At 48.0% G+C, this 473633-nt stretch overlaps 20 protein-coding genes across 32 annotated transcripts; 10 read left to right on the top strand and 10 right to left on the bottom strand.

Moving 5' to 3' along the window:
* Positions 1–1759: 1759 nt before the first annotated feature.
* VPS37D (VPS37D subunit of ESCRT-I) lies at positions 1760–4221 on the bottom strand. Of its 2 annotated transcripts, XM_054166677.1 has the most exons (5): positions 4006–4214; positions 2963–3134; positions 2558–2640; positions 2247–2381; positions 1760–2096 (listed from the first exon to the last, which is right to left on the bottom strand). In XM_054166677.1, the coding sequence occupies exons 1-5, from the start codon at positions 4132–4134 to the stop codon at positions 1893–1895; spliced, it is 723 nt and encodes a 240-aa protein (XP_054022652.1). In that variant the 5' UTR covers positions 4135–4214; the 3' UTR covers positions 1760–1892. The 2 variants fall into 2 exon arrangements, with proteins under 2 accessions (XP_054022652.1, XP_054022653.1); XM_054166678.1 differs by having other exon boundaries at positions 1760–2381; positions 4006–4221.
* A 924-nt stretch (positions 4222–5145) lies between these two features.
* On the bottom strand, positions 5146–9874 carry LOC104302874 (VPS37D subunit of ESCRT-I). The gene is made up of 4 exons (XM_054166995.1): positions 9769–9874; positions 7140–7283; positions 6962–7024; positions 5146–5780 (listed from the first exon to the last, which is right to left on the bottom strand). Exons 1-4 carry the CDS (start codon positions 9872–9874, stop codon positions 5146–5148), a joined length of 948 nt encoding a protein of 315 aa, XP_054022970.1.
* Positions 9875–11342: 1468 nt separating this feature from the next.
* Positions 11343–13944, top strand: LOC104302873 (fibrinogen-like protein 1-like protein). Its single transcript, XM_054166996.1, has 3 exons — positions 11343–11346; positions 12182–12301; positions 13304–13944. The coding sequence occupies exons 1-3, from the start codon at positions 11343–11345 to the stop codon at positions 13942–13944; spliced, it is 765 nt and encodes a 254-aa protein (XP_054022971.1).
* A 1571-nt stretch (positions 13945–15515) lies between these two features.
* On the bottom strand, positions 15516–18293 carry LOC104302872 (fibrinogen-like protein 1-like protein). The gene is made up of 3 exons (XM_009903422.2): positions 17768–18293; positions 17114–17245; positions 15516–16320 (listed from the first exon to the last, which is right to left on the bottom strand). Exons 1-3 carry the CDS (start codon positions 17769–17771, stop codon positions 15692–15694), a joined length of 765 nt encoding a protein of 254 aa, XP_009901724.2. The 5' UTR covers positions 17772–18293; the 3' UTR covers positions 15516–15691.
* Positions 18294–20549: 2256 nt separating this feature from the next.
* Positions 20550–24227, bottom strand: SPACA6 (sperm acrosome associated 6). Its single transcript, XM_054166554.1, has 6 exons — positions 24038–24227; positions 23871–23948; positions 23534–23637; positions 21994–22147; positions 21599–21755; positions 20550–21106 (listed from the first exon to the last, which is right to left on the bottom strand). Exons 1-6 carry the CDS (start codon positions 24108–24110, stop codon positions 21004–21006), a joined length of 669 nt encoding a protein of 222 aa, XP_054022529.1. The 5' UTR covers positions 24111–24227; the 3' UTR covers positions 20550–21003.
* A 6854-nt stretch (positions 24228–31081) lies between these two features.
* BHLHA9 (basic helix-loop-helix family member a9) lies at positions 31082–32321 on the top strand. Its single transcript, XM_054166639.1, has one exon. The coding sequence runs from the start codon at positions 31561–31563 to the stop codon at positions 32293–32295; it is 735 nt and encodes a 244-aa protein (XP_054022614.1). The 5' UTR covers positions 31082–31560; the 3' UTR covers positions 32296–32321.
* A 2854-nt stretch (positions 32322–35175) lies between these two features.
* Positions 35176–44019, top strand: TRARG1 (trafficking regulator of GLUT4 (SLC2A4) 1). Of its 2 annotated transcripts, none has more exons than XM_054166666.1 (3): positions 35176–35745; positions 42805–42937; positions 43615–44019. In XM_054166666.1, the coding sequence occupies exons 1-3, from the start codon at positions 35350–35352 to the stop codon at positions 43641–43643; spliced, it is 558 nt and encodes a 185-aa protein (XP_054022641.1). In that variant the 5' UTR covers positions 35176–35349; the 3' UTR covers positions 43644–44019. The 2 variants fall into 2 exon arrangements, with proteins under 2 accessions (XP_054022641.1, XP_054022642.1); XM_054166667.1 differs by having other exon boundaries at positions 35181–35745; positions 43536–44019.
* A 16381-nt stretch (positions 44020–60400) lies between these two features.
* On the bottom strand, positions 60401–100964 carry GOSR1 (golgi SNAP receptor complex member 1). Of its 2 annotated transcripts, none has more exons than XM_054166516.1 (9): positions 100881–100964; positions 100303–100411; positions 98948–99035; positions 98627–98734; positions 98080–98171; positions 97176–97250; positions 76265–76294; positions 64781–64863; positions 60401–63360 (listed from the first exon to the last, which is right to left on the bottom strand). In XM_054166516.1, the coding sequence occupies exons 1-9, from the start codon at positions 100909–100911 to the stop codon at positions 63236–63238; spliced, it is 741 nt and encodes a 246-aa protein (XP_054022491.1). In that variant the 5' UTR covers positions 100912–100964; the 3' UTR covers positions 60401–63235. The 2 variants fall into 2 exon arrangements, with proteins under 2 accessions (XP_054022491.1, XP_054022490.1); XM_054166515.1 differs by having other exon boundaries at positions 100297–100411.
* A 223-nt stretch (positions 100965–101187) lies between these two features.
* Positions 101188–128974, bottom strand: CPD (carboxypeptidase D). The gene is made up of 21 exons (XM_054166189.1): positions 128269–128974; positions 125556–125803; positions 117590–117732; positions 116420–116589; positions 115476–115843; positions 114878–115069; positions 113831–113998; positions 112593–112702; positions 112033–112135; positions 111382–111524; positions 110174–110343; positions 109309–109620; positions 107897–108092; positions 107510–107645; positions 106625–106774; positions 106123–106218; positions 105964–106028; positions 105671–105802; positions 105158–105343; positions 104755–104854; positions 101188–104157 (listed from the first exon to the last, which is right to left on the bottom strand). The coding sequence occupies exons 1-21, from the start codon at positions 128922–128924 to the stop codon at positions 103931–103933; spliced, it is 4071 nt and encodes a 1356-aa protein (XP_054022164.1). The 5' UTR covers positions 128925–128974; the 3' UTR covers positions 101188–103930.
* A 7342-nt stretch (positions 128975–136316) lies between these two features.
* On the top strand, positions 136317–139670 carry TMIGD1 (transmembrane and immunoglobulin domain containing 1). The gene is made up of 5 exons (XM_009903332.2): positions 136317–136404; positions 137408–137686; positions 138151–138429; positions 139270–139373; positions 139638–139670. The coding sequence occupies exons 1-5, from the start codon at positions 136326–136328 to the stop codon at positions 139668–139670; spliced, it is 774 nt and encodes a 257-aa protein (XP_009901634.1). The 5' UTR covers positions 136317–136325.
* A 2312-nt stretch (positions 139671–141982) lies between these two features.
* On the top strand, positions 141983–159434 carry BLMH (bleomycin hydrolase). Its single transcript, XM_054166764.1, has 12 exons — positions 141983–142110; positions 142341–142538; positions 142995–143104; positions 143765–143906; positions 145097–145185; positions 146739–146831; positions 149916–150071; positions 150507–150665; positions 150763–150830; positions 151319–151436; positions 153328–153397; positions 158819–159434. The coding sequence occupies exons 1-12, from the start codon at positions 142077–142079 to the stop codon at positions 158968–158970; spliced, it is 1389 nt and encodes a 462-aa protein (XP_054022739.1). The 5' UTR covers positions 141983–142076; the 3' UTR covers positions 158971–159434.
* A 5673-nt stretch (positions 159435–165107) lies between these two features.
* Positions 165108–189602, top strand: SLC6A4 (solute carrier family 6 member 4). Its single transcript, XM_009903331.2, has 14 exons — positions 165108–165262; positions 173824–174441; positions 175604–175738; positions 176559–176778; positions 177579–177717; positions 178067–178201; positions 180035–180138; positions 181388–181515; positions 181872–181984; positions 182768–182899; positions 184368–184467; positions 185141–185241; positions 187559–187726; positions 188768–189602. Exons 2-14 carry the CDS (start codon positions 173982–173984, stop codon positions 188840–188842), a joined length of 2010 nt encoding a protein of 669 aa, XP_009901633.1. The 5' UTR covers positions 165108–165262; positions 173824–173981; the 3' UTR covers positions 188843–189602.
* Positions 189603–192502: 2900 nt separating this feature from the next.
* NSRP1 (nuclear speckle splicing regulatory protein 1) lies at positions 192503–208270 on the bottom strand. The gene is made up of 7 exons (XM_054166906.1): positions 208230–208270; positions 206447–206534; positions 197881–197937; positions 197172–197303; positions 196059–196266; positions 195381–195489; positions 192503–194137 (listed from the first exon to the last, which is right to left on the bottom strand). Exons 1-7 carry the CDS (start codon positions 208247–208249, stop codon positions 193105–193107), a joined length of 1647 nt encoding a protein of 548 aa, XP_054022881.1. The 5' UTR covers positions 208250–208270; the 3' UTR covers positions 192503–193104.
* A 41-nt stretch (positions 208271–208311) lies between these two features.
* EFCAB5 (EF-hand calcium binding domain 5) lies at positions 208312–243625 on the bottom strand. Its single transcript, XM_054166997.1, has 19 exons — positions 243334–243625; positions 239946–240521; positions 235599–235755; positions 234851–234914; positions 232824–232894; positions 229042–229197; positions 224241–224340; positions 222636–223517; positions 221569–221783; positions 219492–219648; positions 217114–217403; positions 216082–216254; positions 215134–215362; positions 214295–214447; positions 213051–213154; positions 212008–212261; positions 211199–211428; positions 210852–211002; positions 208312–208604 (listed from the first exon to the last, which is right to left on the bottom strand). The coding sequence occupies exons 2-19, from the start codon at positions 240509–240511 to the stop codon at positions 208312–208314; spliced, it is 4245 nt and encodes a 1414-aa protein (XP_054022972.1). The 5' UTR covers positions 240512–240521; positions 243334–243625.
* A 4169-nt stretch (positions 243626–247794) lies between these two features.
* Positions 247795–345021, top strand: SSH2 (slingshot protein phosphatase 2). The gene is made up of 15 exons (XM_054166517.1): positions 247795–247985; positions 282437–282480; positions 312979–313082; positions 316917–316981; positions 321439–321560; positions 323956–324024; positions 324797–324862; positions 326294–326488; positions 328314–328407; positions 328528–328656; positions 331496–331542; positions 332946–333092; positions 335361–335561; positions 339809–340649; positions 342880–345021. The coding sequence occupies exons 1-15, from the start codon at positions 247923–247925 to the stop codon at positions 344800–344802; spliced, it is 4110 nt and encodes a 1369-aa protein (XP_054022492.1). The 5' UTR covers positions 247795–247922; the 3' UTR covers positions 344803–345021.
* A 5945-nt stretch (positions 345022–350966) lies between these two features.
* Positions 350967–356998, top strand: CORO6 (coronin 6). Of its 4 annotated transcripts, XM_054167108.1 has the most exons (12): positions 350967–351166; positions 353119–353318; positions 353916–354038; positions 354483–354612; positions 354694–354875; positions 355006–355125; positions 355359–355478; positions 355903–356007; positions 356083–356228; positions 356310–356367; positions 356457–356684; positions 356798–356998. In XM_054167108.1, the coding sequence occupies exons 2-12, from the start codon at positions 353121–353123 to the stop codon at positions 356918–356920; spliced, it is 1533 nt and encodes a 510-aa protein (XP_054023083.1). In that variant the 5' UTR covers positions 350967–351166; positions 353119–353120; the 3' UTR covers positions 356921–356998. The 4 variants fall into 4 exon arrangements, with proteins under 4 accessions (XP_054023083.1, XP_054023081.1, XP_054023080.1 ...); XM_054167106.1 differs by lacking the exon at positions 355359–355478 and having other exon boundaries at positions 350969–351166; XM_054167105.1 differs by lacking the exon at positions 355006–355125 and having other exon boundaries at positions 350973–351166.
* Positions 356999–357098: 100 nt separating this feature from the next.
* On the bottom strand, positions 357099–365425 carry ANKRD13B (ankyrin repeat domain 13B). Of its 3 annotated transcripts, none has more exons than XM_054167103.1 (15): positions 365255–365425; positions 361705–361840; positions 361334–361458; positions 361205–361250; positions 360850–360993; positions 360513–360702; positions 360326–360392; positions 360148–360229; positions 360007–360071; positions 359801–359931; positions 359522–359679; positions 359275–359427; positions 359017–359177; positions 358727–358803; positions 357099–358633 (listed from the first exon to the last, which is right to left on the bottom strand). In XM_054167103.1, the coding sequence occupies exons 1-15, from the start codon at positions 365363–365365 to the stop codon at positions 358420–358422; spliced, it is 1860 nt and encodes a 619-aa protein (XP_054023078.1). In that variant the 5' UTR covers positions 365366–365425; the 3' UTR covers positions 357099–358419. The 3 variants fall into 3 exon arrangements, with proteins under 3 accessions (XP_054023078.1, XP_054023077.1, XP_054023076.1); XM_054167102.1 differs by having other exon boundaries at positions 358723–358803; XM_054167101.1 differs by having other exon boundaries at positions 357099–358803.
* Positions 365426–367225: 1800 nt separating this feature from the next.
* GIT1 (GIT ArfGAP 1) lies at positions 367226–376047 on the top strand. Of its 4 annotated transcripts, XM_054166691.1 has the most exons (22): positions 367226–367400; positions 370447–370580; positions 370663–370775; positions 370863–370968; positions 371056–371142; positions 371268–371398; positions 371481–371575; positions 371656–371698; positions 371900–371926; positions 372222–372270; positions 372356–372428; positions 373078–373175; positions 373260–373371; positions 373451–373578; positions 373655–373807; positions 373884–374111; positions 374221–374274; positions 374555–374641; positions 374746–374819; positions 374897–375079; positions 375198–375261; positions 375342–376047. In XM_054166691.1, exons 1-22 carry the CDS (start codon positions 367349–367351, stop codon positions 375552–375554), a joined length of 2304 nt encoding a protein of 767 aa, XP_054022666.1. In that variant the 5' UTR covers positions 367226–367348; the 3' UTR covers positions 375555–376047. The 4 variants fall into 4 exon arrangements, with proteins under 4 accessions (XP_054022666.1, XP_054022668.1, XP_054022667.1 ...); XM_054166693.1 differs by lacking the exon at positions 374221–374274; XM_054166692.1 differs by lacking the exon at positions 371900–371926.
* An 86-nt stretch (positions 376048–376133) lies between these two features.
* Positions 376134–378650, top strand: ABHD15 (abhydrolase domain containing 15). Its single transcript, XM_054166812.1, has 2 exons — positions 376134–377141; positions 378173–378650. Exons 1-2 carry the CDS (start codon positions 376174–376176, stop codon positions 378648–378650), a joined length of 1446 nt encoding a protein of 481 aa, XP_054022787.1. The 5' UTR covers positions 376134–376173.
* Positions 378651–387446: 8796 nt separating this feature from the next.
* Positions 387447–454121, bottom strand: TAOK1 (TAO kinase 1). 2 transcript variants are annotated; one of them, XM_054167077.1, is made up of 20 exons: positions 453644–454121; positions 421448–421674; positions 417275–417346; positions 414255–414356; positions 412886–412931; positions 411897–411993; positions 411144–411257; positions 410285–410376; positions 407532–407625; positions 406050–406131; positions 403898–404065; positions 402738–402941; positions 401368–401502; positions 400536–400772; positions 399684–399812; positions 397886–398089; positions 397146–397385; positions 393164–393376; positions 391909–392091; positions 387447–388146 (listed from the first exon to the last, which is right to left on the bottom strand). In XM_054167077.1, exons 2-20 carry the CDS (start codon positions 421577–421579, stop codon positions 387685–387687), a joined length of 3006 nt encoding a protein of 1001 aa, XP_054023052.1. In that variant the 5' UTR covers positions 421580–421674; positions 453644–454121; the 3' UTR covers positions 387447–387684. The 2 variants fall into 2 exon arrangements, with proteins under 2 accessions (XP_054023052.1, XP_054023053.1); XM_054167078.1 differs by lacking the exon at positions 393164–393376.
* Between the last annotated feature and the right edge of the window lie 19512 nt (positions 454122–473633).

Genomic DNA, 473633 nt, shown 5'->3' on the forward strand with positions numbered 1-473633 from the left:
GTGGGGAATGGGTAGCACAGCCTCCCTGGGCCACCCTGGACCTCACTGCTGCCTTCTGGAGACCCTTTCAGTGCTGCCTGTGACAAGGGGGTTGCTGTGCTCTCTGCTCACATGCTGCAGGCAGCGTCGTTGTGCTGACTTTGCACAGAGGAGGGGAAGAAGCATGGCATGCAGAGGATGGAGGGATGCTTTGGGGCATGCAGTCTGCCACTTCTGGGGTGGCACAATGTATTTTTTTCCCCAGTGCCACCTTTGCCCTGGTCAGGCCTGAATGCCCCTCTGCTCCAGGAAGGACTTGAGGAGCGTGGGCACAGAGTGGCTGGAGCTTGTCCAAATGCACAGATGCACTGCCAGCTCCCAGCACACCAGGTTCTGTCCCTTTGTCTTGTGGCAATACTGCCATCACATTCTTGTCTTTCCCTAGTTGTTTCCCTGATGGAGAACTGCCAAGAGCAACTGGAATTCTTGTGGCTTCCCTTTAACCAAGTGAGTGCAGCCCTTGTAAGGTGCCTGTGGCACTACTGCACTTGGGACAGCCTCAACCCTCTCCTGACCTGGGGTCTGTGGGAAGAAATCTGCACTCCAGTCCTGCTGCTGCTGGGCCCTCAGTAGCCCTACCCACACACCCCCCCTCACAGCAGAGTTACATGGTTGGCAGCACCTGTGGAGGTGGAAGCAGCTCCCCCTCCCTTCACCAACATCCCCTCCAGCGACTCCTCTGTTAATTGAGTTAATTGTTAATATGGGTTTCCTCTAACAGCCCTGCTGCCTGCACAGTGCCTGTCACACAGTGGGGCCCAGCTGGGGCACCCTAGCACCACCCTGGCTCCAGCTCTGGGTTTTGGCTCAAAAGGTCTCCTGGAAGCTGCCTGTGCTGGGGACACACCTTCCCTCCCTGGGTCCTTTAGGGCTGGGGGCTGCTGCTTACCCAGGTTGGCTTCCAAAAAGCCAGGTCTGGATGGAACAGGGAGGCCATGAGCTGTCAGGGCCAGCTCCTTGCCTGGCCTTCTTGGAGTGTAAGTGCAGGAACCAGGTTCTTCACCCCCAGCCTTGTCTCACCATCCACTGCCTGGAATTAGGGAAAGCAGCAGAGCAGTCTGGGATAAACACCCAGGGTGAGCTCAGGCCTCCTGCTGCCTTTTCCAGTGGTAGCTCAAGTCAGTGCAAGAGGGTGAATGGGGAATGGTTACCAAATCCACTGCAGGGCTTCACACAGGCCAAGGAGACTAGCTGTTGGGGTGGCTGTGGGGTATAACCCTTCATGGAGGGGTGAAGATTTGGCTCTGGCACGAGGTATCTCTTCTTACCAGAAGTCTTCACCGTGTACAGGGCCAAACTGCTGGGAGATAATCTCTAGGGGTAAATGCACACTCACTGGGCTGAACCAAGTGCAGGAGCCAACAGACAGAAGGACCCTCCTTGACTGCCAGCCATCTCCAAGCCTGGCAGCTGTCCCCCACAACCACTTCCTTGCCTATCCCATCCCTGTGTTCACAACCAGAGCCAAGGGGTAACACCAAGCATGTAAGAGCCTTTATTTAGAAAGCACATGGCACTCAGTGCTCCTGGGCTTTCCCCTGCTATCTCCCACCCAACTGAGCCCACTGACAGCCCTACAAACCACCCCCCTGCCCCTCCTGTCACTATTCCTCCTGGTGTGGATGCAGAGACCTCCCCCCAGCAGCTTCCCAAGTGCAGGAGACCCTATCCCCCCCCCCCCCCCCAACTACACACCTCCACCCCCCTGTAAGCACCCACCCCTGTGCCTGCCCCACAGACACCACAGCCCCTTGGAGCTGCGCCTTCACCACACACCCAGCCCACATGCTCCCTATACAGGGGGTTCCTGCACAGCCTCAGGGAGCAGAGGGGAGATGCCCATCCCTGCCCTGCTACCGGTGTGGAGCCTCTTGCTTCTGGTGCTGCGGCCGCTGCTGCCTGCGGACGAGCTGGGGGCTGAGGGGGGTGGCATGGCCGGCGTGGCGCAGGGGTGAGCCTGGGCTGGGGATCTCAGAGCTGGGAGATGCTGGCTGCTGTTCCAGGGCTGGGAGATGGTGTTTGGGAGGCGCAGCTGGCACGGCAAAGGGCACAACGGCCTCCGAAGGGATAAGAAAGGCAGGCACAAAGCCGTAGGAGAGATCAAAGGCTTTGGGGGCTACTGCGCTCCGCAGCGGGGCGAGACGGGCTGGTGCTGGGCTAGCCTGGGCACCTGGGTGCCCCGAGGGGCCCACAGAGTCCCTGCCCACCTGGTCCTTCTGCAGCAGCTCCTGCAGTTTCTCCAGCTGTGTCCGGCAGATGTGGGAGCGTGTGCGGCTCTGGCAGAAGGACTCCAGAAAGGAATCGAGGGGCAGGTCCTGGGCCAGGAACTGAGTTATCTGTGCCTGTGGGGTGGGCAGTGGGACAGCATCAAGCCAAGAGAGACATGGGACCACAGCAGCCCAGATGTCTGAGGATCCCCTGGACTCTTCTCCAGAGCCTGGCACACAGGAAGGCATGAAGAGAAGTCCAGGACCCAGGCAAGAAGGGGGCAGCAGCACAGGGGTCTGGCCTGACTCACCTCTGACTCCGCCTCAGAAGCATCGAGCTTGGCTTGGATCTGGTCCAGGGCACTCTGTGGGCTCCACTTCTCCAGATGTGTCTCTGTTGGGAGAGGATGTGGTTGCCAACAAACCTGCTGGGGCTGCCATCTTACCTACCCCGAAGCATCAGCTTCCAGCCTCCTCAAGCTGAAACACATCCCTAGAGCCACCTGCACACCACGGCCTGCATCCCACCATAGCATTAATGCCAGCTGAGGGCTGGCTGTGTTGCAGTCCATCACCTCCGACTGCTCCTGATCAAGACTGGGACCTTTCCCTGGGGCAGGTTCAAGAATGCTGAGCTCACTCAGGCCCTCACATTAACATGAAGTATTCTGGCCACACTGGGCTCTGCCTTGTCCCTTCGGCTGCATCCCACTCACCCAGGCGCTGCTGCTTGTCCCAACAGGCCTCTCGTATCTCCCGCAGCTCCTGGTACTTGATGGCTAGGGAAGCCTTCCCGTCCTCCAGCCGTGGGCGCAGGGACAGGTTCACCCTGGCCAGGGTGCAGTTTGAAGCCAAACACATCTCCCGCTCCAGCTGCAGACTCTGAAACTGGGAGGATGGGAATAGGGGTGGGATGTGTCAGCACTGGGAGGAGTGGGCAGAACCAGTCACAGCTGGCAGCTTGCTGGGAGAGGGTCCATCTCCATCCAGGGCCAAACCTCTCCATCCCTCTGCTCTGCCTCCAAAGGGAGTGTTTCCTGGAGGACGGGGTGCAATGGCTGTGCCCACAGCACAGGGCACCTTACCCTGAAAGGGGCAAACCTCACGGCTGCCCTTTTAGCCCCCTTTGCAGAGAAGAGGCCTCCTTAGCTCACCAGGATGTCAGAGAGAGACCTGCACCTCTTCTCCCTGCACAGGCATGTGCACCCTGGCAGAGGAGAGCCTGGTGCCGGGCTGTGCTTGGCGAGCCCCAGGGGAAGATGCTTGAATCGGGCTGAGAACGACTGAAACAACCTGACCTCGTTCCTGCAGCTACGGGGAACCAAGCCAGGTGGGGAGAGCACAGAGCCGGGCCGGAGCCTCTCAGTCTCTCCTAGTTTCGGGCCAGCTGTAGCCCTGCTCTGGGTTTTGGTGGCCCGGGGCTGCCAGGAAGGGGATGGCCGCCCAAAGCCCGAGGAGCCCCGGGGCAGCCGCCAGCCAGGACGCCCTAAGCTGACGCTTCCCCGCGGCCGCTTCACCCCACCCGGTGGGTTCTGCTTCACCTCCAGACGCCCCCCGGGCTCGGCGGGCGGGATTGCAGGTACCGAGGCGAGACCGACGCGCAGGGACCGGCGGCTGAAGCCCATCCTCGCTGCGGGCGGCTCCATCCTGCCCAGCAGGAAAGGACGAGCGCTGCAGGGCTTGGCTCGGTTTTGTCGGCTGCGGGACACGGACCCTCAGCACCACACCATCCCCCCGTTCACCCCCGCCCCGGCCGTACCTTCCTGGTGAGGCGGGCAGCGCGCTGCAGCCGGGACTCGTCCTGCAGCAGGGTGCGGAGCTGCGCGGTGCTGAGCGCCCCGAAGCGCCGCGGGGAACCGGGCGGCGGCGGCGGCGGGGGCCGGGACATGGGCTGGGGCACGGGCGGGGATGGGGTCGAGACCCCTCCCGCGCCGCCGCCGCCGCCGACCGGGAGCGGCGCGCGCCCCGTGCCCGCCCCTGCCGCGCGCCCGCCGCCGCCGCCGGTCTTAAAGGAGCCACAGCTGAAAGCAAGGCGCTGCGGGTCTGCACCGCACGGCCCCGGCTGCGGAGCGGGGGGAAAGCGGCACTGACCCTCAGGCCGTGCCGCTTTCCCCGTGTACAGCCTGCGCCGCACCCGCTCTGTGCTTCCTGCTCCCCGCGGCGTGTGCAGCCTGAATGCGCCTCACTGGCTGCGCCCTGCTCCCGCTCTGTGCATCCTGCATCCCACCGCGGGTCTGCATCATCCGCTGCGCCCCGCTGGGTGTATCCTCCTCCCGGCTCTCTTCATCCCGCACCGATCCTCGCTGCACCTACCCTGTGCCCCACTCTGTACCTCCTGCAATGCATCTCACTAAGCGCAATTTGTGTTGCAGCCCACAGTGTGCATCCAGCACTGCATCTTGCTTTCTGCTGTGTGCCTCACCTGCTCTGCATGCTGCTGTGTGCATCCTGCATTGCACCCCACTCTGTACACCCTGCACCCTGCTGTGTGCATCCTTCCTTGCGCCCTGCTCTGTGCATCCTGCACCTCCCTGCACCTGTCCTGTGCTATGCCACCGCTGCTGCTTTGCTTGCTGTGAGTTCTGGAGGCCCCTGAGGACAGCTGATGAAATGTCCCTCCAGGGCTGAGTGTGGCCCTCTCCCAGGGAAGGTACACGTGGAATCCACGAATTTCACAAGTGATTGTTTTATTCTTGATTATGAACATAACAACAAGGAATCATTGGCAAGCACAGGGGAAAAGAGGGGGAGCCTGCACTCAGAGAGGGACTGGAAAGTGGCATTTCACTAAAACCCTACTGCCCTTGGGCTCTTCTCTCTGCTCCAGAAAGGCTCAAGCTCTTTGGCCACGCAGAGCCTTTGCAGAGTGTCCAGTGTGGACAGGAGGGGAGAAGAAGCACTAACAATAAGAAGCTGGTTTGATGAGGATAAGGGAGGATTTGCAGTTGCCTTTGCAGAGGTTGCCCCATGTCATGCCACCCTTGAAATTCAGCCTCACAGCGTAACATGAGGAGTACCACCACCCACCCTCGTAGCTGTAGGCACAGTTCTTACTGTAATTGTCCTGATCCCGATCCTTTGTGGAGAATTTCATGTTGTCATGCATGGTGTTGGGATTGTCTGAGGTCATGGCGTCCCCCGCCGTCCCTGAGTAGGAGCCCAGCCTCAGCCGGTAGCCGTGGTTCTCATCCTCCACGCTGAACAGGTTGTAGTCTGCGAAATTGATGTTGTCTGTGGAGTCCTGGATGACAAACCTGACCTGGTAGACCTTCTGCTTGGCAATCTGATGGATGTACTCAGTGCCCAGCCAGTACTCGCTGCGCACGCTCCCAAAGCCGAATTTGTAGGTGCTCCAGGACTCAGCCCAGGTGACTGGTGTGTCCTTCTGGTTCCTCTGGATGACTGTCCAGCCCCCACTGGTCACATTCATTTCACAGTAGACCACGAGGTGGTGGAGCCCTTTTGGCTGGATGATGTAGACACCGCTGCGGCTGCCGGCAGGCATCTCGCTGCAGTCCTTGGGCCAGCCTGGGGCTGGAAACAGAGATGGTTATTAAATCCCACACAAAATGACACTGGAAGCACATGGTCTTTCTTTTGTGCCTATGTCCTTTTGCACATTCCTCCTTGGGCTGTATTCCCACCATGTGTTCACAGGAGTAAATCAAGATGTTGAAATGATCAGTGTAAGAGTTGGGCTTCATATCTTCCCAAGACAAGATTCAGACTGACAGGGACACACTGCCAAAATGTCTTGGCCTGGTGAGACCAAGCCACACATTGCCTTCACCCAGTACCCAATGCACCCAGGCTAGGTTTGGGATTGCAGTGCTGTGGGGATTTGCCTGTAGCACGCAGGTGATGTGTCACCACACAGACAAATGCAAATCTGGGTCATTAAAGCTATTTGCTTACAGCATGGAGGCTTTAGAGCTTTGTGAGGCTTTGCAGCTTTGTAAGTAATCTCAGAACCCCTGGAGACAGCATGATCAAGACATCCACATTGCTAATAATTAAATCAGCCCTTGAGATCTCAATGGGGAAAATCCATTGCTTTTCTCTGGGCTTACCAAAGTAGCTCTTCAGAGACTTCCTGACTTGTTTGATTTAATTATGGCCTTCATGTGCTCCAGAGTGTCAGCACCTGATACAACAAACAGCTGAATGCACCTACACACTTCTGGGAAGGGACTTACTCCTCTTCTAGTACCTCTGCTACTAGTTATTCCTACCCAGACAGGACCTATCTTGTGGTCCTATGGGCTAATGTTGACTCAGTCCATTCAGTAGCACAGTCAGTCCCTGCCTTACCCATTCTTCTCATCAACTATTCCGTGAAAATAGGAAAACAACCAATCACTACTTCCCAAAGGCCATCAATGAATCACCACTTTCCACTCTGGATCTTTAGCTGGAAAGTTCTCCATGCTAAAGATCCTCAGCCACTGTGTCCAGAATCACCACTTTCCAGTTTGGATCTTTAGGTGGAAAGTTCTCCATGCTAAAGATCCTCAGCTACTGAGTCCAGGCCATGGCTGGTAACAGAGTCCCCTCGAGATTATGAGCTGTGGCACCTCTACTAGAAAAATCAACATTTTTGTCTTGGGAGGAACCAGTGCACACGTAGTATGTGGCCAAAGGTGGCTGAGAGCTCTTCCTGAGCCCAGCAGTGGTGAAACTTTACAAGCAGGTGTAGTCCTTGAGAAGAGACTTACCATGGGCTGCTGGGCGGCGTGGGGCAACATCTCTGGCCCGTCGAACGTGTTCGTCGCCATCATCTGAATGAACAAGGACAGAGGAGAGGGGAGTGAGTGTTGAGAGTGCACATGGCAAACGCCTGCTGGGAGAACATGATCTTCTCCAGGTGATATTCCTGTTTGTAGGCAAACTTACCAGGCTGGGTGGTCTCTGGGGGAGCATTCATAATTTCATCCATGGTGCCATTGAGGAGGTGCAAGTTTCTGATGTAAATGTCAGGAAAAGATGCTGCCAGGGTCAGCAGGCAGGTAAAAAGCAGGAGACAAAGGCGCTGAGCAGCTGAAATTGGAAGAGATTGGATAAAGAAAAGGAGATGCAGCTCTTTAGTTAGAGAGCCATGAATCTCATTTGACTCCTTTACTCACAGAGTTAAAGAGGGAAATGAAATTATTTATGTGCAGAGCTCCCTCTTGGAGCCATAAGCCTCTTTAGCTGCCTGTGATATACTCATTTGCAGCTGTCATCAGTGGTGGCACCTGCTAATAGTGGGTTTTGAGACAGAAAATGTGTGAAAACCTTCTCCAAACCCAAGTGACTGTCATCAGAAACCTCTGCAGAAAACAAGCCTCTGGGCTGGAGATAACAAGCAGGGTGAGCACAGGGTGAGGAAACCCCTTTCCTCCCAGCTCCCATCACTCTCCCGTGGCACACTGACATAAGCTCAGACCACACCTTCCTCCAGTTCAGGTTTGTGGGTACTAAGAACCCAGAAGTCTGCCTGGCAACAAGCTCCAGGCAGGGCTGTGTGTGTTTCTCTGCTCTGCATGAAAGCAGCATGAAAGCAGCACACTTTTCTCAGTATTAAAGCTAAATAAGAGCAGAAAGTTAATCATGGTTCCTAAAAAGGGAGGCATTGTGGAGACACCCGTGGGGAAATCTGCTCTTGATACAATACATGTAGCTCACCCTGGCTCTATCAGTGTGGTCCTTCCACTGCTGAAAAGGGGCAGAGCCAAACCTTTTCCCCTGCCCTGGGATACCTGGGTTTGACATCATTCCTTGTGATGGAAAATGATCAATAATGCCAGCCTGGAACCACTGTGAGCTATTGCAGCCACCCTGGAGACAAGCAACCCTTTCTGGGAGCTCTTGGAGCTGCCCCAGTCATCTGTGCTGGTTAAAGTTTGACAACAAAGGTCTTTTAGCCACACTTCAGTCCAACTAAACAGCTTCTCAATTCCTGTGTAACATTTGCTGTCTTCATATACTGTTATTTAGAGACAGGTTTAAAGGCAACTCTTCTTCAAAGCCACCAGAGAAGCAACACTCCCTCTACTGCTGGCTCATTCCCCCAGGAGTGGTCATGAAAGGTCTGAGGAGGAAGGAGATGCAGAGAAGAGGATCAGCCTCTCCTGGGCATTCTGGGGGCAGCAGTGTGCTTTCAAGCATCAAACCTCCAGATACCTGTTCAATGTCACTCCTTACACAAGACCATCTGAAAAAAACCATTCTCTGTTCTAGGGTATTTTATACCTTCCTTGGACAGCTGAAAACCCTACAGAAAAGATGAGGTCTGTAAGATGGGCTGTCTGGCACCCCAGGCCTACCCTGACACAGCCTGGGAAGAGCAGAACACAGAGACTCCTGCTCCAGTTCCTAGCACAGTCCATGATGTGACGGACTTTGTGCTGGGATGGCTGGGCTGTGGGGAGAAGGCAGCCCTGCAGAAGATGAAGTGCTGGGATGCCCACTGAGCACAAACCATGGTGCTGTCCCCTCCCATCCCATCCCACACTCACCCATGTCTTCTCTGCAGGGACCCTGCGGAGCGGGAGGCTGAGCAGTTTTGACCTGGCTAGAGGAGTGTCCAGGCTGACAGTTATAGGGGCTCACAGGAGAGGGGGTGGAGGCACGAGACCCAAACCACCACACTTGTCCACCAGTTGGCACCAGGACTGGTGGTTTGCGGTGTGTTTGCTCTTCACCATCAAGTGACGTGTCCTGGGACAATGGGGGCTGTGTCTCACAGGGCTGAAGAGCTTTCTTCAGAGGCAAAGCAAATAATTTGGGGCCATTAAGCCAATGCTTTAAAACAACCACCTGCGCTGCCCCCCTGCCCTGGCAGGGCTTCCCCAGGGACTGGCATCCTCTGGGCACCTCTGTACATTTCAGCTCCCACGTAAATATCCAGGTGACATTTCCCCTCCTGGATGGAAATCAAACATCAGGCACAAATCTCTCTTCCCAGAGCAGTCATCAAGCCCAAGAGCCACTGGGGACCCCATTAGACCCTTCAGGGAAGAGGTACTCCAGTGTTCCTGGCAAATTGGGCGCTGAGCTTCAAAAAGTGCCACTCCAGCTGCCTCCTGACGTGCCACCACCATGGTGCTCTTGCACAACGTGCACTGCGGTCTCCCCTGGCGCCGTGGTCCTTGGAGCGGTCACAAGGGAGTTTGGGGAACCATGACGTGACTCTGATGTAAAATGGTCTCACTTCAAGCCCCTCTCTGCTACCAGGAGTGTTTGTACTGTGGATTTCTTACAGAAAATGCCAAGGGATTAGTATCTGCAGCATTCTGAGTACAAAGGACTCCTGCGCTCCAACATCTGCCTTGTGGTGGCCAGCAGGCATGCTTTTGTCACAGGCTGTTGACTTGCACGGTGGCTGCCTGGTCTGGTCATGGAGGCTCCTGTGTACAGCCAGCCAGCTCCATGTGGTTTGTTCTTTCAGGATTAACTGCTACTGTCATGGTCCTGAGAGCACCAGTAGGTGACCAGTCCCATGAGCCCTGTTTCAGCTCAGCCCTGGGCCTTCAGTCCTCACCTGCATGTGTAGTGGTCTCCAGCTCCCTCTCTGGCTTTGTTTTCTGGATGGACTTTAGACCTACACTGTAGATAACTTCTTTCTTGGATGCACTGCTCACATCCATGTTGTAGCTTATCTCCAGCCCTGCACCATGTCCTTTTGTGCAGGATCTTAGAATCAGAAAATCATTTAGGTTGGAAGAGACCTTTAAGACCATTGAGTCCAACCATTAGCCCAGCACTGCCACATCCACCACTAAACCACATCTATGTGTCTTTTAAACACCTCCAGGGGTGGTAGCTCAACCATCTTCCTGGGCAGCCTGTCCATGGACCAACCAGTCCATCTGACCCAGCTGACTTCTTGCCTTGCCTGGAGTGGTTGCCAACACTCAGCTTTGCCAGTGCTCAGACCCAGCAGCATGAAGCCCACCAAGAAGGTCATTTCTCCTTGGGTACATCCTTGCCCAGGGTGAACAGCCAGCCTTTGTTGCTCCCAGAGACCTTGGTCATGCCTTTCTTCTTTTCCCTTGAGTCTTGCATGGTGCTCTCTGCTTTGCCTGTCTGGAGTGCAACCACTGGTTGTCATCTTTAACTTTGCTTCCAACCTGTACAAGCTCAGAAGTCCTCTCCAGCTGTCTTCTTAAAGGAGGTCTCATATCAGTGTGATTCAGGAAACCTTTGTTTGATAACTTTGAAGACAGCATCCACTGGAACATTTGAGATAGTCAGTAGGCTACTGAAACCATTTCAGGAGAAGAAAGTAGAATGACCATAACTTTGTGCTATTTAAACTGGCTGGACAAAGTGGTGGAGCTGTCTGCACCTTCTGACACTCCCAAACAGTGTGTCCTGAGAGAGTTTTGCTGCTGCAAAAGGGAGCAAGCCCTGACTGACATTTCTGAGGCTGTCTGGGGGATCTAGAGGGTCTCATCAGAACAGAAGGAGAGTGAAAAAGGGACCCACAGTCACCTATTTGTTACCTGGAGCCCTTGCCCTATACTGAGAGCATGCAGATTGGGGTGCCAGGGGACACTGCATGCAGTGACTTCTTGCTGCTAGACCCTGGCTTCAGCTCAGTGACTGAACTCATTGATCCTGAGACCTGCCAGTGGAGAGTTAGCAAGTGGGCATGTCTCTTGAGGACCTGTCCCCATCTTTCTAGGGTCAACTTTGGAACTGGGCACATGGGAAGTCTAATCTCTCCTCCTTTGCTAGTTTCTGTGTGTATATCCTTAAAAAGCTCTCCCCACTTCAGTTTGATCTCAGCTTTCCACGGGGCAATTCACTGTAGTGTTTGTGTAGCTGGGAGAGTCAATAATTGAAATCCCTCATCATGGAGGGGATTATTTTGTACTTCTCTGGGAGGGCAGCCCTCTCTCCCTCCCTCCCCCACCTCAGGGGCTTTAGTTGTGCTGTCATGGGATCCAAAATCTGCTTGAGTCACAATCTGCAAGTGCCTCCTTCTGCCTCAACAAACAACAAGTGTGAACACAAGTGGGTGTGTGCAGTGCCTATAAAGTCACCATGGAAAGCTCAGCATGGGAGGGTACACTACTGGGTTCCTGCTCTCCGCTCAGCCGTGCTGCTGTGATGGGTGAGTGATCTTCCCAGCAGCACACTTCATTCATGTGTGGTGCTGGGCTCAAACAAGACCTGACTGGGGTGAGTACACAAAGGCAGGAGATGATGGTCAGGACAGCAGCCCTCATCTTACCTGGATGATGCACACTGCCAGGCACCCTGCTAGCAGAAGGGATGCAAGACCAAAGCACCAAACAACACACATGCTTGGTGCCAGCCTACGCTTTCCCCAGGCTACCTATGCCCTATCAAGGGAGGTTAAGGTGGAGACCCTAATTTCGAGGTCTTCCTGACCAATGCATGTGGCATCTGCTTGCACAGGGGCTCTTCCCCAGGCAGGATGGCATCTCCTCCAGTCACTGAGCTAGTGCAGGGTGTAGGGGTGTGCTGGTGACCAGCACAGAGAGCTTGTGCCACTGTGTGGGCTCAGGAGACTTCCTCCTGTCTGCTTGGGAGCTGGTATCTGTGCTATAGGACCTATTCTTTGGGTCTAGTTTCCCACTAGCTGTCATTGGGCTGGAGTAGCTTATGTGTGGTTACTCCAAAAACAGCTGTTTCTTGTGAACTCTCCTCCCTGGCAAACTACTCCTCCCAGATCTAGCCATGTTATTGTCCTCTCTTAGCTACTCTTGAGTTGTAAATTCTGAGAACAGATCTGCAGGTTTCTGTCTGGTGCAGGGAAAGAGGTGACCAGGAAGGTGACAAAGCCATTTCTCACCTTACTTCACCCCTACATGGGCAGAGCCTACCCCAAAGCTGCAGCTCCTGCCTGCAGTCCATGGCTCTGGCTTCCCTAGTCCAGGGGTCTGCCCAGGGATTCTGATGGTGATGGACCCTTTCCTCCCCAGGGCTCCAGGCTGGAACGAGTTTTCTTCGTGGGGACCTTGTTCTCCTATCCACAGTGGTGGCAACGCTTCTCCTCTGCGCAAGCGCTGGCCCGGCACCACCCACTGCCAGCCCTCGGAGTGGTGAGTATGGGATGGGTGGGCACCAAGGGCACCAAGATGCAGAGCAGGGAAGTGTCTCCCTAGCTCAGACTCTCAGGTCTGCTAAGTGCTAGGAAGGCCAGCATCCACCCGGGCTGACACACAACACAAGAACTCCTCACACCCACAACCCCCTGGGCCGTGGCTCGTGGGGTCACCTGTCAAGTTGTCCTCACCCCCTTGGTGGCTCTGTGCTGAAACCAAGGAGTTTCTCCCGAAACACTGCAACTTGTCAGGATTGCTCTGCAGGGCTTGTGTCTTTTCAGACTTCAGTTCTGGGAGATATCCCTCCCCACCATCATTTTTTTTCTTTATCTCTTTTTGGATTAGGAGAGTTACAAGCAGGGTTGCAAGAGGGAGTTGCACTCCCTGCAAGACCTGGGTGCCAGTGAAAAAATGGCATTTCCTGGGCTGAATTGGAATTAGCCACAGCAAAACTTCCCTCATCAGGCACAAAGGCAAATTAAACAACAAATTAGTTTAAGGCACATCAGATCATGCTGAGATCCCTATGAGAACAAGGTAGACCTTACCTTCCTTTGCAATACCATGACCCCCAGGGAAAACAAACATTTTCATTCCTATTCTGATCCAGTGGGGCACTGGACACTTCTGATCCTTGAGACAGCTGCAGCTGAGTGTATCAAGGCCCTTGTCTGAAGGCTAGATGGACTTGGAGAATATCACTGTCATCTGGAAGAACTTTGTCCCATCTTTTCTTCGAGGGGAAGGCATTAGAAGGCTCTAAATTAAACAGCAAGTTGTGAGAAATAGATCTAGGGCTTTTACCAGGGCCTCTGTCTTAAAGCCTTGGGGTTGCCCTGTGGATAAGCCAGAGCACGATCCACTCTCCATTGTGGAGTAGACCACAGATAAGCCCAGCCCTTTTTGTCCTGAGCCCTCAGCTCTCCTGGGGTAGTTGCCCTGACAGTCTGACACAATCTTTCTCTCTCCCACCTCAACCTGTGTTTGCCACTGCTGCAGCCTCAGGGTTCCCCGCAGACTGCAGTCGTCTCCGCAAGAACAGCCCCAGCGGGGTCTACGTCATCCAGCCGGCAGGATCCCCTCCGCGCGTGGTCTGGTGCGACATGGACACCGAAGGCAAGGGCTGGACCGTTGTCCAGAGAAACTCTTATGACACTGAGCTCAACTGGAAGCAGTCCTGGAGCACCTACAAGTACGGCTTTGGGAACGTGCAGGGCGATCACTGGCTGGGCACCGAGTACCTGCACCTGCTGACCCAGCAGGGCACCTACAAGGCTCGCTTCGTGGTGCGCAACAAAGCCAACGTCACTCACTCCGCCGAGTACGACATCTTCAGGGTGGAGAGCGAGGCCAGCGGGTACCCGCTGAGGCTGGGCCGCTTTTCTGGGGACGGGGACGACTATCTGACCGGCTACCACCCCAAGAAGGGAGGCATACACGACAACATGAAGTTCAGCACCACCGACAAGGACCAGGACCAGTACAGTGGGAACTGCGCCAACTACTACGGGGGCTGGTGGTACGACAAGTGCCAGAACGTCCTGCTCAATGCCAAGAACCACATCCTGTGGCCAGGCTTCTGCGACAACGGCGACTGCTCCTCCTCCCTCATCCTGGTCAAACCCACCGACGTGTGCTGACCGTGCCGCAGCGCCCAGCCCCCCGGGAGCTTGTGGGAGCGCCGCCGCCCCCAGCTCAGTGCCCCGTTCCTGTGCCTGCCGACGGCCCTGTGCCAGCCCCGCCGCACCTCCCGTGCCACCCTCAGCTCCTGCACTGTCACCAGCTCTGGGGCTCAGAGCCCTGGGCACGTGGAGCAGCTTTGCCCAGTGCCGCAGTGCCGGCTGGCATGGGACGCAGGCGCTGGCTCGGGGTGGGTGCACCTACTCCTGTGCTGGGGAGGGGGAGGCAGTGCAAGTTCCCCTCCCTGTGCCATCCGTGCGTCCCTGCTTTGCCCAGGCCCTGCTGCCTCCCCGGGCCCCGCACACCCCACAGCTCTGCTACCCACGGTGGGAGAAATCAGCTGCAATAAACCCTGGAGCCAGACTTTGCTGCCTTGTGTCTGCCTGCCACAGCCACACTGCACACAGGGGGTGGGCATCACGCTGGGGGTGGTGAACCTGGGGCAAAAGAGGTGGATTATGCAGGTCCTTTCCTGAGCAAGGAGACATACCTGCCTAAGGGATGCTGGACCCACCAGGCACTTGCAGAGCTTACCTCCCTTAGGGCTGGTGTGGTTGTGTGAAGCACTGGTGGATGCGCCCCATCCTTGGAAGTGTTGCTGGTTAGGTTGGATCCCAGAGGAAATGGCCTCAAGTTGCACCAGGGGAGGTTCAGGATGGATATTAGAAGAAACTTCTTCACCAAAAGGGTTCTCAAACACTGGAACAGGCTCCCCAGGGAGGTGGTTGAATCCCCACCCTGGAGGTGTTTAGAAGAGGCAGAGATGCAGTGCTGAGGGACATGGTTCAGCACCAGCCTGGGTAGAGTTAGGGAGCGGTTGTACTCCGTGATCTTATAGCTCTGTTCCAACAGAAACAATTCCATGATTCCATGCCAGGCTGCCTCAGCTCTTGCACCTGCCCCAGACATCCCCACCCTGCAGTGCTGGTGTCCCTGATTTCCTTGTCCACTCTTCCAGTTACCTCTCAAGGCCTGGACCAGCATTCCCACACTTAACATGGCAGGATGGTGCTGGCCTGTCCAGCTGCCTCTGGTTAGCTCCATCCAGAGCTGATGCTTCCCTTCTACCCACAGTGCTTGCTCTTGGTCATGAGGTACTCTGTTCCCTTTTTGAAAGATCCCTACCTTGGCACCCAACTTTCCTCTTTAAGTGTAAATTCCTCTTACATTTTTTTCCCTCTGAAAGTCTTTCCTTCTTGCATCAGCAGCTCAATTTCTTGCCTCAACCTGACAAGAAACTGGCAGCAGCTCCCAAACAAATGAAGGACATTTGCACATCTCTGCAGGTTCTGAAAGCAATTTTATTCTGCAGGATGACCCCAGGCTGCGGCAAGGACTTGGTGTGTACATGGTTAGGTTGTGCTCAAGGCAGCTTAGCTTAGCTTAGGTTAGACCAATATTTTAGTTCTGAGGTCATCTGTACCCGCAAAGCAAAAGGAGAACAAGACCTTGCTGGATCAGGAGGGGGTTAGCTTTCTGAGCACAGTTATTTCCCCAGAAAGAACATGCTTGCAATCTGCAGTATTAATAACTTTGCACAACAATGGTCCCTAAAAACCCACCACAGGTGAAAGGCCAGAGTCAAAGCAGGGAGCTTTGCTGCTTCTCAAGAGAGGAGGAAAAGAAAAGAGCTGCAGGAACCAGCTTGTTCACCTCCAACCAGCAAAGTGGGCTCCAGCAGGGCACTGGTCTGGGCAGGAAAGAGCACTAATGATATGAAGCTGGTTTGATGAGGATGGCAGAAGCTTTGCAGTTCCCTTTGCAGAGGCTGCCCCACGTTAGGCCTCCCTTGACATTCAGCAGCGCAGAGTAACAGGCGGAGTACCACCACCCACCCCTGTGGCGGGAGGCACAGTTCCCTCGGTAGGTGTCCTGATCCCGATCCTTTGTGGAGAACTTCATGCTGTTGTGCACTTTCCTGGGATTGTCTGAGTCCATGGCATCCCCTGCCGTGCCCGAGTATGCTCCCAGCCTCAGCCGGTAGCCCTGGGACTCATCATCCAAGCTGAAGAGGTTGTAGTCAGCGAAACTGATACTGTTTGTGGCATCCCAGATAACAAACCTGACCTGGTAAACCTTCTGCTTGGAGATCTGATGGATGTACTCAGTGCCCAGCCAGTACTCGGTGTGCAGGTTCCCAAAGCCGTGCTTGTAGGTGCTCCAGGACTCGGCCCAGGTGATCTCTGTGCTCTGATGGTTCCTCTGGATGACTGTCCAGCCCCCCCCTGCCATACTCATGTCACAGTACACCATGATGGGGTGGAATTCCGTGGGCTGGATCACGTAGACACCACTGGGGCTGCCAGAGGGGACCTCACTGCAGTCCTTGGGCCAACCTGGGGCAGGAGAGAGGGTGATTTAAACAAGACCCTGTGCAAAGGGCAAGACCACATTTCACCCGGTGGCAGGAGAGGGGGACATCTGGCCAGAGTACCTGGGGAAGGGGTTGGCTTCAGCCCTCATTCCTCTTCTACATGGGACATCTGACAGGAGGCAGCCCCAGTGAAAGGCCACAGACCCTCTGGGCTATGGTGGTATGAGACAGGAGACAGTCATGGACACTAGTGGGCTCCTACAGGTCTCCTGAAAAAGGAGCTGTGCCACTAAAACAGGGTCAGACTGGGGAGGAAGGTGAAGAGCACGTGTGGCTGAGGGAACAGGAGGAAAATGCCCCCTTCAAGCACACCCTTGCCAGTCTGCACAGTGCACACACACACACCCCCCTGCAAGGGTACATCTGCTCACACCCACCATCCTTCGTGTTGGAGCAGGGCCCTTCCCCACCCAGAGCTGCCTGTACATGAGCACCCAACAGCAGATCCCCCCTGTGCTGGCAGGTGTGGTCTCCCCATGCCTTCAGCTTGCTTGCTGCAGGAAATGCCACTGCAGGTAAGGTTTTGCTGCCACGTGGGCACCCAGCTGAGCAAAGGTCTCCCCAACCAACCCGCCTGAATACGTCCTGGAGGTTGTTTTGGGTCTGAGGCATCACAACTCACCCTCTCCCAAGAATCATTTTTACCAAGGCTCCGCTGGCCCAGGGCTGGGACTGTTCAGAGCCAGGGCTGACCCAGACCAAGCAAGTGAAAGGGGCTGGGGAGAGCACTGGGGTGCCCACGGGATGCTACCTACTGGTTTTCTGCAGAGCGCTCGCCGAGGCATTGGAGGGAGATTTCTTGAAGAGGTTTAGGGTTTGTACATGCATGGAGTGGCCTGAGGCAGCCAAGAACTGCACACCAGCAAGGAGTAGAAGGTGCTGGGCTGCTGGAAAGGAGAGGGGGAATAGAGAAAAGATGAAACATGAGCTTCCCTCCAGAGAAAGGTGGGGAACCCCCTGGCTCCAGCGTTGCACAGCATAACACAACCATGGGAGATGGAGTGCACCAAGCATGCTGGGCAGCATCAGACTGGCCCATGCAAGCTGGAAAGCTTGCCAAAAGGTCTCAAACTCTTTTGCCCAAGAGGTAGACAGCCTTGCATTGTGCCCTTGACCAGCTCCAGAAAACTCATGCATGAGATGCTGGAGCAAAGCACTCAACAATCTACTGAGCCAGGTTGTGTTCCTGGCCCAAGAAGCAGGGCACTGCCTGGGGTGAGCCAGAATGCAACACACAAGCTGCTGCTGTTCACAGGGGTGAGGGTGAGCATAGCCTCAGAGGGCATCAATGCCACTGTCCCCTCCCCCCATGGGTGAACGAGGACCAGTGCACAGAGACCTACTCCCTCTTGCTGGGCTGCCCCACCTGTGCCAGCAAGGAGCACCCCACTTCCCAGCCCTGTACTCACCCATGATGTCCACGTCCTCTGGAACACAGAGCTGTGGAGCAGCAGGTCCTGCAGAGGCATTTGTAGTGCCCTCTGCAGTGGGCGGGCTGAGTGGATCCCACTCCCACTCCCAGCTTCCCTTTTACTGGAGGAGGAAATCAGGTTGGCTTTCCTTTGTGCCCTCAGAAAACTCAAGCAGACAAGAAGGTGCCTGTGGCTTTAGGTGCACAGCTTCCTGAGCTACAAAGAGCCAGCAAGAGTCCTTGGAATGGTCTCCTGCGAGTGCTTAGCTCCCTGGGTGGAATTTCCCCTGGCAACAGCATATTTGGGAGCTCTGGAGAGTGCAGCTCAGTAAATAAACACTTGAATGCCAGTCACCAATGAGTGTGAGAGCAAACACTGGGCATGTCCCCACCTCCCACCAGGTGAGCCTGGAGCTGGGTGATGCCAGGTCAATTGGTTCTTGTTTTGTGTGCTGTTGACAGGCCCAGCCCAGCCCTTGGTGGGGAAGTCTGAGCAGCACTGAGACTTCCAGAGAGACTGACTGTTGTGGAGCAGCTGGTGTTTGCTGGACTGCATGGCATCAGCCAGAGGGGTGTGGTGGAGGTGATCTCCATCAGGAGAGGTCTGTATTCCCTGTGAGCCACAGTCTGGATCTGCAAGGATGCTGCTGAATGGAACTGCTGAAAGGCACTGGCTAAAGGGTTTCTGTTGGCCAGCTGTGGTCTCTGGGGCACTGGCTTTGGGAGGCTGGTCATGCAGGCTGGGTGGTGACAGAGGAAAGCAAGTGTCTGTCCAGGAAGGGAGCAGAACTGGGTGGATGGAGGGCAGGAACAGGGATCTGAACACTTTCAAACAGGGAATGGAGGACTCACAGTGCACTGAGGGGGAAATGAAGGAGAATGGAGAGAACACAGAGGAACTGAAAGGGATCGGGTGGTGGAACCCACAGGGAGAGACAGGTGGGATCTCAGTGGTGTTGTGGTAGAAAAGAAGGGTGTGAGTATGCACCAAGGGCAGGAGTCAGCACTAAGCATACACTGAAAGGAACAGATGAGATCTGAGTGTTTGAGCACAGGAACAGAGAAGAACTTGTGCTCAGCAGCTGGTGGCTTCTGTGCTAGAGCTCCAGCAAGGCTGTCTGAGATGCTGCTGTACACCCAAAACAATTCTGTGGTTCTGTGTTGTGCTGAGTTCCTCCAGCACCCACAACGGCCTGGGGCAGAGGCACGAGAAAAGAGCTTGAGAGGTGTGAGAGGAAGGGAGAACCCATGGCCAGGAGCTGCATCTTCCTGCCACCCTTCCTTGCCACTTGCTTACACTCCTGTCACCAGCATGGGAAGAGCTTCACCCCCTTCCCTTTGCTTCACAAGCCATGCACCCGAGGGGAAACCTGTGAGTGAAAGGAGAGTGATTTCCATCCCAAAGCTCTCTTGTGAGCAGCAGGAGAAACAAGCAGGGATCACAAACATGCGGTAATAAGTGCTGCTGCTCGGGAGAGTGAGCTGCAGCCTTCGGAATGAGCACACGGTGGCTCTGCTGAGGTACCAGAGAAGGTGCTTGGCATCGGGATGAGCACACAGTGGCTCTGCTGAGGTACCAGAGAAGGTGCATCGGGATGAGCACACGGTGGCTCTGCTGAGGTACCAGAGAAGGTGCTTGGCATCGGGATGAGCACACGGTGGCTCTGCTGAGGTACCAGAGAAGGTGCTTGGCATCGGGATGAGCAGTGGCTCTGCTGAGGTACCAGAGAAGGTGCTTGGCATCGGGATGAGCAGTGGCTCTGCTGAGGTACCAGAGAAGGTGCTTGGCATCGGGATGAGCACACGGTGGCTCTGCTGAGGTACCAGAGAAGGTGCTTGGCATCGGGATGAGCACACAGTGGCTCTGCTGAGGTACCAGAGAAGGTGCTTGGCATCGGGATGAGCAGTGGCTCTGCTGAGGTACCAGAGAAGGTGCTTGGCATCGGGATGAGCAGTGGCTCTGCTGAGGTACCAGAGAAGGTGCTTGGCATCGGGATGAGCACATGGTGGCTCTGCTGAGGTACCAGAGAAGGTGCTTGGCATCGGGATGAGCACACGGTGGCTCTGCTGAGGTACCAGAGAAGGTGCTTGGCATCGGGATGAGCACACAGTGGCTCTGCTGAGGTACCAGAGAAGGTGCTTGGCATCGGGATGAGCACACAGTGGCTCTGCTGAGGTACCAGAGAAGGTGCTTGGCATCGGGATGAGCACACAGTGGCTCTGCTGAGGTACTAGACAAGGTGCTTGGCATCGGGATGAGCAGTGGCTCTGCTGAGGTACCAGAGAAGGTGCTTGGCATCGGGATGAGCACATGGTGGCTCTGCTGAGGTACCAGAGAAGGTGCTTGGCATCGGGATGAGCACACGGTGGCTCTGCTGAGGTACCAGAGAAGGTGCTTGGCATCGGGATGAGCACACAGTGGCTCTGCTGAGGTACCAGAGAAGGTGCATCGGGATGAGCACACGGTGGCTCTGCTGAGGTACCAGAGAAGGTGCTTGGCATCGGGATGAGCACACGGTGGCTCTGCTGAGGTACCAGAGAAGGTGCTTGGCATCGGGATGAGCACACGGTGGCTCTGCTGAGGTACCAGAGAAGGTGCTTGGCATCGGGATGAGCACACGGTGGCTCTGCTGAGGTACCAGAGAAGGAGCTTGGCATCGGGATGAGCACACAGTGGCTCTGCTGAGGTACCAGAGAAGGTGCTTGGCATCGGGATGAGCACACGGTGGCTCTGCTTGGCATCAGGCTCGGCCTCGGTGGGCTGGTGCAGCACAGACTTCAGCCCAGACATTGCAGCTGATACCAAGTGGTGTAAAAGTAAGTAAGTGATGAAATGCTTTTAGGAGAACAATCAGAGCAGACAGCAGCTTGGTGTTGGTAGTGGCCATGCCGTGCAAAGGTGGCTTTGCTACAACAGTTACCAAGAGAAAGCTTTCCTACAGCGATCAGTCTGACCTCCCCTTGGTGCCAGCTGTTGAAATGCAGGGTCAGGCATCTCAGAAATATATTTTGGACTGTTGATGCTCTGCCCAGTGCTCAGTTTGCTCTGAGCAAGCCCCCACTGATTTCTGTTTGCAAGCCCAAGCTCCCCCTGCTCTCTATCTCCAGCACAACCCAGCTGCTCAGAGCTCTGTGCCTCCATCTTCAGACTGCTTCCCACTTGCATGTGCCAATGGAAGAAAAGCAATTGCAGAAGTGTTGGTCCTCAGGGATGGGTCCACACATCAAGCTCCTCTAGGGTGAATCCAGGCATTTGGAACACTCTGAAGGATCATGGTGTCTGGAGGATGTCTGGGTGTTAAGGCGACCTCGGAGCCTCCAGCATTGCCAGATGGCCCTGGGAGGCAGAAGGACAAATGAAGGAAGATGGGGAGGGGGGAGGACACCCTGCATCCTCACCTGGGGTGGGGATCATGGGGCATCTGCGGGGTCCAAGGGGCAACCTGGGAGTCCTGGGAACAACTCTTGGGTCTCAGTGGCCTGAAGGGTGACTGGGGGCAAATAGGGCAATTGACTATGGCCCCCAAAGGGACAGAGGAGGTTCTGGAGAAAGTGGGGAAATATGGCAGGGTCACAGGGAATCTAGGGAAAGCAAGGCAAACTCGAGTGGTCCTGGCTGCAAGAGAGGGGGTCAAGAATGGGTCAGAGGACAATGGGAGTTCCAGCAGGCTATGCCCCACCTTGTACACAACCAGGTTCCCTCACATTTGTAGGAAATCCCGAGGGACTGAGGGTCTGGGGGTGGGTTGGGAAGCCCATACTGGTCTGCAGGGAGCCCCAGAAGCATGAAGACTTTGAGGGGAAGGTTTGTCAGGTCAAGAGTACTCACACCACCACCAGCAGCATCAGCAGCACGATGGAGCCAAATGCCAGCCCCAGCCTCAGCAGTGCCATGTGGTGCACAGCGGCCTCATGGTGGGACCAGTGCAGCACAGATCTGAACCGAGCCTGGAGCAACTTCTCTTCCTCTACACCTCTCTCTGACACTGTGGGCACACAGTCACCTGGGGTCATCCGGGCCTCTGTGGTCCCTGCTTCATCCCACATGCCCCCCTGCCTCCAAAGGAACCAGGTATCAGGGAACATCTGCCCCACCCTACCTGTCCACCACAGACCCAGGTATCCTGGCATCCCCCTTCATCCTCCCTCTTATGGACCCCAGTGTCTGGTCCCTTCCCACCCTCCACTGCCCTGTCCCCAGGGCCCCCAGGTGTCAGTGCTCACCGTTGATGTAGAAGTACTTGCGGACCAAGGGCTGAGAGATGGGCCCCAGGCAGCAGGCAACGGTTCCTGGAACAGGCTCCTGAATGGTCAGGCTGAAAGGTCCTGACACACTGCCCTGCAGCTCCTCAAAGTGTGCCAGGTCCTGTGTGCGCAGCTGGGGCAGGGGAGAACACAGCAGCAGCAGGACCCTGACACAGTGTACGTGTGCTGCAGGGCTGCCCACGCCCTGCCCGCTCTCACCACCTCCCCTCCCTGCTTCTTGTGCCCCTTGCCTGTGCATGTGCACACACCTCACGCCCAGGGCTGCTCCTGGGGCACACACAGAGGGAGGCACCAGCAGAGCACACACAAAAGTCACTTCAGAGAATCACAGAGTGGTCTGGGTTGGAAGCACCTTTAAATGTCATCCAGTCCAAGCCCCCTGCAGCCAGCAGAGATATCTGCAACTAGGGCAGGTTGCTCAGACCCTCATGCAGCATGACCTGGGGCAACTACCACCTCTCTGGCCAACCTGGGCCAGTGTCTCATTGCCCTCACAGTGAAGATTTTCTTCCTTCTCTCCATTCTAAATCTCCCTCTTTTAGTTTCAAACCATGACCCCTCACCCTGCCACAGCAGGCCCTGATGAAGTCTATCTCCATCTTTATGGGTCCCCTTCACACACAGAGAGGTGCATGAGACTGCACACCAGTGCTCTGCCTCCAGAAACCAGAGCAGGGTGGATTTAGACTGGACATGAGCAAGAAGTTCTTTGCTGTGAGGGTGGCAAGACACTGGAACAGCCTGTCCAGAGAAGTTGTGGTTGGAAGGGTCCTCAAGCATCACTGAGTTCCAACCCCCCTGCCACAGGCAGGGACACCTCACACTACAGCAGGTTGCTCACAGCCACATCCAGCCTGGCCTTCAAAACCTTCAGGGATGAGGCTTCCATCACCTCCCTGGGCAACCTGTGCCAGTGTCTCACCACCCTCATGGGGAAGAACTTCTTCCTAACATCCAATCTGAATCTACCCATTTACAGTTTTGCTCCATTCCTCCCAGTCCTGTCATTTCCTGGCACCCTAAAAAGTCCCTCCCCAGCTTTCTTGTAGCCCCCTTCAGATCCTGGAAGACTACAATTAGGTCTCCTGGGAGCCTTCTCTTCTCCAGACTGAACAGCCCCAGCTCCCTCAGTCTGTCCTCGCAGGAGAGGTGCTCCAGCCCTCTGCTCATCCTCGTGGCCCTTCTCTGGAGCACCAGGCTGGCTGAAGCTTTGAGCAGCCCGGTCTGGTGGGAGGTGTCCCTGCCATGTGGGTTGGAACTGGATGATCTTTAAGGTGCCCTTCCAGCTCAAGCCACTCCGCGACTCCTGCTTCCCGCGGGCCAGCACCGGCCCCGTGCTTGCACACAGCGCCGCTCACAGCACACAGAGCCACTGCCTACGCAGCACCTGCGAGTCCTCACAGCCAGCACACCGCCCCGTGCCCGCAGGCCTGGCTGCCCATGCCCACACCTCCCGGCAGTGCCAAGGCACAGCCCTGCCCGTGCCTTCGCAACTCACGTCCTTGGCAAACATCCACGTGACGGCCGAGCCCGCGGGGGTGGCGAAGGGCACGCTGCAGAGCAGTGTGATGGCTTCATCCTCCTGGACCCACTTGTCCTGCACTGGGAGCGTGGACAGGCCTGTGAGTTGCCCCTGCACCTACAGAAGTCATCCTGCTCCTGTGCGACCACACCTGCTCGCGTGCCCGCCGTGGGCACGAGCCTCCTGCCCCTTGGCACGGCCTCGTGCCCTCACGCTGGGCCCAGCACACAGGTCCACGTGAGGGTTGTCCCCAGAGCCCCGGAGGGTGGAGCTTTGCCCAGCCTGGATGCTTGGGTCTTCCACAGCCCCATACCTGGGCAGTCCAGGGGAAATGGGCAGTGCTCGAAGCGGCAGGTAGCGCACTTGAAGATGCTGGCAGCCGGTTGGTACCCTGGGAAGGAGAGACTTGGTGGTCCCAGGGGCATGGGAGAAGCAGCAATAAGGGACCTGGGGTGGCAAGACACGGGGATGGGCACTCACCGCAGGGTGGGATGCAGGCTGGAGCTGGTGGGGAGGAAGCAGCATTAGACTGGGGGTCATCTGGGACCCACATGTCTGTGATGAGCTGTCAAGGCTTAGCCTTTGTCCAGCCCTTCAAATGGGGCCCCTGGGGGTTTCACCAGGATGGGGATGCCAAGGGTGGGGGACTCAAGGAGGAGTGGGGGTCCCAGGGATTTCCCAGGGAGGGACTCTTGGGTGGGTCCAACTGGCCACATACCTTCTGTCATCTCACTCACCACCCTCCTGGTGTATCTGTCCACTTCCCACAGGGTCGTTTTAAGGGCCTCTGCGTTGTCCCAGATGTCCAGGTGAGATAATGTGCCCTCCCCTCAATCCCCACAAACCCTCCCCACACCCCCTGTACAACTCACTTAGGCCCCAAATATCCATCCTGCAGTCTCAATACGTCCCCAAACACTCCCTCAACACCCCCAGAAGCTGAAAACCTTGAAGAAGCCCCCAGACATAGCCTGTATTTCACCACCCCCCCAGCTCAAGGTCCCATTCCCCCATGCCCTGGCCCTGCCCCCTCACATCCCATGTCCCCTGCTCACCCACATCCTCTGCATACTCCATATATAGCCGGGAAAGTTCCATGGCCCTCTCAAGAGTCTTGTGATGCTCTGAGCCTGAGACCAGCACAGGGACAAAGAGAGCAGTAAAACCTTGGGGTGGGAGGGTCTGGTAAGGGCTGGGGGCTTCCAGGAGTTTGGAGATACTGGTAAAGATCAAGTGATCCTGGGAATTCCTGACACTCTAGGTAGGACCAGGGAGTTTCCAGTGTCCCTGTTGGTGACCCTTGGTGATTCTCAGCGTCTCAGGCAAGGTTGGAGTTCTCAGAGGACCTTGGCAAGGATGGGAGTGCCTTGGGTGCTGATCTGGGATGGGTGCCTGAGGTTCCTGTTTAGGAAAGGGGTCCCCAACTTCCCAGGATCCTGGGCAGTATCAGTAGGAGGACCTTGGTTGAAGTGAGGAAGCCCAGAGGGCTCCGAGATGCTGTTCAGGCTGGGGATCCCCACTGGGAGGAGGTCTCCGGTGAGACAGAAGTCCCGGCCAGGAGCCGGGGCCGGGTCCCTGTTCCGGGCCGGCTGTCCCTGCTGCCCTGTGACTCACCCACAGTGATGGAGGCGAGGGGCAGAGCAGCACGGGTGATGGTCTCCAGGCATTCCTGGTGCTGGGGGTGGTTGGCAGGAGCCCCGGTGATGTTACGGCAGAGGTTTGTCCAGTGAAGGGGTGAGCTGAAGCACAACAGGCAGGGCTGCCCCCCAGGCAGCCAGGGTGCCAGGGCCACCCACTGCCACAAGCCAGGGGGCCCTGCCTGCATGCCTGGGCTGCCAGGTAGCCAGGGGGACACGGCCAGCATCAGAGACAACCACAACCACCCCATGGCCCCAGAGCACAGCACCCAGCTGCCTGGGTACCCAGGCAACAGCAGGGTTGCTAGGCAGAGCCTGGGCACCTGGTTCCCCAGGGGACAGTGGGGTTCCTAGGCAGGTCCCAGATGCTTGGGTTTCCAGGGGAGTTCCTAGGCAGGTCCAAAACACCTGGGTCTCCTCTTGAAAGGAGTGGGAATATCCAGGCACACAGCTGCCCCTGGGTTGGGTGGGCTGCAGAAGGGCTTCCCAGTCCCTCATGTTGGTCTACTCAAATCCTCTGCAGTCCATGCCAGTCACATTACTTGGTGTCCCCCAAATGCCCTCTATTCAGATGTCTAATTCCTCACTTTCACCCCTTAGGAGAGTGTCCTTCTGCCTCAGCTGGCCAAGGGGATGCTGCAGTCCAATGCAGCCATCAGGCAGGTCCTGCCTGGGCATTGCTCCTCTTAGCAGCTGGCACCAACAGCTCAGACACCTCTTGGCCTTTGTCTCTAGCCAAGAGTTTCATTGATTTCACACATTTGCCCCTCCTGATTCTCCCCACATCCTGCTGCAGGAGAGCAAGTGGCTTGGGGGTTCTCAGCTGGTGGCTGGGGTCCAGCATCCAGGGCCTGGGGTGGATTTGGGCAGGGCTAGGGCTCAGCATTGAGAGCCTCCCCTTTAATTTCAAGAGCTCTGAGTGGTGCTGCTGTTGCTTGGAGGGCTGGATGCAACGATCCTTCTTCCTCCCCTTCCCCTTCCCCTCCATCTCCCTCCCCTCTGAAGCACCTCCAGGGTTTCCTATCATGCATGAGCTGCCACCCCTGTTTTCCAGGGGGACATCCCAGCCCCTCCTGAGCCTCACACATCAGCTGAGGAAGCGTGTGGGTAGAAGTCAGATGTCACAAAGGGATGTTCTGTGCCCCATGGGAACAGGCAGTGGGTGGTGAGCCCTGCAGTTTGGTGGTGTCTTAGTAGAGTTGGGGACCCAGGAGGTGCTGGGACATCCTAGGAGGCATCAAGGCCCTCATCTCATCCCACTTATTGGGCAACAAGGGAGGTAAATGTTTGCAATCCCCTGAAAGGGGCAACTCCTGCCACAGTGGTAAGAGACAGTGACTCTGAGGAACAACACAAACCAGGGCACTGGGGGATTCTGACAGCTACCATCAAGAGCTGCAGAGAAGGGATCAGGACACTTTGGCACAGGCCTTCTTCCCTTAGCAACTACCTTAGAGCAGGAAAGAAAAAGAAATTAACAGAAGTAAATGAAGAGAAAAGAGAGGGGGGGAGAGAGAGAGAAAGCAGAGAGCTCTCACCAGCCGTGGCTCCAGCATTGGTGTCTTGCTTGCTCCATAAGTGGGGAGTCAACAAGGGTAGAGCCCTGTGCTCAGCCTTATATAGCCTTGGTTGGGCTGGAACTGCCTTTGGGGTGGCAGCTGTCTCACATCTGCATGATTGAGTGCCCTAGAGAGTTTGGGAGGCACATTAGCTGGGAATGGAAAGCAGGTGCTGTGTGGCAGGTGAGAAAGTCTGAGAGGGCAACAGTGGACTGAAGTCTGACCTCTCAGCTCCAGATGAGGTTTTCCAGCCATGTGCACTCTGCAGGGCTTGCTCCTAATTCCCCTCTTACAACTGTTCCAGCTCAGGTTGTTGGAGACAAGACAGGCCAAGTTCCCTGCTGGTCTTAAACAGCCCTACAAGGACTTGGTGCCATGGATCACCCCAGCGTCACCCTGGGGCAGCTGATCCTGCTTCCCATGCACGCTCTGCGTCTCAGCCTGGCCTCTGCCCTGCTGCAGGCCAAGCAGCACTGGGTATGTGACCACTGCACTGAGCTGCAGGGTGGCATGGAGTGAGGGTGGCATGGGGTGGGGTGGCACGGGGTGGGGTGGCATGTGAGGGGGCAAGGTGTGAGGAGCTGTGGGCTCCCATCTCACTCAGCTGCTGGGGTTCCTGCAGGCAGAGTGGAAGAAGCAGCACTGGAGGAACAGAGTGAGAGCCCATCCAGAGGAGCAGAGAAGTGAGTGGCCCTGATGCTGAGTGCCCTGCAAAGGGCTGACACCCCTTGGCAGCCCTATCTGGGGCTGTGCTGGGGACCCACCTGCTCACTCCTTCTCCTTCCTCAGCAGCTTCTGCCCAGGCAGATGAAAGAGCAAAGCCCACACTGGCCTTGGAGATGTGAGTGGTGGGGGAGACCCTCGGACCATCCCCTGCCCACCCTGGGCCATGCCCTGCCTGCCAGCCCAGGACAGGGTGTTGCCCATGGGTGCCTGGAGTGCAGCAAGGGCTCTTCCCTCTCCTCTTCTGCAGGGCAAGTGTGGAGGTATCAAGCAAGGAGTGCCCATCCCCACGGGCCCCACTAGATTCCATGGATTCACTGGGCTTGCTGGTCTCTTCCCACTCAAGGAGAAGCTCTGTTTCCATGGACTTGCTGTACTCCTTCCCAGAGCCCTGGCCTGCTGCTATGGTGGAGGTGGCAGCACACACCTGCTCAGAAGCCCCTTGGTCCTCCAAGGCTGTCAAGGGGGCAGTGAAGGACCCCAGGTCACTCCATGGTCAGGACCTCCCACTGGAGCTGCCACCAGGCTCCAGGCAGGAGCAGGTCTCCAGGAAGAGCAGGGACAGGGCAAAGAGCCTGATGGACATGGAGTCACCTGCCAGCAGCTCTCTAGCCACAGCCACAACCATAAGGGAGCTTGTCCTGGAGCTTGACTGCTCCCTCCAGGCCACCCAGGCAGTGACTGAGCAGCTCTATGAGCTGCTGCAGATGCCATTGGCCCAGAGACAAGAGACAGTGGAGGGTGGCAGGGAGCCCTGCAGTGGGACCTCCCACGGGGGTACCCTGCCTTCCTCCCTACCAGGATGAAGGTGCAGGTCCAGCCAGGGCTGCTGGGGGCCAGAGTGTGGCCCCAGTCCCTCAGAGGAGAGCTGCCATGGTGGGGATGCCTGAGGCTGGAAGCCCCCTGGGACAACCTTTCACCTGAAATGTTCAAAAGGGAAATATCTTTTCTCTCTCTCTCTGGTGCCATGGCTCATCCATCTGTCCTGCAGGTGGGGGTGTGACCTCCCCACTGCCCAACCCCACTGGGCACTGCTGGCAGCCACAGAACCGGAGGGTAGGGGTGGCAGATGCCCCAGTGGGTGCGCTGGTGTCTGGGGATCTGGTGGCCTGAAGAAATGAGCTAACAGGAGCCCCATGAAGTTCAACAAGTGCAGAGTCCTACCCCTGGGGAGACAACAAGCCCAGGCACCAGCACAGGCTGGAAAGCAGCTCTGGCAGAGAAGGTCCTGGTGAGCACCAAGCTGGCCACAAGCAAAGGTAGACAAAGGTGTCTTGGATTGCAGATTGAGAGAGCTGATCCTCAACTGAGAGGCTGAGGATTAAGAGAAGAGCTGCAGCAGTCAAAGGGACCAAAGAGGCTTGGCCAGGGGTACCTCAGGAGAGGACATGCTCCCATGGGACAGTGGCTGCCAGAAGCTGGGCTGAATGAGCCCTGGGGAACCCTGGGACAAATCTACCCTCCTGTGGGGAGCCCCCTGAGTTTATCATGGAAGACACTGAGGGCCAGATCCCTCCATCCCTCCCAGGTGCCATCCTCCCCCCAAGCCAGTCCCCAGAGGGGACAGAGTGGTGCCACTAGGTGCTGGAGCATCATCTCAGGGGGCTGCTGTGGCCCAGGTCTCTGCTGGGCAGGGTGGCAGCGTTAGGGGTGAAGACAACCCCAGAACGCACCCTGGGGCTGTGGGACCTTGGGCAGTTGTGACAATGCTGCCAAGGACTGCTGCAGATGCCCAGTGCTCAGCAGTGCCCCAGCTCAGTGTGACACGTGTTGGAGAGGAGGGGTGTCCCTGAGGGTCAGACCCCTTTGTGGGGGCCGGGCAGTGGGGGTTGTGCTGGGAGTGGCCTGATTTATGCGTGGCGACAGATAATTGCAGCTCCCTCCTCAGCTGTCAGGCAGCCGGCAGAGCCCTGCAACACTTCTCTGGCTCCAGGTCTCAGCCCATAAATCTCCCCAGTGAGTGGTGATAAATCAGTGGGGCCGAGGGAGCAGGGCCTGGGCGGGGGCGTTCCTCCTGGCCTCCCACCCTGTAATGGGCACCTAGGTAGGAAGTGTCCAGGACAAGGTGGAGAAGGGCTGGCAGGATGCACTAATTACAGGCAGCAGGTGGCATCTGATGCCTCTTGATTTACAGCCTGACCTTGCCTGCTTCCCAGAGCTGGGGCTGCATCCCTGTCCAGAGCTGATGTGCTGGGAACCCCAGCAGTGCTCCCAGACAGCTCCCCAAGGTCATTGTGTGCAGGATAGGGAAGCCTTGGGGCTGCTGCCTGCCCTCTGCCCCATCTCTGACCAGCACCTCCCCAGCCAGGACGGGCTATGTGTCTATTTCAGCCAGCTCTGTACCACACCTCCTCACCTCCCACATCAGCAAAAACATCCCTGTAGCAGGCATCTGTCCTGCTTAGCTGGGTTTTGGGCAGGCATGTCTCTCAGAGGGCCCAGCATGCACATCCTGCACCTCTCAAGCCCCTTGAAAAGCCTCTTGCTCCTGGAGCTGAGCTCACTGGGGCAGTGGTCAGAGGGAGCATCTGCTCCTGGGCAGAGCAAGACTGGGCAGCAAGAAGGCTGCTGGGGAGAACAAGAGAGGCCATAGTGAGCACAGGTGAGTGCTCAAAAAATATTTGTGAGCTTCACCTCCCTTTGAAGTCCTGCTGCCTGGTCCTCCCCCCATCCCTGAGGCCCCAGCTCCTGATTTATTGGGTTCCTGGAGCAGAGGCACCTAAATTAGCTCTGACTTCAAAGAGCCAAGAGAGGAGAAGGGCAATAGACAAATACCCCCCTGCTAATTGTGCCTATTGATTGAACATGAGCTGGGATGATCAGATAGGAAGGGCTGGATCAAGGTGGGGGCAGGTTCTCCTGGGGCTCAGCTTTTGCACCAGTCACCCCAACAATTTGTCAGACCCACTCCCGAGCCATTTTTCAAGACATTGCTGCTCACACAGGAAGGCATTTAGCAACTGCTCACTAATGAGCTGATGGCCAAACACAGGTGGTGGTCCTGCTCTGCTCAGAGCACAGCAACTCGCTCCCCCCCAGGGCCTCTGGACCTGCCACACCTGGCAAGTCCCTTGGTCCCACTGGCTTGAGGATGCAAGGAACAAGGAGCTGCTTTCAGCATCTTCCCCAGAGTAAGTGCTGGGCAGGCCCAGCAGCACCAGCCCAGACAGCTCTGCCCTCGGGGCTCCCCTCTGCTGGGAAGGGACAGGAAGGCTCTGCAGGCAGGTAGCACTTTAGCTCTTTTATCACCTGCCCCAATCCCCCCTGCCGCATTCCTGCTTCCTGCTCCGCAGGGCAGAGGCGTGCCAAGCCCCACACATTCCTCTGCTGTCTCCTGGGGCTGCTCCTGCCCAGGCACCCACCTTAGCTCCATGCCCATGGATGCTCCCAGCTCTCTGGGATGCAGCTGCGTGGAGCAGCCCTAAGATACTGTCTGGAAGGCAGCTCAGTGCTCCAGGCCCGGTCCTGGATTCAGTTTGTCCTCCTCTGCACCCAGGCAGAAGGCTCATTGCTCTCCTCAGCAACCTCCCCACTCTTTGCCTCAGCTTCCTCTAGCTGGGAAATGACAGAAATGCTGCAGCACCAGTGAGCAAGGGGGAGCAGAGCCCAGCTCTCTGTGCCAGAGTGGTGATGCCCCATGGCACCACAGAAACCCCAGGGAGGACCTGGCCCAGGCTGAGCCACCAGCCTGCCCAGCAGAAGAGAGGGCAGAGCAGCATGGGGAACTCCTGCAGCGACTAAACTCTCGGCAGAGTCTGAAGTAACCACTGCAACAGGTACCTGGCAGAGGGGCTTCCCCACTGAGGGCTGTGAGCATCCCACCACAAGCACCATGGGCACCCCAGCACCCCATGTTGCAGCCCAGCACCATGCTCAGTAGGGACAGAGGCCAGGCTGGACTCACCTGGTGCCTCTCCACAAGGCAATACACCTGCAGGCAGGTGAGGAGAGTGGGGAGGGAGCCACGTGACGAGCCCAAGGTGGGTTTTTATGGGCAGCTGCGTGTCCCTGGAGGAGTGTCTCCCACACCTTACAGGAGGCAGGACCACAGCAGCACCTCTCCTGCTCCCCCTCGCCCACAGCCATGGGAAAAGGCACCACACCAGAGCCCAACAGTTCAGAAGAGGAGCTGGAAGCAGGGCTTGCACCCCAGCTGTGCTATGGGCAGGGGCTGTGGGTCCCCCAGGGCAGGGAAGCAGTCAGCTGCCTGGGGGATCCAGAAGGGATGAAGGTGAGGAAGAGGAGCAGGCCGGTGCGCTCCAAGGCCAGGAGGATGGCAGCCAACGTCAGAGAGCGCAAGAGGATCCTGGACTACAACCAAGCATTCAACGCCCTGCGCCTGGCCCTCAAACACGACCTCGGTGGCAAAAGGCTTTCTAAAATCGCTACCCTGCGGCGAGCCATCAACAGGATCTCGGCTCTGTCCCTGTCCCTGCACCGCTGCTGGCCCTGTGCCCACTCCGAGTGCCGCGGCCGGGCCGGGGTCCATGCGCAGGAGCTGGGAGGGAAGGCCAACCACCCCCAGCTGCCCTGGGAGCCTGGTCCTGCAGGCGCTGCCAGCTTGCAGCGCTGCTCCCCGTCCCCTCTCCACGCCGGGTTTGCTCCCGAGAGGCAGCTCCATCGTTACGGCAGCCCGAAGGAGGATGGCTCCGTGCCCAGCCCCGTCTATTGCTCCGGCGGAACCCAGCACCCCGGGCTCCGAGGCGCCTGCCAGCAGAGATACACGGGCAGCCTGCAAGACCCCCTGGCTGACGCGGTCCCCTGGCAGCTGGGCTATTGCCAGGGCTGGGGACAGCAGCAGTGCCTCCCCATCCACTGAGCTGCGGGGCTGGGATGGCCGCACGGTGCCGGGAAGGTAACGCGTCCGTGGGACAAACGGTGGGAGCGGGAAGGGACCTTGGTGTGAGAGAAGTGCTGCGGGGCGCCGAGCTCAGCTGCAGCGCTGGCAGGAGCCAGGAGCCCCCATCCTGCCAAACGGGACCCCCGTGCTGCCTGGCCGCCGGTTTCCATCTCTGCAGGAAAGCTGGGGGAGGATGGGAAGCCCCCCGGAATCCTGTGGCAGCTCTGTGTGTCTTGTTGCGAGGTCTCGCTGCCGCCGGCCGCCACTGTTATTTATTCTCTCTCGCTTGCTCTGTGAGAAAACACGAGTTAAAAACCCTGCCACCAGGGCACTGGCTGTTAATATGCGTGGGGTGGACAGATGGGCCGTGGGGATCATGCTAAAGCTCCTGGCTGGCTGGTCACTCCGGCTCCTGCCGGTGCAGGAGGGGAGCAGAAGCAGGGCAAGGTTGGTGCCCTGGGACTGTGGGCACTAAGCTCATTGGTGTGGACCTTCGTGCCCGGCAGATGGGCGAGGCCGGGCTGGGAGGGCAGACCGACGTCAGCTCTTGCAAAACCCACCCGTTCCTTTGTGGGTTCCCCCTGATGGCAACAAAGTGGCTCTGGTGGGACAGGCTGACAGCGTGCTCCTGGCTGGTCCCAGCTGCAGGGAGGAAGTGAGGGAATTTCATTAAAGGCTCCTTTGGCCCCAGTTCCTGATGGCTTAGAGAGCTCAGGCCAGCTGGGAGTGTTCCCCGGGCTCAGCAAACTGGAACTGCTACAGGAATTAGGGGTTTACAGCCACACATGCCACAGGCAGCAGATTTTGGGACAGGGTAAATCACACTGTGACTCCCACAGTGCCGAGCTGCTGCAGAGCTCCTCCAGTCCTTCAAGAAATCAAGCCACTCAGGAACATCAAAACAACCAGCAGGTGGACTGGAGTAAGGCTAAAGTGACTCAAGTAGACCTGGATTGGTAGCATAAGGATGAATCATTTTTAGCTTGGTGGACTCATGCTGGAAGAGGGTAGATTTAAACTGTCTATTAGGAGGAAATTCTTTACAGTGAGGGTGGTGAGGCACTGGAACAGGTTGCCCAGGGAAGTTGTGTGGATTCCCCCTCCTTGTAAGTGGACAAGGCCTTGAGCAACTGGGTCTGGTGGAAGGTGTCCCTGCTCACAGCAGTGAGGCTCGAACTAGATGATCTTTAAGGTCCCTTTCAGCCTAAACTGGTCGAAGATTCTATGATTCTAACTTCCACCCCAGTGCCCCCAGCTGAGCCCCAGCACTGGCTGGCAGCACACCATAGGCAGGCTCTTTCTCTGTTGGCAGGGAACATGATGCAACAACCACTGAAGCCTTCTGCTCTAGTGTGCCAGACCCTCACCAGGCTCTCTTCTTCCTGACTTAGCTCCCTTTTCCCACTCGGGGTTTGAGCAAGGAGCAGAGGAAACCCGTCAGCAGCCAGGAGAGAGAGCTCTTTGCTCAGCAAAGGAGTCTCTTTGAAGTGCTGATGGTGTGAGGCATCTTGGCTTTAATCTCCAGCAGATGTTCCCCATGCCAGGAGAAGGCCTGCAGCAATGCCTGCTGAAGGAATTCTGCTTCTCCCCACAGCACCCCTGCTCTAAGTGGCTTTCCCTGCTCTGGCTCTCCCTGAAGCAGCATGTGCCCCTGTTCTATCCCATCAACACCCATCCCAAGGGGAAAGCCCAGCAAGACCAGCATTCAAAGAAGGCTTAAGTGAAGCCCAGCCCTAACCCAGACACAAACCACCCAAATTTACATCTCTAGGTTTTACCCTCAGCTGTGGTGGTCAGTCAGAGCAAGACAGATGGAAGCAGATGGCCAGAGAAGCAGGAGTAAGGGGTGATGCATAATCCACTGAGACCCTCCATAGTAGGGTCATCCCACTGCTCACAGGTCCCAATTCTGTCTGGGTGCTGCAGCAGTGAAGCAGTTTGGCAGGGGGGTGAGGGAGCAGCCTGGCAGGCTCTGGAGAGGGCTGGGAAGCAGGTCCCAGCTGGCAGCAGGCTCTCTGGGCACTTCTCAGAGAGGCAGAAGGAGCTGGGTGTGCCCCATAGATGGCACTCACTGCCAGGGAAATCCCTGACAAATTTAGAACTGAAGCATAATAGAGAATGGGTGGGAAACATCCATCTTTGCCAAGCACACAGGATCTGCGTATTTTTTGTACCTTCTCTCCTGCCCCTTACAGTACCCTCTGCTCCCAAAGATGCTGCTCCTTGGTTTATAGGACATAACCCTCCCCTGCGCCACCCACCCTTTCTCCTTTGCAGGTCACTGACCTGGTATCCCTGTTCCCAGCTGCTGTGTCTCCAGGTTCACCCACGCACATCTTGGCACAGTGTGTCCAGGGCCTCCTCCCACCCTGTGCCCACGGAGGATGCTGTCACAGAGCGTCTGAAGCCAGCACTGAACCGGGCAACCCCACATTGCCGACACCATCACCCCCCCCCCGCGCAGCTCCAGTCTCTCTCCGCAGTGATGAGGGGATTTGTGGGGCTGGCCCGTGTCACAGATCTCCCCACCCGTCTGGGGACAGGCTTGTACGAGGAGGGACGGAGAGACGGCAGGGCTGTGTGTGCCAGCACCGAGCTGCCCGCGGTACGTCCCCGCAGCTCTGGAGCTGGGGTTAGCAGCCGCGCCCCGCTGACACCGGCTGAGCCCGTTCGAGGCTGGGCTCTCACGTACCGCTGCAGCGGAGCGGAGCCCGTGGGAGTCCCCGGGAAGAGCGAGGGGGCCGGTGGGGCGGGGCCAGGCTGCAGGCGACAAGGGACATCCCGGCTTTCCCGACGTTCCACCCTCCCGCATCCCCGGGGGGCACCGGGTCGGGCGGAGACTGAGCGCAGCCCGGGAGAAGGGGGTGGACCACGTGGGGACGGGGACATCCCGGGGGCGGATCCGCGGCCCCGATCCTGCCCCGGGGGCCGAACCGGGCTGGCCCCTCCTCCGGCACGGCCTCCCGCGGGGCGGCGGGCCCCGAGCGCAGAGCGGCGGCGGCGGGGCCAGCTCGGTGCCCGCTCCGCCGGGCCATGGCCAGCAGCGGCTCCACGCCCGGGGGCCCGGGCCCGGGCCCGGGCTCGGGCACGGCGTTACCCACACGTTTGCAGGAGACCGAGAAGCTACTGTCGGCGACCGACGGTCGGGAGGAGAAGGGCCTCCGCGGTTCCAAATCCTTCACGGCGGCTTTGCCCGGCGAGACGGAGCGCAACGGGCACGGGCTCGCCTACAAGTCGGTGTCGGTCGGGCACCTGGAAGTGGCCCCGCTCTCGCCATCCCGCCTCAGCCTGGGCAGAGCCTCCTCCACGGCCACCAGCACGGTGGCACCGGACCAGGGCCGCCCCCGGGACTACCTGGTGCTCGCCATCTTCTCCTGCTTCTGCCCCGTCTGGCCCATCAACATCGTGGCCCTTGTCTTCTCCATCATGGTGAGTGCGGGACCCGCCCGCTTCATTGCCACCGCCCTCGACGGCCGCCGCGGAGCTGTCCGCGGTGCTGCACCGGCGGGGACCGAAGGCGGTGGCGGGGACCGGGGACCGGGACGGGAGGAGCCCGCCCAGCTCAGCCGGCAGCTCGGGGACCTCAGCCGGCTGTGCCGCTGCTCGTTTCCCGCAGGAAGCTTCAGCTGGGGTCCGGGAAAGGGAAGAGGGTGGCAGGGAGCAGGGACCGGCGCTGGGGCCAGGAACAACTGACAGGGGTTGTTGGGATGGAGATGGGCGAGCCAGGATTTGGGGATGGGATCGGCGCGCACCCAGGGCAGGGCTCCGGGAAGCCCGATGGCTCCGGGAATCCCAGTCCCTGCCGACGGTCGGGAGCCAGTCTGGGTTTCCCCGGGAAGGAGCTGCGAGGCGAGGCAAAGACAAGGGCTCTTTCTTCTTCGGCCCCTCCCAGCAGCCCTGCAGCACTGGGGAGACCCTGGCTGCAGCCTGATTCCCGCCCTCGGCTGCTTCAAAGGGAGCCTGCAAACCGAGCACCTACAGCTCGGTTACCCTGGAGAAGCAATTTTCTCCATGAAGCATTCCCCTTGCTCAGAAACACCCCAACATCAGCCAGCAGCCTCCCACCCAGCTCAGGTACAGGTGGCTGGAGCAGCACAGCCTGGCAAGCATGGCCATCCCTTTATCCATCAGGACACTCCACTGCTGTACAGCCCCTGGGGCATCTTTTCTTCCCTGGATTTGCAACACATCTTTTCTTTTAAAACCATCCCAGTTACCAGGTTACCACACAGAAATACACCAAGGGACACCAGTAGCCAGCACCTCCCCCAAAACCACTGACAACTTGAAGGCAGATGCTGGCAGTTGCCACAAAAAGCCCTCTGGAGAGACCAATTTCCATTTTGAGGAGGAATCATCATTTCTGGCGGTGCCAGCTGTCATCTGCGTAGTACAGTGGTGTGGCAGAGCCTGTTTAGGCAGCATCCAGGGAAGCCAGCCAGCCTTGTTTGGCTTTGCACTGCACCGGGAGGGAAAGCAGCTGGGTATTGCATATCCATGGTAATAAACAAGGGCTCTCACGGGGATTTTCCAGCCACATTAGCCTTCATGCAAAATAGATTCTCACACTCTCCCTTGCAGGCTTTAGAGCCTCCAGCGCGGTGGGGATGCGCCTTGGGCCACATAAACCCCACGGAGCAGAAGAGTAAACAGTGACAACAGAGCAGGAGCCACCTAATGCTGCTAGGCAGCGAGGTACCAGGGTGTATCTGCTGAGTTAAACCCAAAGGCAGGCAGGACCAGCAAGGCAGGAAGACTGGATGGCTGCTCTCTGCTTCCAAGGCCCTTGACAGCACTGAACAGAGCCTCAGAGCTGGGGAAGAGGATGCCCAGCCCCAGGCTTCTGAGGCCACCAAGGCAGAAGACACACTGGGATGAGCTGGTTCTCCAGGACCAGGTTTCTAGCACACACAGCACATTAGCAGCCCCCTTCACAGTCATCTTTGCGCTCTCTTGTCCCACGGGACACTTGATTTATTACTGCCCTTTCTAGTCATGGCCATGCCTGTCTCATCACCACCCTCCCACCACCACCTGCCAGCCAGAGTCCCCCACACAGCACCACAAGAGCAGGACAAGGAGTGATCCTTGTTCCATGCTGATGTTGAGGAGCAATACAACATCTGGCTGTGTCCTTTTGTCAGCAGAAACAGCTCTTGGGGCATCAGCTGATGTTTCACCTGCTTATACCAAGGAGGAACTTAGTTCCCAGTGGCCCCCAAGGCTCCCACAGGCTTAGGTCTCCCCACAGAGTAAGACCCAGGAGTGCCTGATCATGCACAAATCTGAGCAAGAATCAGGCTGTCATGATTCCTGGTGTCAGGGGATGGGGGGGTGGGGCAGGGAGAGGGCCTTTCCACAATGTGCTGACATTCCTTTAGCTCTGCAATTTCATTTTTCTTCCCTAACTCAATGCATTTTGCACATGAAAGCTTTTTTTTTTCCTGGGTAATAAGCAGCAGCCAGAGAGGAAAGCAAATGAGTGTGTTTGGGTTTAGTGTATCATAAATCATTTTTCAAAGGCTGTTCCCAGATCCCAGCAGGGCCTATGGCTAGAAATAGAGAGAAAAAAAAACCCCTGCTCTAGCCCCCAGCCTGCTCCTGATAATGCTGGTCTCATGGAAATGAGTTACCTGGAGGCTCCTCCACTGCCTCTTGCATAGATTTTCTTTACCAAGTGAGGACCTGGCTGTGCTGAAAGGTTCAGGTCTCTCCCTGAGCTGGAGAGTGATGGACACAAGGGCAGCACAGCCCTGTAGAAGCCATTTCAGAGGAGTGCAGGGCAGAGCCAGGTACCACACACACTGTATTGCTGTTACCAAATCCCTTCCTAGCAAAGTGCAGTCACATCAGGGGAAGAAGCAGAGGCATCACTCACCAGCACACAAAACTCCAAACAAACGAAATGAAGTGAAAAAGAAAGGTAAATCCAGCCAGAACCAACACATAGCAATGCCAGGGGCAATTCTGCACAGCACTCAGTGTCCAAAACAAGTACTGTCATTCCCAAAAGGTGTAGGAGAAGTCAGACTCTCCTTCCTCATTTCACATGGCACAGTCACCTGTCTAAGCCTGATGCTGAGTTATCCCTCTCTCAGAATTCTTCAACCAAACCCAAGTGTGGAGGATTAGTGCTTGATTCTGAGTAGCTGGTGGAAGGCAGCAGAGTGCATCCAAAGGCAGTTCATAAACTGAGAAAGATTGTGAGGAAGAGGAGGGGACAATTCATCTTCTCCAGCCCTAGGTCTAGCACAGGAATGCAATTGCCTTCCTTTGCAGCGGGACAACTTTGGGGTAAAAAAGCCTGAAGAGATAACAGGAACAGATAACAGTTTGAAAGAGGCAAGAACTCTTTTGACTCACCTGGCCCCCTGGGTGCTGTGGCAGCTCCCACCCTTCCAGCCCCACTTCTAGGGTCTTCCTGATTTGCTGTCCCACGGAGGCCCTTGGCACAGTGACAGTGACTCCCTCCCCCCGGTAAGCCCTCGAGCCTTTCGGAGACGTTCTGCCTCGGCGAGCCTCGATTAATAAACAAGATGTTAATGTTTCTATGTGGAAAGCCAAACACAGGATTAGTGATACTAGAGAGCTGCAATCAAACTGTTCCACACCAATGAATAATATATGCACAGTAACAAATGCTTGCTAAACACCCCCTGCCAGGGCTGATGTATTTGCCATAATTGTTTGGGAGAAAGGAGCAATAAACACTTCCAGAAGCTCTACTGATAAATGCATCAGCTTTGTTAGCCTATATATTTGTCTCTAGAAGACAGCTCAAGCTGCATGCTTCACCCACACCCCACCCAAATATATATATATATATATATAAAATAAATTTACACTTGGCACAAAAATTGGAGCCTGAGATAAAAACCTCAAATGGTGGCAGGGGGCAGTGAGCAGGGCAGACCTCTGGGCTGCTGCCTCCTCCCCATCGCCTGCCACCAGCCCATCAGGCTTCATCTTGTCACCTCCTGCTCTGTAATGAAAATAGGCTCTTGGCTGCATCCCATTGCTCTTAGGTATGGTCTGTCAGGCTCGCTGTGGAGCCCAGAAGGAACAAGGTCTTGAGCCCTCTTGGTGTCAGCGGTGGTGGGAATGTTCTACGGGGTGGCATGCAAGCAGAGCAGGATGTTTGCAGAGATGTGGTGGAAGCAGCCGTCTGGTTGAGGCTCTGCTGTGTTATTTATGACTCTATTCTATGATCTACGTGGTGACACAAGCCAGAACGAGTCCATGGAAACCTTCAAAGCTGCATTTTACCTCCCTGAGCACTATGGAGCAGCTGGCAGTGCACAGCCCGGGCTGGGGACATCTTGGTTAGGATGCTGCCGTGGTATTAAAGCAGGATGGATGGCAAATGGGGCAGGAACGTCAAGTTTGTTCATTTGAGTTCTCAGTGGTGGTTCAGGGTTGGTGCTGGAGCTGTGTGAGGCCTCCTGACTCTTCAGTTTCTATTTTCTTTCTCTCAAACACTTAGCAGAGGACCCTTCACAGTGCAGTTGTTATTTCTGAGACATCTTTTCAAAGGAAGGAGGGGCTGCTTTCATACACTTCCACCTTTACCTCTTTGTAACTGCCATATCTGTGGTTTTAACTCAGGGTGTCCCCAGGTTCAGAAGCCACCCTCCAAAGGGAGGAGCCTGCACATGGGACGGGGCTGGGGGGAGGTGCTGGTCCCACAGCCTGTCCCACATCTCCCTCTGAGACCTGGCTCGGCTGAGGCAGCATCCAGGAGATGGATGGGGCAGGGCAAGGAGCCTTTAACCCACATAAAAGTGTTACATTCTTAAAAGCATCTCTAAGGAAAGAGTGACTGCTTCAAAGTGACAGGGCAAGAGGAAATGGACTCAGGCTGTGCAAAAGCAGGTTTAGGTTGGACATTAGGAACAGTTCCTTCCCCCAAAGGGTTGTCAAGCCTTGGAACAGGCAACCCAGGGCAATGGCAGAGTCTCCATCCCTGGGGTTTTTTAAAAGCCATGTACACATGGTTCTGAGGAACATAGTTCAGTGGTGACTTGGCAGTGCTGGTTTGATGCTTGGGCTTGATGATCTTAAAGGTCTTTTCCAACCCAAATGATTCTATGATTCTAAGGCAGTTAATCTACAAAACCCTGTCTCCACTGAGGTCAAGGGGAATTTTGCCCAACTCCTCCACTGGACCAAGGCATCAGACCCACGTGCCAGCCTGCTCCTTCCCTCAGCCTGCCCTGCTTCCCTTTCCCCTTACCCCAAGCGTTCCCAACCAGGCGAAAATGTTACCAGCGGACCTTAAAACGCCTCAGCCAATTTCCTTCCCTCCAAACTCCTTCCTGATGGGTTTCATGGGAGACAGAAGGGCACTGCATGAATCCAGGAAGGCTTTTTGGTCCCGAGAGCCATGCTGGTCACAGACTGCCTGCCTCTTCCCGAGCAGGGAGCTCCTGTTTTGCTGATGGAGGGGCTGCAGGCAGCGAGTGCTGACGCACCGTGAGTAATTTCACCATAATAACCTCACCGGGGTACTGCAGCCGCCCTTCTGCTAAGTGCTAGGTCCTCCCTCAGCCAAGTGCAGGAAGCCCAGCACGCTGGCTCCAGCAGGCTGAGGAGCACTTTGGGCTCTACTCTCCACAGTAATGCTTCTCCCTCCCCAGGAATTCTTACTTTCAGCATTTTTCACTTGGGAACCAAGTGATTGCCAATTACAAGAGCGAGAAACAAGATCGTTCCTTATTCAATCACTTAGTCTGAAAGTTTATGATGCAGCATCTGTCTCTTACACTTCTGCTGAGAAGCTGTGCTTGGTCTTCAGGTTGCTGTGTGGGGTTGGCATAGGTGGAGGCTTCATCTGCCCAGCAAGTCAGCTGCACCACTGAGCACAGGGCAGTAAGACAGCTGGCTCTGAAGCTCAGAGGAGTCAGGCACCAGGCAAGGTCCTGGTCAGCCCATGCTCATCCAAACTTATGTCTTTCCCCTTTGAGTGTGAGCTCAAATCCTGCTCCAACCATCCAGCCACTTGCTGCTGTGGCCCCAGCAGCACTGGTGGGTATACCCTGGGGAAGAGCCAGGGAAGGTTTAGGTTGGACATGAGGAAGAATTTCTTCCCCAAAAGGAAGCCCTGGAACAGGCTGCCCAGGAAAGTGGTAGAGCCACCATCCCTGGAGGGCTTGAAAAACCATGCAGATATGGTGCTGAGGGACATGGTTTAACCTAGCAGTTAAAGAGCTTAAAGGTCTCTTCCAACCAAAACAGTTCTGTGATTCTATCATTCTGCTAAGTTTAACTAACCCCACTGGAGATTCCCCCAGGGTCTGGATCCCTGCCAAGCCCATGGGTGGCCAGCCCTGACCAAGCAGTGAAAAGCAAAGCTTCAGAGGGAACCTCCAATTTGTGCTCTCCATCCACCCTGGGTTGCCACTTGTTCCCAAAGACAAGGACTGCTGCAGTCTGTCCCACCAAGAGCCTCATGTTCAGACACCAGTGCCCACCAACATCTGCACCAGGCGAGTCCTGTTCTAGCTCCAGCTCTTGGAGCTCTCTCTTCATTCCTTAATGAGAGCACACACAATAATTTCCAGGCACCTACTTGTGCTTTCCCCCATCCTGTTCCTCAGCCCTGCCACAGCCAGGAGCTCTTTCTTTTGCTTACAGAGCAGGGGAAAGCTCTCACTGAGCTGCCTGAAGCAATCAATAGAGCAGCAGGGGAAATTAGAATGAAACTCAAAGCAGAAGAGAGAAGCTTTATGGACTAGCCCTCCTCTGCCTACAGCACACACAAGAGCAGGAATTCACTGTAGGAGGACTGCATTTTAAAACAGAGATGGTGAACACAACCCATCTATGCTGATGCAGAAAGCCAGGGTAATGCAGAGGCACCAAAGCACATCCCATCACCAGCTGAAAGCCAGCAGCTATTGCCTGCTTTGCCAAAGCCTGTTCTGCTCACACACACATCCCACAGCCAGCAAAGAGGCCACATGGTGCTCTGGAAATATCCTTGTCTGAGGTTTTGTTTTGCTTTCAGTTGGTCAACAATAGTTTAATCACCACATACATCACTTCTCCATACAGCATGGAGGTAGGACCCTTTTCCTGTCCTCAGGCTGCAGAAGGCCAGTGGTACTCTGGAAGATGTAGTCCCCCAGAACAGACCCCATGGAACTGAGCTGCTCTGGGGAATGAAGTCTAGAATTTCAGCAGCTTCCATACAGAAATCCAAGAGGATTTCTGCTGCTGGCTGAGGCTATTTCTTATTTACTCCAACAAAAGACGCTTGAGCCAGTCCAGCTCCTAGCCAGGGCAAGGAGAGCAGCAGTCCAGGTGGGCTGCTCTGGGCACATCGGTTTAGCGGGACCACACAGCCGTGGGCTCACGGAGGGGATGCGTGTGCCACTCTGAGACACCCCAGGCTGGCAGATCCAGCAGCTCACATTTTGGGGACTACAGCCAGAGAGTCATCCCCAAGCCATGGCTGTTCTCAAGAGCCTCTTTCTGTGTTTCCCCCAGTCCAGGAACAGCGGGCAGCAAGGAGACGTAGACGGAGCCCGGCGACTCGGCCGCATGGCCAGGCTGCTCAGCATCGTCTCCATTGTCTTGGGGACCATCATCATCGTGCTCTACATCTCACTCAGCCTGAGAGGTAACACCTCTTTCTCTTTTCTCCAGACCAGCTAGGGCAGGAACCTCATGTAGCTCTTGTCTCCAGCCCAGTTTATAGGATACACCTGCCCACCATCTACCACTGCCATCCTTGGGCAAGTGGTACTCCAATTTCCACCCCCAACCTCAGTGGTAGGGCACTAAGTACTTCTGCAGTCCAGGCTGGTTTGATCATCACTTGCAGCACACATGAATGCAAAACACCTTGAAGAACAGGCCCCTTGCAGCAGCAACACTCCTTAATCAAATGACCAGAATGGAAAGTCCTCCTTTGTGAGAACTGGTGACCACACAAGGTCCTCCTGGTGAGAGGTATTGCCCTGACAAAGGCTGTGGTGGGTTTAGAAAGCAGGGGGGGGGGGAAGGAGAGTATTGGGGTGGTGCTGTTAAAAACCAAAAGGGTTTCAGGATGTAACTCAACCAAGCCAGAAATGCAATCCCAAATGTTTGGGGAACCTCCCATACACAAACCCATCTGCCAAACCCAGCAGGAACAAGCAGAGCGCAGCCCCAGAGCGCAAGGGAAAACAACCTGCGCCCACCGGCAGCTGCCCTCAGACTCTCTCTCTTTGTCACAGGGTCCTAGAAGCCGTTCTAGCATGCGAATACCTCGAAGAGGAGGAAGACAACTTTCCTTTTGGGGGTTTTTACTTTCAGCCTTGCAACAAAAAGTCGTCACAGCGTAGGTGGGCAGCCCTAGACAGCCTGCTCTGGAGCCACCGTCGGGAGGAACCGCATGCTTCTACTTCACCGCCTCTTGGAAACGAGCTTGTGCCAGTGATGGGATAAGGGGAAACAAAACACCAACATCACCAGAAGGAATGGGAATGGGGATGAGCGTCGGACGCCCAGCGGAGAGGAGAAGGGGGAAATCCACTACCTCATTCCCCTCCAGCAAAACTCACGGAGTGGGGAGACAACTAAAGTACAAGAGGAGAGAGTTTCAAGAAGGAAGCGTATTTTCAAAGGAAAATTAATTAATTCGTTAATTAAGGCGAGAATGAGACATTCTGAGGAGTCCTCCTAAGAATCGTGGCACGAGTCACTGAATATCTTTTTTTTCTGGGGGGGGGGGGAGAGGTTGTTGGTCTTTAAATCGTCGGATTCTCTGTCTCTACTGCTACGACAACAACGACCACAACAACCACCCCCCAAAGCAACCGCAAACAGCGGCAACAACAACAAAGCTCAAACTGCCATCAGGAGCTGAAAGCTGTTCCGTGGTGGAGGAGGAGGAGGAGGAGGAGGGGAGAGAGAGAGGGAGAGCAGAGCTGCAGCGGGACCCCGGCTCTGCCCCGAGCGCAAGGCAGCTGCAGAAGCTGGAGGATGTGGTGGGTGCTTTTGTATTTTTGATGAAAAAAAAAAAAGATAAAAGAAAAAGCTAAAAAAAAAAAAAGCTAAAAAAAAAGGAAAAAAAAAAAAAAAAGCAAGAGACAATGACCATTTGCATGCCTTCGGGAATGTTCTCCATGTCTGTTCCTACGAGCTCTTTTATCACTTAGGGCAGATCTCAGAGCTGGCAGAGCAGGATGTTGCTGCATGAGAACGCCAGGCTCCTCCTCACCCCGACCCCACAGTGGGGTTTTTAATGGAAGGCAAAGAAATGCTTTCTCTGTGCACCCACACACACATCTCTCTCTCTCTCTCTGTGCACCCAAGGTGAGGTTAATACTTGTGGAGCTGAGAAAAGAGCCTGGCTGACCTGTAGCAGCAGTACCAAGGCGTGGAGAGCCTGTTCTGCTCACACCTTTATGTCACATCACGTCCATCACACAAAAGCTTTGGTGTGATCCAGTCCCCATCGCTGTCGCTGCTCATCTTTCCCCAACCCTTTTGGGCTTCAGCTTAGGGCTTTCCAGGAGATTTTCAGAGGCATGGAGGAGTTTCAGATCCCTGCTCCTGTCCCTGCACCCCTCTCATGCTCTTCTGGGAATCTCCAGGAACCTCTGAGCTGGCTGGGGTCAGTTCCACAGGCAGTATTATTTTTTAATGGTTTATATTTAACATAAGAAGAAAACAGACTTTGCTCCTCCTGATCTGCCTGTCGTACCCTGCTACGTCTTCCACACCGCGCGGCTCCTCGGCCATTTCCCATGGGATCTGACCCTTCCTCCAGCCTCCATCTAGCCCCGGCCCCTCCTCTTCCCCCTCCCTCCGTCCTTGCCGCGGGTTGTTACTGGGGTTGGTCCTCTGCCTGGCTCCCCCAGACTATGCAAAGCTCCATTGCCTGTTGTTTTATTCAGGCTTTGTAGATGGCCGCTGGCCATATCCACTGGCTCTGTGTGAGCTGAGCCTCTCTCTTTTAGTAAAACTTTGTGGGCAGCAGTACATGGCCAAGAGCTGCACTCCCCAGCCCTTCTGTGGTCTCCAGCTGCCAGCCTGGGACCTGGAAATAAGGACTGCACTGAGCAGTGAGGGGTATCAGGGCACTTCTGCTCCCTACCACCAATCTCCTGGACAAAAAAACAACCCCAAAACCAACCCAAATTTTAGACCAACCTTAACACTTCTGAGGACTTGTCTACATGGAGAGTCTACTGCACCCCACGAGGCACTCGACACAGTAGCTGCTTGGCACTGACTTCTCTGGAGTATCTGTGTGGGCACTGCTGGGAAGATCCTCTTGTTGCCTGTTGATTGCTCCTCTTTGGAGTCTTTTCCTTTGCTAGACATTGTTTGAATGCAAGGGGTAAGAAAGCCACGTTCCCCAGGCACACCGTTAACATTTTCCTCTATGTTAAAAGGGATTCCAGGGACTCAGAGCAATAGCACATCACTACAGCACTTTCTTGGGCTCCATTCCCATCCTCCCCTTTGCCAGCTCTTCATTACTAACTGTTGGCTTCCAAAATGGGACCAAATTGGTGACCTTTCTTTTACAATTCGTTTGTTGGGAGCTTCAGCAAAGAGAGGCCACTGAGCACTGCCGGGTGCGAGCTCCCACCTGCAGCCATGGCACCAGATCTCTTCTTCCTGAGCTCCTCAGAAACCTACCTTTGGAGGCTTCCTTGAATCTCCCTTGGAGATTCAAACTCTGAATCTTATGGCTGATGAAATCCCATCAAATCCCCAAAGCTTTTCCTTCTTTAACACTTGAATGCAAAAGCTGCTTGCTGGGAAACATGCATGGTATTTTCTGGGCTACATAAGGGCAGTGCTGCCTGTCCGAGCACCTTCTGCCCTTTGAGCTCTTGGAGCTGCTGAAATTCAGCTTATGGTAAGAGCTGTGCAAGCTCCTCCTTGGGCAGGAAGAGCTGACATTCAGGGAACAGTGCTGCAGGGAGTTCTAGCACTCGAGAGTGCCAAGTATTTATTAAGTAAGAATTTAAATGCTCCTTTTATGGTTCTGTGAAGCCTTGCATCCAGAGCGCTGCACCACACTTAAAGGATTGAATCTCACTGCCCCTCACGAGGTGGCTCAGTGCTGTGCTGCTCTGGTTGCATGGATGGCAAAGCTGCTCAGCCACACTCATTCTGCAGCTCCAAAGCCAAACCCATGGCCCTTAACAGAACCATCTATGGACACAGATTTCCTTTGAACCTGATTTTTCCCAAGGGATCTCAGTAAACACACTTCAACATGGGCTGGGATGCCTGCAGGCACAGGGTCCTTTGTGAAGCAGCTGCAGTGGTCCTCACCAGCAGAAGTCCCAAGCTGGTGAAGCACAGAGGAGCAAAGGAACCAGAATTCCTCTGCATGCAGGAGAAGGCAGAAGCTTTCCCCCAAGCCCCCACAATGATGATTTGTGCATGCACCCAAATGTGAATTGTGCCTCCTGTCTTAGCCTGTATGAGGCTGCTGAGGCAACTGCTTCTGATCTTGCTGTTAAGTATAGTAAAGAAGAAAAACTAAGACACTTCAATTCATTTAATTTTTAACCTGATTGTACCTGATTAGGTACAACTGCACTGCTCTGCACTCTGGCTGAAGCTTTTTGGTCCTTAGCCTGCATTTAAATCCAGGGGAAAGCCTCTGCAGTTACTCCTGACAAAACTGCTTCTCTCCTTTTAACTTGGCTCTTCTGTGCTAGAGAGAGAACTTTCCCAGGGTTACCTGGAATGTCTTTTCCCCCCAACCTCTCCATCATCTTGCAGCCTGATGTTTTGCAAAGGTTTTGCCACTAGATCCCATGTCACAGGCTTCTATCCCAGCTCAGCTGCCTATGAGGCTCTTCCAGGTGCATTAATTTGTGTTCATTCAGGAAGGAGGAAGTTGCTGAGATCTTAACCCTTGACACACAGCTCACATGTAGCTGTGTTATAAGGAGGTGAATCATAGCAAAACTTCATTCTGAGGCCACCAGCAGGCACAGTTCCTTCTTTGGTCTACATCTTTGGTCATCATCCTTGCTGATTCTTTGATGAGTTAGTGGTCACCTAAGCTCAAGCATCTTCCCCCATCCAGGCACAACTTGCTCCTCTTCACAGCTTTGTTTTTAGCACACAGGAGAGAGATCCCAACAACTATGTCATGAAAAGATTTTCTCTCTCCATCCCCACAAACAAGCCCTAGCACTCATTTCACAGCTCTTTGCCACCTGCTTGCACCCTCCTCTAAACACACATCAGAGTCCTGTTCTCTGTGCTTGTAAGAGTCACCAAGCCCTCAGGATCTGGCCAACTTCTGCCCCTTAGTGAAGCAGGGAACAGGGGAGAGGTGAGAGACCCAAGGCATTCCAGCCTTACCTGACAGCACAGTTGAGCTGGTAGGAGGAGAGCTTGCTGAAGAGATGGAGAAGGTGGGAAACGTCGCTAAATGTAAGGCGAAGTAGGAGTCACGCTCGACAAGTGTGAGGTCCTGGTGGGATATAAATACTTGGTTTGCACTGCTGGGGGAGAGCCTCTGAGCAGAACGTGTGGCTGATGGTACCTCTCTGGCACTGGTGTCCCTGTGCTCCTCTCCACAGGGTTTGGGGGAGAGCTGGGCTCTGAGGAGTGGCACAGAAGAGCCCTTGCTGGGTCCAGCAGTGCTAGTTTGAAGGCTTGAGCCGAACAAGATCTTTGCTGCTGCTGAGGGGATGAGCAAGCCTGGGGTAGGCTGTACCAGGCAATGATCAGAGGAGGGCTAGCACAGGTCACTTGATCACAGCAACACGCTGGCTGTGCCTGCAAAGGAGACCAAAGGGATCTGAGCACAAAGAAAGGGACAAAAGGGTCAGTTCCCAAGCTTGTGTTAACCTGGGGTTTGCTTATTTCTGGTGGGTATTTCACTCCGTTCTAGCTTACCCCTTTCGCTCCATCTTTGCCTGGTTAATGTGCTTCCCCCTCACATTTCTCCCCCTAGAGCAACGCAGGAGGTCTCACAGGCTCCTCCATCCCATCCTCTGTGCTTCCTTTAGTTCCTTTGTCTTGTTGGCAATGAGATGTCACGGCTGGGCTTTGCTGAAAGGGGTTATTGAGGGCTAGGGAATTTGCTCCTCCAAGGGTCTGACCCCGGCTGGCTGCAGACTCCAGCATGTCCCACGGCAGTAGCTGACCTTCCAAACAGAGACTTCTCCATGTAGACAAGGGGAGCAGATCCTGCCTTTTCTGTGAAAACAGAACCCCATTTCCAGTTGGTCTGAGTCCAGGGAGAGGCTGCAGAAATGCACCCACTGGGCAGGTCCCATGACTGATTTCTTTCTTTTTTCTCTCCCTGACACCCCCAACCTTGTCCTGTCGCTTCGTTACTCGTCACAGAACCACAGCCAAGGCTGCACTGTCAAGCTGAAAGAATTTCAGATTTAAGGTCGAATTCCTTTCAATGTACATCCTTTAATTTTGGCAAAGACAGTCAGGTTTGGACTGAAAAACTCCCCTGCTTGGGCACAAGCCAGAGGGGTGGTGGGGGAGAGCAGTGGGAATATTTGTAAAGCATTTGCTGACACCAGTAGGTAGCAAAATTCAAACCTATAAATACCCATCCAGGATAAGAAACATCAGAAAGGGAACGAGTGCAGGATTTACCAAGGCAACCCTGACACCAGTTTGGAGCAGGTGTCCTTGTCAGATGGTGCCCAGGACGTGATCCCTTGCGTGGAAGTGCAGGGTCTGCCCCCCACTGCCGCAGCCACCGGCCACGCACCGGCTCCTCCTGCTTCGAAGCCCAGCTGGAGGAGCTCTGTTTCACACACACAGCATGAGCACACCAGGAACTGCAGCTGGGAGCTTCCCTTTGCTGATCAGTGTTTCTTTTTCTGCAGGATGATATGGTATAACTTATATACTTTCTTTGTATTTCTTGGCATGAGAAAAAAAAAAGAAAAGAAATTAAACTGTAACATGCATGGTCAAAGCTGAACTTGTTTGTTCTGTTTAAGTGAGGGGGAAAAAAAACCCACCCAAGCTACTCCTTTAGCTATTGCTTCACACCCCAAGAGCAACTAGATCAGTATTCTGGGTGCAGTGGGTGGCAACTCAATCATTTCGGTTGGAAAAGACCTTTTAAGATCATCAGGTCCAACCATCCACCTACCACCACCACGGCCATGAAGCCACCTCCCAGAGTGCCATGTCTGTGTGCTTCCTGAACACCTCCAGGGATGGTGACTCCACCACCTCCCTGGGCAGCTTCTTCCAATGCCTGACCACTCCTTCAGTAAGGAAGTTTTTCCTAATAGCCAGCCTGGACCTCCCCTGGTGCAACCTGAAGCCATTTCCTCTCATTCTATTACTTGTTACCTGAAGAGAAGAGACCAACACCCACCTGGCTCCAACCTCCTTTCAGGGTGTTGTAGAGAGTGAGATCTCCCCTCAGCTTCATTTTCTCTGAGTAAACAACCCCAGTTCCCTCAGCTGCTCCTACTAGGACTTCTTCTCCAGACCCCTCACCATCTTTGCTGCCCTTTCTCTGGGTGTGCTCCAGCGACTCAATGCCCTTCTTGTAGTGGGGGGCCCCAAAAGTGGACAGTCAATCCACATGAGCAAAAGCCAGAGGAAAACACCACGAGTCAGAGCAGAGAAAGACCCAGAGAGATCAGCCTGGTGCTGCAGAGACAAGTGGCACCGAGCTCCTCAGAAAGCACAGCTCCTATGGGAGGTCTCCAGCCAGCCTGGCCAGGGAAGGAGGAGGAATTCTCTTTGCTTGCACAATGGATGGGAAGCAGCCACTGGGAAGTGCTGCTGCAGCTCGGTATTATGATGCACAACCAAGTACAAGAGAACAGATTTCAGATCTACTCATGAAGCAGAATTATTGATCCAAACCACAGATTTCATGAGTGAATAGCAATACTTGGTCTCCGCTCAAAAAGCCCTTACAGGCTGCTCCCAGCTAACAAGTCCTTCTTAAGGTTTCTTTAGCCATGGCTTGAAAGCTCAGCCCTTAGCAGGAACATGGGCTCAGTCCTTTCCCAGGAGGAGTTTTTCCATCCAGTCACACTAGAAGGCTGTTGGCTGTGTGCAAGCTGTGCCTCGGGTCACAGCCAGAGCTCGTTTCTGTGCGAGGGCACAGCAGTCACCTCAGGCTACTGGTCTGTGTTGAAGATTAGTTCCACAACAACTTCATTCAGCTGAATCCTAATGCCCTCCTCTGACTGCATGTCTCTGGCATCCTCTGGGAATGAACAGCAACACAGCCTCCAACCCAGCTCAGCCAGGAGAGGAGATCTGCCAAGTCTGAGATGGATTAGTTGTCTTACACAGCTCCCTGTAGCCACACACTCAGGCTGCCCAGACTTCAGTTCAGGGTAGGACTTACTGGAAGTAACCCAGTCCCACAGCTTCCTGAGGATGACTTCTTCTCTCTCCCACCAGGGATCAAAAATGAGGCTTGATGGCCTCAGAGCTGGGATCAGACACAGCAATTCCACTTTTGTCCATGGCTATGATGGAGAAAGGTAGATGCAAATTCTCTGCAATGCTGGCAGCCCGCAGCATGATTCAGCAACAAATGGACTTAATGGCCCTGCCCAGAGCATGTCCTGCTGAAGAGCTTCCCTCCAAGGCAGAGGCAGGCTGCTCCCCACCAGAATGGCCAGAGACACTAAGGAGCACCAACCACAGCAGCTGGGAGGTCCAGAGCTCTGCTCCCCCAACAGAGCCCACAGGATGGCAGCTCAGCAGCAGTGAAACTTGCTTTGCCGGTTGCCTTGCTGTGGTCATGGTTAGGGAATGGTTCTCCCTGTGCTGGTGAGGCAGGAAGGTGAACAAACCGTTCCAGACCAGCTCTGCAGTCCAGCCCCAAACCCCTCAGCCACTGATGGGATGCAGCAGAGCTCTGCTCTGCCTGTGGTTTTCACAGACACTCTCATGGCACATAGCTCTCTTCCTGTCTTAGAGATGCAAGCTGTAAGAAATTTGTTGGGTTTTTTGGGGGGGAGGGAAAATAATAAAGCAGAAACCTCCCCCCCCCAGGTACCCTGAGGCAGAGAAGGATGAAGATTAAATGTTTGTGAGCTCATGAAAAACCCATCTGTTATCCTCAGAAAACGACCAAAGGAAGGGTAATTAATTAGTTCTCCTAGATCAGCTGCTGCCCACAGCACAAAGCCCAGCCCCTGCAAGCCAGAGCTTCTCTCAGCATTGGCTCTGGCCCCGAGGTTTCCTGTGGCTCAGGTTCACCACTGCCCAAACAGCTGCCAGAGAGACTGAGCTGCTCTGCAGCCTCCAGCACGCAGCAGCGAGCTCAGCCCTCCACTATCCCACAGCTTGTTCTCCCCCAGCCCCTGGCTGGCCCTGCAGCTCACCAGGGTGTTGTTAACACAGGAGGCACGTTTCTTTGGCCTCTCCATTCCCCACTGCTTTGAAATCTGCAAGTCTCACCAGACCTGCTGGTTCCAGCTCCTGAACAGCCCCCTCCTGTCACACGACTGCAGTCAGTGCTGCTAACGTTCACTGTCACATGCTAGGGTGAGCACACTCAGACCTCTGTCTCCAAGAGCCACCAGCCATGATCCCTCGCTCACAGCTGTGCAGGGCCAAGCTCACACTGCCCTGCAGCGGCTCCCAGGTCACTTTAAGGCTTTCCAGCAAGTCCCTGCCAACCAGCAGCAGCAGCAGCCCCTTGCTTGCCCAACATTGCTGCCTGCACAATGGCTCTCAGCAACATGTGTGAAGGTCCAAAGAGCCACCTGGGTTTGTCCTGGTGGAGAACCAAAATGCAGATGTTGGGAAAATTCAGTGTAACTTACTTCTCACTTTGCAAGTGATGGGAAGGAACTTGTGGGTGTGGTTGGTGGTACCCCTGCATGACAAAAGACCAGGCCAGACTGGTCCTGGTGGTGAGAGCTCTCGAGGAACAGATGCAGTCTGCATCTCAGCACGTGCTGTCTGAGGTTGCTTTAAGCCACCTTTGGCCTGCTTTGTTCATTCCTTATGAAATTCAGCAGGCAACAAGGCTGAAAGAGGAAAGAGCAAACAGGTTTGTCCTGGAGGAGGAGAATTTTACTCACCTCAAAACCCCTGCACCATGGAGACATCTCCCTTCAGTGGTGAGATTCCCCTTGGAGCATCTTGACCGTGTCACCGAGGTGGCTGGGCAGAAGCAAGCTGCAGACTTCAAAGGCTGAGGCTGCCAGGCTCTCCTCTGATGTCTTGCTAAAGAGATGGGAGTGCCAAGTGCTTTAGCCTCTTGTTTTATTAATACACTGCTCTGATGGGCTCATCCATAATAGATTGGCCAAGGAACAGCAAGAGATTTACATCCCATTTCCATGTTGCCTATGTTTTCTCCCAAAGACCATGGGCTCTCCACTCACTTCTTAATGTTTGTCTTCACTAATGAATTTGCATCAGCTTTGGGGTTCAAGCAAAGGACAGAAAGTTGGTCCCCAGTTCTTCAACTGGTTTCCATGACTTTGCTCCAGGCCTCAGCTACGCAGCAAAAGCACAGGGAAAATGTCTCCATTTTCTCTCTCATCCCTACCTCTGGCTGCTGTTGAATAAAGAAGAGTGCAGCCAGGGGTGTTCTTGGGCACCCCCTAAGCCAGGCACAGCCTCCTGGGGAGTCATCTGTGAGGGAATAGAGCAGGAGCCTTGGGCTGCTGCAGCCACCACAGGCACACAGGCAGCAGCATCACACAACTGCACCAGGAGAGCTGAGGGCTGCAGAGCTGCAGCAGTGAGACCTTGTGCTGAGCAGCACACAAACACACCTGGCTCTGGCACAGCTCATTCTTGTCTGCAGAGCTGAAAGGAGCTGCTAGCTCAACGCTGTCCAGATAAGAATAGATTGCACTCCAAAGTCCTCTCTGCTCACAGGACAAGTTCTTAGCTGTAAGATTAGAAAGAAGGATAAATTCAGGGAGTGTGGTGGATGTCTGCTTGGAAACCTGAAATTCACCTGACACAGTCCTTGTAGGCTCCCATTAAAATGAAGAGAAAAACTGAATTTGACTTTGTGGAGGTGACAGAAGTCTCCCTCTCCCTTTTTGCCTACCCAGAGCCAGCCTTCCCTTTACTGATGAAGACTTTCTCACAGCACAGCTCTGCACCTTGCCTCCAGTGCACAGCTGGCACCGCTCCCCTGCAAACAGTCAGAGCAGTGAAGCCACAGATCCCACATCCACTCAGCCAGCCAGTTAATCAGGAGTCCAGCTCATCCTCCATGGCACAAGGCAGATCTTTCTATCACATCTCAAACTGTTTTGTTTAGTTTTTACCAGACAAGAATTTTTTTACATCAGAAGGACCAGTGGTTAGGATTTCTACAGTTGAAAAGAGGAGAGTCTGGCAAGAGTGAACTGCACCAGCTGGTCAGGGCACTGCTCTCAGTGAATGCCTTTCCTTATGGTGGTTACTGCTGGATCCTTTAGAAGGTCACAGAATTGTCTCATTTGGAAAAGACCTTTAAGGTTGAGCCCAACTGTCAAGCCACCACCAGCATGCCTGCTAAACCATGTCCCAGAGTGCCATGTCTGCACGTTTTTCAAACACCTCCAGGGATGGTGACTCCACCACAGTACAGTCACCACAGTGACTGCCACAGTACAACTTGAGGCCATTTCCTCTCTTTCCATCACTTGTTACAAGGGACAAGAGACACCCACCTCCCTACAACCTTCTTTCAGAGCACTGTAAGAGAGCAATAAGGTCTCCCCTCAGCCTTCTCTTCTCCTGACTAAATCAAAGATTCATAGAATGGTTTAGGTTAGAAGGGACCTTCAAGATCATCCAGTTCCAACCCCACTGCTGTAGGCAGGGACACCTTCCACCAAACCAGGTCACTCAAGGCCTCATCCAACCTGGCTTTCAACACCCCCAGGGAGGGGGCATCCATGACCACCCTGGCCAACCTGTTCCAGTGTCTCACCATTCCCTCACAAGACCTGATCTTGAGGAAACTCCCACCCTGCAATCTCTAAAACACTTGAGAGCACCGGGGATTTCTCCCTGAGCTAAGCTACCTAGTTTGTGGGCTAAGACAAAAAACCAAAGAGGACTGATGGCCCACATTGTTTTCCCCTTAGCTGTAAGGTTGGCTGCTGTCCCCTCTCAAGAGCTGCCAATGCTTCCACAGCTTCCAAAGTTGTTTGCTTTAATAGCACACACAGCAGGAAACAAAGCAAAGACTTCGGGAAGTCTTCCCAGTGAAATGTCTCCTTCTGCTGAGCTCGCTGCCTCTCGCTGCCTCTTGGAAATGTTTAATTATAGGCTGCAGATTCTAGAGCATTTGCTTCCACAGATTCTAAAGCCTTTGCTTCCAATTCTCAGGTCTCAGGTCCAATTCCATAAACCCTGTATTTTCTACTCCTTTCCAACGAGGATCGATGCAAATAGATCCCTTCATCAATTCCACTTGGGCAGACAAACAGCCCAGCACCTCACCCACTGCTCTGTAATTCATTACTGGTTTAAAAGAGCTGGCCCAGGTGCACAGCAACCCATAATCATATTAAAGGGATGCTGACAAGACCTGGGATCTTTCAAGCTCTAAAGTGATGCTCAGTTTTTGCTCTGAGAGCATACAGCAGGTAGAAGCCCCCAGAATGAGTTAACAGCTGTGGGCGGAACAGGCTTTTCCCTCCCTGCCCAGGCAATGCCTTGGCTCAGCCTCTCCTGAGAAAAGCTCCCAGCCCATGGCCAGGCCAAGCACAACTCCTCCAAAGGGCATTAGCCTGCAGAAGGGACTCAGCTGCTGAGGAAAGCAGCATCTCCTCTTCAGGAATCACAGGAGAAGTTCATTCCCCTGGGATGTAGCTGTGTCTGTGGTCAAGCCTGGGGAGGCTGGTGGTGGTGCAGGACAGCCAGCGTCTGCCTGTCTGACACAGCAAAGCTCTGCTAGCAAAGGCTCAGCTGCCTCCAAAAGCCTTGGATTTTCAAAAGCCAGAGATGCACATACCTGAGCAAAGAGAGTCCTGAATCCCCAAACCCCCACACAGCAGCATCCCTCCCATCTCTCCTTTCCCTTCCCAGGGGCACCATGGCACAACTCAAGCTGAAGCAGCCCTGGAGTGTTACAGGAACAGATGAACTTATTCATCCCCCAAATGTTGGTTGTGGTTTTGTTTAAACCCCACTTCACCTACAGCCAGAGTGTAGGCTTGAGAATTCATTTTATTTCCTTCACTGCTTGGAAACACAGGCAGAGCTGGCCTGCACAGCCCTCTGGCCTGCTGTAAGCTACCCAACATGGAGGTGTGGCTGCTCCCTGAATACAAAGCCCTATTTATTTCCAGAGGGCACATCCACCAGGAATGGGCTCTCTGCAGGCTGAGCCCTCCTGCCTCTTTCTAAGCTCTATTTCTTTACATAAGCAGTGCATGCTTTTATAGACCTGACTCACAAACCTCCCCACCTCAGTAATATTTTAGAGCAAATTTAGCACTGGTGATACATGCCTGACCTAGAGGGAACTCCATTTATAGCACAGCAGGGAAGTATCCACGTATAGCCCCTTCTGCACTTGGCCTCTTGAGTGTTTCTCTCGCATCAAAAGGAGACTGAAGACGTCCAAGTAGGGATTCAGCCTCCTTCCTGTGCTGGAAGGTGAAGGACACTCCTGGGATCTCCCAGGCCTTCAGCACCACGATACAGGTACTCACCAGTCTCCAGTGGTGACAAGGTCCTTGCATGGTCCAGTTCTTTTGTAATGTAAGGAGTGGTTGTTACTGTGTTGATGGCCAGACCGCCCAGGGAGACCTGATCAGCACTTTCACAGCTACTCCCCGTTTCTTTTTACACCTGCAACATTCTTCAGCATCCCGCAGAGCCTTAAGAAAAGGTTCCTTTAAAAATCTGGCGTTTCAGCAGCATTTCACCCTGAAAGCAGCCAGCTCAGCACAGGTCTGAAGACAGAGGGATCTGTAGCAGATGACATATCCAGGCACAAGTACCAGTAAACATCTGAAGAAAAGTTTCCACTACCAAGCTGGCAGCTGAAGGGGAGCAGCAAGCAATGCAGCCTGCGGTGAGGAGCTTCTAATTCTTTTCAGCACACCTTTAGAAAGGCAAATGACGAAGAATATTGTCTCCACTTCCAAGAACCTTGCAACAGACCAATAGGTGTGGGCATGGGAGATAAGGAAAGAAAGGAAACAACGTCTGAAGGGGCTGAAGCCAACCCGTTTGCAGCATTTGTGGAAGAGCACACTGCGCTCCCGCTCCAGAGTGGTTATCAGTCAAATTTCAGCTCTAGGTATGGCTTTGATCGATCAGCTTCAAGAAGCTTCAAGTCACCCTGGGACAGCCTTTCTGGGCTTCAAAGTATGGATAGGTATTTTTGAAAGGAATGAAAATGATGAGACCAAAAATAAACCCCTGTGTTTGAAATGCCTCATTGAAGCCAGGAAGGCAAGGAGGAGAATGTGACTGGCAGGAAGGTAAAGCCACACAAGATGCAAGACCTAAACGGACACAATTGAAGCAGACCTCTCAAGATGACACTGCTGACCAACAAAGGGTTCACAGGGCATCAAAAGCAAGGCAGTCAGAAGATAATCCACAATGAGAACACTGCAAATGCTGTCTCAAAGGCAGAGGGACTTTGATTACAGCCAGGCTTCTCCTGCTTTACTAGCAGTGCCATCGAAACTGGGTTAGCAAAGCCTCAGGGTCCCATTAAGAACAAAGAGCAAGGAGGGCTGCAGAGAGAGGGAAAAATGAAGTGAGGGCTGAGCAGCAGAGGAACACACGCCAGCCATGGGCTCAAACAGCTTGCGAAGAAGGGGGAAGATGAAGGGAACAGCAGGCTGCGAGCCTTTAATGAGCACAGCCCAGACGCTGGGGCTCAGGCAGCAGCAGCACAGCTTGTGTACCTGAAGCCCCCCGGTTTGGGTGAAGGAGCAGGTAAACACCTCCAGCACAGCCCCAGTTTGGGTGAAGGAGCAGGTAAACACCTCCAGCACAGCCCCAGTTTGGGTGAAGGAGCAGGTAAACACCTCCAGCACAGCCCCAGTTTGGGTGAAGGAGCTGGTAAACACCTACAGCACAGCCCCAGTTGGGATGAAGGAGCTGGTAAATACCTCCAGCACAGCCCCAGTTGGGATGAAGGAGCAGGTAAATACCTCCAGCACAGCCCCAGTTGGGATGAAGGAGCAGGTAAATACCTACAGCACAGCCCCAGTTGGGATGAAGGAGCTGGTAAATACCTCCAGCACAGCCCCAGTTGGGATGAAGGAGCAGGTAAACACCTACAGCACACCCCCAGATCTGCTATTAAAACATGGCAGGAGATCAAGTCCACAGAGCGGCACATCCCCCACGCTCAGCGAAGGGCAGAAAACAAAGGCATTCCTGCCTCTGTATGAATTTCTAATGGGGCACTGAGCTCCCTTTCAACGGGAGATCCGCTCACGGAATTGCACCAGGACTGGAGGAGCAGAGCAGGGCTCATCCATAATGCAGGAGCACCCCCAGCGCCCGCCGGGAAGGGCAGCACTCCGCCGTAGAGCAGCAGCACTCCGGGAGGGGGATGGTTAGAAATATATATCCGAGGCTTGTGCCACTATGAATTATTGACTGCACACGGAGTTGGGAAAAAAAAGGATTCAGCTCCGTTAATAATTTATTTTCTAATCCAAATGAAGATGGAATTTTATGCACCACTTATTACCAGTGCTGCACACTGGAAGAACTAACTGCACTTCCCACTGGCTGCGGCCGGAATTGCCTCTCCATTTCCCCAACGGGGCTTGAAGTTCCTTCTGTAACTCGAAGCACACAGTCGGTGCTTTCCCCTGAGAAAGCATATGGTCATTCCTGAATATTTAGCAGGCACATTAAGGATACAGAAATCCATCTCTGCCTCCAAGCAGCATTACAGGCACAGCAGGACAGCTCTGGAAGGAGCAGAGCCATCCCCCTTCACCCTGGGCCCTGTGCAAACCGGCAGGTACCACAGTGCCAGCCACATTTTCTTGTTTCAGACAATAAAGCTGAGGGGCCTTGAAAGATTCAGCACTGACTGCAAAACCACCAGGCACAGGTGGGTCCTGCAGGGGTGATGCTGCCTGAACACCTGAGGATGGAGGTGGCTTAGGATTTGACAGAGCTTCAGAGATTCTCAACAATTGCTGTTACCATGTTCAAAGTATCAGCTTATTTTTGGTGCTCACAGCATCACAGGATGTTAGGGTTGGAAGGGACCCAAAGACATCATGGAGACCAACCCCCCTGCCAGTGCAGGACCATAGCTCAGGTCACAGAGGAATGCACCCAGACAGGCCTTGAAAGTCTCCAGAGAAGGAGACTCCACAAGCCCTCTGGAGGGCCTGTCCCAGTGGTCTGTGACCCTTGCAGTAAAGAAGTTCCCCCTTGTGTTGAGGTGGAACCTCCTGTGCTGCATCTTATGCCCATTGCTCCTTGTCTATCACAGGGAGCAAGTGGGAAGAGCCTGTCCCCTCCCTCCTGACACCAGGTGCTTGTCTTGGGACTGTAGGAAGGAAGGGGTAAAAAATGCTACCAAACTACTGAGAAGTGTAGTGAAAAAGGGGGGAGGCACCTCGTGCTGAGAAGACTCTTCAAATCAACATCCATTTTAGGGTGCACTGGGGAATTACATGTTATGGATACACAGAAAACATTTAAAGCTTACCTCTAAAGAAAACCATCCTTGTTCCATCTGTCCAAGAACAGAGCAAGAAAAAAGGAGCTTGACTTCTATTCAGACCCTTCCAGGGCAGGCGCTTGAAACAGAAGGGCAGACAGGGAGTCCAGGTCAGCAAATGCAGGCAGGAGGAGCACCTCTCACCCAACAGAGCATTTTGGGTCAGGAGATGCTCCAGCATGTCTGATACTGGGGACAAAACTGGAGAACACACTCATTTGTATGTGCAGCGACAACTCCAAACTGGAGAGATCAATCTGCCCTGCACCTTCCCTGAATTTTCAGCAGGCAGAGAGTGTCATGGGGAAAGAACCAAGCACCTTGCTTAGAATTCTAATTTATTATTAAATTACATATCAAAGCTTTTCTTCTTTTAATACATACAGAGAATGCACAATAGGTGAGAACAAAAAATAATTACAGTACAATAAGTTTCCAGAAGCTGTATGAAAAGTGAAAAGAAAAGAAATCAGAAAGTGCAATCAGAAACTCATGGCCAAGGGTCTGGAGTGGAATAATTTGTGAGAAAGGGGAGGGTGGATTCTTGTCTTGAGGGTTTATTTGAACTGCTTCCCTCACTCAGTAGTAGACAGACCAAGAGCAGCTCACACATTCAGGACCCAAAGCCTCACCACTGGTTTCAAATACTGAGTTGACAGGAGGGATACAGGGCACTAAGAGGACTTGCAGATGTCACCTAGAACATGGCTCAGTTTTGTCTCACTGTAGTCTCCTGGGCTGCACCTTGCCCAACAGGACCACTGATTGCTCTGAAGGATTTCCTAAGCTGATGCTGATCTAAGGAGTTTAGGAATTCCTTTCTCCTTCAGGAGGGACACAGCTGTTACCTCTCCTTCCTGTTTCAATTTAAAGTTTTGGGGGAAAAAAAATAAATTAGGAAAAGGTTGAGTGGTCTTGGGGAGCAAGCTGCTACTTGTAGAGAGTTAAAATAGTCCTGGCTAAATGAGTCAGACAACCAGAAGTGGTGGCCGAGACTCTGCTCCCTGTGCAGCTGTTTCGGGGGAGCTGCAGCAGCACAGCTTCTCAGAGGATGCAGCCCTGTAGGACAAGCTATCAACACCACAAGATCCAGTTTTGCCCTCTCTGTTTTCAACACCCAGTGAGGAACTGACTCTTTCTTCTCACAGCAATCTTAAGGTTATTCAGAGACAGGACTTCTACAACTACATGTGAAAAGCTCAGTGTAACCAATCCAGCAGGAATTTATACCACACAGCTCCTGAAATCAATATGGGTTTGGAAAAACTGTTCTGCCTTGCCAGGGAGGGGAAACTCTCAGGACTACCTGAAGCACCTTGCTGCTTGGTCCCAGAGCCCCAGGGAATGGCAAAGCCCTGCCTCCACCCTGGCTCAGTCTGCTCCTGTAAAAGGCTGGGGATGGGTCAGGGCTGTGGTCTGGGCGATGGCCACAGAAATGACACACAGGGTGCTGCCCAAATGCCATTCCTCTGCTCCAGCACTTGAAGATCTGACAAAGAGGTCAAAAAATAGTCTAAAGAGCAAGGGTAAAAATATTGCAGCTGTGTGAAGCATGGCATCCAAAGTTATCAGCGGGCTCCCTGATGCTCTAGTGCCTGCTGAAGGGGCTGCTGTGTCCAGCACAAAGTGCCTGTGTTGGGGGTGTGTGTGTGTGAATGTGCTGTAGCAATAGTATGGATTTTCCCCTTTCATGTCAATGGCTTAGCAATCATTTTCCTAGCACCATTCTATTTGGTTGAGTTACAAAACTGCAGCTTTGCCAGGAATTGCAGGCATGAGAACTCTTTAACCATGTTCTTTTTTTCCCCCCTTGGAGCAAGAGAAACCACATCAAATCCAAAATGTGGAGAGCACATTTAGCAACAGGAGACATACAAACCCAGCTTTGGGGATTTGAGACTGAACACTACAGAGACCAGGGCTTACATTTTACAGCCCATTGCTCCAGCTACAGGTCCATGTCATTAGAAATCTTCAGGAGGATTAGCAAGGCTTTCCTCAGCTCCACACAAGCGCAGCACTTCAGAGAGCAACACAGAGCCTGCTCACGCTGCCAGAGGATGACGAGATGATGAAGGGAAGGCTACAAGGTTAATTAAATGCATTTTACAACACCAAATTCTGTCTCTAAACCAAGACAATGACAAACTGTGGAGGGGTTGCCAGCATTGAAACCATTTCCAGTAAAGCTTTGTCAGAGATAATTCAGGGGATTTCTGTTATTTTTATACTAAAATAGATCAGTTCCCTGGAACGTTTTCATAACATGAAAAAAAAAATCAGTTATGTTTACATATTTATTATAATCTACATCCATAGCAGCTTTTCCACACAGTAAGATTAAATGTATGCACCAAATAATCAATTAAGTCCAGTAAAAAGACTGTTTGTGAGATTAAAGAAGTGTATTTATGGTACTGCAGATCTCATATTGCTGACTATATAGCAACCAAACCCTACAAATCCTAAACAGAAGCACAACTGCTGAGCAAGGTCCCTTGGGGTGGTGAATGGAAGCAAAGGAAAAACATTGAGGAGAAGAGGTCTGATCTCCCAACACACAGATTCATTAATAAACTTCCTTTATCCATCGAGGTTTTCCATAAATCCTTTTAATGAACTCTTCATTTCAAACCAGGAACATTCCCAAATCAATCCAAGAATCACCTTTTATTCAAAGCACAAGCCCCCAGTTTTACAGGTATTAATCCCCACCACTTTCTAACCCCAGCGAGGAGATGACTGATTAGAAGCCTTCGATGACCCTTTAGCACAAAGTTATTAGTCTGCAGATAAGCCTTCAAAATCCATACACAGAGTTTAGGTGTGACAGTGTGGGTTTGCACACTACACAGGCACAAGTCTCTACTCCCTCTGACAGCTACTTCACAGACACTATAAAAAGCGGTGAACAAAAAAACTGCATCCACCCTACTAGATTCTGCTCCAGAGGAGAACCTGGAGACCATGTGGCATTTGTGGGTGATGGCATACAGGAAATCTGTTAGGGGCACTGTAAATTGATTGTGGAAAAAGAGTTGATCAAGTTCTCAAAAGATACTTCAGTGCCTCAGCTGGAACCGATGGGGTTATGATAGGACAGAAGGAAAACTGTCTGAAGAGGAGAACAATCTGCAAACCAAAGCCATTCCTGACCTCTGCTCTGTTTAGACACAAACACAGCCAAATTCATCTTGCACATCTGGACAAAACTTCTTTCCTGCCTTGCCCCCCCTCCCCAGATCATGGCAAATAACCCTTGTTGCACTACTCCTACATTCACCCCTTTGCCATGAGCAGTTATGTCCACGCAGATACGTTTGCCTCAGGTATAACCGTCACAGTTCTCACGTCCAATCCACAAGCTTAGATTATCTCCTACTTACAGTGTAAAAAATATTAATGCTATTAGAATAACTTTATCTAAATTACAATATAGACTTTTCAAACTGCTTAGCATGTCTTCATAACGACCTTTGTGATGCCAGCCAGAATCAGAAGTATTTACACCCAAAAGACCACTTTCAGGTGAGCTCGTGTTTGGTCACTTTTCAGATGCCTGAATGCTATCGTAAACAGCTGCTAGGACACTGTGCTCCCTTTTGACCAAGAGGGACTTCTGAGTCCCTTTAAAGCCACAAGAAACCTTACAGATCTTCCTCAGAGGGTAGTTTATTCATACTCTGTGCAAACAGTGAACTGAACAATGCTGTTTTCACCTTGAGGAGTTGGTGTGAAGCACGGCTTTCACAGCACAAATGATGCGGAAATAACTAATACCTCAACCAGGAGTTCAAAAGAATTGCAGAACATATATTGAAGAAGTAAAGCAACCTGATGATTTAAAGCTGCAATATTCTTCTCACAGGGCAGAAGTGTTCAGCACTGTGCTTGGCCTACAGGGGAAACTGGCTTCCTGCAGAGTTTCCACCCAAGGCAAGCAGAACAATCTTTTCCCCACTTACCAGCCCAAAACAGATCTCCCCAGCACCGCTGAGCACAGAAAACCGTGCTCCTGGTTCTGCTAAATGTCCCAATGTTTACTTACCTTGCAGTGAGAAAGGGATTCAAAACAAACAAATCCTGCAAGAAGTTAACCAAAGGAAGATGTATGGCAGGGAAGGAGAAACACTGCAGCTTCACCCCAAACCCAGCGTCGCAGGCTACCATCGTAAGCTCTAGACATCATGCTGATGCCCCCGGCCATGAGGAGCAGGCTGCCTGAAGTCTCTTGCTTCCCCCACCCACTTTTCCTTGGCTGGGGAGGGAGGGATGGTGGTGATGAGTTTAGCAGAGTCCATGGGGGAACATCCATCAATGAAAAGCATATAGCAGCAGTAAGATGGTACAGATGCCAATAACAGCACCCAGGATGAGGGAATCTCGTCGTTTCCGTAGGTTGATCCTTTGAATCAGGCTGTTCACCGCTGGAAACCGATCTTGAAGGAGTCTGAGTCAAGGCCATATCAGCAAAAAACAAAGTTCCTTAACAAGCCCCAAAGTCTGTATGTGGAAATCCCAATACTGCAAGAAGTGCAGAACTGCTCCCAAGCTGGAGAAAGCAGATGCAGTAAGGCGGCCTGCTGGCTAGTTAGCAGGATTACAGCTGCACTCCACTAATGACAGCCAGGGAAAAGAGAGAACAGAACAGCTCAGAGTTCACAGCCACAGAGAATTCCCCACCTGATCACCTCATTTACCAGCCTTTGATGTAGTTTTAATCTCCAGGACGTGAGGCTTAGTTACTTTAAATAATTGTGTTTAAATGAGAATGAAAATCACAAATGGGGCAGTTATATAAAGCATCCGTGGGATTTACTGCATGGAATCTCTGCTCCTGGTGAAGGGAACAACCAAAAGCACTGGCCTGGGAAAATCATGCATGGCAATGCACTGTGCAGGGAGAGCACATAAGGAAGAGCTCCTTTGTGATTGCTCACAAAGACACAAATCTATCTTCAAATCTACCTTTGAATGGACAAAACACAATTGCCAACAAGAGAACAAGTCCCAGGGCTTCATGTCTTTGGAACCAAGACTCTTTTAAGGTTAAAGCTTATTGAATATTGTTTTGTTGTTCTTGCCAGTTGCTAAGAACTGTAATGACATTCTTTTATTTAAGGTACATCTCTTCAGGATGTCATCTGTCTCATCAAATGATGTTGATGTTGTTCTCTGGACCCTCGTGGCAGAAAGGAAGGAGAAAGAGGGGAAACTGCAAACATGCATGACTTGGCAGCCTGGCACTTGCTTTAGCCACGAGTACAAGAGGGGACTGGACGTGGCACTTGGTGCCATGGTCTAGTAGGCATGAGGTCTTGGGTGACAGGTTGGACTTGATGACCTTGGAGGTCTTTTCCAACCTTGTTGATTCCATGGTTCAGGGTATGAAGAGAAACCAACCACCCAAAATCTTCACATCTGCAAGGCTGTGATGGACATGAGGACACTCGGGTCATCAATACTCTTAACTACAAACCATAGCAAGCAGCAATGGATGCCAAGCTTCAGCTCTGGGTACTCTTGAAAGCAAACAGCAAGGAGTAAAATGAAATTATACTTAACAACAAAAAAACCTGGCATGTCATTGCAGATCTCTACCTGAAAATCAAGCTACAATGACTGATAGGCAGTATTCAAATTGGAGTAAAACTTACTCACCACACTCATCACTGAGCTGCTTCAGTCAGACTATCAAGTGAGGCTGGGTAAAAACGGTCTGTTTGCCACTACTGGCAGTAGCGTAGAGGTTAGAGAGTATTGACAGCAGAAAGTGTTTTGATCCCCAGATGACAGAGTGAAAAATTGCACTATACCTCCTCTTCTGCACTGGCAGCACAAATTTTTAGGAAAGGATACTAGCCAAGGTATTCATCTTGCTTTGTATTGACTTCAACATCCCTCTCTGGGAAGTCATATTTTCTTTAGTTGCCATGGCAATGCTGGAGCAAGAGAAAAAGAGATCAAGTTGTTGGTGCTAAGAATAACCTGCAGCTAAAACAAGAGGGAAGCAAGCAGGGAACACTGTTTTAGAGAACAATGAATGAGGTGAAGCAATATGAATGAAACCACTTTTTTCCCCATTAATCTTTAGCCTTTACACTTAAATGGTTCCTCTTTTGTTGCAAGCCATCAGCAATGGAAAACACCGCTTGAAAGAGGCAGGGTTTAGGCACTGCCTAACCCCAGCCCCAACAAAAAGTGGTTCTTGCATTACAGGCAAACCTAAAGGTACTCCTCTGGTTTGAGTTCATTCAATCACAGAAGCCCCATGCTCTCACTCTAGAGAGCATATGAAATTTCTTGTCTGTCATCAGGTATGATGAGGTATTAAGCAAATAAGAGCTGACTCACTATTAAAAGATCAATTTGCAAAGTGAATGTGCTGGTTGAGAAGAGGCAAATGCACTTTGAGAGCAAACACGGCTCACAGAGCTTCACACAGGTTTCTGGACAACCAGGCTGGGACATACAGTCACCAAGTCTTTCAACACAATTAAAACAATGAAGTGTTGGGATCTACTTGCTTTGGCTCAGGATTAATACTGTCCCCTGACTCCATCAGATGCAGTCTCCTCTGCATTAATGTCTCTTCCCAGCAAGCCCAACCTGACTGTCTTCATAAGCTGGAGTTGAGGGAGCTGGTCTCTAATGGATCAAATGATGCTTCTATCACAGCACAGATAAAATACATTTGTGAGCCTTGGTCCTAATTAAGAATATCCTCCATGAGCATCTAAGTCCTCATACTCTGTCTTTACCAACACAGGGTCCAGCTGTATGTACCATATCCAAATACAACAACTCACTCCAGGTCAGCATGAACCAGAATTCCCCATCTAATCCATTCTGGAAGCTGGAAAAAGCAATGGTGCTGTTAAAAAGAAGACATTAAAATGAAGGCTTTCAAGAACTACTTAGCTGACAAAAACGTGTCTCTACCTTAAGTTTCTCTTCAGCTCATAAACCAAGGAGTTACAGGATGGAAAATGAAAGGGTAGGTTATTACTTGCAGCCCCAGATAGTATTTCATGTAGCTGCTTCAAATGCAGTAACTTTGTCAAGACAAACTGCACAGACCCATTTACATCCAGACAAAGAGAACATTAAAGTTTAGGCTCTGGAGATATGGTGCTTAAGGAGGAACAGAATGACAAATGCTGCTTCTGCTGGGCTGGCATGCATTTAAAAATAAACAGAGACAGCCAGGAATACAACACAGAGACAGCCAGAAATACACCACAGCTGGATGATAACTCAGAAATTGTCACCTGTATTGCTGTTGACTGTATCTACATGAATAACAATGATGAAAGTAAGTTCTTGGACAAGTTTGTGAGGGAAAACATTCTGGAAGGATAAAAGTTAAGTGGAACACCACAATACAGTATCACAGTATCACTAAAGTTGGAAGAGACCTCGAGGATCATCGAGTCCAACCTGTCACCACAGACCTCATGACTAGACCATGGCACCAAGTGCCACGTCCAATCCCCTCTTGAACACCTCCAGGGACGGTGACTCCACCACCTCCCTGGGCAGCACATTCCAATGACGAACGACTCGCTCAGTGAAGAACTTTCTCCTCACCTCGAGCCTAAACCTCCCCTGGCACAGCTTGAGACTGTGTCCTCTTGTTCTGGTGCTGGTTGCCTGGGAGAAGAGACCAACCCCTTCCTGGCTACAACCACCTTTCAGGTAGTTGTAGCGGGCAATAAGGTCTCCCCTGAGCCTCCTCTTCTCCAGGCTAAACAACCCCAGCTCCCTCAGCCTCTCCTCATAGGGCTGTGCTCAAGGCCTCTCCCCAGCCTTGTTGCCCTTCTCTGGACACGTTCAAGTGTCTCGATGTCCTTCTTAAACTGAGGGGCCCAGAAATGGACACAGTACTCAGGCTGTGGCCTAACCAATGCAGGCCAGTATGCCATTGGCCCTCTTGGCCACCTGGGCACACTGCTAGCTCATGTTTAGGAGGCTGTCAATCAGCACCCCCAGGTCCCTCTCCATTTGGCAGCTCTCAGCCACTCTGACCCCAGCCTGTAGCTCTGCATGGGGTTGCCATGGCCAAAGTGCAGCCCCTGGCACTTGGACTTGTTGAATGCCATCCCATTGGACTCTGCCCATCTGTCCAGTCGGTCGAGGTCCCTCTGCAGAGCCCATCTGCCCTCTAACTGACCAACATCTGCTCCTAACTTGGTGTCATCTGCAAATTTGCTGATGACTGACTCAACCCCCTCATCCAGATCATCAATACCACAGATAGAGAGATGAGATCAAGGGATCTAAAGCTGTGACTTCAGAGGAGAACACACAGGGAAATGCAAAATGCTTCTTTTGCCTGACAGAGAGATTTGAATTTCCCAAAGCATGTTCTGCTTGCTCACACTCAGTGTCTGTACACAGAGCTCCCAGCTAATGTGAGCATGACTTCTAAGGGAGGTAGATAGGGACCACCAGAACACACAGTGCAAGCCCAACGTTGTTCTCAAGTTGTGCAATATAAACTGGATACTGCACTTTACATAAAGCCTTAAAGGCTAAAATTAGAAGAAATGAAGGTGAAAATGAGATTGGAGGAGGAATGGGGAATCAAATCATTGCCTAGCCAACAATGCATGAGTACAGAAAGAAAAGCAGCTTACAGAAGGCGTTAACAGAAACACTGAAGTGAGGATAAGCAGCTATCCATACAGACAAAGCAGTTAACCATCCCAGGCTGAGAAAGGGGCTGCAAAATGGTAACAAGAAGTACCTCAAATTGTCTCACACATGAGAAGACAGAGGATTTAACAGGTGACATTCAGCACACAGGTATGTGAATTTCTGAAGCAAAAGCACCCAGTTCACAATAACTAATATTGCATTTGCTGCTGAGAGGAGCACTCAGGAAAGCTGAATTAGCAAGCTGGAGAAAAAAGGAGAAGCTTTCCCAGCTGTAGAGAGGAAAGCTTGCTCAGTAACCTACAGCTTCTTACCTGACACCCCCACACTGACTTGATGCTTCTCCAGATAAGTTTTAATACAGCATTTCTCAAAGCACTCCTGAATTAAGCCACATGTTTTCTTAAGATGCAACCGATGACTCATTAAGGCATCCATTAATTTACACAAGTGAAAATACAAGCTGAGTGCCAGGGTATAAAGTGCTCCTGAGACACCTCCAAAATGCCTTTGGAAATAATTATTACAGATTATCATGGAACATAAGGTTCCTGCTTTAACATCTGAGGACTGAAACTGCCCATTTCATATAAAAAGGCAGGATGGAGCTGTTTAAGTTTAGATATTACAAGATTGGAACCTTCTGCTCCATCAACCAGGTTTGAGTGAAGAGCTCTGAAGAGTACAATAAATGGAGTGATGACCACAGAAAATAGGACATGGTCCAGTAATAAAATGTAATTGTAATATCCAGGAACAAGAGCTTAAGTGGATTGCAGCTACCATCCCTGGGGAGGGACTTTTTAGGGTGTCAGGTAGTGACAGGACTAGAAGGAATGGAGCAAAACTAGAAATGGGTAGGTTCAGATTGGATGCTAGGAAAAAGTTCTTCACCATGAGGGTGGTGAGACACTGGCACAGGTTGCCCAGGGAGGTGGTGAAAGCCTCATCCCTGGAGGTTTTTAAGGCCAGGCTGGATGTGGCTGTGAGCAACCTGCTGTAGTGTGAGGAGTCCCTGCCCATGGCAGGGGGGTTGGAACTGGACGATCCTTGAGGTCCCTTCCAACCTGACAATTCTATGATTCTAGCATTAACAAGTCAAAATTGAAGTGAAAAGCACTGCTCTTTGTCATTTGATTCCTCAAAACACAAACTGGTTTACCTAAGCCTTGGTATCTCTGAATGAGACTTAAATTTAAGCACCACCAGAAAACACACAGCTCCTGGGGACTGGTCCACTGCTTGGTCTTGTACAGTCTTAAGCGCTGCAGCTTCCTCATATCCTGCATTAGACAGTTTTGGTTTCATTCCCATCCCTAACATATGCTCATTGACTTACTGTTGCCATTTCTCCACTGGCAAAGGCATTTCATCAAAAATAATCATGTTCTATTGGCCCTGCTTAGTTACTCCATAACACCACCTCTCCAGATCAGCAATACCTTTTTCTTCATGTTTTGAAACCTCAAGACAACATTTACAATAAAAGATTGACTGCCTCTTCCTGGCATCAAGCTGACCTTGATTTCTTGTTTCATTTGGAACCTAGCATGGACTATTCTCAGTGCAGCACTGGCTTGAACTACCAGTTGGGTGTGAACCAAGTTTCTGAAACCAGATGGTATTCTGCTCTCTGTATTTAACAGGAGAGCACTGCTGAACTACAAAGTTAAAGACTGCTGCAGGGCTGGACAAATCTCATCTAGGTGAGCTCAAAGGCTCAGCCACAAAGAGATTCACAGAACAGTTTGGGTGGGACGGGACCTTAAAGGTCATCTAGTTCCAACCCTCCTGCCATGGGCAGGGACACCTCCCACTAGACCAACTTGCTCATCTAACCTGGCCTTGAACACCTCCAGGGAGGGGGCATCCACAACCTCCCTGGGCAACCAGTTCCAGTGGCTCACCAGCCTCACTGTAAAGAATTTCTTCCTAATCTTCAGTGTAAATCTCCCCTCTTTCAGCTCAAAGCCATTGCCCCCCATCCTGTCACTACATGCCCTTGTAAAAAGTCCCTCCCCAGCTCTCCTGTACCCCCCTTCAGGTGCTGGAAGGCTGCCATAAGGTCTCCCCACAGGCTTCTCTCCAGACTGAGCAACCCCATCAGTGAGGAGGGGTTAAGCACCCTCCCTTGGGCAGTGGCAAGACCTTGAGCTAAGTGGGTTTCCCAGAAAACCACTTTAAGCCAGTCTAGCCCAGTGCTGTCACAAAGTCTGCCCTTCTGCAGCTCCCACCTCTCCCTCCTCCTCAGCCCCAACCCCAGCCAGGCCATGGGCAAAAGCAGCCCAAACTCATCTGCTTTTAAACCAGGGGCAGGGCAAACATCGGCCAGAAGCAGAGCAAAAGGTCCTGCTCCCAGCACCACAAACACAAAATAAGTCATGTCAAGTTGTTTACTAAACCCCAGCACATAAACCCAAGGCACAGAGCCACCTGGAGCCAAGGACTCAAGGATGACCTCCCTGAGCAGAGTCAGCAGCAAGCAGAGCGCTATCCCTGCTAAGCCAGGGGCTGAGGGACACAGCCCACACCGGAGATGCCAGCGAGGCGACACGCACCGAGCAGCCCATCCATCCCTTCCACAAACCAGCAGCAGCTCAAATTCCTGCTCTTGCAGCCATACTTCCTCAAAATTCCACTTACACTTCAAGCTTGTGCTTGAATGTTCAGTAGTGCTGTGGGGGTGCAAGCACCTCACTTTCTCTTCCAAAGCAAACCCACTGATACTTGCACACAGTCTGGAGCTTTCATGGGCATGGAAAAGTACAGAGTAAAAAAACCACTCCCAGCCATTACCAGTCAAACCAGGTCTAAGCTGCAGGGATACACTTCCTAATGCTGCTTGACCTGGGGACAAAGTGTTTTTACCTGAAGCTGTGGGGTGCTTTCACCCCACACAGCAGCCAAACAGACACAGAGGATTAGCAGCTGAATCATACCAAAAAGCCAACTCCTTGCTTCATCCACTGAGACAGCTCAGCCAAACCACTGATGGAGAACTAAACCAAAGCTCTAAAGGAACAAGCCATGTTTATAAAAATCAAATAATTAATGTATGCCTGGAACTCCTGCTTCATTTTGTACTCCATGAATCATACTTGCTCATTGGAATTCATGGCAACACCTATGATTAAGGGAATGGACTCTGTGGCTCTGCATAGAAATGCAAGCTCTGGGTTTCAACTGGCCAAAATTCTGCCTGCATCATTTATTCCCTGTGTTAACACACACACACACACATACATATTCACATCTATAAATATACACCTGAGTCTATATATATATGCATACACAACCAATCTTTCAAGTTACTTTAGCCTACTGTTTCTTTTAATGAAGCCTAAAATGAGAACAAAAGGAGCATTTCCTCAGAAATGATTTTGCCTAGGCTGGATGGGGTGCTTGGTGCCATGGTTTAGTTGATTAGATGGTGCTGGGTGATAGGTTGGACTTGATGATCTCATAGGTCTTTCCCAACCTGGTTAATTCTATTCAATTCAATTCTATGCTATCCTACCCTATATAATCCTATGCTGTGCTATCCTATCACAGTATCACCAAGGTTGGAAGAGACCTCAAAGATCAAGTCCAACCTGTCACCAGGGACCTCCTATCCTATGCTGTCCTATCCTGTCCTATGCTGTGCTGCCCTATGCTATGCTGTGCTGTGCTGCCCTATGCTATGCTGTGCTGCCCTGTGCTGTGCTGTGCTGCGCTGCCCTATGCTGCGCTGCCCTATGCTGCGCTGCACTGCCCTATGCTGTGCTGCGCTGTGCGCTGCACTGCCCTATGCTGCGCTGCGCTGCCCTATGCTGCGCTGCCCTATGCTGCGCTGCGCTGCCCTATGCTGCCCTATGCTGTGCTGTGCTCTGCTGCCCTGTGCTGTGCTGTCCTATGCTATGCTATCCCAGCAAGGCTCTTCTGAAAACAGCTAAGACTCAAAATCTAACTCATTTCTTTCCATTCTGCCAAGTCAAGAGGCAATGCATGTGAGCTTCCCCCTTTCATTAAATCCTAATTACCTACAGAAATACCTCAAATACATGAGCAGATGATTTTTTTTGGGGGGGGGGGGAAACTAAACCTATGGTTTTGGCCTGGCTTCAGTGGAGCAGTCTATCTGCTAATACACAATCAGCCTGAACCAGGCCCCAGGAGCACCATTACAACAAAATCCTAAGAACTTCTCCCACTGTACAAGCACAACCATAAAGAAGAAAATAATTCCAACTGAGCCAAGCTAAAAGTCTAAGTTGTTGGAAAACAAGGAATAAATGGTTTGCTATTTTGGAGAAGTGATAACGTTTGGAAACGAAAACCCAAGAACAGCAAACATATTAAACAACAACAACAAAAAAACCTCTCTGCTTATGTTTAAATCTGGCCAAGAGGAGCCAACACTCTTCCAAAAGAACTGCAGTACAAAGTAGCACATCCCACTCGTTTCTGCAAAGAAATCTGCTGCAGTAAGAACCCAAGTCACGTCGCTCCGTCGCAGAAGCGATCGCGAGTTCAGTACCAACCACACACCTGGAAGGAGAGCCCCCACGCAGCGCTTCAGCTAGGGCAGCCCTACAGCTTAGGGGCCCCAGGTACCCTCCCTCACCTTCCTCCTCTGGAAGGTAGCAGTTTGGGCTGGGTACCCTCTGCTGTGTTCATATGACGGGTACTTCCTGTGTCCAAAAGTCCAGCCCAGTGGGTGGACACAGGAAACCACAGTAGTATCATAGTATCAGGTATTTCCTAGTACCAGGTATTTCCTACCCTAATTCCCCGTGCCACTATAAGATCCAGCACGGGGTCTGGCACTTACTCTTTCTTTCCCTCACCACCACCTGGTAACCTGGGGGGAGGTTTCTCCCAGCCCAGGGGGATGAGCAGTCTCAGACCTGGCCAGCTGAGACTAGCCTAGCAGTGGAGAGGAGGGGGGGAAGAAGGAGCCCTGGGGGTCTTGGGTGTACCCTCAGGTGGGGATGGGATGTTTCTGGGCCTGCTTTGGGGTTTCTTTGGTCACTGTGCTTCTGGCTCTCTGTAAACATGCACTGCTTTCCATTTACACTTTCCATCACTTGTGCAATCCCTTTGTCTGAGTCGTTACTTCTGCCCGTGGTGGGGAGAGGGGCTGCCTCAACCCAGCACAAGGAACCTCAGGCAGCATGAGCTGAGGCTCTGCACTTCTTGAGCGCTCTGCAGAGGCAGAGCGAAGGTTTCACAGTCATAGGTTTATAGATGCATAGAATGGCTTGGGTTGGAGAGGACCTTAAAGATCATCTAGTTCCAAACCCCCACCATGGGCAGGGACACCTCTCACTAGCCCAGGTTGCTCAAGGCCTCATCCAACCTGGCTTTAAAGACCTCCAGGAAGGGGGCATCCATGACCCCCCTGGGACAACCTCTTCCAGTGTCTCACCACCTTCACTGTATAAAGCTTCTTCCTAATATCCAGTCCAAACCATGCTTCAATCCATTCCCTCTCATCCCATCCCTACCAGCCCTTGTAAAAAGTCCCTTCCCAGCTTTCTTGCAGGCCCTTTTCAGCTCCTGGAATGCTGCTCCAAGGTCTCTCCAGGGCCTCTTTTCCCCAGGCTGAACAGCCCCAACTCTCACCCTGCCCCATAGGGAAGCTGCTCCAGCCCTCTGATCATCTTTCTGGCCTCCCCTGCACCCACTCCAGCAGTCTGATGTCTTTATGGTGGGGGCACTAGAACTGAAGGCAGTGCTCCTGCGGAGACCCTGGCACTGGGGTCACCAAAAACCTCTACATACACAAAAAAATGCTTTCCAGAGTTCAGAATCCATAACCACCACCACCACCCCAAAAAAAAAAAGTGATTTCTTGGCTTCCTGAATTACACCCAAATAATGAGTAATGAACTACAGCAGATGTAAACTTTGAAGCCAGAGCAGTATCAGTAGCCAGAATAAGCTAATTACATCTCCCTTCACTCAAGGAATCTGCATTCAAGCAGCTCCCCCTGCACAATTTCCCCTTTCACTTGGTTTACAACAGAGAAAGCAATTTATAATCAGAAGCTGGGTAAGTTTCCATCTGGTAAAATCACTTAATATGCAGCAGGGCTTACCACCAATTAATATCAACCCTGAATGCTTGCAATTACTGGGGATGTCAAGAAAGAGAGTCAACAAAAGATTCACCCTGATTTTAACAGAGCTGGAATTGAATTAAGATGACACAAATGAAATTACATTTCCTGCTCAATGCAGTTACTAAACAGGCTCTTTTACTACAAAAAGAGATTTAGAGCACTTTTGGCAACAACTTCAGTAAAAAAAAAAGTTCATTTACTACAAATAATAAATGGTGCAATGTGGAGAGCTGAAATCCAGCCTCTCAAAGTCCATTCTTCAACAGCAAACGGCACCAAGGAGCTCTGACCCAAGCCATGCAGCAGGGATTATGTGTGAGAAGCAGCCACTTCACAGACTCACAGAACTGTGGGGGTTGGAAGGGACCTCTGAAGACCATGTGAGTCCAACCCATCTGGTAGAGTGGGATCAACTAGAGTAAATCACACAGCAACATGTCAAGGTGGGGGTTGAATGCCTCCAGAGGAGGTAGCTTCACAGCAGCTGGTTTGAGTGCTCTTCCACCCTCAATGTGAAGGTTTTTTCCCCCCTTATGTTTACATGGAACCTTCTGTGTTCCAGTTTGTGTCCACTGTCCCTTATCCTGTCACTGGACACCACTGAGGAGAACCTAGCTCCATCCTCCTGACACTCACCCTTTATTTATAAGCACTCATGAGATCTCCTCTTCAGAGACAACTGATTTGTAGTCAAGCATGGGACTGCCATGGGACTCATAGCAGTTTTAAACCAGCCATGGACACCTACTGATGACACCACAGAGCTCCTGAACAGGCTCAAAACTGATGGAGGAACCTAGGTGAATATTCAGGCAGCTGCCCTGTCCTGCCACAGCTACATTCCCCTGCACAGGTGAAATCAACAGAGAGATTCACTTTTCTCTCTCACACACACACACTCTCAGCTTCTCGGATGTCACACAGCCAAGAGGCTCAGGAGAGCACAAATGATGCAACAGGAGTAGTTTCCCAGGATATTAAAGTTAATAAATCACCATATGCTGTTTAATGCTCTGGTTAGTAGAGTGGCAGCAAGTAAGAGACACAACAAATGTTCAGAGGTTTTATGAGATGGAAAAACAGTGCTGCAAGCGTGGCAGTAAAGGAGAGGATTATTAATCAGGGAAGGACTAGAACTCCAAATAAAACAAAGGCTCACAGGAGCTGTGCTAAGTTGGGCAAATGCCTCTTATGAGGCTGTGGTGAGAATGAGATCCACATTTTCAGATTATTCTTATGACCACTTCTGCTTCCACACTGCACATTGATGTGGTTTAACACATTCTTCCACCATGTTAATTAGACTGAGCCCACTGTGTGTACTTAAGCTAGCCGGCCCTTAATGGACACAGAGTCTTGCTGCACCCTTAATTACTCTTCTTGGTCACTTATGCCAGTACATGCATTATCTGAAAGCATATCTTGCTTGCTTTCTTCCTTATTTTGGTTTGTTTTTAAAGCAATAATCTCAAATTTAAACCCATTAAGCTGGGTACTCTGAATTATTTGTTTGCAAAACCCCAGAGTTCAGCAGCACATTGGGAAGGGCAACTGGGTAAAAGGTAATTTATGATGCTGTAGTTCTAAAATTTCCAGAACAGTTACAGAAGGTATCACTCAAGTATTCAAACTAAGTAAAAACCCCCAAAAAACCACAGAATCAGAGGATCTTAGGGGTTGGAAGGGACCTCTAGAGGTCATCTGGTCCAACCACTGTGCCAAAGCAGGGGCACCTAAGGCAGGTCACAGAGGAACTCATCTAAGCAGGCTTTGAAAGACTCCAGAGAAGGAGACTCCACAACCTCTCTGGGCAGCCTGCTCCATGGGTCCAGCAGCCTCAAAGGAAGGAAATTTCTCCTCATGTTGAGGTGGAACCTTCTGTGTTCCAGCTTGTACCCATTGTTCCTTGCCCTATTATAGGGCACCACTGAAAAGAGTCTGGCACCTTCCTCTTGACACCCACCCCTCAGATATTTATAGACATTAGTAAGATCCACCCTCAGCCTTCTCTTCTCCAGACTAAGCAGCCCAAATTCCCTCAGTCTCTCTTCATAGAAGAGATCTTCAGGTCCCTTCACCACCCTTGCAGCTCTCTGTTGGATTCTCTCCAGTAGATCCCTGATAAATAACTACATAACAGCAACAGTCTCTTGAGGCCTTGTGGTAAAAGCTCTCACCTCTATCAGCTGCACACCAGGGTGCTGAATACAGGCATTACAGAAAATCATGCTGTAGAAGAGTGTCACTGTGAGAAGAAACAGCTTGACTACCGGAATAGCCCTCAACAGCTCAACCTGAGATTCACTCTGCCCTACCATTCCCTTTTGTTTTTGTAAGGGCTATTCACCTTCAAATAGAAACACACATTTTCTAGACTAGGATGACTAAAATATTTAAGCAACACCATTGTGTTAACATTGAATAGAAAAACCCCAGACCCACCACCACACTTCATTGTGCTGCTGCATGGGGAACAATACCTGCTCTTGTGCAAGTAAAATGCCTGCTATTTTCAGACATAATTAATGTAAATGCTGATTGTACAGAAAATAATGAACACTAGTAAGTTCATCCCTACCTTATTGTTTCTTCTATCAGTCGATCTGAGCTGAAAAACAGAAGAAAATGAAGTTTAAAATAAGTAACAAGCACCAAACATGGTTTTAGATTACTGCATCAATGATTGCCTTAATACAAACCTTCACAAATTTGCCCTCAGGATGGCTTACCTCAGGATGCTGGCACTTCTTGCTGCCACACAGATCTGGTATCTACAGTGGGTCATGGGGAAGGTGCACAGTGTGCTCTGGAGCAGCATTTCCTAACTATGCAAGAGCAGATGCTCAGGAGATCACACAAAGCCCTGAGATAAAGGGGAATGGGCTCTGCGGTTCATGGCTAACCACTGTCAACTGAGCCTGACGTGGACCAAGTGCTCAGGACAGTGTGGAAAGGAGCACTAGGGAAGGAAGCACCTAATTTTATTGCCTTTTAATCCTGGCCATTCCTGCCCAGCTCTTCACAAAATGTAATTAACAACAAAAGGTGAGACTTGGTTCCAAGTAATAACATCTCAAAACACTTCTTTGGAGCTCATTTATGGTGGCTAAGGAAGCAAATTCTTTCTGTAGTAATACCAGTCAGAGAAGAAGATGTTGAGAAGAGATGCTGATGGGAAAGAGAAAAGACACCATCTGTAAGAGAAAGGCCTTGATGACACCTGCCCCTTCCTCTCGCTGTCACACATTAATCAAGTTCCTGTGCAGCATCACTGGGCAACAGCCAGCCTCAAACACAGCACCAGAGAGAACAGCTCTGACACAAATGTGTGAGAATAAGATGACAAGAACCTCAGAAGACTGCAGCCATTTCCTTCTCTGCACTCCATGTCTTATAGACAGCTTCAATCACTGGTTTACAGCCACTGAGGAAGTTCTATCATAATATCAGTCAGGGTTGGAAGGGACCACAAGGATCATCTAGTTCTAAGCCCCCTGCCATGGGCAGGGACACCCCACACTAGATCAGGCTGGCCAGAGCCTCGTCCAGCCTGGTCTTAAACACCTCCAGGGATGGTGCCCCAACCACCTCCCTGGACAACCCATTCCAGGGCTTCACCACTCTCATGGGGAAGTTCTACAAAGAAGTACCTCGCTACAACAGTTCCCCTCTGCTCTGCTCTCATGAGACCCCACCTAGAGCACTATGTCCAGCTCTGGTGCCAACAGCACAAGGATGTGAAATTGCTGGAGCAAGTTCAGAGGAGGCCAGAAAGATGGCCGGAGAGCTGGAGCACCTCCCCTGAGTCTGAGGGAGCTGGGATTGTTCAGCCTGGAGAAAAGAAGGATGCAGGGAAACCTTATAACAGCCTTGTAGTATTTGAAAGGGGCTACAGGAGAGCTGGCAAGGGACTTTTTACCAGGGCCTGTAGTGATAGGATGAGAGGAAACGGATTGAAGCATGAGGAAAGCAGATTTAGACTGGAGATCAGAAAGAAATCCTTTGGAGTGAGGGTGCTGAGACACTGCAACAGGTTACCAAGGGAGATGGTAGAAGCCACATCCCTGGAGGTTTTTAAGGCCAGGCTGGATGTGGCTATGAGTAACCTGATCTAATGTGAGGTCTCCTTGCCCATGGCAGTGGGGTTGGAACTAGATGATCCTCGAGGTCCCTTCCAACCCAAACCATTTGAGGACTCTACGAACATCTCAAACAGTGACGTAGAAGAGGCAACCACAGCCATAATTCCCACAGTGCAGGAACAATGATGGATCCCTACAGCTGCTCTGTTTACCCTGCAGACTTACACAATCTCTTGCAAAATAGCTGAAGACAAGGTGAGTTAGCAGTTTAAGATGGAAATCAATCTGATAGAAAGAACTTTCACCTTGTACCGGACGTCGCTTCCGGGATTAAAGCAGAATTCATTGCCGCCAAACTAGAAGGATGAAAAGGCACTGAAAGGGCACGGCCATCTTCACCTGCCATCCTCCTCATGCCAAGTGTTTTGCTGCCTCAGGAAGGGAAGGCATCAACAGCCTCTGGCACAGCACAGTTCTGCCTCCAACTCAGCCAGTGCTGCCCGATTTGGAGCTTTTCTTCTACCCACAGAAATTCTGGAGATCCCCCCACACCTCCAGCTGGAGGCACGGCCAAGGAGCACGCTGTGCAGCCTGCCTGTGTAAGATGCTAACAGAACATCCTTATTTGTCTGTGAAGAGGAGTGGTAACATGAAGGCTGCTATTTCAGTCTAGTTCATGGCTTGAAATATGGAGCCAGCACACAGGGCACTAAAAATATTTTGCCCAGTTTCAAGTTGAGAGGGACTCAACTGGGGCAGCAAACGCCGAACGCACTGGAACTGCAACACTTCTTTTTGCTCCCAAAACAAAGCCAGACTCCCAAAATTCCCATCAGTTGAATCAAATAAGCCCATTTTCATTCACTGGGTGGCATTTATTACCACTGGCACAGAGAAGCAAACCACCACAGTTATTTACAGCAAATGATGTAAGCAGCCTCAAGTTTGCTGTGATGGCCGATTCAGAAGGATGCAAAACTCAGCTGAGACTGTGCCTTTCACACAGACAAGTCTCTACCAGCCACGTGTGCTGCAATCCATGACAACAATCAACTGCAAAACCACCAGAAAGCAGCCTGAAAGGCAGGCACAGAGTGCAGGAATGCACCATTTGGGAAAAGGGCTGATTTTGTTTTATAACTTATGGTGAGTCTAATTGGAAATAGGTTACACTTCCAAAAACTTCCACGGAACAAAAGGTTGCTAGAACAGCCCTGTGAAAATCAACACCACCCTACCCTGGAAAACCCAGCCCCAGCATGAGAATCACAGAGTAGAATCACAGAATCAGTCAGGGTTGGAAGGGACCACAAGGATCATCTAATTCCAACCCCCCTGCCATGGGCAGGGACACCTCACACTAGATCAGGCTGGCCAGAGCCTCATCCAGCCTGGCCTTAAACACCTCCAGGGATGAGGCTTTTACCACCTCCCTGGACAACCCATTCCAGGAACATAAGGAAAAACATTATCACTGTGAGGGTGACAGAACCCTGGAACAGGCTGCCCAGAGAGGTTGTGGAGTCTCCTTCACTGGAGACACTCAAAATCTGCCTGGAGGAGTTCCTGTGTTACCCTGCTCCAGCAGCAGCGTTGGACTGAATGATCTGTCAAGCTCCCTTTGTGATTCTGTGGCCACAGGAAGCTTTTACAACTAAAGACAGCATTTTATGCTCTTTGGTTTTTTTCCTTCTCTCTATGCCAGCAGTTAAAATTCAGTAATAGAGATGGCTGCTGAGGTGAGGGCTGGGCTTCTCCCACAGCCACAGAGCCTCATCCAGCCTGGCCTTAAACACCTCCAGGGATGAGGCTACTACCACCTCCCTGGACAACCCATTCCAGGGCTTCACCACTCTCATGGTGAAGAACTTCCTCTTCACATCCAGCCTGATTCTCCCCACCTCCAGCTTCATTCCATTCCCTCTAGTCCTATCATTACCTGATAGCCTGAGAAGTCCCTCCCCAGCCTTCTTGTAGCCCCCTTCAGATACTGGAAGGCCACAATAAGATCACCTTGGAGCCTTCTCTATTCCAGACTGAACAGCCCCAACTCTTTCAGTCTGTCCTCATAGCAGAGCAGCTCCAGCCCTCTGATCATCCTTGTGGCCCTTCTCTGGACATATTCCAGCACCTCCATATCCCTCTTGTAATAGGGGCTCCAGAACTGGAGGCAGTACTCCAGGTGAGGTCTCCCCAGAGCTGAGTAGAGGGGGAGAATCACCTCCCTTGAGCTGCTGGCCACACTTCTCTTGCTGCAGCCCAGGATCTGATTGGCCTTCTGGGCTGTAAGCGCACACTGAGAGCTCCTGTTGAGCTTCTCCTCCACCAGCACCCCCAAGTCTCTCTCCTCAGGGCTGCTTTCCAGCCAGTCCCTGCCCAGCCTGGATTTGTGCCTGGGGTTGCCTCGACCCAGATGCAGGACCCTGCCCTTAGTCTTGTTGAACCTCATGAACCTCATTACCATTTCTTTGTCCACTGAAGTGATTAAATTACAGTATTTTCACACTGATGAACTGAAGGTGACAGGGAAGTTGAACACATTCAGAGACCTCAACTGAACTAGGATTCCTCCAAGATTTTCAGAGCACAAACAAAACTGAGGCTTGCCAGCCTGAAGCAGAGACACTAACTGCTTTGTTTTAATGCTAGGGAAAGCTGTACTTAAGCAGTTTTATTACCTACACAGAGCCATAACCACAGAAAATGTTTAAAAGCTTCAGATTCAATTAGAATGCTTTCTCTTTTTTTATGTATGTATGCACATATAAAAATAATGTGGCTACACTGGCTATAAAACTACCTGGAAACAGAGCTCCTGGTAAAAAGAGGACAGGCAGAAGTTCATTTAAAACAAGTCATAAACAGTTGCCAGTCCCCCCAAACACAGTCATTGCATGTAAATGCCAGCAGAAGGCATTTAACAAGCATCTGAAGTGGTAAGATCAATGTTGCTCCACTGATGTGGAGGTCACCCCAACGACTTAAAAGGATGAGATGTACATGAATTTTCTTCAGAATGACTGATGTACAGATAGGGGCAGACTGAACTAACTCTTACAGTCTTAAACAAACAGCTGGCAAGCATATTGATTTGTTAAAGACAACTTCCAGCATGTTCTTCTCACCCCAAGAAGCATCCTTTTTGATGGCTCAGAGCAATAGGTGTTCAAGAGGCGATTGGACGTGGCACTTGGTGCCGTGGTTTAGTCATGAGGTCTGTGGTGACAGGTTGGACTTGATGATCTTTGAGGTCTCTTCCAACCTTGGTGATTCTGTGAATTCCAAATGCCTCTACTTGGAAGCCTCCAGCAGGTGAACAAACTCCAGCAGAAAATGGAAATGGCATGCAGTGAGTTTGGTAAAGGCAGGGTGAGCAGGAATATTTTATGGTACCAATCTGCACATCAGAATCCCTCAAGAGTTCTTTTTAGTGCTGCCTGTGAAAGTTGAGTTTAAGCAGAAGCTTTTCTAAAGGCAGCAGCATGCACTCATCCAGCATCTCTCAGAGTCTTTCCAAGTTCTTGGCAAACACAGGGTGCAACATTCCCTTTGAATTGTTTCCCACAGAAAATAACAGTCAGATTTCAGGAAGATCAGGAACACGAAGTACAACAGGGCCCAGAGACCCAAAGGAAGTCTGCAGATTTCTGGCTATTAATCACCCAGTTGACACAAATAGAAGCTGCTCTCATCATTATGAGTAATGCTCATTGCAACTGTTTGATAAAGTATAGAATCACAGAATGGCTTGAGTTGGAAGGGACCTTAAAGATCATCTAGTGCCAACCCCCTGCCATGGCCAGGGAGACTTCCTACAAGACCAGGCTGTTCAAAGCCTCAGCCAGCCAGGTCTTAAACACTTCCAGGGATGATGCATCTGCAGCTTCTCTGGGCATCCTGTTCCAATGCCTCACCACCCTCAGAGTAAAGAGTTCTTGCTCATGTCCAATCTGAATCTACCCTGCTCTAGTTTAAAACCATTGCCCTTTGTCCTGTCACCCCAAGCCCTTATAAATAGTCTCTCCCTAGCTCTCATGTCGCCTCCTGCAGGTACTGGAAGGCTGCTGTAAGGTCTCCCCAGAGCTTTCTCCAGGCTGCGCAACACTCACTCTCTCAGGAACACCAAAAGAGGTAGTTTTGCTTAACTCCACATTCAAACAGTACAAAAAGAGGCTCTTTAAAAAGAAAATCCAAACCAAGATTAAAAATGTCCTGACTTTGTTCTTCTGCTTTCCAAACAAAGACAAGGAACCCAGTGGGCATTACCTCATGAACACCCAAAGCAAGCAAGCGATGCTGCTGGGCAGTGTTAATCTGATCTGCCATCTGTTTCAGTAGCTGTGTGTTTTCACCTGTCAAGACAGATGGCACTTTGACAAAGCTACTTAAAAATACTATACTAAAGAAACACAGAAAGATGCTGAGGCAATCAGCTACTGTAATAAATGGCACAAATCCAGCAGCAGCAGTCATGCATATGAACTCATCAGGCCTCTGCTCAGCAACTGCTCTCTTCAGAAAAGATTGTGCAGTTTGTCATTTAAGTATGCAGACAGGTAAACTAATCCAAAGTGGGGGGGGGGGGGGGGGGGCCAAAAAAGTGAAATATGCCTCTAGGATAGCAAAGAATCCTGCCCATTATTTCCTGGGGTGTGGTTAAGTAGGTTGAGACAGGTTCCTCTCTCCCCCTGCTATGCCCTGGTGAGGCTGCATCTGGGATATTGTGTCCAGTTCTGGGCCCCTCAATTCAAGAAGGACCTCAGAGAACTGCTTGAAAGAGTCCAGTGCAGAGCCACAAAAATGATTAAGGGAGTGGAACATTTCCCTTATGAGGAAAGGCTGAAGGAGCTGGGGCTCTTTAGCTTGGAGACTGAGAGGTGACCACTTTCAGGTCTATAAAGATGTGAAGAGCAGTGTCAGGACCACAGAGTCAGGCCCTGCTCAGTGATGTCCAACAATAGGACAAGGGGCAATGGGTGCAAGCTGGAGCAGAGCAGGTGCCACAGGAACATAAGGAAAAACATTATCACTGTGAGGGTGACAGAACCCTGGAACAGGCTGCCCAGACAGGTTGTGGAGTCTCCTTCACTGGAGACACTCAAAATCTGCCTGGAGGAGTTCCTGTGTTACCCTGCTCCAGCAGCAGGGTTGGACTGAATGATCTGTCAAGGTCCCTTTGTGATTCTGTGGCCACATGAAGCTTTTACAACTAAAGACAGCATTTTATGCTCTTTGGTTTTTTTCCTTCTCTCTATGCCAGCAGTTAAAATTCAGTAATAGAGATGGCTGCTGAGGTGAGGGCTGGGCTTCTCCCACAGCCACAGATTTTGCTGCTGTCTTACCAGCTCAATACCCAATGCAAGCACTTGTCAGAGAAACAAGATACAGCAGGAAGACTCATTGCAAACAACTCATTTCACCTGAAACCCTTCAGATGAAATTAAGGGCAATATAGCACAGAGAATAATTTCAGAGGATTAGGGGAAATCCTGTAGACTAAACTAAGCTAGCACTTGATAACTAGTTTCTTCCTTTCATAAAGGATAACTACAGAAATAATACTTTTCATTGTCTTCTTTTTCTCAGTGCAATTTCAATCACTAATCTCAGCTCTTTCCAACTGCCTGCAAAGATCTTTTAGATTTTCACAGCCCTGGGTCACCAGGCAACCTGCAGCTTCCAGGGACACAAATAATGCAAGCCATACTTGGTACTCTAACACAGACTCTGATGAAGCAAATCAGATTTCTGTGAGTCAGTGATTTCCATAATAATCGTTTCCTAAGAGAAAGAAAAACTGAACACACACACACACACACACACACACACACACAAACCCCAGCTCCAACTAATTTTTTTCTGCTTGTCACCGCTGTACTACTTCATCTAAAGATCTGGGACCATTAAGCTCTTGAAAAACTTAAGCAGAAGAATGTAAAGGACAACACACAGTGGTAACAAACAAGATAGTCCAGATTTTGTAAGACTTTGTCTCAAACTTGATTCAATGTGGTGTCACAGAAAGAGTGAATTCCACTGGAGCTGCTTAGCTACTCTGGACAGCCTCCTACAGCTGCTAATGAAGACAACAATTGGTGTAGAAGCCTACTCATTGACTGAGACCCAACACAAGGGCCTGCCAAGACAAACATACCCAGGGTATAAGACACTTAAAGAGAGGAAATTTATAACACAGGGCACTAGAAAACCTGCTCCTGTGTTTTTGATCAAAAAGCAGAAGCAGCACCTGCTCTGAATGCACAGGGAGGAAAAGGAACCTATTTGTCTACAAAGCAGACATCTTACATTTCACAGAATCACCAAGGTTGGAAGAGACCTCCAAGATCATCAAGTCCAACCTGTCACCACAGACCTCATGACTGAACCATGGCACCAAGTGCCACGTCCAATCCCCTCTGGAACACCTCCAGCATGAGAAGAGCTGGCTGGCCAAACCCAGAGATGTAAGGTGAAATGCACACTTGAGGGATGAAGAGTTTTCCCACAGAACCCATTCTGCAAGCAGAGAAAGGTCCAACAACACCAACTGCTGTCTTCTGTGGGTTCCCCTCCCATGTTAATTAAACCATCAATCTGGCTGCTAAGGAGATGAAATGTTTTCACACTTCTGCTGCAAGAAAAAACCCCACCACAATCAAACAGCACAAACAGGAGCATCAAGTCAATGTATAGATTTGCTCCAAGGGAACATTCTGTTATTAACAACATCACACCTACAAACTCTAAACTGGTAAGTAAGCTTATTTCTGCAGCTAATTGCAGTGAGGAGTCTGACACTCAGTAATCATTTCCAGTAAGAATGAGGACAAGGTGCAAAACTGGGAAAGAAAAAGAAAGGCAGAGCAGCACAACATCACCTGGCTTTTAATCAATGCAAGCAGTTTGTTAAATCTAGACTGAAAGGCCCTGGAACATAAACCATTGCTTTAGGCAGGAGTTAACCAACAGTATTTAGTGCTGAATTTCTTTCCAGATGGTTGACAAGTACCTTGTGTATGAGAAAAGGAAAAGGGAAAAAAGCCATGCTAAAGGCAGGCTTCTTGCTGCAGGGAGGAATCTGCCAAAGGCTTTCCAGGAAAATAAACTGGTGAAATCTGCTCCCTCCAGCCTGCAATGCAGTGACACAAATTCACTGAAAAGTAGACTCCCAGCTACATCACTGAGCTTTGTAAATGACTAAAGCTAAGCAGATCCTTTGACAGCTTCTCAAGTCCAGCTATTGGGTTTTAAGATAAACATAATTCCTTTCTTTGCAGCTGCCTAGCATCTGTAAACACGTCCACATGTGCACCACAACCACTGAAAAGATTAGTTGCTCTAACTCAATTGAAAGAACAATTTCATGCAAGCAAGTACCAAGGGATGCTCTCCCTTTGTGGGGAGATCCCTGAACACAGGGATCCACCTGCAGAGGTTTGAGAACACCAACAGGTTGTTTCTCCTGGACTTCCAAATTTACAGTCTGCACCTCCACTGAACTCCAGGGACTTGTCAGAGAATGGTCAACAGAGTGAAAGAAATGTTTCTACAAAAAGAGGAGTTAGCCAAGAAAGCTCTTTGGCACACAGAAAGACTACTGGGGAGAGTGCCTGATGTTTGAGAGTCCCAAGAGGGGGAGCAACAGCACTGCTCCTTCCTTTAAAGCAAATCTGTAAGGAAATAAGAGCCTTCTCAGTAACCTGCAGTATGGAGTTTACCCAAAGAATGCAGTCAAAAACTGAAAATGAAAACAGCTCCTGCCTCCTAAATGAAGTGCAGCAGCTGGTTGCCTATTAGTAAGCACAAACTCGGTGCCAGGATGGCACCACCACCCATAAAGAGGATTCTAGATGCTCTCTATTCATGGTGGGGAAAGTTCCTGGATAGATTGACCCTCCCATATAATTGCTCCATATTACCCATAGGAACAAAGTTAAATGAACTAAGGGCAGGCCTTACTGTAAGTCATTATCAGTAACCACAACTGTCAGAACGATTCCAGTAACCTCCTAATGGACTGTATCGGCATCTCCTCAGGTTTGACATGCTGCATGCACAACTGGCATTCAGTGGCACTGCTGGCTTTGCTGTTTCCTCTGGGTTAAAACATACAGTTTGGATTATACCTTCCACCAAAGGGAAAACCCTTCAAAAACTCAAGCCAGGCAGCCTCTGATGTCCCACACCGGTCTGATGACAAATGAGCTCTCCCCAAGACAACCTGCCATTACCGATCTGTTGGGCACCCAGACGAGGCAGAGGCACAGCTCACAAGAAACACAAAGTGCCTGGAATCTGTAACAAAAGACTGTGCCACTTCTCTGGCTTGGTGGGGTTTGACTGCAGCTAGACAGAGCTAAAAAAAGAAATTGTTCTACTTCTCATGCAATCCCAAGTAACCAAGGAAAGAGAAGCCAAGGGGGAAATGTCTTGCAGGAGAGCCTCCTCATATCAACAACTGTAATTAATATTTGTTTTAATTTCCAGTGATGCTGACACAGAAATGAAGTGAGAGTTATCCCTCAGATGACAAGCCAATTTTAATTTAGTATGAAACTCTTCAGATCCACATCAATAGAAATTCATTCTGCTTCCTAACAGCATCTTCACCTGCTGTGGTTTTGAGGGTTGGGTTGGTAGATGTAGAAAGCTATATGGCTTCCAGCCAGGACTTGGCTGAAGTACCTCAGGTCACAACTATCTACCTGCCTGTTTATTAAGGTTCAGAAAATGACTGTTACAACTGCACAGTTAACTGCACAACACAAGGATCAGCTGTGGTTCAAAATTTGAAGTGCACACTACCTTTAAACCACCTACAATCCAAATTCAGGATGCAATTCATTAACAGGGGAAGATCTCAACATTTTCCTTCTGACCCAATTTCACTGTCTGCTTAGGCTTCCTCTTTTTAATCTGAGACAGAACAAGACTCATTCCCTCCAGAAGTGAGACTATACTCAATATAAACGAGTCTCTCAAGAGAGAGGAAAGCACTCTGCATCCTTCACTTGACAACGAAACTACAATCCCTGAAAGGTTCCAAGCAAAATGGCCTGCTTTAGTGAAAATCTGGGTCTAGTTCTGCTTCCCATCATGGGTTTGCCAGGAAGCATGTACCTCAGCAGATGGGAGGTGATGCTTTTCATCAAACCCACAGAGCCACAGAATATCCCTGGAGGTGTTCAAGAGGGGATTGGATGTGGCACTTGGTGCCGTGGTTTAGTCATGAGGTCTGTGGTGACAGGTTGGACTTGATGATCTTTGAGGTCTCTTCCAACCTTGGTGATTCTGTGTGAATATCTCTGCTTGGAAGACATAGAATACATAGAATACATAGAATACATAGAATAAACCAGGTTGGAAGAGACCTTCAAGATCATCGCGTCCAAGCCATCAACCAATCCAACACCGCCCAAGCAACTAACCCACAGCACCAAGCACCCTGTCAAGTCTTCTCCTAAAAACCTCCAGTGATGGTGACTCCACCACCTCCCCAGGCAGCCCATTCCAATGTGCAATCACTCTTTCTGTATAGAACTTTTTTCTAACATCCAGCCTGAATCTCCCCTGGCGCAGCCTGAGACTGTGTCCTCTTGTTCTGGTACTGGCTGCCTGGGAGAAGAGACCAACATCCGTCTGTCTACAACCTCCCTTCAGGTAGTTGTAGAGAATAATAAGGTCACCCCTGAGTCTCCTCTTCTCCAGGCTAAGCAACCCCAGCTCCCTCAGCCTCTCCTCGTAGGGCTTATGTTCCAAACCCCTCACCAACTTAGTTGCTCTTCTCTGGACTCGTTCCAGCAAGTCAACCTCCTTCCTAAACTGAGGGGCCCAGAACTGGACACAGTACTCGAGGTGCGGCCTAACCAGTGCATCTTCAACATCATCCAGTCCAACCTTCAACCCAGCACTGCAAAGTCACCACTAAACCACATCCCCAGGTACCACACACTTTAAACACCTCCAAGGATGGTGAGTCCACCACCGCACTGGGAAGCCCACTCCAATGCTTGGTAACTCTTTGAAGCCTAAACCTGCCCTGATGCAGCTTGCATTCATTTCCTCTAGCCTGCTTGCTTGCCACAAAGGAGAAGAGGTTGCCCCCTTCTCACTCCAACCTCCTTTCAGGTAGTTGTAAAGAGTAGTAAGGGCTCCCCTCAGCCTCCCATGCTCCAGACTGAAAACCCTTGGTAAAGCAGCACACTGAGGTATCTGTGCGACCATTCAGCAGCCAAGAATGAGGAAAACCTCATTCTGATGCATTAGTGCAGAGCTTTCCATTAAATAAGCTCCAGAATGGCATTTATTCAGTAATGTGAGAACTTTCCAGAGGTACACTCTGTATTGGAGAAAACCAGAGATAATCACTATCCAGCAAATGAAATTCAACAGCTTGTTTCTGCTGGAGGTTCGAATAGCAAATAACAAGCAAGCACTTAAAGAATAATGAAATACACAGCCACAGTGACAGGAAAAAAATGACATGCCACACTGGAATATTAAATGATTCTCAGATTCCACAAAAGAAGTTCTGTAAAACTCCCCAACTGTTGATTCTACTCAAAAGCAGCAGCTACTTTTCAGAACCAGCCCATGAAAGGAGGATTTCAGCACTTGTCAAAGTCCTAATTTCAATACAGACCTCGGAAGGGGTGAGGGGAAGCTGCCCTAGTTAAGAAACAGTGTTGAAAGCTAAAAACAAATAAAACATGCATCACTGACTTGTTTATTTCTGAAATGAGCAAGAAACTTCAGAAGCAGACAGAGCTCTGAAATCTGAAGTGTGGTTTTGTGTCTCTTCCTCTCCCCAGATCAAGGGCACAGTGCTGTTTTTAAGGTAAAGCCCCCCCGGACCCTTTGTCCATGACATATCAGCTAATCTTTCACACAGTGTTGTGAGGATTTGTTCTTTAGCTTCTGCAGACACTGATAGAGACCTCAGATAGCTTCTGTAGCCTCCTTCTCACGAGTCCAGGGAAGTTCATGCACAAACCTTTCCATTTTATACCTACAAGCAGCAAACAGTGAGTTTGAGGTTCTTAATGCCAATGCCTGTATGGCTGCAGCCTCTGTCACCTGGATAATTCAATTTTACACTGGAAGGTACAAATTAAGTCCCCAGACTGCATTTTGTGCATGTGCTGGGTGGGTTTGTTGGCTTTTTGATTTGGTGTGTCCCTCCTTGCCCCATCTTTCTTTCAACATCATTCACTTCAGAGATAGTGAGGTACAAAAATACCACAGCAGTCATCAGTGCCAGGGAAATCATTGACTACAATACTTTTTAAAGCAATCCAACTGAAAGGAAATCATGCAAATAAACCTTGTGAGATGAACATTATCTTTGGTTTAGTGTTTTGGAGTAGGGTTGGGGTTTCAAGCCCTAAATACAGCCCAGGAAGATGAAAAGCAATAGTTGACTTTATTCTAATGAAGCTGAAGCTATTTTCAGAGGGAAAACCTCTTTTAAATCCTGAAGTGCTGGGCTGATTTTTTGCATTCTTGTGTTAAGTTATTTGTATATCATAACAATACCCAGGAGAGGATCCTCCCTCATTGCCTGCAAGCTTTGAACCTCCCCAAAAATCTCATTAATCCACTTCCATAACTGGCTCAGCCAGTCCTACAATTACAGTCACAAAATAAGAAGTGAAGTTTCTTATATTCCACAGGACATGAACTGTCTCCTTCACTGAGCAGTATTTACTATGAAAACAAGAAAAGCAGTAAGCTGTGCTCAGTCTGGTGTTGCAGTTAAGTATATTATATTCCCAAGTCTCAGAGTCAGTCTGGGACTGTTAGAGGGAAGTCGATCCAGCTACTTATGAAGTGACCCTTGTGTCATTCTGCCACCAATCTTCCAGAGACAGAGGTTCTGCCAAGCAGGCTTGGAGATAAAACCCATTCAATCCCATGCAGAGATAAGGCTAAAAGGAGGAATCACTAATGTATAACTGTGATCAAGTAAGCTCTGCAGCAATAGGAGACAGAACAGAAAGAGAAAATAGGATCCTATTTTGAAACAGGATTACAGTACAAGCTGTTGTGCAGCTTTAAGTAAGCTTTTGCAATAACAAAAATCCTTCTTTGTCCAAATCCCTTGCTTGAAAACTATTTTGTTTGTGCTGCTGCTCAGAGCATGCAGGCCTGCCCAAAATGTCCATGTCATGGATATTCAATGGCAAGTCAGTCAGAAAGGCAGTTACCACAGACAACCTAGGATAGGCACTTGTAAATGCAAGAGCTTCTCAAACTTCCTGACTCCAGAAATGAAGAAAACAAGTCAAAAGTATTTGGGAGAGCAATGTCACACCACTGCTGGAGCTCCTGCAATTCATGGCCAGCAAAGAAACACCTTTACCCAGATTCCTCAGCTTCTCCTTGCACTGTATCTTCCAGTTCAACACAGCAGGTCTGCAGGCCAAGTGCCACCACATCTTGGCAAACAGTCCAACCCAAAGCCATGGACAGCACATCTTGGCCTTTCATAGCTCATCTGGTTTGGGTTTTCCCAACTGCTATAAAGCAAATGATTCACTACCAAGTGCTGCTTCAGTTAAAACGTGTATTACAACTGAGAACGGAACAAGAACTCCACCTTCTGTTTTGACATGGGGGGGTGGGAAGAGTTTAATTTAGAAGCAAGTTGTGCAATTAAAAACAAAAATAAATACAAAATAAATAAGCAAAGCAACCCTTATTGGACTTGACTAAAGCAGAGCTCAGCAGTTCCGAGGCTGCAAAGCACACAGCCAGCAGGCACCCAGGGAAGAGGCTCATCACACTCCTCCCTCCCTGCTGCTTCCCCAACCACCTTGGGAAGAAAAAAGAAACTGGTGAATTAGCTGTTTTTAACTGTCTGGGGTTTTTTTTCTACAGTCTCCTCCTTTCCAAGAGAAGATGAAGAAGATGTGCTGAACCATGTGTCAGCCACAGCAGTTACTGCCCAGGCATCTCTGCGGCCTCCTCCTCCTGCAATTGGAGGGGAGGGGAGGGGTTGGGTTGAAGGTGAGACTACAGCAGTTTTCTGGGTTTAATGCAGCCCTGAAGGTCCACTGCAATCCCCAGGAACCTGAGCAGCACCAATACAGTGGGTGGAAATCAGGGTGTGCAGACAGAGAGTAGGGATAACCAAAGGAATGGAACGCAAACTGCAGTGGAAAGCTGGCAGTTTTTCCCCAACAGATCAACACACCTGTGACCAAACCCCCTGCAAGGTGCCTCTGCACCTCATGAAGCTGACTACTCTGTGCAAATCGGTACTGAAAGGGAAATTTGCAAGCAGTATCAATACTGGGAGGAAAAACAACAGCCCAAGAGTCACTCCCTCTGTTAAGATGTGAGCTGTATTAGGAACAAAGTTTGAAAGCAATTTCCTGGTGATTATTCTCTACTGAGTGTGGCCATTTCTGCCCAAATGACAAGAGGCAATTTGAAATAGTTCTGTTGAATAATGAAATGCAATAATAATAGTAATAAAAATATTTAGTGCTCCAGAGCACTTCACATATGTGAAGCACTGTATGAGGATTACTTTATCCTAATCATCTCCCCAGCCCAGGTATGTATTATTAATGGCACCATTACACAACTGCTGCAGATTCCAGTTATTTCTTTTGCTCACTTCCCTTTTTCCTCTTTTCCACAAGCAGAACACATCCCTCTGATGTGTTTCCTCTCTCCTTTTCTCCTTCAAAGTTTTTCACCCACCTGCTCTGGCAGCCCTGCCCTCTCTGTTCCAGGTGCTAAACATTTTCAAACACACTGGGGTGCTCTGTATCCTTAGCTAGTCTGAACACTGAGCAGGCTCATGTCCCTCTGCATCACTTACAACTGATAGTCCATCTAAACTCAACGTTTTTCTGCTGGGTAGACTCACAGCCTGCAGAGCAACACTTACCAGCACATGCAGTCACTATAGAAACACAGAATGGGTTGGGTTGGAAGGGACCTTAAAGATCATCTAGTTCCAACAGCCCTGCCATGGACACAGACACCTTTCATTAGACCAGGCTGATCAAGGCTTTGAACACTTCCATGGCTGTAGCCTTCACTTCTCTGGGACAACCTACTCCAGAGCCTCACCACCCTCAGGATGAAGAACTTCTTCCTAATGTCTAATCTAAAATCAAGCTTCTTCCAGTTTGAAGCTATTACCCCTTGTTCTAGCACACAAACCTGGGTAAAAATCCCTCTCCAGCTCCCCTGGAGCCCCCTTCAAGTACTGAAAGGCTGCTAGCAGTCAGTTGAAAACAATTAAAAGCACAGCTAAAGGCACAGGCACCTGCTTCACCACCAGCCACTTCTTTTGGGAAAGAAGAAATGCCTGATTGCTGAGCACTGGAGCTGAGTAACAGTCATACAGCAGCCTCAGAGTGACAGAACAAAGGCCCCACAGCACATGCTGGTGATCACCAAGCGATCTCCTTTTCATCCAGTTTTACAAGGAATTAATCATGGGTAATAAAATCTGCAATTTCTATCCAATCCTTGGAAGCCTCCATCAATTTTTACACAATCCATCAGTATCCCCTGATATCTCAGTCACATACAGGGACAGAAGGGACAATAGCCACTCTCACACAGACGCTACTGCGAACTGAATCAAACACATAAGTCCTTCCTCTGCCAACTTAGACTAAAACTCATCAATAACTGCAGGGCTTCCCAGCTGACAGGACTCTTTCCTCTGAGGCAGCACTTTTAAAGCAGATTTGAAAATGCTAAGCTAGATCTATTCATCACAATTGTTCCCTTTAGATGGAAAGCAGGATTAGACAAAAAGGATGACTTGTTTACTTCCCTGAGCAAACAGCAATGCTGCAACATCTCCAGTGGATGGCATGGACCAGAGAAAACAAGTGGGCAAATACCAACATGGCCTCTCTGGGTTTGCTATTTCCTTAAGCATCTCCCCTGCAAAAGAGCTGAGGTAGGAGGCAAAAACACTAACGAGGCATCACTATTTGACAAGCCATCATCCAGCCCCAGTTTAATTAACAGGTGTTAAATTTTTGATTAAAACCAAAAACTAGCCATTTTTGGTTCTCTCTCTCCAGTGGTTAAGCAAAACTATCCTGAAATTGCCTCCCACCTCCAGTCAATACCATTTCTAGGTAAACCTCCCTTCCCACCAAATCTCAAACCAGCTAATTGATAAATCAGTTGATCCAGCAGCAAAATTTTCAGTTGAAGAGAGAATCACAGATTCACAAAACACACCAGGTTGGAAATGAGCCTCAAAGGTCATCTTTTCCACCACCCCCCTGCAGTCAGCAGGGAGACCTCCAACTAGACCAGGGCCACAGCAAGTCCAGCCTTGAATGCCTCCAGGAATGAGGACTCAACCACATCCCTGGGCAATCTGTTCCAGTATTTTACCACCCTCATACTCAAGAACTTCCCCCTAATATCTAACCTAAATCGACCCTGCTCCAGTTTCAAACCATTGCTCCTCATCCTATGGCTACAAGCCCTCCTAAACAGTCCCTTCCCAGCCTTCCTATAGGTCATCTTCAGATACTGAAATACAGCACACAATTAGCCTTCCCTAACCCCCCTACAGCAGAACACAGCAGCACAAAGGCCTGCAGTCTCCCAGCTCAAGGTCTGTCCCAGAAGCACCATAATCTCAGGGTGGAAGTGCACAAGATCCTTGTGCCAGCAGCACTGACACAGCAGCCAGCCCCACCCAGGGAAAGCAAAGCCAAATGGGTGCATGATCCCCACAGCTTCATGGACAGGAGTGTACTGCAAAGGCTTGCACAGTGCTTCAGCTGCAGGGATTCCCTTGCTACTTCATAGATGTTAGATCCTTTCATTCATCAAAATCTTGTACTCACAGAGTTTTTTATTGCCCCTCCTGTTTCATGATTACCTACACATGCAAACTTTAGACAAACTGATTCCCCTTCCTTCTTCCTCCAGAAGAGATGATGTTCAAAATGTGACAGAAAAATAAGGCTTATTTTGGAGAGAAGCTGAACCTCTCTGCTTTTTGCCCAAGTCCCTCTTGGAGAAAAGCTTTCTGGCTCTCTTCCTCTTCCTCCCAAGTGAGATCCTACCACAAACAATACTGCCTCAGGCTGCCAGCACACTTTTAAAGAGCAGTCAGGGAAAAGGCTGCCAAGAGTAAACTCAAGTTTCTGCTCATCCTGCCTCACATGGCAGTGCATAAAGACAACAGCTCACAGGCAAGTCTGGTACTTTGCAGTGGGGAAGAGCTCACACCCCCTCCATTAGCAGATGATGGAATAAATATGTAATAGGTTAAAGGACTTCATATCATGAATTAAGCAGGGTCAAGACCATGTGAACCCTCCACTATTTGATCCAAACACACTGCTCCTGTGGCATCACCTGATACTTTGCAGCATCCAGTAACACACTTGCAAAGTTTAGGTTCCCCATCTCCATTTTTCAAGCTCCTCTCATAGGATTCACAGCTCCATTCCAAATGAATTTTTACTGTTGTGGGTTTGGGACAATGCATCAATCAGCCCTATCAATCAGCCTAGCACCACCATTTCCTGCACTGCAAATACCCAGCATCAAGACTCAGCTAAGGCTTGATACCTTCTCCTAGGAGCATGTGTGGTGTTAACCTGCCAGCTCCTGGAGATTTCTTGGGATTTTTTTTGGGTGAGCTTTTTACAGCCTTTTTTTGGCATGAATGGTTCATTAACTGCTTTCTCTGTTGAAACTCTTTAATCATTTCCCCTGCCAGTATCTATTTCTGAGCTCACTGCTACTCAATTGAAAAGTTTGAACATCTTGCAGGCTCTGATTCCTCGCCAAGGTTGTCTTCTGCTTCTATGCCAGGTTTCTTCATACACCTTACAGTTATCTCCACCTTGCAGTGGCATTCCATGATTAGTTTTGGCCCTGCTTCCTGAAGATCCCCAAGTCACACTTATTTCTGGCTGCCTTGTCCTCATTGTTGTGGGTTTTTTTCCCCTCCCTTGTTTTAGTTTGTGGGGGTGTGGTTTTATTTTAAGTCTTGACACTTCCAAATAACCACCCAGAAGATGGTTTAACTCTTTCTGAAGGTACCTTAATTAATTCCATTTTTCATGTGTTTTGATCCTAAAAGCACACTGGAGAGTTTAGTAGGTTTAACACTAAACAGATCATAGAATGGCTTAGGTTGGAAGGGACCTTAGAGATCATCTACTCTAACCAGCCTAAACCTACTGCTTTTCAGTCTAAACCTCAGCTCTCCATGGGGGCTTCAGCTTATAGAACCCTCCAGGGGGACCTTACAGCTCCCTTCCAGTATCATAGTATCAGTCAGGGTTGGAAGGGACCACAAGGATCATCTAGTTCCAACCCCCCTGCCATAGGCAGGGACACCTCACACTAGATCAGGCTGGCCAGAGCCTCATCCAGCCTGGGCTTAAACACCTCCAGGGACGGTGCCCCAACCACCTCCCTGGACAACCCATTCCAGAGCTTCACCACTCTCATGGTGAAGAACTTCCTCCTCACATCCAGTACCTGAAGAGATCCTACAGGAAGGCTGGAGAGGGACTTTTTATAAGGGTGTCTAGCAACAGGACAAAAGGAAATGGTTTGAAGTTGAGGGAGAGTAGGGTTAGACTGGATCTTAGGAAGAAGTTCTTCAGTCCAAGGGTGGAGAGACACTGGAACAGGCTGCCCAGAGAGGCTGTGGCTGCCTCCTCCCTAGGGGTGTTCAAGACCAGGTTGGATGAGGCCTTGAGCAGCCAAGTCTAGATGAGAGGTGTCCCTGCCCATGGTGGGGAGGCTAAGGTCCCTTCCAAACTGAGCCATTCTATGATGTCCCAGTGAATGCTAAGCTCAAATTCTGCAGGCACCTGACAGATCACTTTCCCCAAACGTTTTAAGCTTTCCTCTCTTCACTGTTTCAATCTTTCCACAACAAAGCACTGGGAGGAATGTCAGTTTCTCAGAAACAGATTTTACAACCCCAGCAGTATTTTATTGGCAGCTTTAACACAATGCCAAATGCCAGTTAAGTATTTACTGTGAGTGTTAAGCTCTCCAATAAACCAAAAAATGAATAAAGCAAACCAAAAAAACTGCAACCCCAACATCTTGAACAATCAGGTTTGCTCAGATTAGCTGACAGTGATTCTTCAAAGGACAATCTCTCAGGTAATATCCACCTCCAAAATATTAAGATTCAAGCTGTTTATTTCCTCAGCATACACATTTGACACAATCAACCTGACAACAGTCTCATTTAAGCTTTAAATCAGCTCATTTCTAATTCTAAAGGTATTAAAGAAAATTGAGGATGAAGTGGTGGTGAGCCACAATGAAAAAAACATTGAGTTGAATTCTCTGTAAAAAGCTTTTTTGTGCAGTTCTGGCCAGAAGCTGAAGTTCTCTTTAAGACAGCACATTTGAGTAAGCCACAGGTAATTGTTTACTTATTAATTTCTTTTCAGTGAAAGCCTGCCCTCTGGTGCAAGAGAGGCACTTAGCATGACTACAGCCTGGCAGAGCACTGATACCTCCTGGCTACCTAGAAACCATGAACCTTCCAGCCTCTTCCTCCAGAGTGTGCTGCTCTCTCTCAACGGGAACACACAACCCATAACCTAACATCCTCCCAGCAACAAGAATCAAAAGGAAGTGCTTCCCATTTCCTTCCTTCTATGAACAAACTCTTCCCCATGAGGGTGGTGAGGCACTGGAACAGGTTGCCCAGAGAAGCTGTGGAGGCTCCAACCCTCCAAATGTTCAAAGCCAGACTGGATGGGGCCTTGAACAACCTGGTCCAGTATAAAGCATCCCTACCCATGAATTGGAATTGGGTTGGAATTAGAGGATCTTTATGGTCCCTTCCAACCCCAGTAATTCTGTGAGACTATGATTTTGTTGGTTCTCTAGGCTAAAAAACTACTTGCCCATCAGCTGCAAAGTCCACAGGGAATTCTGAAATTAGCCTCTTCCATCTCCTTTTGTACACATTCAGTAGAGACAAAAGGACAAACAGGTTGCTCTCAGCCTAACCAATTAAAAGTAAAAACAGCTGAATCACTGAGACTTTGTTGCATTTCCTAAGCCTCATTCCAGTTAGTATCCCACAAAGCCTCCACTTTCTTCAGATGAGAGGACAACATGCATGAACTCTGAGTCACAAGGGACTTGCGAAACCTCAGTGAGGACAACGCACAAACGTCACTTAGTGCTGGCAGGATCCTGAAGTGAGAATCACTGAAACCTGCCATGACCACTGCACAGTCAGCATGAGCCAGAAATGTTCACAGAGTCACAGAAGCAGCAGCACTGTCAGAGGACACACAGTGCGAGGCATCCAGCGTGGGCACAAAGCTCTGACCCATGCTTGAAAGGAAGCAAGGTTTGTCCCCCAGCGCAGTCAGACAGCTCCAAGAGCAGCAAGAAACAAGAGAGACCTACTTCCGAAGGTGTTCGTGCTCCTTCAGGAAAAGTTCTGTTCTTCTGTTGTTCACTCCAGACCCACTTTTATATGATCTGAAATGTACAAAAAAAATAAAGAGTTGAAAAATACTTTTCCAGAAGGTTTTCATGAGATGCTATGAACTGATTCAGATAGTTATCGGGCTTTGGTACTCTGAAGTACCAAACTACTTGCTTAGCCTGGAGAAGAGGAGGCTCAGGGCAGACCTTCTTGCTGTCTACAACTACCTGAGGGGAGGATGTAGCCAGGTGGGGGTTGGTCTCTTCTCCCAGGCAACCAGCACCAGAACAAGAGGACACAGTCTCAAGCTGTGCCAAGGGAGGTTTAGGCTGGATGTTAGGAAGAAGTTCTTCACAGAAAGAGTGATTGCCCATTGGAATGTGCTGCCCAGGGAGGTGGTGAAGTCACCATCACTGGAGGTGTTTAGGAAGAGCCTGGATGGGGTGCTTGGTGCCATGGTTTAGTTGATTAGATGGTGTTGGAGGATAGGTTGGACATGGTGATCTCAAAGGTCTCTTCCAACCTGGCTAATTCTATTCCATTCTAAGTGACCAAACACAAAAATTCCAGACATTCTTAATGTGACTTGGCACAGCCTCAAAGTGCCACTTTCAAACCATGAATTCCTTCTCAGTTGAAAAATACCAAACCAAACCAGAATCTTATCATGCCTTTAATAAAGCCATCCTTTAGCTGAATGACTTTTCAGCTAAACAACCCAACCCAAATCTTCTCATCACTTTTATCAAAGCCACCAACTAACTTTTTTTGCTCTGTTCACAGCCCAGAGGAATAAGCAGTGCCAAGGATTCTGCTACAGGAGGGCTGCCTTCTCCTCCCTCTAAGGACAGTGCCATTGCTGTCACACACACCAGCACTTACTCGATGTCTTTCCGTACGGATCCCAACAGGTTCTCCCTTTCTCGTATTGCCAAGAAGTTGGCTTTGGTTTTGTGGAATTCATGTGTATAATCCTGCAATGGAACAACCACCCCAAAATGAGGAACAGGAGACCAGTTTAACAAACAGTATGCTCAAGTTAGAGACCTAACCATCTCTCAAAATGTTGGAGTGAGGTGGGGGTTGGTCTCTTCTCCCTAGTATCAGGGAGGGAATGGCCTGAAATTGTGCCAGGGGAGGTTTAGACTGGATAGCAGAAAAACCTTCTCTCCTGAAAGAGTGGTCAGGCATTGGAAGAGGGTACCCAGGGAGGTGGTGGAGTCACTGTCCCTGGAGGTGTTCAAAAAACAAGTAGACATGGGGACACAGTTTTATGGCCATAGAGGTCTTAGTTTGATGGTTGGACTTGATGATTTTGGAACTGTTTGGATTGGAAAAGATCCCTATGACTGTGGTGAGACAGGCATGCTGTGGTATCAGTCCTACCAGTTATTATTCCAAACAAGTAAGGAGGAGGGATGCTTGTTACCTGCAGTATGTCTCTGTGGCGCTGTAACGTGTGCATCAGAGCAGCGTTCAGGGAGGGGACTCCTGCGCTGTTTGTGTACTCTGCCATTTTGTCATTTATTCCTGTAAGCTACAGAAAGAAAGCAAACAAACCACCCAAACCCAGGGAATGGTTCAGTCTTGTGAGAAAGTTGCAGGGCAGGAGTTGTAGAAGGTAGCTCTAACAACAGACACATGCCTTCTGAAACGCTTCTCTAACACCCACACCCTGCCACCCATCACAGAAACCAGCACTGCAGTGATTCCCCAGGGGCTGAAGGGAGACCACAGTAACTTCAGTTACCTTTCCCAGGAGCTGCTCAATCTCCACAGCCATGGTCTCAAACATTCTGTCCTGACTTGATCCATTTAAGAGAGGAGTTGTGTCAGAGCTAAGGAAAAAGAGGAGGAGGAGTTACTGAGAAGTCCCTCAGCTTTTCATGAAGCCAAGAAATAAGGAAACACTACTATCAAGTGCTGGCAAGTTCCACTACCCAGGTTTCCCAGAGACGTGAATTAAGCTCAGAAAAATTACCATTTTCTTATCACAACTTGAACTCTTACCTAAACTTAACAAGTATCACCTGGGGAAAATGCATCCCCTTGGAAGAAATGCCTGACACCACACAGCAGCCTGCTAGCAGCTCAGCTCTGAAGCCTGGGCCATTCTCCCCCTAGCTTTGAGCTCAGTTTATTTATTTACTGCACTGTTAGCATGTTACACCAGCTACACAATTACACCTTAACAGCACAGTGCTAAGACAACCCACTAATCTAGTAAGCAAACAGTGTTCTGAAATACAAGCCACACAACTTCAGAGTTTCACACCATCCACATTCCCTGCACTCCTTAAGATAAACTAAAGCTATCAACACATGCAGCAGTCGCACTCAAGTGATACACAGTGTTGGACTCAATGAGCATAGAATGGCAGTTTTTAAAGGTGGTGCACAGGGACAGAGAAGTTTGCTAATCAGTGCTATGGAACTGCAGGGAACACCTCAACTCAGGCCCACAAGCTAGAAAGGTTTTATCCTATTAATTCTTCAGTCAAACATGAATTTGCCTAAAGCAAGCAGAGATAATTTATGGGTATCGATTCACATGTACATTTTAAATCTTGTTCATAGGAACATACACACAGCTCTCTCTCTGCTCCTATTATTTCTCATCTTAGGAGAAAGCCAGAAAGAAAGAGCTGCTCCCCTACACAACCTTGAACCAGTCATGGCTGCTCAGTGCTCCAGTTCCTTTATCAATTAAACAGGGATCATGAACACTGCACCAGCCCACCTGGGAGGTGCAAGGCTGAACTCCCCTTATAATGAACTGCCTGGAAGCTACTGCTAGTTTAATACAAGAAAACGCTGGGAAATAAGCCAATGTGGTGAGCAGTCAAAAGCTCTGTCACTAGTTCACAGGCTAACCGTACAGCTCCAAACTGAAGCCTGACCTAGGCTCTCACGATGCAGCGCTGCAGCCCACACACCTTCCTGACTCACTTGTCAATATCATTTAATCTTGCATCAAGACCAACACCAGCTCACAGTGCCACAAACTGTTGAAACGAGCTTCTTTAGAAGCTAAATATAGAAGCCACAGGTGGGACCAAGCATTCAGCAAATCGTAAAGGTAAAGAAACGGTCTAGTACCTATACCTGTCGCGCCTTCCGTCTCGGGTGCCGCTGTAGCTGGTGCAGAGTTTGCTGAAGGAGACCAGCTTCAGGTCCAGCTCGTTCTCCAGCTGCCGCGCCTGCTTCCTGAGATCTGCACAGGGCGGCCCAGGGCGGGAGGGAAGTCACAAAGCCGCAGGGAGACCCCAGGCCTTTAGGGGCTGCATTTTCACTACCCCTCGGAGCTTCAGAGAAGGGAAGCCCACAGAGAAGGGGCGACCGACAGCGGGGGCCCTCGCAGAAGGGGAAGCACCCCATACTGAAAGCAGGGAGCACGGCTGAACTCCCGCAGGCCCTATCTCACACGACCGGGAGGGTCGGGCGCGGGGTGCCGCCCCTCTCACCGCGGGCCCCGGAGCCTCCCCGCCGCAGGGCTCCGTTGGGCACCGACGCCTCATGGCTGAGGGTCTATGGCAGCCTTCCGGGCGCGGGCGGTGCCGGCCTCCCAGAAGCGGACACAGGAGACCTGGCGGCGGTTCCGCCCTGCCCGGACCGGGCTGTACCCCCGGAGCTCCCCGAAGCGCGCAGCCGCCCCGTCCCCGCCGCCCTCAGGCCCCACTTGCCTTCCCAGTAGTTGCTGCTCCCCGCCGCCATCTTTGTTGTCCAACGTCAGCCGCGGCCCGGCGAGACCGCGCCGCCGAGCAGCGCAGGCCAGAGCGCCGTCCTGGAGGCGCGGCGCCCGATGGGACGGCCGGAACTTCCCCACAGCGCCACCCAGCGACGGGGAGGCGCCTGGCCCCCGCTGCCCCTCTGCGCCGCGCTCGCACGCAGCCGGGTGCCGCTTGCCCCCGGCCGCCCCGCATCCCCCTCCCAGCCCGGAGCTCCCCCCCCGGCCGCTGGAGGAAGAATGACACAACGCATGTGGACATCAAAATAGTTTTATACATATTATTTGATCTCGGTATACAGATAAAAAAAACCCTGGGGGCTCGGCTGAGGGCAGAGCCAGACCTCACCTCACGCCACCCCACTTCCAGGAAAAGGCGATTCAAGTCCCTTTTAAAAATGTACATTTGAAGGCACAGTGCACGGACCGACAGACGCCAGGGACGAGTGGCCGCGGGGACCGGCTCCCTGTCCCGCGATTGGACGGACAGACAGGGTGAGGCTCCTGCCTCGTCCACGCTGGCAACAAACAGCCCCAGCGCTGACGGGCAGGGGCTGAGCAAGAGCCAGACACCACACCTGGTCCTGGAGTGCAGAAAAGTCTCACACGTTTGCAAAATGTCTCGCTCCACTCACCTTAAAAACATGCACCTGCTCCAGGCTAACTGCAAAATGCACTCTCAGAGGGAACGGCCAACTCCTAACACAGCTTATTGCTAGTAGGACAACGCAAGGCCAGCTCAGTCTGTTACTTGCTTCCACAGCAAACAAAGCCCAAACAGAGTCCATTTGCAAACTCCACTTCAATATAAAACCCCAGCTGTGTCTCATTAAAGCTCTCAGAAGCAGGAAAAGCTGGGAGATGAGGCAGAATTAATGCTACTGCATGTTGTGTTCTGCAGCCTACTGCACATGGAAAACCAAACCCCATTTCCTGCTAAGCTGGAGGAGCTGGGAGCAGGCACAGAGATGGTCGTGGCTCCTGCACAACAGAGGAAACAAAAGCAGCTCTTCCACACCGCAGCGATGCAGGACAGGAGCATGGGGAATGCTCAGCCTTATCTCCCTGTTCCCAGCACACCTCCCCAGCAAGATCTGATAACATTTCTTGCACTAGAAGTCCCTGGGGAACAGCAAGAAGGTGTCTAAAGGTTAGCTTTGTCTCTAGAAATAGCTGCACAAAATCAGCTGAGATGAGGAGCACAGCAACACAGCCAGAGCATGTGGTTCTGGAAGGGCATCTACCACACAGAGAGGCCCAGGTCACCTCCTTCCCTTGCTGACATGGCACAAAGTCTTCAACAGGAAACCCACGGTGCTGCTTCCTCAAAGCAGACCAGGTCAGAGCCCTGCAGAACAGACCCCATCATACATTTGGGTGCAAATATCCTCCCCCCAGACACCACATGCAGGTTTCACTAGTGGACCTCTCCAGGCTGCTGGAGAACAGATCAGCTCAGAGCAAACTAGATGCCTAAGACATTGCTGCAACAAGCTCCTGCACCCCAGAGCTCAGGTCAGTGGTGAAAGAATTAGAAAATAAAATGAGCAGCAAGAAAGTAAGTGCCTATTCTAACCCAAATCTTCCACCCAGAAACATCAGAGGTGCATAAAGGCTTTGTAAATCAACACTTCAGCCATTCTTCCCTTCTATTGCCCCAAAATCCCTTATGTCTAGGGGATGCACATTGTGGTTCCCCTTTCCAACTTCCTGCCAAGTGCTACAAACCAGAATTCGACTGTTTTTCCCTTCCCCTTCAGCCCTCCCTCATGCTCCACAGCAGCACACAGCTGCAGACACAAGAAGGTGGAGCTCTTGCTACGTACTTCAGGGATGCTGTAGTAAACAGAGCCAAACCAGCAAGCCAGTTTCATGCCTGCACCCACCAGAGCTTGATGTGAAGTTGTTTCCAAAGTGCTCTGATCTCTAAATGGTATTATGTGGACAATGGCAAATGGTGCCAAGAGGTAAGTTGGGCCATAGGTTCTCCCATGGCCTCTCCCTGCTGCTCCAATAATGCTCAAATACAAAGCAGATTTCACTGTTTCCTCCTGAGTAGTGGAGGACTTGAGCAAAACTGGTCAGGGGGAGTCTGTAACCAACTGCTCTTCTACAGTACCCATCACAATCAGTCTGTCCATTTGCTCAGAACAACCTTCAGTTGCTCTTACAGACACTGTGTTGCTGTAACACTAACGTGAGACCCCCAAGGCCAAGTCTGCTACACAAATGAAAAGCAACCAGGTGTGATGGGGATAAAGGTTCTTTCTTCCCCAGAAGTGAGAAACAGCAGTACTGCAGAGCTGGCAAGCAGCTGAACTTTGTCAGAGTTCACTAAAGCCCCAACATTGGCTCTTTTCTCCAGCCCACGTCAAGAACGGACGTCATCTGCCCCAGCTTTCAGGATGCCAAGTCACTGCCCAGAACTAGCAACACAGAGGTGCTCCACAACCACAGCAGATCGTAGCAGGCCACAGCACCTCAGAGTGGGGAGAAGCTCCAAGGAAGCAGCTGAGAACCAAGGACTTTGTTTTTCTTTTTGGCCTTTTTCCAAGGGCTGCTCTGCAGAACATGGAGTCAAGTGAAGGATCTGGCTTCTCCCAAGTAAGGAGTGGGAAACATGAAATCAAAACAGGTAGAGAAACTGCTTTGGAGTGTTGCATCGACAACTCCACACCGGTCTTAGGGCACTTCCCCACCATCTGTCCACTGGTGTTGAGATGCTGGGGAAGTGCAATGCGGCCACCCTGTTAAGTTGCCTTTCCAACAGTGTCACGTGAACCTCCAGATCATGACTCAAAAATGTAACAATCACAACCTTAGCCTCCAACCCCCACTGATTTTCAGGTCCATAGGAACACAGCAAATAGAGGGAAGCTGGGAGCTGCCACCCACGCCTCTGGAGGACACATCCTGCAAGCTAACGTTTCAGAACTGAACCACAGGGATCGCCCTCCCCACCCAGTCTAGTCCATGGGAACCTCCTCTCCTGCCCAGGGGGGGTTGTCAGTGTTTGCTGGAGTACAGTGTTTCTTCTTCAGTGTCTGTTTCATCCTGGAATTCATGGCTTAGAAGGGACTTTTTGGAGCCAGTGGCCATCATGCGGATTTCATCCTCGTAATCGTCGTGGTGCTGCCGGAGGCGGTGGAAGCCATCCTTGTGTCTGTTGGACTTAATTGAGCAGACACACCAGATGATACAGGCTGTGAGGACCAGAGCAGACATACTTGCACCTGCCAGAGAGAAGACATTTAAGTCAATGCCCCATTCACCCCAGAGGTTCATAGTCTTGCCACCATCTGTCTTCCCTTCTACAGTCGCAACCACTTTCCTCACTGCACTGTGACCCTGCTCCTTCCTCCTAGGCCACACAAAACAGAGCATGCAAGAAAGCTGCTCCCAGAGCAGGACTGCTCTGTGCTCACCATCAGGGATCACATCACTGAGCATCTCTGCAGACCACTGGCTTTAAACTATATAAACAACAACAACCCAACCCAAAATAACAAACTTACAGCACTCAGAAACTGTGGGGAAGAGAGGATCTCCTAGCTTACAGCTCTACACACAAACAGGCTCTCCCCTTTCCAGGCATCTCAAAATCCATTTTGGATACTTCAGACCCCTGCAAGACTCTGTGCTTCCTCCCTCCCATCCACCAGCCCAGAACTACCAGATCCAAGGGTTTTTAGACCAGTTTGCAAGGGCAAATTGTTCAGAAGGGAAAGGAGGAGATGGCTTTTCCAGTTCAGTGAGGAAGAGGGTCATTGGCAGCATGAACTGGGCACAGAAAGCAAAGATCAGAGCTTTGATCAAAAGCATCACTTTACCTGCAACAGTTACAACCAGCTCCCTTGGCAGACCAAAGATCCTGTTTTCTGTGTCAAACACAATGAGCACGGAGCTGGGAGCATCAGGACGAACCAAGACCTGCAGAAAGACCCAAGAGCTCAGACCATCTCAGAGCTTTCATCTCTGTTGGCTGACCAGACAAAGGAGATACTTGCTGACCAGGGCAGGATTGGGCAGATGCCAAAGCCAAGTGCAATGGAAAGCAAAGCTACTGCTCAAGACAACGCAGCTGTGCTGGGAAAAGCTTCCCCATCCATTGAATCAAGGCAGAAAAGAGCTACCTTGGGCACATATGCAGGGCCTAAAGACAGCTGATTAACAGACCCCAAACAGAGATGCCTTTATATGACTGGGAGTGGAGGGAACACCTCCAATGTATACCTTGACATGTTTTGTCTGGTGCCCATTGGCCTTCACATCGATGTTATGCAGACCTGGAGCCAGGAGCACGTGGAAATAGCCACCTTCTTTAGTACAGAGCTTCAAGCCTTCATTAACAACAATGACAGCTTTAGAAATTGGCTTGCCACTCTTGTCTTGGACAAATCCATGGACTCCCTTATGAACCTGAAATAAAGCATTTCAAACACTTGGTGTTCAGATCCAAGCATACATCACATTTACAACTAAAAAAAAGATCTAATCTTCCTCTCAAAATAGAGCCCATTCTCCATCCCTGACCCCCATAATCAAACTCTTGTGTCAACACATTTCCTGGTCACTTGCTGCCTGTCAAATCTGCTCCTCACACAGTTTAAATTATGTCTGCCTGCAATTACACAGCACCAACCAAACCACAAAGCCTCTCCGTGCTGTTCTCCGCCTCTCCCCCTCCCCACCCTGCCTGCTACCTTCACTGTTTGCCAGAACATCCTCCCACAGGCTGTGGCTCACCTCCACGAGCATGCTGAGGAGAGATTTCCTGTGGTCTGCCCACAGGCTGGGCAGCTGTCCTGCACTGGGGAAGTAACAGCAGCCGGTGTAAACGGTGATCTCGGGACAATGGCCAAAGGTAACGCTGAAATCCTGCAAAACCCAAACCCACAGTTACAAGAGAAGAGGTGGTGTTGAAAAGCTTTCCAAGGTGTAGCCGGAGGTGGGGGAAGTTTTGCCCAGACCACCAGAACAAATATGCTTTTAAATGCTTGTTTAGCAGAGATGGAAAGGTTTGTGCTGTGGTGAAGTACCTTCATACTCCCCAAGTGACTGTGCCATTCGGAGCCACGGATCACACCACCAGGAATATTCTCATCTGTGAAAGCAAGAACACAGCTGTCAGGCAGGTCTGCTCCTAGCAGAGTCTAGCATCAGTTGACAGCAGGGCTAAAGGATTTAACCAAACTTACCTGACTTATTTGGACAGCCTGGCTGGCCCAAGTGCATCAGCGGGTGGTTGTTTGCATACAGAGATGCCAAATGCTTCAATGTTTCTTTGTTCTCCACTACAAAGAGGAAAGTGAGACTTAGAGTACAAATCCTGTTCACTGGAGAGGCAGATTCCCATTTGAACCCCTTGATCCTGTATGAAACAGTGACACACACTGCTAGATGAGCATTCCACATTTCCTCCAGCACTAAGGGGTGAGAGCAAAAGCAGACTTTAGCTTGCCTCTGGCAGAGGAAATGCTGGAATACTGTTGTAGGAAAAGTAAGTGTTCTGATGCCTAGCTGAATCCTGTTAGGCTTTTCTAAACAGTCTGTAAACTCCATGTAAAAAAGGGCTGAACACAAAAGGAGGCTGCAGAACACCACCAGCACAAAAAGCTCTTACAGGACATGGTCACATGAACTTCTGCAGGAACAGCCCAAGGCTAGCAGCATGTGAGGCCCTGGAGGAGGCAGTCATACCTGTCTGCTCTGGCTTATCATATGGGTAAGTGACAAGCAGAGATCCTCCATCCAGTGCAACTGAGAGGCTGAAATCGTGCTTCAGTATCAAGTTGTCCACGATGGCTTTGGTCTCAGGCTCTCGTGTCCCTGAGTACCTGGAGAAGTTGCCTGTAAATCAGAAGAACAAACAGAAAAGGGAACTGAGAAGAGTTTCCTCTGCTGTTTGAGCAGCCAGCAGAAATCCCTCTTTGTTTATGTCTGAAACTGTCTGCTGCATCTGCCAGATCTCAGCAGCTGCACCTGACAGATTAAGTTAAGCACCTAGTCCACACTACCCATGGGAGGAATTCCTGTGCAAAGCTCGACAAATATGACCTCACTATTTCCTCAAGCTATTTGCTCCTGTGATGCAGGGGGCATTGCCTGGGTGCTTGCTCTCCCCAGTGCCACAGAATTAACGTTTTCTTAAGAAAGCATTTGGGATGATCTCAGCCAAACCTGGCCACTGTCCCCAGGAAGGGTGGGCATGCACTGACACAGTGCTATGGATACAGCAAGCAGTTACATGGAAACCAGAAAAGCATGATAAAAAAGGAGATTTGTGTCTGGGGAGCCTGACCAGAGGGCATGTTTCAGAAGTGGGGGTTGAAAGACATTAATTAACAGGAAAAATACAGCAGGTATTGTCTGACCTCATTGCAAATAAGACTATAAATTACCAGCTATAAGAGGGACCCAGCTTTGGAAGCTTCCCAGCAGCTGTGCTGCCCAAGCTCTCTGGACAGGCAGACCCCTGTGACCTAAACAACTACATCCAGCCCTAGAGCAGCCAGCAGGAGACTTCTGCAGCAGCCTACATTGTTACATGGACACTACACACTGCTTTGCTCTGGGTTGCTTTACTTGTGAAGTCTGTGTCCAGGTCCTTGCCATGAGCATTGTTCTGGCCTATCTTCGAGGTGCAGCCTCGCTCCTGGGCGATCTCCCGTCCGTCTGGGTTCAGGGAAGGCACAATCACAATCCGCGTTCGGTCAATCAGCTGAGCGAGAGGAGCAGAAACAGTACATGAAGTGCAACTGCTGGGCTTCATTCTCCACACATCTCTTTTGCCTGCATCTCATCCTAGTAACTGCACTGAGAGATTCCCACCTGCCTCATGGATCTCATAACGTCTCCCTGTTACGCACAGGGTCGCGGCAAGCCGCAAGCTTGTGTTAAGGAAAGTCTCTCCCAGCGAGCACTGCCGACTCAGGATGCAGCTGGAGGGCTGCCTTGCACTGGGCTCCTCACCTTTGTAATAGCAGCATTCTTCTTGTAGTTCATGCAGAGAAATTCTGCGAGTGCCAGGAGCAGCTCTGTGCCAACAGGAGCGTTTCCATGAATACCAGCAACGAAGCGAATCTTGGGCTCCTCGGGCTCCGACTGGTTGGGTTTGTTGGAGATTTCCAGGGACCAGATCTGGCGGAACTCAACGCTCTGACCCAAACTGCCAAGGAACGAGAAGCCAGCACGTCAGGTCAGGAGCACAGCCCTACCCCCAGCCTATGGGGAAAGCCCAGTGTGGAGAAGAACTGCTGCCAACCCCCACGAGGAGGCTGCAGAGACCAGCAACACGCAAAACACAACCACGTGGGAAAAGGTTTGCAGAATTCGCTATCAGCATCAAGTCTGAGCACAAGCATCTGTGAAAGGATGTATCCAGGCCCAGACACACAGAACACCCAGTGCTCTATGTATCTCCATATAGCCCATGACATCAGGACAAATGTGCAACTGCTACATGCCTCTGTGTTTCCAGTGGTGTTTGCTGTGGGTTTGTTTCATTGCCTTCAGAGCAGGATACATCTGGACATCAAACCAATTTATAAAGCACCTGAAGCAGAGGACAAAAATCTCTGCTTCAGATTGTTCCCACTAATGCAGAAGCTGTTGCTACAAACATGACATTAAGCTAGCAAACCCAATGTAAGCAAAGCAGGGAACACAATTGGGGCTGAAGCAACTGGAAGGACAATAGAGGCTACAGATCAGAAAAGCTGCTTTGGCACCAGTGGGGACAGCACATGAGCATGTTGTGCCTGGTGACAACAAGCAAACGAGGTCCTGGGACAAAGAGATTTCTGCTTTCTGAAGCTGACAGAAGAGAAGGGCTACAGGTCACAAAAACAAGCAGAGGACTGCAACAGCTGGTCTCCTGCAGGAAGGCAGAGGCGGTGGCTCAGGGCAGGCTAAGTCAAACAGGGCACACTACTGGATTAAACTCTGAAGGCAGACAATAAAAAGGCCATCTGAGATCTGCAAGTCAAATTTCATCCGGGACTTTTTAGTAGAATGGGTGTCAGAAAGGATTTGGAAAAGGAAGGAAACAGAGAGCATGGGGGAGAGGTATCTGCAGAAACTCAGGAATTTGGCCAGTCCCATGCACCCCTGGGGAACTGACAGCACCATGGATTTAAAGTCAGTAAAATGATGTCTCAGAAAAAAGCTCATAGATGCATCTGTGAGTGCCTGCAGCCAGTGCTCTGCCACCACACCCTTCCGTGTAGAGCTCCCCCAAAACTCAGGCATCACAGGGAAGAGGAGGGACAAGGGCACAGGAGGGACAAACTGCCCTCCTCTGCACTGCATTCCCGGTTTGTCATTTCACTATGTCCCTACCACAGCTCAGGGAGGAGCTGAGCACTGCTGCTTTGATTTTTCACCTGGTGAGGTTTGTGATGTGTGGGTAGTTCAGGTAGAGGCCTCGGAGGAACTCGGAGAGGTCCTTGTATGGGCGGTACCGATAGGGAGAGACGTTCCCCGAGGAGGCCAGCAGGAGGCGCTCCAGGCCATTCTCAGCAGAGAGATCTTTGATCAGGGTCTCAAACTCCTTCTCGTTGGGGTCGCTGGTGTCTGGAGTGTTCACGACTGGCACCTTCCCCTCCTCCACTTTGATGTCTGTCCGCTTAAGAGTGAAGTTCACCTGCACCCCACCTTTGCTGCCAACTTCAACCATCTTAGTGACTGGATCATACCTATACAGGGGACAAAAAGGCACAAGGAAACATCAGGGGTTCAAGATCTCACCACAAGCCATTCTCTTTTCTGACTAGACACTCACACAGGACTGCTACTGCTTCCCAGCCAAATGTCAGAAGCATAGAAATGAAGAGTAAGAACATTTCAAAGGGACAAGGGAATGGTAAGAGGACAGGGAGCAGCTTAGGGCTCAACAAGTCACTGAGCTGCTTTTTGCTGAGATGTTTTCAGGGTTGTGAGACAGACTGGCAGGACAAGTCAGGCTGCTGTAACACAGATGTTTGGGCAGCAGCTGAAGTGAAGTCATTTCTGTGGGTAGCTGCCTGCAAGAGAATTTCCCTTAGAGACACTCAGTTATCAACTCCATCCTCACACCACCTCCAGACTAAGGCAAGATTTGGACTGCATACCAAGTGAGCAGGTACATGAAGGTAGCATTACACTGCTAATTCTGCACAGGCCAGCAGGCAAAAGAAACACTCTGGGCCTACTTCTGTCTGGGGAGTCACTCATGCAGCTGTTTGCTCCCTGTGCCATGGCTTCGCTCACCCTCGGGCAGATGCTGTGATTTTGTAGGTCCCTGGGACCAAGAGGCGCCAGTAGTCTCCGTCCTTGGAGGTGGTCACTGGGTGGTCGATGTCAGCAACGCTGATGGTGGTGTTGAGAATGCCTCTCTTGTCTGTAGCATCCAGCACAAACCCCCAGACACCACGGTGAACCTGCACACAGACCCACAGCCCTGCTGAGTGCCAGCCCTCACTCGGCTCCCACCCCACCCCAAAGCCCACCAGCCCCCAGCCCAAGAGGTTCAGCAGTCCCAGAGGAGCAACATGTTCCAAAAAAGGTTCAGGTTAGACACAGTATCTGGCATGAAGAAAGATCACCTGATGAGTACAATGAGCAATTGTTTGGCTCAGGGTGCCACTATGGCACACTCTGCTCCACACCTTTGTTTGCATGCCCCAGGTGCACAACACCGCCACCAGCCATGGACTCAGGTGGGAACAGCACATAAAGGCCACTCCAGCCTAGGGACAACCAAGGTATGGTAAATAACAAGCCTACACCTGGCTGCTGTTTCCATACAGATCTCTGGTATGCTGAGAAGGGGAGAGGAGTTGAGACCTGTTGGGCCCCTGTTTAGAAAAGATGTTGAGTTGCTGGAACGTGTCCAGGGAAGGGCAACAAAGCTGGTGAGGGGCTTGGAGCACAGCCCTGTGAGGAGAGGCTGAGGGAGCTGGGGTTGCTTAGCCTGGAGAAGAGGAAGCTCAGGGCAGACCTTATTGATATCTACAACTACCTGAAGGGAGGTTGTAGCCAGGTGGGGGTTGGTCTCTTCTCCCAGGCAACCAGCACCAGAACAAGAGGACACAGTCTCAGGCTGTGCCAGGGGAGGTTTAGGCTGGATGTTAGGAAGAAGTTCTTCACAGCAAGATTGGCCATTGGAATGGGCAGCCCAGGGAGGTGGTAGAGTCACCATCACTGGAGGTGTTTAGGAAGAGACTGGATGAGGCACTTGGTGCCATGGTTTAGTTGATTAGATGGTCTTGGCTGATAGGTTGGACTTGATCTTGAAGGTCTTTTCCAACCTGGTTAATTCTATGCTGTTTGGATGGGGATGATTTCCATGGAGCAGGTACCCAAGTCTAGTCAGGAAGCAGTGCCTGCTTCAGCCCACAATTAGCCTGCTCATTCTGGCACCTCTAGTGCAAACCTCAGAGGCAGCTCATGCAATTGCTTGGCTCCAAGAGTCTCACCTGCTTCATGAACTGGAGGAGGGAGCGGCGGTTCTGCTCCCAGTACTTTGGCAGCTCCTCAGCTTTTGGATATTTCACACAGCCCAGCTCAATGGTCACCTCAAAGCAGTTTGTATTTAAGTAATTCCAGTCTTGCATCCCACCTACAATAGGAATGAAAAAAGTTGTGATAAGGTCTCCTGAAGGTAGCTGTACCACAGCTCAGAGTAAACACCCCACCCTCCCCAAAACCAAACCCTATCAGATGGTGGAATGCAGTCCAGCTCAAACCAGGACAGGGAGAAAGCTGAAGGACAAACCACAGCACACATTTTATAGCCAAAGCTTTTACACAGGGCAAGATTCAAGCTTCAAAGGGGTGACAAAATAGCAGACCAATAGTCACCCTTCTTGTAAATGCCTTTCACACTCATCTAGTGCTGTAAAATGTTATGAAACCATTTTGCTAATAGCCAGAAAAATGACACTGTAAATTCCTTCCCCCTGGAATAACTTTATCTGGGTACATTATTGAAGAGTCATAAAAGACACCCAAGGCCCAGTCTGGGCTTGACCAATGCAGAGTGTGTGACTGATCAGACTAAATTCTTGAAGGTGCTCTCACACTAACTTGAAGTTAAAGAGTGTAAAAAGCCTTAGGGCCTACCTTACCTGGCACATTGTACCACTGAGCACCATTAGTGATGCCATGTGGGAAGTACTCAGTGGGGTACATATCCTTACAAGGGCTTCCTTGGTACATCTTGGTGTTCTCCTAAAAACAGGATGCAACATGTGAAACTGAGCTTGCACTTGACAGCCACTGGCACTTTTCTCCTAACGTGAGTCACACACTTGGGGTAACCAGCCACAAGGGTGCATGTGGACACGTGTTTGTATGGCTGCAGCACAAACAGACTGCACCCACACCCAACCCACACACATCCCTGCCCTCCTCCCAGCCTGGCTACAGCAGTTCCTACCACCCCACAGAGCACTGGCCCCCATGCCCACCCAGAGCACTCCTCCTGCAGTGCCTGCACACAAAACATGCTGGACATCCACCCATGGAACAAGAGCCTCCCACAGCACCCTTCTAATGTGCCTGCAACACCAGGCACCCACACCCACAGTACCTGTGCCCTCCCCTACCAGCTGCTCAGGAGGTTCCTGGCAGCATCAAGAGTGAATCCAGCAGGATGTGCCTGCTTTCCTGTTAGAGTAACAGTTACCTTGGAATAGGAAAGTGCCAGCTGCTGAAACACAGCATCATCTGGGGATTTACTGTATATGGCTATTCCTTGTTCATCATCATCAAAGGGGTAATTAACCACCAGAGAGCCTGCAGGGGAAACAAGCTTTGACTTGCACAGTTCCCAAGCGAGCCCTCAGCCTAACAGAGGAAGTTTTGCTTTTCCTCCAGGGTGCCAAGTCTCCTGTTTCTCCAGACTGGCATTACACAAATGGCTAGAAGAGCCAACACAAGGCACAGGAAGAGCTAAGACCACACCCATCTGGGAAGGTGAACCCAAGCCAGCACACATCGAAGGTTTGGCTCCTCCCCACAGGAGGGATGAGCACAACCTCATAATAATCACTTTCACAGAAGAGAGAAAGCAAGGGAAGGAATTTCCTAGCACATGCCCCAACTGTTGTGATTTTCCAGCCTTCTGGAATTTACTGCAAGCACTGCCTGTAACATCTTTGGCTGACTGAAGCTTTCCCTAAGCAAGTTGTACTAATAGCACCGTGGAACCCCAGACACCACTGCTGCTGGCGAGCTGCCAGCCCCCTCATACCCACACACACGCTGCTTCTGCACTACAAAACGAAGCAAGCTCCCACCTGCAAGTTACCACAGCTACCAGCCAGCAGACAAACTGTCTGGGGAATAAGCTGTAATGCAGAGACTTAATTGAGATCACTCCAAGCAGATAATTAAATTACAGCAAATTTCACAGCTCCGCCATGCAGCGCAGGGCAGGGAACCCTCAGGATCAGACCTGGCTCCCTTCGTTTTATAAATGCTACAAAGCCTGCACCAGCCACAGCACTCTGTCACCTTCCCAGCAGCTGAGCAGCAGCCCATCCCCATCTCCCAGCAGGCAATGAGCTCACTACTCCACATCCTCCCTTCAGAGAAGTGGTTGGGATCCTCCCCACAGCCCCTTCAACTCCCTACAAATGTGCTTGGGAACGTGGCTCTCCCCCTTTGTTTCTAGCCTCTGATCCACCTTCCAGCAGCACAAACAAAAGGTTTGGTTTACTCCTTTTTCTGTGTAGGCTCTTTGGAAATGGCCTCATCCCTGATGCAGGAATCTGTCTGCCTTCTCTCCTGCCATGCTCAGGGCAGAGAGCTCTTTGAGAGAGCTCCTCAGGTCATTCTCAGAACACCACAGAAATATCCCTCTGCAAACTCTCACCCCTTGACTCTCAGTGCCAAGGAAGGAGCTCTGTTTGGCTGCCATACCTCCATGCAGGTTTGCTGAGAGCACAAATGGGTAAGTCTTCAACCAGGTCATGACAGCCAGAGTTTCTGGCTGTGGAGGGTCTGCCACTTGGAAGAACTGATCTGGGAAGTTCCGGTTCAGGTCGTAGTTGTTGCTGTTGTTCCTGCCCACAGTGCCTCCTCTGTCTCCTGAAAGTCAAACACATGCTCCAGCTTGCCACCTATGCAAGCTCCCATTGCCAGGCAGAGGCTTCATCCTCTTACTACAGAGCTAACAGCTATCAACTGAAGAAAAACAGCAGAGAGCACAACAGAATTGGCTTCCTGCACCCCAGAGTGGTGGGATCCCCATGCTCTCCCTCAGGACGGGCCTGCTGGGGGCACAGAGGTGTCCCAAGGGCCCTTTCCAGTGGGTGTTTGCAGGGGCAGGCCACAGCCAGCAGAAAGGCAGCAAACCACCAACAATCCCAGCAGCTGGATGCCAAAACCACAGAAACCTCAGAGCTCACCTTCTCAAACCAGCTGGGCAAGTTCTTTGATAAACCCAAGCAGAGCTCTGCTTCCAGATAAATCATTCTGGACAGACTCTGCTCTGCCAATCTGCAAGAGCCACGCAGATTTAAGGACTTCCCTGAAGGATGCTTCTGCCAATTTCAACATCATGACAGAAAGTCTGTATTATGCTTGGACAAGGGCTCTGCAGACAGCCTGGCTCTCCCATCACATGTGACTAAGCATGGAGTGAAGCACAGCAAGCATGAGCTGTGTCAAAGGAATGTCTTGGTTTAAAATAAGCCTTAGGATAGCCACCAACCATAAGGGGACCCAAAGAGGGGCAGCATATAGCCCTGCTGAAGCATACAGCTATCTCCAACAGCTTCAAGCATCAGTCAACCACCCACATCCTGCTATGCATGGTCCATCTGCTCAGTCCCTTCCCAACTTCCCTGTGCAGAAAGCACTTCTGCTCCAAGAAGGCTTCCAGATCTCTCAGGGAGGTACCTTGAACCTAGAAGTTTTTTCTCAGAGCTAGAAACCCCACAGATATTTCAGCACAGACAGCAATACCTTCCAGGGACTTCTCATAGCCATCAGGGTTCATAGAAGGCATGATGTGGATCCGTGTGTTCTGAACCAGGTCAGTGACCTCAGGGTCTGTGCCAAAGTTCTTGCAGAGGTACTCGATGAGGTTCAGGAGAAGTTCTCGACCCACAACTTCATTCCCATGCATGTTACCAATGTACTTGAACTCTGGCTCACCTGCAGGCACATGGCCAAGGAGAACTGTAACTACCACTAAAGCTTAGAGGCATGTCACCACCCCGAGCATGGCTCTCTCAGGTCCTTCTGCTAGCTGTAGGGCATTCACATCTAAAACTGACCCTACTGCTCCCATGACACTCAGGAAGAACAAACACTGTTTCAGGGAAGTCCCTTAAGTCCTTCTGTCCCCAGAGCTCCAAAACCAGTGCAGATGCCCCCAGCAACACTTTAACTCACAGCAGTGCCACCCACTGCACCGTGTCTTTTTAGCATGGACACCGCAAGGTGCAGTTTGGCCTCTCTTCAGACAGGTGCCAGCTCTAAACTTTTTTCCTGCGCCCACCATCTCCCAGAGCAAATGGCCTGTCACCAGTGTCTTGCTACAGAGGACTGCCCAGGTTACCTGCTTCATGGACACCAGGATTGTCCGAGATCTCCATCACGTAGAGCTCCCGCAGCTCCACCGACTTGCCCACGGAGTAGAGGCGGGTGATGTTGGGGTACTCGTTGGCGTAGCGCCGCAGGAAGATCTCCATGTCTGAGAAATGGTGGTGGCGGAAGTCCACAGGCTGGATGGGCTGATGGAGAGGGGTTGGGCTGGGCACCTCTTCCTGCACAGGGCTGGAGGTGATGGTAGAGGCAGGAGCCGGCGGTGCTGTGACCTGCGTGACGTTACGAGCCGGCGGCTTTACTGTTGGCTGCAAGGAGAAATTCACTTCTGTTGCTTCTCCCTCCTTCACCTCAATGTTCTCTTTGGTCACTGGTGCATAACTGTAAAATAAGTAAGCACACCTGGCTTCAGCAAGGAGACTGCAGAACACAGGCCAAAGCCACCTGCAGCCTGCCCACCACTCCAGCCTCCTGCTCCCAACCCAAACACACTGGGATGCTAACAACCACCTGAAAGATTCACCAGGGAAGCAGCTGACAGGACTTGTCCCACTGCCACTGGACCCAACCACACTACTGCCCTTGCTGTGTCACAGAGGCATGAGTTCCTGCTCACAGACTGGCTGGGGAAGAAGCCTCAGGCATCTCCTAGGGCTATCTCAGGGGCTGTTCACACCTAGACTTGAGGCAACACAAACTCTTAACTGAAGCAACCCCTCTGCCCAAGAAGCAAGATGCACATTCATCCAAGCAGAGGTGACAGAAATGCCATGCAGCCAGCACTGGAGTGGGGCACAGGGTGAACAAACACAGCTGCAGCTCTATGCTGGAGCGATTTACTGCTGCAGCTTCCAGCCAGACCCCTTACATACACAACAAGCTGCTTTGGGGGAAGAAATCAAGTGAAGGAACACAAGAAGCTGGCAGTGTGGACACAGGCTGCCACAGAGCCCTTACCCTGTCACAAGTGCAGTCACATTGTAGGTCCCAGGCACGAGCAGCCGGTGGTAATCGCCGAACTTTCCCGCGGTGACATTGTGAGCGATCCCAGCAACAACAATGGTGGCGTTCTCCAGGCCAGCCTCACTGACTGCATCCCTCACAAAGCCTTTCACACCCATGTGGACCTGAGGAGAACAATGCAAGAGCCTGACTGAAGACAGGCAACGTCAGGGGAGCTGTGTCCTCAGCCAGCAATACCTCTCTGCCGGTCCTCCAATGAAGCAGAGCAGGGCAGCTGCCAGGCGGTGAGAAAGCTACAACTCCCCAAAAGGAGGCTGCAGTGAGCTGGGGGTTGGTCTCTCCTCTCTAGTATCAGGTGACAGAATGAGAGGTAATGGACTGAAATTGTGCCAGGGGAGGTTTAGGTTGGGTATTAGGAAAAAATTCCTTTCTGAAAGAGTGGTCAGGCATTGGAACAGGCTGCCCGGGGAGGCTGAGAGTTACCCCCCAAGGAGATGCTCAAGAAACATGTGGACATGGCACTGTGAGCCATGGTTTGCCAGCCACGCTGCTCTTGGGTCCAAGGCTGGACTAGATAACCTTAAAGGTCTCTTCCAACCAAAACATTTCTATGATTCTCTGACAGGAATTCCAGCATGCCCTGGGAAGGCAGCAAGACCTCAGAATTGATCCTCTCCAACAAATCCTCCATTTCATCAACATGGGCACAGGATATGAACATGGCAGGGACATGGGTCATCCTGAGGGGCAAAACGCAGCTGCTTCCTTTCCCAGTGTAAACTGTGCCCTGCTCAACTCACACATGAGCATCTGGAGACAGCCTGCCAGAGGATTCTCAGCAGTGTTGGTGCTTTTCAGCATCACTGGAGATTCATGGCACCAAGGCCATGCTCTGCAGTACTCGGATCTGGTCCCCTCTACTTCACAACAAACCCCACGAGGCCCCTCTGAGCAGAGCTCTGCTATCGTGGAGGATGTGGGAACTGTGGTAGAACCACAGGTCAGCTTTGTAGCCACAGACCTCTGCACAGCAACTGCAGCTGTTGTGTCACCACATGCAGCAAACAAAGCCACAAGAACAGCTGAAGCTGGAGCTCTCAGCCCACCACAGACACGGAGGTTTCACAGCTGCCGCCCCCACGTCCCGTCCCAGCCCCACGCTACCTTCTCAATGAAAGCAAGGAGAGAGTCCCTGTTGTTCTCCCACTCCTGCTGAAGCTCAGAGGTCGGAGGGTATTTGCAGCAGGACAGCTCCAACGTGATCTCAAAGCAGTTGGCCCACACATAGTTGTAATCCTGCATCCCACCTGAGAGAATGAAGCAGACATGTCCTTAGAGCAACATACAGACATCTCTCCACAGGACACAGCTCTCCCTGGTTTTCAGCTCCCCACACCACCTCACCACCTCGCTCTGGAGTGAATAATTTAGGAGAAAAATAAAGTCAGATCAGATCTTTGCCAGAGTCTGTGCTGGGAAGTTCTGTTTCTCCCAGTAACCAGCACACTGTGCCATTAAAACCAGCCACAGACACCTCAAAGGTGACAGCCCCTTGGTCCTGCTGCTCTGTCAGCTGAAGCCAGCAGCACAATGCACACCGGTTCGTTTTACTGTGAAGACATCTTCCAGACACTACAAATCCAGTGTGCCAGGGCAGGCACAACAGAGCTTGAACATCTCTGCAGTTGAGTCCTTCACCACCTGCTCCAAGTCACCTTTGGAGGTCTCCCTGAAGAGAAGTTACTCCACTCAGAGTGAGCTTCAGGTCTGATCCAGCAGAACACACTGGACTGGGAGGTGGCAGCCCAAATCTGCATGGTGGAATCAGTTTCAAAGATCACACTGCTGCTCTTTCAAAAAGATCTACACAAACTCTGAATGACATAGCAGCAATTCTTCCCCTTTTCTACTTCCTCAGCTGCTCTTTTCCTCCAACTCCTTATCTGAAGGTCTCCATTACTTGACTTCAGCCAGAGCAGAAAGTCTGCCAAGGTCTGATATGGTGACAGCATGCAATGAACTGCAGCAAGTCACATGCAGGAAACTCTCCTCTTGATCTGGGAAGGCAGTGATGCCTCCCTCTCTGCTGAGGACTCCTGTGACCCTGCAGCAACCAGGTCCTGCAAGAGGAGAACTGAACACAGGCTTGGCCACCTGAGGAACTCCCAACTGGGAAACCTGTACTCTTCCCTGAGCCCTGCAGCCAAGCACCAGCCTCCTCCCACATTTCCTCTTTAAGGCTGCAGTCTCAATTTAAGGATGTTGCAGTACCCAGGGACAGCTTGCCAGCTTAGTGTTAAACCAGCCAAACCTCTGTGAGCACCAGAAAACAGGATTGCAGAGAGCTGTTTTCTCAGCATTAAGCTCATCCTGCTATTCTTACCTTTCAGAGAAACTACAGCCAGTTACAAATCAGAAAGGTCACCTTGCTCCAGCAAGTGTCCTGACCCCATTTGCTGAAGTTTACCTTCAACCCTCAGCAAGCAAACCCATTTCTCAAACAAGAATGAATCAGGTACCAGCAGGTACCTCAGGTATCAACACTCACAATCTGGAGCTCAGACTTCAGCATGCTGCTGAGGACTGCAAATATTCAGCCCTCTAAACATTCACAGCAATCTTCAATAGCAAAAAAAGAGCATTCCAAGACCACCACAAGCCTGTGAAACAGATTTCCAAGTCCCACCACATGACTGTAGCCAGATGTCATGGCCACATGAAAGGATCATTCCCACCACCAGAACAGGCAGTTGTGTCAGTAAGGAAAACACACCACAGTAAGTTTTGTGCACCCTGATGGTATCTTCTGGGTTACACAACCTTCTTCAGTTACAATCCAGACAGACTGGTGTGCCCTGGCCTTGTGCCAGGGCCTTGCCATCACTTCCTAGATGGCTCCATCCCAACCTCCACAGCAGCACCTGTGACCACTTAATCTAAAGCCCTCCATACACCAATTGAATGACACCATCAGTGTCAGCTGGACACAGGGGCCCAGGAAATGGGTGTCTTCTGGACGAGCAGAGGAGTCCAAGTGGCTCTCAGAAGCCCATCTGTCATGGCACAGCTCTGTATCTGGCTTGCAGGAGGCAGATGCAGACTTCAGGAGGATGCCATAGGGTGACAAGAGCACTGGACCAGGCTGCCCAGAGAGGCTATGCAGCCTGCTTCTCTGGAGAGATGTGAAACCTGCCTGGACATGATCCTGGACAATCTGCTCTGGGTGACCCTGCTTTAGCAGGGGACTTGGACTGGATGATCTCCAAAGATCACTTCCAACCCCAAACATTCTGTGAAAGCATAAGACAGCTTGTGCCACATCATGGCACCAGCCTGCAGCACCCCAGCACACAAACCTGTCAGATATGCAGACTTCATACTCCCATCCCTTGCTCTGCCCACCCAAGTGCCATGTCAGTGCTGTGCTAGTAGACCTCACCTGCTTTGAGCAGTTTCCTCATCACTCACAAAAGGAGCACCCTCCAGGGTGCTGCCAATTGACCACCAGAACAGATCAATACCACGATGCAAATGCACTACCTGGCATTTGCAGAGGCTTTGTCAACACACAGCCAGGAAGAGCTACCAGCAGCACTTCACCAAGCAGAGGAGGCCCAGAATAAACAGGGTGGGTGTAAGCACACATGGTCCCCCAAAGCCAAGGAGCACTGCTTTCAATTTAACAGCCCCACTCTGCACTTGGGAGAAGCAGAGATGGACTGGCAGCAGAGAGTAGGATTTAGAACTGAACCCTGGGAAGATGTGGGCTGGTACCACATCAAAGACATCCCAGTTCCTCTCAGCTCCTCTGGGGGCCTGCTAAGGGCACACGAAGCTCTTCTTTTTGTAACAAAGCAAGTGTCTCTTGCTGCCAGAAAAAGCATTGCAGCTTGTGCATGGGCTGAGATCAAAACAGGAAAGAGACTTTTCTGGCCAGCACAAGGGGCCAAAAAGCGTCTGAGGACTTCAAAACTCTCAGACTCCACTCTGGAGGTTAGAGGAACGAGGCCTGTGAATGTGACACATGCTCAGTTTTATGCAGCTCCTGTTACCAGGCTCAGAAAAGTAACCCACAGCAGGCTGCTCTTGCCAGGAAAGGCCACGCAGACTGAACCACTTTGCCAGCCTATAGCCATCTGTTAGAGCAGGGCACTAATGCATTTGAAAACATCCATACTAAACCAGAGCCATTAGGGAGCATATTTAGTGCTTCATCTGCCACTCAAAAGAAATTTAGGACAGATGCTCACCCATAATAGAGCAGCAACAGACTAAACTGGAGCTTGCTGCATCAATTTTTGTTAAAACTCCCTGAGAAAATAGTTTGTTGCATGCTTGGGAAGTTGGATTGTATCTGCTGCACATATTTGGCCTTCACACAGCCCTGCAAAGCAGGAGAGTTATTTTTATAGCATATGGAATCATGTATTTTTGCCACACACCCTCTGCACAGCCTTTCCTGGCTATGCAGAAGATCTGGAGATGTAGAGAGAGGCCTGTACACAGCACTACATTCAAGGAGCAGAGGAGAAAAAGCACACCCAAGGCTGCCAGAGTACACTGCCTCTACTCCACCTATCTGTTTGGGTAGGAGCTGGGATAACTCGCTGGATTTACTCCAGCATTTTTTAATCCCATGTGTCTGTCAGCCCACACTGCCCAAAGTTCCAACCTCCCAGTGAAGTTCCAGATCTACTTTACCAGTGATCAAAGCACAGCAGAAGTGAGCAGCCTACAATCACAACAAGTCAGCCCCTGGCTGGCAGAAGGTCACAAAACCACTCAGAACAAACCCATCTCCTGCTCGGTCTCACTCCTTGAGCATCAGCACCACACTTCAGGCAAGGACCCCCAACCTCTCAACACCACAAGTGCTGCAAAGTCCACACATCTCTGCTCCCTGCCAAGCCCAAACCAGGCAGGCAACAGGAGAATGCAGTTCCCCAGAGTCAAGCCCGGGGATTCAGATACCATGAACACACCATGTGCCAGGAAAAGCCTTCCAGGCCAACCAGGAAGGACTCTACTTCCAAACTGCACTATGCAGAGACCTCTCCAATCCCAGCTTTCATTGGAGCAGACACTGGGAGATAAGAGACCTGCAGCTAAGTTAAAGCAGGAAAATGGTAGTGTCTGCCCTGCAGAGAGCAGATGGCACAAAGCAAGCTAGAGACATGATTAAATCTGTGGCACAAGTTGCTTACTCTGGGGACAGACCTGATTGTCTCCCAGCATGAGAGCGGGTGAGCACCAGCAGCAGCACCAAAGAGGGGGAGGCGTGTTTGGATCCATTCATCTGCAATCATTAAACCCAGCGTGGGTTGAAGTTTGAGTCCAGGGCTGCACAGCCCTGCTGGAGCCCTCTCAAACAGGAGGGCAGAGTCCTCCCAAGAGCTGCACTACCACAGAGCCACCCAGCAGTTCATGGTAGATGCGAAAAGAGCTTGTCAGACCTTCAAACCACCAAGGCAATGCTTTCCTCGAGATTCAAGAGAGCACTGGAACAGAATTTTATGGAAACTCTTAAGCACCCAAGGGCAGCTAATTGTGCACATGCCAGAAAGACAGGGCTGAAAGCTTCCCCCAGAGCTCACACTGTGCCTTCTGCCATGCCCAGGAAACTGAGGCCACCACAGCAATGTCACGAGCACCCACTGTTATCAGCACTCATTTTAACTGCTCTGGGTTTGATGCCACTAAAGGCTGTTTGGAAGCTCAGTGCAGCTCATAGGCACAGTCAAAACAACCTAGTAAAGCTCACACATAGCCTCAAGCCACTTCCAACCTGAGAAGTGCCTTCTGGCAGACACCAGAAACACCTCAAACACTTCAGTATCAGAGTCAAACTAGCAAGGAAAATCACTTTAGGAAGAGACTGCTAATAATGAGACCTTCCAAGGCTGCCCACACAATACCCTTCTGAATGTTACACCAAATTTGGTTTCTGAACTGAGCTAAGGGCAAGCATTTCCTTCCCACAGATAAGACTTAAGCAGTTTCTTAACCACTTTCCAAGCAACTCCTGGACCATAGACCAGCTCAGACTTGCATGTATTTTCATCATCTGAACCAGCCACTCAGTAGTTAAAACCCTCAGATATTAAAAAGGAAGGAAGAGTAGGAGCATGTACCACAGAGAGAGCCTCCAAAAGGCATCCCAGTCACAATCCTGCTTATCTATAGCAGCTGGAATGCAGAAGGCCAATTCGGCTGTCTGGCAGAGAGCCATCTTCCTCTGCACACTTGACCTTAACAATTACTCCAATGGTTTGCAGTTGCCACCTTGGTTGGACAAACATAAGAGACTGTTTGCAAATGCAAATGAAAGTTAATGGGGTCTGGCACCAGCCTAAACCAGCTAACTGTGGGACAATGAAACCTGTAGCAGTTGGTTTTCCAGCATGTTGATTTCACACGATAAAATGTGGCAGGAAAATTTCCACCTGTTGAGACATTATGTTCTCATTTCTTTGTTTTCTCTGGCTTTAGCTCACCCGGAGCCCACAGCCTCTGCTGGCACAACCTGATCTGCAGGCCACAGGAGCATACCTTGCAGGGTTCACAGAACCACATGCTCTGGTTATCTCTAGAGCTCAGCCCTAGGAGCTCCCACAGCGTACTGGGATTTCCCCAGCCCCATTTTACCACACATTTAAACTCTGCAATCACTGGGAATGCCCTTCTGGTCCCAGTATGAGCCTCAGCAGCCTTTGGCACAGAGCTGAATGAGTCAGGTGACTCAATGCAGCCACCATGGTTTTGGTGCTTCCGTCACACATGGTGTACAACTGACCCCCCTTTGCCTGCTCTTCATCCACTACCAAAAATAAATGTTAACACCCAAGGCCCTGAAGGGACACAGTCACTTCACACACCACCAAAACACACGTGCACTGGCCTCTGTGGTATCTGTTAGTTCACCTGTGTGCTTCCCTGGATCTCAGCTCCTGTGGGTTACACTTTATGTGAACTCCTCAGGCTGCATACTGCTCCCAGGCTGCCTTTGCCCTCCACCTGTGCACCTTTAATAATAGTAAAATGGAAATTACCACTCTGGGGAGAAACCACAGAGTTCTGCCAGTCTCAGCAGTGCTCCATCCTGAGAGCCACTGTCACTCTCTGTAATCTCTGCCCCTGAATCGCCTGCAGCGCTGAGCCCCAGATTGTGGCTTGTCACAGCAGAAGGGTTTATTTCCCCTGGGGCTGGAAGCTGGAGGCCATTGGCCAGAATATAACCCACAGCAATAGCAGCACAGAGCAAACAGTTCACACCATGCCATTTCTTGTGAAAAGAAAGTAGTGTGTGGCAGAGGTGAAACCTCTGGTCTGCAAGCAAAGGCTGGGGCACCGGTGCCACAGCCACTACCCACGTGCATCAGCTCCTGGCAGAAGGATGAAAAAGTTAATGCTGCAGCCAAAAATGCTGCTTACTGGGAGCAAGGGCACACAGACCCAAAGCTCTGAAGCCCCCTCCCTTCAGAGCACACCCATCCCACTTCATTACAAGGGCAGAAAACCTTAGAGCTGAAGCTAACAAACCACCCAACCGAGATGTTTGTGATTACAACTGCCACCAGAACAAGGCAGCACAGATCATCCAGGATATCCTGTTCCCTCATACACAAATTCACCAGATTACATAAACCTTCCTCCTCCTGGACTTTCCACAGCAGCACAGTGAACCTTGAGCCAGCAAACACCAGGGCTGGTGTGCTCAATAGGGTGTGGGGGGGGAAGGAGACAGCCACTCAAGAAAAGATAAAACTGCATGTTATTTGAACACAACAACATCTTATTTGATCAGTGAAATCCTGGGGAGTGATTCAGACACCACTGAAATCAAAACTTCCTCTTCCACTACACAGGTGATATGTTCAGACTCAGTTACAAATCCTCCTCTCCCCTTGCCAGGCAAGGTAGGTACGGGGTTAACACAGGACTCGGTTCCAAAGCCCATGCTCTGGAAAGATGCTGTCTTATTGGGATTTGTTAAGCTGTGAGCTCTGAAGGAAAATCACCTGCTTGCTCAGCACTCCTGCCATCATCTCTCAGCCCTACCATCAGGGAAAGCAGGGCAAGCTGGGCACAGAACACCAACACAACTTCTTCAGATCTCTCATGGAAGGTTCTCAGTGTGCCCTCGCCAGAGAAGTTTCTGCGCTGTCTGCCGAGGCCATGGCAGCACAACATCACTGATGAGGCAACGGAGCAACTCCTCATCACATGGCCAAGATTTCTCTTTCCACCAGCCCACAGAGCCTTGCCACAAGAGTGTCTGATTACAAGCTGCTGTTTAAATCCCATTTTCATCAAACCCAACACACAGAGCAGCCCAGTGCCTGGCTGAGCCAGGCCAGCCACCTTTACAAGGGCAGTGTGGAGACTCCAGGAGGTAAGTTGCTTATATTCAGATCATCCCCAATGCCCAATGGAGGAATCGGGAGCTTTCCTAGAGGCCCCAGCAGACTGAACTTCAGGTCCTTTCTAGATCCTGCCATACTGGTGGATGAGAACAAGCTGTACTGGTTGCCACAATCTGCACAGCTCTAGCAGCAGAGCAGTTCCTAGAAAAATTGCCTGCTCCACTTCCAGCAAGAGCAGTCACGTTAGCTCAGACCACACATCCACCCTTTGCAGTCTCACAGCAGGCTGTGCTGGAATCATTTACAAAATTACCAGTTTAGAGGTTATAAAAACCTCTCTGAATACTGGCACTGGTTTAATTCCTTAAACAATAGTTCCCCCTTTCCTGTATTAAAATGTAGTAACCAACCAGAGACCTAATGAGAGTTCATTGGGCAAACAAAGCCTCCCACATGCAGGATAACTCTCCAGCATCTAAGAAGATCAGGAAAAATTCTCCAGTTTCTGTGATCTGTTCCCTGTGAACATCTCCCAAGCTGTGACTCATCAAGCACTCACTGGTGTGCCCACGATGCCACCTCCCTTCATTTCAAGCTGCTAGAACACATTCAAAGCTAAAAATACAGCTTCACCACCGTCCTTCCCTCTGTGATAATCACCACTGCCAGTGGTATCAGTTCTCAGTGGGAGCAAGAAACTATTTCTGTAAGACACTGTTAGGTGAACCAGCACAGCTCGAGAGATTCACCAACTCTGCATCTCTTACCTTCTACATCATACCAGTGGGCACCATTTGTGATACCATCTTGGAAGGTCTCTCCCTCCTCACCAGGGCAATTGGGTTTGCCAGTTCTCATTATGGGGTGATTGGAGGCATAAGCTTTGGCCAAGTATTTGAACACTTCATCGTCAGCAGATTTGCTGTAGATTCCTGAGAGCTTATGCGTGGGAGAGTCATCATAGGGGTAGCTTGCAACCACTGAACCACCATGAAGATTGCCAGAGAGCAGAAACCTGGGGTTGGGAAGGAAAAAGAAAGAGAAAAGTCAGAGTGGAACAATTTCAACAGGAAGCTGGCTACAGCCACCCAACCAGTTATTCTGCTGCCTTGCCACCCAAACCGTGTTCTCGGGAGCCTCTGCCTGGGAGCAGTGAGGCAAAACGTGCTCACTGGACAAGCTGCCCAGCAGTAAGGACACTCTGGAAAAGGAAGGGATCAGACCATGCCCACCAGCCTTGTGCAGGGAGAACATCTATGGAGCTGCAGCTGCACCAAGGCTACTTTAACAGACATACCTCTGCCCACCACCAAGTCAGCTACTCTTAGCCAAAAAGAGACACTGTCCCCTCACGTTAACAGCAGCCTCCAACACAGCAAACGGGACTGTCAGAAGGTCAAGTGGGAGCATGCTGAAGAAGTCAGCAGATACTTGTAATAAACCAACTCTCAGGACTGGTTTACTCAGTTCCTAAACAGGTATCTGGCATTACTGGAGATGAAACAAGTTTCCTGCTGCCTTCCCGAGGCAGCCTAAGGCCGAGCTTTCAAATCCTGTGACAGACAAGCAGTGCCCTGCTCATAAAGCAGGGCTCTTTGTCAAGCCCTGAGCAATGCCTGGTATGAACAACAGATCTGACCTGCATAAATCAAACCTGGATGTGTGACAGAGCTGTTAATATCCCAAATCAGAAGATAGAGTGTGACAGGCCCTGTATCCCACTTTAACTTCTTCACAGGCAGCATAACCACTTTGATGAATCCTAAAGGTAATTGCCTCTGCCCTTCCTCTTCCCACCAAGCACAGCACTGAGGGGAAGAACACTCCTCTTCTTTCAGTCAAATGGGATTCAGTTTCTGAGCAGAGGTAACGTGACCAACGCCTGTGCCTTGCTTAATAAACAGCACACAGGAATTGCATTACAGCCTCTATCTCTTGGTTTTTAATCAGGTAGCTCTGTTTGCCCATTCATTTCTCTATCAGTGGTTACCTTAGACTAACAATTGCACCAGCATTAGCTGGCGGGCGCTGCCAGGCAGGGGGATGCACAAAGCACCACGTCCTTCCCCTTTCACCCTTGGCTTCCATGCAAATCCCTCCTCAAACGCTGGAGAAACAACCAACAAAAAGCCCAAGGTATTTTCAAAGCGACATTAAGGAACATGCATGAGCTCCTCAGAAACCAATTTGGAATCGCAGCAAGCCTGCAGGGATTTGAGTGCAAACAGCTGCACCAGAACCGTCCTGAAAGGATCCTCAGGACAAGCTATTAGTGGTGCAGTTCCTCCGGAGCAGTAGTGCCCAAGGGCACCACACCATCCACCAAGTTTTAACAGTTTGTCCAAGCAAACGGTGCTGCCTTGACCTGAGCAAACATACAATGCTGAACGTTGTGTTGGCTGGATTCAACCAACAGCTCCAGTGTCTGTCAGCCATCCCTTCTGTGTCTCACACCCTGTCCCCGTTTTGGGAAGTGGGCCACAGCTTTTTTCACAGCATTGCTCGAAGGGGATCAGACTTTGCTTTCTGGCTCCTCCTACACAACTTCCAACAGCTGGTCATGCTGACCTTCGTGGTTTGGACCTTCCATAGCTCTCTGAAGAACATGAAGCAAGTGAAGAGACAGTGCCCCCAGCCTGGCCACTGTATTTTCGAGGGCAGCCCCAGGCCCCAAACCAGAGCTGCGTTTCAGAGGTGCCATCTTCCCCTCCTGAGCTGCCCCACTCTGGGCACAGAAGCTTCCCACCATTCACTTCCTTCTCACCACCTCAGCATGAGTCCTTAGGGCTGGGTCCCACATGCTTCAACAGGAGGACAGAGGGGAAGAGCTCACAGGAGCAGAGCCTGTATTTGGAAACGTTGCTGCACAGAGTGCTATTGCTAAATCCAGGGAATTGTCCACAAAGACAGGGAGCAGCCCTGTTCAGCACAGCTATCCATTAACGTGTTTGTACACTGACCAGCCATACACTTGACCCCAAATATCTGAAACATCCCACAGCTCATGGTGAAAGCATTATTGACCCCAAGAGCCCAGACAAGCTCAAGACAACGTGGATGAGGAGTTTCCAGCTGTGGGCTCCTGTTGAAAAAAGGCACAGAGGTGACCACGGAGGTCAAGGCATAGGCTGTGCCCAGCAGAACTAGCAGAGCTCCTTGGCAGGTGCACAGCAAACTGTGGCCATCAAACTGCTCTGGCACACGAGGGTTACACCAGTTGCTAGGTGCAGGATTGCTCCCATCTGCGGTAAAAGGCCAACCCGGGACAAGAGGCAGGCTGAGGAGAAATTGGTTGGCAATAGCCTTCCTCCCTCCCACAAGCCCTTCCAAGGAACAACGGCAAAGGCTGAAATTTGGCTCAGCTCCGCAGGGAGCAGAGCCGAGGGTCTCCCTTTGCGCGGAGCTGGGTGCTAAGAGCACAAGGTGCCAGTGCAGAGGCGAACAGGGCGGGATGGTCGGGCCCGGCCGGGCCGCACTCACCTGTTGCGGCGCATCCAGGTGATGAGGGCCTGCACCTCGGGCACAGGCTCCAGGTTGGGCTCGGCGACCCCGAACTGGTCGGGGAAGCTGCGGTTCAGGTCGCGACCACGGCTGTTCTCCCTGCCGCCCTCCGCACCGCCGCCGCAGTCGCCTTCGCGGGCGCGCTCGAAGCCGTCAGGGTTGAGGCTGGGCAGCAGGTAGATGTCGGTGGTGTTGAGCAGGTGGCCGATGCGCTCCTCACCGTTCGCCCATCCCCGCACCAGCTCCTGGGCCAGGCGAAGCAGCAGCGGCCGCGCCAGAGGCTCGTCCCCGTGCATGTTCCCCACCAGCTTCACCTGCGGCCGGCCGGGCAGCGGCGAGCCGCCGGGCTCCTCGTCGGCGCGCTCCGGCCCCAGCCCCGCCGTCAGACGCAGCACCCACAGCGGCCGCCCCTCCACCGAATTGCCGATGCTGAAGAGCCGCGCCAGGCCCGCGGGGGCCGCGTCCGCCAGCGTCTGCAGCGCCTGGCCCAGCTCGGCCGAGTGCAGGTACCGCAGCGTCTCGCCGGGCGCCGCCGCCTCCGCCTTCTTGATGTGGACGCTGCGGGCCGGGCCCAGCAATAGCGTGCAAAAGAGGAGCAACAGCCCCCGGCCAAGCCCCCGCTCCACGCTCGCCATAGCCCCACCGGACACCCAACCCCACCACTCCGCCGGGCAGCGGGACCAGGAGGCGGTGGCACCGCTTGCCCCGCCCACAGGCATGCACTCTTACAGCCGCCGCCAATGAGCGGCGGCCTGGGGGGAGGAGCCGCTAGAGAGAGGCGGTGAGGGACCAATGAGGGACGGCGGGGAGAGCTGCGTCACGACGAGGTAGGGTGCCGGGGAGTACTGTGGCGCCCCCTGCAGGACGCGCCGCCACCGTGGGCCGCGCTACCTCGGCCCGGACTGCGGTCCGTGTCCCTGTCGCCGTCCTGGTTCCCGCGGCCTCAGTGGCGCGGGGAAGGCTAAGCAGAGGGCGTGAGGAGGCGGCAATTCCCGCCTGGTGATACCCGAAGAGGTGATTTTCTTTCTCCCCCGGGAGAAAGCGGCCTTCGTCTTTCTGTGCTCAGTGTATCGCGAAAGCCCCCGCAGGAGCCGGGCAAGGGACCATCCTGACCACAGTTCTCACTGGGCCAGCGGCTCTGGAGAATGACCCTAAATCGAGTTATTGTGTACAGAAGGATAAATAACAGCACATGGCAATGCTCCCTGTACCTCACAGGGGGGTCACGACAGGCTTTTGTGGCACCCCTGAGCTACGGGGACTATCAGCATCCTCTCCACAAAACACAACCTTGGCTGAGGGTGGAAGGAGCCGGGTGGCCTCTTCCCCTGGCACATGGTCAAATTGCATTTCACCGGGAGCAAAGTGCTGCTCCTGCTGCCTGGCTTCCTGGAGGAAGTGCATGTGGCCTGCCCTGGCTGTGCTACCACTTTGGACCAAACCCCGAGGTATTAAAGACATTTAAGACACCTTGGTGTTCCATGCTGCATGTTGCTGGATGGCAAGCTAGTGCAGAACTAATGAGAAGATACATCAATAGCACCTGGAGGTTTCCTCTTTCAGATCTTTGCTAATTCCTTTCTGGAGGCAGGCAAGGTGACAAGGAATAACAAGCAGAAGAGCTTACTCTGCAAAAAGTGTTTTGCAGTCCATAAAACACTGGAAGTGGCCATCTCCGACAGCAGGTCCTGTCGATTCCTGTTTAACTTCTCAGGAGTCCACATCTGCTTCCCAGCTCTGGCATTTCCTGTTGGAGACGTGAGATCCATGTTTACCACATAAAAGTGATTTTCAGGGGAACCCTCAGTGGTATAACTCTTTCATCTCACTGCATTCTGGGATCCTCTGTGTAAGAGATCAGATGATGCAAACTTTGTGTAAGCTGAGTGTGGTATGGCATGAAAAGGGCCCTGAGGAAAAGGAGAGTAAATTGGCTTCTTCCTCGGGGCTCATCTGTGCCATGCAGTCATTAGGAGAGGGACAAACAGGGAACAGGGATTATCCATCAAAAAGATGCCTCAGATCTAATTAAACTGGAAAAGCTGAAAGACCTTGGTCGTCAAAATGTTCATACAGCAAAAGTGAAAAGAAATGTCAAGAGGGAATCTGGCTGTCTCAGAAGTGATCACCCTTACATAGCTTTAAGTCCTCAGTCTACAAATAAATTGCTCTGGATTTACACAGAGTAATTGAGCTCATTTCCCTTTTTAGCTGATAAAAGCCCAGTTGTCTGGAATCTCAACAAACCAATTGTAAAAGCAGCATGAGGCAGAAGACTGATGAGTCATCCACTCATTTGCTCAGCAGCCAGTAACAACAAAGCCTTCTCATTTCCTTGGACCAACCTAAAGGAGCTTTGCCTTCCAGATCCCTAGGTGAGCAAGACTGTACATTAGGGATCAACCTACAAGAAGTCTCCTCCTCCTCAGCTCTGCCTGGCACTTGTGCTTGCTGACAGCTGCAGCCCTGGCACTTGTCTTACAAAACTCTCTGCAGTGGTTTCTAGCCACAGAGGAGTGAAGCTTCCTCCTGAAGACTGGCAGCAAACAGTTCCCCATGAACTGGAACGACAGAGCAGCTCAGTCCTTGCAGATTCCTCACAGAAGGAAAGAGGGATCACACCACAGCAGGGAAGTTAAAACTGCTAATATTGTTTGGCAGCACTTCACAAGATCAAATCAGCACTTGACTTTCCAGCAGAGCACTTCCAAGAAATCCCACTGGTGATGAAAGTTCCTAGGTAGACAAAAATATCTGAGATGCAGGCTGCAGAGCAGCCACAGCAGAACACAGTCTTGAAAGAGGAGATCTGGGAATGCTGCTAGGGAATGTCCTGTTCTGGCCATCAAGGGAGCACCTAAATCAGGCAAGAAACAGGCACCCAGCTTAGTGTGTTCCTCAGTAATTTTTTTTTCCAGAGGCAACAAACTCCCTTGAAGTCCAGCCCACCAGTGGCAGGGAGGTGTTTTCTGTCCAGACAAAAAAATAACAAGTGATGGGAACCTGGCAGATATCTCTGCTATGATACACTCTTACCCTGTGGCTGAGGCAGGAAACAGCCTTGCAAACTCGTTTGAGCATGTAGTAAATGGAGTTTCCTGAGTGACTTGTGCAAAGCAAAGCCTAATGGCATTAACTTCCCTCAGCACTGCTAGGTGTGGAGGCTGAAAGCTACTAACCAGGGCTCCCGAGATGGAAAACAACAAGAGCCAACATTTTAGTGGAACTTAATACAGATCAGTCACTTTTATCTCCTGCAGGGGGCCTGTATTGCTAATTTGATGCCAGGTTCCTCTCCCAATTCCTGTTATTTGGGACCATATTTCTCAGAGCAGGGTAAGAACAGCCACACCAGGGTACCATCTTTAGTCTTTTAAAGTGATGATTGCTGACCAGTGCTGAATGTAACCCAGAGTGGCTAGAAAAGAGGAGGGGGCAGTGCTGGCTGCTGGTAACAGCTGTGCCCACTGCAGCAGTTTGGTGAAGCTTTCGTACACAGTCCTGGGAGTCTCTGGAGTACCTGGTTGCTTTCTTCACAGCCCAGGAAACCTTGGCAAATGTCTCAATGATCTTGATGAAAGGTTAGATTTACCCTCCTGGAACATGGCTCTGTTTCTTGCACTTGCTTGAAAAAGGGATCGTTTAAAAGATCCAGGAGCAATTGTCTGAGGTGAAAACTGAGGTTCCCTAAGCCTCATTTACCCACACTTCATAAAGAGAAATAAGAGTGCATCAGGATTAGGTAGCCCAGGATATGGTTCTCATTGCATCCCTTGGAGCACAGGGGACTCCCTGCAGCACAGATGAACAACGTGAGGGAAATTACCCGCTGCAAAATGCATCCTCCTTCTCCTCTGAGCCCAAAGGTTTCAGCAGACCTGTCTGCTGATTTAGCCTTCTGCAGGGTTTACTTCCTCTGAGCTTCTGCAGTGGTGATTATCCTGCTTGCAGGGCTTCCAGGAGGTGACTTGGCTGCTAGCTGCCGGGTGGGTATCCAGTAGATGGCATCCGTGTCCAACACTTGTGCTGGAGCTTCACCATCCTGAGGGCTTCTCTTTTGCTTTATTCATCTCAGGATCTGTTCCTTCATCAATTCCTCCTTTTAATTTGAATGTTTAATGTCCTCTGAGCAATTGATTTTAAAATTGCAAGGTATTCACTGATTTAGTGTTCTTTTCACTATTCTTACTCCTCCCCAAGAATCAAGATCTCTTATCATCCATTCAGTGGCCTAGTGGGGGACTGTTTATAGAAGGATCATCAGCAAATAGAATCAGTAACAAAATTATGAAAGAAATCCTTGAGATCTGTCCATCTCAGCAGTGGAAAATATGTGGGCTATAGGCTGGGAGTCTGAGAAATCAGGGCACACCACATCTCCATAATCTTTCTCCTTGGGAAAAACAGGTTTTGTGGGAGGGAACAGGAGTGCTGAGTAAGTTCAGGCAGTATTCCATGACAGCCTGGCTTTCCAGCCCAGATATCTGGCAAGCAGAGGCAGTGGGTTTGGGTGTTACAATCATTCCCCAACAATGGAAGTGTTGCAAAATACGTAACAGTGCATATTAAAAAGGGATTAGGAGTGGGGGGAACCACAATGAGTGGGAAGAGAGGATCAGCCTTTGAGCAGAGCCTCAGGCACTGTTGCAGAAAGGTGTTTTCTGGAGCAGGGTTACAGCCATGATACAGGCATTGTTTGCCTGACAAACCTACCCACAGATACACTCCCCAGCTTCCACACAGCTGTGCAGATTCTGCCCTCCCATAAGCAGCCTTCAACCCTCACAACTGTGCTAAACATAAACTGAGTTGTCCCCTGCCAGTGGAAATGCAGGGGATGATAAGTTGTGCCCCCTAACCCTGCTGGCACTGAGGACAACCAAGTGGAACCCAAACAGCTGTGAAGTTTGGAGTCAGAGGTTAAGAGACCCAATGGAAAAGGAACTTCTGCTCAATCTCTATCATGTTCTACATCTGCTCTTCTCAGGTTTCTAAGGCTTGGATTACACCCTGGAATAGACTGGTGTTTATTAATTAATTCCCTTTGGGGCTGTTCAGAGCCATATTTAACAACAGTCTCATCCTGGGTTTGAGGGTCCAGTGTCACCATACAGATGCCAGGCTGGAAGCAACGTGGAGGATTCTCTGGCTCTATCCCATGGTCTGTCCAATCCAGCCTTGACAGTGCCTGATCCAAACACCTCACACCAGAAACCAGAGGGCTGGATTCTTTGCCATAGAGAGTTATGGAGCATTTGCCTCATGGAAGAGATTCATCCTAGTCTGAGTCACGAGTGGCTGCTTTACATTCTGGAACGTGAGGTTTACGTCCCTCCCAAACGTAATGGAAAGGCAGATAACACAACCCACAGAACTCTAGACCTCAGTAATTAGACACCCACAAGATAATTACAGGCTGTATTAAAAGAAAAGTGTAAAAAGCCACTGTGAAAGTAATTCTTACTGGTTTGAAAATGCCACCTTCCAGTGCCTCTGGCCAAGCAGCACCTTGCTTTTCTAGTCTCTCTTCCCTCAGCAGGTCTCAAAGCCCATTGCAAAACAGGACACTGCCCTTGCCCTCATTTAAAACACATCCAACTGATGAACCTTAGCTCACCTTGCTGCCCAGACCTGCCACAAACCTGGGACAGAATCTTTCCCAGGTCCCACTTGATGCTGTCCCACTTGATCAGGACAAGCTCACCACAGAGCACCTGTGGTATCACAGTATCACCAAGGTTGGAAGAGACCTTAAAGATCATCAAGTCCACCCTGTCACCACAGACCTCATGACTAAACCATGGCACCAAGTGCCATATCCAGTCCCCTCTTGAACACCTCCAGGGATGGTGACTCCACCACCTCCCTGGGCAGCACATTCCAATGGCTAACGACTCTCTCAGTGAAAAACTTTCTCCTCACCTCGAGTCTAAACTTCCCCTGGCACAGCTGGAGACTGTGTCCCCTTGTTCTGGTGCTGGTTGCTTGAGAGAAGAGACCAACCCCCTCCTGGCTACAACCACCCTTCGGTTAGTTGTAGACAGCAAGAAGGTCTCCCCTGAGCCTCCTCTTCTCCAGGCTAAGCAACCCCAGCTCCCTCAGCCTCTCCTCACAGGGCTGTGCTCAAGGCCTCTCCCCAGCCTCATTGCCCTTCTCTGGACACCTTCAAGTGTCTCGATGTCCTTCTTAAACTGAGGGGCCCAGAACTTGTCTAACAGTCTCTTCCCTTACTCTCATTTCTACCCTAGATGTCTGCCCCTAAACTCCATACTTTCATTCTTCACATCCTCATTTATTCTAAATACCTCTTTCTCCTCCTTGACTATCATTGCAACACAGTGACCAGAGGGAGCACAGACCTCTCCACACTCCCCTGCCTTTAGCTCACACCTTGGCATGAGCTCACAAGCCTTTTCCAAGCCCATTCCTTTGCCTCTGTCTCTGTTTCAACTCAGCTTAACACCAAACCACAAAGATCACTTCACTCTTAAGAAGAGCATTATGACTGAAGTTTGTACTGGACCAGTTTGTGCTGGATCATAAGCCAACACTTAGTCAAATGCTACAAGGACAGGACACAGAACTTCCAAAAAATGGTGGAAGAAGCTAAATTTGTTTCTTAAATTGAGTGTGAAGGTAAAAAGTGAGTTGAAAACTGGGCACTGATTTCTAGCCCAGATATTTTCCAGAAGACAGACTGAGCACTGTCTCTTCAAGGGACTTTTGTACACTGCTGGTTTTTCAGGGGAAATGACTCCCTGTTATTTTAAGGGTAAAGCAATGAACACTTTCTGTGTTCATGTTCATGTCGTACTAAGAAACACTCAGAGGTGATCCACATTTGCATCAGCCCTACAAATAAACAGTGCTGCAGCTCGTGTGGTCTCTGCATACAGCCAGCCCTCCCTGCCCACCTCTGCACTGCTGAGCTGGGCCACTGCTGTCTACAGGCAGAGAAAACACCGAGGACATGTCCCAGGCTCCTCCTGCTCATTAAATGCACTTTATGGCTCTGCTGAGCCAGTTCCTGATGAGTGGCATGTCCTGTGCCTGCAGGGACACTGACAGCAGTGAGAGCACAGCCTGGAGACTGCCAGCAGCCCATCATTTGAACCATGTTCACCATCATCCTGCTGAAGTATAAAGAGGCAAATCCAGCTGTGCCCCCTGCAGACACACAGCCCATGCCCTCAGCTGGCCCACTCCCTCTGCCTCATGGGGTGCCCAGGGCTGAGCTAAGCATAGGAGCACCCTGGGGGTACACACCAGTGAGCAGGACAGTTCCTGCTCTCTCTAGTGCCAACAAGAAGTTCAAAGTCTGAATCAGAGCAGTTTCTCATTTTCTAGTCAAAGGACAACACGGTGAAGAAACTTGGGCAGGAAGGGACAAACTGGAGTCTACTCCTGCTCTGGGACAATCTAGGATAAACTTCCTACAGCTTGAGACAGTATCATGAACACCCTGAAAGCTGAGAGGGAAAAGTACTCTTTTTGGCTGCAGGTCTTGATAGCTGATGCAGGAACTCTCATTAGTTACTCATTGCCTCAGCAAGTCTCATAAAAGAGGCAGCAGAGCCCAGCAAATACTTTTCTTCAGTGTTCTGGGAGCTCAGAAATACAGGAATTGAACGAGGCCTTGAACCTGTTTTATGGACTCACTTCTTACTAAGCTACCATAAAATACTAAAATTCAGACCTTATAAATAAAGAAGGCAAAGAGCTGTGCATTTCTTAGCAGAAGCAGCCTCTCCAGAGACTCTTCCCAAGGTAAGTCCTGTGCTACACGACCCAGAGACAGGTTCCCCTGACAGACAGGTGACTGGGGACAAAGAACTCATGCAGCAGAGATTAGAGATGTAAAATCCCCTCGGTTCTGCTCTGAACTGGAAAAGTCCCTGCAACAAATCACCACAGTTTATTCCCTGGTGACCTTGGCCCTGTCTGCCAGGGCAAACAATTAACCCCCTGCAAGCCCCAAGCAGAGGCAACGACACTGTGACCCTCTTTCCAACAGACACCAGCTGGTCTCCTCCGAGATGGTGCAGAGAAGCAGCCTTGCAGTCCCCTACCAAGTGCCTGTCCTTGCTGTTTGCTTTTTGGCAGGCATAGCCACAGGTAAGCAATGGGAAAAGATCCATCATGGCTTTGTCCAAGCCCCATCCTGCTGATGTGAAACTGGCCAGGGTTGGGCAGTGCCTGGAGTGATTGTGCCACACCAGCATCCCAGTTCTCTGGGATGTTCTGGAGGTCATCCCCAGAGGATTGTCTGAAGACTGGTTTCTGAGTTTAAGAGGGGAATGGCAAAGCTTCAGCATTTTCCAGCAGCAGCTGCACAGGGATGAGAAGGTCACCATTTTCAAACCTGCTCTAAGCAGTGAAATGTATGATAGCTTTGGCCACCTGGGAACAGCAGGGAAGAGACAGGGAGCTTTGGATTTGTTTACATTCACAGGACTTCAGTGCCTTTATATTCTGAGCTGTACTTCTAGTTCATGAATCTATGACACAGGCCACAGGAGTGAGAGCTTCAGCCCATTACAAAAGTTCATTTCTCATACTGGTTGGTTACTTTGACCTGAGGTTTGTATGTTACACAATGTGCAACTCTTCAGCAGCCAGACTCAGACTGGCCAGGATACTGCTGTGGAGCTGATTAACTAATTGATATTCTCAAGCACATTCAGTTCCAGCCAAAACCAGGCTATCAAACAGTGGGCACAAAACCAGAGGGCACAGGTATGCTGCAGTGGTGACTTGCAGCAAGAGGGTGAGCAAGACTGGCAGGATGAGGATGATCTTTTGCTAGGATGAGGATTATCTTTTGCTCTGTGTGTTGTTACATGGTCACTGTTGGGTTTCAGACCTTTTCCTTGGGCAAGCTTTGCCATTCTTGCAGTCTGTTGCAAGCCTGACTTTTAACAACTGAAGGAAGCGTTGTGATGGAGACAACCTTTTGTCTCAAAAACTAAAGTCCCACCTGAAAATAACTGTCACACTGGAGCCTGAAACTCTTCAGTCCATCCTCCAAGGCTGAGGACCTTGAGAAGCTATCAGGGAAGCTTTTGTGGGAAGGCTACAGCTTGGGATGCTTAGTGCCTTTGTTCTCCTTCTTTTGCAGGTTTGGAACTGTCTGTAAATAACCACGCTGCTGACTTTGCCCTCTCTACAGTTCCTGCCCCTGCTGTCTCCCTCTCCTGCCTAGTGCAGAACAGCAGCCAGGCTGAGGAGCTGCTCTGGTACCGAGGAGATGGGCAGGTGGATCTGAGAGATGGGAATAAAGTGAACATCAGCAACATCTGCATAGCCCCAGTCACCGAGTCCGACAACGGAGTCACCTTCTCGTGCAGGCTGGCGCGGGACAAGTCTGTTCAGGTGTCAGTGGTCCTGGATGTCCTCTGTGAGTTGCAGTGGTGGATATCAGTGCAGAGTGGCTGGGGTGGGAGGAAATTGTGGGCTGAGCACTTCAGTGTCTGGGCACTAGCTGAAGGCAGGGTGTTTTGCACCCTTTTCCACTGTCTTCAGCAGGAAAAAATGCGTTTAGGAGGAGACAGCTCACGTGGTAAGACACTCCCGGTGCAGTGGTGCTTATGGCCTCATCTGAGGCCTCTTTTATAGGAGTGGGTGGGCCCTTAATAAGAAGATGTTGTGGATATGTCCCTGCCTCCACCTAGATTCTGTGCCAAGGATACAAGTCAGGGCAGAGGAGTTATGGGAGTGACTGCCACTGATTGCCCTGCTAATTCCTGGGGATCAGGAAGGGCTGCACAACTGGGATGTGTTACACCACGGAGCCAGGGGTGAGTTGTGTTAAAGAGCGAGCAGCATTATTAATGACCTATTGAACCTCATTGCTGTGAACAGTTCCTCCCCACCTGAGTGGAGAAGAGTCCTTCCACATCGAAGAAGAGAAAGATGTTACTATGAGCTGCAATGCCAAAGCCAACCCTCAAGCCCAAGCAGCTTGGTACAAGAACAACACCATCCTGAGCCTGCAGCAGAACCGGTACCAGCTGTACCAGACCAGTGAGGTGGCTGAGCTCACTATCCAGAAAGTACAGAAGTCTGACAATGGGACCTACACCTGCATGGTGAAATCTTCTCTGGGAGAAGGGAGAAAGGATTTCCACCTGATAGTGGAAGGTAACAAAGCTGCTGCCAAACAATAAGCTTTACAAACAGCTCTCCATTCTCTCTTACAATGACAGCAATCCATTTGTATTAGGAAGTGGAGTGTGGTATGTTCCCCACCTTAACTTCTGAGGGCACAGTAACAGGACAGAGCTCTCCTTGCACCTCTGCCTGGGACCACAGCACCAGGAAGAGCCTTTCCTGCTCGACCTGTTATTCACATGCATTCGGCAAACCTGGCCTCACTCATCCCACTGTCTCACCTCCCACACTGGCAGGGCACATTCAAGTGTGGTTTAAAGCACCTTAGGTCTCACTTGAAGCCTCTTACTCCAACTATAGTACTCTGTCATGCCAAAAGAGCTGCTTAAGGCAGGAGAAGTTGTCCTCCAGAAGAGACTAGAGCCCTGTGCACAACAGGGAGGTAGAAGCCTTACTGGGGTTGGACACTCAGGTATCAGACAGGTGATGCTGTACCCACTGGGCATCCATTTGCCACCCACTGCCCAGATCCCTCTCATTTCTGCACTCTTAGAACAGGGAGAAAAGCAATGTTACCTGTGTCAGTGGTGCTCCCAGACACCCTTATTTCCATGCATAAGTTGCCTTGGGGATCTTCTTCAGGGACCAACATTTCAATTCTTCCTTCAGTTCACTAAAATACAGGCTTGGATCCCTTCTCTCCAGGGGACTAACACACAGAGGCAGCCTGCAGACAGCAGAGAGAGCACAATTAAATCAGCAGTGACAGTCAGGGGGGAAAGAAAGATCTCCCTCCACAGCCCTGTGAAACATCCTCTTTCATATGACTGTACTCATCTCTCACACCCTCAATCTCCTCTCTCTGAACAGACAAAAAGCCTGTGTTTCCCACAGAGGCTGTTATTGCTGCTGCTGTGGTGGTGACACTCACAATACTTTTTGGAGTCATAGCTCGAAGAGATAAAGTTTTTAAGGTATGGAAAGCTTTAGCTTCTTAAGAAACTGGTATTGTTCTGCTGCTGTGCTCTGGGTTATCTTCACCTTTTGCACCTACTTTGTGATGTTGCTTGCCCCCATTACAGAACTTCTACACACTGCCTCTTGTTTTAGAACGCCACTAAATACATCAAATAGTAGATATTCTAAGGTGAAGATATTGCAAGATATTAAAGCAAAAAATACCCCTATGGCTAGGAAATACCAAAGATCATAAGATTCCTTTTTTCCTTCCTTTTCAGTGCTTCAAAAGGTCAAGTGAAACAGCTCTGTAAGTATTTGCTTATTCATGCAGCTTCCAAACTTACCTCTTTCTTTAAGCCTTGGCAGAAATGGGAAACAAAACAGCACTTGGCGTGCCCAACCTCACCAGGCTGAGTTACCAAGCTCTGGTTCTGGCTGCCATGAGCCTGCACCTTGGTCCCACCATGGAGAGGTGCCCATGGGAGTAGCGCTTGACCCTGCCCTGGCCCTGGCCATCCCGGGGTCCTGGCCATGCCTGCATGCAGGCAGTGGGGAAGAAACCAAGAGTGTATCCCCAGCCTGCTGAAAGCTTTCTGGGGCTAAAGGCAGCCCAGGTGAATTCAAAGCACATGTTTGTGTTTTTTCTCTACTAGGTGATTTTTTCATTGCTTCTCATTTTGCTGCAGGTAAAGACCACAAGGTTCCTGTGCACATCCAGAAAACCTTGTTTCTAATGGTGAGATGCTGAGATAAAGCACTCAAACAAGATATTTTTGGGGTGAAGTTAATGCAGTCTTTTCAAAATACAAATGGTTCTTTGTTTCTGTTCAGTCTGACTTACTGCTTAGAGCACTGCTGGAGGGGTGGGGGGGCTGCCTGGGCTGTTGCCAGATCTCACCCTCCACACTTGTGCCTACAAGGTATGCACGTGCAGTCAGACATGTGGGCACTGGACTGATCCACAGAGGAATCCATACTGGGTTGCCACAGATTGTAATGCTGATGCCTACAAATTAAGTGTGGTGTGCAGCTGGCAGCTGCTTTCTTGGCCTTGCTCTACAGTTCCTTTCCACAGGGTGTTAGAGGTGGTGGCTGCCCAACTTGCTGACCCTTCCTGGTAATCCTGTAGACTGCTCAGCTTCTGCTGGCCAGAGATAAAGCTGCCTGGCACTTTGCACTACCACTGCACCTCCCATCTCCCTTAGCTAAGAACAGACCTCAGGGCAACATGAATGCTCTAGCACCATGATGGCAGGAAGACCTCTCTCCATCCCTCCTCCCAACAAATATGCCACTCAAGCATTTTTCTCAAGGTCCTGGCAAACTTTTAAAGGCCTCATCATGTTTTAGAATGGTATGTTACTAATACCATCAATAAACAGAGTGTGCTGTAAACCAATTTGAGTCTGTGATGCACAAATACTCTTCTTGGAGGAGCAGGGCTGTTGCTCAACAGGAAGCCTCTGCAACACAACTCACAGTGTGTCCTTGACCAGCGTTTGCCAGTGCTCAGAAGAGCCATCACCATTCAATGCCACTGCCAGCTCATGTCCCTAGGCACCCAGCCTTGACACTGCCTGTTGCTGAGGCCCAATTCAACCCCTCCTGTTAGGTGTAGAGAGGCTGACACTGCAGGTATAGAGCCTGAAGGCAGTGGGATGGGGAGTCTCCAGTGGAGCCTCCTTTGGTCAGAGCTGGGGCAGCTCTGAGGGAACATGAATCATGGCGTCAGACTGGTTTGGGTGGGAAGTGACCTTCAACAGCCACATAGTCCAACCCCCTGCAGTCAGCAGGGCCATCTTCTACTAAAGCAGGCTGCTAAGAGCCCCAGACAACCTGGCCTGGATTGTTTCGAGGGACGGGGCATCTACTATCTCTCAGGGCGACTTGGGCCAGTGTTTCATCACTCTCAGCATAAAAAATGTCTCCCTGATATCGAGTCTGAATTTCCTCTCCAAACTAAATTGGAGACCATCACCCCTTGTCCTGTCACAACAGGCCCTGCTAAAAGTCTTTCTCCATCTTTCTTACCAGCCCCTCTAAGTACTGAAAGACCACACAAGATCTCTTTGGAGCCTTCTCTTCTCCAAGCTGAACAACCCCAACTCTTTCAGCCTGTCCTCACAGCAGAGGGGTTCCAGCCCTCACATCAATGTCGTGGCCTCCTCTGGCCCCACTCCAGCAGGTCCAGCACTGCAGGTGGAGTCCCAGCAGGGCAGAGCAGAGGGGCAGAATCTCCTCTCTCCAGGAGGGGATCTGCTGGGGATCAGCCCAGGACACGGTTGGGTCTCTGTGAGCACACGGTGCTGGCTCATCCCCAGCTTTCGTCCCCAAGTCTTTCTCCCCCGGGCTGCCCAGAGCCGCAGAACCGGACCTGAGGCACAGGCAGCCGCCAGCACCGCAGCATCTCGGAGCCGCCGGGAGCCACCACACGCTGCCTCAGGCGCCGCCGAACGTTCTGGAACCGGCCGTATGAGGGGTCGGAACCCCCGCGCAGCACAGCAACCGCCGCAAGCTTGTCCCTCGCGGGGCGCCGTCCACCTCCCGCCCCCGCGCCGTGCTCTCCCCCCCTCCCGCCCCCGGACCGGTACGCGCGGCCCCGCTTCCTGCTTCCGGTGCCGGGGCTATAAGAGCCGCTTCCGCCCGGGCGCGCGACCTGCGGGGGGCCAGGCCGTCGAGCGGCGGTTTCCGTGCCGGGAGCTCGCACAGCCGCTGCCATGAATGCCCACGGTGAAGGGCAGGCCCTAGCCGGTACTGGGGGGGGCTGTCCGTGAAGTGTGTCTGTGGGGGGCGATAACCGCAATAATGAGCTGGGGGGCTACGGGATTGCCAGAGGGCAGGGGGCAGACGTACCGCTACCTGCGCAATGGGCCGAGGATGGGGCGGGGGGTGGCGGTTATCGCGGTGCCGGGTGCTGAGGGAGCGGCTTACCGGAGGGGGGTGCTGCAGGGCCGGTGGTGACGGTGCCCGTTGTCCCCTAGGGCTGAGCATGGAGAAGGCCGTCGCCTTCACCCGGCGGCTGCGGGCCGAGCCGCAGTTCCTGCTGGCCCAGAACGTGGCGACGTGCAACGACCCGCTGGAGGTGTGCCTGCAGCGGCAGGTGGTGCAGGACACGGTGCAGGTCTTCCAGCACGCCGTGCCCGCCGAGGGCAAGCCCGTCACCAACCAGAAGAACTCCGGTAAGGGACTATTTGGCTGCCTGCCAGCGGTGCGGGTCGGTATGGAGGGCTGCGCTCCCTCGGTGGTTCTGGCATTTGGGGAGGGCATGATGTAATGCTGCCTGCGCTCCTGCGAGTCAGGACTGCCTCTGAAGTCCTTCTGTCGGGCTGTGCGCGAAATTGAATGCCTGCAGCATCCTTTTGACTCAATAACAAGCCTGTGGACTTGCAGCTCTTGCCTGCTCTCCCTCCTGTGCACTCTGAGATAAAATCTGTTGAGACACCTGCATTTGCAGTAAAAGATTTCTAAACTCCTTAGCAGCTTTTTGGTGCTTTACAATCCCAGCCAGCACAGCGGGCCAAAGGCTTGAGGCAGAACTGTGTCATCAGTCTTGTGTTTAAGTAGAAAAAGCTGAATGTTACACAGCTCTTGAGTACAGACATTCCAGTTTAATTCTTGGCCCTTTGATCGCTCAGGGAGATGTTGGATCTTCTCCTGTCTCAATGCAATGCGTCTTCCTTTCATGAAGAAATACAACATTGAAGAGTTTGAATTCAGCCAGTCCTATCTCTTCTTCTGGGATAAGGTACAGTGGTACAGGTTGTTCTGGGACAGTTTATGCAATCAGTTATTAGTATTGGGACAGAATTTCTTTTAGGCAGGATCATCTTAACAAGCCAGGTGGAAAACATCCATGAGAAGAAACTTAAAGCTCTTTAAATGCATGTTTTAAATAAGAGTCAGAAAAAAAGTGGAACTTTGAGGTAGTAAAGGTGTTGAAGATGCATGTCTTGGAGTAGTAAAAGCCTTCTTTCAGGTGTTGTGCATACCTCAAACATCCCTCCCTGGGCAGGAGGCCCAGAGGAACATGACTGTCAGTTTCTCTTGAGCTTTCAGTCCTGCTTGTGACTGATCAGTGAGCTTCTGCCTGTTGTTTTTCACTAAGGGAAATACAGCAAATCTAGTGCTAGCTTGGGCCAGGGTTCATTGCTTAACTTCTGTTGTACATTTCCTGTTCCCCTACCCTTAAGCACTGTGTTAACTCACTCCTAAATATTTGGTCCGTGACAAAAACATGTTTATAGGATAAGTCCTGGAATGCTAGAGGGGAAATGAGGACTTCAGTGGATGAGCAGAAGGCCTCTTCATCCAGTTAGAACTTCTGAAGAACTGAACCCTCAGGAATGAATGACTGACTGCACAATGTCCCTACTTAACATCTCTGTTTCCTGCCTGTCTGTTCTAGGTTGAACGTTGTTACTACTTCTTAAATGCCTTTGTGGAAACGGCTCAGAAAAAGGAGCCTGTGGAAGGAAGGCTGGTCCAGTTCCTGCTCTCCAACCCCACCAACGATGGTGGCCAGTGGGATATGTTGGTTAACATTATTGGTAAGAGAATTGCTTGCTAGGAGCCTCCCAGAATTGCCTGCTGGGTTAAGAGATGAGAAATGGAAACAAAAGAAGAAACTGCATTTGAGACCTGGGAGCTTGCTAAGGGGAATGCCCTCAGCCACTACCTTTTGCTTTAATCAAAGACCTTTTTCATGCCAATTTATAAATACTGGCTTAAATCTTGTCTGGGATCTACACACTTGCATATTGCTGCTGCTGCTAGCTCAGAAGATCAACAGAAGCAATTAGAGATCCCATTTAGTATGAAGGTTTACCTCAGTCAACAGCTTCACACAGTTTATTTATATCCCTGTACACATTTTTAGGGCACATGGCAAGGAAGCAAGTATAGCTAGACCCAGGGTGTGTCTGCAAGGCAGAAGCAGAACTACTTAAGAGTTGCAGCCTGAAGAAAGTGCAGTGAGAGGGAAATGATGTGGAATGTGGCAATGCTGGTCCTGCAAACATCCAGCTTCAGTAGGATCTTCCTTCCTCTGATTAAGGATGAGCTCCTCCACATCTTGAATTGCAGTGGAATTTGCTTCTGTTTGTATTGTGAAACAATGTGACACCTTTGTGAATCAACAAGCCAGTCAGAGAAGTTTAGAATCACAAAAGGGATTTGTTTCTGTGAAGCCTGGAGGTTAGGGTTTTTTTTTACCCCATCTAATTGTTATAAATATTTAATCAGGGCAGAGATGACTTTGGATGGTGCTGTTACATCCAGGGCCTTGCAGGGTGTGATCTTTGGTGCTGTAATGTAGGGAGCAATTGAGCTGCTGCTGGTGTTTATAAGTGTTGAGGAGGAAAGGAAACTGGGAAGTTATTCAGAAGAGTCCTACTTTAAAAGGTATTGCAGGAGCTAAATTTGCAAGTATTTTTTTTGTAAGGGGGGGAAAGGACTTCATAAGAAGCACTAATTGGTGTAGAACTTTTTTTTTATGTGGTGAATTAAAAGATTCTGAACAGTTCAGGGATTCCACTCGTTGGGAGTGCCTGTGGGATGCAGATCAGAGGTCAGGATTCAGTCACAAGTTAAAATGTAGGCTTTGAACACCTGCAAGTCTTAAATAAAAGACTTTGCCTTGCAGTCTCTGCACAAACCACAGCTATATTTTGCTTTTAGGCAGAAGTTTCTGCTGTGTGGAAAAGACAATTATTAACCCAGAGTTTTACTGCTCTTCCAGAGAAGTACGGTGTTGTCCCCAAGAAATACTTCCCAGAGTCTCATACCACAGAGGCTACCAGAAGGATGAATGAGATCTTGAATCATAAGGTAAAATTGATTGAGATGGTGTAATTAAGGGGAGAGGATGGAAATGAACCTGCTCCAAGTGTTCCTAGCCACCTTAATCTCTTTAGTGACTAAAGTATCAAGTGCATCTCAGCAACTTCTATTCAAAAAGCAGCCTAAAGCCTCAGCCAAGCCTGATGTTAATCTTGAGGCATGGACCAGGAAGGTGTTAATGGAAGATGGCCATTGGCAGGCTTCAGTAGCTTGATAGTACCCTAGATGCTTCCAGTAGCAGTTGTTCCTAAGCCTCAGATTTCAAAAGAGTGAATTCTTGATGTGTGGCTGATGAAGTGCTTCTGCAAAACAGGCACTTGGCATCTAGCTGGCTATCATCTAGATGTTGTGCTGCCATTTCATCTACCACTGTGCCAAGGTTTCCAGAGATGACTGCCAGATTTGATGGAAAAGATGAAAGAAACCAAACACTTTCAAACCACTGAGTCTGAAAAATCAGCTTTCAGTACAGAATTGTGCAGCTTTGAAGGAAGGTGTAAGCTTGCTCCCCGAGTTACAGCAATGAATTGATCTGGGGAGATGCTGCTGTAGGTAGCTAAATAGAAAGGCAATTAAAGCATTTTTTTTTTTTCAGTGGGCTTTGATTATGTTTTTTTCCCACTTCATGTGCTACATATTCAGGGAAAATTGCCTGCTGAAATCCACATAAAAAATGCAAAATAGGAGCTGAAATGAGCTTAGGCATAACAAATGGTGCTAATGTTATTCTAGTCTTGAACACTGCAAACCAGCTGGTCTTGAGGGAGCCCCACTCACTGCTCCAGGCCTTATGGATGGTGACAGTAATGGGAAGCACGTGCTGCTCTTACTGCAGTTCTGCATGCAGTGGGGAAATGCTCCAGTCTTTTTATCAACCAGCAGATCAATTATGCATTAGAATTGCAAAATAAATGTTACAGGATGAAGACAGGCTGTTCTGAGTCACAGGGGTGGTGGTGATGTGTGTGGATGTTGCAGCATCAGTTAGGGAAACCAGGAGACATTAAGCCCCCCAACAAAGCTGATGGCTGCAAGCTTCAGATCAATGGTTGGAAAACAGTAATTGAGTTGCAACTGCTAGTGAATTTCTGGGGTTTGGGGCATATTTTTTACTTATAACTCATTCCATTCTCTTGATGATTATTTTTAACAAGAGAATCACACAGAAACATTCAGGTTGGAAAAGAGCCTCAGGATCACCAAGTCCAACTGATAACCCTACCTCTACGAGGTTCGCCCTTCAACCATATATGTCCCCAAGCATCACATCCAAATGACTTTTAAGCACATCCAGGGTTGGTGACTCAACCACCTCCCTGGGCAGCACATTCCAATGCCTGACCACTCTAGCTGGGAAAAACTTTTTCCTTCTGTCCAGTCTAAGCATTAAGAACAAAGCCTTCTGGAAGGGCTTTTCTTTTAGTTTCGAAAGCACGTAATGAAGGGGGAAATAGATGCTTGAAACAACCAGATAGGGAATCCTGGAACCTTTCACACCCTTGCAATAAAACCTCTACTGAACCTGCTTTCTCTTGAAACAGATGAGAGAATACTGCTTGCGGCTAAGAAACATGGTGGAAAGTGGAACAATGAAAGGAGAAATCTGTGCTGCAATGGACACCATGATAGAAGAGGTAAATGTTCTTGTGTGCCATCAGTCTTCTGGGAGGCTGGAATAGATAAGGTTTCTTGCTACTCTTTTTCTATGGATCAGCCAAACCAAGTGCCTGCTTGCCTGATTAGGGATGTTTTGTGCTTGGAGACATTCAAGGGAATTTTTTGAAGTGGGGCCTGATGGTTATGTCCTCCTGAGTTGTTCTAATACCTACAGACATGCAGCTTGGATGGATGGGTTCTAGAGCTATTACTTCTACAGACATCTGCCCCTTTCTGTAGGAGAGCAGCTTTTTGTGTCTTGAGAGATCAAAGTCGTGGTCTGCCAGCCTTTGCCACATGGTAGATGAGAAGCAGGTTAAAAATTGCTTTCCTGATCGCTTTGAGTGTTGAAACCTTGCAGCACAAAGTGTTGTTGCAGGAGTTGCCCACCAGAGGGCAGGAAAGAACAGCGAAAGGGAGCTCCGCATGGCGAACACCCTGCGGGCTGAACCCATCTTTCTCATGCAGTGGTCCTCATACTTGATTCTGAAGTAGCCAAAAGGACCTTTTAAAGTTCAGGCTGTTTTAATTTAAATGCACGGATTAAAAAGGAAAAACAGTAGATAAGTTTATGTAGCTGTGGTTCTGAGGGGCATGGTTTAGTGGTGTCCTCAGGGCTGGATTAATGCTTGGTCTTGATCTTAAAAGTCTTTTCCAACCTAAATGATTCATTTGTTTCTCCAACATACAAAGCAAAGTAACCCAATGGTTTTGGTGGCTGTCACTAGATGGCTCCAGAAGCCAAAAGGTTTTGTTTGTGAGTTAGTTTCTCTGCAGTCCAATAAAGATCAGTATTGGGCAGAACCTCCCTTGGGGAATTCCTGTAAAGCTTCAGGCAGTTGCACTGGCATGCAGGTTATTGGTGCATGTGTTGGCTTGGTTATTGGAAATTCATCTTTGAGCTTCATGTTTAAAACCTGTAGCTTCTCTTTGTCTAATTTTAAGGTTAAAGAAGAAAATGGGTTGTGTTGCTTGGGTTATGTTACTGAAACAAAAACGCTTAGTGTTTGCTTTAAGATCAGCAGTAATTCTATGCTCTGAGCCTACCCCAGTATGTTGCTAATCAGCACTTAGTTCAAAAGTTAATTAATGCAATTTACATCCAGTGTGTGTCCAAAAGTCCTTGGAGGCATCAAAAGCCTCCAGCAGACATCAAAAGCTTCTCAGAGATGGTTGTTTGCAGGGCAATGACATACAGTTCACTGCAAAATCTCTCCATTTGTTCAGAGCCTCTTGCCCTCTGATAAAAGATCCTGGGACCAACATTAAAGCTCATTAAGTGATTACAGTTTGTTCAGTAAAAGGGTTGTGCTTAGCTCCCTGAAGTTAAGTGTTTCCTCTTGCAGTGGTAATGATGGTTTGCAACTGAAGTGGATTTCCTTTCAATAAACACTATTGTTGCACCTGTCCTGTGTGCACTAAACCCACCAGCTTTAAAGGCTTGAGACCACTCATTCCAGGTGGTTGTGTGCAGCTTTGCCTCTCTGTACATGGCAAAGCAGAATTTGGTTTTGTCCTGTGCAGTTTGGCTTGCTTAACAAATCTTGGTTCTGCCATGCTGGGAGGCAGTGCTTTAGCCAAAATGGGGCAGTTGTACTGCAACACAAGATTAAACATTCACTCCAGAACTGTATAAACATTCTTCTTATCACAGCAGTGCACAGCAGGTCAGAAGTTGGAATCAGTGCAGTGCATGTGATTGAATTTTTCTGCCTCTACTGTACTCCTTTGTAGACTCTTCCTTATCAGCAACGCCTTTCTTTTCCCCCTCCTCGTTCCATTTGGGTTTTAGCACCAGCCACTATTTCTTTGCCTTATCTTGGTTCTAGTTGTTGTTGCTGTGTAAGTCACCTTTTAGATTCAGTATGTCTGCTTATTTATTGATAGAGGAAGCTTGTGAGATACTAAGAGATGGCCTGTGATGGGTGTGGTGGCAAAACAATTAAGGGAGGCCATTCCCAAGGTCCACTGCCTCTGTTAACTTGAGACTTCTGTCTCCATGCTCTTTCCTCTGGCTGGAGCCTCCTTGCTCGTTGCCCTCCTTTTAGGCTTTTTTTTCTTTGCTTATTTCATTTTCATGGCCTCATCTCTCAGCACTTGGGGATATCTGAGGTAATGTGGGTGTATCCACAGCAAATGTTACCTTTGGTGCAGTTTGTGCAAAATTAAATATTTATAGTAGCTTAGGGATTTATCTTTGCTCTGTAACATATTTACTGAGGAATAAATGTATGAGCTCCTCCAGTAAGAGCTCCAGCCCACACCCTTCAGCTCCATAATTAATCTCTTCACTTGTTTTCTGAAATTGCTTGGAGCAAGAACACCTTTATTTGTGCGTTGAGCACAGTTGGATGGTGTTGCTGCGCGTGAATGTTGCACTGCTTTTACCATCAGGACAGACTGAGTTCTCACCGAGCCTCAGGATCCATACAAATCAGCTCAGCTGGTGCCAGGAGGAGTAAGTCAGCTTTTGGAAAGGTATTCTGTCTCTCTTCTGTGAAAAGCCAGTGAGAGGAGTGTGAAGACTGAGAGCTGAGAATAGCTGGCACAAACCATAGGCGTTCAAGTCCCCCAGTCATCCTCGTAGCTCTCTGTTGAACTCCTTCCAGCAGATCTCTTGGCTCTCTTGAACTGGGGAGCCCAAAATTGGACACAGTATCCCAGGTGTGGTCTCACCAGGGCAGTATAGAGGGGGGGGAGAAGAACCTCCCTAGACCTGGTGAACACTTTTCTTGATTCCTGGAATAACCTGGAATTTATCTGTTCAATGTAAGCTTCTGTTTTGAGACTGTAGAGTGTGAGAATGGGGAGAGAGATTCTGTTGATCTTCCTTTGGCCTTTCAGATCAGCTTTGAACTGTTGAAACACCTAGCTTTCCAGAGCTGAATGCAAATAATTCCTGTGTGTGCTTTTATTGATGTTCTCCAAGGATGACCTTTAAGATTCCCATCTCACCAGTTGGTTCTCATGTGGAGAAATCCATTCATCAGTGGCATTGCTGAAACATGCAGACCTGCCTCTCCTACCACTGCAAGTTCACTGCTGTTTGCTTCTTGGGGCAGGTATTCAGAGTAGTGAGTACTTGCCTGGGCAACCCTCCAGAGACCTTCTGCTGGGAGTTCCGGGACAAGGAGAAGAACTACCACAAGTATGGCCCCATGACACCAGTCCAGTTCTACAATGAGCATGTGAAGCCTTACTTCAACATGGAGGACAAGGTGAGGTGCTGAAAGACAGCTGCTTCCTAAGACTTTTTTGCTGCCAAGTCACTGTTGCAAGGGCAGCTGCACTGTGTGGGATGGGTACTGCCTCCATGAGTCACAGGTAGCCCTGTGTTTGTTCTCCCCACTTTCTGTCTGTGTTCTCCCCTTCAGTTGCTGTGCTCTCATACTGCAGTTCCATGAAGATTCTGCAGTGTTAAAATGTGTAATGATCCAATCAGGCATAAAATGCCCTAAGAGAGCCATCAGAGAGCAGGAATAATGTCCAGAGCTGCTGTGGGGTGAACTTTATAAACCAAAACCCAAGCAAAACCTTAAGCCTGGTATTTCAGCCAAGTGACTTGTTTGGGACAGACAGCTGGGACAAAAGCAGCTCTCTGAAAGCCATCTAGGAGTTGCACCTTGCTTTATGACATCCTGCTTTTCTGTCAGATCTGTCTAGTGAATGATCCTCGACCTCAGAACCCCTACAACAGGCTGTACACAGTGGAGTACCTGGGCAACTTGGCAGGAGGCAGGAAAACACTCTACAACAACCAGCCTGTGGATGTCTTGAAGAGATTAGCTGCAGCATCTATTAAGGACGGCGAGGTTGGTTGGTTTGCCTTCATGGATGGTGTGGTGCAGCTCTTCTAATAGGAAACTCTCTGGGATGTGGCCTAGACATGACTCTGCCTTCTGTTTGCAGGCTGTGTGGTTTGGCTGTGATGTTGCAAAGCACTTCTATGGCAAGCTGGGAATCAATGACCTGAATATGTAAGTAGAAAATGAAAACAGAAAACCATGTGGGATGCTTGGCTAGGACAGAAACAGGGCCTTTAGCTGTGTAAGAAACTAATTTGTACATACTTTGGATTGCAAAGCCCAAAAGTAATTCAAACAGCAACAGAAATTTGCTTCTGCTTATTAGCTAAAATCTGAATCCTTTAAAGATGCACTTCAAGTGGTGGTTAAATGCTGTTACTCATTAGAATTGCCTAGCATCTGCTGAGAGCAACTCCTAAAGGGATTATTTTTTTATCATGGAATGAATCATAGAACAGTTTGGGTTGGAAGGACCTCCAAAGGTCATCTCCAAAGGTCCAACCATGTGCTCCCATTTCTGCACTTTTTTGGACACTAAAAATAGTTGAACTTGTCTGCCTGGGCAGTGGCTCCTGGGGCAGTGCAGTCTGCCCCCCCCTTGATGTACTCTAAGAATTCTCCATCCCTCATTTTTAATGTTGCTGCTGTGTCTTTAATAGATTTAATCATGAGCTGGTGTTTGGTGTCTCTGTCAAGAACATGAACAAAGCAGAGCGACTGATCTTCGGAGACTCGCTGATGACCCATGCCATGGTCCTGACAGCTGTCACTGAGAAGGTAGAGTCTCTCCTCACGTTCTGATGCTTGCACAGATGTGTTTGGACATTCTGGCAGCTTTTGTGTGTTCTGGGCTCATGCACAGTGTGTAAGCTGCTCTGGTAGAGCTCAGCATGTGGCACAACACCCTGGCACGTGAAGCTGTGTGGTGTAGGTTCTGTCCTCCCTCTGTGTGAGAGTCTTCAGAACTATAAATATTTAACAAGGAAGGAAGAATTTTAAACTAGGCAAGGACTTCTTTCCTTCTGCCCACAAACCCTTATTGGAGAAAGGGACAAGGAAGGGAGCTTCTGCTTTTAAGATACCAGAAAACCTACACTCGTGTTTAAATGCAGTTTCTGAAGTATCTTGCTGAGCAAGGAAACTTTTGTCAGTGTTTCCTATCCTGCCAGTTCCCTGGGTTAGTCCACTCTGGTTTACAGCATAAAGCTCTTTCTGTTAAAATGCCAATAGGAGGCACTTTGCAACAGCCTTAACCTCCTGCAACTCACTGGCATGTGACCTATCTGACCTGCTCATAATTAGGGAAGGGAAGTGGTGTCCAAATTAGCTCTGTGGCAGACAGTAGGCCGAGGTGGATTCACAACTGAATCTGCTCCTGGCAGTATAACAAAACACATCTGAAGTTAAAAAGAACCATGTGAAAATTTACAGCTCTGGGTTATCTGCAATGTTGATGTTTTCAATTTATTTCCAGGAGGAGTCATTATTAAAGTCTCTTTGAAGTGATCTCTTCCTGTCCAACGTGACCTTTGCTTGCAAAATAACAGCTTGCACATAAGTTTGAGGTCTGGAGGTTGAGGACTTGAGCTGGGACTGCTTAGTCATAAGAAAGTTTTGGACTTGCTTGTTTGCAGCTCAACAGAATCTTCCCTATTGTGTTCTGCATGCTGAGCTCTCTTTTGTGTATCAGGCTGCATGAACACATCCCTGAAAGGCATTATCCTACAACAAGTTCAGCATTTAGAGGCTTTTCTACATTCCAAATGGACTAAGATGTTTCTCCTTTGTTGGGACAGGTTGTCTTACATGAAACCTTAACTTGATCTAAAGGAGCTTTGATAAACTGAGTTGTAAGATGCAATACATTGGCTTTACCTCCTTTGTAAAAAGGCTTTGCTTGAAAATCCTGTTACAACTTTACAGCCTAAAAACAAGATGCACATGAAATGGCAACTTCTGATTTCAAACTTAATGTATACAAATGTACTTATCCCAGGTGCTGACAGCCTCAAGAGTTGACTTCTTAGTCACAGTGTAGGGACTGGCCCATTTTTAAGGCAGAACAGGAGCAATGCAGCAATATTCCACTGGATTTTAAAATAGGATCTGTGGGGTGTTTCCCAGTTCGTGGGTTAGGCTTTGGTTTGGGTTTTGTATTAAGAAAACACATAATTTTAGTAGTTCAAGAATAACTCTGGTTCCTCAAGGGACCTGCTGGTTCCCCATGAGAGGCTGTTTGAAGGAATCAGCAGTTCCTTTTGTGGCACAGCCTCTGAAGCTGTTTTCAGTGCTCTTATGTACTTGGTAGACTTAAGCAGACTTCAGACAAAGTGCAGGCCACTGCTTCCTTCTGAGCATGAAGTCACTGATAGGTGACAGGGAAGGCTGTTTGAATTCTGCCAGTCAGTTAAGTCCAAGCTCAGATTTAGTTTTATTTTCACCAGAAAATGTGAATTTATATTGAAAGCTCTCTTCTTGACCACATTGCCTCATATTTTAGAGAGGTATTTGAGGACATTTCATTTCTGCAGCCATTAGTAAGAAACCAGTGCCTGTAGGCTTTTGGGAGCGGAGCTCTGTGCTTTGCTGGTGCAGGATTCAGGGTTGAGTGCTATGAACTGGGATGGTCCTTCACTTAGTGAATAACCAGCAACTTGTTTTGTCACAGGATGGGCAAGAAGATGCATTTGAAAAATGGAGAGTGGAAAACTCCTGGGGTGAAGACCGTGGCAATAAAGGTAAAGTGATTTATAGTCGTGGGAACACAGCTGGGGCTAGTGTAAGGAGGTGGAAGGGGATGTGCTGTGTCCTTTACCAGGGCATGCATGGAACTAGGCTGCAAACAGCATGTGGGTTCACTGAGTTATGGCACTGTGTTCCTGGAAGGCAAACATTCTTCACAGCAATGTGATTTACATCCAAGTAAACTGAATGTAAGCATTGAGTGGAGGAGCAGGAAATGCCACTGGATAAACTGGATGTAGTGGTCCCAAGTTCAACTGTAGAGGCAAAACTCTGAAATACCTGGCAGTATTGGTCTGGAAATATGGCAGCACTCCTGAGATGCCAAGAATTCCAGTGGGCATGTAAACTGATCTTTTAATAAAGGGAGAATAGATAAGGAATGCTTCAGTGTCAAGTAAGGTAAGATCAATTGCAAGAGCTGTGCTGGACAGCAATGTTTTCTCCTAGTGTGAAAGGAGAAATAGACTTCACTGCAGAAGCTTTAAAATGTGCTGAAGTTCTTTGGCACCAGAGCTAAGTGTGACTCTGTACACTAGAGCTGCCTCATCTTTGGGGCCTCTGGCTGATACTACTTCCCAAGCCATGTGTGAAACCTAGGTGGTTTCTTTTCCTTTAAAGCACTGCTTGTCAACCACTGCAAGCATTTGCTCACTGGTTTTGTAATAAGATGAGGATATGGCTGGTTCCAGCTGTGAACAGCTGCATGTAAACTATTGCAGCTCCAGCACCTGTCTCTATAAATTAAAAAATAGAAGAAATAATTCTGGTTGTCTTTGAAGCCATGCTGAAAACTTGACCTGTGACACCCTTGCAGTATTCCTCTCTGGCTTGAGAAGCAACAACAAAACCCACAGCTAATGTGCCAGGCTCTCTGCATGAACTTGCTTTCCTGTTGAGGACTCTCAGCCTGCACTATTTATTGTTCCTTTCACAAGGATTGTGAGCACTGCAGGGCTGTAGCAGGGTGGCACATGGGCAGGCAGTGTGGGCAGAGGGTGTCACAGCTGAGCTGTGCTCTAGGAAATTTGCTTCTAGTTGCTTCCCTGCCTGGGCTGTGGGGGGCAGCTCTGCTTCCACTGGCCCTGGCTGAATGGGGCTGATGGTGTGAGACTGTTTTCACTTTGCTCTGCCAAGGCCTGCAACCAGTCAGCTTTTCCTAAGGGGAGTGGAGGGAAACTCCATGATTTTTGTCATCTGAGCCAGGCCGGATGTGGGCTCAGCTGTGGCAGGAGCTTGCTCACAAGCATGCCAAGCCAGGCTGCAGCATGTCCTAGGGCACAACCCAGTAGTCCACTGCTGACCACGTTCTTCTGCTGCACATTAATCCCAAATGTGTTCATGACAGGAACTTCCCAGGATGGCTGGGTTGTTCTTTGGGAACAGACTATTTCTGGAACTAGTTTTAGAATGTGGTCTTACTCATAAGCTTCTGGTATCTCATACATGAGCAGCTAACCAAACCATGGAATAGCCTTGGAGCAGTGTCTCAGTTTATGCTCTGGCCCCTTGGTCTCCCACTTGTCTGTTCTGAGTTAGCTGCATACACTTACAGCAAAGTATTCCAATAAAAATCTTTAGTCTGTACAGAACAATGAAGCTGTTGATGATCAGCCTTCAAGGCTCATAAATGGGACAGTAGTAAAATGTGCTTTGGAATGTTGGATCAAGTCAGGAAGCCAAGTCAGTACTAAAAAGTAACATCAAAACTTGTCTCCCAATACAAACTAATTATTTGAAGAGCCCTTATGAATAATAGAGACTATAAAATATAAAAATGCCTGGCTGGCTGTGCCTTTGTTGTCAGAACACTTTGTTTTGAGACACTCCAGATACTTGGTTTCTGATGTTGTATGCTACTAGAGCTGGAGGAATGCTTCCAGGAAGGAAGTGCCTTACTCTGCTTGCTTTGCAACACTCAGCTTGGACTTTGGTTACTACTCCAAGCATTCTGAAGCTAATAGGTGTCTTGTCAGCAGCTTTGACTGTCCCAGCCATACATGCTCCTTGGCCAGGGCTCAGCTGTTGTTTAATAGAACTGGAGAAAGGCTGAGGATGGCTGTCACTCCCAGAGCATGGTGCAGTGCGCTGAAAGCTGACGCTGCTTGTAGCAGCTGTACCTGCTGAACTGTGACTGAACAGTTGGAGTTCTCTGCTGGTGTTACTAGGCTTGGAGCATCAGTGAATGCTCTGACAGAGCTGCAGGGACTGTGATTGATGTGTGGAGAGCTGAGCAGCAACTAGAAATGAAATGTGTGGTGCCTCAAGCTTTAGGGTAGAAATGACACCAGATTAACTCAGGTTTGTAAGTCTAACTTCCTGCTTGGTTTGCAGCTTATTCTCTTTAGACATCATCTCTCTTCCAACTATGGATTCACTTTTCACTAGTGAGTTCTAGAGCTATTGCAGGAGAGCTGGTGGTGGTTCTTCGAGTAGGACCCCAGAGGGACTTGAGTAAGCCCTGCCCACACCTTGTAGGCATGTGCTGTATGCATGCCATCCATGTGAACTTTTGTGGGTGAGTCAGTCATTTATCTGATTTGCAGTGGTGGAGACCAGGGTCTCTGGAAAGTTTTGTTCACTATGTTTTGGTTAGGGAGTTGCCTGGAAAAGTCTTGGCAGAAAATCCCATCAGAAGGAAGCTTGACTCTATTCTCAGGCCTCAGGGAGGTGAATCCCTGAATGACTTTCATAGCTATGACCAAGCCACCCACTGAGCTGAAGGCAGTGGAACAGAAGAGGCAATGACAGGGTTTCATCCCCTTCCTCCTGCCCTGCCTTTTTGCTTTTCAGTGTCCCATACTAGCTGGTGTAGGAGGGTGAGGATTTGCAGTCTCTTAGCTCTCTTGCTGGCAGTCATCATCTTTATCTTATCTGCCTTGTTAAGGAATGGGGAAGCTGTGCTTGGGTAAGTCCAGTGCAGAGGACCAGAATCCACATCGGTCAAGAGGTAGCCAAGAGTGATGTTAAACTTGGCACATCCCAGTTGAGGCCCAGTTGGGTGTGGGGGATGCAAGTAAGCTCCAACTCCATTATTTCTTGGACAGGATGGTGAAGGGTACAGCCTGCAACAGAACACAGAGACTACCCTTGAGCCATTAAAAAAACCCCAACAAACCAAACAAATAGCTTGGTGGTGGGAAGTAGAAGTGGGTTTTGACATGGGGTCTCTCCTGCTTGCCAGACAACTGTTTCCCCTGACATGCTTGGTGCAGGGCTGGAAAGACTGACTCCTGGTTTGGATGTGATGGGATGAAGTCAGTTACTCACACCCTGTGGAGTGGGCAGGACTGAATTCTTGTGGCAGCACTTGTCCCAGGAAAGCCCAGGGAAGAGCCTAGCCTTGCCTCTCCTGAAGATTTAGTAGCTTCATATCTGTTCTAAAAGGGTTTCTTGGAATCCCATCTGGTTTTCCTCAGCTGCTGACAAACATTGCTTGTTTTTTGAGGTAAAAAAAGTCACTTCCAAGTCAAATATTTCCTTTCTGTGTTTTGCTGGCACTTTGTCAGCTGCAGAGGCAAGTTCACTTGCTCTGCTTCCTCCTTTGTTCTGCAGACACAGTTTGTTGTTACCTGACTCTGAACCCAGCATATCCTTAGAGGGGAACACTAAATCACATTATCACATCCATCTGAGGGGTCCATCTGCTTCTTTTGGCATGAAAATAACTTTCTTGAGATACATCTCCAGCTGAAAGTCCTCTTCCTCTTGACTTCTAATCTCTTCCTCTGGCTGTCACATACAAGCTTTTGTGCATGAAAGCATTTTAAGGCTTTAACTGTGGACATTCAGAGTCTGCTGTGTATAAATCATCCCATAAATACACTGTGGCAGAAAGGCTCTGTTAATTTATCCTCCCTGTGGAGGAGTTACAGCATGAGTGCAGTGTGGCTTGTACAAGACCCTTTGGGCTTTATTTTCAGGTGCCCAAATCCTAAGTTACACAATAATCCTCCATTGACCTCTCTGGCCAGCAGCTTGTCAGCTCTGAAGTGCTGCATGTTGAGATTTTCCTTTGGGTAGGTTACAGAAATGTGGGCCAGCCTCATCTGTACACCTTCAGGTGCTGTGTTCTCTTACAAGATGATGCTGTTCTAGGTTGTTTTCCATCTTCTGGCCTTAGCACACAAATGGTTTGAGGTAAAACCCTGCTCAGGAAACCCATCAAGTTTTGTTTCTTTTCCATTTCTGCCTTTTAACCTGGATGCAATGCAGAGCTCAGGGTTGCTTCAGGCAAGCTCTTAGCTGTTACATATTGCTGAGTATAAAGTATGTCTCCTTTTAATGAAGGAGTTGATAATGGCTTTCATTGTGACACCAAGCAGAGGCCTTCTCAAAGAGCCACCTTGCTTATTTGCATGTCCTGAAGTTCTGCTTGACGTTTCCTCCTTGTTCAGACACTGTGATCCTAATCAGCACTGTCAAGCTTTGAGATATACAGGATGTCAGAAGCAGAGTTCATTATCCTCTCAGGGTGCAATTACTTGTTGGCTCTTGGGAGTGAGAGGTTTTTGTGTGTCCCAAGAACTCATATCCTGAAGAGAGAATAATCAAGGCAGCTCCCTCTGGCAATGTTTCCAAAATGGTTTCTAGCTGGGATTACAATTGATAGGGGTTTTAATTTATGGGAATTATCTGATCTCTTGCTTTAGAAACAAGATGGTGTAGATAGATGCATTTATTGTCCATATTCTTTGGCCATTTTCTTGTTTCATTTGATTGTGCTGTGATACTGTATAAGGACACGAGGAACTTTATTGCACAAAGCCTTCTCATCTGTCTTCTAAATGCTTGCTTTCTCCCAGGCACTCTCGCTGTCACTTCACCTTGAATAGCTTGTTCCCATTGGGAGCTCTCTGCTGAAATCTGTGACACTGTCAATGTGACTTCCCCCACCCCTCTTCCCCAGTTCAAAGGCTGTTCACTGACATTCTCAAGGAGGAATATTATGGTTTAGTTGAGCCAAAGTGTGATTTAGATGGTTTTATATTTGGCCTCCTTACTGCAACAACCAGAATAGCAAAGTTTTCTCAAGCCAGTGATGGTTTGGATATTCACTTGGAGAATGTTCTGTTTCTTAACAGAATCCTGAGAACTTCTAAAGCCAGAGACTTGGAATTTTACCTTCTGCCTTAAATGCCTTTTTTTACAAGACACATTAATTCACTTGAGTACTCTCAATGCTTATTTTAACAGAGGAGCTATAAATAGTATTTTGGGTCTTGTTTTTGCTAGAGGCTTCTCTTTTAGTCTTTCAGTGCCTGTGAAAGACACTCAGCCTAAAAGTTAATTTCTTGGTGATTTTTCTTTCAGATATGTGAAGTATAGCTGTGATGCCTCATTCATAGGTGAAACTTGTGACTGCTTCACTGTGGTCGTAATGGTTCTGTGTTGTAACCAACTGTTTCCCTCTGCAGGTTACCTGATCATGACTGATGACTGGTTTTCTGAGTACGTGTACGAAGTGGTGGTGGACAAGAAGCATGTACCAGATGACATCTTGGCAGTGATGCAGCAGGAGCCAATTGTTTTGCCAGCTTGGGACCCCATGGGGGCTTTAGCCAAGTGAACTCCAGAGTTTTTTGCCTCATAACGGTCAATCAGAAGTAGATGCAATAGAGAATTCCAGTGGTTGGAAGCCATAGCCAAATGATAATGTGACCAAGCACTCAGCATGGTCCAAATTCTTGACATGTAAGCTAAGGATCTTTGGGAAATAGCGCTGCACTGGCCTGGCTGAACAAATCTGGCTCTGCAAAACTAAAAAGGGAAGGGGGGGAAGGGGAAAACCTGGTCATGAAAGAGTCTTGCAAGTGCTATCCATGGCAGTTTGGTTTTACCTTCCATTTTTAATGAAAATCAGCTTAGTAACTGAGTTGGAATTCTTTTGACCTCGGGTTTTCCCTAGAAAAAGATGGCCATGAAAGGTCCTTTAGCATTAACAGCTAAGTGATTGTTTAGAACAAAGACATGAAGGTGCATAGAATCCAAGCATCCCTTGGTCTGGATTGTACCCTAAAAGAACCCCCTCAAGTATCTGAAGTAGGGAAGATAAGGATTGAAACTGCTCAAAATTGACCTTTTAGACAAATTTTCTCTTCCAGCAGAACTGCAGGGAGAAAGAAAACAAAACCTTTCCCAAACCATCTCCCTGAGGCTTTCCAGTTTGACTTGGGTTTGTTCTTCCGTTTAAGCTGGGACTGGAGAAGCCATTTCTCAGCCCAGTGCTGTGTCTGTCTGCACAGGAGCGCTATTTTCCAGTTTCATTAGCAAGAACAACCATAAATACCCTCACAGGTGGAGTCAGTGTCATGTTCAGAGAAAAAAAGAAATCCCAACATTTTAATTGCTGCATTTTATTTGAGTGGTGTTTTAAAACAAAAACCAACAAGATGGTGCTATGAAGCTTTTGAATAAACACTTTCTAAAGTGACTGGTACAGAGCTGGTTTTTGGGGGTGGGATGTTTGGGGGTTTTATTGGGTTTGGGGGTTTTTAGTTTTGGGGTTTTTTTTGGTTTAAATGAGCCTCCTGTAACTAAAGAAATGGGAAGATCATTTGGGACCTGCAAACTGAAGTGAGGCAGAATGTGAGCGTAGCAGGAAAAGACGTGGCTTGATGTTCTCAGCAGTCAAAGATGCTCCTCTCTCTGAGCAAAGATCATAGTATAGCTTGGTTGGGAAGGGGAGGCTTCACTTTCTTTTAACTCATAAGTGGGTATTTTAAGGAAGGGAATTTTGTTCCCACTGCTCACAGTAAATTGACAAGTCCTGGTCTCCACCTGCAGCAAGATGTAGTGAGATCAGAAGCAGCTTTCTGGTGAAGAACCAAAATAGATTGCCTGAGGATGTGCAGCACCTTCATTGTTGGAGGTGTTCAAGAAGAGCTTACAGAGAGGAGGTCAGAAATAGCACTGTTAGAGCTGATCCTTCCTTTTGACAAAGGGATGGCCCAGGTGATCTTTTGAGGTCCCTTTTGACTTTGTGTGTCTATCATGCACTGTGCCTACCTCAAGCTGTTACTTCCATCAAGGCAAGTAAACAGTCTTGTGCTTGGTGCTGAACCCTGGTGGCTCTGAAACGAAGCCAAACCTCATGGGAAGCTCTCTTCTGCACAATATTTGGATTATGACTAATGTGTTGTTTTGGGGGGCTTTTTTTTTTCCTTCCCAAAGGTCAGTAATTTTAGCCTTTAAAAACCTTTCTGCTTATGACATTACAGCAGCTCTTCTATTTCCTCCCTGCTATCTATGAGATGGGAATAGCAGCCAGAGAGTGAACTTTTTCTCTAGAGTTTAACTAACATTTCTGTTGCCCATGGCAGCACTGATGAGGATTGGGTTTGACAAACTAAACCTGGTTTCCCAGCCAGTTTTTGTTAATTTGAGCATTTAAAGTATTGTCCAGCATGAGCTTATCTCTGCAGCTCTTGCCCAGATATTTCCCTGTACAGCTTATACAATAGTATGGGTGGTGTGGGTTTTTTTTCCCCTTTCCTTCAAAGCACAGAAAATTCACATGGCTAAAACAGGTTATAGGGAATTAAGCCAATCTGACAAACAGTTTTGTATGTTATACCCAGCAGTTTCACAAAGCTCTTTGTAAGAAAGAATAGGGAAGAAGTGTATATGTCCAAGTGAGAGTTGTCCTGCTGCTGCTTTGAGGGCTCTAAGGGCAGTTAAAAGTGTTCTAAGGTTCATGCTAATGAAACTCTGTAATTCAAGGCTGGCTGTGGTATCAGGTAGGGTATTCTCTGTGCTGTGCCCTTGGTAAGGATCAACAGCTTGGTGCTCTTGCCAAGCAGCCATCCTTGTTACTCATAAACCAGTCTGTCATCCAGGCAGGTGGACTTGGTTTGAAACAGCAGCTTGAAATGTGAACAAACCAGGACACACAGTGATTTCCCATTAAGGGCTCTTGTCCCATTGCTGCAGTGTTCACTGGGTCACTCTGCCCTGTTGTCCTGAAGGAAAAAATCAGTGATGTGATCAGCAGCCCTCAGCTGGGGGCTTAGGAACTGAGGCCCTTGAGGGGATGACTAGAAGGCCATATGCTCCCTATGGTGACTGAGGAAGTTCTCTGTGTCCTGAGCAGCGTGAGGCATGGCTGGATCCAGAAGAATCTGTCTCCTCTTGGGTGCATGGCAGGGTACAGCCTGAAGATGACAGAATGGATCAGCAGGCTTGGCCCAGCAGCTTTCTGGCAGGGCAGTGCAGGAGCATGTAAATGAAGAATGAGCTACTGAACTCCTGTTAGTTTGCAGGAAATGGTTCAGGAATGCTCTTTCCAACTGACAAAATAGTAACGTGGGAATGAGCCCAGCTTGCCACAGGTCTAACCTCTCAGCAAAGAAAGCTTTGTCCCTTGTGAACTGTAAAGCCAGGTGACAAAATTAACATCCAACTGCTAACAAAGATGCTGAGGCTAGAATAAAAAACCAAACCCAATTCACATCTGCTTGTGCTGCTGCTTCCTTTAGTGTGAGCCTTTGTAAATCCTTATGAAGACCTTTGGATCACTGAGGAACCAGCCAAGCAACAAATAGTTTCCTTTCCCTGTCTGCCAACAAAACCACATCGTTTTCATATGGTAATTCAAGGGTAGTTCCTCTGAGAGGTGGAAAGTATTGACAGGTAATGTTACAAAAGGCAACTATCCCTGATTCAATCAGGAGTCAGAACCTGCTGCTAAGGAAGAGATGGAAGAGGCAGGAGGTTTTGTGCAGTGGTGGTTTGGAGCTGTTCAGAATTAGAATTTTTTCCATCCAAATGCTCCAAACAGTTGTAGTGGAAAGAGCAAAACCTCTCCAAAGCACATCTAATCCCAGATGTGCATATCCCAGCACAGTCAACACAGAAAATAGCAGGGGAGGACAATCAGAATTTCTTTTATTCCAAAGCCAATCTTAATAGCTTCTAAATGCAGTTTGGTTCCTAACCAAGCAAAAGCTGGGAACAAATAAATATTTTAGGATTTGTTTGGTTTGTGCTGTTTGGAAGATTGTTCCTCTCCTCTTCCTGGCAGTGAATCAGAGATGTGCTTGCAGAATGATTATTAATCTCTTCTTAGCAGAGCTGGTACTACTGTCACCAGGTGATTGGATTGATGCTTCCCATTCTTGTGCTGGTGTTGGTAACTGGAAGCTGCAGCTGCTTTCTCTCTCCAGAGCTGTGGCACTGTTACTTATGATGTTTACACAGGTTACATAGATTCATGGAATGGGTTGGAAGGGACCTTGAAGATCATCTACTTCTGACTCTCCTGCCAGGGGTAGGGACACCTTCCACTAGACCAGGGAGCTCAAAGCTTCATCCAACCTGGCCTTGAACACTTCCAGCGAGGGGGCATCCACAACCTCCCTGGGCAACCTGTTCCAATGTTTTGTCACCCTCCCTGTCAAGATTTCTTCCTAATCTTCAGTCTAAATCTGCCCTCCTCAAGATTCAATCCATTCCCTCTCATCCTATCACTACAATGCCTTGTGAAAAGTCCCTTCTGGGCTTTCTTGTAGCCCCCTTCAGGCACTGGAAGAATGCTCTAAGCTCTCTCCAGAGCTGCCTTCTCTCCAGGTTGAACAGCCCCAGCTCTCTCAACCTGTCTCCATAGGAGAGGTGCTCCAGCTTTCTAATCATCTTCATGGCCCTCCTCTGGACCTGCTCCAGCAGTTTGTTGTTATCTTATACTGGAGGCACCAGAACTGGATGCAGGGCTCCAGCAGAGCAGAGGGGCAGAATCGCCTCACTCATCCTGGTGCTCTCACAGCTTTGGGTGCAGTCCAGCACACAGCTGCCTTCTGGGCTGCAAGCAACCATTGCCAACTCCTGTTGATTTTTTCAACAACTGACATGCCCCAGATCCTTCTCCTTGAGTCCATTTTCTTAATTTCATTTTTTCATCCCTTCTCTGAACCATCAGCATTTTGTCCAACAATGCACAGGTTTCATCAAACTCTGGAACTGACTCAGTACAGGACCTGAAAGGTTTTCACATCTGGGGTAAATAAGTGTGACAAAGTTGAGAGGTCTGCTTGAAATCTCAAGTCTGTTATTTATATCATGCCCTGAAGGCTCCAGACTGTTTGGCAAGAAACAAGGGGTGGGGGGAAGAGCTCAATGCTTCTGCAGAAGATATTAATAAAAAATAAATAATAAAATCTACTGGGTCCAGGCAATCCCAGGCACAAATCCAGGCTGGGCAGGGACTGGCTGGAAAGCAGCCCTGAGGAGAGAGACTTGGGGGTGCTGGTGGACAAGAAGCTCAACAGGAGCTCTCAGTGTGCACTTGCAGCCCGGAAAGCCAATCAGATCCTGGGCTGCATCAAGAGAAGTGTGGCCAGCAGCTCAAGGGAGGTGATTCTCCCCCTCTACTCAGCTCTGGTGAGACCCCACCTGGAGTGCTGCCTCCAGTTCTGGAGCCCCTATTACAAGAGGGATCTGGAGGGGCTGGAAGGTGTCCAGAGAAGGGCCATGAGGATGAGCAGAGGGCTGGAGCACCTCTCCTGTGAGGACAGACTGAAGAAGTTGGGGTTGTTCAGTGTGGAGAAGCCTCCTCTTTTTCAAACTAAGCAGCCCCTGCTCCTTCAGTCACTCTTCCTAAGATTTATTCTCCACGGCAGAGAGAGGCTGAGTTAGCTGTTGGTATGTTCACTAAAAGAGCACTGAAGCTCCAACACAACCGAAGGCAACAGGCTCAGTGTGAGAAAGGATTTTTACTGTGTTGCCCACAAGAATTGATGGGAAAGCAAAAAAACGTCTTCGTTGCAATTGCAATACCTGAGCCACCCTTGAGATGGTGCAAACAGCACGCTGCTGGCTGACTGCTGCCGGCCCGACGGGACCAGGAGACAAAAAAAGGAAAGCGCTAATTATGTCTCTGTGGTTCTGAGTCTACAGACTTTGTTTTCTTTTCAATTGTTTGGAGCGAGTCTCTGAAAGCTGGCAACCACCTACAGCAAACCTGCTGCTGCTTTAACAATTACCTATTCAGGTTTGTCCCCACTTTGGCTTTCCACTTCTATCCCAAACTATGGCACTGTTTTGGTGACCTGTGATTTATGACTTTTTATAAATAAAGTGGTAAGGTCTGGGAATGAAGAAATTCTGGATGAAAAAAAAAAAAAAAAGCTGAAGAAAAAAACCCAACACAAACATGTCAGAGGTTGAGTGAGAGAGATTTTGAGCAGTAGTAAGAAGAGTTTAATTGTTCAGCTTACTGAAGCAGCAAAATGCTTAAGGAATCTCTGCTTAACACTTCAACACCAAATGAAACTTTGCTTCCTTCCATTAAAAATAATGGAAACTAAGCTACAGAAATGATTCTTTCCAAGCCCTTTTACCATGCCAGTATCCCAGTCCTTCCTTTCTGTAATCTCCAGATCCCCCTGCAAACTTGTAATTTACTGACTCCCTCATAACTTCTGTCCCATCTGTTGTCTCCATCATCATCATTATCATCATCATCACCACCACCATCCTGTTATTTATAGCTCTAATAATGGCCAGCAAAACTGCCCCTGAGTAGAAAGCCTCCCTCCTTCTCACTCTGCCTTCATTGGATCCTGCGCTTTTCAACTGCTCAGAACAGACAAATGTAGCCACCCACCTCTAGGAGGAAAACTGAGCTGCAGCCCTGGTGAAACATAAAGTTTATTTGACTAAAGTGACGCAAAAAATTCTTAAAGAGCTCTTTGGCAGCAGATTATCTGGAAATCAGACCATGTGAGGGGGACTGGTGTACAAAAACCTCACCAAGATGCTGAGTTGCCCACAGGCTGAGTTCCCGAGACTCTGAAGTAAATGTGGGTGAAGGTTTCTCCAGCTTGGATAACTCCAAGGAAAGCTCTTCAAAGCCACCCGAAGGACAGGTACTTTATAATCTTGTTTTTAACAGGCTGCTGTCTGAAGTCCTTTGTGAAATCCAGGCAGGCTCCTAGGCAGCTGCCTGCAGAGCCTACCTGCTGAAGCCAGCAGCCGCCCGGAGCTTTCTTAGCTTTCACTCTTTGTTGCCTCCTTCAACTTGAGTTGTAAAATCTGAACCAATAATGCCAGCCTAGAGTATCTAGAATATGTTTTGTTGCATTTTAAGTTAACTTTGAAGCTCTTGCAGTAATTTCTAAAACACTGGGGGGAATGGACAGCTACCAGAGCTTTGGGGGTGGGGGGAGGAAAAAGATGTATTGATTTTTGCTGAAAGTTTGCTTTGATTTTGTAAACTTTTAATGTTTGGGGTTTTTTTCCCCTTTGCTTTTCTGATGTTACACACTCTCCTCTGACTTGTTCAGGCACTTGTCCAGCAATTACAACTGTTGGGAGTCAAATGCCTGTAGCAGAACATGTTGTGACAATCTGAAATTAGGCTTTTGGCAGTCCACATAATTGCATTATGAGTTACAATTTATTGGAAGTTCACAACAACAACAACAAGAAGAAAGGATTAAACAATAGGGAAAAGCAAAGGCAAGAAGGCAGAATCTGAAGGGAACACAAATGAAAAGCAGTGTGAACTAGTAGTTATTTTAAGAGGGTAAAGTCAGCTTTATTAACCATATTAAGTTGTGTTTTAAGAGGTGAACTGTTCCAGCACAGTAAATTATCAATGGGTCAGATTTATGGTAGGTAATAAGTCTGCAGAGTATGTTATATATTACAGCTAAAGGCAATCATGTTTAAAGCTGAAAGCAGCTGGCTTGCTGGGTTAGTTTGCTGAGTACTGTGGAAGTTTAAGTGAGGAATGAGGGCAAGCCACTGAATACAAAATGCCATGGAAAACATGTTTTGGCGTGTTAAGAAAGCCTGGGGAGAAGAGGATCCTGCACCAAATGGATTTGGGTTCTTGGAAATGTTGTGGAATTTGTTAAGTGTGGTTGTTAGCTGCCAGGGAAGGTCTCCTATGCTTAGCCTTCATCTTCTTGTGCTTTTGAGGAGCGTATTGTCCATAATTTTCTTGGAGAGTGCTTTGTAACCTTGGCATTTTGAAAGAGACTGCTGTGGGGCCATCTTCCTACTGGAGAGCGTGGTGAATTTCAAATGGTTAACCAGGTTAAGAAAAACTGCCCCCAAAGCAGAATTTAATAACCCCCCCTAAATTATTCCCACACATGGGAATGGGCAGTGCATTTAAGCTCTTTCCTCCACAGAAATATAAACCACTGGGTTTTGATTAAGAACAGTGTAAAGAGCCTAAAGAAATGTTCCTTCTGCATCCTGCTCTTTTCTGACACTGATGGCTTAATCCTCTTCCAAAACTGTATGCTGGCAGCTCTGGTGATCTGGCCATCTGTACCTTAGAGAACTTACACAACCTAATGAAGTCCATCTATGGGATAAGTGTTTCATAAAGAACTTAAGTAGAACTTGGAGCCTGCATAAAGAGGCTGCAGTTTGGAGACAGGTATTAAGTCTCCTTCAAAGCAACATCATCTGCAAATGATGTTGACCATTTCTTTGCTTTCTTTAGGTAAAAACACGACAGACACAAGTCTGTGCACGCTGGCACAGATGGGGAGCTAGGCTTTGGCTTGGGTCTGCAAACAGGTCTTTTCACTCCAAACCCCATTCCTGCCTCCCATTTGCCTGTGCAGAGTCACCCTAAGGAACAGAGCTCTGTTAATTTGGTGTTTGCTGTGTAATGACTCTTCCTTCAAGTTTATATAAAGAATTTGAGGAAGACTACAAAAGGAGTATCACTCCCTCTAACCTTATCTGTTTCCTTGCACTACTTAGGAATACTCTGGAGACATAAAATGCATTTCCTTTCCCCCCTCCCTGTTCTTTAAATGACTGTCATGGGTTTGGCAGCATTCCTACTACAACTCAGTGTTTGTCTTCTCAACCGCTTTTTAAGGGTAAAATCTCTCTTGCCTGCTGACTTTTTCATTTCAGACTGAAACATGGACAAGATTATGATGTAAACCTCACAGAACAGGTTTATATTTGCCCCCTATTGCTTTCAGTAGCACTGTTGTCACATCTTACCTGTACTGAGCTTTATCTGGGAATACAGGAGTTAACTGGAGGGAGCTCAATTAAGCCATTCTCTCTTTATTAAGTAGCCTTTTATTCTCCCAGAAGGGCCATTGTCTCAGTGGGACTACTTGTTGAGTACAGTTCTACTTTGTTTTAGTAAGAATGCCCGGGAGCCCTTGGGAAAATGCAAATATTCCTCTACAGGATCCACTTCTTTTCATTTTCATACTGCAAATTTCTTACTGAACACTCACACATATGACAGCAATGTGCAGAAGCACCCAGCCCAGTTGCATTCAAAACTGGGATCAGACCTGCTGTGCATGGAAATAATTCACTGGACCTATTCCTTTCAGGAGGTTTTGATCACTCCTTATCAAAAGTCAATTTTAATTCTCTTAAATTAGACTAGAGAAGCTCAGCTAAACAAAAAATATAACTAAAAAATAATAGAATCATAGAATTGTCAGGGTTGGAAGGATCATGCAGTTCCAAGCCCTCTGCCATGGGTAGGGACACCTCACACTAGATCAGGCTGCTCACAGCCACATCCAGACTAGCCCTAAAAACCTCCAGGGATGAGGCTTCCACCACCTCCCTGGGCAACTTGTGCCAGTGTCTCACCACCCTCACAGTGAAGAACTTCTTCCTAACATCCAATCTGAATCTACCTATTCTAGTTTTGCTCCATTCCCCCCCAGTCTTATCACTACCTGACACCCTAAAAAGTCCCTTCCCAGCTTTCTTGTAAGCCCCCTTCAGACACTGCAAGGCCACAATAAGGTCTCATCTGAGCCTTCTCCTCTCCAGACTGAATAGACCCAGCTCTCTCAGCCTGTCTCCATAGGTGGGGTGCTCCAGCTAATAGAAGAGGATATTCTAGGTACTCATTTTTCATTATATTCACTCTATATGAGCACAGGCAAAAGCAAAAGGCATGGATTTCTTTACTTGTGTATGACATACAGCAGGTACAACCCCTCACAATCTTGTGCAGTCACAGAATCATAGAATCAACAAGGTTGGAAGAGACCTCAAAGATCAAGTCCAACCTGTCACCCAAGACCTCATGACTACTAAACCATGGCACCAAGTGCTACTTGCAATTGTCTGGAAGTTTTATTTTCTAGGAGCTCCTCACAGGATGGCAGCATCTGAGCTGCCCCTTAAGAACTTTGATTAAAGGGTCACTTCTGGCCTGTGCAAAGTCAGAGGCAAAAATCAGAGAGCTCTGTATTCCTTCACCCCACACATACAGCAATCCAGAAATGTAATAGCCCAGGGACTGTCCTTCTGGCAAAATCCAGCTCATGTTGTTCTGGGCTTATGTCAAAAGGGTTTCTGTCATCTCCACACCTATGAGGGTACAGGAGCAAAGGGCTGCTGCTCCCAGATTGCCTTTTCTAGTAGCAGTGGTTATGAGCAATAACAGAATCATAGAATCATAGAACGCTAGGGGTTGGAAGGAACCTCTGGAGATCATTGAGTCCAAGTCCCCTGCAAAGGACCACTTAGGGCAAGTCACACAGGAATGTGCCCAGGTGGGGTTTGAAGATACCTAGACAAGAAGGCTCCACAGCCTAATCTTCGTGAGGTTCTTGCTGTCATCCAGGTCACATACCTCCCCTCCTGTGCAAAAAGACAGACTAGGACTGGGTGAGGAGTTAGGAGTGAAGAGCAGAAATGTTTTCTGCTATATTTGTCAGTCCAGTACCTGGGAACACCCAGGTATGTGTCTGTCAGAGGGTCATGGTTGATGTTGTGACTCAGAGGCAAGAACAGACAACACCACAGCCTTTTCTGTGTGGGATCCCTGATTTCTGTCTAGTCACACAAACTTCTTGCTTGATTCTCTAGACAGAAGTGATTCCCTTGGCCTCTTGCCATTTGCATGCAACTGCCAGGGTGAGCTGCATCCTCACTGCAAGGTGCAACACACAGGGAAGCAGCTGCATAACTTGAACAGGCTTCAACCCTTCATGATAAAAGTGAGATTTAGGTCAAGTTAACAGAACCATCTTCATGTTTGGTTCTGTTTGCCAACACTGTAAACTAACCTTTTGGCTTAGAGTTCAAGATTTCCTTGCAAGTGCTGGCATGTAAAAGGACAGGAGTAAGGCAGCTGGAGGAGCAGTGTGACAGTGGGAATGTGAGTTTTGCTCATGGGGTGCAGCTGTAACCCAGTGAGTGGCTGTCATCCAGCAAGCACTGGGTTATGAAATTAGCACAAGAAAAAAGCACACCATCCTAATTTGTATGAAGTGAAATACATGCAAAAGAGGCACTTTCTGCAACTGTGCAAGTTCAAATGTGTTTGATCACTTGGAGATGAGTAATGACTTCTGTAGTGCACAGTGAGGCTGAAGGAGCCTTGTGCTGAGGAATTCAGGACGTCAGTGCTGCCCCACCCCAGGTAAAGTCTTCTCCAGGTGACTCCAGGCACTAAGATTTGCTTCCCTTGAAGCATCTGGGATTTGCTGCACCTCAACCAAACTGCTTTAATCTCCTACATACATTAAAAATCCATTTTCTCCTTTAAAATAATACAGAGATCAGGAAAATTAATTTGTTTCAAAGTGCTGGAAAGATTTGCTTTGCTCCATGGCAGAGGAAAGGGATTCCCACAGTGCCAGGAGAGGCCACTGCGTGCCTCAAGAAATAAACAAGGGAGAAAGAATCAGACCCCAGGAGAGGGATGTTCCTTGAGGGCTGTGATAGAGACAAAGGGTTTGCTTTTGTGCAGCAAGGGACACAAAGGGCTTTTACCTCTACAGTGCTGGTTCAGGTTTAGCCCTGTGTGGGAGTAACCGAAAAATGACAATGTAATTAGTATTTGGCTGATGTGAACTGCGTTGGAGGCTTCAGCCAAGCTTGTGGAAACACATGCCTTCAATTATCCATCCTGGTGCTTTCTGCAAACAAGCAAAGCAGGGAGCAGCTGTGGAGGACACGCTGCTGTTACAGGGCACTTCTCTGGAACAGAGCTGGGGCTCACTCCTCTTTTGCCACTCTTTGCCTAAGGAGGAGTGCCATTTACAGGGCTGGCAGCATGGCACCTTTCACATGCTCCTGGACAGCACAAGAACTACCAGGATGAAAACTGCCCTTTAGGATAATCTCTGTTCACATCTATACCAGGAGAGGAAAGGCATTTTAAACTCCTTTTGTGGGTAGCTGAAAACTCCCTGCTTTGTGTGCTTGGCATCTTTTTCCCCTGCATATAATAATTTTTACTTTAATAAAAGTATTTCTTTAACTTCTGAAGTATTGCCATGCAATTTCCACAGCTGAGCTGAAAGACCAGCACAGGGATGAGGCCTTGACCAACCTGGTCGAGTGGAGGGTGTCCCTGCCCATGGCAGGGAGGTTGGAATTAGATGCTCTTTAAGATCCCTTCCTACCCAAACCATTCTGTGAATCTATGAATAAGGCACAGATGCTTACAGCCTCTCAAGGAGCTAAGTCACACCTCTAAGGCACAGATCAAAACTGAATGAAAGCAGCTCTCCTTCTTTCCCCCTCTCCCCCTTTTTCTTCTGTAGCTGATTATGTTGCTGATGAGTATGTAAAAGCAACCTCTGCAACACTTCCAATTGAAAATAGGTAATAAAGTGCCATTCCTTGCATCATTCTCTATCACTACCATCATTCTAGCACCTGTAACTACTGTGAGATCAGTGCACAGAAGTGAAGTGGAGGCTGAGGTGGGCAAAATCCTTCACTAGTGTAATTGTCCCCTGGATACTTCCCCAGTGCTCCAAGCACACTTCTCAGCCCCAGGAGCTCTAGTTCTGCAGCTGTTTAGACTCTTTGTAGCCATTACAAGTCCTTCAGATATTTTTTTGTTGTTGATCTGTAACAAGAAGGGGGGGAAAGTACATTCTCCCACAGTTTTTTACAGTGTTCTGTAACAGTTCTGTTTTCATGTGCCAACTATGCCAGTGTGAACACCACTGCATAGCTGGAGAGTCCCTCACACCAGAGATTTCCCAGGGTAGCTGACGAGCTGTAATTCTCTTTCAGAGAGGAATAGTTCAAATTCCAGCTGAAGCCCCTGAAAGTTCACACACCATTTTCCACATCCAAGGCTCAAACTGCTGATAATTCTACACAAACATTTGCAATAATGTGGTACTTCTCTCCTGTGGTCTGCAGAAGACCAGGAGCAGCTTAAATCTAGGCGAGACAACTACCCTGATTGTTACAGACCCAGGAAATCACCCATGCACTCAACAACCTCTCCTCAGTAAAGAAAGTGCCAAGAAGCCTCCATGTGCAGAAACAAAGCATTTTACAGACAGAGTGAGAGCTTGTCTCAGGCATGGAGAAAACCATTCTCATGAGATAATGCAGCTAAATCAACATCCTTTACTGCTTTCTCATGTATGAGTAAGAGGTGTAAAGTCCAGAAGGGCTCAGGTTACTTTTCTGTATTCCTACCTTATATTTAACATACCCTATGCAAAGGGAGGATTGGCTGTGGCCTTTCCTAGGATCTTTACAGTGCCAGCTCTGCTCTGCTGGCAGGGCTCTTTCCTTCTACATAAACTCTTTTGGGACATTTGGAAGGTTTCGGACTCCCAAGACATTCAGGTTTTGTAGTCTTGCAGGTAAAGCAGAAACTGCTGTTCTTTATCATAGCCTTTTGCTCTGGAACTCTGAAGATGTTGCAGTCTTTGTGGATGATTAACTAATGGTAACAAAGTACTGCTCTTGTATGAATTCAGCATTAGTGATGCACTGCTTGCTTATAGGATGAAAAAGACATTGCCTGGGAAAAGCCTGAATGTAAGCCTCAAGAACTAGAGATTTCTGGAAGTTATAAACAACACCTTCCAGTGACTTCTGTCTCCAGAACATCCTCCTGTTTGCTCTGCAGCTTGATAGTTTTCCTTCTCTTTCTGCATGTGCTGATAAATGCTTAGGAAGAGACTTAACATAAATGTTTAGGGGAGGATTTAACAAACTGTCTTTGCACAAGGCTGAAAGCTGGGGGGGAGAGGAAACAACAAACCTTGAGTTTTAATAGTTCTGGCAATGAGCAATTTCTAGCACTGAGCTAATAACATCCCCTCTCTGGTTTAGTTTTTCCCACCAGTTAAAAGGATGTGTCAGGGATGTTTACTGTGGTAAAATGCTTTGGAAAGGGGGAAAAAAAAAGAGAGGTAATTATAATAGTATCTGTGGTAGCCTCATGTAGATTGTGTAACACTTTTCTAGCTATAAAGCAAGGTTACTGCCCCAGGGAATTTGCAGCATGGAGAATCAGCTCCACTTGGGGGATTTTGTTGAGTAAAAGCAGCTGGGCATTGACACTACCTGAACAAATGGGCTGCAAATGAACCATGAGCCACTGAATCTCAGTCCTGTTCTTTTTGTTCTGAAGGAAAAGTTAAGTGTTTTCCACTTTCTCTTTATTTTGGGATGGATCTTTGCCCTGGATAATGGCTCTAGCACATACAAGGAGGGCAGGTAAAGCCAGGGCTTCTCCCATTGCCTGTGTTTTTGTTGGCAGAGCACAGCAGCACTGGAGTAGTGGCCACCAACTGAAACCACAGCATTAGCAGATGCAGACAGAATGAAAGCTGCCTTTATCCCCAAGGAGGTAAATGAAACTGGAGACAAGCTTTGTCCTTTAGACCCGTGCTAAAGGTGTTTTCCAGCCTAAGTAATTCTATGATTCTATCTTGATTCTTACTCAAAACAATCAAATTGGAGTTTCCTGATCTGGTTGGGATTTTTTTCTTTCTTGTTGTTGTTGTTGACTGAGCCTCAAAAGTCAGTTGGCACAAACCCACTGAGATTTAAATACTTTTCTAATCTCTTTCCACCACCCCCCACCCCCAAAAGCTTTCTAGGCCTGCAGGCAACCACAGCAGCTACTGTGGGATTTCTGAAGCAAGGTGATCATGAAATGTGATTTGTATATCCATTGTTATCTCATACTTGCTTAATTCACTCTTTTCCCTTCATACTGGGTGAGTCTAGAAATTGCCAGCAGAAGTTACAGAATGAACTTAAGAAATCACCAGCCTCACTAAACTCTGTCCTCATTTTTGCAAAGTGGGAGCTCCACAACCTCCCTGAGTGTAAAACCAGCGTTCAGGGGGAGAACATGGCACCAGAATGTTCAGCAGGACTGTGACTGTGAGTTGTCCAACAATGCACAGTCCAGTAAAATCTCCCTGAGAGGTCATCCAGGTACACTGACCTCTGCTGTAGAAGATGATTCCTTATTTTCCTTCTCCTTTTTCTTTTTCCTTTCCCTCTTCCTTTTTTTCCTTTCCCTTTCCCTGAACAAAATCCCAAACAGATCATCTGCTAAATGGTTCACATTGCCTGCTGAGATGGTTAATTACTTCCCAAAGTATTTTAATCACAGCACCTGTCAGGTGTAACTTAAAGTTACCAGCATCAGTAAGCCCTGTAATGGATTTTTTAACCATTTATCATTTCTTAGATGGTGTTTGCACCTTCACTCTGATGGCTTCAAATGTGGAAGAGGAATTCTGAAAGTGCTGGGAATACAGTGGGAATAAGAGTGTGGGAAGACAAGCCAGAAGGGGAGTCTGTGCTGCTGTCCATCTGCAAGTGATCAGAACACATTTGGGGGAAAAAATGGAAAAAAAGGCAACTAGCAATGAGACTGAGCCACTGACTTCCAAGAAAGATGTCTCAGACTGTAATGAAGAAGACTGTAAAGAGAACAGACTTCTGGTCAGGAACCCTAAATCTGCCTTACGGCTCGTGGAGGATGGCAATAAAGTCCATCCCAGCCAAGGAGATAAAGGGGAGGCAGCCCAGATCTCAAATGGTTATTCAGGGGGTCAGAGCTCTGTTCCCTGCAATGGAATGGGAGAGGTGGAAGATGCTCAGTGCACTGTCCCAGCAGCCACAACCACCACTACAACCACCACTTCCACCACCTGTGGAGCAGAAGGCCAGCAGCAGCTGATGGAGTTAGAAGACAGAGAGACCTGGAGTAAAAAAATTGACTTTCTGCTCTCTGTCATTGGCTATGCAGTGGATCTGGGAAATGTCTGGAGATTTCCTTATATCTGCTATCAAAATGGAGGAGGTCAGTGACTACTTCTGTCCCTCAATGGTGAAATTCCTTGCTTACAATGTGACTTAGTGCCTTATTTCAATGTCATACGTAACAAAGGACCAAGGCAAAATGACTTTCCAAGTAGACTGGAAACCCTACACACTGGGATAGGATAAGTAGACACGTTAAGATGGGAAAAAACACCAACTATATAGCAAGATGTAAAATAGTAGTACAACTAAAAGCTGAGCTCCAGTTCAGTGCAGAATCATCTCCCAAGAGAAAACAACTCGATCCATGTCCCAGGGAGCATTTAAAAACCAGATGAACCAGGATGTGGAGACCAGCATGTGTTCAAGGACAGGCTGGATGAGGCCTTGAGCAACCTGGTCTAGTGGGAGGTGTCCCTGTTCACAGCAGGGGATTTGGAACTAGATGATCTCTAAGGTCCATTCCAACTTTAACCATTGCATTATTCTATGAACTCATCAGGAATGTGGGGTCCTAGACTCACTGATTTACCAGCCAAAATACTACTCTAATCAAGGAGATGTTAGAAACAGAATCATAGAATCATTAAGGTTGGAAAAGACCTTTAAGATCCCAACTACCATGACCATTAAACTATATCCTGAAGTGCCAGATTTACACAGTTCTTAAATACCTCCAGGGATGGTGACTCCACTTCCTCCCTGGGCAGCCTGTTCCAATGCCTGACCACTCTGTCAGTAAAGAAATTTTCCCTAGCATCCAGCCTGAATTTCCCCTGGTACAACTTAAGCCCATTTCCTCTCATCCTACTGCTAATGACTTGGGAGAAGAGATCAACACTGGCCTCACTCCATCTTCTTCTCAGATAGGGGAGGATTTTAGTCTCCCTGGTGTAACAAAGGCATTTTACTGAAGCAATTCTTTTCTCTGCAGCCCATCTCACAGCTGAAGCCAGTACAGCCTTGGTGAATCCCAGGCATACCTGTTACAGATATGTGACAAGTTTGGCCTGAGTGCTGCTGCTTAGTCACACTGCTAAGCAGTTACTCTTAGGAGCAGCCCCATGGTAATTCAGTGTGGCACATGGGCTGGGAAGGGGATATGCTTTTGCCTGTGGGATAAAAGGAACTGTTGCTTATGGAGTGCTGGTACTGTTAGAAGCCCTGTGAAGAGTTACAACCTTCTGCTTTCTCTCTTGCAGGAGCATTCCTCATTCCTTACACAATTATGGCCATCTTTGGAGGGATTCCTCTCTTCTATATGGAGCTAGCACTAGGACAGTACCACAGGAATGGCTGTATTTCAATTTGGAGAAAAATATGTCCTATATTCAAAGGTAAGGAGGGGAGCTGGAGAACTACTAGGAGCTTTCTGAATAGCTGGAGTGGGGTTTTTTAATATAAAGGTGAAATTTCAGGGTTGGGGGGGGAATCTCTTCAAACAAAGTCAGGCTTGCCCTGCACAAAGAAAGCTTTTACATGACCATGTGCACCTGCAGGGGGGTGTGTGTAGACTCATGCACATGCATGACATGCAACTCTCAAATTGACTAGAGAGAGGCCAGACCACTTTCTCTGAGCCAAACTCCAAAAATACATTAAAAAAAAGACAAGAAACAAAAGATGCAATTAATAAAGTGCAACATTCCTGAATACAAGGTAAAGTTAAACCCAGGAAGAGCTGCTGTTTCTATTACAAAGGAATGATTGCTCATCCTCAGCCTGGTCTGCCAGTTACTGTTCCTGCCACAGAGCTTCCTAGAGTAAAATTTGCTGTTTCTCTGTGCTCCTTCACTCTGGCCCCCAGGGTTAGAGCTCTGGCCCCCAGGGTTAGAGCTCTGGCCTTGTCTTTTTTATTGACTGATTTGTAAATTTCAGGATCTTAAGAACATATATAGATAAATAACACCTTTATAAGCATGCTCTGTCTTGATGAAAGATGCTTTTTTTTTGAACCTCAACCTGAGTGTTTCTAAAGCTGCAAGAAGTTCCAGTGCTGTAAACACCTGAGGGGGCACATGGGCCTCCTGCAGAGCTGCCTTAGGCTAACTGTAGCTGATGTGATAACCAACTCCTTCCTCTTTTTTTGCCTTTTTTTTTTGCCCTTTTGGCCTAAAACTTACACTCACTTAATGCAACTATTTCCTGCCTTACTAGGGATTGGCTTTGCCATCTGTATAATAGATCTTTATGTCGCTTCCTACTACAACACCATCATGGCTTGGGCCTTTTACTACCTCGTATCGTCCTTCACGGCGGAGCTGCCATGGACTAGCTGCACAAATTCCTGGAACACAGGCAACTGCACTAACTACTTCAGCAAGGACAATGTCAGCTGGTCCCTGCACTCCATCTCTCCTGCAGAAGAATTTTATACGTAAGTGCATGTAAGTGAGGAGAGTAAAAGCAGCCAGAACGGTGGAACACGGAGCAGGCCTTGCTTTGGAGGGGGAGCTGGGCTGTGCAGTCATGATGCCCTTTCCTGAGCAGCACAAAGAACTGAGTACTTGTAGGTGTGAGTCAGCTTAGGGTGTGTGGGAAGGCACATGGTGGTTTGGATCCCCAGGTTCCCCACCACTGCCAGCTGCCATCCTTTATCATCAGTGGTGTCACATGCATATCAAACTTGAACTTACAAAACCACCATGAATCCAAACTGTCCTGGTTCTGAATGGGTTGGGTTGGAAGGGACCTTAAAGACCATCCAGCACCAACCCCTCTGCCATGGGCAGAGACACCTTCCACTAGACCAGGTTGCTCAAGGCCTCATCCAGCCTAGTGTTGAACACCTCCAGGGAGGGGGCATCCACAACCTCCCTGGGCAACCTGTTCCAGTGTCTCACCACCCTCACTGGAAAGATTTTCTTTCTAATCTCCAGCCTAAATCTGCCCTCCTCAAGCTTCAATCCATTGCTCCTCATCCTATCACTACATGCCCTTGTAAAAAGCCCCTCCCCAGCTCTCCTGTAGGCCCTTCAGGTACCGGAATGCTGCAATTTGGTCTCCCTAGAGCCTTCTCTTCTCCAGGCTGAACAAGCCCAACTCTCTCAGCCTGTGCCCACAGGGGAAAGCCTCAGGCCTGTACTGCTCAGGCCACAGTGTGGGACTGTTCAAAGCATGCTTAGCATCAGCAGTTGCTATACACATAACAGCAGTGTCTTTTCTTTCCTCTTTCAGCCGCCAAGTTCTGCAAGTGCACCGGTCCAACGGGCTGGATGACCTGGGGGGGATTAGCTGGCAACTGACCCTCTGCCTATTGTTAATCTTCACCATTGTATACTTCAGCATCTGGAAAGGGGTCAAAACATCTGGCAAGGTGAATGCAAAAAAGCAAGGCAAATCAACTTGGTGCAGTATAGTCTAGGACCATTTCTAAAGGAGCCAAATAACTTGTGGAGGATTATCTCTGATGGTCCTCATGCCAGGGATTATAGGCTGGTGTCTTTGGGGAGCACTTACTGCAGAGTGGCTGCTGCTGATCTCCAATGCGTAACAGCAGTCAGCTATGCCACTGTTCTCTGGACAAGAACAATCCTGCCAAGAGAAAGTGTGCAAGCTGCCTGGCTCCACACCTCCTGAGAAGTTCCCATGAAGATGTCAGAAATGCTAAGAATGATAATAACTCAGTATCAGCTGTTAACTTTCTACCCTGTCTTCCCTCACAGGTGGTATGGGTGACTGCCACATTCCCTTACATCATACTATCTATCCTGCTAGTGAGAGGTGCAACTTTGCCTGGGGCTTGGAGGGGTGTCCTCTACTATCTGAAACCTGACTGGCAGAAACTCCTGGCCACTGAGGTAAAAGCACCAAACATTAGAAAAGGGTAGAGATTTGCATTTAGCCTCTCAGTATGTATATATTTCAATATCTATTTTCAGCACAGAGCATGATTAAGCTGATGTCTTAGCATGCACTTGAAAGCTTGACTTCATGCTCTTGTTTAAACAGCCATGCTGTTCTTCCCAGAACTGTGAGGAATTTTTTTTAGAGTTTACTATTAATTAAGCTTGAATTAACAGCAGGGTTCCCATACAGTGCTTGCACAGAATTAGTGATGTGATTTAGAAAGAAAACAAGTGGCCAGAGAACCTTTCACTGGTGAAATAGTGACCAGCCTGACATTGAGCAAGAAGCTCTGGTTGCTGCTGCACTGCAACAAAAACCTTTTACCTTTGACAGGCACACTGAGGAAACTAAATTTACTAAGGCCTAACAACTGGTGCAGCTGCAGTTTTATTGGCTGTGAGGAGATCATTACAGGCTTGGGCAGGGTCTTCTACAGCCCAGGTGTTCACAGTTGCCTGTCTATAAATAATGCAGGTTGCCAGAGCTGAAGTTCAGAACTTTGTCCTGTGGCAAGTGTTGGCAGAGAAGCCCAGGGAGATTCTCTGTAGCCACCAACTCAAACACAGCTCAGTAATGCATGTAAGTGCACATGGAGAAGGAATAAATCAGTCAGGCCTGCACACACCACCTTGATTTGAAAAGGAAAGAGGAATGAGGACAAGACTGAGCTAAACCAGCACAGCTCAGGCATTCCAGTGTCTGTTCAGCTCTGAACTCTGTGGATGGTAAGTAGTCCATCAGGCTCAAGGCTGCACTTATTTCACTGCCTATGAAAATGTCTGATGAGGAAGGTGATGGAAGAACCCCAAAGCAATAAATACCACAAATACCAAGATTAAAAATTCTAATGTTTGCATTAGCTGCTGCCCAGCTGATATGGAGAGGTCTGAATGAAGAGGAAATGAAAAGACACCAGCCTCTGATAAAGCAGCATCTCCAATAAGGGACCACATCTTCTGCAAAAGCAATAAAGGGCACTGACATTGCATTGGGTGTACCTGAAGTGAGGACAACAGATTGTGATCTGTGTGCTGGCCGATGGCAGAGCTCTGTCTGTGGATGATGCAGGGTGGCTTCACATGATGAAAGAGAATATTAGGAATGAGCTGTAATGAACTCCATGTTTCAGTCAAAAGAGGATAAGTGAGTGAGGACTTTCACCTTCAGAATGAGAGCTGATATTGCACTTAGGAACACAACTCATTAAGGCTGTGGCTACTTTTCAAGTACAACAGGCTTCTCGTGACAAGGTCATCACACTTGCATCTGTCAAAGCTGAACTGAGTGCTAAGGACTGGAACTGCATCCACACTGCCAAATGTATTTCCATAAATCCAGGAAAAATCTGGGGAGTGATGGCCTACTGCTTAGTCTGGAAGGGACACAGCCAGGCACAGGGCTATTCCACAGTGCAGAGTCTGGAAGAAGATGAGCCAAAACCATGGAACAGAAAGTTCTCTATACATTGCAAAACCTGTGTTAAAATGATTACAGGCAGCTCGTTGTGAATTTAGCTAAGATGCTGTCAGAAGTGAAACTTGCAACAGTGTAGAGATACAATAAGCACTGCACAGACACTAACATTACCCTGGATGTTTACAGCTCTCACAGATCTACAATAAATATTTGTATTTCAACAGCTCTCTTAAGAAAGTATTTGTTGCAGCAGAGCTAGAGTGTAGGCAGACACTGAAACATGTTTTTGTAGGCCTAAGTGGTATTCTGAAGATGCCAAACCCAATGTGTTTCATGTCATTTTCTTCTTCATCTTCAATATTTTTCAGGTTTGGGTGGATGCAGCAGCTCAGATTTTTTTCTCTCTTGGACCAGGTTTCGGGGTCTTACTGGCTTATGCCAGCTACAACAAGTTCCATAACAACTGCTACCAGTGAGTTCTACCTTGTTCTATAAGGAAAATTGAGTTAACAATTGAGTGACTGTGGCTATTTAGAGAAAAAGAAACACAGTGCTGGTGAAAGGCACTCAATTGCCAGACCTGGGTACAAATAAATCATAGACTCAGTAAGGCTGGAAAAGACCTCAAAGATCATCAAGTCCAACCTGTCACCACAGACCTCATGACTACTAAACCATGGCTCCAAGTGGCATGTCCAATCCCCTCTTGAACACCTCCAGGGATGGTGACTCCACCACCTCCCTGGGCAGCACATATCAATGGCTAACAACTCTCTCTATGAAGAACTTTCTCCTCACCTCCAGCCTAAACCTCCCCTGGCACAGCTTGAGACTGTGTCCTCTTGTTCTGGTGCTGGTTGCCTGGGAGAAGAGACCAACCCCCACCTGGCTACAACCACCCTTCAGGTAGTTGTAGAGAGCAATAAGGTCTCCCCTGAGCCTCCTCTTCTCCAGGCTAAGCAACCCCAGCTCCCTCAGCCTCTCCCCACAGGGCTGTGCTCCAGACCTCTCCCCAGCCTCGTTGCCCTTCTCTGGACATCAAACAAAAGCCCTTATTGAAAGAAACTGCAATCCAAAACATTTCTTCTCTGTGTGCCCACCCTAAAAGCAGATCATTTCTACCAGCTACAGCAAGGAGTTTAAGATGTTGAAAGCTGCCACAACAAAGCAGACTAAACCCCTCGCTGCCAAACAATCACATTACAATGATTGCACCTAGAGAGTCTATTAGGAAATGACTTCAGAGTCTTGAGCTGAAAGGCAATTTATAGTTGTTCCCTTGTTACCTTAAAAAGAAAAATAATCTGTTTATAACTTGTCAAAGAAATTCTCAGTTCTTTAATATCTCCACAGTAATCCCCCTTTTTAAAACCACCACTGTACATCCAGCATCAATCCAGTGTCAGGCTATTGTTCCAGCATCTATCTGAAGATAAATCTAGTCATGGAGCTGTGGTTTGGTTTTGTTTCTTTCTTTCAAATCCATGGCTTGGGTGGTTGTTTTGTTGGTTGGTTGGTCGGGTTTTTTTGTGGCTTTTTTGGCTGTTTTGTTGTTGTTGTTGTTTGGTTTGGGTTTTGTTGGGTTTTGTGGTTGTTTTTTTAACTGTATTCACCTAGCTTTTCTAGAGTCCATCCAGATCATGAACTCACCCCACCTGGCAGGAAACTTCGCTTTCCAGCAGATGCTGATTCCCTGATATGAGTTAGGTCTTCTGTTGCAGAGATGCTCTGGTCACCAGCGCCGTGAACTGCATGACTAGTTTTGTGTCTGGATTTGTCATTTTCACTGTGCTGGGCTACATGGCTGAGATGAGGAATGAAGATGTATCCGAGGTTGCCAAAGACACTGGTAGGCTTCCCTTTTTGTACACACCTCTCCAACTGCTTCTAAGATAGAATATATTGGTTTGTTAGCTTCTGGATTGAGAACAGCCCAAACTGTGCAAGCCAGGTAGTTTAGAATCCAGGATTTTGACTTACTTTATGATAAGGGCACTGTTATACAGAACAGCTAAAGAATTATTCCATACAGACAGTGCCTAGAAGCCACATTGCATGCAGCTTCACAGACATGGTGGTAACTGCACACTGCAAAACAGCCTGGGGGGGGAGAAGTTTCCCCCTGGAAGACAGCATGTTGCAGTGAAACCTCCTCACAGCAGTACTGCCCTAACAGTTATCCCCAATTCTCTGTTCTGGTATCAGGACCCAGCCTTCTCTTCATTACTTATGCTGAGGCCATTGCAAACATGCCTGCTTCCACTTTCTTTGCCATCATCTTTTTCCTGATGCTACTCACGCTGGGATTAGACAGCACGGTGAGTAGAGAGCATGGGAGACAGTGGCCCTCTCACGTGTATGGTGTATGGCTTTACCCCTGCACACCTCAGAAGAAACACAGTTACAGATATTGCACTGACAGTGAAGGGTTTAAAGCAGGACTGGCATCTCCATGTGCCTTCTGGAAGACAGCAACTGTGACTCCAGTTTTGCCCTAAAAAGGCCTAAATAAAATTAAATCATTTATCAGTGTCACACTGTGACAATTGCTAACAGAGTTGGAAACACAACCAAAAACGTTTGATTCATACATTTCTGGTTGAATGCAGCCTTCCAGGCTGCTCCTCTCTTGCACTTCTGAACTTACAAAGCAATCATTAAATTTTGGATATTTTTTGTCTCACACTAATTGGATTTTAAAAGTGGGAACTGGAGGTGACCTCCTCAACAGCGCTGCAAAAAAGGGTGATGCTCTACAAACTTGCCATGTGAACCAGCTCCTTCCAGGAAAGCTAAACTCCGCTGATTTCACAATTTTGGTTCTACTGAACCACCCACCACTTCCTGGCCTCCCATTCCTTGTAATGCAGCACTTCCTTGGGGTGAGAGGGGGCTTCCTTCAGATATGGGAAGCCCAAATCTCCACCTTAAAGAGTTTAAAAGTTCCAGACAAAGACTGTGTAAACAACAGTAACACCAACTCCCCAGGCAGAATCAAGTATCAGTGGTTCAAGGCTTTAAAGCTCCTTGAGGCACTGAAACACATTTTAAAGAACCTAAAACTGTCCTCTATTTTCTACTGATGCTTCCCTGCTTTTCAGTTTGCAGGACTAGAGGGAGTGATTACTGGAGTACTGGATGAATTCCCACAAGTCTGGAGCAAACGCAGGGAGTTGTTTGTCCTTGGTCTGATCATCCTTTGCTTTTTGGGGTCGTTGGCAACTTTGACATTTGTAAGTATTTTACCCACACCTCAGCCTTCCTTACTGGCAGTTTCCTACAAATGACATCTTGGAGAGGGTAGCATCTTCTGAAGAGCTTCACAAAATCAGATTAAATCCTCAGCCTGATGCGTTAGAAACCTGTATTTGGAATGGATGTGAACAGAATCTCTCAGCAGGAAATGTGTTGTAAAAGGATCCTATTGCAACCCAGCAACACTCAAATGTGCTGCACCTCCAAAAATGACACAGCCACTGCTCCAGCTGCTGATTCAGTGAGCAGACAACCTTCCACACGCTGTATGTGGTTTACTTTTGATTCCCAAAAGCTCCATCTTTAAATTCCTAAGAATCTTGCATTTCATTTTTGCAATATTTGAAATGCCCTTTGAATTAGAAAAGAATGGTCAGAAAGTGATCTGCTAGCAAATGCTGTCATTGCCTGCTAGCAAATGCTGTCATTGCCTGCTCCATAAATTTCAAGCAATTCATTTCCTGCATCTTCCTCATCGAATCAGGACAGAAATCAGGAGCAGTCACACCAAAAAGACTTTGTGGGGCTTGTGGGATTTCGTTTTCATAGCAAGCAACATTTGGAATAATGAGTGTAATGACCAAAAGAGACAAGGAAAGAACAGCACATGGCTCTGACTTCACACTCCATTTCCTCACTTATGTGCAACTTCCTTCTCATTCAAAGCATTTGCTGTAAAAGGAGACACAGTTCCTCTCCAAAACACAGTGCTCTCCTCCTCCATGACTCTAGATCCCAAATGGAAAGAGAGCAAAGTCACACCTTGTTTATTTCCTGTTCAGTAACTATGACTCAAGTTGGAGTAAGAAGATGCCACCACAAAAGTTATGCCAAAAGCCATTCCATCAACCCCCCACCAAAACTCATTTGTTCATTAAAATCCAGCTAGAACTGCCAGCAGGTTCAGTGTCAGCTTTTCTGCATGGCAGCCCCACTGGTGTCCACAGGGAGCGAGCAGATCAGCAGCACATTGAAGGATTTGTGGCAGGAACAGTCACAGAGCAACTGAAGTGTCTAAATTACCCATCTGTGAGTGCTCTGCTCCAGACAAAGGCAATAATGAACAGCAGTACCCCAGGATTTCCATTAGGAGATCTTTGGTTCACCGATAGGATGATCTCCAGTACCTGAAAGGTGCCTACAGGAAAGCTGGGGAGGGACTTTTTACAATGGCTTGTAGTGATAAAATGAGAGGCAATGGATTGAAGTTGAGGAGGGCAGGTTTAGACTGAAGAAATTCTTTACAGGGAGGGAAGTGAGATTCTGGAACAGGTTGCCCAGGGAGGTTGTGGATGCTGCCTCCCTGGAGCTTCAAGGCCGGGTTGGATGAGGCATTGAGCAATCCGGTCTAGTGGAAGGTGTCCCTTGCCCATGGCACAGGGGATTAGATCTAGATGGTCTTTTCCAACCCAAACCATTCTATGAATCTATGAATCTCATTTCTAGGGAGGTGCATATGTGGTGAAGCTGTTTGAAGAGTATGCCACGGGTCCAGCTGTCCTGACTGTCGTGTTTCTGGAAGCGGTTGCTGTGGCCTGGTTCTACGGTACGTCCCCTGCCACGGTGACAAACCATGTTAGCCCAGAATGAGCTTCTGCAGCACAGGATTTCCTCTCTGCAGACAAGGTCACTGATGTCTTCACAAAAAGTTCACCAACCCTTTTTACAGATCTGATTACCAAATCTGTGAGAATTATCAGTAGTTGCTCCCTGCCACAAGCACGGTGACATCTTGAATTAGCAAGGGCTATAATTCAGAGTAACACGGTTAAGAGTTACAGCAACAACAGTCTGGAACAGTCTGTCATGATGGATTCTCAGGTTGGGGCATTAGAGCAGCCAGCAAGTGCCTGAAGGGGGCTACAAGGAAGCCAGGAAGGGACCTTTTACAAGAGTTTGTAGTGATAGGACAAGAAGGAATGGATAGAAGCTTGAGGAGGGCAGATTTAGACTGGAGGTTAGGAAGAAATTCTTTACAGTGAGGGTGACAAAACACTGGAACAGGTTGCTCAGAGAGGTCATGGATGCCACCTCCTTGTAGGCTCAAGACCAGGTTGGATAAGGCTTTCAGCAACCTGGTGCAGTGGAAGGTGCCCCTGCTCATGTCAGGGCAGTTGGAACTAGATGATCTTTAAGGTCCTTTCCAAGTCAAACTATTCTATGAATCTATGCAAACCTTGAATCTGCTGTCACCAGCCTCCTCCCCCTTGTCTCCACAGGCATCACCCAGTTTTGCAACGATGTGAAGGAGATGCTGGGCTTTACCCCAGGCTGGTACTGGCGAATTTGCTGGGTAGCAATCAGTCCCATCTTCCTTCTGGTGAGTTTGCATTTCTAGCTTTTTCTGTCTAGCACACACACACACAATAAAAATCACAACTGAACAATACAGCTACTTGGACTTCCAGAAGCTTCATTACAGAATTTTCTTGTGAAATTCTTCAGTAACAATTTATGGTAAACCAAAAAATCCAATTCAATGCTGCAAGGTCTTGTTACTAAATGACTCTTTTAAGGATTTTTGTAGATGAGCAGGCTAAGTGAGCCAGGGGTTCTGAGTAACTCCCCTCCTTCCCTCTGATGAACAAAGCTACTTTATTTTGTTGCTTTATATTTACTTCAGCAAAATGAAGCAGTAAAAGATGATGTGGATGAAACAGAGGAAAACCAAGAAAAGTAAATATGCTGTCAGAGCAGCTGCTGACTGACAGCTTTAGAGTATTCCGCTTCAAATATACAGCAGTTAATTGCAACCTTCACAAATCTATAATCCAGAACTGCAAATACTGTCCTGGTGTTTGCCTTGGCAGTATTACTGATAACACTTCAACATAAGTCTTCATTTTCTGATCCAAAATTAGCTCCTGCTCTCTGTTATTGCTAGTAGCCTCAGCATGAGCAGAGCAGAGGAAGATGGAGTTTGTGAAGCACAGAATGCAGATTTAAGACCTAGGGGATGAAATCGAAACACTGGTAATGATCAGTGCAGAAATACCAGCTTTTCATTTTATTAGCCCTGGTGAAAAAAAAAGGAATAAAAGGCTATAAATAAAAGTGTGACACTAGAAATAATTTTTATACTGCTGTTCTCTTTGTGAACCTAAAACCAGAGAGGGATACAGCTCTAGTGAGGTGGTTACTGAGCAGAACTATTTGTACTGTCTGTGGAAACTCAGCTGAGGAAAGCCCAGAAGGTAGTATGGTATTTCTGCATGAAAAGCTTGATCTTCTGATGATAGTCTGGAAAAAAAAAAGGGAGTCAGAGATCCTTCAGAGGGCAATCAGAGATATAATTCCTGTAACATGCAACCAGAAGTATTTGTTGTTTCCCACGGGATTTTTCGGTCAAGAAAGATACGCACAGGAAAATGATCTAACAGCACTAATCAAACTGCTGCCAGAGTATCACAGCCAAACCAGTGTTGATGTTTGCAAAAGCTACCAAAGAGCTGAAATGCCATGGAAAAATATCACAGAAGATAGAAAATGTGTAGAGAATAAACAACAGTGGGGGGGAAAAAAAATAGAATCTGTACAGCTTAGCAGAGAGAAAGCTGAAAGCTGATGTGATCGCCACAGGTAAGTACTTTAACAGTATTTGAAAGAGCAATAAAGCACAGCACAAAACACACCACAGTGGCTGCAAGTTGAGTTCAGACAAAGCAGAACTGACATTGATCATGATTAAATATGGGACAAGCAGCTGTGGGAAACTGTTCACTTCCCATTTTGTGTAGCTTAAAACGAAGCTGATGCCTTTCTGGAAGGGATGATTTAGCTGCAATCCAGTTATGAGATTCAATACAAGAGTTAACTGGATGAAACTCTGCACAATCAATCTGATTCTGTCCATCTAACAACTTTTTATCCATGAAGTATACAAGTGTGCTCCTGAATTTTCTCTCTAATGTTCTTTAAGTAAGAAACACCACCACGTGGAACATGGAATAAGCAATCTGGGAGACTTTTTACCCAGTTCTCTTCATTCACTGGTTGGGCTGTACTCTAAAGCTCCTGAGCTGTTTGAAACTTCCTGAAAATTCTGGATATCCAAAAGTGGGTTGGGGACACAGTCTCAAGCTGCACCAGGGGAAGCTTAGGCTCGAGGTGAGGAGAAAGTTCTTCACTGAGAGAGTCGTTAGCCATTGGAATGTGCTGCCCAGGGAGGTGGTGGAGTCACCGTCCCTGGAGGTGTTCAAGAGGGGATTGGATGTGGCACTCGGTGCCATGGTTTAGTGGTGACAGGTTGTACCTGATGATCTTTGAGGTCTCTTCCAACCTTGGTGATTCTGTGACTCTTGGTTTGGGGGTTGTTGGTTAGTTTGGGGTTGGTTGAGGGGTTGTTGGTTGTTTGGTTTGGTGTTTGTTGGTTGGTTGGGTTGGGTTTTGTTGTTTGATTTAGGCTTTTTTGGGTTGGATGGTTTGGGGTTTGTTGATTGGTTGGGTTTTAATAATTTAGGTATTAAATCCCTACTAATGTCACTTAGGATTTTCCCAGCATTGATCTATCTTTAATCCTTCTTCAGTCCTACTCATTTGTTTTTAGCTGAACGCTGTGCTGGGGCACAAAGTTCCCTCAAGTAAGTACGTGCCATTAAGGCAGGTGTGTATTCATACTCTGCTATCTTCTCTTTCAGTTTGTCACTTGCAGCTTCCTCTCCAACCCCCCAGAGCTACGGCTTTTTGATTACAGTTATCCCTACTGGACCACAGTAGTAGGTTACTGCATAGGAACCTCTTCTATCATCTGCATTCCAATCTACATGGTTTACCGGCTGATCGTCACTCCAGGAACACTTAAGGAGGTATCCCCAAGGCTCTCTTGCTCCTATCTGACTGTTGGGAAGGAGGTGATTCCTAGAAATGGGTAGACTTTTCTAGGGTCTGATGCTCAAGAAGTTGAGCATCTTCCTACTCTCCTCCCAGCCAGCTGCTACCTAATTGTCTTCTACCCATTCTGAGTGATTCACAAATCTCCCCAGCTCCTACTGCTGACATATTCATATCAAATATTAAATCAAGGAACTATTTTTAAGCTCTGGTGAACCGCAGGCTTTTCCTAGAAACCACACAAGACACAGTACCACGTGAATAAGGCACTAAAAGATTGGTTCCCCTGGGGATATCTGTAAGAACAAGTTCCTTTCGCTCTCCAACACTTAATAAAATTGCCCTGCCATAAATCTGTGGCAGCTTGTGATGATATTCTTGGGATTTCTGCTAAGTTCACATAAATACCAGCTCAGAAAGAATATATTCAGCTGGCTCAGGGTATCCAAGTAAACTGCAAAATCCTAAAGTATTAATATCATTTCTGGCAAATTTTGATCCAAATTACAAGTCACAAATGCTTAAAAATAAATGCTGTGCACTTCTGTAGCACCTTAAATCTTCATAATGCTGAAGTATCAGTCTCTCTCTCTAGTTAATCAGGTGATAGGATGAGAGGAAAGGGCCTGAAATTGTGCCAGGCTTAGGCTGGATGTTGGGAAAAATTTCTTTACAGAAGGAGTGGTCAGGCTGTGACCAGGCTGCCCAGGGAGATGGTGGAGTCACCATCCCTGGAGGTGTTCAAAAACGTGTGGACATGGCACTTGGCAAGATGGTTCAATGGCCATGGTGGGGTTAGGTCAATGGTTGGACGTGATCTTAAGAGGTCTGTTCCAACCAAACCAATTCTATGTATGAGTCTATGGTAACAGAGGCTCGAAACACTTCTCTGTACCAGTTCAAGGGGTGTAACTCAAACTGATGTCACATTTTTGTTATAAATCTCTTTCCAAATGGGTATTTTATGTACTACCTCTAAAATGAATCCATTTCTAATATTGATTTCTTTCCCACAGCGTATCCTGAAGAGCATTACTCCAGAAACAGCTACAGAAATTCCTTTCGGAGACATCCGCATGAATGCAGTCTAAGCTAACCTGTTTGCTAGGGGAGAGAGGGGGGAGCACAACAAGCACCTTTCCCCATCCTCTCCCCTCCCCAAAGAATTACATTTCCAGTTGAGACAACCAACAGAGGAGTTTTCTGTGGAGGCTGCATCACTGACAACAGCCATTTGGAAACATGCTGCCTCCAGCACATTTATCCAAGCAATTCAATGAAATCTACTGTGCACTTCTAAGCAGACTGGACTGACTGAGAGCTAAATCCTTCTGGAACCACGAGGATGTCTGTGTGCATGAGAACAGCACTACCCCACGTGTAGGCACAGGGCCATGCGTGTAGGACTGGCAGGGCTGGGTGAGGCTGGCTGTAGGGTGCCCTGTGGCAGTGCTCCTGTATCTCCCTCAATGTGATTGTTCGTACTGGGCAATGTCGTATTCGCTTCTAAGGTTCTAACTGCTTCAAGTACATGGAAAAACCCAAGAGTATTTCTGACAGCCATAAAGGGTTTTATACACTAGAAACATAAATAGCCAATTCCCTAGGTTTGTAGAGGAGTAGACAGAGGAAGAGGAATCCATCCTGAGCAGCACTATACACAGCTCTGCGGACATTAGCACACACATTTGGTAGCATCCTCCTTCTCCTCCTCTTCACTTCCTGCATTTTGTAGATGGTAAAGGTTTCTAGTAGTTGTTTCTTGCCCAACAAATACTACCAAAGCAGTTTTTGTAATGTTGTAGGATTCACTTTCCTTTAGACCCACCCAAGCCACAAAACCTCCCCATGGCTTACTCAGCAAGTACCCAAGCTGCTGGCACTTAATGTACTGTTGTCATCACCAAACCTGACAGTCACAGAAATCACTGTCCTGACAGACTTAAAGCATCCAAAGAAACTACAGACCAAGAGGCCAGAAAGTGGAATTTTAAAGATCTGCTTCTCTGCTTTGTTGGGTTTTTTTGTTTGGTTGGGTTTGGTTTGTTATTTAGGTTTGGCTGGTTGGTCGTTTTGCTTGGTTGTTTGGTTCGTTGCTTTGCTTGGTTGGTTGGTTGATCATTTTGCTTGCTTGGTTGGTTGGTTGGTCTTTTTGGTTGACTGGTTGGTTGGGTTTTGTTTGTTTCAATTTGTTTTTAAACAATTTCACACCTAAAATTTGCTAGAGCCTGTGGCTTTTTTTTTCTATCTTTTCCTAGCACAAAACTAAAGTTTAAATTGGCTGGCTGGCAAAGGTATAGTTAACAAACTACCACAAATCTGCTTTGAAGCTTTACCAGCTTGCATTCTGAGAGTATCATAGTATCAGTCAGGGTTGGAAGGGACCACAAGGATCATCTAGTTCCAACCCCCCTGCCATGGGCAGGGACACCCCACACTAGATCAGCCTGGCCAGAGCCTCATCCAGCATGGGCTTAAACACCTCCAGGGATGGGGCCTCAACCACCTCCCTGGACAACCAATTCCAGGGCTTCACCACTCTCATGGTGAAGAACTTCTTCCTCATGTCCAGTCTGATGTTGAATGCATTTGGTTTTCACCCTGAAGATGGGAAGTGTTTTGTTTGTTTGTTTTCTAAAGGAGTTCAGCAGGATTGGTTCTCATCAGAACTATTTATATTAAATGATATGCAAATTAACCTCCATGCACATACTAACCTCTTTATATTATATGCATACACCTGCTCTCCTAGTGTAACTGCCCCTCAGACTGACTGCAGCTGCCAAGTCAGTTGGAGGACACAAGTTCAGATAAACCTAAGCAGGCATCACTTATGTAAAAAAACCAACCAAACATATAGACAATAATAAAAGTAAAATAAAACAGAGGATAAAAGTTTCTTTTGTATCTCTTGGTCTACTTAGGTAATGTACTCCTAACATTAACAAGGTTATGTGCATTCATAGCAGCAGGCATGAAGAAACCTGCTGGAAGGGTTTACACTGGTACTAAGAACTTGTGGTATCAGAGGAAAGCAGGGACAGTGTTTACCTTTCGAGAACATTTTCATCACTTCCACCAGGGTTTTTTTTCCCTAAGGTGAGCAGACACCTCCTGGAGAAAGGCCGAAGCTACTTAAGCTCTCAGCTGTAGCTACTGACCTGACCTTACTTTGCTTTAGGTCTCAAGCCCATTTTCCAATGAGGAAATAACAGAAGGTGAAAGTTTGTAAACATATTTGAACATAGAAGAAGGAATGTAGCTATGCAAAGTCACAGGACATAGGCCAGAAGATCATTTGTGGTGTTAAGACCTTTGCTCTTTTCACTGCCAGTCTGAGGACTTTAGGGGAACAGGGGGCAAGGAAGACCTCCAGAAGTGGATTACAAGGCTTTCCTTTTCCTGAATAATACAAAGATAAAACACATCCATGTTCTCATTCTATAAAAGCTGAAGTTGCAAGGCAGTTTAGGCCTCAGTGGGTCCTTGTTACATCAGACACAGGTTTGAATTTTTTCTCATTACCTTAATTTTTACTACCTTTAGCTGGGTGGTTGAAATATTGAGAACATGATTTCTTTTGATAACTGACTGTTTTTTCCCCTTCCTTTTACATATCCATCTGAAAACATTTAGAGTAACCAATATTTATCAGGTAGCTCAACAGGTAACCACACACCAAACATTGGTTTTCTACAAAAACTAGCTCTATTGATACCAAATAGGTTGCACTGCAATTGAAAGAGGTTTGAGGTAAAGAAATTCCCTCTCTTTAGCTCACCTTCAACCTCTCTATCACATGAGCATCTCCTGCCCTCTATTCTGCACAGTGAAAAGGAAGTTAGGAAACTGGTAAATCAGGACCATGTTTGCCTTCTAAGCAGAGAGTTTTAGCTGTACAGAACTAAGTATTCCCTCCAAGTTGTACATGATGCACCTGTCTTAATTTATGCAGCTGTTTAGTTACAAGTGTTGCAAGCTGATTGTAAGTCATCAGTATGTGCCTTGTACTGTAAACTGTTATTGTAATAAATTTAATATTCATAATCCATCTGTAGACATCTCTTGTGCCTTTCTCTTATTGGGAAGAACAAAAATAAAGCTCAGTTCCAAGAAAAAGCAAGAGTATCTGATTTACAATATCAACAAGGCCCTGCTGACAAAAAGCAGAGGATTTCCTTCAGTGTTTGAACTTCATCCCACTGCTAAATCCTCTTTCATTCTGCTCCCCCAGCAGAAGCACATTACATTTGTTTAGACAGAACAGCACAAACAAACTGATCCACACTTGGAGTTAAGTGCTTAGCTACTTGACTAGCTTACATATAAAACTCACTCCATCTCACATCTTTCTAAACTCACATTTTGTCTCATCACTAAGTCTGCTGAACAAAATATTAGAGAAACACCAACCCCACAAGCTGCTTTTTTTTTTTACAGTAGATGTCACCTACTGAAGGATAGATGCTACAAAACAAAGTAAAAGAAGCCATTGTAAAAAATGCTGAGAGTGTGTTCTAAAACCTACAGCCACTGTCAGATATCCTGCTCACCAAGCTATAGTTTGGAGGTAACTTCACTTCTGATTATGAACCTTTCAGCAGATTGGCTAATCTAAAACATCACCTGCAGCAGAAGCAGGATGTTAATACAGAAAGGGAAAAAAGAAGACCCATAGACCTTATTTCACAGAAAAAAAGATGCAGTAAAATAACACAAGCATTAAAACAGATCCATGCATTAGATCCAGTCTGTATCTTACACTTTATTTCAGTGTTTCTGTACATCAGGTCCCCAAAACCAAAACCCAGGCATAAATAAAAAACTCGTGGCAATATGCACTTAGCTTACAAAATGCTGTTCTTCATACAGAAATCTCCTGGGTTATCCTCAGGTTGGGTTTTTTGCTTTTCCCCTCTCTCTTTCACAGGTCTGTTTCTCATTTTTGAGAGCACCACTGGGCAACAGTAACTCCTGAAACACCTGTGCTTCAGCAGGGCTCACTGTTCCAGCTGGTAAAGGAGCAGGGGCTGGCAGGGGAAGGAATTCTCACCTGACACTGTTTAACACTCCTAGGTCTGCCCAAGAATCCGAAGTACCAAGGTTAGGAAACTGACGGCCAAGGTGGACAGAAACAGCCAAATTTAGTATTTCAATTGTTTAAACAGACTAAGGGTGTGTGTCAGGTGATCCACGAATCCATCTCCAAAGTCGTTCTACTCTGGCACACACAGTTTCTTAAATGAAAGCCAGGAATAACTGGGATAGACCTTTCCTTCTGTACAGGAGTGCACGCAGCAATGGCTTTTCCCCCTGTTTGACAGATCAGGTGGTTTTGTTCACCACAGGGACGTTAATCCTCTTCCTTCTCAATGTAAGGCTTGGCACTGACCCGTGCCATCTGCCTCTGCAGGTAGCGGTCCCTCGCCGACATGACGGTCTCCTCGTTGCTCCGTTTGGCAAATTTGCTCCTGCTCTCAGGTTTCTGTGCCTGCTCCTTCTCCTCCTTCTCCCCTTCTTCTCCAGCATTATGTTTTTGTGCAGATGAAGTTCCAGAGCTGGACCTTCCCTTCTCATCGGCTTCTCTCTCTCTTCCCTTTCTCTCTTTTTCCGGATCAGTCTCTCCATCTTTTTCCACAGAGGCAGGAGTACCTTCCCTCCTCTCTCTGTATTTCTTTTCATCACTGCCATATTTCTCCCTCCTCTCCTTTGTATGATCTTCCTTTTCTCTGTATTTCTCTCCTCTCTCCTTCTCTCTGTCATATCTATCTTTACCATTTCTTGTTCTTTCTTTCTCTCGTTCCTTTTCTGAGCCCTTCTCTTCTCTCTCCTTTGCCTTCCTATACTCTCTGCCATGTCCCTCCCTCTCTTTTCTTTCCTTCCCCCTTTGCTTCTCATAGTGCTCTTCCCTCCTTCTGTAGCTATCTTTGTTGGTGTGATCCCCATGTCTGTGTCGCTCTTCCTTTTCCCTTTGGTGATCCTTTTCGTGGGTCCTGCTTCTCTCATAATCTTTGTCCCTGTGCTGTTCATCATTTCCCCTTCTGCTTGGCCTGCTCTCTCCTCTCTTTGCGTGATGGTTTGTTTGGGCTTTTGAGCGCAGCTCTTCCTCCACACTGGATGAGCTTGGAGATCTGGAATGCCTCTGGCTCTTGTGAGGTTTACCCTCCTCTTCACTGCTCACAGAGCTCGCTCTCCTTTTCTTCTTTTTCAGATTTGCTTTACTAGTTTTCTGTCTCTGATCATCATCACTACTATCAGTTCCTAGGTCAGTATCAGCGTCTGGGTTATTCTCTTTCTTCACAGTAGGCTTCAGTCTTTGCTTTTCATGTGGACTTCTGTTCCTCTGGTTGGATTCATCACTATGGTCAGGTTTTTCTTCCTTTATCCTACATATATTTTTTTATGTTAAAAAAAGAAAAAGCATTACACAGCCTGAAATCTCAGACTTGACTGCAAACTTGGGTGTTGGTCAGGACTTAAGCAACTTGACTGTGCTGTGGGGAGACCTCACCTGAGTACTGCATGCAGCTTTGGTACCCTCAACACAAGGACATGGACCTCATGGAGTGGGGTCCAGAGGAGGGCCATGAAAATTATCAGGAGGCTGGAACACCTCTGCTATGAGGACAGGCTGAGGGAGCTGGAGTTGTTCAGGCTGGAGAAGAGAAGGCTCCAGGGAGACCTAATATAGCAGCCTGCCAGTATCTGAAGGGAGCCTACAAGAAGGCTGGAGAGGGACTGTTTGCAGTGATAGGACAAGGGGCAATGATTTGAAATTGAAGAGTAGATTTAGGTTGGATGTTAGGAACAAGTTCTTTATCAGGAGGGTGGTGGAACACTGCAACAGGTTGCCCAGCGAGGTAGTTGCTGCTTCATCCTTGGAGATATTCAAGGTCAGGCTCAACAGGGCTCTGGGCAACCTGATCTAATGGAGGATGTCCCTGCTCACTGCAGTGGGTCTGGACTAGATGACTTTTGGAGGTCCCTTCTAACTCAAACCATTCTATGATTCCATGAATTAAGATTCTGCTGTAAAGTCTAAGGAAGCAGATCTTCTTGTGACTCAGCTTCCAGGAAAACACAACACCTTCACCATTATTTATCCACAGGGCAGCATTTCATCACCTCAGCTACATAAATAATTCAGCCTCATCTCATTATTTTGCTTTGGAATGTGCACATATTAAGATTGTAAAACATTCCCAGTGGATTTCCTACATATTTGATTAATTTCTTTTTACCACAGCATCAATACTCAATGAATTTCTTCTTTATGAAGCTGTAAAAGGTGGAGTGAGCACAAAACTAGAGACACATTCTTTTATGAAACATCATCCTATGACTTCTCTCTACATTCATCATTTTACCTTTAGTCTCCTTCATGATTCAAAACACACAACTCCATGCAGACTGCCAAACTTTACGCAAACCAACGTAAAAGTCAGGTAGAATAACACCACTTGGTACTTTTTAAATGACATCCCTCTCCTGCTCCTGTCAGTTAATCAGCTGTATAAAGCAATCACTCTAGCAGTGTTCCAGGTACTCTCTAATTTCCATGGTGTTTCACTGAATCTCAAACTGCCAGAAGCTGGTTTGTGTCCTAAATGATCTGGAATCACATCCTACCTGGCTTCACGGAAGCTGCATTTAGGCATCTCCTCTTCTCCTACCGTCTGGTTTAAAAGATGTCTGTAAAATCCACTGAGATCCCTCTGTTTGGTCACATCCATGTATGCTGAAAGAATGTAAGGTTGGATTCATTGTACTCATTAGACACAACTCACAATGGGTAGGTGCCACCAAGACTGCCATCTCCATCCTAGAGGTTTGAAGCTCAAAGTGGAAAAAAACTCGAGAGCAACCTGATTGGACCTCACAGCAGATCACACTTTGAGCAGGAGGCTGGAACAGGTGACTTTCAGAGGTCCATGCCAACCTGATTTAACTTATGATCCTATCTCCCCTATTCCCTAGGACACTGTACAGAATGTCCTAAGGAGTGCAAGTATCATTGCACACCAGGCTTTGAAGTCTTCTTTCAATGACTGACTCCTCCCCAAAAATTTCAAGTAGCAACCAAATTGTACTGACACACCAACAGAGGAGCTGCTTCTGTTCCTTTAGTAACGTGAACAAAGGAAAGTAACTGGTAAAGTGGGGTCTGATTCAGTACCTGCTGTCTGGCCCTTTTTGTCTTTCTGTATCACAAGCCTCACAGAGACCAGCTGACAATGCTGTAAGCCACATAAAGGCCACACTTGTACATGTTTTTTTTCAGGAGAATTACTTTAGTCTGAATCTCACCTTCAAGAGCTGCTTCTCTTCTTTCTCTCTCCTCCTCCTCAGCCCTTTCTTGCAGTTTCTTCTTATAGGCTGAAGTCACAAAAGACTCCTTATGAGCAAACTCTTCCCCTTCCATTTCTCGCTCTTTCTGAATTTTTCTTTCCATTCTCCTTTCCTGCTCCTTCTTCCTAATCTCAGCTGCCTTGACGATGTTATGGATGTACTTGGGCTAAAACAGGAGAGAAAAAAAGGTATCATGCTGAGAGGTAAACTGAGGTGGCAGAGAAAACACAAACTGAGATTGATGGAGATGCTGAAGAAAGTGGGCAATGGAAGAAAACTGGCAGAAGCCATTCTAAGCTACTCTCAGTGTTTGACAGCTGCCTGAAGCGAAGTGTCACCCCCGTTCAGGTGACTAACATGACGTGCTTCCCACTAACAAAGGAGGTTGCTGTATTCAGTCAAAACATTCAGCCCACCTTTCACTAGGATGATTTTTGTTCTGAGTGAAATCAAGAGTTTTTTGATTTCTCACCCCTCTGTCTTCTGCCTTGCAATAGTTTTGCCTTTCTACTGCTATAAAGCATGGGAAGCTTCCTTTTGTACTCACCTAACCTGACAAGAGCTTTCAAATGAAACAGAATAAGTAACAATGAAAGCATCACTTGTCAAGAGTAATATAGCAATGCTTTGAAACAAGGCATTGAGCTGTGGAAATTAACTCACATTGCACCAAGGAAAGTTAATTAGTCTTCTGACAGTCCTCCAGTAAGCAGACTGGTGAGTGAGGTGGCACAATTTATGCTCACTGGCTTAGTAACCAAAGTCATTGATATCACAAGTTGTATTGCTGCAGAGTCCATGGCCTCTAATACTGCTGTCCCATTGTAACTTTCTCTTCAGAAATGCACAGACATATGTACATCATAAACTCCAGAATACCACTGGATCAGGACTGAAGTCTCTGATGAACCAGCAGCTTTGCCAAAATTCTTGCCAATTACTACCTTATGTAACAGGATTTGAACAAGCTGTCCCATGAGAAAATGCATTTGGCAGACCTTAAAAGTTAATCAGCCAGTTACTCCAGACATACAGAGATCAGTCAGATAGTGTGCATCTCCAGGTACCCACCTTTGTGTCATCCCCTCCAGAGAGCACTCTGGCATTACTCTCTTTCTTCTTCTGCTGTATTTCATCATAAATGCTGTCATATTCATACACTGTGGCATCTTCCTCCAAAGCCTTCTGAATCTCTAATTTAGTCTAAAAGAAAACAAGGGTGAAGATACCAGAATATTAAGCATGAAATTTTAATTGTTTTCCAATGGTTTATTCCTGTATTGTAATTGACACAGACCTACAATATGAACCCATCCATTAGAACACTGAATGTACATCAAACCAGGCTCAGCCACAACGCTCTTGAGCCATTTAGTAAGATGGAAAATAATGAATAACCAAACCAACATCAGTATCTGCAGTTACAGGAACTACAGGAAGCAAAGTCAAAAACCATAGTGGAAACTGCTGAATGAGCAACTGTTTCATCAAACAATGCAATTATTGTATTTTTAAATAAACAGTAAACAACACTCCAGCAAATTTGACTGTTTGCATCTGTAGCTTATCCCTACAGCTCCAAACAGACACCAATATAACTCAGCACACAACCCTGTTTTTCTACTTGGAACTAAAAACTGTTGAAACATTGATTTATTTTTAAGGGCAACTCTAACTCTGCAGATGCACAACCAAGTTTCTCCAATAATTTAATAAAAGGGAATGGCTGCAATCATTTCTTCGTCTGCCATGGGTATGAAGAGTCCCCACCACATCTTACCTGTTTCATTGCTTGTTTTCTCAAGGCTTCTCTCTGAAGACTTTCACCAACAGAAGGCTGGAAGAAGGAAACATTGCAGAAATAAAATGAACTACCTTGACACAGCTCATGTTCTTTTTCTACCATTCTAACAAACAACTCTAAGTCACACAAGTCAGTCTCTCACTTCAAGAGTGTTTTTCTGTAAGCAAGAAAACCTGAGTTTACTCACAAGCATGCAATGAACCAGCCTTTTCCACAAGCAATGTTGCAGCACCTCAACATATCTTAACTATTTTTAATGAAAATAGAGATGAGTTTAAGAACACTGCTACAGTGACACAAGTACCTCAAAAAGCTGCATAAAATTTCATGCTGTTTTACAGAAGTAATCGCTGTCCAAGAAATGCTCAGAGACATAGAAGGTCTGAGAAAACTGTTCAGCTGCAGTGCCTTCCTCCATCCACCTCCAAAAACCTGGTAGAAAGGATTCATGCATTCATAGAATAATTTGAGTTGGAAGGGATCTTAAAGACCATCTAGCTCCAACTCTCCTGCCATGGGCAGGGACACCCTCCAACAGACCAAGCTGGTCAAGGCCTCAGTCAGCCTGGCCCCCAGGACAGCAAGGGTCAATCTGTTGGTGCATCAGCAGACAGAACATCTAGCAAAGGACAGTTAAGGCCAGTAGTGAAACAAATTCCTAAGAGAAGGATGCTTGTAATGCACCTGCTCACTCCCAAACACTACAATTCCTTCAGGTTTTGCCATTTAAAAATAGGGAGGGGAGAAGGAAAACACAGAAAACAAACACCCAAATGAAATTGGAATTATACCCTCCTAGTAATTTATATTCTTACTGACAATCACATGAAAAAAAAATGTAGTGCATTCATAGTAAAATCCAAATCTCCAAAAGGATTTGTCACTTGTTTCAGGTTTGATCTCTATCATTAGTTCCCTATTTTTAGAAGTAAGAATACTGATTTGAACAGCACATACTTCCAACAGTAATGTTTAATTTCTTGAGATGAATATGCTAGGGCCACGAGGATGAGCAGAGGGCTGGAGCACCTCTCCTATGAGGACAGACTGAAAGAGTTGGGGCTGTTCAGTCTGGAGAAAAGAAGGCTCCGAGGTGACCTCATTGTGGCTTTCCAGTATCTGAAGGGGGCCTACAAGAAGGCTGGGGAGGGACTTCTCAGGATATCAGGTAGTGAGAGGACTAGGGGGAATGGAATGAAGCTGGAGGTGGGGAGATTCAGGCTGGACTTGAGGAAGTTCTTCCCGATGAGAGTGGTGAAGCCCTGGAATGGGTTGTCCAGGGAAGTGGTTAGGGCACCGTCCCTGGAGGTGTTTAAGACCAGGCTGGATGAGGCTCTGGCCAGCCTGATCTAGTGTGAGGGAAGGACATCGAGACACTTGAACGAGTCCAGAGAAGGGCAACAAGGCTGGGGAGAGGCCTTGAGCACAGCCCTATGAGGAGAGGCTGAGGGAGCTGGGGTTGTTTAGCCTGGAGAAGAGGAGGCTCAGGGGAGACCTCATTGCTCTCTACAACTACCTGAAAGGTGGTTGTGGCCAGGAAGGGGTTGGTCTCTTCTCCCAGGCAACCAGCACCAGAACAAGAGGACACAGTCTCAAGCTGCACCAGGGGAAGTTTAGGCTCGAGGTAAGGAGAAAGTTCTTCACAGAGAGAGTCATTTGTCATTGGAATGTGCTGCCCAGGGAGGTGGTGGAATCATCATCCTTGGAGGTGTTCAAAAGGGGATTGGACATGGCACTTGGTGCCATGGTCTAGTCATGAGGTCTGTGGTGACAGGTTGGACTCAATCTCTGAGGTCTCCTCCAACCTTGGTGATACTGTGATACTGTGTCCCTGCCCATGGCAGAGGGGTTGGAACTGGATGATCCTTGTGGTCCCTTCCAACCCTGACTGATTCTATGAAAAGAGCAGTGCTAATCTTCCCAAAGGAAAAAAAACCATACCCACTACTGGAAACGTGCTTTCTAATCATGCTGGCTTGAAAAAGGAAAAAAAAAAGCTCTGCATTTGATTTAGTTTTGTCTGTGACTAACAGGCTCACAGGATGTTAGAGGTTGGAAGGGACCTGTGGATATCGAGTTCAACCGCCCCCCACCAGAGCAGGACCATGGAATCTAGTGCAGGTCACACAATTAGTGTTGAACTCTATTGCCTAATTCTCAGTCTAACTAACTTTCCTCAATCAATACATAATGCTGTTTATTAAACAAATTCACTCTGACAGGACTCACATCCTTGTTTATGTAATTAAGTATCTCTTGATCTTAAAAGGCAGAAATAGGAAGGAAAAAAATCCTCCTGCATCCTGGCAGCTTCCCAAATTCTGCAATGTGCTATAAACCATGTTTTAAAAAAGGAAAACAAAGACAAAGAGATTTGTAACCAGCTCCCAATAAAATTAAAAACTGGAAAGCAGCTAGCAGGGAGCTTGGCAGCAGGGGCTAGGATTTTCTGAAATCAAACAGAATTAGCACCATGTAAACTCAAGCAGATCCCCTGAACAAGAAGGCTTTTGAATTCATTTGATGTTTAAAATAATAATGTGCTGTGACCCCTCTTTCCTAGGCTATTAAAATTGTAACAGATGTGTCAACAAGGAAGAATGCAAAGTGCTTTTCCATAATCTTCTAGATGACAGACTGTAAACAGTCCAAATCTATTTTTCACTGGTTAATTTCAGAAACAGGGAACAAGTTGTGCCCTGTGCAGCTGAATTAAAGGAGTTTCATTAAACCTGACTGTGCCCTCTGCCTCTTTATTTCCCCTGTCATCTCCTCAGACACTCTGCCTGCTTGATTCAGCAGCTGAGCAATGCTGTGTATGACCAAAAGCCAGTCCTGTGCTGAGTGTCAGTCAACGGTTCCTCCTCAGCACTGAAGAAGATTAAACCCACAAACTCTCATCTGTGGCTGTGCCTTTCCTCAGCTGCCCATTGTCATGATGACCACAGGGATGCAGTGTCTTTGGGCTCTCTGCCACCCCACAAGGAGGGCCAAGGCTGTTAGGGAGTTCTCAAGTCATATGGGACTGACTAACAAGCACACACAGTGACCACTTCTAAGGAGGCTTTATCTGCTGTGCAAACTGTAAGCAACAAAAAGAGGTAGCACCTGAGAGGGAGCACCAAGTTGATTCTACACTCATCTAGAAAAGGTGCCAAGGCAACACATCAGTATTTGGAGAAGGACACAATGCCATCCAGTCAACTCCAGACACTCAGACCTTCATTCATGTCTCACAAACATGCTGGGATTTACTTGCCTAATACTGCAATCACAAAATCCTGAGACACAGAATGTTCAAGATTTTCCTAATGCACCCACACTCCAGACAAGTAAAGATGGGAACCTGAGAGGTCAGACATTGCAAATTTTTTTGGTGCCCTAACTGCTACATGCAGACCTAGATAAAATTCATCTCTGCTTCAAAATGTTAAAGTTTGTGGTTAAACTACAGCACTAGAAGGAAAGTGTGATGTGCACTTCCATGGAAGCAAAAACCAGCACTAGAAAGCAGCCTCTCTCTTTTCCCCAGCTGCAGAGAAGCAGGTAAGGAAGCAGACCATGCTTCAGGCTTCAGGAGCTGAGCTTGGCAGGCATTGGCAACACACAGAGCCCATTGTGGTATCTGGAACTACAGCCTGGATTCTACAGCTCAATGATTATTTGGACTAGACATGGATATAGCCTCTTATTTATTTATGTAGCTGGTTAACCAGGGGAAATAGACAGCAGAATATTCCATTTAAAACAGCCTACAAGAGTCCTGGCTTCATTCATCTTGCATTTAACTCTGGCTTTCAGGATTGAGGAGCTGATGTTGATAATTATTTAAAATACTGTACTTGTTTTTTACATCCCATGGTTTCTTCTAAAAAATCCTTTAATATAATCAAGTATTTTAAATTGACAGAGTAACACACATCAGACTCCTGGGGAGGATGATGGTTCTCTGCTTGCTCTGTTAAGGGTCATCACTGAAGGATTCCTCTACCAGCCACTCTTACACTGGTTTTACAGAAAGATACCTGAAGAATAAGGAGTGGGGGTTGGCCTCTTCTCCCAGGCAACCAGCACCAGAACAAGAGGACACAGTCTCAAACTGCACCAGGGGAAGTTTAGGCTCGAGGTAAGGAGCAAGTCCTTCACAGAGTTGTTAGCCATTGGAATGTGCTGCCCAGGGAGGTGGTGGAGTCACCATCCCTGGAGGTGTTCAAAAAGGGATTGGACATGGCACTTGGTAGTAATAGTCAAGAGGTCTTGGGAGACAGGTTGGACTTGATGATCTTTGAGGTCTTTTCCAACCTTATTGATTCTACGATTACCGCCAGAAGGCACAGGCTCAGCAGAAAACAAAAGGGATTCTGCAGGTATATTCACAGAAGGAGCTTTATTCCACCAAAATACCTGACACATTGCTTAGAGTGCTCACCTTGTCTGCCTACACGAAATGAAGGTGTTGATCGACACAGATTACACAAACACAACTGTAATATACGATCCTGATCGCTGTCTGTATCACTGCCAACAAGTTCACCTGTGATTTGTTTGTCTAGAGTGGCAGCAGGTTTACAAAAAACAAATACTTGTCCTAATGGTTTATGGCTGGCAATTTCCTGTTGGGCTGTGAGCTCTGACAGATGAGAACTTCCTGTTCCCTTGTATTGGTTTATCAACTGCCCAGTTATTAAAGGCCCTAGAAACTCAGCAATCTGTCTCACACCTTCTCTTTCCCTCCAGTCAACCTACTCTTCTGAAGCACAAAGCTTATAGTTTAGTATTTTGTGGAAGGAGAAAACATTTTAACCCTCTCCTGTAAAGGAACAGGTCTTGTGAAGAATTAGCTTTCCTTGGCAGTCCCTTACAGCTTCCAGAAACCTGGAGGTTAGGGACTTCCCGACCTGGAGGATGCATCTGGACCATTGTTTGACACCACGAGCATCCTTTAATTTGGCTAATCCATTTCTGAATCCATTTATATTTTTGACCATGCGACAACATCCTGTGGCACTGAGTCCCACAACTTAATGATACATTGTTGGAGTGGAGGAAAAAAAATCAACTTCCTTTTGCTTAGATGAAACCAGTTACTTGGTAAACCCACAACATACCCTACTGCTCACATTATGAGAAATGGCAATGTCATTTCGCTTGCTCTGAATCTTTCTTGATTTTACAAGTATCCTCTGGAATTACTCCTCTCCACTTCCTTCTCCTCTTTTCTAAGAGCTCCTTTAGACTACTCAGTCTTGTTTTGCATGAAAACTGTGGGATAAATTCTGGTCATCATTCATACTTCATACTTCACCAATCCTCCTTCTAGTATCCTTTGCAAAGTTGCAAAGTGGGTGGGAAGGTAGAAGCAAACCCAAAACTCTGAGTCGACAAGAAGACAGAATTTTCTGAACTAATTCCTAAGGTGGTCTCTGTACAGTTATTTTTCGGCTACACTTTACATCTTGTAGCAAGAAATGAGTTTATGAAAGGCAGGCAAGGCACAGAAATGGATGCTGGGCAATTCTGATACAATCAAGAAACAGAATTTGTAGCTGCTGTATTATAGAGATATTCCCAGCTGAATTCCAAAGAAAATAAAACGTGGAACAGTGCCCTGTGAACACCACCACCAGGTCACCTCTGAAAATGCACAACATGAATAAGAGAATAATATTTTTGGAGAAAATTACTATATCACAAATGACACTAAGCCACTAAGGTAACTTATTTCTAACTTATCACAGTTTGTTGCTGTAACATCCAGTTTCTACAACAGGCCTTCTTAGGAGTAACAACCTTCCCCCCTGTTTTAAACACAGCAACAACTTGTTATAAAGGCAAATAATTAAGAATTGTATTGGCCAGAAGAAACTGTAATCACCTGGTTTACAGTTTCCCCATTGACACTGGATTTCAAGAAAATTTCCATCCCAGATGTTCTGTTTCTTATGAACTAACCCAAGGATCACCCTCATCAGCATCTAACATCCATTAGTGTACTTAGCCATAGAAAAAACCTAAACCTTTCCAATCCTTCCAGCCAGGGTATAGGCAAAATCTTACTGAAATGTGCATAGTAACATCTAAGTTAAAAAAAAAGGTGCAAAAGTTTGGTATCTGATGTGTAATCACAGACCAAGTCAGGTGTGCAGATTACCCAGCACAAACTTTATTAGAGTTCAGTTAAAAATACACAATCTCCAGACATTTGAGATGTAGTTCTGACTGATAAGGTAGCAGACAGGAAATGAAACCCCTCCCAAATGCTGCTCCTTATCTTGAAAAGCTCTGAAATTATTACTGAACTAATAAAGTAATTTTGTTTTTTAAAAAAAGTTATCTTCTCTGATAAAGGCAGTTATGAGATTATTACTTTTTTGCTGGGTATGTACCATATTGAAGAACATGACAACTTCTAAGTCTGTACAGCAGACTCGTAGCCAATCTGTCAACCTTTCTGCAAGGGAGGATACTTGATCTGTTAAGCTGTAAGTTAGCAGACAGCACATTTATGAGAATTATTAGCATTTCTGATTTTGCTTTAATATTTAAGACATTAAGAGAAAATGGAGAAGTCAAAAAACTGCAAGACAGCCCCACGCTCAGGAAGGTTCCCAGTCCTACGCACGCTGCTCAGTGACACGGATTAAATCCGGCTCACTCCTGGGATCTGGAAAATGTGGGGTTAGTTTCTTAACACAGAGGAAGACACAAAATCCCAAACTGCCAGAGAAAGTGCTCCTGACATTGAGGACAGTGGATCCACTGCCATCTCCACTAGCTGTATGCAAAGAAAGCCTCTTTCCAGAGCCACAGTCCCAGCGATGAGCTCAACAGGAGATTAATACCTCCTGAGAGTGCTGAGGAGAGCAGCTAAGTGAGGAAAGGGATGGGATTTAAGACATCTTCCTGTTCTATTTCTTATAAGTCCTAAAAGCTTCCCTAAGGCATTTTCATGTTGACAGGGTATCACTAGGGAGGCCCTCAGCCTTCTTAGGAAGCTCAGACACCTTCAGCAGCAGCATTCTGGATTCTGTCATGAAGCCAGGCACGCAGGAATGTCAGTCAGTCTGTGACATCCAAGTAACAACTGCATTAGAAAACATTTAAAAAATAATGTTTGGATAAAAGGAGTCAGAAAACTACAAAGATTATTTGATGCTTCAGCAGCATTGGGGTTTTTTTCAACCACACAAAAGGGCACTGAGTGAAGCTCTAGAGCAGGAAGAAGATTTTTCTAACACATGCTCTGCTTCTAAATTTCAAGCCCTTCACTGTTAATATTCTAAACTGTAGGCACGTGAAAATATTCTTTTCTGGGGTTTGTGGAAAAACATTAAACATGCACATCATGGCATTATGATTAAATTATCACAAGGAATTCCAGCTCACTAAACCCCCCTACATTGTAACATTATGTCCAGAAAGCAATATCCATCCATGCGGAAAATTCATCTCCACAGTCCTGAATTTCTCCTCTTTATCTGTAAACTATGAGGGCTCCTGGCCTCCTTCCAAATGTCTCCTTTAGAAGTTGAGTTTCTGTCAGGGACCCAAACCAACCTTTACACCTTTACACCATACCAGTTCTTGGATGTTCCCCATAATCAGGGCAGATCACCCAGCAGTGTGATTTGTATAGTGTACAGCACCCTCTACTGGGGCAGGGAGAAGAGGAGGTTTGGAAGGTAATACTTTAAAAAATAGTAAAATAATATGAAGAAAGGAGAGTATTGACAGGACTCAGAGAATCAATAAGTTTGGAAAAGACCTCAGACATCATCAAGTCCAACCTATCACCCAACACCTCATGACTCTTAAATCTTAAGACTCTTAAACACCTCATAACTCTTAAACGCGACTCTTCAAGTGTCGCGTCCAATCCCTTTTTGAACACCCCCAGGGACAGTGTCTCTACACAGAACATCATGCAATACAGTTGCACACCAGAGCATTGACTCTGTGACCACAGAGAAGCTGTGCATTGTCCAATTTAGCACCACAAGTGCTGGGAGTACTTCCAGGACTACAGGTAACTCTTGTTACTTACCTTCTGGGGTTTGTGTAGTAGAACTTTAGGGCTGTACAGCTTTGCTTTTGTTTACAGTCAACATTGAAACAACTCAACATTGGAACTCAGTCATAGCAAATTTGAGTGGAATGAGCTAAAGGATAAAACACGCTTACCAGCTACACTTTAAAGTTAGTATCTAAGAAACAAGTGTTGATTACTGCTGGTCTTTCCATTTGCAGACACATTTAGCAGCAGCAGCCAACAACTTTCTTTCCAAGCTGGATACTGTTAACTCTTGCAAACAGGCTGCCACAAGTGATGAATTTTTGGAAGAGTCAAAAGTAACTTAACACTCCAGTCATCACTGCCACGTAACTTGCACTGGAGAAAACAGAGATTGTATTTCAGACCCAAATGCAGCGTGATGACACTTACCTTACTGACACTGCCACAAGATGATGCAAGCATTAAAGGTTGGAAATAAACAATTTACAAAACACGGGTAAAATTTCAGCAGAAAAATGGTGAACTGACCTCATCATCAGAGTCATCTGCAAACACTGAGAGTTTCTCTGAGACGAGATTTTTCTGTGGCAACTTTTTGGGCATGATGAGCCCATATCTAGGGGGGAAAAAAAAATTAATTACTTTTAACATTATTTAGAACAAAAGACACAGCATGTTCCAAACAAAAAAAAACAATCTACCATTTTCAACCTCAAAACTCAAAAGATCACCATCAACATAATGTATCCAGTACAGCTCTCAGCAGCATCTGCAGCAGTGCACTCAAGCTTTGCCACATGCCTGCCAGCTCCTCCCATGGCTATTGCTGTCTTTATCCATGCAAAGGCTCTGGGATACAACAAGCTTCCTAAATTAGGTCACAAAGCTCTTGTGTCCATAGTCCTCCAAGTGATATTTTTGCTCCCTTGGAGAACTAAGAAACTGCTACTGTTTAACCTGCAGAGATTTAGTGTTAGTCTACACTAGCTGCTCCTTAACTATGCCTCATGGAATCATTCAGGCTGGAAAAGACCTTTAAGATCATTAAGTCCAACCATGAACCTAACACTCCCAAGTCTGCTGCTAACCATGTCCCTTGGCACCATGTCTACATGTCTCCAGGGATGGTGACTTCACCACTGCCCTGAGCAGCTTGTCCTAGTGCTGGACAACCCTTTCAGTGAAGAAATTTTTCCTCATGTCCAATCTGAATCTCCACTGATGTAACCTCATGCCATTTCCTCTACTCCTATCACTTAGGAGGAGAGACCAATGACACCACCTGGCTCCAACCTTCTTTCACGAGGTTGTAGACAGTGAAAAGGTCTCCCCTCAACCTCCTTAAGTATCGGCACAAAACTGGCCAGTCTGAGATGAAAACCCATTTGAACTGCTCTTGGTCATATCCCATTGACAAAGTGGCTGTTCTCCAAGATGGATGTGTTAACAGAGACAAAATATACAGGATAAAACAGTGCTCAAGGAAAGCTTTTGCCGGGGCAGCAAGAAGTTCACCTATTTTGCATGGCAATATAAACCATCAACCCACAGACAGCTATGGCAATAGATTTACAGTCAGCTTACGTCATGCAAACATCAACTAACTACACACAGAGAACTTTTCCGCTGACACGGCCAGACTGCTCAGAAACACTTCCTATGTTTTCGCTACTGCGCAATCCCTACATCAGGAATTTCTCGCCCACCTGCCTTTCGGTGAGCCCATCACTAAGCAGACAGCTCGCCACAGCGTGCAGCGCTGAGCGAAGGACTCCGCGGTGCCGTAGGAACATCACCACTGTGACGAGCTCTGGGCCCGCCTCCCAGCGGCTCCCCCTGACCCGGCTGCGAGAAGCCGACAGCTGCAAACCGCCGCCGCAGCTCGGCCGCGTCAGGCCGGTGCTCAGGGGGCAGGAGGCGGCAGCTGCACTGCTGTCTGTGGGGGAATTCTGAGGGGATTCAACTCCTAAGAGTGAAATCTATCCCGCTGGCCACACCGCCGCAGCCTTCGATGCCTTCCCTTTCTTTAGGGTTTTGTTTTTAATAAACATAGTTTTAAATTGAGGCCAACAGTACCGGGCTGCAGGGCAGACACAGGCCGGGGGAGCCCCACTCCTACGGCCCGGCCCGGGGGTTCTGTCAGAGCTGGCCGCGGCCTGGGGCAAGAGCTGCGCCTACGTCTGCCCGTAGCGCGGCCCCAAGACCTCCCCCAGTCGCTGCCCCGCGGAGCAGGGCTCGGGCGCATCCCCGCCCCCAGGAGCCCGGCGGCGGTGCGGCAGGGCCCCACAACCCCGGCTCCCCCGTCACTCACTGCTTGCTCAACGTCGCCATCTTGTCCCGGCCGCTGCCGTCGCCAAGTAGAGGCCATCTGACGTTCCGCGGCCGCAGATTCCTCACGGCCGAGACACTCGTCTCGGAGGCTCCCGACGCACCGCGCTGCGGCCCCGCTCTAGAAGGGAAACGGACAGAGTGCGGCGAGGGCCGAAAATGGGGGCGAGTTTTTTAACTCGCTTTGGCGAGTGGCGAAAGTGCCGATAAGGGAAGGGCTTGTTGCTGGCGGTCCGCGTCGCCTGCGTAGAGGGGAGTAGGGCCGGGACGAGCCGAATAAGGCCGAGGCAAACCGGGCTGGGACTAGCCAAAACGAACGAGGCCGAGGCGACCCGAAGGGTGCTGAAGGCGTTGGCAGCTGCTCAGGAGGACCTGCGTGGGCCCGGCATAGGGAAAGGCCCCTCAGGTGCCTACCAGTGGCCGCTGCCGCCCCAGGGGTGCAGAAGAGCCCGCCTGCCCCCTTTAGGCGTCACCTACCTAGAAACGACGCTTGGTGCCGATTAAAGCAAGAGAGGAGAGTTTAATTTCCCAACATTTTATTAAAAAAGTGACTCTGCCAGAAGAAGCATTATTGCAAAGATGAAATCTTGCTGCCAACAGCGCGGCCCTAATCGCAAGCTTTATCCCAACAAGAAAAGGGGTTTTTGCTAAATGGAAAGTGTAAGGCGTTTCTGCAACACGTCCAAAAGAACTTGACAAAATGCTGATCAACAACCTTTACTTAAAATTATTCCTAGAAAGTCATTTAAGGAGACTGAATCTTGAAAATGCTTGCTGTATCACTTCTGAGCATTGTAGCTTGGTGGTCATAAACTTGCCCCTGTGTCTTTTTCCCATCAGAATTAATTAAACACATCCAAAAACCTTTACTCAAGGCTTTAAAGTTTAGTAGCTATACCAGCAAAATGGTTTCCTTTAATGTTTGTATTGCTTTTTCTTAACAATCCCTAACAGATGTCCTACCGTAGTAACAAATACTTAGTGGCTATGCATAAAAAAATAACCCCCCAAACAACTCAATAAAATATGTCAAATACCAAAATCACTAAGGTTAGATGAAGAATTAAGAGATTTAATTGGAGGCACACTAGAATTGGATGTCAAAAGGGGTTAAAGAAAGGGTTTTTTACTGTGTAGGCTCCTTGCAATCTCCGCTAGCGACAGGCAGGTGTGTAGCCAATGGTACAGGTGCTGGGCTGGAATGCAGCTATGCTGCTGCACTGCTGCTACAGGTACACCTGAAATGAAGCAGGGAGGTTACCTCCAAAAGCCATGACAGAACTGCTGCAAGACTGAACAGAAAGTCATCCCAGCAGTGGAGCTCTCCCCCAGTCCAAGTAATTCCACCCTGGAAAATGGTGATGATCACACAGCTCTATTGTGACAGTGGCTGGTCAAGCACAGGAATGCTGCCTTTTCATGAGGACTTGTGTTGTGGTAGCTCCTTGCTGTACAAAGTGTTCTGCTATGTTTTAATGCTAAACATTTGATAATTAAAAATGTAATGAAAAAATTCCAAAGCTCAGACTTAAGAGTAATTAGCCTGCAAAGCTCTTTTCATAAGTGCTATTAAAGCTCACCACAGAATCATGCCATTAAAGGTTGCTCTGTGGATACAGTTTAGGTTGTTCTGTGCTCTGTTCTATATTACAGCATGTGTATATGGAACATATGGGCATTATCTGATGTTTGCTTTAAAGGAATTCCAACAACTGTGAATCATACCTGATCTGACACTGCTCTCAGAATAGATTCCATCCTGGAAAACCAACCTTCCATAAGACACCAGCAGTTTGCCAAAGCTGTATTCTTTCTAGTTACATCTGTGTCCCTATCTGGGGTAAGACTGGATGCTCTAGGCCTGCTTCATTTTCCCAGGGAATTAGTTTAATACATATGAGAACACATGAAATGGAGCTCAGACTGCAGCAAGTGTTCACTGTTGATCAGTAGGCCAGGAAGTGTGGATAAATATCCCCAGCTAAATTGACAAGTCTTGTTCACAGGGCTCTCAGGCTGGCATTAGACCATGAAGGGAGAGATCTCAACAGCAGTAATTTTTTGTGTAGAGATATTGCAAATAATAATAGCTTCTTGACTGCTCTGGCACCAAAATAGCCCACATTTGTTGAAGGAGAGAAAGACAGACTGAAAACCAGCTCCTGTATATGGCCAGTGAGTGTATTAAGTACCTGGCAGATGGTGTTTACAAAGAGGAGGGCTGACACTGTCCTCCCACAATCATGTTGCTGTTTGGATCTGGGTCAGTGCCTCAGGCAGGGCATGAAGGTCTGAAGTAGATTTACTTGCCAAAAGAACCATCATTCTTAATATGTCTTTACTTATTACTTGCCAAAAAACCCATCACTCCTAATATGTTTATCTGGAGGTTTACAATGAGATCACTTGTTCTGGTAGGTTTCAAAGCTGATCAGCTTCCCTTTCCTTAAGACAGTGAATTTTGATTTGACAGCCTGACTTTTATTGACCAAAAAAGACTGCAGATATTTAGGACCCTTTATCTGTTGTTTAATCTGTTGTGAAATCAAAGTTAATTTCTGAAGTAAGGACCTTAAAAGCACTCAGCTAAAGGTTGCGTAGACACTGCTCCATTGCTGAGCCATGTCTGGTAATTTCACAATTAGTTGATGATATTTACCAGTGATGCAGTCCAGCAGCAGCTCAACTTGAATGTGCACAGATGTAGCAGTTGGATCAAAGCAATAAATCTCCTGAATCAAATTGTCATCAAGTTTCTGCAACACAGAGAACAAAAGGAGTGGGGTGATGGTGAAAAGCTGAAGAGGGGTTACAGGATTAAAGATGGCCAGGCCAAGCATATAGGAAATCTGTAGGTAAATTATTTCACTGCTAATTCAGCCTGGGCAGATTCTACTGTTTCTTCTTGGGGGAGGAAGAACAGAAAAGAGCCTCAACCTTTTGAAGTCTTACCAGTTTACATTGACTCCAGTTCTCCGTCTCCTCTGAGCCCTTCCAGTCTGGATGGAAAAGCAACAGCACAGCCTTGACTATGTTATGTACCAGAGCTGGTGGTTCTCCCTGGCGCTTTATCTTGGCAAAGCTGTCGGCATCCAGGTTCCGGATGCACTCACGCAGGTCCTGCAGCATGAAGCGGTGGAACAGAATCCCTGCATTCTTCAAACGTGCCAAGCGTTCTGCCTCTGGAATCGAAAGCAAATCTTTCAAAAAGTTGCTCAGAAGTATCTGCTAGTCAAGACTAGTTACTGGCTGAAAGTCTCTGCCCTTTTTATGATTAACTCTTTGCCTCCTAGACCGATTGATTTCCATACAGCCCCAGTATCCTATGACACTTTGCAAACTGGGTATGTGCTTGAGAAGGAGACAAAACTTGCTTCAGGGGCAAGCAGAGGTCTTCAGTCCATGAATGGTTCAGGCATGCAGGTCATTCTGTAACTGTGACATTCAAATTCTTTTGACCTTATTTGGGGCAGTTTTGAGGAGAACCTGCTAGATCCCTGAAGGCAACAAAGCACCTTGCTTCACACCTTTGATTTCAGTGGGACTTGGGTGCAAAACACCACATGAACCAGAGCCAAAATCTATACAATTTGTTTAACTAAACTCTGCTAAGCACTTAAGCTTGCTCAGGAGTGGTTTATGTGAACCAAAGGTTTGCATTTGTCTTTCCATACTTATAGGAATGATACTTCAATGTGGTTTCACTCAGATTCCAAACATCACCCTCAAACATTTATCTTGGATCTGGTATGCAACAGTACCCAGTACACAGGCTGGTTCTGTTTCCTCTGTAGACTTCTTCAGTATCTCCCAGCAGGCAGCTTGGGCCATCTTTAGCATTTTCTGCAGGTCCTTTTGTTGATGAGGTGGTAATTTCTGGTGCTGTCCAATGCTGATATCAAATATGCCAAAAGCTTGTCCTGACAGGTCACGGAGAGGTACTGCAATGTGGTGCTTTCCCCAGAGAGAAATGCAAGTGACCTCTGAACTGTCTGTGCACTTAAATAGGTAATTTCTGAAATGAGAGTAGAGAGGAAAATGCACCAGACTTTATCATTCTGGTATCTTTTGGTTATTTATTTAACATATTTTAGTAAGATGACATTCATCTCTTGTTTTACAAAACAAAGATACTATATTACTACAGCATTCTTGGCTTCCTTGAACTGAAATGTGCATAGCTTAAGCCACAGACAGAAAGGAGACAACACCATTGTGGAACACAATATTGCTTAGCCAAGCAATTGCTGAAAATCACAAGAATTTAACACACCTTGCTTTAAACTAGCTTCCTGTTTGTAAGTCTCAACACTGGTTCTACAGAGCTGTACAAAAGTGAAAACGTCTGCTGAAAGAGCAAATGGCTGTTCAACCAACTCTGACAATAAGGTTGCTGTGCTTAAAAGACAAGTCTGTGAGGATCTTGGCAGTGGATGGAAGCAGGCAGTTGAAGGAAATGAGACTAATATGTCCAGTCAAAAAGACAGATTATTCTACAGAGCAAAATGATTCAGTGTAGGCTCCAATCCTGCAAACCTTTGACAGCGGATGTGGAGCTTGCTTGGAAGCTCATCTGGTCAGCCCTAAGTTTTTGCAGGCCCAAACTCACAGACAAAATACTCCTCACCTCTTCTTGATTTGGTGTCACATACATATGCACCAGAAGCCTTGAAGGTGAGTGAGCTACAGCCAGACACCTCTGCAGGGCTGCTTTATCATGGGCTTCATGTAACATGGATCAGCCTGATGCAGGCTGGTGTCAAGGACCAGAGGTAAGTAGTTCATTGTAGGTGCTGCAGCCTACCTTAAGAGGTTTTCTTTTCTGAGGAGAAGAGCAGGACTGCTATGAATCTCTTTTTGTCCTGTATTGTGTGTAGTGACCATCTTGCGCAGAGCGTAATCCCAAGGCTGTCAGAGGGGAAAGGGAAGTTTAACAGCTACCATTTTGAAGCTTGGAAAGGGAGGAAATTGTTTATCTCTTAAAGGAAACTCCTATGTACATTCAAGTGCAATGGGATGGTTTAAAGACATCTCCCAACAATGCTTGGCTTTGTTCCAGAGTGTATTGCTCAAGATGCATTAAGAATGTGCCCTAGGCCTCCCTCAGCCAGATTATTTAATCCACCCCCAGACTCCCACTGAGGAACACCCATAGGCCAAGCAGAGGTTTTCCTTCTTTTTCCCAGTCCTCCTTCTTGTGTCATGTTTGTGTCACTGTGCCTTGACACATGAAAAGCACAGAGGGGAGCAAATGACCTGGCTATCAAGCAACTAACAAGGGAACAGTGCAGAGCCTGGAATGACAACAGAAAGCTGCCAACATAAACCATGCTTATCAGAGGAAGCAGCTGAATTATGGCTACAGCAGATGTCATACAGACTTTGTGATGACACAGGATCAGTCCTAAATATTGCATACCCTTTTCATCTTCTTAACTCATTTGTATGTGAAGTGACAAGCTTCCCAGGGCCCAAGTGCCTGCTGAACAACTGGAACATGACCTGCAGGGAGGGGGCTAATTGGAAAACAGACACTTCTCGACTTGGATTTACGTCTTGACTGCTGACATTGTTCAGCATGAAGAGCTAATACATTAGCTATGACATTATTTTTTCCTGTTAAATAACCATAATTTTGACATGCAAGGATTCTCCAGAGGAGAGCTTCTGTCCCAGACAGCAAAGCTTTAGCTGGGACTTGCAATATTGGCTCATCTATGGATGGATAGATGGCTGGCTGTGGGGTTTTGGTCTATTGGTTCTCATGCAGCCGTGAACACTGAAGTAGGAGGATATTCCTTTTTCCTACAGAGATGGAGCCATACTAGCAGTGTTCCTGAATTGTTTTACTTGGGAGGGTGACAAGAAAGAGGAAACTTCCCTCTCTACCTTTGTAGCCCTTTTGTTGCACAGGCAGGCACAAAAATCTCAGGCAGTCTTCATTTTTTATGACAAAGCCACTGGGAAACCACAGGTACCTAGAAATGGCAAGTCCTTACCAAAGCAGCCTTTCAGCCCCTCACTATTACAGACTTTTAATCTGCATACCTTGTCTTTGCCAGGTTCCACCAGGTACATAGAAACAGTGTGGATGCTGGGTGCCCTGGGATACAACCATTCCAGAGCAGTAACAGCTATTTGTAGAACATTTTCCAGTATGCAGATGTGGAGGTAGGCTTTGCTGAATGCACGAGAAACTCCCTGTGAAAGCAGAAACCTCCAAATGAGCCAGAAAATGTCATCTGATTTAGTGGGGGGGAAGGCAGCAAAATGAAGCAAAATGGTTGTAGCAGGTTACTTTAATCAGAACTTGTAAAGCTGAAAAGTGACTGCAAAATGTCCCTTATCAAATAATGCTCTAAAGCTTCAGAGTAGCCAGGTCACAGCCACGTCTTAAACTAGACAATGCTGGTGTTCAGCGGCATAGCCAAAGTGACTGGTAACCTTGGCTTGCTGCGCTCCCTGCTGCTCAGATGAGGCATCCACAGGGAGGCTGATTCTAAAGAGCTTCCCGAGGAAATTCGGGCTGCGGTGGCTTAGAATCATTTTAGCAGGTTAAAAAAGTAAGGTTGGCACTTTATGGAAACAAACACAAATATGAGGTTCAGATCTTCAAATCTTCAGGAAAGAAAAACTGTTGTTTAGGGGCTTTGCACAAAAGGGGCAGGAGAAGCTTAAATTATTGTTGAAGTGATATCTGATAATCAGTTACAGGTAAGATGCTAATCAGTAAGATGCTGATAAGGTGTTCTGCTCGCACCACTTTCACCACACACAGTAAAAAGGAGCCCACAGCTCTTTCCTTGGTTGTACATCTTACATTTACTCAGGACAAACACGTGAAGTTCACGTAGTGATCTAACAAACTGCTTTGTGCTGGTGCTCACCTGATAAAAACTGATCTCATGGGCCATGATGACAGTTTCCTCATGCTGGTCCCGAAGAGTGTCAAGTCCTAGAATGCCAAAGGCTCTCCAATGAGCATCTTGCAGTGGCAGCACCAGGAACGAACCTTTTCTGTCCTCCGGGGGGCGGTCATAGTTCCAGAAGTGCATATTTCCATGGAGCTGAACATTTGGAACATGGATTGGCTTTCCTTCTTCAACAGCTGCAAAGCTGCAAAATAAACATATTAGGCTTGTTAAGAGTAGCAGAAAACCTTTAGAAAAGCAACAACTGCTTCAGCTTGGATCTCTGCTTTTTGGCATCAGAGAAGGAAGATGGTAGCTCCTTACTCTGACCACACACAGAAATACCACATTTACCACTTGCATCCCAAAGACAGTGGTGATAAATAAGGCATGTTTCATCCTTAGGGCATGTTAAAAACATCAGCTAATGAATGCAATGCAAAGGAATACAGAAACAAGCAGCGGTTACATTTAATAGGTTTTTAAAAGGCAGTATTTAAAGAAAGAGACAAGCTTTTGGAGAAGTCAAAAAGCATGAAAGCTGTTTGTAGTGTAAGCACTAGGGAAGGGAAGGCATTGTTCTCAAAAAACATCTCATGAATGTAAACTTGTGTAAGGGAATTAATTTTTAAAGAGGAAAATGTAGGTCCAATGTAATAGTCATTTGCTAAAGGATGAGATTTATTAGACTGTGAGCTAATCTCCCCAAGGAAAGGAGAGAAATCCCAAACTGAGCAGCTCTAAGTAGACCATGCAGAGTGCAAGGATATGTATATGATAATGAATCATTACACAGCCATCCCTAAGGAGACTCCCTTCTGGAGTACCCTATCAGCCTGTTCCTGTGCACCCCAAACGCTGCCTTGTACCCCTATAGTCTAAGATTTTTAAGAAAAAGGAAGAGTTCTTTGCAGTTTTTCATACCTTACTCCTTTCATGTCTTTGTACAGTATCTGGTTCAGAACATATGGAGCATCATCTGCTGTACATGCCACATAGTGTAGGAGAATCTGTCCCCGCTCTGGTGAGCGCTGGTTCTCTTCCAAAAGGGCAATATATGAACTGATCTTCTTGTTATCCCCATGGGCTTCTGCATCCTAGCAACCAAATGTTTCTCATTACATGATGTACATTAGCCACTGGCCATTACATTTATTTCATGTACTTAGCACTTGTCTCAGTTTTTGCTGAGATGCTGTTCTGGGTCACTGATTTTGTATGTCATGCACCAACTGCACACATGTGTGTGTCTATGCTGTGGTCACATCTGACCAGTACACCCTGTTACAGGCAAAAACACTTTGTATTTTGATTGGCAAGGAAAATGGATTTCTGTTTTTCCTGCTGCTAATGGAGACCAGTTCATAAAAATAAAAAAAAAAAATCCCTAAGTATAAGCTGTGCCTAAGCAAAACTCCTGTGGATTTCTCAAACAGGAGACTTCCTTGGAAAAAAACAAAGCAGTGCCAGAGGTGCTACATTTGTAAACTCAAATATTGTATTAACACTTCAGCTACTATGAGAGTCTTGCTTTGAGGAGAGCTTTAATGCTGAAGACAAACACCTGAAGCTGCAGCTTCAAGCTGAAAATTGAATTATATCTCCACTGCAAATTAACCATCCTTGTTCCAGACTGACTCTGATGTGCTTCCTTAGAGAAGCTCTAAAACTAGAACTGTGGCTTTCCAAATTTGATCTGAAACAGCTCTTCAAAAAGTGAGACTTAAGAGTCCCTGAGATGTTTTTCTGTACCGGCAGAGCAGGGATGAGAATTCTGGAATTGTGGCTCTGGGCTGGGATTCTCTCTGTGCATAACCCTGGGCTCTCCTGAAAGTCAGCAAAGTGCAGAGAAGCCCAAGGAAAGCAGTCTCAGCTTCCTCCACTCAGAACACCAGGGGCTGAACTCAGTGCCACAATCCCAACACAAACAACCCCTGTGCTCCCCGGGATGCATACCTGGGAAAGGGCCTTGAACACTGCTTTGTAAACTGGTTCCATGCTTGCTCCACTGGTCTCAGCTGCCTGCTGGATATTGTACAGCCATTTCCTCCTCTCAAAGCTCTTCAAGCACTCCATGTCACTTCGTTCCACACTTGTGGTCAGAAATTCTACCAAATTATCAATAGCTTCATCCTCATCACCAGTGAACTCAGAAGCAACTAACTCAAGGAAACTCTGGAATGCCTTTGGGGATAGCTTCCCCACTCTGCTGAGCTGTGGGTAACGGGTGCAAAGCTGGTTCTTTGCTAGTAGAAGAAACAGAAAACAAGACAGGGACAGTCTGTTTGACAAAAATATCCTTCTTTTCTTGCCCAGCACTTATCTCAGCCTTGTAATCCTAACAGGCTGTGCCTGGAAATGTAAATTTACCCCACCGGTTTCTTCCAAGCCTGGCTGCCGCTGCTCTCCCCCACCCCTAGCTCTGGGCTCACGGGGGTGCTCTTGCACAGCCTTTCGACGTCGCAGCAGCCTCCTGGCTTGGGAAAACCGGAATTCACTGGGTGCTGTGGCCTGCCTGGGCTTGCCTGATCATACTCCTAGCAGTGTCTCTCATGAGCCCTGCCATGACTAACACTTTCATCATTTTTTCATTTTTTCTGCAGCCTGATTTCAAATCCTGTTGGACTCGAAGAAGTAAAGAAAAGGGAAGAAAGTAATTTGTCAAGTTCCTACTGAATAGCAAACTAAGCAAGCAGAGGTACACAGGGAGAAGTGTGACTTTGCTGTTAAGCAGGGAGAATTTTGTGATCAATACATACAGTGGGCTGTAAGGAACAGTATAAGAGAAAATACTTTGATTAATGATGACAGGAATAGGCAGGAGCTGCCTTGATTGCCTCCCAGTACCCAAGACATGCGTGTTTATGGGAGCTGAGAGCCTGCTCCCTTCCCCACAGAACTCAGGGGGCCTTTTATCGCTGATTTTAGCTGTAGAAGCAGCAAATACAAAGTGGCCCCAGCCATGGCAGAGCTGACTGTTAATGCTGTCTTATCCTGCTCATCTTCTAAAGAATATTCAGTATTTTTTCAATTTAATTTCTGGTTTTTTTCTGACAGAGGTAGGATGGAGAATATTTTGATGGTGTAAAATGGACTTTCACCTCCACTTTTTGCTTTTTTTGAAGAAAAGAAATACACATGAAGCTGCACATGGCATGATGAATGCCTTCATTACTGAGCCACAGTAATGAATTCTTTTCCCCATTCATCTGTAATGTTACACTTTTCACTGACAAGGAAAATCAAGTAATTCTACCCACTTTTCATTCTGTGTTTCCATCAAGGAGGACTGCAATGTCTGTGAACCCTTCCCCCACCAAACCTGCTCACACCACCATGTCTTTAAGAGATTAGGTTGAAGCTTCTAGGAATAGTTTTATGTTGCTTGTAAGTGGCATTGATTTTGCTAGGCTATCTTTCTATTTATTTATCTTTTAGTTTATGAGCCCTTCATGAAGGGACGATGTCCTTCCATATTTCTGTAGTGTGTTCTGACATGCTTTGAATAGCTACTGCCTCCAGCTTCCTCAAGCTAAAGAATAAGGAGACTTTGTGGCCAAAATGAGCCATTTTCAGTACATGTAGTAGGACAATCAACATGAAGATGTGCATGGAGATGAATAAACCAGTCCTCTCCACCCCAGCACACATGCAGACATGTTCTTAATTGCTAATACAGTATTTCAGAGCACCTAATGCCTACATGTTAATAATATGTATGAGGCTGCCAGACAGGTCCAGGTGAACCTGCAGCACTTCTGTCTGACCCAAATCTACTCTGTCAAGTACCAAATTTGCTAAGTTTATTCAGAGAAATGAACCAAAAGAGAAAGGAGGCTCAAAGTTGCAATCTAATTCATGAGAGTGTGAAACAGTGTGGGTTACTAAAAGCTCTTTGAGACCCATAAGGAAAGGTGATGTTCCCTCACATGAGTTGTATTCCTGGACACAGCACAGTAAAATATATCTTTTATAAACAGCTGGATGACCCAGGCAGTTGAGACTGAAAGTGCAAACATGTCCTCAAGCTTATGCCCTATCAGAAGTCTACACTGCACATTGCTTCTGAAGTAACTTTTCTACATGTCACAGTGTCATAAAAGCATTGGGCTACCTCTCTGACTGGGAAACTGTTGCAGAGGAGTCTCTCACATAAGGAAAGGATGAAGCTATGCATTAGCAACTAGGTCTGGGTAACTCTTCCTTTCCATTTTATACATCATACCATGAATGCTTATGATTGCCTGGAAAACCAAAAGATGACTGGTGCTTGCCAACAACTTCATTAGCACTGTTGTTGACATTGTTCTCTCAGAGCAGGGCTGTTTCCTTACCCTTCCTCACAGCCTCTTTTTCCATCCCTTCCTTGAATGTGTTTAGAACAGCATCTACCTCTTCTAGATCCAGAAACCCAGATGCATTGTTGTCCCACTTCTCAAAAAGTGCCTCCAGAAGCAGTTGCCGTTGGGCCAAGCAGGAGACTCGCTGAGCCTACAACAGGGGAAGAGGTGGTCATTGATAACTCCTGGACACTGACACTCAGTGTCTACACAAACATGGAAGGTACAGGATTTGCTATGGCTCAGGCCAAATCTGTATGTACACAGATCAGACCTGGACATAATTCATTAAACCTGGGAGATAGCTGGAAACACTAAACACAGCCAACAGTTCAGTTTTGCTAAGCAGAATCACCACTGCAAGAAGGTTATTGCCCAGTGAACAAATAAAGCCTGTGCTAGATATGAGGTGAGATCAACTCAGGTAAGTGTAAGTTTCCCAGAATGCAAATGTCTTCTCAACAAGAGCTAACCACAACCTTCTTAGTAACACCCAAAGATGTGACAGTTTGTATTTCCATACATTAGTATTTTGTGGGTGCTGCCCTGAAGTGTGTGGGCTCCAAGCAAAAGCAGATACAATTTGTCCTTTAAAGCCAGCCCTTGAACAGTGTGCAGTGATAAATGGCTGGAATGGAATTCTCTCAAAGGCCAAAACACTGGCAGTGGGTGTTGTGTTTAGTGTGAGGACAGCAGGGCCGTCAGATCCAATATCTCATCCAAATTAGGTCAGCAGCACAGAAACTAGAAAGAGGTCTGAGGAAAATGCAGCTAGTGAGGCTACTGTGGACAGACCCACCACAAAATACATTTGTACTCTGAACTGGTAAGGAACACCCTGATGCTTGCACAAGGGTTTTGCTGAAGGGGAATACATTTCTTCAACACATGGTGTGAGCTTCTTGTGACTTAAACACAAAGAAGCATGTGCACATTGACATACAGCCATGCACGCTGACATACAGCCACACATGTTGACATACAGCCAAGCACACTGACATACAGCCATGCATGTTGACATACAGCCATGCACGCTGACATACAGCCATGCACGTTGACATACAGCCATGCATGCTGACATACAGCCATGCATGTTGACATACAGCCATGCACGCTGGCATACAGCCATGCACGTTAACATACAGCCATGCACGTTGACATACAGCCATGCACGTTGACATACAGCCATGCACGTTAACATACAGCCATGCACATTCACATACAGCCATGCACGTTGACATACAGCATGCACGCTGACATACAGCCATGCACGTTAACATACAGCCATGCACGTTGACATACAGCCATGCACGCTGACATACAGCCATGCACGTTGACATACAGCCATGCATGCTGACATACAGCCATGCACGTTGACATACAGCCATGCACGCTGACATACAGCCATGCATGCTGACATACAGCCATGCATGTTGACATACAGCCATGCATGCTGACATACAGCCATGCATGTTGACATACAGCCATGCACGCTGACATACAGCCATGCACGTTAACATACAGCCATGCACGTTGACATACAGCCATGCATGCTGACATACAGCCATGCACGCTGACATACAGCCATGCACATTCACATACAGCCATGCACGTTGACATACAGCCATGCATGTTGACATACAGCCATGCACACAGCAAACCCAAGCACACTCGTTCAAAAATCCTCCCCAAAACATCCACAACCTGGTATGTACATGCCAGTGCAGTAGGTCAGAGATCAGGTTGTGGCTATTACTAAGGTGAATAAGCAGAATGGAATGTTTTGAACTCTTTCACAATTAACTATCAACGTGCTGTCTCACTGAGTCTGGCTCTAGAACAGACAGACAATCTCTTAAGGATGAGTCTGTCATCACTTCTAGAGCTACGGGCTAGGGAGGGAGGATCCATATGAAAACAACAGGGTAAAAGGTCTCTTGAAACAGAGAATGCAAGGCTGCAAGTGAATAGGGCTGCCAGCATGAGATTAAGAGTTGACTTTGTCAGTGTCTGTAAGCATCTGTTTGGTTTTTGTTTGGACATGGGATCAGCAAAACTTAGCAATATTTACTTTTTCTAGTTGTTCAGTTTTTTCTTCTTCTGTCTGTTTGTATTGTTCTCTGATAAATGCAATAAGCCTCTTCACAGTAGGCAGAGAAATGTTTTCACCAACAAATGTCTCCATGAGCTGTACAAACTGTGGCAGGTTGAGGCAGCTTTCATCAAAGGCACTCCTAGCATGAGAAGCCCAACGATTCTGAACCTCTGCCATGATGGGACGTAAGTCTGAAAGGCAGAAAGCACAGGGTGAGCAGGAAGCCAGGTGCTGTCCTAAACCTGGTTATGTGGCAGATCCCAGCACAGTCCTGAATCCTGCACCTTCTATCCAGTGAATGTATGGCTGAACATGGGTTGGCTCCACACTGACTAAGGGATTTCATCTGCTTATACTTTTCTAATAGCATCTCTTCAGTTTTATGCTCCAGTCTAGCACGGATGCTATCATACAGCCAGGTCAAATCACTGAACACAGCTGAGCTGAAATGACTGTTACACAGCAAATGGACTGCAAGACAAAGACTACACTGCTCTTACCTTGAAGTCAACTTCAGGAGTTAGTGTTTGCATTCTCACTCAAGCTTTTAGCTCACAGCAGTACTGCCATGTCTGCAAATACTGCCAGCCACTATGTGATACATGATCTTATATCTCACTGTGAGCAATCACAGTCTAAAAGTTACTAAAAATAATCTCTATATTTAACATGATCAGGCTCCTGTCTTGTTATACTGATATTACAGAGCAAAGCAAAACATGAAGGTCCTCCTTATTATAAAAATTATGCTACTTCAGAAAGTCCCTACTTGAATTAAAGTGTCTGCTCAGTGCCTGGAATACAGATCACCAGCAAAGTGACTCACCTGCCATCCTGTGAGAGGAACATGCTCTGAAACCTTGGCAGGAAACACTGTGCTGAGAAGATATCAAAGTTTGTGGAGTTGTGTATTCAGAAATCACTCACAGGCTTTCAGTAGTTTTGAAATGGATTAAAAACACACCTATAATTAAACCAGTCTAAATGTATATGCTGGAAAAGATTCAAGTCTGCCAAAACACAGAAGAATGCTTTACCCTTACCCCGGTCTTGCAGAACATCCTCATCCTGCGGTCTTGTCTCTGAGCTTGTCTGTTGGCCAACCTGGCTGCTATGCTGTCTAGAAAAACTCTCTTTTCTTGCAGGAGTTTCTTTCACAAGCTCTGCAACAGGAGCATCCTGGTTTGAATCAATGACATCCATATCTGTCACAGCTCTGTCTTCTGAGGTCATGATTGAAGCTTCAGCTGCTGGTTCTGAGATTGTGTTGGTTGTCTCTGTAATCCAGTTGTCCCCCTCCTGACTAACTTGCCCTTCTGAGCCAGGTTCTCTGTCTGAGATAGGATGATCTTCTTCCCTATTTGTTTCTGTATCAGGTTCTCTACCCAGGCTAAATTCCTCTTCCTTCTTTTGTTCTTCAGCTCCAGGTTCTCCATCTCTTCTGAGACTGTATTCTGTAGAGGCTGATCCTTGGAAAGCTTCCTCTTGTGTGTCTGCCCCTGCAGACTCAGTTTGCCTCTCAGTTTCAATCTCTTCATGGAAACTGGGTTTCTCACTGTGTGTGGTACCTCCATCCAAATCACTACCCTCAAAATCAGTGCTTTTTGCTGCTGACACTGTGTTCTCACCTTCCTCTCTCAACTCAGCACCAGTTGATTCTGGTGCTTGGTGTTCTTCCTTAGGAATTCCTCCAGTCTCAGCTCTCTCACTCACATCCATTTGTTCAAAAAGATCTTCACTGGCACTGGTTCTCATTGTATGTGTGCCTTGTCTATCATCATCTGCAGGTTCACATGGCAATATCTCTCCCTCAGAAATTCCTGTTTGAGACAAGACTGACTTTTCACTGAGTTCCACACAAACTTCCTGGTCAAGGCCTCCCCATAAATCTGCAAGCTCCATATCTTGCAGCTCAATTATTGGCCCTGAAACATAAAAAAATGTTGACAAAGTAATGGTTTGCACTGAGTTCATGTTCTCCATTATTGCATATGAAAATTCAAAGTAAAAGAAAAAAAGGTAATTCTCAAGCAAGCACAAACTGTCAGAGAGTACCTTCTGGCCTTCTGCAAGCACTCATCTCAGAAACACAGAACATCAGAATGCTTTTGCCTGCAGAGAACTGCTCTTGTTGCTCTGGATTACACCATATTTCCTTTGAAATAAATATCATGTTTAATAACTCTCCACACCTGGGAGGAAAGAGGTTAATTTGCCTTAATTTGGTCTTAGCAATTAATTCATTTCTAATATATTTAAAATATTTTACTTCCATTTGATGATTTTCTGTGGGTTTTTTCCTCTACCCTTCCACGTTTCTGGAGAAATTTTGGTGTAAACACAAAATGAACTTCTAATGTTGCTTCTAACATTCCCTTCAGGAAGAGAAGTTTTTCTTTATTCCTGCTTCCAAAGAAATACTTCAGAATTTCGTAGGAAGGAAAAGTTTTGGCAGCTGAAGTATTTCTGAACATTGCATCACAGTTTGCAAAACATGTTTTCAAATGATGGTGCACAGATCACAGCATTCATTTGGGTCCTTTTCTTAGGCTCTGTCCATTTCTGGTAACACTTACAAACCATAAACTATCTAACCTCTTGTGACCTCCTAATGCCTTAACCACCACTGAAACATCCCATATACTTACACTGGCTGGGGTTGCAGAATCCCCTCTTGGCAGCCACAGGGCTTCTGTCATGGAAGTCTTTCAGCAGGGCAAGTATTTTTTGTCGGTTTAAGAGACCAACCTAAACCAAAAATTACAATTCTTGTATTTTCCCTCGGGTTCATGGGACTTTGTATCAACACTTGCAGCACTACAAAGGCACCATTAGCTAAGAATTACCTGTGACTGAAAATTCTCCATTACCAGAACATCAGTACAAATTTCAAAGCTATTTCTCTGGGCTTAGCTGGAACTCCTCACACAGATCATTTCACAAGGACATCCTCTTGCATAGTCTTGACAAATTACAGTTAGATGACTGTAACCACTTCTGCCAAAGGATTTCTTCAGGTAAAGATCAAAGCTTCAACATTTCACACTTTCAGGACAGAAATTGATTGCCTGGCAGGACTATGGAAGAATTTTTCACATATTATAGTCCGTGCTGCATTATGTTAGTGGCTGCACATTGCAGTTTGGTTTTGTGCCCCATCGCTGCCTTTGAAGCATTATGTATTGGCAAGTGCCTGGGAAAATAATTAGTCCCAAAATCTGAGCTGTTATGACAACCTCCATAATTTCTCTTAAAAATTCTTACACTTTCAGTCACAGAGGTGGGAGACGCAGCTGTAGGACCAGTGCAGAGGAACATGCAGGGTTTATTATGTCCTTGTTGCTCAGGGTGAGTGTGCATACAGACAATAAAACCAGGAAAAGACAACGAAATGGATCATTTCCAATCAGGAAATTGTGAGTTTACAAAGTAAAGCAGCTCTAAATGATTGCAAGTTTTCCATTTTGTGATGAATTCCTGTTGTCATTAAGTCCTACCTTTGTAATCTCCCTCCCATTAGTGAAATACAGTAGTTAATTGAAGAACAGATTTACTTAAGTTCATTATTTATAGCAAGTAGCTTTCCAATTGAATTATTGATTCCCTGTTCACATTTTGCTCTTAAGAGCGAAGACTGCAAAATGTAAAATTCACCAAGCTTTTAAATCTTTCTGAACTTTTCCATCCCTTAGGCTGAAGAAGCAAAGGAAGAACTTTGCTGCTCATTTCTGGAAATGAGCTCAAGATGACAGTGTTGTTTATAATGTAAACCCTTCATTAATGGCATCCATGTTAGGAACAGAGGATTTGAAAGCAACTGAGAGATACCAATCACTTAGAGAAGTGTCTCCCAAGAAAGCCAATGTTGAAAACTGAGTGAATAAATCACCTTTTCTGTAACTGCATCACCTTTCCTCCAAAGGGAATTGAAAGCTTTATGAAAATTATGAGAAAAGGATCAGAACCTTTTGTCCAGCCCAGTTTAGACTCCTGTAATGCAAATCCTGATGGTGAAAATGTGTTGGAAATTACAGCTGAATTTCAGCCATCTGGGGGTTTGGAACAACAAATGTCATCACATAATCCTTTCCCTAAACTTCCAAGATGTAGGCCCTGATTCCCTTCATCTTTTTGATGTTAATATACAAACATCTTGCAAGCCACCATGCCAACATTTCTTTTGCTGTTTGTTTTGCAGCTGAATGTATCAGATCAGATTCTGCATCCATGTAGTAGATATACAAACACAGGACATGTTTTTGAAGCTGTTACCAGCTCACTCTGTAATATTTGGATTCTCCATTTAGTCTTTCCATTACACACACTTAATTTTCCCTTTATATTTCCTCAGCTGTTATTTGTCACAATCATCTGCATGTTGCCTTGAAGCTGCCAGCACTAATGTGGAGCTTTGTTTTCCTAAAGAGGTAACTCAATGAATTAAGTATTGTTAAAAAGAAAGCAAAAATGCTTTGGGATTCAGAAACTGGGTTTTGTTATGTTAAAGTAATACACTTGGAGGATTTAGATAACTCAGATTCCAGAAAAGGTTTTTTGTGATTTGGATTAAATAATTTTGGGGTTAGATGTTGTTAAAAACAGTAAACTACTATTCAGAAATTAGTGACTAGGGATTAGAGGATTCTTTCCTACCTTGGTTTAACATTTAGAGTTTGTACAGATTTGCCATTCTAGCAGAGGTCTTTGTTATTTCAGGACACTTTTCCTTATAAACTACCTTGGGAGGGACGTGTCACAGTGAAGCTATTGATAGAAGAGAGGAGTGTTTCAGCAGAAGAACCAGTTCTGTGGTCCCAGACCCATTTACACTATCTTTCTGGGTTCCTACATTTACCAGCAAACGTCATGTTTCTTTGTACTTCATGGCTGAGTGAGGAGCCTGATGAAAGACTCCTGCCTATCAGCCCTTCATACTGGGGCTCACCAGCAGGACAGGTACAGCCTCCACTCTAACAGCGGGCCCTCTGTGTTTGTACAGCCGCCCGAAACCTGTCTCCACTTTTAACAAGCGCCAGCTTTAGTGGCGAGAGTTGAAACACGTTGACCTCATTTTTTTGTCGCCTAGATATTGGCAGGTGATGATTCTCAGTTGTTTTCAGCAAAGTCCTGTGATTGATGAGAAATTCCTTTAGCAACACACAGACTAAGCCAGACTTGCCATTTAATCAGAGATAGCTCAGTATTTAACAGCTTGATTGTTCCTCTGGAAATGTGAGGTTTGCATGTTGAACACCACAACCTGCTCGTTAGCCAGCAGGATGGGCAGACACTCATCAAAGGTCATGAGAAAACAGACTCTGGTGCTGCTGTACTGCAAGAAAAATAACCAGAAGTGTCTCCAACCTCATTAGTTTCAAAACTAATCCTTGACTTAATTCAGTTACATTTAAGGATCCTGGACTAAATGTCCCTGAAAATGAATGCAGATTCTGCTACAATGTATAAAAGAAACTAGTCTTAATACACGAGCCCAGAGGGACAGCAAGCCTCAAATTCACAGAGCTGTTGCTTTTGGGGGGGATTAGAACAGTGATTCAGCTGTGTTCTGGTATTGTCTTGGAACGTTTCTGCTGCACTGTATAGTCCAGGCTGCTCTTGCTGAGCTGCCACCCTTCTGGATGCATGCATTTGAAATCATAATAATGATCATGTGGCTACCTTCTAATTTGACTGTAATTTAAACACTGCTTTCTCAGCTCCCTGGCTCTAATTGCAGCTCGCTGAGGCAGTCAGCCACACTCACCATGCAGACTGGAATAACTGCCTGCTACCAAACACATGTAAATTAGGAACTGAAACAACTGCTTCACTGTGCTTGGCAGAATGAATACAACAGGTAATGGATCACATTCAAGAGGTGGAAGTCCTTGGGTCAGTTTTCCCTGTGGGTACAGGACAGCAGGACCCACTAGAGCTATACAAAAGAAAGCAGGTCAGGTTTAAAAGAACTGCAGGGTCCACACTACAGTTTGGTGAACTCAGTTTGCAGAGCAAGGCTGCCTCAGAGGACAAAACAGCAACCATGCTTGTGCTCTGATAAATTTTTTCTAGGCAGTGATGGCATTTGTGCTGATGATGGCTGCTCCCTCTTGTTATGTTGTGCTAGTATTTTTGGCTTTTTGCCTCTGAGATTCCACTGGGATTAGTAGCATGAAGATGGTGATTACTGCCACAGAAATAATAGGAAGAAAATCTCACTAAAACATGAAAGAGAAAGAAGGGATCCTTTCAAAATGCATGGCAAAGACAGCACTTGGCTTTATGTATTACTCTGTCCAGGAGCATCCATCACAGCTCTTCTTGACAAAGCAACAGGAAAATGAAATGTCATCTGGCTGAGAAATAGACACATTTCTTTCTCCATCCCTGAAACAGCAGTTTGCCTGCTACTCTCTAAAACAAACCATTGGTGTTGAAATGTGCCAACTCCATTCTCTTAGAGGTAATGACATTATTAGCCTGACATTGTAGAGCATGGATCATTCAGGGTAGGCATGCTGTAAACATCACTGGAGGAGTGCTGGATGGAATCAATAATTTATGGAGGGGAGAAAACTGTAAGATTGTGGCAACCATTTGCTGTGTATTAGCCAGCAACTGGCTAACTCATAACAAGTACCAGACTTTTTGGATGAAGCCCCAGTTTTTAGAAATACCTTGTGCCCTTGATTCTTCAGTTCCTACTATTTCCTGGTTTCCTAATAAGTCTAGCTTTTTGGTATGTTTAATGGGGATGCAGGTGTATTCAGAGGATGACAGATAGAGCTTAGAGCTGCTGAAACCCAAATTATAGCTGTTGAATTCCATTTCCAGCTCTGTAACTGACTTACTGTATTTTTAATTTCCTGTCCATAAACTGGGGTAGGAGTTCACAGTATTTTTCTCACAGAGGCTGTAAAGATAGGCTATTTTGCATTCTAAATTTGAACTATGAGATCTTTTAAATTTAAACTATTGATTGAAGCCCTAAAGGTGTCCAACTTAATGCAGCATAATTAATGCAATGTATGTTGCCATTGCTGTAATGTGCACATTTGTTAGGGTCAGTTTGTATCGAGTTATCTTTACCAAAATATAGCTGAATAGACAAACTAGCATGCAAACATGTGCTGTGGGAACAAGTAATGACCAGCAGTAGTAAAGACCATGGTTTATTTCTTCTTCAGAATCCTGAATCTCCAGCCCCAAGCCACTGTTAGATCATTCAGTTTGTAATTAGCCATTAGCTGACAGGACATTGGCTGTGTTTGTGTCTAAGAACTATGAATGTGAAGACAATGCAGCAGCTATTGTCCTCTAAAATAAAGCTGACTATGCACAAAGAGAGTATTTAAAGTCATGAGGAATAAAAAGGAAGCAGTGATCCAGAGAAATACCAAACTGGAAGCATCATCATATTGAAATTAGGTTGTGAGCTGTTTTGCCTACCTTTCCATAATCACAAACTAGGAAGAGCTCAGCAAACATTTGCCTCCACATGTCATGTCTTACTGCTTCTTGGAAGTCATCAGCACACTGATGGAGATGCTTCAGGATTTCTTGGAACATGTCATTTGAAAAATGTTCAGTGAAGGAATGGACATACTATGGAGACAAAGCAGCAGTGTACATGGTTAGTTTTCTTCAAGTATTTTCACCTAAAAATCTATTGCATGCAATGAAATATACAGGAATGTGTCATTTAATCTGCTAAGGTAGCACAGACTTGGTGCATGGATACTACATGACCTACTTTGTTCTCTTTCAGAAGCAGCCAAACTACCTTGGGACACTGCTATGCCAGGTACTGCACAAATGCATCTTGAACAGTTTCTTTCCAAGCTCAGAGGTCACTTACCATGTTCTGCGGTTCTGAGATGCTGGACCAGAATCCCTCCTGTGGAATGTCACCACTTAAGCAAGGTTATCTCAGGTAACATAGAAGTTCTCCAAGGTTTTCTGCAGCATTTAGTATTCCTGACTTGACTCCCAAGGAGGCATTTGGAGCCATTAGTTTGTGCAGAACTGACAGTCACTCAGCTCTCTAACGCCACAGAATGACCACTGCCCACAATTTCAGTGTTTAGAGAACCAGTCTGGAGACAATAAAAACTGGAAAGAATCTTTCAAAAATGAGCCTGCTGTCACCTAAGTCCTCTGACACTGGGAATACTACTGAGTCAGGATTTATTTTGATTTCTAGCCCTGGGGACACTTTAACACTTTGGATTTATAGCCATGTGGTTTTTATGAGCAAAAGCAATATGGTTCTAAAAATGTGGTGTGCATGACATAAATAATAATGGCCACCAGAACAAACCACAATCCCAAAGCCTGTGCTGAATTATTCTAGCAGGTTTCTGGAGCCAGCCATGGTAACAGGGAACCATACAGCTAAAAGGAGGAATTTCCAAACCACAGAATGTTTCCCATTATCCCATTTTTAGAGTATGGACATCTGACATAAGCACTAGAACTCTTGGACTTGTTGAAATGCTGCACAGGCAACAACAGACTGAAATATTAATATCTGTTATTATTATTCATGTCTATATTGCATCATTTCCAAATATATAGGACAAGCAGAGCAAAGAGAAAGAGCAGAAAGGCAGCATTCAATATCCTGAGGCATGGCTGGTGGGAAAGAAGAATTCCTAATGCAATGGGTGGGTTTTCTGCATTTCAGCATAAAAAAGAGAGGATGTAAGTGGGCTGGAAAGAAGGTGGCAGATCTGGGGCTACGTGTATCTACTCGCGTTTCAGAGCCATCACAACCTTGAGCCCTGTGACAGATGAACCTTAAAGATGACAGCAGTTAGAAAGAGGCAGGTTGGACAAGCAGCTTGTTATTTTGTGTGTCATCTTGATGACATATTCATGGGCTTGTGTATTAATACTGCTGTCTAACAGCTTCACAGAATGACTTCAAGAAATGTATGTTTGGCTCTGTGGGTAGGAGGAAGCTATCACAGTCAAAAGCTTTTCTTAGCTGAGGTGTGTAAAGCTCTCCTGTGTAAAGCACTGTACACTGATTGTACATTGATTTATTATTAACCAAGAGATTTTGACACCCATCAGAAGAAGGCTGACACACCTTCTTCTTGCTGTCTCATGTTTCTGAACACACTGTCATCAATAACAATGGATCCTTGCTTTTTGTTCCTACTGGTCTCAATACAAATCCAGTCAGCCACATGCAATCATGGAAAATGATCTCACCTATAAAGCCTGACTCTGACCCTACAAAGGCAACGTGGCTGTTTCTCTGGGTGTCAACAGCTGTGTGTCAGACTGCTGGGGGGGTTCTGCATGTTAAAGAGTACAAAGCCTGTGAAATAAACTGCTAAGGTTTTATCCCTGGTATTTAAAGGGGTTTAATATAAAAGACCCTGAGGGCTCGTCATGAAGGATGTAAAAATGCAACAGCTGCTGTTTTGTGTGTCAAAAAAACCCAAGCAAATCAACAACAACAATGTGTGAGGTCTCTCTGCTGAGTTTCTAACAGCCTCTAAGTAACCCAAAGCTGCACTGAACTCAAGGAAGAAAAACCAAAAAAAAGTGCCATTTAATTTTAAGGTCCATTCTAAAGCAATGTTTTCCACATGTGAATGGCCCTAGATCAGTGTGGAGAGAGATCTTCTCTCTCTCTGGTCTTGGTGGATGATGCAAACTGCTGAACAAAGGTAAATTGTAGCTGGGGATTAGAAGCAGCCCTGTCCCGAGAGCCAGGCCTGTGATTATGGAATAGCTTCCCAAGGGAAATGCTGAAAGCCTCATCATTTGATTCAATTAAAATTGGACTGGAAAAGGCATCAGAGAATATATTCTGAGAACAACATAGCACTGGCTGGTAAATCAGACAGCTTGACAGTCCATGCCTTTTGTATTTTTGAGCTATGTTGTCATATCTTTAATTGAGTTAAAATAAAGAGTACACAAAATACATTTTAGGACATTTTTCTAATGCTAATGGGGCACAAATTCATTCAGTGCTCATACATCTACCACAGGGGTTATGGATTGATGCTTCATTCCAGTGACAAAAGCAATTCTCTGGGCTCCCATTATCTGCAATAGTTTTCTTAATTAAATGCAGTTATTCTGAGGTTAAATTTAAAAATGCCTCATTTCATGCTTTAAAAAGTCTTCAACAACTTATCATAAAAACGCATTTGTGTGCAAAATACTGAACATGTGAGTCTCCTGAGAGCCAAGAAGGCACAGAAATCACACATGCTTGCTTGAAATTAGTCTCTGCACAGCTGCTTTATACTCTGCTTTTCATTACTCTAACAGCACCCACTAGCACTGCTGCCATGCAGGCTCTGCCATTATTTCTATTCCAAACATTCCTTTTCACAGGTTTAATTGCTCAGCCATAAAATTCAGCCCTGTTGTAGGTAGAAATGGCTGGCAAAGGCTTGGCCCAGAGAGTTTTTAGTACACACAGTCTGAACCAATTTGGTTGGATTCAAATAGAGTGGAGTAATGGGGTGAAACTTCCCTACCATTTCGGTGAGTTAAAAGCACACTTCTGGTGTTTCTCAGTGATGACTTTTGATTTCAAAACCAAGTATTTTTCAGCCTGATTATGTTTCTCACACATTTATGAGACTTGTTGCAGTTTGGTTATGGTTGAAGGCAGTAATCAATAGGGAGGAAAATGGTAGAGCTTCTGTAAAGGGGTAATATTGTCATTCCAGTTCATCCCTTGTTAGGTTTTTCGATGGTTAATAGAACTTAATCAGCAATAACAATACTTTGGGACAGTGCTAATTACCCAAGCTAATGGTTATATTGGGACACTGAACCTCCCTTGAGCAGCCAGTGCAAAATCTGAATTGACAACTGGTTGAGGGCTTGGGTGTTCTAGGTTGGAGACAGGTTGGACTCGATGATCCTCGAGGTCTCTTCCAACCTTGGTGATACTGTGATACTGTGCAAGGGACTCAGAGGGATGTCCTAAAACCCACTGCTTCCAGAGGTACATCTCAGAAAGCAGCACAGGCTGCAGCTCTGAGGAAAGCAAAATATATCCCCCTTGCTGGTCAGAATGGAAGGGTTGTGACCACAGTAGATGGATATGGAGATAGAACATAATAAAAACAGTTACCTGGGATGGTGGAGAAGCAAAGCCCTTCACTTACTCAACACAGCTGGCCCCAGGGAAATGATACTACTTTGTGATAAACATCATAGTCTGAATCAGATGCTCTTACTTAATTTCTCACCTCTGTGAATTCATCTATGCTTACTGTTTTTTCCAATGTGTCTACAAATTCCAGCTTCCTGTCAGAGATTGCTAGTGAAAAATGAAGAGATATTGGTTTAGAAGGCAAATGGTGTGGTATTTGCATATCCTACACAATGTTTTGCATGCCCTGTATAACAAAAACTTCCTTCTCATGCTGGATTACATTTATTTGAGGTTATCCTACACAGTAGCTGAAGCATCTGACTGTCTAGAGGCTACCTAAATCTAATTGTTACATATTCCTCCTGCTGAGAATTTGCACTTATCTATTTAGAACTGCGTGGTCATATTTATATCTGACATATGCTGGTGCAAATTGCAATCAGTTACAACTGAGTATGTGGGGGAAGAAAGGAGTTTGGATTTAACAGATGAAACAGCTTTAAGATTCTGGGGACATGGATTCTGCTTTGCAAAAGTGGAACCTGAAAGTTATAGTAATTTTCCCCAAGAAACTCCATGGGAATATTTTTACTGAAGATGACATTTAAAACTATCTTTTGCTCAGCTTCTGGGCTGCTATAATGGAATTGAGAAGATATGGCAAATGTTTACACAGATTTCTGAATGAGGTCTTGGAGCACAGACATGATGTTCCTGTTGAGTTTATTTTTCTGTTCTTTCTTCTACAATATCTCAGGAGTAAAAACATCATGTATGTGTTTCTCCCATGTTCATTAAGACATTCCTAAACTGTCCATTCTCTTTATTAAGCTACAAACCAAAGCTTAATGTTCTGTTAATGTAGATTGGATGTTGTGAAATGAAATACATCAAGCAATGGAGCCACACCATTAGTGAAGGCACCTCCAGCATCTGGAAAGTTTCTTCTCAGTCTGAGGTCCCAGTAATTGTTAGCCACTGAAATATGCTGCCCAGGGAGATGGTGGAGTCACCATCCCTGGAGGTGTTCAAGAGGAGACTAGATGTGGCACTTGAAGCCATGGTTTAGTAGTCATGAGGTCTTGGGTGACAGGTTGGACTTGATGATCTTTGAGGTCTTTTCCAACCTTATTGATTCTATGATTCTATGATACTATCTGTTCACACTGAAAACCCACAGCCACCACAGCAAGAGCACAAGGGCTGTATTTGGCATTCACACAACATGCTACCAATACAGGATGATTACTCAGAGGAACAGTTCTGTAATGCAGAAAGGGCTAAGCAAGGGCAAGCTCTAGTCAGAGGTGACTTCAGCAGGAAACAGAAATACACTCTAGAGTTGCCTGCTTATCATCCCACCTTCCAGCAAAGGCAGATTTGATGATCATTATGATGTAAAGGGCAGGCAGCAGGCCACATGTTGCCACTTCAGTGTTTCTGGTTCTATCTACTCAATTATCATTATTTGGGGAGGTCAAGTGTAAGCTATATAAAGTGGACAGGAATTATGGAAATCTTTCCATGCTGAGTGCTCTGGTACAGAGCTGCTCGTGCTGTGTGCCACTGGTGTGCCTCGACTGGTGAAAGGAACTGCTAGACAAGCTGGGCTGTTTGGTGGAGCATTTAGGTAGGCTTCAGCATTTCCTCTGAAACCATAAAAGGTAGCATCTGTCAGACTTTAATTTTTTCAATCTTACCTTTCCTCCATACCTGTCAGTCTGCCAAGCTGTCTATAGGATTTCCAAGACCTCCCATGAGACAAAGAATGGTGTGGAATAGAGTAGCTAAGAGAGATTGTTGCAGTGATTCTTGAAAATCACTGTAACCACATGGCAATGTCTGCCTAATGCAGGATGTAAGTGCAAAGGGCCTGCACCAGAGCTTTCTGTCTCTCAAAAAGGTTTTTTAAACACCTTTCCATACTTTCCAAGATCATATTAATGGACCCCATGGTGTTTCAGCCTCTTTCCCATCTGTCTGAAGATTTGTGTTCCATATTCTAGATGGTGTCACTGCCCCTAGAGATTCTTTCTCTATTAGCATTTGCTGTTTGCTCACAGTCTGCATTAGAATTCAGGCCACGGAAACAAAACGAAAGGAGAGACATCAAAACCTGACCTTTTTTCACATCCATGGGAGCTGAAGCGATGTCATCTTGAAAAGACTTCAGGGCACTCTGAACCTACAAATTGAAGTAATAGTCAAAGGCCTGTTTCATGCTGACAACAAAAGGCAATTACTAAATCATCCAGAATAATTAGCTGCATGGGCCAGCCATGCTTCTTACCACACATAGGTGGGCCCTGTTAAATGCAGACCTTGTCTATGTCATGTTGTGTGTAACCATAGGACATTTCCTAGGGGTTTTGTGTGACTTGTAAGAAGGATGCTTGTACCAAGAGCTGTATTACAATGACTGCACATCTCTTTTATGAGCTGCAGTATCAATTCACATGAGTCACAGGGGTAGAAAGAACATTTAATGGTGGCTACAAGAGAGAAGGAGTGGCTGTCCCAGACCTTTTTAAGAGGATTCTGAGGGCAAACCAGCTGTAGATGACATCCTATGATGAGGTATGAATCCAACAATCTTAGGAGTGCCTGAGTATCTTACAGGTCATTTAGCTTCCTAGGACCTCTGTGGAGAACACATTGCAACCCTTCCAAGTGCTCATGGGGAATCAGGGCATGGTGAGATGGAGGGGTACACAGTGACCATCACTCTGACCCTAAGGGATGTCAGAGCCATTACTCAGCCTTGTGCTCCATGCTGTTATTGCAGGGCAGATGGCACTATCACAAACTTCCTTTTCCTCCTGTCTGGAACAATCACAGCAGTGTATTAACAAGGATCATCCTTAGTTACCAGTGCAACAGGTATTCTGTCACTGACATCCACTGTCCACTCCTTGAACTGAATTGCCAGAGCCTCCTTTCTCATCTCTTTCACTTTAGACTTCATAGCAGCCAGCTGCTCCCTGGCCTCACGTTTGCTCTTTACCTCAGCTTTCATCCTGGCCAGCCTGTAGGACATGGGAATATGGTTTAGAAAGGTACCATCATAAACATGCTTCAGCTAGATTAAGTCTACCTTGAAGAACAAAAGGTAGGAAAAAACTTCTTACTGAATATCTTGTCCTTCCAGCACAAGCAGAATTTTTTTCAAAGAAATACTTGATGTTTGAGCCATGAAATGACTGCTGTGACTATGGGAGTAGATATTGCCAATCTGTGTTTTGAGAGGCCAGCTCCAGGGAGATGAGAGCATCTATATTGTGACATGTATCATCTCCTGAAATCTAGGATCACTATGAATCTGAAGAAACAACCTCCAAGTGTCAATTATGTGCATGTGGAGAGAACCTCTCATAGAGTATAGGGCAGACATTCATGGCAAATCACCTGTACAGCTCTCCTATTTGTGTAATTTCAACAGTGATAAATTTTATCTTCACATTTGTAATGGCATTAATAATTTATTGTGTAGATGTTCTTCACTTTCCTTTGAATTTTAGCAGGAAGAGAGGTGCCTAATTTCGCTATACTTGATTTACCAGCAAAATTGCATCAATATACACTTGTCTCCAAGCCCAAGCACCATTTCACATAAGCACTTTACTGCCAAAGAACAATGTTCAATGCAATTTCTTAAGCAGTCTCACACAATAAAGTTAATATTGCCTTAGGACAGGGGTAGCACACCAATGTCTTCATCTTTTTGAACACACCGAGTTTGCAATCTTGGACTAAAAGTACTTCCTTCTTCCTTCCATCTTCTTTGCCTCTTCTTCTTTGCCTCTTCTTCTTTGCCTTCTTTGCCATGTTTATCTATCCCAATCCTCCACTTTGCACAAGAGAATTGAATAAAATTGATACTATAGAACTTTGATACTATAGAACTTTGACCTTGTTCATTTATGAAACAGAAAAAAAGCCCAGCCTTTAGGAAGTTCAGAATGCTTAAAGCCAAAGGATCAGTTCATGAAGGGAGAACTGTTTCTGCTCATGGAGGCTTCTGGACTCTCTGCTCTGAGATAGCTGCCTTGCACACCTCTGTGGCTCTCACTTACACCCTCCAGAGTGAGTCGGAGCAAGGGGAGTTGCTTCTCTTGAACCTAGAGCACACTAGTCCAGAAATTATATTAAAACTAATAATTTCTGCTCCCTTCTTCCCTCACTTATTGTGAAGATGGACTGATCCTGTCCCTGCTCTCTTTAGTTGCTGTGGGGTCATCCTAGAAATTGTGAAACAATGAGATTTTCTTCAATGAACAGAAAGGTCAATGTAATAAGTTACAGCAATACACTACACAGGTTAGCACTAGGTACTTGTATTTCATGGCCACTTATCACTGTGGTGTCTTAATGAGTAACGGGGTTCCTTAATCAATTGTGGCCATTGCACAAAGGCCTGCTGGGCAGTTCAGCCTCCAGCACTTTGATAGCAGAGGAATGGTAAAATAATTTATTTCCTGACTCATTCGCAGACACAGCAAGGAGGTTTCTGGCAGATAGCAAGTGAAATGGACTAATAGATTTTCCTCCAATGTATGCTAGAGACAGAAAACCAGACCATTTCTAGCTGCAGCTCCTCCTAAGGAGTGGTCTGCAAGCTGAAAGCAGAGGTAAGGCCATGTTATTAGCTGCCAAGGTGCTCTGGTGATTAATTTGGGCAGTGCCCAGCACACATTACATTGCATGCTGCACCTGAACTATGCTACCCTTTGGCATTTATGTGTAGGGTCCTAAAACACCAGGCAACTGCATCCTCTGCGTGGTGTCCCTGGTGTGGGATGAAACTGTTTCCTCTCCAGACAATAATTGCAGCACAGGCAGTAACAATGCTGGGCACCCGTTTCAAAGTGAACTCACTGCAGTACCAGACACTTCCAGAAAAGATGAGATGGCAGCAAGGGTGACTTCTCCCTGCAGAACAAAACATGTTTCTTCAGGAAGACAGCCGCCTAACTCCCACACAAGGATGGGTGACTCAGACTGAAGGGCTACCATCCCTGGACAAACTGTTTCAGGTATCAATCCATTTGGATAAGGAATTTCTCCCACCTGTTCTTCTGCATGTCTTGACTTCCAGTCAGCTGGCAGTTATGAACAGACTGGGGAAAGCCTGGGTGAGCTCAGTGAGGACTGGTAAGCTCTAGATAAGGACCTGTGGTAAAATCCTGCCTTTCCTGAAGGTGATGTCAAGGCTCCTGGGAGCCTCACTGGGGCCAGAAATTCACTCCTCATTTTTCTGGTGCTTATATTTTTCTGGTGCTTATATTATTTTGAGCACAAATTGTCATTTATCTTTTCTTTCTTTGGTTTTTTTTTTTTTTTTTTTTTTTCTGTTTAGAAAGCCAGTGATTCATATTAGTGCTACAAGGTGTCAGTAAATTTCTCTGTGCTGCTGTGGTTTAAGAATCCTATGCAAATCCCACACTACAGCCATCACAAATATGTAAATCCTGAGCTGCTGTGAATGCAAATCCCATGATACTACTATCAGTGGATATGCAAAACCTGCTACAGCTATGGCTACATAAACCCTCATAGCAGTGCTGTCTACAGAGAGATTGATCTCTACAAGTCTTGATAGTCACTTCCTTTGCATCAGCTCTGATACCTACAAATTGAGAACCTGTCCTCCAATGTAAACATGGACTTAAAAGCCAAGACCACTGGTAGCCAACACTTTGCATTCTACAGGAAAATCTGACCTCTCCAGAACTAAGCTGTGATTCACAATGAAAGCTAAAAGTATTTTAGCAGAAAAAAAAATTAAGAATAATCTTTAAAAAAATCACAAAACCAACCAGCCCCCCAGGAACTTTTCTGTATTTTAATTCCATTTCTTTTGCAAACTAAAGCTGAGATATGGTCCTCAGTTTCCTGCATCCATATGACCCTCTGTGAAACAATATGAATGGTGAAACAGTCTGCCAAAGATGTGGCAAGACTGGCATCCTAAATGTCTCCCCAGAACAGTCTGTGCTTGAGTGGAAGCTCACTGGAAAAGAAGATGTTGCCCCAGAAACAAACCTGAAAATCTTTTATCATCTCTGATTATACTCCTGTATGCCTGCTTACAAAGAGAAACCAAAAAGCTGAGCCTGTACACGCCAGCCACAATCAGTCAGTTATAATTATATTTATCTGTGGGGGAGAAAGGTGGTAAGTGACTGCTTTAGCTGAATTCACACCACTTTAGCTGAATTCACACAGTAAGTGATTACTTTACCTGAATTCAAACATCGTGTTCCTATGAACTGTAACAAAGAAATGCAGAGAGACAGGAACTCAGAGCAGTAGAGAGAGATTTACCATATTATTTTATTCATCATAATACTGGGAACTTCAATTATCTTCATTTAGAGTTTATGCATAAGACATGTCAACATTTTACTTCCCTAATTCCTGACACCAAAACCCTGAAACCAATTTTCCAGCTGTATGTACTATTTATGCAAATAGCAGAGACAGCCTTTCAAATTCAAGTCATTATTCTGCAACCACAGATAGAGAATAAAGTGATCTAGTCATGAATGGGTAATTTTGACATCAATCACTATCACCTCTGGGTCATCTACAAGCATGAATGTTCACTTCTGCATTTTTTTCTGAACAGAGCAATGAAAATGAAAGCATTTTTGTTCACCTCATGCTCTCAGGTGCTAACCTTAGTGTATTGTGAGATGCCATGGAACCTCTTTCCAATATTCATGAAATATGACACTAAAGCAAAGAGCCTGAAGAAGGAACACAATAAAATACAAAACAGTTTCTACTTTGCAGGGTAAAAAAGAATCTCAAAGGAGAGCCTGAATAAAAATCCCAGGTACAGGGAGTTTCTACACTGTGCCACAATTCTACAACTGAATTGTTGGTTTGGTCAAGAGAAAACCTCCTGATGGAGGAAGAAAGGCTTATCTCTTCATTAAGTTTGGAAGACTATAGAAGAAATTATTTGAAGAGACCTTTAATATTAACACTTGTCCTAAACAGCTGCTGTCACCAACCCAGACCGGTTTGCAAGCAGTTTGCATTTCACATATGCAATTAAGATAGAGTCTAAAGAGAAATTATGTACTTGTGAAGGGCAGAATATTGCCTCAAACAGGAATAACTAGTGTTTCCTTTTGTGTGATGTTCTGGCATTTGTCCTGCTTCTCAAGTTTTTATGACAGCCATCTACCATCTCTGGCAACTCTCTCACCTCTCTGATGCTGTACCTGGCATCTCAGCTTTTAGCTCCTCCAGGACCATCTTCATTCCTCTCAGGTATGGGCTTGGTTTTGTAGAAATACCACACAGAGGGTTATGCCTCATCAGATACTCTCCAAGAAAATGAATAGGGTTAAAATCGACTGGTTCTTGGTCGGGTGCAAGCATATTCTTTTTTTCCACTTCCATTGACAGTTCCTCTATTCCTGCCATTAAGGTAGGTAGAAGTTTGTCAAGCAAATAGACACGAGTATCTAGTGACTCTTTGTCTTCACTGAACCACTCTCTGGACAGCAAGTCACAGGGCTCTCTCTTCTTTATCTTTTCTTCTTCTGCCTTTTGTGCATGAATCATCTTTACCTTTGTCTCCTGCAGACTCAGACACCTCTGATGTACCTTTTGATAAAAACACTCTTTCCACCGGGCATCATCACCAAGACAAGGCAGCTCATCATGCCCCTGATTTCTCTTCATTTCTGTAGCAGACAAATTCTTAACTCCAGCTTTGGGATGTTTTAGACCTGCAGCTTGGGCTGCTGCTTCTGGCTGAGCAGCCATGCTTCAATCACTGTGACACAGAACAAAAGCAGCACGTTATATAATGCCAAAAGATGCAGCAGTGTCCTAGCAGATGACACAGGACTGTGTCTATTATTAGTCTATTGTTAGGAATTAACTAGTACTCTTTTTCTATGCTCCTTTCTTATTCTTTTACTGCTGCTTTGTATTCTTGAATAAATACAGCCCCTTTTACTTCAAAGATCAGTAAATGATTTATAAAGATTAATTATGTATCACAACAGCCCTTGGAGACAGAGCAACTAAATAAGTGTGTTCCTTTCTTACAGGAAAAGAAATTGAGACACAAAAGAGAAGTGATTAATTTCAGGTCACTTAGAGACTCAGAAACCAAGTGGTGAACAGTGCTCTGAAGTCTCGTCCCCCAGTTCTAATGAGTGGATTCCTCTTACCCCTAGTATCATTATTTCTGTTAGGTCCATTCCATGCCTCCAGGAAATCCAGTGGATATGAGACAAAGGAAGCAGGTAATGGAAAATACCAGATGCCTAGAAGAAAGATTTCTCTACATGTTGCCTTCTGCTACATCTTTTCTGTAGCTGTGAAAAACAGTGAGGAAGCTTGGCCCATAGACTACTAAACTTCTGCTTTGGCAACTATTTTTTCCTCTGGACATTTTGGTTAAGGTAAGGAGGACACAGGCATATGGGTCAGCAGATCTCCTGCAGAAAGGGAAACTTTATACCATGAACTCTGTAATTAAGCTGTTCACAAGCACTTAATCTTGTAGCTTATACTGTAAAAGACAGACCTACAGAGAGTTGCAGGTATCTCCCCTTACAGTTTCCAAAACACCACTGTTTTCTTCTCAAAATGTTCACCCTGTGAAATATCAGGAAGAAATTGAGTTGTTCACAAGGCACAATTTGAAATCTATTACTGAAGGTGTCCACACATAACTGCCTGCATTTGTAATGGGACTTAGAGAACAGAGCAGAATGCTGCCTACTACTTGATTCAAAGCATGAAAAATCACCAGCATACTGCAAAAAAAACCCAGCACAGTGCTAAAACAGCAGCAAGGGAAAGCTGATATTAATAGAAGGAGCCTAAAGCCTCTCCAAATTACAGATGAAACCCCCTCTGAACTTGCTGCCACACTATCCTTTTCAAGATCTTATTTAAAAGTGCTTTTCACTAAGGCCTCAGAGTATCCATAGCAATACTATTGCTTTTGATATGTTTTGCTTTTCATGTTTAAGCATTTGTAGCTGTTCTGAGGAGAGTTCAGCCTTCCAGGAAATGCATAAATGTGATCTACAGCCCTCCTGGCACACAAACATAATTACTAATACATTGACCTTCTGGTTCATAACCACTGAGTCCAAATACTGCTTGGATTGGTAGGATGTTCCACAGCACTAAATTTCTGTGTCTGTTTTCTCGATGGGCTTGTGGGCATCTTCTGGTAATTTGTTTTCAAAGATGATTACCAGAGATGGAGTGATGGATCAAGATGCCTGCCACACACAGAGGGTTGCTGGTTCTTCCACTGAAGGACATAAAGAGGAGTATAGATTTATAATGCTAGAAAGGGAAACCTGTCAACCCTGTCAAATTGTTCCTTAGTTAGGTGAGTTTCTTTCAATAAGTGGTAAAACCAGACTCCTCCTGGTTCAAAGCAGGGTGTTAACCACATGTTCTGGTCACATTCCAAATCAGCTGTTTTTGTTGTGCCAAAATAAACTGTTCTTGCAGTTTGAAATACTTATGTTATTTTTTAACATCCTTTGTCAAGCAGCTCAGCAGTTTCTGTGCAATGTTAAAGTGACAACTGCGAGGTGGCCAATTCTGAATGATAAGGAACATATTTTCTACACTGCCCTCAACAGCATGATCCTGAGGATTAGTAAATGTTTATAAAGTAACTCTGTGTCTCTGAACAAAACAAAACAATAACCAGCTAAGGGCAACTGTTCCACCTCAATTCCATGGTATTCACCTAACTCCAAGAATGGAAGCAGGGCACAGAAAACTCTGCTCACAGCTTTAATGCAGGACAGAGAAAGAAAACTAAGAAGGTATGGAAGAACATACAAACAGCATATAACTGTTAAATAAACAACAAAGGAGCGTTAGAACCAGGCCCTGAAACTTGGAATTTGTTAAGGATTACAGGGACACACCTCCAGTTTGTACAAGACACCACTGGCTCATAAACTTTAGTGCTGATTCCCGTTAGCTGAGGATTTGGTCTGTAACATATAGAGCTCTCCTGGCCTGTGTGACTCCCAAGTGGAGGCTTGATTATCCAAATAACAGTAAGCACTGGTGCACAGAGACAAGCTTTAGAAACACCCAGGAAATTTGAAATGTGATATAAAGTTTCCCGTTAGCTTTTAAGTCGAAGGCAAGATAAGCTTTTCATTATTTAGTAGGATGCCACTTTCATGGCTCCTTTTCTGTGACAGAAATATTCTTGCTGGAATCCCTGCAGGTACAAAAAAAGCTTCTCTCTCTGTTTTCCGTACAGAACACAAATCTGCTCGTAAATAAGATTTTTATGGTGTCATTGTTACTCTGTAAGGGAATTTTGATGGGTGGGATAGGGCCAGTAAAGACTAAAGTTTGTCTAGGAAAACATTTTGGAGATGTTTGAGTTATGAAAGTCAGAGTCCAGTCTCTTTGAGGCTCAGAAGTAATTTTGCCTTTCCCTAATGTGGTTCACAGAGCTTGTTTATCTCACCAATTGCAAAGAGCCTGACACCTTTTTCATACATGATCTTCTTTTCAGTACAATTAAAATTTAAAAGGTCTTTCTCCTTTGCTTTCTAAAGCTTTGAAGAATTGCTTTTTCTTACCTTTGGAGCAGGAATCAAAAATAGATCTTATCCCTCCAGCTTTCAAAGTGGCTTTGCAAATGAACAGGAATTTAATACATGCCCATCTGTTCCCAACCATTAAAAATCTTTAAGTGAATTAAGGATTTCTCAGACCTGCTGTGGAGTCGGGCTGTGAGTTTTACTCCTCTGTGTGTTTGCAGTTGCTAAGCAATAATCCCAAAGGTTGCTATGTCTCTTCCAAGACTTAGAATTGCTGTAGGTTGTCTTTTGGTTTTGGCAGCCCAACAGACTCTTCTGTACTGAACTTAGATCACTGCATCACATGACTGAAAATAAAATTAAAAAAAAAAAAAAAAAAAGACTATTAATAGGAACAGACAACATTAAGGGCACAAATAGAGAGAATCCACAGGTGCTCAGTGACAGGTTTATCTTCAGATTCAAGGTTCAAAAAGTCCAGAACTGCCACAAGACCCTTACAAGCTGTACTGGGGACTATATTAACTAGATTTGAGGATCTGAGAGATAAAAAGAAATTCATGACAAACTCAATTGAAACATGTTCAGGCTTTCTCTTTTGTAAAGAGCTGTGTCACTTTGAAGTAGCCTTGCAGGAAAGGCATGAGCAGCACTAACAAGGGGGGAGTTCATAATGCCACTTTGTTAGACTGCCTTTAAACCTGAATCTAAAGGAATTCAATGAATCACCTTTAATAATTTCTCCTATATTCTTGAAGAATAGCATGCAACACAGGAAAAGGAGAAGGGAAAAGTCTAAACCCATCTACATTCTGCACTCATTTATACTGAGGTAAATCAGGTGCCTGTTCAGTGATTTACTTGGTATTATGCAGGACTTCCAGCTGAGAAATTTATGGCAATTTCTGCCAGGAAATAAAGGTTATGTAATACTCTTTCTTTCTTGGTATTTTGCACCAAAAGAGGCAAGATCTATGGATTGTCTACCTGCAAAACACTGAACTGTGATTTTATCTCTGGTATTTGTCATTGGAACAGCTGCATGGTACAATACCCTCTAGCAGAGTATTAGTCTCCATTTGGCAGGACAGCTGAGCTCGTTCCAAAACTCGCAATAGAGGAGATTTAACAGAAATAACACAGCTTTTCCAAAATCTGGTACAGTTATTGTCAGTCACATTTGTTCTCTAGGTTTAGGAACCCTGGAGTTTTAATTGTGGACTCAAAAATTTCACTCTCTATCATATCCATCGAGTCACTTGTTATTCATTACAGCACCTGCAACACCAAAGCAAATAACTGGAAATGGCTCCAAGTGACATGCACCCAGAGTCCAACATAAACCCAGCATAACACCTATTCTGCCCTGAAAAAAAGCTTTGTTTTGCTCCTAAGACCTGCCATATTGGCTAGAAAGTGTGTATGCTGTCTACAGGGTTTTACAAGGAAGAATTTTGCTGAGAAATGACAAGAACAGTTGTATTTTAGCAGATGGGCAAAAGCCTGAATTTTATTTTTATATTGTGTCCTCTGGAAAGGTGGATGCTATAGAAAGTCCTGGTGTTTGTACCCACTAACATTTATTTTCCTCTATGTACTCCTGTACTTATCTCAGAAAAAAATATGTATGGTTGTAACTCCTATAGATAACTTGGACTATCTGTGGCAAATGTCTCTTTGAACAAGTGTTTCTTCTGGACACTCTCAAACACCACTGGAATGCCAAGTTTACCAGTGCAACAATATACCACAAGCACTACAATAATGACTTTAGAATTCAGTACTTGGTTGCACAGAACCCCCATGAAACACATATGGGTCAACTTGCATGTAAAAAACACACTCTAATAAATCAGCATTTCTTTGCTGTTTATTTGGAAGAATAAAAACCTTGTGTGCCAGAAGGAAATATGCTCACTGTAATGTATTCCCAAGGTGTGCTGAAGTATAGCATCAATTATGTCAATAAAATGAAGCAGAAAATTAGTGCACAGGAATGATTTGAAATAAAGCTTTAAACTGGATTGCACACTTTCCCCCCCAAGCAGTTTGCATATGATTAACTCCTGTTATCTCTTCTCCCAGGTGGGTTTGATTTTTCCCCTTTGCAATCCAGAATTCTGTTGTTCTATTATGATTAACATACTAAACTTTCTTCTTTTTTTTTTCCCCAGTATGAAACACAGATTTCAAAAAGACTCCTCCTTTTCTTAGAAGTGATGTTTTAACCCCCATCCAAGAGCATACAAACAGAACTTGGAAGAAGGTATCAAAATGGCTCTATTTTTATTTTGCTGGAAGTGGAATCCCGTGGGTTGAGCAAACCTTTACTTGCACCCTATTTAACTTGGCTGTTAGCCTTAATGTTTTTGCTAAGCAAAGTGTATCCTTTCATTATGCCATCAGATACTTCCACTGTTGACAAAATAATGGGCTGAATATGTCATCACAGATGTTTTGCTGGAATTGCCTCTTCTATCTTTTCTTGTTTTTCTGTGTAAGATACATTTTGGGAACACTCTCTTGCCTTTTGCAGCTGATGCCAAGATTATGCAATAAAAGCCCTGACATGTAGTAATAATAAGTTGTGTGAGCCAGAGAAATGGTTGCAGTGTATTAAGGAAAACAGTCACTTTTGGAAACATGTACAAAACCAGCTCATGGAGAGCTTCCCATCCTTTAAATGCTATATTGGGCTAAAGCTACAGGTGCTGACCACAGTGCTTCCAGCACAGGAAAGAATAAGGCCACAGGCTTCCAGGCTCTTTTTTGTAGCTGCCATGATGCTGTGACCACAGGCTGCCCTCTAATTGCTCTTTTCAATTGGAATACATCTGCCTTAGAGCTTCCTCCTCCACGCTGAAATTCTGCTGCTAAAAAAACCCATTGCACGTCCAAATTCTACCTTTCTGATGGCTCAGAGAACCCTCACGATCTGTGACTCTTGCAGTTAACAACTGATATGTTGGACCTTTAGCTACCTGTGAATGGCAACTCCACAATTTACTTGAGGTAAATGTTTTTTTAAAGTGTGCTGCAAGCACATTTTCCATAAACACTATGTTTCAAAATAAAACTATGGTCATAAAAGGCTGGACGATGAGTCTTTGTTTACCTATGGGTCTTGTTCATTTTCCCCGTGTGCCCTGATCCCACTGGGATCCTCTTTTGGAATATTTCATGCGCATGATCCTGGCTTCCTGTGCAGTGTGCTTGGCAAACTCGACTTCAGTCCAGTTTACAGATCCTGTTCTTCAGCCTCTCCTGTCCACCAGGAGGCAAAATGCCTCATTAGCCAGGCTAACTTCTTCAATACAGTGAAGCCCAGCTACCTGGGCAGTTCTAATTATTTTGCCTACAAGTCACTGAGGAATAGCCTGAAGAGCTCCCCCGTGGGTTTTCTGGTGCTTAGATTTACAGGAGCAAGAGTTCATGTACAGTCCTGTCAGACTGAGGATGAAAGCAGTATATGCCTAAAAGGAATCTATGGGTTAATACGCCCTCTTGACAAAGAGGAGTTTGCTCTGTTTATCACTTAGACTGCCTTCTGTCTATCACATGCAGTGCTGCCATTATATGTCCAAGATATTTCTCAATCCAAATTACCTCCTTGCTAACATTCCCATGAATTTGGTAGCTCCAGGCTGAAACTGCAAAACAAATGAACCTTAATAGCATTTGGCTCTTTGTCTCAGAACCCAAATTGTCAGGCAGAATGGCATTCTGGGGATGTCTGAATGTTTCAGATGCCATGTATACTCAGTAGGCTATTTTTCTGGTCTTTGGGCTTGTGCAGTGATGTATAAACAGAATAACAGAATTACAGAATGGTTAGGATTGGATTGAACCTTTATAGGTCATCTACTCCAACCCCCTATGGAGGTAGTACATGTTTTTTTTATGGAATCATATACTTGTTTACAATGATATAATCATTTGGGTTGGAAAAGAACTTTTAAGACCATCAACCACTATCTAACCCTGTCAAGTCTGGGGCTAAACCATGTCCTTCATCACCACGTCTCTGTACCTTTTAGACACCTCCAGGGTGTTTAGGTTGGGAAAGACCTTTAACGACCATGGACTATTGCTCCCTAATGCAAGGAAAAGCTACACTATGTGAGCGTTAAGGCCAACTTTCACCCAGTATGGTGCCACACACACTGCCACAGCTACAATAGGACAGGATGCCGAAAGCCCATCACTTTTTACATACCCAAGAGCCCTGCCTGATGGTGACCACAGCCAAGCTGGCACTCAGCACCAATACCCACTTCTCGGGCCGACGCCGCTGAGCGAAGGCCGAGGCCCCCCTCTCAGGCGCTGGAGCTGTCAGGGGCCGAGACATAGCGCGGGAGCCGCCGGCTCCACAGGGGTTAAAGCTCCGCCGCGGCCCGGAGGCGGCGCTGTGCTGACAGGTGGCGCATGCGCGCTGCCGCCGTATTGTGCCCGGCCGGCCCAGCCCCAGCGCGCCTCAGTCGGCGTGAGGCCGTTGGCGCGCGTGGAGCTGCTGCCCCCTGCGGCCGGCGCCGCGCCACCTCCGCTCCCCTCCCCGCCCTCCCGCCGCCGGCACTCGCCATGGAGTAAGGCCCCCGCCGGCCGGACGGGGGGCCCCGCCGCGCCTCTCGATGGCTCTGGTGACGGTGCAGCGCTCGCCTACCCCCAGCGCCACCTCCAGCCCCTGCGCCTCGGTGAGTCCGCCCGCCCGCCCGGCGCTGAGGGGAGCGCGGCGGTTGGTGGCCGTTAGGGTCCGGCGCGCGGCGGTGCGCATGCGTGCGCCAGACCGCTCTCGCTCCCCCCCCCCAGCCCCGGCTCCCCGCCGCCTCCTTCCAGCCGGGCCCCGTCGGGCCCTGACAGCTCCTTGTGGGCAGTGCCGAGCGCTCCCCTCAGTGACCCCGGCCCGGGCTCTGCGAGCGGGGTCGCACATCCCTGCGGGGCCCTCGCGTCGCTGTGGCCTGGACAAGCGAGGGGAGAGGCGGGGGTCCCGGGTGTCCCTCAGCAGGCCTGGGGTGGGGTGGTTGAGGGAAGCCGGTCGGGCTCAGCGCTCCTGGCCCTCGGGCTGCGAAAGGGCTCTCGCACACTGCAGCCCGGGTGTTTCCCGCAGGGTCCCGGTCAGACCTCGCCCCGAGCCTCACCCACTGTGTTAAGGTGCTGCTGCCCCGTCCGCAGCGCGGAACTGCCTCAATAAAACAGCCTGGGTTGGTCTTGTCATTGTATGTGCAGGGAGAGAGGCGGGAAGATCGTGGAAGCAAACTGACATTGTTCCGGCTACGGCTGTTCTAAAATGATTTAATCTGACAGTACCCTCTGGGTATCTCCAGTACATGGCCATTCCTCTGCTAAGAGCTAAGATACTTATTTTTTCAAACAATCCTTCCCTTTGAGTGTCCAAGAGGCTGTGTCAAGCTCAAGTCAGATACAGGCCAGATTTCAGATCTCTGGATGAGATGTGCAGAATGATGTTCTCATCACTGCCCTCCATCAGGAAGTGAGGCAGGCGGCTGTAAAGGCTTCTTGCTTTCCATGCTCTTTACACTTGAGACTATTTTCCTACTTCTGTCTTGTAAAATCCTGCATAGTTACCCCTTAAACTGCTGCCTACCCATTATGTGACTCCAAGTACAACTGAGGATGAGAATGAAAACTGAGCTTCATTTAACTTTCTGCTTAGTTCTTAGCTTTTTTCCTTAAACCCCCCTGGTGCATTATCACACTGGTGTTATGTCTGGCTTGCAAATGTTTAGGAGGGGAAGAAGAGTTGAAATCCCAGTTGCTTCCCTCATGGGAACTGTGTGAAAAAGCCAACTACCCTGAAAATATTTCTTGTTGTGTTAGGTAACCGCTTCTGAAACTAGATCAGCTACTTGACAGGTCCTGCCTGCCCCAACAGCATTTTAACTGTCAGAACACTTCTTTTCCCCCCACCCCTTTCATTCCCATGTCTCTTCTAAATTACGTTTATTTAGCAACACAGATTAATTTCACTTCTATTGCTCTGCTATAAATGTGCTGCATTACTTAAGAGGTTGCTTCCTCCTTTTGACTTCTTTATCCTTTCCATTATTCCTCTTCCACACATTGCTTGCTTTTAAGATGTTTCGTGAGAGTAGGTAGGTCTCTCTTGGCATCTTCCTTCTTTCTACCACTTGGATGCATAACCCTTTCCTTTGGGAAACATTTGTTATATATGAACAATTAGTTGCATTCTGTAAGGCTTTCCCATCTGGAACAGTCAGGCTGTTTCCCAGCCAATTAAATTAAATTGAAACTGTACTGATTTTTGGACGCTACTTAGTTTTAATGTATATAAACAACTCCCTCCAGAGCCTGATAAACCCAGAGAATGCAGCTCTGGTGTTTTTAGCTATAGTCTCTTTCTTCAATCTCATAGTACAGAGGTGAATGCTGTACCAGTGGTCTTTGTAAATCCTTGCTGCCCTATGGCAAAAGAAGTGTTGGGTCTGGTTTTGGTTCTCATAACTACTTCTACTTTCTCAGACTTTTTTTGCAGTCTACAGTGGAAATTATATTCTTCACTTAACTGACATTGTTTGAGTGATTCTGCATTTCCTGTTATCACTTCCTAACCACACTTTGAGGTTTTGACTGCCCTTTTAGCCTCTTGTTAGATAGCTGGGGTTGACTGTTTCTCCAGCCTTCAGTCAGAATTTTGTTGAGCTTGTGAGTGGTCCTCTTGTGTTACAAAATTGTTTCTTAAGCAGAACTTTGGTATCAGTTCAGATGATGAACCTTCATAGGCTGCTAAACCCTGCAGAGCCCTGTTCACAAGCCCTTTTTCCTGCAAGTCTGCCATGCTTGCCCTTCTTGTGGATCCTTGTTGACTTCAGCAGGAGGACTTAGTTCTTTCCTTTTTAAGTGAAATTATTTCAACCAATCTATTGTAAACTGATGGTAGTTTCCTTCTATACGAACTATCTCCAAGTTACCTCTTTAAAGGAAAGCTCCTGGTGCCATGGTTTGGTTGATTAGATGGTGTTGGATGATAGGTTGGACTCGATCTCAAAGGTCTTTTCCAACCTGGTTTATTCTATTCTATTCTATATTTCTGAGTAATAGAAGGGTCTGACTTGCAGCGTGAAACCCTGCCAGTTCTGACCAGAGATTATCTGGTAACTGCTGGAACTTCACTGTTCCAGCTTGTGGGCAAGGAAGAAGTGTGTTGGTGTACAAGCATATGGCTATGTCTAATTCTGTTTCCAGGTCACTAAGAGTTTTGAGGACAGAAATGGATTCTGTTAAATGCCTTGATATTTCTTTACTTCCAAGATAAACTTCTCAGACAAGGAGAAAGGGTGAGATTGATGTCCTCAAACTGAATTTTTGCATTAAATATGCCTGTAAACAGTTATAATTGGCTCTTAGGGATTCAGGGGAATAGCTGATCTGAATCACTCTGAAATTGGATGGCTTTTATTTATAGGTTTTGCTCTTACTGCCATAGAGCATCTCGTGAGCGTTCATTTCAGGGTCGTTCATGCAAAGTGTTGATTATACATTTACAGTCCTCTGGTCACTTGATGACTTGTGAAATTCCCTTAATTGTCTGTCCAGACTTCTCCTATCTGTTTGTTCTTGCCTTTGGTTGTGCAGCCACTTGAGAAGTAAGACTGCAGTCTTCCAATCTTCACTTCTCTACAGCAGAGTTGTTGTCTTCTGATGTGCCATGTGAGCAAAAATGGTAGTACAGGAAAATGTAAAGATACCATTAGCCAGAGAGGGCCTGCTCCATCCTGATCAATGCCTTTGGTTGGTGCTTTGGTTGTTTTTTTTTTCCCTTCCTGTGTGTTCCCCTCAGAGAAGTTTCTTTTGGGAGGATGAGAAGACTTGAGTCAGGGAAGGGCCCTGGAAGTACCATTGGAATTACAGCAGGTGGACACAGCAGTCCCATGGTGAACAAAAGCAGTAAAATAGAAACACCATGTTCAGATGTTGCTGCTCAGCCATGCAGTCAGAGGTCTGCCTGAGCCACCTGAAAGATCTAAAGATGTAGCCTGTTACTTTCTCTATCCATGCCCCAAATTCTTTGAGTGTACTCAGCAACATCTCTGCCATATTTCCTGCTGGCAGGACAGGATCTTGTCAAGTGCTAGGGCTTTCCCACCCTTCCCATCTAGCATCTTCATTTCAGTGGAAAAATAAGAAAACATGTTTTCTTTGAGCTCTTTTTTTTGTGACAACTGTGAGACAATGAACAGAAAGAAATCTGAATGAATTTAACTTGCTCCATCCTTTGCTTTTGGAGTTAAAAAAAAATAAAAAGGCTGCTCACTGACACTAACAAAGCACAACATTTTCAAAGGGAGTCATTTGATGCATCAAGGTTTTTTTATGCATCAGTTTTGAGTGCCTTTTGCTGTTTGCATCCCTGAGCAGTGGACCATCTCTCAGTCTCCTGCTGGTGTTAAGCTGCAGACGTCATATGCTGTTTGACACACATGGAGTACCTCTACTGCTCTCTCCATGGCAAAGTGGACACAGCAGCCACATTATCAGGTCTGGGAACAAGCTGTAAAGAAGAATTCTAGCTAAAGCAGAGAAGAGCTACTGAAAGGTGCCTGCCTCAAAATCCTTTGTGAGCCTTATCTGTGGCTCTGGAAGACATTGGGTAACTTCAGTCACCAAGCTAGCATCAAATTTGGGTGGTTGTTATGATGGGAGTAGTGGAAAACTGTTCTAATACTCTGTAGCTTTCCAAAAGACTTCTGATAATTATCTGTATTGGGAAATAATCTGTTGGAACTTGCTCTTTTAAGTTATGTTAATGCACAGTTCTACCAAAAATACAAATCTGTAACTTAAGTGCTTTTTTCCCCTTGGCTATTACATAGCTTTCCTGCAAGGTGAAGAAGCTGGGCAGGCAATCTGGCCCTGAATGCTCTCACAGTTCACTCCTCTTCCTACCCTCAGGGAGACAATATGCTTTTATTGGAAGGCTGCGACTGACCCAGAAAGAGAAGATATGCTGCATATATTGTTCTAAAACACACCATTTAAAAACAAACCTCTAACCCCCATCAACTTTAAAGCAAATTAAAGCCTAAGCCTTTTGACTTCCCCTGCTTAATCCTGGGAGAACAGCTTGAGCAGGAAGCAGAGTCCTGCACATGTATTTGGGAGTCTGTCATGTTTTGCTTGAGAGCTTCTTGCTGGTGGAACTTACAGGAAATATTTTCCCACTTATTTATGGGGGAGCTAAATATAACATTTCTCTACCCCTGGTCCTGCAATTGCTATTAAACAATGTGGTAATTGTGAGTTTACTTAATCACTGATAAGTCCTCTCCATCTCATTTAGAACTTTTTTTTTCCCCCTCTTTTTTAATTAGTTAAAGTCTTGGTAGCAGCTGCTGCTGGCGAAGGGTTGTGGAGAGTTGATTGTTGGAGAGGACTGCAACATAGCTCAAACAGAAGCTTCCTATGAAATGCTCAGTAGACTTAGAAATCCCTAATATTTACAGATATTATCATCTGTTACTTGTTGCTTTTCCTCAAGTGATGTTTTTCAGGTACAGCCATAGCTCATTCTGAAATCTGAAATTTTCAGAGGCAGTGGACCAGAGGAATGTGCTGGTTCCTGCTCTAGGCAAAGTTCTTAGTGCTGCACAGATACCTCAATTTCCTGTGTTGCCAGCTGTCACCAGTTGGGAGATAGAACAAAATTGCTTTAGTGAGGTGATTTGTAACTTCCTCTGTCTTTCAAATTTCTACTTCTGTTGAAAGCTCTGCAAGGAAGATGGGAGGCCTCTATCTCCTTCTTGGGTGTGGTGCTGTAGTGTTAGAAGAGGAAGGTTTCTGTCCAGCTGTGTGAGACCAGGCTCTTGCAATGCAGAGAATTTTGGCATGTGTAAATGTACTTGCATGTGGTGAGACTGCTCTTCCTAAAGCAGCTTGATGGCTAAGCTGAAGCTGCTGGGTGACAAAAGACCAGTCCTTCTCTTGAAGACTTGTCTGTTGTATACACACATAGCAGGCTCCTTCAGAGCATGAAATGCAAGGGCTGGTTTTAGGTTGAGAACAGTATTTGGAGCTGAGGAGGATGACAGATGAATTGCAGCCTCAGTGAGGATCATCTAGAAACATTCTTAAAACTTGCAGAGTGCAAGAAAGAGTCTTTTTTTTTTTTTTCCTTCTTTTCTTTTTTTTCCAGCTCAATTGCACCTTTCAAAATCTGAAGTTGTCACCGCATAAATGATGGTACATAAATTGTTGTGTTTTGAAAGGGAGCTTGTCATTTGAAAATGTAAATAGTCTGTGATGCTGTAATGAGTCATTATCTGACCAGTATTGACTCTTGCTGTTTAGGCAATGAAAGAAGATTGAAAAGGGCAGGGTACTGTAATATCTACAGTTACTCTGAGAGCCAATGACACATTTACTTAAGTGGAGAATACTATTTTCAGTGGAGACTGCCAGCCAAAGAGCACTCTGCTGGAAGTATTTTGGTGTATGATGCAGAGGTAATGCCTGAGGATTTCCAGTCAGTGGAAGAAAAGCTTGAAGGATCTATAGCTGCAACTATTCTGTCTTGGGAATTAAAAAAAATAGTCTTTGGGTAGCTTGGCTGAGTGTAGCTGCTCCCTGATCACAGCCTGCAGCTCAAGGTTTCATTCTTCAGTCACAAGAAACCACATCCTCCCTGTACCCCAGTGCAGCTTCACTCTGCTGAGGCGAGAAGGCTGTTCTGCAGGCTGGCTCTCAGGAACATCTGTATGCTGGAAGCCCTTGCTGTCCTTGCACAACTTCAAAAATGCCCTGGTGCTTTTAGAGTTCAACTGACACGAAGCTTGTACTGTCTTCATACCTGACTCTTGCTGATGCCGTTAGCAAGCTGTATGTGCTAAGCTGCTGGTCTTCTGCGACTGATACTTTCTTTATATCTACTGGCCTTGCAACATGAGAGCACCAGGCTTGTCAGCTGCCTGCTCCAAGCCTCCAAGTTGTTCAGTTCAGCCTGTGAATTTGAGAAGAGTCTCCTCTCTGTTCTGTTGATTTGCCTGAGCATCCTTTTAATTTGTTTATCAGGTAGTGACAGTGAAGCTCATCCCTTATTTTTGTGTGTAAAGGTTGGGGCGGAACTTGGGAGCACAAAAAAGCAGCAGGTGCTCCCTGTTGGAAGCAGTCAGTGATTGAAACAAGGCCGACAGGATGTCTGACCTTTTGGCTGAGAGCTGTTGCTCCAGAGCTCTCTGTTTAAAGGGATAAAAAAATTATGAAGGCTCAAATCAGCTTTTGCATTTCTGAGTTGGGCTGTAGGAATTGGTTGGATCACTGTCAGCCATCTGCAAAATGTTCTATTTGCGATAGTATAATATTGCCCTCTGTGTGTGTGTGTTTTACTTAGCATTTGGGCAGGCTTCTGTATCTGCAGTTTTGAATGTATCAGTAGCTTTTTGCCCAGATAGAATTCCTCTGAATATGCATCTTATCAGTGCTGCTCATTGCAGGCTGATCTCCTCTCAGAAGGCATGAAACGTTGCTGTAAGATGAGTCACACGGTTAAGCAGCTTGTTGCTTCCATGGTGAGACGCAGCCTTGCTGTGTGTGCCAGCAATCATGCAACTCCTGTCACATACCCTCTGACATGAACTTCTTATGGCCTTGGCAAAGGAAAGGCCTGTGGCACCCACTGAAATGTGTTGTGCTTGTGGCCACTCGCTGCTTTTGGGTCTGCCAGTCCTCTTTTTCCCAAGCTGCTTCTCAACTTCATGGAAATAATAAAGTTACTGTATCAGTGTGGGCTACTTGAAGATGAAGTTAGTGGGGACCTTAAGACCACAGTGTGAACTTCTTGTATTGAAATAATTGAAGATAATAGAATATTTTTTCTGACCTGTTCCATCCATGGCACTTGGTGCCATGGTCTAGTCATGAGGTTTGTGGTGACAGGTTGGCCTCGATGATCCTCGAGGTCTCTTCCAACCTTGGCGATACTGTGATCTAAACATGAGAAGGAACTTCTCTTCTTTGAGGGTGTTAGAGCACTGGATGAGGCTGCTCAGAGAGGTGGTGGAGTCTCTTATTTCTGGAGCCTTTCAGGGCCTGCCTGGATGTGTTCTTATGTGATCTGCTTTAGGTGATCCTGCTCTGGCAAGGGAGTTGGTCTCAATGGTCTCCCCTTCCAACCCCTACCATTCCATGATTCTGTGTTTTGAAAGACCTGTTCTATCACAGATCATACTGTCCCTGTCCACTTCTCAGGCATTTCATCCAGTTAAAAGCTGAAGACAAATGTTCTCATACCAGAGCTCAGGAGGTGCCTTGGATGCTTGAGCTTTCCACTTATCTGCAAGCCAAGAAAGCAAATTCCACAGGTGTCACCTCAGGGGTTGTGTGGGTCTGTGAGTTGTGATGCCAGGCTCCTTGTGAGATGAGCTACAAACAAGTCTGAGGTGAGATCAAGCAGGATCTGAAAGGCAGAAGGCCAGAACCTGACTCCTGTGTAGTGAGTCCCATATTTTCTCTCTTTAGGAGGCTTTGACACACATGCTGTAGAAGCTGGTGTATGATACTTTTTCCTTGGGAGACAACCTGCAGGCTGCTTCTATTAGCTTGCCTGTAACTGGCTTTGCTGTTCTGTGAGTGGGGATGCCCCAGAGGAAATTTAGAGCAGGTTTCAAATGCAGGAGTTTATTCTCCCTGTTAGATGAGAAGTGATAGGACATAGCTGGGGAAAAATGGCACTGCTAGGATTCTTTTGAGAGATGCAGCATTCATTTTTCAGGTCTTGAGGCCTGCTTAGCAAAAGGGCAAATGCTGCAGAGCTAGGTTCATTTGTCTTCCACTTTTAACTGGATGAAATAGCTGAGAAGTGGATTCTCATCTGCAAAACTGGTCCTGTCACAGGGAACTGTAGCTGTCCTATCACTCTCACTGGCTGCTACCATGTCCCTTCTGTTTTGATGTACAGAATTATCACATTTAAAATTGCAGCAAGAACTCTTAAGACTTGCTCAACTGGCTTGCTTCAGCTTCAGTGGCTAACATCTGAGAAATGTGTGTATTAGGAGTCTTAAGGAAAAAACCAACCAAAACACTTCAGGCTTTTCATCTCTCTACCTTTTGGTGTGATGATGAGAGGGAAGGATAGGACATATGTCTTGTGTGTGTAAAATACTTTGCTTTCCAAAGGAGAGCTTTGTTAGTAGTTAGAGGTAGTCTGAGTCTCCTGTGTGATGCAGGGCCAACCCCTTGGCTTAATCCATCTGAAGATGAACTTTCCCATGAATCTCTGAAGCTCCTGAGCGCTGAAGAGTCCCAAGTGCCATGTTCCAGGCACGTAGAAACAAAAGCTCCTAACCTTCCCTTGCGTGTGGAAAACCTGTGGGCTGCTGTCCCTTCCTCAGAAAAATAAACGTTTGCAAGGTCTTGCTTAGCCAGGAAAGGGCCAATCCTCAGCAAACTGTAATTGGAGACCCAGAACTTCTGTGTGTGGACCTCATGCTTAGGAGCAGAAGGGCAGCAGCTGTCTGTGAGATGTCCTGCTTCATGTGCAGTACCAGGCATCATCCTGAGTCTGCTGTTTCTTTGCAGTAGTTCTGAGTTCTGGAGCATCTTCTGTAGGAAGCAGTGTCACCCTGCAAATGTAGCTCATAAATAGCTGTAGGGCCAGCAGGAAAGTGACTCAACTGTCTGACCTACAGACAGGAGCTAAACCTAGTTGCAAGAGGAAATGCTAGGTGGCAGTCCTTACGGAGTAAGGATTGATTTTGTTTGGTTTGTTATTTTTTTGTTTTTGTCCTTTTGTTTTCCTTTCCACAGCCTTCCTCAGCAGCTTAAGACAGTTTAAAACAAACAGCTTTGGGCATGTTCTTCAGATGATGCTGTGACCATTGTATTTAAATACAGTGCTTCAAAATGTGGCATGCAAGAGTTAACTGGCTGCCATATTGCATTGTCTTCCTGGGTGAGGTGTAAACCTTGAAATGACAGCTTTCTCCCTTGCTTTTAGAGTTGCAGAACCTTTGGCAAAGACTCAATTCACTTTCTGAGCAAGTGTTTTTCTTATGTAACATCCAGTGAGTTTCTTTGCTGGGAGGTTCCTCTGTTTTGTTTTCAGCTGAGTTGTCCTTGTGTGGTGTAGCAAGCTTGTGACTCCAAAAAGTGAAGTGAAACAGGACAATATAGGCACTGCTTTTTTGGTTGCTGTTCTTTTTGGTGTTTCTTGCTTCTTGGTGGTATTTTGATGGCACAGCCGTTCATAGAATGTGCTGGCAAGCCTGAATTTCAACACTGAAGTGGATCTGCAGGCAGCAGCTACCCCTCTTGTGTGGGTCAGGACTAACATTGCCTAAACTTGTCAGCACAATTGCAGATGGAGATCAAGTATTAATGTGTCACCTCTTGCTTTTTGTGTCAGCCTGCCACTCTGTCCCTCAGCTCTTCACTGTGTGCTGGCTGGGACTGCCTCAGTGATGGGCTGGGACTGAATTGTCCTTCTGTGCAGCTTCAGCTCTGCTCCTGGATCTTAAAATAAACTAAAGAGATTTGCAGGGAAAACCAGTATGAAATAGCCCATTTTCAGATGCCTTCACAAAAGTTGGGCATAATTATATAAAGTTGAAGTCAAGGGAAGCTTTATCAGCTAAGGTTTATAGTATGACTGGAGGAGTTTGCATAGTCGCAGTGGGTGAAATGAGTATTTTTCACATGTACTTTGCAGATCCCTGATTTCAACTTGTGCTTCATGCTGCAAAGATAACAACTGTGCCACAGGCTTCTGCAACCCACACTTCTGGTCTTTGAAGTGGATTTTTTTCTGTTTTACACATATACCAGAAACTGCTCTCGTCTGGAGGAAGCTCTGTTTAACTGAAATCTGTTCATGTTGACTGTCGATGGCTGAGATGGTTGTTTCAGGACACTTTCTGCATGGTTTCTTGTGAGTGAGGAAGTTCAAACTCAACTTTCTCTTGAGAAGGCAAAAGTTTCACAGATTTTTAGTATTTGAGGAGAAGGCAGGAGCCAAAATAAATTTTTAAGCTTGAGTAATCGCTCACATTTTGATTCTAAACTTGAGATCTGCCTCATTCTAAATAAATAAATAAACCCAAACAAACAAAAAACCCCAGGGAGACAAAACCACCAAACCCCAAACCAAACACACAACCCCTCCTACAAACACTCCCCCAGAAAAAAAACCCAAACAAACCCCAATCCAAACTACTTAGCTTGTTTAAACTTCAAACTGGCAGGTTTGGTTTCAGGGCAGATGACCACAGAATGCTTTGAGTTAAAGGGGGTAGGTGCAAAGAGAGCTTGAGGTGAGAAGCCATCTGTATTCATCACGATTTCAGTACTTGCTCTGCAGTAGGACATCCTGGCCAGACTTCTCCCATTTTATACTTCACTTTGGTAGTGAACATTTCTTTGCACATGCTGTTGGAAATGCTGAAGAGCCCTGAAGCGGCTGAGAGAGACCAGCAGGGTATTTGTGAAGAAATTTTGGGGGGGGGAACAGAGGATGGGAAGTGATTTGCCAGCTGACTTCTGAGCGCAGTCAGCTTTGCTAATGCACAGTGTCCCTCCTCTTGGCTTGGTTTCCGTGCCTGTGAGTGCTGTGGAAGCACGCTGTGTAAAACGTGAGAACTTCCTGCTGTGATAAGGAACCAGCAGCTCTTCCAACAGGTGCAGCCTTTAGCTGCAGCCAGGAAGATGTAACAGAAATGTTTGCTGTCAGGGGAAGTTTAGGCTTGAGGTGAGGAGAAAGTTCTTCACTGAGAGAGTCGTTAGTCATAGGAATGGGCTGCCCAGGGAGGTGGTGGAGTCACCATCCCTGGAGGTGTTCAAGAGGGGATTGGACGTGGCACTTGGTGCTATGGTTTCATCATGAGGTCTGTGGTGACAGGTTGGACTTGATGATCTTTGAGGTCTTTTCCAACCTTGGTGATTCTGTGTGGTTCAATATTGCCAGTCTCAAATGGAGCAGCTTCCTCCTGAAGGAGCAGTGGAGCAGGCCTGAGCCTGGCCTGAACCAATTCAGAAGGCAGAGCTTTCTTTTCTGCATTGCTCTGCTATGATAAGAGAATTAAGAGGAGAAGCTGTGTTCAAGAATCTCTAATCCATGATGGTGACTCTGAGTGAAATGGAATAATCTTATTTTAAAGGGTGTTCTAAACTCCTGGAGCTTTATAAATATTAATTGTGATCTTTTGTTTCCTAATAAAAGCCTTTTATTCATTAAATCACTATTTTATTTATTAACCTGACAAACTAATAGCAAGCTCTCTTCTTTCAGTGTCTGCATGTGCCATATCACAATTCTGCTTGTCACCGTAATAAGAACTTCATTCATCTGCTTTAAAATGTCATTGATAACAACCTGGCAGTGGCCCAGCTTGGAGCAAGTTAACTACAAAAGGCTGCATTGTAAACCTTTCTGAGAGTACATGCTACATTAAGTCTAAAATTTAAAAAAAAAGAGAGAGAGAGAGAGAAAGAGAGAAAAATGTGCAGGCTGGTCCAGGCTGTGTACAACTGCCAAATGGCTTCAAACCTCTGAAAAAAAAAAATGGAGCTCTGCCTGCAAATGGCATAGTTTGGAATTAAGGATGTGTTCTGCTCACTTTAAAACCCTTGAGGTGCTCACTAAATACATAAACCTTCTCTTAAATTGAGAGGGAAAGTCTTAGTGAGCCACAAGCAGCTAAATAAGAACTTGTACATGTAAGGATCTTGTTGTTTCTTCTAGTCTCTTCTTTCTCCAGCTGCCCAGGATTAAAAAGTACAGCATGAAAAGAAGTCATAAGGCTCTGGGAGTTAAATACTATTAATAGTGGGAGGTAGTTTATCATGGCTATAATAACCTTCCCTGACCCTAGCTGCAGCCTGTGCAGCAAATGTGTTTATCCACCTGTAGATTCACAGTGTGGGTTGCACACACTGACATTCAAGTACCTGGTCTTTCTGTCAGCTCCTCTGAAGGCACTGGAGCTGCTAGTTGTCCTGGTAGTCCTGTGGTGGAGGTTTACTGTCCATGGTAGCTTAGGGCTTCTTGCCTTTGTCTCTCTGTTGCAAATGAAACTTGGAGCCTTGCGGATGAGGGTGAGTGGATGAGGATGGATGGAATTGCTCTTGGAACAGATGCAGAGCTTGAGAACCTCTCTGAGAGAAGGGATCTTTGAAATGGGCCCTGCCCTGTGCTACGTGAGGGTTGTGTGTTTTCTTACAGCCCCTGACTAAAGTAGCTAGTCTCATAAAACAATTTAACAGCTGAACAGAACATGAAGCTTTGTCATCTTCATCCAAGGTCTTCTGGGAGCAATACAAGCCTGCAGTGAATTACTGTTGTTCTGATCCTACGCTCCAGAGACATGAAAGGCTTGGGCAGTGTGGTGAAGGGCTTGCTCAGAACTGATGGGTGCATAGTCTGACCTCTGAACTGGAACATGGAGTGCAAGAGACTTGAAAAGCTACAATTTCATACTGCTTCACTTCTGTGGTTTTTTTGTTTTGTCTCTTTCTTAAGTATAGTGTATGGACAGCACCATGGGTTAGGGAGCACTTCAGCCTCCTCTTCAGAGACTTTTCATATGTAGCCTTCTACTGACATCAATGGGCGTGGAGGTAAGCAGTGCTGAGAGCTTGCTGACAATGTCACCACCTGCCCCTGCAGCCTGATGCACACAACACTCCCCTCTGAGCATTGGGTTTCTGCCCCAAAGTCGCATGCAGTTGAGCACTGAGGACACTGCTGTGCAGCAATGCATTGTTCCTGCTTGGTACCAGGGGCAAGCAGCGTGTGGGAGACTTCACAGATACTGCATGAGCACTTGCCACCGAACTTCAGTGACACCCCTGGGTTATGGCAAAATAAAAGATGGCTTCACAGTTGGTCTGTTAGTGAATGGGATTTGAGCACAGGGTTGAATGTCCCTGCTGAAGTGTTTGTGCTGCTGATGCTCAGCACCTTTTACCCAGCTAATGTTTGTTGATGTGTTTTTACATCTGCTGAGCTTAGGTTCTCAGTGGCTAATTATTTTATCACAAGCCAGTCAGAATCAGTGAGAGTTTCCTGTTTCTTTGTCTTTCTGTTGATTTCCTTTTCTGTTGAAACACTTTCTCTGTGGAAACAACTTAGTTGTTTCAGTCTTTCACTCTTCAGTGTAGTGGCTTGTATTGGAGGGAGGGGGAATTGCCTGAACTGGCCTGATATTCTCACAGAAGTATTGACAACTGGATTTGGTGACTGAACTGTTACAAGAAAACACAAATTCATTAGTTGATGCTGTTGAAATCCTCTGACTTTACTCCTAAGAGAAGGCTTTAAAATATCCAGCTGCAGACTGATCCTCTCCAAGCATGTGACAGTGACATCAGTCCTAGAAGTGAGGCATTGAACTGCCTCCAAAAATGAGCTCACTGAGTCATATTCAATGCACTGATTTAGCAAAATATTAGCTAATTTGATTGCATGGTCACCTGTACCTACTGTTTGAAATTGGGAAGTCACAACAATTTTAGCTGCTGTCATTCCAAGTATCAATGTTAGCAACTTAAGATCCTTCCAATAGGATGCTGTGCTCCTACTGTATGTAGGGAGCTGGTCCTGGCAATGCCCATCTCTAATTATCATTAATTTGCTTCAAGACTTGCCAGTTTCTTTTTCTTTCTTCTCCCTGCACCCCTCCCATTAAGTTATTTGCAGTGAGAATTTAGGACTTAATAAGCAGAGCTTCTAATAAAAGTAGCTTCATTTTCTTATGGCTCTCTTGTTTAAATGGCTGCATAAAATCACTGCTACATGCTTCCCCAGGAGTCTGGGTAGCTGTTCATCTTCAGCCTGACCTGCCACCCAAAGCAGAGTGACTAGTCATGACCTAAATGAAATTAAACCCTGGCAGAACCAATCTGGAGGCAGGCTGCTGTGTGCCTCTGCCTTCCTCCTTTCCTGTAGCTCGAGGTCAGCAGTAAATGCCTCTTGTGACCTGACCCAAGAGCCTGCATTCAGGCAGCACATCACAGTGATGGTGACCCCAAATAAACACATCTGCCCATCATTTTGTAGACATGAACATATTCTGTATTTACCTCTAATTACAGTAGGAGTAGGTACTAGGTGTACCAGATTTTGGACCATATCTCCAGAGGTCCCTTCCAACCCCTACCATTCTGTAATTCCCTGATTCTGTATTCAGTGAGTGACCAAACTGCAGAAATCCAAGTGAGAAACACTGGTACTAGTCACCCAGCCTTGTCTGGGACCAAGGCTTTAGGAGGACACTATTTGAAGGAACTCTGTCATTATGAGGTACAATCTGGCTTAGTACTAAGAAACTCAGCAGGCAATTAGAGGTGACAGCCCTTTGGGGCATTTCTGGATGTGGTCTAACAGTTGTGTACAGGGAGATGTTAGGTTATGGGTTGGACTCAGTGATTTTTAAGGTCTTTCCGACCAGATGATTCTATGTGAGCATCCAAGCACCTCAGCACAGACCTGGCTATGTACTTATTTGAAATGTGGGCATATCAGAATGGTATGTTAGGAGAAAGGTTCATGTGAATTTGTGCAGAAACACTGTTCTCTCCCTCCCCCACCCAGTATTTTCAGCCTGTTACTGCATGCTGCAGGATCGTTTTGGGTGCTGTTCCCTGCTGAATAGAAGTCTTTATTGAGCTGGCCATAATGTTGCTTTTTTCTTTCAAGAAGTACTGCTGATTTAAGACAGAGGAAGATGCTGTATCTTCCAGGGCTGTAACAGTGTTGTCTGAATTGTGAACTGTTGTGCAACCAAAGAATTGCACTGTGGAAAACCAGAATGGAAAAACTGCTGCTGATGTACACAGAAGGTTGGGGTGATGAGAAGCTCCTGAAAGCCTATGCATAGAGCAAGAAAAGCAGCTGGGTTTGGAGAGCAAGCAGTAGAAAATTAGATAGGAGGAAATGATCCCTTAGAGTAGCCAAGGAGGCTGGTTGATGTGAACTCTGCACAAAGTTCAGTGGAGAGTGTGCTCTGATGTCCTGGGTGATACTGCCTCTTCCTGCTTCTTGTTTACAAGAAGCTGGCATGTTTTCAGAATAAGCCACTGAAACAGCCTTGGTGGGGAGGAGGATGGGGATGACAAAATGCATCTTTGCATCTAGAAGGTCAGCTACAGCAGTAACCATTCAAGTTGGCTTAATGGCTGCTGCCTGGTTTTGGTTAACTTCAGCAGTTGTGCTGGTGAGAAGTGAGGTCTTGGGGCAGCACTGCAGCCCCTGTTGTGCCTCAGTGCATGCATTGTGCAGCAGCAGCTCAGCAGCATCATTCTTACTTCAGATGCTGTCTCTGCAAATCAATGAAACAAACTTTCCCCAGTTAAATGCCTCTGGTACATGTGGCACTTGTTCCAGTTCATCTTCATTTAATAACAGCAAGAGGTGTGCAGAGTTCATGTAGGGTATGGAAATGGAGGGCTGAACCCCATCTCTCTTCTGCTGTTTGAGGGCAGGAGAAGGTGGAGGGAGAGGAAGGATACAGCTTTGCTTGTGCCTGTTTTGCTACTGAAGAGCTCTTTCCAGTGATTTGAGAGGGGGGTGGGGAGAGAACCAGATGCTCTTAGGAAGTTCATACCATTGTTAATAATGTAATTCACAGATGGTGGTGAAGGCCTTGAAGAGGCTTTCATGCACTACTTATGTTCTCTAATAGACAGATCATCACATCAGGGCTCACAAATAGAGATGACTTAATCCCAAGGATGAGTCTACAGTGATCTGTTTGATAGCGGCCCTGTGGATCATTGTTAAGAGCCTTCAGGATCCCTGAATGCTGAGCACTACCCCAGGACTGGACCAATCCTTGATTAAATTGTCAGGATAAAATGTTAGCAGGGCTTTGAGTCTTTTTCAATGAAAGTGGCTCTTATGAAATAAAAAACAAGTTTCTTTGTCCTGATACAGAAATCAGTCCAGGTAGTGCAAGTGTGAAAAGCAGTTAGTGCAGGGCCATCTTGTTAAGAGGCTGTTCTGCTTTTGTTCCCATTTATCTGGCTGGAGCTGGAAGCAGACCTTGGATGTGTGTTCTTCTGAATAGCTGTCAGTACATCTTGACAGCTACAGAGAAGGGCTGTGGGTTGTGTCTGCTCTTGCTTTTTTGAAAAGAAGCCATTCTTACTTAGAAGCCTTTTAGCAAATGAGCAGGCTGCTGCCTTTCAAATATGCAAAATCAGAAAAGGTTTAGCACAGTCTGTGCAATGAAACTCAAATATTGGTGTGTTTCTTAGAGGCTTACTGATAAAGTCTTCACTGACTGCTGGTTGACTGTTTTATTGGCTGTGAGCTTTGTAAATCAAAGTATGTATTAGGGGCTTCAGGCAATGCCAGCTTATATGGTAGGACCAGCAATCAAAAGCTTCAGATAATGTGAGAGCTGATATTTGCTTTGGTCTTTTCAAGCATAGCTCCTTCCCCCTTCCTAAGAGATGTTTCCATAATGGTTTTCATTATTATTCTTAAGTTCTTCAAGTTATAATTGCATTTAGTAAATTGCCTTCTTGTGATGTTTGTCATGTGATGGTTCATGAGCCCTGAAGAATGTGCTCCTGTGACTTCAACCATGTATTTGCCTCTACCAGTGTAGGCTGTATCATGTGTTCTGGTTGGTCTTGCATTTTGAGCTAAGTAGTGAAGGGGTGGGGTGGGGGGGTGTGGAAAAAAGGTGCTAAGATACCAGAAATTCTCAGACTACTTAGTTTGTGACCTTGTTCACTAGTCAAACACAATCCAGGATTTTCTACCGCTTCCATATTTTCACAGAATCGTTTGCTGCATGAGAAGTTGTGGCTTTGGTGGTGGTTTGGGTTTTTTTTCTTCTTACTGTACTCTTTAGAAAACAGGGCAGGGAATCAAGGAAACAAAAAAACAAAGCCCTAAACAAACCAGATTATGCTTTGGTTAAAGAAATACCTTGACATCATGGGGGATTTTTCTTTACACCTTGGCAGAGGGGGTGTGCATTAACAGAGAAAGTCAGAAGTTACCTACTCTGTTTGACATTTTTGCACATATCAGTTGTGCCATCTGTAAAGCAATGTCTTTATTACTGCAGTAAAATGAACATAGTTGAAGTGACCATATCTGTGCCAAGGGTTTGCCATTTCTCCACAATGGCCAAAGTTACTGAGCACTAAAGGTGCCATTAGTGAACCTGTGTACAGCTCCTAGTCCCACTGCTGATGTCTGAGCCCATTCCACCTCTGCACAGTGGAATCTTGACTCCCCCAGAGCTGAAGGCTGAGAGGGTCAAACTTCATATGTTTGGTTTAAGTAGTTTTTCTCAGCATTTGAGCATCCTTCTATTTCATTTCCTTCCTTGACACCATGTGTTAGTGTTTTCCACACATACACGCACTGATGTGCCCAGCCCTCTGTTTCCCCCCACCCTGCATTTGATACAGCAGCTGCTGTTGGGTGTAAATCGGTGTTCTTGACTCCAATCACAGCAGTGACGACTGCCAGCTGAGGTTGCTCAGGGCCCCAAAGTTTCTGCATGTGGGTGCCCTGACAATGAAGCTGTCCCATCTTTAGTAGCTGTCATTCTTCAGCAGATGGGCTGTGCTCCAGAGTTCTCTGCTGCTGGCCTTTGTTGTACTTTTTGTGCCTGTGTGGGCTCATGCATTTCTGTAGATTTGAATCCAATATCAAAGTAACTTTGGTTCAATACAATGAGGTTGGCATCACCCTTTTTCCTCTTAAGTTGGATTTTATTTTCAGCTCTGACTAGTATTTGTTGCTTCATAATTTGGGGATTTTTGCTTGCTCTTTGCATTGTTGAAAAATGAAAAAGACAACTGGAAAGCCAAATTCAAGCAGAAAAACTCCACCCCAGCCCACACACAAAACTCTGTTTTGCTTAGCTCGTGCAGTATTTCCACTTGGCTCAGAAGACATGGATTTGTGAGCTGAGAGAATCCTCATTTGGCTGGGCACTCCAGCTTTCTTCAAGAGCATTAGGAGGATCTACAGCTTAACTTCAGCAGAGGGCTGACCTGCTCTAACTTTAATGAGATTTATTATCCATGTACCTTTTGGATTCTGTGGCTCTGATATTTAAAGCAATCTGTATAAACCTGTTAGTAAAAACAAAACTGTTGACAGAAAGTGGACTCTGTGTACTACATCTGCCCTGTGTTAAGGTTATTCATTATTTCAAAATGAAAACAATATTGCTCCTGCCATTGGCATGCAGCTTCTCTGTATTGCTTGGCCAAGGGCTGGTATTTGTGCTTCCCTTCTTAGCTCCTCCTGTCCACCCGCTCAGAAAACCACAATGACCAAACTCTGATGTCACAGCTGAGGCTTGGAGAGGGTTGGTAGGTTGCTCTGTGAATTTTGTGGATGAAGCTGCAGTCCTACCACGTGCAGGAGAGATTGGGAGAGGTGGGGCTTGGCCAAATGCAAGGGTCTGTGTTCTCTAAAATTACCTTAATAGTGGAGTTTTGTTAGCTTAAAAAACCTGAGAGTTACTAGCTTGCTCCAAAAATGAGCTCTTTGCAGCTTGGCAAATAGCTGGAGTCTCACAGGGTCTCAAAGGGGATCCAGAGGGACACAGATGTGTGCTGGTTGCCATTGTGTGAAGGCAGCTCTGGAGAGCATGGGCAACAGGAGCAGAGAAACCAGGGTCTGGAATGGGAGTACCTGGGTCGGTCTCCTGTGGAGCCGCAGGACTTGTGGGATGCTGCAAGAGCCTGCCTTCACTTTGGTGAATTCTACAGCTCTGTTAAACCTCCATGGAAGATGGAGGGATGGGCAGGGGTGGCCAGTGAACAATATGGCTTGACTTGTTCCATCAAGATTTAGCAGGCCTAATGAGAAGGTGATCTCTGGAGCTTTGAAGAAGAATGGCTTGTCAATAAGAGACTTGATTAGCTCTCCCCTGCCGGCCTCTGGGTGTTTGTAGCTGCAGCGCTGGAGCCTGCTGAGGCAAATGCAGTGCTGGGTGTAACGCCTTGCCTTCTTTTTTTTATATGTGTACCTATTAATGGAAGCAGGGAACATAATGCAATCTTAAAATAGCTACTCTGTGAAGGCAGAAACATTCCACTTCTGATTAATTGGCCATTCAGAACCAGCATTTCAGTGTGCACCAGAGACCCAGCAGCAGCTTTCCATAGCTGCCTGAATGGGGCTAGAAGCGTTCCTGCAGCTCAGAGCTGTGCAGGAATCTTGCTCTTTGTTTGGTCCTCTTTACTCCACACCTGCTTATTTGAGTGTAACTGCATCTGGCCTGGGAAGCAGACTGGATATGCTGCTTGCTGCCTCTGGTTAGACAAGCAAGCTGATGGAGTTGTTCATTCTCACTACCCCTGAGACTGAGCATCTTGGAAGAAGAGTCCTCAAAACCTGGTTTCTGTTTCTCTTGGTTATGAACGACAGAAACACAAAGAGCTTATGGTCCAAGTCCTGGATCTAGTGCATGGCTTGAAGAGTTTGACAAGCACCAGGGAGCCCATGACTTTTCTCTGACAGGCTGCCCCACAGTGATGTGTGCTGCCCCAGAGCCTCTGGCCAAGCTTCACAGTGAAAGATGTGCAGATATGTGTGTGGGCAGAGGCTGTGTGACCTATCAAGTCACTGACCTAAGGCCTGTCCCAGCTGAAGGATTTGTCTTGAAACTCCTCTCTGCCTGCCCAGGGGCATGGTGCCAGGTTACACAAGTTTCTCTCCAAGGGACAAGTGGCACTGGAAGTGAGTATGGGCAGGAAAGGGCATGCTTTCATACAGCCACTTGTCCTCACTTTGTGTTATAGCAGGAAATAGAGATAACTCTTCTCAGGATTCCTTTCCATTTCACTGGGTGTATTTGGAGGTTGGGGACTTTTTTGGGGAGGCTGGATGTGCACCTTTCCTGGACTGGACTCTTGATGCTTTATGGATGATGAAACAGTCCTTGGGGTCTGCATGTGTCAGGCTGTACACTGCCCTGGCCTCTCCAGGCAGGTTGAGTGCTGAGGACCAGCTGCCTTCCAGTGCTGCTTTCCTTCTGCTGCCCATGGGCTCAGCATGAGGAAGGTGGCTGAGCCAGATCAGCCAGGCAGAGTCTAAAGAAGCGATTTCCTTTTGTTAATCAGTGTTGCTTTCCCAAATACCACATGGCCTCTATGACTAAATTGTATATCCATCTCATTTAGAGCTGACCTTGAAGGCAAGTTCCCTTCCTAAAAAGGGGGATTTTGACATAAGGGCTTACACTGGTTTAAGGCTGCTTTATCTTAGTGGAGCATAAACCTGTTTTGAGTTATCTTAAGGCAGAAAGCAACTGGGGGATTTGGATTGGACTGGATGATTGATTCATGCAGACTTAAGCAATCCATGAGGAGTACCTTTTCCCTTACCTAGCTAATCTTAATTTCCTTCTCTGGCATGGGCAGTAAGAAATTCCTTTATTTGCAGTCTCTTTCAGCAGGACAAAGTTCTGCAAAGTGCCATACTCTGAGTGTTAGCTTCTGCAGCTCTGCTCTTCAGGTGGTTATTTATGCAAGGCACTAGCCAAAGGGAAGGGAGAGTTTTAACTGGATTAACCTCAAGAAGAGAGTGTGGGGATTTAGGGATTAAAGAACCAAAGGCAGCCAGCAATCACTCACTTAAAACTTGCTGTAAGATCTCCAGTCAGTCTCTGCAGACTGGAAATAGTCCTTCCTTACCTAATAGTGTTGAGACTAGCAGTGTTCTTACCCCTGAGGTACTAGAGAAGATGGTTTTAGGGATGCAGGATATATATAGGGTGGTTTAAGACTTGTGTATTGATGGGACACTGTTTAGAATTGGCAGCTCTTTTAGAAGAGATCTATTGATGCACTGAGTGCTCAGGTGAGATCTTAAACCTGGCACTCAGAAGGTATGTTGGTGGCTTGCTCCAGCATAAGAACATCTGGTTTTGATAGACTTTAGTTCTCCTAACTTCATGCACTCTCTTTTTACACCTACCCCTGCCCTAAAGTGCTTCTATCCTCCTTTTTTTGCCCCACTGATGCTGTTACATATCCCCTGCAGGGAAAATCCCAGTAGATTACAGGATTGATAGAAAGATTGGGAGGCGTGGGAGAGATCAACACAAACCTGTTACTAAGGAGACTTGAGTTTTAGCATTTGTGTCTGTAATGGCCAGTCTGCCAGAGGGGAAACAGATGGCACAAAGGAGGCTGGGATTATATAGACAAGTACTTCAGGGCCACAAATCTGATACATCTCTTGGACTTCCAGGGGTCAGGCAAATCCACTCTTGTGCCAACACGAACGTGGTTCCTTTGCCTTTGGCGCAGTATTTCTGTCCTTCTGTGATTAAAGGCTGTTCTGGACAGTCAGCTTCTGCCTCAGCCATTCCTGCTCCTGGGAACAACCCAGATTTGGCATGGAGTGAGGACAAGTGGCTGTATGGAAACATGTCCCTTTGAAAAGTCAAGCTGCACCCACTGCCAGTGGCTCTTGCATCCTAAGAGGGAGGAATAACCAAACATAACTCTGCCTCTTGGTTTGGTGCAGACACATGAAGGAACATTTTGAGGAGGCAGATTTAGACTGGAGATTAGGAAGAAATTCTTTAGAGTGAGGGTGCAACAGCTTGCTCAGGGAGGTTGTGGATGCCCCCTCTCTGGAGGTGTTCAAGGCCAGATTAGATGAGGCCTTGAGCAACCTGGTCTAGTGGAAGGGGTTGGAACTAAATGATCTTTAAGGCCCCTTCGAACCCAAACCGATTCTATGAATCTATGAATTTGACTTCTTTTCTGTCCTGGGAGCACGGGTGGTAGCCACAGTGGCTCCTGCCTTTTTGACACAGCCTGGCCTTTATTGCAATATAATCTTTCGCAGAGGCTTAAATTTCAGGAGCGATGCTCCCAGCTCCGCGCTGCTCGCCGGGCGCCTGCTCACCCTGCTGCCGCCTGCTCTCTCTCGAGAGAGACGTGAGATGACGCTGCCCTTCTGGACTGAGCAGTGGGTGAATAAGCAAGGGCAGAATTTATCCTGGCTGAGGAGAAACAGTGCTGGAGTCATTTTTGCAAGAGACTAATTAAGAACTGTTCTTCTTGTATTTAATTTCCAGGCTCTAGAGAGCATTGTGGTAAACAGGACACTGATTCGTTAATAAACGGAGAGTGCGAGATGACTACAGGACTAGAATTAATAGCTCAACAGCATTTCCTTTTTCTCCTTTGCTCTCCTCCCACAGCAATTTGGACTGATACCCAAATAAACAATAACAAATAGATTTTTGGAGGAGGTGGCTGGGAGAAATAACAAAAGTCAAGGGGCACTTGTTACGCAACTTTGTTCTGCTCGCATTTGACTCATCCAGAAAGCTCTGTTTAACTCTTCTGCTTCATTTTCCATTCTCTTTACTTATTTTTTATTTTGGTCTTTTTATTTTTCCTTCAACCCCTGTTGGAGGAGGTGTCAGTATGTTTGCTGCCTTGGTTTTGGTCCTTCAGAAACTGTGTAGCCCCTTGCATCTCCAGCCGGCTGTAGGCTTGCAGCGCTGAAGGAGTGTGGGCAGAACTCTGCTGTGGAGAAGCAGTTTGCAAGAGCCTATAAACCAGCTTGTGTCAGGCAACAAAATGGCTCAGCATGTTGGCTTAAGTTCCAGCAGCATGCAACTAACTCCTGGGTGTGTTTTTTAAAGTGGTTTGTAACCATTATGTTCCAGTTCTAGCAGCAGTGGTCCCCTGCCAGAAGTGGGGCAGCTGGGAGGCTGTTCTGCACCCTGGGGACAGGGGATGTGAACAAGGAGTACGCTTTGTACCTTCTGATTCTCTCTGCAGTATCTTGCCGGGGAATATCTTCAGGGGTTCCTTTCCCTCTGCTCTGCAAGGATTCTGGTTTGTGTCCTGCATGCACAGAGAGCTGTCCCAGCAATTCCTTTGAAAGTTTTGCCTGAAACACCTCAATATTTTTTTTTTTCCCCCTCTCACTGCCCAAGAAGAAGCTAGAGGTGAAGAGCCTTTGCTGCCATTTGCTCTTCTGATATAAAGTCTAAAGCCCTGCTGCTAAACCTCTACCAGCCACTTCTGTTCTAGATATGTCACTGCAATAGAGCAGAGACTCCCTGGCTGCGCTCTTGCTTGAATCCAGGGTTATGCAATCGCAGCCTGCGAGTGCCAGCGCAGATGCTGCAGCATCCAGACACACCACACAATGGAGTTGCTTGGATACCTCTTTTTTTATTATTATTATTTTCCTTTTTCCCCCCCCTCTCCTCACAAATGCTAGGTAACAATTTGCAACTTGTCATTATACCATTGAACACAGATGCAGGTTAAGCAATGCTAAGAATTTGAAACATTAATGACTTCCTCTCCATATCGCTCAAGAAGTAGAGCTGCTCAGCCTGGAGAAGAGAAGGCTCCAGGGAGGCCTTACAGCTACATTTCCATATCTGAAGGGGACCTAACAGGAAGGCTGGGGGGGGAATGTTTAGAAAGGTTTGGAGTGATAGGATGAGGGTCAATGGTTTGAAACTGGAGCAGAGCAGATTTAGATTGGGCATTAAGAGGAAGTTCTGCACAATGAGGGTGGTGAAATACTGGAACAGGTTGCCCAGGGATGTGGTTGAGGCCCTGTCCCTAGAGACATTCAAGATCAGATTCAATGTGTCCCTGGGCAGCCTGATCTATTTGGAGGTGCCCCTGCTGACTGCAGGGGCGTTGGACAAGATGACCTTTGAAGAGCTTCTTCCCACCTGATGCAATCTGAATTTGAAGTGACTGAGTGTTCCTCTGCTCCCTTTTCAGAATCTCTGTTTCTCCTTCTTATGTGTTAAATATCTTCCTGTATTGAGAATACTATTTCTGTCATCCAGAAAATCATCTTTTTAATTATTGATGCAGTAAGCCAAGGGCCTTAAGTGACCTGGCTGCTGGTGCTTATAGTTGAGGTCGATCATGAAGATTTCTGCACCGCCCCTGATTCAGCCTCTGCCTTGTGTGTCGGTTACGTCAAGGGAGGATTTGACAGGAGTCTGCAGGGATTGGATCTCGGAGGAGCTGAGTGGGTGAGAGTCTCTTGTAACATTCTGCCAGGGAGAAGGATGCTTACGTGCTACAAGCAGCCACATGGTGTTGAGAAGGCAGCCCTGAGCCAATAAGGGGTGGAGATGCAGCTCAGCGTGTCTCATAGGTGGCTGCCTGTGCTTTCCTCTGGGCAGTTCAAGGCAAACTGTCAAAATGAGAAGCCTGTGCCTGCTTGTGCTGCTAATGACAAGGAGTTAGACTTTTAACAAGAGAGCTATGCTGGCACAGTTTCATTCTATGGACACAGCTATGATATACATAGGGATGGTATCCAGATAGATCTATTCTTGTCCCACAATGGGAATAATCTATTTCATATATGTTGAGGGTGACTCAGCATTGCTATAGTGACCTTGTTATACATTCAAAACCCTGGAGTTGTAGCTTGAACTGTGTCTGCCCAGAGCTCTAGAACAACTCCCAGATTTTAATGGAGATAACTGCAGTAGGGATACAAATCTGGCTCCTGTTGAGTGTGCACCAAGGTAAATTAGATGCTAACAGGAAGATGGCTGATTGCAAGACAAAGACCCTTCCCTTTGCAGTGTACCTCCCTTCCTTCCACCTTCCTTCTCCTGAAATGGCTTTTCAGCATGAGGAGTGAAAACCAAATATTTGTCCCTCTTAAATGCAAGTTTAATGTTTGTTCATTTCAATGGGAAACTGCCTGAATGACACCAGGAGCTGCTGGTGTGCATCTGCTATGTCTGGTCTAGGTCTTTATTCCATGTAATGCTTAATAGTATTGCTCATGAATGATAACAGATCATCTGCTGCAGCTTCACATCTCCAACTTCTCTGCATATGGCTCATTAGACTGTTTGCTTTTGGGGCTCCTTCAGACTTGTTTAGTTCTAGCTGTTTGTTGTTTGTTTATTCAATGCAGCAGCTCGGGAGGGTGTCTCTCTCCCATCTGGAAAGAGGCCCAGCTTCTAAGATGAAGATGTCAGCTCTCTGGGTGAGGAGGTGCACGTGGCCATGCTGCTTCTGAAAGCTCCTGAGTGCACTGGAAGGTTGAGCACGACCTGTGTGTGAACAGGTAGTGCCTGGAGAGGCTCAGAGGTGTGAATGTCCATCCCTCATAATTGCTTAGGGACAATTTCATGCATGTAAATGTGTTGCCCTGCATAAATGGATAATGAAGGGCTCTTCATGGTAACCTGTGGAGCTGGGATTTCATTTTAATCAAAGACTGCTCCTTGTGTAGAAGCCCTGCCCTGAGATTCACCAGCATGCAGATGTGTGTTCTGGACTTGCTCTTAGTCAGACCCTTGACATCAGCAGCAGTTCCCAGTAAGGAAACGAGTTACAGTGCCTGTGTTTATACAGCAAGTGAGTTTCTCACACCTGTCTGGTCACCATAAACATCTGTTGGTGTTGTGGGGAAACAAATGCTTCTAGATTTGAAGATTTCCAGTGGGTAACTTCATTAGCTTTGCCTAAAAAGAGATGAAGCAAGTCTCTTCAAGGTTCTGAGAGGCATTACATCTAGCAAAGCAACATAATGACAGTGAATAGCTGCCTGTTCTATCATACTAGGGCAGTGTTGAAAGGCCTTGTAGGAGTTAGAGAAGTCTGTTCAGTGAGACAACAGATTGTTTGCTTAGTGTCTAAGTGTGTCTAGAGTTGATAAGGCTACTCCACAGTATTAGAAGTTATGTCTAATGCTCCTTTGCTGTAGAGATATTTCTTGTGTACCTACAGTGGTTGTACTCTCTTTGTTTTTCCCCTTGGGTGCGTCTCTGTGATTAAGGCAAAAGCTGTTGTACTCCCCATCAGGCAAGCTTATTTCATTGCAGAAATTCAGCTGACAGTAATCTCCTGCTTAATCTGTTGTTGTGGTGTAGGGTAGCAGGCTGTGTCACTCTGTATTTCTCATCCTGACTCTTGTTGCACCAGTCGCAGGCTTCTAATTTTTGTCTTCCAATGTCTGAGTTTTATTTCTGCAGTTTTCAGTGAGGCCCAATCCAAACAAAGTTTGCATAAATCTCTTGGCTCCAGTGGGAAGATGAAAGCTTTGATAAGGAACTTGTTTGGGGTTTTTTTTTCCCCTCTCCAGAGCAGGAGCACAATGTCTTTGACCTAAATATACCAATTACTGATGCAGCTAAGTGATACAGAAAACAATCCAGAAGGAGTGCCCACCTCTGAATGAACACTTGGCTGCAGAAAGCTATTGCTTGTGTGGAACCTCCAACACAGAAGAAATGTGAGAAGGAAAAGAGTGTTCATTCAAAGCATTTCATGCAAATAGTGCTGGGTGAGAGAGAAATGGCTGGAGAATGCTGCTTGTTTACCCCTTATCCATATGATGCAAAACGCAGCACAGCTCTCTCCTTTCCCAGTTGTGACCTGGTTTGTTCAGCTTAGCTTTTTGAAGAACTTTAATGTCAAACTTAAATGCTTCCTGGCAGCAGCTTCTACCTTGAAAAAGTGTTTGATGGCAAATGTAAGTATTTGAAACAGTAGTGATGAGCTCTCTAGGGCATTCTAGGTGAGTCTATTCGTTAGTTCCATGATTTTGAGTAATGGTTAAGGTTAACTCTCTCCAGAGACTTGAGGGATCAGTTCAGCTTTGAGATCTACCCACTGTATGTGAGTACCAGCACATCACTACTGTGTGATGGTTTCCACAAGGTACCAGAGAAATCAGTTCACAGAAACCACTGCAGGTTTCTGGTTGTCTTTGTTCTCCACGGTGCACATGTGGTCAAATCAACCTTTCTGGTACCAAACTGATACTAGACACAGTCAGGAAATGTTACCAGCCTGGTGAATTTTTGTGTAGTCTTGGGCTTCTTGCAACAAAAAGGGAACCTTTTATCGACCCAGGTTTTCGAGTCAGCCTTTGTTTCTTTTTAGCAGCCAGAGTGTTGTTGCTGGCACTTCAGCCTTACTGCAAATGCAGAATGTGTGGGCTTTTTGCTGCCACAGTTTATTTAAGAGATTGGTACAACTCAGACTACTGTATGAATGCCTCTCTGCTACAGAAATGTGTAATAGATATTTGGCAATGTGACTCAAGCATTTGTCTGTCTTTGTTCCAGCAGATGACTGGAGATTATTGATAGGACCAGCCTTGTGTAAAGGCCTGCTGTTGAACAGGCATCTGTCAAGTATTTCATCTTGGGAGGTGTTGAACTTCAGTTCTGTGTGACATCCATGGGCCCTTTGGACTCCAAGGGCTTCTACTCAATTACTTCTCTGGGCATCTAGTGCCAATCCCATGCAGATGTTGGATATCCCAGGGCATTTCTAATGTCACCATGTGTCTGTGTCAAGAGTTGAGTTCAGCCCTAAGGAATCTGAACATCCAGTGGATGCTCTTCTCTCTGGACTTAGAGGACAGGCTGTGACTGCAGTGATGGCATCCTCTCTGCAACACTTGGCCAGACTGGGTTATCCATGTGTTGGGTCATAGTCAAAGAGGGTGGGTTCTGTACTGACCTGCTTAATACTTGCTGACACACGAGGAGAGCTCCTTGTGGAGGAGCTTGCAATGCACTGTCCAGCTGTAGCCCAAAGATACAGTCGAGACTGGGTGTAAGAAGAGAGCATTTGTATGGTTCGACAACTGGATGCACAGCCTCCGAGTTGACTAAAGCAGCTGCCTTCTTCCCAGCAGGTGTCATGTTTGACCCAGAGGCACCAAGTGTGTGTTTGAACAACTGGATGGGATCTAACCAAGGAAAGGGTAGGCAGAGAGATAGAAGCCTGCTCATTTAATTACAAGCCTTTTCTTTGAGACTAGGCCCAGAGTTGTTCCCATGATAGTGACTTGACAATGTTAAGCGAAGTGTCTCTCTGATAGCATGGCTACATCTGAATCTTGCTGCTGGGTTTTGAGCAGGGAGGGGGGTCAACATTAGCTCATTTTCTCATGTATAAATAGGAAACTGCCAGCTGTACTTCACTGGGAGAGTTGAAAAGTCTTCCAAGTTCTTTGTCTCATGTAGCTTCTCACCAAATGGGTTCTTCATTCCTCTCTCACACAAGGTCCCTCTGCCCATATTAACAAGGGTCTTTTTAAACAGAACATCACTGACTTTGAAAATCCACAGCTTCAAGAACTGAGAGTGGTTTCACATCCACCTTCTGACTCTGCCTTTCCTGTAAGGATTTCAGCATCACTCGATGTTGCTGTGCAGAGACTCCTCTAAAAGGGGAAAGTGTACCAAGCAATGGAAATAATGAAGGAGCCCATCCAGAAAGCAACACCTAGCCAAGATTTACAAAATGGAAAAGGAGGAGAGACATTCTGAAATGTCTGAGGTGTGCATGTCACAGCTGGGAGCAAAATACTGACGTGGGGTGGAAACTCTAAACTGTTGGTGCTCTCCTGATACTGATGGCAATGAGCACTCACACTCCTGATCAAAACACTTCCCAGGCATTGTCTATGCAGTCAGGCATGTTGACATCAAATCATGTGTAGCAGGAGTTCTTACATGGGAATCTCTTTTCAACTTTGAGAGGTGGATCTCAGGGTGTAGTCTGTGCGGAATGTTCCTTCGTTAATAGAAATGTGGTGACTGTTAGACACATGACATGCTACTAATCATACCTCTCACAGCAGAAGAGCTTGCTGTGGTGTTCCTGATGTGAAATACAGGCAGACATCTCCAGTCCCTGTGCGTAAGGGTGCAGATTGAGTCTTGTTTATCGTTACATCAGTCTGCAAAAAGGAGATTTCGAAGAGCAGAGCTGCTTGCGTGCCATGGAGTGACTCCCATTGTGCAGCGCAGAATAGCACTCCAAAATGTCTCTCCTCTCCCTTGCCCTTTTGATGACAGATAGTTGGCAGTGGATCAAAGCACAAACAGGATTAGTGTTTTGCATATTCTGTCCTACATGGCCTGAAAGGAGCAGAGATGGAATTTTTCATCTTTCACTTTAAACTGCAGCTCATATTGTGGCCTAGTTTAGAGCTGTGCGACTCATTCCTTCCATTTCCCCCGAGGCCTCTCTTTCTGGTCAAGAAAAGCAGGGCGGGCCTCCCTCTGGACCTCATCAGTGCTGCAGAGCTTCCTCCTTTTTGCAGGCTGGTGGAGGAGGCTGGTTTGAGGTGGAGCATTCCAGCATCAGGAATCTCCCAAGCAGCATTTGTGGAAGCTGCTGTCTCTTGAACCTATTGCTGTGGTTACAGCCTGGGTGCTGCAGGGCAGGGGCGATCCAGGGCTGGGGCAAGATGCAAGGCAGCTCTGAAAGCTGAAGTAGGTCACTACTGTGGGTCACACCTCCAGATGGCTGGTTTCAGTGTCCCAAGGATGCTGTCCAAGAATGTTCCTTCTCAAAGGTGTCCTCAGAAAGGAGTGTTTTGATCCACTTTTTGGATGGTGAGTTGTTGCACCGGCAGCAGCACTTCAGAAGTGCACTGAAAATGGCTAGAAAATGTGAGGGTGCTTGCTTTACTTGTCCTGTCAGTACTGGAGTCCTTTCCCTCCCTGGAGCTTGCACTTGACCATGCATTGGGCATGCCTTCTTTGTCCTGCCCTCCCCTCTAGTGGGTTGCCTTGTCATTGCAGCTTCCTTCGGCCTGACTCCCTGAGGCTTTGGGGATGGTTTGCAGCTCCAGAATTACACAGCGACCAGAGCACAGCACGGAGGGCTGTAGGGTGGGTGTGGTGTGCACTGGATGGTAACAGAGGAAAAATAGTAGTGGTGGCATATGTGAAAGAGGGGAGCATTGGCTGTGCCTTCTGTTGTGCTGAATATCCTCTCAGGATGAGCAGGTTTGGAAGCATTTGCAGATAGTTGGTGGGGTGAAAATGGTTCAGACACCTAAATGTGACCACTCTGTAAATACCAGGACAAAACAGGAGATCCAGGCTGTTCAGAGTTGCTGATGGGAAGAGGAGGAGGTTAATGAAGGTTTTGGTCGAAGCAGCATCCTAGGTAACTGGCAATGGATCTCTTGCTCAAGTCACACTTGTCTACAGTTCTGGGTTTGTAGCCAGTCAGCTATGTTCCAGATAAATCTGCTTCTAGCACAAATCTGCTACTTTTGTGTCTAATATTAAAGAGATCTTGTAAGAGCTACAGCAGAGACAGCTGGTAACTGACTGGGCCATGTCTAGCCTTCTCCACACTGAGCTCTTGAGGGCTGAATGTTGAGTGGAGCTAAGATAATGGCCTGTATATTTCAGGATCTTCTGCTGTCGTTTGTGAGACTTCTGGCTGTGGCACACCAGGCTCTGCTAGCTGCTGTAACAAGTGGTTTTTTGGCATGTGGTAATGGCCATTCATTATAATCCTAAAAATGTTTGCTTAGCTTGGGTTCCTGAGCAGTGCAGAGGAGATTTTAAGAGCTCCTTCAGATGTTTTACTTTACTGTGGGTTTGAGGAACTTGTTCTCTAGCAAATATACTCTTCTAAGCTGGTTTGGCTTATTCAAAACCCACATCATAGTCAACATGTAGCACCCCAAGTCCTTAAGGTGAGGCAGCATCCTAAATAAAAGCTCTTGTGGCTTTAGTATCTTTCTTATGCTTGAGTCTAACCACCCCTAATGCTGTGAAGCTGTTACATCAAGCCACGCAACCCAGAGTGGTGGGGTGGGAGTGGGCAAAGGCAGTGGTGCCAACTGTAGTGCTAGTGTTATTCACAGTTTAAGAGGGTTGATGATACTTGCTTGTTTGACCATTCAAAGCTCTGATTCCTCACCCTGCAGGTCTGGTGTGTGTGCTTTGATTTTGTTAAGTTTATGTTAACTTCTGCTACAAGAGCTTACAAAATGTGGCTCTGAGAAGGAGAACCCATTGAGAGGTGCTGTGAGTTGTCCACTGCTCTTAGCAACTAGTAGGGTAAAGGACATGTCACATCCTTCTGTTTCTGCAGGCAGATCTCTAGAAGCTGGTGCAGACTATGCCCAGGATAACCCAGTGGGTTCTATACTCTCAGACATGGGGGTAAAAAACACTTGTCCACACTGGCACAGCCTGAGTGAGTTGAACTCTACATGCTAGGCCTGTGTGCCATGACTGCTGTGTGACCCTGAGGAGATGGTCTTTGTGGCTTCTGCAGTGACATTGGCTGCATGGCTAAGAGGAGCACTGTGTGATCTCAGGGACTGGAGCTATCTTTTTCACCACAGTATGTTCTGCTCCAACCCACTGGGAATTGCCTGCATTTTCCAGTACTGGGGCAAGAAATGAATCTGCACTCTCCTGGGAAATTCTAGTAATTAGGATTACAAATATAGGGGAAGAGGAATAAGGCAAGGAGGTTTGAGAAGTATTTAGAACTGAAGTAGACTTTCTTTGCTTGCTCTAGAAATGCAGGTACTTACTGCTGTCATGCATGCAAGATAGTTAAGCAGTGGTGAACTGCTTGGAAGCCCTTGGTGTCTTACTTCTGCAGGCCTAAAATGCTGCTGTTACAACCTGTCAGGTCAAAATGCAGAGTGAGCAGCATGGTCCATTGAACACCTACTACACCTGAGGTGTTAAGCAGCACAGTCAAAATGTGTGGAGATTTTGGCTGTGTGTGGAGCATGAATTGCCAGGACAGCTGTCCTGTGTCTGGAGCTCTGCACAGCAGCCTGGCTCAGGTAGGTCCTGAGCCACTGTGGTTATTGCAAAAGCTTGAGTAATGGAAAGTGACTCTACAGCACTGGATTGTTCTTTAACAAGGCCAGTCTTGGGTCTGCATCCCAGAGAGTGTCCTGGAGAGTCCTGCCAGCCAAGGAAGGCAGCTGACACTTCATCTGAGGAACAAGGGCTTGTCTCCCTGGTCTGGAAGAGCTCCATGGCTCCACGCGTCATGGCTGCTTTCCCTCTGCGTATTTGCACCCTTCTGGATGATGCTGCAACTTGTTTTGTGTGGACTGTGAGGTTCTTTAGTGTTTTCATTTTGAAAGGGTCAAGTGGCTGAGCTAATTCTAAGGTATGATGAGCAGAAGGTATTCCTGCCAGCTCTTGCTTGTTGTAGATGGCCTGCAGGTTTTAGCTTGAATTTGTGGTTGCAGGTGGCTCCAAGTGAACTGCTTCATGGTGGTGTTCCAGTTCTGTTCTTAGAAACAGAAGACCAGCATGCATTTGCTGTTCTTCTATCTCACAGATTCAGATCATTTAAATAAGAGAAACAGAATGTTCAGCAGGAGTGTCTGTGTTTAACTCTGTATTAAAAAGTGAACTAAGAGTTTTGCATGCAGTAAGCACAGAGGATACAGTCCAGAAGATTCTCAGGATAAAACCCAGGTTTTTATGGTTCTCTTATGGACACTTAACTGTTTCACTCCTTTTCTGTGCTTGACACTTAGGTGCTAGCTCCTGCAGGTTTCATAAATGTGTCAGTTCTAAGATCTCTCCTTCTCCCATTGCATCCATCCTCTCCTGCCCTGGGAGGCAGGTAGCTACTTGTCCTCTTTGGTGGGGCTGAACCAGAGGTTCAGGGACATGCAGTTCCTCTTTATGTCTTGCCCACTGATTCCATTTGGAATTAATGTTTGTCTTGTTCCCCAGCCTTCCCCTAGCCCATGACATCTCTTACACACCTCTCCTTAGTTTCTGTCTGTGTGCTGTGGTACATAAAACTGAAAGCTGTGTGTGCATGACAGAGCATCTTCCACATTGCTCTCCTGAAGCAAGCTGAAGAGGGAGAAGAGGATAGCTCCCCTTCTCAGAAGAGCTCTACAGTGTCCTCTGGGCTTGTTGATGGGAGAACATTTTCAGAGCCCTTTGCAGAGGTGCCTGAGCAGTGCTGGGGAGCAGGACACCGTGTTGGGTGTAAGTTGAACTTCATCCTTGTGTGAAACACCATCACTCTGCTGACATTTTGGCCTCAGGGTTTCAGCTATTCTGCAGATGTTTGCAGAAAAGCCACTTTGGACTTTCTTTATCCCTGCTTTCCTGTTTCAGAGGCACAGTGGATGTGCAGCATTTTGTGTTTGCCTTCAGGAGCATCACAAAGTGACCTGTGAGTTGAGGAGCAATGCAGAGAGCATGAGCATTCACTCTCCTGTTGCTGTGATACATGTGCCAGCATCTTTGCTTATGAAGGGGTGTCTTCACCTTAATTGGTGGTGGGATGAGTGATAGAAAAGGGAGAGAACTGTGCTGGAGCTGTGTAAAAGTTAGATAGAAGAAAGCTCTGTAACCAGATAGGTGAAAAACAATGAAATAACATTTCAGAGAATTAAGTGTCCATTGCATGACATGAGTAGTAAAACATGAGCACCCCTGTTGTCCCAGTGGCACAGGTCTCTTGCAACCACCTCCTTGCTGGTTTGTGATCACACTATGACTGAAATACCTGGTCCCATGCTGAACTGTTGCTCTTTACTGTGGGTCAGTTCTGTGCTACTACTGTGCAAATGATAGGTGCTCACTAGAGAGCAAGATAAGAACAAAATTAGCTTTTTCTTCCTTTGTTTGTGCTGAGCTCTGGTTTTCTTGGGACACCCTGCCCTTACCAAATGCTTGGTATGTTTTAAAATGTGTTTACTCCTGCAGACCTACATGAACATAATAAATGTTCCCTGATAGAACAGATCCTGTAGCCCACCTCCAGCCAGAGCCTGACAATGGTACCTAAATGTACTGTGATGCTGAATTAATTGCTGAGCTCTCTCTGCTGAGGTATTGCTTTGGGCTTTGGCAGGTAGGCCTAGTAAAATTCCACAGCACATTAGACATTGTGCATATTAATTCTGAATTTAAAGCAGCACAGTTTGTCAGATTTTTACTTCCTAGTCTATCTGCACTCACCCAGTCCTATTTGGCAGGTTTGTTACCTGCTGGTTTTGTGGCTTCTTGACACTTGATTGCTGACACTGGACTATAAATTAATATGATCTATAGAAAGGTAATAAAACACCCTGAGGGCATTTTTTTGCCCAGAAGTAAACTGTGAGTTTGGCTCTCTGGCCTGCCTTGTTTGGCAGGGGTCAGTGGAAGTCCATTCAAAAGCATGCTGAATGCTGCAGGGGCAAAAATTCTTGTGATGCTGAGTTGTTCAGTGCTCTGAGAGAGAACCTGAAGTGACAGCTGAGCAGAAAGTGAGTTCCTCTCTAGTGACAGCTACATGCAGAAGCACTGAAAATTTCCTTTGCCTTCTGCAAGCAAACCAGTGAAATGCAAGTCTTTGGATCCTGCATATATTAAGCCATATTAACTTTGCTTCTCCTTTCCTATGTATGCAGGAGGCAGACAGTGGGGAAGAAGAATGCCGGTCCCAGCCCAGAAGGTAAGACTGTCGCTCGAGGCTTGCAGGAGTCCTCAAGGATACCTTCCTGTGTGAAATGCTCCACAGGGGATTTTGCTGCTGTTCTGGCATGTTCTGCAAACACATCATTTTCTGCCTATTGTTAAGTGTGTACAACTGTCTCATGTGTACCTGACCAAAACATACACTTAACTATGGTATAAATGCAGCTTTCAGTAAGGGCACTGCTGCAGCAGGGGACAGAAGTCAGATGACACACTAAAAAATATATATGGGGAGCAGTTGGCAAAGCTGTCAGTGAGTATATTCTCCAAACTGTTGTTAGCATCCAGGAAGGATGCCTGTGGACGTGCTCTGAATAAGATGGTGAAGATTCACTTCTCTCTGCCTGTGGAGACTTTGCCTGTATCTTAGGAGCAAACCCTGGTTGTGTTGTTCCTGAACTGCCTGTGTTGTTTTTCAGGATTTGGTCCATCATCAGAGTACTCTGAGAAGAATAACCATAGTGCCAAGCTCTTGTTCTCTGGTTAAAGAACATCTATTTTGCCATCAAGAGCTGAACTGGATAGGCCCTTGTGTGTGGCTTTGGGATTCATGAAAAGCTGTACTTCCAGAAACTGAAGTACAGGGTGATCCCACGCCAGGACACCTGCTGCTTAAAATAGCATGTTCAATGGAGGCATAGATACTTGCTGTTGAGGCAGGTAGTCAAACATCTGCTCCAAAATTCAGAGAACATTGAGAATTTGCAGAGATTATGGTGAGGTTTTTTTTTTACTGCTTGGGATTGTTTTCCATAAAGATGTTAATCTTTTGTAAGTGCTGATTTCAGTTGCTTCAGGAAGAAACCTCTTTTGAGAAATGCTTATCCCTACAAAATCAAACAAACACTGAACATCAGCTGATGGGATGAAGAGAACTATTAATGGTGATGTTCTCATGTAGCTGTGGTCATAAAAGTAGACTGCTTGAAGACTTGTGAGCTTTGTCTCCTATCTTCTGAGCCATCAAAAGAATTATTTCATCTAAACTTAATAAAAGCAAGAACTGTATTATTCTGGGTAGCCTCTCCAGCAGCAGGAGCACTCTCTTGGCTTAAAATGTTACAGTCAAATTTTATGAAAGGCATAAGATTGCCTCCAGAGGGAGTGAAGGGGAAGTGAAGGTGAATAGTTCTCCCTTTATGAGCTCTTTGGCTATTGCACTTCTTTACCTAATGTTGTTTGTGTGAGTAGGTAACAACAGAAGCCATAGTTCCTGGTATTTAAAAGGCTTGAACAAGATTTGGGCTTTGGGTTTGGGGCCAGCCTGGCTGTATCTGCAAAAGAGAAAGATGCTCTGATTGCACATCCCCACGGTTTCAGTGTAGTCCTGTGATTGTGTGGCCTGGGGAGGGTGACTGGTTGGTTTCCTTCAGTCTTATACCTTTGAATGATGATTTAAAAATTGCTGTTTCTTCATTCTAGAGCTTTCTTGACTGAGGGGAAAGCTGGAAAGCTCAATTCCCAAAGGCTCAACCTGAACTCAGCTAAATTCCAATTTTTAATTTCACTCTCAGCCTTCCAGCAGTCACAAGATCAACTCATGACTTGATCTCAGTATACATAATGGATTGTAGGGGCTGGAGGTATTTAATTGTTGTGGGCACTTAGCAACAATTGTAGGTTAGGTTTGAAAGGAGTGGGTTTTAATATAGTTTAAATAACTTCCTGGGGTAGGAAATGACAACCTGCTGTTGATGTGGTGCTCTGAACTCAGTGACTCCTGTTGCTGGGGTCAGAAAGCTAAATGAAACCAAGATCCTTCTTGGGGAAAACAAGGGGATGGCTGTTAAATGTGTTTGATTACAGTAGGATAAAAATAACACAGTCAAACATGGTAAGTAGACAACCTGGAGTCCTGCTGTGGAGGAGCAGCAGATGTCTATAAACAGCTTTTGAATGTATCTAATCCCCAGGTTTCAAGGGAATATAGCAAGGAGTAGCTGTTTAAAATCCAGGCAGTAAAAAGGCAACGGACTGACTTAGGCTCTAAAACCAAAACTATGTTATCAGCTGCAATGTCACCAACATTGCAGCAGCCTGACATTCCTAGCTGCCTGCCTGGGCAAGGCCAGGCTGGTGAAGTTCTCCTGAGGCATCATTCAGGTGACCTGGCTCTAGCTGCTGCCAGTGTTTGGGGTGGGAATTTTGCTCTTTGTAAAGTATTCTGGCAAGGAGTCTTTTTGTCTCCTGCAGCCATCTAAAAATTTGCTTAAACAGTACCTCAGGGTAGCATGGTTGGCATCAGGCATGCCCAAACTCATCCCTTTAACTGGACAGTGGATGCAAGAGTACTGGTGTGGTTAAAAAGCCTGTTTGGGTTAATAAAACAACCATATTTATTAAATAGGATGTCAGTGCTTAGAGAGGCTAATGCTTGCAATGGAATTAGCTTAAGAGCTAAGGAAAGGCACATACACATGTTTAGTATCAGAAGTCTTGAAGATCACCAAGTTCAGCCTTCATTTTCACCCTTCTGAGACCTCTTCAAAGTCTCAGAACTGCTATCTCAAAAGAGATAAAGGTTCCACTTAGCTCAAGCTTAGCAGCATTGCTAGTCTGTGGCTAGTGATTTCTAGATAGTTTCTTGTGTTATCTTTCCTGACTGATGAGATATGGGATATATTGAGGTGAAGTGGACCATGCAGAGAAGACTGGCAGTAGGTCAGCAGGAGCAACTAAAGCTTGTGGAGCAGAGGCTATGAAGGCAACCAGGCTAAAATGTCCTCTGAAGAGGCAGATAAATGAGTTTCAAACAGGAGCTTAGACATAGAATAAGAGAATTGTCAGGGTTGGAAGGGACCTCAAGAATCATCTAGTTCCAACCCCCTGCCATGAGCAGGGACACCTCTCACTAGATTAGGTTGCTCAGAGCCCCGTCCAGCCTGGCCTTAAAAACCTCCAGGGATGAGGCTTCCATCACCTCCCTGGACAACCTGTTCCAGTCTCTCACCACCCTCATGGTGAAGAACTTCTTCCTAACATCCAATCTGAATCTACCCATTTCTATTTCTTTTCCATTCCCCCTAGTCCTATCACTACCTGACACCCTAAGAAGTCCCTCCCCAGCTTTCTTGTAGGCCTCCTTCAAATACTGGAAGGCCACAATACAGTCTCCTTGGAGCCTTCTCCTCTCCAGACATGTAGCTAAGTACATCAAGATTATCCTATCTAAAACAAATAATGTGTCTGGCTGCTGACCTGTACATGCTCTTTGAGATCTAACACCACAGAAGACTGATTGCATAGACTCAGGGCTCAGAGACAAGGGAGAGAAAGTGGTGTGAAAATGTTGTTTAAGCTTAAACCTGCTCCACAGAGCAGTCAAACGACTTGACAAGTCTGCACTCGCTGCGAGACTGCTTCTGCCAGCACCATCACACAGCCAGGAGCTTTCTGCTTTCTGAATTAGCAGAATCTGCTGAAAGCTTTTCTCCAAAAGATGGAGATGTGCAGAGAGAGAGAGGGAGAGAGAGCGCGCTCACCTGTGCTCGGCAGTTATCCTTGGAAGATGCTTGAAACTGTATTTGTTGGCAAATTCTTTTGTACTGATGCAAAGAGGAATGGTTTGTGTCCCTGCCTGAGGAAAGTACTTGGGGTGTTGTGAACACAGACCTAATTTTCTGTAAAGATTTCTAGCTGTTGCTAAAAACCACAGCAAATGAATGCTGCAAATGCCTGAAACTCACCAAAGAGCTGCAAACCAGCTTGGCTTCTGAAATTGGGGTCTTTTTCTTCACATCCAAGCCTTGCTCTGGGGGAAGCCCCAGAGGATCTTTGTACCCTGCCATAGCTGTGACCATTCTTGCAGTTTATAGGTGAGATCCCCAGGCCTCTGGTGTGGGTCCAGAGTCCTGCTTTGGCATCCCTGATGGGGCCAGTCCTTGTCACTTGTCTTAACTGTTGGCTAACAGGACTGAGAGTGTTGCATAACCAGGTGTCCTGAACAATCTATTTATTACCTTCATACCTACCTCCTAGATGCTTTTATTAAGCTGCTTGGAGTCTGGACAGCTAGCTGGCCTTCACATCTCCCCTTCTGTCCCCAGACACGCTGCTGCCATGCTGAATGCTCTCTTAATGGAGCATCTGTGTTAACAATCTCTTCACATCATCCTGACGTTGTTAAATCCTACCCAAAATGCATGTATGGAGCTTTGAGTTGTGTTTACATCGACACCCAGGTTTTGTGTGCTCTGCGCTGAAGTTACAAGGGTTCAGCATCTTTGTTTTGCTGACAAACATCATCTCCAGGGCCTGGGGCAGCAGCAGTGCTGCAGTCTGTGTTTGCAGTCAGGATCTGCCAGTTCCTTTTTGGGTTTATGTTTTAAATGGGGCCTCTATTTCCACACTATTCCACTGCTGTGGATTTACCACCTCTGTGTGCCTTGAAACAGCTCTGTCTGCTCAAATGCAGCATTTAAGGCTGTGTGGTAAATGCTGCCTATAAAACTGGGTAAGCTGCATTGCTGAGCAAGGCTGCTGGGGACTTAATAGGAATTCTTTGAACTTCTATGTCCTGGCACTTGTCACACTCAAGTCCATTTGCTTAGGCAAGGTGAGGAGCCAGTCAGTTCCTTCAGGTATCACAGAAAGTGATTAGGTCCTGCTCAAAACCTGAGGTTTGTTACCTGAAAATGTTCTCCAGAAGTGCTTGTCTCTTCAGGTGGGGGCAGGAGGGTGGTGTTAGAAGAGAAGGAAAACACCCAACACCTTTTGCAGCCTAAGTGCCCTTGCCTTCTGGTTTGTTTTCTTTAGTCAAAATAGTTCCTTCCAGGAGTGATCTGGGAAGGAAAGCAAATCAGATTATTGCCATGATAACACTTGGATGTGCCAAGATGCCTCAAGGTTTCAAGCTGTGAGTAAATACCTTTGTTTTAGGAGCGGAAGACCACAGTCTGATGCAGGAGCTTATGGGTTGTAACAGTATAAATGTTGCTTCTCAAATACTAAGTGGATTTGGTGTGTGTTTCCTTGTGTAGGGCAACAGCTCAATAAACTGGAAGCGAGCTTGTTTGATTTTTAAACCAAGACCCATTGTAAGTTTCTCTCTACCTCACTGTAAACTTCTCTCTACGTATCACAGATACCTGCTACTCCCTGGGAGAGAGGAGGGGAGAGATTCTGAGATACCCAACTGGCTGCACTTCAGCAACCTGCGTTACAGTCCATGCTGTGACTTTTGGGGATGCATATCATCACCATTTGGTGCTCCTGTGGCAGGCTCCTGGCACTTCTGCTTATCCTTAAAGCCTATCTGGTGTTACAAGAAAGCCTGTCAAAAAGCATGTGCTGTGAGTTCTAGCAGCTAACCCTTCCTTGTGCTTCCTCTGCTTGCTGCTGCAGCTGCCAAGCATTTGCTTTGTTGGTACTTGAACAGTAGCTGGATCTTCTAATGGATGTGCAAGACAGTTTGTTAAGTCCAGATCTTGAGTAAGAGGGGACTGTGTGTGTGGTGTACAGGAAAGCTTGTGTTTATCCATGCTGGAGATTACTAAGCTCTTGTAGAATGAACCTTATCTTTAGAATGTGTTTCCTGAATCCATCTTTCTGTCTTTCCTTTCAGTGACAGCTTAGCCTCTCTGTGGCAGCTGCTTGTGGAGAATGTAATACTGAGATAAAGAATGGCTCTGTTAACCTCCCAGCTCTGCTGACCCCCCAGAAAAAGTTCTGTGGGCTGTGCATCACAATTCATTAAAGGGGGTCTGTGGTCTTCATTTCCTAACACTGCCAAAGTGTGAGCAAAGGTCTAACTCTTGTAGTAAAATTTGGATTTATTAGATCAGTAACAGCTGTCTGCAGGGCTGGTTCACTGCCAGGTCTGTGTCTGTGGTTGCAGCATGTTCAGTCCAGTCCGATTGCATACCTGTGGATCATGATAATGTGTAAGATGACTTCAGGTGTGATCTTCAGGCTGAAGGATCAAGCAGACTAATGTCATTGCATTACCAAATTACCAGGTAAACATCATGCTGCAGCAGGGAGCTCACTCAAAACAAGAATGCTTATGGAAAGTTTCTCTTAATTTGTCATTCTAAGTGTGTGAACAGAGGAGAATGAGGAACTAGGCAAAGACAAACTGGGAAGTGAAAAGAATGAAGGTGGGTCAGACCCTTCAGTTACCAAAAAGATCTGCTTGGCACAGAGCAAGGCCAGAACAGCTGCACCCATGCACTTGTGCTTCTTCAGAGGTTAGTGAAGGAGGGGCTGACCAGGAGGTGCTGTAAGGATTCCATACATGCTTGTTTGTGCTGCTGAGCATGAACCAGGTGCTCGAAGCTAGAGGAATCTAAGTCAAAGAAAGATTCCAGTTGTAAATAGAAAGGGAGACTCCAAAATAGCCATCCTGGTCCCTTTCCTGGTAGGGCACCTTCACAAGGCTTCAAAGTTAAACATAAATCCCCAGGGTCTCAGCTTTGTGTGGATTTCAAGCACTTCAATGTATTTTGAGAATCTGGGCCAGGGTTTCTGGATTTGCTGCCATTCAGGTCTTTGGTATCTTTGCATCAAAAGCATTCCTTTATAAAATTAGGGGGGATGTTTTTGACAGTTCAGAGGATTTAGAGCTTTCTTCTCCATAGGCCACTGAAACAACACATTACCTATTTTATCATCTCCATCATGTCATTCAGGCATGTTTCTCCCTTGCTGGACTGAGAGCAGCGTTGTGTGTTTGCAAGGGTCTGGATTAACTTTTTAGTTGCAGTGTAGATGTCTTCCTGGAGAGTGTTTTGCTGTGCAAATAGGGTGCATTGTGGGTTTTTTTGCATGCAAGGAACTTCAAAGCTTCCCTTGTAGTGTTTGGATGCACTTGGAAGGCAGCTCTCCAGAAAGCAGGAGGAGAAGGTGGCTGTGGGAGAAGGTGTTTCAACAAAAGGTGTTACCCCTGTTACCCCTGACCAGCATTAGTGTTGCTTGCTGAGAGACCAGAGCTGTAGATGTTTCTTCTTGTGTCCCTTCTCCCACCTGTGCTGCCTGGTGGCACTGCTCAGGTCCCTTCAGTCATCTTTGCTTCTGCCTCAGTAAGAGGGGTGTAATTGAGCATTGACCTCTCTGTATCACACCCTCTAAAGATTTAAGGATAGCTAAACTATAGAATGATTGGGGGGGGAGGGGGTAAGGGAAGGGTTTAATGAAGTGATAATATTGCAAAATAGGTGCTGAATTCTCAACTAAGAAGCCTAATCATTGATCATGATGGGCAGCTGACCAAATGGGCTTTCAAAGCAGGGTTTTGTTCTTTCTGTGATGTGTATCACCCTACCCCTCCTCCTGTTTGATTTCTTTGCTCAAGAACTGGAAACAGAAATACTCTTTGACAGCTTAAATAACCAAATTTAGAATGTGGCTTCCTGTTCTGACTGGTTCTTCAGGATTCAAGTACAGTTTTGCATGCTTTCCCTGTTCCTGCCTCCCCCCTCTTTTTTTTTGTTGTTGTTTTGGTTTGGTTTAAGTAGATATGGGCTCCTTTATAATTACTTTGCTAAATTTCCCTTACTGTGCCTACAGAGCTGGTGTGTGCAAGCACTGCCTTGGTGGGTGGTATGCTCTTACTCACTGGGCAAGCTTTGTTTCTTTACTCTATCTCATTTTGCCCTGCATGCATTGGCTTGTTTATGATCACTGCTACTGAAATGGCTTCATCTTTTCCTGCTAAATTGGACTAAGTGATGCTGCAGGCTTTGTCTCCCGTGCTAAAAATGGCCAGAGGACTTTTGAGAGATCAACTGCTGTGGTGAGGAGGCAGCAGCTAGAGATGAGTGCAGGTGGTGATGTTCTCAACAGATTGGTCTCTACCTGTTTACAGGTTTGCTGCACTCCTCCGATAAGTCATCTGTTTGGGCTCTTAATCCACTCAGACTCATCTGTAGACTGTGTTCATTGCTGAAAATCATGTCCTCACAGCAGCAGGATGGATAAGAGAAACAGGACTTGTAGTGATAGGACAAGGGAATGGATTGAAGCTTCAGGACAGGAGATTTAGTCTGGGTATTAGGAAGAAATTCTTTACAGTGAGGGTGGTGAGACACTGGAGCAGGTTGCCCGGGGAGGTCATGGATGTTCCCTCCCTAGAGTTGTTTAAGGCCTTGAGCAGCCTGGTCTAGTGGAAGGTGTCTCTGCCAGTGCCAGGAGGGATTGGAACTAGATGATCTTCAAGGTCCCTTCCAACCCATAGATTCACAGAACGGTTTGAATTAACTGATCTCCCACCAAACCAAAGCCAGGCTATCAGCTGGAGCACAGCTCCATATTCTCCAAAGCTACCTCTTAGGACCCTTTTCCCCCATCAGACCAGCTGCTGGCACAGCTTCTTTGTGGGGAAAGACTTGAGTGTGGCTGCCGGTGAGAAAAACAAAGCCCTTGGCCCAACCTCTGTATAAGACGGAAATGAGCTCCCTCCCTCAGCCCGGCGGCGGTGCTGACCGCCGCAGAGCTCGGTGACTCTTCCCGAGCGGCAGCGGAAGCAGCTGCCCCGCAGCACGCAACAAACTTTCCGTGTGTGCAGCGATGCAGCCCAGCGACTGCCGTCGCTCTGTGGGGAGAGGATGTGGTGGTGAGGGGGAGGTTTGTTTGCCTAGTGCAGCAGCTACACAAGCTTTCTCATAGCCTCCTGAAAACACCGCTCGGGGTTCTGTACTGGAGATGCTGATGGGCTGAAGCGAAAGCTCCTACACCTCATAGCACCCCACTGTTCCCTTTGCCTTGAACATGACTGATGTTGCAGCTGTAGTACCTTCCACGGGTTTATGCTGCTGTGCTGGAGGAAGAGAAGAGCATTCCTTGCCTTTGCAAAGAGTACTGGGGCTTCAGTGCAAATGGACTTAAACTACTACCCGACTGGAATAAGTTTCTAGAAAGACTATGGCCATCTTCGTATTGAACATACCATCTTCTTTGGAACACCTGGAGGTGTTAAAAAAGTGTAGACACAGATTCATACAATGGCTTAGGTTGGAAAGGACCTTAAAGATCATCTAGTTCCAAGCCCTCTGCCATTGGCAGGGACACCTTCCACTAGACCAGGTTGCTCAAGGTCTCATCCAGCCTGGCCTTGAACACTTCCAGGGAAGGGGCATCCACAAGCTTCCCGGGCAACCTGTTCCAATGTCTCACCACCCTCACTGTAAAAAATTTCTTTCTGATCTCCAGTCTAAATCTGCCCTCCTCAAGCTTCATTCCCTCCTGTTCTATCACTACAAGCCCTTGCAAAAAGTCCCTTCCTGGCTTTCTCATAGGCCCCTTCACGTACTGGAAGGCTGCATGGCACTCAGGACGTGATTTAGATGGCGTGATTGTGTTGGGTTGATGGTTGGACTTGATGATCTTAGATGTCTTTTCCAACCCTGATGATTCTATGATTCATTAAGGCTCTTCACAAGCAGAGAAGTAAAAGGACCAGACAAATTCTTGCTGGCAGACATAATTCTGCAATGAAAAGAGCTCACTGGGCCTCCATGTAAGCTAAGAATGGAACAAGCCTAATTAGACAATTCATGCTGCAGATTTAATCATCTTAGAATGTGAGCAGACACTCGGCAAACCCCTGTGGGATAGGAGTGGGTGGAATATGGTGACACCCACACCTTTGTGTGGTCTGACAAGAAGGAGCGATTCAGCCTCAAGCTGTTGATCTTGGATGGAAACATTAGCTTGATTAACACCCTCTTTGCATGTGGACTATGTGTACTGACAGGACTCCCTGACCAGCCCTGAGCCTGCTTTCTGCAAGTGTCAAATCTGTGCATGCTAATACAAAACCTGACTAGGGTGCTTCACGCATTTTTTTCCTGGTGATCTGTGTTCCCAAGCCTCAACTGTGCAAGGAGAATCCTATTTGCAAGCTGCTAGCCCCATGTAGGACGCAGAATTACTCTGTTACATCACTGCAGGATCAAAATGTGTTGAGATGCTCAAGGAAAGTAAGGCAGCTGAAGCTGCTGGTGCAAGCTGCTGTGACTGTGCAGCTTTGAGACAGAGACAGCGGGGGAGATGATGATTGCATGAATAAACCCTGTATTTTCAGCCTTCTTGTCTGCCAGACAGAACACTACAGGTCAATGCAAGAGATTTGTGCATGCATGTTCTCCCTCCACCCCCTTAAATTTCTCTTGAGGCCGCTCTAGGGGAGTATTCCCTCTGTTCCCTCCTCCTGAAGCACCTGGCCAGATGACCTTAGCACTCTTCCTTGTAGGTTTTTTCCATGACACTTCCATAACTGGTTGTAGCTGCTGGAGTAGCTGCCTCAGCTAGCTTTGCAAAGGTTTTGGGATGGGTTTCTTTACACTGTCTTGCCTGATGTACATAACCAGAGTTTATTAGTCTGTGTGGTGTTCAAAGGTTAAATAAAATCCTGGGTCCTGTTGATCTGAGTGCAGGTGTGGTGGTGTTCACCGCTGGCCTCTGCAGCAGGCAGCATAGCCCTGCTAATCCTGTGACCTCCTGGGGAGCACAGAATGCTGACCAACAGGCCATGCCCTTTTCCCCTGCAGCCACGTGTAATTTCATGTGCTGGGCTGGGAAGCACTTGAGACCCCAGCCAGGTTTATTTACATCTTGTCAGCCGGTGATGAATGGTGTGCTCACATGCTCTATTGCAGCTACCTGTCATCACTGCAATTTTGTGCACTTTAAGTTCTTTATGTATTTGCCCCAGCAGAGTGCACCTGCTTCCAGCAAGCAGCAGTTTCTTGGCTGTCTTGTGACCTGCTGCCTTCAGCTCCCATCTTGTGCATCCCCCTCAAAGTCCCTTTTCTCTGCCTTCTCCTTGCTCCTGCATGTTGAGAGATCAGGTTTTTGGCTCAATACTTCTGCTCATGCCTAAATGTAGGGCTCAGCTCTGACAAAGAGATAGGGTCCTTCCTCAAGCCTGATATTAAAAAGGAGACCATGAAAATAAGACATGCTGTACCAAGGGACACTTGGAACCAAACTGTTAATCTCACCGACATGTAGCCCGAAGGCAGTGTCAGCCTCAGGCTGGTATTTCAATCTTCGTGACAACACATCAGGGTCAAACACCTTTTTGTTAGTGTGGATTTCAATAATGGGCTTCTTTGAGGATTTCTTACTCCTGTTTTCTAAAGGTTGAAAAAGAAAACAGCTGGGATAGCTCTGTGATTGTTTGGTCTCCAGGCATCTGGAGATGCCCTGCACGATTGTCTTAATCCAGGACTAACTCATTTACAAATCTATTATCCATGTGTTATGAGGAGCTGCTTGAAGAGTATTGCTTGCAGTTAATCACTGCATTTGGTTTTAGCAGTTTTTAAGGGCTTGCCTAGGTGATGTCAGATTTCTTACATGCAGCTAACATCTGTCTGGACAGTATCTAGGTGCATTTAATCTACAATGCTTGAATAAAGCCCTTAAGTTATTAATTAGAACAGAACAGAAGTTCTGGGTTTGTTTTTCGTCTATGAATGTGTGGTATGTGTTACTACTGAGTGTGAGGTTCTTGCCAGTCTCCTGACCTCTGGAAGGATTGAGTTACCTTCCATTTCTCTAATGTCCTGATTTTTCCATTGCTTCTTGCAACTAACTTCATTCCTGCCTAACAAAATGATTTGTTTTGGCACTAGAGCAAGCTGGCACTGCATTTTCTTTACAGCTGTGAGAAGCCATTACTAGAGATGCGTTTTTGGCTTTGGAAGATGGCACTGTTGAAATTCATGTGACCAACCCATATTCAAGCAGAACCTGCAGGAACACAAATTCTGCTACTTTGTCCTTTTCTCAGCGAGTCCCTGAAGTGGGGATGGTTGAGACCTTTCAGACAAGTGTCTGTCTCGTTCTGAAGAAGCAAGATGGGATGGACCAAGCTGCTCTCCACAACTCCCCCACTGCAAAACCGTGTTAAAAGTTCGCTTTGAGCTGCACTGTCTAAATTCCCTGCGGGCAGAGGACAAGTTTTTCCTTCTAACAATCTTCCTTTCTTCCTTGTCTCTTGAGGGACGGGGGAGCTAAAGATTAAATAGCACTGAAAGGCAGCTGCTTCTCCTCTCCTTGGCAGAAAGTGACTTGCCAAGTCTCTGCAGAGGAAAGTTATTGCCAACAACTCTTTCTCCACCACCACCTCCATCTCCTGCAGGAGAGAAATTAAGGTCGTTTCCTGAGCACCCACTTCTGCAAGAACATCTTTTGATGTGCTGTTTCAAAGCCCGGCTTGCAGCGTTCCCCACTTCTTTTGGCCTGGATTTGGGGGGGAAACAAATAAACCGGTGTACCCACAACGGCAGCGTGTGTCGTGTTCGACCCCTTCCCACCCACGCGCTCTCCCTCCCCGGAGAACCGGCGACCAGACCCCCGGCTCTGTCCCTACACTGTCCCCGCATCGCCACGTGCGGGCCGGGGGCGGATCCTGCCCGGTCCCGCCCCGCCACCGGGGCCGCTCCTGCGCAGTGGGCGGGGGGTGTTGGGAGCGCGGCGGGCCGTGGGGCAGAGCGGCGGCGGCAGCGGCGGGGTTGTGTTCCCCGATGCCGCGGGGCAGGGAGGCCGCCTCGGCGGGCAGCTGAGATGATCCCCTACTTCTCCGACAACGCCGTGATCTCCCAGCGCGCTATCGCTCAGCTGTGAGTACCGGCACCCCTCTCCCCTCCCGCTGTGCCGGGCAGAGCTGCCCGGGCTGCGCCTTCCCCGCGCCCGGTACTTGGCTCAGCTGCACGTTGCCTTCGGGAGAACTTTCCCCGGGGCCGGGGAAACTTTGCCCGGCAGGTTGGCGGTGGAAGCGAGGCTGCCCGCCTCTCCGTTACTGCCGGTTTACCGAGCGCTTCCATAGCATTATACAATAGCTGGCCAAAGGAGCTCGGAGTTCCGCGTTCTCCTCCCGGTGCGGGACCCCCATGCCCATTGCAGGGACCCCCAAGCGTTATGCGGAACTCTCGTACTCGGTGCAAGACCCTCGAGGGTGCTGTGGGACCCTCTGGGTAGTCCGGGACCCCCACGCCCGATACAGGGACCCCCGGGGCAGTCCGAGCTGCAACGCTCCCCTCGCCCCCCTCCCCCCCCCCGCAATTCCAGATGGTGACAGTTTGCTGCGAGCCTCCTGTGGCCATGTACCTTGTCCCTCCGCTCCAAGTGGAGATTAGCCCCTTTATTGGAGCTTTTGGGATGGCTTATCACGAGGTGGCAGATAGGGGCTGCGGGTTTGGGGGCAGTGGTTTCTTTTTCAGGTCGGTGCAGTGGGAGCATGACTAAGACCTGACACTCAGGACCTGCTGGTCATGAGGGCGAGACGTGAGCTGGTGCCAGTTTTTAAGTACTGTCGGTCTTGGGCAGCTTTAAAGTGCAGAGTGAGTGTCTCCGTGCCCCGGCTTAAGCCGCTTGAAAAAATCAGTCTCTGCAGCTGCACCCCCCACCCCCCTTTGAAATGCAGATACAAATCATCATTTCATTTGGAGACAATTAAGAGTGACTGCCGGAGTTGTGGGGTTTGGCTGGAGGGATTAAGGAGGGAAATGGCTGCTATGGGGTGGAAGATAAGGCTTGTGGAGAGATAGTCCCTGTGGTCTAATCATGCCTGATATTTCTTTAAAGAAGCCACCAACTGTTTTATCTCTTGGAAACATCATGAAAGGCTTTGAGATAGTAGGATAAAGTGCTGGGTCCCACCTGGAACTCTGTTCTTGTCGTAAGAAAGTGAGTTGGCCTGCACATACGAGGTCCTGAGCAGATCTCGCTGCTTTTGCTTGGTTTAGAGTAAGTCCTCGGACTCTGTGGCCTCCTTTTTGAGTGTTAGCAATCACTGCTGCAGTTGGTAATCAGTTAAGTCTCTTTGAGCCTTTCATGCTCAACTCAAAGTGCTTCTAATTAGTCATTTTTTTTCCGCTCGTGTTGCCTGTAAACACGAGGGCTCTGCCTGCGGTTGCTGATAGTGTGGGTTTAACGGTGATACACCTGAACTGTTGTGTGCGAGCAAGGAGGCGAAATGAGTATGCCCTGGGCTTTGGGAAGCATCATTGATTCTGGAATTGTGGAGAAACCCCCAACCTACAACAAGATGAGGCATTTACTTACAGCTCACAACGATTTGCCAAGCTATTAGGTAGTAGCCAGGTAACAATTTAAGTGCTTCTCAGATGTTTGTTTTATGCACTGCTCAAACACTTAACTCGCAGTCCAATAGCATACGGAAAGGGATCAAAAGAAAGGGGAAATGCTGCTGTCTCTGCCCCCTCAGTCACGTGTAACCCCGCGGTTTTGTATCTAGGAGCAGTTTAAATGGCCACTCGGTTGGAAGGACCACCCTTTCCTTTTCTGGGGAGAGAGATAAGTGAGTTATCAGAGGAGCTTACGTTGTCCTTTGCCTCCTGGAAGGAAAGATTAATAAGCATGAGAATGACAGAGCTTTTGGCCCATGCATCAATGCTCACACCAGGCTCAGTACTGGATTAATATTTTGATAGCTTTCTCAATCAGGTCGGCGCTGTGGCTTTCAGGCTGGCATAATAAAAGACCTGCTTTAAACTTTATGCTCTTTTGTGAGCTTGTAATTAAGTTCAGAAAGGCCAGTTAATGTTGGATGTCCTTATTTCATTGCAGGCAGGACCTGAAAGTCCAGACTTCTATTGGTTTTGCCATGATAAAAACGTGTTCTGTGTGGAATGGGGAGGGCAGTAGTGACCCAAACGTTATCAGAAACTTCTGTTTCAGTGTATTCTTTAGTAGATGTATTTGGCTAATCAGCTCTGACTTTCAGAGATCAGCAGAAATTACTCTGGTGTTGACGCTTTTAGTCAGTAATGTAGTCAGCTGGTCTGGGTCTAATTCATTTCAGGTTCACAAGGATTCAAATAATGTCCGAGAGACTTGTGTGTGTCAGAATGCTGAGACTTTGTGGTTGTAACTCATTCCAGAAAGTCTTGCTACTCTCTCTGAACCTAGTGGCAATTCTGCTGATTTACTGCTTTATTTGTGCACAGGATTCAAAATTTACCCTGGTCTACTAGAGCTCTAAGGCCAGCTGATAGGGAAAAAAAGGCAAAGCTTCTGGCAGTCTGCAAATAGCAAAGAGTGTAACAGAAGAATCCTGGAGAAACTGCCATCACTTGGTTTTTCCTGCCTGTAGTCGTTTCCTCTGCCTTTAGCCAAGCTTTAGGGATCTCACGTTGTTGGTGCCCCTCAAGTGTTTTTTCCGTGTCCCTGTGATAATCACAGATTCCTCTGTCTCAGCTTTCCTCTTTATCTCAGTAGCAAAGCAGGATTATCCAGTGACCAGGGTGCTCACTTGGGAGTTAGGAAGACCCAGCTTTTGCTCTTGACTGCGCCACATCCTTCCTGTGTTACTGTACCAAGTTCCACCAGGCCAGCATTTAGCGAGGGAGTGGAGCCTGAAAATGCAGATGGATGCCTTGCTTTGGAACCTCAGAACACAGTTTTGATCCCTGCACCCCCCTGGCATTTTTGTGTGTTTTTAAGCACTTCTGTTTCTGCCTTGCCTTTTTTTTCTCCTAAGCAGCAGTGAGAGCCCTCCTGGACTCCCACTGAGCACGTGTTCCAGCACTCTGATTCTGTTTACTACTTCATCCTCCAACACTGGGGGAGCCAGATGGATCTAAACCCATGAATATTCTTACTGCTTTCCATCCTTCTCATACTTGTTTCATACCAGTCTGTTTTCTATTATAAGATGTTAACTGATAGTGTTTGTAAGCATGTTAAAGTTTGGAAGAGAAAAGGAGGAGCTAGAATAGTTTCTTTAGGGTGTTGTGGGTATAACTTGTAGCTCTTAAAAAAATCACTGATAAACTCCCAAGTTAAACAGACTGATTGTCAGCAAGAGGTTAAAGGTAGCCACAAGATGTGCTTACGAACTTGGCCTAGCAGCCTACTGCTCTCTCTCACAGAGGCACTTTTCTTGTGACAGCCCTTCTGCCTGGTGTGAAGGACCAACACTTTACAACGTAAGAGGAAGTGACAGGCTGCACAGGTATTTACAGACTGTGTGCTAAGTTACACCACGGGGTAGTTCAGGCTCATTTGTTGCCTCCTCCTTGCTGCAACCTGTCTTTGTGCCTAGCCTGCCTTGGCCCTTGTCCTCCCGCACCCCTTTCTTGTCATGCAGCCTTGGCCCTTGTACTAGGAAGTTTCATGACCTTCTGATTTTCAGTTATGCCAAGTCAGGAGCTGAGGTAGGTGTGTGGCTGCTGTTGCCATTGTTTAGAGACCTGCTTGCTTATTTATTTATTGTATGGGAAACCTTACAAGCTTTTTATCTGCTCACAATGTTATTGCTGCCAAAAACCTTGACCACTCGGCAATTAGACTGCAGTCCTCCAAGCAGTGTGTTATTGGAAATCTTTAATTGCCTCTGTGCCACTGTAAGTGCTGTAGCTTTGTGAGTGTTGTTCTGTGGTGCTGAGAGCCAATGATATTTGAGAGTCGATGAAGAGATGCCTGGAAGCAGCTGCTCAAAAGAATGGAAGATCAGCAGAGTGATTCCAGTTACTGCTCTCAGCTCTAGTTGGAGCTGGCCTCTGAGTTGAGGGCCACTCTGGTTGGAGGTGCTTGAAATATGAAAACAAGCTGACGAGCTCTTCATCTATTGTAGAAGCTGGTAGGCTCACTAAGGACTGCAGCAGTCCTGTTTTCTGTTTAAGCATGTGTGGTGTTCTCAGGGTTTATACAAACTACTGACTGCAGAAGATGACCCTATGCTCCACCATGGGAATGCACAGGCAGGAGAAACTGACCCCTTACCCTTCCTGCCCATCCCACCACGGTGGATGGACTTCCTGTTGATTGAACAGGCTGGTTGGAGATTTCTCATCAGTTTTTATTTCTTTGCTGATTGTGGTAACACAAACATGATGTGTTAAAGGCCTCTTACTGCCCACTCTATGCAAATAAGCTGTGGTAATTGAGTAAAAGTAGTATGCTGTGTGCTCCAGAGCTGATCATTAACTAAGCCAGGGCTCTATTGTTCATAAGTACTTTTCCTGTTAGGCTTTTCCTTTGATTCCCCTGGAAGCTACGGGTATTTGTCTCACCGATCCTTCCTGGTAGAGGGTTGGAAGGGAGACAGAGATGGTTATCAGATGTAAAATCAAAACTTGAGCAGCAAACGAGAGTTTCAAGGACAACCCCCTCCACCCCCACCCCATTTTTAAGCAGTGTTTTAGTTAGGAAGCCCCCACTAGTGGGCTGCCAAGTTCATGTTTTAAAAGGCTGTGAATGGTGGAGTTGCCTCGGAGGTCCTGTGTTTTCTTGAAACTTCTGCAGATGTTCCTGCCTCTGGAAATGCTTGAGATTTTTCTAAAGACTACAAAGCAGAAGGACCCAAGTGAGATTATCAGCAGAAAAGGACCTTTTGGGGCCTGTGAATAGGCTGGCTGGGAATTTTTTTTTGCAGGACTGCACTTCCTTGAACCTTTATCACAGAGCCCCTGGCTACAATATTACTTCATTGTTTTTTAAGCGACTTTAGGCTAACTTTCTTGAAGTGCTGCCTCTAACTACTGTTTGTGAGGTCAGAGAAAGTTTAAAATTCTCCATCCCTTTCTTCAATGGGTTCTGAAGACTTGCTGTCTCCTCTGTACTAGTCTGACAAAACAGCATTGAAATTATCAGCCCCTGTGGGCTTCAGACTAGTTCAGCAAATATTTCTTTCCCTGGTGTAATGGATGTGATGTGTACAGAGCAAATCTGCAACTTGAGTTTCCAGCCCTGGCATTTTGTAGCAGCTGGCTGAAGACTTTATTTTCACAAACACACGGAGTAAAAATCTCTCCTGTTGTTAGTTCTGCGTGTTTGTGCTTTTGCTGAAGCATTCAGGGAACACCCCTTTAGCTCTCTGTATGTGCCCGGGACAGAGCTTGAATCCAGCAGCTTGGGAAGTGACAGGGGACTGACAATTGCTGTTCTGCAGTCACCTCCTGCTGTGTTGTGTGGGATGAGTGTTTTGTGACAGAGAAGCTTCTGGTTCAAAGACATCAGCCCACAGATTAGAGAGGCTGGGGAAAGTAAAACCTGTAGAGGTGAATGATAAAATGAAGCCATGCCCCAGCATTCACAGAGCCTGGGAATCCAGTAGGGTTGGCACTTCCTTGGCATTGGCAGCTTCTCAAATTTGGGTATTTCTAGGAATATTAAGGCCACAGGTTCCTGGTTCTGTGTATTTTTCCTGTTTATCCAGTACTTATCTGGCCCTCATCAACATTGGTTCAGCCCTTTGTGGTCTCTGGTTTTATTTGTAATAAGCCATTTAAGAAGTGTGTTTTTTCTCAAAACACCTTTGTTAAAAGTAGGCTAAATCCACAGACTGCTGAACCATAAATGATTTAGGCCTTTCTTTTAAACAAATGATCTTTGTCACTTAGCAGTGAAGTCCTTAGTTTGTTTGCACACTTCTCACAATGGCCTAATGAGGTCCATACTGTCCCACCAGCCTTGGCTTTCTCCTGCCCATGATCCCCTCAAACTGCAGTCCTGGTTTGGTTCACATTCTGTTAAGCTTCCAGCTACTCACTGAAAAAGTGCAGATCTGTTGCATCTGAATTTTGCAAGTGTGGCTGTTGTGCAGGCACAGAGGTGAATCAAAGTTCATCTCTTGGTCTGGTGCTGTCACAAGGTGCCCAGGGTGGGTTGGCACCCCTGTGCCTGCAGAGGACTGTTGAGATGAGCTTAGACTTAGTTCTAAGTTTGTGCACTGGTGTTACAGTCTCTCAGCTGCTGTGTTTCCTCTCTCCCGCCTGCTTTGTTCACCACCATAAAGAGAATGAATTTGCTGATCTGAGCCTCTTGTTACTTTGTTCTTAGTGTCCTCAGAGGGTACTTCGGAGTGGGCTGTGACCTGTGTCATGGCTCAGCCACCTCTCTGGTCAAGATGATGGCTGACAGAGGGGCACTGACAACCGTATTCTGGATGCGTTGATGATGTTTCATGAGAGGCTTCAAATGGCAGGAGGGACAGGATAGAGCAGGGTAATTTTGATTAGCAAATGATAAATTTACCTTTGCCAGGTCATAATTTAAGGGGCAACCTCTTTTGCACAAAGGTACAGACGGGAGAAGCTGTCATTAATCTTACCTTTGTCCTCTAGAATTTAGTCTGTTAGTCTTCTGCTTGCTTTCTGCATCTCAATGCTGGACTAAAATGAACCCAGAAGTGTTTTCTTAAGGCTCATTGTGTGGTGGTGTTGAAGAGTTTGTCACTGGCTTTTTCATTGTTGTTATTGTTAGGGATGTTTGGTTTTTTGTTTGTGTTGATTTTTTTTTTTAATCCTTTATTTGTTTTGAAAAAGAGATGGGGAAATAAAAAAACAAATGCAAAGTGGAACAGCTGCATTCCTCTGTGTTGCAAAGAGGCAAAGCCAGTTAGTCTAAATAAAAACAAATAGTTTGTCAGCACCATCTCTAGCCCTCCTGTTGGCTTGTCACCATGAGAAAGTTGTAAGAAAGGCAAAGGGAGGAATATTCATGTGCCTTGTTAACAAGCAGGGCTGAGGAGCACAGAATGAGCACCCATCTGAGAGTGAAGTGCTAACAAGTTCAGTGTGTGCAAGGGAACGGGGCTGCAGTCCCTCAACATGCTGGGGGTGGGTAAGGGAGCCCAGAAGCCCCTGTTAGGGATAGCAGCCTCTGCTCAGCACAAGAAAAACAAAATGGGGCAGGCCATTGGGCTTACTGCAGGGGAGTGTTGGCCTAGATGACCTTTGGAGGTTCCTTCCAGCCCAGACCATTCTGTGATCACCGAACTTCCCAGCACAGTCACCAGAGCAAAACCTTGACAGTCATATAATGTTACTGACTTTTTTGTCCTTTGTTCCTTTAAGTACACCATGAAATGTTTTATGAGAGGCTCTCTAGCTTGAAATTAAGCAAATAATCTATTCTAGAGCCTTTTAAAAAGCTGTTTAAGAGCCTTTTCCCTAAAGTACACTCCGTTCTCGTTAGAGGCTTCTCTGGCTCTGTGATACTCAGCAGTGCTTAGTATTCCGTTGGTCTTTCTGCTTTAATTTGTGGTTTATAAAAGGGGTTGCATGCTTTTAGGAAATATGAAGACCTGAGTTAACCACTGAAAATTGGCTGCCAAACTGCCTAAAGTGCTAATTCTGATGAAATTTAGCACCTGACTTTCGCAGGGATAAACACATCTGGAATCTCTCTATGGAGTTCCAAGCTCTTGCAAATTAAAACTTCATTTAATGCTTCCAGCGTGAGTCTTAGCCAGCAAAACTTTGCAGGGTTTTTATGTTGACTTACAAACTCCTTTAAATGCCTTTTTTATTTTCTTTTTAATTAAACACTGACAATCTCCTTCAGCTGAGAGTTGTGTTAAGGTGTTAAAAGGGTAGGTTCATTTGCAGCTGCACTGAGGAATCACAAGCTGCAGAGTGACGTTTCAAGTTTTATTTACTCTGTTTGTAAGCAGGTATGATGGAGTGTAGAAGGTTCAAAGGTATTGCTTCTCTCCTTTCATTTAGTTTGCAGGTATAAAAACATTTCAATGCTTGGGAACCATTTGAAGAAGTCCACTTGTCTGCTACTTAGAATATCTTCTGGTTCCTTTCCCCCCCTCCTTGGCCTGCCCTTTGTTTCAGCCTCTATTTAGGTTGGGAGATGCTGTGGTAGTGTTAGACATCCCACACTCTGTCAGCTTCTGTTTAAAGTGGTGTATGGTGAGTGATTAATGGAAATATTTCAGGAATAAAGGACTCCTGGTAAGCTGATCCCTATTCAGAGAGCCAGAAGAAAAAGCAGAGTCACAAGGGATGTTGTCTCCAGGAAGAATTTGCTACATCCGCGGGGGGAAGAGTTGGATTGGAAAGTGATGCTGAGTCTGCATTTTGAAATGCATCATAATTATATCTCATGGTTTGATTTGGAGAGCTTTTCCTGATGGCTCTCCAGAAACTGATTGTCACTTACACCAGCAAAACGTCAGAGTGCTTTGCTTGGCTGCTGCTGGGGTAGGTGTGCTGTGCAGGGGAGAAGCTGAAGTTTGCATTAACCTTGCTTGTGCTAAAAGACTGGCCTGAGTGTAGCCTTGGATCAAAGAAAAGACAGAGAATCCATGAAACTATTTGGACTCCAAAGCATTTCTGATCCATTGTGTTTGATGTTTTCTCACTGATAACTTGATTAAAATGTCAGGTTATTATTTACAGCCGTTTGTATTCCCTTAATTGTGGCTTTGCTGTTCCACACAATGAAGTCAGTGGTGTATTTGCAAGGGTGGGCAGATCAATAACCTGGTTCTGGGTCCTATCAGCACAACAGGTAAAGCTCCCTGGGACTCCCAATTTCAAATCAAAACCTATTGAAAGAAACCTGGCACGTGGCTGTGCTCTCTGAAAGGATTCACAAACCACCTCGCGTTGCTGGTTACTGCTGACTGTCCTTTTTTGCTAATCTAAAGGGACAGTCAGTCCCAAACTGATTTTACTGTTCCTGCTGGAAACTGTCATTCAGGGATCAAATAGCCCTTGTGCATGGGGAGGATGCAATAAGAATGAGAGAAAACTCAAAAGTGCTGAGTGCTGCTGAAGTTCAAATAATGAACAAATAACTTCCTTCTGTTTTTTTTATGAGTCAAATCCAACAGCCTCTTGATGATTTTTGATGCTTTTGGTAAACAAGCATCTGCTTCTTTTTAGGACAGAGGAAATGGCTTATTATTCAGCATTAATTTCTTTGTGTGGAGACAGAGTGGTCCTTGTTTTGGTGCTCTATTTACAGGGGTCGATTACTGTATTTACTGAGGGCAAGCAAGGAGGCTGTGAACGGAGCCAGGCTGCTTCCCCAGTGTCATTCCTCCATCCCATATCCTGCTCTGGGTGTCAGGGTGGTTGCAGAGCTCCATCCTGGCACAGTATCCCTTCACAAGGTGGCAGGATCTCTGCTCCCTGGCTGACCACAGCCATGCTTGGTGCTGGCCACCTTCACCATAACCAGGAAAAGAAGCAATGGAGCAATGTCCTCAGCCTGCCCACACCCAGGCTGTGGCTGCTCCACTCTGCATCTCCAAGCTTGGACTCATGCCCAGGGGAAGCGTGGTTTTGTTGGGTGCCCTGCTTTGAGCAGGTGCCAGGGTGCTTGCCAGCTCCTCGTCAGGCTGCCCCTTGCTCAGGGAGGTGGCCAGCCCTGTTGGTGATTCAGGCAAGTGGGTGGTCTCCTTCCATCTTTGAAGTGCTGGGCATACTTTGTCTAAATATAGGTGCTGCTGGACTTGGCTGCTGCCGGGGGGGACCCACGTTGACCTTAGTGTGTCTCCTGTGACTTGTGTTACAGTCATATTTAAAGCTGCGGGGTCCTTCTCATGGGGTGCTGCTAGTCAGGCCAAAGATGGTCAGGTCTGTGACAACGATGGGCCCTGCACGTGCAGGGAGGCAGGAGGGAAAATGAGATATAAAATACCATCTTAAACGTGTTTAAGGGTAGTGGGGCGAGGCCTTTTGGGTTTGGCGGTGGTTAACCGACTGCTGGAGGACACGTCAGCTGCTGTTGAAGGTTGAAAAAGGGATGTGCTGTGTACAAAGGGAATGCATGCAAACTCTGGTGGCAGAGGAGATTATCATGTGGTTTAAAGATGATCCAGATGGACTGTCTTAACTCAGAGAAATAAAGATAAGTACGTGTCACTGGGAGGCTGTTCTTTCTGAAGATAACTAATCACAAAGCTGACCTTTTTTTTTCCTCCCATCCACGATGTGGCAGACTCTCTTCATGAAGTTTTCTCACGTTGATTAAAGTGTGTTTTAAGACTATCTTTGTGAAAGCATTTGGTTCATAGCACAGCAGCTGGCTCGTTGTGGACCAACTGAGCCTGGTAGGAGCGCAGCACGTGGTGGTAAAACATTGTGGAGTGCTCTCCTGGGTATAACTGTCCTGCTCCATGAACCCCATGGTATGCATTAGAGTCTGTGGGTGTTTAAACAGCATATAGCACAAGAATGTCATGTAGGGCTGTAATCTGGGAATGTCTTGACTTGGAGACCTGGAAGCCTTTGGGGACTATCATGTAAACCAAATTCCTTGCACAGTCTCATTTCTGGTCTGGGTCTCTTGCTTTAAAAAGTGCACAGAATGAGATTTCTTCTGTAAACAGCCAGTGCCCAGATTTCTTGATAAGCATCCCGGCTGCGTTAGCTGCCTGTCTGCGGTACGTGAACTGCTGTGCTCGGGCTGGAGGTACAAAATGGTTTTGTACATATCTTCAGCCTCGGATTCCAGAGCACATCAGAGCTTTGTTTGCACAACTTGTTTTGCTGTTGCTTTTTGGAATAGTTCTCTTTCTCTCTGAATTCTTGGGATTCTCTGAAGCCAGCTTGGAGGCTGACTATGGGCCACCCAACGCGGGGCTTGCTGGGACTCCCTTAGTGCTGTATTGCGAGGCAGAGAGGCAGCGGTGGTTTATGCTATTTGTGCTGTGCGGGAAATGAGCGTTATGGTGTGTGTGGTGGCTTGGGCATCCTTGCATGACTCTCTGTGGTGAATCATACGCTCTCTGCCCAGCTTTGTGTTCACTGAAATAAATTCCTACCTGCTGACCCGTGCTGGGATGTCCCAGCCCATGCTGGGTTTCGGCAGCGGCGTTTGGGACTCGGCACATCTCCCTCGCCCATGAGCTGCCACAGGTCAGCACAGGGAGGCTCGCTGGGGGCTGGCAGGAAGCGGTGGCAGCGGGCTCAGCGGCGAGGTGACGCGGACAGGGCTGTGTGGCTGTCACTGTACGGGCACGCGTTCGGCGGCAGCCCGGGAAGCGTAACTGGAGCTGCCAGCGGCGGCCGCACGGAGGGGTGGGCAGCGCTGAGCTCGCAGCCTTGGCTGGGCCAGGCAGGCTGGTGAGGGGTCTGCCTTGGGAAGAGTTTCTAGGGTGTGGAGCTGCATCTATACAATATATCATGTAACTACACTGCTGTATCCGAAGGGCACCTGCAGGAAGGCTGGGGAGGGGCTAGTAGAGAGAGGACGAGGGGCAGTGGTTTGGAACGGGTTAGATTTAGGTAAGACATTAGCAGGAAGTTCTTTACAATGAGAGTGGTAAAATACTGGAACAGGTTGCCCAGGGATGTGGTCAAGGCCCCATTCCTCGCAATGTTCAAGATCAGACTTGATGTGTCCCTGGGCAGCCTGATCTATTTGGAGGTGTCCCTGCTGCCTGCGGGGGAATTGGGCAAGATGACCTTTGAGAGTCTCTTCCAACCCAGTGCAGTCTGTCAGTCTGTGAGCTGGTTCATTCATAGAGTGAGGGTATGTGAGGGGAACAGGAGAACCCATGTGGATGTTGATTTATGTTAGAAGTTACAACATATCTTCTGAAGTCCATTTTACAACCAAACACAGTTTGCCTTTCTGCACCTGTAACAAATAGATCCCAGCCCTGCCTGTGGGGGAATACATTTGTAGGAGTCCAAAGGTTGGCTCACCCCTGCAGAGTGAGGCTTGGGGCACCAGGAGGCAGAGGAATGCTGCAGGTGGTTGTGGTTGTCTTCAGCACAGTGCAGATCCGTCGCAGCTGCGTGGGCTGAAAAACTTTGGCTGCGAACAGCAGCTGTTGTTGCTCCCCTTGCTGGCAGCAAGGCATCTCTGGCAGGGACGAGTTTCTTAGCCCAGAGCTGTCATCTTCTGTCCCATATCCAAAGCATGCCATTGCTCTCGCCAGCATACCCAAGCTGCTTTCACTCTGAAGTTTGCAAAATGGTTTCTGGAGCTCAATTCAAATGACCCTGCTAGCACAGGATCACCAGTGGCATGTGTGCATGATGGCTTTTTCCAGTAGTGGGCTTGACTTGTAGACCATTAACCCAGGAGGGTATCGAGTGGGTGTCAGCACTCCCTACAGTCTTGTTGGATGACCTAAGGCTGGTTAGATCCTGCCTCTGAAACTGTGTCTTTGAGTGTAGTTGTTTCATGCATCTGAGGTGGTTGAATAGCAACCTTGCTCATCAGTGCTCCCCTGTGCAGGTTGTGCCCTCTGAATTTACCAGAAATTCTCTCCACACTTGGAGAAGGTAAATGAATGCCTTCAGAGCTGGCAGTCTTTTAGAGCTCAGATTCACACCCAGCACCCTCACCTTCAGTATCTTCTAGCAAACTAAGTTTTCTCAGCTCAGTTTCAGCAGATGGCCATGTCAGGGACCAAAGCAAGGGGGAAGATGTCTTGGCTATGGGGAGAAGGTAGATAAGGCAGTAGAAACGAACTGCTGCTGGCGTTGAAACTCTTTCTGTGATTGCTTCTGTGTCATTGCAGCCGAATTATCTCTGCAGGGAGCCCCACCTTGGAGCAGAGGAAGTGCCTGTAGACAGTTCCTTTTAAAAAGAGAAGGGAAAAAAGGCCTAAATGCAGCTGTTTCTAAAAATGCAGCTTGCGTCAAACGTCTGAGCTGGAGCTGGGTTCCCACGCTTTGTTTGGTTTTCTCCTTGTGCTGTTTCTTAAGTTGCAAAAGTGCTGAGTGGCAAGAGGCAGCCTTTGCTGGACAACCACTTCCCCTTTCTTTCCCTGCCCTCAGTGTTGTCACCTCTGTTGACAGTGCCGCAGAGCCCTTTTGGGTAAGGCATGACCCTTGTTTTGCTCTGCCCTGGGTTTGTTTCTATTTTGGCTATCAGAGAAGCCTAGACTTGTCTGTGTGTGCTGCCAGCTGACCCTGCTGATACAAATGGCAGTGCAGAGCAATCCTACGTTGTCCTTGCCTTTTCCATTTCCCTGTTGTGGTGGTGGCTTTTTGTTTACTGGGGTTTGGGGCTTTTAGCAGTGACTGCTACCGCTCTGCTTGACACAGCTCTGGGATCTGGGCTCTGTGTGAAGAGAACCAGGTGCCTTCATCACCCACCTAGGAGCACAGGCTTATGCTGGAAGCCAGCCATTGCTCTTCTCTGGATAATTCATTAGTTGGCAGTTTATTAAACCAGGTGCTTTAAGAAGGAGGCAAGGGAAGTAGGGGTGTTTACAGAAAAACAAACCACAGTGAGGGTGAGAGATTGGTGCTTCTGTGGAGCAGGCTGCTGGAGGTGTGTGGTGTTCTCCTCCGGTGGTTTGATGGACAGATGCCTTTGGCTGCCAGGCTGCATGTACTTCCAGCTGTGTACCCAGCCTGACAGTGCCACCCTGACACTGCTTTATTAACCAGGACCTTTCTTGTGGCCAGGTATCGTGCATGGAGACTGGTGGTGAGAGCTGGTCCCAGAGCAGGTGTAATGCTGTGCCCCAGACCTGCCTGCAGAGGAAGGGGAACAACCAGCTTGGGAAGGGGAGCAGGAGGAGGGAGGGAAGTAGCTTGAGGTGCTGAGAAAAACAGCAGGCTGCTTGCCCTGCCCTCCTGTAACTTTTTCCACACCAGGCACAGCAAGCTGCAGTTGGAATTGCTGCTCTTGCAGGGTGAGTCCTGGCGTGCTCCAGGCTCTTGCTCTCATGTCCCCGGCTGCCCTCCCTCCCTCCACGCCTGGCTCCACGGCTTGAGAATGAGCTAAGTGTGGGTGCCTGCCACACCATTCCTGCCTGCCCCTGAATTTTGGGCTTTTTTTTTTCTTGGTTTCGTGTTTTGCAGCCTGTGGATTAAAGGAGGATGATAAGAGCTGAGCTGGCAGCAGATGAGATGTGCAGTGCAAAGATGTGTGCTTCCCCTCCCCCCAGCTCATGCCAGAGCAGCATCCTGGGGGGTTCTTGAGGAGCAGCCTGGCTTAAAATTGAGGGAAAGGAGCTGGACACACAGGGTTTTGGGGTTTTTTTCCCTTTTTTTTTTTCACTTCCCAGGAGACACCCTTCTGCAGTACATGTGTTCCCTGTCTTGCCCTTGCTTAACTGCTGGCTTTTCAGACAGGGCTGCTGTAGACTGCACACATGAGCAGTGTTTGGTAGAGCCAGCTCCCAGCTGAAATCCCCAGTGCTTCATACACATCTGCATTGACACTTCCTATTTTCAGGGCTTGGGCTGCTTAATGCTCCCAGTTAGCCAACACTAAGATTAACTTGTGTCATTCCTTACTGTCAGACTTGCCTGCCTGCAATTTGCCTGACAGCAAAATCACTTAGTTCTGTAAATAATGCAGGTAGTGGATTTCTAGTCAAATGTCAAGTATCTTGATATCTTCATTTCCCCTATCCCACTGCTTTTTAATCTCCTGCTTTCTTCTAAGGACAAGGGAGAACGGGTGCAGCCTCCCCACAGTGCTCGTGTTGCTGGTGAGGTGACAGCACAAGGAGGTTTGCTCCTCATGGCATTGATATGTTCCTGTGTGTTGTGCAGGAGGACATGGTGAGAGGACTTCTCCTGTTGAATCTTCCAGGGGATGGTGCCAGTTCTTTTGGTTGTGCTACTTGGCAGGTGTCCATTTAAGGGCTTGGCTGGACAGGACAGAGCCTGCTGTAAAGGAGCTGCTCTGATGAGTAAGTAAAGCTGACTGAGAAGTCATCCTCAGGCTCCCAATAACTTAATTGTTTATTAGGATAAAACATTGCCAGAAGCTCTTCAGGTGCTTCTTTGCTTGCCTTACTGTACTTTTAAAAAGGCTTTCTTGCCTTTATGAAATAGTTTCTAAAGAAGACTTTGTGGTTCCTTTCTGAGTGTTTTACACTGAGAGTTTGTCATTGAAAACTGGTGGGTGGTGCAGATCCACCCACCCCCTGTCTGGTGAGCAGCTCCTGGGTGAGCATCCCCTCAGCTGGAAGGGATCATGCAGGGAGGTCGTGGCAGAGCGTCAGAGGATTCATGTGATGGCATCGCTTTGGCAGAGTCCAGAAAGCAGTAACACTTGCTGTTTCAAAACAGTGTGTTTGGTGTTTGTGCTTGCAGTTAATGAGGAGTGTTGTACAGGATAACAGCTGGGAAGGCATTCACTGGTTGCTTGCCATCTGTAAGTTTTAGGTGGTTCCCTGCTTTTGCAGCACAAAGAATTTGCTGTGAACCCAGCAGTGTTCTCTTGTGCAGGAGGAGCTCAGCTGCTGGGCAGCAAGGCTGGGAGCACAGGAATCGCTTCTGTTTGTGCTGTTACTGCTGTTTAGAAACCGGGTCTTCTGAGGGGAATGTCTGTGCTTTTTGTGCTAAAGGCTTGAAATAGTTTTGATGATGTGCCTTTATCCAAAAGCTTTTCTGCCTGGGAGAAAATTTGGTGCAAGTAGTGATTTCTGTAGGAGCTGCTTACATCTTCTGTTGGTTCTCTTCCCAGTGAGCCACGAAGTACAAATAGCTGATGGCTGGTGGCCTTAAGGTTGCTCCTTCACTTCAGAGGTGAAGGGGCTAAACTTGGAACAGAAGGGATTTTTTGCACAGCTGTAGTGCTGAGGGTTGCTCAGAGCTTGAATCACTCTTTCATAGATGCATCCCAAATTTCTCCAGAAGAAAGGCACTGTGTAGAGCAGAGGACTGATGACAGCCCTGGTGTGCTGATAAAATACAGCTCAGCTTTGTTACCTCTGCCAAGTTGGCGCTCCGTCTTCTGCTCTCCTGGACTCAGCTTCTCCCTTAACCACATTTACTGCCTTTTAGTACCCAGTCCATTTTCAGGAGACTGTTTCAAAGAGCACTGAGGCTGCAGGAGGCTCCTGCAAACCAGGTTTTATCAGGTACTTCAAAGCCCAGGTTATGCTTGGGAGCCATTGGGCCGGCAGCAGGGAAAACCAGCAGTGGGTGGGAGTGTGGCTCTGCTGCTAGGGTGAGCACAGACTGTCAGAGGACCTATTTGTCACCAAAAGCTAGAAAACCTCAGTCAAAACTCTTTATATGAGGAGAGTCTGAGGAAACATCTGTGCTCAGTGTGTCCAATGAAGTTATAGTGTTGTTTTGGTTTAACAGCAGCAGATCTCTGATCTATTTTAATGTGAGACAAGAGATTTTATTCATTTTACTTTTTTCCTGCCTAAAGTACTGGCTTCTTGAACCAGTCACTGCATTGTCAACAGCTGGTTTAAGTTTAGAGAGCAGTCCTGGGAGAAGCTTTCTCCTCCTGTCAGTAAGGAGGAGAGCTGAGGCTGTGACATCCTGCCATTGGGATGTGCTACAGGCTTGCAGCTTCCTGAGTGCATGCATCTGCTTTGCTGGAACTCTGAAAATGTGATTTATTTGTATCCCCACCAGGAAAATAGAGAGGTGCCCAGAAATCTGCATGAGGTTAGGGGGAAACCCAGCTTTAACCCAAGCTCTTTATAATTCTTGTACCTATAAAAACATAGTAGGCAAAGCCTCTTGCTGAAGCAGTCAGCTTCAGATCATGGAACTGGCAGATCACAGGCTCCTGCCATGCTGTGTCCCGGTTCTTGGTCACATTTGTTCTCTGTGATGCTGTTGTCTTCAGTCATGGTGCATCCCTGCTTTGGAGTAGCCATTGAAACATGGCCCTGGAGCAGGGGCTGCAGGCAGCCTTTGTTCAGCAGAGCAGAAGCAGCAGTGAAGGGAGGTGACTTGGCCTGTGCTGGCTTTCACCTGCATCTTGTAATGTGGAATTGCTTCAAATACATGGTGGTAATTTTTATTCCTATTATTGCCCTGTCCTCATCCCCTAAAGGAAGGGGAAAAATAGTTAGTTTTGGTATTTGTTTAAGCAGAGAAAGGAACCGAGAAGTTGCTGGTCTCTTGTTTGGTGGAAGAGAGCGAGCCAATGCCTTTTACAGGACAGGGAGCTGCTGGCATGCATGATGCCAGGGACTCTCCCATCCTGTCTCATTGTACTCATCAACCATCCTGTTGACTGTGTAAAATTGTTTCTGGCTTTCTTCAAAGCCTATATGGCTGAGAAAAGCAGGAGCCCTTAACTGTGCCACAGGATGGCTTAACTGAAAAATCCATGGGGTGTCTCGCTTCTCCCATGAGCCACAGCATCTCTAAGAAAGCTACTGGAAGATGTGCCTGAAGTATCAGTTGTTCTACAGAACTGGAGAACTCTTTATTGTCCCTTGCCACAAACCCTTCTCCTCATGTGACTTCAGAAAGGGCAAAATCAAGGCACTGAGTGATGTCTGAATACAACAGCATTACAGTTTTGCCTTTAATTTATGTCTTTGAGATTTAATTACCATACAGCTCATAGACAGTGGTTTCATGATTTCTTAATCTCTTATGTGCACTAATTTTCTTTTGGCTAACTGCTGAAGGGAGCCATTTGTTTCTGCAGGGCATCAGCTGTGTCTGAGCCACAAAGCAGAGGGTTAAGAGAGGCCGTAATTAGAGAGCCGCGTGGGCCGGCTGCAGTAATCGCCATTTAGAAACGTGGAGCTCTCATCTTGACTTTCAGATTGAAAATATAGCCATAGGTTAATCCCCTCTGCCTGCTCAGGTTCCACCTCTGCAGGCAGAGTGGCACCAGGCATGTGTTCTGCTTTTCAATGTTTCTCTGTTCACGTTGTTCTCAGTTATGCTCTGAATGATTCCAGTACTTGCACTGGGTGGGGAAGTTCTTTACCAACTAAATAATTTGGTCTAAATCACTTTTTTGGGGGGAAAAGAACAGAGGATGCATCCAATGCCTTGAACTTCTCTCCTTCCATTGCTTTTCTCCTTTGAAAGACAATAGAGTTTTCCTTACTAACTCTTTGTTTCTCCCCTCGCAGCATCAGCGAAAGCTTCCTCACTGTGAAAGGTGCAGCGCTCTTCCTGCCACGAGGAAATGGGTCCTCTACTCCCAGGATCAGTCACAGGCGCAACAAGCATGCAGGTAATGTCTTGCCTCTCATGGCTGAGGCTTGGCTGCTCACTCTTGAGTCCACCTCTCAAGTTCCTTCCCACCAGGTGACACACATTTCTGTTTACACCTGGTGTGTATTAAAGCCTTGACACACATTTCTGTTTACACCTGGTATGTTTCATCTGCCATGTTTCATCCTGATAGTACAAAAAGCTTTCAGTGCTCCTGTTCCCCCTTCAGAATCAAATGAGTGACATCAGGGCATCACAAGGAACTGAGAATAACTGCCCCCCTCAAATGTCATCCTTGAGTTTTTGTATGAGAGCAGGGTTGGAGGGTTGCCATCAACACCTTCGTGCCTTGCTCTGGGAAACCTGAGGGTATGATCCATGATGAGTAAGTTATTCCTGATCAGAGATTAACTGGTTGTGATGGAGCAAAGGGAGGAGACTAACCTTATGTGGTGCTGAAGAAACCTCTGAGTCAAGTCACTGTGACTTCTCAGACATGGGAGCAGAGTGGATGACATGGAGTCAGTCTCAATTCCCCTCCCTTTACCTGCCGAAAGTTTGGGTTGTGTTTTTGCTTTGGCTCTTTGGGAAGTCAGCCTGAGTAATGGAACTCAAACATTGCAGATTTCACAATGTATGTGGTGCTTATTCACTGATGGTGTTACAGGGATCAGATAGTGTGTGGGGGTTTCACCTTCAGTTAAACAATCATCAGGAAGAAAACAACACTGAGACCTTTAGACTTCTGCATATAGGTCAGGGACAGAAACAAAGAGGCTGGAGTCTGCTTTCTGTGTCAAAAAGTGACCACCAAAAGATGACTCAGTTTGGTTCCAGGTGTACATTTCTCTACAGTTTGCTACTGGCAGACAGGCATCCAGCTCTCCATCTGGCAGAGTTACCTGGCTGATGTCTGGGCCAGCCAAAATCTGTTTACAAACACCTTTATAGAAAGAGTTCAATTCAGAAGGCATTCGTGACATGCTTCCACCCAGCCACAGTACAAGCAGTACCCAAACTGCTTTGAGTGAGATGGGTTAATGACCGGTTGTCAAAAGAAAAGAAATTGTTCTGAAACTTAATTTTAAAACTGGCCTTTCTGGCTGAGTGGAACAGTGATCTTCCTTGGGAACCTGTGCAAAGCAGCACAGCTTTTAGCCTCTCTCGTTGAATCTTCTACAGCTGACTTGTATGAGGTCAGGAGACCTTGGTGGAAAACAGTTGCTTGTCTAATCAGCCCAGAGCTCTTGGAAGCCAGGCTGCCAAGGAAGCAAATCCAGTGTGTTGTAATTGCTTACAGCAAGATGTTTTGGATTGAAGAGCCTGGCTTGCCTAAGGGGTGGGATTTTTGTTCTTAGAAGACTTTATTCCTGTCTCTTCAATTTAGCAAGTTCAGAGGAGGGCCACAAAGATGATCCAAGGACTGGAGCACCTCTGCTCTGAGGATAGGCTGAGGGAGCTGGGACTGTTCAGCCTGGAGAAGACTCCAGGGTGACCTTATAGCTGCCTTCCAATACCTGAAGGGATCCTACAGGAAGGCTGGAGAGGCACTTCTATATAGGGGTGTCTAAGCAATAGGGCAAGGGGGAATGGTTTGAAGCTGAGGGAGAGCAGGTTTAGACTGGATCTTAGGAAGAAGATCTTCAGTACAAAGGTGGTGAGATTTTGGAATAGGCTGCCCAGGGAGGCTGTGGATGCCTCCTCCCTGGAGGTGTTCAAGGCCAGGTTGGATGAGGCCTTAAGCAAGCAAGTCTGGTTGAGAGGTGTCCCTGCCCACAGCTGGGAGGTTTGAGTAGATGATCTCTAAGGTCTCTTCCAACCTAAGCCATTCTATGATGATTCTATGATTTGATGAGACATCAGCACTTGTCCTTTCCTCAGTCTCCCTGCTTTGCCAAGTGATATGAATGGTGTAGTATGAGGGGTTTTTATGGTGCTTGGAGGTTTCACTGAAGAGGGTCCGTTGTAGGACAGTGTGCACCATCTTTCTTTTCTGTCAGCTCTTCTAATGTCCTGTGTATGTCAGCAGAGCAAGACACCAAGGGATCCGTGTGTCCCCTTCCCAAGCAAAACATCTGTGCCACCAAAATTAAAACAGTGATGTAGAGAGAGTGGCTCTGAGGGGCAAAGCAGCCATTGGCAGTGAGCTGGCAGAGTGTGTGGCAACTGTCTCCTTTCTTGGACTTGGATAATCCACTCTCAACTTTCATTCCCATGTCTGTGTCGTGACTTATCTCTGGCACAAAAGATTAGAAGGGGGTTAGAGAGCAGACATAACTTTCCAGCATGAAATTGCTGCCCATGGCTGCAATAGTATTTCAAGTGGCTACAAGAGCATTTTCTAGGAAGGCTGGCTAACCTTCTGACCTGCCTTTCCAATTCAGCAGAGGTGCTAGAATCCAGCAGAAAGAGTAAATGCGTAAGAGGAAATATTTAGTGCCCACGCCCATTTCTTTAATCATCTCATCCTGGGCACTGGCAATCAGCAGCTGGCAGATTGACTAGATATGGTACCAGCTGTCCACACTCCTCTCCCTGGGCGGTCCTCACCCAGCCACCTGGCAAAGGGGCTGTGTTCTCTAGGCTGGTGGGCTTGCTTTTGCCCTCCAGCAACACTGGAGGAGGCCAGAAAAGGATGGAACTTTGCTGGGGCTTTTGCCATCTCTGGGATACTGTAAATCACTTCTAAGATCCCACCCTAGTTGATGCTTTGCACCTAGCCTGCCAGCTCGAAGGAAACAAAAGCATCTGCTGCTTGCTGGACAATGTGATAGGAAGCAGCAGTCGTGCCGTGAATGCCAGCAGAGCCAACAGCTCTTCACAGGCCAGGATGTGATATCTTTGTGCTGATTCTGGCATGCTAAAACCTTTCCTTTGCTTTTTCTTAATCCAGGAAGTTTACAAAATGCCTTGTGTGTTTGGGGCTGAAAATGCTGCAAGTCAGTGAAAGCTGGCCAAGGGAGCAACACTTCACTTTCTAGCTCTGGAGCTCCCGAGGCTGGAAAGGCAGGCTGGGGAACAGGGAATAAACTTTGTGGGCATGATGGATAATGGAGATCCTTGAGTCAGCCTCACAGAAAAGGTTGTCTTAGAAACTTCCTCTCTCTTTTATGTATTGACACAATTCAGTGGTCCTGGTGGTGGGGTTTTTTTTTTTCACTCTGCAAAATTCAGCTCTTAAACTGCTTCCTGATGGTGAATTACTGGCAGCAACAGTTAGATTTTGGGGAGGGAAAAACTGAGGTGAAGCATCTTGCATTTCAAACAGCCCAAGACATGTGAATGCTTCATCAGTCAAATACTTGCTGGGCTGCAGGCAGGAGGTGCCCTCTGAAGCAGCTGAAACTTGCTTGACTTTCCAGGTGGCAGTTCTTAGCTGCTCTTGGGTGGGGTTGGCACAGAAAGGTATGTGGGCATGTGCTGCTCTGAGATGGGACTAAACCTGACTTCAAAGGGGACACTTTGGTCTAGGAAGTAGTTCTGCACTAATAAAGGCAGCTTGCTGATTTGGTGCACATGATAAGAATGAGATGTTGAGCTGTGGGGTGGGGTTCATTTCTACCTAGTTGGCCTTGTCTTTTAAAGGAACAGAGAGCATGGAAAGGCTTTATTGCTGTTTGAAAGATCATTGGCAGGACAGGGGATGGTGAGGTGGGAAGAGGTGAGTGCACACGTGGAGCAGAGAGCAGCTGACTCAGAGATGGAGTTTTGTCATCTCTGCATGGGTGGAAGTGACGAAGCTCACGGTGACGTGTCAGGTTCCTTGGTGGATGTTTGCTCTGGCTGGACAGCCAGGACCTTGCATGTGATTTAAAACTGGTTTTCTGCATTCACCTTTTCCTCTTGCCTGCAGGGGATCTCCAGCAGCACCTGCAGGCCATGTTCATACTGCTCCGCCCAGAAGACAACATCAGACTGGTAGGCTGGCTTTTGGCTTATCTGCTCTTAAGGAACACAAAGGTTAAGTTCCACTTGACAAACACACCTGTGTAACTCCTCAGAGCAGTGGGGTGTGTGTTTGAGTGGTTTCTTCAGTGGTTTTGGGGAGTTGTCTCTGCAACCACAAAGGCAGGAAAAAAAGCAGCTAATTATGAAAGGCCTGTTTGTTTGGTTGTTCAGTGAGACAAATTGTATGGCTAGCAGACTGCCTTTGTCTGAACCAAATGCTGGGTACTTAGGCTCTCAGGGTACTGCAATAATTGCCAGAGAAACTGGGTAAATTAGCTTGGTGTCCTATTTAAATCAAGAGGAAGTGACTTAGGTTTGACCAGTGTGAACACCTGTCCTTCCACATTAATTCAGTTGTGTTCCTCACTCCCCTAACTTGCTGCATCCCAAAATGCCATGGCTTATCAGGAAGGAGCACGTAGGATCTTGTGTAGCTATGCACCTATATAGAACCTTTCTTTCTGCCTTTCTGGGTTGCTGCCTTCTCTAATGATACAATGAAAATTAGACATTGCTGTTTATAGCATTGATCTAAGACCTCCAGAAGCCAAAGAAGAGCAGCAAGGAGTTTGTTTAGGACATGTTGAAGTGCTCTACAAGGTCAGGCATGGCTGCAGTGTATCTGTACCTCTCATCACCCAGTAGCCTGAAGTTTCTTTCTTGTGTTGTCTTGGCACACCTTTGCAATGTATGCCCAAAGTGGGACTGCCAACATCAGGAGTGTTATTCTGGCACCTCTGGTTTGCTGAATCCTCCTGAGCTCTGCTGGAGCTGGGCTGATCGTGTAAGCATAGCTAGGAAACAGCCAAGATTACTATGGAATGCTTTGACATTAGAAATGACCACCAGAAATAATTTGCTGTGAGCAAGCTTTGGAAGCAAATTAGAGGGCTTGCTCCTAAACTTTGCCAGGCACACCTTGCTGTCACTAAAGTGTCAGGGGAAGTGATGGGAATGGGGGTTCTTGGTGCTTTTCAGAATCTGAGCCAGGGTTAGAACATTGGAAGCTATTGAAAAAGTCATTGTTCAGCAATATCAGTGGCTACATTGTGTGATTTGGGACAAATCAGCCTTAACAGTTGAATAAGGACTTTGTGGGCTGAGACATAAACCCTTTTGTTCAGAGCTGCATTTGGAATGCTGAAATCTTGCAGGAGGTTAAGTTCGATGGTCTACTTGAATTTAATTGATTCTTGACGAAGGAAGGGTGTGCAGAGCTGCAACAGGCTCTCTCATTAAACTGTAGGTACAAATGAAATTTGAAATACAGGATTGGGAGGAATGCATTCTCCTCTTGTCTTGCCTGCTGTCATTCAGAGGGCAGACTTCACACAACTCAGAGGGCAGAAGGGGAATCCAATCCTCTCTAAACCTACACGGGAAATTTGAAGCAACTCTTGTTTCTATTGGAACTGCTGGCAGGGTTTTTAGCCTTCCATGAGAGCAGGATTAGAGCAATGGTACCAATGTAAAATCAGCAGGAAGGAGAAAAATGAGTTGAGTACAGAGTGGGGACCTTCTTGTTTACCTTTGTTCAATAATAAGACTTCAGAAAGCTGAGCACCTTTTTTTGTCTTCAAATCACATATCCCAATGAGAAATGTGTTCATGTATGAAACACCTACTACTGTGAGCATGAAAAAGATGAAAGGTCAGTATGAGCTTCGTGGAATGGGCTGGTAAAATGGCACATCACTCTTCTGAAGGATGCAGCAGAAGATAAAGTTGGCTTGTGTTTAGGTGAGCCTAAAACTAAGAAAAATGGTGCTGGCCCTGAAAAGGCTACAGGGGGATGACTTGTTCAGGAACAGGCTGTAAACAACCTACCCAGACTGAGGAGAAAGCTAACTTTATGTAGATGAGCTGTTGAGAAAGTCCCTGAAGCTAGGCCATCCTCCTCATGGTCTGGTGGGCACTCTGGAGCTCTAGCAGTACCTTTGGAGGCTGGCTGGTTTACAATGTCAGGTTTGCTGTTTTCTTATTCTAGTAAATGCTACAAAACACTTTATCTGCTCCAGACATGGTTCTTTGCTTTGTGGTGAGGGTGTAAGGTGAATCTAGAGAGATGCAGTAAGCCATGCCCTGTTTCTTTTAACTGCCCCTCTGAAAACATGGAGATGTGTGACCTTTGGTTGCTGTTTGCCCAGGCCTGTTCTGAAGGGACTTGCAGAAGGACCACATTTCCCATTACTGCTGGCCAAACTGGGTTAGCAAAGTAAGTTAGATTATGTTAATCCTCTTGGTGCTTCAAGAGAAGCAGGACAGAACCTATGTGTGGATTCCATTGTCTGTCTGCTCCTGGTTTAGGCAAGCTTATGTTTCTGTCTGAGCTTTGGTTCCTAACATAGATAATGACTTTAACCACCAAGACCTTGGTGCCTTCTTGCTCTTCTAGGTTGAAGAGCACCCTTTCTGTCTTGCTGCAAGTGGTTAGTTGTAAAAACAGCTGGTTTTGGCAGAATTCACACCTTGAAGGACTGACCCCTTTGATCCTCCATGTTTCCAAAGGAATCCCAGTGACTCAAGGAGCAAGAAGGAAAATAAGGCTGGTTTTAGCATGACTTCTCCTAAAGAGATGGGGTGGGGCACAGCTGCTCATTGAACAGAGCACATCTGTCTGCTGGCATCAGCATTTGGATAGCTTCTGTTAGGCTTCAGTCCTATAGGACAAGTCTAGGAGATAGTCAACAGTGTCCTGCCTGCACTTGCTACTCCACCCCATCACTAGAGCTTCTGCTCCCTGCAATGCCACTGGGAAGCTTTCCCTCCTGCTCTCAGCGTAGTCTCCTGCAATAGAGCACTCGGTGGGCTCTGGTTTAGCTGCCATGCGCTGTGTTAACCTTTGTTGTGCACTCTGACACATCTTGTGGCCAAGATTTACTTGCAAGGCAAGGTCTGAGGAAGTCAGAAGGGGCTTCCTCTAGGCTAGAAGGTGCCATTTGAGCCTCAAGATTAAGTCAGAAAGAGCTAAAGGAGTTTTTTCCTCTAAGGATAACATGACTGTTTAAACTGAACTCTGAGCCATGAGCTCCAGTGGGCATCCAGGAAGTGTCTACACAAGCAGTGGCTCGGAAGGGCTGCTAGCTTGGGGGAACTGAGATTCAGTTTGTGAAGGATGTCAAACATCACTTTGAGCTTCAGCTGTTGGGTCACAAGGACTTCAGCACCTGGGTCCTGTTGCAGCAGGCAGGTGTCTGCCCACAGCACAGGGCAATGGTGGACCGTGACAGCTCCTCCTTGCCCATGTTTGCTCCCTGCAGGCCCTGTTCAAAGTTCAAGAAGCAGTTTAACTTTGGTGACATGGTAAACACTGAGGCCAGACAGTGTCTTGGGGTTGGATTAGGCTGTCCAAAGCAGTGTACACAATTAGGACACTTCCTTTCTAGGGATGTCCTAGTTTCTGCAGTTGGGATCCTGTGACTAAAATAACTGCAAATGACTTGGAACAGAGTCCAAAAAGTGTTGCAAGTAAAGGCTGCCTACTGCAGATGTTTATAAGCAGAACTTGCAACACTGGGCTCCCTTCCCTGAGCTCTTTTGCTAACCAGAAGGCTGTCTGTAAGACTTGCTGGAGTCACTTGAGTTCTTGCATTACACTTCAGTGTAGCCTTCCAGGAGTTTCAGCATTGGTTTGACATTCACAGCTTAGTGCAGAGCTGCTTTCTGAACGCCATCAGTAGCATTTGATCTGGGGGTGTTAGGAGTGAAGTTCAGGCATCCTCCAGTCCTGTGAGACCCCTCTTTTGGCTCTGAAGTACTTGTGGTTGTGGTAGGAGCAATGAGGCACAATGACTTTGACCTTTTCTGGGCAATCTGAATCTAACCATGGCTATGGCTTAGTTACAGGGAAAGCTTTTCCTGCCAGATGTGAGGCAATAAAGTTGCTTCTGCACTGGGGAAGTTGCTAGAAGAGTTCAAACGACCAGCAGGAAATGACATATGAATTAGATCCTAATTATCTGTCCAGCTGCTTGGAAAGGTGGTAGAAAGAGTCTCATTGGAGCTGTTGTAGCACATAGTAATTTAAAGGAAAGCCCTAGCTCTTTGGACAAAGCCCTTTGAGAAGGTGAAGAGCACGTTCAACTCCCATCTGTCTGACTGAACTACTGCTCCATGAAGCTCACTAGGCTGGGGACCAGTTGGAGGACTGTGGTAGCAGCATTGTAGGCTGCTGCTTTAACACAGCCTTGGTGGGAGAGAAGGGGCCTGCAGCAGGGTGTGCAGAAGGCACCAGGAACCTGCCAGCTGTTGAGGGAAGCATTGTGTCAAGAGAGAGGAAGTCACTTCTGCTGGGTGCCCAGCGGAGACCAGTGCAAACTGCATCACTGCTTCTGCGCCTGTCACTCAGCATGAACAAGAGGCTTGTAGAGGTAATAATGTGTGTTTTGCTGGCTGCACTGCTGACCTCTCCCCCTCCCTTTCTTCAGGCTGTAAGACTGGAAAGTACCTACCAGAACCGCACTAGATACATGGTGGTAGTGTCCACCAACGGCAGACAAGACACCGAAGAGAGCATTGTCCTAGGAATGGATTTCTCTTCCAATGACAGGTACGCAGTGTCCAGGTGGGGGAAGTCCTTGTGTTCACCCACATCAGATGTAGAAACCACTGGCTGGTGTCCATGCTTTCTGGGGATAGACTGCTTCAGCTTTTGCAGCCTAACATCTTCCTGAGATGCAAAATTCCCCTCTGAAAAGAGGCAACACCTGAGAAAGCAACAGCACAGGGCAGCAGTTCCTCTGTTCCTCCAAGCCTCAGGCTTGTGAGAGGACATTAAGTGCCCCTAAGTGTCTCTGAATGGCAGGGCCCCTAAGCCCTGCATCTGTACATCAGAGAAAGGGACAACTTACATGCGAAGAAGGAAAAAGCTGCAGTTAGAGAAGCTGGACATCAGGGTTCAGGGGAGCAGCTAATGAGAAAGTGAGTGCCAGGCAGCCTCTTGCCAAGGTCGTGGCACAAAGGGCCTGATGGCAATGTCAGAACTGTTGATGACAGATCTTGCACAGTGCTGCTCTCCCCAGACAGCAGTGTGTCATCAGGGTTTGGTGCTTTTGCTTCATTCATTTAAATTGCTGCTGTCCTCTCCAAAAGGCTGCAGAGTGTGGCTGGGAAGTGGCTTCTGGTGCTGGAGTGGATCTGTGAAGCAGGAGGCACCACCCCCAGCAGCTTCACAGGCAAAAGCTTCAAGCTTAGAAGTGGACACTGGGCACTTTGGAGGGGGCACATGGCTCTTTTGAACATGAGTTGTAAGGAAACCTTGGCCTATGTGGGGGAAGAACCTGGGTTTTCAGATGATTTTGGATTTGTAGACGTTCTTACTCCTAGCACAGCTGCTGTTTCAGGATTGGGTCTTGCTTTTGACCCTCATTGCAAGAAATTACTTTCAGGTAGTGAGTAGAGCCACTGGAACTTTTTTTTAACCATTTGGCTAAGAAATTGCCTTCCAACAGCCTCCTGCTCACAACAGCCACCCTGCTCAATCTGGAGTGGCTTGGTTTGGATGCTTGGATCAAGTGATGCCTGCTAAAAACGGGGACCAGCCTGATGCTGCCGCTGGCTCCCTCCCTTCCTGTGTGTATGCACAGCTGCAGCTCAGAGATGCTGGTGTGGTGGTGTAAGAATAACTTGTCCTTGCACCGGCTGCTGTGAGCTTGTAGCTCACTGTTGGCTGTGGCACACCAGCACAGCCACCTCTGATAGCTGAGAGCTCGCTGGTATTCAGTCTCTAATAACACAGCAGGGTCACTTTAGCTTTCTGCTAGAGTTACGTGGGTTGTGGATGGTCAGTCTGATATCCCCCCCAGCCCTCCTGGTATTTATATCTCGATGCAGACTTGTTGCTATGGTCTCTGATAAGCGCTTGCTGAACAGCATTGCTAAAAATACCCTGGCCACCTTGGGAAGCCTTTTAAAATCACATCTTTCCATGAGCTCATCGCATGTTGTCAACAGAAATAGCTGTGTGCTGCAGTGTCTCCTTGTGCTGGGCACCAGGCCCTCCCAGTGGGTTGCATTTACAAGGCTTTGTGTCTGCTGACCCTCTGAAGCCTGGAATCTCACCCTCTTGCCCCACTTCTCGTGAGCTGTGGAGTCTGCTTGGGGCTGTTGGGGGCTTGGGGAAATTTGAGAGCAGCCAGTGCGAAGCATAAGAGCAGGAGGCAGTTGAATCCCACTCTTCAAGATACTGCTTTGATTATGGACCAATTTTACAGCTTTGTGAGATTCAGCTTTTTCATTTGACCTGGTGCAGGTTGTGTTGGGATTCCCCCACCCCTGCCCTTTTTGTGCTACTTGACTTTTGCTTTTAAGTTGGCTTTTTGCTCAGCCTTACAGAAAGCAGATGGCTGAGAGGGCAAAGAGGTCAAAGCATCTGGGAGAGGAGTGGGATTGCCAAGAGGTGCTGTCTGGGCTGGCTGTTGGGCTCGTTCTGAAGATGTGGGAGGGTGAAGAAGAGGCAGGAGTCAACAGCAGGTGACAGGCTGTGATTGCTAACCCACTGTGCTCCCAGTCACCCTGCTATTACACTAGGCTGATCCCAGTTCCCAGCAGTTGTGGCTGAGGGACAAACAAACAAACAAAGCTGTGGATTGTAAAATTAGTGCTAGAACCAAACCACTTGAGCCTGAGAGGGACTAATCTGTGAAGAAGGCCTTGAGCTGACTGAAGACTGAGCCCTCTCTGACCTTCCACACAAAGCTTGCTCCCTCTGAATCCTGTTTGCTTTTTTCCTGGGCATCAACCCTTTAAGCCTGTTTGAAAGAGTACTGCTGTGCCCTGGTCTGGCTAGTGATCCTTGCCAGACACTGGTAGAACAGCTCTGGCACTGTTTGTCCCTGAAGCAGCAGTGGGATTTTTCATTTTCCTCTAATGAATTGAAAGATACACAACCAGAACGACAGCATAGTGCTGTGGCAGCTGGGCTGACCTTCTCTTTCTTACTGCAGTAGCACTTGTACGATGGGCTTGGTGCTGCCACTGTGGAGTGACACCTTGATCCACCTGGATGGGGATGGGTGAGTGTCTGTCCTGTGTTCTATGTCAATAGCAGAGGTTCTCTATGTGTGAGCTTGCAATGCAGTGGATGGGGAAGGATTCAAATGATTGCAGAGCCCTAGCAGGTCTAGCAGGCTTCCTGCTATTGACCTGTATTGGGTTAACAGGCTCAAAGGCCCTAAATCACAGTGGTTGTGGCAGGGAATACCAATAATTGACTTATCCATGAATAAACATGCACTGAGACAGCGACTTGTGTGTGTGTGTTTAAGCTGGAGTAAAGGAGCTTTTGCTGGTGAGTGGGTGTGTAGTGAAAGCTCCTTAAAAGGATCCTATTATGTGTTCCTCCATCACCCTTGCAGCAGGCAGCATGGTAAGAATGATGTTTCTCTGCCAAATAGATACCTGACTTGCAGGCTTCTGTTTGTGCTGGCTACAAAGGCTGTCCAGTGCAGTGCATGGAATGACTTTTCTTTCCTTGGTAGCTGCCCCAGGATCACTTTAGCTGGACTCTGTTGCTCCCAGCTGTGGCACTGAATTTGTGTTGCCAAGGTAAACAGCACAGCCCAGCACTGTCCCGTTATCTTAGTTTCATTCCCAAACAGCAGCTGCTTAAAAAAAGTTATCTTTAGAGCTTTTAGTTTGCTATTTTGATCTGCTCACTAGCTGAACTCAGCAGTGTATGCATAGGGCTACTCCTTTGCTCTTCTAACGTGCTACAAACTTATCAGTTATTAACTGAAAAGCTGCTGTTGGGACACATTTTTACTGTGCCTTTTTTCCTCTCTCCAGAGGGTTCAGCGTATCAACAGATAACAGGGTTCACATATTCAAGCCAGTGTCTGTGCAGGCAATGTGGTGAGTATCTACCATCCATCTTCTGTCCTAGTTGTCCTTTTCCCAAGGCTGCTTGAGCTGTTAAAAAGCAGGTGTTGCTCTGCTCTCTTGAGACCTACTAGAGCAGCCAGAAGTTTCCTTCCAAGAGAGGGAGGGAAGTTTGATACCAGAGGAAAACTACGTGAGTGCTGGTGTACAGCTGTGAATTCACAGAGTCATAGAATGGTTTGGGTCAAAAGGACCTTGAAAATCATCTGGTTCCAACTCCCCTGCCACGGGCAGGGACACCTCCCACTAGCCCAGGTTGCTCATGGCCTCATCCAGCCTGGCCTTGAACACTTCCAAGGAGGGGGCATGCACAGCCTCCCTGGGCAACCTGTTCCAGTGCCTCACCACCCTTACTGTAAAGCATTTCTTCCTAATCTCCAGTCTAAATCTCCCTTCCTCAAGCTTCAATCCATTCCCTTATGTCCTCTCACTCCAAGCCCTTGTAAAAAGTCCCTTCCTGGCTTTCTCATAGGCCCCTTTCAGGTACTGGAAGTGATTGTCCTGCTACACCTTCATCTCAGCTGGGAGCATGAAGGAGCAGGGTGATTTTTCCTCGCACAGGGCTGCTGCTTTGGATCTCTCCCAAGCAGAATTGCTCTGAGCAATATTTTATTATTGTTTTTTATTTGTCATAAATAAGGAACTACACACTGTGTGTATTTTAGGAGTCTCTGTCTCTGCTGGGACATGTTCATTATGATAGTGAGAAGGAATGAGAAGCTGCCTGCATTTTTCATTCCTTTTAGGGTGGTTCATGTAAGAATGCAATGGCCATGGAAGTATTTCTGGCTCAAGCTTCTTTGCATTGCCGAAATACATCCCCTGTCAGCATGTCACACCACTGTGTCACCCCAGTGGTTTTGACCTGGATCCTTCTGATCCTGGTCAAAGATATAATATAGACTAAAAATAGGAGAGGGGAATTTGTTCCTCAGCAGCAGCTGAAGGAACTTCTGAGATCCCTTGAGGGCAGACACTTAAACACCTCAGTAAAGTCAAGTCCTAAGCCCTTGGTTGTGCATCTGTCCTGGTGTCCCTGCCCTGCACACAGTAAGAACTGTCAAAGCACTTCGTCTCAGGCACAAACTGTGTGCATCTGACTTAGGTAGTTGTAGTAGTTTGGGGGGCCAGAGGAAGGTGCCTCTCCCCTCTGAATTGTGGGCAGCTTCGCTGCTGTCCAGGCTTGTCTTGGCACACTTCAGCTGAGACATGCCAGCACTTGCAGTGTGTGGTCATCCACACTCATGCAGAACAACCTCCTGCTTGATGCTGGGAGCTGTTACACGTAGGACTGGGGTTTGTACCGACTGGTGGCTCACAGGCAGCATCCAGGGCTTGGCTGCTGCTTTGTGCTTGATACCAGCCAGAGGAATTCGAATCCTGCAAGAATTTTTCCCTTTCCAGGTCTGCTCTGCAGAGTTTGCATAAGGCCTGTGAGGTGGCACGGAGCAACAATTACTACCCAGGGAGCCTCTTCCTCACGTGGGTCAGTTACTATGAGAGCCATATCAACTCTGACCAGTCATCAGTCAATGAGTGGAATGCCATGCAAGATGTCCAGTCCCACCGGCCCGACTCACCTGCCCTCTTCACAGATGTGTAAGTTGGTCTGGCTCTGCCGAGCCAAAGTGTTTGTCTGTCAGGCACAGCAGTCTTCAGATGAGGAGACAGTTTCCACAAGAGATTACCCTTCATTAGATATTAATGAGGAGAGATTTCCTGTGCCAGGTAATAGGTGCAAGCCTGGTTAGGTAAACACCAGCACTGGAAGTTTAGGCCTCCTGGGGCTCCCTTGCATCTCCTTCAGCCTCTGTTTTCAGTCTAATTGTTTACCTTAGGCTTTAGGCTCACAGGTATTTGCTTCTGCATGGGAAGTCCCCTGTTAACTAGTGAGAGAGCTGTGCTGTGTTCTAGTACCTAGGTCTTCCTTTTTTCTGTTCTGTCCTCTGTTTTCCAGGCCTGGTGTGTCCTGGAAGGAACAGGTTTCTCTGGACTTTGCTTTCATGCTGGCCTGTGTCCGAGCATGACATTAGAGTAATGTGGTTGTCTTTTTCTTACTCAGTCCTTTGTTGTAAAGTAAAGTGTGTATGTATGGACTTCTGAGACTGTTTGCTCAGAAGCATCCTCACAGGCATCCATTTGTTACACCTAAGGATGGGGACAAAGACCAATGGAGCTTTTCATTGTTCTGAGGAGCTCTGCAAGTGTGGAACAGGACAAGTGTATAGGTCCCAAGCTGTTTTCAGCTAAATGCTGGTCCAAGACAGTGGCTGAGGTAGATAGGTAGATAGTTTGAAAAGACAAAATTCGTAGGCTGTGTCAGCATTCAAAGTTTACAACCCCTGTAATTAGTAATTAATGATGGTACCAGTCCCATATAGCCTCAAAGGTGGTCTGTGTCCAGATGGTGCCAAGCATGAGAGCCTAGTTGTCCAGTTTGTAGTAGGAGAAATCACTTCACTGGCCCCAGCTGCTTTCCCAGTAAACTAGTGAGTGCCACTGGTTGATTTATACCCTCAAATATTTCCTGTTGTTGGAGTTCAGTGAGTGAATAATAACTCTGAGCAGTTGTTCAGCTGTGAACAAGTCTTCACACTTGATTGCTTTTTCTAATGCACAAGGAGGGTGCCTGACAAGTTTTGGCAGGCTGTCAGGTTCATACTCACTTGTAGCTTTTCCTATATGAATTTCATGTAACCCACCCTGTCCCTGGTGGCAGTGGTTGAGTGATTTCCTGGGGACACCTAGACAGCATTCTCTTAATTGAGTCCTGAAATAATGTGTGAGATTAAAAGGAGCAGGAACTCCCAGGATTTTGATTTGTGACCCACCGATTGTAAAGCAGAGAAGTGTCCGTGCAGTCGCCACCCTGGCAGCCTTCCAGAGAAAGGGGAAGGTGGTGTGACATGGTGCTGCTGGGTCCTTTCTAAAGAGATGGGTGAGGCAGTTCTGTGCTCCTGCTCTGTTGCAACTTCCCCTGGTGTTAGTCAGGCTATTTTTGCAGCTGGTGATAAGGCCTCTGGCAGCAGAGGCTGGAGGAATGCACAGAAGCTTAGCTGCCCTTGTCTCTCCATGTAAGGAGCTTTGGAGCTGTTACCTTTCCAAGAAAGGTAGGGGGAGGCTTGGATATTGCTCCAGAGTATAATGCAGCCTTCCCAATTTAAATTTTACCAAATACCAGAGGTTCTCTGGATGACTACAATGGATTAGGAGCATTCATTTGGTCTCTTTCATATACAACTGGGAATCTAAACTGGGCTTTACAGTCACCTGAATTCCCTCCGGCTGAGGACATGCTCGGGGGAAGAAGTGTTGAGTATCTGAGACTCTGTAGAGTATCCAGTCTATACAATACCTGATTGAAAAGTGCCATGAATCCAGTTGTATTTCCCCTCCCAGTCACTGTGTTGCTTTCTTCTGGTAGCCCCACTGAACGGGAGCGTACAGAACGGCTCATTAAGACCAAGTTAAGGGAGATCATGATGCAGAAAGATTTGGAGAACATCACATCAAAAGAGGTAGGTGGTGAGGGAGCAGCACTGGAAGGGCTGTTGTGCAAACTAGAGAGCTCTGCACCTTTGCCATGAAGAAAGGCCAGAACAAAGACTTCACATGGCTTCCTTGTGTCCCTCCCCCAGATCCGCACCGAGCTGGAGATGCAGATGGTGTGCAACCTGCGGGAGTTCAAGGAGTTCATTGACAATGAAATGATAGTGATCCTTGGGCAGATGGACAGCCCCACGCAGATATTTGATCATGTCTTCTTGGTAAGTCTAACAATGACTTCAAGAGTAAACCCTCCTGATGCTTCTCACTGTGTCCTGACATCAGGGCCTCTGGTGGAACTTGAAGGAGAGGTTGGCTGATCCTGGGGTCACATACTCTTAAGCAAGACACAAAACACTAGTGCTGCTGAACAGGAGCAGCCTGGCTTCTTGGCTGTACTGAACTTTGCCATACTTCACCAATCCAGCTGTAGACCCTGTCACTAGAAGACAGAAGGGGAAAGATCTTCATTCTAACTACTTTCAGGGCTGTTACCATTGATGTAAAACTACTTTTGTAGCTTTAACTGTCCAGGGTAGCCACACATCAAGTTCTTGGTGTATGAGTGTCTTTGGGAAGGTCATAACTAGAGCAAGGAGGGAAGGGAGCCGTTGGGGAGAGCTGCGTAACACTCGGCTGGAATGATGCTCTGCTAACATGGAACATTCTGAGTTCATGGGATCCAGGAGGAGCAGAGGAGCTTAACAAAGAATCTTGGAGAGAAGTCACTTAAGGAAGCAAACATTTTGCCATTTAATGTTTTGCTTGCTTAGGTGCCTTTCTTTGCTGCTGGGGCCTGTCTAATTACTGCACCTTCTGGTGAGTCAGTGCTCCCCTGGATTTCCCAGCCCTGAAGCAATGGATGCAGGTCTGGTTGGGTCGTCTAGTCCATGAGGTTGGCTCAACTTTAAACAAAGCCATTCCTCTTGGACCAGTTGATCCTTCCAAATGGAAAAGGGCCTCTCCCAGTCTTCTGAAGTTTAGTGCCTTGGCTCAGAAGGGATGGTGGATGTTAATGTGAGCACTCCCAAGAAATTGTGGTGGGGTAGAGCCAGGAAACTTAAAGTACCTGCGATGGAATGGATTTTATTTTGCAGTCTGTGCTCTCCAGAGAGAGAGAGAAACCTGTAACAGGCTTACAGTGCTACTCAAAAGCAGTGCAGGCAGTTTGATCTGCTGCAGGGCTTGGAGGCTTGGCTTGGAGCGCGTATAATCGGAGCAAGGCTTGCAGGCAGCACCAAAAAGAAGAGCTGTGGCCAGTGTGTGGAAGGGAAGTATTTGCAGAGCAGCTCTCTGTGGTGAGGAGCAGTGCTGCTGGGTCTGGGTACTCATTCAGGAGTGTGTATACTGCAAGGCAAAGTCCTACAGCGAGGTCTCTGGAAGGCATGGAGCTGTTTTCCTTCCAGGAGGAGGCGAGAGCCCTGTGGGATCCCACTTAGGGAGTGCTACAATGACTAAGCAGGAAATAAGAGACCTGATAATGGTGGTGATTGTGAATCAAAGGATAGGAGAGAAGGCTCTCACCAGGGCAGCATTGTTCTTCATACCTGTGGAAACTGTTGGGTTCCCAGGCCTGAATTAAATTATTCATCCTGGCCAGAAAGACTCAACACAAAGCTAACCAAGTCTGGGGAGCTAGGGTAAATATGGCAGGGATCAAAATATGAGGATTGGCAAATATTGAATACCAGCATCATGCACAGCCTGGAGTTTGCTGGGATTGACTGATCTGTGGCCAAAGGCTGTGCAAATCTGGGCTATCATGGCATATAGTTTTTGTCCCCTTTCTTCTGCTCCAAATTCAGGGTCCCATCTGTGCTGAACCCTTGAATGGTGTCCTCATCATGCTGATTTGTCTTGGGAAGTAGTAGTTCAGTTTGGGAAGAACCAGCTGCTTTATGCATGTTGTATTCCAAAAGTGTCAAGACAAGATGAAGTCTTGTCTCCAGTAGCTGCCAGAACAGTAGTCCAGTCCTTTCCTGCCTGTGTGCACCTAGAGGCAGTGAGGGCTCAGGACTCTTCTGCAAGTCCTGTCACAGGTGCACAAGTGTGTCTGAGTCAGAGCTTCTGGAGCTCACCTGTCTCAGATGTGGGGTGTCTGCACACTTTCTGGGGCAAGCAGTAACTCAGCCTCTGGGGTGGACACTGCTTCTGCTGCACAACAGGGGAGTTTTCACTCTTGGGCAGGCAGTGGGTATGCTCCAAGGGCCAGGTCATCCTGGCTCTGCCTCTCCTGGCCCTGTGGTGATACAGAAGCCCATGCTGTGGGAGCAGCCACGAGCAGTGCTGTTTTAGTGGTGATGGTAGTGCTAGCTGTGTACCTCTTGCTTACTCCTCCATCTGAATTGTCTTTCTGCGAGGAGCTTTTGTAGGCCAGGAGCAGATCTCTTGTACACCTTTGGATCTGGAGGAAGCCTTTGAGTAGTTTTATCCTCAGAGTTTGTGTTTGAGCAGAAAGCAAGCAGCTTGGCCCTGTGTGTGCTGTAGAGAGGAGCCAGGGTTTAATGTGTTTATTTCTCTGCTCTCTCAGCCTTTGAACGTGTGGAGAAGAGATGTTACCCAAGTGAGCTTACGGTGCTGCTGCCTTTGATGTGCGAGATGGATGTTTGATGTCTAAAGAGCACCTGGGTGGCTTTTAAATGGAGGCAGTCTGTGCTCTATGGGGCAGAGCTGGCAGAAGCCTTCAGGGAAAGGGTGGAGCAGTCTCCTCTTTGCAGAGGTTGATTTGTCAGTGGTTCGTAGGAAGTGCCAGCGCATAGTGCTGGGCTCCTGCTTTGCAGAGCTACTTGTTGCTTCAGCATAGATCAGGTTAATGGCGTGAGATAAGGCACAGAACATCAGCCCCTTAGCACTCTTCTGTGTATCCCTTTACTCAACCCCCCCCCCACCCCACCCCAACCCCCCCCACCCCCCCCCACCCCCCCCCCCCCCGCCTTGCTCTCCAGTACTTGATTGGCCAGCTTCCTCCTCCAGTTCCCTGCTGACAATCCCTCCCTCCATCAGTTGTCTGGCCATGCCTTCCTCCTGACTGATGTGTCCCTTTGCATATTTTCCCTGCAGGGCTCAGAATGGAACGCCTCCAATTTGGAAGACTTGCAGAACAGAGGGTAAGTAGCTTCAGGCCATCAGCTTAAAAGCAAGAGCCTGGCCTCAACACTTGTCTATGCAACAAACTCCCTTCCATACCTGCTGTGTAACCTTAGTCTTACTAAAGGGTTTGCAGATCAGAACAGGCTTTTGCTTCCTCCAAACTCCACAACTCACAAATAGGCACCCTAAAGTAAAAGAATCTTGTTCCCTGACCTTGACTGACATTCCCTTGCTGAACAAAGGCAGGGAGCAATCTCATAGCTACAATTACTGAAGTGGATGCTGCATGGTTGGCTCTATGCCCTCTGCTCCAGCCCCTTGTTCTGGACTGAGGTCTTGCAATTATAGAGGCGCTTCGGAGTCTGGAGCTCCAGACTGTGGCAGGAAGGGAAACCTGTCAAAGAGCATTTGTTGCTTTGAGTGGGGCCCAGTAGGATGTAAAGTGCTGTAGCTCTCAGGCTTAGCACTGATGGTTTCCTCTGTCTCCTGCCCTGTGTACCTTTCAGTCTTAAGCTTAGAGTGTCCTTTCTCTGGAGCAGATCCATCTAAGCACCAAGATTTTGCAGTCAAATCATTATTTAGGGAGTCCAATCCAGTGAGAAAAGCTAATCACTGCTGAACTGAATTGATAGCAAACCTTGGAGGATCAGCCTGGCAAAACTGACTCTCATTCAGTTCAGGGCCTGCTGCCCTTTCCTTGGGTCAGACAGGTCCTACTTGACTGCCAACAATCTCGTGCCTGCTAGGGAAAAGAAAGATCACTCCCTTGCAGTGCTCTTGTTCTGTCTGATGTCCCAGCATGAGTGCAGTTCATAAACATCTTAGGAGTAACCCTCAGGGCTAAAAATACTGAATGTGTTGTACATAAATACCATCTGCTTTCTCTAGCAGCTTCCTTTCCAGAAATTTTAGGGATAAGAAAGAAATCCTCCCCAGTGGCTCATTGTCTGCTAAATCTCTCTGTAGTTATTTTATGCACTCATTTAGCTATAGTGTTGCTCAGGAGCTTATGCCTTCAATCCTTCTGTGCTGTTTGTGCAAACAGGCTTGGAGAAAGTGTCCAAACACTAATTGAGCAGTCTGTGCAGGAGCTCCTGTGGCACAAGACTTGCTAACAGACTAGGGAGATGATGGGCAAGCAGTGTAACCTGACATACCACAGAGGAAGTGTGGATGGAAGCCCTTTTATCAGAGACCAGGCTCTAACTTGTGCAGCAAAGCCTTTTGTCTGTTTTAACCACTGCTCCCTTGCGTTCAGTTTGGTTTCCAAGGGCTGCACGTTGAAAATGCCACTTCAAAAAGGCTTTTAAGTTTTGCCACTTGCCAAGCAAGGCCAGGCTGTTGTGCAGCAGCTGCACTATCTCTGAACTTGCTGTGCTGTGCACACTCTGCACGTTTATCTGCTCTCTGTCCCATGCAGGGTGCGGTACATTCTGAATGTGACTCGAGAAATAGATAACTTCTTCCCTGGCCTCTTTGAGTACCATAACATCCGGGTGTATGATGAAGAAGCAACAGACCTTCTGGCTTACTGGAATGACACCTACAAATTCATCTCCAAGGCAAAGTAAGTCTTTTCAGGGCAGAACAAAGACATTTAGAAGATGTATACTAAGCATGTTATATTTTCCTACTGATTTGCTTTACTTTTTCCTCCTTGCCTGCTTAGGATCAAAGCATTTTCATTTTGTAATTGTGTTACAGTTGCCTTCCACATTCTTGTGGGTGCTTGTATCACAAGCAGGTTAGGACCAGTGAGAGGTTTCTGCCCAGCTGCAGTCCAGGCAGTCGGTGGAGGAGCTCATTCCTGTGCTAGAGAGCTCTGCTGCTTAGGAACTGTGGTGGATCTGCAGAGGTGCTGGTGTGGGAGAAAGGCTGGAACAAATTGAGCAGGGTTTAACAAAAGAAACCAAAACCTTATAAGCCAAACACAAACATAAGCTGTTCCCTGCTTTGTGAGGTTGTATGATGAAGCCCATAGTCTGGAAGTGATTTCTTGTAGTGTAATGTTCCAAAGCAAACTTCCACAAGAGGCAGTGCCTGTGTAGGTCTCTGAACTGCCAGTTCCAGTGAGTAATCTGATAGTGGATGCTGAAAGTAGGGCTTTTTTACTGCAAAGAACTGCATCCCAATCATATTAACTGTCTCCAGTTAATTCAGCAGCCTTCTTAAAGGAGAACTGGTCAGGAAGCAGATTGGAATATATTGCCTTTAAAGTGGTATTGCCATTCTAGAAGGCTGTCGTCTCTTAACCATAGCTAGTGCTTGCAATTTCTCATAGCCTTTAAAAGCTGACTTGTTTGAGTGCAAGACATGATTGTATTCTCTTGTGTATTGACTTGAAGTTGTCATTCTCAGTATTCTCCTGCCCAGGTTATTTTCTATAGGTGTCTAAATAATTTGGCCTCAGTTACTGTGTATGAAGTGATGTAAGTTAATAATCTTCCAAAGTAGGGCACTTATGGTGCCCCCTTTTTACCTTCTCTGCTTGTTGTGTTTGGGGTTTTTAGAATCACCAAAGGCACTGCAGTGCTTTGACTAATTTGACTTGCCAAGCTAAGAAAGTCTCAGAGCAATCTAAAGGCTGCTGTAGCCCAGTACAGCCCAAGCAGTGCAGACATCCCTCAGTGTCTGGGCAGTGTGGATGCAGGTACAGGCTCAGGCAGCTGCCAGCAGCTGAGGTTTGAGCTTGTTGAGGCACATGACTCTGTGCTCTGCGGCCTCCTGATTTGTCCTGTGGGAACTTCACATGGCTGGCAATCCAGAAAGCCTGGCACTTGGAGGAGAACATTAAAGGTGCCAAACCCAAGCAAGTTCTCTCAGCCCGCACCGTGCCAACGCTGCCCAGCACACCGAGTTCACACAGAAGGGCCATAGCCTACCTCCTCGTGTTTCACAGCAGACACATGTTTTTTAGTTCCTTGGAGCAGAGTGCTGGCTGCCCTTTCAGGATCTAGACCAGCCTCACCAAGCAGTGTAGCTGCTTGTTGCACTCCAAGGCACTGTTTGCTTTGTATTCAATGAGGAAAAGTGAATCAAAGCTGAAGGATCTTCCATCTGATTGCAGCAGAGTGCTGCACTGCAGCCATCACATGAGATCTGCCTCCAACCATGGGGAGGTTATCTTCTCCACTTGCTTGCATTTGGACAGGTACTGAGGTGAAGGACTGTTGAAAACAGAGTGTGTAGGGTGAGCTTTCTCCCTATAGACAGTCCTAAGAAATGGTGGCATCAAAAAAATCAGCCAGGCTGGTCCATGGGACTGTTGACTGGATTTGCACCTGCTGGCGCCTCGGGATGTGGATGGGAGTCAGCTGGGGTGTCATTGTTGGTCTTGTTCAGTCACTTGCCAAACCCAATAATATGCCATCAAAAGTTTGCAGCAGAACAACATCTCTGTGCTAGGGGCTGCCCTGTGTACTGCTCAGTATCTTGCAGTGATGTGTTTTCTGAAGTGTGACATAAGCCCCTTTTCCTTGGAATGCAGCCTGGTACCAGTGGGCCATTTGGGCTGGCTTCAAGGATGCCATATTTGTCTTTGCAGAGATTTGTGAAGGCTGCTAAACAGCTGACATTGGTCTGCTTTGTGATAAAAGCTTCAGAAGAGCTGTTGTAACAAAATCTGTTAAGAGTATTAAGACCTTGTTCTTCACTTTCTGTGTCTTGCTCCAGTTTGTAAATTGGATTATCAGATCTCAGCCCAGACTTCAGCTGTGGCCGCAGTGTTGACAATGTGTTCCATAACGCTCTGGTAAAGAAGTTGCTATTTTCTTCAGCTTCTCAGAGGCTGTTTTTTCTATTTAATGATCCTCTCTTTGTCTTTCTCCTGCCTCAGGAAAAATGGTTCTAAGTGCCTGGTGCACTGCAAGATGGGGGTGAGCCGCTCGGCCTCCACGGTGATCGCCTACGCCATGAAGGAGTACGGCTGGAACCTGGACAGGGCCTACGACTACGTGAAGGAGCGGCGCACCGTCACCAAGCCCAACCCCAGCTTCATGAGGCAGCTGGAGGAATACCAAGGGATCCTGCTGGCCAGGTGAGTGGAAGGAAGGATCCTGATTACCCAGGCACAGCACTGAAATGATGGACTCCATTATTTTAATTAGAACTTCCAACACTGCCTTGTGTAAGCTCGTGATTGTGTTGGGAAAGACAGAGCTCTGTTCTCATGGGTTATCCCAGCTGAGCCTGGGAAAATGGGGGTAGTATAGAGCTTTTAGGAGGCTGTTTGGCTCCTAGGATGGCTGTTTTTTGGAGACCAGCATCCCAGAGCTTTTAGGAGGCTGTTTGGCTCCTAGGATGGCTGGTTTTTGGAGACTAGCGTCCCGTGAGCTGCCATCCGAATGCAGCCCTCAGAGCTGTGCAGGCTGCAGCAGAGATAAATGGTGTCCCTGTTGTCTGTAACATCACTTGGCAGGGAGCTTGCTTTGTCTCAGCCTTACAGCTCCCTGTTGAACCTGCCCCTCCTCAGCAGCTGGTTTGGTTTTATTTAGATCCCTTGGGTAAGTGCTGGTGTTAGGGGAGGGGACAGGATGTTCTGTGTATTGCAACAGCGCTGTTTATTCCTGCCTGGAGTCCTGAGGCTGGTCTGGAGCTGGGCCTGGGTATGGGCAAGTGTGTTGTAATCCCAAGCCTACCACCTGATTAGCAAAAGAGACATCAGTGGGACATGTTTCTGAGAAATGAACTTGTAAACTGTGTTAAGCAACATCTTCACGTGATCAGCTGGAAGGAGGTAGTGATACTCTGTTTCGCCAGATTCTGTGTTTTGTTTAGGATCCTGCTGTACTTCGCCAGGGAGCAGATCTGAAGCAAGCAGAATTACCCAAGATGAGTCTCCTGCCACAGGAGGTGGCTCCTGATGTGTTTTGACCAAAATAATTGTTTAATAGATCCTTGGTGCTGTTGAAAGGTGCCTGCCTTAGGATGTTCTTGCAGCAGCTTGGACACTTGTGCACTCTTCAGGGCGTGCTTCTCACCTCCGCCCTCTGCTTGGTTTTGTCCCTTTTGATCTGCCCTATACACTTGCAAAGACCTCCCTTCCCCTTTCCAGTGCCAGTGCTGTTCCTCCTTTGCTCTCCACTTGCTTTCTAGCAGTCTGGCTATCTCTGTTCCTGAGCCAGGCCTGGAGTCCAGTGTTTACACCAAACTCCTTGTGTGAGCTCCTTCTGTCACTGAAGTGTGCTGCCTCTTTCCCTCTCTGCACAGATTAGCAACCTGAGGGCTCCTCACAGCTCATTCCCTGATCAGGTGCACCCGCAGAACTTTGTTCTCTTGCTCTCCCAACTCTGACCCTCTTCCTTGCTGAAAAAGCAGCCAAGTAGTATCAAGTGACAGGATAGATCACAGTGGAACAGATATTTTAAGAAATTGTGCTCTTCTGGACTGAAACTCTTTGAGACAGACACCACACCTGCCTGTGGTGCCTCGTGACACCAAACATGCTGCTGGCACCAGTTAATAAAGGTCAGTGCTTAACTCTGGTGTGCTATGTAGCACTGAGCAGACTGGGAAATTAGATCTTGCTGGGGTAGACTGGAAGGAGGAAAAGCTTTTCAGAGATGAAAAGCACACCAGCATCCTTTGCAACAGGTTGGTGAACACCTGTGAGGAGCCCTGGGCTGGTAGCAGCTGGTGTATCAGATCTTCAGACCACTGCCCTGCAGTTGCTTTAGGTAATCTCTCAGTGTGGTAGTTGGTGGCACATCTGCAAAGCTGCCCTGTACAAATATTTTGGTTAAGGATTTTGTTGGTTTTTTTTTCTTTTTGCTGTCTTCCAGTAATTTATTTTTCAGGAGGTCAATCTTTCTGGCTGCCATCGTGTCTGTGCTGTGTGGCTTCCCTCCCATGCGAGCACACCACTGCTCCTGACCTACTCTGCAAGTCCCCATAACAGTGGCACACACAGGATTACTTGGGAGGCTTTAAAAAATGCAGGAGCAGTGCATTACATCTGTGTGGGTCTGAAAAGCCTGCAGTAAACCCAAGCTTCACTGAAGCAAGGAATTGGCCTCTCAGTGCTGCAGGGATGGTTCCTCTTTATGCAGTTCCTTTCTCAGCTCCACACTGCTTCATTTCCTTTCTGTGTTATTTAGCTTTACCCTCTGGCTGCCTTGTTTATTGCTGTGGTATTCCAGGACAGGTTAAAACAAACAACAACAACATAAAACAACCAAGCCATCAAACCCAAAAATCCAACAGATTCACTCTCATGTGACTGCTCAGATTTCAGAGGGAAGGTATGTGAGAGCAGCCATGTGCTCACACTATCTAGTTACAGGTTTGTGTTGGGGTTAGAGCAACTGGGATATGTTTTCCAGCTGTAAAATGAAAACCCCCTGCCTGCTTTTAGTCACAACAACAAGTGTGTTTTGCTCTTTGGGAATGTCATACTTCCTGGGGTTAGTTAAACTGTCCCTTCCTCTGGTGACAGACACAGAAAGGCTGAGCCAGCCCTCTTGCTTTTATTAGTTATGAATAAGTTACAGGAAAAGAGTGTTTGGGATCCCCCCTCTGCCTTGTGCAGCTTGGGAGTTAACAGCTGTGGGTTTATACTGGAGCCTGGAGAGCTTGCTGCAGTGTGGTGGGAGGTGTGGGGGGCTCCTGGTCAAATGCTGGTGTGGACACAAGCTGGCCAAGCCAGAAGCTGCCCCAGACCATGTGCCATGTCTGGCCTACTGAGTGCCTGGGCAGCCATCAGCTTGTGTATCCTGGCACCAGGATCACTGCAAGAGGTGGCTGTGGACTCTAGGAAGGGACATGGGGTCCTGTTCTTTCACCCTGCTTTTAGCACCTCTGGCAGGTTGTAGGACTGGAGGAAGTGTGGAATGAAAAGTGAATACAATAGACCTCTCCCAGTAGTTGTTGGCATCTGGTTTGATTCTCAGATCAAGGCTGTGCTGGGCAAGTTTGGTCTGTTCCTGGGCAAGGGTAGTTTTGACTTTGAAAATCGAATGTGCAGCAGAGCGCTGGGGCTGAGCACTGAAGCACCAGGGTGGGAAGTGCCCTCAGAAAACATCAACAATGTCTTTCTAAGTTACATGAGCAAAGACTTGGGAAATCTTTGGCATCCCATACAGAGCTTGAGCACAGCCTGCCTTGGGAACAAACCTGGTTCTGCTGCCAGTGTCAGACTCCGAAACCCCTTAGAGACTGAACGCATGCACCCAGGGCAACGCCTTCTGCTGTCTAGTCTGGACCCCTCTCTTCCCTGAGAGGACCTGATTCTGCCCTGTGCCATACATGAAGATTGTAGCTGACTGTGGGGCTGGGAAGCTCACTCTGTGATGGATTGTTTTCCTTAGCTGTTGGGCACCCACAACTAAACTGCACATTGTAATTAGTTCTGTAGCATCTGTTAATTAACTTACTGCAGCCAGTGGATGTGCCTGGGAGTGCCTGCTTACACTGGGAAGGGGTTTGGCAAGGTCTCCTGCAGATCCAAGAACCTTTCTGTGGTATCTGCTCTCCTCCTAGGGGCAAGCAGTGGAAGCACAGCCCTGTGGCCGTGGTCACTCACCAAAACCCTTGCAGGCATGGTTAGTTGATGTGGCTTCAGTACCAGAAGCCGCCTCCTTTGCTCTGTGCAAACATGTGGACATGGGCTGGGTGTTTTGGCAGGTGGTGCAGTGCCCCTGGCAGTTGGTTGGCCTTATGACTGCTCAGACCTTCCTAAAGGGGCTTTCCATGACCTGGAGCACTTTTGAACTTCCTTCCTGTGGAAGGCAGGTGGTGTTTTGGGGCTGCCTGTTGACTGTTGATGTCTTCTGTGTGTTACACCCACCCTCATATCCACTCACCCCACCCTACCACCTTGTTTACCAAAGCCCAGTTAGTGATCACTGAAGCTATTCACAGAAGGAGCCATGAGAGAAACTGGACTTGGAGTGTCCACCATTTACTCACCTCCAGGACCAGAGACCATGACTCTTCTGGTCATTGCTATCTGCTGGCAAATGGAAGAGTGCTTCCTGGCTGAGAAAGGGCTACATTTGGTAGTTCAGCATTGCATTTGTTGAGTAGACTGATAAGATACTGCTGGGGAAACACATGTGTGGAGCAGAGTGGTACCGTGGGAGTTAGCTACTGGGAGCTGTTTGTTACTGGATCAACTTCCTCCACAGCAGGTTTGACCCTGAACTGTTCAGATGGAGCTGGGGTTGTGGTCAGTGACTCCAGTGCTTGGCACAGTTTTTCATGTAGGTTGCATCCTCTTAGGAGGTGGCTTTGGCTCTGGTGTGTGAGAACACCACTCAATGTTCTCATTTGTTTTCTTCCCTGCAGCAAACAGCGGCACAATAAGCTCTGGCGCTCGCACTCTGACAGTGACCTCTCGGACCATCATGAGCCCATCTGCAAGGCTGGGCTGGAACTGAACAAAAAGGAGATCACCACCTCAGCAGACCAGATCTCAGAGGCAAAGACCAATGACAACCAGCAGTCCACATCTCCCATCTACTCAGCTGAGCTAGACAGGGAGCAGCAGCTCCCAGAGGATGCAAACATGATCGAGGAGGTGTGTGTGAAGGAGAGGATCCACCTAGAGTTTACGTGTCGAGACTTCCACACTGAGCAGATGGAGGACAAACTGAACCTGAACAATATCAATGGCTGTACGGCAGGGTGCTGTGTAGACTCTGTCCCCCCTGATAACTGCCATGCTTCTGAGGCCTTACTGCAACTCCAGCACCCCTTAGGAATTGCAGAGTTTCCTGATTTGACAGTGGACGATCTAGAAAACGATGCCCTTAAGCCCGACGTGAACGTGCACTTGGTTCCCATGGAAGAATTCACCTCGTGCTTAAAAGACTTCCCTCAGTCCCCAAACCAAAATTCCCCAAGCCTCCAACAGAATCCCCAGCCTGAGGTGACAGACCTCAGTGCAGACAGGATTGATTTCTTCAGTGCTTTGGAGAAATTTGTGGAGCTTTCTCAGGAGAGTCGGCCGCGCACCTGCTCCCACTCCAGGACAGAGGAGCAAGGGAGTGGAAGGAATGGGGTCTCCAGGGTGCCTGTGCTGGAAGTGCTGCCCACTGCAGATGGAGCTGCAGATGCTCAAAGGAACAGCTCTGGAAACTCTCCTCAGGGCTCAGATGACTCTTCCACAGATGAAGAACAACAAAAGGTTAAAAGAACTTGCTCAAAGTTTTCTAGGAGCTGCTGCTCAAAGTTCTCTGTGGGCAGCTCTCTTGCTGTGAGATTGCTGTGGACAGGGGAGCTTCTAGTCCTGGCTTTCACAGAGCAGGGCAGCTGCTTGGGAAGGGATTGTGAGATGCTTTCCCTTTTCTTCACTTTTAGACACCTGCCCATTTCTGCACTTTTCCTTTAAACATCTGTTTGCTGGCAGTGGCAGGGCACTGGCTGAGCTGACCTTCACCTGACCTGCTGTGCTGTTCTCATGGGAAACTTATTTTAGAGTTTTACATCAGGAGAGCAGATAGGTGGGATTTAGGCCCCCAGCATAGATGGACCTTGGACCAGCTGAGGCCAGCCAGCACCCCAAACCTGTGCAGATACTTAGCTGACTTGAGAAATCCCCCAAAGAATGGAATAAAACTGGCACCTTTCCCTGGCTGGGAAGCAGCAGCATTGGGATAGTAGATCAAGGCAGATGTAGAGCTTCCACTGCTGGAAGGATAAAAGAGCCTTTCCAGGCCTGGGGCAATGTGATCAGGCAGATTCATAGGATCTATTTGAAGTAGTTGGGCAGTGGTTTAAATTGTGTAATCATTGTCTTTCTGGCACGCATCATAGCCAGTAGCTAGGATCATCTGAAATGCTTCAGGAAGAGCCAAAATGCCTATTTTCTGTGCTGTGGAGCTAATTATGAAGCAAGAAACTTGGGATCTAGATTATGCCAAAAAAAAAAAAGAACATGAAAAGCCTCTGTAAATAATCTTGTGGAACTTCTACAATATGAGATGCACAAAACTTGTCAGGCAGCTCACATGCAAGTAAAGAACACCACTGGGACAGGTTGCCCAGGAAGGTCATGGAGGTATTCAGGGCCAGGTTGGATGAGGCCTCGAGCAACCTGGTCTAGTGGAAGGTGTCCCTGCCTGTGACTAGATGATCTTTAAGGTCCCTTCTAACCTAAACCATTCTATGAATCTGTCATGGCTCACTTCTGTCCTGGGCAGAGAGATGTTCCTGACAGAATACGGTAACTCCTGAGCTGAGGCACTTTTCTCTTTCAACTGCTTTCCGCCTTCCATGGCTCTCATACCCAAGGCCATCGCTTTCTGGGAGCTTCTCTTATTTAAATTCCACACTGCATTGCTTGAATCTTTTCCATCTCCATGTGAGGCTCTTCCAAATATAATAGGCCAACACTCTCTCCAGTGCTTTGGCAGGGAGAGCATCTCTGTGGATGGGCCATTTTCCTCTGGGAAACCAGAGTGTTGGAGCACTCAGTCATTCTTTATGCTGGGCCTCTCTTCCCTCTGCTGCATGAGCAGGGCCTTTCCCTTTCCAGTTCAGAACTGCACTCAGCAGCATGAGGATCACTATTTTTTATTATTTTTAACTAGACTTTCCTTTAGGAAAAAAAAAAATAAATAGGCTGAACTTCCCTTGGAATTCAAGGGAATTAAATAAAAGTTCCTAAATCTCAGTCTAGGGAAAAATCCACCCTGGAGTATGTTAAATATGGAAGGATGTGGTTGTGCCCCTCTGCTCAGCACCAGTGAGACCACACCTCCAGTGCTGTGTCCAGTTGTGGGCACTGCAGTATGAGAAAGACCTTGAGGAGCTGGAATGTGTGTGGAGAAGGGCAACAAAGCTGGTGAGAGGCTTGGAGATCAGGTCTCATGAAGAGAGGGTGAGGGAGCTGGGATTGGTTAGCCTGAAAAAGGGGAGGCTGAGAGGAGACCTCATTGTTCTCTGCAGCTGGTTGTAGTGAGGCTGGCATCGGCCTCTTCTCTCAAATAACTAATGACAGGACAAGAGGTAATGACCTCAAGCTGTACCAGGGCAAGTTTAGGTTGGATATTAGGAAGAATTCTTTCCTGAAGGAGTGGTCAGGCATTAGAACAGGCTGCCCAGTACGGTGGTGGAGGTGTTAAAGAAAAATCTGTAGATGTGGCACTTCAGGACATGGTCTGGTGGTCATGGAGGTGTTGGGTAGAAGCTGGGACTTGGAAAATCCTCTAAGATCATCAACCTTTATGATTCTATAAATGCAGTCCCAGAGACTATAATGCTGCTGTGTCAGTGGTCATGGCACTTATGCACGCTGGCATGTGCACATTGTGCTCCTTCAGGGACATGCCCCACCATTTCCTTTAAGCTGCTGCCTTTTGCTGTGTGTCAGCTCAGCTGATCCACTTTGTAACTGTCCCATTTCTGTGTTGCAGGAGGTCCCTGAGCCGCCTGCTGCAGGCCAGCTCATGAGATCCCACTCGGAAAATGCTATTTCTGTGAAGGAAATTATCACTGAGATCGAGTCAATCAACCAGGCAGCAGGACCTGCCCAACAGAAAGAGGGTTCAGCCAACCTCACCCAGACACCAAAGAGGAACACAGTGCATGATGTGCCAGTGGAGGCAATATGGATATCAGAAAGGCTTGAACAGAGTGAAGGAGCCTGTGCTGGACACCAGGAAAAGGAGAAAGACTCTCTGCAAGCTGAGCAAGAAACTGCCCCTTCCCTGGAGCCATCGCTTGGTAAATCAGACCTGGAGGAAGGCAGCTCTGGTGGGGACCAGCAAGACCCTCACAGCTCCATCAACCCTGAGCCCAAGTGGTGCCCTGGCTCTGTCCGGCGAGCCACCTTGGAGTTCGAGGAGCGCTTGAGGCAGGAGCAGGAGCACCAGCACCCGGCCCCAGCCTGCATCTTACCCACCCGCAAGAACTCCAGGAACGACTCTCCTGCTGCCGAGCTCCTGCCGCGGGGGAAGAGCGAGGAGCCCCCCCTGGAGCTGGCTCCAGAGGGCGATGAGCCACAGCGCGGGCTGGGTGCTGAGGAGCTGCTGCTGCCTCCCGGGGCAGAGCTGCCTGCAGAGCCCAGCCCGGGACAGCAGGGAGTGGCACAAGAGCACAGGACAGTGGTGTCGTTTGCTGGGGTGGAGGAGCCAGCCCTGCCCTCCCTCCTCCCAAAGAAAATTGAGATCATTGAGTTCCCTCCTGCGGTCAGGGCTGCAGAGCATCCCGATGCAAGCTGTGAGCAGGGCAGGCTGGCCGCAGCCGTCCTGCCTTTGGATGAAAACTTGAACCCTTCACTGTGTTCGGAGAAGGCACTGACCTGCCTCAGAGCTCCTCCGCTGGACAACCCCTCACTGCCGGAGCACGCAGGACAGGGGCAGGCCGCCCTCACTGCGGGCAGCCCCGGCGGGGAGGGTGCTGGGTTATCTGCTCACCTCGGTGCTCCTTCTCCCTCTACACCTTCAGGCAGCTTAGATTGCTCCTCTTACCCCTATGTAATTCACCTGGAAGGTGTCACTGAGCAGAGCACGAGTACGGACGGCGAGCTGGTCACACTGTGTGGCACCGAGGGAGGTGCATCCCTCCCATTCAGGGACGGACCCAAGCCCCTCTGCGAGGGAGGTGCTGGCACCTCGAGGCAGCTGAGCAGCGAGGACTTCACCAGCCAACATGCTGAAAACATGGACCTTCTGGACATCTCCTTCCTGTGCTATGGCCTCCCTCACAGCTCCAGCAGCCACAGCGTGGAGGAGCGCAGCAGCAGCCCCGGGCTGGTCAAGCAGCGAGCAAAGGAAATAGAGGCTCGGATCCGGCACGCAGGGCTCACCACACCCTCCCACATGAAACGCTCGGCATCCTTGGCCAAACTGGACTGCCTGGACCTCTCCAAGGACGACTTATCCCAAAGGCAGTCGGCCTCTTCCAATGCCAACCCGGTGCTGCTCACCTGCGTCGCCCTGGGCCGAGGCTTTGGCGAGGGCAGGCTGGAGCAGGGCTCGGCGGGCGCCTGCGGGAGGCATTGCCTGTCCTCCCCCGAGCCTGCCAAGCATTTCGTGGAGCAGCTCAGAACAGCCGAGTGCATTGCCCAGAGCAAGCCGGTGGAGAGGCCGCTAGCTCAGTACGCCAAAGAGTGCGGCTCCAGCCAGCAGAGTTTATTGTCCAGCACGGATCCAACGTGGACTAGCTCCGAGGAGGGTCCTCCGCTGCTCCAGGTGCAGGTCCTGGACTCCTTATGTCCGTCTCGAGGTCTGGCTGTCACCCCCCGGCAGCAGCACGGGAGAACTCACCCTCTGAGGAGGCTCAAAAAGACCAATGATAAAAAGCGGACAACCAATCCCCTCTACAACACGATGTGAGCCCCTGGGCTGCCATCTCTTCGTGAGGACCCCCTTGGCGCTGGGTCATGCAAGGGGCAGGTGTAATATAAGGAACATGCACTTTATTGGTTAATTTTATATATATATATATATATATAGTCATTTTCCTGTTCCTGGAGCATGTAGGTGTGGGTTGGTTCTTCTGTGTGAGACTCTGACTGCAGGCCTGTTTGGGGTTTTTTAAGTATTTTTGGGGGGTTTTTTGGTGTTTGTTTTTTTTATCTTGGGTAACCTCAATTCCCCCTCCCCCCCCCCCTTTTTGGGTTGGTTTTTTTTTGGTAATTTGTTGTTAGTTTGTTTTAAAAGAACACCTTCCCCACGTGCAAACTGATGTTGGCTTGCTTTGGCAAGGTGGAGTTTTGCCTAGAACCAGATCCTACTTCCTAACTTGAATTTTTCCTCATGCCTTGAAATACGGTGCTGTGTGGTTACTGGGGTGAGAGCCCCCTGCTAAATGTGAAGGCTGTGCCAAGGTCTCTCTGTTTGGCTTTTCCTTTTTGGTTTTTCCCCCCCCTTACTTCTGCAAACTGGAACTCCATGATGCTGGCAGATCACTCAGAAAGCTGCTTGAGGACACCTCCCCCAACCCCGCCAAGGCTTGGTTCAGCTTGGTGCATCCCCAGGAGTAGATCCTCCCCATGGATGGGCTCCACAATCCCCAGGCAGCCTGGCACTGGTGTGGGTCATGCAGAGCTCCACATTTTGTGGTGAGCTCCTCCACCAGCTGCCCAGCTCACCTCTCCTCACTGCCCCGTGCTGAGAGGAGGAGAGCCCCAAAGCCAAGGGTGTTCTTTTAAAACAAAGGCCTCATTAGGGTTTAACCCTTCCATTACTTGAATACTGCTGTGGGCCTTCCAAGTTCACAGCCACATCACCTGTCCTCTGTCCTCCTGCTGCCTCCCCTCCACCCAAAAGCTGTTCTTGTGTCCCCTCTGCCACACTCTCAGGCACTTCTGGTCGCTCCCAAACGTGGAGGCTGTTCCAATTGTTACACAATTTATTGCATTGGCAAAGCTTTGACCTCTTCTGTCACTCCCAACACTCAGCCTGGAGGGAAGATCTTTTCTGGAAGCTTTTTTTTCTCTTTTTAATTTTTTTCCCCCTGAACTGTAAATATGGTATTTATAGAGAAACCTTTTTGTTTGTTTGTTTGTTTGTTTGTTTGTTGTGGTTTCTATGGTTTGGGGTTTTTTAAAGAAGAAAAAAAAAACGGGGGGGGGGCAAAACTGCATTCTGTCAACTGGAAAACAACCCCACCTTACTCAAACTCAGTGCTGTTCCTTGTCATCTGCTTGGAAGTGGCAGTGGATTTGACATCATAAGCTGTCTTCCCTTTCCAGAAGTGAGCCTCGATGACAGCCTTTGCCAAATGTGTCCCTTCTCCTCCAGTCCTGTGTGCCCTGATACCACAGCGTGGGACTGCATCTGCTCATCTCCCTCCCTGCATCTGCCTGTCTCCCTCCTGCTCAGAGCTGGGTTTCAGAAGTGCCAGTTAGACATGGGAAGCTGTTTGGCTGCTCTGAGCCATTCTGCAGGTTCTTGCTTCTCTGGAGAACCTGCCTTTGAAGGGTCCACTCCAAATTTCAGCAGATCATTTGATGGTTCCTGAGCAGTTTGGCCAAATCAAAGCTCATTTCCAGCTGTGCCTATCAGCAGATTGTAAGTGTGCTGTAGGAGCAGAGAGAAAGGCACTTGGCCATGGCAGGAGAGCTCTGGGTCCTGTCCGCAGCCTCGTGGCACGTCTGTGGTACAAGAGCTTGTCTGAGCTGGTGCTTGGCTCTGGCCCAGCCCTGCCCTCTGGGGAGGAGCAAAGCAGAGAGCAGAGATGCAGAATGGCTCCAGCTGAAAGCCCAGCATGGAGAGGATGTGGTGTGGGAGGAGCAGCAGACAAGGCCAAGCCTAAAAAGCGGTGCTGATGCTGCAGAGCCTGGTGAACTCCGATGGGCCAAGCTCATCGTGAGCCAGAGAGGAGCACACAGCACCAGAGTGCTGCAGAGTATTGGGAAGCAGTGTCTCTGCCCTGGGCTAGGGGTGTCTGTAGTCCTCCAGCTTGTCCCCAGCCAGTGGCAGAGGGTAGCTGGGTAGTTTGAGAGGTGATCCCACTTTTCTGCCCTTCTGCAGCTCCCAGGGGTCCTCCTGTGCTGCCTTGCAGAGCCTACGTGCCCACAGCCCAAACACAGGGCCGTGAGCATTTCTGTCCTCCTCCAGCAGCAGCACTTCAGCCCTCCCTTTCCAAGTAGCTTGAGCTCTCTTAGGGGAGTTGTCACCTGTGCTATGTGCAGGCTGGAGCACAGCCCAGAGCAGCCCAGTAGGACCCTGTCTTGGATCAAATAGCACAGCACCCTAGACTGTTTCAGTCACTAGAAGTCACCCAACTCCCTGGCCCAGGAGGCTAGAGACTTCTTTTGGACGCTGAAAGACATTTGGCTTCTCCTAGCCTGCTCCAGCTGGCTTCAGAGCTGGGCAGGCAATGTGGAAAGGCCAAGTGGCTCATGTCATCTTGTGAAGGACAATTTCAGTCCTTGCCTCCCCCACAAACCTCAGCAGACTCGCTGCTCACCGTTCCTGACCCTCTGGACAGCTCTGCCTGCCCCTTCACGGGCGGAAGGGATGAAGTGCCACCAAGTCTGCCCTGCACTGGAGAGAGCATGGCTGGCTGGCAACACATCCTGGTGACAAGGATCTGCTTAGGAGGAGAAAGCCCTGTGTGTGAATTGTTCCCTTGAGAAGAGAGGAGGAGAAGGAAAGGGATCAGGTTTCTTTGCCAAGTGTTGTCTCAGGAGCAATGCCCTATAGAAAGGCAGACCAGAAACGCAGCTTCCTTCCAATACTCTGCTGCTCCCCAGGTGCTTTGGCTGGGAAGAGCAGCAAAGGAGCAAAGACCCCAAAGGAAAATGCTTTGCTGTCCCCTTGTCCTCTGCTCTGGCTCAGCACAATTATATTTTTTTTAATCTGGGAAGCCTGTGGGCAGGTGGAGGGAGCCAGGGAAGATGGTTCTCTTGCAGAGTGATGAAGGCCTTGGAGGTCTGGAGGCTCTGACCTGGAGGGCAGAAAGGGGAATGGGCTGGAGGGGCATGTTGCATGCAGCTGTCTGGGGATCCTGGGTCCTCTGGCCAGTGCCTGGGCAATGAAGCTACTAAGCCTGTGGCATCTGAGGTCTCTGCCTGGGACTGACCTTTTTCCATGCTGGTGGCTCTCTTCTGGTCTCTGTGGGCCCCCCAACAAGAGCTTCTTGTGACCTTCTGAGCACCACGGGGAGCAGCACCTGCAGGGTGCTCAGCATCTGCCAAGCCTTGCTGATGGAGGGGGTTGAGGAGAAACGTGTTGTTTTAAGGGCATTTTTGTACAAAGCAACTGGTTTTTGGTCTGGCAAAGCCCTCTCAGAGGATGCTTTATTGTTTACATTGACTCCTGTACAATATCTCAGCCATCGCTGCCCCTTGCCCGCCCCATGCCCACTGTACTGTACCCCCCGAGCCATGCCCAGGCCACAGTGTGTGTGCAGCTGGTTTTTACACTGCGTTCTGTTGCACTCGATGGTGTGTGTGTGTGTGTGTGTGTGTGTGTCTGGTCTGCTTGAGAACTTGTGACCTGTACAAATTTCTTCCCCTTCAGCCCTTTCCTGGGGGCATGGTCCCAGCAGGTGGCAGGAAGGTCAGGAGGTGATGCTGTCTCTGGCTCACTTGGATGTTAAGCAGAGTAGGGATTAGTTCAGTGTCCCTCTGCCAGTGAAGGGCTGGTGGAAGTTATCCTACCCTGGCTCTGGCTGCTCCAGGGACCTCCTGGAAGGAGCATGCTGCTGGGCAGCAGCACAGGCACTGTACCTGCCTGGGGCTCTGAACCCCCTGCAGCTCCCCCAGCCCAGTGGCAGGAGGAAGCCATACCTGCCACAGATTCCCTGCTCCCATCGTGGTGTGTCCTGCCTTAATCTGGTCCTAGCTCCATACAAACCCCACACTTCTCCCTAAGGGAGGGACACCCCACCCCCAGCCTTTGCTGGCACAGGGCAGAGGCAGGCGCTGGCCTGGCGCAGGAGGGATCTAGGCTGAGCAGAGGGCACTCAGTCACCCTCCAGCAGTGCTGCCAGAGGTGCTAACAGCCTGCCCACGCTGCAAACATCTCTGTTGGCACAAAAGAAGGTGCCAGTGCCTTTTCCTTTATGGAGATGTGACCTGTGCACTGGTGTGGTGGGATTGCCCCAGGGCTGGGCAGTCCAGCCACACCATGTGCTGGAGCATGAGGCCTCGGGGGTGGCTGGTGGTGGAGGTGCAAACCAGGGAGGGGAGCGCTTCTGTCTGTCCCTCCTGGATCTTCCTTGGTGGCTGGGATTGTTGTCCCCTTTTCCCCTGAAGAGTTTATGACCGATGTGCTCAGCTGTTTTTAAATGTGAACTTGTGCACTGAGGTGCAGATTCAATGTTCTTGTTACTGAATGAATAAAGTTTTATTTTGAAGATGACTCAGGTGTGCCATCTCCTCTTTGGGCTGGGGGCGAGGAGTGAGCCGAGCTGCCAGGGTAACAGTGGGGCTGTGGGAGGCCAGAGCAGGGTTGTTTGCTCATCTTCCCTACCAGAAGCATAGCTGGATCCCTCCTGTCCCAAGTGACCTCTGCAGGGACCAAGGAGCCATGTTTCCAGAGCCTGCTGCAGTTGCAGGGGAGATGCTTGTGGGGCAGATATAAACTGGCAGAGTGTTGTGGGTGCCCTTGCTGCACTGCCACAGGTGCTGGAAATGTGGGGAGGGTCCTGGGGTTTAAGCTCCAAGGGGGATGCAAGGCCTTAGCAAGCACCTGCTATGGCCAGCCAAGATGAATCCAGGCACCAAACTGCAGCACAAGTGAATCTCTGCACTGGGAAGGAGTCTGTCAGGTGAACCAGTTTTGATCCGTTGTGTCCCTTGCAAGGGCAAGCAGGCATGGTGCGAAGGTCTCTGTGGGCTCCCTCTGGCCTGCCTGGCCAGGAGGAGCAGTGGGGCTGTAGGCAAGGGGATACAGCAAGAGCCAAACACCCTGGAGCTCAGCCTTCCCATCCCTTCATGAAGCTTCCACCTGGGCTAGGGATGAGTGAGCATCACTGGGGTGTGGGGCCAGAGGTGCAGGGCCATTGCTTTGGGGCATGGTGGGGCCAGCAGTGTCCCTGGGGTGCCCCATCCCTTCCCTCTCCCTATGGTATTGGCAGGGGAAAGGCTCCCTGGGGCCTTTTCTCCACTTGCTGGGAATGTAGCTTGCATTTGGGCACATGGAATGTGGGGGCTCTTCCAGGCTCTGAGGTCCAAGCAAGCCAAGGCCACAGCAGGATGAGGCAGCCCCTTCCTCCCTGCCACCTCTTCAGCCAGGCAAGCAAGGATGTCACCTTTTCCCTGTCTGTTTGCCAGCTGCCCTCTCCTGCCCAGCTCAGCCAATGCTTGTCCAGCTCTGCTTGGTGGCCTTGTAGGGTCCAGGGCTTTGCTGCCTTTCCAGGAACCACGGCTCCCCTCCCACAGGTCTCTGAGCCCTACAATCCCTTAATCCCCTTGGGCCAGGGCATCCCTGCAGGGCTGGGCTCAGCTAAATTCCAAATCTGACTTCTGGATGTGCCTGTAACCATCCCACTGTGCAGGGCCGGGGGTGGCACGGGCTTATGTCTGTGGGTTTGCAGCCCCAGGGGTGTGGGGTGGATGAGCCCAAGGCGTGCTATGCATGTCAGAAGCCCCAAGGCCAGCCCATGGCGTGGTTCCTGTGGGGCTGGGCTGGCTCCAGTGTGCGGGACCAGACTCACCACAGCCCTTCAGGATGCCCAGCAGCAGGTGCCCTGCTTGAGCCCCGGACAGAGGTGGCCCGTGGGGTGATGGCAGCCTTGGGGTGCCCAGACCTGCTCCTCCCCTTTTTTTTCCCCCAATGCTTTTAGCAAGTCGCTGCCTGGCAGAGGGGCTTCTCCCGCCCCACGCACCGTACCCGGAGGAGGATGCGGGCACCCTTGTGCCTCTCGCTTTGTAGGGGTGGGGGTGGAGCGAGGGCTGGCTCTGCCAGGGCTGACCCCATCCCTGCGAGCAGAGCCCGGGAGGGGGTGGCCGGGGGCCGGGCAGGGTGCGGGGGCAGGCGGGGCCGGGTCCCCTCCCGCCTCCTGTGCCGGTGCCCGCCGCGGGGGGGCTGTGCCGGCCCCGGCGCCCGGCTGGGCTCAGCTGTTCTCTGCGGCAGCGGCACTGCGCGGTGCTGAGCCCAGCCGCGCCGGGCGGCAACGGAGCGAGGGCCGGGCCGGGCCGGGCCGTGAAGGAGCGGAGCGGCGAGCCGGGGCCGAGCCGGGCGGAGCCGAGCAGGGCGCAGCGCCGGGGGCGCGCCCGCAGCGCGCAGGAGCCACGAAGCGCAGGTGGGAGCCGGGACGCGGGAGGGCCGGGGCCGGCGGCGGGCACCGGCAGAAAGGAAGGGAGGGAAAAGGGGCGGCGGGGTGTTGGGCTGCGGTCCCCCGGGCCCCCCGGGCCCTCGCCCGCCCGCCCGCTGCCCGGCAGGAGATGGCTATATTTGGAAAGTGACCTCTGGTCGTTCCCGAGCAGCCGCTGCGGATTCAATTGTGGCAACGTAATGGCACGGGCCGGGGAGAGGGGAGCGGGGCTGTTCTGCCTGGATCCTTCCTTCTCTGCCCTGCACCTTGCCCGCACCCTGCCTATAACATGCCCGCACCCCTCCTGCTACCCGCCTGCACCCCATCCGGCCCCGCCTGCATCCCGCCTGTATCGTGCCTGCACCCCGCCTGCTCTCCGCTAGCACCCTGGCTGCGCCTCCTTCAGCTGTCAATGCCTGCAGCTCAGTGCCAGCCTGGAGCCTGCTTGCACCCTCTCTGAACCCCCACCTGCACCCTGCTAGCACCCCACCTGCAACTACACTGCCCTGCCTGCACCCTGCCTAACTCTGGTTGCACCCCACCTCCACCCTACACGCTGCCGGCACCCTGATCAACTCTGCCTGCACCACGTCTGCACCTCTCCTGCACCCTGCCTGCACCCTGCACAGCCCTGCACAGTCAGGCTGTCACCCCCTCTCCTGTATGCCTACACCCCCAGCTCTGCTCCCTTTGCAGTGGATGAGGTGCTGCAGATACCCCCACAGAGCTCACTCACTCCTCCCCAGGACTGGGGACCCTGCATGGGGCCATGGGGCTGCTGAAGTAGTGTTGGTGTCCAACCTTCTCAGTAGCAGGGGTTTGGGACCCCCTCTCAGCATCTGACTCCAACCTGCTGAAGGGCCACGGGACCCCTGGGAATACTCAGGGACCATTAGCTTGGTGCTGCACATTCCCTGGCCAAGAGCCACCAGCTGAGACACAGAGGAGCAGATTTGCTCCTACCTCTGCCCACACCAGCCCCATAGGCTGGGGTCAGCAATGCTTGGCCATCCAGGCAGTGGTTTGGTGACCAATCACAGCCCATAGTAATGACTGAGACCCCCCAAAAAGCACAGGGGAACCTCCGGGACTGTCCGTGGCTCATGTGTGCTGCAGAGCCCCAGCTCAAGGCAGGTTGTAGTCCCGAGGGGCTCAGTGTTCCTCAGGCAGGTCTCAGGGGCAGCCCAAGCTCAGTATAGAGATGGGTGAGTGCAGGCAGCATGCCCAGCTGTGGCTGAGGGCTAGAGACCCTGCTGAGGCCATGCCGGGCATGGGAGGATACTCTGCACCCTGGCATACCCATTGGGCTCTGTGGCTGTGCTGGCTCCAGCCCTCACCCGTGGTCAGTGCCAGGCAAGTGGTTTGGGGGTTCATTGAGTGGCACATGTGGAACCCCAGGGCAGGAGCACATGGAGTGGGCATGCTGGAGGCACAGCCTCCCTCCTGCATGGGTGCTGGGTTGAGCCAGGTGACCTCGGGTCACCTGTGTGGGATGGGACATTAGGGGACAAGCTGTGACCTGGTGCATGGCACCTCCATGTCTGCCCCAAACTCCCCTCAGCCCTACTTCCCTGCTGTAGCTGCTCACATGCCAATTGCAGTGCTAGCCATGGGCCATGGCCAAAGCTGTGGGGCACAGCACAACTGCAGGGCAGGTCACAGCTGTACTTCATGATATGCCCTTGTCCCTGCCCAGCTGTCAAGTGACTCCAGCTGCAGCATGCCCATTCCCAGCACTGGCAGCCCCCACATCTGCCCTGCTCCCTTCCGTGGGATCATGGCCACATCGGACACCATCCTGCACCCTCATCCCCTGCCATCTCCATGTACCCAGGCTTCCCCTTGTGCCAAGAGGGTAGTGGGGAGGGGAGGCCTGAGGGGGCTGAAATCCCTCTGTGCTGTGCTGGGGTGGGGTCATGGCCTGCCCCTGTGCCTCCCAGCCATGAGCCGCCGCGTGGTGCGCCAGAGCAAGTTCCGGCACGTCTTCGGGCAGCCGGTGAAGGCTGATCAGATGTATGAGGACATCCGCGTCTCCAAGGTGACGTGTGACAGCTCCTTCTGTGCTGTCAACCCCAAGTTTGTGGCCATCATTGTGGAGTCTGGTGGTGGGGGAGCCTTCATCGTCCTGCCCCTCGCCAAGGTGAGTGGGGAGACTGCTGGCATCTGACCCTCCCCTAGGATGTACTAGTTGGGGGACACATGCGGGTAAGCTCTGCTTTTGGGGTGCTGCTGTAGCCCCAGACCCCCCAGCTTTTGCCCCAGCATCCCCAGCCTCATGAGGGGGCTTGGGACAGGGACAGCCCCAGATGGTCATCATTATCTGTGAAGGGTGATATCCCAGGGATCATCAATGTGATGCAGGAAACCCCTAGGCGCTTTCTCCCCATCTCAAGTTCCCCAGAGGCACGTGATGCCCAGGGAGCATCCCAGTGGGGTGGGGTGCCCAGCCCCTACGTAGCATCAGAGAGGACGCAAAATAACCTCTCTCAGAGTACATCAGCCCCCTCTGCATCCCCACAGGGCCTTCTGTTGAGTGACTCCCGTTCCCAATGTGTGCTTCAGTTTACCCCTTTGAGGCAGGTGCAAAGCTCTGTCTGTCACCAAGGCCCCCTGCTCATCCACATTTGTGTCACAGCTCCACATGGTGGCCGGGCTGGGGCTTGGGGAGCACCTGGCAGGGTGTCCGTCCCCCCCCCCCCATCCACTGGGGACTCATCCAAGCACCTTGACATTGCAGACAGGCCGGGTGGACAAGAACCACCCCCTGGTGACAGGGCACACAGCACCCGTGCTGGACATCGACTGGTGTCCCCACAACGACAACGTCATCGCCAGTGCCTCGGAGGACACCACTGTTATGGTGAGGGGACGAACACTGGGCACAGGGTGGCAGTGGGCACCGGGGGAGCGTCAGAGAGCATCCCCCCCGCATTGCCGCCTGTGAAGTGTCAGTGGCCTATTTTTAGCCCCAGTGCCATGCATTCGCGCTGGCGGTGGCTGCTCTCTCCATGATGCAGCAGTTTGTGCTAAATATACCCACCCCAGCGACTCAGCACCCAGGAATAGCTGGGGGGGCTGGGGACTGCACCCCAGCCATGCCCCCTTCCTTGTGCACATCAGTACCCTGAGTGCTTGGGCTGCCCCTCAGGGTTGGAGATGCTGCTGCTGTCCCCTTGTCACCCTCCTCACAGCTTGAGCTGGGATTAACGATGAGGTTAATTGGCTCCAAGGCCCTCAGCTGCTTAGTGCTCACCCACAGGGTGATCCCTGCTGCCCCATGCCCTGCTCTCCACCCGCTCCCCAGGTGTGGCAGATCCCCGACTACGTCCCTGTGCGCAACATCACGGAGCCAGTGGTGACGCTGGAGGGACACTCCAAGCGGGTGAGCATCATCTCCTGGCACCCCACCGCCCGCAACGTCCTGCTCAGCGCAGGTAAGGTGGTCCTGGGTCACCCTCCCTGGAGGTTGGGGGGAGCCATGGGGTGACAGCATCTACCCCATTGGTCTTCCACAGGCTGTGACAACCTGGTGATCCTCTGGAATGTGGGCACTGGGGAGATGCTGCTGGTGCTGGACAACATGCACACAGACCTCATCTACAACGTGGGCTGGAACCGCAACGGCAGCCTCCTGGTCACCACCTGCAAGGACAAGAAGGTTCGCATCATCGACCCCCGCAAGCAGCAGATAGTGGCGGTGAGTGCCCCCCACTGTGTTCCCCCCCAGCATCCCACCGCGGGGTCCCCCTCATGCCTACCTGACCCTACTAACCGCCCGCACCCGCGCGTCTCTGTGTTTGGTTTTAACCTGCTAACGGCCGGCGCAGGAGAAAGAGAAGCCACACGACGGCACCCGCCCCATCCGCGCCATCTTCGTGGCCGATGGCAAGATCTTCACTACAGGCTTCAGCAAGATGAGTGAGCGGCAGCTGGGCCTCTGGGACCTGGTACGGGACAGCGGCTCCCACCCAGCCAGTGCCGCCCCGAGGACCCCATAGAGCCCAGCCAAGCCGGGCACGTGCCGGGTGCCAGGGATGCTCTCCGGCAGCGCATGCAGCCCAGGACCCCGATGGGCTTCCCAGGAGCAGGATTCAGCAGTTGTTTTGGGGGACAGATCCGGACCCCCTCCGTTTTTCCCCCCTTCCCATGCCCCATGCTGACTCTCTTCCCCTCCCCCCAGGAGAGGTTTGCCCCCCACGAAGGGCTGCGGCCCGTGCGGGCCATCTTCACACGGGAAGGACACATCTTTACCACAGGCTTTACCAGAATGAGCCAGCGGGAGCTGGGCTTGTGGGACCCGGTAACAAGGCCGCATGGAGTGCTGCCCTGGGAACTTGGTCCCCTCCTCAAACCTCAGCCCCCCCTCCCCGGGACTAGGTGCCCGAAGCATCCTGTCCCATCCCCCCCCAAAATAAGATGCCAAGTTCCCAAGTGTGCCGTGGTGTGCCAGGCATGGGGAGGGCTCTGGGAGGGGCAGAGTGCAGTGGAGAGGGGGGGCGAGGCAGGCTGGGGGGCACCCAGTCATGCAGGTAAGCAGGACTGAGGATGGAGTGCTGGGGAGGGGGGCAGGGGCATGCCAAGCTGCCTGTCTAGAGGTGTGTGTACCCTGAGAGTGGGGGATGAGCCCTGTCCCCACGGTGTGCTGTGGCTGTGTGTGACTAACTGGGGTGGGGGTTTTGGGGCCACTGTTCACACTCCCCCCACACACTGCTCTGACTCCACAGAAAAACTTCGAGGAGCCCATTGCCCTGCAGGAGATGGACACCAGCAATGGGGTCCTGCTGCCCTTCTATGACGCCGACTCCAGCATTGTCTACCTCTGCGGGAAGGTAACTGCAGCCCTCCCTGGTTACCCCAGCCCTGGGCGCGCCGTGGCTGGCTGACACATGTCCCTACCCCCACAGGGGGACAGCAGTATCCGGTACTTCGAGATCACAGACGAGGCACCCTACGTGCACTACCTGAACACCTACAGCAGCAAGGAGCCGCAGCGGGGCATGGGCTTCATGCCCAAGCGTGGGCTGGATGTCAGCAAGTGTGAGATCGCCAGGTAGGAGCTGGGGAGGGACTGAGGGGATCCAGAGGGCTCGCGGGACGACAACCACACCCTGACCACTCCTGTCCCACGCAGGTTCTTCAAGCTGCACGAGCGGAAGTGTGAGCCCATCGTCATGACGGTGCCACGCAAGGTGAGACCGTGGGGGGCCCAGGGGAGATGGGGGAGTCCGGGAACGCACACCCCGCCCCGAAATCACCGCTGTGTTCCTTGCCCCTGCAGTCAGACCTCTTCCAGGACGACCTGTACCCCGACACGCCGGGCCCCGAGCCCGCCCTGGAGGCAGATGAGTGGCTGTCGGGGAAGGATGCAGATCCCATCCTCATCTCGCTGCGGGATGGCTACGTCCCCGTCAAGAACCGAGAGCTGAAGGTGGTCAAAAAGAACATCCTGGACAACAAACCTCCCCTGGGCCGCCGCAGCCACTCCGTCTGCGACCCTGATTCCTCCGTGAGTGCTCTGGGACTGGGGATGTCCCAGCGGGGCTGTCCCCTGGCCTGGGGTGGGGTTGAGAAACCTGGAGGGGGCTCCACAGTAATGCCGTATGCCGTCCCTCCCTGTAGCGGCCAGCCTTGGAGGAGGTGCTGGAGGAGATCCGTGCCCTGAAGGAGACAGTCCAAGCGCAGGAGAAGCGCATCTCCGACCTGGAGAACAAACTCTGCCAGTTCACCAATGGCACGGACTAGCGTGGCGGCCATGGCCACAGCCATGGGCAGGGCGAGGACTGCCCCGGCCCTCCCGGGGATTAAAGCCAAGTCCCCGCAGAGGGCAGGAGCCCAGAGCCGTGTTCTTTCCCCAGGAGCCAAGGCTGCAGGGAGGGGGTCGGACCGTGACCCACCCTCCACTGGCATCGGTTGCATCCTGCTCCCGGGGTGCCAATTCAGTGCCCACAGGCTGGGGGTGCTGAGCATCCCTCCTCAGGGACCTGCAAGCTGGGCACCAGCATCCTCCCAGAATGGAGAGGCATCCCGGCCACCCCACCCAGGTCAGGATGCACTTGGGTACAGTGCTATATCCCCCCCTCCTTTGTGCCCTCCTCACCTCCCCTTGCCCCATCCCCCACTTTGGTGGGTGCTCCCAACCAGCTCTTTGCTTTTGGGTCCCCCTTTTTATTAAAGGGCTTCGGTGCCCATGACCACATGGCAGGTACAGGGGACATGGGATCACCCTGCTGGGGGGCCCTGTCTGCACCCCCATGCCCAGACAGCCCTGGCACAGGCAGAGAGAGGCCGAGAGAGACAAACATTAAAGAGCCTTTATTGATGTTGGCCGCGGTCGGAGCTGCTCAGGCTCCCCTGGCCCAGATGTCGCTTGTGGGGTGCATGGTGGGGGGGGCACCGGCTACAAAAAGTCCCAGGGGAGTGAGCCGGGCCCCCCCTGCAGCCCCCAGCCCCCCATGTGCAAAGGAGGAGCAGCCCAAGGTTAGCACCATTTGACGTAAGGTTTCTCTCGGGGTCAGTGCCCGGGTAGAGGGGGTGCAACGCTGCCAAGGGTGGGGGGCATCCAAGCAGGGCAGAAGGGGTGTGAGCAGGGTAGAAGTGGTTGTGACACCAGGCAGCCTTTCACAGGCACCCCTCAGCTGCCCCAGTAGACCCCCACACCGAGATGGGGGGTGGCTGTGCAGCCCCATGCTGGCGGGGGGATGCAATGGGGCTGAGCCTCCCCTACCCCTCCGTGTTGGCAGGCAGAGCACCTCCTGCGTAAGTGCACTTCGTAGCGCCTGGGCAGGGAGGCTGAGGGGACTGGGCAGGGCCCCCCAGCTCTGGGGAGACCACAGAGCCTCACATCACTGGCAGCCTCCCCCACCCCCCATTTGGGGCAGGATGTGCCCCCACCCCAGGAGGCTGAGCAGCACCCCATAGGGTGGTTGTAGGGGGGCTAGGGCTGTCCCAGGGTGAGGTACAGTCTGTAGGGTTGTCCTCCCTAGCCCCTGGCACCCCAGCTGCAGGACTGTCACTGCCATCCTGTCTTGCTATGGGGTGCTGCCCCCTGCATCTCAGTACTGCCTCAGCTATGGGGACAATCTCCCCAACGCTAAGGCCAAATCCTGCACACCCCCCTCCCCATTTGCCCTCCACAGTCCCTGGGCTGGCTCCCCCCACCCCACTCTCTCCCTGTGCCCCCCAGACACAGCATTAGCTGTGTCTCCATCCCTGGTGGGAGGGGGCTCAGTGGGGACTCGGGGTCACTTCTCTGTCAGTGAGAGCTGCAGGATCCGCTGCAGCTCCTCCTCCTCCTGGCGCGTCCGGCGCTCCGCTTCCTCCTGCTCCCGTGCTGAGAGTGCCATGGCCAACCGCAGCTGCTCTGCGTAGCTGGGGAACAGGGCGCTGGGCCCCCCACCGCCCCCCGCTGGGGCTGGGGTGACAGGGGGACGGGGGGCTGCTGTGTGCTGGGGAGTCCTGGGGGGTGGCAGGGTCTTCAGCGAGGGTCGCGGCGGGGCTGGCACCCATTCCCGCTGCCCCCCGGGGGGGTGCTGGCCAGGCCTTACCAACCTGTCTCCTCGGCGGCCTTCGTGTGACATGGGGTGGGTGCCCGGCTTGCTGTTAGTCAGTGCTTCCCAAATGGTGACCTGCAGGCAGAGGGATGCTTGGAGGGTGGCATCCCTCCCCAGCATCCCAAAATCCAGGCCCCACCTTTCATGAGCTCTGACCCCCCACTGCAGGACACAAGGATGGGTCAAGGTGGGGCGAGCATCCCAGGAGAAGCATTAGGACAGGCTGGGCAGCAGTGTTCCCCCACTGGGAGGGGGGCAGGAGGAGACAGAAGGGGTGTCGGTGCCCACCTGGTCATACTCGCTGCCTGCTTCCAGCAGGCTCTGCTGGATGGCGAACTGCAGCAGGTCATCCTCATCCTCCCGCAGGGCATCCTGGTGAGTGCCCACCACGCTGTACCCCCGTGGCACCTCGAACAGCGCCGGGTCCATCTCACACGCCCGGCACGAGGCTGTGGGGAAACAGGTGCCGGCATGGCTGGGCACCCCACCGCGTCCCACCCCACCGCGTCCCACCCCACCCACCACATCCCCCCCTGCCCCGCGTACTGAGGGAGCTGGAGCTGCTGACACTGGAGGAGTCGCTGCTGGGCGAGGGCGCCTCGCTGCTGGGGCTGTGCCGCAGGGAGCTGACTGGCTCGTCACACCCGTTGAGGTTCCCAAAGGTGATGCGGGCATTGAGGATGTGGAAGATGGGGATTTCTGCAGGAAAGGGGGGAAGCAAAAAAGCAGAGAGGGAAGCTGGGTGCATCACCTGAACCGGGACCAAAGACAGCACCGCGCCCCTTCCCCGTACCAATCTTGACGGGGAAGCCGGGCGGGAGGCGCAGGGTGATGAAGTCCCGCAGCTTGGCGAAGAGTGCGTTGCTGATCGCCATGAGGTCAATGATGGGGGCAACCTGCTCGCAGAGGGACAGCGGGTGGTCCTCACACAGCCACAGCTTTGCCTTGAACCTGGTGGGGACAGGCGCTGGACTGGGGACCCCTGCCTGCCGCCCCCGCCGCCAGGGGTTCTGCAGCAGTTGGGGGAGTGAGACAGGGAGGGGTACCCAAGCTGCTCCTTCCCCCCCCTCACTTCTGTGTCTTGGTGGTGAGCTCCATGGGCCGCCCCATGTCCCGGTTGCCCAGCTCGAAGTTGGGGTTGAAGTACTCCTCAGGGGTGATAGCAGTGGGGTTGGCATGGCTCAGCGTCTGCGTGATCAGTGTCTGTGGGACAGCCCGGAGGGGTGAGGGGGAGATGCCCGACTGCAGGGCCACCCCCCAGACCTCTGGGACACTCACCCCATTGTTGGGCCCCACATGCTGCTCGGCGATGCCCAGGAAGGATTGCAGGGGGGTCTTACTGCCTGTGGAGAGGAGGGGGTGAGGGCCAGGGCCAGGGCCAGCACAGCACCCTGCCCGCCCAGCCCGTGCCAGCTGCACCTTTGCTCTTGCCCTTGTGCTGGTCTGAGAGGTGCTCGGTCCGCGTCCGCGTGATCAGCTCCACGTTGGACGCACCATAGACCTGACCAGGGAGGGTGAATGGCAGAGGTGGATACCCACCACCCGCAACAGGCCACACCACCCCTCAGCCCCAGCATCCAACCTCCCTGCCTCTCACCTTGGCCTCGTACCCATTCACCATTTCTGTCTTCTCACTCCTCCAGCCCAGGATCCCAGACTTGTTCCTGGGGTGACACAGAACACTGTGAGCAATGGATGGGCTCGTTCTGACAGCCCAGGATGCAAGCACATTGTGGGGGGGCTATGGAGCCCTGGTGGGGGGCTTAATGCTGCCCCTAGCCCACCTCTCAAAGGCGATGTTCTTGGTATCAAGCTGGGTAGTGACGACAGGGGCCGTCAGCCGCCCCATCACCTGCTCCTCGGTGGGCTGCACAGCAGCCAGCAGCACCTCCTGGTCATGGCCAGCCAGGGCCAGTGTCTCTGAGTAGACCACACGCCGGTCATGGTCTATCTCCATCACCACCGCGCTGGTGTCTGCAGGGAGGGGATGTGCAGGGTACGTGAGGACAGCCACAGTCCCCACCATGTCAAGCAGCCCTGCCGCAGTGCCAAGGGGCTCTAGCAGAGCCCCAGTGAGGGCGCTCCCCAGTGAGGGCAGTGGGGACCCTGGTGCTGGCTCACCTTGACCCCGAAAGACAAAGCTGCGGTTGCCCCGCTGCCAGGTCATGTGGTCAAAGCCCAGCAGCGTGGTGTCCACCCGCAGGTTCTGGCCACTCTTCCACACCTTGTAGGTGTCACTGGGGCAGATCTTGGACACCAGTGGCACTGGGGAGAGACAGCAATAGCCCAGATGGGGATGGGGCCATCTCGCACTAGTGCTGTCAGCGCTGAGCTGGGTGGGGAACTCAATGCCTTTGTAGGACAGGGGTCTGCAAGCTTGGGATGTAGAGGGGCAAGGAGGTAGGTGTGCCCTGTGCTGGGAATGGATGCTGGGGGTCTCTGTTGGGAAACTCCTGCTCCTCCCCTGTGAGCTTACCCCAGCTGGTGAATTCCCACTTCATCTCCACATAGAAGTCCTGGGCCTGTGGAGAGCACAGTGAGGTCAGGACGAGCCTGGGGCTGGCGTTCCATCCCCCTGCCCTGTGGGCACTGCCCCAGGGGGTACCTTGCGCAGCTTCTCCAGCAGAATGGGGATCCCAGCCAGGCGTTTGATGGCTCTCTGGTAGTCGCGGTAGCGCAGAACCAGCTGCACCAGCTCCAGGTCACGGGTGCTCACAGCCTCCTGCAGGACTGCAGGGCAGAGGGACAGTGCCCAGGAGTGTGGCACCACATGGTATGGCACAGCATGGCGCAGCAGAGCTGGTCACTGCACAGGAGCCGTGTGCATGTACTGCCGCGTGAGCTGGCCTTTGGGGAGTCGCAGCACCAGGTTGAGCATGCCTGTGCCCATGTTTGTGCCTGTGCCCATGCTTGTGCCTGTGCCCATGCCAGGGCAGCTCGAGGGAAGGCTGAGGCAGTGAGTTTCCCCCTGCTTACCTGTCCAGCCACTGCGGTTCTCCTTGCCCACATCGGCGCCATGCTTCAGCAGCACCCTGGCACACTCCAGGTGGCCCAGTGTGGTGGCCAGATGCAATGGGGTACGTCCTCGGGGGTCGAGCTGCTCGATGTCAGCCTGCCAGGAGCAAGTGGGGCTCAGGGATCATCAGGGTGGCCAGACCTTGACCCCTAAATGTCCCCTCCGGATGTGACCCTCCCAGCCAGGGAAAGCAACCAATGTTTGATGGTGTCTCAGAGAACATCCCCATCCCTGAGCTCCTCCCAGACACGCACCCCCAAAAGGCTCTCCCTGCTACCCACAGCCAGAACCATGGGGAGGGTGGGAGAATGTGGTGGTGCCCTCCAGCACCCAGCACACTTTGGCAAGGTCAGGCTGGGCTGCACCCACCACATGGCACAGCATGGCAGATGGACGCAGATGCCCCTGCTGTGGTGCACAGGGAGCTCTGTATGGCTTGATGCAACTGCAAGCCCGGGAAAAGACCCCACTTCTGGGATTTGGAGGGGAGGGGGCTGATGCCCAGTTGCCAGGCAGCAGCTGCCAGCAGGGCCCCTCCACAGGGGCCTGAAACTCGAGGGGCGCCGTGGGCTGCATCGGGCGCACGTGTTCCCCTGCCTGAGCTGGAGGTGTGGGTGGCTGCCTGAGCAGAGCGGCTGCTCGGAGGATCCCCGGGCCCAGGGGAGCTGCACGTTGGGGCTGCAATTGTTTGTGCCAAGCCTGGAGCCTGGCACCCAGCCAGCCCTGAGGAATCCCTCTCCTGCTGGCAGCAGCAGTGGGCACCCTGAGCACCCTACTTCCCACACAGGATGCAGCATCGCATCCATGCCCAGGAGTGGGGACACAGCTTGGGAAGCTGTGAGGCAGCCCCAGCTGCTGCCTCCCCAGCACCTAGCCAGGGCAGAAGCCTGGAGAGGGGCAGCTGGATGCTGCCAGGGCAGGAGGCAGTGGGGACAAACCGCAAATCAAGGCACAGGTTTTGGGGAGGCTGCCCCTGGGAGGACAAACCTGGGATGCAGCACCCAAAGGTGCCACCTAGGACTGGGCACTCATAGAGGTGTTTGGGACTAGCAGAGGTGGAGTGTGGGCTCACTGGTGCCTGCAGCAAATCCTTGCCTCACTCCTGGGCATGTCCTGCAGTCCCTCTGCCCGAGGGCTGTCCCCATCCCTGCCCGAGGTGTGGACATCCCTCTCACCCTCATCCACAGGACCTCACCAGGCAGGGGAACCCTCCAGGCTGCCCACACCATTGTAGTGGAACAGCTCCCCCAGTTCCCCGGGAGCCCATGCTCGGCTCCAATGCTCTCCAGGCGACTGCTGCTTCTTAATTGCACTAATGAAATTACTCTAATTAAAGCAATCGCCCCCCAGCCGGAGCATGACTGCTGCAGGCTCTGCAGGGCTTCCCAGCTGCAGCCCTGCCCCAGCACTGGGCAGGACAAGGGTCCCCACTCTGGGGACACAGCGCCAGAGCCACCCCCAGGGGACACAACACGACCCACATTCACCAGAAAGAGCTTGGTCCTGGACCCTGGTGCTGGGCAGCCCTGGCTCAGGGACCACAACACAGACCTCCCAGTACTGCCTGTTCTGGGGCCTTGACACCCACTGGGGATAGGGACAGGGACAGAGACGACTTTGGAGTGGCAGCAGTGCAGCACAGGACCACTCTCCTGTGCCGGCTGGGTACATGGCACAACACATCCCCTCTGCTGGGGATGTCCCCTGGGTGGGTGATTCCAGCACCTGCTCATGGATGGCACCAGAGGACAGAGGCCAGCATGAGGAGGTGGTGCCAGGTGCTGCTGTCCCTGTGCAGCCCCAGGTCTCTGCCATGAGTGATGGGGCAGGCTGCAGTGTGGGATATCCTGGCACAATGGGCTCCATGTCACTGCCTGTCACGCTCCTGCCCTGTCTCTGCCATGGGGACCTACTGATTCTAGCTCCCCAGGTGGAGGCAAACATGGATGCTCATGGTGACAATTTAGGGATGACCCATACAGGGCCCTCATGGGGACATGAAGAGGAACAATGCTGCCAGCTGCCCCAATGCTTCTCAACCCCAAACACTTGCACGTGTGAGGAGAGCCATGCAGTGCCACTGCCCCCACACAGGTCCTTGGAGTGGAGGGAGGGCAGAGCCCCAACATAGGGGGTACACCCTGCCCCCAGCATTACACACAGCACCAGCCATGACCCACTTACATGGGGTACTCTCTGGCAGGGGAGAAGGGCTGAGCAGTGTCCCCAGATGCCCTAGACAGAGGTGGGGGCTCAGCCTGGACTGGCCCCCTGGTCCTTTACCCAAATCCCCACCTGCCCTGGGGTCTGTTGTGCAGCACCCGTGGGCCATCCTGAGCACCCCTGAGGTGCACACAGGGACAGCTTTGCTCTCACCCTCAAAATGGTAGTGCCTTTACTGGTAGAACTGGGGAAGGTGAGTTAGAAAACCCGTCTGCAGGCAAACAGGGATGGAACCCCCCCCTCTGCTCACAGCCCCTCCATCTAGCTGCACTTGCTGAGCCGCCGCTGCTTTGATCTCTGCCGCGCTGAGCTCCCGGGGAAAATGACCCCAAATTACCACGGAAATAAAAACACTGGAGATGAGGTTGGGGGGGCGAGGGGGTGGGGAGGGTCGGGGCGATGCTGGTGCAACCCCTCCGAGTCGGCCCCACAATGGAGGCGGGTGTGGCGAGAGCCATCGCCTGCATCCCGATGGGAGCATCGCAGCACGGCCGCTCCCCGTTTTGCGCATCAGTGGGGTCCATCTGGTGTGGCGCCCAGCACCTTGGGGTGCCGGGAGCTGGGCCGAGGGAGCAGGGATGCTCAGCACAGCCTCACCACCGGCCTTCCTCCCGTGCCTGCGGTTTCCTGCGTCTTCGGGGTTGGGTTTTAATTACCTGGTTTGCAACGCCACGGGGAAAAGGGAGGCTGGGAACCCGTCTGGGGACGTGCCATCTCCGTCCGGCTTGGGGGGGGGGTGGTTCCCAGGCTGGGGGACACAGTGGATTCCCCGACCCTGAGAAGAACCTGCCTGGGACTGCACCCGGGCAAAACCAGGGCCCTGTGTCCCCTCCCCCGAGAGGGGCTCAACCTGAGGGTGGGGAGCAGGGGGGTGTACCCTCAGCGGAGCTAGCAACGATCCCAGAAGCAGGGGGCGGGTTGGGGTGCTGGGGGCCCACAGAGGCCTAGCAGGTAGCCGGGGACGAGTGGGGAGTGGTGCTGGGGGCTGCCTGCTCTGGGGGCTGCAGGGAATCGGCGGGTGGTACCTATCCCTCTCTGCCAGCCCAGAGGGCAGCTGGCACAGTCCCGGGGTGCAGGCGCACAGAGACATGCCAACCCCGGGAGGGACCCCAACCCCGGGAAGGACCCCAACCCCACCCTCATCATCCTCATCTCCATCTCCATCCTCATCCCAGCCCCGAACAGAAGCCCGGCTGCAGCCCGGCAGCATTGCATCAGCCCGAGCCGAACCGGGCCGTGCCATGCCCCGTGGTGGGGGAGTTACCCCGCACCTCCCCACCACCCCACCTGCTTGGCGCTGAGCTCCCGGTCCAGGTCACGGGCTCGGTTGTGCCAGACGAGGTAGTGCAGCGGGTACCTGCCCTCCGGCCCCTTCCTGCCTGAGCAAGACGCGAGCATCCTCCGTGCATGCTGGAGCGGAGCGGCGCGGCGGGCGCGGCGCGGGGCGGAGCGGGGCCGGCTGCGGGGTGGGGTGTGCGGGGCGGGGCGGCCACAGCACCTCCCGAACGGTGCTTCCCCCGCGCACCCCTACCCCGCAGCGCCCGGCCTCATGGGACTTGTAGTCGCCCTACCCGGCATCGCCCCCTTCCTTTTCCTCACCCTCCCCAGCCCGCATCCCTGAGTCCATCCCCACGGGCGTGACGGAAAACGGACACCCTTCTGCCGTTCAGACCCCCGCCCTCCACAAACGTCCCTCTCGGGCTGATTTCCCCCTTGCCACCTGACCCCCGGTGCCCCCATGGGCTAGTGAGCCTGGGCACATGGTGGGGCAGGGGCGAAGGCAGGGGCTGCATGTGGGCCCTGTGGGGTGTCCCAAGCCCTCCATCCTACCCAGGGCCGTGGCAGGCACAAGCCCCCAGCCCTGTTTCCTTTTCCGCCTGCGTTTCTCCGGGGCGGGCGTTGCATTTTCCGGCTGCAGCCCGAGAACAATGCGAGGCTGGGCCTCCACCGGCCGCCTCGGCCTCCTGCCGGCGCCACGCTCTCGGCCCCCACCCCGCTGACCCCACCCGGCCAGGGGCTGGACCCTTTCGTTTGTGTTTTCCATTCTAGCACGAGGAAGGTGGTGGTGATCGCGTCTCCCTGCCCTGGTCCCCACACAGCATCCCCCGTCTGCTCGCCAGCCCTGCTGCCCCATGACGTCATGAGGCATCTCCTCGGCAACCAGCAGTGAGGTCATTCGTGGTGCAGGCACTACAGACTGGCCCACGGTGGGGAGGGGGCAGGATCCAGCCCTGTTCTGGAGTCTCCTGCCTGGGGTAGCCTCACTGCAGGGAGTCTGACCACTACAGCTACCTGCAGGGCCCCATCCATGGTGATACTGCGATGTGCCCCCCTGCTCCAAGTGTTTATAGGATCCCAGAGCAGGAAACAGACCCTAAATGGTCCCCCATCTCCCCCAAATCCCCTTCTGAACACCCTTAGTGTGCTGTGATCCACCCCACACATCCCCAGTGTAAGTGTCCTGCAGCGGCAGGCTGGGAACTCCAATATCCTGGTCCCCACAGCATGACCCTGGCTGCCTACGTTGCACCCTGTGGGGTGCCCGAGATGGGTCCAGGGTATGGGAGTAGGGGGGGGACAGGACAGGACTGGTGTGCACAGCGTCAGAGCTGGGACTTGGAACAGGATAAGGGGTGCCAAGGGCTGTGGCTGGATCTAGTAAGAGTGCCCGGAGCCGGTGCCAGGGTGCCCAGAGCAGGACTGGGAGAGGTGGAGAAGTGTCCAGGGCTGGGACTAGGATCAGAAACACAAAGAATGCAACACACCCGGAGGGAGGAATGAACCCGACCAGGGTTGGGACCGGGACCAGGACAGCGCCCTGGGCTGAGAATGGGGCCAGGAGGGCACCGAGGACTGGGGTGCAGGGGAAGCCCAGGAGCAAGCTGGGTTGCACTGGACCAGGCAGGAACCAGAACCGGGGCTGGGGAGTTGCCCCGGAGCTGGGCTAAGATACCCAGGATCGGGACTGTAACTGGTACCGATACCGGCTGCTGAAGCAGACTGTGCCGGGGGTGGGCGCTGGTGTGGGTGCGATGCAGGTGCTAGTGCGGGAGCGGGGGGGTTGCGGGTGCTGTGCCGGCGCGGTGCGGGTGCGGGGCGGTGCCGGTGCCGGTGGCGGGGCGGGGGCGGCGCGGCCCCTCCTCCGCCGGGGCCGGGCCTGCGCCGCTTCCTGCGGAGCCGCCGGGCGCTGGGAGCAGCCGGCAGCCCCCGGCGAGCCGCGGCCCCGGGCTCCCCCCTCCCCTCCCTCCGCCGCCCCCGCCCCGCCCCGCCGCCCGGCCCCCCCCTACCCCCGCCCCGCTCCCCCGGCGGGCCCGGGGGTGCCGCCGCCGCCGCCCCACGCTGGCGCAGAGGCCCGGGCCCGGGCCCGCCTCGCCGCTGAGGATGTCCCGGAAGGCGCCGCGGGCGGAGGTGTGCGCCGACTGCAGCGCCCCAGGTAAGGGCCGACCCCCCTTACACGGACCCCCCGGGCCGGCCCCGGTACGCCCCAGCCCCGCTCTGCTCTTCCGCTCGCTTCCCTCCCCGCTCCGCCCCCGGCGGGGCCCTTCGCACCTCGTGCTGCCCCCCCAGAATCCCCCCACCCCGGGCCGGGCCAGGAGCCTGCCTTGCACTCCCCGGTACGGCATCAGGAGCCCCCCGTGAACCCCTTCTTTGTGCCCTTATTGTGCCCCACGGCGTACCCCCCGGTGCATCTCCGGCACCCCCGTGAGCCCCCTCTGCACCCCGTAGTGTCTCCCGGTGCATCCCCAGCACCTGCGTGAGCCTCCTCCGCACCCAGGGGTGCACCCCTTGCTATGCTCCTCGGGAGCTCTGCACCCCACAGTGAGGGAGCATCCACTCCGCACCCTGCAGTGCACACCCTGGGCCCCCAACCGAGTCCCCTGCTCTGCCCCCCAGGAACCCTCTGATGTTCCCCATTGCAGCACCCTGTGTTGAGGCCCCTGGCCCCCTGTGGTGCACCCCTTTTTTCCCCCGACAATTTTCCAGTACACCCCTAGCATGACCCCACTAATCCTCCTGTGCCCTCACTGCCACCTCAGTGCACCCCTGGTGTACCCCCACTGCAGCCAACACCCCCGTGCACCACCCACAGCCTCTGCACCCTTTGGCACGGGAGTGGAGATGTGCTGGTCTGTGCCAACAGCACCAAGGGTGCTGCAAATGGCAAGATTTAGTGGGGGGACTCCCTCCTGCACCCCCCAGCACCCTGCAGCCAGCACCCATGTCGGCCAGATCTGGACCTGGTGGTGCCAGCAGGCTGAGCCAGGCCGGTGGCGGCTGCTCTGCAAGCCGGAGCCTGAGCCTGGGCAAGACGATTCACATCCCCAGCAGTGCCCATGCCCGCAGCCCCCGGTGCTGGGCACGAGCCCATCGGTGTCGCGATAGGGCCGGACCCCCAAACCCTGCCCATGGCCGACGCGGGTGGCCCCAGGGCGATGAATGAACGGGGACGAGAATCGAGGTTCCCTCTGAACCAGCCCCGGAAAGCTGCCTGCGGGCCAAGGCTGTGCCGGAATTATTCCGGCCACGTGCCAATGGCCAGATCCTGCCAGGAGAGCCAGCGGCGCGCGTGGGCACAGGGCTGCCCTGCCTCCGGGCGCCTGCCCTGTGCCGGTGGGCAAGCGGGGGGCATGGAGGTGCCCGAGGCAGTACTAAGGCCTCCTGCTGGGGTGGGGGGAAATGGAAACCAGTTTCTTCCATTCTCTTATCGCCCAGCAGCCATGTGAGGAAATGAGTTATAAAGTCCAGAGGCCACTTCCTAGCGCTCTGGGAGCACCCGCTGCGGGATGAGCTGCCTGGCTCTGTGGGGCGGGGTGCCCGTGGGGTACCCTGCATCTTCTGGCTGGGCTCCCTTGGCCTGATCCTGCTCTGCTGGCCCTGTGCAGGGACGTTGCCTACCCCTCGCTAGTACTGAGGGTCCTGGTGTCAGCCTGCATGCTGGGGCAGGGGCAGAGTGTTGGGTGGGCTGTGGGGTTCAGGGTGTCCCTGTGCCAGCACTCCCCGAGCTGCTGCAATACCCACCCATATCCCAGCTGTGGGAAGGGATGCTGTCCCGGGTGTACCCCAGATCCACCCGGTTGCAGGGCCTCAGGCAGCCTCGCTGGCCGGCTCCCCCCACACAGAGCGTTCTGTTCCAGGCAGCACCCCGTGGGCAGCGGGCGAGAAGGCACAGATGCCGCTGCACCGGCTGCCAAGGCACTGCCATCTGTGTGCATGGGGCTGCCAGGCTGGGGGGGCCATCGCTCCCCCTCCAGCTGCCCCACCTAGACCCTGGGGCACTGCAGCACTTCAGGGCTGCATGCCCCCCAAATTGGTGTCCCCAGGGCTTTGGGGGCCCTTGGGGAGGGGTCTGAGACCCTGCAGTGAGGAGGGAAGAGGGGGAGACCTGGCCACCTGCCTGTCCTCATCCCCAGGACTCTACAGTCTTGGGGCCACCATCCCCCTCTTGAGGCCATTGTGGCTGGCCAGTGTCAGCATCCCTGTGGGTCTTATCCTCCCTGCCGGGCTTGGGGCTCCTCCCCCACATGGGGCGATGCAGTGTTTGTGTAGGCTCTAAAGAAGGGGTGGTGGGGCTGGGCAGAGGCTGGCAGTGCTCCCCCACAGCATCTGACACAAAGGACACCCAGATTTGGCATTGCCACCTGGTGCCTGGCCATAGCCATGTGGCAGTGGAGGGGGCTGTGATCCAGTGAGGGGAGGCCCTCAAATTCTGCCCTTGGTACCGCCAGGGTCAGCTGCAGTCCCGCAGCCACCCTTTGGGGCTGGACCCCACCCTGGGCCAGCCCCAGGACCCATTTTTGGGGTGTGGGTGTGGGGAGCTGTTGCTCAGCTGGGAGCAGGGCCCCTGCGGGTGCCGGGGCTGGTGCCAGCATGGGGCCAGCGTGGCCGCTCAAACAGCCCTTTGTTCCCAGCAGGGACACAAAGGGCTGCAGTCCGGCAGGCTGGGGCTGATGGGGGGGGTATGGCAGCGTTGGGGCTGTGCCACCTGCCCCAAGAGCCAGGATGCACTGCAGGGCTGGCCAGGGGTGGGGTGCCAAGGCTGTAAAGCCAGTGACACCGTACGTGGGAGCCCACAGGCTTTGGGTGCCCACCCATTGCAGGGCACACTGCCCCCATTAAGGATCCCCCAAAATGACTAGTGGGGAGCTCAGTGTGTGCGTGGCACACACCAGGTGCTACAGTGAGTCAGGGTACCCCTGCCCTGGGTGTGCTGGCACAGAACTGGTGTTATCCCTGCCACCAGCCGCCCTCCTGATAGGAGAGGCCAAATCCTACCCCCTCCAATTTTGGCTGGTGCGTGGTTGCCACGGGAAACCCGTGGGTTCCCCCTGGTGATGGGCTGAGCCCCTTGCTGTCACCTGGGAAACGGTCGCGGTGGCAACGCATCCCTCCCCCCACCCCCGGAAGCAGCGGGGTGAATGGGAAAAGGAGAAGATCTGGATGCTGGGGACACCTGGGGACATCCCTGTGCCACCCTGCAGATCCTGGCTGGGCCTCCATCAACCGCGGGGTGCTCATCTGTGACGAGTGCTGCAGCGTGCACCGCAGCCTGGGCCGCCACATCTCCATCGTCAAGCACCTGCGCCACAGCCCCTGGCCCTCCACCCTGCTTCAGGTGGGTTCTGGCCCCATGGGGACATGGGGGACATACGTGCAAGGAGCCCCTGTGCCCACTGGCCCCTGCCTCTCTCCTGCAGATGGTGCACACCTTGGCGAGCAATGGGGCTAACTCCATCTGGGAGCACTCACTGCTGGATCCAGCCCAGGTGCAGAGCGGGCGCCGAAAGGCAAACCCCCAGGACAAAGTGCAGTAAGTGTCCCATGTGCCTGGGGGAGGGGATCTGTGCTGGCCAGGTGCTCCCCCCTCACCCTGCAACCTGCCACTCCCCTCCCCCAGCCCCACCAAGTCAGAGTTCATCCGCGCCAAGTACCAGATGCTGGCCTTTGTCCACAAGCTGCCCTGCCGGGATGATGATGGTGTCACTGCCAAGGACCTCAGCAAGGTGGGGCACAGGGTGGGCATGCAGGGACACCCCCACCTTAGCAGTAGGGGCAGATTTTCCCCAGCCCTTACCTATTCTCTTCTGCAGCAATTGCACTCGAGTGTGCGGACAGGCAACCTGGAGACCTGCCTGCGCCTGCTCTCACTGGGTGCCCAGGCCAACTTCTTCCACCCGGTAAGCATCAGTAGGCTCAAGGTCCAGGGCCTTTGAGGATGGTGTTGAGCTTTGGGAGGAAGCAAGGGGTCCTGGAACCCCATCCTGTGGACAGGTTGTGGAGCTGAGGCTGCCTGTGCCCACAGGAGAAGGGCACCACACCACTGCACGTGGCTGCCAAGGCTGGGCAGATCCTGCAGGCAGAGCTGCTTGTGGTCTATGGTGCTGATCCCGGAGCACCCGATGTGAACGGCCGGACTCCCATTGACTATGCCAGGTGAGGCTGGGGAAAGCAGGGGGGTCACCCAGCCTGCACCTCTGCCTTAGGGTGGACATCACCCCTGCCTGTCCTCTCACAGGCAGGCAGCCCAGCACGAGCTGGCAGAACGGCTGGTGGAGTGCCAGTATGAGCTGACAGACCGGCTGGCCTTTTACCTCTGCGGCAGGAAGCCAGGTGAGTGTGGGGGTCCTCGGGGGGAGACTCTGTCCTGGAGGGGTCACAGGGACCCACTGACCACCCTACTCTTTGCACAGATCACAAGAATGGACACTACATTATTCCACAGATGGCTGACAGGTGAGCATCCAGCACCTGCAGTGCTGCCACTCTGTCCCATGTCCCACTCGGCGTCCCTGCTGGGTAAGGTGGGCACCCTGTCTCCTCCCCGTGACCAGTGCTGGAGCATCCGTGGGGAGGGCAGGGAAGGGTCCGTGTGCCCACGCGTTTAACATCCGCCTTTATCCTGTTCTTCCCTCCGCTGCCTTCTCCGGAGCGCAGGGTGCGCCCAAAGTGCATGGCACAGAGGTATTGTCCGCTCGGCTCTCAGCTCTGGGGGCCCCCCAGTGCCACCGGCGCGGACCCCCCTCTGCAGCCCTGACCACTCAGCCCAGCCTGGCACCTGGCGGGCACCTGGGGAGGGGGTTCCTGCTTGCCCCGTGCCACCTCACCCCCCTTTGCCTGCTTGCCAGCCCCTCTTGGCAAAGCCCTCCATGCCCAGGGTGGGTGGTCCCTGTCCTGGGTGCAGCTGGGGACTGTTTCAGTGGGGACAAGCCAGCAATAACCTCCACTTTGTGTCTTTCCCTTTCCCACTTCCCCCCAGCCTGGACCTCTCTGAGCTGGCCAAGGCAGCCAAGAAGAAGCTGCAAGCAGTAAGTGTTGGCCAGGGCAGGGTGTGGGGGGGGGTCTTGTCCTCTCCCCCTATCCCTCTTGACGCTGTCCCCTGTCCCACCGTAGCTCAGCAATCGCCTCTTTGAGGAGCTGGCCATGGATGTCTACGATGAGGTGGACCGGCGGGAGAACGATGCGGGTAAGCTGGGGGCGCGGAGTCCAGCCCCCGGGGCTGGGGCAGGGGCAGGCGGCGTGGCGTGGGGAGGAGCAGGCGGCGGGGCCGTGGTTGAGCCTGGCGCTCCCCCAAATCTGGATCCGTGCGCCAGGACCGCAGGCCCCTCCTTCCTCATTCCTCTGGCCTGGGAGCTTTTCTGGGAGTTTCTCTCGTCGTGAGGGGCCACTGCTGGGTGCCAGGTCTCAGGGTGCTGCTGGAGGTGCGTGCTGGGACTCCCTGGGGTGGGGGCTTAGCCTAGTGGAATGCCCTTGACCTGTGGGGGGGTTGGGAAGTTGAACACCCTATTTCCACAGCACCGAGATAGGCACTGACAGGCACGCCAAACCCTCTCCGTGCTGGCTGGGGTGGGTGCAGAGCTGATGCATTAGAGGGGGAAGACTGGGGGCTCCTTGCTGGGGGGCGCAGAGGGGGAACCCAGCTCTGCAGGGGGGGCGGGGGAGGCAGTTCCCATCGGCCCGGCCAGGCTCCGCTCCCAGCTCCAGCAGGCTGGCCCCATGCCCGCGCCTGCGTCCTGCCAGCTCCGCTGCCGTCCCTAGGCCCTGCAGCCTGCTCGCTCCAGGGGTTCTGGCCTCCACAGGCCCCCAGGGATCTGACACCGGGTGTCTGTCCACAGTCTGGCTGACGACACAGAACCACAGCACACTGGTGACAGAGCGCAGTGCTGTCCCCTTCCTCCCTGTCAACCCTGAGTACTCAGCCACACGCAACCAGGTGAGCCCCCCCACGGCCCTGTGACACCCCTCCACCCTCGCACCCAGATCCCTGCTCACCCCCTTTTGCCCCCTGCCCTCCCAGGGCCGGCAGAAGTTGGCCAGGTTCAATGCCAGGGAATTTGCCACTTTGCTCATCGACATCCTTGGGGAAGCCAAGCGCCGGCAGCAAGGGAAGAGTCTGCTGAGCCCCACAGGTGAGGGATGGGGGATAGCCAAGGGCGATCTAAGCATCCCCCCTTGCCCTTGGCTCAGCATCCCCTTGTCTTCCCCCAGACGCCCTGGACTACTCACTGCGGAGCCAGAGTGATCTGGACGACCAGCACGACTACGACAGCGTCGCCTCTGACGAGGACACGGACCAGGAGCTGCTGCGCAACGCCTCTCGCAACAACCGCGCCAGGGTGAGCCCCGGCCCCCTGGCCCGGCCCCCCACCCCAGCTGCAGAATCATACCAGTGCTGAGCCCATCTCCCCACAGAGCATGGACTCTTCCGACCTCTCGGATGGCCCCATCACGCTGCAGGAGTATCTGGAGGTGAAGAAGGCTCTGGCTGCCTCTGAGGCCAAGGTGCAGCAGCTGATGAAGGTGAACAACAGCCTGAGTGATGAGCTGCGCCGGCTGCAGCGCGAGGTGGGTGCAGCGCCAGCGGGACCTGCCTCATTGTGCCCCTCTCTTTGCTGATGCCTCCTCCTCTCCCTGGCTGTAGATCCACAAGCTGCAGGCAGAGAACATGCAGATCCGGCAGCAGACGGGTCCCACGCACCCAACCCCAGCCCCCAGCGAGCGTCCGGAGCATGGTCACCCCCCGGGCACGACCCCCCCACACCGCAGGGACCGTCAGGCCTTCTCCATGTACGAGCCGGGCTCAGCACTGAAGCCCTTTGGGCAGCCAGTGGAGGAGCTGGTGACGCGGCTGCAGCCCTTCGGTGCCAGCGTGAGTCTGTGGGGCTTACAGCAGCAGATGTTGGGGTGTGGTGGTTCCCCCGGCCCCCCAGGGTGCTGGGTGTATTCCTATGGGGATGTAACCTTTCATGTCTCACCAGGAGCTGGAGGACGAGGCTCTGTACCCCATGCACATCCCGGCCAGCGTGTACCGGGTAAGGCGGCTGTGGCGGGGGAGGCTCCTGCATGGGACATGGTGGCTGTCACCCTCCTGGGACATGACTTCCATGCTGTCCTGGGACGTCCTGTGCCCCCAGCACCCTGCACCCCCCAGGTCAGGCTGGAAACCTCCTTGGGGGATGGTGGCCACCAGACGTTCCTGCATGCAGGGTGGTGGTGTCGCCTGTGCTCATCCTCCATTGCACGTCACTAGAATCGGTTCCAGATCCTTCTGTGCCCCATTCAGCACTGGTTTCCCTTCTCTTCCCTCTCCAGATCCGGAAAGGTCCATCTGCCTCCTCCGTGCCCTTTCCCCCATCCTCCCCACTGCTCTCCTGCCCACCTGAGAGTGCCCGGCACATGGTGATGTACTCGGGAAGGGGGTGGCAGCTCCCAGGGAGGGAGGACCCCAGCCCTGCATAGGGACAGGGCTGGGCAGGGCTTGACGCTGCTCCTGTCCTCTGCAGAGCAAGCTGGACCGGCATGGCAGTGGCACTGACAGCGACTATGATAACACACAGATGGGTGAGGTCCTGATCAGGTGAGTGCTGGGGCTGGGGGACTGTGCTGGGGACACAGAGCTGGCACTGACACCAGGGTGTCGGTTGGTGCCTGTAGCATGGAGGGGAAACGGTTTGTGGAGCTGAGCAAGGATGAGGACTTCCCACATGAACTGGACCCGCTGGACGGGGAGGTGGACCCTGGGCTGCCCAGCACAGAAGATGTCATCCTCAAAACTGAGCAGGTCACCAAGAACATCCAGGAGCTCCTGCGGGCAGCGCAGGAGTCCAAGCATGACAGGTAGGGCAGGGACATAAGTGTGGGAATCCTCAGTCGCAGGAGCCGCATTCAGACAGGGCCACCCCCGGGGCTGGGAGCTGTCGTTCCCTCGGTGCTCACTTCCTCTGCTCACCCACAGCTTTGTGCCCTGCTCGGAGAAGATTCACTCAGCTGTGACGGAGATGGCGTCGCTCTTCCCTAAGGTAAGAGAGGTGCGTTCCCACCAGGCACTGTCAGCTCTCCCTCTTGTGGGTCCTGACACTGCTCCTCTGCCCTGCTGCAGAAACCAGCGCTGGAAACGGTGCGGAGCTCACTGCGGCTGCTCAACGCCAGCGCCTACCGGCTGCAGAGCGAGTGCCGCAAGACTGTGCCGCCAGAGCCAGGCGCTGCCGTGGACTACCAGCTCCTGACCCAGCAGGTCATCCAGTGTGCCTATGACATTGCCAAGGCCGCCAAGCAGCTGGTCACCATCACCACCCGCGAGAAGAAGCCGTGAGGGCCAGCCTGTGCCCCTCTGCATCCCCTTGGCCCCCTCTGTGCTCTCCGTCTCTCCCTCCCCTCACACCTGGGGTGAGCATAGCTGCAAGTGACCTTTAGCCCATGGGGAGCCAGGGTGTGGAGGGAGCCCCTCCAAGCCCCCCACGCTGCTGAGGAGCTGGTGCTTAGCCTGTGGGGTAGGTGCCTGCGTTCCCCTGTACAGACCCCTGCCCACCCCTCAGCACGCGCCTAACTTATCCTGTACATAGCCTGTGTAGCTGTCCGTGGCGGCGGTGGCCATGTACCCCCCACCTCCCCACAAAACCCCTTGCTGGGTGGCCGGTACCCCTGGGGCCACCCACAGCATTACACTGGACTGGGGCGCCCATGGGTCCCCCCCTCCCCGGGCGTCCTGACCCCCTCCCCCTGCCCCAGGGCCGTGCTCCCTACTGTAAGATGTGTCCTTGTACATTTGTATCAATAAAGGTGTGAGCATTGCACGGGCCCATGGCCCCCGGCTCCTGCAGCGATGGGGGGAATCTGTGTCCCCAGGATAGAGCTGCAGAAGATTCCCCATCAGTGCTAGGCAGGGCTTGGCCACATGTCCCTCCCATTTCACCCAGTCCCCTTGGCCCTGGATGGCGCCAGTCACACCACCCCCAGCACAGCCCTGTCCCTGCTTGCCCAGCCCCGGGGCAGGGCTTTCCCGTTGCTGCCCTGTCATTGCTCTGCAAACCCACCAAACACCCAGACTGCCGGCTGGGCCTCTCCACGTCCCCATGATGTCCCCCGAGGGGTTGGTGGCTCTAGCTCTGGTGCTTATTGGCCTGGGCTTCCTGGCCTGCTGCTTTTGGGCAGGGAGGCTGGAGGTGCCTGGAAACTGGGGAGAGGAAGAAGAGGGGGTCCCCTTCATCGCTGAGGATGGTTCAGAGTGCTGCCGGCTGTTCTGCAAGCCCTCGGCACTGGCCCAGCACCTGGTATGGAGCTTGGGGCGGTCACGGGTGCTGTGGGGGGGCTGCTGGCTGTGGCCAAACTGGCCCCGGCTCCAGATGCTGCGGCAGCTCCTGCAGGTGCCCAAGGCAGAGCCAGCAGTGGCCCGGGAGTTCTTGCAGCTGCCTGATGCTGGGCTGGTGGCCCTGGACTGGCTGGTGGGGCCACAGGGGTCTGGGAGTGACAGTGGTGGTGGGGGCCGAAGCTCGGTGCTGCTGCTTATCCCTAATGCTGCTGGGAAGGTGACTGAGGGGCTCCTGCAGCTGGGGCTGCAGGCACTGGAGCGGGGCTTCATCCCTGTCATCTTCAACCGCCGGGGTCACAACGGCTGCCCCCTCACCACCCCCTGTCTCCAGCCATTTGGGGACCCTGGGGATCTGCGGGAGGCAGTGACCTACCTGCACTGCCGGCACCCCACTGCCCCACTTCTGGCCATCAGTGAGGGCTCAGGCTCAGGGTTGCTGCTCGCCTACCTTGGGGAGAGTGGCTCCTCCAGCCGCCTGTCCGCTGCCGCCTGCCTCTCCCCCATCTTCCGTGGCCGGGACTGGTTTGAGGCCAGGATGCCCTGGCTCTATGAGTGGCCGCTGCTGCTGCACCTCAAGCAGGGACTCAGCAGGTTAGTGGGGTCCTTGGGGCTGGGGTAACATGGGGTGGGGGACTGGGGACGGGTACCCCAGGATCCCCTCTGCCAGCCCTGAGGTGGGTGCATGCAGTGGGTGCTGCTGCCTGCACAGGAGCCTCAGTGTGTGCACAGAGGTGCTGAGCACAGCAAAACGTGCTGGTTAATGAACACCAGCCTGGAGCCGGCAGCTGCACAGCCAGCCTGGTCACCACCTGCTCCTGTGGCTTGACATCTTGGGGTCCCCAGTTGAGTCATCTCAGTGCAGGTGCACTTAATGGTCTGGCCAAGCCCCTGCATCAGTGCTTGCCTCACCTCAGCAGCTGACCCCAGGGGGTCTGCCTTGTGGGGTTGGGCTCCATGACCACCCACTCAAAGCTAGCCAGGGGACTGTGGCAGCTGACAACGCCCACCTTTACATTGGCTCTGAGTCCCTGTTGCCCAGCACAGCTGTGATGGGGAGGGCTGGCATGGGTTGGAATGGGAGAGAAATGACCCTGTGCCAAGGCCTTCAAGTGACACCTCCCCAAGTGGTGCTGAGAGCCTGAAGGGAGAGGGGGGGCAAAGGGCCACCGCTGGTGGGCAAATGAGGGCCAAAACCCTGCAGCTAAACCTCAACATGTTGGAGCAAACACATGCCAGGTTCCACCTCAGCAAAGATGGGGTTGGTTTTCTGTTGGCCAGGTGGTGTGGTGGGGGGTAGCAGGGTGTTTCCCTCCCCCCATTTGCCAACACCCATTGCAAGCACTGCTGTCACGGTAACAGAACAGAGTGCTGGCTGCCTCCTGTTGCCATGGTACCCAGGCTGGCGAAGGCTGCACTGCAGGAGGACCCCTTCCCCGCATCCCCAGCAAGGGACTGTGGGAGACACCCCCAAATTCAGGTGCAGAAGGCTTGAGGACACCCTCTCCAATCCCTGTGTGCAGGGCTATAGCTGGAGCACAGCCTCCACAGCCTCTTTGGGTGGGTGCAGGAGCTGGTGACAGCCCTGTGGCCTCTTGTCCACGGTCGCTGCCCCATCCCCGCAGGTACGCGGGGTCCTTGGCCAAGGTGGTGGACATAGACAGGCTGCTGGGCAGCCGCTCGCTGCGGGACCTGGAAGAAGCCCTCTTCTGCTGGACCACGAGCCACCCCAGCAGCTGGGAGGCCTACTGGGAACGCAACGAGCCCCTGCGCGATGCCGACGAGGCGGCCGTGCCGGTGCTGTGTCTCTGCAGCGCCGACGACCCTGTCCGCGGCCCCCCGGCCTGCAGCCTGCCCCTCGAGCTCTTCCGCAGCAGCCCCTACTTCTTCCTGCTGCTGACCTCGCGCGGAGGACACTGCGGCTTCCCCCAGCGGGGAGGGGGCCGCAGCTGGGGCCACGAGGCTGTGCTGGAGTTCTTCAGGGCCATGGTCGAGTTCCTGCGGACAGAGGACCGAAGGAAGGGGCTGCCACAGCCCCGCAGGGGTGGGGGTCCCGCTGCCAAGCCCCCCGTTTTCACCTGGCAGAGGTCCTACACCCGGTAGCCTGTGGGTGGGAGGCCCACGCAGCGGGGGCGGGCTCACACAAAGAGGCAGACACTCCATGTACTAAAATTACTTTATTACAGTTGATTTTTTTTTTTTTAACCATTTCCTTTGCTATGATACAAAGGATACTTACAAACAAAATATTACATATGACCTTATTTTTTTTTTAATTTTTTTTTTTGTTTTGTTTTCCTTTTTCCTCTTCTCTTATTTTCTGACAACTTGGTAACAGCTTTAAATGCACAATCTATACAATTAATACAGGTTATATATGAGCTATAATGTATGTTGAACCAGAAGAATACCAGAATACTGACAATATACTGTACATTAAGCCTTACCAGTTAGTGCTCGTGGCATTTTCTACAAGAAGGAAAACGCACACCTGTAGATTCACTCATACCAGCTGGTGCTACCAGACGTGGAAGCAGGAAGGAGTTTTAATTCCCCTAGTTAAATCCTTCACAGCCCATCACCGTGGTGCTGGGCCTGGAAACCTCAGACCAGTGTTCATAGTAAGACAGCAGATATGTGTGTTGTTGTTAACTAACGCTCTGCGGCACGAAACCGGGCAGCCGGGTGCCTTCCCCTGGCACCGGGGCTTTGCCATACCTGGATGATGCCCCAGAGCAGACAGCCACGGCGCTGGGGCCGGGCACTGGGTGAGCTCTTGTTGGTGAGCTGGACCCTCCTTATGGAGGGGGAGAGGAGGAGAGGAAAAGCAGCAACAGCTTTGCCGTCAGCAGCAGGCAGCTCTTGGGTTTGTGCACATCAACAGGTGGGCACCGAGGGGGAAGCAGCGAGCCCAAGGCACATCGTTCCCCTGGCATGGCTCGGCCGAACCGTGGGGTGCAGTCCTGGGCTGCTCTCGGAGCTGGTGCCTGGCAAAAACCTTGGCAGGGCTGGGAGCTGCCTTGCAGTAACCTGCTCACCAGGAAAGGTTTGCTTTAGTTTCGCAGCCAAAGCTAGACTTGTGTGGCTACAGGTGTGCACTTCCCCTCCTCCCGCCGTGGGCTACGTGGGACTGATAAGGTTACATTTTTGTTTTAAGCTTTTTTTTTTTGTTTTGTCTTTTTTGTTGTTGTTGTTGTTTTTTTTTCCTTTTTTTTTTTTTAAAGCAACCAGCAAGTGAAGCATTTTTAGTTGACTGGCAAGAGACCTGGCATTTGCACAGAAGCTGCAAATGGAAAAGAGCCATTCCCCTCCTCCCACCCGCTGCATCCCAGTCCAGAAAATCCCAAACTGTTGGCAGAAGAAAGAAAGGAAAGAAAGAAAGAAAGAAAGAAAGAAAGAAAGAAAGAAAGAAAGAAAGAAAAATAGAAAGAAAAACAGAAAGTAAGAAAGAAAAAAACCAAAACCAACCAACCAAACAAGGGTGGCGGAGAGGAAGGGGAGGGGAACAGGTTGGAAAACACCAGGTCGGAGTTAAAACGTTTCCTCGACTTCACACAATGCTTGTGCAAAAAAAGAAACAAAATGAAACACCACCCCCCCCAACAAACAAACAAACAAACAAACAAACACAGAAAACCAAACCCAGGAACATGCTGGAAAGAATGGAAACAAGTGGAAAGTAATATATAAAATTAAAACCATAAATAGGAAGTCTGGCTGACTGGTAGAAGAATAGGTCGTTCAGGTTATTTAAAAACAAAAAGAAGAAGAAGAAAAGAAGAATATACATTCAAGAGGCTCTGAACCCAGTGGGGTAACTGATGTTGAAGTTGTGTTAAGAGTTAGGCTAGAATTCTCAAGTTTGTCTTTAAAATCTTCACAATACAAGCAAGCTATTTTTGAAAAATATACACTATACACACCTCACACAGCTTCTCCTATCCGCATTACACACGTTACGCTACCCTCCATCCACTACACAACGGGGGGGGGGGGGGGGTGTCCCACAGCTAAAGTATGTAGGGTGCGTGTGTACCCACCCCCGCTCCCAGCCCCGACCCGTCGGTGGGGCAGCAATGGCTGCAGAGCCTCCAGCAGGTCCCTCGGCCCTCCACGTCTCACCACAACCTTCTCAAGCATTTACAAGTCACCAAAGGGCTGTAGCCTTTTATGTTATACACACTTCACTTTGTAACGTTAATTATTTACACCAGGGCTGCCCCCCCCCCCCCCCCCCCCCCCCCCCCCCAAATCTTTTAGCTGTTTCTAGGCAGGTAGAAAGAAAAAGTGTTCCTGTTCCAAGCAAGCAGGGGGAAGAGCTGCAGGGGGTTAGGAGGGAAGAAAAGCTGAAGAAAGGAAGCAGGTGGTTTGCTTGCCAGAAGCCAAACCTGTACGCACACATAAGCCTCTCCTTCTATGATCCTTGAATCCTTACACACTCCTGTCCCCTGTGACCTCTAGGACAAACAGCATGGCCTCACTGGCACTCCAACTCCTCTGCTCACAGCTTCCTGGGATGCTCAGCAAAGCTATTCTTGACTTGCAGACTTGCCTCCGCCACAAGACAAAAGAGACAGCTCCTTCCTTCATTCCTACCCCTCTTATCATGGCAGGTCTTGCAGTGCAAGCCAGCTGCAGCCAGGGCAGAGATACCAAGCCCCCTGTGCAAACCACTGCCTCACACCCACAGACTCGCCCCTCGCTGCTGCTGGCTGCAGTTGGGCTCTGCTGGAGCCATGCAAAAGCAGCAGCGACTTAACAACCCTGTCCTGATTCTAAACTCTGCTGAGCTCAGAGTTGCCATAGAAATGCATGATCCTGGCACTAAAAGCAGGCAACAATCTTAAATGAAAGTCTCTTATTTTTTCCTTTTTTTTCCCTCCAGTCGGTTTAGATGATCTCAGGTTTAAGACAAAAGCAATCAGAAAGGGGAAACAGATCATTTCTAGAGAGGTTAAAAATAGTCCTAAGCCGGCATTAAACTGCAGCAAGGAACCTGAGCTCGGCTCCTCTTGAGTTCAGCTCCAGAGAAAGCTGGAAGCCACTGCTCCATCCCTCACACTGCCCACCAGACAGCACATGACAGCGACAGGAGGAGGATTCCACACAGCCAACACGGAGCACCCAGCTGAAGGCCCCAGGCGAGCAGCTGCCAGCCCCCCCGGCCCTCCTGCGCCTCCCCAGCTCGCAATATTTAAGCACAATTCCTTACAGCATCACTTGGACAAGTCTCAGGGATTAGGTGCATGCTGAACTACGACTGGCAATTACAGTAGCTTTTTGCTAGCTGGCACATACTGTATCTATAAATTTTAGTACAAAAAACTTAAAAAATACAGAAACTAGGTCAATTTGTTACCTACATATGTACAGATAATTACAACTCTTTTCACTGGCAATAATTAAACTAATTGTCAGTGAAAATTCAAACTGTGCATGTTCTGAGGTACCCGTACTCAAGGGTGGGGAGCGGGGCAGGGGACCGGAGGGGTGAGGCGAGGGGCAAGATCCCCGCCTGGGTTTGTTCACATCCCTGGGGGCAACGCTCAGCCCTCCTGGTTCCTGGACTCAGTGTGTGCACTCAGAGAAAGCAAGCAGAGAGGGAACTGATGTTGAGTTGGTTTTTTTTTTTTGCCTAGGACATGGCTTTAGGATGTTTTGAGGATGCCAGACAGGTGCAAAGCCAACAGTCACATACTGAACTGCCTTCCTCCCACCAAGAGGAGCCTTCAGGTGAAGTGCAAGTATTGAGACCTACAGCTTGGTGGCTAAGGTGCTTGTTTGCTGGCAAATCCGATTTCCTAAGTCCCTCTCTAGCTGACAAAGGCCACTCCTTCCCCAGCAAAGCCTGGGCTGAGGGTCAGAGATGCAGCAGGCAGCGTCATGGCCCCAGTTGGCTGAACCTCATTGTGCAACAGGAACCTGGGTTATCTGCTGCCATCGTTCCCTGCTGGGGCCCTGTTTACTAGAACCAGTAGATCCATCAGATTTTTGTGTTTTGGCTGTAAACAGTTACCCACAACCCTCCAAAGCGCCTCACACTTATTTCTCAGCAGACTCTGGCTCAATCGACTCGTAAAAGTGCAAACTGAAACAAACACAGCAGAGGGACACCGACTGGCATCCCTGTTTGGGCATCTATCACTCCTCCATCCTTGGCACATGGCTCTGGGCTCGCTGCTGCCCAGCACCAGAGTGGGAAAGTCCCACAGGCAGGAGCACAGCTAAGGACAAAACTACTCCTTGTGAAAGAGTAATGATGTCCCAACCAAACCTGAGCCTCTCCTAAAAATCTTGCAAGAGAGCTTCCAAAAGGGATAGAGGGGGAAATTGTCTCCAAATTCTCTGACAGCACAAAAAAGAGAGCCCACAGTTGGCATGCTGCTGAGCTGGCTGGGCTTCCCTCAGGGGGTAAATATCACAACTGGATCAACAGTTGTGACTTGACACACGGGAGAACCATTTATCCCCCAAACTACCCCATGTCCCACTAAGATGGGGTCTGTAGAGGACAAAGGAGAAAGGTCAGAAGGGTCTTCACAGCTTGAGGAGCTCATGGTGTCCGGCATAGCACTCGCTCCCCTTACTATGAGAAAAAACAGGGCAAGGGTTACTAGAAACACAGAGCAAGCACCCAGGAGAAGAACATGGCCATCCAGTAACAAAGCACATACCTAACCAGAACAAAGCAGGGCCCAAAAGCATCGGTGTGTGCATACACACACGCACGGCTATGCTGTACACACACTCATGCTTTAACTCTTCCAATTTACCTTCTCTTTTGATCCTCCACATAACCTGCTCTAATTATTAGATGCACACAAAGGTAGACAGTGTTCAGTCAGTGGCAGTTTCAACTCGGGAATGCCAGGAGTTAGTGCCGGTGCAGCATGCCAAGACCGTGCTGGGCTTGTGATCTCTCGTGGCGAGACGCAGCTGGGGACTCTGAGCTCAGCCTGCTGAGCACTTCACCGGCCCACTCACCGCCTCCCCAGCAGATCAGTACATTGCCTCCACTGCTTTTTTTCCCTAGCGCTATAGCATCTTGTTTTCTTCTCTGCTGTCTTCTGACTTTCTGGTACCCTCTGGGAGCTCTCTTCTCTACTTTATAGCACGCCCATAGCAGCTCTCCTACTCGCCTGCACCCCGGAAAAAAACGCAAGCTACAATTAGCAGGGCAGGATCGAAGCGAGGGCTTCTGACTGCGTTCAGCCCTGGCACAGACGTACATGTCCTCACCCTCAAGAGCCCTGCTGCAGGGGTTGCTTTTGCTCGTGAACAGGAGCGCTAAAGAACAGCAGAACTGCAGTGCCCTGACAGAAATGCACAGCATGAGGGGTGTGTGCACGTACAGCCGCACACAGGTACATACAGAGTATATAAATATATACAAATGAGATACCATATATATAGATCCAGATGTGCGTATTCAACAGAGTAATGGTAGACAGTGGTACAATACAATTTATTGCCTCTCAAGAAATGGCACGTAAGCAGGGTTGGGGAGGCTGGGCAGCCCTAAGTGCAAGGGGCCCTCTTCCTTAAGGGGGTGTTTGGGAGAGGTCTGGTAAACGGCATCATCCCAGGACCAGGCGGGGTGCACCCCATGCAGGTTACGATGCACGTTCTTCTAGAGTGGGAGGGCTGGGTGGGACACGGAGCGATGCCAGCCTGGCCCCAAGCCAAGAGGGGAATGGCTGCAGGGAATTTTCTGTGGAAAGCTCAGTATCATACCACAGTTAGTTCTTCAACCCCTTTGAAGCTCAGAGGCTTGGAGTGAATGCAGGTGAAACAGAGCTGCAACCTCCATTTCAGCGCTGCATGTGAGGAAGAAAGCACGCAGCATTCAACACAGAAGGGAGAGGTGGCTGCTGACTCCCCAGGACAAGAAAAATGTGGTCCTTTTCACTGATTGTAATTAAATAAAATTAAAAAGACATTTAAATCAGAAAGAGGTGTGGCTCCTCTTAATTTTTCTTTTTATCTCCAGGCTAAACTACATCAGAACTTTAGGCCTTTGCAAAGGGGAGAGAAAAATAACCACAAAATACAAGAGATTTCGGGGGTCAAGCTGGTGATTTGAAAATACTGCAATAAAGTTTGCAAAGTAGTCGACACAGAAGTTTTCCCCAGTGTTAAATAAGAAAACAAAAGATGTAACAGAACATCTTTTGCTGAGGTACTGGAGTAGTTTCCACAATTTACAGATTACAGTATTTTTAAGAATCAAGGTTAGGGCATGACTGCAAGGAGTACAACATGGAATAATTGGCCTTACTGCTAAAAATAGAGTTTGCAAACTGATTCAGAGAGTGTTTGCTCCTCTCTAGTGTAGAGTTGTTGATGTATCTCAGAAACATGCCTGAGATACACACAGCAAGAGCCTCCTCACAGAACTCCCAAGGCACAGTCTGACCTTGAGTCCCTTTGGCTACAGCTGCATCATGGGGTGCTTTCTCTTCAGATCAGGCTTGTTTGGGACAGCTTTCCTTCCCCCACATACACACAGGGACACACACATTTAGACCAGTTGATCTGAATCAGTTTTTGCAAACTATTTTAATTAAAATATTAACTTGTTGGAATAGTCCAGGTCTGCACATGATATACATGTAAAAATGGTTACTACACAGTTCTTTTTGAATACAAAAAAGCCAATATGGGACAGCCATAGTTTGGATTCAGCATTCAGTCATGCTTGACATTACACAAAGAGATGGGTTGAGAGAATTCTGTTGAAATAGCTCAATTTAAGCCAGAGACTTTGACCAAATTCAAACCATAACAGAAGCAAAAGAACGAACCCACTGAACTTGTAGGTATAGCCTGTCCCTGCTGTCGCTGCTGCTGCTGCTTGTGACAGAGGAGCTGAACTTCAAAAGGCTGCGTTAGCACCATGCTCTGGGCACACCCTCCACACTCACATGGTAAATTCCAATGCAATCTCGGCCTTTCAGTTTTCTCTTTCTTCCTAACCCCAGGAAAAGACAGGTACCTTTCCTAAATGAGTTTTGCTGTATTTCAACAACACTGCAAATGCAAAACAACGACCCCAAAACATCCAATTCCACATAAAAACATAGCAGAGGAAGGGACAGGACAATTCATGGTCACCACTCGCCCCCGGGGGGGCGACCACAGAGTCGCCTCCACGGGACCACCACCTCATCCCAGGCTTCCGTCCACTGTTTAGGACTACAAAGCTCCTTACTAAGGGGCTGCTCAAACACGTTTTGGTAGAGTTTCCATCTTTGATTAGTGATATGCTACGTTAAGATGCTAGAAATCCCAGTTGGATTCACCGGACACTGGCAGAGAGTTAAGGATCGGGAGTGGATGTTAATTTAGCTAACGAAAGAAGGTCGCCCTGTCGAGTACTGAACAGCAGCGAGACACTAGAGTATTTATTCACTATATAAATATGTCACATGGACAAACACATTCGGAAAACCTTGCTTTTTTTTTTTTTTTTTTTGAGCCCTATAAACATATTAAAGGCAAATCCTAGAGTTAGCAGCTAGTGTTTTCTTCAAGATGATTAGTGTGCAAGGAAAAACATTTACAAAGAACCCTGGCTGGTCAGTCCCCAAGATGGAAATCTTTACCTCAAGCCAAACTTCATCTACCTGCTCTTTCCCCAGCCCCACGGTGCTGGCTGACCCAGCACGGGGGGGGCACCTCCAGACCCCAGCGCTAAGGGATGACACAATGCCACAAAGTCACTCAGTTAATGAGACTCCCTGCCCCCTTTTATCACCGCTCGGATTTCACAACCTCCTTCACTTCCTTTCAGTAGTACAGCAGCTCCAAGGAGCCTCTGGAAGTAGTGCCTTCTTGCATGGTGTGATATGCTGCCAAAATATCACAGCATCTCAAGGGACTGTAAAAGTTGTGAAGTATTGCAGCAAGGAAAGTAATAAAAAGGAGCCTCACATGCAGCAAGATCTACAGTGGTGATGTGGGTTAGTCATCAGCTGGGAAAGAGTCATTGGCTCAGCTCCTCCTGGTACACTGTGGCAACTAAACATTTAAACAGTTGGCTACACTCTACATGTAAACAGGAAATTGCAACAAGCCAAAAAGGTAATAAATTGGTGGATGTAGTATAATAATGAAAAACCTGTTCAATGGCATTTTGTGACTATGGCATCCTTCAAAACACCTCTGGCATTTGAGACTGATTGGCTGAAAGTCTAATGTTTCTGAATGGAGCAAAAAGGACTACACTGGGTTCCAAGAATTATTCTGATGCTTAGCTAAAATGAGATGTCACAGTATTAGCTGTACAAGTGCATTACTTACACTCCTCTGCCCAACCTCATCTGAGCTACCAGCAGCACAATCAGGGAGTGCCAAAGCAGGAATACAATTTCAGACATTCCTAGCCTGTTCCCTCTAGACAGGTTTACCTACACAGTTCTCGGGATGCTGACCAGTGCCTTCTGAGAGAAGGTCACTTCTTACATGACACAGAGCGGGCACTTGGGTAGAAGGGCCCAGCTGAGCCCTGGTGTCTCTTGGCCTCTCTTCTCACCCTTCTTCCACACCTGCACATCTTTGAAAATGCCTCCTGGCAGAGACAATACCCTAGAAATGTATCCAATTTAATGACCAATAAAAATGGAACAGAAGATCCAGCTGTTCCTCCCCTGGATGTTGGTTTAAAGGCAGCTCGCCTGGTTTTTGCAGGGTGGCAGTTCGAAATTTATGGACATGGGAGGAGGTCTCCATTCTCCCTCAGACTTCCTACGGCTGGCGTGACGAGGGCAGCCTGAGCCCCTTCTGTCCTGTCAGTGTGACAACCACCAGTCAACTCTTCTGACTAATTGCATATATTTCTCAGACGCCCTCCCAAGACCCCTCCGAAAAAGTAAAAAACAAAACAAAACAAAAAAACACCACCAACAAAAGAAAAAGAACTAAAAAAACCACCCCCCCAAACCCTGCAGCCAAATACTATGACATCCCAGTTAGTAAACACAAAACATAATGCTTTACAAAATGAATACAATATTCCATGTGCACCCAGCTTCCACACGTCAGCACCGCACTGAGGAGGCTGCTGGGCTGGTGTCTGTAGGCAGTTTCTGTTGGCAGACAGCTCCAGTGGAATTGCCACCCTCAGTTATTGTTTAAGTTATGTATAAGACATGTGTGAACCATTGGATATTTGTGAAGTAACACTTGTGCTCCTGCTCATGCCCTGCTCCGTCCGTCCCCCAGAAGCTGTCCGCCTCAGAGCCTGGGGGCTGTTGCGGACCCCTATAGCACTACTTCGAGGTACCCCCTGCATGGGCCCCGAGGGGTGACCCCATGGCTGGGGTCCACCTTGCATTGGATGGCCCCAAGCTTGTGGTGGGCCACCCATGGGATGACCCCAGTGAGGTCCTGCACCCCCAGTAGGATTGTGGGACCAGCCAGAAGCTCCCGGGTAGCTGTGGCTGAACGCCTCGGGGGAGAGATTAGAAAGAACCATGTTACTAAAACCTAGCCTCATGCTTTCTGAGTCAAAGGCTTCGATCTCGCGAGCTTGGCGCTCCAGCAGGCTTCGTATCCGTTCGGTACGCTCGTTCTGCAACGCCAGCATCTCCTCCTCAATCTGGGAAGGAAACAAAGAAGAGACAGTGTGTAGTAGCAGGACTCCTTCACGTGCTTGGCCTCAAGGCTCTGAGGAGCTTGTAACAGCAAGCTAATGAGGAACCTTCTCCCCATGCTTCTACACGAGACTGGATCTAGATCAGATGTCTGCTGACACACAATCTGCTCTGAATGCAAAAGGCTATGTCCCATAGACCTGCACACACCAGAGCACAGTGAACACCCGCTGCAGGGCCTTGGTCCCTGCTCCCTGGTGAATACAGAAGTTTTAGAGATGTGAATCCAAAGTCTGCAGTGACACAAAAGATTAACCTCTGTCGAGCTGTTAAAGATGCAGTGCAGTCTACAGCTTCCATAAAAGCCTACTAGGAAAGGACCTTTGGATACAGGCAGGCACGGTGCCTATACAGTCAGATACCTGCCAACACAGCTTGTTGTGACCTTCACTGTAGCTGAATCTGATGATGACTGCTGTTATTTTCTCCAGGATTCAATGCACAAGCCCACATTCAGTTTCCTCTCCAGTGTTCACTGCCCAGGTTTTCTGAGCTCATGTTTATCTCCTATCTACCCCATTCCTACATTGGTTTCTCGTGTTTCATTACCCTGATATTTTCTCCAGGGTGTGGAGTAGGCAGGGATGTTTGAATTGTGGAGTAGGTTATTAGCTAGATGATATGCAAGCTAGCAATTCCAATTTCTTCCCTGTAACTGCTCCAAATCAGTTTCCAACAGTACTTTGGTAGGGGCACTGAGATCAGCTCTGCAAGTACAGATGACATGGGGCTATGGCCTCCAGACACCCATCAGGCAGGGATGAAAGCCTTCCTATTGAAATCTTTGCAGTCAGGTGGAAAACCAAAGAATCGCTCCATTATCTTCTTGCCAGCACTGAAAAAGCTACTTCTGGCCTCGGTGGAAAAGACCAAATGGGTAAAAAGCAGCAGCCAAGACTTTTAACATAGCTCACTGGCATCTCCCCTGCAGTCAGCAGCAACATGGCCAAGAGGTGCTGTCTTAGTCTGTGCTAAAGGTACTGGGCAGAGTGTTGTTCTTGTAAGCACTCTCCTGCCTCAGTCAGGCAATATGCTAAGTGATTTCATCTGGAATTTAGGAAACAATCTGCTCCAGCATGAGTCATCTCCTGAGCCATTTGGGGCTTTCAGAGACAGCCTTCTCCACTTGTGTGTTTCTTAGCGCTAGGTGAGTGAGGCTGACTCTTTCCATAGAGCAGCCTTGCTCACACTGCTGAAAGCCCCACAGTGGTCAGCTGTCTTGGGAAAGGCAGAAGAGGAAGAAAAGTGCCTTCTCTAACATTAGCTCTAAAATGCTCCACTTGTTTGTTTCCAGTCCTGCTATCTAAGCAGAATGCTCCTTTTCCAATGTTTTCAGCATGTCCAGCTGCTCACAGTTTCCAGTCTGTGACAGTGTAGCCCACAGGACTCAGTGCAACTGAACCTCACCAAACAGCAAGCCTAACACACTGCATTGAAATGACATCACTTAGAAACAACCTCAGGATGCAGGATTCTGAAGATGAAGCATGTGGGAAGGGAAATGAGTAAAATCTGAAGTCTTTCAAAGACACTCTTGGGACATGCTTGTTACTGGTGTGACACAAACAACACAGCACCAGGGTATAACTTGTACAGTGCCTCAGTCACTGGCACTTCAAGGCTGCGCATTGCTGGGGCTGGCTGCTCCCTCCTCAGTCCAACTCAGCCATGTATGCTCTGGTGAGTTACCATGGTGATGGGCACCATCAAAAATAAAGAGCACCATGCTGAGGAGGAGGCAGAGTCCTGTGCACACACCAACTTCTGGAATCTAGTTTATTATTGAACATCAGGGACTGACTTTGCCACAGGCTATGTGTATATTTGTGCACATAAATTCAGACATCCAGCTCATGCACACACCTGCCCTTTCCCTGGCTGCCAGCCTCAGTTAGCATAGGTAAGCAAACACCAGCTGACATCACTAAAGAGGCCTGCACCACAATACTCATAACTCTTAATTCTTATGAAAACAAAGCAACCCTCCACCCCAAAACTACCCCTCCAAAAGAAGGATGCATCTACCTTTGCATCCCCAAATTTTCCCTCGAGCTGCTGCTATGTGACTGTAGCCCTGCTGAGAAGCAGGCTCATGGTTGGTCCCTGACTTTGTGACTTGCAATGTCACAGCTAAGGCTTGCTACATCAAGCTATGAAGTGCCATAATTTTTTGCTGTTCTAAGGTAACACAAGGACACACACACAAAACATTATGATGCTAGGTCTTATTTTTATCATTTTCATCCTCTCTGTGAAGAGAGGATGCCCTGCTGAGCCCCTTATCACCATTACTGATACCAAATGTTTCACAGAGGCTTTCTACACGCAGAAACTGCAATCCTGGTCCATGATGAAAGACTTATATGACCTTATTATTGGTTGATCTGTTTCCTTAAGTCGTTGGCCCCACTGCAACTTTTATCAAAGCACTACATGCCGTGCAGTAGATGCTGTGCCCACAGACAGAAGAAATGACCAGCAGCTGGTCTGCTGTGGCGTACTTCTTCCCGGAGCTCTTGGCAGATGATGCCACCAGAGGGCAATGCACACCCAGCATAGATACTCAAAGGCAGGGCTGTGCCGGGAGCTGTCTTCCTCCGGACGGCAGCGGTGGGGTGTAAAGCCAAACACGAGAGCACCACACGGGAACTCTGCACAAATTCTGCTCCTTCCAGAGACTCGTGTCTACTCACAGAAGATGAAAGCACAACAGGGCTGGGTTGTCTGCTCAGAGATGCTTCCTCCACTGGCCATGAGGTGGAGCAGTTTTATTCTGAGGGCGGCCCTCCATCAGGTCAGCATCCATCTGTTAGCCTCTGGGAGAAGTTAAGTGTAAAAAAGCCTCGAGGCCACGGAGTAATTGCCCTAATTTAATAATCGCTGATCAGTCAAGTTGGGAACTGTTGCGTGAATGGCGACGGCTGGCACCCACAGGGCAACTCAAAGGGGAGAAAATCTGCAGGGGGAAGGCTGATGGTGCATTTCTTTTCACTGACTGGCACATTACCCTACCCTGGTTTGTGTAGGCTACTCACATCTCATACACACAGTCTGGCACCGCACAGACGAGCACACTTCAGTCAGCAGCACCTAACACACACAGCCAGTTACAAGCTGAAATCTGAGGATTCAATGCCTAGGAATCTGGTGCCTTCAGTTTGCCCAAGGACATGCTCATTTCCAGAACAAGTATCATTTCATAGGGAAACTGCAGCCTGGTCTCCACAAACTGACAAATGGAGCAGATCTGTAGTAAAATAATATTACCATAAACCACAGGGTCTCAAACACATTCTACCTTTTTTGCTCCCTCCCCAAAGATATCTACTATTGATACCACGTGAATTCCCAAAGCCCACCCCTTTAAGTTGTTATTGCCTGTCCTCTAAGGAGCTGGGTAAGCTGATCTGCAGCTCACAGACAAAAAGAACAGCTCACTTTCCCTTCTGCCTTGAGAAGCAGAACTCCCTCTGGCACACCTGAAGCAGCTCTATCCCGGCCAGAAGCTGCTCACATAGGATGACTGAGCTGGCAGAAAGTTTAGGCTATGTGTCACTGAGCTATTAACCCAGAGAGGGCAAATACTCAAATGATCTGTGTCACTATATACAGCAAGGTAAAAGCCATTTCTCTCTCTCTTGGTAGTACAGTGCAACTTAAGATATGAAATCTGGAGTGTGCCAATGATGCTCACGTGCCCATTTTACCTTCTGCTCAAGGAGGGCCCGGCGGAGGGATACCCTCTGTTCAAGATCACGCAGCTCCCGATCATGCTGGGCTTCTGCCTGCATCTTGATTTTACTCTGATATGCATTCAGCAGCTCCAATTCTTGCTGCAGCTGCATCTTCAAAACCTGGCACTCCGCTTCCTGTGCTTCATCCAAACGCAGCTGGGAAAGACAGACAATAGAGATGTTTCACTATGGGGTAACCACTCATGACACTCCGGGGGAGGACTGCGGGAAGGGGAGAGAATGGGATAGGACTTTGTTTTCTTAGCAATACAATTGGTCTCTATTGTACTTCATTTCACTGAACAGAGGACCTATAGTGACAAAGACTGGTGACAGCGAGCCCACAGCACTGATCCGAGTGATGCTGATGAGCAGTGGCGCCTCAGGAACCACAATCCATATTGCAGAGACAGACTGCTGGAGGTGCTAACATCCACAGCTCGCCTTTTGCTAGAGGCAAAGAGAAGATCTCTTGCTCTGTTCAACTGGATTAACCAATTACCTGTACACAGGAGACTTAAGTCCATATCCCTGCCAGTGCAGGACTTTGGGCAAAAGAATATAATAGCATAAACCTAAAAGCAATACAATACTGAGCTTTTCGCCTTCCCATGGATAAGAGCAGCCAGCTACCCTGCCTCACCCTGTCAAATTTATACGGAGCGATGTGAGCAGGACACGCTATGCAAGAAGTGCAAAGAAAACTGCACACTCAGTTGTAAGCAAGGACTCAAGGCACTGGTCACATGGTCATTCCTTAAAGAAGGAATCACAGAACTTTCCCAACACTTTAACGTTATTACAGATTTACAGTCGAAACCCTGGACTCCTCCACAACTCGACGAGCATCTTCCACCAGTGGAACATGCTTTGGTTGGTATCAACAAATCAAAACCTAAATGACTTCAGCCAGCAAGCTGCACATTATTTGACAGTGCTCTAACAGGGATGTTTATGTTGTCAAACCTCATGCAAAAGCAGACCTCTGGCCACACAGATGCATCGCTTTGCATCTCTGCAACAGCAGCTTCAACTTCCACCTGCCTGAAGGGGGTAATACCTCTTTCCTCTGCATTTGAAAGCTGCTTTTTGAACACAGAGGAATGACTGTGCAGGGCATGGTGCATGTAGCAAGGAAGCAGCCAGCCTGCTGTCAGGATACAGATCAGTTAAAATGCAAACATCCCTATTTGGCTGAGGAACCCTGGGTCCCTCGGAGGCGACTCACAGCTTGTGTAGAGAGCATTTCATTAATGCTGTGATCATACTGCTCAGCCAGGATAGCCAGCTTCCGGGTCTGCTCCTCCTTGAGCCGTTTGAGGACAGCTTTATGTTCACTCTTTGGCGTGGTCTCCAGCAGATGGTTTCTCAGTGCTTTGTACTGTCTGGTTTGGATCTTGCATGTATCCTGAAACTGCTTCTTTATCTGTAGTTCTTTTGACTGGAAAGATGGAGGGGACACAAACAAAGAAAAAACCAGCATGTTTCAAATGGGAGAAATATCCATTCAAATGGATATTTGGGATTACATTAAGGATATGAGTTCAAGAATCCACAAATGTATATTAACATCTACAGTGCAAGGAGGGAAGCAAAATACACAAGAGGCAATGACTGCTGCTGCAGCTGCTTTGACACTGCCACTGCGCAAAACAATTACAATACAGACACTTTTATAACAAAGCTCCAGCCTAAATACAGCTGTCTCTGCACAAAGAGCCTCACATTTGTCACTGGACTGGATCCAGTCCTGGGTGTTGCTTTTCAAGAAAAGTTCTTGAGGGACAGGACCAATATTTATTAGCACCAAAAGCCATACTTACACATGGCTGTGCTTGTATGGCGCACACATATGAACGGCACTTCATGTTATGGAAAGAAGCAGATCTGGTGCATGGGAAGGGACAGGGAAAAAGAACAATGCTTTTTCCACTGAGGGTTTGATGAAGATAAGATGCATTCTAACCCTCGATAGTAAGAGCCTGGCTTTCATAATGATACTAAAAACTGGTTGGATGGTTGGGAAAGATTAGATTCTTGAAGAGGTATGTCACAAGCAACATCAGCACTGTGCTAGGCTGGCAAATTTCCCCCTTCTGAGGGAGGCCTACTGGAGACTTGAGTCTTTGCATTTGCTAGGATCTCTGTATTGTTTAGAGACACAGCTTTCTGACTGCACACAGGGCTCGGAGACATCAATTCTGGAAAAGGCACCTGGACCAAACCTTGAGGAAAATAATTCTCTTTTTTTCTTTGACCTGCCTTAACTGCTGCCTTCAGAGCAGCTTGTGAGGGTTAACATCTACCAACAGCTGGGCTGGCAGGCATACTTCTAACTAAGCAAACTCCACAAGTGATGAGTGATGCTGGTTAACTGACAGGTAGTCGAGTTCTTCACAATAAGAAACTAACAACCAAAGACCCCACCCATCAGGGCAGTCAGTATACTCTATGGGTCATTCCCACTGTCAGCCATCATGGTCAAATCCTGAAGCTCTGGGAGCAGGAACAGTGCATGGGGATCAGATTCCTGTTCCTTTATTAAGCTGGAAGAGCCCTGGGAAGCCGCAAGCAGATACACGTGCATATCTCCAGTCAGCTCCTGGCACAAGCTCAAGGCTCAGCAGGGTAAGTGGCAAGCACTTGCAGCTACCTAAAAGATGCAGTGGGATCAGACAATGTCCCCAGCCCAGTTCAGCCATCAGTGTGTTTTGCTGCATAAACTGACAATTCCACTTTGCCAACCTGATGCAGAAACCAGGACAAGGATGGGTTCCATTCAAGCCAAAACATGTGTCGTGGAGAGGAATACATCACTTTTACCCTTTCTAAATTCACAAGGAGATATTTCCCTTCAGGAAACCTCTAAGATTGTTTCTCCCTGCCCTTAAAGCAAGTGTCAGCAGGTTACACATTCCTGTCAGGACCTGGTCACAGCAAAACACCGGCAATCTATTTTGTCCTCACTTTCTGTGAAGTCTTGCTTGGACATCAGACTCTGTTTACAGGCTTCCAATCCAAAGGCTTCAACAACAGGAAACAGAAGGGAGGGGTAAGATTTCCAGTCAGACTCCTGACAAGATCATTTTGACCTAGTATTGTGAAATACCAGCAAGAGGGTATTTGCATCACAATTAACACACTTGAAATAATAACAGAGCCGTTTTCACTGAAGGGTGAATTCTAGTTATCAGTCCTTCTGGTGCTGTAATAGTGACAACAGACACTGACCGTTAAAAAACCTGCTTTGAGGACAAAGGACCTCTACTAAGTAACAAAGGGAAAGCCTGAAACACATGCCCTCGAGGGAAAACGTTGCTGGAGAGAGAAACTGAACAAAAAGGCAAATTATCTATTCAATTAAGAATACTTGCTTGCATTACACAGAAGCTAGAGAAGAGTTAATACCAGGGAGCAGCCTTGACAAATGGGGGATTGTGCTACAAACCCAACGGCTGTCCAGCAGGCTGCATGATTAGCACTGTGTGTACGCAAAGGTGCTGGATTGACAGCTCAAGCCTGAAATCCTTCACTAATCGCAGAACAGCCATGCAAAGAAAGTGCAAGCTTTCCATGCTCCCTGCAGAACACTCCTGCCCTGACCCCACTGCAGAAGGAAAGGGGTCGAAGAGTCCATCCAAGCCTCTGCAACCGAGAGAGTCTGTGGATCCCGCTGTCCTGACCGCCAGCAGGGAACGAGGAGGAACACACTGCCCACTCCTGTTTGCACCTCGGGGAGGCAGAACTCATTCATGCTAATCTCAGAAGGATCAACCTAATACAGCTGCCTCAGTTTTATGCAGCTCAGAGTGCAGTGCAGCTTCCCTGTGAAGTCATCAGCTATTTATACACTATATCCTTGGAGATCCTCAACAGCCATCAGATGGTCCCTTGTTCTCACAAGCCAGGTTTATACCATTTAATATTATTCTAATATTGATAAATCCAGTGTTGAGTTTTTATTTGCTGAAGTTCTGTTGTCAAGTCAGTTATTTCCTCTGTAAGAAGATCACTTGCAGGTGGCAAAAACTAAGTCAGATAGGAAATATCACAAAGAGGAAAGACCTAGAACAACAAAGAAACCCCATGCTCAGTATGCCACACACTCATTTTGTTACTGGCACAGCTGAAGACTGGGTGGAGAGAAGAACTCTGTCTCCTTAAAGGAAATGTACCAGGCAGCTTTGTGAAAGGCCTTATCCTCTCTTGTCAGACACTTCAGAATAAACCACTGGACTTCTCTGGATGAAGCAAAGGCTCCCAATGAAAACACTAAGAGCCTCAATTACAGAGGCCCTATAGTTCTGGTCAGCCACCACAGCAGTTACAAGGGCAGCATGAGAAACCCATGAGAGAACCACACAGCAAAGGTCAGTGCTAGGAGCTTCCTGAGGACACTGCAGTTGGCTATTGCCCCCATGCTTGCTACATACCAGCCTTAAAATAAAAGCAATAACAAGGTGAGCTAGCCAAGACTGACAGAGCAGTACATTATGATGCACAAAGCAACGTGAATCTTTTTTGGTTTGTTTGTTTTTTTAAATGACATTGCTTCATTACAGAAAAAATAGGGTTTATTCTTGTATATAGGGGGAGAAAAGGACCAGAAAATGGTGGAGGAGGGGAAAAAAAGGACACTGCAAAGATTAAGTATATTTTAAATCACCACAAAAAGGCAGGCATGCTGCTGAGAACAGATTTAAAAGAAAATCACAGAATGGTTTGAGTTGGAAGGGACCTTAAAGATCATCTAGTTCTAACCCCTCTGCCATGGGCAGGGACACCTCTCAGTAGGCCAGGTTGCTCAAAAGCCTCATCCAGTAGTGTCTTAAACACTTTCAGGGATGAGGCATCCACAGCTTCTCTGGGCAACCTGTTTTAGTGTCTCACCACCCTCATAGTAAAGAACTTCTGTAAAAAGCAAAGAACTGTTGATACAAAATGACGGACCTGTGCCGCTCTGGCCTGCCTAAAACACCCTGCAGCCCTGATCACCACGGCTATGGTTCACAGCTATGGTGCTTGTAGGGCTGCAGCTGCACCCTGGCAGCTACCTGAGCTCATGACAGAATGAGCCACCTCTTCAAATGAACGACCTTCAGAAGACCTTGGACCAGCACACACCACAAGTGAGAAGTGAGCTGTAACGCACCACTCTTCCACCACCACCACCAGCAGCTCGTGCCCAGAGCTCCTCCATCACTTAGTACCTTCAGGCTCTTGGGCTGCTGCCGGACTTCCATGACGTGCTTACGCCTCAGCTCCCGCTCGCGGCGCTTGTTGTACTCCAGCTGGTTGGTGAGCTCGGTCTGGTGCTGCAGTCGGATCAGCTCACAGCGCATCTTCTGGATGGTACTGAGATGGCGGAACTCCAGCTCCTGCATGGACTCGTGCTGACGCAGCAGCATGGCGTGCTCCAGGTCCTTCTGTGTCTGCCTTTTGTTTAACTCCTAACAGGAGGACAGAGGGAATTATTAGAGTCTTTGTACTTACTTGGGTTTCCATTCCCAACATGATGTTTCACTTGGTTCGCAAGGACATTTCTCTTTCTCCAAGGCATCTGAGGACAGAGCACAGAGTTTCTTTCTATGTCTTATCAGAAGCAGACAGCAGCACCACCGGTGACTTTTCCTTCCTCATTTCACTTTTCTTCTTCCTGTTCTAGATGCCCAACAGGATCCACAGTAAGCATTTTCTGGAAGGGACTGTAACTGTTGTGTCTGTTGATCAAATGGTTCTCCAACAATAGGGCACCAACTTGCACATCTGATTCTACATGACTGCCTAAACGCCTTAGGGATTACCAGATGGCACCACAAAACATATGGAACCATCACTTTACCAAAATACTTTAGATGTGGTAACTGCTACTTCAGTAAGGTTGGAGTCGGATTGCAGGTGCTCCTGGGAGATTCATTTCACACAGGTGATTCCAGGTCTCATCTCTTACCTCTCGAACCAGGTCCTGCTCCAGATTATGGCGGCCAAGGAGCATCCGTCTTTTAAAGCGGCGACACTCCAGCTCCAAGTACTGCCTCTGACGCCTCAGTAAGTTGGCTTCTTCCTCTGCCTGGAAATGCTGGATGTTCTCCTTCTGCTTAGAGAGCCACTCCTGCTTCTCCTTCTTTGGAGTGCTCTGGTTTTCATTCAGCTCCTGATAACAGCAAAGTAATTAAATGAGGAACAGTCACATTAAGTTCCTTGGCCCTGAACAACTGAACGGACCTGCCTAATAAACCAGGTTTCAAAGATGTTCACCTTGTCTTCTCATGGCCAGTACCAGGCCAGCCCCTGCAAAATGCATCACACCACCTGTGCAGGGGAACACCAGGAGAGAATTCACAGTGGAGAAAAATGTAACTACAACTTACTTTCTTCTTTTTTTTCTCACGTTGGCCATTTTAAGTGGCCAAAATGCTGGTTCACATCCACAGCTGCCAGACATATAGATTAGCTTAAAACATACAAATGAGGCTTTGCCACTGAAAACAAAGACATTTGGAGGTCCTGGCACATGTTTTTACAGGCTCCCAAAGGACTGAGAAAAAAAGGGAAGTGCTGTCATCCTGTTGTTCAAACAAAACTCCAGCCACATGAAACATCTGAAAAATTCTGTGTCTTGCTTGGTCCAAACACTTACACATTTTATGAGTAACTCATTAAGGCAGAGCCACTCACTCAGATACCCTAACTTAGAAAAACAATATGGAAAAAAAAAAAAGAAAAGTTCAAAGGTGCAATTTAAGGTCACAGTTTCCATGTTTGTGTTAAATCCAATACAGAGCTTGAAGTATCTTTGGCAAAAGACTGCATGCTTGAACTGCAGACCAGAGATGCCCATATAGTGACTGGACTCATTGTGACACTGTTCAACTTCAGCCAGAGACAGAACTCCTCTGTATTTCAGCCTTGGTGCTGTGTGATCTACTGCTCACTTAGGACAAGATTTCATGTGGTCACAAAGAGCCCACGCTACTATAGTTTGTTAGATCTTTCTTGGCTCTGCTGCTCTTCAGCCTTGTTTTCTCCTGGGAAATGTCTGTTATTTGGGAATATTCCCCTTTGGAGCAAGTTCCAAAGCTGTATCATGCAAGTTGATGGTTGAGCACTAAATGATTCTTTTTAAAAAATAAAATAATTATTTATAGTGCTTACAGTTTCAGCTACTCTACACAAAGAATCAGGAAGTTTGGTTCTACAGTTGCTCTGCATTTCACAAAGGTCATGATTTTCACTACAACACAGTGATTATTAAATTATTACACAGCTTTCTCCAGTAAAATTAGTGGTTTACAGCTATTTTCCTTTAAAATGCATCTGCAGGTCATCCTTGCTGCAGCTACAGAAATATCATTTAAGTGAGGAGACCTCACTAGGCTGCTGGAGTACATGGTCAGTCCCTCCAGCAACAAGGTATGAGAAAAATGCTCATGACCTGCCTTAAATTCATGTGGTTTCATTCTTTAGGACTGCCAAATTTGCATGTTTCTGGCTAAAAAGCAAGAGTGAAGAATGGAGAAGCTTGTATTTTTGCAAGCTAAACTTACAGGTGCCAATACATAAATAAACTCTCTAAGATTAAAGACATGAAACAAATACAGTATGGACAGGACTCTGCTCATGAAGTGCAGAACCTGCTGCAGTCCAGCACAAGATCTCTTCTGCACAGTGGCACTTCTACTTCAGCTCTCTCACCCTGTTCTTGTACACTGTACTGCATTCACACCTCTCATTACCAGGTAGGTTACCTCTTTCAGCTGCTCTTTACGGAGTTTATATTCTCTCTTCTGGGACTCCAGGAAACTGTTCAATTCTTTTTTCTGCTGGGCCTGAATATGCTGTTGAAACTTCTTTTCTTCATTGGCCATCACTTTAGCCTACAGCAAATCCAGCAGCAAATCAGTTTGAGTCCCAGTGGGTTACAGCTGATGCTCCATTTCAGCCCCAAGACTGGGAACTGATGGTACAGTCACCATGATGCTCACCATCACTCTGAATGAGGGCGAGTCTCAGGAGCTTGCCCTCACACTCTTTTCATCCCACCCCCACCACCAATGCACCCAGAAGAAAGCCTTTTTCAGCACCTCATTTCCTCAGCCCTATTGTTCAGCTATTCTTGCCTGACAAAGTCACACCTCATGATAAACCATCTCCTTAGCCCTCCACAGCGAGATCCCAGGTGAACAAAGAATCAATAATAGTTGCTGTAGGCGGCACCACTTTGTTATCTATTATTTAAAAGCACAACCCCCCCATATCCATAAGCAACTAGATGGTGAATATTTAAGTGTAGCTGGCATCTTGCAGGCTAATCTGCCTTCATAACACTTGATGGCAGTTATTGACAGCATATCCACAGCAAAAGAAAGGAAAACCTTTACAGCAGTTTTTCTGGGGTCACTTACTACCATTTAGTACAACACACTGTGACCATGGACATACTTTTCCTCTAGTTACGTAAAGCCCTTAATGTAAGGAGGTATCTATTAGCCTTCTTCTAACTAGCAATTAGCCAGTCATGTAAGAGGCTACAACGTAGTGGACAATTCAATGTAATTAACAAATACAGCCTGGACTGCTAAACCATAATAATCTCCTACCTCTTTTTCCATGGCTGCTTGGTGCTTTTTAATTAGCTTTTCCATTTCTGCAGCAAAATTGTTACGCTGGGTTTCCAGATCTTTGTCCAACCTGAGGCGATGCTCATCCATCTCTGCCTTCAGTTTATTCTCTAATGCCATCAGCTGCTTCTGGTGTTGCCGTCTCATGCGTTTATAGCCAGACATCTGCTCTCGGAGTTCAGAGTCCTGTTCATGTTCCTGCATTTGCCTTGTCACCTAGGAAGATAACCACATCGGGCCAAAGGAAGTTAATGCCTCTTAATCTGCTTTTTGGCAGTCTTCAAACCACAAAAGAAAAACTATTCAGTACAGAAATATGATTCTGTTGCAAAGAAAAAGCACACATCCTAATGGCAGCAGGGCAGATTAAAAACTGAATTCTGCTGTAGAAGATAAGCTCACATGGGCTCCAGCAGAAAAACTCTACAATTGTTAGAAAGCTGGTACTACATAATGGGTTTTTTTTAGCCCACTGCCATGAGGGTGCATAGACACACACACACACACACACAAATGTACATAATATGCATATGAAAATGCATAAAAGCCAGCTTATTATTATAAATGGTTTCCTACATTCTACTTAGCACATTAGTTTTGAAATCATCAGATATTCACACATTACATTTGCCCAGGTGCTGCGCTGAAGCTTTCATTAACTTTACATTAAACTATTTCAGTGATAATATCTCAGTCAACGAGGACAGCTCACGCTCTGATGAAATCCTAAAAGCTCTGAGGGGTTTCACAGGGCTCCATATTCAAAGACATCCCTTCCTACACAACTTCATCCAGACAAACCCCAACCTACCAGCGATGCTGTGCGTATAGTAGCAAAGTGCTCTCGGTTGCGATAATGAGACTTGTGGCGGGATACTTGGGGAGGAGACTGGGGTTCTGATGCCCTTGTTCGAGGATCTGATTCCTCTCTGTAGTTTTCTTCCTCCTTACCAGCAAATATTAACATAAGAGAATAATAATTAACGTGAGAGAGTAAGTGTTACTAAAGAGTTTTATTTTGGCCTGGTTCGAAAGATATTTAAAAAGGAAGAAAAAAACCATTTTACATTCATCAGCCCTGAAAGATCCTCCTGCCAATAAGCTGGATGAAGGAATGGACTGGCAACAAGAGCTCTGATCTCGGATCTTTGCTTTTGGAAGCTTCATTGTGCATTTGTTTTATTACTAAGAGGAAAATTACTAATTAAAGCCGAAAATGAGGAAAAGAAATGAAGGATGGAGAACTGAGTTAAACGATTTACTGCAACAAAACAGAAAAGCTGTAAGGTAGATGCTATCAAGTCTGAAAGAAGAAAACAGCATCTTTGTAACCCTGAAAGACAGAGGAAGGTTTTCATTACACCCACTACAGAAATACCTCAAAGCAAATTGAAAAATTTGTCGTGGTGTATTCCACATTCTTAGTTTGAGTTTGTCATTCATCGCAGAGCGATTAGGAGTTAGATATGATACACTAATTAACTCCCCGAGGAAATACCCGAGTGTCTGCTGCATATCTGGGCAAAGAACAAAACACTCCAACCACACCTATCATTAGCCAGGGAAACGCTACTGCTTTGAGAAAAGGTGTGATAACCCCTCCACAGCAGGAGCTGCATGGCTTGGAGGGATGCTCCCCAGCTTATCCTTCATCACCTAGGGGTAAAGCTGGGGAAGTGGTTTCACAGCCTGCCATGGCCAGAGTGCTGTGTTTTTTTCCATGCATCTTTGTTCATTAAGCAAATATTCAAATGGAGTGCTGGGAAGCTGGGTGCTTCAGGAACACATTTCAGCTGCTGCTGTGTGTCCTATATTTAAGAATTCACTAACCAGGAGGTAAAAACAGGTAACTCTCTCATCCTTTTGTCCCATGAAGAAGGGCTCCACAAATTAAGGGCATCCACTAAATAAACCTATTCACAACCTCCCATTCCAGCTCCTCCTGGTAAAGCAAACTGCTTTCAAAACACTTCAATTAGTAATTTTTGAGAATTGACAGAAATAAAGGATTATTACAGCAACCTTCCAAAATTTCCAGTGCATGTTAATGTATCTGGGGCACATAATTAGAAGAACCTGGAGCTAATGACTTCAGACGGGAAGCACCTGACTCTTAGGTGCCAGCTCAATCCTCTCCCATTTTACACCTTCAAAGCCATCCAGCAAAACTCCACCGCTTACCGGCTTTAAATGAATGACAGAGCTGTTTGACATCACGGTGTGGTCCCCCTCCATCATATCCAGCTCGCTCTTATCATCCGAGGCATCTGGAAGACTGTTAACACTACTGCTTTGGCTACTGGCACTGATAGACATACTAGGAATGGACTGATTACTTCCGACACTGTTCACTGTTCCTGTCCTGCCAACACCATGATCTTGTTCCTAGGAGAAAGGAATTATTAAGAAACTCCCAAACCATCACAGTTGTTTCTATGGACATTACCAAGTGAAATGTTCATTCCATTCCTATCTAAAGGCATCCACCTGCCACGTCATGGCAGTTCCCTCCCTCCAGGCATTACCATGAAACATTTCTCTTGTGGGATGCTGGGGAGAGAAAGAATCAACCTTGTCAAGATGAACTGGCTGATGTCAGATTCTTTTCAACTGTGAGCCTGTTAACAAGCTGAATGCTATCATGTATCAGCAACTGCGTGTCACCAGAAACTGTTCTGACATCAGCATCATCTAAGTGCTGGGACCCTGCACCTCTGTACATGAGAGAGCTGCAATACAGAGTCTTGATTTCTGCATGGTGACTGCAGTATGCAACCCCAATGAAACAAATTAATTTCCCTCATGACATCTTTTTCCTTTTTTAAAAGCAAACAAACAACCCAAAACTCTAACAACAAAACCAAACCACAAATAAAATACCCAAACAAACCCCACAAAAAACAGAGGGGGAGGGAGGGAAGGCAAAAAACACCCCCACAACCAGGTACAAATTTCTGTGTCTTCTGACTCAGAACAGTATTCTCCAGATAAAAGTAGAGGACTATCAAGGGCTGTGTACGTATGGTCAAATAGAGGTTAACTGCAGTGGCTGAAAGAGTCCTCATGAAGCCTTATAAGCAGGCAAAGAGAGCTAGGATTTACAGGACTGCAAGCTAACTGTTCAAGCATGAACACATGGCACAGCCTCTTGCCAGCACTAGGCATCTACCCTGTTTGTCCTTGCTTGTGCCTTGAGGTGGCTTTATTCCAAGCACGGGGAGGAAGACACAAGTTTCCAGCCAGGTGTGTAAACAGCCCCCATTCGTTTAGCAGCATGACTCGTGGTTATTTAAAAGAGTGTCGTTCCCCGGTTCGGTGATGAAACCCGAAGTTTCTCTCACCTCCTCCTCCTCCTGTGTTTCAACTGCAGGGCCATTGTGTGCCTCCTGGAAGAGGAGCTTCTTCATTTTCCGATACTGCAGGTTGTCCAATTCTCTCACCGCATCCTTTGTTCTCTGAATCAAGTCTATTAACACTGTTTCGGGCCGCTCCCGAAGAACGAACATGTGCTGTAGAACACACAAACAGGTGAGTGACCTCCTAGGCCTCCAGTGCACATGTTTTGGAGGTGGAATTATGAGCTCTAGTTGGGTTTATTAGCCCTCCTTCCTGCACAGGAGAATACCATCACAGCTTACACGGGCGCTATTTTTAGACTTCGCAATCCAGATTTCAGAATGACTGTTTTCTGATGGGAAAACATCCAAAACAACCAAAAAGGAAAGATGTAACCCAACCAGAAATGGTATTTCCATGTACCATGAGAATGGGCTTGGTTTAAACCTAGCCTTCTTTGGAGGCTGAGGTATTTAGAGACATTATCTACTTGCGGTTTAGAGGGGGAAGAGCAACAAATAACATAAAAGCTAAAGGTGTTAGACTGGTTAAGCATCTTTAACCAAATGTTAATTAACTCATCAGCTAATTCTCACTATAACACCCTTTTCCTTGCTTAGAAAAGCTTGAGGATCAAATATGTGGCACACAGCTCTGAGTCATAAAACAGGCTGTGAACCTTCGAGCCTGGCCCTACAACAGTCAGCCATGCTCCACTCTTTTTTTGGCAGCATTCACTGCATTTCACTGCAAAGGTGGCTGCATTTTGCCAATAGGTAAAACAAGTTCTGCCTATGTATGTCAGAAGCAGCTTTTGCTGTCTCCAGATGAAGTGTGCTATGCAAGCATGAGTCATTATTAACACCACCACTAGCTTCATTTTTGTTCCTTAGGAGAACTGCATTGCCATTTCCAACGTGTCACATTCCCTACCTGTCCCTGCAAAGTGGTGTGCAGCTGTTTCAGACTGCAGATATGGAAGGAATACATTCACAAATGTTTCATTGCCATCAATGTTCTCTTCAATTACAGTGCCTTGCTCAAAATATAACCAATCTGGGGAATTCTGAAATAGGAGGACTACACACCCACACTGAAACCTTCACTGGATAATTGCATTCACTTTCAGAATACACAGCTCTTCAAGAGGGTAAAGTCCTCAGAAGCATTTAAATAAAAACATGCAGAAAGGTGATGATAAATCCCTCATAAATAGCATCCATTTCCCAGTGATGTAATATATTTGGGGGGACAAAAAAAACAAAGACAATGATTTTGCTTTTTAGCACAAATATGGCCAGGATTAAAATCCCCCAAAATAATGTCACGAGCACTGCAAAGAGAATGACAAATTAGCAAAATTCAGAATGCCAACTGGTGCCACAAAGGAAATCCATCAAAGTCATGCTCAGAATAAAACAGCTCTAACACCTAACTTCTGTGCAAGTTGTGCTCACTTAGGAACACGTCAGCTTTTTGCAACAATCTACCACACTGGCTTTGTTTCCAGACTAGAGCCAGGAAAACTGAGTATCTGCAGCATACAGGAGCACAACTGGAGAGAGAGGAAAAAACCAGCCGAAAAACTAAAGCAGGAGAAAACCTGTAGCCAGCTGAGGCTTATTCATGTCAAGGAAAAGTATGGGGAAGAAAACCTGCTTTCCTCTGCCCCCTTTCCCCTAGGGACACCATTAGAATAGTGAATTTCAGCTCTATGTGTAAAGCACAGAGGTGACGGAAGAGGATAAAAGCCTTTAGGGGTATATATAGCATAGAATAAAGAGGGAAGGAAGGAAAGGTATTTGTTAACTAATGCATGGCAGCTCTGTCAGGATTAATTGTAATCACTGGAAGGATAGACTGAGCTTAAGAAACTGAAACTCTAGACAAGTTGATGGCCATCCAGTGTCACTTACTGGGGTGTCCTTTTCTGAGGAGAACAAGGCTGGCTTGGGGAGTCACCTGGGGCACTGCCCGTGACAAAGGGCAGTAAAGCTCAGGCCAGCAGCTCAGTGCACTCCACAGCACCCTCAGCTCAAAGGGGTTCAGGGTAATGGGCAGAGGGAGCATTAACTAGGATCTGGTATGATAGGTGAGAGAGAAGAGTGGCCTCTTCATACCATCATGTGGAAAACAAAAAAGGAAAAGCAAGCCAACCTTCAGAAGCTCCTCTGATGTAGGCCTGTCTTGAGGGATCTTCTGGAGACAAGAATCTACGAAGTTTCGAAAATAATCAGACCTGTGGCAAGGAAAGTGAAAGAAACCCAAACATCTGAGTTAACTACCCAGTTTAATAATGCCCAAACCTCATTAAAACATCAAGAACTTCATCTTTGGGCACTGCTGGTAGAAAGAGTGGGGAGGAACCACACAGACTCAGTACTTCACACTACAGCCTCTGACAACCCTAGTAAAGACAAAGCTCACTGCTGTTAGCAGGCAGATCCCTTTAACCTCAGCTTCCAAACAAAATGCTTCAGCCTAAGAATGCAAAAATCTGGGGCAATTCAAGAGGAAGGAAAGTTCTATACAAAGGCAGAGACCCACATATCTCAGAGTGAGCATCAACCTTGTCAAATTCTATATTGCTTAAACTCTTTGAGGTCTAATCAGAGTCCCTGCCCTATCCCCACCCCTGTACACAGGTGTTTCATCCTCAACTGTATTACACACAACTCCTGAGATGCTTTTGGCTCCTCAGACACAACTTCTACACTATTGTGCAATCTGTCCCAAATAAGACTTAAAAGTCATGACTTCTTTAGTAACAGCTCTCTCTCCGTAAGCCAAAATTCTGTATTTTGCCTTTTCTTCCTCAGCACACGATTTTCAGAAGGGCAGCATTATACCCTGAAACCAGCAGCACAGGCAATTGCATAGGTTTTATTTCTTTCCTCTCCCACTATTCCCACTCCTGCCATCATGTAATGGGGGTTTTGCTACTGCAGTTTTTCAGTAAATTAAATTATTGTGGGCTTCGGTCAGAAAAAAACCCCAAAACAAACACATAAAATGACTTGAATGTTTTGTCAAGCACCAGGGTGTGAAAGAGCCTAGCCAGAAAAATCTCAAAAGTAGAGGGAAAAAAAATATAGCACAATGTATTTTGTTAGAGGCCTATGTGCAGGGATCAGAAAAAGCACAGTTAGGGAGTTTTAAACTTCTGAAATCAGTTTAGCATGTTTGCTGTTTGAAAAGAGAGTTGCTGAGGCACAAAATGTTACTACTATGCTTTGTTGTTCTGAAGTTCATGCAACAGATGCCGCACAAGCGGTGTCTCCATCTTGCAAAGCAATGCTTCAACAAAACAAGATTCAGGAACTGACAGTGTGGTCTGTGATTAAAAAACACTAAACACACTTTTGGCTAGCCTGGGAGCTTCAAAAGTTTACAGAATTTTTTTTTTTTAACAGGACCTTATGTGCTTTCAGCAGCATGTCCTGTTTCTGCTGGGTTCTGGGCTCTAAAATGCACGTTTAATAGTTGGTCAATTTTGTATATAAAGTGTATACTGAACCTCATGAGAACCTTGGAGCTCACATCCTCCCAACAGGAATCCAGCCATTTCAAGAACTCAGCATGACAAAGCACTCCATTTACAGCAATTCCCTGCCACATTCCTCCCTCAGTAATACTCACCATTCATTAGACTGTAGTGTAGGGGATTCATTCTGCGCTATGTGATATAAGGCACTCATTGCGTTCATATTAAACAAAGGAGGCTTCCTTTCCGCTACACACAAAAGAAAATAGTTTTTATATAGGGAGATAGTCTCATGGCTTTGCTCTTTTTTTTTTTTTTTTTTTTTTCCTCTTCACTTTACATCCCTTTAAAAAGAAAACCACATCAGCAGAATCACTGTTGCCTGAACGTGGAACCCCAAACCAACCCTACCCTGCAATCAGACAGATATGTTGGCATATGTCCTATACCATTGCAGAAGATGAAAGCACTTTGAAGATCAAATGCCTTGTCCTCTCAAGCTTTTAAATTACGTGGTTTATCATAGTTGAGTTCTCTGACTCATTTTAATGTACTAAAATAGGAGTAAGCTAACAGTAAGCTCTATACTTGGTGTTTAGCCACTAAGCATTCTTGGTTTCATCACCCTCCCCCCCATTGTTTTTTTTTTTAAGCTACAGTTGCTAAAAAGCTAACAAATATTTAATTCTAGCAGGACAGCAGTGATGAAGAAAAAGCTGGTTACAAGAACCATCAAATCACACTTAACTGACTAAGCACATGGGCAGGAAGTCAGCAACAGGCCAACTCTTTATACTATTTTGAGAGTTGCATTCTCTTTGGCTCTTCTCTCTCTTTCAAGCTTGTGTTACTCTTATAGACTGACACAGCATGAAAGCTTAATGAGGAAGGAGATGATCTCACTGTAACAACAAAACTGAAGCTTCATCAGAATGTTTATGGGGTAAACCTATAAAGCTCAGCCTTGTCATAAACATTCCAGAGAAGCTGGTCAGGCCAGGAGATCGCTCTCACATGAGGGAGAATGCAACAAAAAAACCTTTCCTTCCTGAAAAAAAAACCAGCAAAACAACCAAAAACCCCAAACCAAACAAACACAAAACCCCAGACAAAGTAAAAATAATGCTAGTTTTCTTAGCCTGCTTTTCAATTTGGAGTTGAATAGTAGCAGTAAGCAATGTATCAGAGATCAGAGTTCACTCATCACTACCACAGGATGGACTAAGCCCTACAAATTCCGCAGAATGAGTAAACTGAAGAGCTAAGCCTTTCCTCAAAGGTAGCACCTTACCTTCTCTAATCTGTCAGATAACCAGTTCCTGCTATTGAGGATCAGGCTGATTATCCATTGAAGTATTTAAATGACTGCTTAAACTGTTTTAACTGACTGCTCTCCCCAGGTTTTTTTTCCTTAACTCACCTGAATAAAACAGAAATCTTCGGTAAACACTGCAAGTGAGCCCTCAGTGTGGCCGTTTCTAAGACTACACGACAACCTGAGAGGACTACTAGACATCTCATTTTTCTGCTTTCTCCTCATGCTCATTCAAACCAACCCAAGTGAGATAACCACACCGACCCAGCCTACAATGCTTTACTGTCCTGACCTAGTCTCACCTCCCACCACGCTAGAAGCTGTAGACGAAGCCTAACGCTTCACATTGCAAAAATGCAGCATGCGGGAAGGCACCCGGGGGTGTGGTGGCCATGAGCTCACTGCATTCCTGGAGCACTGCAGCCAGCCAAGACTCCCTGCTCCACTCGAGCAGGGCTCTGTCATGACAGTCACACCCCTTCAACTTCTTTATACTGGCAACCAAAAAATAATAATAAAAAAATCCCTGCTCTGAAGAAAGAATCTATTTCACGTCCTGGAAGAAAATGAAGTTGACAGTTTGGAATGCCAGACAGCATTCTGAGCTAAACTGTGCAGTTCACATGGATTAGTGTGTTCCTGAGAGCTCTTGCTGCCTGGCTGGGCTGCTCCTCCACTGAGACTGGGTTGGAGTACAAGCAATGAGATCTGACAAGGATGGTAGGACAGCCTCAGGTGCAACAAGCAGCACTGAACCTCACCATCCGGAGAAAAAAACTTACAGCTAAGAGCTTCTAGAGAGCTGGATCTGCACTGAAGTCTGCACAGTGCTGTGCATGGTGGTGTGCTTCAGGGAGGGGATTTCTCTTGCCAGAAAAAATTACATGTTCAATATAAATAGAATGCCATGCTAACAGAGCCCTTTTAAATTGGCATTCTGCTTTAAAGGAGTCTGTTCTAATGGCAATGCCATCATTTCTTCGGAGTATGATTTAGAGGTTACTAACTCAAAACTGGATTGCTCCACAGATTTTTCTTTAACATTTTTTTAAAGAGACTTTTTTCCCAGCCAAATCTATTCCCAAGTGACACCACTATTCCCAAGTGACACTGAATAAAGCTCTGAAGCTGTCCACTTATCCAAAACTTCATTATTGCAGAACTTGTTAAGGCTATCTCACATTCTCATATGTGATATATCTCATATATGATATGCAAACCATATCAACTTGTATCACTAAATATGTTTTCACACCAGTACTTTGAATGGTTTATTTCTAAAGCTGCTCAGCAAATAGGTTGTTCTTCAGTTCCAAAGTTAACTGCCTCTCCCACAGAACATGAACACCTTCAGTGGCAGAGCTAGGCTATTTTCTGTGTCTCTATAACTCTTTCTCTTCGGGTAATGAAAACATCAGTTCAATAAATATCAAATTAGAGACTTGCTCTTGAATTTCAGAGAGCACACTTAGCTCTTTTCTCTAAAATCAAGGACAAGGAAGGAAGCAAAGATCTTCTGCACTGTGATTCAGCTGTGTAAGTTCCAGGTATTAAATGATGATATTTTGTAATTTCTCAAAGAAAATAACTTACCTAACTCAATACAGGTAATTCCAAGAGACCAAACATCTACTTTGCCATCGTACTGCCCTTCATCCATGGCTAAAATCACTTCTGGGGCCATCCTAAAATAGGAAATGTGTGCTCATAAAATTCTGGATGATGGAACACATTATCACCATCAGTACCTCAATGAAACTGTCTGCTTCACTGATTTCAGCTACCATAAACCAATCATTCCCCAGGGTACCAGGCATGAACATGGGGATCCTGGGAACAAAGGACACCCACCCACACTAGTAGAGGCCTGCAGAGAGGCTGTGTGATGCTGTCCTGTGCTCTGCCCAGCTCTCCATTTAGGAGTATCATCCCTTTCTTGCCCACCCACATTTCCAGTAGTTTAGCTGGCTGGTCAGTTCTGGTGTAGCATGCAGTAGTCTCAACACCACAGATTAGGTGTAAGAGATCAAAAGCATATAAGGGATCTGCAAAGAGTTTTGTTCAATGAACCTGGCATTTCCTATGGAAGAAAAACCACTGCAGCTCTTTCAATAACTAGATTGCCCAGCAATTGCTAAAACCACTGAGGGGAGTGAGTAAAATACAATACAGGTGATCCAATCCCACCTCTACCACTTAAAATCAGAGTAAGCTGAACAACAAAATATTTGTGTTACTTGTTGTGAATGACAAATACAAATTCATGATTTCTTGCAGTCAGAGCCTGCTTACTGCTTAATCTTTTTATTATTTATTATTCAAAGTGCATTTTATCACAATCACATCTGGAAGGTTACAGAGCTTGTTCCAGTAAAGCCTAAGTGTATTAAATATTCCCCCAAATGATCCTTTTACTTCACAAAGCCAGAAATGAGGAAATCTCTTGGCTTACCAATATGGCGTCCCCACAAATGAGTTGGCAGGAGATGCTATGGAAGCAGACCCAAAGTCAGCAAGTTTCACCTGTCCTGGCTCTGTCAGCAAGATGTTTCCTGCCTTGATATCTCTGGTTATAGAACACAAGTGTCAGTATTATTCCTCTCCAAAAGGAAAACCATCTATAGGATAGACTACCATTGCTTCATAGAGCTCCACACACAGCTAAGCAAAACTCTCTGAACCAACTATGTCCTTTATAAAGATTTTTCCAAAAGTCCTAATAATGTTACAATTCAAGCCCTTCATCCTGCTAAAATGCAGCAGGTACTGTAACACAGAGAACATTTGCATCCCATATGCACTGTGTGCTTCTCAACATCTTGCTTCATCTCAAGCTCATTTTTCAAGTGTCAGTGCTCCCCAGCCCCAGCAAGCTTTGCCTTGCAGTTGCAGCAAGCTACAGAGGTGAGCTCAAGCCCTCTCTGCTACTGTCTGCTTCAGGGAACATTCAGCACTGTAACAGGTATTGAAAAGCTTAGCAGATTCAAAGTCATTCTGCAGAAACTCTGAACACCAGCTGCAAGAGGCAGTGCATGTGAAGAGATATGGCTTGCTAGTATTTGACCTCAATATATCACCAGTTGGGGAGCACAATGGCCCCACAAAAAGAAAATCTCTGCTTATAAATATTAAATTTGGGATGAAGGGGATACAATCAACAAAATAAATTACCTGTGTGTGAGACAGCAAAAGTATAGCCACTTACCTATGGATCATATTGTGAGAATGCAAGTATGCTAATCCCTGGAGAGCACCATGGGTAATTGCTGCTATTTCCACTTCTTGCAATGGCTTTTTATGAACTTAGGGAAAAAATTGATTTGAAATTCAATATTAAAGAAAGCAACATAGTTTACAGCATGTGAGTGAGTATTGTTAACAAGGTAAACAGAAAGAAAATACTAAAAGCTCATTTTTACCAGGTTCACTACGAGAAGCAAAGGTAAAGATAGTTCCCAGCATACATTCTACAATCAGATGTAATCTAACTGCAAACTGGCAGCTATTTACTGTCAGAGACAGACTACTGTGCAACCAGAAATTACATTCCTGTCAGTTCTGTGACCATTCTCCCAAATACCTAGCTGAGACTCAAAATTCACTTTTCCATTAAGGAAGCTAAGTCCCAAACCCTGGAACTTTATGGCAATTCACACATGAATAAACTGCGGCAATACAGACGAGGCTCTGACAGCTCAGCCTTTTGTCCTGAAATGCTTCTGGCAAGCAAAGGCAATGAACAACTTACTGGCCACACATATATCATCAAAGAAAGCTCACTTCAAGAAGCTTGACAGAAAAATGACCATTTTAACAAAAGACCTCATCAAGTAAAACCCTAATGCTGCTGCAATGCTATTTTAGACAACAGGTTTTCAGTTGATAGTGAGCACTAGGACCAACAGCAAGGGTTTTCAGAAATAAATCTTGAACTGTCATGACAACAGAACCCAAAACTCAGAAGAAAACAAATAGCTGCCTGACAACTTCAAAATAACATGAAGGAGAAAGTGAGCAGCTAGGAAAGGCAATATTCCCCAGAAAAACCATTACAGTCATGTGAGGATTTGAAAAACTGCAGCTGTTCACACACACTGCCCCCAGAAAAAATTGTATGCTCAAGGACAATTCAGTGATGCTGTAACCTCCTACTTCAGCACTACACTTTCAATCAAACAAAGATGTGTGACATACCTTCTAGTAAGTCTGATGCTGATCCTAAACAATATTCCATAACGAGCTGCATGGGAAGAAATCAAAGTAGTTGTTAGAAAATCTCCAACAGTAAATGTTTGCCAGATTTCTGTGGAGTAATTTAGGAATGATCCCTGGTGCACACACTGCAGACTGCCATGACCAACCCAGTATTCCTTGGAACATCAGCCCCAGCCCAGCACTCTCACACAGACTACTCCCTCTCACGAGGACAGCTCTGACTGGGATTTGCACAGCCCTCCTGTGCAAGGTACCAAGCAACCACACTCATAAGGAAGGCAAAAGCCAATTCTTAAGCAGTTCTGTATTGTATTACATATCTTATTTTATATGCAGGTACTTAACAGGAATGTTAATTTGCACTTAACAAGCTTATCAGAGTATTAAAGGGCTATTTAGGGATTTACTTAAGATTTTGTCCCTGTCAGACTTCAAAAAAAAAGAAACTAAAACTTTGTCCTGCAGATTTCCTGAAGCTAATACATGAAGACTACTTGCAATTTAAACTATTCATTCAATAATATTACTTCTTTAGTACAACGAGAGGTGCACATGGTGCTTTTCAGTTGGCAAAATGCTTCCTCTGCAAAGCCAGCTACATTTATTCCTACACATGCACACAAACTAAAATAACCTACATTTGGTTTGGGGGAGTGGAAAATTGTGATTTTTGTTTGTTTAAATCAAATGTACAAAATTAATTAGGAGATGACAGCCAGAGGTAAAACCAGCCAGTTGGGTTTGTCACCTGAACACAGGCACAGAGAAATGACAACAGAGGTAAACAATATACAGCAGAATTTAGTTAAATAACAAAAATACTAGACTCAAAATATACTTTCATTACAATTATCAGTAGGATAATTCTAACCTATTCCACTGAAGTATAAGTGAACACTTCTGGAACATACTCAGTGAACCTGTGAAGTACTGAACCATAAGTAAGCAGTGGCATACCAAATGCACTGTGAAATGACCTGCAAGTATCTAGTAAGTTGCCAGATTTGCCTCCCAGGCAGCATAAGTGAAATTCTCACCATCCCTTACAGCAAGAAAAGCTACGGGTAGATTTGTTGCCCCCCATCTTATTATTTATGCCAAACAATCCATCAAGCTCGATACACAACAGCAGCACAGCCACAAGACTCCCTAAGTCAAAGGGACATTTTCCATAACTCTTTCTTCCAAAAACTACACTCAGTTTGGCTGAGCATCTGTGAGGTCCTTGGCTAGTCTCATCTGAGTCTATGCAATGCAAGTGTTCAGGTGCCTCTTGAAAGCCAGCTGGGGAGATTTTAAAGCGCCCTTAACCAAGGCAAGAGAAGTGCAGAGTGCAGCAGATGCTTACCCATGCTGTATGCTCCCGCAAATAGCAGCCTTTGTATTCTATACTGTTGGGGTGTTTTATTCTTTGGAGGAACTTGACTTCCTTAATAATATCCTGCCATTTCTGTAGAAAATAAAAGGAACAGAAAGACTTAATAAAACTTACCCTTGTTGTTGTTGTTAAGCTAGCATGCCATTTAATTATTTTAAGAGGTAAAATCATCTTAAGGTTCCAAATCAAAATAAATTTCTATCAACACCATATTCACCACTTAACTCCCAACAGCTCTACAAAACAAGTTGTGGATGGATTAGGCTGTATGTAAGGATCTCTCAGCAATGTCACACTTTGTATGTATGCATAGAGTACACTGGTAAACATTTACACCTGAGCCAAGTCTTCAAAAGAGAAGCAAAACTTTTTTAAGGGATAACATTTCTGTTGTCAAACCAAACATGCATCCCAACCTGAAAGAGATGTGGATGATAAGTGTCCTTTCAGCAGGATCAGCTGTCTCTCACTTAACTCTTGGAGCTATAAAGACCTGTCCTTACTACTAACTCTATTACACTGGATGAGGCTCCATTTATCAGCCACCAAATATCTGACTACCTTCATTGTAGTGTTTCTCTGTTACTAGTTTAGTCTTTACAAGGACCAATTTAAAAATGAGTTACCTACTAGATATAAAGGTTCTGCAGAAAGAATAAACAGAGAAAAAAAAAATATTCCAGGTTTACACTAAGAAGACCTCTGCCAGTGCAACTTTAAAGCACAGAAGAGGCAAAAATGTCTCGTTCCAATGCGTGTCTGGACACTGCCACTGCTCCTCTCAAAGGACATCACCAATCCTCTCATTTGCTGCACATCCACACATCCTCAGGCGAGAAAAGCAAAAGCTTCTAAGTGCAACAGCAAAACTACAACTACCAGAAGAGATTTGCAAAAACAAATGCAGTAGCTGAAACCATTTAGGTATGCAGACATCAACACCAGAGTGTTGATACTGAAAATGTTTTTCAGGAGTATCAGTTGTGAAGTTAATCAGAGGTAGAGAAACCTCAGTCAACACTGAAAGGTTCAAACACTGTTTTCCAGGTGCTGTTAATCCCTCAGCACACACTTCCTCTAGCCAGGGTTCATAGATGGGCAGGGGTCCCACACACCCAAAGGCTTTGGAAAACATGTAACACCCAGATCCTCTTCAGTAAAATTTCTAGGGTTAGACAAACAAATGAAACCAGGGACTGTGGCAGCCACAACCCAGGCAGCTAATTGACTAAGCATTTCTCAACACCAGAAGTTTCATGCGAATGACATTACCGCAGCTACACTCACGGAAACTCTCACTGACACCCTGGTTCCAGTACAAGAACAACTTTGTTGCCTTTTACCTTTAGCAACTCAAAGGTTTTGAGGTACTAAGCAATGAAAGTCAAACCAACACAGTGCCAGGCTAAACTTGTACAGTGGGAAGAGAGAGGTGATGTATTAGTCAAGATATATCCATGACTTTGTGTGTTAAAAAAAGCCCTGAGATCACATTAAGAGCACAGTACTATATATTTCAAAGGGTTTAAATTTATTTTTAGTTTAAACTATGTCCTTGTTTTGGAGAATAATTGTGCCCATCAATGACAAAATCTTATTATGAAACCAAAGTAAATATAAATGATACTGGAATGCCCTTAACCTATTTTCTATACAGAGGGTAGATCATAACTCCAGCAAACTTCTGCACAAAACAAATAAATACAGAAGTAAAATAGCAAGTGTTTTAATCTCAGTCCTATTAGTTTCTTCAAAAAAATCAAGAAACATATGCCTTGAAGACAAATAAAAGCTATTTCTGAGGCATGCACAGTTTGTTTCATTCATGTGAACAGAGTATTTATAGCTCTCAGTAATTAAAACAGTAGGACAAGTAGTAAGTACAAATTATTCTTTCATCAGTACACAGTTAAACAAGTCACTGCAGTGGCAAAATAGGAACACATATAGCAAAATTGAACTATGAAGCTAGAATTTGGGACTGCTGGAGAGACACTGCCACCTCTACCTCCTACACAGATACACAGACAAGAAGGAACAGTTCAGCTCCTTGTAGCGCAGAGGATCAATACACAAAAGGCAGGCACAGAAAGCAATGAGTTGTTAGTCAAACTCATCAGAGCAAGACTGCTTCTAAGACTGGAATATAGAGAATGGAGGGAGGGAACCATAAATGCCTTGAACAACATGCTTACAATAAATACTGCTGTGGAAAAATCCTGCCACAATTTGATAGATGTCTTTTAGCAGAAATAGTACCAAATCAGCTGTTCATGTCATGTTGGGCTTTTCAAGAATCTGTATTAGCACTTAAACATTTCAAGTATAAAAATCAATTATCTCTGCTAAGTGTCCTAGGGAAAAAACACATCTGGGGTGGCCATGAAACACTTAACGTTTAAATCTCAGAGGCCTACTTTTACAGACCTCTCTGCAAAGACTGCCTTAATCCCCAGCTCTGGCAGTTCTGCCATAATTATGCTGCTGTTCAGATTTTCACACTCATTCACTCATGCTGTTTTGCTTTTGTTTTAGCTCCTCATCAACACAGTCATTCCAGGGAAGGATGTGCTCTGCCTTACTACTTTGTACAAGGCAAGATTCTCTCTGAATCCCTCACTGCTGCATCCATTGCTGGTGTTCCTTTGTTCTGTAAGCAGCATGGTTATTTTAAAGGGCATTTCAAATGGAGTAGCTAAGGCCAACAAGACATACTAACATACAAGCCTACCACTTTTATTTTTATTTTTTGCTTTATACACATTTATGTGACCCTTTACTTGTAGAAAGGAGGACTCCTCCTCCAGACACAGATTAGGCAGAAATACATCACAAACAGTAAACTGATTTGGTTTGTTTGCACAGTACCCTCATTCACCTGTATGCTTACAGGAAGGATTTCTCCTGCTGCAACCCAAGCTAACTGAAATCATCCCATATAAGCAGCATTTGCAAGGGGCAAGATTCAATATGCAACATGTTCTACATACCTCATTGGACTGCTTCCCACTATATGACATTTTCTTGATGGCCACCACTTCATTGGTGCGCACATCACGTGCCTGCAAGAAGAAAACAAGATGCATCAGCTTCTTCAGATCTTTTCCATAAGATGTAAGCCAAACAAATTCAAAATCAGTTATCTATTAGTTAACTCTTCCAGAGAATTAAAGCTAAATTATCTTCCAAGGGATGTGACTATGGCATCTATTAGAAGTTTACTTCTGAAGTTGAAGTTCACCCTCCTGTTTGTGAGACAAGGTCATCAGCATCCAGCAAGTCTCTGCAGGAGTGACTCTGTCACTCCTAAACTGTAGTAGCTCTGATTCTTTTGGAATGGCTTTTCCCTAAAACAACTCCTCTCCCTGCCCAGGTCCATTCCAGACAAAACAGAGCAAGGCTCAACTCCCTTTTATTCCATTCCAAACATAAGATGTCACAGGAAGCCCAGGGGATACCTGCTCCAGACACTGGTGGCTTTCTCTTCACTATTTTATCTTAAAGGAAAGCAGATGACAGAGAGATAGCAGCAATCTATGCAACCCATCTGCAGATTACCCTTCAGACTCACATCTTCCCAGCTCAATAATACTATTATTTACACCATGCATGAATGTACTGGGGGGTTCACACTTCAAAGGCAGATTTCTTGACTTCTGACAATCCAAAACTAGACAAGAAGTTTTGTTTAATTTAGCATCAAACCAAGGCCTCATTCACCCTGACCAGAGCAGAGGCCAGCACTGCTTCACAAGAAAGATGGCTCAAGACAAGATCCCAGCTCCTCCTCTGTTACAGATTTCAGCAGCAGGAAAGGGTGGTGGAAGAAAAGACCTCTGAGTGTCTTTGATAAGAATAATCAACCTGGATATGAAGCTAAATGATATAAATCAGAATAATGTGCCCCACAGCATTCACTGATGACTGATGAAAGTGCTGATTTTTAATATATTTGTAACATGAAGCACAACCTATCAGAACACAGATTAATGAGGCACTGGGACTCTGCCCTTTGCAAAAAGGTTTTTCCAGTCATGTTTTTAATTCCGCTGTTCATTAAAGAGATTCCCAGAATTCCCTGTCAGTCTTTATTTCAACCAGTTAGGATAGGCTTGAACCAATACTATTTTGATTTTTTTTTCTGTTCCAGAGGATCCTTCAACCTGTCTTGCTGATACTACCTTTAAGGTTGAGGGGACGACTATTTCTGCTTTCTTGACACAAAAAGAAGGGGAGAATAAAATTCTGACTCCTGGATTTTTATTAATTACAGACAATCTGTGAAACATGCATGCAAATCACTGAAAAACTGCAATAAAACAGGCAAGTGAAATACTGGAGTAGAGCAGAAGCAACACAGCTCTAACAAAAGAGAGTGGGTTATTCTCCTGCTCCATCTGCAGTGTTCCAGTGTAGTAGGTTTCCTGTGTCAAGCAAAAGCTATTATTACACTGCAGAGCAAGGGAGTAGGGTAAGGATAATACCAAAATGATTCAGAGGTGCCAGACTTGCAGTTTCTAAGAAACTAAAACCATGAGGTGAACCAGCAAAATTCATGTCAATTATGAAAGAAAAAACAGAAACTTTCTGCCACTGCAGGATGTAACAGAAACAAAGAATGAGACAAGAGTGAACATTCTTGGGCAGTCATTGTGTAGGATAAACACATCACCCCTCCTCAGGATCACCACTAAAAGGAAAAAGAAGTAGACACAACCAACAATCAAAGCCTAAACTGCATTTAAAAAAGGCAGGGGGAGATTTTAAGATTATGTGGCTATTTCTTGTTAATTACTACCACTTGTATTTATCACCTGTACTTTTGGTCCACGCTGTATGCAATGAAAGCAGCTTGGTGAGAGGGGTGCTGTGTTAAGAAAATCCAAGTGAGCAGCCCCTCACATTTGCCTAACAGATACAGACCTTCATCACTGTAGTGGGGCTGAGAGAGAACCATCCCAGCTGATGCCCTGGGAGTTTAAATCAGGGAGGTTCATTTGCCTTTCTAGTTTCCTTGTGATCTTGAATAACTGAAATGAACACAGTTCCTATCCAAAAGCCATGAGGTTGTTCTGAGGCCAGCTAACTTAAACATCCCAAATGAATGAAGCTGGGTTTATGGCAGACATTTATGTGCATATATCCCGCTTTCCTCTGAAAACTCCATGCAAAGGATCAACATCTGGTGACCAGAGTCATTTCAGCAGTGATACAGGCAAAGCCTGAGCAAAGAAAGAGTATGTCATCAGCTTTGGTAATATGCTTTCAAGCAGTTATTAATTGTAAGCAAACATTACGTTCATTAGAGAAAGTTTAATTGTTTGCATTAGCAGAGTCAAAATCTTGTTAAAGAAACTTAAGAGAAGCATGTTTTTCCCCAGTTTTATAGAGGAATAGAGGACCCAAGACATACAGTCCTCTACTTCAGTTCTTTACATTCATTTCATTCATACTAAATTTCTTCCTCCATGTTGTCCTCCTCATCTTTTGGGCTTCCCTTTGAGGTATCAGGTTCATTATATGAAACAGTTTCATATTCAAAGTCTTAAACCTGATAGTAATAAAAATATATCAAAACACAGCACAGAGCTTCCAGGTTAAAACCTGGTAACTCAGAAATGGCAACACTGCTATCTCCTTTCTGGGGAACTCTTGCTCACTTGAAAAAAATAAAGCCCCAAAATGGGTTGGGGTAGTGCAAAAAGACAAGTGTCAGTAGTGCATCACAAGTACCAAATGAGATGTGCTTTACATCAAACTAGCACAATGCAAACCCAGGCAAGTACCCACACTAGTTAGTGAATCAATACCAATCTATAATGGATTAGTAGTTTAGAATGGTGGGGGAGAAAGAAGGGTTTAGAAATTAATGGCCTCTTACTTCTGATCTCCTTTGTGGTAAGGGCAGTCAGCTTTTACCACAGCTAAAAAGTTCTGGCAGCCTGCAAACACCATGACGTCAGCTTCTTGGTGATGTTTGGGAATGCTATCAGCACACAGCTCATAGGTTATCTGTACCTGCATGCTGGCTTTCCAGACATGCATGGCTCATGCATGCCTCTAAGTTACAGTGCTCCTGAAAAACTGCAGTAACATTTCCACACAGCACAAGATAGTCAGCCCTCTCCTTTTCTATCCACTCTTTTAACCAAAGGGAGTAAACGAGATGAAGTAAATGCTGCAGGTGAGAACAGTTTCCTCAGAAAACACTTCCTCCCCCAGATCTGTTCCCAGACAGTGGTGGCTCATAGTTTTAAGCAGGGAACAAAATTAAGAAGCTTTTCCTAATTAGTTCATCTGTGCTGCATTAAATTTGTGCTGGAAGGTTCCCAACATGGTCTGCTGCAATTACTAACAATGAATAGGCATCTCATAAAATACTGACACAAATGGCTTTCTGAAGGAAAATTGGCAGGTTTGGCCACACCTCCTACAATTACAAACGTGAAAAGGTTTGCTGAGGAAAATGGGGGTTAAATGAAGGTCTCGTGACAGGCACTTTGGTGAGCATACAGCAACCTGCAAATGAGGTTACCAGGAGACATCCCACCTCCAGCTGAGCTCTGCAAGCAGGCTGGGAAAAATTCTGCTGTCCAGACGTTCATGTCAAGTAAGTTTTATGCAGATGAATAGTGGGATTCTTGCCTGCAGTAGGGAAGGATGTGACAGGACAAATGACAACAAAAGCTCCAACACTCAGGTGTCAAACACGAAGAATGGCTTTAAGGGAGCCTGGGGGCATGTGCGAAGGGAGAGAGAATTCAATTTCTCTCAAGGGACAAGAGATGATAAGGAGACAATCAGACCAAGAGAACTGCATTGCCAGTCAGAATTGATGGAGCAGAGTCCACGTTTTAATTTGCAGATAAATCCCTGCTTGCAATGTAGCGATGCACCCAAAAGCACTGGGCAAGGGCCACGTTCCCAGCCTTTCTTTTCAGTTTGTATGCAGAAAACTTACAGGTATTGCAAGTCTGAGACTTTAGAGACACACAGGAAAGCATCTCTGCCTCAAACACCATGTTAAAAATTGATAATATTTTCCTTTCCTTAATACATTTGAAAAACATCTCCATCCATAGATGGAGATTACATCCAAAATCCATAATCTAGATCCATAGACTACAGGAAACAGAACATTTGTAAGTTGTGAAGCTACTTACAAAATAAACTGCTCCGAAGCTTCCATGGCCAATCTCTCGGAGATCTGTGAAGAGCTTTTCTGGATCTTCTTTGAAGAAGAGCTCTGCAATTTCTGGGTCCTTCAGGCTGCCCGCTCGGCTGGTTGATGGCATCCTGCTGGGCAGTTAGCCGACCGACTATCTGGGTTTAAAGTGCTGCCTCAACCCTTGGTTCATCTGTATGAATGGAGCCTCTTCAGCATGGATTACTGCAAGAGAAAGATTGCAACCCTTCAGTGATGATCCTCTTCTCAAAGACCCAGAAGCAAAGCTAGAGAAGAGCAGCTTCCCCTTCTTCCAGAGCAAGTATCCTAGTGGTGCAAAGCAACACAACTGATCTGCAGGGGTAATGTCCCAGTCCCACCATCACACCAGTCAAGCACTTCTAAAGAACACCAACCAAAATCAAAACACAAAGTGAGACACATTCCTTGTTCCAGCATCTGCTCAGTTGCCTGAAGAGCAGTCAGCAGAACCTCTCTGACCAACAGCAACAACCATTTTGTCCCCAGAGAGCCCACACTACCGTGACACCCTCCCTCTGAAGAGTCGCACCCACTACGCCCTAAAGCATCGCTTGGCCTTTGTGATGTGCATGACAGTCACGTGTATGGATAATGGCCTTTGCCAGACAAGATCTATGGCACAATCATGACCTGTGTGAACCACCACCAACTCACTCATCTCTGTTTACATTTTTTAGATTCAGCCCAGTGTTCTTATATTCTGCAGTTGCACTCCAGCTAAGAAGCAGCCAATGATCCATTCTCTACTCATTTCTGCGTGGTGGCAGAGACCTCTCCAAAGCTTCTCCTTCCACAACAGTCAGTCATGGTCCCTTTTAGTTTTTCTCTTATCTAGATTCACAGTCTTTGAAGAGCCTGCTCTTCAGATAGAATCTTACCTGCAATCCCTTTCTTTAGAGAAACAGCACCCAGAACAGGATATCCAGTCCCACACAGAATCATAGAATCACCTGGTTGGAAAACACCCTAAGACCAAGTCCAACCAAAATGTATCTCCCCATACATAACTGTTAGACACACACAATGTGTGTCTTTCTACCCTGCTTCAGCAGATGCAAACAAACATTTTAATTGTGATAGCACATGAACTTCAACAGTTGCCCACCAGCAAACACTTTCTTCAGAGGAACTTGCAACTTCAGACACCACTGGGAACCTATGAAAGCCTTTGTTTGCACTGTGTACTTGCTTTTATTTGTTCAAAGCGTGTCTTGGAATCTACCCACAATAAAAGTATACTTTCAAGTTGTGCTAAAACCTTACTCTAACTTTACAACAGGTGAAGTCAAACAACCAAGTACAGTAAGTGCAAGAAAAATGCACTTTTCCCTTCCTAAAGGAAAGGCCTGTAAACTGTCATCGATAAAAACAAGTTCCGTTCCAGTGGCAAACAGCACATCACACAGCTCACAACCTTCCCAAAATCCCTGTCTGGTCAAGGCCTGCACAATTTTTAATTCACATTTCACATCTCAGATTTGCTTTTTAAAGGAAGTTTTATCTTCATAATGAAAAAAACACCACAATAAACTTGAGTTTAACCAATATATCAAGAAGGCCCCATCCCTGTCCATTTTTCCTCCTCTTCTGGACATGATAAACTCCACCTTTCTCCAAGCCTCCAGACCATCAATGAATCATTTGTTTTTCCCCTCCCTGTGGAACAATTCTTACAAGGATGGAAAGACATACTCCTGCATGTTTATGCTCCATGGTACTCTCCTTTAGACAGTTGCAGCGTGTGAAAGTGCCAAAGACTGCTTGCTCCTTGTTAGTTCAAATAACTGCCAGCATCGCTACAAGGAGAGCTCGACTGTGCAAGAGACAGCCAAGACATACCTAGTTGTGAAGTCTGCAAGAGTCTCCAGTTTTTCTGCTGAAGACATGCGTGGGAGAGAGAACACAGGGAAGGGAAGTGAAATCCAGCATTTTCATAGCTTTCCTCCAAGCAGTCAGCATCTAAAAGATTTATAATGCAACCCAAAACATATTTCCATGATAGCCTGCTCTCAAGGGCTAAGGAAAAATCGACATTCAAATCCCACTGGTGGACCAAGCACTAAAAAAACAGAGATCTCTGCACACAGAGAGGAAACATGCAGCTAGTCACAACTCTGCTGTGCTGCACTTGTGGACACGCACACACACATTTGCTACCAATAAAGGATGTCTAGAGGAGCCCTTAGAGCAGATAGAATCAGCACAGGATATACCCAACTGCCAGCTAAGCTGAGCAAGGTGCACAGGAGCAGGGCTGCGCTACCTCCACCTCCCATTGCATAACACAGTAACTAATGCTGTGTGGGAAGGGAAATAATTAGCTTCAATTCAGCCCCTACCTGAAGCACACCACATTTATGAAGACTGGAAGGAAAGTTGGGGGTTTCTTTCCCCCCCTTTTCTTTCTCTCTTTCAAATAAGCTAACAATATTCCACTTGATTCCAGCTCTAACAAGCACATAACACTGAAAGACAACTGTTTCACATTTACAGCCCCCGACGAAACAATAGACAAAAAGCATCAGTCAGAAAAATGAGAGAAAGGAGCTGGGGGAAGGGAGCTGATAACCAGAGCACACTCAGTATTATTGAAGGAATGTTTCTTGGATCGACGGTGATGATGTCATGTTCCATCTTTTAAGAAGCAACAGATTCTTACAAAAAGGACATTGTTGTTCAAAAGCAACTGCTGCAATCCCAGAATGCCCTTTTCCCTACATCTGTTAGTCAGAGGGGCTAGGCTTGGATAAACCTGCTAATATGGCCAAAAGTCACATGGGCCTGCGAGCGAGCGTGCGTGTGCGAGCTGTGCCGAGGAGCAAAACCCTGCACACACAGAGCTGAGATGGATTACAGCCTGCTCCCCCTCCCCACCTACCCCCAATGCCAAACCAGCCACCAGACTCCTTCTTGGCATCATTTCTGAGCATGCCTCTGAAATTTTAACAGGCAACACTTTTCACTGTTGCTGAAACTCTTCCCAGGCTCATTGATAACAGGACTGGCTATGGCGCTACTGGACTTCGAATGGCAAATCGGAGCAGAACTTCTCATCTGTTACATTATACCTTAAAATACAGTTTTATCCCCTTTAATCTTAAGAGCATCAGGACAAATGTAATTGTCTTTATTCTTGGAAACAATTGCTGCTTTGAAATGCATGAGAGTAAAAACATTAAGTATTAAAACCTATTTAAGGGAACAGTCACAAACCTGTGCATGACACCACACTTACCATTTGATCTTAGATGGAACAGTAAAATGTACTCATGCAAATTCCATCCATAAGAAAGCTTCATACAGTCTCAGTTAATGAAGTGCTCCCATTTTTCATGGATGCTATAATATTAAATTCCCTCAGTCTTCATTTCACCCAGACAACACGTGCTGCCTGCCAAAGCCTGGCAGTGCCAGCAGCTGAGGTGCTCTGCCTCCTGCCTTGCAGTGAGGACACTTGAACACTTTGGGAAATGGCAGGGAAGTTAGAAGTGGCATGCAACAACGTGGTTATTGCATTATTTTAAATGTATGAAAAATACAGATTAAAAACAAAACCCCAGCTAAACTGCACTGAAAATTAATTGATATACCAGCAGGCAGCTGGGTTTCCAAATTACAGCCAAGCTGCACTTAGGTATTTTACAGTCTTCCACCAATGCTGTCTCTTTACCACAGGTTTTTTGGATTGGTGCAGCTACACTGTTAAAGACAATTGTTCCCAGTGGATGGGACTGATCATCTCACCTTAGACAGCTCAAATCACATGACTGGAACTTGGCTGGAGCCAAGAAACAAACGCTGTGAACAGGAAACAGCATCCTCTGACCATGCCTGTCTCTCTGCTGGCTAAGAGGCACAATCTACCTACAAGCCAGCTTGCAGGCTGCTAAAATTAGATAAAATAAATTCCTATTTTTTCCCTAGTTGTCACTCACACAAGAGAATATTGCATTGCATTAACAGCTACTGGTACTTAAATCAATTTCACTCATAACCAGTAAGGTGATGCTGAAATATGAGAAAGACTCAAAATAAACTGGGGCACGACTGAAGCACAAGACCAGGCCAACTCTATTTCCCCATAGCAGACTGACCTCACTACATTTAGTTAGTGGATGTCATTACTAGTGTAAATGACACTGAGTACAGGCCAAAATGTTTTATCAAATTACTTTCATCTGAACAACTACCAGTTAGTAGAAACCATGTGCACACATCCACAGAAGTCTATGAATCAATAATGTTAAGTTCCCTGTAATTATGGCGATATTAAATGCGCGCACACACCCACCCCTTGAATCATTGACATAAGGAAGCTGAAGATGAGGATGGGGTCAGACCTGTTCTGAGTTTGCTGCCTCCCTGCCATGTCATCTCAAGCTGAAGTAAGACCCAGCCCTGTGACTAACATCCCTGGGGATCCTGTGAAGCAGAACGAGCAAAGCTTTAAATGGTCAGCTGCTGTATTCTAAGTGCATATTTAAGCCCTATGCTAGAGAGACCTCAGAGAAATTAAAATCTGTCCACGCTACACTAAAATACCTGATAGCTGTCAGTGTCACAGATAACTGTTTTCATGTAATAAACCAAAGTACTAAGAAGATAATGTACTTGGCCTGCCCTGCACAGCAGAAGGGAACCTACTCATTCAGTTTTCCACCTACCTGACATATTATTTCTCAAGTTCCCATACAGAACAACTCCTTGAGAGTGACAGTGACTAGAAGGTATTAAGGTTATACTGACCATGGGATGCTTCAAAGCATTTGTAGTTTCTTCATATGGCTCAAAAGTTTGCAGAAGCCAAATTACAATACAAGTTTTGCTTGTAGATTATTAGCATTAAAAAGCAGCACACTTTGTACAAGCTAAGTCTCAAGGAAGCAACATACTCAACATCCTTCAGCTTCCATATGCACAAGAATATTATAACCAGACTTAAACAAACACCATGTGAGCACAGAATGGAAACACAAACAGATTTATGCATCCTTCATCCTGTGCCTCCCTGTTTCCCCAGGTACCAAGAGGCACTGTGACTTCTGTGATGGCAAACGAGGCTGACAGGAGCCCTGCCCTCCAACATGGAGTTATAAACAAAAAACTAGTTGTAATTTGAGACCTAAATCTTGGGGTTTGCTATAGTCATCTGCTATGTGATACACTTAGCACACTGAAATGTATAGAAACTTTAGTGTCAAATGGAGGTATTCTGTAGTTTTCCCTGCTAGAATATGCATGACACTTTAAACCAAATCAATCAGGAGACTGGTTGTAGACTTTGTGATCTTTAGAGCTGCACACTAACAGCAAAGACTGTGAAGTGAATATCCAGCACACAAAATTACTGGTCCTTTCTTTGCAGATCTTCCTCAAAGTCAGGGTGAGAATAAAACAACCAACACACAAGAAGCCAACAGCCCACCACAAAATAACTTCCTTTGGAAACTGACACTTGGATGATTTTTGGTTCAAACATCCACATCGCACGGAGCGCAAACAGTTGCTTAATTTTTGTGTCACTTCCTCTGGCAGGATCTAAAGCAAGAGCATCAAACAGATGAGGAACAAGTGCCATCATGCAACTATCAAAAAGGGGAAAAGGGATTTTCTCTTACATGCATATGGGCCAGATCCAGGGAGTGAGTGTATGAAGCTGAGATTAAATTATCCTCTCAATACACTGTTAAAAATTTCCTGAATGGCCTCCAGCTGACACTGAAAATTTCCACCACTACCACAAATATGGTAAACTGCAACTATTGAAAGAACTGACTTCTCATGTTCTCCTTCTTTTACTTGCCATTATGCCTAACACTGAGATTTAAATGGTAAGAATGCTTCAAGAATGATTAGATGGAAAGAGTGCTGAAAATACTGATTTGAAAATCTTCTGTGTAGCATTGACCTGAAAGCACTTGGGAACTTGTTTGGAAGCAGCAAACAAATCACTCCCCATTTTTTATAGACTCTGAATAAAAAGCCTGTAAGGTAAAAAAAATGTAAGGGAACATTGCAGAATGCAAGTTGCTGCTTGCATGCAAAGTGTGAAGCAGCCACTACTTCATGCATTTTCAGACAAAAACCCCAAAACTTAAGAATTTTCTAGCATGCAAATCAGAAATATCAACAAATATGAGGTGTTTGGTTATAAACCATGAGGAGGAAACCTCAGCTGAACTTTCAGTGCTGTATAACATTGATGGTTGGGTAGAAGAAGTTGCTTCTCTGACGTTTTTTGAGACACCAAAGAGGCCCTCCCAGCACAACGTACAGCTGCGTACCCAGGCACGTCACCATCTGAGCAAGCAGGAGGCTGAGCTCTGGCTGTTATGTGACTGAGAGTAACACACCTGGTCTACAGCACTGTGAAACAAGGCCACATTGTATGACAAGAGAAAACAACACGATGAACATACAGGCTGCCCACAGAGGTGGTGAAGCTTTCATCTCTGGAGTCACTCAAAACCCAAAACCTGCCTGGATGCTATCCTGTGCAAGATGCTCTAGAGGAACCTGCTGTGGCAGGAGGGTTGGATAAGATGATGTGGCCCTGGGCAACCTGATCTAGTTGAAGGTGTCCCTGCTCACTGCAGGAAGGTTGGACAAGATGACCTTTGAGGGTCCTTTCCAGTCCGTTGCAATCTGTGAATATGTGATCTCCGCAGGTCCCTTCCAACCCCTACCATTCTCTGACCTGTGAACAGTGCCTGTATCATCTGAGAAGAACTGAAGAAAATTGCTCATTTCACTCTGAAATGTCCTTTCTTTAGGCAAAACTGGTATTTTGCAATACCAGCATACTCTCTTCAGGCAACAAGGGTATGTTGCAACACCCCTCCCTCAAACCCATGGGGATGCAGTGTGATGATTTAACCCCAATCTGCTACTGGAAGCGGAAGGGCTGGGGAAGCGATGATGAAGGTCCAGCCTCAGAAGAAATGAGCACATCACACCAGGCAGCGCAGATCTATGTGACTTTAGGAGTGATGCTATTACCCTTGATTTATTTTGCACTCTGCATATAAATCAGCCTTTTAAATTTTAACCTGATGAATCGTGTGTGGAGTTACCTTAGCCACAAAGGGCAGGCAGCAATTACATACCACACGTCCTATCACTTCATCTGCTGCTCATCAAAAGCCAGGCACAAGCCAGCCTGCTCTGGTGGGTCCTTTCTGTAAGGGCAAAGGTAGAAAAACCTCTGCCTTATCTGAAATTCAGGGGATCTACTGCCAGTTGGATACTGCCAGATTCAGGACTGAATTCCATTATCCTCCTGCATATCTCAGCAGATGCAGAGACACATGTTCATCAGGTTCTTCATGGTCATTGGGAAGGTACACGCTTGATCATTGTGCCCAATTTCTCCCTACAGAAAGGCTGTCAAGACCACATACCATGGCTTTTATTGCTTTCTGATTAAGAAAAACAAGCCCCAGCAACCCACTAAATGTTGTGGATGTTCCCTAAAACCTCTTTTAACTGAGGCCTTGGGTCCACCCAGTTGACTCTTTTTTTCCTTTTCTGACAAAAGCAAGGAACTCTCAAGTGCTTTAACAGGCACTGCACACATGGAAGATGAGTTACTCCCTGCCTAGCAGAAGAAGGCTCTTTCCTTGAACAGCTAAAAATCAGCTTCCCATCCACATTCAATTACAACACAGCAGATGGTATCAAGACAGTTGTGCTCTAGGTGACTATCATCATGGGAAGTCTATCAGGATCTCCAAGCCTCTCAAAAGGGACAGCAATTTTAGTCACTCAGTTCATGTGTAACCACAGACCACTGGCATACTTGAGTAAGCCTCTCCCACCAAGCTAACAACATGTTACTTTTAGTCCTCCTAGTTCTGTGATTTGGAAATCTTCCTGGAGTGGTAATTAAGGAAAGAAAAAATTAAATTCCAGAAATGAAACAAACAAAACAAAAAAACCCCTGGAGATGCAGCAAGTGGCATTTAGCTTCTCCCATGTCCTGTAAAATGGGAAAGAGGCATTTCACAGAATGGTTTGGGTTGGAAGGGACCTTAAAGATTACGTAGTTCCAACCCCCTTGTCATGGGTAGGGACACCTTCCACTACACCAAGTTGCTCAAGGCCTCTTCGAGCCTGGCCTTGAACACCTCCAGGGAGGGAACATTTCCCTTGGGATCCTGCTAATTGACCACCTAGCAGTGAGTTGTAGCTCAGCTGCAAAAATGCTGATGAAGTAATGAACTTGCTTTTCTCTTAATTATCTTAAAATCATTCTTTTTGGTGCCCTTCTCCACACTGGATCCACCAGGACTACCTGTCATTAAGGAACAGGTAGGTGCAGATGAGTGGCATTCTACAAGAGACTGTTAGAATAATGATTAATATTCAGAAATAATCCAAAATGCTGTCATGAAATTGACTTTTTTAAAAAAGAACCATCTGGAAATGGTGCCAACCACAGGGAGATCAAAGACTTCTGGAATGAAGTGACAAAACTGGACTGTGGAAGGTAACCGTGGGCCACGCAAAGTCCCACTGAGACAGTATCTCTTCTACATGGCTTCTCAATCTCAAGCTTATGTAAGCAAGATGCTCCTCTGCTTTCTGCCAGCCTCCAGGGGAAAGGAAGGTAAGATTGCCCTGTTTCCTAGTCACAGGAGCCCCTTCTTCTGCCAAACTGTGAAGTAGGTGAGACCTTACAGCCATGCTGGGCACTTCCATGAACAGCATTATGGCAGTAAGGAGCTCTTCATGTGGTCTAGAGCCCCAGGCACATCTGCCTAACAACAGTACCCCTTACTGCACACGAACTGAGCAACTCCTCCATCGCAGCAGTTTGCAGCAAAGAATGGTCATCAAATGCTGTCCCCTTTATATTTTTCACTCCCTGGGCTGTGTATTTCTAGAAGGAACAGATTATAAGGATAAGACAAATCTGCACCTGGATATTATGGTGAATTCCAGCAGCTTTTTGTCTGTGTGAGCACCTATGTTCAAGACAGGCCTTTCTTCCCTGTCAAAAACTGAGCCTATCAGTCCAGTAAGATTCCTTTTTCAACTGCTTTTTAAAAGATTTTTGAGGAATGGTTCTATCCTGAAAAAAACTCTTTGCAGATTTTTCTTGCCTTTCTTTTTTGCCTCTGCCTCTCTACCTATGTTGTTTTTTCCCCCCCCTGTATTATACTTCTTCATAGAATAGCCTCAGGAAGACACTTTCATGTTAGAGTACTGCTTGCATTTCTCTTATACATGCACTTGTAGACTCTGTGGCTTACTTTGATTTCCTCTCAAGATTCTGACACTAAAATGTCCATCATCAGCTCCCCGAATTACTTGCCCCAGCACACTTTCTGATCCCGCTGAGCTGTTCTGCTTGGATGTTTACTTTCCAGGAATGTCACTAGCAAAAAGGGACAGAAAGCTAAGTTTCCCACACCTCCACTGACAAGCTCAGGATCTGCATTTCGGGGTTGGGTGGAAGTATTTCTTAGGTTGATCCACACCAGCAGTAGAGCCAACGGTGCAACTATTATCCTGCGCTTTCCATTTCAAAGAAAATGGGAACTAGGTTTTGGTATTTCTAACTATTTCTACAATCTTTCAAGTTTACTACATAGTGGAAAAGATAATTCTAACTGGGTAAGCCTGTTCCTGTGTATTCTGAACAAACTCAACCTATTTTGACAAGTTACATTTGCCAGTTATAAAGAACCACAGCTATACCTAACACTACCAGTACTCTGAAAACACCAGGTTTGTTAACTGGCAGTTTTTGCAATGTCACTCACCTCACAAACACCAAACCTATCACTGACCCTACCACATAAGTAACAGATAAAAAAACATTGCTGATGCAGATGAAAGAAGTATTGATGCCAAAAAGCATGCTGTGGTTTTTTTTTCCCCCTCCTATTTAAACCAAAACATCCATGGGTTCAAAAGCTACACTTAGAGAATAGCTGAAGAACAGGTAGCATTTACTCCTCAAAGACCAACATCAGGAAAGTTCAAGAAGTGCTAACCGTACCCTGATGTATTCAACATGAACATCTCCTGAATGTCTTTGCTTGTGATAGTTCTGGTACATTTATTAAGAAGGTCAGCTCTAAATTTAGTAATTCCTTAGGCTAGCAAAGCTCTGAGGAAGGCAACTGGAAAAAATGAAATCTTCTGTCCCCCTTCTTTTGCAATTCATTAAATTCACAGTTGTTGCCAACTCTTTGCCTTTACTACGTAAAGCATCACATTATTACACATTCTGTGACTGCATCACCTCTCTCTGTGGCCATGTCTCTTGGTCTGAAGAGCACAAGTTATAATGATTCTAGTGAAGGAGATGCTGTGCTGGCAGCACACTGGCCAGGAAGAGGTTACCAAGTGGCCAGCTGATGAGAGTCAATTAAGTCCAGAGGCAAAAATACTGGGAAACTCCAGCTGCCCATAAAAAATAAATAAAAGAAAGTCAGTCACATATCCTAATGGGACTTGAGTTTAAAGAAACCTTTTCCTGACCCCTAAGCAATTTTGCCCCAGAATAATAAATATAGCAAACGTGAGCAAACAAGCTATTTTGGATTCAGCATAAATAACTCAGAAATAAGCTCCTAAAGCTCACAATATACATAATTACCCTTGAGAAAAAGCAGCAATTAAAAAGTAGCAGTATCACACACAGTTGTAGAAAGCTGGCTTGAAAGGAAGCAAGTCAAAGTCTTTCTGAACAGTAAGTTGGGGGGGGGGGGTGGAGAAGAGGAAAAAAAAAATGTTTAAATGATCATGCAATTGAATTAACTGGAGTGCAGAAGGACACTAGGACACAGGTCCACCCCAGCCAGAGGCTGTGTCCAACCCCTCCGATCTACAAGCCAAGACTCATTTCAGCAAGTATGAACCTGGTAAAACTGAAGCCAGTAGGAGAAAGGACCTAAGGTAGAAAAAGTCAAAACCAAACAGAGAAATCCAAGAGAAAACTGGAAGATTCTGTGGGAATAATCTTAGCAACCAAGCTGTGACAGAAAAAAGCCTCAGGCAGTCACCCAGCCTGATCCACTACTGGGCTGGAAAAAAGCCACATAGGAGAGCAAGGGTGCAGAGAAGAAGGTAAATTATCTGCACAGAGAAGATGAGTAGGTATAAGGTATGGTGCTGTCACAGAACATACATCAAGAAAGCTGGTCCTTCAATAAAGTCATGAATTAAACATTACTGACCTATGGAGATGAGTAAATAGCTGCCCTAAAAGTCTGACGTAGCTCCCAAGTGATGTATACTTTTGTCACAACTGCTGTCCCCTTCCAACAGCTGCTGCTCCAGAGAAGCTGCCCACAATGGCTGCAGCCAAACCAAACAGAAGAATTAATTGAACTAATAATTAGTGGAAGTAAGATGCTAATCACTTGGTGACTGCGATACACTAAGAACTAACAAGGCAAACATTTATGCCTTAGACTGTATGGCATTAAAATAAGAAAACAACTCCAAAGCGTAATCAAAAAGAAGTGGGCAAAGTCTGGTACACAAAATTATTGTATTAATTAGTCATAGGTGGAGAACAGAAGCATCATATCTGAACTGATACCAAAAAAAGGCAAGAGATCAGACATATGATTATGGGTAGATTTAGACTGGATATTACAAATAAATTCTTTACAGAGAGGCTGTTGAGACACTGGAACAGGTTGCCCAGGGAGCTCATGGATGTCCCCTTCCCTTGAGGTGTTCAAAGCTAGGCTGATGAGGCCTTGAGCAATCTGGTCTAATGGGAGGTGTCCCTGCCCATGGCAGTAGGGTTGAACTGGATGATCTTTAAGATCCCTTCCAACCCAAACCATTCCATGAATTACACATTTTGATCAAGGGAAAAGGTCCTTGCAACCAGAGTGACTGCAGATACTCTGCAAATCCTGCATAATATTTGCATTCAAGATCTAGAATGAGGGGGGAAAGGACATTGCAAGTTTTATTTAGGGCAGTTGGCAGCACCAGGAAGTACAGAAGAACCTTAATAAACAACATGAATGAGCAACAAGGCAGGAGATGAAAGGTCAGAAAGGAAAGAATCGTCAGGCACTATCAACTCTTAAACTAAACACCTCAGGAGCCAAGTCTTGTGCAGACAGCTCAATGAAAATACTTGTGCAATTATGCAAAGACAGTGTCAGGTTGTGCTTAAAAAAAAAAAAACCAACATGAAGGAACAATTAGGAAAATAATATAGAATTTCTGACACCATAGTACACAGCTCTCTGCTGTGGCCTGCTCCTGCTATTATTCACTCACTTCTAGCACTGAAAGTACAGCCCAAAAATGCCTCAGAAGTAGGAAGTTGTAAATTCCCAAGACAACAAACTAAGCATGAAAGAATGAAGTGCAAGAGTTAAAAACTAAATACAAGAAGGCCAAGCCAACTGCTCAGGCTTGAAGAACAAGGGAAGAGTCCATAAAATATGAGCAGCACATATGTAAGAGAGTGAAGGAATTCAGCCTATCAAGCGATAAAGAGCAAAATTAACACGAGGTATCAAGCCCAAGAGATATAAACATTGCTTTTTAAAATAGACATTTCCACAAGTAAGAACACCCACAGGCAGGTCAGGTAAGGTATTCCTGACTGCTCCTGGCACCTCTTCTGAAGCAGCCAGTTGTCAGCACTGCCAGGAACAGAGGATAGGACCATACAGGCCATGTATTAGAACCTAGGTGACAATTTTTACATTGGTTTTGTTCCAGGGTCAAATAAGCATCATCAAAACAGACTTTGTTATGAGAAAGGTCAATTTCTTTCACACAGGAGTTTATAAAATAGACAACTACTATCAAACAGAAAAAAGGTTTATTGAAAGGCTGCAGAGAAATGAGGAAGTAGCTTACTAGGTTCTAGAAAGGTGCATGCATGTGCTCCATCACTGGGCAAAGGCAGAAAAGCCATTTCAGAACAGATTACCCAGTGCAAGACAATTCTGTGCTTTAGAGGGAGGGACCAACCTAGCAGAGCACCCAGAAGAAAGTGGTAGCAATATGGCAAGGGTATACAGCTGCTTGTATCAGTTTGTAACATGAATCAGGCTTAAAAAGATGTTCCAACATACTTCAACCTTCTGTAAAGTTTAAACCTTTTGTAACTGGTCTGTTCTACCACATTACTCAGAGCCATAAACAGAATACCTTTACTAAGCAATTATTTCACATGTTTCTAGAGCCCGTGAGCACCTCCTTTCCTGCTGGAATTCCCCAGTCATGACAATTTGTCCAGTTGTACTCTAGCTCAGGCTGAGGATTTGCTTTTCCTGTCTCCACATGACTGAACACAATGATTTTTTTAAACAGCACACAGCAAAGGGATGAGTCAAACAATTGAAAGCAAACAACAACAAACCCAAACCCACCTTTTTCACTACTTTACCTACTTGAAATGCTTCTCCAGCACATTCTGCATGGGCTACATTACTTCTCTTTGTACCTTCCACTTAAAACCAAAAACAGTTTTCCATATGTATTAAGATAACAAGCCACCCTTTCATTTGATGAGTTTGATCTACTACCATGGGGAAAACATCCATTTCAACCAATATACAAAACTATTTAGCTAGCAGTTGTTCATATACAGAATGTGTCTCAATTGGATCATTCAGATCACAGGACTGAAAGCCCTATTAAGTCCTGGGCCTGGTATTTTAAGCAACTATCCAATCATCAGATAATAACCAACTCCCGAGAACTTCTCAATGCCACTACACTGATTACAAGGCTGCTCCAGAACCCCACTCCTGTTTTGTTTTGATTAGGGACCAATTTTAAGAACTGATTAAGACAGATTCCCAGCTTGTATTTGTTATTTGCCAGTTTACATTGACTTACTCTTTTTTCCCCATACTGCTCTTCAAGTTTTCTTGCCTTTTCAATATTGTGGGATAAGCCAAGTACAGAGATATTACACATGTCCCCTTAGCCAGTTAGCTGAAAAAAGCAAGCCAGTTTTGCCTCCCTTTATGACACAGGAGGGAGAACTGACTTCCCACACCATCCTAACAGCTCTTCCTCACAACTCTCCCAAACTAAGGCTTTCCCCCCGCTTTTTATAAGCATCCCTGACCAGAATGTTCCACATCTGCTTACTTCTGGGACACCCAGCATTCAAGTTTAAAATCACCAGGGTATCAAGAGATATACTCAAACCCTTCCTGTTTCCATTTTTAACTGATAAACCACATTTTTATATTTAATGTATTTATATATTCTATACATCTATAATAATACATATTTTAGCTATGTTGTATTTGTTGTTACTGCAAGACCATACACTTTGTACAATCCCATTTTTGTCTCCACTATTGCAAAGCCTGCAGCTCATTCAGTCCTGCCCAGTGAGACTCCAGCCCTCCTCTGGATTGATGATGCCCCATCTTGCCCCGGCAGATTTGAACACAGCCCCCTCATCAAGCCCAAAACACCATTTAGAAATCTCTAAAGACTAGTCCTTAACAACTATCATCAGCTTCCCTCCAGCCCACACTTCCTCCTTCCACCAGCACTAACTTATCTTCCTATAGTCAGTCCCTAAACCATTTCACCAGACTTGGCTTTAAGAAACCTCCAACATGAGGCTGTGTCCTGTGCTGTACTGGCCTTCACCTACATGAGATGAACTGTCCTTGCAGTGCTCTTCCACCTCCACCACTGTCTTGCTCTGTCAGCTTTCCAGCAACCCCTCCTGTTGAGGCTAAGCCCCCTCACAACCCAAGCATGGGAAACACTGTACAAGTAGGTTTTAAATCGGGTGTGCGTGGGCATACAAAACACATCCTAGCTGCAGAAGAGGGAAAGGTAGGGATAAGAAGTGTACAAGAACCATCATCATTTCCACTCCTGTGCTGGCAGCAACCCCACGTTTCTGCCTGACATAGCCCAGGAGGCTCTTGCTCCCCGCCACTATCCTCAGCTGCCATGAGCAAGACCACACCAGCATCAAGCTGCTGTAACGAAAGCAATGGCTTCTGGCAAACTTAAAAATAGGCATCCAGATATGGCACCAAGAGTAAAGAGGGGAAAAGTTATTGTGTGACCCCAAGAACCAGTCACTCACCCATGGCTCAGCCAGCCCTGGCATCTGAGCAAGGGGGAGGGGGGGTGCCAGCATGGGTCTAGCTGGTCAGCACAAATGCACTGGTTCTGCACTGCCAGTGGCTGGGTAAGCACAGAGAAGTCCCTGTCCTGGCACAGTGCATGGTCCATTCACCCAGAAATTTTGGGAACATCTGCTGAAATTCCATAAATCCAAAACATTTGTTGTAGAAGCTTTGACATCACTTTCACACAGGAACAGACACCCCTGCAGTGAGACACGAGACTGAAGCAGGAGAAGTTTGTAAGGCCTGCTTCCCAAATCCAGGCCGTCACAGGTTTGTGTGCTACATTACAGCTGTTCCATTTGCTGCCATCTCATCTCCTATGTACTTATACACCCATCTCCATAGCAACCAAATTCCTCAGAACATATAATGTATTTTTTGTATCTACTGTATTAGAACAAAATTATTAAGGCTACAAAGGCAAGCACTCCAAAATTAGAAAGTGTCAGAATTCACATTGCCATCTCCCTTGCCAACCCATCTTCTCCTGCTGCCTCTCTCCCCATCTCCTGGGCTCCCAAGTCACCCCTCCTGCAAACCTCCAGCTCCATTTCTCTACCAGCTGTAGCTCCCTCCTCTTCTGTCCCTCTGCAGCCTCAGTTTCACTACACTTCTGTCCTGACATATTCTTATCTCTCCTCTCTCATCTGACTTTTATACCTCCTGCATTCACACCAGGCATTTGCCTCCTCCACACTGCCTGGGTGCTCTCCAGGAATGATTCACTGAACACAGGACAGAGATTCCTGACAGTCTAGGAACTAGAAACAAGAGGAGCCTCTTGCAGGGAAAAGTCCTTCTGATCTTCCATAGCCCAGGGCTGGAGCATCTTTGGCTGCTCTCTGAGGACAACTGCCTGCTCAGCACGAGGAGCTGCAGCATGCCTACCTTTTGTTACCACTGCACTGGAAGAGTAGGTTCCAGGAAGGAACAGACCCCTGCCCAGGAGGTGCTCTGCAAATACTGAAAGGGTCTCCATCATGATGGAACTTCTATATAAACCAAATTCACCTTTATGCTTTACCTGCCTATAGCATTATTTTATCTGTGTCACTAGGAGGAAGGCACATGCATGGAATGCTCAAGTGCTGTTTTCTCTGAACACTGGCATCTGCAAGAACTAAAGAAGGGAAGAGTGGAATCCATTGCAGGGTAACAGACCAATAAACTCAGCAGAGCTTTCCTCACAGGAGGTTTACCACTAAAAATTCCATCAAGTCACAGTCCAGGACACCCTGTTGCCTGACTGCCTCTCCACTAGAAAGACAGGTTAAGTCCACACATCATTGTGCATGCAGAAGGTAAATGATTACATCTTTTCTCCAAAAGCCTGCTTTAAAGAACATTATCTGGCTCTTTTCTGGGTTTGGCAGTATTACTAATTGTCCTGAATACAAGGGATGAAAGAGGTATGTCAGCATCTGCACCTGGAGCAAATGGTGGAACAATTCAGAAACAAGGCCCACAAAGCAGGTTTTAATGCCCAAGGTCCATCCCACCCTGGCTGACTCTTACTGGGAGTATTTTTTTTCCCTCTGCATCAACTCTTCAGCTCCCAAGCAAGAAACACAGCACTTTTCTTCTGGCCTGGAGAAAGCAGGAAAGTGCTTAACTCACTTGAATGTACCTAGTAAGTGTTAAAGCATTTTAAGGCTGAAAAAGCAATTTCAGCTCAAGTAGGAACATATCCATCCTAAATTTGACTGAAAACTGTAATCAGAAATTGGTCTATTCCAATAGCACAGATGCAAACACCTTTCTATTCCATGGGTTCTTTGTGTGCTCACACAAAGCTGCTTAATCCAGCTGTTCTCAGCAATCATTCACAAAGGCAAATGAATGAAAAAGAAACAATCAGCAACCATCTCCACTCCTACCCTTTAGCTGAGGTGAACGATAATTTGATTGCTTCAGTCGATGGACAAAACTCTTTTCTGTGCCTTTAAATAAAAGGTTAATTGAGATATGGTGGAACCTGCTCTCACACTTGGGTTTCTGAAAACAAGGTTGTCCTACCTGTTTCAAGGACTCTGGCCTCAGCTTTTGCATGAGGTGAGGCAGGGAGCTGCCAACAGGTGACTTTTCCAAGACTGCCCTGTTCTTTAAGAGACATAGTAAAGGAAAAGCATTGCAAAGAAAAAGCCAATTAAAATGATCTTGCACTTCTCCTTAAGCAAGCACTGCTGGCAGGGACTGAGCTCAAAGGCCTTTGTCTCAGGCAGCACAGCAGCCTGTGCCTGGCTGGATGGCAGCAGCGGCTGTTGTGAGGAGTCTCTGATCTGGAGGCAATGGGTGATTTGGTCAAAGCTAAACTGTGCTACTCAGAGTCACACAATCATGACATCTAATGAAGGATGGTAAGTGGAGAGGATAAAAGCTACTACCCAAAGCCACAGCTACACGGCAGAGCTGCAGCAGGATTAAGCTGCATGGTCTGAAGGGCTTCCTTAAGACTGCCTGTAAATGTGTGACACAGGGGTCTAGCTCTATCAGGAAGAGGTAAAGGAGCAGAGGGTAAGGACAGCCGTAAGATCAGTCTCAAGAGAGCAAGGGGACAGACCTTCCCAGGGGACATTAGGCATTTTCCAAAAATACATCACCTCTGTTTTGCTTCAATGTTAGCTTTTTTCCTTCAGAAACAGAGCTTGGAATTCTTTCCCCATTTTCTCCAGTGGACAACTCTCACAAACACTGCACTTTTCTTACATGCCACCTCCCACAGACCCCCTTTATTTCCAGAGAGACTTTATCAAACATTTTTAGACAAAAGCAGCTGCCTCCATTAGAGTTTCAGTACTGTCACCATATCTGTCCAGGTTCCCTTAAATGCTGTCAAGAAGAGGACCATCTTAGGAATCTACCTTTACACAGCTGCAGCGAGCGAGTCCTTAGCCCGAGGCAGAAAAAAATTGCAGCATTCTTCACCTACATTTTAAGAAAACTCAGGGAATTTAAGAAGTAAAAAAAGCACATGAGAAGACAAGCAGTTGTTATCTGAAATCCAGCTTCATTAACAATAGCTATGCATGGTTGGATTTCATCATGCCACAGGTACTTTGTGTGGAGAAACTGCATACAGTGAACAGCAGAAGCTTTTACAAAGAGCCTTTTGGGGCAGGAGCAGTGGTCTGCACTGGGGTTGCTGGTGTTTAATTGCTGGTGAAAGGTAAAATAAAATCAGCTCTCTGAAATAACAACCACTCATTCTGAAGCTGAAACATTATCAGTGTGTGGTATTCAAAGTCATTGCCGACAGAAGCAAGCAGATCACAGCTCAGGCCAGTCGTTTCAGGACAACTCTACATGACTTAACATCAGCTGACTGTGTCAACTCAACAGGATGGAGAGGACCACACCTCTGACTTCTCCATTCACAGGTTTCTTTTGGCATTTCTCAGGTCTTATCCTGGGTCTGGAAAAGTGTACAAAGGCCAGAGAGCTCTGGTAAATAGAGGTTGATCCATTTCTCTCTCTTTTTTTTTTCCCCATTTTCACTCTTTGCTCCTAAGAGGATATTATTCAACTGCCAAATGCACAATGTCACATCTGACCTGTACTTTCATTACCAAGGCTTACAAAGCACCTGATGTTTGCTGGGTATTTAGCAGTGTTGTAATAAACATTCTTCCCTTACAAACATGTAAACTAGGTGACTAAGAGGTGACCTGTCCAACACCACACAAGTTCCCAGCAAAACCAGAAAGGTCTGATGTCCTGTTTCTCAAACACACAGGGCCTGTGGTTCTTTGTCAAGTTTCACCCAGTGCCCAGTCTATTACAATAAGGAGCAGTTAATAATTCACCAGATTTTATAATCTCCTGTCTCAACATAATTTACATTTATCACAAGATAGTGTCAAACCTTAGCAGAAGAAAGGGTAAGTCAGGGAATCAAAGAATCATGACTGTTAGCACCTTTTGACTCAGGAGTCACAGACTGCATGCAACCAGAGAATGTGGGGCTGGAGACCACCAGAGAACGTGGGGCTGAGCACTGCCTCTGCTCCAATGGCTGTGTAGAGGTAGATGTCAGCAAATTCCTTGCACATCCCTTTAGATTTCAGGAGACAAGTATCCATATCATACACAAAAATCCAGCCTCACACCCTTCTGGCAGCCAGGCATTTGAAGAGGCATGGAGAATGAAGGAGCACCTCAGTCCTGAGGACTGCCTGCGAAGGGCAGCAGCAAGGTGTAACAGCAGAATACAAAAATTTTTTGCACTGTTGCAGTCTGCACTGTACCTACTCCAGGGATAAATAAAATTCCAATCTCCACAATCTCCAAGGCTGTCAATCTGACACCTTTTGTGAATACTAAATTCACACATACAAAAAACTTTCTCCTTTGTAGGTTTAGAAACATCTCACATGCAGTTTCCTACTGGTAATGGAACAAGCAGCATAATTTCATACCTGGCAATTTGAAGCCTCTTTTTCAGCAGTTTGGAATAATGGATTATGCCTTTTGTTTGTCAGTAGGAACAGACAAATAAGAAGGGAAAAAACAACCAGTAAAGTTCCAGGCAACATTTCCTTTATTAGAAGAAGAACTATTTGCTAACTGCTCCTGTTGGCTAATAAACAAAGGGAAAGTCAGGTGTCCATTGTACAAATTCTAAGGATCTTGGATTTTTTGAGCTAGGAAAGTAGGACAACCTCCAGATACCTTGGGCAGATACACCCCTAACAACCAACCAGCAAAAAGCAAGAACTGCTCCCTCATCATGCATGCAGATCACCCCTGCAGCCCAGCTGGACAGGGAGCTACTGAGAACTCAAGAAGCCATGCCAGAAAACACTATTTACTTTTTCGACACGAGCTACAAAGAGCAACCAAGAAGTAATTAAGGTTCCTGAGCACAACAGAGCAAAGAATATCAGTCCCAGTGTTGTTTGCTGCCCAGAAGCTCTTACAACATCTGGAGAGCTTCTCAAGAGACCACCAGCCCATCCTCTCACAACCAAAACTTAAAGAGTTTGCAGCCTCCAAATAGCTAAAAAAGCCTCTCTGCAGATTATTTTGCAAAGTCATTTGGAGTGAGGGAATATCTAAAGCTCTAAGCTTAAAAAAGAACAAACCTGTCCATATTTACATGAACCACATTGCTGAGCCAACAAGCTGCAAGATAGCCAGCAGCTGATAGGCCACAAAAGGGCTCCCATCAACAAGGAAGAACTGGGGTACGCTCTTGTATTACATTTCCCATGCTTGAACAAAATCAGCCTGGTTCTATCAGTCCTGCAGTTGGTTTTGGCTGCTCCCATGACCCTGGCCAGGGCCCAGCAGTAATCTTGGTGGATGGCTGCTGTTAGTAATACCAAGGTATTTATACAAACATCTGAAGTGTATGAGACAGTTCTCTGGTAGAAACCATGACAAGAAGTAACCATGCAGTGCTCATTTAAGTATCTCTAAAATGGTTAAAAAAACAGAGAAAGGTTACATTTAAAAAGATCCCCAAAGCAAGGGGGACTTAGATCCTACTTATAAAATGCCATCTACTTGCATCTGACACATAATATACACCACATCCTCCAACAAGGCAGGAAGAAGTTGTTTTTGAGAACCTGATAGTAAGAACTGGAAAGCAATAATTGTGTTTCCCTCGCTCTCTTCTTTCTATTTAGCTAATTCCTGTTGTATAAAGTCAGCTTGAAAGCTCCTTTCAAAGAAAAAGGGGGAGGGAGGAGAAAAAGAATCAGATCTGCTTGGTTTTTTGCATTTGACATTCAGGTCTTGTCCCCTGTTTTGTTTTCCTGGAGGACGCAGCAGTGCAGACCTCGCAGAATGATGACATCACATCTAAAAAAAAAAAGGAAAAGAAAGAAAAACCCAAAGAGGAGGAGAGGAGGAAAGCAGCTCAGCTCTCCCTCAAACAAGAGCTCAACAAAACAGTTCTGCTTCTGGCTTTTATGGACAACTCAAAATTCGGTGTGTCCTGAGGGAGAGGAATGTTCCCTTCAGACCCCTGGCCCAGGAGAACAGCCCCATCAGTCCTGATGTTTCCCAGGCCGGGCAGAATCAAAACAAAAGCTGTTGAGTTACTGTTTGCCTATAGAGATACTTTGAATTCTTCACTGGTGTATGCCTGTTTATGCCTGTGTTTTGTTATTGGTTTCAGTTATACAGGCAAGTGGCTTTCACCACAATGAAACACAACAGCACGTTTAAGTCACTGTAAAGTGAAAACTGCTCTTACTTAAAAAGATTCCTAAAGTTATTTCTTCCAGAAGAGGAAAGCATTCTAAGCAGCATCTTTCCTGCAGAGCAAGCACACAGGCTGCACCAGAGGCAGAGGAAGGGCTGGATGTGTATGCATGCAGAAGGCAGCACCTGCAGAGGGGAAAGCCACTCCTCTTGCAGCAAGGAGGCTTTCACACCTTGTCTGTAGTTACTGAAACTCAGAGGAGAGGCCCGTGCTGGAACATGTGCACTGACTGCACCACGTCACAAGGAGATTTATCCTTCATGTAATACCTGAACTCAACACACCACCATGACTGGCCTGCTCAGAAATAACAGGCCTTGAGTAAGAGATATCCACAAAATCTTGGAAGCAAATGTCCAAGATGCTTCTTGGAGACTGAAAACGCCACAGCAGGTGGTACAAGGCCACCTCCCTTGCTCCTAACGATTTATGGCTTCATTTTAAATAGCAACAACAACAAACAGTGAAGGGGGGAAAAAAAGGAGAAAATTATAGAAGGGGAAGATATGAAATACATGGTCACATGGTTCCACTGATAGCTTCTGAACAGCACAAGGGTGACAAATCATTCCATAGCTCTTTGCTGTGATTTTTTGGTAATTAAACATGGAATTAAGGAGATTGCCATCTCCACCTTATGCATAAGCTAATCAGTATTAGCAGCCTGCTCAGTTCAGACAGAATACTAATAATTTCTCAAAGCAGCAAAACAAACATAGCTTTTCTATTAACTCGGGGACAATGCTCCAACAACATCATCAACTAAGCAGGTCTCCTTCTCAGAGTGTGTCCAGAAAACCATTTTCAAAAGGCACAGGATCCCTCACACCTCCCCTGAGCTTACAAGTTCTGTTATTACCATTCATCATCTACCTTGAGAAGTTCTGGCCTAACAAATGGTTGATTTCAGATGAAATGCAGCTCCAGATTTCTGAGAGTTTAAACAGTAAAATGGGCAGTGGCACACGCAATCTAAATAGCTCCATCTTCTGCCCCAGTGATTATAAACCAAGAAAATGAGACAAACAACTGTCATTAAGGAAGCATCAAAAGAAGGTGGTAACTCCAACCAGAGAAGGAATTTTACTCATAAGGTTGAAGTCCAAGGTCTGTTATATCAGATGGGCCCAATGAAGCGTGCCGAGTCCTGTTGGGTTAACTCTGGAGACCAGTCAGGACAGACGGACAGTGACCATCTCTGTAATTTTCTACTTGCATACTTTAGAGAATGTACTTTAGTGGTGAGACCATATGTGTCATGTCCTTAGAAATGCTAATCACAGGCATGAAATCACATATAGAAAACCCCTAAATCAGCAGGTGCTCACTGCCTCCAAACCAGCAAATAAGCAGACATGTAGGATCACAACTCACACCATGCTCTCCTTCCACTCATGCTGCTCCATACCACTCATGCTAGATTGTACCACCCTTGTTTCCCCAACACCTATGTAAATAGGTGGGTAGATTTTGCAATGGGCATGATAAACAGGTAAGGACTATTTCAAAGCAGCACAGGTAGCATTAGCTCCAAAGCTGAAAGCAGATCACGGAGGAAACTTGCTAAATTTCATATTCCGTGGCTGTGGCAACGCTGCACAAAACCCCCTCAGAAAACCAAGGTCCCAAAACACTGAGCACTTCCATTCAGGGACTCCAATGCCAAGGTTTTTATGTTTTTTGTGTTATTCTAATTTAAACATAACATGACTGAGGCAACAAAATCCTTGGTTTTATTCTTTCCAAATAAACCCCAACAATTTTACTGCATAGATATGCTTCAAATGAATACCAACACTGCAAACCTCTCTGCAGAGACAGTTAAAGGAGAATCTAGAACAGATGAAAGCTACTTGTGATGAACTGAGCAATGGCTCCCTCAGCCATGCTTACAGATTCCTGACAGGTACAGGGGCTTCAAGCTCTTCTTTTTCCTAGTGCATCAGGTGAGAAAGCTTTCGGCTTTTTACAGAAAACAGCAGAATGCATTTGCATTACACAGTAACGAGACCCTTAAGAAGATGTGAGACTCAGCTGTAGTAGGCACTGCACAAACAGGATAAAAGGATACATTCTGCCTCCACAAAGAAGTCCAGACAATCCCCAAGTCTTCCAATTACATATGCACACAAGAACAATTTTACTTAAGTGAGCAGCCCCCACTTGTCCTGTGTGTGAGTGACTCTCAAAATTGAAAGACTCTGTTGTTCACCAGGTCCAGGGACCGATCTACAATGTGTTGAAGATGCCTTTCAAATTAATTTGAAAATAAGAATCAGCAAAAAGTCACACCACAGTGACATCCAATATTGCAGATTTCAAGATTTAGCCAGCTCATTCATCAACAGCATCAACCTGCCATTATGATAAGAAAAATCTACCTAGAGCTGACATGATGAACCAAAAAAACCAATCCCCTGTGTTATTAGTAGGTCATCCAGGCTTTCACGGAGAGATCTGGGACAGGGGTGCTGCCAAACTTGGAGGTCAGTGCTGTTCCATCACACTTCACAGACAATGCAGTATCTCACACACTTCTGCTTCCACTTTACAACCAAGGAGGTACTGAAGTCCTGCTGGTCAGATGTTAGTTAGGGACCAAGGAGACAACTTCTTTTACCTCTACCACCAGTTATGCTAGGTGAATCACTCAAGTCCTCCACCTGTATTTCAGTATCCCCACCTTATAGCTGTGAAAAATAAATATGCATTCATCATCCATTTAAAATACCTTGAGATTTGTGGATGAAATTCAGGACTGGGAATTACTATTGTTACCATCCTACTGACTATAAAAACATCACATGTGTAAGTTAATCTTTCTGTGTTATATAGCTTACTTACATTCCTATTTGTGTATTAATATTTCATTTGTCACCATATTAATATTAATGGCAGCTATTTCTATTTAAACAGAAAAATGTTTGTAATGCCTACAAAAAGCATAGTGATTGTACCAATTTATACTCACTACAGTAATTAATTTTCAAGACCAGAGAGTGCAATGGGAAGACTATTCAAGTGAGGATCACACACCCTGGTGCTGGACCAAGTCATTGTGGAAAGACTCCAAAGCCCTGTGTGACAGTCCCCCAATTCCTGCAACAGGGGAAAATCACAGAAGGTTAGGAGTTGGAAGGGACCTTGAGAGATCATCTAGTCCAACAACCCCTGCCAGAGCATACAAGATACTGAAAATTAAGTGTACTTGAATATTTTCAAGAGACAGAGGCTGAAAAAGCACCAATCCTTAAAATATCTTGCAAAATCTAGGGATTTTTCCCAACTACTTTAAGTGTGTGCCTCAAAATCCACATGTCAAATCTTTTCCAGTAAACTAGCAAATAATTCTTTCAAATGTTCTTTGGTTTTGTGAGTAATTGTGAGCTAGAAAAGGTAAATCACATTCCTTAAACTACTATTTACATGTTAGTCTAGGATCCAAAGAGCTCTGCCTGTTCTTGTCAAATCAGGAACAAATCTTTTGCCCTGTTTTGTTTTTGCAAATGAATTTAATTCATGAGTAGTGCACTGAAATCAAGGGTAATGGTGAGGATGAGAACTTGCTTCTGCCATAACATTTTATTTTGGCTAAAAGGCATGCATGACCTCTTCCTAAGCCCAGGTTGGTTTAGTGTTTGGACTCTGCAGTCTGTCTTCCCAGGCAGCAATAGAGTGAAACTTTGAAGATTCGGGTCAGGTCAGGACTGCTGTGTAGGTTGATCTTGGAACAATGTGGTCAACTTTTGAGCTCACAGCAACATCTTCTAAGAGTGGGAGAAGGAAGTTTCTGCAGTGATTGTCATGCAATTAACTAAACCCAGAACAGGTCTCCTCACAAGGCCCTCTCTCCCCCACCTCTATGGGCACTCTTGCACAGCACTGGGCACTTGGCTGGCTTTTGGAATGGAGATGGTCTTCAATTCCTTTGCCCATGTATTGTATCAAATGAAGGAAAAATAATGTTCCATCCTCCACAAAGGACAGATGATCAGCATTCAGATGGGCTCGCCTGCATTCTTGCTGCAAAACGGGCAGGTCCCAGCAAGATTTAACAGGAGGTTCTACCACACACCTCCAGCCAGAGACTAACCTAGTTTTAAATACTTCAAAGCATGGGTTAGAGGGGGTTTGTGTGGAAAAGGAAGAAGGAAAATTACGCCAAAAACCCAGGTAAGAGTTCAGGATTTGCCTATATGGCAATTACCCTATAGTAAAAATGGAGTTTGGCATTCTTAGTAAGGCAATGCCTCTGAAATGTATCATTATTTCCTTCCCAACTTTGACATGCACTTCTAGAAGCCAGCATGATTTTTTTGTGAAGGCCTAGGTTATCCTCTTTTTTAATTAGAGTTGCAAATTTTCACAAAAAAAATCAGTCTAGGAGCCTGCCTGCATCCTAGGGTATACTGATGTAACATGGGGTTTGTACCTGCTCAGCTGAAGCCAGAGAAAGTCATACCACTGCAACAGAGTTAGTCTTTATGGGTGGTAAAGCCCCATTACTACACTAAGTCAAGTAACTAATTCTCAAGACTTCAATATTCAAAGAGCAAGAAAAAAAGCCCACGGGGATATAGAAGGGTGGTGGGTTTCAAGGCAGAAGAGCCTGTGCTGTGCACAGATCCTGTGCTCTGTTTGACCCTTGAAGAAGTAGACAGCCTACCTAGGGGTATAAGGCCAAATCATACAGAAATAGATTTCAAACCCAGGTTTTAACTAGTTTGCTATCTAGGCCAAGAAACAGTTCTGGAACATATTTAACACAGTTTAATTGCATCAAATCATGGCTGGCCCAGAACTGATTTTAACAACTGTCAACTGCTCTTTGGAATAGACAAAGCCAAAAAGCAAAGATCACTGTGTACACTTTGTGAGGAGCACAGAGACAACTCAAACACTCAAGAGGTGCAGCAGAGAAGCAAAGCACATTCAAATCCCATGATCTTTATTCAGATTGGGTTACAAGGAAGTGGGAACTGGGAGGAGCTCACACCACTGACAACTGCAAGCCAGAACTAAAGAAGAAACATGTTGCACTGCCACTGGGACGCAGCTTGAGAAATCCTAATAACTGATGGTTTCCCATGGAGAAAGTTAGTGCACTACTTACTGTCTACCCGTGGCCTATTTGAGAAACAGTGTTAGCAAAAATAACCTCTCTTCTCATCTCCTTGGCTGGGGGAGGGAGTGACAGTCATCAATAAAAGTGGACTAAGGGGCGAGCAATAAGCAGTGCATATTAAGAAGAGGGAGGGAGGCAAACATAACAAGCATGTGCAATACTACATATGATTCCTTTCAAGAAATCCCAATACAACAGTTCTCTGGGAATGGACTCATGGGTCTGTTGTTGCCTTTGAGTAGTAATGTCAGGGAAGAAGGAGGATTGCTGGATGGTTGGAAAAACAGGCAACACATGGACAGGTGTCATGTCAACCTATGACAACAGGGAACAGGCCAAAAACGGTTACAAGAAATGTTCCCCATACCTTTTCAACATACATTCCAACATGTTCCACTCTACTATGCTCCTTGAACCCAAAGCTTTCCAAGGGTTAGAAATCAGTCAGGTCAGAATGAACTGAAGCTGAACCAGCAGCACAAAGGGACTGATCCTGAAGGCCCTAACCCCTCAAAAGATCACCTACTGATGCTCAATGAATGACAGCAAACTATAGAGAGGAAAAAGTGTATTCAAGGTATAGCTGACCTAAGTGAAAGGCTGAAAGCAACTTTGTTCATATTTTAAGAGTTCAAGTATAGTACACACTGGCTTTTGGTCTGAAAGCTGTAAGGAAGAATCTCTGATACTAACATTAAATGTCAAAATTTACCTTTCAAATACAGCTTGACATCACTGACATGCAGCAAAAGCTTCCAATTACATTCTCAGTCCCCACTCACCCACATTCCAATAGAAGGCTGCCCTGTAAACATGCTGCACTTGACAAGTGCAGGAGCAAACTGTTTTCATAAAATTACATCTCACTCTAAAGAAAATATTTTCATGGCTGTAGCCAGGAGCGTAATGAGGGTCAGTAGAAGATCACAGGCACAGAAAACTGCAGAGCCTGCCAGCTTGAGAGTTCTGTGATTTTTACTTCTTTCCTCAAGACCTAAATTTCCTCAAAACAAAACATTTCTAGCCTTTTCCATTCTAAGGACAAAATTCAATATGCAAATCTCATGCGGTCACCCATCCTGACCTCTAGAGAAAAATCAAAACTGCTTCTAGCCAAGCAATACAACAGGCAAAACTATCAGCTACTGTCCACTCATATTAAGAAGCCATCATCACTGTAACTCACCTCAGACTGTCCTCATCATACCCCTAAGAGAAGCAAAACCTCATCCTAAACTACAGCATAGGTGTGTAACTAACTCAACATAGCTGGACTCGGCAAGCTCCCATTAAATGAAGGAATCTTTCTGTTTAGACAAAACTTATTGATGCTTTGGCAATTTCATGCTATGTTTACAGTGGCTACCTTGCCTTATTCTCCTGGAAAGGAAACCAAGATTTAGAAGGACGTTAAAAACAAAACAAAAACCACCAAAAAGAGTTAAAATGTCAAGAGTCAGAATGTACTAATTTCTGACAAAGCATTGGAAGTTCTCAATGGCTTCCCTTTTGGTAATTAAAAAAACGTTGTCATTCCAGTGATCACCAAGTACTTGGTTTAAAACTGCTTTAAGAAACCAGGGTTTGAGCTCCCATTGTGCTGTCTAATGTCCATTGTGTTTCTAAGGGCCTTCAGACAGTACTCCTTCCTCCACTTTTTGTACTGTAAATGAGCACTTAGCCAAGGAGGAGGGAATACAGTGTCTAGAAGCCAACTGTGCTTTTAAACCACTCTCCATCCTTTCCTCCTGTTTCCTGCACACTTTTCCCCCTCAGACACTTTGCACTTCACCTCTCATTTCATGTTTTTATGTTTTAAGTCCTGCTTTCACAGGAAGGACTCTGCTTCACAGCTCTGCACAGCTGAGCTCCCACTGGAACTTCACATGAGGGGATTAGTGGTTTTCTGACCCTTTAGCCATTGGATTTTTTCCAGCCTCTTCTCCACAAAGAAATCAATGTATGATGAGCAACTCCTCAGCACACTAAAGAACAATGAAAACAAAAAGAGTCCTGAAATTTAACTACTACAAGTTTAGGAAGAAGTGCCACCAACCACCTCCATCTCCAAACATTTCGCTCTTTGAGCAAGCTGTGGTTTCATGGCAGCAGAAACTGATCTAATTGCTGGCTGTCGTGGTGCAGCCCAGTCCCCTGGGTTGTTTCCAGCATCATCTAACCATGCACCAAGCTACTTCAGATCACCAAGCTAACACAAAACTGTGGTTTTCCTTGGGTTAGTTTTCTGCTGGCACAGCTCAGTGCAGGATCAAAGACCAGAGCCAAGGGAAAAAGCAGGTGGAGGATGGGACCACACATCTAAATCAACTTCTACTGTAAGAGGAACTCACCAGCAAGCACAAGGCTGCACAGAGCAGGGTTTTATCCCATGTCATGGCAGTCAAGAATGAGCAGTTTGTTGGGAAGAGTAAGACACATTCAGGAGCTATGAAAGGACAGCCATCAGTCTTAGAAAGTGTTAAATCATCCCCCTCTGCACAGCTATAGACAAGCTTGTCTCACACATGGCTAACCCAGGGAGGACATCTGTGTCACCCATAACTGAAACCCTGCTGTCAGACCCAGGATAGCTTCCAATTCAGACATGATTCTAGCCCAGACTTCAATTTAAGATCTTTCCTTCATCCAGGTTCACAAAACAAAATGAAATTAAACCCCTTCATACTGCATAGCATACTTGAGCAGGAAAAACATGATGGCCACCCATAATCACTGTAGAAGAAGAGCCTGGGTCACCACTGAGAATACCAAATAGTTTCTGGTGTGCACTTCAACAAAACACTATGTTGTTTATGTGATTTTAATATGAACAGAAGGACAACAGAAAATGCTCCTAAGATAGGATCTCACTGATGATGCAAGTGTTCTCCAAAATACATTGAGAATGGAGTAAGAGAAGTGATATTTATCATAGCTTCTGGTGAACCACTTCTGGTTCACAGTGAGTGCCAGATCAACCCAAAACATTTTCTTCTTTGAGAAAATATCCATACCATCTCATAAGGCATATCTTGCAAATGACTGGAGTCTCTGTTAGGTTAGATCAGAAGTATATCCTTGCAGAAGAGACAAGAGAGAAAACAGCAGCAGCACTGTCTCTGCTAGAAAGAGCATTAACACTTGAAAATAAAGTACCTGAAAACCACCTAATGTTCCTGTTCAGCATGCAATGGTTGCCTCAAAGTGGAACTCACTACTGCAGAGTCAGCGACATACAACATCTTTAAAACAAATCTCTGAATTCTTTGCCATATCTATTGTTCTCCACCAAACATCCTCATTACAGGAAATCCACTACTAGGATACATCTGAAGATGTAATTATTACTGTGATATTTGCTTCTCTTCTAATGTACCTCACCACCAAGCACAAAAACTGAGGCTGTCTTACAACTCATTAAAAACATGTTATTCTGGTGACAAAAACTGATGAATTATAATGGACAGTCAGAGATGAAGGCTGCTGAAACGGAAATGTTATCTGGATGGAAATAAACATCTAAAAACCTCCATCTTGACTTGCACCAGAATTCAACAGAGACATATGACAGGTAACTTTTTCCAATTGTCTCACTTGAGGCCCAAGTCACCTTATCTGTGCATAATTTTAATGCCAACATCTGGTCCCCTACATGCAGCACTTAATTTCAGTCTAGTTAGAAAGAAAAAAAAATATCAAACCATCCAAGGAGTTTTTACTTCAGGCATTGTGTTTCAACAGGATTCAATTTAATTTAAGCTGTTCTACCACAATCACTTTCTCTTCAGTGAGACATTCTTACCAGAGGAGAAAAACATTCTCTCTCAAGTTCAAAGGACAAATTAAGGTTCAAGTTTATCTATGTATTTCAGACTAGAGATTAAAGGAAGAGGAGTCCTAAAAATGGCAAACATACCACTCAGAACTAGGCCAGTGTTGTGGAGAATCTAATATGAAGGCTGCAACCAATCGTCGATGAGGTTTGCCCTTGGATATAAGTAGCAAAAACTATGGCATGCTCACTAGGAACAGGCACAAAGGCAAGGAAGACCTAGAATAGAAGCAGTTTCAAGAAAAAGGTATCTAAAAAGCATATGTATTTGCAACATTAGTAGTTACTCTGTAATCCTGAAATAGGAAAATGAACCTTCACCAGGGTCAAGATATATCACAGCTCTCCACTGTTTTCACTATTAGGATGTGCTACCTACTAAAGCTATTTTTCAGACACTGAAGATCTCAACTATACTCTTCAGCAATATATATATATATATATGTGTGAATATATACGGTGTTAGGAGTGGTATTTTGGGATCATTTCATCTGAAGCCATCCAGGCCGATAACCTTTATCCAAACACATAAAACAAGAGCCATGTCAACTGCACTATAAATAGCATTAATAGTAAGGAATCGATAACATCCAAACCTTTAGGTAACATCTTATTAATCCGCCCTTGGCATGCATGGGCACACTGCTGGTAAGGGCTCTCAAAATGCAACAGTCGAAGGTGAAGGACACAATTTGTTCAACTAGTTAATGCAACTGCTATTTAACCAACCGAGCCACTAAAATACCACCTAATGAAATACTCCATACCATGATAAGCAGTAGAGACAAGCACGATAAACACGAAGCATTGTTGGCTGTTTTTTCTTCCCTAAGAAAATAAAGTCCTCAAGCCTAATACCGTTCCGTCATTAATTATTATTAATTTTTTTTTTTAACTAAGACACGTAAAGATCTACATTTGACAACAACCATTTTAATCCCGGGTTCTCCCCCCGCCCCATTTCTTGCACCGCGCCCAACACAATGGTACAACTGCATGTTCCAGGTATCGCCTCGGTATTTATTTCAGCTTTCACAGTGACAAAGGTGAACTCGAATGATCCAAAGATGCTTGCAGCAAAGCAAGATGAACCGTATTTCTAACGACACCCCGACACGCGGGTTACAGAGATCGAGCCTCCATGAGATGTTTTAATCTGACAAATTAAAATGGTTGGGAAACGCTATTTGGCTAACGGGATCGGCGGCCACATGCAATGCTGAGGGGAAGCAATAAAAGGTCTTTAAAATAGGTCACTTTCAGCCAAATCCCACACCAGCGCCGAACAAAATGGTATTTACACTGAAAACTCACCACTTGGGGAGGAGCGAGGGGTAGGGAACGGGGAAGAGGAGATAAAAAAAAAAAAAAAAAAAAAAAAGGCAAACCGGGGGGAGGGTTGCAGGGCGGGGGAGAAAGGGGGCAGGAATCCGCACCGGTCTCTGAGGGACCCCCCACCCCAGTCCCCCGGGGGGCTCCGGGCTTGTAGGACGAAGCCCACCGGAGCCGCGCAGACAAAAAGGCCCAAAGCGCAAGGCACGCCTGGCCGGCGGGAGCCGGCAGCCCTGCCCCAGCCCTAGGCCTCTGCCGGCCTCTGACAGCGGCGGCCGCGGGGAACAGCCCGCCAGCCGCGGCCGCCCCTCCGTGGGAAACGCCATTTCGCCTCCCGCTCCTCCGTCGGTGCTCGGCGCCCGCCGCCGGGGCCGAGGCAGCAGCCCCGAGTCCTGCGGCACTGCCGCAGAGCGCGGCGGGGGAGGCGCCGGCCCCACCGGGCCGCCTCCCCTCCTCCCCTCACCTCCTCCTCCCTCACCCCTCCCGGGGGCGCCCCCGCCACCGACCCGCCCCGGCCGAGCCCCCCGCCGCGATGCCCGCCTTACCCTCCGCCGCAGCCGGGCTGGGAGCGCCGGTCGGCCCCCCGCGGAGGAGGAGGAGGAGGAGGAGGAGAAGGAGGAGCGGGGCAAGGGGCGGCGGCCCCGCGGGGGGAGGCACCCCCGGAGGGGCGTCGGGCCCGGCCCCCGCGGGTGCCCGGGCGCGGCGGGCACAAAGGCGGCGGGGCACGGTACCTAAGATGGCAGGGCAGGCGCGGCGGAGCGCCCAACCACCGCCACCACCACCACTACCAACGGCCGCCGCCGCCGCCGCCTGGGCCCCGCTCGCCGAGCCACGGCCAGGCCGCGCCGCGGGGGCACGGCGTGCGGGAAGGCGGGCGGCGCCGGCCGTGCCTGCCGCGGCGGAGCGGGTCCCCTCGGCCGGGCCGCGCCGGGATAGCTGTCTGCCTGCCGCCTTCCCTCAGCGCCGCCCGGGCTCCGGCTGCTCCGTCGCCGCCGCCGCTCCGCGCTGCCCGCAGCCAGCGGCCCCCGCCCGCCCCTCTCGCGAGACTTCGCCGCCCTCTCCTCTCCCTCCCCCCCTCCCACCCTCGCCGCGGCCGGCGGGAGGGGCGGGGGGCGGCGGCCGGAGGGGAGAAGAGGCGGGACCGGGGGTGGCGGGGCTGGTAGGGGCTGTTTGGGGAAGAAATGAGGCCAAGCAGGGGGCAGTTAGGGTAGAAGACCGCTGAGAGAGAGGAGGAAATTGTGGTGGGGGGCATGCTGGAGTTGCTGAGGGCAGTGCGGGGAGCGGGGGGACATGGATTGTAGGAGCTCCGTGTGGTGACCTGCAGGGGCGGCCTGAGGCCGAAGATGATGGTGGTGGTGGTGGTGGGTGCTTCTGGGCCTTAAGAGCTCAGTGGGGCTGCTGGGGGGAAGGAGGCTTAGAACGGAATGGGGAAACTGAGGAAAGGCATGAGGGTGCTGGCTGCAAGGGAAGGAGGCCTTGGCAACTGGGCATGTTGGGGAAGTAGAGAATGAGGGTAGGGGCCTGGACATGGGTCAGGAGGTGGAGAATGAGGGTAGATGCCTGGGCAGCAGTGGGGAGGTGGGGAATGAGAAGCCTAGAGGCAAGTGGGAGCTTGTTGGGGGCAGGTGTGGCAGAGGAGGTTGGGTTTGGGACAGGGCGGCTGGGGTGAGGATACCTGGCTGAGCAGAGCTGCCTCACTGGCTGGGAGCAGCTCAGCTACAGGCGATAATCACAGGAGGTGGTAGGTGTCTGCTTGTACTAACTGTTGTGCAACTGGCCTGACCAAATGGGTGCATTTCAGACTGTCTGCCTTGGCCAAACTGCATCTGGTTTATGGCCAGAAGAGGGGGGGGGTGAGGAAACAGCCCAAGGACCAAGCACATGGCCTTCTGAGGTGTAGTCTTGGCTCTCAGTGGTGGGTTTTGAACTTGGTAGGTTGTTAAGCCTTTGTGTGCTTTGGTATCTCCATCTATGAACTCAAGATAACATGTGGCTTCATGCAGGGATTAATTATCGCATCTGGTAGTCACATATTTGTTTATTTGTTTTTACTGTAGATTACAGCTGGAGGAATTCTAAACAGTCCACCTCTCCCTGTCATGGTGTTTAAGCGCATTGTGCTCCTGTCTGAACAGAGGAAATCACTGAGGTCAGTCTCCCTTGTGTTTATAGTTGCTTTCCCTTTCAGAAATGTGGGGGCAAGGAATCATCAAAATAACCATTTCTGTTGACATCCTGATAATAAATTAATAGAAACAGTTACATAAGACATGGAGTTTGTAGAAGGTGTGTTGTAGGGATTGCTTCCACTTCTAAGTTCAGGGTTGCATCTGAAGGGATAGTGCTCTCACTTATCAAGCAGCCTCCAAATACTCACAATTTTGAGTTATCCCCAATAGGAATAGTGGAATTCTGCAAATCTGGCGTTACTGACACTGCTGAAATAAAACAAGCAAAACAAACTTCCTTCTTCTTTCCCCATAAACTAGCATGTATTTTGTACCCTAGGGAGGCTTTGCATCCAACAGGCTTTGAGGGTGATGTCGGGTGCTATTGATCTAAACCTTGGATTTACCACTAGACAAGCGGAGCTCTTGGGGACTATTTAACCTGGGATGGAGGAAACCTGAGGAAAGTTGAGAACAGAGGTTGGCCATAATAGTTGTGGACAACATCTAGAGTTTTGCCAACTTGTCACGTAGTGGTCTGACACTTTGCCTTTCCAAATCCCAAAAGGAAAAGTAAGACAAATGTGGATCACTTCAAACATATGTTGTTTTAAGTATGGGGAGAGGCAAACTAAAGGTTTATCTGATTAGCTCAACCTTGAAGTTGGCAGCTATGACAGGAAACTTGGTTTCATTCATCTGCCAAAGATATTTGTAGCGTATCATTTGACAAGTTAAAAGGCATTTTTGTAATGGCACAAAAATAAAACCATCCACTTTCTGAAACTACAGTTTCTGGCTTCTAAAATAATATGGGTTTGGAGGCATGCTTCTGGGGAAATTAAGGACATGCTTGAAAGGTAAATATTTGTGTTTGCAAATGTTAGAACAATGGTGTTTTACACAAATCTGCTCAGCATGGCCTATCGATATAAAATTGTGCTTGTTTTGTCAAATTAGAGGCTATTGTTTGCTTTTGTAGATGAAGAACTAAACAGAGCAGTAAAAGAACAGGTGATCTGCCCGTGGGGTCACAAGGTAGAACTGAGAATTGGGTTCTTCTGAATCTTGTACTTATTCCTGCAGACAGATTGCCTTTGAAGCTCATGAATTATGAGAGTAAAAGCTTCAGTTCGTGAGGTCCATGGAGCTAACCCAGTAAACACCAGCAGAGAGTCTGGGCCTCAGCAATTTGTGTTATGTGTGTAAAAAGGTAACAATAGCTCCAGGTAAAAATCCTTGGAGTATTCAAATGGTGGCTCCAGAAAGATGTGAATAATGCTTTACCATTAACTGCCAATTATTTACTTTAAATACCAGACCTGTCTTTGGTATGCATTCAGTGACTGCTTCAACTATAAACAGTGTCATCTCTTGACCACCAGATTAGATAAAGCCCACTGAAAGTCTAAAGGAACAGACAGTATAAAATTATGGTGTTTATTGTCACCAGCTAAACTAAGCAGGTACCTTCAGCATGCTTTTCCAGCCCTGTGCTGTTAGGCATCCTCTTGCTGCCTTCTCAGATGATTATAGTAGGCATCCAGAAAGTTAGTTTAGCTTAGTTTGCTAATTTCCTGATGCAAATTTCTTTCATTTAAAGAAGAGCTAAACAAGTTTGTGTATGTCTGCGTGTGGGATCTGCACTGGTCTATCTATCAGATAGCTATACCCAACGTTAATTCCATCCAAAGGAGGTGCCAAGGCATCAATAAGTAAAAAGTACAAATTGCCTAGCGGTTCAGCTGGCAGGCAGGACTGGTTTCAACACCTGGTTCCCAATGTGCTGCTGCAGAGCTGGTCCTGGAGTAGAGGTGCACAACATTCCAGTGCAGACAGGACCTTTAAGAGTGTGCATCAGCACTCTGTAATCCTGCAGGAGAGGAAGCAGAGAACAATACTATGTCCAACGGAAACTCTGGCAAGAATTTATTCAAGGCGCATTGTAATTACTGGGGCTGGGAATTTGGCCAGGCCATTGGGGTTAACACCCCTACTTCTTCAGAAGTGTCATAGTTTATTATTTTTTTTTGTTAATGACTTTAAGTGATGAGAAGCTTGGCTTTCTGTCTCAGCAGAGTGACACCATCTCTAGAAGCATCAGCGTCTTACAGCAGCGTGAAGATGCTGGTTCAGAACAAACTCAGAGCAGTCATGGTGCCTAGCACAGTAATCATTGCTTTATAAATACTTTCAGGAGATAAGAAAGATAAGAGTGTGATTAGGGCAGTTTCAGTTGCTGTAATCACAGTCCTACCTTCCTCAGCCTTCAGTCCACACGCTGCTCTAACCTGACCTTCTATCAAGTGAACAAGTGTAAGTTTTCAAATAAACCATAAAACTTACCAATAAAACTTTATTGTTAATTAGGATCACAGTTAGGAGCTGCAGTTGTCAATGCTGTTGTTTTAGGAAATGTATCATCATACAGGCAGGATGTAATTTAGCCAAATTACAGAGGTGATTTCTTTAATTCCTTCATGGCACTGAGGTTTTTGGAATGTGTTCTCTGTGTGCCTTATGTACCCATTTAGAAATTAACTTTCGGCTTGTTCTGTGTTGATGAAGAAGATAAGCACTCATGTGTTTTAGTGTGTGACCAGCTGTGAAATGCCCTTGTGAGGAACTGTTTTGCTTTTACCAGCTCATGAAACCAGCCATCATTCCTATAGTCTGGTTTGGGCCCTTATTATAGGTTACAAGGTTATACAGGAAAAACATGTTCTAGGAAAAGGCTGGCCAAAATAAATGAGGGAGAGTCCTCCAGATTGATACAAAAAGCAGATTACAACAGTGAGGTAAATGCTTCAGTACCTTCCCTGGGATGAGGATACCATGTCAGAGAGGATTCCTCTGACAGTTTATTATGTCATAGTTGCAAAAATGAAGCAATGCTGACATTATTACATAACCTCTTCTGGATTATATGACAACAATAATGCTGCTTCACTCTTCTCTCTTACCTTCTCTTTGATTAAACGAACATGTTCCTTGCTGTGCACTTGAGGTTGTCCCATGAGTTAAGGGAATGGTTTTATCCATTAAGAAATGGGGAACAACGACATAAGAAGAAGTAGCCCTTGCAAGGTCATATGGGAAATTGTCAGAGACATAAACAGAACCTCAGCCTTCTGACTGTCCCACTCTACCCTCTGGGCAAGCAGACAAAAGTGGAAAAGTGGCTTTTGCAATCTGACTCAACAGCTTTTCCTTCCTCAGCAGCTGCCATGCTGGGCAATTACTAATAAATGCCAGGAGGTCATTTCCACCTGAGTCAAACAGGTTTTCAAGGGACTCCAGGTAGGTATGTCTTCTGCTTGTGAGGGCTCCTCAGTGGATCTTTCCAATGGATTTGCTTTGAAATATTGTCAGAGCTTGAAAAAAAATTCTTTTTTTTCCAGATGTACATTTCCTCTGGGTGCTTTCAGAGTCTTTAATATACATTGCTCAGGGACACAAAGGAATTCTTTTTACCCTCTCTGCAAGAGAATAACAATAAGCTGATTAAGTTGCTGGATTTCAGTTTTGTTTTGTTTTTTCATACCTGCTTTATAGCATATATGCCAAATGAACTGCTGCTAGGAAGTCCTTCCAGAACATCAGTACAACATCCTGTGACCTGTGCAGCACAAGATGCACTGTACTGTTAGATCAGATACTTAAGTGGGGTGCTGGGGTGTCTGTTAAACACAGCTGTAGATAACAATGTTCTTGACTCCTTTTAACAGCAGAATCAAAATGTGTTGGTCCAAAGGCTAACTCTCTTTCCAGGCCATGACAACTGAGTATAAGGAGAGTATGTTCAGGTATCTCAGATGTTTTTCCTGAAGGTTTTCCTCTGGAATCAGTTCAGAATGGCTGGAATGGGCAGCAAGGATCAGTATTGTGGAGGACTTGACCTTGGAGTAACTGATGGGAAGAAGCAGGACAGGAGAGGCTTGTGTCTTGGCTCTGGTACTCGGATGGATGTGTAAGAAAAGGCCTTTGGCAGAGAAGGGTGAAAGGTGACTAATAACTTGTTACTGGGAGGAAACTCATCCTAGTTATGCAATCTCCAGGTGGCTTGCTTTCTCTGTGAGAAGACACCTTTGGTTAGTTGTCCCCTGGCATTCACCGCTCATGCTGTCTTCTGAACAGAAATCTTCAACAATTATTTCTCTGCTTGACTCAGGAAGCTTAATTTAACTTCACAGCAATGAAAATACAACAGCACCTCATTTCTTTGTTCTCCCTCTACGGAATTCCTTCTAGATTTAGTTTTACTTTACCACTTCCCTTTCTTACTGGTTCTTTTTCTGGCTGTCCAGTAGCTCAGCCAAAACGAAGAAACGTTTTCCCATATCTCACTTTTTCCATGGTTTTCTGTGTCCCTCCTGCCACACTTCCAAACATGTCATGGACAAGCTCCACTGAATTTTCCTTTGGTGGTTCAGGATATTGTTTGTCTGGTTTAGTCCTTCTCCACAGGTTCCCCTGACTTTTGCTAGCAGAGCCAGCAAAAAAGAGTTTGTTCTGTGCCTGATGCTGCTGGGTTATGGTTAGATGTGTTAGCTCAAAGCTTAGCCTAACAGCCCTGTTGCTACACTGGCCTTTGTGCTGGACTGGCTGGTGTACAGGTATATATGCTGCTGACCCTGGTACAGGGATGTAGCCTCCAAAAGAGCAGCTTGCAGGAGATGATGACTTAAACTGCTGGAGCAAGAGTTGGTGAAACTTGTGGGTTCCTTATTAGCATGGTAGCTATTCCAGTGATCTGCAAAGAACAGCTCTGCTGTTGACCAAATCTGGATCTTGATCTTCCATTTTATAGGCAAAACAATACATTTTGCAGTGTCATAAACATACCTTCAGGAACTGACTCTTTAAAACTGAGGTGAAATTGTGGCCTTGCTCTCCAGCAATTCTGCAGTTACTTATCTCTGAGACATTGTTTTCCACCCTTGAATAAGATTCTAGACCAGAAGAAGAGTTAGACTGCATACAGATTAACAGATCTGTTGCTAGTATCTCTGGCTACTGCAGCATGACTCACCCATCAGTGCTTGTCAGTGTCTGATGTGACCTCATTGAAAGCTTCAACATCTCATGTGAAGGCAGGATGTAATCCAATATGGGAATCCTAAATAGGTGGAGAATGAAGTTCTGAGACTGATAATGCATACATCATAAACATCCCCCTGATGTGTCCTCGACAGAAATACTTTAGATTTCTGCAGATTTCTTCATGCTAACTCTGCCTTTCCTATGCTTCTATTAAAAAACCACCTGTAACTATCCCAGACAGCAACAGAAATCTGCGCTGCTGGGGAAACTTGGCATTGGATGGGACAAGTCAGGGAGGTGGTGTTCTGTTATTTGTAAGGGCAAGAAAAAGATGATGGTTCCTTCTTAGGTACCGCTGCTTCTAGAGGCTTTTTCTGTTTTTCTGTTTCTGGTCTGCTGGTTGAGGGAGACAGGTGAGGAAGCAGCAAGCAGGGCCATGATAAAGGGAATGAATGAGTGCATTAGCATGTGGTACCTTACATGTGTAGCTTAGATATGTAGCGTGATGATGAGACAAAAAGTGGGAGGCGAGAGGAGCTGAAAAATCAGATGGGTTTCTTCAGCTGCTGTTTGCTGAGTAAATGCAAGGCTTGTGCTCAGTGCCTCTGCTCCCTTCCCATGGGCTCTTACACACTAGCTTATAGTAGCAACAGTGCTACTCAGTCTGTACCGAGCCAGTTGCTGGCACTTAAATTGCAGAACCCACTCGTAGTAAGAGGCATAGCAGAAAATACTGTCCTCTCACTTGCTACAAAGGGAACTTCTGGTCTCTAAAAGCAGAAGGCTGGTGTTGTCCCACAGGTAGCTGCTGCCACTTGAACACATGGGTGAAACTGAAATCCCAAGCCACTGGTCCAACTGCTGTCCTTAGAATATAGGGATGTCTGTTGCTGTTTTGCTCTAGACTATTTCTGTATATGGCAAAGTTGTCAGTGCCAGCCTGGCTGCTTTATCCATGAGCAGCAACAGTTGCTGCCTGTTGGTTTCCCCAACATACTGTCCTCAAAGCTGCGCTCCTCACTTGCTGCAGTGGAGAACCTAGAGCCCAGCACCTGATTTCTGCTGGCAAAAGATTTCTGCTTCAGTGGATCACTCTGCAATCCCCTAATTCTTGTGGTAGCAGCTTCTTATGTAACACTTAGAAAAGTAAAGAGTGTCTGGTATGACAGGACAGAAAGATACCCTGCACTGAGGGCTTATCCTTAGGAAATGGAGGAGAGCTGCTTTGTCACAAAGCATTCAGTAACCTTGCAGAACTCATTGTGTCTTCTGCTGCACTGTGGGATGGACCCTGGCACCTGTCTGAGTGTCGTTCTGTCCTTGATGTAGACCTGCTCTTCTGATCAACTCTTACCTGATGAGTTTTTTTTCTCTACCCTTTGCACTAGGACAATAGATTTTGGGGAGACAAAAATCCTGTTCTAAGCAGATGCATTTTGCATTCTGGTCCTTCTTTAAGGAAGGCACAGGAGAGCATGGAGTCAAGGCATGTATGTGGTTTGTAAGAAGGAAATAGGCAACCTCATGCCTTTTCATCCATGACACCCTACCACAAAGAAAAGCCAGATAGGATCTGCTTAGCTCTTTTGTGAATCCAGAGTGAAATACACAATGGATTCACTGGGCTCTGCCCAGTTTCTAGCTCATACACACAAAATGCAGCTAGCTCTAGAAAAGAGAGCTCTGCTGCTCTTTGTGCAGAGGCCAAGGCTTAAATAATGTTTTGAGACAGAACAAGCATTCCTTGGATGATCTGATGAGTATGAGGCATGATAATGAGCAAGAGATAGAAGCCCCATAGGGTGCTGTCCACACTTGCATTCAGCTGTGGATGTGTTTGGTTAAATGATTGATCCAGTATTTGCAGTCCTATTGCTTGATTTACATCTTGCATTTTAGAATCTCGATGGACTTTTCTTTCTTATGCTGAAGCACACCTCCAGTTCTAGTAGAATCCTTCTCATAGATCAAGCTCAAACCTCACTGCTGCTCCCAGTGCTGGAAATGGACAGACACCATTTGTGAGTGCCTGAATACCCTGAGTCACCGATTCCCAGCTGGCATGTGTGCTGCAGTTTTCATTTCTTCCTTTACGACTGCACTCCCTAGAGGAGACTAGGAACAATTGCAGTTGTCAGCTGAAGCCTCTTAGGTGCCCTTGTCTGGATCCACACAATTGGTGGACAACCTCTGCCTACGTCTATGGGGTGAGCTGCCTGTGATTTGTTACTCTGTGCCTGGTGTTTCCACACCAGAAAATAGAACAGGGTGAAGGAATATTTTAAACTGTGTTTTATTTATGTTTGCTAGTAATATATCTGTGTTGTGGAGGTGGCAGTGGGATGTCTTCATTAAGTGGTGAAGACAAGTGATGATTCCAATAATGCTCTCACAGTAAGAGAATCTGTGTGAAAATGGATGAAACCTAAGGACCTAGGTAGGTGGTGAGAGGTAAAATAGTCACTCCCTACTCTGGCAAAGCTCTGCTAGCAGGAGTGTGGGTCCACCATGCAGGAGCTGACAGGTTATCCATTCTGTCAGACGCTTGTCATGCTGTGTTTGTTATCCTGCTTATGCAGTGTCCCAAAGCAAGGCTGCTGAAGCTCAGCGGGGAAAGAATGCAACACGTTGCTGTGTTATTTCATCTCACCAAAACGTTTTCACTATGTAATGCTTACTGCTTGTCTTGTGCATGGCTCTGGGGAAAGCTGAAACACCAAAAAACACTTCATTGAGCTTTTTGACCCAATAGGTCTTGACATGTTGCTGCTGGACACGTCTCTGTGTCTGAGCTGAGCTGCAGCAGTTCCATTCTGTCCTGCTAAAATAACAACAGATTAAACAATATTGTTCTGTTCATGCCATTTCTATCTGTTGGGTAGAAAGTTAAATTCTTACTGAACTAGTCTTAATTTGTGTGTCATAAAATATTAGCTAATGCTCAGCTGATTTCACTGGTCTGCAGATGGTAACATATGTAATATGGACAGATTAATGCTTGCCTGGGACCAAATGTGTTAAAGCAGCTCCTTCTACTGAAACACCCAGGGAAACACAGTGATGCTCTGTAAGTCAAACCTTTGTTTGCAACAGGTTGCCAAGTGTTTGCCTGGGACAGTCCATCCTGTTAGCAGGCGCCAGTCCTGCTGTGGAGGAGAGCTGTGGCTGTGCTGACTCACAAAAACAGGTGCAAGTTGCGTCAGCAGAGTAAGGAGTGGCTCACCTTAGGAGCAGGATGTAGGTTTTAGTGTGAGAACTCTTAAAGAACCCTTGGAAGAAAGTTGCAGCATGAAATGGTGGTGATAACAGTGTGCACCTATCAAAGGCTCTTGGGGAAATGTGTTACAGCTAAAGACAGCAGTGGTCCTAAGGAGGAGTTTTCTGGGGAGGGATGGCTGACAGCTGTTCAAAACCTTGCACATACAGTTACTTGCTCGTTCCTTCTTTACAGATCTGACTTATCTGTCCCTGTCCTAAACACAATGATTTTAATGTGTTCTTTTCTTTTCTCATCTACCTCACCTTTCATATCCTTTGAGCTTCCTTTTGTATCCATGGGCTTCATTCTATTAAATCCAGTTGCTTTGGCTTCTGATCTGCCTGTGCTTTGCATCTGCAACCACAGCCCCAGCAAACTTGGCAACCAACCCTTGGGCACTAGAGAAAACAACTGTCTAGACCAGGCACCTTCTGCCCAATGCCCTGGATGAACCCCAAAGCTCCCAGGCATCAGTCTGTGTTCAGAATAACATGTTGCTATGTAAATGGCTCCTTTTTGCTCTTCCTTCTACCTCCAGAGTAACATGCTATAGCCTAATGTTTATTGATCTTTTGCAAAGGTCTGATGAAAAGGAAGATGGATAAAAATCATCTTTGGAGTCTTTGTGGACTCATAATTGCATCTACCCACTCCTAGACAGTGAGGGAGCCCAGAGAACAAATAGCACCTTCTGCAGACCTAGAAACAGCACAGGGTGGAGGACTGCAATGCAAAGGCTCTTCTGGGATCCAGCAGAATTCAGAAAGATGTATTGCTCTTTTCTAAGAGGATGAGGAAATCCAACCTTAGTGTAGAGTCCTCTAGCATAGAAAGGGCAAAGAAGCCTTAGTGCAAAGTCACAAGCTGTTCTCCACAGTTAAAGCCCCTATTGCCCTAGGCAAACACAGGGCCTGTCAGCGTCCTGCAGCTTACTGTACAGAGATGTGACCAAAATAGCTCCACAACTTCACAATGTGGCTAAAAATAGCTTGCAGGTCAGCTCTTTTCTTAGAGGTAGTGGTGACATCAGTGGGAGAGCACTCTTGCTGCCATTCAGTGCAGGTAGAACTGGGCAAACAGAGGGGGAACTGCAGCAGTTTAATTAGCTAAGAAGCCTTGAGGAAAGAGGTGATAAAGGGTGGGAAAGGACTAAGGAGGTGTAGCAAGAGAGATGGACAAAAGCATCAAAGGCCTGGGCAGACCCTCAGCCCCTGAGCAAACTAGTGTGCTTATACACTGACAACTTTTCCCTAGGGTTTTATTTCCCTGATGTTTAAGAGGCATCAGTCTGCCCATTTCTGTCTCATCGTGGCCAGTGTCAGGATGTGTCACTGGGCTGGCCAGCTAGCCAGGAGCAGCGTGCTTCTTACTCCTCATTTCCAGTCACACATCACCTCTGGACACTATGGCTGTGGCAACAGCAAGTGTGTTCGGGTGTAGCCATTTAACAAGAGAGATGATCTTTCACATGTTAACTTACACACAGTTTGCACAAGGGAGAAACCTGGATGACTCTGAGTTCTAAAAGATCTCATTATTAGTTCTTGGGCCCAAAAACAACACAAAAAGCTGATTTTTACAGGGTCAAACTGACTGTTGCCATAAAGCTTTGCATTGTACCAAAGGAGCAAAGCTTTTTGCCATGGTCCTCAGTGTATTAGTCTCTGCTGTGTATACTAAATCTGGCCAAGGAGATAAGTCTGTGCCAAGTTTGGAAGTGAAGTGCCTGCTCTGAAATGTTACGGGAATCGAATGTAGGTTAGGAGGGGTTTGCCATGCCTGCAGTCACCTGCCTGGCTCAGGGAAGGGTACTGCAGCAGGCAGCGCTGGCGAGAATCTCCTTTGTGCTGCAGGTTTCATACCTTGTGGTTTTTATGGTGCTGAAAGAGAGGAAGGAGGTGACAAAACTGAAACATTGAGGCCAAGCCATTACTGTCGGAGGAGGACAGAGTGCTGTAGCCATTCAGATGTGGCAGAATGCACTTGCTGATGCTGCTACCAGGAAGCCTGAGAGAAGTGTGACTGAACGACAGCAGTGCGCATGTGCCTTCGGAGAAAGGAGGCTATCTGTAAGCTCTTGCAATGCTTTTCTCTGCCCAGCAACATCGTTGCTTCTTTTCCTCACATTCTGCTTAAGCAGCTGTTCTGCATTTATGATCTGATCTCTTCTTCATATAGGGCCATCTTCACACCGAGACAGCTTCATTGTAACAGCAGTTAGCTGAGATGAAGGACAGCTAGGACCTCATGTTTGCTTTGAGCAAATGCTATAAATAGAGCAAAAGCACTATAGTGACTGTTCTCTTGAAACAGTGGGAGAGCTTTGAAGGCCAGCCCTAGTCTCCACCTAGCAAAATGGTTCCTGTTGCCTTGAAAGAGGGAAAATGTCAACCAAATACATCTCCAAACTGACAGATGTCCAGAATTCCCTCCGTAAGATCAGCTTGGTAAGGATTTCATTTGATGCATAGCTAAGCTGAGATGAAAGTAAACTGCCTATAAGAAAGGAAGTTGTGCATCCCTGGCTGTGCTTCTAGAACATTGTGAGGCTGCAGGCCGCCTCCATTTCAGACTGTAGTTAAAATGGGTTATAGGTAAAACCAACTCAATTCCACTCCCATAACCATCTAGCAGAGTCATTTGTGAGCACTGTAATCCTGCTCTTGCCACAGCCTGTGCCTTCCCTTCAGTGAGAGTTGCTCCCTGCTCTGCCCTGCCTAGCTTGCAAATGTAGCTCACCAGCCTGCGCTGCTTTGCAAAGGCACTGCGCAGGTCATGGGAGGAGGAGGCAGCTCAGCAACCTGCCCATCCCAGCCAGTCATAAAGGCTCTGTGCTTCTTAGGCTTCCTGGAGTTTTTTGCCACGTGAATTGTGTGTGTATAAAACTTTGTTGTTTCCCTAAAGGCTCTGCCCTTTGCAACAGGAGGTCATTTCCCAGTGGGGAAAACAGGCTGTTGATGTGGTAGGCAGTCAGCTTGTCCCTTGGATAAGGTCCAGAGCTGATTAGTTTGGGTGCAGCAGCGTGTTAACACAGGCAGAATGCACCCAGACTGGCTCCTGGCTAGATAGAGCTGATCTCCCTACACTGCTTGCCCCCTGTCCCCACTTCAGCGTGAGCTCTGGTCTCTCTCCTTGCCTGTGCTGGCATGCTCACAGTAAACCATCATTTGCACCCAGTGCTGCCTGCCCCTAGCCCTATTGGTGGCAAACCCTCCCAAAGCAAACAGTGATTTGCCTGTCTGCACTGACTCAGCTATGCTGAAGGCAGGAAGGAATTGGATCTAAATCTAGTTCAGTAAAGTCTATAGGTAAAGAAAAGCCTTCCAGAGAACAGACTAAGGCATTTTTAAAGGGACTTGACACCGTCCCAGGAAGTGCACTGAAGTGAGTAATGCTGCATTAGGCAAGAGCCTACCCAGGAGCCATTAATCTCAACATCTGCAGCCCTGTGGTTGTAAGCACTAGGGGGTTTCTTCCCCTGCCTGCAATTACTAGCTAGCAACTGGGAATTCAAAGGAATCTGGGCTATCTTTAGGAAGCAAGTATGTACTCTCTGTCTCCTCTCAGGAAGCAAGGTCCTTCTTTACAGCCTGTCATGACAAGGGGCTCACAGATAAGGAAAAGGGCAGGAAACCTGCTGGGCTTCACTTCTTAGCAACTCTAAATATTTTCCATAGTCCTAGCACTGTGAGTCAGCATTTCTGTAGCCTAGACTTGTTTACAGCAGCAATTGCTGAGATGGTACTAGGTAGGTGGGGTGTGGAGGTATGTGTGTGTGTGAAACAAGAAACTTTTTGCTTAGGTGCAAGTGGGGAAGTTACCAACTGCCTTTCCAAAAGGGGGAGCAAAGGACTGGATATCCTGGATGGTGACTGCAGTGGAGCCATTTGCAGGGTAAGGAATTTCCTAGAGTGAATAAGGGAATCAGGACTTTGCAAGCTGTATGTATTGTGTTGTCTTAGTTTAATTCAAATGGGAAGGGGGGGAAAAAAAAGGAGAAAGGGAAAAAAGGACTCTGCAAAGATTTGGGATTATCAGTATAGTGGATAAAAGTAATACTTCTTGCCTCAAGTGGTCACAGATTTATTTTGCCTTGGCCTGACCAGACTGGCTGCATGGCAGGAAGGCTGCCAAAACTATATAGGTAGCAGACCAAAGGTTGAGGTTTCTATTCCAGGCCTGTGCCTGCACTGGAATAAGGAACTGGAGCTGTTGGGTATCTGAAATCATCACATAAAAGCTTTCTGGCTATGCCTGGCTGGTCAGTCAGGCTGGATCTTATGGCAAAGGGAGGCAACATCAAAACCATTATGGGCTGGCTTAGATCTGCAACCTCAGTTCTGCAAAGGTGTTTATTTTGAAAATTCTAGTTTCCATAGCAATGTAGTGCTGTTCTCTCTCCTCTCTCTCCTATTACTCCAGTCTTAGCAGCCATTAGAGAAATTATCAGTGAGGCAAACCTTAGCATTTTTTATCTTGAGTAATTTTATATATGTTGGTTCTTTAGTGAATCAGAGCCAGTTAGTCAAGGATTGACTCATATCCTTTCCTGGGGCCAACATGAGGTTTATTGCAGTGTAAAGATGATAATGAGGAATGAATATTATTAATTGGACTTGGTGCATGAATTCTTATGCTACTTTCCAGTAGAGCAAGAGTCTTCTGTCTAGAATTTTGGTTCAGTTTTAGTTGAGTTGTTTAAGTAATGTCTTTAGATTTCACTTGTGCTTCACTATAGCTTCATTAAATATATGGAATAAGAATATTATGCCCTAAAGAAACTCCTTAAGGGTTGCTGGGTTACACTATTCAGCTGCTGTTCTCCACCCCAAAGGCAACTTCTGGACACAGACTCTTTCCCTTTTTGGTTTTGGTGGGTTGTTGGTTGGGTTGGGTTGGGAGGGGTTTGGTTTGTGTTTTGGTTTTGTTTTTCCTTTCGTTGTGGTGTTTTTGTATGTTTCCTGGTGCATCTTGTCTTCCTGGTCAAGGAACTACTGGTCTTGCCAGAAGAATAGTTATGCAGGTTGGAATGTAAAAATCCCAGACTTAACCCTGCAGCAATGATGGCATGCAAAAAGCAAAGATGATTTATTCTGATGGTGTAGTTTGCCTTTTAAGGAAATGGTTTAGTGTGTTCTTTTTCCTATATGAATTGTATCTCCACCTGGGGACCTGTGCCAGAATAGCTGTTCCACAAACCTTTTGCTGTGAGCAGTAGCCTTTGCCCTGCAATTCAGTCCTCATGAGTAGGTAAGCAGTGAAGTAAGGAAACTGGGAGAACAGGAGTAGGGCTGTAGACCAGATTCCAAGATAAGGAAGCAGGGCGAGCACGATAGCCTTTGACTGTTGTCTTCAGTGCTGCCACTTGGTAACTAAAATACCTGAATTTTATAAATTGGATCATAGATCAAATAAGTTGAGGATGCAAAGTCCCTCTATTGAACCTAGATATTAACAGATGTCTGCTCTCCAGTGACCATGGCTTGCCTTGCAAGTCATTACCAGTCTCTAGCGCCTTGCATTTTCCTCCCTGTCTAGCCTGAGCCATCAAGCTGTCTTGTTTATATTTGGTTAATAAGTTCTTCAGAGTAGATGGTTTAATAATGAATAAATTCTGCCCCCTGCTTCTATTTGACCTCTCCAGGTGCTGGATACCTAGCAGAAATCTCCTCTGAAGTCCTGAGAGGTAGAAGCTCACTTGTGCACTGAAGAACGATAGATACTAATCCTTCCAAACCCTCTATTTTAGATGTTAAATATTTGCTTTGAGCTCAGTTGTGCCCATACTTTGAGAATACTAATATAACACCTTGCTCTTCACAATGTTGCATGTCAGTGACTTCCATATATATATATATACATGCAAAGCATTAAAAGGTGGTTGCTTATCTTTTAATTTACCTTCTCTTATTTTCTTCATGTTCTTGTGCCCTTCCCTTCGTGTTTTGAGATAAGGTGAACAAAAGTTCTCCCAACTGCTATCTCTAGGCTATGTATTCTGTAATACCTGCACTGGGGACTTTTTAATTCACTTCCTTGGAGCTGAATGGTCTCAATCTTTTTAATTTTCCTTCAGACAAGGCCTATTCTCAATCCCTAATCTTGTAGCCAACCATCCTCGTCACATAATGAAACAGCCATCACAGTGATAACCCTTCCAGAGTCCATGTTCTGTTAATGCCAGGCATTGTGAGGTTGGAGCTCCTGTGAACACACAGACTGGGGTCTCCATGTGCCAGATGCAGACAGGCACAACACATTTAAAAAGTAGTAATTAAAACAATCCCCATTTGAAAATAATACGTGCTTGGTGTGCACATGGCACGAGAAAGCAACGTAAGTGGCTAGCGACCTTGTGACTGTTGTGTTTTACAACAAGATAAAAAGTGCTTGGGTTTTGCAGACTGAGCTTTTTCTCATTTGTCTTCCAGAGGTCAAAGTCCTCCACAAGCAGTGACTGACACAATCCCCCATGTAAGTCAGGGCAGACTGCCTGTGTCAGGCCCCACCAGCAAGGCAGCTTTGGAAGGTGTTTGTATGGATTCCTCTGCAGTCCTCGTGATGATCTGAGGAAGCAGGAGGAGATCCAGAACTGCCTGAAAACCCAGGGACAGAATTCTTTGAAATCCCAAACAAGTATTGATGAAAGACTTGGCTGAAGCCAATCTCCTGTCCTGCCTCCTATGCTGCTGCTTACATGTTCAAGAAGCTGCCTCCACTTTATACAATTGCACTCCAGTAAACAATTTTTCATGCAGATACAGGCAGCAGATGTTACTCATGCCTGTGTGAACACTTTAATGTGTTTACAACCGGGGACGCTCCTCAGATCTAGTCCTATTAAACAATGGATGTAGCCACCAGAAGGAAGTCCCACTGGTTACAGCTGTTCTGTTAGAGCCTGCTCAGAACACTCTGAAGGATGGTCACGCCATCCCTCTTCAGGCACTCAAGAGGATTGACTCACAAATATGAGCAAAATAAAATTAGATGGCTTAAGTGGCTGCAACCCCAGCTGTAGCCCCGCTGCCCAATTCCCAGAAGGGGTCGTCCCTGCAGCAGTGTTGGCTGTACAAGGCAACTCCAGAGCTGCTGTAGCATTCTTAAGGGCATTAATACTTGTCTGGCTCCTTTGTGAAACAGTTCAGGGAGCTTAACCAGAATAAAAAGGTGCACTTTTTCATCTGAGGAGCTGTCAGACGTGGTCACAGAAATAGCAGTGGTGCTGTGAGGGCAGGGCAGAAGCAAGCAGGCAAAGGGAGAGGGATGACCTTCCCTTTTAGGAGCTTCCCTATGCTGCATCACAAAACTATGCCCTATGGTTATTTTTGGTGCTGGGCTGCCTTAGTTTTCTGGGGAGTGAATGAAGGATTGATGTAGTGTGCTTATGGTATTTGGAAGTTAAGGTTTTAGGAAAAAATAAATAAATCTTGGTTCAGCATGGTGGAAATGCTGAAATTGTTGAGGATGTGAAAGATAAGCATCCACAGTATCCTTGCCTACTGCTCAGTAAAGGGTTAAATCCTTTTGTTGGTTTGTGGTTGGGGGTTTTGTTTGTTTGTTTGTTTTTATTGGCTGCTTTTTAAGAGCTAACCCAAAGCCTACTACCAAGTCTTCTCTAGAGGAAGAAATCTTTAAAGAGCCCAGCTTTGTACCTATAAATAATGTACATAGCACAGCACAAAAATGGAGTCAAGGAGAAGCTCCACCTTAGCTGTAGGCTAGTATTGTGAGCTCTCTGAGGACAGTGGTGCCCCTGGCCAGGCTGAAGGCTGCTAGGAGGCGGCACCACTATTGCCCTATTGTCCATCTTGACTAAACTGCTTCTGAGATCTGAGTCTTCCTCCAACATTTGAATATCAGCTTGGGAATAAATATCAACTTGAGTGCTTTGTTGTGTTAGAATATAGAGAATTTTGCTACAAAGGAAAACACTGTGACCTAAAAAAAAAAAAAAAAATAGATAAATGCCACACATTTTGTCTAAGTGCCCCTCCCAATATCCATAAATAGGGTAATTGTGATGCTTCCCAACTCTGAGTTTGAAACAGGGGACAAATACAAGAACTATGACAAAGCTGGTAGTTTGCCTTTATTTACCCCCATGGATTAATTGTATAGTTTCAGTTTTAACTTAAACACTTAATGGAAATTAAATGTAGTGTCTAAAAGAGGGTTGTCTTTGAGATGAAATTATTTATTCTCAGACAATCACTGAATAGCTTCTCAATTTAGCTGCATTTTCATACCAATTCAAAACTCATCTTGGGTCAGGCACCCCAGGAAAACTTTCTCATGATTTCTGTAGTGGTTGATTCATTCCTCACTGCCTTCATTCTGCAGCTTTAAATGGCAGGTTCACTGAAAAGCCCTCTGCTTCAAAGCCTTGTAAAATAAAGCTTTGAATAAATGAGCGAGTTAGAAATTATGCTGGCTGTACCCAGCTTTGTGCCTGGATGTGGGAATACTTGGCACTGGAGGTGGAATTCCAAGGAAAATTACCTCTTTGCTTTGTATGAGACCCCACTGGCTTGCCAAACTCAGAGCAGTAAGGCAGGAAAGTGCTCAGATGAGGCAGAAACATCTACTTTTCCTTTTCCATGTCCCAAATAACTGTTGATTATTAATTCACAGCATAACTGATGCAAGGCTGTGCTAGTGATGGGGTTGATACCAAGCATAGCTTGTGAAAACTACATATCCCAGCATGGCAGAAAGGAAATGCTGGGTTGCAGCACAGCACTGCACGCTGGAACTTGTAGTACCTGTAAACTGCAGCTTGGCATGGAGCTGGGCTCTGCCCCACTGTCCATGCAACTACCTATTAATGTGCAGTCACCCATCTCTCAGGGTGGGAGGCCTGGGATGCATTTACTTGCTGTGTTACTGAAGGTGATGGGCCCCAGGCCATCTTTGGATTTTTAAGCAAGCTTCAGTTAATATAAAACTGACACCATGGCACTTAACAAGGACCAAAGCAGTTGCTTTGTCTTTCCCAGAAGCAGCCCCACTGCCCTCTGTATTTAGCTTTCTGGTACGCATGTGTGGAGCTGATTTGTCCATTGTTGTTTGCTTTCTTCACAATCTTTTGTAGTTTATGTCTTCAAGCCAGTTCCTTGTATTGAAAATAAATTCTTCCAAGCCACCAATAAAATGTCAACTATTATTAAAGCCTGACTCCTCATTTTAAGACTTGTTTCCCTAGTACTGTGAGGTCACTCTGTGAGTCAGGGCTTGAAAGGACCGTTACTCCTGAGAGCATGGGTAAAGCCCGAAGTTCACAGTTGCTTGCTTCAGTGGTTTCACTGCATTTTAAATGGCTTTGCATTGTACTGAAAGAAATGTAAACTGTGGGGACTGTTTGGCACTGAACTGACGCTATTCAGGTGCCTCAATCTTGGAAAAAATCTTCTATATTAATGCAGAAGTTGGTATTTCTGGTAGTGAAAGTTTAAACTCCTGTGTGTTCAAGAGGAGACTGGAGTGGGAGGCAGCACTTGAGGCACAAACCAAGCAATGAGAAGCAAGAAAATAGCATTTTTGTGATCCTCTAAGCAGCCTGTTTACTCTTGTTATGCACATTCATTATTTACACAATCTTTAATTACACAACCATATTTTGTCACTCTTCCTCCCGATTTGATGGACACACTGTGTGTTTGGAGGCACTTCCACACACTGGAGCAGTGAATAGCTGGGAGTAGGACTAACTCCAGCCTGTATGTGTCAATCTCGCGTTTCCCCATCCCTCTCTTTGCCCTTTTCCTACCCTCCTAATTAACTCCTGCCTCAGTTTCCCACTGGTCTGCGTTCAAAGCAGACCCTTTGTCTCGGTGCCGCCCGACCGTCCGTGGAGAATCCTTCGGTCTGTTCGCTCTCCTGCCTCGGCACTGGGGAGGGCACGGGAGCTGCGGGCCCGGAGGGGCCATCCGAGGGGATAGTCCGGCCGGACTCTTCCTCCTCCTGCTCAGGGCCGAGGCAGGAGTTCAGATCACTGAGCTGCCAGACCCCGCTGAACACGCTGCAGAGGGCTGCATTTGTATGAAATCTGTTAACAGATTCAGA

This window comes from Dryobates pubescens, chromosome 13, assembly GCF_014839835.1.
Source record: "Dryobates pubescens isolate bDryPub1 chromosome 13, bDryPub1.pri, whole genome shotgun sequence".
Classification (NCBI taxonomy): domain Eukaryota; kingdom Metazoa; phylum Chordata; class Aves; order Piciformes; family Picidae; genus Dryobates; species Dryobates pubescens.

Bases quoted from the DNA above. Each gene is read 5' to 3' on its own strand.
- TRARG1 (XM_054166666.1), top strand. From the start codon at position 35,350: ATGGCCAGCAGCGGCTCCACGCCCGGGGGCCCGGGCCCGGGCCCGGGC. The intron at 35,746-42,804 runs GTGAGTGCGGGA...TGTTTCCCCCAG, and splicing joins CCCTTGTCTTCTCCATCATG to TCCAGGAACAGCGGGCAGCA. The intron at 42,938-43,614 runs GTAACACCTCTT...TTTTACTTTCAG, and splicing joins CATCTCACTCAGCCTGAGAG to CCTTGCAACAAAAAGTCGTC.
- BHLHA9 (XM_054166639.1), top strand. From the start codon at position 31,561: ATGGGAAAAGGCACCACACCAGAGCCCAACAGTTCAGAAGAGGAGCTG.
- ANKRD13B (XM_054167101.1), bottom strand. From the start codon at position 365,365: ATGCTCGCGTCTTGCTCAGGCAGGAAGGGGCCGGAGGGCAGGTACCCG. The intron at 360,703-360,849 runs GTGAGCCAGCAC...CCCTCCCTGCAG, and splicing joins CTTTGTCTTTCGGGGTCAAG to ACACCAGCGCGGTGGTGATG. The intron at 360,072-360,147 runs GTGCAGCTGGCA...TCCTCTCCACAG, and splicing joins GCACAAGGGCAAGAGCAAAG to GCAGTAAGACCCCCCTGCAA.
- VPS37D (XM_054166678.1), bottom strand. From the start codon at position 4,134: ATGTCCCGGCCCCCGCCGCCGCCGCCGCCCGGTTCCCCGCGGCGCTTC. The intron at 2,641-2,962 runs GTGAGTGGGATG...CTCTCCCAACAG, and splicing joins GGACAAGCAGCAGCGCCTGG to AGACACATCTGGAGAAGTGG. The intron at 2,382-2,557 runs GTGAGTCAGGCC...CCCACCCCACAG, and splicing joins CTTCTGAGGCGGAGTCAGAG to GCACAGATAACTCAGTTCCT.
- NSRP1 (XM_054166906.1), bottom strand. From the start codon at position 208,249: ATGGCGACGTTGAGCAAGCA. The intron at 206,535-208,229 runs GTGAGTGACGGG...TTTCCCCCCTAG, and splicing joins ATGGCGACGTTGAGCAAGCA to ATATGGGCTCATCATGCCCA. The intron at 194,138-195,380 runs GTAGGATGTGAT...AAATATATGTAG, and splicing joins TGCAGCTTCCGTGAAGCCAG to GATAAAGGAAGAAAAACCTG.
- ABHD15 (XM_054166812.1), top strand. From the start codon at position 376,174: ATGGCGCCAGTCACACCACCCCCAGCACAGCCCTGTCCCTGCTTGCCC. The intron at 377,142-378,172 runs GTTAGTGGGGTC...CCATCCCCGCAG, and splicing joins CTCAAGCAGGGACTCAGCAG to GTACGCGGGGTCCTTGGCCA.
- SPACA6 (XM_054166554.1), bottom strand. From the start codon at position 24,110: ATGTGGGTCCCAGATGACCCCCAGTCTAATGCTGCTTCCTCCCCACCA. The intron at 23,949-24,037 runs GTGAGTGCCCAT...TCTCCTTCCCAG, and splicing joins AGCCTGCATCCCACCCTGCG to GGTACCAACCGGCTGCCAGC. The intron at 23,638-23,870 runs GTATGGGGCTGT...CCACGCTCCCAG, and splicing joins ATTTCCCCTGGACTGCCCAG to TGCAGGACAAGTGGGTCCAG.
- BLMH (XM_054166764.1), top strand. From the start codon at position 142,077: ATGAATGCCCACGGTGAAGGGCAGGCCCTAGCCG. The intron at 142,111-142,340 runs GTACTGGGGGGG...GTTGTCCCCTAG, and splicing joins TGAAGGGCAGGCCCTAGCCG to GGCTGAGCATGGAGAAGGCC. The intron at 150,072-150,506 runs GTGAGGTGCTGA...CTTTTCTGTCAG, and splicing joins ACTTCAACATGGAGGACAAG to ATCTGTCTAGTGAATGATCC.
- EFCAB5 (XM_054166997.1), bottom strand. From the start codon at position 240,511: ATGGCTGCTCAGCCAGAAGCAGCAGCCCAAGCTGCAGGTCTAAAACAT. The intron at 229,198-232,823 runs GTGAGAAATTAA...TTGTCTCCATAG, and splicing joins GCATAGATGAATTCACAGAG to TATGTCCATTCCTTCACTGA. The intron at 215,363-216,081 runs GTATGAAAAACT...TTTATTTTGCAG, and splicing joins AAAGACATGAAAGGAGTAAG to CTTTGCAGCTGTTGAAGAAG.
- LOC104302873 (XM_054166996.1), top strand. The intron at 12,302-13,303 runs GTGAGTATGGGA...CCACTGCTGCAG, and splicing joins CACTGCCAGCCCTCGGAGTG to CCTCAGGGTTCCCCGCAGAC.
- GOSR1 (XM_054166515.1), bottom strand. From the start codon at position 100,911: ATGGCGGCGGGGAGCAGCAACTACTGGGAAG. The intron at 100,412-100,880 runs GCAAGTGGGGCC...CGCCCTGTGCAG, and splicing joins GAGCAGCAACTACTGGGAAG to ATCTCAGGAAGCAGGCGCGG. The intron at 98,172-98,626 runs GTAACAAGCATC...GTTCCATTGCAG, and splicing joins GCCACAGAGACATACTGCAG to GATTATACACATGAATTCCA.
- LOC104302872 (XM_009903422.2), bottom strand. The intron at 16,321-17,113 runs GTAGGTAGCATC...CTCCTGCCCCAG, and splicing joins GAGCGCTCTGCAGAAAACCA to GTTGGCCCAAGGACTGCAGT.
- CORO6 (XM_054167108.1), top strand. From the start codon at position 353,121: ATGAGCCGCCGCGTGGTGCGCCAGAGCAAGTTCCGGCACGTCTTCGGG. The intron at 353,319-353,915 runs GTGAGTGGGGAG...TTGACATTGCAG, and splicing joins TCGTCCTGCCCCTCGCCAAG to ACAGGCCGGGTGGACAAGAA. The intron at 356,685-356,797 runs GTGAGTGCTCTG...CCCTCCCTGTAG, and splicing joins TCTGCGACCCTGATTCCTCC to CGGCCAGCCTTGGAGGAGGT.
- GIT1 (XM_054166691.1), top strand. From the start codon at position 367,349: ATGTCCCGGAAGGCGCCGCGGGCGGAGGTGTGCGCCGACTGCAGCGCC. The intron at 371,576-371,655 runs GTGAGTGTGGGG...CTCTTTGCACAG, and splicing joins CCTCTGCGGCAGGAAGCCAG to ATCACAAGAATGGACACTAC. The intron at 374,642-374,745 runs GTGATGTACTCG...TGTCCTCTGCAG, and splicing joins CTGAGAGTGCCCGGCACATG to AGCAAGCTGGACCGGCATGG.
- TMIGD1 (XM_009903332.2), top strand. From the start codon at position 136,326: ATGGTGCAGAGAAGCAGCCTTGCAGTCCCCTACCAAGTGCCTGTCCTT. The intron at 137,687-138,150 runs GTGAGTTGCAGT...TGCTGTGAACAG, and splicing joins AGTGGTCCTGGATGTCCTCT to TTCCTCCCCACCTGAGTGGA. The intron at 139,374-139,637 runs GTATGGAAAGCT...CTTCCTTTTCAG, and splicing joins GAAGAGATAAAGTTTTTAAG to TGCTTCAAAAGGTCAAGTGA.
- LOC104302874 (XM_054166995.1), bottom strand. From the start codon at position 9,874: ATGGATGTGAGCAGTGCATCCAAGAAAGAAGTTATCTACAGTGTAGGT. The intron at 7,284-9,768 runs GTGAGGACTGAA...TTCCAATTTCAG, and splicing joins GGAGACCACTACACATGCAG to CTGCTCAGCGCCTTTGTCTC. The intron at 5,781-6,961 runs GTAAGTCTCTTC...CTCTGTTTCCAG, and splicing joins ACGCCGCCCAGCAGCCCATG to CCCCAGGCTGGCCCAAGGAC.
- CPD (XM_054166189.1), bottom strand. From the start codon at position 128,924: ATGGCGAGCGTGGAGCGGGGGCTTGGCCGGGGGCTGTTGCTCCTCTTT. The intron at 112,703-113,830 runs GTATGGCAGCCA...TTTCCCCTGCAG, and splicing joins CTCAGCAAACCTGCATGGAG to GCTCTCTGGTGGTTAATTAC. The intron at 104,855-105,157 runs GTATACATTGGA...GTCTTTCTGCAG, and splicing joins ACCAGACAAAACATGTCAAG to GTCTTGGTTCGTCCTGATGC.
- SSH2 (XM_054166517.1), top strand. From the start codon at position 247,923: ATGGCTCTGGTGACGGTGCAGCGCTCGCCTACCCCCAGCGCCACCTCC. The intron at 324,863-326,293 runs GTGAGTATCTAC...TTCCCTTTCCAG, and splicing joins GTGTCTGTGCAGGCAATGTG to GTCTGCTCTGCAGAGTTTGC. The intron at 328,408-328,527 runs GTAGGTGGTGAG...TCCCTCCCCCAG, and splicing joins AGAACATCACATCAAAAGAG to ATCCGCACCGAGCTGGAGAT.
- TAOK1 (XM_054167077.1), bottom strand. From the start codon at position 421,579: ATGCCATCAACCAGCCGAGCGGGCAGCCTGAAGGACCCAGAAATTGCA. The intron at 399,813-400,535 runs GTAGGAGATTAT...GATTTGCTGTAG, and splicing joins AAGCAGCCATGGAAAAAGAG to GCTAAAGTGATGGCCAATGA. The intron at 397,386-397,885 runs GTAAGAGATGAG...TCCTCCTGTTAG, and splicing joins AGCAGGACCTGGTTCGAGAG to GAGTTAAACAAAAGGCAGAC.
- SLC6A4 (XM_009903331.2), top strand. From the start codon at position 173,982: ATGGAAAAAAAGGCAACTAGCAATGAGACTGAGCCACTGACTTCCAAG. The intron at 178,202-180,034 runs GTAAAAGCACCA...AATATTTTTCAG, and splicing joins AGAAACTCCTGGCCACTGAG to GTTTGGGTGGATGCAGCAGC. The intron at 184,468-185,140 runs GTACGTCCCCTG...TTGTCTCCACAG, and splicing joins TGCTGTGGCCTGGTTCTACG to GCATCACCCAGTTTTGCAAC.